The 472,878-nt window shown below is 40.5% G+C and overlaps 34 protein-coding genes, 2 long non-coding RNA genes and 1 other non-coding gene across 65 annotated transcripts in view; 16 read left to right on the top strand and 21 right to left on the bottom strand.

Moving 5' to 3' along the window:
- The window catches only part of vegfba (vascular endothelial growth factor Ba), a 14,571-nt gene extending 13,667 nt beyond the window's left edge, over nt 1–904 (bottom strand). For both annotated transcript variants that reach the window (XM_063876911.1, XM_063876912.1), the window contains exon 1: nt 1–904. This exon is cut by the window's left edge and continues 115 nt beyond it. The gene's annotated coding sequence lies outside the window, so the exon portion shown is untranslated.
- Nucleotides 905–3,187: 2,283 nt separating this feature from the next.
- Nucleotides 3,188–8,484, bottom strand: dnajc4 (DnaJ (Hsp40) homolog, subfamily C, member 4). Its single transcript, XM_063877139.1, has 8 exons — nt 8,415–8,484; nt 7,840–7,905; nt 7,203–7,327; nt 6,740–6,830; nt 6,187–6,368; nt 5,386–5,556; nt 4,376–4,462; nt 3,188–4,259 (listed from the first exon to the last, which is right to left on the bottom strand). Exons 3-8 carry the CDS (start codon nt 7,292–7,294, stop codon nt 4,163–4,165), a joined length of 720 nt encoding a protein of 239 aa, XP_063733209.1. The 5' UTR covers nt 7,295–7,327; nt 7,840–7,905; nt 8,415–8,484; the 3' UTR covers nt 3,188–4,162.
- A 575-nt stretch (nt 8,485–9,059) lies between these two features.
- nudt22 (nudix (nucleoside diphosphate linked moiety X)-type motif 22) lies at nt 9,060–13,316 on the top strand. 6 transcript variants are annotated; one of them, XM_063877302.1, is made up of 8 exons: nt 9,060–9,116; nt 9,269–9,362; nt 10,440–10,587; nt 11,248–11,890; nt 12,222–12,341; nt 12,561–12,658; nt 12,749–12,842; nt 12,970–13,316. In XM_063877302.1, the coding sequence occupies exons 3-8, from the start codon at nt 10,499–10,501 to the stop codon at nt 13,129–13,131; spliced, it is 1,206 nt and encodes a 401-aa protein (XP_063733372.1). In that variant the 5' UTR covers nt 9,060–9,116; nt 9,269–9,362; nt 10,440–10,498; the 3' UTR covers nt 13,132–13,316. The 6 variants fall into 6 exon arrangements, with proteins under 6 accessions (XP_063733372.1, XP_063733373.1, XP_063733376.1 ...); XM_063877303.1 differs by lacking the exon at nt 9,060–9,116 and having other exon boundaries at nt 9,201–9,362; XM_063877306.1 differs by lacking the exon at nt 9,060–9,116 and having other exon boundaries at nt 9,282–9,362; nt 10,412–10,587.
- Nucleotides 13,155–18,721, bottom strand: si:ch211-107m4.1 (heterogeneous nuclear ribonucleoprotein U-like protein 2). Its single transcript, XM_063877301.1, is given in 12 exon segments — nt 13,155–14,112; nt 14,408–14,460; nt 14,545–14,772; nt 15,283–15,451; nt 15,876–15,977; nt 16,106–16,228; nt 16,679–16,945; nt 17,065–17,177; nt 17,273–17,515; nt 17,664–17,740; nt 18,130–18,436; nt 18,439–18,721. Coding segments are annotated over 12 exon segments (1,914 nt in total). The 5' UTR covers nt 18,596–18,721; the 3' UTR covers nt 13,155–14,037.
- An 862-nt stretch (nt 18,722–19,583) lies between these two features.
- Nucleotides 19,584–23,816, bottom strand: zgc:153018 (Transmembrane protein 179-like). The gene is made up of 4 exons (XM_063875694.1): nt 23,358–23,816; nt 22,523–22,660; nt 22,289–22,367; nt 19,584–21,803 (listed from the first exon to the last, which is right to left on the bottom strand). Exons 1-4 carry the CDS (start codon nt 23,678–23,680, stop codon nt 21,609–21,611), a joined length of 735 nt encoding a protein of 244 aa, XP_063731764.1. The 5' UTR covers nt 23,681–23,816; the 3' UTR covers nt 19,584–21,608.
- Nucleotides 23,817–25,335: 1,519 nt separating this feature from the next.
- Nucleotides 25,336–25,408, bottom strand: trnaf-gaa (transfer RNA phenylalanine (anticodon GAA)). The gene has a single exon. It is a non-coding gene; the product is annotated as a tRNA-Phe (tRNA).
- A 220-nt stretch (nt 25,409–25,628) lies between these two features.
- On the top strand, nt 25,629–29,005 carry hs6st2 (heparan sulfate 6-O-sulfotransferase 2). Of its 2 annotated transcripts, none has more exons than XM_063875698.1 (2): nt 25,629–26,552; nt 26,945–29,005. In XM_063875698.1, the coding sequence occupies exons 1-2, from the start codon at nt 25,966–25,968 to the stop codon at nt 27,768–27,770; spliced, it is 1,413 nt and encodes a 470-aa protein (XP_063731768.1). In that variant the 5' UTR covers nt 25,629–25,965; the 3' UTR covers nt 27,771–29,005. The 2 variants fall into 2 exon arrangements, with proteins under 2 accessions (XP_063731768.1, XP_063731767.1); XM_063875697.1 differs by having other exon boundaries at nt 26,942–29,005.
- Nucleotides 29,006–31,517: 2,512 nt separating this feature from the next.
- Nucleotides 31,518–59,248, top strand: mbnl3 (muscleblind-like splicing regulator 3). Of its 13 annotated transcripts, none has more exons than XR_010165076.1 (8): nt 31,518–31,782; nt 38,808–39,789; nt 46,857–47,021; nt 47,422–47,625; nt 47,717–47,956; nt 49,693–49,867; nt 50,187–52,420; nt 53,585–53,711. XR_010165076.1 is itself a non-coding variant. In XM_063875725.1 (8 exons), exons 2-8 carry the CDS (start codon nt 39,616–39,618, stop codon nt 53,600–53,602), a joined length of 1,047 nt encoding a protein of 348 aa, XP_063731795.1. In that variant the 5' UTR covers nt 31,518–31,782; nt 38,808–39,615; the 3' UTR covers nt 53,603–59,248. The 13 variants fall into 13 exon arrangements, 11 of the variants coding, with proteins under 11 accessions (XP_063731795.1, XP_063731786.1, XP_063731792.1 ...); XR_010165075.1 differs by having other exon boundaries at nt 53,582–53,679; XM_063875725.1 differs by having other exon boundaries at nt 49,714–49,867; nt 52,329–52,420; nt 53,585–59,248.
- Nucleotides 59,249–61,607: 2,359 nt separating this feature from the next.
- rap2c (RAP2C, member of RAS oncogene family) lies at nt 61,608–65,651 on the top strand. The gene is made up of 3 exons (XM_063876232.1): nt 61,608–62,333; nt 63,262–63,547; nt 64,388–65,651. Exons 1-2 carry the CDS (start codon nt 62,061–62,063, stop codon nt 63,538–63,540), a joined length of 552 nt encoding a protein of 183 aa, XP_063732302.1. The 5' UTR covers nt 61,608–62,060; the 3' UTR covers nt 63,541–63,547; nt 64,388–65,651.
- Nucleotides 65,652–68,027: 2,376 nt separating this feature from the next.
- Nucleotides 68,028–71,052, top strand: zgc:92907 (uncharacterized protein LOC436733 homolog). Its single transcript, XM_063876233.1, has 4 exons — nt 68,028–68,273; nt 68,749–68,911; nt 69,889–70,027; nt 70,778–71,052. Exons 1-4 carry the CDS (start codon nt 68,193–68,195, stop codon nt 70,887–70,889), a joined length of 495 nt encoding a protein of 164 aa, XP_063732303.1. The 5' UTR covers nt 68,028–68,192; the 3' UTR covers nt 70,890–71,052.
- Nucleotides 71,053–75,207: 4,155 nt separating this feature from the next.
- sesn4 (sestrin 4) lies at nt 75,208–86,464 on the top strand. The gene is made up of 9 exons (XM_063876793.1): nt 75,208–75,443; nt 81,452–81,649; nt 81,804–81,986; nt 82,603–82,848; nt 83,172–83,286; nt 83,455–83,579; nt 83,750–83,916; nt 84,007–84,151; nt 84,644–86,464. The coding sequence occupies exons 1-9, from the start codon at nt 75,378–75,380 to the stop codon at nt 84,731–84,733; spliced, it is 1,335 nt and encodes a 444-aa protein (XP_063732863.1). The 5' UTR covers nt 75,208–75,377; the 3' UTR covers nt 84,734–86,464.
- On the bottom strand, nt 75,394–76,997 carry LOC134859980 (uncharacterized). Its single transcript, XR_010165178.1, has 3 exons — nt 76,888–76,997; nt 76,348–76,504; nt 75,394–76,186 (listed from the first exon to the last, which is right to left on the bottom strand). It is a non-coding gene; the product is annotated as an uncharacterized LOC134859980 (long non-coding RNA).
- Nucleotides 86,465–87,363: 899 nt separating the features above from the next.
- On the bottom strand, nt 87,364–94,887 carry foxo4 (forkhead box O4). The gene is made up of 3 exons (XM_063876457.1): nt 92,902–94,887; nt 90,881–92,423; nt 87,364–90,348 (listed from the first exon to the last, which is right to left on the bottom strand). Exons 1-2 carry the CDS (start codon nt 93,343–93,345, stop codon nt 90,882–90,884), a joined length of 1,986 nt encoding a protein of 661 aa, XP_063732527.1. The 5' UTR covers nt 93,346–94,887; the 3' UTR covers nt 87,364–90,348; nt 90,881.
- Nucleotides 94,888–97,139: 2,252 nt separating this feature from the next.
- Nucleotides 97,140–105,139, top strand: ubl3b (ubiquitin-like 3b). The gene is made up of 6 exons (XM_063876889.1): nt 97,140–97,319; nt 97,882–97,992; nt 101,445–101,553; nt 102,218–102,304; nt 102,919–102,996; nt 103,596–105,139. Exons 2-6 carry the CDS (start codon nt 97,966–97,968, stop codon nt 103,646–103,648), a joined length of 354 nt encoding a protein of 117 aa, XP_063732959.1. The 5' UTR covers nt 97,140–97,319; nt 97,882–97,965; the 3' UTR covers nt 103,649–105,139.
- A 20,345-nt stretch (nt 105,140–125,484) lies between these two features.
- Nucleotides 125,485–130,677, top strand: prss23 (serine protease 23). Of its 2 annotated transcripts, none has more exons than XM_063877099.1 (2): nt 125,485–125,730; nt 128,266–130,677. In XM_063877099.1, the coding sequence occupies exon 2, from the start codon at nt 128,276–128,278 to the stop codon at nt 129,413–129,415; it is 1,140 nt and encodes a 379-aa protein (XP_063733169.1). In that variant the 5' UTR covers nt 125,485–125,730; nt 128,266–128,275; the 3' UTR covers nt 129,416–130,677. The 2 variants fall into 2 exon arrangements, with proteins under 2 accessions (XP_063733169.1, XP_063733168.1); XM_063877098.1 differs by having other exon boundaries at nt 125,485–125,766.
- A 2,251-nt stretch (nt 130,678–132,928) lies between these two features.
- Nucleotides 132,929–138,404, bottom strand: cfl1 (cofilin 1). The gene is made up of 4 exons (XM_063876449.1): nt 138,240–138,404; nt 134,424–134,734; nt 134,258–134,334; nt 132,929–133,898 (listed from the first exon to the last, which is right to left on the bottom strand). The coding sequence occupies exons 1-4, from the start codon at nt 138,240–138,242 to the stop codon at nt 133,786–133,788; spliced, it is 504 nt and encodes a 167-aa protein (XP_063732519.1). The 5' UTR covers nt 138,243–138,404; the 3' UTR covers nt 132,929–133,785.
- A 1,348-nt stretch (nt 138,405–139,752) lies between these two features.
- Nucleotides 139,753–151,785, bottom strand: atl3 (atlastin 3). Its single transcript, XM_063875888.1, has 14 exons — nt 151,623–151,785; nt 149,699–149,921; nt 148,053–148,187; nt 146,535–146,639; nt 146,400–146,450; nt 145,977–146,033; nt 145,796–145,888; nt 145,556–145,694; nt 144,957–145,084; nt 144,817–144,873; nt 144,657–144,728; nt 143,874–144,065; nt 142,919–143,158; nt 139,753–141,912 (listed from the first exon to the last, which is right to left on the bottom strand). Exons 2-14 carry the CDS (start codon nt 149,900–149,902, stop codon nt 141,850–141,852), a joined length of 1,536 nt encoding a protein of 511 aa, XP_063731958.1. The 5' UTR covers nt 149,903–149,921; nt 151,623–151,785; the 3' UTR covers nt 139,753–141,849.
- Nucleotides 151,786–152,494: 709 nt separating this feature from the next.
- si:ch211-145o7.3 (forkhead box protein N2) lies at nt 152,495–158,344 on the bottom strand. 2 transcript variants are annotated; one of them, XM_063875889.1, is made up of 5 exons: nt 157,950–158,344; nt 156,518–157,167; nt 155,422–155,543; nt 154,758–154,813; nt 152,495–153,975 (listed from the first exon to the last, which is right to left on the bottom strand). In XM_063875889.1, exons 2-5 carry the CDS (start codon nt 157,127–157,129, stop codon nt 153,620–153,622), a joined length of 1,146 nt encoding a protein of 381 aa, XP_063731959.1. In that variant the 5' UTR covers nt 157,130–157,167; nt 157,950–158,344; the 3' UTR covers nt 152,495–153,619. The 2 variants fall into 2 exon arrangements, with proteins under 2 accessions (XP_063731959.1, XP_063731960.1); XM_063875890.1 differs by having other exon boundaries at nt 156,518–157,164.
- A 105-nt stretch (nt 158,345–158,449) lies between these two features.
- yif1a (Yip1 interacting factor homolog A (S. cerevisiae)) lies at nt 158,450–163,457 on the bottom strand. Its single transcript, XM_063875891.1, has 9 exons — nt 163,340–163,457; nt 162,889–162,940; nt 162,032–162,276; nt 161,137–161,241; nt 160,330–160,408; nt 160,185–160,242; nt 159,944–160,099; nt 159,662–159,755; nt 158,450–159,142 (listed from the first exon to the last, which is right to left on the bottom strand). The coding sequence occupies exons 2-9, from the start codon at nt 162,917–162,919 to the stop codon at nt 158,990–158,992; spliced, it is 921 nt and encodes a 306-aa protein (XP_063731961.1). The 5' UTR covers nt 162,920–162,940; nt 163,340–163,457; the 3' UTR covers nt 158,450–158,989.
- Nucleotides 163,458–166,875: 3,418 nt separating this feature from the next.
- Nucleotides 166,876–171,197, top strand: fosl1a (FOS like 1, AP-1 transcription factor subunit a). Of its 2 annotated transcripts, none has more exons than XM_063876317.1 (4): nt 166,876–167,258; nt 168,192–168,440; nt 169,740–169,847; nt 169,968–171,197. In XM_063876317.1, the coding sequence occupies exons 1-4, from the start codon at nt 167,160–167,162 to the stop codon at nt 170,523–170,525; spliced, it is 1,014 nt and encodes a 337-aa protein (XP_063732387.1). In that variant the 5' UTR covers nt 166,876–167,159; the 3' UTR covers nt 170,526–171,197. The 2 variants fall into 2 exon arrangements, with proteins under 2 accessions (XP_063732387.1, XP_063732386.1); XM_063876316.1 differs by having other exon boundaries at nt 166,877–167,258; nt 168,189–168,440.
- A 955-nt stretch (nt 171,198–172,152) lies between these two features.
- Nucleotides 172,153–174,789, bottom strand: ccdc85b (coiled-coil domain containing 85B). The gene has a single exon (XM_063876318.1). The coding sequence runs from the start codon at nt 173,971–173,973 to the stop codon at nt 173,371–173,373; it is 603 nt and encodes a 200-aa protein (XP_063732388.1). The 5' UTR covers nt 173,974–174,789; the 3' UTR covers nt 172,153–173,370.
- Nucleotides 174,790–177,615: 2,826 nt separating this feature from the next.
- On the top strand, nt 177,616–182,602 carry fibpa (fibroblast growth factor (acidic) intracellular binding protein a). Of its 2 annotated transcripts, none has more exons than XM_063877323.1 (11): nt 177,616–177,986; nt 178,096–178,180; nt 178,782–178,980; nt 179,196–179,322; nt 180,088–180,188; nt 180,414–180,547; nt 181,066–181,174; nt 181,308–181,371; nt 181,464–181,550; nt 181,674–181,771; nt 182,312–182,602. In XM_063877323.1, exons 2-11 carry the CDS (start codon nt 178,096–178,098, stop codon nt 182,379–182,381), a joined length of 1,074 nt encoding a protein of 357 aa, XP_063733393.1. In that variant the 5' UTR covers nt 177,616–177,986; the 3' UTR covers nt 182,382–182,602. The 2 variants fall into 2 exon arrangements, with proteins under 2 accessions (XP_063733393.1, XP_063733392.1); XM_063877322.1 differs by having other exon boundaries at nt 181,054–181,174.
- Nucleotides 182,603–184,032: 1,430 nt separating this feature from the next.
- Nucleotides 184,033–196,614, top strand: efemp2a (EGF containing fibulin extracellular matrix protein 2a). The gene is made up of 11 exons (XM_063877343.1): nt 184,033–184,221; nt 189,151–189,422; nt 190,007–190,055; nt 190,699–190,884; nt 191,704–191,826; nt 191,965–192,081; nt 193,129–193,248; nt 193,549–193,668; nt 194,139–194,265; nt 194,758–194,953; nt 195,736–196,614. Exons 2-11 carry the CDS (start codon nt 189,321–189,323, stop codon nt 195,907–195,909), a joined length of 1,314 nt encoding a protein of 437 aa, XP_063733413.1. The 5' UTR covers nt 184,033–184,221; nt 189,151–189,320; the 3' UTR covers nt 195,910–196,614.
- A 14,678-nt stretch (nt 196,615–211,292) lies between these two features.
- npas4a (neuronal PAS domain protein 4a) lies at nt 211,293–217,247 on the top strand. The gene is made up of 8 exons (XM_063876842.1): nt 211,293–211,787; nt 212,139–212,299; nt 212,391–212,493; nt 212,597–212,906; nt 213,024–213,133; nt 213,299–213,434; nt 213,761–215,541; nt 215,647–217,247. The coding sequence occupies exons 1-8, from the start codon at nt 211,613–211,615 to the stop codon at nt 215,673–215,675; spliced, it is 2,805 nt and encodes a 934-aa protein (XP_063732912.1). The 5' UTR covers nt 211,293–211,612; the 3' UTR covers nt 215,676–217,247.
- Nucleotides 217,248–220,572: 3,325 nt separating this feature from the next.
- Nucleotides 220,573–260,786, bottom strand: mrpl11 (mitochondrial ribosomal protein L11). The gene is made up of 6 exons (XM_063875950.1): nt 260,653–260,786; nt 250,326–250,502; nt 227,019–227,114; nt 223,112–223,205; nt 222,578–222,737; nt 220,573–220,802 (listed from the first exon to the last, which is right to left on the bottom strand). Exons 2-6 carry the CDS (start codon nt 250,446–250,448, stop codon nt 220,697–220,699), a joined length of 579 nt encoding a protein of 192 aa, XP_063732020.1. The 5' UTR covers nt 250,449–250,502; nt 260,653–260,786; the 3' UTR covers nt 220,573–220,696.
- tmem265 (transmembrane protein 265) lies at nt 233,655–239,382 on the top strand. The gene is made up of 2 exons (XM_063875949.1): nt 233,655–233,884; nt 236,674–239,382. Exon 2 carries the CDS (start codon nt 236,676–236,678, stop codon nt 237,732–237,734), a length of 1,059 nt encoding a protein of 352 aa, XP_063732019.1. The 5' UTR covers nt 233,655–233,884; nt 236,674–236,675; the 3' UTR covers nt 237,735–239,382.
- LOC134859799 (late histone H2A.L3-like) lies at nt 247,344–247,953 on the top strand. Its single transcript, XM_063876515.1, has 2 exons — nt 247,344–247,636; nt 247,863–247,953. Exons 1-2 carry the CDS (start codon nt 247,344–247,346, stop codon nt 247,951–247,953), a joined length of 384 nt encoding a protein of 127 aa, XP_063732585.1.
- A 455-nt stretch (nt 260,787–261,241) lies between the features above and the next one.
- si:rp71-46j2.7 (uncharacterized) lies at nt 261,242–274,147 on the bottom strand. The gene is made up of 16 exons (XM_063876629.1): nt 273,809–274,147; nt 273,224–273,341; nt 271,287–271,500; nt 270,557–270,699; nt 269,497–269,665; nt 269,296–269,351; nt 268,274–268,464; nt 268,069–268,179; nt 267,816–267,941; nt 266,568–266,666; nt 266,322–266,480; nt 263,537–264,176; nt 262,781–262,844; nt 262,516–262,694; nt 262,354–262,442; nt 261,242–261,864 (listed from the first exon to the last, which is right to left on the bottom strand). Exons 1-16 carry the CDS (start codon nt 273,995–273,997, stop codon nt 261,766–261,768), a joined length of 2,646 nt encoding a protein of 881 aa, XP_063732699.1. The 5' UTR covers nt 273,998–274,147; the 3' UTR covers nt 261,242–261,765.
- A 4,268-nt stretch (nt 274,148–278,415) lies between these two features.
- On the bottom strand, nt 278,416–280,662 carry slc25a5 (solute carrier family 25 member 5). The gene is made up of 4 exons (XM_063875884.1): nt 280,406–280,662; nt 279,158–279,644; nt 278,908–279,048; nt 278,416–278,828 (listed from the first exon to the last, which is right to left on the bottom strand). The coding sequence occupies exons 1-4, from the start codon at nt 280,514–280,516 to the stop codon at nt 278,671–278,673; spliced, it is 897 nt and encodes a 298-aa protein (XP_063731954.1). The 5' UTR covers nt 280,517–280,662; the 3' UTR covers nt 278,416–278,670.
- Nucleotides 280,663–281,076: 414 nt separating this feature from the next.
- slc25a43 (solute carrier family 25 member 43) lies at nt 281,077–287,186 on the bottom strand. Its single transcript, XM_063875883.1, has 5 exons — nt 286,715–287,186; nt 285,062–285,303; nt 284,772–284,944; nt 283,186–283,320; nt 281,077–282,146 (listed from the first exon to the last, which is right to left on the bottom strand). The coding sequence occupies exons 1-5, from the start codon at nt 286,984–286,986 to the stop codon at nt 281,934–281,936; spliced, it is 1,035 nt and encodes a 344-aa protein (XP_063731953.1). The 5' UTR covers nt 286,987–287,186; the 3' UTR covers nt 281,077–281,933.
- Nucleotides 287,187–298,714: 11,528 nt separating this feature from the next.
- lnx2b (ligand of numb-protein X 2b) lies at nt 298,715–315,410 on the top strand. The gene is given in 11 exon segments (XM_063876230.1): nt 298,715–298,737; nt 303,988–304,561; nt 306,218–306,411; nt 307,842–308,041; nt 309,503–309,934; nt 310,586–310,644; nt 310,646–310,730; nt 311,730–311,904; nt 312,715–312,958; nt 313,043–313,201; nt 313,903–315,410. Coding segments are annotated over 10 exon segments (2,091 nt in total). The 5' UTR covers nt 298,715–298,737; nt 303,988–304,154; the 3' UTR covers nt 314,039–315,410.
- Nucleotides 315,411–316,620: 1,210 nt separating this feature from the next.
- On the bottom strand, nt 316,621–322,179 carry chic1 (cysteine-rich hydrophobic domain 1). The gene is made up of 6 exons (XM_063876231.1): nt 322,018–322,179; nt 320,703–320,757; nt 319,531–319,686; nt 319,107–319,163; nt 318,574–318,633; nt 316,621–318,021 (listed from the first exon to the last, which is right to left on the bottom strand). The coding sequence occupies exons 1-6, from the start codon at nt 322,161–322,163 to the stop codon at nt 317,971–317,973; spliced, it is 525 nt and encodes a 174-aa protein (XP_063732301.1). The 5' UTR covers nt 322,164–322,179; the 3' UTR covers nt 316,621–317,970.
- A 1,318-nt stretch (nt 322,180–323,497) lies between these two features.
- Nucleotides 323,498–326,919, bottom strand: cdx4 (caudal type homeobox 4). Its single transcript, XM_063876949.1, has 3 exons — nt 326,278–326,919; nt 324,897–325,042; nt 323,498–324,080 (listed from the first exon to the last, which is right to left on the bottom strand). Exons 1-3 carry the CDS (start codon nt 326,711–326,713, stop codon nt 323,847–323,849), a joined length of 816 nt encoding a protein of 271 aa, XP_063733019.1. The 5' UTR covers nt 326,714–326,919; the 3' UTR covers nt 323,498–323,846.
- A 4,095-nt stretch (nt 326,920–331,014) lies between these two features.
- LOC134860220 (uncharacterized) lies at nt 331,015–335,321 on the bottom strand. Its single transcript, XR_010165207.1, has 3 exons — nt 335,168–335,321; nt 333,999–334,237; nt 331,015–331,527 (listed from the first exon to the last, which is right to left on the bottom strand). It is a non-coding gene; the product is annotated as an uncharacterized LOC134860220 (long non-coding RNA).
- Nucleotides 335,322–336,111: 790 nt separating this feature from the next.
- On the bottom strand, nt 336,112–381,850 carry kdrl (kinase insert domain receptor like). Its single transcript, XM_063876371.1, has 30 exons — nt 381,313–381,850; nt 375,307–375,397; nt 373,793–374,007; nt 372,251–372,378; nt 370,924–371,083; nt 370,694–370,830; nt 370,435–370,603; nt 370,134–370,260; nt 369,475–369,644; nt 367,585–367,741; nt 365,115–365,232; nt 361,904–362,012; nt 360,561–360,845; nt 360,231–360,377; nt 359,636–359,764; nt 358,427–358,533; nt 357,787–357,913; nt 356,746–356,850; nt 354,613–354,726; nt 354,353–354,441; nt 353,708–353,861; nt 352,956–353,053; nt 352,302–352,424; nt 351,847–351,958; nt 348,545–348,644; nt 346,013–346,118; nt 343,560–343,684; nt 342,279–342,357; nt 341,144–341,247; nt 336,112–338,282 (listed from the first exon to the last, which is right to left on the bottom strand). The coding sequence occupies exons 1-30, from the start codon at nt 381,374–381,376 to the stop codon at nt 338,099–338,101; spliced, it is 3,933 nt and encodes a 1,310-aa protein (XP_063732441.1). The 5' UTR covers nt 381,377–381,850; the 3' UTR covers nt 336,112–338,098.
- Nucleotides 381,851–385,772: 3,922 nt separating this feature from the next.
- On the top strand, nt 385,773–396,374 carry tex11 (testis expressed 11). The gene is made up of 29 exons (XM_063876061.1): nt 385,773–385,869; nt 386,648–386,760; nt 386,962–387,046; nt 387,202–387,281; nt 387,365–387,445; nt 387,532–387,651; nt 387,875–387,955; nt 388,039–388,124; nt 388,206–388,263; nt 388,331–388,426; nt 388,529–388,610; nt 388,953–389,031; nt 389,182–389,333; nt 389,897–389,982; nt 390,170–390,307; nt 390,457–390,559; nt 390,676–390,800; nt 391,803–391,888; nt 392,396–392,449; nt 392,552–392,592; nt 392,690–392,767; nt 393,014–393,084; nt 393,338–393,451; nt 393,662–393,734; nt 394,203–394,352; nt 394,467–394,575; nt 394,681–394,801; nt 395,380–395,547; nt 396,002–396,374. Exons 1-29 carry the CDS (start codon nt 385,842–385,844, stop codon nt 396,071–396,073), a joined length of 2,730 nt encoding a protein of 909 aa, XP_063732131.1. The 5' UTR covers nt 385,773–385,841; the 3' UTR covers nt 396,074–396,374.
- A 13-nt stretch (nt 396,375–396,387) lies between these two features.
- dlg3 (discs, large homolog 3 (Drosophila)) lies at nt 396,388–468,406 on the bottom strand. 6 transcript variants are annotated; one of them, XM_063876058.1, is made up of 24 exons: nt 468,121–468,406; nt 467,085–467,216; nt 461,660–461,745; nt 456,587–456,718; nt 426,788–426,841; nt 426,270–426,320; nt 424,823–424,947; nt 424,358–424,527; nt 424,061–424,197; nt 423,110–423,254; nt 421,508–421,670; nt 414,599–414,755; nt 413,778–413,880; nt 406,961–407,075; nt 404,264–404,440; nt 403,829–403,904; nt 402,391–402,436; nt 401,555–401,596; nt 401,326–401,376; nt 401,131–401,232; nt 400,872–401,044; nt 400,273–400,385; nt 400,100–400,191; nt 396,388–399,561 (listed from the first exon to the last, which is right to left on the bottom strand). In XM_063876058.1, the coding sequence occupies exons 1-24, from the start codon at nt 468,161–468,163 to the stop codon at nt 399,455–399,457; spliced, it is 2,592 nt and encodes an 863-aa protein (XP_063732128.1). In that variant the 5' UTR covers nt 468,164–468,406; the 3' UTR covers nt 396,388–399,454. The 6 variants fall into 6 exon arrangements, with proteins under 6 accessions (XP_063732128.1, XP_063732124.1, XP_063732126.1 ...); XM_063876054.1 differs by lacking the exon at nt 402,391–402,436 and adding an exon at nt 403,131–403,230 and having other exon boundaries at nt 468,121–468,398; XM_063876056.1 differs by lacking the exon at nt 402,391–402,436 and adding an exon at nt 403,131–403,230 and having other exon boundaries at nt 421,508–421,652; nt 468,121–468,398.
- Between the last annotated feature and the right edge of the window lie 4,472 nt (nt 468,407–472,878).

Genomic DNA, 472,878 nt, shown 5'->3' with positions numbered 1-472,878 from the left:
TGGACCGATCCAAAAAAAGAAAAACAGAAGGTGGTTTGTCCGACTGTCTCTGGGTCCGATTAAAGACGCAGAAATCCCGCTTTCATTCTCCAGGCTCCCTTCCTTGAAAGGACACCAAGGGTGGCATCCTCAGATGTTAAATAATAACTTTATCTTGTTGCATTTGAAACTGAATGATCGTGTTAATAATACCCAAAGTCAGTTCCTTAAGTATTATAGTTTGTTATCACATTTAAATTAGTCAAACACGAGAGGACTAGGCCTGCCCCTCCCTTCACTTATTTTAAAATATAGACAGAAAATATATCACTTTTAAGTAATAATTAAATAGCCCTATCAAATCGTGGAAACGTAACCTTTAAATCCTGATTTTTCCCAAATGAGACTTATTCAAACTTTGACTGATGCTTTCTTTTATTTATTCCAGGTCAGTCTATTGGTGCTGAGCCCATAAAGCCGGTGTGGGGGTCCGGGTGGCGTGACCAGAGGATCATCCAGATTCCCGCTGAAACGTGGTGCGATCATTGAATCCCCTGTGTGGCTGAAAAAAACGCATCATCCAACTATAGGACGCTTATCCGGTAAAGATCCGAAGCTTTATCCCGCCGTGCAGAGCTGGACAGTGCAGCAAATTCCGCTCCCCGGCTCGGTTACAGTCTCTCCACACTGTCGCTCCCTCTGAAAATGTGACGTTTCCCCTCCAGGCGCATCTTGCCGGTTTTTTTATCCTCTTATAAATATGACAGGAATGACATCCTGCACTGACATGGCAGCACAGCTAACACGGGAGTAGCAGCATAGTCCACAGACACAGAGAGAGGTCTGAGTCTTCATTACTTGTTGTGATCGGTTTCCTCATTTCCTTTGCCCTTGAGACGCACGCAGCGTAACCATTGCACTGCCAACTTTTTCCAAACAGGACAGGCGCACTGGATACAGGTGCAGCGTCTCTATTGGTCCCAGAGTTGGGGGTCAGGGGGCCTCCAGGGTCCCCCTGAAAGTGGGGAACAGAGATGTAGTGCCACTGAGGTCATTTACTCATTATTTCTGAACATTTGGGGTTTTAGCTGGCATTTCTTCAGTGGTTTATCGATTCTCGAAGTTCTGAAACAGTCTGTGATTATGAATTCAATGAAGCAATTTATTTGTCCCTACTCCGGAATTTGCAAAAGCACGTAGTGTAGTACCGTAAGACAATATAAAAACATTAGTTTTAAAAAACATACAAAGGCCAAATTAAGCTGTACACATGATTAAATAATGATAATATTGGTGCACTAAAAGTACAGTCCACATATGTGGTTTTATAATAAAGCGCCCAAAATTAACTGATCCTATGACAAGGACAAAATAAGCAAAGAGCGTGTTTAAAATTTGTGTTGGGGGGGATCCATTTACTCAATATGTGAGTATGTTGCCTGCCTAGAACTGTAGCTATATGCTGTCATTGTCCATGTGCTGTTGATCTGTCCTATTCATGTTGAAGTAGAGATGCCCTTTATTTTATTTTGTTTGGTTTTGTCTTGTTTTTTTTTAACCAATATTTAGTTATTTTATTATTGTTTCCCTTATGTCTGTCTAGTAGCGTGTCGTGAGAGATGTCTGTTGTTAGTGTTATACATACAGTAATTATACATTATACAACTGTGAAAATGTTATCTGATGTTTAAAATCACCATAAATAGTGAAAATTAATTCGCTGCCCCCTATGCATTCTTGTATTCAATTAAAATCATCTCAAATATTTGTTTTGGGACAGTATCCTACAGAATAACAAAGTGTGACGGTGTAACTGTCTGAGGGTCCCTTTCATATTAATGAAGGATCTTTTTACCCTATCACTATCTTTTCTTTTCTAAATAATACATCAGAAGGCATAGTACAGTATTATTTCAGAGCATGATGAGAGTTCATCACAAAAATTAGAAGTTTGTGCTGTTTATCAATCTAGATTGTTTTGGTGTGTGTTGCTGAGTGTTAGGGAAATCCATCATGACTGCCCTTTATCTAATGTAATGGAACTGGATGGCACCTGACCTGGTTGTTAACAAACAATACATTAAAAAAACAAAACAATGTTTCTTTCCATAAAATGAGACCTGGTTACTGAAGACAATCTACAGACCCTGCAATTTCATGAAGGAAATATTGGTATTTCTGCCAAACTACTCCTGCCAACCATATCTTACGTAATCAGGTCATGATTTCTAGAAAATCATTGCTTTTCAGTTTTTGTCCTTTTTATTTTCACACCGAGTACCATCTAGTTCCATTTTTATCTGAGAAAAAGGCAGAGATCTCTACGATCAATTTCTCCAACACTCTCCAAGTCACACCAACATAATCTTAATTGCTAAAAAGTGTGACAATAAAAAAAAAGGTAAGTATTTTTGATTCTGGGAAGAACTGTTTCTTACTAAAGATAAATGTAAAATAAAACTGCCTTTAAGGCTGTAAGTGTGTGTGAAGACATACAGACAACAGAATCTCATTAAAGTGTGTTTGGGTTATGACAGACCACTCACACGCCACATGAGGGTGAGGGTGTCTGTATGCAGAAGTTTGTTATCTCCAGCTGAAGCCTCAGGACAGGGGCCGCTGGTGACAAGAACAGTGAAGAGGAAAAAGCAGCATCTCTTCTTAAAACACAATTCAAAAAATATTTCTGGGATTCCTTACGTCTGCCAGTCTTCTTTAAAACAACAACTAGAAACCAAGCTTCTTTTCCATAATGTCACCAGCAAACAAATGTTGTGTACAAAGGAAGATCTTATGAATTGTTTTATAACCAAAATGATACTTTGTGAACAGTATGTGTAAAGTCACCTTTCAGTTAATCACAATTGTAGCTCCACATTTCAAATTAGAGCTTTACACAGAGCAGTTCAAGTTTACTATCACTGGGATAATGGAAAATAAATGTGTATATTATAAAGAAGGGCAGATCAAAAATGATCCATTTAAAAGATGACTACATCTGAATGTGAGTAAACCATGCCAGTATCCGAAAATTACCTTAAATGTAAAAAGGACATTGCTGAAATGGTTCATTAAAAAAGAAATCCTAGATTTATTGGTAATAAAATAAATAAATATATATGCATGTGTCTGTAATCTGTTCTGTATAACAAAAGTAGAACCAAAGCATATTTGAATGAGAGACGGAACAAAAAGGCGGAAGTAATGATTGATGAGAAAAAGTCAATCTTTTAATAATTTCCCTCGGACATCCCTTCAGGAATATACAAGGCAGACAAAAACAGAACAACAATCTCTAATATTTAAAACTGAAAGGAAAAGTGTCAAAAGTCAAAATATCCTGTGAATTGCTTTCCCTTTAAAAGAGGACATTTCTCATTATTACAATAGTTAGAACTAATTTAAAAGACTTGTTCTCACTGTTTTCAAGTCATAATATCGATCCATTTTGTCTAACAAATGGAGGATCCATTTATAATGCACGGTGTTGCATTTCTGCAGTAACATACAGGGTCGGGCAAGAGAAAAATAAGGAGTTTGACTCCTTTGGCATTTGGCATATTTAGACCACGTTCCTTGACAAACCATAATTGTTTGACTTTGAACGCATCATTCTTCATTCTCCTGAACTGTCCCATCAATCGATTTCAATCCATGTGACACTCTTTCAGCAAATAGGCTAGTTGCATTTCCAGTAAAGACTTGGTTATGGTCTGTTAAATCTTCACTTCATAAACACAACCGCTCTTATGTGATATAATTCACTGTTATCTGTGAGCCCCACTTACACACCAAAAAGCCTGGGAAGGATAATAAATACCATGTTCCTGTGAGTTCATTCAGTGTACATTAGGGTTCCTTTGGACAAACATGAGAGAGGTTTGTGTACAGACTGACTCCTGTTCACCGACCGAGGTACAAGATGTTCAAAAGGCCGGTCCAGTCTGATGTGCAGCTCAGCCTTGGCATTAAAAAAAACACCTGAATGACCAGATTAAACTCTCTCACATCACACCCCATGATCTTTGTCTCTTCAAGCCCTCAGCATTACAACTGAGGACAAATAAAGAGAAAACTATTTTTAAACATCCTAAAAGAAGTACCACATCCAGTCTGCCGCTGTCTCCCACCTGCTGGCAGTTTGTGCCCCATCATGATCAACCCAACACAACTGGAGACTGTCTTACTTGTCCTCTCCATCTTTACTGATTTTGTATTTCTCCAGAAACTCAGCATGTTTCTGTCGCAGGATTTCAGACTGTTTCTTAAAACCGTTGACCCTGAAAAGAAAGCACAGAAGACACGTTGACACTCCGCTTCATATTCAAGCATCACAAGAACGAAACAGAAAAGAACAGTGATTTTTTTAACGTTAATTTATAGTTTGTGCACTCACCTGGCCTTCTCTTTGGATACATTGTAAATGTCGGTGATGACTCGATCTTTCTCGTCCATGAAAGTATTGTGAACTTCTTCCAGTTTCCTGAAGGAGTCGGAGAAACACTTGAGTTTAAGACAGAGTTTGCAGAAGACCTTTGCTTAACCTAAGAACTCTTCGCTCAGCAGGCAATTTGTATGCTTTTATTGTCTTTATGAGTTTGTGCAGCTGTTATAACAGCTCTTCAAATCACAAAGAAGTGAATCACCAGAAGCAGAAGAGACGCAGTCATTGTGTAAGAACAAATACAATGTTGTTTCAACACACAAGGCACAGACACATGTCCACAAACAATCCCATTCATCTAGGTTATGTGAATGTGGAGCAAAGAACACTCAGGAGGTAAGTAAATCAGATGGAGGGACTGCAGTGTGAATGGTCTAGTTTGAATATTGGGCCTCATTTAACAATTGCTTCCCAAGTTCTTCACGTGTTCTTACTGCTCTTAATTGTTAGTCCCTTGGTTCCTCTGATGATGAATCCCTTTGTCCTCATTAATTGAAAAGCGCATGCCAGTTGATCCTATTTAGCATAGGTAAACGCAAAACGCCATAAAAGGGCATGAGACTACAGGGTCGTGTGCACACAGACATTGAAAAAAGGGGCTGAGAGAATTAAGTCAAGAATGCCAAAACAAAGGTCTTAAGAGGGCGAAGCACCGGACTACAAACTTTTTAAGAAACTCTATTGAAAGCCAAATGTAAACTAAAACAAATATAACAAAAACAGATCTTATTACTTGTTAAGTACTGAAGTGTTAGTGTTGTGCTTTAATTTTTATAAATACTAAGAAACATGTCGGCACTCCAATGTGCGAAACAGGGCTCTTTAGTGTGCTTAGATTCAGTTCTTATCAGAAAACATGGATGTGAATGTCAACATCTTTTTTAAAACAGCTTTCAAAAAGAATTCACTTAACAATCACATTTTAATGCTTGAACTGTCTTTATCATGTGCTGGTTTTGTACCTGAAGAAGATCACGTGGGATCCGATGCCGAACATTATAGTGAGGATGCAGTATCCCACCAGGCGGAAGTTCCTGCTCCTCTTCTTCTCCTGCCATTCCTCTTCCGTCATCTCCTGTGCATTAGCCTTACGAAACTGCTCCCAGTAACGAGAGTTATCCTGGTAATCCGCACTGAAGGCAGAGAAGTTACCAAAGAATCATGATTGGAGAAATCAAAAACAGGAGATAGGACAGATTTGAGATATGTAAAAACAGACCGTTAAGTGTTAAGAAGACAAGTGTGAGGGACTCTTAACTAGTACACTGCCATTAGAATATTGTGAACAAGAAACTTTTTGTAATTCTGATTTTTCCTCATGGTTTTTAGGAGAAAATAACTCCAGATATTCAAATCAACAAAATCATAACACAGAACCAAAATTTGTTGTTGTCAAGGCCTTGTGCACAGACAACACTGGATGCCTTGTTTCTAGTCTTATGCACCAAGTTGAAAAAAACTTATGCATCAGAATTTTTCTAGAAATAAATAATTGTTTATGGTCCATAGTTTTAGGGGGGGTTTCCTTCTGTTGGAAGGTAAAGGGATATATTCTTCAGTGTTGTTGTAAGTCTCAGTTAGATAGTACTATGAGAGCATTACAGCAAAGAAAAATAATACAGCACAAGGCCTTCTTCTTAAAGTCAATCTGCATGACTTCTTGTCACAAAAGGACATCATCCAAATGTTTCCCCTCACATTAACACTGATATAGAGTGAAGAAGGAGGTCAGGTTACGCGAGATGTGTTGCGTGTATCTCCACCTGGCTTTGTAGCTGGTGTAACTGGCGCTGGATCTGAATGCATGTCCCCCACTGTACGGTTGTCTGATTTTTAAATCGTAATCCTTCCTGCTCGGCCCTTTGCTCAGCACTCGGTAGGCTTCGTTCAGCTCCACAAACTGGCCGTGCAGCATCGGGTTGGAGGGGTCGCTGTCTGGGTGCAGCTGCCAGGAGAGTGAGTCAGTTACAGTAATGAGGTCTAGTGACCAAACCAAACATTAACCCAGGGATACATTCTGACACATGCAGACATTTACACATCTGAACATGTTTACTTTCATTTTGACATGGTTTGCAATTAAAACCACGGTTCTTTGTCTAATGGTCAAGTTATCTCTATGCTCAATTATGACAGAGCCACAAGGTAAATACACATGCACATCCTTATTTACACAGGGGGCCATAACATGAGAACAAACTGTCAGGAAACTTTCTGTGGGAACGGTTAAACTAAAAGTTAGTCTATGGAAAGGCTGCCCTCAGGTGGTCAGAAATGTTCTTTAATGAAGAGCTTGTTAACAAAGTAGCAGCTTACCTTTTTAGATTTGTCGAAAAATGCATTTTTTATTTCCTCCAAGGAGGCATCTGATTTCACTTCGAGGATATCGTAGTAGTTCACAGCTTTTCTGGGGTTTGAGAAAGCAAAAACTCATAACCAACAAAAAAAAAAAAGCAGAGCACCCTAACAAAATCACTCAATTGTTTTCAGTAGTTCTGATTCAGCAAAACAGATAAAAACAAGCATGTTAAAGAGTATTTATTTATAAAGCGCAATTCGTCAAAAGTAACAATACAAGGTGCTTAACAAAACAATCAACATACAAAGAAAGCTGATCAAATCTTACAATATAATTGAGTGAATTAAGACTAAGAGAATGATAAGTATAAAAAATATGTTTAAGATTGTATTGAGAGGTATGAACAGATTATTGGAGAGGACTATAGACGCTAAATGCTGCCTATCTTTCCTACACAAATATTCTAAACACAAAGTCTACCTGTGTGCATAGCTCTGGGAGAGCAGACGCAGTCCGCTCTTGTAGTACCAAAGACAACTCTGGCATAGACGCAGCTTAGCCTCCAACTGCATGATGGGGAATGTCTGAGATACCACACAGGAGGCCTGTGCACAGAGGGCAGATTTAAAAAATGATACACAGACCAGTGAAGTAGGGAGTTATTTAAAACCATAATTATAAACACTTAGTTGGCAGACTTTCAAGTTTATTAATATTGCACTTTGATCATTCAGACCTTAGAATCTACTCATTGTAATTATGGTGTTTGTTACTTTGAAGTTAACATTTATTAGGAAAAATGTCTGTTAGGGGCCAAAACAACACTCAGAACAGTGAGCTTTATATAGGTAAGCAATTGCCAAAATATATATGTATTTTTATGTAGAGGTTCATTTTTATTTTTGTTTAAGTTGGACATCATCCTGTATCAAAGCACAGTGCAAATATCAGCGAAGAAATGTGGCTTCTACACACAGAGCCATTAACAGGATGGATGCAGCGTTGGTTACGAAATAATTATACGGACTGTTTGTCAACTCAACCGTGTTGATAAAGTAGAGTTTAAGACAAGGAGAAATACTGTTGGTGGGAAAAGGGTTATCGTTCCTTTCTTTACCTTTCAGTGTGCTCCCATTGAAAAGTGATGCTGTCAGCAGCTTCCCCTCATCGGTTCACACGTGATCTGACAATGACAACAGGGGACGAGGTGAGTGAAATAACTTTGATTAAGGACATATATTTATAAAGATTTTATCGACAGCTCACAGCTCGAGTGCTTACACTTGTCATTCACTTTAAAACCTTATGCTTTGTTCATGGGGGTGTGTTAACCCAATAGTTATTTTTATACATACTTATAAGTACATTTAAAACATCTAACTTTACTTTACTTTGATTAGCTACACGGCAGGCTACAGGTTTCTGCTGTTTGCACATGAATCACGATAAACCTGTTCAATTTCAATCAAACAGGGTCATTGAGTTTCCAGTATGGACACTTTGTTCTGCTACCTGAGCTAGCCTGGGATAGCTGTATCCGCCTGACAGCTTTAATGTGCTACTGTTAGCCTGATAATATTCATCTAAATTATCTTGCAGTGTTGTGCAAAACTCTCAGAACAAATGTTAAGCAATGCCACGAAACTGAAATAAGTATAAACCCGGAATTTAGAAGGAGAGACAGTGACATACCCGCAGGACCCATGCAGTTTGATAACAGTGGCTGTCCTGTAGGCCCGTTGCATAAAGCGAGACTAACCAGAAATCTGGGAGATGTGCCCTTCAAAATAAAACTTCATCGACTACCGTGAACCTTTAAAACTCTTTCTTAATTTTACAAATACAAATTCTAAAACAAATGTTATCGTTCTCGTTCAATTGAATTGAATGTGTTATTTTGTCACGATTATTGTTTAAGAGTTTTTATTTAGATTAGATATTTTTCGACAGATCTAGACATCACAATACATTCTGAAAAGGTGATTATTGTGTCTGACTTGTTGCAAAGATAAATATAGCACATAACGTTGCCAATTATGTGAATACATAATAACTAATCCTAACCCTAATGCGCTTTTATTTAGCAAAAATAGAATGTCTTATCGTACGGTTAAAATCCCTTATTCATTTGCTGAACTATAGAACCTATTTATATTAGTTTATTTGATATTTTATGTACGCTTTTAAAGCCTGGGATCCACGATTTTAATTTCCAATGACTCACTGATAAAATAAGATCTTGAAAGTTGAGACGCAATATTCAGGATTATTGTCTTAAATAATGAACGGAAGTTATTGCTGATTTCAGGCGTCTTTACACAACACAAACACGCCCCTTCTGCACGTGTTTGCTTCCAGGATTTAACCCTGTTGTTGCTGTGTTCACCTGCATGGGTAAAATTAAGGACGTATTTATCCTACCAGTATACCTTAAAACACCAATTAACAAGTACATTTTTTAAATAATTGATGAACTCATTTGTATTTCACACTGTTTGGTCAATTAACCATAAGTATGAGACATATACTTGTAATTCTTGCTGTAGTCACTGGATGGTGATAATGAACACATTGTGCAGTGGATCCAGAAGAGGAAGAAACGCTTTGCTGCTGTGCATCCAATCGCTTGCACCCAGGAAGGTAAGGCTAAACATCTCCAACGTGTATGACTTCATTTAAATCATAATGATTGTTGTCCAGAATACTTTAGTCATTTTAAAAGTGATTTAAAAAAACTGGGGTCATTATGGTTTTACAAGATCGTTACTCCGTTCATGGTCCTGTCTGTGCCCATGCTGCAGGATATGAAGTGGAAGTGAGTTAGATCGTCAGAAATGTTCAGCTTCAAAAGTTTACGCTAACTAAACAGTGTTAGTGTTGAAGTAAAAAAATACAATCTGTATCAATTCACTGTTTTTAAATCTTAACTTAAATAGTTAACCACACACTGATGTTTGTGTTTAACAAGTTGCACTTGTGGCCATAGCCCAGCGGGTGATGTCACTGCCGATGTTTTTCATCTTTAAAAACATTGTAAAAAAATAAAAATAAAAAGCAGCCATCAGGCGGGACAGAAGATGTGTGGACAGAAGATGAGAACAGTGTTTTTCTTATGATAGCCAATGTTTACAAAGTGAATTGAACATAAAAAAGTCGGAAGGACTTGTGTGTGAAATGTATCAACTGCAAGTAAAAATGTGTTACGACATCTATACTGTATCACTGCAGTAGTTTTGCCCTTTGACAGTTGTAAAACACCTGCAGTGACATCACAGATTGCGGTGTTGCCAGAAGAACATTTGCCTGTCACTTTAGAACACAGCAGCAGCAGCAGCAGAGGTTTTAAATATTTCAAGGGATATTGGTTTATAATGGTTTTAATTAAATCTTTAATCAGCAATTTAATATTTAAATAACTGAAAATGATGTTCAACAAGTCTCACTGACCTTCTTGGATAATTATTTGCAGAATAATACCAAGTTTTTTTCGCTGGTAAAATGAGTGATCAAAATGACTTTTGTGGCGAACAAGTGACTGTGTGTGTATTCTTGGCGTGACCCGTTTGTGTAGAGGGGAGGGAGCAGCAGTAAGAAGCAAAAACCCGGACCTGTACACAGTTATTCAATGTTCTCAGATTCACCTCTTTGTTAACAGCTCCTCTTGCTTTTCTGTGCATTTTGTTTAATAGAAATATTTATATTTAAAAACACGTACAGAGCTGCAGCATTGAGAGTGAAGAGACAAGTGAGCACTTCAATGATATCCACAGTGAGAGATGACGGACTCGGAAGTGTCTGTGCTGCTGCACTGTGCAGCCTGGAGGGGTCTGCTGCAGGCTCAGGTACAGGTGGAGCTCTCTGAAAGGTATGAGCATCACAACCACAACACTCTTAAACGTGTTGAAACTAAAGATTATATAATTATGGGGCCTCTCTTCTTAAAGGTATCATTTATAACAATTAAGCATTAAAATGTCTAAAAAGTACTAGACTTGTTATATATTCTGTTGAGTTATGAACTTACATTATCAAAAATGATTTTTGCTTTTTTTCAAACCCAAATAAATTAGTGTTTCAATTAAGGTAATGATAAGTTTCACTCTTGGTCTCCTGCAATCTCGAAAAAATCATGCATGAGCATTGTTTTTGAGCAAATGTACATTTTATCTGTGTTACAAGCAACATTTATACGTCACATTTTTAGGATCTTGTCATTTGATTCAAATCTAATGGAGCAAAACTGTGTGGTAACTCGGCTCAAGGCCCTTTTATAAATGCCTTTTTGAAATTGCATAATAATATATTAACAACATAATGGTTCAAAGATATAGAAACTGGGGTTTGGGATTTATATTTTAAAGAATATATTATAACATAAAGCTCTGCATGGGATTCGTTAACAATAATGAAACCAGATGAATAACACCATCATTATCCTTTAATATAGTAGTTTGTGAATGACCAAAAGGATAAACGTAGTCAATTTAAAGCTAACTTGTCTTTTTCTGTCTCTTCCTCTTCTAAGATTCAACAGACAGACAGATCCAGCTGTAGATCGTCACATAGAGGAGGTGTGGACAGAGCGAGTCTCCAAGGAGCCATGGCTTTTCAACGGTTCCAAATTCAGACTGCACTCTTTCTGCTTGTCATCGTTCCCGGTTTCTCATAAACACCCAGCCTGCACTCATCCACCAAACACCCCGTCCTCAGACCGAGCAGAGGAGCAGGAGGGTGATGCACCAAACAGAACACAGAAAATGGAGAAGTCGTGTATCACGGACTCACTGCATGACACTGCTCAGAGCAGTTTGGACAGAAGGAGCAGAGATGTGAATCAGGTAGAAAATGCAGATAGTGTCAGTGCACTGTCACCAGCTTCCTCCACCTTCTGTATAAACGCAGAGGATCCAGAGCCCCTCCTCACTCTGAGGCTCGGCCTCACATGCTACAAAGATTACCTGGGAACAAACTGGTCGTGTCGGGTGGCAGAGCTGCGTCAGCGCGGAGAGGTAGAGTTCAGAGATGCTCTGGCGCTGCTGGCTCAGCCTCTGGGTGTGGGCGGCATAGTCTGTACAGACGACGGGCAAGTGGTGTTCATCAGGAGGAGCCAGAAGGTGGCAGAGGCCGGGGGGCTGCTGGACATCCCCGGAGGTCACCCAGAACCAAAGGTGAAGAAAATACTGTGAAGGGTCTTTTGAATATGTTGGTGATGGGTAGATTATATTTGTGTTACATTTGTGCACAGTAATTTGTGTCTTTGTGGTACTTTAATCTTTTTTGTCATTTCGGTGGTCAATTGGTGTCTTCAAGTGGTAACTTTGTGTATCTTTTTAGTTGTTTTTGTCTCTGGTTAGTTTTTTCTGTAAGTTGAGTTGATGCTCTTAGTAGTTTTTGTCTCTTTTTTTGGTTTGGCACTTGTCTCCTTGAGGGCAGTTTGCATGTTAAGGTGCCCCTGCAGTAATGATGATGTGTTTTCTTACTGCTGCTGCCCCTCTTCAGGTGGTGTGTGAGCGTCTGGGCCAGGCGGTGCGTGAGGAGCAGATCAGCGTGGACATGATGCAGCAGAGGCCTGTTGTTTCAGAGCTGTTCTTGTCTGTGTGCGCCGAGATCAGAGACGAGGTGAGAACAGAGTCCACTGTAAACTGATTTGATGTTAAGTTATTGTTTAGTTACTTCATTGATACTTAAGCTGACCTAATTGGATAAAAAATAAAGGTTCCATTTCCAAAGTGCAGTTTTTTCCCTAATGATTTGTTGGTAACTAAATTAGTTCCTCTTTTTCACGACCAAATTAAACCATGGCTGAAATATATCCGACTTCTCTCGGTCTGTCCACAGGTGAATATTCCTCTGAGCTCCCTCGGAGAGCCGGTCCTGATGGGCGTCGCTCTGAATCACACCAGCGCCGGCAGACCAAGTGCTGAGTTCTACGTCAGGTACACATACCTTCAGTACTGATTTGATATTATGGAAGTGTGCCTTGCATGGTTTGATAAAGATATAATGTGAAGTGTGTGTATCCTCAGTTGCTCGTTGACATCTGATGAAGTAAGAAAGTTGTACTGGCAAGGAGGAGCGGAGGCCCATGAGTCAACAGATATTGTCTTCCTCAGCAGAACTGTGAGTAATCTATAGTCACGGATGTATTACATTATCTGCAGGGGAAACTCACTTTGGAAGATGCATTAGAAGGGAACAAGACAAAGATACACAGAAATGCATTTTGTTCCCTCTGTTAAATGTGTAGGAGGTGTTGCAGCTGGACATCAGCAGCCCTCTGTGGTCGGAGCTGTGTCCTTCAGCCAAAGGAGCCATACTGCTTTATCAGACAGTGAAGCCTTACAGCGAGCGGGGACAGAGCAGACAACATGACGCTCAGCAGATCGCTTCAGAAAAGAGATCCGGATGATTAAATGTACCCATCAAAAAACAAACATTTCAGGGTATTTATTACTCTGACTTAAGGCACTCTCTTAACAACACTGGTGCTACAAATGTGCAAAATACTGTATATTTTTTTAAGCATTTGTTCACTGTAGAGTAAAAGCATATTGATTTTAGAAAATGTTGAATTAAAAACTCGTAAAAAGTGACGTGGTTGTCAATAGTAAAATGATTAAATGCTACGACACTGATTATCCTTGATTTGTCAAAGCACGGAAACGTGTACTGTAATCTGAAACGTTGTGTATAGTATAATTTGCTGGTGTATTTAGTAGGGATGCACAGATTGCAAAAATGTCGGCCGATGCCGATATCGATGTTAAGAAAAACATTTTTGCCGATGCCGATTTTTTACTATGTAACCTGTAATGGTAGCACAATGCAGACTAAGGCAGCCTATCCCTTTAAGAGAGAGAATGGGGGATACGTGAGAGAGAGGTTGAGCGAGCCATAGTAAGTTTCTGGAAGTTAACGGGAGTAGCAGCAAGTATAACAAAGTCACAAATATATACGACGGCCTCCCAAGAACACTGAAGAATGGAATTAATTTACCGATCCTCCAGACACCCGGTACACGGGGCAGAAGTCCTGCAGCTTTAAAATTATGCCCTGACTTCAGATTTGGTCCATCAGACTTCTCCCGGTCACGTAGCAAAACATAAACATCGGCGACTGCCATCAGTGATGTCACCTTATTTTACCGATGTGCCAATGGTGGTAAATAGGACTAACATCGGCCGATGCCGATGTCTCACTGATGTATCGGTGCATCCCTAGTATTTAGCTCTTTTAAAATTGAAATGACATCCTCGATTGTCCAGGTAAGCACAGGCAGTGCATCGACGTCTGTCTCCTCCTGTTCCAGGTTTCTTCAGCAGTAACTTCCATATCCGCTGTAGCCAACGTCTCTGTAGTAGTAGCCCTCCTCCTGATAAGGCACACCCCACTGAAATGATACGTAAAAAACATGAAATTATTAGCAAAAAGTTAAAAAATCTTAATTTCTACTTAACTTAGAAGCTGTCTACAAGAGACACCACACATAGATGTGGTATTTTTTAAAAAACTGCTATTTTAGCTGTCAGAACCTTGGAGTTTCTGTTCTACAACTGTAGGTAACAGTATAACAAACTATAGATACTTAACTCACACAACCCTTCTTCCTAAACATCCAAACTCTGCTTTAAGAGTGCAGGTAAGCTAATGACAAAGCACACGATTTACAGATTAATAACACTCACATATCTTGGCTGCTGCCTCCATGGCTGCATATGGGGTCTTGTCTGGTTCCATCCTACAAAGATCACAAAGAAATCAACTAACGTAATGAAAATATCAAACATTCCAACATGCTGACGAACATATCTCTCATGCTGACCATGAAGTCCAGTCCACTGAAGTCTATGTGACGGTGTATGCATGTGAGGGTGGGGTTTTTTCTTGGAAAGTCGGGGTTTCTTCTTCTCCTGTTTGGGGATTGGGGGCAGCAGTCTTCGTGCATTATCTTTAAACTCCTGCAGAAGGGTCTGTGCATGTTCCTGAGGCAGCTCCACATACTGCAGCTCCTCCAGCAGCTCACTCTGCTGCTCTGGAAGGCTGAAGCTCACTGGACACGAGAAGAAAAGTTTAAGGTGTAGAAGAAAAGACAGAAATGAAGCGCATGTGATGTTCAGTCTGAATTAGACCCATTCGTTTAAATGCTCACTTATTTGTGAAATCACCCAATTTTTTGTAATTGTGGCTATGCAATTTATGCTGCCATTAGATTGCTGATAGGCCGCCAAGTTATGAAAGGAGCATGTTTACCTTTGTGTGCAGCAAATGGATTTTGACTGCAGTAAAAATTTTACTTTTGAAATGCAGACATTGCCCGAAAAAAAGGGTTTTGGTCCTTCTCCCTTCATTCTCTAAGTGGGGATAGGAGTGGTTTAAAAGGCTCCTAAATATATAAGAATTTGATTGAAATTTAAATATTATTCATTAAAAAGTTTTTATCCAAAATGAAACGCCTTTCAGATTGGCACCAGAAGACCCTGTCTCTGTTTCGGGATAAATTACCACTAAACTGGCCTCCTAGTTATAGTTATACTTCTACTACAGCTAAAAATGTGCACACCTTGCATTTTGAGCAGGGCGGTTTCAGGGATCTGCTCCCCGTTGCTTGTCTGGTGCAGAGACAATCGTCTTTTCCACTCGTCCACTGAAGGAAAGACCACCACCACCCGGCGCCTGAAGCCTGTGAAGAGCTGCAGCTTGTAACTACGTGCAGAGAACAGGATGTTGCTCTGTAAACAGAGAGATGACAAAGAGAAAGATGAGTAAAAGTACTGATAAGCCCAATGTTTCAGTGCTTTAATTATTAAATAATTAGACATGCTTTTGACTGAAAGAACCAGTTTAAAAAATAATGGAAAAATATCTTTGAAAATCTGGTGATTTATTTTTAAATAATACAGTGCTGGGAGAGTGGGTGATATTCAGAACATAAACACTAATAAAGAAACTGAATTTAAATTGGTAAATTAAGGAGAATTCCTGTAAAATTCCATGAGATTATAACATCATACATTTGTGAGATTTGGTAAGTAAGCTTCGGACTTGAAGTTTTTTTAATTGTAGGTTTGCAAATGTTTTCTCTTAATATTATTTCCTCCCTGGCTCCTTTCAAGTTTAAGAGTTGAATGAATGTGTTCAGTGGAGATGAGTTACCTGGTCGAGGATATAGTTGCCAGGAGTCTGAGAAGCCATCTTGATCAATTCAGTGAGACACAGCGAGGCCTGCTGCAGCCGGCTCTCCCTCTGTCCACCTCTCTGTACACAAACACACATACACATAAATACACACAGGTTACATTTTTGTAATCAATTAGTCAGAAGTTAAATATCATATTTAAATTTGAATATAAAACATGCAAGTAAATACTGGGGGTTTGACTGACAATCATACATGCAAGCAGCTCCTCTGTGCCCAGCAGCCAGTACTGTTTCTCAGGATGCTGCTTCATATGAGCCCGAGCCCAGTGGCTCTTCCCAGAACCAGGAAGACCAACCATCAACAACACCTGGAGGGAAAAATAAGAAATTAAAATGTGACAAATTGTAATGACTATTTATTTCCTGTCTGAAACAAAAAGGGCTATACCGGATGTCATTTGTTACAGCTATACTTTTAGACTTTGCACCACTTTAGAATTTTTGCAAATGTTTGAATCCTATCCTTCCAAAAAAATGTAATAGTAGCAGAATACAAAAACTATTAGAGAAGCCTAATCTTTGTCTGCAACTGTGCAGGAATATTACACACAACAAAAGCTGCACAGAATCCGAATGTCAATTTATGAATGAAGCCTTGAAGCTTCGAACTATTCTGTACAGCTCTACAAAATAACCTCATAAGCAATGCTAGTGTCATAGCTCAAGAGTGTATGTCAGTCTAAAAATGTTGTCCATCAACAACAAACAATAACTCTGCATGTATTACTTTGAATGGCAACCCAGCTACTGTCTCTCACCTCGCCCTGTGCTCTGAATGTAGGAGGCAGTGCTGCACGCTCCCTCTGCCCAGCAGAAAGAGCTGCCAGCGGTATGAACCCTGGAGGGCCGGGGTACCAGGGAAGAGCTGTGGGGTCCAGGAGGAATCGGACTGAGCACCCCTTACAAAGGACGTGAGGGAACAGAGGACGAGCCAGCAGCAGGGAGGCGTCGAGGGAGAACGCCTGACCCATGAAACGACCGTTCTTATGGAAAGAGAGCTCAACAGCACCGTCTGTGGAGAAGGACTGTGACATGACACACAAAGTTTGGATTATAAAAAAGAAATGCCATATCTTGGTGACAAGACAGTAAAGTTTCAAAGAATGTGAATAGAAGAAGAATGCTAGAGAAAAGTTTTACTCACAGCATAACAGCCGATGATATCCCCCTCTGAGAACGGTTCTCCAAACTCTTCCTCGTTCCCCTCTGACACTCTTTTACCTCGTGCATCATAAGCATAAGATAATTCATCCACACCTGTAAGGCCAATCGGTGATAGAAGAAAAAAAACATTTCCTGTTTCAATATCTTTAAATCACATCTCCAAACATGATTCTAATAATGACCCTTACCCAGCAGTAGAGAGGAGTGTGCCACAGACCAGCCGACTCTCATGCCGTAAGGATCCACCTCTACTTGTTCCTGCAGCTGTGTGGTCAACAACTTCTTCTCCAGCCTCAACTCAAAGCCTACCCTGCCCTGCAGCACCCCGTGAGTAAGCCTGCAGCCCGACCACAGCGAGGGGAATTGGGCCCAGAACCGCGGCTGACCCCAGGCACCATCAGGACCGACTTCAAAGTGGAGGTGACCATCATCTGTGTAGTCAGCAACAGAAATTCTTCAAAACTGCTGCACTGCTCTTATGAAAAAGTTACTATATACTTTGAAACACTGTAACAAAGTGAGGACTTTTTTAGGTCCCTTCACCAGAAAGGTGATGGGTGAACTCTAAAGAAGACTTACATGGATTTAGTCTGACTTTATCTTCATCCTCCTCCTCCGTCTCCACTCCGTCCACTGCAGGCTGTGGTGATTTGGCTCTTGTAAGGATAGAGAAGAATGCTGTTTTATAACATCCTTTCCATATATAGTCCTCAAAGATATTTTTAAAGACCAAGTTCAGGATGGGCTTGCTTTATTTACTCTTCCTTGCACATAGCATATTTTTTGCTTAAAGCTTTTAGATGAATCTTAACCAGTTGTGTAAAGTAGCTAAGTAGAGCTTTGGATAAGGAGTATTTTCATTTTTTAATACTTTGTACTTCTACTCCAATACAAATATGTAATACCTTTGGATTAAGAATTCAAATATAATCATGTTAAATAAGACTTTAGATAAACCTTGAGTAACAAGCTACCCTGCAGCATACGACGTTGCTAAAATTAGCTGCACCTTTACAAGCTTTGACAATACTCTAATGAACCTTACCTTTTGTATCGTATCTCCTCTTTGAACTCGTAAAAAGCTCTCCCTCTGCTCATAACCTTCTCTGTTGGCAGGTCCCCTCTGTGTCCTGCACCTCCCTGCTCGTTTTCAACATGTCCCTCCCCCGCCTGACACACCGATACCACCATCTCGGCTGATCCGTGTTGTGGTGAAGGCAGCCAGGGCTGAGTATCTGTCATGGTGGCGGTGTCTGTGAACTCTCGTGTTGGGGGTGATGAGGACGGAGGTTGGGTATCCACTGTCTCCGTTGTTGCTAAAAGTGTCATTGGTCGGTCATTCAGTAGTTTATTTTCTCTTCATCAGCGTCTTGTTCACTTTGTCGCGCCTCTAACGCGGACCATAGCCTGCCAAGCAGCTCAGCCTTCAGCCCCTTGTTGTCCAGCCCGAGATCCTTCAGTCTGGACCGCAGCTCGGCCACTTTGAGCTTTTTCATGTCGGTTAGCTTCATTGTTACCGTGTGAGAATCAATCCAGCCAGCTTCCTTCAGTAGTTGTGTCAAAAAAACAGACTCAAAGTAAACTGTTTTTAAAAGAAGAGTAGCTGTTTGTTCTAAACAACAGTTCAATATGGTGCCCTGCTCTGTGATTGGCTCTTTTCTTCTTCTTAGCTTTAAATATTGATAGATGAGAAATTCACAGAAGTCTCTGCTGCCCCTATATGGTGTAAAGCGGTACTACACATGTATTTTGCTCTGTTAATCTATTTTCAGTTGAAGACCATTTCTGTCAATGTGATTGAACCATAGATTGTATTAACAGTTGAACAAAATAAAGAGACCCGTTCCGTAATCTTAATGAGAAACTCATTTATCAAAACAGTGGGACAAAATAAAAAAAATGTAATTAAATAAAAGAGGAAATTAAATTTCAAAAAGCTCTCTGGAAGGCTGGCCAGCATCTTAACCAAATCTCTCTCCAAGATCCTTTGACCATTCAGTAATAAAAAAGCATTGCTGTCACTTTTCTATTTACTGGTTTAAGAAAGAAACTGCAACAAAAGGTAAAAATATATAATAAAACAATTTTACAAATACTCAGCTATTAGTCAAAGTCCTTCATCCAAATTCCTACTTAGGGAAACGTATGATGGGCAAATCTAATTAAGTAAGAGTGCTCTTTCCATAGAAATATGGCCCAATATGTATCAGAGTATAAATAGGAGAAAAACAATTTCAGACTTTTGTGTTCAAATGAGATGGTAATAGTGATATGATTAAATGCCAATAAATTATTAATGATATTAATATCCTATTATTGACTCTTGTAAAAAACTTTGTAAGCATTAGGAAAGTAACCCTGCACATACTTTAAACCTTTTGAATTAATAATCTCCAGTATTTTCCGTCTTCAGTTACTACACTACATTTTCAACTTAAACAAAAAGTCAGTATTAAGTTACCTTCTTGGTATTTAGGAGTTGAGAAATTCTTTCATGATGGGAAGCTTTTTATTCAACAAACACAAACAGGTAAAAAAGCAACACAATTTTCAGTTATAATACAAAAACATTTCATATATTACAATTAAACTTCTTCTCTCTGTACTTCAGATTTCTTTCTCCGCTATCTGTGTTTCATTACAGCCACTTGGTGGACGATAATAGGAGAGAAGTTTACAAAGAACTTTGAATCATTTGTTTTAGACACTCAGCAAAGTTAGTATCTTCTTTACTCGTCAATGATTTGACTGCTCCATTAATGTCCTGACAGCGGCAACGTCCTTACAAACAGCATCATGATAGAAATCGTCACAAGAAGAGAGAGGGTTCAGCAGTGATTTCTCCGTTACACAACAGAACATTTGGGTCATGCTCACACAGTGAGCCTGGTACTCGGTGGCTCCGTCACACTCACCACATGCTTCTTCACAATAAAAGCGCCTCAGTGCTACATCTGAATATTACACTCAGAACAGACAAAGTGTATTGTCCCTGACGAGGACACAACTGTGCAAAATGTCAGACTCCAGAGGAAATGTAAACAACCATGCATATTGAATATATTTAACAAAGACTGAAGGACAAACACCATCTGGTAGCTGGTGGTGCGTCAGGGATTTGTATGTACTATATTGCATTAATAATGCACCATCAAATGACACAGATATTTTGACACTGTGATTAATATATCCTTGAATACATTTGATATAACTATTCTAATGAGTGTGTCTTTTTTGTTCTATAAAATCCCATTTTACTTGACGTGTCAGTTAGTGGCTATCCTGTATCCCTTTCACACAGGAACGAGAAAAAAAACATTTCTCAGATTGTTTAACAACGTTAAGTATTGTTAGGTGGGCATTTTCAAACCTATTTGAGACTCTTTTAACCATATAGGTGAACAAAAATATTGTTGCAAGATAAAAACAAAAACATGTAGCTGGAAATGACACATGTAAGTCATTCTAAAGAGATATTTTGTCATGCATTACAAAGCAAGATAGAAAATACATTATGCAATGCTGCATTTATTTAATTTGGGCCATTTGGGAACAAGAAAATGATGTTTTTCACACATTATTCTGAAATTATTAGCCTAATTAAGTTGCTTTTGTTGTGTTAAATATTAAGTACCATGTTACAATCACTGGCCTCCCTCACAGGTCGCATATGCAAAACACGGGAAGGCCTCTGTGTGACTTATTACCAGATCGTGTTTTTCTCCTTTTATTGAGGGCTCCCTTTCAAAAGGAAAAGTGGCAAACACCTGTAGTGTATGTACAGATACATTACACATAATTGGTGTGTACTCAAAATGCTAACTGTACCTGTATTGTTCTCATCACAGCAGATAATTTGTAACATAAACTATTAAATAAGGTTATATGTTAAATAAGGTTTCCCTAACACTTGTACTGACAGTTTTCAATCTTCTGTAGTTATTTTCACCGAAGCTGGATTTAAATGCTGTAAATGTCTAAAAATTACAACTTGGAGGTGTTTTTCTCCATTTGGTTACTCTCAATTGCACTCTAAAATGACATGAGCATGTGTGCAGTGGACGGATTTGTTTTCAGCCAAATGGTTAAAAGAGTCTTTGAGGATTTTGGAAATATTAATTTTTTAAGGATGAATTGGTATTTATGATAACAAAAAAATAGATGCTTGGTCTGTGGCTCAAATTTAGTCAAACATAAAAGGCAGAAACTGAAGTTGTAGTGTTTTAGTGATTCTCAACATCTTATAGTTTATAATGAAGTCTGCCATCCACTCTGTTTTAAATTACCTGAAACAATTCTTTGGCATTTCTAGAATGACATTTTTGCTATTATCAGCTTACATAAACTGCTATACTGTTTATCACTCAGGCTGTTAAACTATATAAGATGATGACATGTGAATTATATCAAAAATAATAACACTTTCATGCCCATATTCTACATGCAGTAGTGATAAGGGGTGAAATGACATTTAAAACCTATTTTTTACAGCAGAGTGCATCATCTGGTATCAATACCTCTCAGTTAGACAAAGATGGTGGGAGTGGCGGAGGTCGGAGGTGTGGGGGAGCCGCTTTCGGAAGGACTGTGTCTCAGCAGCAGCTCCTTCTCTCGGGGGCCACAGGGCCCGGTGATGTGCTGGCTGTGGGAGTGGTAGAGCCGCAGGAACGCCAGGATGGACTGAGCCAGCCACAGAGCCGTCACTCCCCACAGAGACGCCTGAGGACACGAGGTGTGAGTAATAAGCTTACAGTCACACTTACATCATGAAAATATCAAGGCCATGCAGGCTGGTTTGTGTCTGTGGTGGAAGAGCCAGGAATTACCAAGGGGAAAAACTTTTGAGGAAGAAGTAAACTTTACATGGCAAACAAACAAACAAAAAAACTCCAACTTCCTTAGATTTTTGGATTGTGAAAAGTCATACAGTGTATTCTGACTTATTCTATATATTTATATTATTTATATAATATTAATAAGGTTGAGGTAGCTTGTGAATAATACTATATTTTTAAATAATATTCTGAATCTGCAAAGTTATCAGTGTGAACGATATTGACACAGCTCTAATGATCTTCTGCTTCTCTGAAATCGAAAGATAAATTGGTCAATATCTTTCAAGAATTTGTAAAAAAATATTTATCTCACGGATGTACAAAATGTTATATGTTTTCCTTTTGGTGTACATGTTTAAGTGGTCCTACCTGTGCCAGACTGAGCTCTGTGTAGAAAGAGGAAGTGTCCACATCCAGGTAAAGTGGAACCGACTGATACTCTGCACAGCTGGACAAAAACAAAACGTGAAGGAATGAGAAATTATCCCAAAAAACACTCACACATAAATGTTCACTGTTTTTTTATTTGATTGGGTTTATAGGAGTATATACAGAAGATTCTTCTTGCATACAGAGTGATTCACCAACAGACAATGTGTGTACCTGTATGGTCGTGTATTGAGATTAGTCACGGTGTCGCACCAGGAGTAGAAGCCCAGAGACAAGATAACACTGGCCCCTCCAGACAGGAAGAGCACACACACACTCAGCACAACCGTCAGGAAGGATGAAAACAGGGTGCTACGCAGAAACACACAAATAGACAGCCATTAGACATAAGATCACTTTCAAATAAACAAGAAGGTTAAAGGTTAATACATTACCTCCATTGCATTAACTGGCAGCTATTTAGTATAGACACAAAAGTAAAAGTCCTGCCATCAAAATATGACTCAAGTGAAATTAAAGTATTGGCATCAAAATATACCCCAGTAACGAAAGTAAAAGTACTCATTAGCAGATTTGTCCATTTCAGAATAATAAATATCATGTGTGATTATAAATATTGATGCATTAAAGTGTTTATCAAAGCTGGTAAAGGTGCAGCTCATTTGAATGACTATATATGCTGCAGGTTAGCTTTTAAATGTTGCTCCAGGTGTAACTAAAGTCTGATTTAAGTATTGATTATATTACACATCATAAATCCAACACTGCAAAAATAACTACATATATTAAATAAATGTAGGGAAGTAAAAGTGCACGATTTACCACTGAATTGTTGTGGGGTAAAAGTACAAAAATTGTTTTTAACTTAACAGTATTTGAATAAATGTACTTATTTTACACCACTGTTGATTCTGATAAATGTAATGGAGTCAAAAGTCAAAGTACTATCAAGTACAAATACTCAAATAAAGCACAAGTATTGCAATAATATAAGGGAGTGTAGTATAATCAGGTCAATGCTGCAGTTTATATTAAATGTGGTACTCACTCATCATGTCGTCCGTGCAGATAGAAGAGGCTCCTCCAGCCCTGCGCTGCTCCGTACAGCACCGTGAAAATAGCAACAAATGTGGCGAACTGGCAGGCAGCGGGTGGGCCCCACTGTTGTACCACCAGGTGAGAGACGTCTCCCGGCTGCCCCGTCAGCTCTGCCTGCTCCTCAGTCCTCCAGAAGCCGGTGGAGAAGAGTGCACAACGGCCTTTAAACGCGGATCCGTTCAGAGCCATGGGGACGACCACCAGTAGACCGGCCGCCACAGAGAGGGCATGAGCCGCGCAGTGAGCCAGCAGCAGACGTCTGTCTAGCTCCATGGTGCAAATAAAACTAAAGTGTGAAGTTATACGTTCTTTAAATAAAAATAATGGATAATGTCAGCACATCACTGGGTGTGTATTCTCGTGTAACGGTTCACCGTTGGTATTTAAAGATTTCAGGGCGGGGACCGAGTAATGGCTGCCGGCGGTTACACAACAACGCCCCTTTCAGACAGGAGGAGGAAAAGAGGTCTCACTCCTCAGGGAAAACAAATTACAAAAAGACAAATTATCATTATTATTGTCAAAGAAATACAAGTATAAAAAGTAGAGGTAATCACTGTTAGAATGTAACAAATTTTAGATACTTTTACTTAAGTATTTTCATGTTATGCTTTTTATATTTCTACCCCACTTCAATTTGAAGGTAATTTATCCCTCAATTCTTTACTTATTTTTGACGACATTTAAATGTTTAGATCATTAATAAAAACACAAATAAAGTAATGAATTATGTTTTGTTATGGATTATGATTCCTGGCACTGGCAAATAGCATTCCTACGCTAATAACATAGACTGTATATATAAAGGCAATTACCTGCACTTTTAATTCAGTTAGTTTATTCCGGCAGTTTTTGGTTTAACTGAGTATTTCTACACGGTGGCATTGGAAATTTGACTAGCAACTTTTTTCCTCTCCAAAAAACCCTTTTCAATAGTATTTGCACTTATTCTGTTATTACGGATCCAATTTCAATTTTTCGCCTGGGGGTTGCTTTATTATTGCGCAGAGTGACACACCTTTTCTTCAGACAACCATTTGAAATTCCTCCAGGAGTGACGTAGCAACGGGGACCGGACGTCATTTGACCAACTGACCTCTTTTTTTATCAACCCGTGCAGGAGAGGATTTAATTCCCCTGCAGACCATGCTGCAGAGCGACTGATTATCTCGATAATCATTGATGAAGGGCCTGATAATTAATGACTCTAATCTGCAGGCGAACCAGGCTCGACAGCATTGTGGCAGACTGGATGCCAAAGCCTAAAGAATGTGGGTGGAGCTGGAGTGAAAGAATTCTCTGTTAATGGCATCCATACTACTCTCCTCCACCCATTCTACTGATAAAGCATCAGTCTGTCAATAAATCTGTGACTTTGATTAATCCTTACATTATGTGGAAACGTATTCAGTTCTCATGACTTGCATTTTTATTCAACTGTTATGTATTTGCAACAATTAAACGCTCAGCTCCACAAAGTCTTACAACAGCTTATGTGCTTGCAAATGTCTGTTACCTTACCTTGGTCGTTGAATAAAGTTGTAGCCACTATCTGGAGACACATACGATCACGTACTGTTATGCTTTCTTTTTCTCTATGTAGCCTATTGCATTTTTTCTAATTCCTAGTACTTTGAGTACTTGAGTTTGTTGTTACTGTAAATATTCTTCTCTCTTTTTGCACTATTTTATTTATGTTATTTGCACCATGTATGTGGAGTTGTTGGAGGAGCACGCGACATAAGATTTTCATTGCCAACATATACGCTGTATCTGCTATGCATATGACAAATAAAACCTTGAAACCTTGAAACCTTGAGAGTATTAGGGAAAAAATTGGGGGATATGTTTATATCACCTTCCAAACACATGACCGACAGGAAATGCACTTCAATTGGTACATGTCAGCTTTGTTTGCTGTGTCAAAATGCCGAAACCCGGGATCGAACCAGGGACCTTTAGATCTTCAGTCTAACGCTCTCCCAACTGAGCTATTTCGGCAGTGAAGTTGTATGGCGGCAAATGGGAATTCTATCGTTATCTAACAAAACGTGCTTTTGTTTCTTAATACAACACAATCTACTGTAATCTACAAAAGGCATGGATATAATCTTTAGTCGTGTTTACGTTAACATTGTGTCTCCATCTGGATCATCTGTAGAGTGTACCATACAGTGACGTAGTCTTGACACCCACATAGAGCGCGCAGAGGCTGCTGGGAAGGAAGGTCAAGAATCGAGGCACGGATTCACTGCTGCAACAAAGATTATCACTATATACAACTAACTTATCAAACTGTTGGAAAATACTTCGTGATTTCACACGAGACACGTGATTATTGCTTTCTACGATACAAAAGACGGTACATTAGGTTTTTATTATACGTTTTTATTAGTTTCCGTCTGGAAAGCTGCCGTTAGCTGGCTAGCATTAGTAGCTGCATTGTTATTGTTTTCGCTTCACTAACGGACATAAAGCAGATGCCCCGAGGTCTGCCGGCCGAGCCGAGGCGGGGGTCTGGACAACCCGGGTGATGTTGTTTTGTCCGTCCCTGGAAAATGGATGAAAGGTCCAGCAGCAGCAGCATCAGACACCACCGGCTCCTCATCGTCCTGCTCATGGTGTTGCTCTTTGGCATCATTATGATCCAGTATGTGTGCCCCAGCAGGTCTGAGTGCCAGATGCTGCACCACCTGGGCTCCTGGTTTAAAGACGGGGGTGCAACTGGTCCCAGGAGCAGTGGAAGCAATGATATCCAGGACGGGCTGCAAAGGGATCCGTACATCGCAGAAGACGGTGCCCTGGTTCGCTTTATCCCTCGATTCAATTTTACCCAGGCCGATTTAAATCGTGGTGTTGACTTCAACATCAAAGGGGATGATGTGATAGTGTTTCTGCACATCCAGAAAACAGGTGGCACCACCTTTGGTCGACACCTGGTGCGTAATATTCAGCTGGAAAGGCCTTGCGAGTGCCACGCAGGTCAGAAGAAGTGTACCTGTTTGCGGCCAGGTAAAAAGGAAACCTGGCTGTTCTCCCGGTTCTCCACCGGCTGGAGCTGCGGGCTTCATGCAGACTGGACCGAGCTCACCAGCTGCGTCCCGTCCCGCATGGACTCACGAGAGGCTCCCGAGACACAGCTCAGGTAACAAATTGATCTAAATCAACATTATTGATTTCATTAGTGGTTTTCCTGTTAATCCCTTAAAGTGCCTACTTCACACATACCAAATATTTGCTTTAGATACTTAATCAAACCAATTATTTTTCAAAGCACAATGATGAGGGCATCAAATGCTTATTTCAATAGTTGAAAAAATAATCTACGGATTAGTTATCATTTCAATAAAAAGGACACTAATTAAAATCTTTAAACATAACTACATAAATACCAATTGCATTAATGGGTAGTATAAAGGGCTAACAGATTATTGAGAAGATATCAATTGACATGTTTGACATTTCATGGTTATCATCAACATAAGTTCATGGCTGTAATGCCATACAAGTACTAACATATTTTTTTCTTTCCAGTAGGAACTATTATTATATCACCATCTTAAGAGACCCAGTTTCACGCTTCCTAAGCGAGTGGCGTCACGTGCAACGGGGTGCTACCTGGAGAGCGTCTTTACACGTTTGTCATGGACGTTCACCTACTCTGTCTGAGCTGCCAAGCTGTTACTCAGGGGACGACTGGTCCGGCTGCTCCCTGCAGGAGTTCATGGACTGCCCCTATAACCTAGCCAACAACCGGCAGACCCGCATGCTGGCCGACCTCAGCCTGGTGGGTTGCTACAACGTCTCCACCATGAGCGATGAAGAGCGCTGGGCGGTGCTTTTGGAGAGTGCTAAACGTAACCTACGAGGCATGGCCTTCTTTGGGCTGACTGAGTACCAGCGTAAAACCCAGTATCTGTTTGAGCATACCTTCAATCTGGAGTTCATTGCACCCTTCACGCAGCTCAATGGCACACGTGCCTCTAGCGTTGATGTCCCATCTGAGACACAACACAAAATCCTCCAGCTGAACCGATGGGACGTAGAGCTGTACGAGTACGCCCGTGACCTTTTCCTGCAGCGCTTCCAGGTGGCAAGGCAGCAGGAGCGCAGGCAGGCCAGGGCGAGGCGGCAGCAGGAGAGGAGGCGTCTTCGTGGAAGACTCACAACAAAGCAAGGGAGGCAGCTGAAGCCCACAGAATCTCCCCGTCAGCCAGCGAGCCGCTCTGCAGCTGCTGAGGAGCAGTTCAGGGCAAAGGCTGGCGGGGGAAATGTGGAAACAGAAGTGCTGCTTCCGGACTGGTGGGATCAGGATGAAAATGGCACCATGGAGGATTACATGAACAATGTGGAGCAGTGGTAGTGACGGGAGCGAGCAGGAGGCTGTCTTAATACAATGTGTGCCAAGCTCTGCCTTTTTGGTTGTTAATGAATCAAAGTTATTCTTAGTATATGCCTTCCACTACATTTTATTTTTGTTTACTATGAACAAATTGCACACATGTATTTATTGATACTGATTGTATTTCTTTGACACAACTGACGTTCATAATGAGTACTTTTTCTTTCACAGAAAGAAAGGCTGGTCTAGGTATCTGCAAACCTTCATCGTTCAGTGATCACACACACCTTCTGCACTGGTCTCCTCAGCACAGTTGCATGAAAACCTTTTAGACAAAGGTTGCCCTTAAAATTGCATTAAATCACCACAGGGATCATCTTATAATGTGTGTGCTACTTAAGTATTCCCTCATGTGTTGCGAAGAAGTCCTTTGTAGCTATTTAAAAGGACCCTTACCAGTCTAAAGTGAAATAATGTGTAGAAAATAATTGCTTATTTTATGGTGATTGAATAAGAGATATCTGAGCATTTTTCAGGGCAGGGAACACTGGATAATATGAGCAAAGTGCAACTTTTTAGAGAGTAAAGATTTGATCGTCAAAATCTTATTACACATTTTAATTATATTATATACAGTATGTCATATTCTTTGAGGAAACCACATGCTCATCTTCTGTCCAGTATGGCTTTGTTTTTTGTTTGAAAATAATGCTGTAAAGTAAGATTGAAAGATGATCATGTGATTGAAGCATAACTGTTGTTACTCAAGATAACATGCTCAGTGCTTTGACAGTTACTACCATGAAAGCCTTACTCCAAACACTTGGACAAGGAGGGTTTTTCTGCGTTCCTCAATGAGCACTTAATATAACGATAATATAGGGGACAAACTGAAGCTTGAAACTCAAGGTAGTTTATGCAACTGGGCACTGGCTTTTTAACACGTATACACAAATGTGACGTTGCTTGGAATGAGGGGGGGTTTATTTTAGTTTGTTAAAAAGAACAATGTGATACTTGTTTCTATCAATAATATGCTACTGTTTGTGATTTACAATCTATATGTTTGCCAAACTGTTATGTTGTCCTAAATGCATACATTTTAAAATGTACCTTTTGTTTTTCAGTGTCTTTTAAGTAACAGAAAAGGAGAATTTTCCATAGATACCTCATTGTGAAGCATTATCTGCTAATGTTGTAAAATGACTGAATGTGACCCGATGCTTAATCTTTTATATAAAATGCTTTTACATGAATTGTGCTATTGTTCTATTTTTGACTGACTTTGATATCTTCTGTCCATGTCTCATGCACTTTTGTCCTGTGAGCTAGACTGCAAAGCTTTGGTATTGCACTTGCAAACCTCTGGAAAACCAGCAGGGAGCGCTGATATATTCTAAATATAATCAAAACAGCCTGGCTGGAGATACTGCAGTGGTGGTTGACATCTCGGATGGAAGAGGATTTTAAACCATTTTTAAATGTGATCCTCAGAGGTTTAATATAGAAATCATCTGTGACAGCTGCTTCTAAGTGTTGAAGTAATAATTAGCAATTGTACTGTAAATGCTTATATACAGGTTAAAGGATTGTTAAAAAGAGGGTTAGCTTTTCTTTTAATACGTACAGTTGCATTGGTTGAGGGGTGAGAGATGCATATATATATATATTTATATAACATAATTTGTAGTATATATATTTGACATTTGGTTAGAGAATGAGTAACTTGCAACTTTTTTTGTCTCTGTCAAGGTTTTAACTAATGCTAAAAATCAGAAACACTAAAAAGCACATATAAATCCACTTGTATACTCAGGTAGCCAATAATCTGGCCTTTGATGAGGAAGCATGCGGCACTGGTTCTTCATTTACTGTTTAGGATCAACTCTGACTGTAGAGTGGCGCCATTAATATAACAGTCAAAAGTCAACTTGCAACATGTATTAATATATTACTCATCAATAAATGTAAACCTTGCAAAACCACTTTTTAAACTAGCCTCTCATATTGTCCCTATCCTAATATTCTAATAAAGTTAGACTGGATAAGCCTTTACATGTATAGATATTGTATGTTTGGAGGATGGACCTGCCAAAATCAAAAATAGATTAATGAAAAGGCATGTTTACTTTGATCTATGCCGATATAGAATTAAGTGGGGGAATAGAAAAGAGGAAAGAATGAAAAGGGAAAATAATGCAAATGGGTCATTCCAGAATTGGAGGACATTTTGACTTCAAAACTTAAAAAAAAAATGAATCCTTTATTTTAAAAATGTTTGTTATGTATTTTATAAAAACAGGTAGTAAAGCATCACAAAAAATGATTTGGCCAGCTCAGGCATCAATGGTACACTTTCTATTAGATATTTTATTTGGTGCTTTTCAACAGCGCTCAATGGGGGCTAGAACTTTAAAATCAATAGCAATCAACTTTAAATAAACAAAAAAAGGAATTCTTGATCTGGGGAAATTTTAAAACATGTAGATTATGCTAAATTATATATAAAAATATAATTATTTTTAAATTAATAAATTGTACTATTGCGCAACCCTGTTTCTGTCATTTCCTATTGATGGATTAAATTATAGTAACAGGGTTGCAAATCAATACTTATTTTAGCTTTATCATTTAGGAATTCATGCTAGCTGCAGAATGTAATGCTACTTTCAAGACAAGGACAAACTTGGTTATTTACCTAAAGAAAGATAACTTTGAATTGAATTTGTCTTATTGTGATAAAATGAGTAACAGGGTTGAGTGGGTAAGAGAGCCACACATGTTCTAGACTGAAAGAATACGATAAATATGAAAAATAAAAGAGAGGACTGAGCTTTGGTATACCCATGGCAGTAACACATGGCTTGATGTTGTTATTTCGTCGTGTAACTGCAGTTATTTTAACTTCCTCTGCCAAGGTTAATGGTATTGGTATGTTGCATGTTGGGACACTCATTCAGTTTAAAATTACACTTATTTAAAATAGGTAAAAATAGCAAAAAATGTAAGTAAAAAGCTTATTTTAAATGTTAAATTAGACATACAAGTTGATCACCCAGAAGAAGGGACAAGAGAAAAATGCCATTTTAGAGAGTATTCTAGAGCTATTTGATATTTTAAATAATATTTTGAAACCACTTTTTCTACAACTGATTTTACATTTTGTCTAAGGACAAGTATATTTGCATGTTTTAGCATTTTGGGCATGGATTATTTATAATTTCACAGGTGGGAAAGGAAATGTCCTCCAATTCTCGAATGACCCAAAATATATCTACATATACATTAAAAATATATAATAAAAAAAAAAAATAATTATTATTTTATTTTAAAACAATTGCTATATTTATTTAGAATATTTGTTTTATTTCATATCTAAATAATGTATGAATGGTTCCTTTATTAAATTCTTTGTTTTGATATCTATCGTCCTCCATACTTTTGGGGTATAGTCTAAGGACAATTTGACCAGTCACCAGGTTTAGAGGGAAACATATCTTTGTCCTTTCTATCCGCAAAGTTCCTTTTTATGCGCCTTTGTGAGTGTAATCTGATCCATACCTCTCCTTTTGGTTTACCTGCGTTCATGGCAGCCTACCTTTACAACCTTCTGTCGTGACTTTGATTTCTCCCCAATGCTAATCATGTTATCTAATAAACGAAAGCAGACACACACTCTCACTCACTCTTACTGAACTCCTCCCTCACCATTTTGCCCTCCCTCTTGATTTTTTTTCAAAGCTGTTATTCTGCTGTGTGTTCCGTCAGTGTTGCAGCCGAGCAAATGTAGTCGCAGCAAACATTTCAGCAGCCAGACCCGCGTCTTTCTCTCCGCGGTGGTAACACGTTTTTTTTTTTACTTGCTTCGCTTTAGCTTTTAAAAACGCGCTTTTCCCTCATTCCTATTTCACTACTAGGCAATACTGATTGTATATCCGATTAACAACCCGTTTTCAGTTAAACAACCATAATATACATTTTAAACGACGTTTATTTAAGAGAACACGTCTGAATCCGACTGGACTATAACAAGGTAAGAGCATGTCTGGCGCAGTGTGCACCAATATGAATGTTTCTAGATATATATTGAATCCACGTTGCATTTTGTCATTTTAAATGCCTCTTCCTCTTTGCCTGTTGCGTGAAAGCTCAAACACCTTTGTTATATTTAATAATAAATAGTAACAGTCACATTGCCATGCTTTGGGGTTGGTCTGCTATGTGTTGTATGCATACAAATGATGCCTGTCATATTTGATTGTGGGAATCTGCACACAAGGGTTTGGTTGAATGAGGATTTTATTGGGTGTCTCTAACCGTGCCAGTGTTTCAAGTGCAAGTTGCTTTTTTGTTGTCATGCCAGCAAGGAGTGAAGGGCAAAAAAATCAATGTGAATTCACTTTGAGTCTCTCTGCTCACTGTAATATTATATTTAATTCAGTTACAGTTAACATGAGTGGAGAGCACTTGCAGTTTCCTTATTGCTTATCTCTCTGTAGTGTATGCCTGCAGGATTTTGCAGTCATGCTTGCATGCAGTGCAGGGAGGCTCTGTCCTTGTTTAGCCTTAGGAGTCACACACTCAAACCACCATAGCTGTCACAGTGTTGTCACCAATACAGTACATATACTGTACACAACCCCAGTATGTGTCATCTTTAATAATTGAACAATACATTCAGCCTGTGAAGACTAGTTCACTCGCTCCTGTCAGGCTGTGGACTCTGCACCAATCTAGCTAGTTTTTCTTTACTTAATATAAACACTGATAAACTGACAGACACAGATGGGCATGCTGCCACATTTCCCACAGAACCTGTTTTCATTTCCCTTCTCACACAGCGGACAGACACACACATATTAACTGACTGGAGAAGCTCCATTTTTTTATGGGGCGATCTAAAACAGCAACCTATAACAAATGCAACATGTCATGTTGACGATGTGTTATTGGTTCAACTATAATAAAAAGTTTTCCATGCATTTAAAGGGGCCCTATTATGGATAGGTCTTTGTGCATGTAAATGGTCTGCAAAGGCCAACATCCCAAAGTAGAACACCCCCTTCCCGAAACACCTCCATTGGACTCTTTGTTTACTTCTGGAACATAGTGACATCCCTTTGTAACACTTGCGCCTCTATTGGTTAGCGCTCCAACATAATGTACCTGATAGGCTAAGGGGCGGGACATCTCTAGGCAGTTGACCAATCATAACAGAGTCGGAGTACAAATATGAACCTGAAAATGTAAATAATAATAGAGCCCCTTCAACTTTCATTATCTCAGTACAGGGATGTAAAACTCCAAGTTCACGACCAGCAAAGTCAAATAAAACATATCCAGCGCCTTTGACACATTTATTGAGTGAAAAGTGCAGCAAACAACTTAAACTGCATGTATTTCATGCTTTTTTAAGGCTGTGATGGGATAGGCTTGTTGTATTTGTGCTTGAATGTGAGCTGTTGGGCTTTAATGAGCTGAAAGGATTACTGATACTTAACCTAATTATGTTGCTCCCTCCCTCCATTCTGCTAGCTTTCACTCTCATTATAATGTATGGGTCTTCTACTTTGTGCTTTTTAATCAATCACCTTGTCATTGACATTATCCAGTCTTGTACCCGTTCTTGTTTACTGCATTCTTATAAATCATCAAAGTTCAGATTGTTGTTTTGATTGCTACGGTATTCATTACAAAACATGTGCCTCTAAACAAGGAATTCACCAGGCTGTTAGAGATGTGGAAACTCCAGATTAAAAACCAAAAAGATCTCTTACAGGAAATTTACAGATTCTTGCGACACACAGGTATGAGCTAAATGTTATTTTTACAATGTATAAAGGATAAAATCACTGACTATGTTTTGCCAGGTGGTTCTCCATAGTTTTAGGATCTTATTGTTTTCTTTACTGATCTGCTATATCAAACTAAAACACCTTTTAACATATTAAAAAAATTCTATAGCAGAATTTACAGCAGCAACGGGGCAAGCTTACATTTCTTTCTTCCAACATTTCAATGTTTTATAGTTCTTGAAGGATATCTGAATCTTCATCGTCATTTCAAAACATTCACTCAAATGCAATAATATTAATACATTGAATTTATATAGCACTTTTTTAGATACCCAAGTCACTTTACAAAACAGACAAAGATGAGATGTAGTGAAGTGGATGCAAACAAAAACAATAAATATAACATGTTAGATGGAGTGCTCTAACCTCCATTGACGCTGTTAAGTCCGTTTGTGAATTATGTCCCATAAGTTTGTTTTTGGGCCATGACCTCTAGAGGCTGTTGTTATGATGACGGTAGAAGGAGGAAGGTGACTTGGTTTAAAAAGAGACATACGACACGTTCTGTTTATGAATTGGGACATTTTGTTACTTACTTTAACTTTGACTTCTATCTATCGATCTGTCTATTTAAAATATTTCAGCTAAGTTTCCATCACTGAGAACACATGGATTTTCTTTTTCTACTTTTGTTGTTCTCTGTGCAGTATTAGCCAATAACCTTAAATATCTATTTTACACATTCAACCAAATTCTCAGAAATCCAGAGCTTTTCACAATAAATTCACAGTTATAGAGCAATCTTACATTTCTGACTTCATCTTCTTTCAGTACTTCAATTTCAGTTTTGACTGCCACTTCTTTCTGTATTTAAAGCATTTCAAATAATTAAAGAGCACACATTTAGTCTCTGTCAACCTGCTATAACACTTTAAATTCATGCTTATCAAGTCTTTCCAATGTAGTTTGAATAAATAAAATAAAGTACAACTATAGATTTTTACAACTTCTAAATAACCAATATGGCCGTCGCTCAAGAAGAACTCAGGTGCAGACAGTAAAATATTTCCCCTGCTTAACCAGGATTAAGCAGAAAACATTAAAAGGATGCTCTTAAAGGAGAAATAAGAGATTCATTTGTTAATGTGTCACCACATTTCTCATTGATATAAGGCTATCTGTCAGAGTGAGCAGCAGATAAGGTGCTGTCTGTGGCACCTGGCCGGCTGTACCTCCATAATGCAGACGTCAGAGCTCGCTGAAGGTTACCCCGCCGGGAGCCCTTTGGTGCACTGTGTTTGATGATGGACGCAGTGCGCCGGAGTCAACAGCACCCCCCTATCTGCCCTCCTTACACACACACACACCCACCCACCCTCCCTTCTTTCTGTCCCACCTACACGTTGACCCCCACCTCCCCACTGCTGGAGCCCCTCTCCTCACTGCAGACACCTGGAGCAGCAGCAGCATGATGACGTTGTAACTGAGGCGCTCAATATTTATTCAACTTGCTGCATCCCTGCAAACGTCTATTTATGCTGCATTTTAAAGGCCTGACCAATTCAGTTTTCCAAGGTTACTTTTATGCACAAAATATCCTTCTTACTACAGTTTCTATTCATAACTGTGGGGGAGTGAAGTTGAGTTTAATATTTGTAAAGTTTTAAAATGGATACATCTGTTTATTAGACCTAAATCTGATCTTCTTATAGATTAAAAGGTCTTTTGATTATGATTAGTTGATCGATGAAAAATAACTTCATTCTTAAGTCGTTTCATGTCTCAATAATGATATCACAACACTGGTCATATTTTGTAGTTATTGAATAAACAGGTATATGTAAAATGTACATATATGCAGTATATATATATATATATATATATATATATTTGTGTATGTATATATATACACGTGTGTGTAAATATATATATATTTACACACACGTGTATACAGTGTGTATGTATATATAGTAATTTCAACTTGATTGTAGAAAAACTTTTACAGAGGAAATTATATGAATATAAATACATATTTCAAACTAAACACCGTCTATCCTCAAATTATATTCCCTCAAAGCAAATGCATATTATATGATATCCTATTTATTAAATTCCATCATCATCATATGAAATTATTGCCCAACCCTACTAACTCATTTAGTTTTTAAAGAAACTAGTGTCAAAGAGAGAGTTTTAGCGTCAAGCTTCAAGCTTGTAGCATCAAGCATCAAGAGCTCTTGATCAGTGTTTAGCTATAAGTACTTCTCACTCGTGTCCTTCACCTCATATTTGTTGTGTTTGTGGATCTTTTGGCCTCCTCGTGTTTCATCTCCACTCTGGTAGTTTGTGCAATATTACAGCCTGGCACTCAGTGTTTCATTCCAAACTAAAGGATCTGCATTTCTAAAGATTACTGTCTTTAAAAAAAACACTTGAAATGACATTCCAAACATCTAAGTAGACATATTCTGATAAATGCAGAACAGTTATTGTTTTGTGTACATGGTTGGCAACAATATGGCTATCTGTGTAGGGATTGTGACCGCTTAAAGATGGCATGCTTTAGGATTTAATCTGGGGGTTATACCTGTCTGCTGATGTAGGTAAATTATTCATTGTAAAATTTGCTGACTAGGCCTATGTGAAGGGATCAGTGCTTTTTAGCAATCATGCTGAGATTTGGCACATACGTCCATGTCTTTTCCGGGATGACTTGTGAAAACTTTGGTGATCCTTTGTTACTCATGAGTCATTATAAGGTCAAGTGTTAATTGATCCAGTACATTGACTATGACCAAATACCTGCTAAACCAATGAAATTCCCATCAACCTCCGCTGTACTTTGTGTTGAGTACTAATTGTCATAATTGCATGCAATATTATGGCCTTACTTTGGCCCAAACTAACATTTTAATATCAAGTAATCTGCTGATTATATCCTATATTAACTAATTAATCATTTGGTCTATAAAATTGAAGAAATTAGTTTCCATTCCAACATTTCCAACTCAGCTTCTAAGATTCAAGTCGAAGTCTTCACATACCTTGATTTGTCAATCTATAATAAAACATTTTTTAACTTGATCTGTAAATGGATTTATCAAATGATTGGCAATTGTGTAACTCATCTATTTGTTGCAGCTCTATTCTAAACTTAGATGTTGAACATGGTAAACATTACCCTGGTAATCATCTGCATGTTAGCAGACTGCTCGATTTGTTTATGTGACAGTTGAGGTTAAAGAAAGTCCTACTTATTAAACATACTTACTGTTTGATTTGAAACTCCATATGAAACACAACCCCCAAGTGGACATGTCACAATTTACCCCACGTACACATTAAACTATAGCTTAATTTCTCTCTTTGATACTGCCTATATTTTCCAGTACCCTTAAATGCCCTAATAGAGGCCAAAGGTAAACAAGGGAAGGTTAAACAGTCGGTGACCTTTCACTGAGTTTGAAACTCTTGGAAAGCAGAGCCACAGCAGTAAATATCAGCTAGTGAAAGGTCGTCACTCTGTATATCCAAAGCTACAGCGTAACATATTAAATGGAATGGCACAGTAGGGGAGCCAGCATTGCTGCGTAGCTTTCCAGGAAACGCTCGTAAATGCAACTGTGCGCCATTTGGTGTCTGGTGTGGCCTGAGCGAGGGGAGGAAGTGAGGAGTGTTGCTCAGGAGCATTTTGATGATGTGGGCTGCATATTGAGCTGCGTCGTCAGGGTGTTCGTAAGCAAGGGCGCTTGACACTGATGTGGACCTGAATGCAGGACAGGCAAAGCTGCAAATGCTTGTTTTGTCCCCCTGGGAAAAGTTTCTATCGATCTGTGTAAGGCTGGTAGGAGGAGGAGGCATAGACAAGCATAATGGTTAAGCAAGCAAAGCAGTTGCTGTACCTGCTCATCTCCCATTCCTGCCTCTGTCTTTTTTTTGGGTTGGGACGTGTCTTTGTTCTTGTGTTTGAAGGTGGGTGTATCAATTCAGCTCCCACCTCCCCCTTATCCCTCCGTCTCCCACTACACTGCGGTGTTCTCCTTCTGGGCTGTCTATCTACACACAACCACACACACACACACACACCCTCGTTCCGTCACATTCTCCCCCCCATCGGTTCCTCCGTCTGTGTCTGCCGCCATCAGACGCAGCAACCGATAATATCTGCTCCAGCCCACCCCTCTCCTCCTATTTTATTCTGTAATCCTCCTCTCCAGCATATCTGTTGTTTATTCACTTTGTGCATTAATGTAGGACTATGTTTCAGACAGGACAGTCGTACTTCCTCTTTAATTTGAACCAACTCCAGAATGCAGTGTGGACTTTGCACTCTTTTGTGAAGCTAAATAGCAGTTTTGCATTCGAGTGTATCTTTATTGAAGCACCTCACTGATTGTTATCTGTATTCAGTTAGTGTCCAGGCACGTCGCTCTGATCCCTGCATGCATCCTCCCTCCTTGCATCACACTGCAGCACAGTCCACTGTTTGAATAAGACATGACTTCCTCCTCCACGTCCACGAGGATCTGTGGGGAGTCAGAGTTGTTGTACAGTTTGAATATTAGCATGTGGCTCAGCCATGACTGTGAAAAAATCCAGAGAGGAACAGGGACGGGCTCTGGAGGGAGGAGCTGCTGTGGAAACTGCCCTGTCATTGGTCATTTATTTGCTCTGCGTGCCTGCAAGAGTCTGTCCGATTGGCTGCAGCCGTGCATTGGGTACAGCAGCTGCAGTTGTGAAGAAACCCCCCCCCCCCTTTCTTCCCTGTCTCTTCTTTCCTACTTCTTCCCTTCACATTAAAAACTGTCTGGGATTCATCAGTGTCGACCACACATGTGCCAGCCGGTGCAACTTCAAGGACGTGGCTTTTCACAGAATATAGCAGCATGATTCATGTCAAGTTAGTCAATGACTTTCTGCTCCATGGAGCTCAGGGGAGTTGAAGTGACGTCTCTGTCCTGCCTGCAATCTCCCTCCATCCTATCTCACTCCCTCTCTCTCTTTCTCTCCCTCTCTTGTATCACTTAATCAAGACATAGCTTGCCCTTTCCTGTTCATTGCTGCCTCCCTCCCTCCCGTTTGCTCTGTTCCCCTATTTGTTTGTCCTCGCTTTATTCTCTTTGGCTCTTTCCCCTCCACCCTCCTGCCTCGTGGTCCTCGTCACCCTCCGTTTAAACAAGCTCCACACAAGGTTGTAGCTTCACATTACCAGCATTATTTTTTGTTGCCAATGCTTTGATTTAATGCTCTCTTTCTTTTACAGTCCACAGAGAGACAAGAAGCAAGGACATGCAGCAGAGAGGTCAATGAGGAGGATGACAACACGACAACAGACGACAGCGAAGGAGGGATGAGAAAGAGACTGAAATAAGAGGAGGAAGTGGAACTCCAAAGTGCCTACTGCTTGGGGTCGCCTGCTGCTGGATGAGTGCAGGACGGGGCTCAGTGTGTGTTTGGCCTTGAATGGAGGCTGTATTTTATCCTGACAGCCACAGAGTCATCCATCCCACGTTACTGAGCTGCAGTCCCCACATACCTTGAGCTGAAACGCCTTTTCGTCTCATCACTGCAAGGACACCATCCCAATAAGGTTCTGCTTTTGTTTCTGTCCCACAGAAATATTCTTTCTCAGGCTACTCTGACATTACCACAGGGACTGCCCTAGCCCTGGCCATGTTGACGTGAATGTAACGAGGATTTACGGTGGGTGTCAGTCCATTCAGGTGAAGGCACATGCGCTCAGTGTGCAACAGTGATAGCTAGAGGTAGTTTCTGCTTTTTCTTTTTTTTGCTCTTTGAGACGGAGCTGGCCTCTGCTCACAGATTGCCCCCTTTATCTTGAACTTCAGCTGCCACTTTTCCCAGGAAAAACTAATAAACATCCCTTGAAATACACAATCCGAGAGGACTTGCTGCCTATTTAAGCTGAGGAAAGGCAGACCTTTTTTTTAGCTTCTGTTTCTGTTTTGCTGCAAATTTTTTTCTCTTGCATCAGTATTAGTCACCCCTGCTCCTACCAGAGAGTTTTCCATCCGTCTGCCTTCGCCACTGTTTGTTTGTGAGCGACTCTGATGGCTGTCAGCATGACTATGGGACGGGACACCAAATGGCTGACCCTGGAAGTGTGTCGTGAGTTTCAGAGAGGCACCTGCTCGCGATCTGACGCCGAGTGCAAGTTTGCTCACCCCGCCCGGAGCTGCCATGTGGAGAATGGCCGAGTCATCGCCTGCTTTGACTCGCTCAAGGTAACAATGCAACAGATATTACACACTGTTTGCTCAGACACACGCATTGTGATTGGTGTCAAGTTAGTTGATGACTTTTGGCACACACAGATGCACACTGGGTTTCCGGTTTGTGTTTTACATCAGAAGTGGTCTTTGTTTCAGGGGATGAGGCCCACCTTTAAATATATTTAACTTCACCAAGGAGGGAAACTACTTCCACAATTGTTATGAAACTTGGTTAAAGGCTATAACATGCGCCAAGGTATTATTGGCTATTAAAATCCGAATTATTTTTCACTTTTGTTGAGTTTGCGAGGCAGGACGGCCTTGACGGAGGTCATCATTGCTGAACGCCCTTGTGGTTAATGAAGCTATTGTTAAGGGTGTCATCTTCTGATTAAAGTGTTCGAGAAGAGATGAGACAGTATGCGGGTGACCTTAGCTACATGATGCAAAAGCAAATGAGCTCCTTGGTAAATCTGGTATGAAGCATCTTTTCTATTTTTAAAGATAAACATATTTTTGTAAATGGTCGCTGAATAAATTGAATAAACCAAACAAATTCCCGGAAACCTTGCACACTATGTTGTTTGTTCAGCTGATCCAGAGTTTTTCTATCTAATTATTTTAAGAATTCTTCTAATCATATCAAATACCTGCTTGTGATTCTGTGGTTATACAATCATGTTTATGGTAAAGCTGGTCAACTATTCAAAAAGTCTCCCACAGAATGATCTCTTAAAAAATGATCAGTATACCAGCTGAAAATTACATTTCTGGCCTTTCATCATGGAGTCTAAAGCGATGAAAACGATGACATGAGGTATAGAACATGAAATATTTAAATGTGACTGGTTTTCTTTTAACACCTCTGAGATCAAGGTCATTTCTGCATCTATTAGAACGTATATTGTTGAGATGGAGGTGGGGTGTCATAAAGCAAAGTATACATTCAAATATTAGAGGGGTAGTCACCATTATTGTTAGGTCTCACGTTGGACAAATGTCTGTTCATGATATAAAAGTTGTACTGACATTGTAATGAACGGGGTTGTCCTCACTCCTGAAATAGGATGTCCTCACTCACTAATGTCAAACAGGTTAAAACATGTTTTATGTAGTTCTCCCTAAAAGCCTAGCTCCATGCTCTTGAGCTGAGCCTGGTTTGTTCTATATTTTCCTACCGTTTGATACTTATCATCACCTGCATTACAGGTGTGCTGTTATCATGTCTGTTGACTAAAAACTTAATCCTCACTTTCCAGCCAATCAGAATTGAGGATTTATTTCTGTTGCCTTGGTACAAATTGTCACTGTGCCTTACCCTAAAATAAACCAGGCAAATTAACTCATGACCTCTTCTGGACTTGAAGGTGTTCAAATATTGCAACCTTTTTTGTTTCTCCAATCACTCTGAGGAACTTCTTCTTAGATGACATCTTCTTTGTGATGTGTGCGTGGCTGCACCTTCTGTTCATTTGACCCGCAAAAAAATAGGATTCTGAAAACTGATCACTGGTCATGTCCGATCAACAAACCATTGACTTGTTTCAAAAATCCAATCAATTAATGTTTCTCTAATACACACATGTAGATATGTATAACAACTTAAGAGGAATGATCAAGATATTCATTGTCTATTTGGCGACGCAGGAGTGAATTTTCTCGTAAAGCCTCTCTCCCAACACTCTCTCCGTCTATCAGTGATGTGGGCTTCTGGATTGAGCTGCTTCAACATCACTTCAGCAGCTCCACCATAGAACATCACGAGCTCCACTCATTCGCAGAGGAAAAACTAACAGCCTGCGAAGTGATGATGCTTTACTGTAAAAGAGCTCCGATTATCATTAGCCAATTTATCTTAAATTGGGAAAACACTGTTTTTGTGTTTTTTGTCGAAATGCTTGCATGCAGAGAAGAAGTGAGACTCAGACAAGGGGCTCTCTGTCTGAGTGCAGCTGCTGTCTCCCCGTTTATTGAGTTAGAATTTATTATTCAGCCATTTTTCTGTGTTATGTCCTCCAGAGCAGGAGGGAGATGGAGAGGGAGAAACAGAGAGGGGGGCCTAGCAACAGCACAGGAGTGCGTACCCATTGGATAGTTTGATCTTCCTGAGTGGCATGGCTGTTTTTAGCACAGAGCAACAGTCTGGCTCTGTACTGGTTGCGTTGATGGGAGAAAGAAGCTAGCTGTTTTGTATTACATGCAGCGAACAAGCATTAAAAGCCACTTTAGGTTGTTTAAAGCCCCCAGTCTTGTGTTGTTAATTAGACAAAGAACTGAAGTCGGTGACAGTTGAAGGTCAAAGCGGCTTTCTTTATCAGTAGCTGCAGCGGGGTTTTAGTGCCAGCACCCTGTGTCAACAACAGCCACCTCCACAGCCCTGTTTCTATCCTCTGTGTTGTTCAGGATTACTCTCAGCTGACAGCCTTGTTTTTGGTTGACTGACTGGAAAAAACAAAGAAGTGCCTCGTTCAACAGCATCACTCCTTCCTCCTGCTCTCCGCCCACCCCTCCCTTCTTTGTTAATTTTATGGATTTATCTGCTAATGGCCTCCGTCCTCATCATCCCTACCATATCTGGCATCTCCAGTCCAAGCTGACCGCCGCCGTTCTATGCTGCTCCTCCATTATCTCTGGCTGGTCGTTCTGAACCTGCTGCAGAGGGGGGGGGGCTCTTTTTACCTTGTTAACTGGAGTGCTGCTGTCATCTCCAATGATTAGTGTGGACATCACATCTGCCCGGCGTGCAGCAGATTCAACTGCAGTGTCACTTCTGGATGACATCATGGTCGGGATGCAACTAACAATAATTTTCAGTATCGATTAATCGGTGGAGCGTTTTAGACTTTAATCAACTTAACATGACAGAAAATAGATAAAGAGGCCAAAGACGACGACTTTAAAATACTGCTGTTGTCTAATCAGGAATTGTATCCAAGAATAAATAGTTAACTATCATAAACAGCGAAGTAAAATAGGTAATCCTACCATTTCATAGGCTGGAAACAGCGTTTGTTTTTTTACGATTAACAAGACCAAGAGTTGCGAGCAGCTCTGTGAGGTCAGGCGATCACCAAGATTCTCCGGCTGATTACTACTGATGTCTGTCCCAAATTTCATTGCAATCCATCTTAAAGTTCAGATTTAATGTGGTCATTAACGACAACTCAGAGGATCATCAAACTCAGTGGGATTCGTCTTCTGAGTAACATGAGTGTCTGAACACATGTTCATTTAAATTAATCCAACAGTTGAATCAAAGTGCCATCTCATTGTAAGCAATTCATTTAATTTTGAATGATTATTGTTGCTACTTTCACAAAAACGACCCGATTGCTTACTGTGATCCTCAGAGTCTACTATTAGCCTCACATGTATCAACTTATTCAGACCATAAGGGAAAGAGCAAGAAATAAATTCACATATATTATGTTCTAATTCATATTTAATGCTGCGCAGAGTAATCACTGTACACGGCTCTTCAGCCAACTGCACAGGGTCTATCCCACAGTGTTGCAAAATACAAGACTATGCTTTATGCAAATTCATGCAAGATGACGTTACCAATAAGCAAATGAGCAAATAACGGCCATGATGGCAACTTTCGGAGATGGTGCTTACTGCTTTCATGGAAAAGACTTGGCAACACTGCACAGGACACACTGCGTTTTGTTTTCCACAGCTTTGTGCCATAAATCGAGACCTCTAATCGCCAGCAGATTGTATCAAGTGTCAGACATAACTGCATAGTGAAAACAAGCCTTAAAGATAACAAATAAAAAGGCTGACGGTCAGTCATTATTTTTTAGCCATTCACATCATACTGTTAAATTAAAGCCAAAAGAAACTTGTTTTTTTTTACCACTTTATAATGGTCACTTTGGCCAGTTTTCTCTGTGTATTTATGATTCACTCTCCTCTGCACACTGCTGCACTAACAGGGACTCTCTCTGTGTTGCGTATTGTGTTGCTATGGCAACCACAGGGAGATTCCTGACCCATTACTCTCCTCAACGCCACGTCTCATCGGCCTCCTCCTCTAAACCAGATTTTATAGCTGTTGTTTTTAAAGGTTTTCTTTTAAAAACATTTTTCTCCAACTCATTTTGTTTTCAGAACACAGACTGCATGAAGTGCTACATTATTAAGTGTTTTTCCTTCTCTGTGAGATTGAGGATTGCTGGGCTCGTGGGACTCACTCCTCATTACAGACTCATCCCTAAACACACAGCCTGCTGACGCAAAGCTTGCTCTCCTCTCCAGTGTAGGCGAAGGTGTTTGTGTAAGCCAATCTGACCGTTTTTTCAGGCTGCTACATGTTCTGCTTGTGTGCTTTTTGTGTGCTATTGTGAGGTCGTGAGAATCCCTCCTGGATGCTGGTAGAGGACACACTGCAGGTGTCCTATATAGCTCTCCTGCTGCTGAAATACTTTTCAAAAAAATGTGTCCTCATCTCGGTGCGACATCATCCATCACCGTCAGACTCTCTGCACCATGACGTCATTTTGTCTTCAGAGTTTTTTATTCTCTGCTGCCAGTTTGTGCGGCACTCTCTCCACCATCTAATGAGAGCTGGTTGGTGTGGGTGTGGTTTGTCGCTCAGTGTTGGTACTTTAGCGGGTTAACAGCTCATCTGCAGGGCCAGACAGCTGCTGTCGACCCAGGGGTTTAATGGAGACTGCAGAGTGTGTGTTGACCTGCAGTGTTCCTGCAGCACCATCTTCACCTTCCCCACAGACTCCAGCAGGGATCAAGGACACAGCTTTAACATTGTGCTGGGGCAAAATCTATAAGATATAAGATAAGTGGCTCAAATCAGATTTAGGGATTCACAAGAAACCAAAACATGACAAGTTGAAAAATGAGTTTGAAAAATTACTTTTGATCAAAATGTTTTTTGGCTGCTCAATGAGGATAAGACTCAGTAGACTAAAACACAGAATAATAGTGAATAAGTAATCGCTCTTTATTAGGATCCATTGTTTCTTAGCACATTGCACTGATCCTTGATTGAAGCTGGCGTTGGCAATTTATAAGTTGGCTAGAATTCCATACTACCGTTTTAGCATACTGTTTTTCAAGTAGTCTGATGCATAAATGAGACTTCTGCACCTTCTCTCAGCTCTTGATTATCAGGATGTAGGATCGTTTTGGAACTTTAACTAATCCATAGTCAGAGGGATGGCGTTCCTATTGGCTGTTCTACAAATGCAGGGGGCAAGTCCCTTCAGATGTTGAAAGCCTGATTCAAAGGTGAAATGTCCTGCAAAAAAAGTTTCTGTTCCAGCATATGCCACAACTGCAAATAAGGAAAATGAACTTATCAAAAAGACAGACCGACAACATTTGCAAAACTTCGCAGACAGGGAGAGAAAGTGTTGCTTATAGTTTAGCTTCTAGTAATCATAGCTTGCACAGTGCTATCTCGAGGGGCTCTACAGGCCAACATACTGTAAAGAATTGCTGCTATAATGCTAATGCTATTGGTATTGTCATATGACCAGAATCGAATGATGTCTGAATGAATAACGCCCAAAGGTGACTGTTTTACTTTATCCAGAAAACCGCCTACACTGGAGTACCACTTGAGTTTCAATATGCTGGAAAGTTATGATGGAGTTTTTGCCCAATGATGCCAAAGATAAACTGCCTACCCCAGCCAACCTTAACTGATACTATTTGCTGTGTTATGAGCCCATCAGAGCCCATTTACTTTTATACAATATTCCATTTATTTTGTAACCTGAAATGACCAGTGAGAATGTGTTTTATAACCATCTCTTGCTGTTTCATCCGGGAATATTCCTTACATGCACACGTGTAAGACTAAGGTTGCAGTCACACACTATCGAATAAAAATGCTTTGACTATGCAAATAAGCCCAGCATTCAAAGCCGACATGCTGCACTTGTTAATGAATAGTCATGAATAGTTCTCTGTGTTCATTAGATTAGCATGTCTAATTTGGAATAATTAGTTGCTTTGTTCCCATTGAAAAGTACAACACTTAATAAAAAAAAATGTCTTTACTGTTTAAACGTTACGTTAGCCCACCCTGTTTTGACCTTCTAAATCTGAGGAGCAATGGAGAAGAAGAATATAATAATTAGAGAGATAGCATTGTTGCATTTCTCTTGCTGTAACAGTAAAACACCAGACATGTCCAGACATTTAAAATGATAAAATAACCTATAACTGACAGGAAGCATTTTTATGCAAATACTTTTGCTTTTAAATTTGTTGAGTTATTTTTGCTGACAGTTCTTACATACCTTTGCTTACAAGTTTAATGAAGATGATACTTTATTCATCTGATCTGAATGAAACAGATCTGAATTAAACTGATCTGAATTAAACTGATCTGAATTAAACTGATTTGAATTAAACTTACTTGCACGTGCTGCAGCCAGTCAGAGAAATGCTTTCTATATTTCTCGCTTTCTGTTAAGTAGCTTATTTATTGACTGAAACTAGATAAAAGAAGGTCTCGTACAGGTCGGTGAGAGTTGAGCATGTGTTTTCCCTCTCCAGCTTTGTCTCTTCTCAGTGAGGTTTATCTGACGTCTGCTGTGCTTCTGTGGAAAAACCCAAAGCTGGCTCAAATACTCCACCTGTCATTTCACAACGTTTTATCCTGACTTGTTAATGGTAAAAGTAAGAAGTACAGTTTGACTCAATGGCTCAAAATCATTTTCTTTTGAAACATCAACTTATTAACTTTCTAAATTACTGTGTGGCTAAGATCGTTGTTGTTTCCAGCATAGCGTACTTTATAATGATGAACATTTTAGAAAGTGGTTTCACATTTCTCATGAATAATCCAATATGCAGTCTTCTGGGACTTCATTACTACTGCATTTCACCAGAATTTACCGTACATACTTTGCTCTGTAAACACCCTCGATTCCTGATGTTTAGTCTGAATAAATTGGGCGTGATTACAGGGATGAGCACTCTTCTAAACTTAGATCTGCCTTAGGTGAGCCCTCTATGTCAAGGCACATTCGTGATTGATTTAGTGTCACATGACTCTGTGTCACCTCTGCTCTCACACTGCTTTTCCTTCCTTCCTTCCTCTTCAGGGTCGCTGCACCCGTGAGAACTGTAAATATCTGCATCCACCACCGCACCTGAAAACGCAGCTGGAGATTAACGGGAGGAACAACCTGATCCAGCAGAAGGCCGCAGCGGCCATGTTGGCTCAACAGATGCAGTTCATGCTGCCTGGAGCCCAGCTGCAGCCCGTAGTGAGCATATTTAATCAATGCAATATGTTTCAAAATCTCATTTATTCAACAGAGCATTCACTGCACTGTGTGTACTGTGAGGTATGTTTTAACCAAAGTGGCATTTTTAAAATTAAGAATAGATTAATATAGGACTTTCATAAAGTTATGCCCCCAACAAAATATATTTTTACTTCTGTTCTCCAATGAAGATCAAATAGAAGATCAAAAATGAGCGTATTCTTATCCCTAACTTATCAAAACTGACAAGCTTGAGCTTTTAAATATTATTCATTCAATGTTAATATTCAATGTTATTGTACAACTTGTTTATATTTCTATCAAATCCTCTCCTAAAGCCGAAAGCTTTGCCATAACTTGTTGTATCTCTTTGGTCTCTGTGCTGATGTCCCTCCCTCAGACAACATTCCCGATGACACCCTCTCTGGCAACATGTCCCAGTATGGCCTTCAGTCCCTATCTGAGCCACATGGGTCCTGGCATGAGCCTGATGCCCGAGCTGCTGCCCAGCGCTCCCATGCTGGTCCCTGGGAGTCCCACCGGTCTGGCAGCCATGGGCAACGGCACCTCCGCACAGAAACATGTGCGCACGGACAAGCTGGAGGTATGCAGCTTGGGGCAGTTGTTGTGTTTCTATGTTTGGCCAATATAGGATGAAAGGTAAATGTTGATATGAGCTCTTCTGACCATCACAGGTTTGTCGAGAGTTCCAGCGTGGTAACTGCACGCGGGGAGAGAGCGACTGCCGCTACGCTCACCCTCTTGAGGCCGGCATGGTGGACTGCAGCGAGAACTCGGTCATCGTCTGCATGGACTACATTAAAGGCCGCTGCAGCCGAGACAAGTGCAAGTACTTCCATCCCCCGGCTCACCTCCAGGCCAGGATCAAGGCTGCGCAGCACCAAGCCAGTCACAATACGGCGTCCGCAGGCCTGGTGAGCCCACACAATGAGGACTCTTTGTTCTTCACTCCAAAAATTAAACATGCCGTTTTTTTAGGGCCAGTCATAAGAAAAGAAATGTTAGAAGAGGAAGTTTTACGTTTATTTTAGATTTTGAGAATATAATTGACATGTTGAGAATACAGTTTACTCTCAGTATACAGTATGTGCCAACCTTTAGGATTTTGATTAATACGCAAAGGTTCATCTATTATTCCCTAATTTCTACTTCAATGTCAACATTTCCATTTTATTTCAGAAATGCAAAAATCAAACCATGTCCTCCTCTGATAATGAAACTCAACATTATTTTTCATATTATTTTGTTTCTTATGTGTTGAGCTAAAACTTTCCGTTATGACATCCTCAGGTGTTAACCAGAAATGAACTCGCCTTCTCTGAAGATTTTTTTTGTTCTGTACGTGGATGATGTTTACTGATGCAATGAAGGATCAGGGTATCACAGTATCCCTCAGGCAGCTTGAAATTTGATATTGCAGTCTGAGGGGATTATGTTTTATCATAAATGTCTCCTACTGTGCATGACTCTGAGCCGATGCTCTCAGCTACAAGGGCTAAAGTTAGCATTGAGAGCAGCTGTAACATAATCAGGTCAATCTGCGGTGCTGATGCAGGAAAAATAAGAAACGCAGTGCTGGAAAAAGATGAAGCAAAAAAGATGGATAGGAATAAAAAACACATTTCGTCCAAGGTTTTACTTTAAGCTGTTTTTTTTCATGTATGCTAATTATTCAGGGTAATCAGGAAGAATAACTAAAACACTAATTAATGTAAACATCCTAAAATGATATATATGTGTATTTATGTTATAATTGTACTTCCCTGTTAAAGGGTAATCGTTCCCTTGGTTATCTTCCACTGCAGTCTGATGTTTCGTCTCTTGCCCTATTACATTAATGAAATCATAGCATAACATTTTGCACTTGGCTGACCTCTGGGCCGTCCTGCATCACTTCAGGAACTCTGAGACACTACGGCGTCCTCTAGTGGCGAGAACACGAAACGCCACATTGACTGGATGTGGAGTCTAAGGATTTACACCAGATAAATATAGTAATCATGAATATAATAATCAACATCATAATAATAACAACAAGATACAAGAAAATAAATACCATGTGATGAACAAAATAGATAAGCTGAAAATGAGTAACTACAAGTAATAGCACAAGTGAGACAAAAAACTAAACTAAAAATGAAGAAATAAAATATTTCGTCACAAAAAACATTGTAGTAACCCCTAATAAAAATGATTAAGTATGGGTCCTTACTTTATGTCTTAAAATCCTGTGTGAGACATGTAAAAAGTGAGTTGCAATAATTGAGGCGTCATATAAAAAAAGCATGAATCAGGAATTTAGCATCGCTTTGAATTAAAACGGTCCAATTTTGGCAATGTTTTTGAAACTAAAAGATTAATGCTTTTGCAACCTTTTCAAAAAGTTAATAATATTAAGGCATAGCATGTTTATTTATAAGTTAAAATTCAAAGTGCTTTACACAGTAGATTTAGACAGAGAGGAAAGAAACCCGTTGTAAAAGCTTTTAAATATAATTAAAGACCATTAAAGAGCCAAGAGAATATAAAATGAAAACAAGTCAAAACATCCAAATGTTTTATATAAAAAACAGAGATACTGTATGTAATGGTGTATCATCAGCATTACAGGGATATTTGACATAATGGTGACTTACGTTGCCTTTAATAGATGACTTCTCTGTCTTTCCAGGTTCTCCCTCCAGGTGGCATGCAGCAGCTACCAAAGAGGCAGATCTTAGAGAAGAGCAACGGAGCTGCCGCCACCGTTTTTAACCCCAGCATGTTCCACTACCAGCAAGCCCTGGCTAACATGCAGCTCCAGCAGCAAACCTTCATCCCCCACGGTGAGTCTCTGCACTCTGAGACACAGCTCACATGGAAGAGGCAAACTTTATCAAGGAACTTGATCCTGGTCAGACAATTGCAAGGGTTTCTTATGTAATCACCTGTAGAATACAGCTTAAATGTGTGTGTTTGCTATCAGTGACAGCCTGGTGTTGCCTGCACTAACCTGAACCTGTTCACTCGCCTTGACCTGCTGTTGCTGATTGCACCTTTTCCTTTTCCACGACTCTTGTCTTTGTTTTCTTTTTGTTCTCCTCCTGCTCTCCTTCTCGTCCGCTCTCATCCATCCCTTCGTTTATGCTAACATTAACGTGACAGGCTCTGTTCTGTGCATGTTGCCCTCAGGAGACATTGGTAGGTCAGTTGTATCAGAGCTTGAGATCAATGCATTAGAACTATTTCCTTTCTACCAAACTACATCCATAAACCTTATCACTACACCGAAGGAAGCATGCGTGTACTCATGGACTCCCTGAGCTCGTCTTAGATAACTAATGTCACAGTTCAGCAGAGGAAGATGCTTTTAATGCTTTCATCTTCCACTGTCTCGTGCCTCTCTTCCATGAGTAGATGCACACTTCCTTCTGCGCAGTGATACAGTAAAGAGAATTGTTCCTAAATTAAACCACTCACAACGAGGTGTGTGGATTATCTTATTTGGCGCTGTGAGCACCACAAGCTGAGTACCATCTGTTTTAATTATACTAGAGAGAAGGCAGACATGTAAATGACTGATATTTCCTACACTAAACATCTCACACCAAAAATATCTAGATTTAAAAATACAGGTAAGGAAAAATTTTGATTTTGTCATTTGGGGTGAACCGTCCGTTTAATCCCGTAGCTCAGCAAGTGGCCCAAAAAGAATAGAAAGAGATTTAAATCACAGCTTATTGTGCGAGCCAATAAAAACCACACTGACCATATATGGAGTTTAATTAAGGAGCCCATTGTCTTCATCATTGCGTCATGTCTGCAATCACATTCATCTTTTATTTATTTCTCTGTGCAAGCATGCAGGGTATGTGTTCATGTGTGCATGCATCTCTTGAACATTTCCGGCATTCTGTAATGGGGTGGCTCCCTTCAGGTTATGCCTGCCGAGACCCCAATACCTCACAAAGAAAGGTCCTAATTGAGCTGCGTGTAAAGCCGTGTTCATAGTTTATATTGTGCCGGTGAGATATTTTAAGTATAACAGTATATACTGTAGTTCAATGAAACTTGTATCATGGCCAATGTAGCCCATATTAAAACAATAAACTCATTTTAGATGTTTTTATAAATCTATGTGAGCCAAGCCTCCCATCTGTCAAAATGTATTCCTGAGGTTTTGATATGATTACAAAGACTACAAACTATATACTTCTGTACTACAGAAATATTTAATATTGGTCAGAATAACGACACACACACAACTTAAATAAAGAAATGTTGAAGCTGGTATTCACAAAAGGTTTCCTGAGGATGTCATGATATGCCTGTGTGTGTCTTTGTGTCCACTAGTATCACATATTGCACTGCTGCATAATGTGATATGGTAGTATTATGCCATATTTGGGGGGAAAAAACCCACTTGGTAAAAGATTTACAAAACACTTCTGTCTTGCTTTTATTACTCGCAGTGATATTAAGATTTGTGGATGCGATATTCTGCTGTTTGGAAAAGCAAGTGCCTCCCTTTACTAAGGATGTCACAATACCAGAGATTTAGTAGTCGATACCAATATGTTAATCATCTAATTTCCTCCTGGGATTAATATAGTATATTATCCGATTGATCTATTCTTGATACAAATGTAATATTAGCTCACAACATACACTGAAAACATTTCCTCCACAATGTAGCGTCAAAAAATAGGGTGCCTCCATACAAAGTTCATTGCCTCACAAACACATTTTAGAGAATCAAGTGTAATGTTAAGCTTTAATAAGAGAGACATTTGTGACCCAGCCACCATGTTGGAAACAGTCGAGCCAAAACCAAGACCAAATCTGACCAAATTATTATGTAATTATTATTATGATTACGACCTCACAGGACTCTTTCTACGGAAAACTAAGGACACAAAAGTGACATTATTAAAAAAGCGTTTTCGCTCGTATGGATCATTTGCCCCCTCCATACACACGTCCTTTTCATTTGAATACAATACATCAGACGCTCCAGTCTGATCAGATTGTATGACTGTGTATGGCCTTGTTTGTTTATCTATCATTTGCTGCTGAAACAGTGCATTTTATTTTTGTCTTGCAAATCAAAAATGTAACTTTTTTATTTGTTTTGTTTGCATGTGTCGTTATATTTGTTCATCCTGGCAATATCACTTGACTTGTGCCATGACTTTTGATCAGACACATTTTGCCATGGTAACCATATCATTCCTGTCCCCCCCCCTCCCTCCCGTCCTCCTCCCCTCCCACATCCTCTGTCTTTCGTCTGACTCGCCTGAATAAAAGTTCCCATGATGCACGGTGCCACCACCTCCACTGTTTCGTCGGCTTCGACCCCAGTCACCAATGTTTTCGCTGAATCTGCCGCCTCGAATCAGGTTTGCTCTTTCGTTTCAGTTCTCTTTCATTTCTAGAGTCGTAGTCCTTTTCCACACCTCTAGTGTCACATGTGTTGTGTTCACATCTCATCTGTCTTCATGTTCAGGTCTGTTGTGTTGTGAGCAAATGATGGCAGGTCAAATAAAAACGTTCTACTTTTCAACGCAGTAGTTTGATGTGTCCTGCCTCACTGTCTGTCTCCTATGGGCATACAGTATGTGGTCGGGCATCAACAGCAACCCTGCTATAATTTAAATGCTTTTACTTTTTGTGAATTCTCCTTAGGTACAGTGTGCTATCTATCACAAAATACATTACTATGCAACATTTCTCCAAACATGAAGGAGATTTAGCAGTGGTCTATGTCTAAAACATATGAAACATATTCTTCCAACTTGTATAGATGTATGCTTTTCAATTCATCATATGTTTGATTGTTTGTATTTACTTAAAGGAGTTGTAAACCACCAATCAAATTTCAGTGTAAAATGTTTTTTAATGGAAAATAGTACTTTACCTAGATTAAAGACGTATGATAGATAGAATCGGAGGATGAAACCCTCTTTATTAGTCACATACATGCACACAGCAGAGCACACACAGTGAAATTGGTCCTCTGCATTTAACCCATCCTAGTACTAGGAGCAGTGGGCAGCTATCGTGCAGCGCCCGGGGAGCAATGGGGAGGGGGATTGGAGGTGTCCGGTGCCTTGCTCAAGGGCACCACAGCAGGGCCCAGGAGGTGATGGCAGTATGGGGCTATTCAAAAATAGACATTAATGTGAAGAGGTTGACCCAATCTTTATAAAGTGAAGCCATATGTTTTTTTTTCATGTATGGTGTTATAATCTCAGACAACATTTCCATGGATTCCATAAATTATGTTTTTTTTTTTTTTATCTCACTCCCCCAAGGCTCCTTAACTACACTTTCTTGTACCTGCAATAGCCCAAATATGACATCATTTTGTAGGAATACCCAAATCCGTAATACTTTTTGTTAATTGTTTTTACTATAATGTAATGGCAGTTAGAAGCTTTTCAAAATACATAAGATTATACAAACATTGTCATAGTTTGGCTCACTTGTTAGAGCAAAATACTGGTGACAAATATATTACAATATAATACAAACTGAGTCTCAGTCCGTCTCTCCTCCAGTAGACGCCTCCGAGCTCCTGACTCCGGATCCAGTGGAGCTCCAGTGCGTTCCCATGGAAACCCATTACTGTCCCGTTCCCAAACTGCTGATGGCGGCTCCGGTGGCGCTAAACTCAGTAAGCCTTTCCCGAAACCCCAGTTAGAGTTCCTGAAACTTGTGCACTACCAGGGCGGCAGTCTTTCCTGAATGCAGCAAACATGTGCCTCTCCTACAGAGTGAGAAACGTCTTATTGTGAACGTCAGAAAGCTGCGAATGTTGACGCAATACAAGCCTGGACGTGATACTGTTGTTAACTGACTCGATCAGGCTGAGCAATAGAGCTCCCTCGTTCTTACAGCCATACACATACACACCTTAAAAGTGCAGCACACACACGCACACAAACACATACACACATGGGTTGGTGCCATCAAATGAGGCGACCCTTAACTTTGACTGTACCAAAGTCAAAAACTTTAAAAAGCTTTTCCTGGAAATTTAAGCGACAAATGGACCTGCCGCTGGTCTAAAACCAGAGAGTGTTGTCAAAATGAAAGAGTGTTTCATATCATGTCATGTTTACGTTCCAAGATGGCTACACATGTGATCTTTGTGTTGTATCATGTTTCATTTAGTTCTCATCTCGCCTGAAGGAACACCAAGTTGTTGTTCATTTGTTGTGCCTTTGATTTATCTGCTCAGCTGCAGAGGAGACTTAGTTTCACCAAAATAATGCAAAACACTTGACAGCATACATTGAAAGATTTCCCAAATTAAGACAATTAGAGTTTTTACAAAAATACCTTGTATCAACCTATAGCAAGAAAATGTAAGAATTATATTGATGCCACTCTAAATTCATATTGTTTGATTATCAAGATGATTTTTATCGCCCTGGTTTCACAGTCAGCATGTGGTACTTACTGCATAAAAGCTGCAAATGAGGCTTTACTCCTAATGTAATGCAACAACCTTAAAACAAAATTTAAATAGGTAGGAGATATTTAAGATTGTGGCTCTTCCTTTCTTGATTCAAGAACAAACTGCCTTAAAAGCAGATGAGGTTTTTAAAACGGTTTTTATTAAGTGCTGCAGTATTTTCAATCGTGACTGTGATGGGTAATTGTTAAATAACTGAAAAGGAAGATTTGTTTGGCCCGTTTTCCTCCATGGTTTGATATCAAAACATGGTTTAAAAGAACGACAATCTGCAGGCAATGAGTCTCAGACACAAACCCAGATTTCCTGTGGTAAACTCACAAGAAATCAGAGTAAAGACTAAATAATACTAAACAAAGATTACGGCCTGGTATAATTGGCACTTCTTTTTAAACATTTAAACCTGATGTGAGAATTATTGCACAAGATGGGAGCTGGATTTGTTTTTGATGTGGTGCCTAAATTATGTGTGTGCCAAGTGGTGGTTGAGCTGCCCCCATTTAGTGCAATACCTGAGAAATCTCTCTAAATGAATGTTTCCCTCTCAAACTCACTTCAGGGAGAAAGCTTAGAACTTGAAATGTCCTGTCTCACTTTATAACATGTGGTCTTTTCTACTGATGTGTCCTTTCTGTCAGAAGTAGTCGGACTCTGAATATTGCAGCCACAGCTATTAGCACCAGAATTGAGTGTTGGTAAAGTCAGGAAATGGAGGAAAAAATGTGATGTTTGTTGATTAAAAATAGAGAAGCCAGTTTTTGGTTTTCAAATGACTGTAAGTAAATTGCTTTAGGTGCAAATAATTTAAAGTAGCGGCTCTGGAAAACAACCTGAAATCACTTTTATCCAAATTAAAATGTGCCTATCTTAAGTCTCCTCAAACCACCACTGTCAATACACTGTAGGAACGGACCAGTGCTCAAATAAAGATGTGTTAATTGGTACATTATGATAACAGTAAATCACATCTGTACTTGGTTATTCTCCGAGATAGCTGTGCTGTCTTATTATGTTTATGTAAAGAAATGGATCTGTGAGTTTTGTGCATACTTAAATGTGTTGAAACAGACAGTGAATCACATTCATTAGTTCTAAGTGCTGCAGATATTACGGCATTTCCCACTGAACATTATTCATTTTAAATAATGTTATTGTGTCGTGAATGTATCTAATGCAAAAACTCTACACATGCCCTCCAAATAACGGGCATGTTGAAATGTAACGATTCACTATATATATTTCTGAGGTCACATAGTAACCATGCTGATACTTTGTTCAGACATATTAAAGTATGTGTATTGTTATATAGATTTATATTTAATGTCAATTGATGGTGTGACTACTTTTAGAAATATCTTTCACTCTGAGAAAAGTAGAGCAGAAGTGTACAGGTACATTACAGTACCATTTCTAACAGTCTAAAGATCCCAAAAGTGCCCATAATGCACCTGTAAACAACGGTATAATCGCGGGGGAAGAGTTGCAGAAATCAGCATGTTGACTCTTCTTTATAGCATTTTTTGAACTAAGTAATAGCGTAGAAAAACCATTCAGTAGGGGTCCTGCGCAAAGATCTAATCGCTCACCTGCTCGCCCGCCATTAACAATAGCTACTGTTTTCAATGGGGGCAATTTGGAAGCACCGCTCCCATTGGGTTGAGTGGGTGAATGCTTTCTTCCCTTGAGTGAATATTGTACTGAAAAAACATAACCTTAGCACCACTGAGGGCTGTATCTTAAGTTGAAGCTGAATTTTAAAAAATGTGTCACATTGAATAACAGTGTGCTTTCTGTCTAAGTTAGATGAGAAGATTGAAACGGCTCTCCAGAGTGTTAGCTATGAAGCTAGCACCTTAGCATGACAAAAGTTTGAGGTTATTTTTATTATTTTGAACCTAATTTGTCCTTTCTATACTGCATTTTCTTGTAACATATTGGTTGATATTTAGACCAAGAAACTACTTCCACTCTAAGCTAATAATTGCCAATTTATTGTCAGCTCTACTTGAACAGAGTCGGCTAGCTTTCCCCCTTGTTTCAGTCTTTATGCTAAGCTAAGCAACATTTATGCTGGTTCAAGACTCTTATGTACCACCCAGTCATGAGTTTGACATCAATCTTCTTGTCTAACTCTCTTAAAGAAAACATATTAAGTAACATATTTCCTGAAGGGTAGCTTAACGACTCAGCACTCCTCTTTAACCCCTGTTCTGTGTTGAGCAGCTATATCTTCACAAGTCTTTGAAAAAAAGAAAAATGTTTCTCCTATTCAATTATATTAATGATTTGAATGTCCAGACAATTTAGTTTGTCTAAATCTTAAAGTTTTGAAGGACTAGCTTTGTCCAGCCAAGAACACATCCCTTCACATCATTATGCCTTCACTCACTGCTCTCTAGCTGGAAAACAACAGAATACTTGATCAATAAATCGTGCCTCTTGTTGGCACTTACATTTTTAAGTACATTTAAACATATGTATTAATGCAGAAGAGTGTGTAAAAGGAATTATGATGTGGCATGAGAATTCTTTGTTATTATCTATTACCCTTGTTCCAATGTTTCTCTTCTCTTTTAGGCCTTCTGTTTTTTCAGTCATGAATCATAACTCCTGAAAATGCAAAACGCTCTGATCATTGTGTCCAGTGAACAGATCTTTAAGCATGTGGATGGTTTATTTGGTCCTGAGTATGTTTTCTGTTGCCCGAGGCACACAGGGCCTTACTTCTTGATCACTGTATAAAGATGTGATAGCTGTATGAGAGTGACATTTATTAATGGAAAGTTAAGCTTTTTTTTTTAACCCGACATTAAAAAAAAAAAAAAAACAGCATGGAATAAAAGTCATTTATACATAGTTAATAGTTTGTGTAGACCAACAAAAAAAAAGATATAAAATAAAATCATTTGTATACAATGATGGAGTCATTGTTTATGGTAATTGTTGCTATGGCAACAACATGACAACATGGCTACCTTTCTATTATCCTTCTTGGGATTTTGTTTTTCACATTAATTGAAATAGCATACATCACTAACTTATTCAAAAAGGGAATGTTTAATTAGTTTGTCTTGTTATCGCAGCGTGATTAAATATTTTGTATGAAAAACCTAAATCCTTGTAATATCCAAAGGTCCTTCGGGGAGATCAGGTGTTTCTTTTGTTTTTTTCTTTTGACCTTAATTCTTTTTGTTCTTGTACATGGTGTTTTGAGAAATAAGAATGGACTTTTAAAGCAGACACCTATCTGGCAGGAAAGAGGCTTTTGGATTAATTGAAAGATCTTCATCTTTTTCAGTAAAAATCAAACTTGTCAGCGATGCTCACTGTTCACCTCCTCTCTCAGAGTGTGTGAAGGCCGAGCAGAGTAAGCTACTCTGTTTCAGTTTCAAACAGGAAGGTGGTTCAGAGGTCTCTTTGTTTCCCAGCTGTGCTGGGTGATGTCGATCCTTGCTGAGGTGTATACGAATGTGTGATGTTCACCTTGTTTGCACTTATGTACATAACTGTGTCAAAATACTCAAAATTTATTTTGAATAAATATAGAAAAAAAGAGTTGATTAAAAATCAAATCAATGTATTGTTATGAGTATGTCTATAATTTTATTACTGTGTTAAAAGATCACTCTGAGGGATCTTTACTTTGATTTGTTTTTATTTGTTTGCTCGCTAGAGCCTTGTTTTATGCCAAGCATGACATTGCCTAGCTCTAAACCACAAATTCTTTGCTTTAAAAAGCGCTCAGTTCTTTACTGTATTATCTGAACCCGATATCAAACAAGAGAAGAAAAAGTCAGTCTAAGATAAAAAAAATAAAAAAACAGGACTAACTTTGTCTTTAAATGCTCATCATAAATACATGGATGCAGATGCATTCCTCTCTCCAGTAATGCAACAAAATAAAGCTCTGCATAGCTCCACCTGCAGCCAGGAAGAAAAGAGGAGCAGAAATAAAAATCAGTTGAATTGGTCATAGTTTCAATTTCAGTTTTGTATTTACTTTGATCTTTTTTATTCTTTGCACTCTTGTTGTCAATAACCTTAAACCATAAATCAGTCAAAATTGCAAACAATCTGGTTTTACAATGTTAGTCGTGCAGCAGCAGCAGCAACAATAAACAGCTCTGTTCCTGCAGGTTTGGACATGTGATTTTAAAGACAGCCAAGTGGTGGATTGAGTCATCCTGGTGTATCTGTTCACCGCCCTCTGACTCCACATGTGGACTGGAATATAATACTGTGGGTTGACAGTTACACAAACAAGTGAATAAGAATGTGACTTTGTTTTACTTTTTTTTTGTCATTATTTGAATACAATTCAGTTTTAATTGTGCCTTTATCATGCAAAATGTATATTCTTTTCTTTTTACTCTGCATTTTAATTTACTTTTTACAGCACTGCATTGAGTGTGTGTAAAACGTGTCCCTTTATTTAAAATCCTTTGTTGGAGAGTCGTTATTAAACTGAGGACAGTCTCAGACTGAATGGCAACCCGTGGGAGGCGATGAGGGCCAAAGACTGTTCAGGACTAAGCCATATGAAAAACTCTCTCTGACACTCCAGGACAACGTGACCGCTGTTTCTTCGTCATATATCTTTTCACTGTTTTCTGCTTGTGGTGCTTGTATGTGCTGCTGTGCTACATGCCAATTTATTTTGCAGTGTATAGCTATTAAGAGTAAGTTACTGTGCCTATGATGAGTTCTGCTATTTCTGTTTGACCTTTAATAAAACACATAATTGTGATCCTCTTGAAGTGTTTTTTTAATGTTCTTTCTCTTACGGTGTCACCTTTCAAATTGACAATTTCCATTAGTCTACTGAATTGTGAGCAATTGTTTTATATGACTTGATGACAGGGGCGGCTGGCCCATAGGGGGCGATAGTGCACCGCCCTCCTTAAGCCAAACGAAAAAAAAAAAAAGAAAAAAAAAGAGAGAAAAGAGTTTATTTTGCCGGTCTAAGTCTTAATAGTATAGTCCAAACAGCAGCCTGAATATCGCTGCGACAATCAGCAGCCTGGATGTCACTGTCCAACCAGTAGCCCCGCCCCCTTGGGGCGATATCAGTCAGATTGAAAATCGCCCCAGGCGCTCTCATAGACTTACATGTTGAGACTCGTTTTTTCAAAAATCGAACGATACAATGCATTTCTATGGGCTCCGGGGGGGCTTGCCCTAACGTGATTTCGTCATACGCAGTTACGCACTGATGCGTGCTCGGACGTACAGCGTCAACAATTAACAATGGGACTTTGCGGGGGCTTCTTGGTGGTAGCTTGGCTTCACATAGACGTTGTCTGATTGTTACAGTACTCACAGGCAATCTTAGATCTTCTCTGATCCTCCTGGAGCTGATCATTGGCTGATCCTTTGCCATTTTGGTTATTCTCCGATCCCTTCGAATAGTTGTTTTTCTTTTTCTTCCTCACCTGGTGGTGATGGTTTTGGCTGCCATTTTAAAGCGTTTGATATCATTTTAGCTGAACAGCCTATCATTTTCTGCACTTCTTTATAGGTTTTCCCCTCTTTTATTAATTTCTTAATCAAAGAATGCTCTTCTTCTTAACAGTGTCTTAAACAACCCGTTTTACTCTGTTTTTCAAGGACAAATGCACAGCCAGCATATGCAGCATCAGTTGCCTTGATCCTTGAATAGGGGCCATCTGTTTAACACCTATTTTTTTTCACATAATCAATGACCTCAATAGTTGAACCTGGCACTGCTATTTTTTTGAACACGCCCCTTTCAGTAAATGATTCAGTTTCACAGAATCAGCAGCATGCACGTCATGCCTGTTGGGTCTGTTGGTTTTCTATACCTTTACTAAACCTGTAAACTGTATAGTGGTAAATGGAATATGTTCTGGAAAATTTTGATTAATTACAGTTTTGATTATAGTATAATTTGATTTGATTATTGCTATGGCATCCATGATGGCTATAAATTGTAGACTGTGCTAAAAGTGATTTCAAGGGCAAACTATTAGATGACAAACTATCTGTTAATGTGTGTTTTATTGTGGAACCAAATGTATTGTATATTTTATGTCTGGGGTTGCATCTAGTGGTTGAAAACCAAATTAAACAATGAGATGTGACACTGTAAAGCTGGCTATCTGACTTTTATTTATTATTATTTTACCCATTGAATGGGTCATCTTAGCCATCATCACAACTTTTGCCCCCCCTGAGAAATTTGTCAGGAGCCGCCACTGCTTGATGATATTTACAGTATGTGACTAAAGTTTTCTTTTCGTTTGTTCAGTCTGAACACTGCCCCCTCCCCCAACTGTATTATCATTTATTTATTTATTAGGCTTTAGTATGTCAAAATACCTTTATAGGACCGTTATCAGGTTCCTATCAGACAAAATCAATAAGCTTGTTTTTAATAAAATAATTGTGTAAGTATCATGTGCTGAGACGAAAAGAAAGAAAAATATCAATAATCATAACAACCTTAAATATTATATTTCATACATTTAATTGAGTAACTTAATAGCAGGTTAAAAATCAGTGGTCACTGGACTCTTGTTCAAAGTTTCAAGTGTGTTGCACCTGTTACTACACCCTACCAGTCAGTCACAGAATACTGACACGACAACTTTAAATTAGTGTAGCTATATGATAGAAGATGATTGAGTAACCCATGATTTCCTGCTGTTTAAAAATACTTTTCTACAGCTGGCAGTACAAACTAACTAGCAATATGTCAAATATGAGCGTTGGAAGTAATGCAATTATTTGATAAGATGGAGAGTGGTGTATTGAAAAATAGAGGGTAAAATGGATGTGAAATTCAAACTGGAGTGATGAAAAGTGATCTGAAATGATAGTAAAAGTAACCTGTCTCATTATTTAATAGGCTTTACAGGAATCAAGCACAAACCACAATTTATAATTTACGCAAAGTGGCCTTAAGGACAGAATACTTTATTTTGAATAAATGCAATAAATTAATATTCCAAGTCATGAAATGTGTGTGACTTGAAAAATGGAGTTAATAATACATTTTTGCAGTGCTGTTAGTATTTATAGTATTAAGGGTCATTGTAGAGAAGAGGCTTTTATTTTGAAAACAATAAGACCGGAAGCTCTGTTGTCGTTAGCGGAAACCCGACCGTTAGCTTCAGGAAATCAGTTGGTGGAAAAAAAAAGCTTTCCTTTCTGTGATCAACGCTCCGCAGCACAGAGTCAAACAAACACAGAAACAGCTATATACCGTCGCCAATGGACCCACGGATTGTAATACTAAACCCGCGTGTGTCCGTTGATAGCTCACCCGGGTGCTGAGGCTCCGGGACGGGACCAGAACCAGGCCCGGACTGACATAACCCGTCCGGCTGCTGTGTGTGAGGCAGGGATCGGCATGCCGTTTGCAGGGGAAGAGTAATGTTTAGCACTGTGACTTTCTATGTGTTGATAGTCATGTAAAGGGGGAGGAGTTTATTTTGTATTTCGCTTGATAGATCTCTCAAAGGCCTGATAAATGTTTATGAAGCGAGTATAGCGGTGTAGCTAAGTCGTTAGCTGCTACGTTAGCATCCTCCGCCCCGATGAAAGAGTATAAGGTGGTCGTGCTGGGCAGCGGCGGCGTCGGCAAGTCGGCGCTGACCGTCCAGTTTGTCACCGGCACCTTTATCGAGAAATACGACCCCACCATCGAGGACTTTTACCGCAAGGAGATCGAGGTGGACTCGTCTCCCTCCGTGCTGGAGATCCTGGACACGGCGGGGACGGAGCAGTTCGCCTCCATGAGAGATCTGTACATCAAGAACGGGCAGGGGTTCATCCTGGTGTACAGCCTGGTCAACCAGCAGTCTTTCCAGGTACTTGCTCTCACCAAACACACCTTAAACACACATTACCTGCTCATAGCTATGTACTTAATCACAGCATGTAGACAGTGCATGGGGTGTGATGCCTACTACCTAAATGCAGTGTCTTGCACCATCTGTTGATTATTTATTATTCAAAGAGGACCACTAATTCAAGGTAAAACATCATCTGTACATCCATTTGAAAAGTGTTGCTGTAGTGATCTTGAAATATCATATTTTGATTAATTGACATCATTATATATGTCTAGGCTTTTCTTTGGTATCTCGTGTATTGCATTAGTAGTGGGAGAAGTGTTCTGGTATTTTAGCTAAGGGTAGCTAGCCATGCTACAAAGTAAACATTCTCTGTTATAAGTCAAAGTCATTGCAAGTCGAAATCAATAGTTTAAAAGTAATTCTTATTAAGAATTAGTTAACAAAAGTGTACTACAAAGCACAATGGCCCATATCAGATTATAGTTTTTGGTGTGTTTAATGTTGCAGCTGTTAAATGTGGCTTTAACTTTAGTTATTTTATATTCTTATGGCAAGTTTTTCAAAATATATCTTTCATCTTGAAAACTCAGAAACTCCAAGGTCTTATAAAAACAGCAGTAGTTGTCTAATGATGTAGTTAAACAAGAAGATATTGCATAATAAACACTGTGCCATGTATCTGTACCAAATGCAAATGTTGTACAGCATGTAATGTGTATATGTACTTTTGAAAAGCCCTGTGTGTTGGAGATCATCGTTGACATTTTTAAAGTTTTTTAAATGCATATTGACTTTTTGACTGTACCTAATTCCCTCTCTTTTCCATTGTGAACTCTACATTTCAAATCTGCTAAGAACCAGTTAGCTGATGTCTCAGTGCTGTAAACAGCTTGAAGTTTCCCCAGGAACCACTTGTATACTCTCCCTATTCATCTTTCAGGACATCAGACCAATGCGAGACCAAATAGTGCGTGTGAAGCGCTTTGAGAAGGTGCCGTTGATCCTGGTTGGAAACAAAGTGGACCTGGAATCTGAGCGTGAGGTGCCGGGGTCAGATGGACGAGCTCTGGCTCAGGAGTGGGGCTGCCCTTTTATCGAAACTTCTGCCAAGAGCAAGACTATGGTGGACGAGCTGTTTGCAGAGATTGTCCGACAGATGAATTATTCCACCCTGCCAGAGAAGCAGGAACAGTGCTGCACAGCCTGTGTGGTACAGTGAGAAAGAGGTAACAGCAGTACCATTCCTATCTTTTCTTGAGCTGTTGCATTCATATTTTGGCTGTACCAAAGAGCACAGCACAGTTGGCCATTCAGAAATTTTACAAAATGTGATGAAATGTCCCTGCAGTGTCTGTGTAAAATGCTTCACAAGCTGAGGAGAAATGTGACAAATGGATGACTGTGTGGTGTCTCGGTGCTGTGTGTGTGAGGGAGAGGAGAGGTTGGAAGTGAGAAAGAAGAGTGGGTGGTGCTGCTCTTGCAAACCGTTGGTTTAGCTTGTTATCATAAGATCGCAGAAAATATGTGGCATGAAGAAGACAACTGTATGAGTGGCTTGGGGCTGTGGAGATTAATGAAGCACACAGTCCTGTGAGCCGAGCCGGAGAAAGAAGAAAATGTGACATCCTGAAAAATAAGTTGTGTTCCAAAACAGGAAGTTCACTGTTGATACTGTGAGAGATGCTGCCTGTGTTACCATATATACATATTGAAATTTGAGCTTTTTAAAGGTGTGGTTTTAACAAACATTCTTACTATAGATTATCGAACATTTTGACTACTTGGTCAATAAAATGTCCAAAAAAAGTGGAGGGTTTTTATCCCAGTTATCGAAGTCCATCGTGAGGTTTTTAAATGTCTTGTTTTGTCAGTCCAAAACTCCAAGAGCTGTTTACTATAATATTTAACAGAAAAAAGGACATCTGCAGTTTCTACTTTTTAAAATAAAAAAATAACTTCAAGGTTAAATTGATCACAAATAGGAGGTGATTATGTTTCTGTCTATTGAAAAATTGTTGCAGTTCTAGTTGTATAAATAAGCCGTTTTGTGTCTTGTTTTTTCCTAGGTGCATCATCTGTCTGGATCATCACAAGGATTTTGAGTAACCATGAACCTGGGGACAAACTAACAGGAATTTACCTCTGTGGTAACGTTTCTGTTCAATGTGGTTTCTGACTGCTTAACACAGAGCATCTGACAGGAAAGACGTCGGTCCTATTTTTGATATCATAACTGTTAGAAGACGTTTCTGCTGCAACCTTAACGGCCTTTGCTGCGAGCCAGGACGGAGTCAGACAGACAGACTTGTTACGAGCGGCCATCTGTGAATTTCAGTCTTTTATTATTTCTCCTTTTAGTCGGAAGTATACCTGAAATAATAAGCAGAAGTGTTTGTGAGGTTGCAGCTTCTTTTTAAAGCTGCTTTAATCACTATTATATACTTTATTATTACCTGTATAATGTCTCAAATTTGGAATTGACAAAGTATTTCATAATATCGAAACATTTAAACTTTTAAGCATGCATACTTCGACAAGGTCGCTGCCCGGGTATGCTGCTCGCTTTATTTTGAAAGTCTTCTCTAAAATAGTTCTGCTAACTGACGCAGACTACAGCAAGGTGTGTACAATGGGTTTTATGGCTTCAGGAAACTTAAACAGGATGTACGACTTTGTGGATTTAACGTGTTTCATCAAGAATTTACGGTTGTATCACAGCAGCCTGAGGCAGCAAAACTCATCTGAAGACATGCATGCTCAAAATTGAGAAATGTTCTACTAGATCAACTTGAAGTGATAGGAAGAGCCATTTTACTGTTTTTAGCCTGAATTCTGTCAAAGTCTCTTAAAGGCATGAATCGCGTGGACGCAGGTCTTCCATTTTCACTTTTCTCGAGTAGTCTCTGTGGGAGAATGATTTTGGAACGACCAAAGGAAGCTCACAGTGCATATTTGTGTTTGACTATATGGCGTGTGTTGCTTTTAATCCAGAAGACGCTGATTTTTTGTCATCAAATAACTCCCGCTTCAGTGTGGTTTGATAAAAGTTCTGGCACAGTTAATCAGATTTAACTTTGTATTTTTCTTTATCTTATAGTAACCTATTTATTAAAGACTAAAGACATTGGTAGCCAGTTTTTAACTTTTAATTTTATACTAGTTTTTGCTTTCTGTGACTTTTCAGGATACATGGTACATTGTTTTGTTTTTAAAGCTAAGGATTTAACAGAGCCTTAAATAATTTCTGTCGCAACCTGGTCTCATGTTTCTTCTTTCTTCTCAAAGATATACAAATCTGTGGTTATTTGGTAATAAAAGTGCTGGCCTTTCTGCTTTTGTCACTTGGCACAGTTACAGTATTATCTCTGTTTTAAACATCAATACACAAAGTATTTTTTTCATTCATAAACATGACTATAAGTGAATAACACTGGGGCTCCTGTACATGTAGTTAAACATTAGGGTTATTGTATTGTGATAACAACATTCACATGGCCCTGTTATTTTTAAAATGTCATTTAACTTATTAGCAATCATTATAGATATGTAGAACACATGTGGTTGGTTGGTTTACTTGTACATGCTAGGGCTGCTCAGTGTGAGGCAAAATATGCAATATATAATCACTTTAAATGTCAAAATACTGAAAGCACAGTTTTTAAACTGCTAACTCTATTTTTAATTAAGACCGTAACTAGTCTTGTCTCTAGTCTAGACACGTCTCTTTTTGCATGGCAAAAACCTATTTCCCAGTACTTGCAAGGGACATTTTATTACGTTTTAAGATTGATTTAACAGGATCTCTAACATATATTTAGTGTTTCAAATAAATACTATTAGCTGTCTTAGATCACATCAATGATAAAAAAACTAATTTATTATTCAGCCCTGGAAGTTGAAATTAGTTTTAAAATGTATTAAACATATGATGCTATATCTTTCTGGTCATATCTGACAAGGAGAAAACTTTTTCTGGGGCTACATCCTCTAAAAAAAAAAAAAGCTCTCACAAACACTTTCCACTTGCCTGTTGCTGTGTGTGTTTTTATGCACCAGTGGAGTTGGTGTGAGTTTTGCAAGTTTTTTTTCTTGCTTTTATCACACATGGTGCTGCTGCAGTTTCCGTGTCCCGCAGAGCATAACGCTGGCGCTTCTTCCCCTGGCTCTACGGTTGTCAGGTAAAGCTGCTGGGCGCTCTGTGAGCCTGAGCATCCTTCAGCTGCTGGGTGAGGTCTCTGAATCAGGAGGGTGACCACATATCGTCCGAGCTCATAATGGGGGAAAAGATGACAAAAGTTTGAGAGCATGTCCCTGGTTCCTAGAAAGTATCAACGATCACCAGGTTCATGGAGATAGTTATACACGTTTCATTCATTTGTATTGAATTGGACAACAAAATGGATATGTAGTATTTGGTTAATAATGGAACATGGTTTTTATTATGGTTAATTTGTTTTCATAACTTTTTATATCTCTATGAAGACACATAGTTCTAGTGATTTCCTGGTCAAAAGAAATACTAACTGCCTATTTTCGATGACTGCAAAAGTGTGTGTAGATGATAATATTAAAGAGAATAAGCATGAAGGTCTGGTATGATACATGAAATAAAGCGTGAACGTTTCATCAGATAAAAGCAAACATGTATGGCGACTACATGTTTAACAGAGATAAGAGGCTTTATTTAACTAGATATCTGAAGTGAAATCAAGTTGTATTGAATGTTATTAGGGCTAGGCACAGAGGAAAAATAATATGATTTATTTAAAATGTTGGATATCGAGTATAAAGTTGAACTTTCAGTATGTGTGCTAACGGTAGAAGTTGGATATTCTTAAAAATGTAACATTAATCTTGACATATCAACTTTATTCTTGGCATTTCTAGCTTATTCATAAAATGCAACAAAAAACCCTCTAATTGTTTAATTGTCAGCCCGCTAAGACTCTTCCATACATTTATGGTCTAATGACCTTGACATTTTTTGACCCAGAAGTTCCCACAGGGTTCTTCTGAGGCAGCTCATCAATGAGGGCATCTGAAGTGAAATATTACCAGCAGTGATAATGCGCCCCCTCTTCGGCCCCCAGGGAGCCCAGCTGTCAGTGTCAAGTACAAACTTCCCTGCCCTGATTCCTGTGTGTAGCTCAGTCAGCATGTTTACTGCTATTCACCTGCATGCTCCAGCTACAGGAGGTCTTTGCAGCAGGCTGCCCGGATTTTTCTGCTCTATTTTGCAGGTGTGCTTGCTTATCATAAATTGAGACAGGGTGCTTAATCACTGTCTCTGAGACATGCTGTGAGAGGTGGTGTTCCAGGAAATTGAGCTCTGAGAAAAAATATAAATATTAATGATGTACTTCATTCATACAGTATATCACCTTTCAAAACACAGTGCTTTTTAGTCATAGAGTTGCATGTACGTTTTTAAGGTTTAAAGGTTGTTCTGATTTATGATTGCAAAATTAAAGTTATTGTTTATACAAAAGGTGAAGTAGCCCTGACCACAAGAGTAATATGGGTAAAGGTTGTTCTGCTTTATGATTGCAACATTATAGTTATTTTTTTATACAAAATGTGATGTATGAATTAATTTAGATTAATTGTATTATAAAGAAGTCATATTCCTGTTATATTTCATGTTGTATAACTGCAGAAAATAATCTCTGACTCTGAGTCACCTAAACTGAGTGTTAGTGGTATTTGCGGTTGTAGCTCCAGGCCTCGCGGCGGCAGCAGCACGTATTTTCACGGATCAGAATGTGACGTCACCATTCTAATGCGGAAGTGGCTGTCAGGATGAGATGAGACGAGCCGTGAGAAAAGCCTGTTAAGTGTTTAAACTTATACCAAATATTGAGATAAGCAGCTATGAAGACTGTGTTTGTTACTGTCGGCACCACGAGCTTCGATGAGCTCATTGAAAGTATCACGAGTCCAGAGACCGTTCAGGTGCGTAAAGAAGATTAAAGCTAAAATGATAACATAATTAGTAATGTTAACTTTCAAAGAGTTGGATACCAAAGAGTGATAAATTATATTTACTTCCATGAACTAAATATTCATCAAAAGTTAAATCGGATGCATACAAACCCACATAAGAGGTTTACAAAAATAGGTTTGATATTGCAGAATTTGCTGGTTTTAAAATGTGATCGTAATTTTATAAATATAAAATGTGGCTAGAATAATGAAAAGTGAACTATTCAAAAATATCTTATAAAAGGGGTGCTTTAGCTTCGAGGTTAGACTGAAAATGTGTGCCACTCAATTATATATGCAGGACTTAATTTATTTATAAATACCATTTCACAAAACTGTTGATAGGTAGACAAAGAGTTCAGGATTTTTTATTTGATCATGGCACCAAATGCAAAGTTTGAGTTTTGAACATGTGATTCATTTAATAACAACTTTCTCCTCACAGGCTTTGAAGGCTCGTGGATATGAGCGTTTAGTCCTTCAGGTTGGGAGAGGGTCTCTTCTTCCATCTGCTGACAGCTGTCCGCACATCACACTGGAGGCTTATCGATTCAAAGACTCGATAGCAGAAGACATCAAGTACGCCGACCTCGTCATCAGCCACGCAGGTCAGTAAAGTATCAAAAAACATGAGCTCCTGCAACCTGGACACTCACTCTTTAGTTAATAGTATTTTATTTAGATGTTAACTAGAAAACTGCTGTTTTATATTTTATATAACACAAAGATATTGCTGCTTTGACATAAAACAAAATCAAACAGAACTCAAAACGATAATGGTTCTTCTGTTGAAAGAAATGGTAACTTCACTTTCATAGAAGCCAAAAACATTTCAAGTATTTAAAAGAAAAAAACTCTACTTTAAGATCAGAAAGGGCATTGTTTAGAGAAACCAATCATTCGCTTGACCATCTTTTGCATCTAAATCCTCATCATAATAAGTAATGGGCCTCCATATGGTCTGATATATATGCTGGTAAGCCTTTAATGCTGAAGTTGTATGATTGAAAACTGTGCAGGATACTTATCAATGTAATATCTTTCTCATTCCATCACACTCAATTGATGCTTTCAAACTTTACGTTTTAGCCTTTTAAAGATATTTTTACTTTTAAAAATGAATAATTAGGTTAGTCCGCCTCAACAGTTATTTTCCACATTCCTTTCCTGAAGAGAAGACATTAATGACTATATATTTCAAAGGAAGAGCAAATACAGGTATGTCAGCAGTGTGCAAACATTAAACAGAAAACTGATGACTAATACAGCAACAGGCAACACAACATGAGGGCATCAGAGGGCATCGAGCAAACTGTAAAAACAGGATATTGTTCAAGCAGTTATCTTGGATTGGATTTTAGTTGTGGCCAGCCAAATTCTAAATTAACACTCAAATCCTGCACATCTTTTCATTCTGTTGTCTATTTTTTGTTCATCCTTTGTTTAGCTGGGAAGGCACTTTTTATTACATTTATAAAACCAAGATAACAAAATAATACATTTTCAAAGTTTTTTAGGGGAGGTGACATCCTAAAATATGGCAACAGACTTTTAGAGCTTTTCCAATCTTCGTTTTTCTTCTCAGGAGCAGGAAGTTGTTTGGAGTCGCTCGGTGCCGGAAAATCTCTGCTGGTCGTCATCAACAACAAACTGATGAACAACCACCAGCTGGAGATGGCCAGACAGCTGCATATGGACTCCCACTTGTTGTACTGCTCATGCAGGTATGTGCTTTCCATTTTAGCAGTTTATAAAATACAGAAAGACTAAAGTATACATTTCAAATAAATGTCTTAAGTATAAATAAATAACTGTATTTTTGAATACAGGATTGGATAAATAAATACACTACTGAATATAGTAATAAATGCATTCTAAATACATACATATCCAACTAAAGGGACCTAATAAAATGTCAAATACATGTTGAAGTTAATGTGGAGATAAATAGATAAAAGCATAAATAGTTAAACCAGATATAAATAAATAGCTATCTTAAATATATCTGTTATTGTTTTGCTGTTCATTTTTTTTGGTGAATTTTGTATTTATTTATTTATGAATGTATTAATACTTGTAGTTTTTCGTGCTCCATGTTATTAAACATGTGACCTGGATAGATAGATAGATAAATAGATAAATAGGATTACTTTATTGATCCCAATTTTGGATTTTTTGCAGCAGCAGCATAAAAACAAGGCAATGTAGTTACAATAAAATAAATCAGCATTTAAAAACAGAGTAAAAAATTATCATGTTGCAAAAAAATGAATAGAAAATAGTTACAAAATTGGAATATAAAGCAGGATATTGTATGTACAAAAAGGTGTGGAATATTAAATAGAATAAATATAGAATGTACAGTATGGTCCAGTTATCACATTCTAAGCTATGGAGCAGAGAGTTATCTGTCAGCCAGAGGATAACTGGCAAAATGAAAGTAACAATCCTTTTTTTCTGAAAACATTTTTCAGCACCCTGACAGAAACTCTGAGGATGATGAATCTCTCCGTTCTACAGCCCTTTTTGCCTGGACAGCCCAAGAACTTTGCAAATTTCCTCGATAAAGCCCTTGGTGTTCAGTGAAACTCTACTGGACTGCTTGTTTTCTGTTACATAATTATATTTGTTCAAATAGGTAGTAGATTGTGATATCTGGTCCTTTTTATTTTGTTTGTACAGCAAACTTTTGAATAATTGAGTGCTTGTTTGAAATGTTGTATATTAAAATAATAATATATTATATTAACATATCTTTTTCTGTCTTTAATCTCAGCGTTGCAGAATTACATTATCAGAATCAGATGCTCTTTTATTACCAAGTTGGTTTACACCTACGAGGAATTTGCTTTGGTATAAGTGGTGCACAAAGACACATTATTACATAACAAAGTTGAATACTTTATATTTTACTTATGGTGTCTTTATTTTCAGGTGTGAATGCACCACCATGACCACAAATCAACGGTTGTGGGTTTACACATGAAAATAACGTAGAAAAATGTAAATCATAAATTAAAGATACGGACCTTACCAAGGTTATTACGAAGAGAAATCTGAATAATATAACCAACACCAAGCAAGGCTCTCTGTACATGAACCGATATCACTGCTTTGCAGAGACACTACAGAGATTTGCTGCAACACACAGAAAAGCAAGTTGTACCAATGTTTACCACAAGGGTGAGATAATGTTGAACTTGCGGGGTGATTATCATTCAGCACGTACACCAACCTGGCATGATGCAAACATTTAGTTGTTTTTAGCTCTAGGCTGTTTTTACAGAAGGTTTTGTGGTTAATATTTTGACTGAAACCCCTTTTATATATGCCATGACCCCCTTTTTCTTCTAAGTCTAGCTGGATCTGTATCTCTGCAGAAAAGCACGAGCCCTGTCTGCTTCAGTGATCAGTGTATTAGAGACTTTTATTCTTCATTTTAAAGAGACTAACATTTTTCAGTCTTGTTTACCATGAGTCACCATTTAAAAGGCACATTGCAGACTATCGGGAAATCAGTGTTGATGTTGGCCCGACACTGCTGACTAATCAGTTTTTCGGGTTATGGTTTCTTCAGCAGGAGAGCTTCGGTTAAACAGGAAGTGATGGGTGAACAGCAGCACGTACTTAAATTTAGCTTTTCAACATCTGAACAGTGTTTAGAGTCAGAGCAGAAAACAATAGTCCTTTCTGATACTGAGGCAGAATGTTTCTTTTTTCTCTTTATTATTTACCAACTAAATGTGTAATACAACCTGTTATTGTGCTGAACAATTGAAAAGTGTGATGGCATCAACATTTGTTGATTTTTATAGTGTTCATTTCCCAAATTCCCTGAGGTGTCGATGGCATTTCTGGCAGCTTCATGAACAATATCCTCTTAGCATTGCAAGAAACCAGAAGTGTGCCCACAGACAGTATTTCTTAGGAAAGTCCCTTCTGCTTTTCTCTTAAATTATTTCTGGGGAAACGACTGAGTGTAGTAAGCGAAGCGCAACAACTTTCTGATTTTGTTGTACCAGCTGATCTACCACATCTTAAGGTAGAAAATGGTAAGTTACGCCAACAAACAACAGAAAAAAGCTTAACACTCAGTGGAACCAGGGCACTCAGAAATACCACATCTGAAATCAAGCATTATAATTGTTCACCGCACTTGTCAGGTGCAAAGTGATTTATTGATCCCAGCCAAATTCAAATTATAGGAGAGTTAATAATTAATTACATCGTAATTTGCTTTATTTTTATGCATTTTCTGGAATTCATAGTCAGTTCCCCAGAGAAGTAATTACCCTGATTCCAGAAAGATCTTGAGTCAACATCTTCTTTGAGCGGAAACTTGTTGATCCAAAATTAATTTTCACCTATTCTATAGAAAGAGAAACCTTGCTTTGTTCCATTGTATTTTGCTAAAATAAGGGTACCACAGAAAAATATAGTTGAAACTTCAAATTCCTTCCTGTTTTAAAAAATAAGTCGAATGTATCTATAATATTGTATTTTTTAAGTCTTGAAATGGCAAACATTCCCTTATTCCAGGTTCTCATTTGTGAAGATTTCCTTGTTTTCTTTGTTAAGATAACGTAGAACCGGAACATATTGTGTTTCTGGACTGTGGGTTGACCTAAAGAGATATTTGAAGAGGTCACCTTTGCTTTTAGGCTACTTTGGATAATAAAAATAGTCCTTAGATGCATCTAGGAGGAAGCTTAACCTCTGCTTGAGAAACCCCCTTATTGCACATAGTATCCCAAGTCCCAACCTTTTTTCTCCTGAATCGATTCAATCTGTAGCTAACTGGTTTGCACTGGTTCTGCTTACCACTGCAGTAGATTCACATGATGTTTGTGCAAACTGTTAGTTAATCTAATATGGAAAGTTTATAGTCTTGTGAGTCTTGTTTACCGCACCAGAACTCTCCTCTCTGCTTTATTTTCACTCAATGTGAACTGTTGGATATTTCAGTCCTAAGCGGCATACACTCATAGGTGATTTTAGACATTAGATCTGTATTTATAGCAAATGTGTTTTTGTTGTAAGTGGATATCTCACTGCTTCAGGTTCATTGGCAAATCCTACGAGTTTTTATTTTTACTGACCAACCAGATATGTTTTCATTTCCCCTTTCTTAAACAGAAGATTCCAAAGAATCTAAATGATTTTATTTTGTGAACTACTAACATTGGAAAGTTTTACATTGCAGGAATAATTTATGTCAGGCTTACCACATGACCCTATCTGAAGCCAGGAGCTGGTAAGACAGAACAAAAACATAGCTACTAAATGACACGAATGTCATGTTTCTCAGACAGAAAAGAAACACTGATTTTAATCAATTACATTTCAAAATGCCTGATAAAGAACAAATGTCCCAATCACTCAGAGGCGAGCACTCAATAAACCCCTGCACAAAGTTACATCTCCTTGTAGTCGTTTTTGTTCCTCCTTTAAGTCATATTTTGGTTACTGTGTCGTTTTTTGGTCATGTTTTGTCCTGTTTTGGTAATTCAGCATCTTTATGAGGACAATTATATTTCTTTGTGGATCATTTCTGTCTGTTTTTAGTGATTTTGTGTATTTTTTGGCTATTTTGCCTCTCTTTTAAGTTATTTGTTGTCTCTTTGTGGTTGTGTTGTGTCCCGTTTTAGTTATTTAGTGCCTTTGTGGTAATTTAGTGTCTCTGAGACTTCCCAACAAGAGAAGTTAGCAGTATGATCAGACAGAGGCTTTCTCCTTTGACCTGGCACATTCAGTAATCTGTCCATCGGGTTAAGACCATAGCTTCATTGCAAGCCATTTCCCCACCAAACCGGGGAAAACCTTTCCTTTATGTGTTTGTCTATAATAGGCATTATCATTTTGAATCAGTAAACTATCTTCCACAAACTGATGAATAATCAGTGTGTGCTGTTGCAGTAAAGGAGAACTGACCTGAAGGTAAGTTCCCTTCTCAATTTGCTACTCAGTCCCTGAAAGCAGTTTAACAATGATATGTTGTTGTATGTATGATGTTCGACAAATGTAACGGAGTAAAAGCAAAAGTAAAGTACAATAACCTAGAAATTGTATATGAGTAGCATTATACCGTATAGCCTTATACAGTACTTGAATACATATCCTTATTACAATCGACCACTGGAGACAGGACCCTGGGTTTCCAGATGTGAATGTATGTTTCAGCTAAATCAGCACAACTATCTTAAAACAGGAGGTAACAAAAAACTAAATTGCTGGCCTATTACAAATTTCACTTCCCATGAATTGGTAGTTGGGATCAGAGGTGAAAAATTCAAGACGTCATTGCCATGCACAGTAGCAGTGTAATTATGGCAATGAAAATCTTATGCGATTGTTGGAGTCTTCCTTCAACAGTGCACCCAAAATGTTTATAAGACATAAACAATAAAATATATTAAACAAAATATTACAAACATTGCAAGAAGTAACAGAAAATAGATGGATGTGCAAATAATGCAGGCGAAGTAAAATATATACAGTACATGTAAAATAGAATAAGATGAGCTAAAAAAAAGAAAAAGTTTAATTAAATACTGCTTATTGTAATAATAAATTAATATGTGAGATGCAAACAGATGAATGGTATAAAGTTGTGAAAAGCTCAGGAGTTTAATAGTCTTATAGCCTGTGGGATAATACAACTGTCTCTGAGTCTGTTTTTATTATTGAAGATACTCATGTAAAGTGCAAGTACTTCACATTGAACTTAGTATAGTACTTGAATAAATTAACTTAGTTACTCTACAACACTGGTCGGGACAGTGTCTGTGTGCTGTTGTTTGCAGATGTTCATCATTAGCATTTTGATATGAGCCTCTGAGCTCCGCCTCCTGAGCGCTGATTGGGCACACTGTTACCGGAGCTGTCAGCCGGGCTCCGGGAAGGTTTTCTCTGCTCTGTCCCAGTGTTCAGCTACAGACCGACGGGCTGACTGCAACTAGCGGCAGGTAGGCAGGCAGGCAGGCTGGCTCTTCTTGCCTTTTGTTAGCTATAGCTTGGAAAACGCCAAGGAGAAGAAAGAGCCGCATCCATGCAGTAGCACACTTTTATTGGAAAATGATCATCTGTACGAGTAAAATGGAGTACCCACTGAGAACCCAGTGTCAGCGCGTGCACAAACAGGTAAACTGACAAGAGACGAAGCAGTTGGAAATAGTTTCAGCACAATTAAAGCTAACGGCTAACTGTGTCGCCTGGGTAACGTTCATTCATTTGATAAAGGGATTATTTTATATTAGAGGAACCACTCATCTCTTAACCACCTCTTTCATTTAGCTTTGGTGTCTTTTTTAAAATTTAAACAACATGTTTAGACAGCAAACCGCTCATTGACAATATGAATATTGCAGTTTTAAACAGTTTTAAATATCTCAACTTTTTTACTTGTCAACTACAAGCTAACTAGTGAGCGAAAATAGCATCACTAAACTTCTGATTTAGCTAGCTACCTAAGCTAACGGTATATAGAGCAATCTTGCTAGAGTTGAATCCAACTGAAAAGGCAATACAAAATAGTTGTAATTGTTTAATTTCGGGTAATGAACTGCCACCTTTTATTACCATCAAGAAACATTAAATACTTTACATTTCCTGCCGTTTAAATGTCAGCTATGTCAAGATAGGAAAAGCTATCGTTAGTACATTAATATGAACAAAATCTGTTTGTGCAGCCACTGTTATGTTCTGCCTTCACAATCCATGTAACGAAGACTATTCCTTTGTTGGTTCACCAGTGGTGGTTTGAGTGCTTTCTTTTATAGCATAGGATTATATTTAAGGTTCACAGTCAAATACTAATTTTTAAAAGCAGTATAACTATGAACGTTGCAGTACGAGCATGAATCTATAGGTGACGATGACATCATCTGAAGATTTAGGGAAAAAAGTCAGTCAGTTTTGGTGGCTGTGGAGTAATGCAGTGACATTTATTCACCATAAATAATATATAAGCGATGCTCTAGGTGACACGATAGTGTAAATGCGTTTAATCTATGAGGCAATATGAGGATTGTTCAGTTTTTCTTACCGCAGGTCGCTATAAATGTTGGCGACTTTTATTGTGCTGTTTTTTGCTGGCTGAACTGGACTGCCAATCAAAGTTGTTTTTCTCCTCTGTGGCTGTTTTTCCATTTTGCAACAGAAGGGGGGCGCTGTCCCGAGTGCAGTCCAAAAAGCCATGTTTGCTGCAGATTAGAGTCCAGAAATGGAGCAAAACAGGGAGGAATGTGAGCAACAAGGGACTCAAAATCCTCCACTTTGGGTTCAAGTCCAATGTGTTCCCTTCAGGATCCCTCTCATTGTTTTGCTGTCCATATTCATTGCCATTCTGCTGGCATTTTGCTGTTCAGGCCATTTGAGTATGTCATTGTTTATAACCAAATGACAAACAATCAGTATTTGTGTTGAGACCTATGCTTATGCAAAGCAAAATAACCCTATGAGTTTACAGCTACTTAGAGAAATTGCACCCCAAAGCTGTTTAAAATAAAGAAGTATTTAGCAGGCCTTTTAGCACCAGCACATTTGAGCACCTGCCCTTATAACCCTCGGCTTGTTTTTGAATTACCTTGTTATCCGTCATTTGTCACTGCGTCTCCCCCTTGCTCTACCTGCCTGCCTTGTTTTCTGACAGGGCCAATAATTCATCTGCTGTATATGGGCTCGGCTTTCTTTATTTTTTTCATCCTGCAGTACAGTGTTTTGTTTGTCTTGGTTGTGTTGTATCTGCTGTCCTACCCGGCCTTTCCCTCCCCTCTTGTCCTCCCCTCTCCAAACATCTTTGGGCTGCAGCTGGTTTGTTTTGCACTGCACTCTTGAGTTCAGGTTGCAGGGCCAAAACTGGCCCTGGCTGCTTGTGTTTCCGGTAATTTTTTAAAGAGAGGTATTAATGTTGCCAGAACGCCGGCGCATGATAAGGACGGACCCCCTCCAGACTCAATTGGAATGCAGATTGAGTGTCCTTCTCCTGTATCCGCAGCAGCCCCCCTCCTGCAGCCCACCAAAATTACACTCATACTGTACTGACACTACATGCGCACTTCTCATCACAAACTGACACAATTCCCTGCTTGCATAATTTTTCCAGTTCTTTGTGTGTCATCTTCATATTCCTGCTGGTACAGTGCTGCTGTTTTGTTTGTCAGCCTGCCATCAAAGCATGTCTTTGTCTGCATTTACCTTTCCTCCCCTCAGTGACGTCACTCCTGTTTTTCATGTCATCCCTGCCTCTTGCTCCTCTCTGATCAATAAACAAATGACCTGTCCTGTGGTCGGAAGGGAAGTTTTTTTTTGAATGTCAAATGATCTGCACCTGTAAATGTTTTCCCACAACAGGCCCTCTGTGAGTTTTTTAATTCTAGTTCTATCTTTTGCAAACAGGCCACAAGTTTGTATTCATCTTGTGATTTGAATACAGCAGGGCTTCAATATCAACAGAGCCATCTCGCTTGTGTCACCCCACAGCTTGTTTTTGACTAGGGAAAAAAAATGGCTTTGTTTCCAAATCCGTAGCTGCTGGGCGTACTGTAAGCAGCATTAATAGGGTTGTGTGCACAAAGCCTTAATATGTTTCTCTATCAGACTGTTTGCTTCTATGTGAAACCAAAATATGCTTTGTAATACTGTACACTGTCACCCAACTGACGATGTATGCCTTTTGCTTTATATATCCACCTTCGCATGCTTGTTAACAGCTTTTTCTTTTTGTTTAATGCGGGTGTTTTTTTCCTGTGGGTGGACAATAAGGAGCGTATCGCCTTATCAAAAGTGCGGCTGTGTGCAGCATCTGTGGGCAGCAATAAACACCAAGTAAAGTGCATGGGTGTCTGGACACAATCTTTGCAAAACATGTCCGTATAAACCTTATCTCCCCAGGGTGTATCAATCCCAAGTATTGATTTGTAAGTGTTTTGATAAGTGAGGTGGGATGGATGTGGGGAAACACTGAAATATTCATTTCTTTACTGGTCAGTCAGACATTTAAGATGTTTTTTGTTTTGGTTTCAGTTGTTTCGAAATCTGGGAATCTTTTAAAAATGTACACATATCATAATCATCAACTTACTGTTTATTGTCTTGAGCTGCTGACTGCTGACTTTCAATTTTGCTTTCATGTCAAGCTGTCGGCACACTCAGTGAAAACTGTAGGATGTGTTATTTCCTGCTGTGCGCCTGTGCTCACATCAACTGTAGTTCCTGTTTCAGAATTGACTTTATGTCGCATTGGTCCAGACATGTTTATGAAATGTCATGAAACACCAATTTCCTCTTTGACGGTGTGACGCTAGTGAGGTCAATTCCCGTCTCCTGTCTGTACATAAGTGAGTCTTGTCATTTATTTTCAGTAGATTTGACAGTGGCAGAAGATTAAATTAAAACCAGTCATTTAATTGGCCACTGACTGTGAGGGATTTGTGTTCTCATGCTTTTCTTGTCATCCTTACTGGTTGTACGTGTACGTGTACGTACGTACGTATTGTATGTCAAATAGCAGTGTGTTTATCATCACCAGTCTCTGTTCAAACAGCAACAGTAACATTTGCTGAATGAAGCTTGTACAGATACTGTGTTTCCCCTGTACTCTGAACAAAGGGCTCCCACTGCCCCTACTGGAGCAAGTCGCAGTCTGCGTTATGCCCAGATTCATTGCGTCACCTGGTTGCTCATGATGACCCACTTTGATAAGGTTTTGCCTGAGCCTTAGTTTTTCTAGATCTGTTTTTTTCATAAGCAGGCGCCATATTTCCAGTGTTGGTATTTGAGACGTCTGGTACAGGACATAAATCTGAAACCCAGAGTACATTTATTGTTTTGGATTCATACAGTCAGCTGTGCAATAAAAGATGTTATTCTGTAAATTACAAAAAAAGGGGATGTTCAAACAAACAGCTATACATCTGCCCACTGTTTCTATAGTGGCTCAGGTGTCAGCTTGCCATCACATACAGGCAGTTACGTGAGTAGCATCTATAAAACACTGTGTGCATTGTGTACATCTGGGCTCCATTGATCAGTAACTTGAATTAATGTTAACTGAAAAATCCTTGTTTATTTTGAAGGCAAATATTGATACTTGTTTGAATAACATGTCATTCAGGTGAATACACTACCGAACCACAATACTGAAACCTCTGATTAAAGAGTGTGTGGCTTTACTATTGAACAGAGAGACGTGGATTGAACGGTTTTCTTGCAGTCGTAGCTTATTCTTTAGTGACATCCTGGACAGAATAAGTTCAGTGGTCTCGCTGCATGAGAAGTCCTTGACAAGTCGACCTCAAAGCAGCGACTTCTGCAAGGGCTTTTCCTTTAAGTGACCGAGCCGGTTAATGCTTGATGAAGCGGTAACGGAGATTCTGCAGCCCAGAATACTAATCACTAGCTCTTGTTTTTGCAGAGAGATACTTGTGTGAATGTGCTCTTGTCAGGAGGCGTTTGATTGGCAGGCACCTGTGTGCTCTGCCCTCTAGCCCTTCCCCGTGTCCGCTGACAGACCAGAGTGGATCAGGGTCCGACTATAAGCAGGTTTTATTTAGTGCCAGTTCAAGCCTTTCAATCCTCCTCTTTACTCTCCTCCATGTTATATAAACTATCAGATTAGCGTAAATTACACATCAGTTAGACTTATTTGTTTAATGTGTCATTAGACCTGAGTGTATATAGGTCAAGAGGTGGAGTCTCTTGCAGGATCAAACCCTCGCCCACTGTAGAGAGAAGTGAAATACCACATGAAGCCACTAGCCAGATAAACATGGTGATGAATACCAAAGAGCCGTGCTTGGCTAAAATAAAGTAACATGGTCCGCTCGTGGACATTTTTCTCGGACTATCCGTGACATGAGCCGAGCTGTCGCTGAGAGGATTAATCCTAGACAGCAGTTTGGGAGGGAGAAGTCCTCGCCAACATTCGTACAGTTCAAACTGCAGTGAAGCATTTGGTTTTGATCAGCGCTGTGCTCTCAGGTTTCACATGCAGGCCAACTGAGTCATCGCCCAAGGCCGAGCCTCTAAACACCTTTACCTAGAGGCCGTTGTGTGATGGCGAGGGAGGAAATAAATGGCTGTGCCTATGAGGGCAGGACAGCTTCCCTCTCTGCATGGGTCTGTTTCTCTTGGCTCCACGGCCCAATCCCACCTATGTTTGTGTGTTTGGCCTCATCCACTTCTTTGCTGCTGTGGAGCTTCCCTCCTTGAGGCCTCATAAGCCCAAATTTCACATTAGGTTCTTCTTCTGCAGTTCCACCCAGCATATAAATCCCCCTTTCCCCTGGGTGTTTATTTTGTGCTGGTTTCATCGTTGTATCAGTCCATTTACTGCATCGTCTTTAATTAACAGATGTGGATACCCATATGCCTCGGCTACAAGTCATAGTAATAATGTTTATGAGGCTTCAGAGCCTGCTGCAGTAAGGTGCTCTGTGCCTGTGGAGCTGGCGGCTCAGCACCTTTTGTTTGGTTGTTTTAGTTGCAGAAAGAATAATGTAAGGAATGCACTGACTTGCCACTGGCACCGGTATAGCAGCATCGCGGCTGCTGTTCTTTCAACAGCGCCTCTCTTCTGATTTAAGGTGTGGAACATGACTCCAGTCCAAAGCACAGTCGGTGCCCGTGATCACACGGTGTGGACACTGAAGCCCGACTTTATCTCGAGCCAACTTTTCTTGGCTATAAAATAAGTTCTAATAAGTCACCGAAAGGACAGTCCACCCTGTGATTCTGTTTTATTATGTCTTATCACCATTTATGTGTACGCAGTATTTTTATGGAAAGTTATACACAGAGTAACTTGGACACAATCAAAGACTGCCATTTATTTCACAGTGTCAATGGCTACATCTAAGGTTTATCAATTCTTCTACTGGTTTCTTTGCAGGAACATCTCATATCCAAGCAGCTGGAAATTGAAAGATTTTTTTCTTAAATAGAATTATGACAATGTATTCCAGCTAATTTTCTGTTGCTGGACAAATGGATAAATTGACCGCGTTTCAGGTCCAAAGACTTCTGCCTCAGCATCGTACACATGATAACATCTATAAATCATCCCCCGATTGTACTGCAACAATAAATCGAGCAAAGATTCTGCGTATCCCGTCAGTAAACTCACCTCGTCTCTGTCCTGGTCTCTGTAGGTGATGGTGAACGGAGAGAACGAGCGAGTGTCGCTGCTGTTCATGAAGGCTCTGGTCAGCAGGGGGAGCGTGGACGCCGTGTCCCAGCAGATGGCCTCTCACCCTCAGTACTTGGAGAGCTTCCTGCGCACACAGCACTACATCCTGCACATGGACGGGCCCCTGCCACTGCCGTACCGCCATTACATCGCCATCATGGTCAGTGGCCTTTCTCATTTATCCTAACCCAGGATCTCGCCATTGTACTGAGAACAAGCAGATGGTTGATTTGGAAGCTGTTCTCTACCAGGGATCATAGTAGCGTAATTCAAAGGGAAATGTCTGCTAAACTTCCTCTCACCTTGTCCTTCAGGCTGCAGCCCGCCATCACTGCAACTACCTGGTGTACTTGCACTCAGCCCAGTTTCTGAGGGTTGGCGGGGACCCTGTGTGGTTGCAGGGTTTGGAGGCAGCGCCCCCTCGCCTTCGTCTGCTAGACCACATCAACAAAGTGCTCGCCCACCAACCCTGGCTCACCGCCTGCTCACACATACAGGTACAGCAAAGCAAAAAACAGTCCATTTCAAAAACAAAATCCTATGAATTAAAGGTTTCAGTATGCGTTTGCTAGTTGTAGTCTTTACAACAGTTTGTAAAAGCCAGGTATAAAGTATTTTACCTAAAGTATACAATCAAAATCCATGGTTTGAGTTCTGTGTATAAGGACCATGATGTGGCCCCCTTTGATTTGGGATTCAACTTAGGTCGTTAATACGAACCCTGTGGGTTACCATCAGACCTGAGCTGATTAGCTTGGTTGAATCGCATTTGATCTACAACACTTCTTCAAATAATTATCTTGTTATTCAATTCTACAAATCCAGACTGCATGTGAACGACCACAGGCTTTAATTGTGAAGCACGGCGCCCTCTGCTGGAGTGTCAAGTCTGATCCATTTCTGTCACGAGAATTTATATTCATTGTGATTACGCTTTTTTTTTATTAGCCAGGCGATATCTTTAGTAAAGGATATTGTTTTCATTCAGTTATATTTAACACAAATATTATCACTGCTAATTTCAGTTTCTGTGTAGAATAGTAACCCTGCTCAGGATGCAGACGAGAGTGTATAATCCTATAACGGTGTCTGACCCCGTGCTCTGTCCTGCAGGCGCTGCTGAAAGCGGGCGAGCAGTGCTGGTCTCTGGCGGAGCTGGTGCAGGCCGTGGTGATCCTGGCTCACTGCCACTCCCTCTGCAGCTTCGTGTTTGGGTGCGACACAGACTCAGACCATGCCTCTCTCTCCAAATCTCCTAACGGTACCCCGCCGACCTTCTGCCCCTTTGATGCTGCCAACGGCAACACCAACGTGCCTCAGACGCTCGCCACTCTCTCCGAACACATAACGCGAAGACGGGTAACCAATCAGACACAAATTGCAGAACAAAATATAGTATGTTTAGCCAAAATATTCCACTTGTCTTGGAGAAACTTGCATCTACAGATACAGTAATCTTTTATAATTACAAAGGGTTTACAGTAGGGTCCTTATTTTAAGCTGATGCAGCATCGCTTCTTATTAAAGAGCTCTTTGTGTAGCTGAGAGATGCATCACCTGAAACTATAATGCATGACTGGATTGTTCAGTTTTACAGCCGCTGTAGGTTGTGTCTGTTCCTTGTAAAATGCTTAAAGGTTTATTAAACCGTATCTTTCTTTTCCCGGTGTTTGTGTCGACAGTCTCTGGACTCTAGTTGTGACATGGTGTGTCTTAAGGAGAGGATTCAGAAGTCGCAGGAGGAGCGAGAGAAGAGAGAAGAGCGGCTGCTGCAGACACAAGCACTCCAGCAAACAGGTAACCAGCAGAAGCACACAAACGAGAAAACCACACTCAGATGTTCCCCCTCACTTCTGATCGTTATCTCGAGCGCTGCATGGTGTGAAACTTGAGCAATCTACATTTATTGACGCACTCCCTCTGCCTCCCCTCCATCTCTTTTGCTTTCATCGTCTCTTTTTTTAGACATGGAAGAAGAGGAGGACATGATATGCTTTGCAGACCCGACACGTTTCATCACAGACCCAGACTTATGCTATCAGGAGTTTGCTCGCAGAGAGGAGGACCACTTTCAAGTATTTAGAGTTCAGGTGAGGATCTGACATCTGTGACAGTGGGTGTTACGGCCCTTTGTCCCACGGCATCAGAAACCACCTTCCATTTCTGTTTGTTTGTTTGGCAGGTGTTTAACAGTACGCCTCGTATTAAAGGTTTTTATCCTGAATCATCATTTGGTGGATGTTTTGTTCTTTTTCTACAGGACTATTCATGGGAGGATCACGGCTTCTCCTTAGTCAACAGGTTGTATTCGGACATCGGGCATCTTTTGGATGACAGATTCAGGAGCGTGACGACACTCCCCTCCATGCACAGCCCCGACCTGAAGAGGGCCATCTGGAATTACATCCACTGTGTGTTAGGAATACGGTGAGACAAAAACACCCTTTGAGACTCACACAAAAGCCCTTCTTTCCTTTGTGTTTAGTAGATTAAATGAATGTTTGTTTATGGTTGCAGGTACGATGATTATGATTACGGAGAAGTGAACCAGTTGCTGGAGCAGGATTTGAAGCTGTACATCAAGGCCGTAGCCTGTTTTCCAGATGCCACCAAAACTCCAGTGTGTCCGCTCAGTTTGGCTCCACTCAAACCATCAGAGCGGGTAAGAGCCCCTTTAACACGGCTGTACCAATTATCCTGTTGACATTTGAAGCTTCTACAGAGGTTTTTTAATGAACGTTTTGTTGTTGGCAACTCAAATTTTATTTCCAAAGGTTTAACGCACCATATTTTGAGATTATTTTTATTGATTACATCTTTTTTCAATTGTTTATGTCAAGTTATTGTAAAAGGGGGTTGGATTCAACAAATTGGAAACAATCATACACAGCCACCACTGGAATTTAATTATAAACACAGTTTTGAATGAATAATAATAGTGGAGTCTTATCTGTATCTGCAACTGTACAGAAATACTGGCTTTAAACGGGATGACCAGATATTAAAATGACAAAAGCAGAGAAGCTTTTAAATTTGAATTTCTATATTAGGAAAATAGGCGTCAATTAATTTGGGGCCATCATAAGCCTCACTGTTCACTTTGAAACCTGTTTTGACGCTCTGAGTGAATCCCGTTTCCTTGTCTCCCCCTCAGATACACGTTAATCTTCTAATCATGGAGGCCCGGCTGCAGGCGGAGCTGCTGTATGCGCTGAGAGCCATCACTCAGTACATGATCGCATGAGTGCTTGGAGAGGCACGAAGCTGAAACACTCTCCGCCGGTACAGAGAGACGAGAGGATGAAGAAATCTCAACAGTAGACGGTGGGACAAGAGGGACACTTTTAGGGACACAGAGCTCATGGTTATGTAGCTGTGCCTCATGAATGTGCTTTTCTTTTTCTCAGATTTAATGTATTTATACCATAGTGTGCCACGCCCCCCTCCTCAAGCAGATTTTCCTGTTGTGAAGTCCTCTCATCAGACATCTCGGCTCTCAAACGTTATGTGCAATTATTCCTAGAGTTGTTTTCATTTGTACCGGTTGTGTTCATTCTGTACGAAGCTGCTTGGTTGTAGCAGTGGTACAGCGGCCAACACTCTCCTTAGTTTGGTCGGTCTCCTTTTGGTATTAACTATGCTTTCCCCCAAAAAATATCTTTTTGTACACGTTGAATGTTAACAGGAGACCAGGTTATTTTTCTTTGACAATCCTCGTCAGTGTTGGAGGAGGACAGTAAGTGGACCGTGAAGGACGACCGTTTTGCTCTCCCTAACATTTCGTATTAATGCTGGTCAAGAACAAACACGACAGTGACACTGCTGGAAGTTATCACATCACTATAGTTTCTTTTAATAAGCACTTTTTTAAACTTTATATATTTATAATGCAAGGTAGCTCATTAGTAGACATTGAGACGCACAGTATGTGTGTGTCTGACGCCATTCTTCTCTACTGTATGACGTGTAACAAAGATTTTAGACTGTTTGTCCTCTAACTTTCAAAATTAGCTTTTGTTCTCAACCCCAGATTACAGTTAATTATTGCTCTACTTGTTAGGTTCAGGTCAGTGCTGACCCACAGAAGGATTTTGAAGATTTTCAAAACATAATTTGCACCTGATAAGGAAATGTGTAACTAAACTTAGGAAGTCATTGAGGATTAAGCTGAGCCATTCGCTAAATGATTGTTTTTTGCGCTTCAGAAGTGATCAAATCAGACTGAACTTCAGACCAAAGGTCATTAAAGAAACAAAGTGATGGATTGGATGGATGGAAAATGCCCAGTACATCTGCTCTGGTCATGAGTTGAGTTCAGATGTTATGCTCAAAGCTTTGTGCCTAAGCTTTTTTTGTGAGCTATATCAAAGCTGATTATCAAGAAGAAATCCATGGTACAATTTGCAAAGCAGAACAATGTGCAAACTAGTCGTAGAAACACTTGTATTTTGTTTTCTGTCTTTTTTATTTTTATAGTTTTTGTAAACTATAGAGTACTTTTTGTTTCTGGGTTTGACGGTAGGACCTGCTTGTTGTACTGCAGCTCAGGTAGATGTAGAGGTCTGACAGACTTTAGAATTAGTAGCTGCAGGATGTAGAAAAGAAACAAGTGCATATCGAGCATGTAAAGCAAAGTGCTGTTAACACAGGTGCCTTCAGGCTACAGCTGGATGCTGCTGAAGTGGAGGGATGTGACTACTGGAGGCTGAATGTGGGCTTTGGTTGCAGCTGGGAAACTGACAGGCTTTTTCTTGGTGTTTGTCTGCGTGTTCTTCATCAGACACCTGAGAGCCCAAGCAACTCAGCAAAGAGCCTTTGACACAGATGGATGTTAAAAATGTTCAATGTGAGCAGATAAAAATAAAAGTACAATTATCTTTTTAAAATAAAAAAAAGAGAACAAGTGAAAAAGCAAAAAACCGTTTTTTGAAAATGTGAAGAAATGTTTTCTATAAAGATGCTCTATGAAAATAAATCCTGTCTCCTGTCTTACTTTCATCCTCAGGATAACTTAAACAACCATACCAGTGTTTTTTATGTTCTTGATGTTGTATTAAATCACAAACATTAAACTATAACCAAATACTACTGCGCAATCCTTTTGTTTCTCTATACTAATCAGACATTTTCAACCATTTGATTTAAGTTCCATTTGTCATTGTTTTCTAAATCTTTGCACCACATGACAGTCTGCTGATAGTGCCTGTGAGGTGAAATTGAAAGCACATGGAATTAGAAAAGGAAAAGTACCTTTCTTTCTGCTTAAACTACTTTTTCCAAGATCATGAATATATTTACTCTCCTGATATATGATCATGATGAAATGATGGAGCATAATTAAGTATTTTTAGTGTTCTTTGAGTATTTTCTTTCTAATACATTAAAATTCAGGGGGAAATGTTGTACTTTCTTTACGTCAATGTTTATTTAACAGTTTTATAGTTACTTTACACATTAAGATTTTGCGTTTTATAATTTTTATTTTTTGTTATATCTGTAACAACCCAACATTTTATAAAATAGTATTTTTCATAATTATTTAATAACTTTGTTTTGGGTATTTTTAATGATTTTTGTTGGCTTCTCTTAGATACTAAAGTTAATTGTTCGTGATTAAATTGTACATTTACTTATGTACCCTTTTTCAATGCAGGACATTTGACTCGTAACAGAATATTTTACATCAGTTAATTCTAAATAATTTCTCATTGGCTGTTTTTATTAAACAGCCTTATACACATTACCTTTACCGTCTATCCGACACAGTCACAGTAGCTGTATGAGTGGAAAGCAGCGCCCCCTGGCGGCTGAACCGAACACAGGCTGACTTCAATCAAACAAACGAGCGAATAACTTTGAAACCAAAGACTCAGAGTGGGTTAAACAGTTTATTGAATTTATTTCTGCTTTTTAGATCTGACTGTCATTTCTGGCTGACTTTACTATGTGTAAAGAAAGATAAAGAGAGGGGGGGGGGGGGGGAACTATTAACAGTAATCAAAAATCATAAACATAATTGGCTTATGCACAACTCACCATTCCCTGTCCACCCCACCCGCTCCTTATGAAAGGAAAACCCTTCCCGAATACTAAAATACTGAGTAAGATAGGGGCGATTTTAAATTTCAAAACAAACATTAAGGGACTAACTGCTACTTAAAAAACTGAAGAACAAAATATGTAGATCATTATTACATAGAGGGGGAGATACAACGGGAGTAATAACACCACACCTGCCCCCCCCCCCCCCCCCCCCCCCTTTAAAAAAAAATGAGGCAACAGTAAATTACAGACATCAAACCAACCACCGCTCCTTTACATGCTGCAGTCTGTCCTTTAAATGTTAATAACATTTCCAATGGGGGGGTTTGCATAAACAACTTTCTAAAATGATTACATTTTATGATTTGGAAGGAAATCATGCAGTTTGAACAAGCTGGTCTCAGATCTAATTAATGACCAGTTTGAATAAGGGAGTTATCATATTTATATATAAAAACATAAAAACGAGGAAGGGGAAGGACTGTTGATCGTGTGCTAACTTCTAACCTAACACCACATCGAGATCCTTGAGCTGTGTACAGATAATTCAAAAGGCCCTGATATGCACCCATTGCATCATGGTGTACTGCAGGATACGTCACAAATGACATCTAGCACCATTCAAAAAGTTTTTTAAAAAAAGAGAGTGCTTTGTACAAATCAGAGGCTTACATAAGCACATGCCTACAGTGAAATGCAGAGAGTTTAAACAGCAGGGATGTTATTTCTGATCACAATTATGAACAAAAGTATTTAAATACAATACAAACGCAAAATGTACGAGGGGAAGATGACAAAATAAAGTCCATCTTGCTACCGAGTCAAGTCATGCTATAGTGTTTTAAATATTGGCAGTCAAAAAAAGGAACCCAAGGGGAAGGATATTACTGATACACATGGCTGAGAGCTAGAATACATTTCTCTAAATAAAAAAGGGAAGTCAAATTTAAAGTCAACTCTTTTTAAGACAGAAACTCCTCCAGGAAAACAAAGACGTGGTGAAGCTTTCCAGTCCAGAGAAAATGTGTAAAATATATATATGTTTTTGCTTTATGGTCACATGATCATAAAGTTGTTTTCCTGTGTTTCCTCTGAGCGACCCTGAGAGGTAACGGTTGTATCAGTCTCGTTTTGAGATGAAAATTTGCCGGCATGTTGAAAATGGGAATCTTTTTTCCTTTTTTTTTGGGATTAAGAATTAATGCAGAATATAACGAGGCAGATCATCGGGGATTTAAGTTAAAAATGTTCAAGTATTGATGCAAGTTGCCTCACTCTTATGTTACAGGCATTTTTTGCAAAGCTTATGTACACGAGATGCTGTGTCAGGCCCAAGCGCTCCCTAAATGCCATGCAAATATTAGTGTTCCTTTGGTTATGTAAAAAAAACTACATGCATCTCATTCTTTACAAAAATAAAAGTATAGAAAATGACCATTACAAATTATCTGAGAATGCTTCCTCCAATGTAAAAAAGCATCAGTTGTCATTAGTAATATATTCATATGTATTAATATCTCATTTATTACCTCATCTAAATTGTATATTAAAACTATAATCAAATATATTCTTTTCTTTGTACTTCTCACACAGAGAATGAATTTCTTGAATAATTAAAGTCTCAACATTTCAGGAAAATGTTAAATAACAAAACCTTCAAGAAGTGATTTTTAAAATGTCCTTCAAGATTTCATTTAGTTCTCTCCATAAATCTGCATAGCGTCTCATCGTGTACATGTGCAACACGTACTTTTTTTACAGGATTTAAACTCTTTTGATGAAATGTTAAAACCTAATCTGTCTACTAGTTTGGGGTCCCTGTTTCGCAGGAAACCTAAGTGCTTTGAAAATGCACAGGCTCGATGAAAAGAAAAGGAAGAGGAGATAATAATCAGGTAGACGTCTGAAAGTGGAGGCATACTGCTGTCTGAAAGAATATAATACTTGGCCAACCAATCACTTGTTGGCAAATAAATTTACCCTTGAATGCCCCGTGTATAAATTCAAAAATCACATTTCTTCATTTTGTTAGTTTAACTGCACATCAGGGATAAAAATACACACCCTCTAACTGACATCTACCGCAACACACTGGATTGAAGTCAAAATAGCCAAACTGCAAATACAGACCCTCTTAACTGTTCATCACTCAATTTCATTGGAGGAAAAAAAATCATATTTCTCTCCAAAGTGAGAAATATAAACCGTACACATTAATTGTAGTTTACAATTGTGCGAGATGTCGAATCAAACATGTAATACCTCCAGTCGTCCAGTCTTCTATCCTCCATCTGTTCACATCACAATCCTGTGAGGAGACTCCTTCCTCCAACAGCATTTGGACTGGCAGTTCATGCTCGTGTAGTATGGAAAACTGGCCATTTCTCAACAAAAAAAAACAGTCTATTGAGTCTTCAATACCAAAGTAGTCCCGTACCGTATCCACCCTAAAGCTATTCTGGTGTAACAAAACTGAAATATAAACCCCCAGCAGAGGGGAGTTAATCTTTGTCTTTTCACTCTTTAAACACCAAGTCACACGTCTTTTAAAAAACATCAGTTCTGGTTAGAAGAAAAAAAGTAAATCGGCTAGCAGCCAAATCGTTGTACGTTTGATTTTTGAAAAAAGGGAGAAATATTGTGCATAGTATCATGAAGCTCCTCCCTATCCTTCGCATGTCTTGGCACATGACATGGGCGAGGTTGTGTCTTTTCAGTCCGAGAGAAGCATCTTGTTTTGAAATTCAGCCAGCAGGGAGGAGGAATGCACCGGTTGTTTTGAACGATTTTGAGGTTTCTTTGATTGGAGATCAGTTCCTGCAAGACAAATGATACATCTGTCATTTTGAGATGATTGGCTAATAAATCCTTATGATGTACTCAAAGCCAGCTCAATCACTGTAAATTGAATCCTTGTGTAGTGCTCTAAATGGTGTTAAAATACTCATCATTTCCATATGATTGTCTTGTTTCATGACACAAACAGTCCAAAGCCAAAACATATTCAGTGATAGAGGCTAAAAAAATGAAAATGTAAACTTTTCTAGAAGGTGTTTTAATTCATTTAAATTTGAATATATTTGGGTAACCTAGGCTAGGGCTGCAACAATCAGTTGAATAATCGGTTAGTCGATTTACTGTTTCACTGTTTTAAATATGGAGATTTCACACTTTTATGGTAAACTAAAAAACGTATAATTTGACTAATCTAGAAAATAATAATCAATGATAAAAACAGTTAATTGCAGCCCTAGACAAGACAACTGAATAATGTTAAGAAAACATTTAACGTTATTTACCAAAAATGTAAATACAGATGAATAGAGTAAGAGTAAGAGCGGCAGTGTACCTTAGCTCGGCACCCAGCTGTGAGCGGAGCCCTGTGAGGAAGCCGGGCCGGCGTAGCCTTGGCCTCCAGGCAGTATGGGGTCAAAGTTGAAGTCGAGGACGTCTCCGTCCATGAGGTCACTGTTGATGATGTAGTCCACGTCACAGTCCAGGTTTTCGGTGAACATGTCCATGTCCAAGTCTGTGGGCAGCCTGTCCTGCCCGGGCTGGAAGCAGGACGGAACTCCGAACTGACCCATCCCCAACAGGCTGGAGCCGGGGTTGGCTGAAGAGAGGGGAACCCCGTGATGAGAGCCCACCGCTGGCAGACCTGTCTGCTGGGCTTTGAGGGCGGAGAGCTGCGACGGGTCCTGAGACATACCTGAGAGGATCATCCCCAACCCAATCTGTGAGTGGTGCTGGTGTTGTTGGTGTTGCTGCTGCTGCTGCTGCTGCTGCTGCTGCTGCTGCTGCTGCTGCTGCTGCTGCTGCTGCTGCTGCTGCTGGAGGTGAAGGTGACGCTGCTGCATCTGCAGCGCCATGGGGGCCACCGTGTTCGGCTCCAGCCCTTTCCCCAACAGCAGCTGGTTGGGTTTGGACCTCACGCCCACCACGGATGAGCCCAGACTCATCATGCCCACGCCTCCAGGACTCTGCATCAGGGGATCCACCTGGGTCATCATCACGTCACTGGGAGGCGGGGAGTCAGAGGTGAGCAGCGCCTCCAGGCTGGAAGGCACGTGGCTGGAGTAATGGCCGCTCCCACGAGAGCCGGAGCTGGACATGGGGTTGAAGAGGGAGTTGCTGAAGGATGACGGTTCTTTGCTGCCACACTGAGAGGCTTGGGTCCCGCTGTGAGTGGGGGCCGGTGGGAGGCTGGACTGCTGCAGCTGGTGGAAGGAGTTGAAGCTGGAGCCACGGGGCAGCAGGGTGGAGGCGGAGGGCAGTGGAGTGGGAGGTGCCGGTGGGGCTGTGCTGGGACTGGCACCACCCTGCTGCCCGGTCATCAATGTGAGGCCGTCGATCAGATCCAGCTCTTCCATGAGGGTCTCGGTGAGGGTGGGGGTCAGGCTACTGGAGCTGTATCTTCCCAGCAAGCTGTCCTCCGGCAAGTTGTCATCATCCTCGTGTCCAGTAGCGATGGGGGATAGACGTCCGCTCAGGGTGCTGGCGTTGGAGCTTGTGCGTGGGCGGAAGGTGGTCCACATGTCAGAGTCGTCCAGGCTGCCGCGGGACGAGGGACTGCCGCTGTTCACCCCCCATTTGGGAAACTGCTGGGATGAGTTGGGGCTGTCTGCGCCCCCGGAGCCTGTGCTGCCATCGCCCTGCAGCCCCCCTCCTGACCCCCCCAGCCCAGCTGCTCCCGCCTGCTTCTTGGTTTGCTTGGCCCTCATGCGGCTCTTCAGCAGTTTGCTGCTGTTGTCCATGGAGGCGGCCCGGCGGCGGGGAGCTTTCCCGGTCTTCCCTCCCTCTGGGTTGAGCATCCACCAGGAGCTCTTGCCTGTTGATTCATTGTGTACCCTCAAGAACTTGTTGTGGAGTGATAAATTGTGGCGAATTGAATTCTAAAAAAGGAGATAGAGGACAGGAAATTGTGAAAAATGATGCATAGGGGCCATTCTTTGATTAAACATGTTTTCATTTTTTGAACAAAGGACATTAAAAGTGTTGGGGCAGAATAAATATCTGCTAAAACTGAGCAGTTAGACAGTTTATCAAAACGCAGTCATATATGAAGATCATTAAAGACATTTATTAAAGAAGGCAAAATTATAATTCCTAAAGAAATAAAGTTTAAAACTTTTTTAGAAAGAGGGTAATTTTCAGTAAGTAATGCTATGTAATGATGTTCCACCATTTGCCATACATTTTCTTCCATATTTCCCAACCGAAATAATATGATGGTTATCTCCTCTGCATACCAGTGTTTCTATAGTGCAACGTGAATTGTAAAGCTTTAAATATATAACTTTTGCCACATAACGCACTACCATCCACCTTGTAAAGTGATGCAGTAAACTTGTCCACCTCCCACATGCTCACCTTCCAGCCTGCCGAGCTGTTGCTGTCTCCCTTGTCTCTGAAGTAAGGCACTGTCTTCACCATCCACTCGTAGATCTGCGCCAGGGTCAGCCTCTTCTCAGGTGAGTTCTCGATGGCCTGGCTGATCAGGTCCGCATAGCTCTGGTTCCCCCACGCGTTGCGGCGTGAGGATCCTTTGCGGGGCGTCGCTCCTCCCACGCCGGCTGCAGCCCCTCCCTCCGCCTCCGCCGCTGCCTCCGCCGCCTTCTCGGGCTCAGACGTAATTTGCTGAGGCTCGGGCTTGTCCTCGTCGCCGGGCGGGGTCCCGGCGGCGGATTCAGAGCCATCCGCCCCCTCCGGTTTGACAGCCGAGATGTCTGGTCTTGGCAGGGGCCATGTGCAGGAGCGGGGCCTACTTTGCGGCTCAAAATCTGGGTCAATCGGGGGCACCGACGACTCCTCCATGGCGGTCCTCTGAATTAACACTCAACCAAAAAAAGACGTCACGATTTATAACATCTACCCTAAAAAGTTAAGCTAAACTTTGAGTGTATGATGAGTAAAAAAATGTAAAAACACTTCCTAAAACAAAAACAATGTGGTCCAGAGACTGCGGGGGTGTAAACAGAGGGGCCTGGAGAGGAGACGTAATAATCTGGGCACACCAATAGCCTCGGTTAATCCTCAGATTGGAGATTAGGGAACCCAAATAATCTCTTTAATAGTAACTATCATAAACCTTCCGATTTATATAGAATGAAGGAGGGCCGGGATGAGAGTCCCTTTGTTTGAATGAAATAAAAACAAAAGTGGCAGTGAGCACCAAAACATCTGGTTCTACAGAGCTGTTGGTTCCCCTGAAAATGAATACCAAAAAGTTAAAGGTATATGGATACAAAATAATGCCATTCCTCTAATTTAACCATTTAGATATTTATTTTTTTAAATGGTAAATGTTGTGAAAATTATAGTTATAACTGCTTCTAAAAACTATATTTTCTGAATAAATTTCAAACTAAGAAATACTTCGTACCAAATGTATCAATATATATTTAAATTGTCTCATTCAAAACAGGGAGGGTTTATTTATTTGTTTTGTTTAAAACTATGAGACTACAAACAGGGATTACAAAGGATCTTCTTAGGAGAGCCCCTGTCCGTCTCCACTTGTAAACAACGAGATGTCTGTGATCTCCGCAAGCCAAAAAGATCTCCAAACAAACTTCAAAAAAATGAATGACGCAAAACAACCTTAAAACCCAGTCCAGTAAAATCAAAGTTATGTGTAAAAACTTTATAGGCTGATTTTCCTAACCACAGTTTGTTTGCAACTGTAGAAAAGTGTTAAAAATACAGCCTCCAGCTCCTCCGCCTGCCGCTAAAACAAGAAAAAGGAGGAAAAAGTAGAGCGGGGGAAAAGGGAAGGGATTTGGATAACAACAAAAGGTGTTTATAAAGTTAATAAAAGTGAAAAGATGAGAGAAATGTTTGTGAGTTTAGTCCGTGCTTCAGGTCTGCACGATCCGCCACATTGCGGCCAGGCGCATGTCACCATCTGCCATGTTTCTCCTGCCGCCGCCGCCGCACACGATGCTCGAAGAAGCGGCTATTAAACCCTCTCCACCGAGGCCCGGAGCTCGGTCGATCCACGCGACCAGTTACCGGAGAAAAAACTAAAAAGAGGAATCCTGGGTGTTGGGTGAAGTTGTGTGTCCTCGGCGGTGTGTCGGCTCCAACCCGCCGCACTTTGAAAACAGCACGATAGCCTCCGTAACGCTAGCTGCTTAAGCTCCTGCTGTACTCCAGAGTTTACAATCCGTGAAAAAGTCCTTGAAAAGCTCCCGATAACTTCCACCAAGTGGCCAATTTTAATCCGCGATGATTTTTGTAAAACTTCCTGTCGTCGCGGCTGTCCAAATATTCACTCCTTCGGTCTCTTTTTGAGTTGTTTTGTTTTGTTTTGTTTTGACTCGAGGCGAAGACTCCCTTCTGACGTCTGTTTACCACTGTCAGGCGAAGCGTTCTGCGCCTGCGCACAGGGGGTTTCTGGGAAACGGAGTCAAACATGTGACAGCAGCACAGGCGTAAACAGCAGCTGAATGAGGCAACATGTACCTGCTCTAAGACTGCATTATGTAACAGTCTGTTAAGTGTGCTAAATCCCAATTACACTTAGGTCATTTAAGGTATCAGTGGTATTTAGAGTACTGATACTAATAGAGTAACAAAAACTACAAAACAATGTTTTTAACATGTTTTATTCCGATACCCATTTGTTGTACATACATTGGTTGTATTTTCATATATGTTTTTTGAACATAGTTTATTGTATTATACTAATTACAATAGTTATCCCTCTTGATAATTTTAACTTCTGTTCAGAAAACAATATTCTTAATACAATTTTAACAATAATAAAAATGATACAAATAGCTCTGTCTGTCCTGGGTAGTCCTATGGACACTGTGGAGAGAATGGCAGCCAAGCTGTCCTCCCTGCTGGATAATGTGTCCAACCCCCTCCAGGACACCCTGTCTGCACTGTGCAGCTCCTTCAGTGATAGGCTGCTGCACCCGCAGTGTCTCACGGAGAGATTCCACAGGTCTTTCCTTCCTGCAGTGGTCAGACTCTATAACCTTCATGGTCCCCGGTAGACCCCCACATATATAACAACACTGACTATAACACCCCCTGTTGTGTTAATAACTGTGCAATATATATCTGCTCAGATGGTTTCTGAGGTCTATTTTTGTGTATTTTGTAAATTGTTTGATTCTTGTATATATATTTTTTTAGTATCTTGGGTGTAATATTGAGCTGTCTTTGGCTCTTTCTGCTGTAAAAATGAAAACTTCCCCTCTGTGGGACCAATAAAGGTATTCTGATTCTGATAATGTACAATAATACTGGATGGAGCACATATTTCTTTATACAATTGTTGTAAATCTATTTCAATTAACAACATACATTCAGCAACAAAATCTTAAACTTTGGGGTCTGTTGTAAGATTTGAGTAAATTCTCAACAACCTTTGTGAAATATAGAAGGAGGTAGTCCAATAGATTCCACAGTTTTAGGACATCTTGCCGCATGAGTATCTTGAGGCTGTTCGGTGTTTGATACTCACAAGCACTTGCAGTAATAAAGCAAACACAAGCCAAAAAATGCTTTCAAGTGGGTTAGAAGTATAGTATATCAAAAAATCTATTTGCAAAATATACTGAGGAATGTGCAAGGTTTACGGTATGGAATATGAGGGCTGGCTCACATGATGAGGTTAATGTGCATAGGAGGGGTTTAGAGTCTGCGAGGATCCCAGGCCTTGTTGATGAGGTCAGTAGTTGACGGGAAGGAATCGTTTTGTGGCAAAAGGTTTTGGTACTGAGCGATTGAAAGAGTTTGTGTCCACCAAGTTTCTCATGTCCCTGAAAATATTGCAATCTTCCGTTAATATGTCACTCTAATCTCTTTGTAGTTACAGTACAGTTAAACACATCATTTAACATCTGCATCAGTGTGAATAACTTCACCAGATTCACCTTGAAGATGCACTGAGCAGACAGATAATTGTAACTAACCGAAAAGGAATGCACCAAATTCATAATCGTTTCACAGTTTGTGCACTATATTAAGCAGAAGAGAGGTTGCTGTAAAGTTTTTAACATAGACTGTTTACAGTGGTGTGAAGTAACTAAATACATTTACTCAAGTACTAATACAATTTTAAGGGACGTGTTACTTGGATATTACAATGTTTTCCTTCTTTAAACTTCTACCCCACTACAATTCGGAGGTAAGTTGTGTTTTTTACTTATACCTCCTTCAGTAACTTTGCAGATTTGAATTAATGATGTGAAATATAATCAACACTTAAATAAGACTTTACCTTGAGTAACATTCACAAGCTACCCTGAAGTATACAAAGTAATTCAAACAAGCTGCACCTTTATCAGCTGTGATAAACATATTAATGCATCAATTAATTCTAATCAAAACTTAAAATCTGTATTATTCTGAAATGGGCCATTCTGCGTAATGAGTACTTTTACTTTTGATCTGTTAAGTACATTTTGATGCCAATGTTTTTACTTGAGTCACATTTTGAACACAGGGCTTTTACTTGTAACAGAGTATTCCTACACTCTGGTAGTTTTTATTTTACTTAAGTGTAATATCTGAGTACTTCTTCCACCCCTGACTGTTTATAGGTTTTTAATAGCAGCGATCATCTCTGTTCTGGACTTCAACTCCCAGAAGTATTAGCGGTGGTTCACTGTGTTTACAACCAGCTGACATCCGGCGTCTTCCCGTCCATTAGCCACCGATATACCTCAGTCAACGATATCCATTTGCACTCGATATTTTCCTCATGAAAAGCGCTCCCTGCTGATTCGGCAACTCAAGTGAATGCAACATTTCATCACAGTCATCAGATGCAGGTGAGCTTGACACGACAAAAATCTCCGTTGCACATTTAGTTAGCCAGTTAGCCCGCGGCTAACCAGAGATAGCAGGATTGCCATAAGCTAAAACAGGAGCTAATGCTAATGTTAGCATAAGGCTTCCTATTCGCAGCGATCAGTTTCGACATCTGTCAGCACAAAACTCGGTGTTAGTAGGTGTATTCAAGCTCAATGCATATGTAAAGCTGTTCAGTAACATTTGATTTGTTACTATACACCAGCTGATTTCCATAATTAGGTTAATCAGGCTAATATAATAAACATTAGCCCGGCAGCTTCACTAGCTTAACGTTAACTGTGAGGAGGATAAGCTCGTCTGTGCAGTAGCCTGACGAGCTCAGTTTGTTGTTTTAATTGGCTTAAACCATGGTGAAGTGAGCCAGTTTGCTCAGTACTTTAGGTAGCTGTGCATGTTAGTTGTTTGATTGACAGTGTTATGATGTTGGCAGCGACATGTTAGCTCGGGTGATAATGGATTATATATGCAGTGATGGTGCCAGGCGGTGCAGCCTCACAGTGTTTGTGTTGTTTGTGTCAGGGCTCTGGCCCCGTCTCCAGCAGCTGAAGCACACCAGTCCTGTCCTCTCTGATCCACGTCCACGGCCTTCATCCTCACTGAGCCATGACCACCCAGAGGGATCTTGATATGGTGAGTGAGGGTCTGACACCTTTTCTGAAGTTATTTTCCATCAACAGAATCAGAATACCTTTAATAGTCCCACAGAGGGGAAATTTGCATTGTTACAGCACAAAGAACCAAAGACAGCTTAATATTATACCAAGGTACTAAAAAATATATATACAAGAATCACACAATTGCAAAATACACAAAAATAAAAGAGCCAAGGTGATAATCTGTTGACTGATGCTTGTATCTCTGCAGTCTGTCACACCGACTTCTTCGGCATGATATTCAGAGATTATACACTTGATTAATATCGAGATGGCATTACATAAATGTTTCCCCAAATTAAAATAATTTGGGGTTTTGGTGCCATCGTAGGGAAAAGGGGAGGGGCGAGGGTCAGGGATTACTAACCTCCACAAACACTTAGCTGGGACAGTGACTGCTGCTCCTGTGAACACCATCTGTCTAATCTCAGTTAAAACGTTGCCCTACTTTCCTTTCATGGTTTAGACGCCAATTGATTGTACCCTCTTACTAAATCCTGGCATCAATCCCCCACTATTGGAATGGACAACACCCATTTAGAGACAAATCAGAAAAGATTGAATTACATTTTTTTGTGTTTATTATGAAACCCATGTTCTTGCTTTCACAACTGCAAACAGAGCTGCAACAAGTAGTCAACTAATCAATTAGTTTATAGATAAATATAGGTCAAACAAATTAACGGCAATCATTTGTGAGTCTATAACTGTTTAATATCACATTAAACTGAATATCTTTGGGTTTTGGATGGACAAAGCAAGACCTCTGTATACATCAACCTTGGACTTTGACAACTGTGATTGTTTTGTCACTATTTAATATTTATATATATTATACGTCTTATAGATCAAATCAGCATAATCAGCATAATCAATATTTAAAATAACCGTTAGTTGCTGCCATACCTACAAATATTCACCATACCTACAACTTAATATTAATATTTTACAAATAAATGATTTCCTATTTGTGAAGCTGTAGCCGGCTGAATTGTGTGTTCTTTTTCTTAAATAAATAATCAAAACATATATTTGGTTATTAAAGATAGACAATATTAATTGTTTGATAATCTGTTGTACAATAAGACAATCGCTTAATTATTGCAAAAGTGATTTATAAAGAAGCATTATTCATCAGGTAATGTCAGCTCAGGTTTTATTGGATAATCTCTCTCCGCAGAAGCCACAGCCGTGAGCTTGTGAATGTTTTTATGAAAGTTGACAACATCAAGAATGGATAAGTATTTGGTATCCCTGTTAACCTTTAGGAGGTAATTCACCACCCTGTCCGAAGGATTTAATGTCTTTCTTTGGATTGGAGAACATTTGTGATGCGGGATGTTGCCGTGGGTAACCAGGCAGATCTGACTTTGTTTTTATTTTGTTGGGGATGAAAGGGATGGGGACGGGAAAAAGGGACAAAGCTTGTTAATGATGACATGGGTATGTAACCCCACAGCAAGGTTATTCAGTTCAAAGGGGGGAGGGGAGGTGCCACTGAGGGCGGATTGTATTTGTAAACAGATCAGAGAGTGGGGTCGTCCCTCCTGACGTCACACCTCGTGCTTAAGTCTCTTTGTTCTCCTCTGTGATTTGTGAACCCGAAGAAAGTTCATGTCACACCTTCAGAAGAAGGGCAGGTGTTGTGGGAAATGAAGCCCCTCTGTCAATCCTGACCCCTCAGCAGAGATGTCTCAGTAGAAGATTTAATTGACTGCATGCTTTTCTTCCTCCAAGTAATATTTTGGAGTAGCGGCATGATTGATTAGAGATGATAGATTAATGGATTAATAAGGAACGGGACATAAATTATACGCCTAAGGTCCAAAATGGATCAATAATTCAGGTCAAAGTGATGTTTTTTAATCCTGGCCACGAGCTGACTATACAAACAGTATTAAATAAGCGCACAAATGAATAGACAATCATGAATACAAGTCCTTCTCTATTTCTTACTGCCTGAAATCTGTGAGATGCGCTTGAAGGACTCCAGACAAACGTTTTTTTCAAATGGACAACATCGAGTAATGTATCTGAAATATAAAATGTGTACTTGAAAGACATTATACATTTATAATCCATTTACAACATGTTTTTAAATACACTAACGTTGATGATGCTTAACCCTGGACACATCGGATGGTTATATATTCTGTTGATCATGACTGTATATGCTCACCATTGAACTCATTTTCATTTACCAACCAGAAATATGAAGATGCTGATCCATTGTCATTAAACACTTATTTTTGAGAAAAAACACAGATCATTAAAAAAATGTTTTGAAATAATGAACCAAAATCTTTATAATTCATGACAAGAAAGAGGTGAGAAAACAGTACTGACTTTTTTCGGGTGAAAATAAATACATATCAGGACTACGGCCAGTCAAGAGTAGTAACTTATACAGGTTAAAGTTGGTTTCATCCGTGGTGTTGTTCGACCATCTCCAGGTGATGGTCTGTTTATTTATTTCCTATTTCAGCAGAAATACATCTTACAGCTGACCTTAAACACTCTTTGCCTGGGGGCAGCTGATTGATTTGGTTGGTGAAGAGACCCCCTTGGGGAGCATGTGAAATCTCCTTACTGTTGAACATGAATGTGACCTCCCTCACACACACCCTTAAAGCTAAGTCTGCTCTGTCCTTAACCTCATTTAATACAAAGAAGCTAAACACACACTTTGTATCACATTGTTGTGTGTTTTTAAAAACACCCAAGATGGTTCACAATAGACAAAGAAAAGAGGGGAATAAAGAAGTTTAACTTGAATTGAATACCACAATAGTTTATTATATTTTGTAATAATTTCATCAATTCGTTGCGTCAGCTGTTTATACATGTTGTAGTAGTCTGAGTCTGGAGTGTCCCACATGGGTTTCCTGAGGTTGGTGCCTTCAAGGCAAGTAAAAGCAATTCCTTTTTATTTATTTAGTAACAGATTGGTTTGTATGGTTCCTTGGAGGATAAAAGGTTGAGGGAGTCCCACTGTTAAAGACCCTCCCACACATATGCACAACCCCCTCGGGGCTACGCACTGGCCATGTAAATTTAATAACGTGGCCTAGAGCTGTCTGGGACACCTGGGGTTATCGCATTAGGCCGACAGCCCGGAGAGGAGCTCACAGCGCCGGGAACTAAAGGGCCAGTGTTCCCCCGCAGCCCCACCCTGATCTGTTGTCATCTGTGGCAACAGGGGCTCACTTCAGTGTAAGCCCTCTGTGAATGAAGTCGCCCAGTCGAAGGGTGGAGGTCTGGTGTAGATAAATTGAATTAGACTGGAATGCCCGTCTCTTCACAGCCTCGTGGAGGTCACCGCATGTCTGCAGAGGTTAGAGGAAGTGGAGGGGTTTCTCCGACTCTAATTAAGAGGGACTCTAATGAAAGCTATGGACTGTGATTGAGCTGTTTTTTTGTTTGTTTTAGGTGCACCTCCGCCTCATCCTGGTCAGCGGGAAAACGCAAGACTTCACTTTCTCCCCAAATGACTCGGCCACAGACATCGCCAAGCATGTGTTTGACAACTGGCCCGCAGGTATGTTTTTATAGGATTGAGATTGCAGGGTTTTTTTTGTGTTCATTTCATATATTTCACAGATGTTATAGCTATGCAGTTCTTCTGAATCAGTCACAGTCTTTGCTGACACATTGACTCTCAGAAATCTGCTAAAAATGTAATATTAATATGGACAAAATTTCCTTTGGTTTGTCTGTTTCTCTGGGGACTAGCACCGCACAATGCCTGCTAATCCTTGTTTATAATGCTAATAATAAAAGGCTCACTTTCCCACTCATTAAAGAAGTCCAAAGTGACTACACGGGTATAAGAAAAGTAATAGTGTGTAGAAAAGTTACAGTAAAAATTAGAGTTGTGCAGATAAATAAACCAGGCCAACTGATCAGCCGATATTAGCTTATTGCAGATGAATCCATCCATGTATATGTCGGCTAGTTTTGAGATAATTTAGAGATGGAGTCAAATGGATTTCATAGTTTAAAATGTTTTGTGTTTTTGAATGTGAAATATTTTCCCATTGCATATCTTTGACACAATTATAGAAACCTACAAATGTTAGTGATATGCATTTAGATGAATGTGTTTACATAAAAAATGACTGATGTACTTTTATAAGATCTTATTCAATATCGTTATTGGCCTCAAATCTCCAGTATTGTTGATGCTCTTGTTTCCCTGACAGGATGGGAGGAGGAGAGGGTGAGCAGCCCCAGCATACTGCGCCTCATCTTCCAGGGACGCTTCCTACATGGCAACGTTACCCTGGGCGGTAAATAGACTGCATTATATCCCCCTTTATCTGAAATGTTTCGCACAGAACAACAGGTGCAACATGTCTTCATAATAGTGACAGTTGTTCCAAATGTTTTTAAAGGGAGATTTTGTTGATTTGCAAACAGCTCTGTAGGTTGTTCCTCCTTGGCTTATTTGCAGGTGTATGACGCTTGCAAGCAAATGATTGTGTTGGACCTGGTTCATTATATTCATGCTAAACCATAGAGATGGAAAGCCACACGTAAAACTGCAAAAATGGATACAATAAAATCCCAATAACTGAAATCATAACTTATTTCACAGTTGATGAATACATGCACTGGTGCTCCGACTTAAAACACCATTTTGGTCTATTCAGTTTCACAGATTCAAACTCCCAAGTTGTTGAAATAGCTTTTTTGAAAAACACATCTGTTGCCATAGTGACAGGAGCTTGTGAAGCCACTTCAGTCTTTAAAGATGGTTGTGTTGTCCTTTCAAAAGCACCACGTTATTTTATCTTAAAACATGAATCCCTTTTCATATATTTATGGTTTGCCTCTATAGGATCATACTGTCTACTGTAGCTGAAGGATGAATAAATAATGAGGTGTTTCTCTTTGTTGGAAGCTCTGAAGCTGCCACCGGGCCGGACGACCGTCATGCATTTGGTCGCCAGAGAGACTCTTCCAGAGCCCAACTCTCATGGTGAGGATCTTTTCTTTTCTTTTTTAGCACAATATAGTTACAGAACAAGTGACAACAGGTATATTGTTGGATTCAAGTAGCTTCAGGCCTGCAAACTCCAAGTTGTTGAAATAGCATTTATTATAAGACATACACATCCAGATAATCCACAACTTTTTTATGTAAGAATTATTTTCTTTTACCAAATTACTTTCAGTAAGTTTAGTTTGATTGATAAATACAGGTAAGAGCAAAATGCTTTTTTGGGGTAACCGGTATCTTTATGCCGACAGAGAGCCACAACAGCAGGGCTACGGCTATGTTTCCATTGCTCCTTCAATCTGCCGATGCATTTTTGAATAAATACGCTGTGAGAGGCTTCACTTAGGGTTTAATATGAGCGTAGTGTCTCTTGGAGGACCTTGTGTCTACACCAGCAGAGCAAGGAAGTTTATAATTTCCATTCTTAGGGTTCATTTTGTTTGACCTTTCACATGCATCATGCATTAGGTGTTGTAACGGCTGCTCCCTCACAGTCTGCAGAGCGATGTTCGTTGAGGTTCAGCTGGTTGTTGCTTATCTTTATCTCACCTCATGTCTCTGCTGTCTTGTCTTTGTAGGTCAAAGGAACCGAGAAAAAACCACAGAGAGCAACTGCTGCCTCCTCTTGTAAATTAACTGAAACAAACCTTATCCACACACACACGCACACGCACACACACACATACAACACACACACACACACATGAGACACATTTATTAACACGCACACACCCCATTCTCTCCTGCCTGTCATCTCTGGATTTGGATTAAATCACAGGAATTCTGGTTGGGGCTCTCACCCGGTTTTGGTTGAAGGCTTGTCCAATCTGAGGCTTTTATTTGTGCCAATATATTCACTTTCACCCCCCCAAACATGAACTGTGTCAGCAGAATTTGCTGTTGGTGTTCCTTTTCATTTGAAGATTCTGACATTAAACAATACCCTGCTCCCTCGCAGACCTCAACAAGTTTTAAAGAGCTGTCAGACGTGGTGGAAATGGACACAGAGTTGCTGTAAATGGATTTCTGGGCTATTACCCTTCCCTACTAGTCACATGGATGTTTCCATACTGAATGGTGTTAACCCTGTCATTGCACTTAACCAGTTTGTTAATTCAGAAAATGTTTATCGTGTTTCATCGCCATAATTTCCCCCCCTCAATGGCTTGTTGTTTTTTTTTGTCAGAGGAACAGATCCTCACTCCCCACTGGTAGAAAATGTGCCATCATCCTCCTCCTGAGACTGTTCCCTGTAACTGAATCGGGCAGTCTGTATCAGCACCAGTGGCATTTGTGCCATTACCTTACAACTGTTTGTTCCTGGGAATAACGGACCAATGGAGAAAGGACTTTTATAAGGAAGAGTAACTACCTGAGGGGGCATTCAGGATCAAACGAGAACAGACTGGAGGCGTAAAAAAGATGGAGTCGGCGCGTAGCTCGTGTGCCAACAGGTGTCGTGTTCACACCTGTGGCTTTGACTTTTAGGACTAGGCCGTCGATGTTTCCTCGCAGCGGGAGCGGACGCGGCGGGCCAGTTTAACGCAGACAGAAGAAGCGGTTGAAGATGTGAGGGAGGAGTGTTGTCGAGTTTCCCCCCCCCCCCTCTACTGGACACTGAGAGCGAGGCAGTGGGGAGAGCTTCTCCCTCCTGGAGGAAGAGTTAAAAGGAAACATTCACCTCCTTTTCATTTGGATGCTGTCTTTACTTCTTGTTTGCCTTTTATTGTGGAATTCAGTAATATCATTAATATTGAAATTTAAATATATCAATTTTTATCTTGTGTATAGGTATTTGTTCAATTTTAGTGTGGGTGAGTCTGTATGTGAGTGTGTCTGAGGGTGTGTAATGCACGTGGCATACTGTATGAGGACTAGTGAGGGCATGTGGTCTTAAAAAAATAAAGGTGGTGCACTGGGAGTGTTGATGGGCTGCGGTTTCTTCAGAAACAGTGGGAAACCTTTTGATTCCTTCCATTGAGTGTCCTTTGGTTTGTGTTTATGTCAATCAATGTCACTGCTTTGAAGTTTAGCTCCGTATGAATAAATGTAAAAACTAAAAATGCGATGTGGTCTACATAAAAGCTTGTATTATAAATTAATAAATCTTTAAATAGGGCAACTTCTCTTTGGTTTATTTTAATATTTCTCAAAGGGCAACATAAAGACAGGCTGGGGCTATGATTACAAAAATGAACTGTCTTTGATTTTATATTTTGGACTTTAAAGCTCGGAAACTGATGGAAGCATTCAATAATGTCTTGGAGTATCATAGAAGTCTATTTACTTTTAAAAGGATGATAAGTATTTTTTAAAGCAGGTTTTATGAAGATCTTATGCAGAGTCAGCGTATTACTCGACTCCATGGACAAAACAATGGTTTTACTTTGCAGAACACAGGTTGCTGGTCTATTCCTGCGTGATCAGATAGAGTCTGTGTGACTTTGGTGCTTTTAACTTTTGATTCAACATCACAGACTAACAGATTGAGGCAGCGGTAGAACAGTAATCCCCCCCAGTGTTCAGAGCGGTAAAATGATTGTTTTTATATCAATGGACTCTGGTGGCAAGATGAGTTTTTCAGTTCCCCTCCAGAAGGGCAGCAAGGGAAAGTGGTGAAATATTTTAAGTTTAGCTTACACTAAAACTGATATTGATCTGTGATTTGTCTGGACTTTTTCATGCTAAAATAGCTTCTCCTTCCATATCCAGCAGTAAATTGCGTTACTCCCTGAGAGTACATACTTTCTGCTTCACTGAACTGGAAACGTGCCAGCTGTCATCCACTGTAGGTTAGTCACTGAATGTGGATTAAGAGAATGAGGCTCGAATTTCAGTGATATTTTATCTATTTACCTCTAGGTGGCGGTGTCTCTCTGTTAGCCTTATGAGTGGCTCATCGTGGGCTGATGGATGGAAGTCTGTATATTTGTTATTTTGTCTGAACCTAATGCTCTGATACAAGTTAAAGCAGTATTAGTAACTCATTTGTTAATTATGTTAAAAATAGACCACTTATTTATAAAGCAACTTACGTTAGCAGCTTAACACGCTTAAAAGCTTAAAGGAAAGAAAGTATACTTGTAGACATTTTGGTCACACGTTATGTGAAGTCAGTGAACTTGTGCTCTAATTGAGTCCTAACTTTCTGTTAATTTGATTTTCAGCAGCTTTCCTCCGTCTGCCTCAGGAATCTGCTCCTGACGTGTAGCTGCAAGAACTCCAGGTTTCCAGTTGACACTGGCAGCAGAGCTTAGGAAAAGAGCAGTCAACCCACTTCTTTCCCTAACATACTGCACCTCCAGAACCTGCTGTTGTGTTAAACGACTTGTCATTCTTCACATTTTCCACTTGCTCTTATCTGAACTGCCCGCAGAGTTGAGTGTAAAGTCCACACAGGAGCGTCCAGGAGTGATCAGCAGTGATTAAAATGAGTGCAGGGAGTGAGAAGTATTTCAGTGTACCACATTGGGAGCTGCTGCAGGATGAATTGCTCTTTGCGGTCGACATGACTCAAAGGACGCGTGCAGCCAGTTTCTGTGTGTGCTGCGGTCCAACCAACACTCTGTCTATCCCTGGAGGCCGTCTGCACTCACAGCTGCCCTCGTAAGTCCAGATATGGAGGGCTTCGCTCCCACCTTGGCAGCAGCACAGCCTGCTGTTAGGAGTGTAAAAGTCCTGCTCAAGTAGAAGTAAAACAATAAATCTTTTGAGAATACTATAGTCATTGAGACAAAAACCGGAGGTTATAGTGAATTGTATGGTGTTTTAAACGTGTTGCAACTGTTCCCAGGTCTGGGGTCAGTTGCAACATCTGACTTTCTCCTCTCAAGTAATAATTGAGAATGATATGCTTTAAGTATTCATTTTTGAATGGTATAGGTAATAAGCAGACCTGTATATAAGTTTGATGTATAAAAATGTGGTTTGTCTAGACAAAATCATCTTTGAGTAACTAAGAGAAATCGAAACGTGTTGCAACTTTCCCCAGTCTCCTCTGCTATTAAAACAGTTAAACAGTGCTTACATAGGATTGAAAACTAATGAGGAGAGGTCACTTGTCAAGACATAACTGAAGGAAAGCGTTGTAAAAACCACTCGTACTAGGATAGGTTAAATGCAGAGTTTAGATTTCACTGACATTTAGTGTTTATCAAACTTGAATTCATAATTTTCAATTAAAATGCTTTCATTTCACATTGTATAAAATGTATTATCTGCAGAAATGACTGATTCTTAAAAACACTGACACCGGCACAAAGGACTTAAGTTGCCATTACAGGAGCCCAAATTAAACAGAATCAGAATCAGTTTTATTACCAAGTAGGGTACACATAGGAGGAATTTGCTTTGGTAAAAGTGGCGCATACAGAAACACAGAAAGTATGATTTGACTCGATTTAAAATACCGATTTGTCAAGGTTTGAAAATTGTTGGAAACAATTGGTGTAATGCACAACTTGAGAACATACACAACATACTGTAGGTGTAGTTGTTTTTACACATTTCAATGTGGAGTTACACAGTCTGACTTATAAGTAGCTAAGTCTTGTCAAAATATACATCTTGACAGCTCCTCTGCTCTCTCTGAATACTCAGGCTTAAGGATAGAGAGATAAAAGTTGACTCAACATGAGGTTGTGATATATGTGTTATTTTCTGCTATGACTTTGAGCTGTAAATCTTTCTTCCCTTCACTGCTTCTGATTGTTTTCATATATGTTCCTCCTGTATTAAAACCAGCTGTGAACACACACACACACACACACACACACACACACACACACACACACACACACACACACACACACACACACACACACACACACACACACACACACACACACACACACACACACACACACACACACACACACACACACAGGGGCCCTGCAAAGACAGCAGTTGGAGGACAGGCTTCTGATACCATGCAGAGTGACAGGAAATCTGACACAAAAACTAAAAACAGATCAAAGTAATTACGAAAGGAGCGTCTTCCCTCGTTGTTCATGATCAAGTGTGAATGTGCGGTCACAACTCTGCATGTGTGCATTCCTTTGAGTCTATTTGTCCACAGCAGAGGTCCTCCGATGGCACGAAATGAAAGAGTTCAGTAGGCCAGTGTGAAAACATACACACTCATGCAGGGGTTGAATTAACCCAGCGGGCTGTTAGCAAATGAGCACTTTTCATGCTGACTCCAGAAGCTGCCGCTGTCTCTCTTCATCTCAGGACATCCTTCTGCTCATAACTGGGAAAACAGTTGTTTATGTGGCCGTTTGTCTCCAGATGAAGGGATCATAACCAGGACTTTTCACCAGGTGTGTGCAGAGGAGGAGGAGGAGGAGGAGGAGGTGTTGTAGCTTTAGAGTTTCCATAACTGTAACAGAAGGACAAACGGCGCAGTCAGTCAACCTCTTTTTATTAGACTGTTTATTTTACCAGATGGCCCCTCCGTTCCTTGTAACATGCCACTGTAAAGAGCCGCAGCTTTGACAACAATATCAGCTCTTTGCACCAGAGAGGGAGAAAAATGTCATACCCAAATATTTCTCAGCATTACTGAGCAGCAGGGGATGGAAAATGTAAGGTCAACAACATACTGCTATCACAAACCTCTGGGATAAAGAAAGGAAAAAAGCTTATGACTCTTGGTAAAGTCATCTTTGTTCATCTCATCACAAGTTCCTGTTTTTACAGGAGGACATTAACACACATAGACTCACACGGTCAAACAATACCAGGGTTGCCGTTACAGCTGGTGTTTAGTTGGTTAGTTAAAAGTAAGCTGTGGGTTATTTCAAATCTGCAGTATAACTGTAATAGCAATAGCAGTACCTTAATGCACTGTAGAAATATGTGAATAAAAAACAGTAACACTTAACTTATGTGACTCATATTTGAAGCTCCTGTCGGTAAGAATGACTTAAGAAACTAGAAATAAACAATAGTGGGTGAATGATATATAATATGGGATTTAGAACAGACTTATTAAAAATGTAGACTACCTTCCTACAAGTAGTTAATAAATAAATAATACAAACTAAATACTTTCTGGGTATCTAATTGAACAAGTTTAGAATAGTTTTGAAAGGACCTGTGACTATTTATTTTACAAATTAACACAGACTATACTCCAAAATGTTACTGTTTAATTTGCCAAGTCAATTTTAGCGTGACCGTAAAATGTCAACGGTTAAAGTCACTGACATAAATGATTGAGTCATGATAAACACATTGATAGGTGACAACAGACGACCATGTGATGGTAAAACACACATTATTTAAGTGTCTCTTGTTTAGACACATATCTCAGAGATGGGATATCTTTTCATTTGCAGTAACCTTACATAATTTCTCTGTGATTTCTTGGCCCTGTAAACTGTGTCCTCATTGCTTGTTTAAGAGGGCACTCACTCGAGGGCACTGGCTTCTCACCAAACTCTCTTCCTCGAGTTTCACATAAAATCAAAAGCACAAAATGAGCTATGAAGGAAAGCATGCTAAAGTAATTACGCAAATAACCGAGGACAGATCTTGGAACAAATTCAGTTCAGAAAAAAAGTCTGTTTCACTCATTACAAACAAATGATCACAGTCCTTACTGTTTGTGTACCTCTGATGATGCAACTACTTGGACCTGATCTGATTTCTGCTTATTATAGCGATCATTGTTATTTAATCATTGTTTTTCTGCTCCTCGACCCCAGGTTGTTTCCCTCTAATCTTGATTACTTTGGCCCTCTATTTTGGCCCTCATGGATTATGATCATCAACTGACTCCTTTTTCTTTTATTACATGTGATCACACTGTTTGTTTACAGGATGAATGTTTGCGCTTTATGTTCAGGTGTCTCCAATTTCTCACGCATCGACACCCGCTCTGATCACTCTCCAGACTTCATTAAAGTGAATCATTTTGCTGACCTCCGGATCCAGTCGTTGAATCACGTGTTCACATTGTGTGTGATTATTGCTCAGTGACACCAGGTGCTGACCCTGTGCTGCACTGCATGTCCCAGAAGATTGTAGCCTCCAATTTCCTTACATTCAACTTGCTAGACTACGTTTTTTTTCGCTTAAAACACATTTGGTCAAACAAATATCCTATTCTTAGCCTTTAATAGCATTATGGCGTCACGCTGCTTCATTCCTAACAACTGGTGTTTTTGTTCAAAGTGTTAAAATACCGTCACACTGTGAGCCTTTAAATGTTTGGAGCTGTTTCTGCTAATGCTGCTGCTTCTACATTTATAGGTGCCCTTTATTGGACTTGTTGCTGTGTGTATGTTGTTCATTAAAACATCAAAATGCTTTACAGTTCATTGCTCTTTTACACTGCCTGCTGGAGCCTGAGTTGTAATTCCATTTAGTGAGGGATCAGATGGAGGTCAGTGCTGGCCTGTGGGGGAAGCACCGAGCCTCTCCTGACTACATTACAGCTTTTATCCTCACTAATGGGATCTCTTGGTGGGGAATCCCAAAGGTGATGGGGATTAAGATACCTGGCCACGCTCCCACGTGCCATTTACCATGTGGGGTGCAGCATATGTTGCACATGCTGCTGTTGAAACATTTACGATGCTGGGCACTCAAAGAAACCTCAGGAATCAGCATTTCAGCAAAGTCATTATTTCGCAAGTCACAAATAATATGTCTCAAGTCTTTGCACTGAGTCCAAAGTCAAATCCCAAGCCTAAACATTGAGTTTGTGACCAAAACAAGTCATTATGCTCTATAAGTGCAATGCCATTTTGACCCCTCTTTTTACAAACTGTAATTTGTTTTCTGTTGTCCACTGCCTAGTGTTACATCAAGGCACATTTTCATTCATTTTGCAAATGAATAACACCAACATTAGTTGAGTTAGGAAATTGATTATTTTGTAGCACAGTTTTTAAAAACATTATTTTCAACCTTAAAGTTTGGGGGAGTGTATCAACTATTTTCAGGTCAAAAGGCCAAAGTCCAAGTGAAGTTTCTAAGGGTGATTGCTATTAAAGTCCAAGTGAGGTTGTCAAGTAGAATTCAGGAGCTTAACAAAGTGTGTTCGTACTCAGGTTGTCAGGGATCTGTCTTTGTATGTCCCTCTCTGTTGCAGCATTTCAAACTCTCCAGGCCTCGACCCTGTTGAATCTGACACCTTTTGCAACCCAACGAGAGAGTATCGGGTATTAGAGAGCTAAAGGGGCGCTCAGGCCTCAGAGACGAAGCTGTTAAGTTTCTACCCTGCTCGACTTGAATAACATTGCTGGATATGTTCAGGAGTTTCCCAGCATTACAGCCAAAGTTAAAAGAAAGAGGAGGAAGTGAGAAAAAACTGAACTTGTGAGATTAAAAAAGAAATGAAGGCGGAATAAGTCTCGTAGTTCAGACCTCACAAAGAGATGAGAAAAGAAAAACTTTGAAAAGGGGGCTGGCTAAGAAAATCAGTCTTTTTATCAGGATATTGTAACCTTACAGAAAGTAAAGGGTCTTCTCTCATGTGTCCTTTAATCCTTAATTTTGCTCGGCCCCTCAGTGATGAAGCAAGTGTCTCTGTGTGTCACGAATTAACGATCCATCTGTCTGTCACATGGCGGCTCTTTAAAAGAGACTCGGCTCAGTTACCACATGAAATCAACTCCACCAACTTCTGCCGCTGCTCTCATGCGCCTCTAACGTGTTTGTTTTTTATTAATTTCCCCGTTCTTCATCAGGCTTTTTGATCCTCTCAACTTAAACTGCCAAATGTAATAAACCATCCTTTGACACGTACTTAGAATCCTATAATTGATTGCTATAGTGTGCGTTACAGGATATGAGCCCTAAAAGAGAGGAATAAATAGAACATGTATATATTTCTTGGCTTAAACCTGTAAATGAGTCAGCATTTCTTGCACTTCCGGTTCCCTTCACTCTAAGACAAAAGGGTTTATTGAACATGTTTTTGTGATGATGCAACAAGCAAGGTCTGTGGTTAGCACAATCTTAAGAGGGTTTCACATGTTTCAAACACCCCCGTTCCCTGCAGGGATTTAAATCTCTTAATAAAGTTGGCACATGGCTGAACGAGACTACAAAGGTTGTTGAACATGTTTAACATCATCAATAGTCCTCTTTACAGCCTTACCTATTACCTTCATTATTTATCTAACTTTTTCTAGCTTGTTAATAGGCAGTTTATATTTTCCAGTATTAGTTTTGTTTGATTTAGTAAAAAAACATCTAATAACAATTAGTTTGTTGTGGTGACGTTGAGGTCATGTGATAAGAGGGGGGTGTCTGTTGAATCTTGAAAATTAGTTGGCTTTGAACTTCTGGTAATTGCATTACACTTTTAAGAGGCCATATGAGAATTGTGTGCCTCTACTGTGACATGTTTGCATGTAGCCTATAACGTACGTCTACCTACATTAAAAGTCTTCCCTGCCGCTCTCTATTTGTTTCTCCCCTTGTTTTGTGTTGAAACACAGCGGTGATCTTTTCTTCGGCCCCGCTGGGGACTCGCACCGCCTGGCAACAGCTCTGGTGCTGAAAGCAGCAACAGGGAAAGGTCAGGTGGAGTCCATTGTTATAGAGCTGTCAGGAGTCTGATTTATGAGCAGCATGGTCACACTGTTTGTGGTACTCTAACTCACTCACTGTTTCCATATTTATGTTTTATACACAGGAAGAGAAAGATGTGATTTAAGAGCCCACAGACTGTTCCTTGAACACTCTGGACTTCTTTTGCTTCTGTTGCTATAGTGCAAATGTAATCTGAGGATACTGCAGAGTAAGGTGAGCAGAAAATGTATCAGAATTTGTATAATGAACTTTATATTTCCTGAAAACTCCACGTTTTGTGTTTGACTTACTATCGTAAACCCAAAGGAAAGTTTTCACTAACAATAAAGAACTAATGGTCTCACCTTTACTTACAAGATAAAGAACCAGGTATTTTTGCTGCTTTATACGTTCACAGTAACTGGGAAGTTGTGACATAACCTTGAGCCAACCACTTCAAACTCACTTGGTAGCTAACAGGCAGCTGTAGACTGTGACTGTGCAAGCTGAAGAAGAACACCAGCACTTCTTTGATTTTGTGCAAAACTCTGTAATTTTTTTTGCAGAGTGAAAGAAATCATCAACATATTAGGGGACCTAATGACAGGTTAAAACCTCTGAGGCCTTTGTGTGTCCTCGGGGTGTTTGTTGTGGGTGAGCACAGGGCATCTGGGACTTGGCAGATGAGTAGAGCTGCTTTGGTTCTGCGGTGGAGTTGGTGAACCGGTGCTTTTTAAGCTGACAGTCATTCAACACCCTGCCAAGTCACAGGCTCATAATTCACCAACACCTCCTGCATTCATGGCCCCCACATGAGAGGAGAGAGTAACAGCAACACATACTGTATGCAGAGAGAGATGTTTAATGGCTTTGACATGATGGGAAACATCAAAGGGAAAATATACATAGACTAAACTAAAGATACCCTGCATGGCTGCCCGCCTGTTGCACATGTAAGCACACCCTGCAGTGATGTCACAGAGTACTGACACACCCCGGGGTGCACCACTGCTGTAAGGTGGGACTTAACACCAGTTGAGTTTTTCAACATCAAGGTTTTTTGCTAGTTTTCTGTTTATTGTGGACAGGTTCCATGAGTTTCCTTCACGAAAAAAACATTTACAAAACTTTTGTTTTCAAATTTCAAAATAAGTTTTTGGAATATGGTTAAAGTCAAAATAAGGATAATATTAATAATTTTGGATATAAATACATACCTTGTACAAAATATAAAATTATATATCACAGCAAGCAAAAGCATATAATAAAATAAAACTAATTTTGACTAAAGTAAGTATCAAAGTCCACTCACTTAGCTTTAAATTACCCACTTAAATCAATCCAATGTACTATGCCACATACATTTTTCATGATTATGAAAAATGTTAGAGATAACTCTTAACATATTCTTTACCTAATGAAGTTACTTTTTTAATAATTATTTACTATATTTACTTTTTATGAACTGTGAATATATAGATACATACTTCAGATGCATGAAAAGAGAGCTAAGGAGCCATCCCACTGTATGTCTGAGAGTCAGAGGGAGCAGGCCGTGTTTGAGTAATAGTGTTACTAATCTGGATCTGGATGGGAGTTGAACGTGAGGACACACAGCTGCAGCCCAGCCTCGTCTGCACTGAGATCAGACTCTGGACATCGCTGTGCCTCTCTCTCTCTCAGACTGTTGTCACCCGTCCCACTGCCTGCACCATCAGACATTTCGGGGAAAAAAGGGAACAAACGATGTGATTGGATCAGTGTGTCTTAAAGGAATACTTGTCTCAAAATATGAGAATATGTATAACAGTTATTCACCCTATGTCACCTTTTTGCAGAATACCTTATTTAATCAGTGAACAGAGAATCTTAAAACACCAGAATCTATAAACATCTGGTTACAAACTCTAAAACAACTTGTTCAGTATAATCTAAGACTGATTTATGGAGTTGTATTTCTCACTTTTTCCCCAAATAAAGCATTTTTACTAAAAGAATGCTATTTGAAACACTTCCACATAAACAGTGCCACATAAACAGTGTCATGCTGCAGAAATGATATTGCCCGTATGTGTACTGTTGGAAAAATGTATGTTCAATAGTAGTAGTAAGCTGGATATGAGACTTGATACTGCACACATTGTGTAAGAGTTTGTAAATAGATGTTTTGTATATTTATTCTGATATTAAACGCAGCCAACATTTACTCCAATTGTTCTACGTGGAGTCTTTACCAATTCAAGCTAACAAGCCAATCATTTCAATTACTAATTATTATTTTTGGGCTAAAAACGACTTTTACAAGTGGTTACACAATCAATAAGTGACATAGGAAAGGGCAGTTGAAGCAAAATGTGTTAAAAACAAGTTTTATTCAAAATTTAGTACATCCAGAACTTTATGACAGGTGGAGACAGCCAAGACATTTTTTTGTTCACTGGTTTCTGGTACAGGACGTCCCTTTCAAAGTGTCCTCCAACTGGATCCCTGGTGTCAAACACAGTTGAGGTTTTTCTCCAAGTTTTTCTTGGCTTCGCACAGGGTGTTTTGGTTCCTACCGCTTATTATAAACAGACATACATGCAAAGCTTTTGTGATGATCCGAGATTCTCAGGCACTCGTGTCCTGTGGGCTTTTGTTCATCTGGCTGCCAATAATCTGTATATAACAATTAAACAGTTGTCGCAGGAATGTTTTGTCAAAGCCCTGAAGTCTTTTTGGAGCTGTAAATCTCTGTGCCATCGCCTGTCTGTTAAATTTATGGACCCCAATCAGTTGTGGATTAAATGCTGGTCAGAAACACTAAACTCCTGCTGAACACAGAGCAGAGATGTGCTATGCTGGAATCTAATTATTAGCGTCATTGCTTCATCAATCTGTCGGCAGCTGAAAGGAGAACCAGCCAGAGGGGACAAAACCCTGAACCCGAACTTGTGGCTGATCTGCATAGAGAGCTTTTATTCTCAGGAAAATAAGCTCCACAGCTTTCAGGGGTCTCTTTCGGACACTGGGAGTGGGCTTTGTTTCTGTGTGATGTGCAGCGTTTACAGGATTAAACTGTGGGTGTGGAGTTGCCCTGAGCTATAAGACAGCTCTGAAACAGTCTGCGGCTCCTCTCTTCAAAGGCACACAGGGACCAAAAAAAAAAGGACAGGCTTGTTGCTCCCAGTCCGACAGGAAAAAGGCTCCAGTTAAAAGTGCATGGCCAGACCTCAGTGAATTCCTGATGAAGATAAGAATGCAGCAAGAGGAGCCACGTTCTATTCTTCCTTGAAAACTGAACCATGAAAAACTCCCAGTGCAGCTTCTTGGCTTACTCAGCTCCTCATTCACTTGCACAGTTATGGCACAGTTAAAATACCATAAAAAAAGGCCTCAAGATAAATGGGGGAAGAGGTGAATAGCGGAAAACATTTTTTATTTCACTAAGGGAAGGCAGCTAAAGCTCAACACATGCACTGCTAATTTGCTACTTAAAATTGTTTGTTGGTAAGTGCCTTGTTAAAAAAAGGCGTCGCTGTCCCTCTTTATTCAAGTTGTTTGATGTATTGCAGAGGATATGTCCCCTTAGCAAGACTGACAGTGATTATGGAAACTGATGTTATGTTTAGTTGTAGAGCGGTGTCACTAAATTAATATGGCATGTAAGTGCAAGTATTAGCAGCTGCAAGATAACACCCGAGTGAAGATTTCTGGCAGCCTCGCAGCTCTGTTTGTTGGAGAGCTGCATCTGGTTCTCTTGTTGCGTCATGCTGCACGAAAAACCACAAGAGCCACAAATAAAATGACACAATCAAATGAGAAACATACAAAAGAAACACCTAAATTAAACTCTCATACAACATTCTTTTTTTTATCAGCCTGCTTGATACTCTCAGGCATGAAAGGCTTTATTATTCCTCAGAGGTGCTCTGGTTGTGCTCAGGGGCTGGGGTAAATGTGCGGCGCGCGCACGCGCGGGCGGGTCTTTTGTCTGGGTCTCCAGTGAGTTCTCTGGAGCGCAGAACTGTGGCGATAACATTCCGGAACATTCCACTGAGGTCTCAGGTGCCCCCTCTGCCTGAAGGACAGTTTACTGATACTAACCATAATTATTAAAGTACACTGTTTTACAATAATTAAGTAGGTTGGGATTATTTTTAAGTCAAAATGGTCAAATGTAAAATCATTATAATGATTGCTACCTGGCTAGCACCAAAAGGTAGACGGACACAGATATGCCTCATGACTACTGCATGGCTCGTCTCGACTTGACTCCACTCAACTCAAGTTTTGGTACCAGGTCCTTTTCCATTGCAGACTCTTAGCTGTTCACCATAGCAACCTGTGTGAAATGAATCCTTTCATCTACAACCTCTGGACTTCGTCAATTACACCGTGCACTACAATGGGTTGATTGAATACAGTAAAAGCTGTTGCTATTATGTAGACACAGTTCCGTTCCGTTAACGCTTGCCGGAGGGCGTGTTCGACGTTTGGGGTTAACGCGACCACCAACCAATCATATTAATCTCCCGCCTGGATACGGACACTCAAAGCAAAAAAAGCCCACTTTTTAGAGCTCGATTATTGCAGAAAATTGATTTATATGATGATGTATGCCATTAATGTCTATGGCGCTACTTTATGCAACATGCATCTTATTTTTTACACTATTCTAAAAGCCTATGGAGAAATTCCTTTGCTTTTTTGTCGAAAGAACCCATGCGCAGCTTACTTCCGGGTCGGCCTACGAAAATACGTCATCCCTGTGGCGCTCTATAACTTGGTGTTCTCTAAAGGGTGGCCAGTGTTGCACAAGTGACCGTTCTCTACGACCAATCATTGGTGTGCAGTGTTTTAACTCCATCTTCTACTATCACAGTTAGCTTGAAACTTCGACCCGGGTGGACAAAAGTAGGCTACCAGGTACTATCCACGACCTTTGTAAGTTGTGTAGTTAAGTTGGCTTATAGCCGGGCCGTACCATGCATTGGTAATGCAGTCACTAGCTGGTGAACATCAGCAGTTAGCAAGCTAAAGAAATCATGTTTTTATCTAAAGAAAGGTGGCGACCAAAAACAAAGCTAAAAGTAGAGTAAATAATGGAATTCCAAAGAGGGCTAGAAAGACAAATGCAAATGGATGATCCTGAAATGTACTATATGGGTTTGATGTGGTGACGTGGGGTGTTTGGGAATATCTTATGCTTTGAAATATAAAAATGTCATAGCCAAAGAATGTAAAACAACAGATCTAAGTTTTGACAGAAGTTTAAATCAACATTTCAAAGCAGGTTCACTGGCAGCTGACAGTGGATCATCCTCTTATACTTTAAGAGTCAAACAAGGACACACAGGTTGGATGTGATGAAACTCAATTGTCTCTGTGCAGGAAGGAGAGACTCACACAGAAGAGTGTCAGCGGGAATGTTCGCTCTGAGGCTGTAAATATTTGGGACTGTTTACAGAGTCCTTTACAGCAGATTTGTTCCTCCACTCACATGACCTGAATGCTTTTTGTCTGCTCCACGGAAACAGTTTCAGGAAGTCTCTTCCATGTGATGTGGTCATTATGTTTTGCAGTCGCCCGCATTGTGTATTCATCAAAGCTTCATTTGATGAGTTATTGAAATTCAAACCATACTGGTGTGATGAGGGCTGTGCTTGGACTTGTACTACTTGTGGCTCACACGTTTGCATTTTCCACAATGTGTAACAGCTGCACAGACGACTCCATCCAGGCTCTTTCACTTTAAGTGTCACTGTTCATCAAGGATGAAGAGACACTTCTGAATTATCTCTGGTCTCACCAAGCAACTGCACATCCCAGAAGAAGATTTCTCACATTCCCTGAGTCATCTCTCCCCTCTGGTATCAGTTAAACTAAATACCCACACTTGGGTAGCGGCTGTCCTTGTTGAATTCCTATCAAATATTTTGGCGCTGATCGTCTCATCATACTGGGAGGTTTTGTGGGAAGTATTTTTTCATTGCAGACATAAATTGTCTTTGCTTTTGTTGATTCAGCTTTTGGACATTATTGTTTTCAGGGTCAAGACTTGTTCTGGGTCATTAACAACATCACAAGAATAATATTTGAAATAAGAAATGAAACTAAAAGCAAACAAAGTCAGAGCTTGTAGGGTTTGGTTTGAACAATAAGATATGCCATGTCAATTTAGATTCATTTCTGTGCTGTTTTGCTTAACTATATCTTGACAGAGAAATAATATTTCATTATGCTTTTAAAATCTTTGCAGCCAACTTTCTTTTACAGAGAACTGGCTAATGTGGACTTACAGAGATTTATTTTCCATTTGGACCATAATTCCTGTTGTATCACTTCATTATGCAAAAGGATGCCCTGCTCCTCTCCATGTATCCATGCTGGAGAGATGTTTTAGGGTTGTTATGGCAGCCCAAAGGTTGGTGCTAATTTAAATCGTTTGGCTGCAGAAGGCTCTCCTATACTCTTCTCTGGGCCCAGGCTGGTAAGAGATATGGAGAGCCACTCACTGCACGTCTCTTCTGATGGGTTTCATTCCTTAGTTCTGTTTTTGCTAACCGCGTTTTCCCTTTTTTTCTTTTCCTCTTACAGCTCATGCAGCCAAACTGAAATGACATCACGTCGAGGAGGAAGTTGTGCTGAGTGCCTACCCACAAAGCCCTGAAGGATAACAAGGGAGCAACGGCGAGAGAGGTAACAGCTCATCAGGAAGATGAGGTACTTATCAGGGAGGAAAATATAACATCTGAAAAGGTAATTCCTGGAAAATATGACGCTCTTTGTCAAGTGTTGCAACAACATGTGGACTGAAAATGTGGAAAACATCTCTAGCTCATATCTTGAGCTGATGATGAGGAAAGGACAGATGGATGGGATGATAAAAGGGACGGGGTGAAGAAGCAATAAATATATCCACATGGGGAAAAAAGGGGACATAAAACACAGAGGCTGGAGCAAGGGGACATTCTTTGTGTTCCTCTCTTAAAGAACCGCTCCAAAAAAAATCTTCCAGTTTCTGTGGTCTCTAAGAGACGAGAAGTTTTAGGCAAGGGCTGCAGGATTGTTATAAAAGCTCCTCTTCACTGTTTCAAGGCTCAGATGGCTTGTTTGAATCTGAATCCAATTATCAGATTAAAGACTGTGGAGAAAACCTGTGATCCCGTTAATAAATCCCCATTTGCTCACAGAAACTGTGGCGGTGCCCTCACTGCCTGTCAGCTCAACGTTTACAGAAGACTTGATCCCCTGGGCCCACCATGGTCGTCCTTTTTGTTTACCACCTAAAAGGAAACTCCACAAAATAACCATTTGTATATCATTTATTCACAATGTGTTACCTTCATTTCTTGCAGGAATACTTATTTTTTCTAGCATGTCTCCGAGGTAAACGAAGATGGAGAAAAGTCCTGATTAATTGAAGTAAATAGGGTTTTATACATGTGTTTGGTAAGCTGTGAGTATACGCCTGGATAAATGAGATACTGCACAAGTCATGGTGGAGTATCGAAACAGATATCTTGAAAAAGGCTAGTTCTACTCTTGTTAAACGCAGACCCTGTTTACTTAAAATTATCAAGACTTTCAAGATAAAACAGGGTAAGTAATTGATACACAAATATCTATTTTGTAGCTAAATTTAAGTAGTAGTTCATTTGACCATGACGAAAGTATATACACATTTGAGATGAACTCTGTAGAATATGTAGCTATTACAGGCTTTGACTTGTGCCACAGCAGCATTTGCATGGAAATGTTAGCTATGCATGCTCACAAAGACCCAGCGTGAACTCACTCATCTGGAATCCTCTAGGCCTGACTGCTACCAGTAATGACACATATTAGAAAATCCCTGCACAAACACTGAATGAATTTAAAAAGATACAGGCACCTGGTAACCTGGTGGACTTTATTTTATGTGTTTTCCTTTTTTCCTCCAGTGACAGACTAATAAGGCACTTCCCGTAAAAGTGGTCAGATTGTAATGAACATGACAGTCGTTTCGCCAGAGGGGAAAAAAGTCTCTGAGGCCCTTTTCTGTTTTCTTAAATGAATCATCCTGGAAAGTGTGAGAGTACGGTTCTGAAGAAGTGACTTAAGGTGTTGAGGGTTGGGGGGTCGGGGTTGGAGAGGAAGTTTACTGACCCTGTACAGTTCAGAACATCTCTTCTCCTACTCTACGGGTCTGTTTGATACTCAGAACAATTGCTTTTTACCCTAAAGTCAAGGCTGGTGGTTAAAAGAGACAAGCATTTGTGGTGGCATCTCCAAAGCCTAAGAATAGCCTTCTGCTTTCCATCAAATGTTCTCGCTCTATTAAACCTCAAGACATTGTTTTTTTCAATGGCCTAATATATAATGCCATTGATTTGCCGTTAACTTAAATTTGAACATCACGTTAGTCAACTACATTTGATAAGTGCTAAATAAATAAATTTGTCTTGACATGAAATTCAGGACCTCAATCTTAAAGAGGACATATTATGCTCATCTTGAGGTTCATATTTGTATTTTCTGCCTCTACTACTTAACTCAATAAATCACAACTGTAAAAATCTTTTGTGTTTACTTCTGTTGTGCTCACTGACAGGAAGGCCTTCTCCTCACAGCCAAGACCTTACCTGACATAGCCAAAAGCTGATAATTAAAGTGACCATCCCACCTGGTGTCCACGTATAAAAGAGCACACTGTGTGACGTGGAGCTCATGGTCTTCATTGCAGTGGGAAAAAATGACTCCATCAGACAGAGGCAGCAGTGTGTCTGTGTCACAGGGTCAATTTTCAGTGCAGGAATGTCCTTTCATCTGGAGCAGAGATGTTCGCCCAGCGTTCATTCTCTGTCCTTCTAGAAGACACGAGAATCAGCTGAATTTATAGTTCAAAATGTCACCTGTCCAGAATGTTTATTTACACTTTTCCACCACTCAAAGCATGCTGGGAGGTTCGAGGCTCTAGCTTATGTTGGCCCGTGACAGAAGCAGGTAAAGCCTTAAAAATTGAATGATTATGTGAGAAAGGATGGTTTCGGAAATGAAAGATATATGACCAACAGCTGCTTTAAAGTCAGGCGTTTTCCTTTAAACTGTCAAATGTGGTGTAGATGCCTTGTCTGAAAACTGAACCATGAATGAACCTTTACGCACATGTTATACAAGGAGCTGCTAATCTACCATACAACAGACAGGAGACAGGTGGGACACTCGATCCTGAAAGGCTTTAAAAGGAATCCTGACAAGACTTATTAGCTTACACATCAATTAACACAGGTTGACAAATTGTGAGAAATGCACTTGGATTTCCCATCATGTGTCAGAAGATTTGACAGTTTTCCTAAACAGCAATGGTTTGACAAAGTAAAGTAAAATAAAAGTTTAAGAAAGGAAGTAGATTTTTAACTAGTTGTATGCACGAATAATGTAATAGATCAAACTTATTCTTTAGCTCTACACTTTTTTAATAAGAGTAATTATATTCATTTTGGAAAATCCACTTCTTTCTTGCTGAGGGTAAGATCATTGGATAAATCGCATTTGCATGACTGTATGCTAAATATGAAGCTACAGCAATTAGCCTGTTAGCCTAGCTTAGCATAAAGACTGGGAACGGGGAAGTGTTGTTTGAATTGAACAAAAAAAATAAGTATAAAAACGTTTAGTTTTGCTTGAAATTATGTGACTCTTACTTTGGGCAGAAAAAGTAAATATATTTACCAAAATGTCAAACCATTCTTTAATAAATATCATCTGTCCTGTTTAATCTTACAGTGCTGGAAAATATAGTCAAAGTCAAAAATGTTTTCTGGGGAGGAAGAGCAGCGGAAAGAAAGGAATCCACAGAGAAACAGCAGCCAAGTTTCCTCATTGCACACACACACACACACACACACACACACACACACACACACACACACACACACACACACACACACACACACACACACACACACACACACACACACAATGGAAACCTCTTGTACACTCTCTCCTGCAGGCAGTGATACCATCATCACACATAGCATGCTTACAAAGTCACACATTCACACCTCTGGCCTTCTGCCTGCTACCATAAACAGATGATTTCCCTCCATATTTCTGTGGGAATATACCTTACACTTAATCTGTCAGCACTGCACTGGTCACGCTACAGGGACATTTACAGCTAAAGATTATATTACAGAGGACGAGGAGCAGGTTTGGTAGGTGTTTCCTCTGGGGTGACATTTGCCACAAGGACAAACAGCGGCAGCATTGTGCCGACAGCCTGACTTGTATCCTTGTTGGGAGATTCCTCAGCATTCCTGAAAGCACTGTCGCTGTGACTGGGAGCTCTGTTTCAGCACCCCTGAAGCTGCACAAAACCCCTGTGGGAGCGTCGCTGCACTGCTTCCCAAATTCCACATGTTCCCAGAGACAGTGAATGAGAAATGAAAGACCTCTTGGAGATCAATGTCAGGAAGAAGAGGGCGAGGTGAGCGCTGCTGCCAACAAGCCCCAACAGTGCTCTGCCTGCCAGCTGTGATATCTGAGCGTCTGCAATGCTATCTATCACTGCTTTTGGCAATGATAATGATTATAAAATAGCAATGTCAGCAACAAGTCTTTTCTTGCTTGGGTGTAGCTATGGGCTACAAATGAAAGTATCAAATGCTTAAATATAAACCCTTATGAGTTAGGACAAAGAATGACAGTCAGCAGTCATGATGATTTACTGCATTTGGTTTCTAATCTTACAGTAATGCCATAAACCTTGTCTTAAAACTTATTTGATTCTCCAGTTGTATACCTTTCTATTGAATACTTTTTGTTGGTCAGAAAGATAGCATAGCTTTTAAAGCAAATGTCTTAGTATAATGTGTGATGGAAATTATGTTTTATAGTATGTTGTGCATAAATGTCATTGTGTTGTATGGCAAAAAAATAATAATCATTTTTATATTTTATATGAATATTTGAATGAAAATTCTGAAGTTTCTCTCATTTTTTCTTTAATCGCTTATGTCATATGACCCAGTAACTCCAAATCAATGTAGCATTGTATTGCTACACTGGAAAAGTAGGACACACAATTCCAATTACTTCAATGGCTTCTAAAAAATGTGTCCTACTTGGCAATACTGTATGGATTTTGAGTCATTACGTCATATGATATGGAAGCTACTGAAAAAAGGAACAACTGATTTTGTTGATAATAATATTAAAAGAAACTAGAAAAGGAGCTCTTAAATCTAAAAATATACTTGTTCAGTGAAGTTATATATCTGCTATGAATGAGGAGTCACTGCGTCACATGAAGTGGTTCTCTATCAAACGATCGTATATAATATGTATACTTTTTAGCATAATGTTCACTAATATAAGCCAGCTAGATAAGTATAAGTGTAAGATAAGTGTAGTATGTAAAAAGTAATACAAATGTTCATAGTCATAACAAAGTCACAGTGTAGATAAAACCTAACCACTTCCTTCCTTTCTTGCAGTAGAGTAAAGTAAATAACTACATTTACTCAAGTTCTGTCCTGAAGTACAATGTTGAGATAGGCTACTTGAAGTTTACTTTTTACTTCTTCTGTAAATCGTGTACTTTGACTCCATTACATTTATTTAATACCTTTAGTTACTTTGCAGATTTGGATTAATGATGTGAAACATAATCAACTCCTTAATAAGACTTTAGTTATACCTGGATTAAATTCACAAGCTATACCCTGCAGTATACAAAGTCATTAAAACTAGCTGCAACTTCACCAGCTTTGATAAAAACATGAATGTATCATTGATCATAATCAGAACATATGATATATATTATTCTGAAATAATGGCAAAGGTGAAGCCCTTCTTTGCACATAAGCACTTTGAAACAGTAATCCACGCCTTTATTACATCTCGGCTGGATTACTGTAATGCACTTTATCTTGGAGTCAACCAGTCCTCCCTCGCACGTCTCCAGTTAGTCCAAAATGCTGCCGCTCGCCTCCTAACTGGAACACGTAAAAGGGAGCACATTACTCCCATTTGAGCCTCCCTCCACTGGCTGCCTGTGCATTTTAGAGTCCATTTTAAGATTCTTTTATTTGTTTTTAAATCTTTAAATGGTCTCGCCCCGTCTTACATCTCTGAGCTGCAACATCCTTACACTCCTGCCCGGTGTCAGGTCAGCTGATCAGCTGCTCCTGGAGGTACCAAGGCCTAAACGGAAGCTCAGAGGGGATAGAGCCTTTCCCGCTACCAGTCCTAATCTGTAAAATGACCTCCCATTGCACAATAGACAAGCCCCTTCACTGCCCATTTTTAAAACTCGTCTTAAAACCCATTTCTATTCCTTGGCTTTTAACCCAGCATGAGACTCTGTTTCTGTTTTTGTTTCATTGGTCTTGTTGTTTTGATATTGTTATTGTTGTTTTGATAGCCTATTGTTTTTGTGTTTTGTGCTACGTGTTTTTATCCATGTGCAGCACTTTGTTTCAGCTGCAGCTGTTTTTAAAGGGCTTTATAAATAAAGTTGATTGATTGATTGAAATGGGCAATCTGTATAATAAATACTTTAAGTATATTTAGTAAGCTTTTACTTTTCTACCTTTACTTGAGTAACATCTTGAATGCAGGAGTAGGAATACTCTGGTACTTCTTCTTTTACTTAAGTACAAGATCTGAGTACTTCTCCCATCTCTACTAAAAAGTGAATAGTCCTAACAAAGTCAGTGTAGATAAAACCAAAACCACTTCCTTAGTTTCTTCCTTAGTTGAGCCTAGTTAGCTCCTTTAGCACCAAATGATTGTTATATGAATCTCTCTTTCTGTGCTTGTTCCGTGTTATATGTTTAACACAACTAAACTAGAGTGTGGAAAAAGCTGTGTTCAAAGGTTCATATCAATAGTGTATCTCCCCCTCTCCTCACCCCTCAGCAGCTGGGAGGCGGGGCGTCAGGACCGTGAGGCAGAGAGAGGGTAAACACTTCTTTTCAGATGGGACACTTTTATTTGTGTCTCTGTGTTTGAACTGGCAGCTTTCAGAAGAAGGACTGGCGGTGCCGGACACCCAGAGCGAGTCAGCAGCAATCTGGCACTTCATTTATCAGCGAGAAAGAGTTTCGCTCTGGAGGGCTAACCCGGAGAAAATACCTGCTAATCACCGGAGAGGATGAGGGAAAACCTGGGGAATGATCCTGAGGGACCCGTCTGATGGGGAGGAAAACCTGAGTGGTATGTAAACACGGATCATCGATACCTAGTCAGGAGGTAATGGATTAGATTTAGTCATTTAATTGACAAAAGTCAGAGGGTCCTTTTTCTCCTGTCCTGTCTTCACTTAGGTGCCTCAATGTCCACTGTTTGACAGAGCACCTGTGTTATATTTACAGGGCTTTCCATAAATTAAAGTAAGGAATGTTAAAGCATTGTGCTGCTGCCAGATGTAAGATTTGTATAAATCCAATAAATAATAAATATAAAGTAGTTAATACCCTAGTTTATATCGTCATGCTATGTCTATTTTCAAGTGATTTGATGCAATTCCCTTACTGTACAGCACTTTGATTTACATGCGTTGCTTTACCAAAACGTTTATAGCTATCATTATTCAATTGGGAATATCTGTTCTAGGTGTCAGGTGTTTCCGTAACGTTTCATGGTCCAAAACATTTCTATAATCATCTCCCCAGTTCAATCTGACAGAGATCTTGTGCTCCTTTGTTGCATGACAGATGTAAAGAGGGTGCTGAACTTCATTTGACTCTTCTGCATACATTATGTCAGACAGGATTAGATCACATGTAGGTGATGAACAGAGAGTTCAGACCCTCAAACTGAAGTGTTTCTGGATAGCTGACTTTTATTTTTGTGGGTGAAGGAATATATGTCTTTCGTATTTTCACCTTCTATTTGCAATATAATAACTGTGAAAGAATGTATATGCAAAACCTTAAATTAAAAAGTTACTACAGCAGTCAAAAAATAACACTCCATTCAGGTATTGTCACTTTTGCGCAGGATTTTCGTCTGATTTACCTTTTGTTTCCAGAAGAATGAGCCTCTAAAACCTCAAGAAGAGCTTGGAAATGTTGTCTAAACAATGTGTTTCAAGAGTGAAACTGGTTTTCAAAACACAGTAATTCCAAGGCCCAGCATACGTTTCACCACAGCCTGGTTGACTACTTCTTTGAATTGCACTACAGTCTTTTATCCCAGCTCACCACTTCTTTACTAGCCAATTTACCACTTAAGGTCCTCTGTCTGCCACGACTGTCAAGCATCTGACACGTCAACATTGATGTAAGTTTGAAGTTTCCCTGCTTACAGAAGTAACTCCTCTCCTTTGTAAGGATTTAAGAAGCAGCACATAGGTGTGTTTACCGGCCCCACCCTGCTCTTTGTTAGAAATATCCTCTGTTTTGCCGCCGTGCCTCTACTTGTTTCTTTTCACTTTTTACACACCTGCTCTCTTCATGCCATGAGTGCCTCCGGGTCCACAGCCTTTAGAGGGGATCAAGTATCTGGTTGCTGCTGCTAATCTGCTCTGAAAGCCTGTGCACACTGTGAAGTAGTTAATGTTTGATGTTAAAACCACATCCCACCTCTGAGCTTTGACAGATACTAGACTGGAGGGTTTTTAATGTAACATCCATACCTCTTGTTCAGTCTGAAACTATTATTTTTGCAGTCAATAATGCGGATAATCAAGGAAAATACATCCTCATGTTTTTTTAAGAATTAAATAATGACACACTGCATTTTTTCCCCTTTCAGCGCGTCTTCTTCTCAGCTATGTCTGTGACCACTTTACTTTCTCTGTAATTAAACTTTTTCCTTTTCCTGCTTTGGAATTTGTCAGTTACTTTTTCACTAAAAAGCTTGTTTGTTTCCATCAGGCTGAAATCCTATTTCATCCCTATACTATAGGAACAAGCGGTTCATTGTTGCCTCACCACACCAAACTCAGGCGTGCGTTGCAACATTACATTTTGCAAGCTGACCTCACAAGTCTCAGCTGTGATTTACAATCAACAATCAACTGTGAAAAAGTCCAGATTTATGAGGGATAAGTGTTCGCAAGATGCCTTGTTAGGGAATGTTTTCCACAGTTGTTATTTCAACATACATGTTGGAATTCATGCAATCAAAAGTCTCTTTCACACATGTGGTGCATACCTGAAATGTTCAGGAACATTATACACATGGGGTCATGTGTGAATGGGAGCAGGGACTGATACTCTTGTACCACTCAAGACATAGTTTGCCAGGGAAAATCCTGTTAGTGTGAATGACGGCAGATCCATGTGAATGGATGTGTATATGTGCCAAAAGGCTCTTTTACATAAAGCTTATCAATCACAGGACTGCGCTGAAGACGTATTTTAATTCACGACTTGTTCATGTTTTAGTATCAAGCCTTTACGCCTATACTTGCGACTGATTCAACATCTAACAATCAATTGATAAATAATGATTATTACATAACATTTGATAAGGACAAAAACAGTCGATTTTCTTATATTTAGTTTTTTGACAGTCAGCAGGTATTCCATTACTGCCATCTGAAGGATGTTCCTTGCCATGAAAGTTTCTGCTCTTAAAGTAGTTTTAACACTAAGAGGGCCCAATGCTCTGTATCACACTGTTGTAAATGGAGGGGTTATTTAGTTGGTTGTGATCTGCAAGTGTAACTCTGGAAGTCACCAAATCCCAGACACTGTCCCTTTAAGATTTTTTCTCACGCTTCATTATCTTGTGTCGTTGCAGTGTTTTCACCATGATGACCCCACTGGAGATCTCCCTCCTGCTGACTCACCTGCTCTTCTTCCCCCTCACCCTATGCCTCCTGCACCCCCCGCCCGTCCATGTCCCCACGCTCGTCCCTCACGTACCGACGCCTCTCCTCCGCTCTCGCTTCAGCGCTCACACTCAGCTGGACTTCACAACTCACTGCGACTCCAGCTGCTTCCACAGAGGAGAGCAGGAGGCCCAGAAGGAGCAGCTCTCTGAGAAACTGGCCTTTGAGACGCTGTACGCCGACGGCTCCCGCACCCTCACTACTGTGGATGTGGAAGGTGATGATAAGGAGTTTGAAGGTAATCCCTTTACTCAAACTCCAAGACCAAGAGCAAGAGTGAAGCCCAGGCACAAACGCGTGAGGCGGCAGATCTACGGAGCAGACGGACGTTTTAACATCCAAGGGAACAACTTCCTGTTGGATTACCCGTTCTCCACAGCCGTGCGGATCTCCACTGGTTGCACCGGTGTTCTTGTATCTCAACAGCATGTCCTCACAGCGGCACACTGCGTGCATGATGGGAAGGATTATGTCAAGGGGGCGCGAAAGCTCAGGGTGGGATTCCTGTTACCTCCATCCATCAATGGCACCAAAGCCGGCCTCACGTCCTCCAAGAGGCCTCTGGTGCGCTGGGTGAGGGTGAAGCGTACTCGTGTGCCTAAGGGCTGGATTCAGGGCCCTCAGGAGGTCAGCATGGACTTTGACTATGCTCTGCTGGAGCTGCGTTGGCCTCACCGTCGGCCCTTCATGCGCCTCTCTGTGGCCCCCTCCTCTGACGACCTAGCAGGGCACCGCATCCACTTCTCTGGCTTCGACAGCGACAGATCCGGGGAGCTGGTGTACAGATTTTGTCCCGTGGAAGAGGAGTCCAGTGACCTGATATACCAGCACTGTGATGCCCGACCAGGGGCCAGCGGATCAGGAGTGTATGGGAGAGTGTGGGACAACAGTTTAGAGCGGTGGGAGAGGAAGGTCATCGGCATCTTCTCCGGACACCAGTGGCTGGAGATAGATGGGGAGAACCGGGATTACAATGTGGCAGTGCGCATCACTCCTCTGAAGTTTGCTCAGATCTGTTACTGGGTGCACGGTAACAGATTAGACTGTGTCCAGGACTAAAGGAGTAAAGGACGAGGAGGTTTTGAAAGAATAGCATGAAAAAGCACAAAATATACAGGGTGAAACGGCTTATTTTGCCTAAAGAAAAAAGAGTGAAATAGGACAATGTCTTAATTTCTGCCGCTAGATCGTCTCTCCATGAAAAACAATAATATGAGACGGAGTTTGGTGGTCGTGAATTAGTGTGGGATCATGGGAGTTATCTTAAACAGCATTGCCCTCTTTGCAGTTAGCTTCTTCCAGTGAGGATTTCTTCATTGTTCATAGATCAGTAGCTTTCTTACCGGGAGCAGAATAATCCACAGTGGTCTCCTCTCCAAAACAAACAGATTTGGTCATTAAAACGAGTAGAAGTTCTTAATAAATCTGGCTGCTGCTAACGTTTGATCAGCTTGTTTCTCCTATAATTCTAAATCCTAAGGACCGATGATTAAAAACCTTCATCTGGTTCAAATATATTGTTAAAAATGACAGATAAGTAATAGCTGTAGTGGATAAATGTGGCTTCAAACTGGATGAAAAGCAAATTTAGGATTTATTTATTTATTCTGGCAAACCACTAGAAGCTGACGCCTGCTCAAAGGGGGTATGAAACCGTTACCTTGATTCAAATTACAGATATCTATAGGTTTGAAAAGTGTTGGAAATAAAAGAATACAACTCAACAAAACATATAACACAGGTTTAGTCATATAAAGACATTGTGTTACGTATTACAGCATAACATCCATACAGACTTTACATTTGGATCACCTCCATCAAGTTATTTCAAGTAGTTTCATTTGTCACCTATTAAACTAATCTGCCTGTGAGATCATCACTACGGCATCTTTTAATATGTCTTCACCCAAAACCAGATTAATAGCGGTCAGGGTTTCCACAGTATTAACACAAGCCACTTTTTATATGAGGAAAGAAAAACTTTTCCTGCCGTGGCAGTGTCAGTAGCACAGGATTATGTTCCTACTGTGGATGATCTAATCTACTGACATCTGACTTTAAATCTTTCCTGCTATCTGTTTTGAATTTGGGGAATTGGTATTAGCATTTTAAAAGCTCTTTAAAGATCATTTGATTTATCTCTTTGGTCTGCATAGTGCATACACACTTAACATAATACACATAGAATAATAATACATAGTAAATCATCAGTGATGCTTCCTGAGCTTTCAGCAGACAGTATGCTCTTCTGAGAGACAGAGTGTTAATTTTATTTTTTGAAAAATGCTTGATATATTTTAATAAAAAGAGATTTATAACAATGTTTGTGTCAGTAGTATTGACTTTGATGTTTCAGGCATGGTGTTGGGGCGCCTTCCTGTGGTCAGAACGAGTATTGCAGCAGGAGAGGAGCTGAACACCAGGGAGCATTTGGTTTGTATTGACTTCAGAGAAAAATGTAGTGAATAGCCAAATGACAAAGTTATCGACAACGATGAGGCAATTAAATATATATATGCACAATACAAACATTGAATGGTTACAGTTTTCCAAGGTGTTGTAAAATATTGAATATTATACAATCATTTATTATTTTAGGGTTTGATAAAAGCAAAATGTTTCAATTCTACTTTAAGGGTATAAAATAGTGTACGTTTTATAATGAAAACACTTTCAGCACTAATTAATTTGGATGAACCGATTCTGTTAAAGAGGACATAGTATGCTAATTTAAGGTTCATATTTGTATGTTGTGCCTCTACTGCGACATTAATGTTCCAAAAGTTCTTTATTTTTCCTCATACTGTGCTGCAGCGCCTCTTTTCACCTGAACCAGAGCCCAGTCTGCTCTGATTGGTTAGCTGGCCTGCTCTGTTGTGATTGGTCAGCTGCTTAGAGATGTCCCGCCACATAGCATTTCAGGTACAATGTGTTGGAGCGCTGGCCAATAAAAGCACGAGTATTACATAGTGATTATTTTAGACTTAAAGAAGGCCTTTGACACTGTCAATCATGAAGTTCTTTTGTCAAAACTTTCTTACTTTAATTTCTCTGGGGATGCCATCAAATGGATGAAATCATATTTAACTGACAGAAAGCAAAGTACATGCATAAATAACACTCGGTCTACATACCTAAGCTGTAAAATAGGTGTCCCTCAAGGATCTATACTGGGCCCTCTTTTGTTCAGTCTATACATCAATGACCTGCCCACAGTCTGTCCATCAGTGCACATACAAATGTATGCAGATGACACTGTCCTCTATGTGCATGCTCAAAATAAACAACAAGCCACACACCAACTGACTGAAGCCATGGGCCATGTATCCAACTGGCTAACCAATTCATGCCTACACCTGAACATAAGCAAAACTGTTTGTATGTATTTTTCAAAACAATCTACTGTGTCTCATAACCCTGCTGTCCTAGTGAAACAAGAGAAGATCAGAGTGGTGCCTGACTTTAAATATTTAGGAATCATCCTAGACTCACAACTCTCATTTCAAAAGCATGCAAAAAAGGTGGCCAGTACTGGCAATGAAGGCTGCAAAGCTCTTCTTGCATGCAAAGCTCTTCTCTCACTTTTCTCACTGCTTAACTAGCTGGTCGCAAGCTAATAAAACAACTTTGCAACCAATTGAATCTCTCTATAAGCAAGCACTAAAAACACTGGACCGCAAGGCAAATAGTTATCACCATTGTCTTATAGTGAAAAAGCATAACTTGTTTAACTCTGAAAACTTTATACAATTCTCTGATGCCTGTCTCATCTTTAAGGTACTTCATGGGCTTGCTCCACCCCACTGCACCAATTCATAAAACAGAAATATAGTGCCAATAGAGTAACCAGATGAACCGCCAGAGGGGACTGCGTAGTGCAGTACAGACAAAGCAAGTTTGGACACACAGCCTTCTCAATTAGAGCCACCAATTATTGGAATGGTCTGCCCAATGAATTAAGGGAGTGTAACAGCCTTACAACTTTCAAAAGCAAACTCAAATTTTGGATTAGGGAACATCATATCTGTAACCAAATACCAAATGCTTAAAGCCATGTAATGTTATTCTTCCCTTTCCCTCCTTTCTTTATTCATACTGTAACCTACTGCTGTAACTTTTATGTGGAGGGTGTAGTGAGAGGCGTGCATTGTCTGTGTGTTGGGTGTTTATGTCTTTTTATTTGTTATCAGTTTATGTATTTTTATATCTTAGGGTGCCTTTTAAGATCTGGCTAGGGACAACAGATGGAAATTAGCATAGCAGCTAACTCTGGCTTATTTACAGCAATTTGTCTGTTAATCAATGAGCACTGTCCCTACCAACTAAATAAATAAATGTCATTATGAACAAAGTAGTCCAATGAGGCGTTTCAGGTGGGGGAGGGAACTTTGGGATTTCTGCCTTTGCGTTCCATAAAATGTGTTGTAATGCAAGAACTTTCCATGACAGCCATCCACCACAATCATGATGCCAAGAAAGATAAGAGAAACAAAAATGTGACCAAAACCTAAAACAGTGACATTTAAAAACAGGTGAAAGAAAGCTACAAAAAGTTGAAAAGAGCAAAACAAGTCAGTAGTTTAGTGCTTTTTATTAGAGATAAGGAGACGATACAAAACACCCACCATTCACTATTCAGTCTAAACTTAGACCGCTGGTCTTTCATTTACACATCGCTCCCCATCAGGCCTTCATAACACCAATGTTTTAATTCAAGGAGATCCCCGCTTCAACAAGTACAAGGAATGTGTCTGTTCACTACATCAAATGCCATGGTTTTGAACCTGAACTGGAAATAAAAAGGAATCACTCAAATTTTGGAATTTGCATGTTCAAAAACAAACGAAATGGAATAACAAAACGCAAAAAGAAAAAAATATATATATTTAACCGTGTTCCCCCAGAGAAGGTTTTTGATACAACTTGTGATTAGTGATCATACTACAACTAGTCTCAACTACACACACTTACAAAACTTAACTAGAAGTTTGGCAAAAAAAAATGTAGTTGGAACAATTATTGTCAGGATTGAATGGTTGGAAAACTAAAAGGTTATGGTCGGTCCCTTTCAATCATTCAAATGAACCCGGGAAATAATAACCCTGAACATGAACAATGTGATTTTAAGTTTTAACGTTATCGTCCTCCTTCCTCTGCTGTATCTTAATGTTTTTCCTTTTGTGTGTTTTGTTCATATTCTTTATGTTGCGTGAACTGGAATGACAGTCATTTGTGGAATTTCACTCTTTATTTTGTTTTACTGTCACTGACCCCAAGCCCGCCCACAATATCCCACCCCACGAGTCCCGCAATTAGTGCTGGTTCTGCTTTTGCCCTTCACCATACCACACTGGAATGAACTGCTAAACCCAACAGATGTGTCTGAAAGGCCTCGATCGAAGCCAGAGAGGAGGGGGGGGGGGCAATATTTATATAGGTGCTCCTTCTAGGCTGACTACTGACGAGCCTCCGAGCTTCTCTGCCAGGGTGTGCCGGTCCTTCAGATCTTCCAAACCGTTCACCTGCCACTCGTGCTTAATACCTGAAAGAGAAGAAGAGGGTTTAAAACGTGTCAGAAGGACAAAGTTTCAGAGTTTTCTGACGAATGATTCAATCTATCTGCAGTGCCACTTATTAAACAAGGTTTGGGTCGTTAGATGATTAGGTATGCTGAATCATAAAAATAATGTTAATTGTGATAAAGCAGAATGAAAAAGATACATCTTCTATCATGGCAAATGTAAAACAGACTGTCATAATCTGTACTGTACCGACATTCATCAAATAAGCTAAAATAATAATAAACAAAGTCCCAAATGTTGTTGATAGGAGCAGGTGAGTAATAAATGATCATCATGGTTTATGTGATATATATTGTCAATATAATAGAAAGTCATTTACCTTCAAATTTTCTCTTGATAGCATCTTTTGAGCTGGCATAGATCATCTTGCTCTTCAGAGGGGCACTCTCTGGTGCCCTGCGTTTGATGGAGAAACATTATTAAAGTCAAATGTTGTTTAAATGATAAACATAAACCGTGTAATGTCTGATAAAGTCAGCCCTCACCAGAAGATGAAGACCAGATCCTCCTTCTTTGTTTCTTTGGTCTCGTAGGTGGCGTCGTACAGGGCGTAGCGGCAGTCATCTGGGGGCAGCATCTTCACAAAGTGCTGGTAGGGGTCCTGGACGGTGGTTCCCAAGTCACCCAGCAGGATCTCTTTGCCTTCATCCAGGACAATGTTCTTCAGGTCCTTGCTCATGCAGAACAGAATGGCCTTCTTCCTCTTCCTCTTCTCATCCTCGTTCGCCTGAGCCTTACGGACCTTCATGTCGTTGAAGATGGCGATGACTTCATCTGTAACTTTCACACCGGAGGCCTGAGGGGAGAAGAAATCTTAATGTAATGCCTTTACATTTAGCAGCAGTCATTTCTGACACTGAGGCAAGAGCAACAGGTAACTGGCAGCTGGATGTTTTTATAAATATAGCACACCACAGGTTTTACAGGCTGCACAATACAAATTCAAGTTCACCCTATTCACTGTTCTGGTATAGCCATGTCGTTTTCTTTACATTTTGATTGCTGCATTTTCTCTTTAGGTTTTTATTATTTTAAAAATCACCAGTTTTAATGCTTCTTTCTTGACCTCTACCTTTGAAATCATCATGTTTACACAGGATGAAGGGGAAAAACCAGAGCTAAAATAGAACATAACATGTTAAAATATCATTATCTAAATATAAACGGACATTACACTTTTAGGTTCCATATCATAAACCAATGACACAGCTTTTCAAATGTTTGCTGGTTCTAAATCCTGTGATAATAAACTAGGTCACATTTAGTTTTTAAATTGAGAGACCAATCGTTAATGTAAGTATTGGGTAGTGAATTTCAGCCCTACTCTCAGAGATAGTTTGGCAGGAGGGAGGAAACAGTTGCCATTGTGTTTCACAGACCAGAAGTGACAACTTCATTACAGCAAGACATCAGGCTGAAGAAAGGCCTGAGAGGGCGGCATGTGACTGTCATACACAGACAGCAGGAAAACTCCTTATGAGGTGAACTGATAAATAAGATTGATTAAAAAAAAGGTGTGGTCACGGTCGGGGAAGAGTCAAGTTGTAAAATGTAATCTGAAAATTATTTTATCGTCTGATTCTGTCCATATAGCCGGTACATTCTTATGTATGCAAGGTAAGCCTGAATGAATACTCGACTGTCGTGTACTGCATGGCCAAAGTCCATTTTGAATATGAACAATAACCAAGTCCAGCTTACAGGTGTGTCCAAGTGTCTGTAACTGTGACAGGTAAGTATAAAAACATTACACAAGTTCTTTCAGAGGGAACAGTCTTGTATCTCTACTAGGAAGATGGCCATGTGGGCGAGGTCAGGAATTAAGCGCTTGAGCAGCAGGGTTGGTTTCAAACAAAGGGTCTTCTGTAGAAATATAAAATACAAGTCACATCGCAGAGTCACAGCTGCCCCGTAACTCACTCAATCAGGTCTTCTGACTTTGTTCAACGCACTTCATCGCAGAAAAAAATGCAGTCTCAGGAGAAGAAAACTGCTATCTACCAGCAACATGTCAATGGAGGAAAAAAAGACAATGAAAAGGAAATAATGGACAGGAAAGACGGAAAAGGAACACAACTGCAAAGCAGCACAGGCCGACACTGTGTTTGCTCAGGGCGTAAATCTATGAGATATCAGCAAATTTCAGAGTAATAATTAACTAGCAAACAACCTTACACACTTCCTTAAAATTGCCACCCATCAATAAAATCAGTTGAACTTTGCAATAACAGCAACCAAGAAATTAAAAATATCCCAGTCTGTCTCTATAATGTGTGCTTTACAAATGTCTATACTGTTTGCATACGAGACAGCACATGACACACAGCATTCCTCCTCAAGGGGGGGGGGTGCTGAGAAATCATTATGATCATATGATTTGCAGCCCTGTTTTTTCTGTACACAAACATCTGTAGCATTTTACTTTTTACTTCCTACGGCCTAGCTTTAGCATCATTTCTCACAATTGTTTAGATTCTGTTTATTTTTGTTGTTGTAGCAGCAAGCTTATTTTACCATGGTCACGATCACTTAGAGCCAGCCTTATCTAATCTTAACCACCAATACTTTTCTTTACAAGTCAAGGTTCAAGTGACGCAATATAAAACAGTCACAATCCAAGTCTTGAATTCTCTGAGACAGTTAAGATTATACGCCTCATAGGAGCCATTTTAACCAGAAAACAAAGGCCATTATTAAACTGTATTGTACAGGAGACCATTCTTTGGAACAACGTACATCCATCTCTACAATCAACATCTACATACAGTTATTCCAAAACATTTGAAAAGGACTTTAAGCTAAGATGGACACTTCAAGTATGACTATTGATATGATATGGGGTGTGTGTATTTTAATCTACCTTGTACAATGTTATACCTTTTCATCGACTTTCTTATACATGTAGAGATGTGCTCACTAACTCAATTAGAAAATATAGCACTGCAAAGAGCAAAATGTTCAGGTAATAATAAGTAGCCTAAGGAACGATATCAAAAAGGAAATAGTGATAACTGAATGTTAACAAGAAATTATAATACATTCATTTTAATACAGGTGTTCGTTACCATGGATTTTAAATATTTTTGTTGTAAAATAAACAAAGAACGTTTGAAAGAATATTTGTATCAGTTTTGGTTTTCCTCTTGGTAAGCAATGTAATGAAGTGACAGGCGTGCAGTGTGTATAAACTCCTGTACAAATTAGATGCGCAACTAAAATAAGATGCGCAGTACCGACCATGAAGATCCACAGACAGCGGCCCGTTAGCTTCAGCTAGTGGATCCAACACTGCCAAACTGCCCTTACATAATGACGACAATTTCGTCAAATATGTACTACAACCTTATAGATACATGGAAACAAATGTTATATGGTAAACTGAAGGAAAATAAAACTTAAGGCAGATCCGTTAAAAACACAGCTGCGAACAAAATGGTCTTTGCACCAAATTTAGGGTGGGGCCATGAATGCAGCACACGCACGTGGGTGCGTTAGCTTGCTATATAAGGCAAAGCTCTGCTCAAACGTTTGTCAATTCACACATTTACTGTCACACAGCGTCTCAGCCACGAATCTACAAATGACCAATGTAGTGTCACTGTGTGCGAATAGTGACCTAATGTGGCGCAAGTACACAAGCAGCGTCTAAAACATGTTAGCTAGAGAGCCGTGTACAGACAAAGAACAAGAAAATCTCAGCCACCGCCAGCCATAATGGTTGTCATTCTCCGCCTGCTAACGCAGCCAGTTCAGCTAACAATACCGTTAGCTAGGTTAGCCCCGGGGCGCAGCTGCACCTGCCAGCGCGGCTCAGAGAGGAAGCCTCGCGGAGGTGAAGTAACAGAAACATGATGCAGGAGACACCCAGACCAGCGTCATGACAACGGCGAGCCTTTAATACAGGCCCGGGCCGCTTTGTTTCCGAGAACACGGAGAGATGAAATGGCGCCAGTTGTTTTGGACTGTTGGACAATTTTCTTGTGTTTTATCATAATCTTCAATAAACTAACGCAGGTTAAAATCAACAGAGTGTTAAAAAGCAGCTCTTCCCTGCTGTATGAAGGCTTTGATAGCGGTACAGCCTCTCGGACCGTCCTTGTTCCTGCCTAGCCCCGGCGCTAGCTGCAATTCCTGCGGCACAGAACCGGCTTGCTACGTTTGACGCTAAACCCAAAAGCATCATCTATAAATTAAATTTAAAAATGAACCACAAACATCGTCGTATCTGGAGAATATGTCTGTATTGGACAGTATAACCACCTATAGTACACACAGAGAGATAAAGACGCAGTTTAACCTACCATGGTGAAGCTCTGAATAGGTCAGCGTCACTGTAGAAACTGAATGGACTGTGATGATGAATTGTCGGTCTCGCTCAAACACTCGATACACAACGTGAACGCGCTTATAAGCCCGAGCAAAGTGCACGAGCAGGAGCGCATGTCTGTCGACCCTGGTTGTCCGGCGGGGTTTTTTGCTGCTACGTGTTTACTGATGAATTACTATTTTGCAACATTTGATAACACAAGGAGGGCAGCACATTTGATCTAATACTTTATTCACTTCAGTTAAGTATATTACAAATACTTATAAACATAAAATATAGCTAATCATCAATCATTTCCGAAGAAATAATCTCAGATATATTTTTATATGTTCTTTGCCAATTTTATTGAACACTGCACAACCAAAAATCGTATAAGAGAAACACTAATTTAACCCTGCAATCTTCTCATATTATTCATCCTATTTCCTTTATTATATGTATTTGTTTTGGCAGTTTCGGCCAGCATAGGTGAGCAAATCAAACACACCAACCAATGGTTAGCGAAGAGAATGATGGGAATATGTGTTTATATGTGTAGTTAATGAATAAATAAACAACTCCCTTAAAATATCTGATGTCAAAAATTATTAAATTAGGCCAGTTTGCTGAATTAGTGCTGGATTTATTAATTGCGATAAGGATTATGTTTGAAGCCGTTAATCGGACCACACCTTTTGATATCAGCTATACCGTTATTGTTTTGTTGTATATTGAAACACAAACCAAGACTATTCACCCAACGTTAATATAGAGATTATTGTGATTGACGCTATAGATTCGGGTTTCAAAGACATGAATCCTATCAATTATGACACCGATGGCGTGAGGAGCATTAATAAGTAAAGCCATTGTACTGCTGCTGATTTAACCGACATTCAGCAGCCAGCCAGGCGCAAAGCGGTTTTCAGGATGGGAGGAAATTCTCCGCCATCCATCCCCCTCTCCCCCCTCCCCCTCTCTCTTCCCTCCCCTCCCTGCGGTTTTTGTTGGACTCACTTCCAAATAAGGAAGTGAACGGTGAACGGCCAGTGCACGCGCCTCGCTCACAGCTCGAGGAGGGTCGGCCCACGACGCTGATCACCATATAAGGAAACAAGGGACACGAAATCCGCTATAGCAGATTTTTGTACACGGCATCGCGTTGAAGGGGGGGGAGAGAAAAAGAGAGACAGAGAAGGCCAGTGTAAGGATGAGAGGGACAGTGATGGCACATCAAGCAGGGAGCTGAATACACACATTTTTAAATGCGGTCCATTTACTTTTCTCTGGAGAATAACATGATATATAAACACTATAACATCACAGCTGAGGTCAATTCATTCTGAAGCTGAGCTGTAGTTTTTTTGTCTGCGTGTGTGGCGATATGGTTGTAAACAAAAAGCCTGCAAAATATGACCCACATTCGTTACGGACAAAAAAAAAGCACCAAACAAATAAAACAATGAATTGCATTACAAAACGGTTAAGGGAATAGATTGAAAGGTGCATTAACAGTTTGAAGCTTTGTTTATTCTTTAGAAAACAGCATTTCTCAAGTCAAGGCCACCAGACCCCCAAGAGATGATTACATTAGCCGTAACTACAACAGTGCATGCATTATCCACAATTTAATGAGCTGTTTTGAAAAATAACCAACAGTGCGATATAAAGTACTGGTTGAACATGTTTCCCCCTCTTGTGGAAAGGGACAGAAATGGAATGTGCAAAATGATGGTCAAAAATCATCATCCTTCCAATTCCCACATTTCTTTTTTAGCGAAGTGATCATAAGAGCTACAGTATGTAATCACTTTGATATTAAATCATTGTTTGAGATTTTTTATGTTTTCTTTTTGTTTGAGCGAGGGAAATATACTTTTTATTTTAGATTAATTTATCCTACTTTTGCTCTCAAGCATTCATAACCCTTCTTATTCCACTTTTCCAATCCAATGTTTCTGAAAGAATCTGCCTCTTATATTCAAAGATGTAGGGCATAGCTGCAAATAATCAGTTATTTAATCCAATGCCTGAATCAGGTCTGAGAAGCCCTGCTTAGCCTTACAAAAGGAAAACTACAACATAATGAATCCACTGCGTCGACCACTTTAATTCCCTGTACGACTTCTCTTGGAAAACTATAGGTTAAATGGCTGCAGGTAAACAAACAACATATACAAAATGATTATTTTACTTTTATTAAATGTGGTTTTATTATTTGTCAATGATTTATTTTACAAAAAAATCAGACAATAACTAAAAGTAGCTGTGAAATATTTGTAATGTCCGTTTTAGCTGCAGCCAGATCACCAATTGGCAAAACGCATCACAGTGATCACAGAGCGTGTTGTGGAGCTGAGGCTACATTAAAGATACATCTTCAGGTTATATTTTCCGAGGTGCACACATGGCTACATGTTAAGGATTTTTACCAACTTCAGATATGACCAGACATCATCTGTCTAAGGGCTATACTTAAGAGGTTATGTTTTCCTTTTTTGTTTGTTTCAGCAAGAGTACAAAGAAACTTCTAGCCTTTCTTTAAAACTGGTGGAATGGTGGGGCATGGGACAAAGAAGAATCTCTTCAATTCTGATTACATTAGAGGGCATTTTGCCTTGGTGGAGGTCTGTGCTTTCTGATTACTGGAGTTTCAACATCCTGGTTTTGATCGGTTCCAGTTTAACACTTGCCATATTTGATTGACGGTTCATCGTATTGTTATATAGTATAATTTGAATATTCAAAGCTTACTCTTTGGCTAGTTTTACATAGTTGTGCAATCACAGCCTTTTATTATTATTATTCCAATATTGTCTTTTCTTTGGAGTTGGAAAATATTGCAGCATAGAACTTCCAATATATAATTTCACTATACGAGTCTAATATATAATATCAAAATGTACAAAGTGTAACACATTTCCATCAAGAAATAAACAGCAAAGCACTTGAGATTCAGCTGACGTCCTATTACATGCAGCTTTAAAAGTCTAGTAAACTATGCAGAAAGTGCGTATCCTCTTCTTTCAAAGTAGTGACAGTTCACTCTTCTAGAAATGCTCGTTAATATCAAATATAAAGCAAATCTACAAACAGAATGGAATGTTTTTAAGGCCACAAAGTAAAAAAATATAGCCACGAAGAAATATGTATAAATGTATAAGCTTTAAAGCCGGCATTTTTTTTTTTAAAGGTATTTAAATATACTGCAGAAGCTTTGTTTGAAAATCACCCTGACTACCCCTGTTTGAACAATATACAACTGAGTGTTATAAGGTAAACATTGACTTGTCATTTCAGACCAATTGTAAACTTGTAAAATGATGGCAGTGTCAATTTAAAGACATTTAGAATCAATAAGAGGGAATGGGAAGGTTTAACTCCCCGCCTCAGTGAATCCAGTCACCTTTATGTAAGCCTGGACTTTATCAGGCAGAGTAACGTGCAGAATAAAGATGCTGGTGGATTGGCATCATTTTTGTGCCAATGTGGTTGAGCTGCATGTTTCTTCCAATGGGAGGCATGATAAGGCTTTAGTGCTGAATGTGTGCTTGTGTGTTGTGTGCTGGTAGCATTGCATCAGATTACGAATGTCCAGAGGTCCTCTAACTGGATTTCTTCTGTGCAGTGGCGCCTGCACCTCGCGACTTGTTCAACACATCAGTGGCCTGGAAACAGAGAAGGAAAACACAAGAAGACAATTACATTTGTGGCATCAGTGTTGAGGAGTAACAGTTTCATAATCAAATTGCAAAATAAAAGTAATTATGATCAGTTACAGGAGGCACACAGTCCAACATTTAAAGAGCTTGTTGAAAACTTTGCTTTTCAATAAAGCCTTTACTTAAAGCTGGTTTTATTTGTTTCTACTTTATTTGTATTTCACATTCTATCATGTTTTTTGTATAATTGTATTGTAATTATACCTTGATTTAACACCGTCATCTATATTTATTTTTCTGTAAAGCTCACTGAAGCAAACGTGTTTTGTGATATTGAGCCATATAAATAAACTTTGATTTGATCAGTTCAAAATAAATCACAATCACTCACATAAAAATGTGAGGGTTAACCTCCCTGGTTATATCTTTTTAGGACTTGACAGCTTATTGCCTGGTTTAAAACATTTGTTACTGAATCAGAAACATTCATTTGATGTAGTTATTTAAGCTACTAGCAAGTAGGCTTGCCAACGCTGGACATCATATCGTGTGTTTCTCGCATCAGTAGCTGACTTCTGCTTTTGTAGTAGTTGTGGTTATTTCACTGAAACCGCTAACCCTCATCCGTCAGAGTGGAGTCGATCAATTCAAACCACTTTTGGTTTCGTGTAAATAAGAGGGTATGAACTTTAAACAACCTGAGGCTTTCAGACTTTCATTCTCGGTTTGAGTTCAGATGTTGAATCCAGCATATGCTTTTTAAACTGTGTCTGTTATCTTATTTAATACATCTACAAATGATTGGTTTTAAATAAAGTGATTTAAAGACAACTGGAAAAATAAAAGAGTTGCACGGTCACATTCAAATATATTTCTATTTGCAACAGAATATGTGGGTGGGGTTAAGTTACTAAAAATGTATTGTATCGATCAACGGGGTTATTGTGGCTCTGATGAAAACGAAACAGAAGAGAGGGTCTTGTCTGAAGGACATCAGTGCCATTACTCTCACCTGCTCCAGTATGACACCTGCAGCCTGGTCGATGGCTCCCCCCACACTGTGGTAGCGACCAGAGTAGCGGATGAAGGCCCACGTCAGCATGGACATCATGACCACGCCCAGAACGTAGTCACACACCAGGGCGAAGGTCGCCAGGCCGATGAAGAATAGCACGCCCGACAGCACATAGAGGAGGCACACCAGCACAAACAGCACTGCAGGCGTCCGGAAGGCGCTGAAGAGGTTTTTAGACTTTAAAGCAAAGAGAAAAAACAACGATTAAGAAATAATATCAGAGCCATACACAACAATGCATGCAACAATAGCATACTTCCATCAGATTCATTCTAGGTGGCAAAATCTGGTTTTATCATTACAAACTAACCAACCCACTTTTGTTAACTCGCCTGCTTCAAATGTTTGGATCTACTTGATCTTAAAACGGCACATTTGCTTACTTACTGAACTCAGGGGTTGTTTGAAAAGCCATAACTAGCCAAATGAATTCATAAGTATGTTTAACAAACAAAAGGTAAGGACACACACATAGAATTATGTATACATGTCACAGAGGTTACAATGAGGAGTGGCTGTGACAAGGAATAAAGTAGGTGAAGTCATTTTGCACATTATTATTATTATTATTATTTGTTGTATGAAACACTTGGCACTGTGTTTCCGTTTATGTAAACATAGTCATTAGCTTGAGCTTCAGCCGACACTTTTTCGGTGGATTTGTGCTTTGTTTTCTTCTAGAATTTACTGCCCTAAAGTTATTTATCAACTTTAACTTGAATTCACTTTGGAAAATTGTCAGAAAGGATCAAAATGAATGATTACTTCAACCGCTATTTCGATAAATAAACAAACAACAATTTCACTGTTTTACTAACTCTATCCAATTGAAGAACACAAGTTCAAATTACAAATTCAAATGTTATCTCATGTGTTTGGAATAGTCTCATACCTGGTTGTGCTTGCTGAGTGAGTGCCACATTTCCTCCAGCTCCATTTCCAGCTGTTCTTGGTAACGGTCACAAAATTCTTGTCCGCCCATCTTCTTGGTGGAGGAGAAGCTGTGAAGAGCTTCTCCCAAGAAAAAGGTATGCTTTTTCAGCAGAGACTCAGGAGCCACGTAGGGCAGGTCCCCGCCACACACCTGTGAGAGGAAAACAAAGAGAGCAGAGACTTAAGAAAGGAGTTTGTAGTCAGGATTAAATGAAAATACCACCCTGCTGGTGATCTAAGACACAAGGTACCAACAAAAGAGTGAAGAAGCATCGTTAACGCAGTGTCTTTTACATGTAAGTTAATTAGAGTTAAACATATTAGATGAGATAATATTTCTATATTAGTATGTTTGAAAAATATTGAATTGATTCACAATGCAACATGCAGCATATTCTATAATAATTAAACAACAAGTCCATGATTCCAATATTGTAGTTCATTGAATTCCATTTAACCAAGCCATTCAGCTCAGGTCCTGTTTGGCATCTTTTGTTCTGATAGAATTGCTGCCGACAAGTCTTCAGTGTGCTGTTGAAAGTGTTCTCAAGTTGAATCCCAAATCAAAGGCTAAACATCAAAGCCGTTCGGACACAGCTTTCCAAACATGTTTATCTGTATGAATATGTAAGTACAAACCTCGGACACATTATGACGGAAAAAGTTAAACTAACGCAAACCTAGCAAACACAGTCAGAACACTAACCAAAACCGAAAGTCATCTTAAAATAAAAACAGTTACCCTCTCCATATTCCTGGTGTACTGATCTTTGGCTGTTGCCACGGCAGCCAGGTTGTTAGCCTCTGCTGTAGCCTGGTGAGACAAACACAGACATGTTAAATGTATTTGATCTTAAAACAAAGCATACACAAGTTAAAGCGTATGTTAATCCTACACATACCATGAGCATAGTCTTTGGCTGGGGCAGGTCTTCTCCCTGGTAAATCTTGATGTAAGCCTGGTAAGACAGAAAATACAACATTTAAAAAAGAAAAAACATGTTTGGGTTTAGCAGGGAAACTCAGATGGAACAAATGTTACCTTAAAGTACTCCAGCAGGCCCCGGCAGGTGACTTTGTTACCATTTATTTCCTTCTCAGCCAGGCGGTCGGGACGCAGCAGTTTAGGGATCAAACTCTTCAGCTCCTCTTTGAACTCCGGGGCCACAGCTGAAAAATTAAATGTATGTGTGTATACATATATATATGTACATCAAAACTCAAGACAGCCTGTGGTGTATTGGGCCTTCTGTTAAAAACCAAACTGAAAGTACATGTTTCATACCGCTTTTTAAGAGTACATTTCAAGCACTTTTAAAATCCTACCTAAAGATTTCCAGACTCAGAGCGCTATCATCACATCTGAATTTCTACTTCAAATGTAATACTGAAAAATGAAGTTTACAATACACTTTTGGAACACTCAATGTATAATGGCACTTACTATTCAACCAGCTGTTCTTATTTAACATTCATGATCATTTCTAGAAAAGGGGATAACTAGCTGTGAATGATTAGTGAACAGAAGGAAATGATGAGAGAGAGAATGATAATAATCAAGCATTCCTCAAGGACACTACAGCCAAGATGCCTACCCTAAACCCTAAAAGGTAGATTAGCGTGAAAAACGAGGGCTCTTACCGTTAAGTTGTCCCTCGAAAACAGGACTGGTGGCCACCTTCAGTCCAGGGTGGGGTAACAAGAAGCAGGAGATGTTGGTGAAGCAGGAATGGATGTGGTCCCTCACTGTTTGCAGCTCCTCATGCTGGGACTCATTTACCTATAGAAATCCAAAGTAAGGTGAAATCACAAAATCAGTATTTAAGATCAGACAATTGTTTTTGGTCTGTTAAGACCAAATCCAAAGGACAATATTGGTACCTGTAACCGTTTATCCAGGAACTCCTTGCCTCCTTTAAACCCGTAGGTATACTCATAGGGGAAGCTCCAGTCCCTGATTAGAAACATCAAAGACTGTAGGAATAAAAACAAAGCAGTTTAATTTCAACATTTAGGTGGTTACATGAGCAACAAAAGCACTTCATCCTGTGGTTTGTGTTACCTGGAAGGGCTTCAGGAAGATCTCATCCATGGCCAGACGACCATACTCTGTGAACAGCTGTGATGGGGGTGGGCAAGTATTATGCAGAGTTAACACCGAGATACAAACATCTGGACCACTCACTATTGTTTTACAGAAATCAGATGTAAAAATATGTTTAAGAACTTAATATTCCTAACCTAGCCTGTGTGTTAAAGGGTTTTAAAAAGAAGAGCTGCACTATCCACATCAAAGCAGGTCTTTTGAAGTTAAGTCTTTAGTTTAACTTTTTCTTCAAAACCCTGTATATAATGTACATGCCTGTCTGACTATGATCACATTAAATCTGATGTTTTATACAACTCTAAAAGCATCCCACACAATGGTTACTATGACAAGCACAATCAACCGTTTCAATGATTTCCAGCACCCAGGTAAACAGACCTGTAGCTGCTGCAGATCATCCTCCTGGATGTTCTGTGACAGGTTGTAGATCTACAAAAGAGAAACTGAGTGAGCAGACATTACGTGAGCAATGACAAATTGTACAATCAGAGTTAATCATATCGAATCCGCCACCTGTACGGAGCTGGTCATGGTGCTGAGGGCAAAGATGGTGGCACAGTCCTTCACGGTGGACTGGTTATCAAAGGCTCCTTGAGTGTCCATCAACACTACCGCCACCTACAGGAGACACAATGCAGCACAGGACATTGACACTGAGGTGGAGTTTAAACACCCTAAAACTAAAAGGATTCAAAAATATTACAAATCTGTTTGGAATTTAATATATTCTTCATATCAAAAGCAAAGAAAAACAGAAGCAGTTTATTATTATTATTATTCATAAATCTGAAGGGGGAAAATAAAAAAATCAATCATTTCTGTAGATCCGATATCACATTACAGAATAAACAGATAACAGAAATAAGGGATGAAAAGGGGAAAAACTAAATGATATTGGATGAATGTTGAGGAAACTTACAACAAGAAATGTCACAATGAAAGTAGAAGACCTTTTATAGAAATTGAGTTGTCAAAACTACATTTCTTGATGTATCTGTAGTTTACAGTTGTACGTGTATCCCATCCCAAAACAGGTATGGTTTATAGTAGGGCTGCACGATTAAATAAAATAGATGTGCGCGGTGAGATTGACTACGTGTTCTCTGCATGGTTCGCTGTCAGTGTGCAGTCTGATCATTATGTACGCCCCAGAGTTTACACACAAACTACTTATAGTAGATGAACTACATTATTCAAAAGTTTACAGTAACTTTGGATAATAACAGGGGAGAAATAAACAGAGTGCTCTCTTTTCCCCTTTCCCTCTCCTGACAGCCCGTCAGTATCCGTCTCATGCAGCTCGCTGATCCAGTAAGAAGTGACCACAAATGTATAACTAGTTTAGCTTGTTCAAGATGTAGATAAGATAGCTAACTGTGTTAGGTCTTTAACTGTATGTTTTTTGCTCCTCTCACCAGTCCGTCACCTTGGCGGAGATCACGTAGAGCTATGGTTCTCCGTCAGCAGCAGCTGATCCTGATCACTGATCTCTTTCTCGCGTCAGATTATACTTCACTTCACGTTTATGTCCATATCGATCAGATCCAGCTAGCATTAGCTAATGATAGTGCCTACTTATTGAAGGAGACCTAAACAATAAGCGTTTCTAGGCAGCGGGGTGTGGCGGCATAGTATCGTGCAGCATCATACGTTTGCATGAGGTAAAAAATCTTATTTTATGAATTTTTTCTCCTATATTTACTGTATAGTAGTGCAGAAAGTATGCATAAAAAACCTTTATTTTCAAAGAAGATATATTTTGGTATTTATTTGATCAAATTCTAAGTTATTTTCAAAACAGTAGCATACTACTAAGATATTTTTGTAGTTGTATTTGTTTATGATTTTTTGAGAAAAACTGATTTCAAAATTATCATTTGTCTGTGCTCTTTCCTTTCTCTGACCTAGCAAGTAGATATTACACTTTGTTGATTGAATTGCAAATTGCAATATTGTCCACAATCATCGCAATATGACTTTTTCACCAAATCGTGCAGACCTAGTTTATAGATTTGAAAAAAGAAAGAGTACCTCTGTTCCATCGCTCTTTGTGATGGGGAAAACTTCGCTCCAGATCTGGATGCCAGTTGTCTCTGGCTCTGATCCTCCTCTCCAAGAAAATCCAGTCAGCAGCTCCTCATCACCTCCCAGCCAGTTTTGATCACCCTGCAGAAATACCAATTACACATTTCCTGATCATCTGACGCCATGGCAATCAACTAACCCTCATAGGGTCCACCGCTGATGCAACACTGCACAAATAATGACCGTAAATACTAAATAGAGATATATACAGCTGCGGAAAAAATTAAGAGATCACTTTAGCATTATCATTTTCTCTTGTTTTATTATTTATGGACATGTGTTTGAGTTAAAATAATATATATATATATTTTTTATTCTATAAACTACTGAACTCTTTTCTCTGTGTTGGAATTCAACAGACACTGGAAAGGCTGCCATACATGTAGAGATAAAGTCTTAAGAGAAAGGTGGAGTGGTCTCTTAATTTTTTCCGGGACTGTATAGGTAATGTTTGAAAATAATGAAAATAATACAAATCAGGAATATTAAAATCGATCAAGAATTATACCTCCTACTGTTCTGTCTGTCACTTGCAAGCCTCTGTATATTATCTTCAAGGTTGCTTTTTTAACTTAAATTATCCCTTTTTGTTATTTTTCTGTAAGTACAAATATGTTTTCAATGATTCAGTCCTTGGGCAGGGAACCTCAATATTATCATTACCAGCAAATCTGGTGTTGTGGTTTTTGCAGCAAAATAATTTATCATAAAGACATGCTCTCTGTCTGTGACGGTGTATAAACCTTCAGGCTTATTCAAATTATATTAAACCATTTCTTAAACCAGCATGTAATACATACTTGTCATGAAGTAACAATTTTCTTGAGCAATGAAGCAGCAGCTGCAGACATTTTACCCTGAACTGTTAATAGAAATGTCCGAGGGTCTGCATAATTTACAACATTAAAAAGTGTTGGCCACTCTGTTCATATTTAACAGCTCGTAGTCATCTCCACAGTGAGGCTTTCTACAGACTTTTCACTGGGTACAGAACACAATGTTTGGCCTGATGGTGGCACCACAGCAAAGGCAATAAACTCCAGGCGGTATGAGCACATCAATTTGTAATGCCAGGCATTGAGTAAGTTAACTCAAAAAGTACCAAAACAGCCGAAGGCATTCACACTCCATTCTGAGGATGAGTAAATTATCCAAAAAGCCTGCTCAGTAAACTAGTTAGTTCACATGTTACAGCAGGGAAGGGCATACATATGACAATCACACCTTATGGTATCACAGCCTCAACACAAGAGGACGAACCTGTCAACATCATTAGTTAACATAAAACTATCAATTATATGAAGTAGAAATTAAACAGTTTTTGTGATTAGTTTCGCAAATATATATATAGGAAAAAATCAGTAGTCCCATGTGCCTAAAAACTAAAGTATGATAAGAAAACTGAGCTGAACAGTTTGAACACAAGGCATGGGCACAGAGAAAACCTCAAATGGGAATTCAAAATTATATTTGCTGGCAAAAATGTGTTTAGTAATTTATTGTGATTTCTGAGTACTGCCGGCAGAATGAGGAGTCAGATATTAAGTCTGCAGAAGTGAGACAATGAAAGATAATTTGACAGTGTAACTCACAGTTCTGTACATGTAGCGGAGCATGAAGTCCAGCAGGAAGCTCTTTCCCTTCCTGAAGGCTCCGGCCACGGACAGCACCACCACATTCTTGTCTCGGACCTCAGGAGCCAGCAGAACCCGAGCCAAAGCCTCGGTGTCCAGAGTAAAGGAGTGTTCCTCCTTACACACTGTGACGATCTGAACTGGGCCTGCTTTAGTTCCCATCTTTGAGAGGTACTGGTTCCTGTGAATATCACACAGCAAAACAAATCAGGGCTGCAATTAATGACTATTTATATTACTAATTTAAATGTCTGTTTTTTATAACCTGATCTTAAGTAGCAAAAGTGTTTGAATTTACAATGACAAAGCACACAAAAGCAGCAAATCCTCACACTTGATTAGACGGAACAGCAAATGGTTGCCATTTTTTGATAAATGAAAAAATAAAAGACCTTGGTGATACATTTTCTGCCAATTGACTGATTCAGCATCCAGTTATCTCATTACAATCACTTCCAGACTGCAACAGAATTGTTGTTTCCTGATTTATATAGTCCCTTTAGTTTAACTTATTTATATTTTGCATACATTTGCTGGTGACATTTTAGGGCTGAACTTTATGAAGAAATAATGCAATAAACAATAACGGTGTTGAATATCGTGACAATGACATTTATTGGAATAGATAAAAAAAACACTGACAACATGCATTGCTTAAAGGTCACCTTGCTGACTATCTTCAAATCATCACTATCATATGAGAATTGGACTACAACCCCACCCAAAGATGTTTACTCATAAATAACATTTGCCTGTGCCTTTTGAACAATCAGACGTGCACTAATCCTTGCACCAGTCACAATATTTAGCTCTGTGTGAAGCCGACTGTGGGATGCTCTTATGGGTGTCATGCTGCTTTGCCTCCAGCCAGTGGATTCACCATGCTGCCCAGCATGTTATCTGCTTCAATGGACTTCATTGTTGTTGCTCTGTGAAGACCATGATGACTAAGAAAGGGAGGGGCTTTTATAGGAGTTTTTTTGTGGTTACAATAAAAATACACAGTGTCTTTGAATTCTCTCCTTTCACTAAACGCCTCAAAAAGGTGTGGCAGCCAGCAGCAGCATGCCACGCATTTCTCTATGGTGATTGTGGTGCAATGTAGAAAGAAAAGTCTGCAGGATTAGGACACTAAGCCATATTTTGTAATAGTTTGTATATTCTTTCAGGTGGAAGAATAAGTGCCTGTCTAATTTAAAAAGAAAACGCACAGTAAACCCCTTTGGGTGGAGTTACATCCAAATTTCATATTAAAATGATGCTGGACAGTGTCAGCAAAGGGGCCTTTAAGGAATAGGCCCTTAATGTCTTCTTGTAATGGATACTGCCATCATTGATTCATTTATTGTTTTAGTCCACATTCGTTTTTGTGTGAACCATTTACTTTTGAAAGATTTCTATTCATGGTCATGGACACATAATACCTCTTGCCTGCTCTTTCTTGTGAGCAAAAACAACATTGAACCAGCTCAAGTGTGCAGTACTGTCTATAATTACCCGCGCATGGTCTTAGCAACTGCTACTTAACTGTTACATCGGTGTTGGCTAACTAAACTGGCAGGACTTCAATTGTCAATGTGGCTAAGCTAAAAACAACTATTCAACGTTTATATGGATTTATTCAAACAGCTAGACAACTAGCTAACTCGCTGGAGCACATACCTGGAGACCATCTTTCTCATACTTATCGGTTTTGGCTAATACCTTGTGTCTCTGTGTGTACTCAAATAAAAGCAATAAAATGCTAACGCGACTCTGTTGCAAACTGTTGGAGTAAACGAGTGTTCCAAAAAACAACGTTGTAGCAATCTTTAAATGTGTAAGTTAGTTTATATAAAACGTATCTACTCGCTTTAGCTGCAGGTTTATGGTGCAATGTTACCTTTGGTGTCTTCAAACGGCTTCAACACAAAATGAAGAGTCGAGAAACGGCTGAAGTGTGACTTTTAAAACTGTCTGGCATGAAAACAACTATGATAACTTTTTTCCACCGCGAAACTCACTTCCGCGTTCAGCCTGCGCAACGTAGTCTGGGAAATGTGGTCTTGACGAGATTTCCTGCTTCTACTTCGGTTTGTCTAAGAACTACGTTACCCACTGTGCACTGCCCTTTGTTAGCTGCGGAAAACGTAATATTCAACGAATACGGAACTACCTACAGGTTTCAAATAGACGTTTTGTGTTTTTCGTGCATGCAAATCACATCTAAGATATTTTCATGAATGCAAAGTACAATGTAGGTTAGCAACATGTTTTCGTTTGAGGGCACAACATGCAGACTGTGTCCAGTGTGTGTGATTGTGACGCCCTCTAATGGTTTAACTTTTATAGACAACAACACCACACGGCTGCAGCACCTAAACGTGTAGCCCAACACCTATGTTCATGGTAACCAGAGGTGGAAGAAGTACTCAGATGATTTAATCAATTATTGGTGCACCAGATATTTTTTAATTATTTCATGAAATGTATTGGTGCACTTGGTGAAGGTGGAGTTTATTTGAATTACTTTATGCACTACTGGGTAGCTTAACCTATAATAATATATTATCATATACTAAATCTGCAAAGAAACTAGTTACTTAATATGTAAAACAAATGTAGTGCACTAAAAAGTACAACATGTCATAAGCATGTTGTAAAGCAGCATATTGGGAAAATAATCAACTAAAGAACAACTACCTACATTTTACTTAAGTAGAGTACATGAGTAAAGGAACTTGGTGACATGGACACACAGTAATGAAAACCAAATGAACAGAAAAATAGGCCGTTTTTATTCACTTAACGGCATGATAGATCGTATTTGTTAGAATACAAAATCTGAAACTTTTGAAAATACATCAAATTTACAAACAGAATTTGCGTATACACTGAAATGTAAAGCATTTGCAATGGCAGTGAGTACATTTTGCATTGATAACTCAAATTTCCAATCAAGAATTCCTGATTGAATAACATTTTGCTTAGCATACAAGATCATATCTAGTCTTTAAAATTCACAGGAAATTCCGTAACATGTAAATAAAACTCAAGCATGCATGATATGAAAAATGTCAATGGTGTAAAGAAATACATAGAAATAAAATTGGAAGTACTTACATAATTGTAATTGAGTAGTGCTTTCCCATTTTCTGAGTTCAATCTACAATTGCAAGTATGTTTCAAACAAGTATTTCACTACTACTTGTAGAAAGGCAGTATTTTCAGAATACATTTGTTTAAATGTTTTTTTCCTCAAAAAGTAACCTCTATAAACAAATAATAAAGAAAAGATGGCCACCACTTTAATGAATTGGAGAAAGACTGGTAGGAAAGACTTATTCATATTGAAAAGGCAACAGTGTGGAAGTGAGTCAATAGGTATTTTAGTGTTTTCTTTTTCAGGTTTTAAGTCTATAAAAATCTTCCCCTAGCATGGAAAACATCTTAATCCAGAAACAGTTTTTACATGATACCCCTGAGAATGAACAAAATGTGGAAACACAAAATCTTTTTGTAACGAAGATCCAACTCTATTAATACTTGCCGCTCAGTTATAAAACCTCTGGGTATAATAGTGTCCGAAGTTTCCCATTGAGGATTACACTCTCAAGTATTTGTCCAGGTTTCCCTTGTATGGTGGTAAATTTAGTATTTGCAAAAGTGCCTGAACTCATATACGGTCATGTGATTCATTAGTCTTGTTAGTCCAACAAAAGGTGAATCTATATTATTTATCTAACTACAAATCAAGAATAAGGGCAGTGTCAACGTCTCATCACTCCATCCACTATCATTAAGATTCTAAAACATAAATCTCAATTTATGTTACCTTTTTGAAGTATCTGCTTAAGACGGATCTAAGCATCAGCTGTGACTGTTAAATGGGATTTTAAATTAATAAACGCCACCTGCCAAGTCCAACAGTGACCCAGCAGCCTCCTGGGCCTCTGCATCAAGCTGAAGGATCTCCACAGTCTCCAGGTCCAGCTCTGTGTCACCGGGCAGCACCAGGTACTGGTACTGGTGAGACTCGTAATAATGTAACTCGATGTAACCGCTGTCTGACAGGGGGTCCTTCTCTATCTCCTCGCTGATATCGCCCTGCTGCTGGTATTCAACCGACTCCATGGTGACGAGCTCCTCGTGATCCGGGGTCAAAGGGCACGATGGGTTTTCAGAGAAAGTTGGGTTATCAGTGGTCATGATTTGCGTTGATGGCGAGGAGAGGAGGAGGGCGTGAGAGAGAGGATCTGCATGAACAATAACAAGCAGAATATGATTCAGAAAGTAGCACGACAGGCAGAAGTTCTAGAGAAGAGATGCCGAAGAGATTACTGTTTTTGTGTCACAGTTATTTTTCAACAGCAGCGCACCTTTTAGGAGTCTAGTGGAAGGTCTGAGTCAGATTAACAAGTCAGAAGAAATGAAATTTGTTCGAGAAATACTTTTCAGTTAGTCTGCCTCATTAATACACTAGTCAAACTGTCAAAATGTTAAGATAAAATCAACTAAGTCCCCCAAACTCTCCAGCGAAGTGATTTTCATTATTATAAACCGCAAGCTGTGCAAATATATAATGTTAGTATAATAAAATATTTATACATTAGACCAGGCCAATTTAGTGTATAGCATTTTCTCGATTGATGCAAATTTGATCATTTCAAATTTTGCGTGAACTGTCCATTAATTATAATAAATTGTTTTTTTCAGACTCTTCAGAGAGTATGTGGGCCCATATAGCACATAAGCTAGGAAATAAAAAAACGAGGGACATAAAAGAAACTAAGCTATTGCAAGGTTGCTAAGGTAATAAAAGGTTGTTTCCATGACAACGTAACACAAACACAGGAACGATGTTGCATGCTGAAAAATCGTCAGAGGGAGAAAAGCTGCACGTAATGAAAGTGTCTCAGAGGGCTGTTACTGCATTCATGAAACATTGCAGAGGAATAGAAATTCATAAAAGGTCAAATATGTAAGTTTAGGGCTAATTAAGAGACATGAGCCTGCGGTGAGTCTGCTCTCCACTGACCTGACATTTCCATAGAGTCGCACACTGCAGGCACCCCGAACTCTGCTCCCTCCAGCCTGCACACAACAGGGCGAGAACGTAAGATATATGTTCGTTTTTATTTGTTTGCGGTGAAAAAGTGTCATTAAAATGTGAAACTAAGCACAAACATCTCGTCCACCACACACAAAAATACATGTTATCGTTGCATTCGAAACAATACCACTGAAGCAATGTTTTGGGGTTCTTATCTTAGGATTTTTCTTCCTATTATTAATTCAAACAATCTATCTTAACAACAAAAAAGTGTGAAAGATTGCAACTTTTAAGTCTCCATATACTGTTATTCATCCATTGTATAGCCAAAAGAATAAAAAGATCTATTCAAATAAAACATGTAAACTGAGAAGCAGAACATTTTTACATTTGCGAAAATGAAGAATAAATACATTTATAAAATAATTTCCTAAACAAAAAACTGAAAAAATGCATACTAGTACAGCATTGACTTACTGTACTATGTTGCTGTACTGGTTACCTCTTCATGAAGGGGGGTTGCCTTTGATGTATTTAATACTATACACTAAACTTTAGGCATTAACTTTGAATTTGTGGAACTAAAGATGTTTTTTTTTAACTCATAATGAAAAATGTTGATTGTACAACTCTGTGATTAAGTACTCACAATGCAGGCTTGTTTAACAGATTGATGTTGGTGCTGTGATAACTGTGGGTCTTCCTGAGCACTTCGAGGAGCGCTGGCCGATACTCTGGACACACACACCACAGCGATCCCTTCCCCACTGACTGAATCAAACATAGAAAAACACATTTGAAACATTCAAACTGTGAGAGCTCATGCAAAGACGCTGACCAAAACAACCTCAACACATGTGGAGAACATTATAGAAAGTGCAGTTTAGTTGCTGACTCGGCTACAGATCAGCACATTTGGCTTCAGTGTCTTGCTCAAGGACCTTTTGGTTGCTCCTAATGCTGTAAACATAAGACCTCTTAAGAGATATCTGGATAAAGTAATTCATGATTAAGACTTGACTACTGTAACTCCCTCCTTTCTGGCAATAAACAAAAGTCACTCATGCCTCCAGCTGGTTCAGGATGCAGCAGCTCAGCTCAGCATGCCAATCCTGGCTTCTCAATATTGACTCCCTGATCGTTTATGAATTGTATGAATTTACTGATCCCCTTTAAAGCCCACATGGAGGGTCTAACCCAATGGCTACATACTGTTAATGTTGACTTCATATGAACCAGCCTTAGATCTTCTGGTAGGACCTTTCCGGCTGTTTTGAATTTAAGGCCTGAATTTAAAGTTGACCGTGCTTTTTTCATCAGGTCCCCTCTGCTTTAGAAAAACCTGCCTAATGAGATAAGGCTTGCAGAACCAGTAATCACTATTTAATCAATACTTAAAACCCACTGTTATAGACATGCTTTTGATCTTATCATTTATTGTATTTACATGTCTTTGTTGTTTGGATCTTTGTACAGTTTTACTAAAATGGTTTGGCTTATGTGAAGCTAATGTACGTGCAGGATTTAAGCTGTTGTGTGACCTCATTTGCACTTATTGTACGTCATTTTGGCTAAAAGTGTCAGCTAAATCCAATGTAATGTTATCTTTCAGAATTTCTCACTAGTATAATTTTGCATCCCTTGTCTTTGTGTATTCATTTAAACTTAAGTTGGTCTTGCTGTTGTTTGCACTCACTGTATGGTTTTATGTTTATATTGCATTGTATCCTGCTTCATATCCCTACCTGGCTCTTGTCCCTCTGAATGCGACGGAAGCTCTTGCTCAGCGACAGGTTGTGTCTAACAGAGTTCCTCCAGCCTCCGGGGGCAGTCCTGTAGTAAGGGAAATTGTTCACTATCCAATCGTAGATGTCCTTAACTGGAAGCCTCTTGTCAGGTGAGTCTTCTATCGCCATGAAAATCAGAGTACTGAAGGAATACGGAGGTTTCGACATGGCAGGAGAAAGAGGTTGGGTAGGTGTGGAGGACTCAAGCTGAGGCAGCATTGTGATTTTGGGAAGGGGCTGCAATGGGAGCAGGTTCCCCCTCTGATGCAGCCAGTTGAGGCAGGTCAGGTCATCCTGGTCAGGTACAGTTGCTGTGCTGAAGCCTTGTATGTTTTGTCCTTCATGGCCCTGAGACGCTGTGCCGTGTGAAAGAGGCGAGAGAGAATGAAGAGACTCTGCTGTTGATGGAGAAAGGGAGGAAGGGGATGGTGGGAATGAAATTGGTGAAAGTGGGAGGGAAAGACGACCATTAGAGAAGCTGGTCTGCTGCGGTGAAGACGAGAAAGGCAGGGAAAGGCTTCCAAAAGTAGATGGTGACGAGGGCGACAGTAAGTGAGAGCTATTCTCCATCTCTCTCCCAGGAGGAAACTTACAGGATCATTCAGCTGCTGGAAGAAACGAGAGAAATGAATCACAGTTGCTGCTGCAACATTGTTTTCATGTTTACCAGGATTAAAGGTTATGTTTCCTTATTGATAAATATTATAACTAAATTAATTTTGGCCACGACTACTACGACTACTACAACCAATAGGAAGACTTTTATTAGTACTACTAGTTTTACTCTGATATGTACTTAAACCCATTCATTTTGTATCTAAAAGTGACAGCCCAATTTATTCATAAAGCAAAAATTACTAATCATAAAGGCTTTACAATGCATTTGACGTACACCAAACCTAAAAAGATCTATCAGAACACAAATAAAAATTCAGCAAGGTCCAACAAAACTGATGGGGAAATGCTGGCAAAAAGAAACATGTTTCAGTTAAATGTTAGCTATCCGTTCCCCTCTGATGAGCATCCCCTTAACGTGCAAAGTCCACTTTGTGTACTATTGTATTACACTCTCATGGTAAGGTACGTCAGGCCTGTAATAGGTACAAAACGTGTCCGATGAACACTGAACAGCTGCAGGTCTATTAGAAAGTAATTGTTGCTCTAATTCAAAGTACGCTAATCGATTAAATAATAATACACTTTAATGCATGTAAAATCTAATTCATAACGCTCTGAATGGTTCTAGGAGATGCCACATGGCTCTACAATGCAGTTCATGAGGCAAATGGCGGAACAATATAAAGTTTCATATAGACAAGAACGCCGCCTTTTTCCCCTCAGGTGATGTTACCAGGTGGTTCAAAATACATATTACTAACTATTTACTTACCAAATTTCCAAAGCGATGACCCCGGCAGAACACTTGTCCATAAATGTCCAAAAAACAAAATCTTACAAGAGTTAAAGGTGAAATTATGGTGTTTTAAACTGGACTCGGGGTCGGACACTCTCCCTCGGTGTTCTGTTGCCGTCTGGGGTCTCCATGGAAACCGAAAGGACGCTGCACTGTGCGCGTTTCCGTGCGCGCTCCCGCAACTCACGTCAACCAACAGTATTCACAGCAAAGAGGACAATAAAACAATTAAATGCAAAATACCACATTCATTATTCAAACATAGCAAGAGTGGATGGTACCCAGTGGTAGAAAGGAGAGAAGTACTCTTTTTAAAGACGCCTTTTGTTTCAAATTAAACTTGTGCCTTTAAAAATATGTAGTCAAACAAAAGTTTGAACATGAATAAAATAGATGCAACAAATAGAGAAGCATGTTCCTTGCAGAACTAGCTTTTAACATAGAACAAAACATTTAAGAAACGGTTTAAAGCGGAATACACAAAGCTTAATATATTTATTTTTTTTCTACAAAAATCCAAACATTATCATGCTTTTTTAAATGTCTTTAAATAAAATTCAGGGCTTACAAGAGAGATAATGCAGCAAAATTACCATACCAGAAAAATGGTACTTGACTCATGTGTGTAATGTGTGTTTTATGTCTGTGGGGTGAGTTTACTGCTGGGTGAAAATATTGCAAATCATGTCCAGGGACATCATATAAAAAGAGAACTAGAACTGAATTTGACTTGAGATTAAACACATCTAACAATGAAAGCCCGTGTTCCCAAAGTTAGATGGCCAAAAATAAGTGTTTGTCAGAGTTACTGTACACTTTGTGGTTAAATCAATGAAAGCTTTTCATGAATCAACATTTCTATCTGACAAGCTCAACACACGATGTAGTTCAACACCGTCTACATTTGTTTTGATTTTAGCAACACACGAGTGTATAAAGGCAGGAGTACAAACTCTCAACAACCAAATGTTTTGGGTCCAATCCTCTTGGACTTCAGGTGATGAAATGCCTCACAGTCACCTGACCAAGTGAGAGGTTAACCAATATATGATGATGGGCTGAAACACTGCAGTCACTACAGTGATGTAAAGACGGAATTGAGGTTTGGCACTTGATCCAGTTCCCATGGAGTCCGTAGAGGGAATGATCTTCATTTTCAGAGATCGAACCTGCGGAGACAGAAACATCTTAAAGCCTGCACTTCAGGTATTATCCATTATTAACAATTGTTCATCTCTACTGTAAACAAGTATATGTCATATCTGTAAACGTTAAAAGTTGTTTACAGTTTTTATATGGATAAAGCTTTGTTATTTACATTTTAACACTGGATTTGTATTTTTGTCTTATTTTACTTTTATTTATACATTTGTTTCCCTTTCTTTTTTCATTCCTGAGCTCCCGTCACACTTTTAGGGATCAAAAAGGTTATTATATTATACAAATTCAGAACAATGAGTCATAACAGTGTATCTATCACACTTAGCATGTGCACTGTGAGCTTCAACCAGATAATTATTATAGTAGTTATATATATCAGAATTGGTTGATAACCAGATTTGGTAATCGCTTTAACATACATGTTCCGTTTGAAGTAATATGCTGAAATATTCAAATGTATTTTGTTTTCTGTTAAGGAAAACAACTTTCTTGATTTGAGATGGATAAATATAGTTGTTAATGCTTACAATGAAGAACATAAGGGCACAAGAGGACCAGGCAAGGGCCACATAATAACCATCGCTGCCAAACAGTAAGCCACACAACACCGTGAAGATCATCCTAGAAGAGAAGCATAAAACAAGTTAGTTCACATGAATTTATGAATCATTTTAAATGCCTTATTTACAGAGGTAAATCTTTAATGTAGCAGCTAAGCAGTTTGGTTTTATTTCACAACAACTTGGAGCTTTGGTTATATACCAACCCTTACACTAACTTGCTTTGTAAAATATAATCATATCATTTACCCGACATATTTGTATCCACTGTAGGCGATGAGGTCAAATGTTGAGAGGTCGCTGTGCACCGTCAGCAGGTACAAACTCAACAACATCACCAACACCTCGATGATGACCCACACGAGGGCGGTGCTGGCACACAGACCAAGCACCTCAGGACTGAATCTTCACACAAAAAGACAATCCTTTTTAAACTTTAAATACGTACATGCAAATCAATAAGCAAATTAGATATGAAAAAATAACTCACCGTTTTTGAATGCCGAGGGCCATTCCAGCAAGTAAAATATAGGTAATGAAAGCCATCGCTAAAAGACAAGAAGTATATTTGATGAACTATATGACATCACAAAATGCTCTGCTACTGATATTTTCTGTATTTAATGAAAACATACTCGGTATGTAGAGATCTGGTGCATTTACATCCTGTCGTGGAGGCAGTGGAGTGTCTCGATGGTAACGCACTTCCCAATCCTAACAACAACACAAATACAGAAGTGGCTGTCGTCAATAAAGCTTTTTAATCTGAACAGTCTATAAAATGGAAAAACTTGAGTTTGTATTAAACACACTAGATAATAACTTTATGAAATGTAACTTAAACAACATTAAAGCTCAATGATAAATTTGGGCTAACGGCAGTCCTAGATGATCAATAAAAGTAAAAATGAAGTGAACACAGACTAAGACATAGCACTTAAAATATGCTCTTCAAAGAAAATATGGCATATTAAAAATAATAGACATCTAAAATGTCACATTTTATATAAACGGTACACATGATACATAGGTATTTTCAAATTATAATTTAAATTATTATGGTAATTATTCTTGGTGTGTACATATGTGTAAGCATATATGTATGGCCTTTTGTGACCCTTGCCTTACGAGGTCTGTGTAGTTTGGTCATTATCAGGGCACAGATTGTTTGGGGCTTTGACTTGATTAACAATCTCAATAAGTTCAAGTGTGTGGGAACTAACTGAGCTTGGTGCGCTTTCCCACCCTGACACACCATCATGATAAATGATAAATGAAGCTGGAGTGGTGATTAAGTGGCGGATCAGCTTGTTTGCATGGTTTCAATGAGATAAGTGGGTGTAAATATGATACCAGGCAAAATTATCAAGCAGTTATGTATGATATTAAATGTTTTGTGTCGTCCTGAACGCTGTAGTCAAAGTCTGAATGGCTGTGATTACCTGATGTGTGTAGGGGAACATGAGGATCATAAGTTTCTTCAACACATATCTGGTGTCGACGGCAAAGAAGTATTTCAACTTGTTCACAGACATGAACCTGCTGATCTGAAAGACAAAGGAAGGGCAAACATTAACTTAACAGATGAAGAGTGAATGTCTGCTAAAGTTAATAAATACAGTTGAGTCATGGTATTCTTTAAAAAAGGAGGCTGTGACCGCCCTTAGCACTGTGCAACACCCAGTCTATGTAAAGTAACTAATCCAGTGGATCTACATCTTAAATGCAACTGCTTTCCACATGCAATACATTTACTTTGTGATGACCTACCTTTTTTCCTTAGTGAGGTAATTCATAGACGGTTACTTTTTATTAAAAGGCAACCAGACATGCGTCTGCTTTATTGGAAGACGTGTTCACTTACAATGACACGCCTTAGTCATTCTGTTTAAACCCAGTATTTCTGCACAGCTGCAAATAAAGCTAAAGGTACACTAATATAATTAGTGTTGTCATTTTTGGAGATTTACATTCCAGTAGTTCAACAGTGTAAATTAAAGTACATCCCGGTGTAGTTCTCTATATTTAGATGCTTAATTTACCAACTGTTACCTTTTCGGACAACAATTAAATAAAATGGCACAAGAACACCTACATGGAGGAAATCTATGACTCGGCCCCATGATTAGACCTATTATTTTATCACAGTAAGACTTGTATATTTGGGATTCATCTAAACCTGTATTAACTTGAGATTGAATCACCCAATATATATTTGTGTGGTAGAAGTCTGCCAATAAGCAAATCTAGGACTTGACTTTATTTATAGGTTACTGGGTTAAAAACTCCAATCCCCCCATATAGTAAGCTAGCAATTAATATCCGGGTGTTCCTCACCTCTTTGTTCACCATATCCTTCCCTGTGTTTGCTAATGTGGAACCGTACATCATTGCAGCGTTGGCCATTGGGTCAGCAAACATGTTGTGGGGCCCAGCGCCTCCTTGCATGTCATTTGGGGGTCCTGCCATATTGTACCCAGGAGTGTAGTATCCTTGACTATTCATTGCTGGTGCTGCAGAGCTGGTGTCATCAAACAGCACAGAGTCTGCTGTGGGGGGAGCTGCACGAGCTCTCGGTTTAGCTGTTGAAAGAAAAAACACAATGGAATACTTAAAGGGCATTTTAATACATATTAAACTTCGGTGATATTCATGTTTTTACCAGTTTATTATCCACAAAAAAAGTTTATCAAATATAAACTGAACTAAAACCCACTTAATTTGTTAATCATATATAAACTTTTTAAAATATATATATATATATATATAGATCTGTAGATCTATATCTATATATATAGATATATATCGGTATATATATAGATATATATCTATATATATATACACCAATAGATAATATGAGTGGTGAGAAAAGCTCCTTGAACAAATACTATTTTTAAAAGTTGTAATCTTCAGTTTTTGTTCTGATTGTCGTGTGTTGAATTTACTTCATGTACTGTTTGGAGGCTGGAATAGTATTACATTGGTGTTTATTATATATTTTCCAAACCACGTAGATCAATTAATCTGGACTATAATAAATCTCAAGCAGGAACAGATTAATTTAAGCTCAGTGTGTCTACAGTAGTTGTAGTTGGTACGAAAATAGGAAGTTGAAACCATAGGCGGATATTTGTCAAATTGTTCAAAAAAAGTTAACTGTAAGTAACACGGTGATTCACGATATTTCCACTTACTTGCTCGGTACCCCTGATGTGGCAAATCCATGTTGACGTTTGCTGACGTTAGCTTAAAATAAAAACATTCACACATTAGCTACATCTCAGCTAAACGACATGTAGTCATGTTTGCCATCTTGAAGAAGCACTATGATGTCATACCACAGCTTACATTGAACACATTTAATTAATTACATGATGTTAGTAAGATGCTATCTTTGCTTACGCTAATACCCACTAGCTAAACTAACAGTACGTGTAAACTTATTTAGCGATAGCTAACAGTTACTGCTAGCTACATAGCCAGGCAAGCTAAGTTAATAACATCATATTTTCAACCAACAATCGATGAAGCCGCACAGTTGATGACTACACATTGAACAGCAGTATTTTAATGGTACAGACTGCGTGATTGATGGATAATGTTAACGATTATGAAGTAAATAAGGAGCAGAAGAGCACAGCTTACCTGCACAGCTAACGTTGTTAGCTAGCTACGTGGCTACCACCGGACTGATCCCACCCATCCACTGCGGTTGGTTGAATTCAGTGTGCCTGCGTGGCAGACAACCATGTAAGTATTCAAGTACACAGCTGTGCAAATACACACAGCAGGTACTGCTAGGACTTCCTTGTGAAAATTATTTTGTATCTTACTGTTTTCTTTCCCATTCTCATCTGTTTGTTGGTTGCATTTTAAACTTAAGCGATAAACGAGTTTATTTCATTTTCAGTAGTGGGGGAAGTAACTTAGAAGTATTTAGAATCAGAATCCCTTTGTTGGTCCCACAGAGGGGAAATTTAAATTTGCTACAGCAGCAACAGAGCCAAAGACAGCTTTACAAAAGAAAATATGCATTTAAAAAATAATATCAAAATAAAGAAAAACACACAATTTACAAAATACACATCCTGAAGGAGATATAGCAGCCAGGTAAATTTACTGTACTAAGTACTATTTAAGGTGACCTTGAGTCAGTACACTCCACTACAATTCTGAATCGAATATTATTCCTAAATCTACTCGCTTTTGCAGGGAGTAGGCCTGGGAACCGGAAGGTTACCGGTTCGAGTTTCCAAATGACCAAGTAGCACTGAGGTATCCCAGAGCAAGGCCCTTTCCCTACACTGCTCCCCGGGCACCATCCCTAATGACTCCCCACTGCTCCTAATACTAGAATGGGTCATACGCAGAGATCTTTTGATCTTAATACTTTCATACCCTTACTTAGGTGAAACATTTTGAATTGAGCACTTTTACTTATAACAGAGTATTTAAAGCTGTGAGACTGTATAGCTCTGTTCAATCCACTACTGTACCATACAGTTCACCCCTGAGCAAGACCATCACAACAGACATGATGTAACAGGAGCATGAATAAGACATACTCATTGTGTTGCAAAAAACATCTACAACATTGTTATATACTCATCACAGGTCATTCATCAAGTCAAGATACATTTAAAAAGTAACTGTTGAGTGGTGACAAAGTACATTTACTAAAATAATAATTTTGAGTTATTTTTGATTATTTTCATTTTGAGCACCTCCATACCTATGCTTCACTATATGAAAATGTAAATTTGTAACAAGTTAATTAAACATAGAAAGACAATAGTCAAATAGTGCAGTAAATTAGCTCCATCTGGTATAGCTGCAGTTCTACTACTTTCATGTTTGCAAGTGGTTGCTATTACTTCATCAGTTGTAGAAAAGTGTTGGCTTGTACAATATGCTGTAACAGGCAGTGCTTCAGAACGAGTATTGTACTTACATAACCTTAGTACATTTTACTGTGCATCTTCATTTTTTTTATATTGCATACTATTTCAATAGCTGACAATATAAAATGTTATAAAATACTTCCCCCACCAATTCACAGTATTTGAATAATGTTAATTAAATATTATTCCAATTTTTTATACATTAATTTGTTTTATTACTAGTAAACTTTACATACTTCAATTAGGCATGTAAGAATTTGCACTGTACAGTCACAGCAAAAACAATTAACACCCACTAAACCAAATAAAGTAAAATAAATAAGTTTTTTAGGGTGAGTAAATCGGAATCTAAACTTCCTTTTCCCCTCCAGAAATTGGTTATGTCTTATTCACGCTAAGATGTTGATATACAAAAAAGTTATTCAATACAGTACTTCATTCACTAAAGTGGGCATGTCTGATGAGCACACATTGTCTAATCAAAAACGAGATAAAGGAGCAGCTGGTGAATGAATGACGCTGCAATCAGGAGAAAAAAGTTGACCAGCATGTTGGGACTTGTCACAATTAGAGACACAGCCGGTTTGGCATCATAGCATTCCAGAAGCTTTAGTCATCAGTCTATCACCTTTACCCCATATCTCTTCCGATGATACCATCAACCACATTGACAATTAAACATCCTGCATGTTTTTCCTCTTTATCATAGGTTGTAATATTGTTGAAATGCAATATTTAAAACTCAGTAGTGAAATGGACCAATGAGCAAATGGCATGCTTTAATCCAAGGCATGCTCGCGGCAGTTTCAGTTTAACTCTATTGTATCTTTTCTCATTCATAAGTTATGAGGAAACAGAAGGCCATGATCCAATGTCTTAACTTCTCTGTAGATGAGGATTAGTAAAATACACAATTATTCTCCTTTTTCCACCCCAAAAAAGAATTACCAGTGTCTCTTTAAAAAAACATTGTCAATTCTTAATCCTACAGTATAGGAGTAGAATTAGGAGTAATGTGAGACACTGGTGTATCAGCATTGAGGAGAAATTAGCCTTTGCCGGGAACTCTGTCCTTGGGGACTGCAAGGTCAGCAGCTGCTGTGACAGACTAAGCTTATTGGATCTATGGCATGCAGCTTTTGAATCTGATCTATTTTGTGCTTGTTAGTAAAAATCAGTTGTTGAAACGGTTGGTGAAATAATTGAGAAGCACTGTGGCGATGCAATGAATCATCTCCACAGGCATGCTTGTGTGTTGATCTGGTTGTGTAGTGAAAGTGACCAAAGACCTCATCCCCATTATTCTCAAGTTACCAGCCTTACCACTACTTTATGATCTATTTCATAACTGATCCTGGAGCGGCAAGCTTAAAATACATATTTAAGATTTAAATGGTAGCATTTCTTTCTTTCTGCTGTCTCATAATAAGAGTATTAACTATTACCAGACCTGACAGTTATACAATGAACACATTATGGAATTAACTCTTTGTTATGTAAAAGTGTTTGTACTGGTATACCATATAAAAGTCCACAGTTTCATGCTTACGTAAGTTATTGGTAAAGTCTGCTATTAACTAATTGATTATTTAATTCATTTATTGTAGCCTATCATAATCAAGATATTTATAATTTCTGAAATGTGTAAGAAAATTAAATCTTAGTCAGTCACTGCCTTAACAAAGATACTAGTGATACGTTTGGATTGACACTGTCGGAGAGGGAGAGCAATATAACTAATTATATGTGTATTATTGCGGTTGTAGTTTTTGGTGGTGACGACAATATTTTCAGAAGCTCATGATTGAGGGAAGAATAAAAGAAACACATTTCATTACAATGCAAAATATTAACTGCAACCTCAGTCAGTAACAATCATAAAATTAAATGAATACCTCTCTCGAGAACATAATAATATTCCTAAATGTAGAATTTGTGGCAGATCTGCATTAATATCTATAGATGTGGCAAAGGACAAAGGAGTACAACGTAAATAACCCATACAAAATGTAATCACCTTTTCGTAATGCGTAATGTAATTATTATGTAATCGACACTACTTCCATTGCTGTAGGAAAATGCAGTAGTATTTCAACCAACGCATCAGAAGTGGTTTCTGTGAGGAATCCCGCGTGGAGGAAACTCTCACCATATATGGTCAATGACGTCACGGCACGTGGCTTGATTCGTGAGAGGTTCCAGACAGCACTATTTCCCGTAACTACGGAGGGGCGTGGTGAACATACAGTGCCGCTTTAAGAGTTTACAACCTAACAATCATTCCCAGACTTTTGGTTAAAAATATATGACTAAGCTCGAGAGGACGTACTGAAAGTCGTTTTTGGAGGTTTTAAGGCGATTTGAAAAAAAGAAAGTCTGTATTTCCTTCCTTGTTCCCCCCTTGAAGACGTGCCGGTTTGGACTCTACCGATTTACCGCAATAAGGTGGGCTTGCCCAGAGTTTGAATTGACAAACGAGAATCATCCCGAAAGTACTTTTCGTGAGAGATAAAGGCTTTATATCCCCAGTCGGGTGCTAGTTTCTTTTCATTTAAACAGAAAGGATGTATCGAAACTTTGGGAATCAAGGGAGAGGCAACCCGGCGTACACAGGTAGCTCTTCTGGGTCAAACACCAGCAACACAACTACACAGCAGGATCAGGTTGGTGAACTTTCATTCAAATACACCACAGGTTATCACAGAGTCAGGGGTCAAATCAGTAATACAAAATATTACATTTCTTGTAAAAGTAACAAAAAGTTGTATTAAATGTAAATACCAAGCTACATTACATTTCATTTTTGTACAATACAATACAGGCATTATACCCAATAGGAATGTGACAATCCAGATATTATCTTGATCTTTTGCTTAAGTATTTTACTTGTGTTCTTTATTTGATTCTACATCTTATTGTACATCTACTCCACTATATCTCAGAGGGAAATGTTGTACTTTGGACATATGATAAAACAAAGATATGCAGTCCTACACTACTAATCTACCAAGTACAGTAGTGTACAACCTAAGTTGGCTCTACATTGACAATCTACAAGATTAATATATATATATATATATATATATATATATATATATATATATATATATATATATGTGACTAAATGGATTTAAAATCCTGATTAAAACACTGATGATTTGAGCAGATTTGTTCCACATAGAAAACAAAGATTGTTAGTTTAAATGAACAATTTTATTTATATATATATATATATATATATATATATATACTTTATTTAAATAAATACTCATTCAATGTGATTCAAAGGGAATAATAGCCTTAACTATTTGAACAATAAAACTTCAGATTCTGCACAAGATTTCATTTATGAATTCAGAAATGTTATACGTGAGATATTCCTACTTTAAAGTAGGTAAAGGAAGGGAATACTTCTTCCACCACTTATCATGTTGTAATTAGTCAAACTCAATATTAATAATCTTGATTATTTTCAACAATTATGGTTTACTTTAATTGTATGGCATTAAGACTTCAAACATGTTGTGTTCTGTTATTGATCCAATTTTAAATTCACTTTATTCGTGTTTTTCTTTTCAACCTATTTTACCCAGAAGTATACAATGGCTGGCAGCAGTCAATTTGTACCAAGCCTCAATGCCATCACAACCAACCAGGACCTCCAGTGGTTGGTTCAGCCCTCTCTGATGCATCCGCCGGGCCCTTCAAGATCTCCAGTTCCTCCCTACCCATCCCTCTCAGGGGCACGGCCTCTGGCTCCACCACCTTCCCATTTTCTCCGACCAGGGGTCATAAGAGCTGCTGCAGACCCTACTGCTTCCACAAGACGCAGGAACGACGAGCATGTAAGAAAGTAGAACTTAATGAATCTGAAACTTTATGAAGATTCAAACACTGCTATAGACACTGATTAGTGTGGATGTTGTGCATTTCTACTGTTGGGAAATAGTGATATTTGTCATCCTGAGAGGTACTAAAGTAAATCTCTTGGGAGTCATATTTTCCCTATTCGGAGGGCAGTTGGTAAGGGGTGTGGAGAAGCAGAATCATTTTTGTAACTAGTGTGTAATACCCTGTATGTGTCATTTCCTTTTGACTTACACATCCGATAAATACATTAGGCAATAGGGTAAGGATAAGATTATGTGGAGAGGTTATTAAATATATTATTAAAAAAAGTTAATTTGATCCTATGAGGAAAACACACTGTTTATGTTCTTTGATGGTGTTTACTTTGACTCAATGCTCATTCAGTAAAATGATCACCTGTGACACACTGTTTGCAAAGATTTGCTTTTTGGCAGCAGATCAATGTTAAGTGTCAAAAAAACAAGATACCATGGATGTTAGTTTCATCAGGCACATGTTGACACACATCATGGTTTTTTTCCTGGAGTTGTAATTCTATGGTACAGGAAGTGAACTGTCATGTGACTCACAGGGGCAAGTCATGTTCAGTGACTCACACCTGAGTCACCGCTAGATCTGAGCATGACTCATCACCAATGAAAGTGCGGGAAATATTGGATCAACTGCAATGAGGCGCTGGATGTAGTCAGAGTTAGGGTGTTACAAAAGGCACAAAAGCTCAGACATTTCTAAATCCTTTAGCTGCTATCACTGTGATGACTCAGAACACGCACATGGTGGTAGTATTTCTCCTTGGTCACGTACTATAACATGTCTGGTTTTCAAATGAGTTGTTTGTTCATCAACACAAAGCAAGAAGGTTTGACAATCCAATATTAGACATGTTTAGACATTAAATAGATTTAGAAAATATACCTACTGCGTTATGTTAACTTCTTTTATGTATTTTGAGGAAAGACACCGACTCTGCAAATGGTAAAACATTTTAACTGATCGATATCACCATTAAAATTCCCAATTTCCTAAGCTACATCAACACAATTGTTTTGTATTGCAACTTCATGCAACGCAAATAAGGCCTTATCTCATGTTTAGTTTTGGTGAATTTAGAATAAATCTACAGGTGCTAATAGACAAATGTCCCAAGAAGTGTTTAACTAGTCTAAAAGAAGTTATGGAAGCAAATTAACTTTCAGAACTGACTTGTGCATTCAAATAATGTTTTTGTCTGTGGTATCTTGTCTTAAACTTTATTGTTTTCTTTCTCATTAAAGCTATCCCATGAGGAGTTGGAGAGACGTAGAATAAGAAGGGAGCGGAATAAGCTGGCAGCAGCAAAATGTCGCAATCGCCGTCGGGAGCTAACAGACACACTGCAAAATGTGAGTGCACATTGTAAAAATGTCATGACATTAATTCTTTAAATATAAGGTATTGCTCTCAAAGACACATGAGAGAAATTACATATATGTTTGTCTTTTTCTGCTTTCCCCCTGGTGTAGGAGACTGACATACTGGAAGATGAAAAGTCAAAGTTGAAGAAGGAAATAGCAGATTTACAAAAGGAGAAGGATAAGCTTGAGCTGGTCCTGGAGGCTCACCGTCCTATTTGTAAAATAGAGGAATCAGATTCGGATTCTGACCCAAATACATCTATTTCATCTTTGCGAGGCGTCAAACTGGAGCCACATGACTTTAGCAGACCTGGACCCTCAACCAAACAGCCGAAAAAAGTGGAGAAGCCTAAACCGAAGATAACCATCCCCACCAAACGTGAAACATCGGCTGCCTCATCTGCTGCCTCTGAATCAGAGTCTCTCCACACCCCGGTTCTCGCATCCACTCCATCCCTTACCCCCTTCACAGCTGGTATGATTTTCACATACCCCTCTGCCTCATTAGACACCAGCGCCTCCACCACGTCCCATGCTTCATCCCATCAAGGAAACATCCACCACTCTCAGGTCCCACAGACCTGTGGGATAGCCCACCGCCGCAGCAGCAGTAGTGGAGACCAATCGGATCACTCCCTGCACTCCCCGACCATCCTCACGCTGTGATCAGAGCCCGCATCATCCTGACACAACACTAATGTGTGAGAGAAAGGATCTCTGGGTGTGAAATGAAAACAATGATTGTGTCAAGCATTTCAAAATTAGCTGTTATTTCAGAAAGTAAATCTTTACTTGGATAATATGCCAATTAGTGGCCCTATTTGGATGAAAATGTTACAATTTTTTTCATATTGACAAAAGACAAAAAATATTGAGTCTTTTACCTTTCACTTTAAAAGCTATTACGTAGAATGAACATGTTTGAAGTTTATTAGCAAAGCATTGCATGCAGATTTAATAATACAAGCTTTCTATAAGTAACTATAACTCAAACTATGAATATAATAATTGTGATATTACAGTAAAATGGCAAATTTAACATTGTTACATTATGTTATGTAACACTTTGTAAACGTCCTCGAGTACTTATAAACAAAGTTCCTTATTTTTGTACAAGTCCTCTAATAAATCATAAAATTGTCTATGCAAACGATTGACCACTAAGGCTGGGCCATAGGAGTTATTATAGATTTTATAATCACGTATTTATATTTCCAGAGTGTAATATATGTCTATATTTTTTTGTTTTCTCTGATCTGTTTTGTCGGGCAGTGCCTTACTTTTATCTTTTGTCAAAGTAGTGATACTGCACAGACAATAAAGAGCTAGCATGTGTAACATTTGTGATGGTGTTATTATTTATGAAACAACCAATTAAACAATGGGATTTTCCTGGGATGTTAAAAACAACAAATTCATCAAATTGAATTAAGAATGAAACAGTGAAACATTTAAAGTGTAAAGAAGATTTTTAAACTTTGTATAGCAAACCCCGAGACACAGTTTAACCTCAACAGGAACAGCAATACTTTAAGCCTTATGATTCTTATTTTTATGGTCGATTGAAAAAGATTATTCTGCAGCTAATTTGGATTTAATCAAGCCAAAATTTCAACGTAATGTTCGTCGCTTGCAGCTTTTCAAACGTGAGGATTTGCAACTGTCTTGAGTTTAGGACTTTGGGTTCGAAGAAATGTATAATTGCAATATTTCTTTCAATTTTCGTTTTACATTTTATAGATGAAAATGCTAATAAGGGAAATAATATATAATGCAAATAATCACAACTCTTTTTTACTGACACTTGATAAAAGCATTTGATGGCTGCCAATTACACTGAACATGTGAACACTGTGTTCTGTTACTCTATTTTCCAAAATGAAGTGAATCTCTTGCTAATACATACATGGCTCAGAGGGCATTGGATTGCTCTACTAAAATGGGGTTAGAGAGAAAAACAGGATTGAACGACAGTCAGAGTGAGAGCACTATAAAGCATGAAAAAATCAGCATGTGCGCTGCTGTCAAAGGACTTTCGTGCATCACTAAGTGGCTGAAAGCATTACTGCCCTGTTCAGCCCTCCAGACTGTGCAAATAGGGATCCAAAAATAAAACTGATGAACATCCATAAAGTCAGTATCTGTGACATGGCTGGAGCATCAATCACGCGCAGTCATTTAGACATGAAGGTCAAAACAAGTGCAGAAATCAATCTTTTGTTTCTGTGTCATGTTTAAATGTGTAAATGCTTGTTTCTGCAAAGTCAAACACACAAAGAAAGGTCAGAACAGCTGAAGTGTCATACCCACTGTATTTGAAGCTCTTCAATGCACTACGAGCATAGCCCACCAATAAAACAGCTAACGACAAAATAAATCTTTTCTAATCCATGTGCATTATCTATGATTTGAACTGAAATCGGTTAGTTATGCAAGTTAATACAGATAAATCAAGATAAAGAAGGGTCAAAGTTAAGAATATCCCAAATGTTACAGGGTAAATACAAAGCATGAAATACAGAAGACAAAGCTGACTGTGGCCAACTTAAACAAACTCTGTGATATGCTAATCAAACATCAAAAACAATGTAATAAAAATGTAATACAAGTGGATTTAAACAGCTTGAATAGAATACAAATCCTTAAAAGTTGTAGACCTTCCAGTTTGATACAAAGAGTTTCCAGTTGGATTTTTAAAAAAGTGACAGAACTTGTTCGCTTCAGCTCTGAGTGAGGTCCAAGGACATCTATCATGTCTGATCCAAAACTTTATGACCCGTGTGCTGGCTCTGCCCAGGCTCTCTATGCAAAGCAGCCCCACTCACATGAAACCTGAAGGGCCTTCACATCAGACTGGTTAACAGGCCTGTACAAATTGTGACAATCATCATGCACATATGGCACTCCAATCCTGTCCTGAGGAAGAGAGTGCATAAAATATTACACATTATTGGGCATCTAGCAAAAGCAAATATCAAATAGTCTCTTTTTTTGTCTTTTATCACAACTCATCTTTTTCAGTGCTATTGGAATTCAGTGACTAAATATGGCTCAAAACTGGATTGAAATGTCTCTTTAGATCTGTGATTTAAAGATCCGTTGTAACGCTGTCCAGTGCAATAGAAAAAAAGGCTTCTACCAGTGTAGGCTAGTCCAGTGCATGAGATACATTTATGTGACCCACTTTCTTGGTCCCATTTCTTTTTTTCTTTTTTTAGACAACAGACCACTGAAAAAGGAGAATTTCCCAAAAACTGAGGAGTCATTAGAAGAAAAAAAAACACTGTAAAAGGTAGGTACACTATCATCTGGAAAACATCTAGTCAATGTCTTTGTAAAGTCCTGAAATTGTTCATAGTGGTAGATTAGTGGCACACATATCTTTGCAGCATTCAGAAAGCCCTAATGCTTGTTTTGCACCAAATTGATTTGTACTGTCTGACAAAGCGTCTGTCTCCATTAATCACAACACCCCTAGTCTACAATTTCCTTATTTGACATAAACCTGGCATCAGTCATCAGGTGAGCACACCAGGTGCAGCTGGTCCGGGCTTCCCACGCTTCCTGTGCTGGAGCTCCCGTCCCCCAGGTCCCGGGCCACCATGCAAGGCAGGTTGAGCTCGCTGGAGCCTCCGGGGCTGGAGTCACTCCTGCTGACACACTCCTCCTCCAGAACCAGGCACAGCTCCTTCAGGTCCAAATTCTCCTTCACCAGCCCGTCCTGCATACGCTCCAGGTCGGCGAGCTTTTTCAAGTAACCGCCCAGATCCTCCCGCATCACTTTGGCTGCGTGATGCCCGAACAGCTGCCATTCCCTGGACAGCTTCTTCACTTTGAGCCGGTCGTCGTCCAGGAAGCAGCACAGGTCCCGCAGCTCCACGTTTTCTTCCTGCAGGCGCTGATTGATGACTTTCAGTTCCCTGATTTCAAGGAGGTGTCCCTGCAGCTGTTTATTTACCTCTTTTATCAGCCGTCCACGCTGAATAAGGGCTGATATTTTCTCCGTCTCCTCTTTACGTAGCCGGCTCACCAGCTCCTCTTTGGAGCACGCCAGCAAATCCTCGTCCGACATCTTTGACAGTTCTCTGTTTATTATCTCCCCTTCGCTACCCATTTTCTATGTAAAAAATCTACACCTAAATTGTAGGCTACCTGAGAATCTGTAGAAAGGGAGATGTAACTGGATGCTTCAATGCTCAACACAGAGCCATCACATCCTCCTCCTCTGCATATTTTCAAGATATATATATATATATATATATATATATATAGGCTATGCAATTACTACAGCACCGAAGGCCAAATCATGGCACTAACATGTGATTTCTTTACTTAGAAGGATTTTTTCAAGGCGCTGTGACTCCAGTCCTTATGTGTGCCGAACCCAGTGGCTGTTTTTCGTGGTTGATGTCTTAATGAGGTCGTGGATGAAACCCACATTAATGTCAATCTGTCATCCTCGCAAAGCAAGCTGTGTGCTCCAAAGGCCTCCAGGAATACAACTGTCCCGATGTTACCTCCTCTCGCAGTATTTTGAAGGCAGTGGCCGTCTGATGAATTCTTGTGTGGGCCTACTGTGTGTAAAAAAAGGCCCGGTTGATCCACGGACGCTTAATCCAGCAGCCTCCGATGCACACCCTGCTGCAGATGTTATGGTTTTACGTCGCTGGCATCGTCTCAGCAGGCTGTGCTCTGTTCGCCTCGGCTGAATGAACTCTGTTCCCAGGTGGTGGTGGCGTTGCAGCAGCTTTTTCTAAAAATAATTCATTCCATAGATAAAAATACAACTCGAAAACAAAATAAACCAAACTCCTATTTCATCTTTTATCCGATCACGGTAAATGCATCATCGCTGCTCATCCTCTGGGGCTGGACTGTTACCACAACAATGTCCGCCTCCGCCACTTTCATGGCTCTGATTCCGCTAAACAGCGTGTCAAGCTCACACATTACAGGAAGTCCTCCTTTAGCGCCTTTGAAATAAAAGCACCAATATTCAAAGCTGTAATGAAGTAAGTTAAAATGTTTTGAATTAAACTAGAATTTAGATGCTTTGTTTGTTGTAATTTGTGTTTGTATTGATGGTGTCTTACTTCGTATCCAAAGGAATCATGTTCCTCAATAGCATTGATTTTATTTTTGAGTGATTTTCCGGAAGCTTAGCGTTTTAGGACGACTGCTGCTTTGACAAGTCGTTTAGACAGTAATCAAACATATTTGTGGTTTCCTCTGAGGTTTGGAGTGGCAATTCGCATTGCTTCCTTTTGACATGGTAGTAAATGGCAACATGTAGAATCGATCGTCTCAGTGATTTAGATGAACTGAATCCGGCCATCTCAGCAACATTATGAAAACATCAAGATATGGAGGTGAAGATGTGCTCCATGTGCTCTCAGTGAGGAACTTGTGCGCCCCCTTTGGATTTAAAAACATACTTTTACTTTGTTTATTCTATGAAACCAAAACAAGATGGATTAGCACACACCACAAAGAAAATAAGTAGGAAAGGCATGTGCAATTCCACATCTGTATTCTGTTCATTTGAATAGACTTATAATTGAAAACTAGCCAACTGACCATTGTGACTATCCCAAAACCTTTGCACATGAAATAGGCCTATACAAATATATGCCCTACAAGCCTTTAGAGTTCACCACAAATAAAGATCTACTTTACAGTGCAGTTGTATCAAGGGTGACTCTGGTTGTAGGCTCGTTTCTTTTCAAAGAACACATGCGGAAAGTGTGACTTCAGGCTTTTTCCATGGGTTTATGCTGAGGCATTCAGCCACATCCTTCCGCCCTCTGTCCCACCTCCATTGTTTCACTGAGGCCATAACAATGTAGGGTGTTAACCGTGCAAGAGGGAGCTGGGGATGGAATCAGGGTGTCATGTGAGGTTAGAAATGAGAGTGTTGATGTGCAGCTGTAGGGATCCGATAAAAAGACATGTTGACTGAGTCGTTTTCCCTTATGTTGTGATTTTTGAAGGACACATGCAGAAACACAGACAGGGAGGGCGAGTATAGGGATTTGCAAGGATTTATTTAGATTATCGCCGGAGGAAAAGAGAGCAGATTGTGTACACGTAGCAAGCAAATCACAGAGATGGTCACACAGAGTCCTTTCTCTGAGCTGACACATTTTAAAATAAGAGCACAAATAGAAGGACAGAAAGGGTAATTTGAGTCTTCAAATCGTCCATTGTTTCTTCAGGCCATTGATGGCTTTCCGGTTTTTAAATGAATAGCATTTTTGTGTTTGGTGATGATCTTGCGTGTATACTGTAAAGTGATATACTTCCCAATCATTGAGCTTTTGTAGGGTTTATTATCCTCTCTATGCATTTACTATAACCAATCAGCATGTAGAAAATGTTATCATGCTTTCCTTCTATTGGTGTTCTGACAAATTGATGTAGCTTATTTTCAATGCACCACCCCTTTCCCAAAATCTATTTTATTTAATCGAAGCATACACAACCATGTCCAATGTTGTTTTTATTTATTTTATTGATGACCAATCGTCAATTTTCTCTACACTGCAATTTGGTCTGCGCCTATGCAATACTCATTGATCAGAAAATGCGCCTTCTCCTGAGTTCACACGGTTACATACTAATGACAAAGATGGATTACATTTATGTATTATTATAACAACGCATAGTTTAAGGGTAATTTGGGAATTGATCCACATTTTACCTACACATGTTTACATGTCTACGTTGGCTCTACTGTAACTGAAGCACTGGAACCTACAAAACCGTTGAACCACTTTTGCCATAATCGAACGGAACTTCCATTGTGTCATGGTAACGAGTAAGTGACAACAAACGGCAAACGCAGATCACTTAGAATCCCGAAGCACAGAAACCCATGATTGAAGCTAACGGCTCTGACAGGGGAGGTTTGGCAATAACCGGATGCTGCTAGAGGAAAAACAACTGTACCACTATGATCGTTTCAGAATAAAAGCATCATTTCTTTTTCAAACAGAAAGCTGACTACAGTCTATTTGGGAAACATATCATTCTACAAATAACATTACTCATCAAACAAAGGGTAGAGGTAGGTAAGTACATTTACTGTCTTAAGTGCAAGTTTGTGGGACTTTACTTGAGTGTTTACATGTTTTGTTACTTTTTTTCTTGTACCCCAGTAAACTTCTAAGGTTTATAGTGTTCGTTTACTTAACTAGATTCATATAATACGTTTGGTAACTTGTTAAATATAAAGAACACTTAAAAAAGACTTCAGTTACACCTGGAGTAACATTCACAAGCTACCCTGCTGCATTCAAAGTCATTAAAACTAGCTGCACCTTTACCAGCTGTGATACATTAATGTATCAATTATTATAATCAAAACATATCATATATATTATTCTGAAATGGTCCAATCTGCATAATGAGTACTTTTACTTGCGGTGCTTTAATTATATTTTCATGCTAATACTATTGTACTTTTACTCGAGTAACATTTGGATTGCAGGACTTGTATTTGTAACATAGTATTCCTTCCTCTTTGGTACTTCTAATTTTACTTTAGTACAATATCTGAGTACTGAACAGATTACATCACTTTTATTGGACGATTGTGTGTGTGTGTGTGTGTGTGTGTGTGTGTGTGTGTGTGTGTGTGTGTGTGTGTGTGTGTGCATAAATTTGCCCTTTAAAGTCTATGAAGGAAACAACAACCATAAGTGACAAAAATAAAACAGACCAAGTATGAATTGTGTGAGAAATGTGTAGAGCCTTTCCTGTGACGTAATAAAACCGGAAGTATATTAAGCTTGCCTGGTGTTGTTGACACTGAGCACCAATAGCAATATCATTTGGTAAATGTTTGTGTTTTAGACCACCTAAGCTGATTAACCGATTAAGTCATCGAGTTAGTTTGGTCTTAATTTAACCTTTCGTTGTCTGGTTATCAGTTTAGTAAGCGCTAACACTGGTAGCTTAGCGTCATAGCTAGCATCAGAGGCTAACCTTTAAGGGAGGAAGATAGCTCATTTAGACGCCATGGAAAGAATATTTAAGTTCATCCAATAATATTCAACGGTATACTTCGCCTTTCAGCTTTTATTGTAGCTTTATGCCTAATACTGGTCGGAACAACATTCAAACAAGGTAAAGTGTGTGTTATAATGAGCTAATATGGTTGTTGATGGCTACTTACGATAAACAGATAATGGTCATCCCCTGATCTAATTGCTTTCTCTATTTTGCCTCTACACAGATGACTATGGAGCTGGATGTCTTCGTGGGCAACACCACTATCATGGATGAAGAGGTTTACCAGCTCTGGTTGGACGGATACACAGGTATGAGTCACAACAGAGACTATGGGTCACAGTGTTCTTCAGTAGACTGTGACCTATACTGTTGAGTAGGTGTATTTAAACAGGGTCCAGGTTGGTTGGGGTTTTCTCTCACAAAGATTAGTATAAGTAATGTAAATGAAAAATTCCAACTGCCACTCAAATTATGTTATGTTGTTGAAATTGGAATATGACTCACAATATTCATGAGGATAGTCATTTTTGCATCAATATTCTCTTCTACTATTTGGATACTTTAATGTATCAAATTATGTATCTCATTTATTAATTATTAAAAATTAAGATATTTTGATCTCAATGTCTTTTAATAGGCATCGTGTGATTTTGTAGGGTTGCTGAAAAATGGGTAAAGATTAAGATAATTAAACCTATAATGAGTTCTGCTGCGCACATACTGTATTTTGTCATCAGAACCTCATCCTGTGCAATATACTTGGAGCCAATGTTGAGAATAATGATGGAAAAACAAGTCAGTGTTGCTGTATATTCACACCACACCAGTAGCTTTGTTAGCAGAGGTAATAGTACAGTTCATGACTTCAGCTTTAGTGGGATCATCATACTTGTCTGATCCGTCCAACAGTGTTCGATGCGGTGAAGGTACGAATAGACGGAGGAGTGATGGAGGAGTGTGAGGCGAGTGCAGATGTTCTGCTGAGTGACACCATGGACCAGTACAGAACTTTTCAGATGTGTGAGCGTCTGCTGCACAGTCCAACTAAACTAGGCAACCAGCTGCTGTTTCAGATCCCTCCCCATCGACAATCCATGCTCATCGAGAGGTGCAGTAATAATTTTCTCTTCAATTCTTCAATTATCTAATGTGTTCAGTGTATTTTTTGATCTTTAAAATATGCCCCTTCTGTGAGCCTGTCATTTAACTTCTCAAGGCCTTTGTGTATTTGTTATTAAACGTAACTCATTTATTCATTCTTCTTAACATAATAAATGAAAATGTATTTTTTTAAAGTTTCCTCTTATGACTTTCCTTGAATAGATACTATACCTTCGATGATGCATTTGTCCGTGAGGTCCTGGGAAAGAAACTCTCTAAAGGAACCAAGAAAGACTTGGATGATATCAGTGCCAAGACCAGTGTGACACTGAAGAGTTGCAGACGACAGGTAAGAGCATCACAACATCAAAATGACTGTTAATCTTTATCGTACGTTATTCGATCTTCAGTACTCACTTCTTCAGATTGTCAGCAGTTTAAAAGTAAAATATGTCATTTTCTGATGCTATTGTTGAAAAGAATAACTAACACGTTTAGTCGCTCTATGAAATGTATTAAAAAAAAACAGCATCGATATCCTTCCCTCCAAAAGAAACAGACCTGGATATTAAAACAGATGAACCCTGAATAAGTCAGATTTACATTAAAATAAACTGTTTCTCAGATGTTATTTGTCTGATGGGAACATTGCAAATATATCTTCTCTCTAAGGACCCAGACATCAGATTATGTCAATCCTCCATCTATTTAAAATATATACCAAAAACCAAGTTTGGTTAAAGTTGGGATAAAACCAAACCAAATGTTACAGACCTTGATTACCATCCATCCATCCATCCATCTATCCATCTTCTTCCGCTTTTCCGTCAGGGTCGCGGAGACCTTGATCACCTTGATTAAAATGACTAAGATTGAAAATTGTTGGAAACATTTGGAACACTGTCTACTGTTAAAGATGCCTTCATTAACAAAGACATTCTATTGTACTTTCTTTTATATTTGTTTGATTCTCTCCTATAAGCTGCGTTTTTCACTCTTTTTTTCAACATTTAAAATGAACAGCTCTTGTTTTCCATGATACATTTTTTACTGTGTTCTATACAAGTCGGGTTCTAACTTTATAAAATGTCCTTCAACATGTGCTTAATTTTAGTTTGACAACTTCAAACGTGTTTTCAAAGTCGTTGAAGAGCTGAAGGGACCCCTGGTGGAGAACATACGTCAGCACTTTCTTCTTTCTGACAAGCTTGCAAGGTAAAAATTAGTAAGAACGGAGCACAGATCTCCCTGCCTCAGGCTTTAAAGGATTGCTTCAAAAACATTATTTTGTAGTGATTTAAGATAAACTACTGTATGGGTTTGAATTTAGGCTAGCTAAAAAAAAACTGCACCTGAAAATGAATTGTGGTTAAACCAGTTAAAAATCTATGTTATGACTGATTGTATTTAGCTCTTTCAATGCTGATTTGTCTTTTTCAGGGACTATGCTGCCATCGTTTTCTTTGCCAACAATCGCTTTGAGACGGGGAAAAGAAAACTGCATTATCTCACGTTCCAGGACTTTGCTTTCTGTGCTGGCCAGCTTATCAGCAACTGGACCGTTGGGGCTGTTGGTGAGCCATTTGTGTTGTTTCCTTTGGCCGTTTGCTGCCATTTTTTATCTGAAATGTAAGGGACATGTATAACATTAAAATCAGTTATGCAACATTTATTAATCCTCTTAAAGTGTCTTAGTTTGAGGCTTACAGATCAGTTAATATTAGTGGTTAATGCAAGGAAAAGTTAACAACTGTAAACTGAGCCAAAATGTAAAACTGTTTTAAGAAAAGTCTAGAAATTGCATAAGAACAAGAGGTATGCTGTTTATGTTGGTAATTATGAATCTGGGACATTTAGAGCAGTGCTTTCTGCAGTGAAACACACTGACCACTAGAGGTCCTTCAGGTTTTGGAGATCCTCCTTAGGATGAAGAGGCATTTAAATGTTGTAGTTACCAATTAGTTAAATTAAACATTATAATTGGGTTGGTCATAGTCTGATAATAATTGTAAGACAATGAAGCGATAAAAGTTGTGAGACTAGGCTTCCTTTGAACTGATTTTGCAGTGTTTGACTCGAGTTTCCTCTGTAGATAACATGGTGGAAGACATGGACGTGGATCTGGATAAAGAGTTCTTACAAGATCTGAAAGAACTGAAGGTTTTAATCACTGACAAAGATCTGCTGGATCAACACAAAAGGTAAAAGCAAAAACACAGAAAAAACTGCACATTTTTGCTGATTACTGAATTTTCTTACTGGCTTTTAATTACAATTTTCTCCACACTCTCCTATTGACAATTTCTCTTTTTGCTTTCCCTCCTCTCTGGTCAGTTTGGTGTGTACAGCTCTCAGAGGGAAGACTAAAGTTTTTACTGAGATGGAGGCTAATTTCAAGGTGAGAAACATTATATACAGAATGTAATCAGTAACTCCTACTATAAAAGCAAAAGGTTTTTGAAAGTGAGTATTTCCTTTTTTTTGTTATAGAATCTTTCCAGGGGACTTGTCAACATCGCCGCTAAGTTAACCAACACAAAAGATGTCAGAGATTTTTTCCTTGATCTTGTGGAGAAGGTGTGTACTTCTACAACATGTGGTTTCTTTCTTTTTGTGTGAGATCATTCAACCCATTTTTCTGAGGCCAGTCTGCTTTTGAGATGGTGTGATGTAACGTCTCAACTGCTCCTCCCCCCCCAGTTTATTGAGCCGTGTCGTTCAGACCGATGGACAGCTGCGGACGTCAAACTCTACCTCACTCACTACAACAACTCTGCACACATACTTGACACATTCAAGTGAGTTCATGTGTTTTTATTCTGTTACTCTTATCATGTAGAGCTCCAACTCTGCCAAGGTTTTAATTCCCAAGGGGGCGACCCATGCTATAAATACAGTCAGCGTTTTGTAAAAGCTCTTGGAGAAACCTCACCAGTACCTGCATATCATACACAGTCTGGCAGTCTTTAAAGCCACTCAAGCTTAAAGTTGTATGTTAAAACCCTCTCTAATATTGACGTCTCTGTTCTACCAGTGGGTGTCACCCTATCTCGCCCCTGATTTCTTAAACTGTAGTTACCTTGTTTCTCCTGCAAACACTCTGGAATGTAGTTAAAGGTTTACACAGCCCTGCACCACTACATGCTTAACAAAGAGATATTCATAAAAAGAGAAATAGACCCCCCGCCCAACACTATTACACTGAGTGGACAAAGATGGCCTCATTTACTTTCTTCACCCAGATTTCACAATTACAGTTTGCCATGATACTTACAATAGCTGTTTTCTCCCTTTACTTACAGTTTGCTCTGTTTTTGTCTCTTTTTTTCTGCCCTCAGACATCAGGTTGTGTGGGACAGATACATGGGCGTCATCAAAAGCTGTATCTTCAAAATGTATCACGACTGAAGCGTTTTTCTTTGCGGCTCGCCACGCCACTTCTCCCTGCTCTTCCCCTGGTTTTATTTCCTTACTGTTCCCAAAGCCGTTATTTTAGCCCTTCAGTTCGTGCTGCCTCCATTTCTTTTTGTCAGCGATGATGAATCCTACTTCTTATGCCCCATTATCCCCATAGAGTGTCTGTACATTTGGTTTGTAAATAAAATTAACAAATATACATCAAAATGTCATACTGATTTATGTTATAATTGAAGGTTTTCATTAACCCGTCCCAGGGACAAGATGAGTGTTGGATGGAGATTAAAGACTAGCAGAGAACGAGAAACAATACTGTAAAAGTAAAGATGGCCGATTTTCTAAGTCTAAGCTGTGTTAATTTTCTGTATTTACAATACGACTAGTGGAGTACACGTGTCATGGATTGAGACCTCTTCCTGTGTCCGTGTGTGGTCATGGCAATAAGAGACTAACCAGGGGAGCACAGTTGGTCCAGCTAGGGGGTCGTCAGCATGACTTTGTCAACATCCCCCTGTAATGACAGCTGCCATCACTGCCACCACCCAGAAAGACTGGACAGATAAACAATCAGATGTCGATATTGGTTTTTATCCAAAGATTTACTTTTAAAACAGGAGAAACATAAAAAATGGCTGCTATAATGTTAAAAAATGGCTGCTATAATGTTAAAAAAATAGCATGACTCTGCCCTTTTAAATATACAAAGATTAAAGATATTCAGTTGTGAGCTTCGGTCATGTAATCCGTATCATATTTATCTCAATGTTTCCTAGAACTGCAATTAGTGTAATATGACTGCTGCTCATTTAAATTTCAATAGGCTTTAAAAAAGCTGGTGGGGAAATTCAAGCGTGACTTTAAAGTCTGACTTTAAGTTGAGTCAGACTGAAACTCATAAAAACTAAAGTGGATTAAGCCGCAGTTTAACCAGCTTGCACCGTAACACTGTTTATTTTGCCAAAGAAAATACTGCTTGAAACGATTCCAAATGCACTAATGTCGTGTACAAACAGAGCAGCAGAGTTGGTCAAAAATAAACATCATATTCTATTTTCTGCATGTTATCCCAGAAAGCAGCTCTAGTTTATTCTGAGAAATAAACTGACAAATTTTCCGAATAAGTCTCCCTTCTCTTTCTCTTCCACTCTCTAATTTTTTGTCCACATTCCATTAACTTCTCTCTCCCTGGCTATAAATATCCTGCATGTCAGATTGGACGAGAGCGAGGGCTTCAGTTGCTTTATGGAAAAAAAAAAAAAAAAAGGAAAAGTTAAACGGGGGAGGTAAGTATAGATAGATGGGGGGTAAAAGGCAAAAAGGGAGGGAGGAAAGGGTGGGAGAGCTTGGGGCTTTTGCGGGGGTTCAGTTTAAATGAAACCAGGTGTGTTGTGGGACCAGTAAGAGGGGGCATTGGGTAAGAAGATGTGGGGGCAAGTGTGTGAATCTGAGAGGAGTTGTTCTGCCTGCGATTTCGACGGATTTTGAAATTTGGTATTTGGGCCGCAGACCAGGAATTTGCATCCTGGGGGGTCAGGGAGAGGGGGTTTGGAGAGTGGAGGATGGCTGTGCAGGGGGCCAGAGGGAGGGAGAGTGGGGGTAAGACTGGGCTGTCCCTCTCTCCTCCCTCTCTGTCTCTCGCTCTCTCTCTCTCCCTCCCTTTACATGTGTTCAGCTGCTCCAGCTGTCGGTCTCCCCACTCACTCTCTCAGGGTCATGCAGGCAGGAGTTTAAGGGACCACTTCTACACGGAAACTCATCTCGACGACCACATCCAGCAGCAGGACAATCACCAGAGGGCAGAGGCAGACGACCCATCGGAAAAAAATCATCTGTGAGTTTCCCTATGTTTCTTTTACGTCCTGCTAGAACACATTTGTGTCAAAAACAGAGCCAGTGGACGATGTTTTGCGAGAGTTTTAAGAAGAAGTATCGGAGGTGACATGTAACTCAACTTTTCTGGTAGAGGCCAAACACGTCACAGCTGCACCACAGCTCTGCTCACACAGCTACACTCAGCCAAGATAATGTGGCTCGCAGTCTGCCTCTTGGCTCTGTGTTTCAGACTGTAATAGGGGGGTAGACAGGAAGAGAGGTAATGACTCACAGAGCATGTATTATTGGGAATTATGTTGCAAAAGTTCTTTCACCTCATCCCTCTTAATCAAGCCGGTGTCACAATCTCCTCTTAGTGACTCACGGGGAAAAGCCCAGCAGGAAATAAGAGATAGATCAATGAGAGCAGCAGCTTCTATTGAACAAGAAGAAAAAGAAACAGGTGGCAGCTACAGGAACGTATACAGACAAAACCCAAGACATAACAAACTCAGATGTCTCAGACAGTGTGGGATGCTGCCTCTCTAATGTTGCACAGTGTATTTGACCTCTGTCCACTGCTGATAGCTAACATGTGACAGCTCTACTGTCATTGTAATGACTCAGGTGGGATTATATAGGCAACAGGAAGGAAAGCACAGTTCCCCTAAGAGCAGCCCATCATCTCATGCCACACTGTATGCACACACTAATACATCACAGCCGTTTAAAGCTCTTTACACAGGCAGACAGAGCAGAATCACCACTGGGAGAACAGGACCAGCCCAGAGGGATTCATTACAGTTACAGTGTGTGAGTTTCTTCTACAGGCCACTATCCATCACTGACTGGAGTTTCCCAGAATAAGAGTAGGGGGTGTGTGTGTGTGTGTGTGTGTGTGTGTGTGTGTGTGTGTGTGTGTGTGTGTGTGTGTGTGTGTGTGTGTGTGTGTGTGTGTGTGTGTGTGTGTGTGTGTGTGTGTGTGTGTGTGTGTGTGTGTGTGTGTGTGTGTGTACAGAAGTGCAGTATTTGAGTAAAAGTAGTTATGCTAAAGTGTAAAAATCCTGTAAATGTCAAACATTGTAAGCATCAAAATATACTTAAAGTACAAAAACAAAATAATATCCATTATGGAGAATGACCCATTTCATAATGCTGTATTTGAATTGATAAGATTGTGATTATTGAAGCATTCATGTGTTAAAGACTTGATTGTTGCAGCTGGGAAGAGTGGATGTCATTTGGATTTCGTTGTAAACTGCTGGATAGTCTAATCAATAATAATATGTCATCATTAGTTGATTTATACTTTGTATTGTTAATCTGAATATTCAAAGTAACTCATTTTGTCGTAGCAGAAAAAGTGAATCCAACATGGGATAGACTTGATTTATTAGTGTGTTTGTGTGTGTGGATGTGTGTGTGGGTGTTAGAACCCCCCCCCCCCCCCCCCTGGGTGTGGATTTGCAGGTTCACTGCCACAATGGTAACGGAGCGTGTTGGGCCACCGTGTTTCAAGCAGCTCCACGCACAACCGAGCAGAACAACATAAAGCTAGCCATGTATACAATACAACGCATGATGACCATTCACTGTGTGTGTGTGTGTGTGTGTGTGTGTGTGTGTGTGTGTGTGTTGTGTGTGTGTGTGTGTGTGTGTGTGTGTGTGTGTGTGTGTGTGTGTGTGTGTGTGTGGGGGTCCAACTGTGTGTTTTTTCTTGTCCCCATGTGGTCACTTTTATTGGCCTCTGGACATCTTGCCTGTTAAATTGTGCTGACTGTGAATTTAGAAATGGGTCATCCTGCTGTTCAAGCCCCAAATGGTGATTATATTAGACGTACTGTTAAACGTATACACATCAGGTGTTAGAGCAGTATGTTTCTTCTAGGGCTAAAAACAACTGCTAATTTATTTATTATCCATTACTCTGACAGTAAGTTTTGAGAGTAATGGATTAATAGTTTGGTCTATACAATTTCAAGTAATACTGACAAATGTCAAGTTTCTGAAAGTTTAAGCCATGTCTTTAAATGTATTGCTTTGTCTGACCAGCAATACAAAACACAAAGATATATAATTTGATATATAAAACAACAAAATCAGCAAATGCTCCTACAACATTTGTGAAGCTGGATCCAGAGTCGACACTTTGAGTCAACTGATTGATTAATTCATGCCCAGGAAAATATTTGCAATTTTCTTTACAAATGGATAAATTGTTTCCTTGCAAAACATGGAAGAAAATGTTGCCAGCTTCTCAAGTAGACTATTTAGATTTCCCAATTTGTTTTTGTCTTGTCAAAACAAGACATTTATAGACAAAAGCTTGGACTTTGAGAAACGAGGATGAACATTTGAACTTAGTTTCTCAAAATTTGTTGACCAAACGATAAATCAATTTATCCTGAAAAAATCATTGGCGATATTCGATAATGAAAATAAGCAGTAGTTGTAGTCCTAACTTGAACAAATACACATTTATCTTTTGCAAAATGACCAAATAGTTTGAATATTTTCCTAGATGACTGTATACAGTCAAAAGTGATTACATGGTATCACAGTCAACCTGTTTCTCTGAACGTCAGTCAAACCCCAGAGAATGAATTCCTGCCCTTGGGTCACATTCTGCCGTCCTCCTACACAGTGAGGGGAGATGAGCGGTTAAGGGTAGCAGTGGCCAGGAGGTTTGGCAGTAGCTATCCTCTTATATGAGCCATGGGGGGTTTCCCAGAACCCGATACTCTGGGAAGCACGAGGCAGGGCATCCCAGCTGGGAGCCGGAGCCCACATCCTCGCCACTAGAAATTCCAGAGGTCCACCGCCACTTGATCTCCAATGCCATCAGGGCAACTCCCATGCATCCCTGCTGCCCACTGTCAGTAGCCAGAGGGTGATTGGACCCCAGACTCCTGGTCAGTTTGTTTTTGGTCACATTCTTGCTGGTTATAGGTGTCCGCCTGGCTAATTCAGAGAGGTCACGTACTGCAGGCGTCTGATTGCCCTGTGGTTATGTGTTACCGTCTGTGTTTACAGGAGGAGGGCATGTTTTGATGCCATTTCACCACGCAAAGCTCACAAATGGCCTGTGATGTCATCTATCAAGTATTTGAGGGTGTCCACGTCACCCTGCGGGGTTTTGTTTGTCTCAACATGAAATGAGACAATAAGCTATGCCTGCAAATGTGAGTTTACACAAGAGTGTGCGTCTGTGCACGTAGACAGCCAGTGATTATAACCTGCCTCAGCTCACTGGCACTTTCTCAAAATTTATTTTTCAATCCTTCAATTGCCCTGTTTTTCTCCAACTTTTTTTTGGTCTGCGGGAGCTGGAAGAGGTGATTTGTTTATGTTTAAAGTCAGTTTAAAAACTTCTAGTTTCTCTCCAGGAACTCAAACTGAAGAGTGTTTGTGACTCTGCTGGGAGAAAAGCCCAGTCCATCTGAATACTTGGAATGCTCAGCAAAGATAATACACTATAAATCAACCTCAAAGATAAAACAGCACTCTACATATCTGGTAGTAAAATACTCAGATCTTATACCTAAGTGGAAGTAACAAAAACTCAATTGCAATAACAAAATCTAATTGAGTAAAGGTTAATACACTTTAACCAGCCATGTCAAAGTACTCATTATGTGTAACAGACACTTTTATTATGGGGTCCTTAAAGATCACTTGCACAAGAGGATATTATGTTATAAGTAAAGTAACAATCTTGGAAAACAAGATGAATAATACTAAACTTCATGGGCTCTTATGTCAGTTGTGTTGTAGGACAGGTTTCAACCTCATTGTTCTTATTGGGGATGCCAAGGGCCCTATACTGCATGTCATCCTCTCTTTCTGTTGCTAACTCTCTGAAATGTAGTGGCGTATAGCTAATACCTAAAATAAGGAAGTACAAATATACTTTTCACCACGATCTGATTACTGAACTGGCCTACTATGCACTGGCCCAGGGATTCAACAGGTTTGGAGGCCTCTGGTTGAGTGTTTAAAGTTATTGCTAAAATTTATTTTTGGGTCACAAAGAGAGGCACAACACTTTCAAATGTGACTCAAAGCTAATTAAACGAGCCGCCTTAAAAAAAAGCCAACACAATACAAAATGAACAAAAAAAATAAAACCACTAAAAGACTATCAAGAAATACTCAATGCTTCCAAAGAGATGCAAATAGTCCAAGAAAAGACACAAAATTACCAAAAAGAGACATCTAAAAGACATGATAAAAAGTCAAAATAAAGACGCAACTACAAGATATGCAAAATGACCGAAAGTCCCTTTACATGTCTATGGCCAGGGCCCCAAGGTCTCATAATTTATCCATACTTTCCAAACAGATGCCCTCTTACATTGCAGAGACATAACACAGTATTAACAGAGGAGATTCTTTGTCACAGACACAAAAAACGTTCAGCAGACGGAAGCAGCTGGGCAGGAGATGCTGTTATAAAATATGCGACTAATATACAGGATTTATTTGCTGACACACAGGGATCTGTGCCTCTGGAGGCAGCGCTCGGCGAGACTATCATTCCAGCGCGTCTCAGTCTGCCAGCCTGCAGACACAGTGTCTTCTTTGAGCAGCTAAAATTAAAGTATTTCTGTAATGTTGACTTTGTTATTTTCAGCAGAAGCATGGGGTACGTCACAATGTTTATGTTTTCAACTGTCAGAGTGATTCATGCCATTTATTCCTGCTGCGATCAAGGGGGGAACTGTTTGGTTGGAAAACAGTGACCCAAGTCCAAGACGCCTGCTGTTGGTTCTGAGTGATTTCTTAAAATCTGGCAGCAGTTTGCTTTATGTTTCGAGATGATTTATTGATTTCAGCTGTAGGAGCAACTCACAGCAAGAGTGAGTTTTGAAACTCAACCATTTTGTGATTTCTGAGTTTCTAATGTACCTTTTTTACGTCTGTCTCTCCGTCTCCCTCTGAAATACAGGTACCACCTCTGGGCTGTCGCTCTCATCTCTAAAGCAGCGCTGCCTGTGGGATAGCAGTGTGTGTGTGCGTGTGTGTGTGTGTGTGTGTGTGTGTGTGCGTGTGAGTGAGTGTTTGTGTGCATGTGTTACGTGTGTTTCCATCCCGTCTCCCCCAAATTAGTGCATTAGTATGCAGGGTGCTTGTGTGTCAATCTGGTGCGTGTGCATATGTGTGTCAGTGCTCCTCCGCAGTGCTATTTCACAGCCACCTACAGAAAGTGACACCTACACGGTAAGGATGGATATATCTCTCTCCCGCTTCTCTTTTAATCTCTTATTTCTTTCTTTATATGATACATCACACATTTTTATGTGGAAATGTTGTCTTCAAGTCATCTTTAGTCTCTCCTAGCTCTATTTCTGATTCCCCCATCTTCTTCTTGTTTAATATTCCACAGCAGTTTTCCAAGATTTTATAGTAGTCGTAGTTGGGGGTAAATTTAGCTTTAATTCCATATTTTCTTCAGGCCTCACTATTTCCTTTCATGCAGCTCACTCTAACATATTTTTCCAGAATGATAATGACCCTTTTTCCAAACATTGGCCTTAAGTTCTTTGTTTTTGAGGTGACATTTGGCTTTATTAAAGTCGTTTTAAATGTCAAAAATCCTTAAACTGCGGCAGCCTCTATGTGTTGTTGGACCAGCACTCCTACACAAATACACAGGAAACAAGTTTTTCCTTCTTCTGCTCTGTTAGTCCCACTACTGGGGATTAATTATGTATTATAAATATATTAAACGTGGCTCAGAGGGCCTGTTCACATCTTTCTTTCCATCATTTTCTCATACTTACTCTCTGGTGCTTTTTTTTCAGGAGTGCACAGATGGGTATCACTGGGACCTTCAGACTGAACACTGCAAAGGTAAAGCACTTTTTTTTTTCAAAAAGCAGTTTTATTATAGAGCCTTTCTTCATTTAATTTTATTTGCCTGTATTTAACTTCCCTTTCAAAGGGAAGTCTTATTTCTTTCAAAATAGTTTTCTGAGCCTACACGATAAATTCTTTTTCATAAAGTATTAATTGAAGTGCATTTTCCGATTTTATTTGAGTCTAAATTCCCTTTTAACAGTTTTGGTTTTTCCTTTAAAAATGTCATTTCACTATACACTATATATATATATATATATATATATATATATATATATATATATATATATATATATATATGTATATATATATATTGTTTTTTTTTTTGTTGGTTAGGGTTAGTTTAGTTTAGTATGGTTAAGTATAACTATACTGTACTTCTTGTAAACATGATGATTCATTACTCAGTCAGTTTTTATTTATATTATTTTTGCTGTATTTGAGAAGCACTTTTAAACTTGGTTATTGAAAAGTGCTCAATGAACAAAGAACAACATTTATTCGATTTTATCACCTGGTTGTTATGTACAGCACCAGATGTGATCGACCTGTTGCTCTTCCTGCCCTCTCCTATCTCTGACTGGTTCCTAACAACTTTGATTAGAGCCTAAACGTTTGTCTCTGTGTCTCCCATCAGACATAAATGAGTGCGACACCATCCCAGATGCCTGCAAAGGGGGGATGAAGTGCTTCAACCACTACGGAGGCTACCTGTGCCTTCCCCGCTCTGCCTCCGTCATCCCGGCCCCAGAACCCGCCATCACGCCCACCGAGAGCAACCCCTGCCCTCTGGGTTACGAGGCGCAGGACGACAGCTGTGTGGGTGGGTGTCCGCTGTAAGATCGGGGGTTTGGAGGTGGACAGGTGGCCACAGGATGAGTGACTATTAAGCATGTTTGTGTGTGTGATTGTGTCAGTTTATTGTCAGTGGTCACAGATTGCGAGGGACAGGTGGCTGAGCAGGTGTTGGGACGGGAGGCTGCATGTAGGTGCAAACTATGTGGGTGTTTGAGTGTGAGTCCACAGGGGGCAGGCAGAGGACTGTAGGAATTTGGAGGATTTCACACAAGGACAGCTGCTGTGTTTTAAGAACCGGACTGGCAGTGAGAAAGCTACTCACACTGGAGGACGGCGGGGTTTGCAGCTGGGACCGCAAACATGATTCAGTATGATGTGATATTCTCAGCTGTCGGGTGCAAATAAGGAGAACAGAGTTGCCATATTCTGCCTTCCTACAGTCATACTGTGTCTCTCAGTCATGATGAATGATGCTGTGTTTGCTCATAATAACACATCTATTTCTACATGTGTGTCTAAGGCTGCATGAAGTTAATTTTTACTGATTAAATAATTTTCTAGATGAATTGATGAAGTGTTTGGTCCATGAAATATCAGCAAATTAAAACTGTCCAAGGTCTTTAATTTGTCCATCAAAAACCTAAAGATAGTAATTTGCAGTTGTTTTTATACAAAGAAAAGCAGGACAACTCCATATTCAAGTGGCTGAATGAGCGTTTCTGCCATTTTAGCTTAATTACTCAAACGATTAATCGATTATCAAAATAGTTGCCAATTATTTTACTGTTGACAAGATCAATCACTTGCTTGCCTAAATTTGCAGCTCTGTGTGTCCCTGTTTCAGATATCAACGAGTGTGAGCGAGACGAACATGACTGCCAGCCCAGCCAGCAGTGTATCAACACACTGGGTGCCTTTAACTGTCAGTGTCCCGATGGCTACCGCAAGGTTGGAACAGAGTGCATTGGTGAGATAATCAGATCTTCTATTTAAAAAATGGTGTAGCTAATGCATGTTTAAATTTGGCCTGGGGGAAGTTAGTGACATCTAAAAGAGTGACCTTTATAACCTGAATTATCTCTTCTGTATCTATTTCCTCTCTTAGACATCGACGAGTGCAGGTACAGGTACTGCCAACATCGCTGTGTTAATGTCCCCGGCTCCTTCTCCTGTCAGTGTGAACCCGGTTTTCAGCTGGCAGGAAACAACCGCTCGTGCATCGGTGAGTGATCATCAGAACCAGCAGACACAGCTCATGTCTCTGAAGTCAGGCAAAATTACTCTACATTGAACTGATAGCCTCATCTATTCTGGCCCTACATCTTGATATCCTTACTCATGATTTTCCATATTACAAATAAAAGTGCCTTTGAAAATAAAGTTTTGAATCTTAAAGGGCAACCGATTTGTACACATTGAAGTCTGTTTACAGGTCGTGGGGAGCGATACTGCGAAAATGTAAATATAAAAAGCATCTGGGGCTACAGAGAGAGATGTGTGAAATCTGATAACTTGCCTCAAATGAGTCAGCGTCAGTGTGACTAAAGATTCAAAAGTTAGAAAGTGAGACCTCTGTTGCCTGCTCCTACTACACTAGCTAGTACTACCCAAATACAACCAAATTTCTGTCTGCGGTTGAGTTGTATTATGGGTAATGTTGGCGCTAAGAACGAAAACGGTTGGGAATAAATAAAGTGGATGTATCTGGATCTTCTCCATTTAGTTAGTTTCTTTACATAAACACAATGATCCCTCAGGAGTCTGATAATGTTACAGTAGTGTAATGCTAAAACCATTGAGTACACTTTAAAGCATTTATCTGTATCTTTACACGTCCAGGACTCCATAGATAACATTTAAAGTTAAGATATAAGAAAAAGAAAAACATATTAAGTATTTAACTCTGTGCACTCTAAGTGGAGCACAGACGTGCACTATGTTACCCTTTTCCAGCAGAGCCCGTCTAATTTCAAACGAGCACAGAGATGATGTTGTGTACAAAATATGTTTTCAGTGCAAATTATTTGATCTGGAGTGTTCTGGTTTTGGATCCAGCACCTGTAAAACATTTAAAGTGTGTGTGTGTGTGTGTGTGTGTGTGTGTGTGTGTGTCTGTGTGTCTGTGTGTGTGTGTGTCTGTGTGTGTCTGGGTCTGTCTGTCTGTCTGTCTGTCTGTCTGTCTGTCTGTGTGTGTGTGTGTGTGTGTGTGTGTGCGCTCTTTGACTTAGTTTTTAAGTTTATCTATAAAATCTACTTTCCCTCCCTTCAGATGTGAATGAATGTGAGATGGGAGCGCCCTGCTCTCAAAGGTGTTACAACACGTACGGCACCTTCCTGTGTCGCTGCGACCAGGGCTACGAGCTGGACGCCGATGGCTTGACTTGTAAAGGTATAACAAACACATAGGCAGAATGTAACTAAAACATTTACTGAAGAACTTTACCTCTCAAATGTGAAGATTTGTTGATTTTGACTACATTCTCCTGATTAAACTTGTAATAAGTAGCATTTTCAACACATAACTTTTTTTATTTGGTATTAAGTAAATGGTCTGTTTACTGTAGTGAGGATAATATTAGTGAGAGTACCGACTCCCTAGTTTCAATGATGCCAATCTGCTCGTTGTTCTGTTCCATTCTTAATTGTGAACAATTAATAAAACCTTTTTTTTTTTTTTTTACCTCGACAGACATCAATGAGTGCGGCTTCTCCAGCTTCCTGTGCCAGTTTCAGTGTGTCAACGAGCCCGGGAAGTTCTCCTGTGTTTGTCCTGAGGGATACCAGCTGCAGGGCAGCAGACTCTGCCAGGGTGAGCGCCTCGCCTCCTCACACCTTCCTCTCTGTGCTTTCACTCACAAATGTCACTGCTTATTCATTCTCTAACAGCAGCTCCAATAAGAGTTGTTAAGGTCAACTAAATATAGATTTTCCGTCTAAACTTCTCAAATGATTTCCTATCAATAATGATTCTATATCTCAACAAAAATCAAAGATTAGAGAAAATCTATTTTATGACTGATTAGATCTGGATGACAAGTCTGACAACTTGATCTAATTATGACTATGAATTATTATATAAAAAATAATATGTCAGTCAGAGAGACCGAAACATAAAGTAGATTTTTTTACTTTTACTTTAGATTTTTCGTGCAGAGCATTTTCTTGTAACACAGTATATACAAGTGTTTTTACATTTCTGTATTGGTGCTTTTAGAAGGATTTGAATACTTGTTTTCCAATAGTTTGAGTATAACCTCATCAGCTGTGTTTCTCCTGCAGATATAAATGAATGTGAAACAGGTGAACATCAGTGTACCGACACACAGACCTGTGTAAACATCCATGGACGGTACCAGTGTGTGGACGCAAACCGCTGCCAAGAGCCTTACGTGCAGGTGTCTGAGAAGTGAGTGACACCTCGTGAAAGCTTAAACAAACGCAAACACACGTTCACACACCTTTTACCAATTATTAAACTATGTGCTGGCCATCAGCTCATAATATAATCAGAGACTTTATTGAGTATAGCGCACACTGCAAGATTAGCCCAATTACATTTTCCACATACGAGTCCAACTTTCAACCTTTTTCTTCTGAACATGATCCAGTGCAATAAGAAAACCATTACACTGCTACAGTGCTGGATTGCTAACAGGTGTGGGTCACCTTAACACATCCCAGATGATTTCGTAGTATAAAAAAGTACTTTAGAAAAACATAAGGGAAAAAATGGCTACTGTTCAATATTTGTTTTGATTTATAGAGACCTTTTTCTTTCAGTCATATCACTCCCTCTGCTGGCTGATATATGTATAATATTTTTTTATCACCAATTATTACTATAACATGCAGATGTTGTTCTCAAAGTGCACTTACTGACTCTTGTGTGTGTGTCCAGCCGCTGTGTGTGTCCTGTCAGTAAGCCCGCCTGTCGGGATCTGCCCTTCTCCATCGTGCACCGCTACATGAGCATCACCTCAGAGCGCTCCGTCCCCTCAGACGTCTTCCAGATTCAGGCCACCAGCGTCTCCCCGGGGGCCTACAACACCTTCCGCATCCGATCCGGAGATGAAAACGGAGACTTCTACATCAGGGTGAGAACTGCTACAGAACTGGCGAAAGACAAAGAATGACTGATGTTTTTTGTTTAAATTAACTATTCAAACTCTGACAAACCTGTGATTAGAGAGAAGACTTTTGAGTTTTAGGAGCACCGACTGTGAGGAAAAAAGCTCTATAGTGAACAGCATTGAATAATGTTGGACTCTCAATACGTAGCAGTATGTTGTTGCTCTGCAGCCCACCACATTTCATTCTTTCATATCAGTGCATCTTAAAAAAATAATTCCTGAAAAAATGGCCCAATACACTTTGGGTTTTTGTTATAATTGAATGAATGTAAGTGTGAAAGAAGAGGCTCTGCCACATGATGCTATACATGTGTTGTTGTTGTTGTTGTTGTTGTTGTTGTTGGGCATGTTGGCAACAACCATAGAATATTTAACAGTTTTACGATGAAGAACTATATATAAAATGTGGTTCACACACCCACTCTGATTCAAAATGCAGGCCCTAACCTCTGTGTTGCTTTACTTTAGGTGATGAAAACATTCATATAGGTGCCCTAATAAGCTTTTTGTGCATGTAAATGGTCTGCAGAGGCTAAAATCCCAGAGGGAGTTTCTGTCTCAACCACTTAAGATGTCTTAAAATCCCACTTCAATATACATACCTGTAGATGAGAGTGATATCGTCTTCTCATCTAACTCCAAACTTCTTTGTGCATTAAAGCAAAAAACACATTCACAAAAAGCATTATTTGAAGTATAAATAATGTAGAAATGTGCTCAGTAATATATATTTTTTTCACCTGCAGCAAATCAATAATATCAGTGCCATGCTGGTACTGGCCCGTGCGGTGTCGGGGCCCAGGGAGTACACGTTGGACCTGGAAATGGTGTCCGTTAACCCCCTGATCAGCTACCAGGGCAACTACCAGACCAGCTCCGCCCTCAGACTCTCCATCTACGTTGGGCCGTACACCTTTTAAAGAAGGAGACAAAGATGAAGAGTGGAGGGACAAAGGAAAAGATGGAGAGAGAGAAAGGGATGGGGAGAAACACAGATGCAAAAAAAAGGAAAATTAAGCTTCGGTCGACACAGTTCAACCAGTCACTGTGATGTTACACTCTCTATCTTTTTGTACTTCAAAAGAAAGCCACACATTTGCCGTAGACTTTGAAAAGAGCATACAAATAGCAGTAATATCCCAGAGATTAAACAACCTTAAAATAGTTTACTCAGTCAAACCTGTCCCTTTGTGTTTTATCATGTCATGTTTTCTGTCTTTTTTATTTAACACCTCTCTGACAGCATCACTCTGTGGTGACAAGTTTGAAAAGGGATTTTATGTTCTTCACATCTGTTCAGGGTGTTAACTACTCTGTGTGACACATTTTCCATCTGCATTCAGCTGGAGTGATTCACACCAAGCGTCACTATATTAATCTGTTTTCACCCGTTTACATCCTTATCTTTGGTTTTGCTCCGTCACTTTGTTCTTGTCAGCCCTGTTTCCTGTTGACAGACGTGATTCAGTAACCACTCAGATCAGACCTCAGCGCTCCTCCTTCACCCTCCACTATTCATTCCTATGTTCAAGCTATCCATTACTGCCTTTTGTAGGTTTGTCACAATGCTGATCATGTTTGTTTTTGTCTACGATTTAAACCCAAATAAAACAATATACCTTTTCCTCTGTCTCCCAGTTAAAATTATTACAATAATATTTGTATTTAATTTATTCTCCAAGGTGAGGAATGTAAGGGCGAGGAGGAATCTTCTTGACAATATAACCGTGGGCATTCTGAGACATTTAGATTATTCTAACATGCTATAAAAGAAAAAATAATCAGTCACTTTGCCTGAGGTATTCACTTGGTTGCAAACTGAGACCCCATTGCTAGATGCCACTAAATCCAAAACACTGGACCTTTAAAAAATCCACATCTGTTAAAGAGTCATGCACATACTGTATGTCTTCCTGAGCTTATCTACAGGATGATACAGGAGTGTCAGTGGATGGGTCAGTAAAACGGGAACTGTATACAGAGAGTATCTACATACAGCGACTACAGCTTGTAAATAGTGTCCCAACTCTGAAATATGCTGTAGCAGCACCGACTGTTCCTTGGATAACTTGGCATCTTGTGGTGATGAAAAACAAACATGACAGGGCCTGGTGAGGGTGATACAGAGGGTAGTAGGGTAGGGTGTGTGTGTGTGTGTGTGTTCATATTAAGGGCGAGTAGTGGCACAAATCCCCTCACATTTCCTGCTGGATAGAAAGAAAACGTACCAGAGACTGGATTACACTAAAAGGGTCACTGGCCTAGGCGCAAAATGGGTAAGGGGGTGCATGAAGAGATGCAAACGGGCCACAATGATGTGTAAATAACCACAAAGACACTCAAAATGATCCTAAAGGGATACAAAACGAGCTAAAAACTACGTAAAATGACAACAAAGAGATCAAAACAATGCCATAAAGACACTCCAGATAGCCTCATGCAGAGACAGTGGGCTATCCGACAGGCAGTGTACCATTAGACCTGGCCTAATGTCGCTTTGAGTTGCCTTTAAATCAAATATTCCCCCATCCAACAGCAGACACAGTCTAACCCAGCCTTATATTTACACTGCAATGCTTCACTACAATCATGGCCCAATGACTTCATAGGCAGCTATGAATGCATTTACAAATACCCTCACTGTTTATCTTCCCTAGACCTGATTCACTAAGGCAAAGCACAATATGAAGTAGTGTTAGTGCAGGCTAGTCTACAGGGTAACATTTGGTTGAGCTGTGCCCACATCACTAAGGAGGCTCCACAGACAGTGTGCTGCAGTGTGTCAGAAACACCCCCCTCTTTACCTGCACCCCTACACTCATCAGCGCACAACATTGTGGGGATTTCTGCCCTTAAAAGGTGAATCAGTTAAATACAAAGACAGACCACTACTAAAGAGAGCACTACTCTATTAAGATATCTCGCTTTTGTACTTTTCATCTAAAAATGTCTGCACCAGGAAGGCAGATTACATCATGTATCAAACCCCCAACATCCTTATATTAGAGGGGAAAGACAAAATGGCTGCAGTTTGAAGGAAACAGGAGTGAAGCTCTGCAGCTTCCAATTCTATTTTTACCACCTCAGCTCTTCACTTTGTGTGTTAACTGATTCTCCTGACCGACAAAAAAAATAAGGAAAAAGAGAGAGAGAGGGAGAAAGGGAGAGAGGGGAAAGCCCTTATTTCACAGTCCACTGCTGTTCGCTCCTCCCAGTCCTACACACAAACACACACACCACACACACTCCTCCCATCTGTCCTCACTGGGGGGTGATGACTCACACAGCCTGTTTTATGTAACCAGAGCAGACAGCAGCCACCAGGGGGCAGCAGACATCTCACAGCAGCAGGCCAGGAATAGCAACAACCTGAGGAGAGTGTTGGTTTTATAACCTAATTGACTACTGAGCCTACATTTTCTACAGTTTTTCATACACTTGTACACCTGTGGGAGGAGAAAGTGAAGTCAACTTTATCTACTTTTAACAAATATGTACAATACTGCAAGTGAAAATAGTGTCCTAGCTTTAAAATATGCTGTAGCAGCACAGACCTTTCCTTGCATAACTTGGCATCTTGTAGTGATGAAAAATCAACATGACAGGGCCTGGTGAGGGTGATACAGAGGGCAGTAGGGTAGGAGGGGTGTGTGTGTGTGTGTGTGTGTGTGTGTGTGTGTGTGTGTGTGTGTGTGTGTGTGTGTGTGTGTGTGTGTGTGTGTGTGTGTGTGTGTGTTCAGATTAAGGGGGAGTAGCGGCACAAGTCCCCTGACATCTAGTGTTGGCATTTATTTAGAGAGTCTGAAATGGGACAACACTGTCACGGAGGGACTATTAGCTAAGGGGCCAAATGGGTCAGAGGGTCATGAAGAGATGCAAGCTGACCACAAACAGAAGCAAGTCGACTACAGACTCACTCAAAAATAACAACAAAGAGACACAACATGAAACAACAAAAATACTCAAAATATCCCCAAAAGCTAAAGATCTACAAGTGGGCGCAAAATGACCATGACCGGATGCAAAACGACCTAAAAGAAACTCAGAATAGCAGCATAGAGACGCAGAATGACAACAAAGATAACCTGTTATAAAATGACAACAAATGACTTAAAACAGACACACGAGGACTTCAAACACAGCCCAAACAAACAGAAAAAGATGCAAAATGATTGTATTTGTTCAAATACAATCCCCTCTCTCAAATAAAGCATTTGTGCTGTATGTCTGTGTCTCTGTTTATGTGTTTGTTTGTGTCACTGTGTCTGTGAGTGTGTGTTTGTGTAAGATGTGGGTGTGTACATAGAAGAGCATGTGTTGGAGAGTGGCAGTGCCCACACAGACGAGTGGGAGGAGTGTTTAGGGAGCAGAGAGGAGTGCTGGAGCGCCCGGTCATCGTCTGTTTTTGCCAACTTTTGTGGAGTATGATCTAATTTCTGGGCAAGCTGTGCCCCACGGGCCCCAGTGGGTGATGGCATGGGACCGGCAGTGGCGAAACTAAGGCCCATGTGAGGCCAGAGGGCACCAGTACGACGGCACAAACATGGAGGACAGATAAAACACGTTTCAATGTTACATAAATCCTGTTCTGTCCCTCAGTTTAGTGCAATGACGGAGGAGCAATCTGTTCCCCAAGTCTTACGCTTTGATCTCCTCCTATTGAATTACAAAAACCTCTCCATGCCTCCCCCCTGCACTACACCACAATGCAGGTATTATATTTATGAATGAGAGTGCGAGGTGGAGTGTCATTTCCCTCCACCCACACAGCCCCCAAGCTCTGAGATTAGTTCATTAACGAAAAGAGCGGGCTGTGGAATCTGTGCGACATTAAAAACAGGCTGCACAATACAAAGAGGGCCGGTGACTAGGGAGTGTAAATTAGTGAGGGCATGAGGCAGGAAATGGCCCTCTCTTCTGAATATTGATGTACAGCACAGATATATGGTGAGAGGGTGATCAGAGGGGGAGGTGAATTTCACAAGAAGAAAACAATCTCACCAGGGGCCTTTTTATAAAATAAGACTACTGACATTTCATCCTTAATGTTTTGCAAATATTATTTCAAACTTTGTTTTTCCATAGAAACATCAATAAATATAAAAAAAATTCATTCATTCCGATTGCAAATTGAGGTGGATCTTGAGTCTTTATTCTCTCAATAATCCTTGAACTACAGCAGACTGCACTACCTCCATCAACCAGAGTGGAGGAAAGAAACAGAGAAATGGTTAAACATCGAGTCCCTGTCTCCTTACATGGCAGTAAGAATAAAATGATGAGCAATATGTTTTCAGTTTAACACATTCATATTTCAAACTTTATTTCTGTATCTATAAGACCATTAATGAAATCCACAATTAATCAGAAGACCAAACTTAATTAAAAAAAACAAGAAGAAGCTATACTAAACATGTCCAGGATAACGATGTTTTATATAAATAAATATTCACTTTTATATAAATAATTGGATTCACAGTTTGAAATCAGTTAAAATGATCACATTTTGCATTTATTCAACATTTGTTTTACACATTTAAAGAGAACAAACTGTATACTGCCCTCAGGTTCCTATTTGTTCCCTTTATATTATATTTTGATTATATTATATTTATATTTTTAAAACAGAGAACACAGGGATTTTAGTCTGCACACAAACCTATATAACAAGAAAGGGAAAATCCCAAAAACCCCTTTAATTTAAAACAGTGGCTGACCAAACTTGGTTAACAGTATTAACCAATGTATGTGGACCAATAAACTGACCAATAAAGTAAAGAAACGTTTATTTTAATCTACTTGGACTTAAAAGTTTGCCTTTCTAACAGGATGAATATATTTCCAAACATAATGTCTTTTGTCTTTGTATTGTTTAGAAATAGATCCTTTGGGATGTTCTTGTTATTGTTTCTAATATGAACACTCAGAGAAATCACACAGGAGCTCTAATGTGATATGCTCAATAAATTCCCCCGCTGTAATTCAACAGGAGTCATTTCTTGTTAGCTCTGGAAATAATTAGCTTATCACTCCAGTCCAATTACAGGTTCAATTGCTGCGCATGTTCATTACCTCGGGTCAGTGTAATCTTCTATAAACACCCTGGGAATTTAGTGCTGCGAGCAGGATATTATGTCACATGTTAAATTAAATTAATGACTGTTCAGGTGTCTGCAAAGATGGCAGCATGTACTCTAAATGAAAATAAGAGATGCATCTTGCCCTAACTTTGTCAAACAAACAAAAGTTAAGCCGAGCTACTCGACTACATGAGGGCCTTGGACATGTTTATATAAGGCTCTAAGCTAAACCTTAGCCACGCCTACTCTACCTTCAATTTTCTTTACTCATTGCGTAAATGTGGTTACCAAGAAACGACGACGTGTTGCTATGGGTGTGTGGGTGTATAGCAGCAAAAGGGACCTATGCTGAAAAGACATTCAGCCCTGAGAAAAATAACAGAAGTGAAAAAATGAAAGGTATGTGAATTGCAGGCAGTGGACGCTGGAGAGGAATTTTCTGAATCACAAACACACACACCGATTGTGTGAAAGATTTTTAGGCTGTGACTTTGAGAGGACAAGAAGGTAGTAGTCAGATCCTTTCCTGAAGTAAAAGTACTAACACAACAATGTTTTCATTATTCTATACGCTCTCTTGTTGTCAACACAGCCTCTTCTAATATACTGTTCCTCTCACATACGGATTTATTTTACCACAGCAAACAAAAGGAAAACATGTTTTTTACTGATCACTTTTATATTCTCCTATATATTACAACATATACTCATACATCATAATTAATATTGATTTATAAACATGTCAAGACATTGTTTCTTATTATGAAGAACTTAAAATACCGTTTGCAGACATCTTATTTTCTGTCTGATATTCTATACCTAACTGCTGCTATGCAATAAGTATACAAAATCCAGATGCTACATCCATGCATGGTCGTTTTTTCATTTTGAATTGTATGTGCACTGTGTGTACAGTGTATATTATGACTATTTACATTACTTTTCATTTCTGTTTATATATTTTCCTCTATAGATATATTTATATACATGCTGATAAGAGGAGTGTATTTTAACATGAAACACAAAGTATTGTGTCTTATCCTTCGTTGTTCAGGTAACATTTTGATCTGCAATTAAGTTGGAAAATGAAGTAATAAGCAGTACATTATTTCACTCAGACAATAGAGAATACAAATGGTGCACAGGAACATGTACTTATTTAAGATTACTCACATATCTCCCCTCCTATTAAAAAAACAACCGACCTGTAATACCAACAAACATCAGCAACAGGCAATCAAGAGAGCACGATATTTCCGAACCTGCTTTTTATAGGCAATTTTAATGCTAATTAAAGCAATATGATATCTAATAAAAGGCAGTTTTCCGGGAAAAAAAGGCTTTTCTAAAACCTGTTATGTGTTTTCCAGCTTGTTGACACCTTACAGGTCTTGTTTGTGTCATTTTGTGTTTTTTGAAGAGCTATAGATAGAGAGAAATAAAAATAATGAACGAGCCACAGTAATTGACCCCATCCATTCAGGAATCAGCCCAGAATATGAATCAGGTAAATATCCAGGACAATAAAAGGGGGATAATAATAGTTATATAAGGGAAGTCATGTGATCTCTATCATAACGAAGGGTCAATATACAAGTATTTTAGATTTATTTTGAGCACGGACTCAAGGGAAAAGAGTGCAAGGTACAAATATGGTTTAGTGGCTGATGTGAAGCCCATTCAGCACATCTGCTCCTCCCTCGCTCTCATCAACCCACTCTGCGTTTGTTATGCAACAGCTCGCTCTATCTGCTCTTCTTCAGCATATACGTCTGGGTGTTAAAATAAAGCCAAACGTACGTCCAGGTATCAGGCCTGCTGTTTTCTTTTGTCTTTGATCTGTCGTCCACCTTTTATCTGAAATTGACGCTGAGAGTTAATTGAAAGGAGTGAGGCAAACAAAGAAGGAAAAAAAGGGGGGAGAGAAACGGGGGAGAGGGAGTCTCAATGAAAGATCTGCTGCTCGGAGGTCTCTCGTGATGTAACACATCTACATCACGTCACCATGGCAACCCCGCATCGGCACCAAGTTACTGAGGGGAGAAAGAGTGTGTGTGTGTGTGTGTGTGTGTGTGTGTGTGTGTGTGTGTGTGTGTGTGTGTGTGTGTGTGTGTTGGTATGTTACAGTAGAGCCTCTGCATGTGTCCACATGGAGAGAAACACATGTGGATAACATCACTTGATAATAAGGATACGCATTCTCTGAAAATGTATAAAAATGAATGCAAACAGGTTGAAAAAAAGTACTTCTTGTGTATTCGATTGATTCAATGTATTCTGATCTTATCCTTGAGCACAGACACATGTTCCATCTCAAGTGATGTACAATAAAGCCTTTATAGAAATGTCCTGGCTATTTACCGAGTTATTGTACCCTTGTTCTCCGGCCAGTCTAAGTATAGTCTGAGGAACCTTGGGGAGACAGAATAACTCTGAACAAAACTCAACAGCCCTTGTGAAAAACTTGTGCCCCCTGCTCTGTGCACTGGCTGCTAAAAATAAACTGGATATTGAAGAGAGAAGGTGCAAGGCTACTGGCTTACAAAGCCACGCTGAGAGAAAATGAGGCAGGGAGCGATGGATAAAGGCGGGAGGTGAGGAACAGGAGTGTGGGTGGAGCTGTGTGTGGGTGTTTGTGTCGTTCATATTCACAGGTTGCGTCTGTGTGTCGACGGAGTGGACAGGCTTCAAATCAGACGGCAGAACGAGCTGGTGTGTGAACAGAGCAGCAGATAACATGCATGTTCAAATACCGCAAATACATTGTAGGCATTGTGTTTACACATATGAGCAATTATACTTCGATTTAGAGACTCTTTTTGAAGCCTTGACTAATAAATCTTATCCTATACTACATATCCTGGGTCATTAGAGGGCTGGTGTCATGGCATTGGGTTCAAAAAGTAGGATTCGTCTTCAGCAGTTTGGACCTTTAACATTTATTTTTTTAACTGACCCTGTGTGACAACAAAGAGAAAGTACACTGAACTGAACAAGTGGTCACAACACATATTTTAGAGGTTTCAAGATCATTCATTGAAAAACAAAAAACACTATTAGTTTTACATTATTTCATTTGGTTTTCTGCAAGTTGTTAGTTTTCAATGTAATGTTGATGTCTCCTTTGGCTTGATAATATTTTAAAATTAAGTTAGGATATTGTGATGAGTTACTTTATTCTTCGTAGCATGTGGAACCCTTGTAGTGCTTCATATAAGAAGATTCTGAAAATTGAACTAGAGTTGGAAGTTTAACCGTTACTTGTATTGATGCATTTGGGTTGAGGAAAGTTTAAGAAGCGCTTAACAAAGACAAAAGGGAACGCATAGAAGGTCAACCTGAACTCCAGAGGGTTGAACAACAGAACATCTACCTGTGTATGTATTGGAGATGACTGTGTTTGCATTCACACACACACATGCAGGAGTGTGTGACTAAGTAAATGTGTGCAGCATTGAGCTATACATTGACAGGTGATATTCAATCTCCTGGTTCTAGCTTTTACTATGCGATGCTACAGATATCTCACAATAATGTCCCTCTTCCCGCTCCCCTATACCTCTCTGGTCCCTAAATTTCTCTCTCTTTCCTCCTCAACTCTCCTCTTTACTCCACATCCTCTCGCTCGCTCCCGCCTCGATACAGGAGTGGGAGGTGTTGCTAGGCGACAGATTAGCTCCTTCCTTTCAAGAAGCAGAGCGCAGACCTTGACTCTCTGGGTGTAAAAATAAACAGAAGAAAAGACAGTCTTAGAGGAAAAAGGACAAGAATGTTTCACCCCTGCAAGAGAGCCACACCCTGAAATGACTCCCCCCTCACCCCCCTCACCCCCCACCCCCCCTCTCCTTCACTCTTAACTCGTAACTCTGAAGTAGTCTAGAAATAATTCACTTGCGGTATTTATAGACCCATTTGCATTTGAGATCAACACAATCCATTGCTCACCGTCAGTAAAAGTATTGACATTTTATTTGTTCTAAACTTTCCCAATTCACACTGCGATGATCTTTCCTCTCTGTTCCCTGTGATTCGATGACTAAGGTGGTGCAGGGACATGCTGCTCGTCCCTCATCAGCAGAGTCTGTTCATGCCAACGGCCCGAAACTGTGAAATTCACACCTGTTGGCGACCATACGAGTATGTGTGTGTGTGTGTGTGTGTGTGTGTGAGAACACTCCTACACATCTGCTCCGAGTGTTTGTGGAGGAAAGTGACAGAGAGGCAGTGTTGGTGAATGAGAGTTCAGTAACGACTGAGTGAGAAACCCAGTAAGAGATCTGAATAGTGAGTTTAAGAGGTTAAGCAAGGTAACATGTGCGTAAGTGAATGAGGAAGACAGAACATTAACATATGAGAGAGTGAGGTAATTTGACTGAAAGAGTGAGGGTTTAGGATAACAGAGAAAGGGAATCTGAGTGAATGGGTGAGGATGTGAGAGAGTGAGTAAAGGTGTGGATAACAGAGAGAGTGAAAAGTGAGCAATAATGTGAGTCAAAATTGCAAAAATTGGGTTTGAAATCTGAGTGAATGGGTGAAGGTAGCAACTAAAATGTGTGTGAATGTCGAATAGAGATAGATTATATTACTGTGAGCAGGTGAAGGTGTGAGCGAGTGAATGATTAAAAAGATGAATGTGTTTTTATCAGAAAGAGAAAGAGGGCAGCTGTGTGAGGATAAAGTAAGCAACACATCTTAGTGAATACTGTAGGTGAAGGTGAGGTGAAAGAACAGATTTGAGCGAAAGTGCACAAGTAAGAGTATAGAATTAGTGAGTTTTAGTTGAATCAGCTTTAGTACACTGTATTTAGTGATAATAGTTCATGTTAGCATGCTAATATGCTCAGAGATGGTGAAGATTAAACCTGCTTAAAGAGGCACTTTAATGCGTTACCCCATTCTATCAGTTTTCAGGCAATGGTTTGGCAACGATAACATTTCAAAGTTGCCTCAAGAGTGAGTTTCTCTCCCACACACTCCCCCCCTGCCTGAAACACCTCGATTGGCCTCCTTTTTGTTATAGGGACATCACTATGTAACACTCACTCTTCTATTGGCTAGTGCGCCAACACATTGTTTGCTCTAAGCAGTTGACCAATCACAACAGAGCCAACCAGCTAACTAATAAGAGCAGACTGGGCTATTGTTTTAGAGAGGGTGAAAAGAGAAAAGAGAAAGAGAAAAATAAAGTATTATTTTGATTGACGAAAAATAATCCAACACAGACAGCCCATTGAACATGCACCAGACATGCGTCTATGAATGAGTAACTGAGCAAAGAGTTACTGAGTAAAATATAAGTGAAAAAATGAATGAGTGAGTGCTCTGCTTAATGTGCCTGGATAAATGATTGTGCTGAAGAGAGTTATAAGACTAAATGAGCCTCCACATGAATATTGAGACAAACAGGAGTTTCTGGCACAAAGACGGCCCTCTAATTGGATTCATTTGAGTCCATTTGCTGTCAGGGAGACGAGGCACTCATCCCTCAGACCCTCGCTCTTCATCCATCCGCCTCTCCACAGCCATGTTCATCTGCCTCCCACCTATGATACCAACACTACCCTGTCTCACTATGGCAGAGATTATCATGACAACCACAATAATGGCAGCGCTCGAGACAAGAGAGTTTGTGGGACACCGGGACAGCTTAAGTACCTACGAAACCGCTGGATGGAAAAAAACAAACAACTTTGAGTGTTTTTGTTCCCGAAGCTCCTGCATTAAGATGAGGGCTTTCTGTACCAGGGAAAGTCTGCCAGCACTGTTGAAAAAAATAGGCAATCTTTGAAAAAAACAACATCTTGAAGGGTGAGATTTGTGCTTAGTCATAAATACAGAGAAAATGAGATTCATATGAGCAGCAGTAGACTCAGAGCCCTGCTGTATACAAATAACAGGGAAGCCGTTTCTCCTACTATACCATAAAAACATTGATCTGCAAGATAATGCTCATATTACTTATTAGGTTAAGAGGATTTCTGTTGCAGGGTTATACAATAAAACACTGTGCATCACTGGGTTCCATATATATTTGTAGAACCTGGGGAACTTATCAAATTTATCCATTCTAAACAATTGTCTTTAGCAGCTTAGTGTCTGCTCTGCAGTGTCTTCATATTTGTATTTTGTGCCTCTACTGTGACATGTCTCAATGCTTTAATGTTCAAGAAGTTCTTTATTTTTCTCATACTGCCTGTACTGCAGCACCTCTTTCCACCCTCTGCCTGCTGTTATGTTCATTTACAGGTTTATATTTGTATTTTGAGTGAGTTGCTCATTAGAAAATAATCTCTTATATGGTTAAAGATGTCATTAATTACTCTAATGATGGCCAATATGAGACAAGGTCACAATCCTGCTCACAGGCTGGTTAATGAAGTAGAAGACTAAATGAGGTGTCCACTCAATTTAAAGATTTTTACATTTTTTACATGAAACAAGAATGCTGGAGTCGTTATGTTGATAATGACAGCAAGATGCACGGGACCATTCTGCATACAGCACAGCGCGTGAGAACAATTTGCAACCTTGTGGCAGTGACAGAAACCTAAACGGCAAGATCTGTGGGTGAAAAAACTTAACTCGTTTATCCGATCTATTAGTGAATGGTGAAAGGTTTTTTAAACAAATGCCATGTTGCAATATGAGATCGTTCCTGAGGAAAAGTTTTGAGTGTTTAATGTTTTACTGAATAGCAAGTAGTGTGGGTAGATATAATAAACAACTCTTTATAGTATCACGAATCAAACTCAATCCAACATCATAACCTGCACAGATAAACCAATAACACATGAAATCAAGCCGTAAAAATAAAGACTGAGCGTGTCATAACTGCAGAGTAGGCATCCTAAACCTGAATGAGAGTCTGTTGCTATTTTTTCGTGTTGTTTTTAAAGGGGCCCTATTATGCTTATTTTCAGCCTCATATTTGTATTTTGTGCTTCTACTTTGACATGTTTACACGCTTTAATATTAAAAAAGTGCTTTAGGTGCTTTATTCATCCTTCTGCCTGTAGCACCCTCTTAGGGCGGCAGTGGCTTAGTCTGTAAGGGCTTGGACTTGGGTCCAAAGGGTCGCCAGTTCACATCCCGATTGGACCAAAAAAATGGAGTGAACTGGTAGCTGGAGAGGTGCCAGTTCTCCTCCTGAGCACCGAACCCTGATAGGGGTACCTGCCAGCAACCTTTCCTACAACTGGTGATTGGTCAACTGCTCAGAGATGTCCTGCCCCTTGGCCTATCACAGTACGGTGTGCGGGAGATAAACTCCCTCTGGGGGGAACTTTGGAATTTTTGCCTTTGCAGACCATTTACATGCACACAAACCTATATATTACACTACAGGGAAGGGAAAAACCAATAACAACCTAATACGTTTTTTTTTTTTTACTTGGTGAAAATTGTCCTGAAGGCAGACCAATATTTGTTTTTATTTATTTACAATATATCACACTTTTACTGCACTTTTCAAGTCGAGCAAAGGACAAATTCACTTAGAGCACTCACCAGTGGCACATTGACACCGCTGTATTCATCAGGCACAGAAGGAAGACTGACATCTGGACAATCTTTCACTCAACTCATGCAACTGGGCCAACGATACACTGGAGAAAGAAAAGCATGACTCAACATTAGTCCTTTTAGGGTTGGTTAAAAAATATATATAACAAAGGTTTTGCACAACCTCTGTGCAATGATGTGCCTGTGCCTGTTGCTGTGGTCCTGCCTGATGCTCACCTTACTACTTCTTTGATGGCACCCACAGGATTGTTGACATCCACCTGGATTCATCGTCTTCTTATTTATAGAATGTATTTTCAAGCATTTGGACTACCTATGATGTAAATGTATTATCTTTTAATTTACCCACAACATCTTTTGCACGTCTTTCCATCCTGGGAAAGGGATCCCTCCTGTGTTGTTCTCCCCGACGTTTCTTCAATTTTCTCCCCATTTAACTTTGGGTTTTCTTTGGAAGTTGTTCCTTATCAAGTGTGAGGGTCCAAGGACAGACGGTGTTGTATTCATATACAGTACAAACTAAAAAAAAAAGGCTACTCGAACATGTGATGTGCAGCACTGATCACAAAGGCTTAGGCTATGATGGCAAGAGCTTAAATGAAGATGTACACATTGAAAATAGAGGACATTTTTTGTGAGTAAAAAAAAGGAAATGAATCATTAAGTGTCCTTTAGGTGCAAATGTACAGGAGACTAAATTCTTCTCTGATCTTTTGGTCATAATCTGATACCTTTGGGGAAACGACAATGGAAAAATAAACTATAGAAGAGGAAGCAGAGACGGATGAGTCATCCGATGAGAAATATGAATGAGAAAAAAATCAAAGGAGAAGAAACAGAAAAAGGGAATGAAACAAGTGAAAGCTGAAGCAAGAAGCAGGATGATTCATCAGCGAGCTACTGTGTGCATATTGAAAAAGGCTCAAGAAGGTAAACAGTGGGTCTAAAAATGATCAATATTGGGCCTTGTCCTCTACATTCACCTTCATTTAGTTTTAGTATAACAGATCAGGTTCACTTCAACACAAACACTCACATTTGCGTCACTTGAGGATACATTGCATTGATTCAAATCAGACTAACCCTTATCTTAACCATGAACATAATTAAAGACAAAAACTTGTGTGAAAAAATGTGTTATTTGACATCACATGTGTGTTGGCAGAGGCATGTGTGTGTGTGTGTGTGTGTGTGTGTGTGTGTGTGTGTGTGTGTGTGTGTGTGTGTGTGTGTGTGTGTGTGTGTGTGTGTGTGTGTGTGCGTGTGTTTCTCCCCCGAAGAACATACTACAGATCTATTTTGGGGGGCTACAAGTGAAATCTCCTGATCTATAAATAGGATGATGGGATACGGGGCCGCGCCTCACAGTCCCGTGCGTCGGTCACCGGTAAGATCTATTTTTAGAAACAGCACGGATTACCTCACGTGATGCTGGTGACGGGTTTGCAGTTTGCGAAATAGCGGCTGATATTTGCGCGCGGGTCTATTTATTCATGAATGCCATTCGTGAAAATGACTTCACTCTTCATTGAGGTTTTTTTTAACATCATCCTTGTAAGTTTAAACAGAGAAGTTGCTGGTGTCTTACTGCTCAGGCTGGCCAGCTTTTTGTGCTGTTTCTTTCAGTATGTGCAAATGGTCATGCTCTGCTGACTGCCAATCTGTATTGTTGTACTCAAACTCACAATCTTCAAAGCCATTATTTTCAGAAACGCCTGTTAATTGTCATTTTAGAGTCTGAAAACGGTATATCGTCCATCACAAGGCAAAGGAGATTTGTCTTCCAAGTATCTAGAAACCTGGTTTACGTCAGTTGAAGATCATATTAAACATAGATTGAAAACATGCATGTCAAAATTGAGAAAACAACGTTAACCAAATGCTATAGATTGCTTGGAAATAAAAATACGAGATTGCAGTGATGAAAATATAGGAACTTGCGCAGCAGCAAAATATTGAGGCATATTTTCTGTAGGTGGATGCATCCATTACTGTTTCAGCAGCTTAGGAATCATTTCCATTCATAAAAGGCGATATAGATGCTGCAATGTGAAACAGCATCAGCAGCCATGTCCTCCTGCGTGTTGCATCCACTGTTATCAATCTAACATGTTTATAATATTGACAGTTAATGTGGTTAAACTGAAATGAGTAAATTGCACCGAACAAGCACATGTCTTGTTTATCGACTGCTCCGGGGAAAACACTCGGGAACGGGTACCTCGATCAGGTGCCAGACATATAAACACAGAGATCTCTTTAGTATTCAACGCAGTCTCTCCATCCTCCCCTCTTCCTCCCCTGGACCCATCCCCTCCCTCCTCCTCAAATACACCGGAGTCCGGTGACTCCGTTTACGTTTTACTCTCGCTCCGCCCCTTACTCGGTTTTGTCCAAATCGGGCTTTTTGCGTCGCCGGAGCTCCCGATTTCAGACCTACGTCATCACCGAGTAGAGGGAAGAGCTGACGTCGGAGGAGAGTCACCGAGAGGAGAGGGCACACGGGAGGGAGGGGGGAGAGCCTCTCCATTGCTTACACTGATATGAGAAATATCTATCCCCCTCGGCCCCCCTTTCCTCACCCCCTCCCTCCGTTTTACGTCGGTGTTGGTGCGTTGGGAGCCCCCTACTTAGGCGGAGTCCCAGGCTATATAAGTAACTGGCGAGCAGAGTCCCTCAACCAGATTTACAGGTTCCGGACTTCTGAGAGACGGCTACCACAGCCTTCACTCCGAGAGGGGGGATAGACATCTAGCAGCCGGCCAGCATCCGAGTCGGACGCTGTGGCGGAGCTAAAGCAGAAGGAGACAGGACAGGAGAAGGTTTTAAAACCTTTCTCTGGAAAACAGAAACACAGCTGAGATGAAAGTCCAATAACAAATATTTCCCCCCACTTGTACAACCTGTCTCTTAACACACCTCGGGGACAGGGCAGCCGAGGCACACCGACCACACTCTGCTCGCAGCTCTCCTAACTCACATCTGGAGGAATTTGGACAGATCACCGCAACCACCGGCCACAATGTACCGCTCAACCAAAGGAGCTTCTAAGGCTCGACGGGACCAGATCAACGCCGAGATCCGGAACCTGAAGGATTTGTTGCCCATATCTGATGCAGATAAAGCGCGGCTCTCATACCTGCACATCATGTCACTAGCCTGCATGTACACCAGGAAATCCGTCTTCTTCACTCAAGGTAAGAATAAAAAGACCTGTTGATGAATCTCATGTGCTGCATAGACAGACTCTCACAGTGATGGATCAACAAGTGTTTTAGGGGTACCGGGGGAAATTTGGGATAGCTCTCATTTAAGGACAAACTGTAGATATGTGGGTGATTTATTTATCGACATTATCTCATAAAAGCGTTTAATTGCAGTTTTTCGCTTTCCGGGGTGCTGAAATGCTTCAGCGCCGTAAACGCTGCCACGCCACTGTCCATGGTGCTTAAACACACTGCAGCTACTGTTAGGCTTTATTGCAGAGATCAGATATTATATTTAGAGGTGTGTTAACACAATCTTGTTCTGTGTCTTTCTACCTAAAGCGGGGACTGCTGCTAGTCTCGAGGAGTGCGCAAGGTTTCTGTCTTTCCACGAGCTGTCAGAGCTGACGCAGGCCCTGCCGGGTTTTCTGATGCTGGTGACCGGGGAAGGAAAGCTCCTGTACCTGTCAGATAGCGTCTCCGAGCACCTCGGACACTCCATGGTGAGTCTTTCGAAATTATGCGTTGTTCAGTAAAGGGAATATTCTGTCTCTTCTTCGGGCTTTATAAATAACTTGTCTGTGTGTTTTTTAGGTGGATCTTGTGGCACAGGGAGACAGTGTTTATGATATCATCGATGCCTCAGATCACTTTATCATGAGGAGCAACCTGTCAGTCTCCACCTCACTTGAGACGGGTAAGACAAACATACAATTGATATTTATTTATTCACCAAATGCGTGTTTGGATATGATTTTGTTAAATAACCCCCCCCCCCCCTTTATTTTTCTCCCCCACAGACCGTCTCTTCCGCTGCCGTTTCAACACATCCAAGTCCGTGAGGAGGCAGAGTGCTGGGAACAAGCTGGTTCTGATCCGGGCTCGCTGCCTCTCTCCCCCCTCCGCCTCCCTTGCTGCCGGCACATACTGGACCGCCAACACAGTGTGGGTGTGTTTCTGCTCCCCTCTGGAGCCCCACCCAAGCCGCTCCGGCCCCGGGGCAGATCGGGAGTCCACCTCCACCCCTCCTCCGGCTGACACCAACTTGTTCCTGCCCTGCTTCCACTCCCAGCACTCCCGGGACATGAGGCTGCAGACTGCCCAGCACAGGTGAGCCCCTCAAAAACACAGCAGCTCTACCTGTTGCTTTAATATTGACTTTAACCTGGTTATGAGTTGGGTAAACAATTACCTTGCTAACACGTCACCTCCCACTCTCTCCCACAGTGTGAGCGCCTATCTCGGCTTTGATGTGACAGATTTGCGCTCCTGTTCCTGGTACAGCCTCCTCCACCCACAGGATCTGTCACATGCCTCCGCTCAGCACCGCAGCCTATGTAAGTGTACTCTTCTTCACGGATAGTTACAACCATGCAATGCCCACACAATTTTACACACACACACATCGTGCCCACCGGCACATCCACGCAGTAAAAACACAATCTGATGATTAATAGGATTACGAACCGATGCCAACTTGTGCTGTGTTTGTTGCTCCACAGTGAGAGAGGGAGGAGAGGGCAGAGCTGAGATGGTGGTGCGTGTGCAAGCCCAGGACCAGTCGTGGGTTTGGATCTACATGGTGCTTCAGCTGCAGCCTGGAGAAATCCCCATCAGCAGCAACAACTACATCATCAGGTATTTACATTTTAAACCCCCAGTGGTGAAAGTATTGTATTGTACTTGAGTGCACTTTTGAGGTACTTGAATGAGAGTATTTCCATATTGCACTTATACAATTCTACTCTACATTTCAGAGACTTTTGAACTTACGTATAACTCCAATACACTTATCTGACAGATTAAGTAACTTTAAAGATTATGCATATACTTTGACATAACTTACATTTTGAAATCAGGACTTTTACTTGTAACAGACTATTTATTCACTGTGGTATTGCTGAAAACAGCCAACAACTCCATCCTAACCCCCTGTTCCTCCTCTGTTTCTTCTCCTCTCTCAGTGAGTCTGAGGCGTGGTCAGTGCGTCAGCAGCTCAGCTCGGAGGCGACTCAGTTGACTCTGGTTCTGAGCAGCGGCACCTCTCAGCAGGAGGGTCTGAGCCTCCAGTCTCCAGAAACCCTGTCCAGCCCGGATCAGGTCTTCACCCCAGGCAGCAGCGGCCTGTCCGCCCAGTCATTTGACTTCAGCACCGCTGGCTGCAGCGTGGGCTCCTCTGATGAGCGCGGGAGCTCTGCAGCGGAGGCCATGCAGCTGGAGGGAGATCCCCGCTCCAGCATCTCCTCTCTGGAGGAAGACAGCTTCTTCCAGCAGCATCCCCCAGAAAGCCCCTCGACTGCTTCCTCACCAACCCCAGTCACTGTTGAAACAGTAGCAGACTTAGACTTTTTGACCCAGAACATCCTCCTGCCGCCATCCTTCCAGCTCGACCCCCCTCTGCCAGCTCTCCCCCTGCCACTCCCCCCTGTCTCCACCTCACAAGCTCAGCAGCAGACCAAAGAGTTTGTGTGCACACCACCCTACACACCCCACATTGTTGGGTCCAACTTTCCCTTCGGTGAGCCCCTCTTCAGCTTTGATCCGGCTGGAACTACCACTCCTCCTCCTTCTGCGACAACAGCCACCTCCACCACCTCGATGGCCCCAGCAGCTTCTTCCTCAGACCCCCCTACTACGGCCACAAGCCCATCTCCCCCAACAGCTTTGTCCACCAAGCTCCCCCTCACCCTTTCCACTACATCCACTGACTTCCTGTTCCCCATCGAGCACGGCAGTGGTGCTCTGTACGAGAAACTCCCCCCCACGCCCGACAGTCCTGGGGACGGTGACTGCACAGTGATGACCCTGCCCGAGGTTCGGGGTCCGCTGTATGTAGATGTTCCACTTGGGCCCCTCCAGTGTCCCCCCGAGGGCCTCCTCACCCCTGAGGCGTCACCCGGTAAATACCCCTGCCTCTCCTTCTTCTCCCTGGAGAGAGAGAGGGAGAAGGAGAGGGCAGAAATCTCCCTCTTAGCTCAGCACATCAGCTCCCTGGCAGAGGGCTTCTACCTGGATCCCCTCCTGTCCAAACTCTCTCCTCCATCCATGTCACCCTCTTCCGCCCCTCCCTCCCCCTTCCTGTCACCTGCCGTAGAAACTGCTGATGATGTTGATTCGGGTCACATGCTTAGGGAGTTTTATCCCATCAAAGCATGGAGAGGCCTGGACATTCCCATGTTCCTCGACGATGACGCCTCTCTGTTTGAAGAGAGCATCTTAGAAACCCTACTCCAAGACACCTTCGTTGCTCCCCAATCCCCCGGCCTCACTTCCTCCCCCTCCCCTATGCCCAACCCCTCCAGCCCACTCTCTCCTCAAACCCCAGTGTGCTGGCGCCAACCCTCCCAGTTTGAGGGAGCGAGCCACTTCTGTAGCGTCCAATCGGCGCAATGTAACTCCACGGCCGGGTGCGGGGCGACTGCGGCTGCTGAGGCCAGGGTGATGGCGGAGGGTGAGGGGCTGGCGGAGGAAGCAATGGAGATTGAGGTGGTGTCATCTCCTGTGTCTTCCTGCTCCTCCATCCCAGCTTCCCCTCCCCTCATCCTCACTTCCTCCCCCAGCCCCGCCACCTCCACGCCCATCGCCTCGCCTGTGCCCGCTGTGTCTTGCAATCAGTCCCTCCTGGAGGAACTGGCTGTCCTGGAACCCATGTTTGGGGCAGGTGCCTCGATCGCCCCTGGCTTAGGGCAACAACCTGAGTTGTATCAACTCCAATGTCATCCATCGCCACAGTGCTTCCATAAAGGTGAGAATCTGTCTGCTTTATATATATTTTTCATTATCTTTAAGTGAAAAAACCTTTCAGAAATTTCAGAAACTAACATCCTCTTCCTCTCTTTGTGTCTTTCAGATGGGAGTGGAAGTGTTCCTCCGTTCTAAAATAAGTCTGTGACTTACTTCATTAAGTATGGCATATTGTCATATTTTGTGGAGCCCCTTTTACTGCAAAGTAAAAAATGATTAAGTGTATAAATATACATAATGTATATACAACTTAAGGACTTTAACTCCTACATGTCTCTTAAGAACAAAGATTGGCTTTATATTTTTGTTCAGTCATTAATCTGTATACTATTTCAAAACTTGTGCAACATTTACATGATGGTTCGACCACATGGACTCATAACTGACTGGGTTTTGAGTCCATGTGGCGTCTTCAGCTTCTCTGTGACACGAGCTTCAGATATGATCAGAAAGAGAAACCTCTCTGAACTTGTAAGCGCTGTTTAACTTCCAGATGCGCATTTGTATTCACTCGTAGTGAAAAATCTGTTGTGAACAAAAAAAATAAAACTTCTTGCTATTTCAATAGAGAGATGAATTATAGCACTTTTGCCTGACATGCAGCGATGCAAACTCAAATCTCAAATGTATTGGAAGTCAAATGTTTACAATTTTCCAACGTCCATAGGATGACCACTACTTGTACATCAAGATAAGGGCTCTTCAGAGCCAGTACAGCTCTGATTCGATAACACTCTTCCTCTTAGCCTTAAAGGCAACATCTAAACTAACTCATTAATAGTTAATGAACTTTAAACCAGACATACTTTGAGCTTTGAGTTTGCGGCTTCAAACCTTTAACGTTTCCTATTTATCTCTCCATCTAAAATCTTGTGTATCATTGTGATGTGCAAACAAAAAAGACAAACATGTGCGGAGATCCTGGCATGTGAAGATCTCGAGGATGTTGAAGGTGTCCAGTGCTTTACGAGATGAAACACCGAGCAAGAAATTGTCTGGAAGTTTACCGGAGCTCTGATCATGCTACTAATCCACTGCTTTCTTCGTACTGTACATTAGACTCTGAATGTGGGCTCTTCAGGTCCCCGCTGGCCTGAGGACAGTCGGCTGGATATTGTTGCAGCATCAATATTTGCAATGCTGGCAGCTTATAGCGGCTCCTGTGTGCCTGACACAGCCCTGACCTGCTGAACTCTGAACTCTTTATCAAGTCCATTCAACATGGACATTTACATCGTTGCTCCACTGGAGCGCGGTGTACTGAGGCACAATTGACTATGTGAATGAGCGATTCTTCTTTTTTGAGAGGGGTTAGAATACAAAAGTTTTGTTTTAAAAAATGAAAATAGGGATGGGGTGCTATTTCTATTCAGTTACTAAGCGACACGGGTTGAGAATGGTACTATTCCCATGGTGTCGACATGCTCACGTAGAGTTGTCTACGGTCAAGTAAAGGATTGATTCCTACGTTCTAGCTATTCAAGGCTAAGTTAATATACATGTGTAAAATTACTATACTGTATGTGTGATATTTGAAAAACATGTTATTGCATATGCATTATGTCTGTGGATATAGGCATATGTTCTTTTCAGAAAGGTTGTACACATTTGTACATTTGTATGAAACGGCTATTGGTCTGTATATAGAGAGAGAGATTTTTATTGCATAAGATGGAATATATTGTTAACATCTTACTTACTGCAGAATGGACATTGTGGACCAGTGTTCTATTGTGTTGCTTATAAGTGTATTTGATTGTCATACAAATGCATTTATATTAAAAGTGCTCTTAATGCGAATGATGCATTTGTGTCGTCATAGTCAAGCCCCTTGTTCCTCCCTCGGCCTCCTCATCATCATCATCCCACCATTCCTGCCTGTTTTCCTCCCTCCTCCATTTCTTCCCCTGGAGCGAGTTTCGCTCAGCAACAGCACTGACGCACACACATGACGAGACAGAATGAGACACTATCTGACTCAGACTGACGCACACTCTGGGCATCGAGGTTTTTGCGTGCGAACGTTTGCACGCAGGCAGCCCCCACTTATGATGATGCGCACACACACATAATAGTAGGCAATGTGAGCCCCCTCCTTTCTGCCACCCCTCTTTACAAATCACAGTTGCCCACATTCACTCCATGTACCTGCGACTCCATCAGCGGATGACGCGGTGCGAGACTCCATATATAGGCATTCCTGCCTCCCGTCTATTCTCAGCATCCATTCAGAAGGATCAGAGAAGGGAGGGCTGGAGAAAGAGGGGAGACAAAGGAGGAGTGAGAGGAGGCTAAAATTAGAGGTACAGTAAAGATGATGCTGTCGCCACAGGATTTAGGGGTGAAATAATAATAAAATGATAGAGAAAAATACTCTAATACAATACATTTCTTGAGAATCAGGATAGATAAAGATACAGGATGGCTTTATGGATCCTTTACTGTCAGATGTTATCACCTGTGCCATATAATAAGAATACAAATACATCTTATATTACAGCTAATGACAATAGACTGTAAACATTGTAGAGGTTTTCTGCAAGGGAACATTTTGTACCATCACTCCTTGCTGTTGCTGCTGCAGCGTCTGTGATGGAGTGAAGATGAGCAGGAGGAGGAAGATCTGCTCAGCTTACTGCTGCTCTCTCCTGGCAAAGACACACACTGCACCAGAAAGAAGAAAGTGTGTGTGTTGTGTAAGAGGCCATGTTAGAAAAAGGTTAGGAAGAGGGCAGGTGTAAAGGACATGTGCGCTGAACCAGATAACATAACAGCTGTTATAAATGACACCCTCCAGGGATTACATCAAGGTTAAGTACAAGCAACGCTGAGTGATATGGGGGACATCTAGAGCTGCAAGTAATGATTATTTCATTATCGATTAATCTGACTACTAATTATTTCCTAGATTAATTGTCTATAAAATGGCAGAAGAAAGTCCACTTTAGTGTCCCAAGGTAATGTTTATAATTTCTTGTTTTGTAGAAAAGCTCAAAACCGTATGTCAGCAAAACAGTATAGGCAATTATCTTTAATTAAATATCACCAAATAGTGAAAAATACAAATTGATCCCAGACTCAAAAGTGTCTTCATCAATTGAACAATGGGGAAATGGGGAAAATTGCACATCCTCACGTTTGAAAGGCTGAAAACAGGTAAAGTTGGTGTTTTGGTTCAATAAATTACTTGATTGATTCGAAAAGGATCTATAAAATGATCTTTGACGGCCATGTCAGAAAAGAGGAAGCTGTCCAAGGTACTGAACAGATTAGACAAATAGTCTCCCATCCACTCCATGCTCACAAGAGGACCTTCAGTGACAGACTCATCCCAGCAAGATGCGGCACCTTCCTGTCTGTGGCCGTCAGACGGTTTTACTCCTCGCTCGGAGAGTCAGACACTGAATAAGCTGGCAATGTGCTTTTTATCTTTTTAAGGACATTTTAATTTAATTTGTTTGTTGATATATCTTATTTTGTCTTTTATATTATATAAAACATTGTACTGTATTTCACTTATCATGTTTAGTCATTCACTTTGATAGAGCAATTGCCACAACTGAAAATGTCTCCCCTGGGATTATTTAAGTGTATCTGATTCAGAGAAAAGAAACGAAAAGCAGGGAATTTTTGCATTTAAAATAGGCGTGGTGGCGACTTGGCTTGGGAAGTGGAAGCTCACTGGTTCAAGTCCCCGAAAGACCAAGTGCTACCAAGGGGTCCTTGAGCAAGGCACTGTTCCCTACACTGCTCCCTGGGCGCCGTACATATGCTCCTAACACTAGGATGGATCAAATGCATAATGTACATTTCCCCTCTGTGGGATGATTAAGGGTTCCATTTCCTCTTTAAGATGTATTATTCTTCAAAATAATAGGTGATTATTTTTTCTGTAAGTTGATTAATCGTTGCAGCTCTATTGAGGACTGTCAATTATCAATGGAAATAAAAGGCTGAGATAAAACAATACTCACATGCAGGCTGTTATTGTTTGATGAAATTACTCCTAATGTCCATAGTTGCCCCTAAGTTCCCTCTTTGAATGTCCTCAGACATTGTTTCCTTGCAGAGCTGTTGACGAGGAATAGCATCACAAAGGTTTTATCCTAGAACTTAAGAATTTGTACTTTGTGCAAATACCAACCCGTTGACAGGAAAAGGGGAGCTGGTAATTGAACCACCAACCTTGTTATGAATAGACGACTTTGCCTACTTCCTAGGAAACAGCAGGCGTTAATCCTGGAGGATTCCCAGATTCAACTGAACTTCAGAGGTTTGCAAAGGGAAGAATCACAGCAAACAACTTCAAAATACTTTCAATGTTAACATGGACATAATGATTTAAGACCGATTAGAAAAAACTGAAACATAACCCGTTGATGTCTGCATTTTGCATATCAATGCAGGCACACTTTTTCTTTATTTTAATACCAACATAATAGCGAAACGAAACAGATCCCAGAGTCAAATGTGTCATTAAGATTTGGCTTCCACTATTTAACAATGATTTGAAACAGGAAAATCTTCACGATTGAAAGGCTGAACACTTTTAAAAGCTGGTATGTCGGGTTAATAAATGGCTTAATTGAGTTTAAAAATGATTGACTTATTGGTTATTAATTATTTTAGCATTGGCTTAATGTTCATCATTTACATTAAACCAAACTCCTTGTTTGTTCAAAACAAAAGTGAATTAATTCATAATATATGATGAGGAACCCTTCAGATCACAGATTCATGAGAGTTGTGTGAAATAAAACATCTGCTCAACCTGACAAGAAGCCAAACCGCTTGGAGGAGAGTTAATAAAAGATAACAACATCAAAGAGACTAAACCTACTAATGCTTCCAAGACAGAGCAATTACAGATTCATTAGCTCGGCTCAAAGGGAAAGAAAGGCTCAAGGTCATAAAATTCTCCCCAAATGTGAGCGGATGTGTTTGTTGCCAAAATGTTTCGCTGTTAAATATTTTAAGTAATTCTGAAACCATAGAAGAAATATCAGATGTGAATAAGGCCAGAGAAAAGGAATCACATAACAACTTACTGTTTATTCAGACACACAACATTACAGTGTTTTGTATGAATGCACCTTATATAGAGAGTCAGTACAAATAGGAATGGGGGAGGGCAATATTAAAAATCACTCAGGACTTTATTTCTTTTTGACCGACGCGGCTGCAGCAGCGGCTGCTTCTGCGTCCGCCTTCAACTTCTCCTCCCTCTGCTCCAAGAAGAGTTTGTACTCATCAGCTGAGAGGCTGGAGAGAAGGGGGAGGAAGGGAGAGAGGGAGAGAAAAAAGAACATTATATTCCCCAAACTTACTGCTGCAGCAAAAATATTCTGTTCAATGTTTGAAGGCAAATGGCTAAGGATGGTGTTCCCTGAATCCCTACATAATTTTGTAGACAAGTGATTTAAAATACAATAAAACTGGACGAATGCGGTTGTCAAACACCACCATGGATGGAAATGTTTAAAAAATGGACATTCCTATTTGTCATAGATGTAAATCATTCAGCTTTGTGCAACATTAACTTTTTTCCCCCCGGAAACAAAGAGCAATGCTTTTCTTTCTGGACTCGCCACAGTACAGCAGTGTTCAACAACCATCCAGAGAGAAATTCATTGTTAAACAGGCAGAGATAGCAATTCCTCCTCTGACAGTACTCTCAATAAATCATCATGGTCTGCAGCCTCAAGACATGTTGGGGTTTAAGTAAGGAGAGAAAGGGATTCTGGGAAAAGTACAATATCATTAAGAGTAGAAGAATTAGACGGGTGGTGGGACGGTGCAGGAATACTGAACTGAAACAGATCACGCTGTGCAGCTAATAAATAATATCTTAAAGTTTGAAAGTAGAACAGGTGGATGATAAGATGCAAAGCCAGGGGGACATCACATTTCTGAGATCTTTTTGAAGCTTATTGCATTCAAACCATTTCAAGTTGGAAATCCATATTTCATACAGATTTTAAGTATATACCACAAACAGCCTTAGTAAATCGTTTCTTTAAGTGAAAACGTACTTTAGATTTATTACAACATACAGGACATTATGCAACACCACACTGTAATTGCAGAGGTTGTTTGTGCTGCTATTGTCAGGTCACATGTTAATATGTTATTTTATATGAGGAGAGTGGGGCTGCACTATATAACACATGTCTTAAAGCTGCATCACAAACTAAACCCTCAGCCAAAGATAGATGAGTACTGTCAGTATCTTATTAAACAGAGTGGCAAATTATGACACAGGAGCCCCTGTGCACAGATGCATGAATAGGTCCCCCTTGTACCTTGCATTAATCACGTTTTAACCATAAACACCTTCCCTGCCTCAGTTTTCAAGGCTTGATTACACGGTTTAACTACCAGAGTGCTGCTTTTCTTGAACACTCAGGTTTGTTCTCTAAGCAAACACGTGACTGGGAATATTTAATACAAATGAAAACATGAACATAGATATATGTAAATATTGAATAGGACTTTGTATGAATAGATGCTCAATGTTTGAGGCATATAGGTTCTTCACAGTTTCACTTGTTGTGATATAGGGTCTGTGTGTCATATACCATATGCGCTATAAAAAGGACCGAGGATCAGGAGCATATACAGATCAAATGTGACTGGGACGTCACAAATCCTGACTTAACCTTTTGACTTTATAACAGATTTTGCGGCAGGGCTATTGTTTTAATTGCATTTTATTGTATACTCATCTACTGCACTGTAGGTGTTCATGTTATTTTGGCCAATGTGGTCTCTGTACTGTACTCTTATCTGACCTCTAGTGGCTGTAAGGAGGCGTAGTAGCATCTACAGATGACACCACCTGCTGCTGCTTTGCATCTCTGCAGGAATGTGTCTGCGTGTGTCTTTGTTTATTTGAAGAAATTCATATAAAACAATAACAACAATGTACTTGGACTGCCTAACAAGGCAAAGCTTCTGACAGCATGCATATAGGTCAGGTTTATGTAGGTAAACGCAGGTTTATTTTAAAAAGCACCAAAAACAAAGCAAAGACTCACTCGTTGACGATCTGGATGCCCAGCGAACGAGCCGAGCCGATGATGCGCTTGACGACCGTCTGTAGAGAGGTGTTTCTCATTTTGAAGCAATCATCCTCTGCCTTCACCTGCGCAATCTCATACACCGCCCTCACCGACACCTTCCCCGCTGTCTCGTGGCCTTGACACACACGAGAGAATTCAGCATTTGAATAAAGAAGACGGTCAATTTCAATAAACGTACCAAAAGGTTTTGGCACAGATGAGGAGGAAGTGGTGGATGTGTGAGTTTGAGAGGTGATATTAGGAGGGAACAGCTGAAATGAGGCTGAGATGGCTTAAAGCATAACATATAGGAATCCATAATTCTCTTTTCCTCACACACCACCTTTGCTGCCTCCTTCCTCTGCAGCATTTCCCCCGCATGTCATGAATATAACATCAATCACAGCAAAGCTAAAAACTGAGCCCAAGGAAGAGACGTGTGTCCGTTACAGGATGGGCTCAGCGGGGGCGGATTGAGTGAGAGCAGATCAGTCAGTCAGCAAAACTCACCTGTCTGTCCGGCGCCTTTTGCAATCCCCGCAGCCTGCTTCAGGAAGTAAGACACAGTGGGCTTTCCGATCCGAAGTTCATACGTTCGGTCAGGCTGTGGAGGCAATACATAGAAATGACTTTTATATTTTGTAAGCTGAAATTGGCTCTTCATAGAGTGTATTTGAAAGACAGTGTTAAGATTGCAGTTTGTGCCCCTACTGTTTCTCTAAGGATAGATTCATTTCCACAAGTTGTAAAGGCTGAAAATACAAAATGCTCAAAATGATGTCACAATTTAAATGATTAAGTAATGTATCCTCTGTATAATCAGAGACAAAAGTTAAAATGCATCCTTGGAGTTTAATGGTAGCTTGAGCCCTGATCAAATATACTGTATCTTTATTTATGACTCTTGGTATTTACTGAAATTAATCAAACAGAGTAGAAGGCACGCATCTGTTTTCATTTCCACTGAAATATCAGCATACTGAAGCTGGGCCCAATGAATTCTTCCTTTCAAAATTCAGAGCACAACGCTTTGTTAAACTGTAAAAAGTTAAAAAGCCTTTATTATTGATGCTACATGATTAAAGATCAACTTGTTTATATCGACCGCTCCCTGGTCTCCACAGAGGCTACAGTTTTGAAGATTCCTGTGATTGAGGAGTACCTGCGTTTTCTTTCATCTCTCTCAGATTAACTTGGAGCTCCCTTCCCTTTATTCACACCGTGAGCCTGATTGAACACCGTGTTCATTGAAATATTTATTAAACAGAAACAACAATTACACTACAACAGCTCAGTTTTTTTTCACAATATCAAATGTGTTGGTAACTGTTCCTCCTTCCAACCATTTAGTCATTATGTCTTTCTTCGTTTCAGTGCTATAATCTTCGCCTGCTTTTATTGATTCCCACAAAGTTAAAAAACATTTAGTCGCCTCTGAAAGATTATATGGTGAATGCGTTAGCAAGCCATTGTACATCTACATTTCCAGTTGATACGGACCTATATCAGCATTTACTTGTCATCTTGTCTACACATGTTTTGGTCACTATTCGGCTCATCAGAGAATAATGTGGCTCTTGCAAATTATGTTACATTACATGTCACTTATTACACACTTTTATTTAAAGCGACTAACATACATTCAATACTGTGGGCAATCCCCACAGGAGCAATTTTGGGTGAAGTGTAGGGATAGGGACACGCTCGACATGCTGACTGCAGTGGGTAAAGAACCAGCGCTCCCCGGATCCGAAGACCAGCACACTCACCCACTGCGCCACATACCTCCCACTGCAAATGTTGCAGATGCTATGTTCACTAGCTAGTCGCTAACTTCCTGCTGTTTGGGGCTGGACCATATTTTTTGCTGAAATGATGCTGATGAAAGCATTGAAAAAGAACCAAAACGGTAAAAGCAGATCTAAGGAGAACCGCAGAAATGGTTGATAATTCTGCAGCTTTAAAGATGAGGAAATAAAGTTAGTACTCGCTTAGAATTACTTCAACATGGATGTAACCTAACCTGTTTGCATGAGGTCTTGAAATTATTTTATTTACCCCCCCCTGCGTGTTTAACTGTGGGCTGTTGCACATTTGCTCTCCAGCCTCATTGCCTTGCCCTTTCCATCCTCCCCTCAGGACCAAAATAAAAAACCTCTCTTCAGCATCACCGAGTTATTCCGATCCTTTTTTTTTTTTAATGCGGTCCCTTCTCTGGCCGAAGACCTTCATTCTCTAGAATCTGACATAGAGATCCAATCGATAAATCATCTGAGGGAAGTTTGCTCTGGATCATCTGTTATCCGCAACATAGATAAATAAAAAAAGAAAAAGCAGAGGGCAATAAACTGTAGGCTGAACTGAGATGATAGCACCGAGCAGGTGATTTATCATAAGACTCTTCTTATCTAACAGTAGTGACCTTTCGACAAGGGAAACTAAAATGTTCTCCATCAATGGAAAAGCTATTGGTTGTAAAGGTCTGATGAGGCAATGTTGTTTTCTCCTCCATTAAAAAGATCAAAAACTAATATTTACTGCTTGTTCCGAATGGCAAAATGGAGAAAAACAACAACAGAAAAATACAGAAATAGAGAGAGGGGGAGGGATGGAGCAGAAACAGTTATGGGAGCAGTAAAAGTTTTATAGCTCATTAAAAACAGAGAAAGGAAGGAAAAGAAAACTGATTTAAACTAATATGTGTTGTCTTATTTTCCGTCAGTGCTGATCTACAGTAATAACACTGCATGTTACCTGTGCTGTAAGGGGATAGGACAGTGATGATTTAAAACGTAAGTTAAAATGTTTAGTACTGATACTGCTGGAGGGATGCATTATTGAATGGTTGATTTAGATTTCTGTATTGGTTTGGAGGTGGTGTGAAATAGCAGGGTGCCGTTTTCGTAGGGATTATGTATCTTCCGTACTTAGTGAGTTGCCAATAAAAAGGAGAGAAAAACAAAAGGTCACTGCAGCTGTTGGCCAAGAAATAGTTGCATGTTAGCAAGCTGACATTAGCATTTAGTCACCAACAACAGATCCGCAACAGAGACCCTAACTGAACCCTCCCAGGAACTAAACCCATCGTTAGAGGTGCATGGGAAATGGTTTGAAAAGAATGTGGCATTGCTTTGCAGCAAAATGAGTTATAATTGTGGGCTTTGGTTTTACATGTTGTTGTTTTTTGCCTGGTTTGAATGTCACACAGGCCTTCATGTCCAATCATGTTATTTAAATATTTTCACCAAAAACATCATCATTATATCAAATCAAAAGAACTGGTTGATTAAAAAAACGAACTGTGTAGTGTATGCTCAATTGTAGTCCTCTGATTACATGTGTTTTTTATTTTCCATCTTCAATCCTTGTTAATGTTTCTGTGAAAGCCAGTCTGAACATGCATGTGCAGGTCCATGTTAATTTGTTTTTTTTTAACACCCCCTTGCTTCCCCTGGTAACCTTGTTATTAGCATTCATTCTGTGCATGGTGGTCTCTATACGTCTGCTAGAAAGCTCTCGAGAGGAGTTGACATTGAGACAGCGCTAAACTCTCTCACACTTTACAGGATCGCACCTCTAAGTCTGTGAGTTTGGATATTTCGATTGGGCCTTAGACTTTTAACATGTCTGCTTGGGTTTTCATTAGGCAGAGCCAGGCTAGCCGTTTCCCCCTTGATGCTAATCTTAATGCTCAATTCACTGCTTTTGGCTCAAGTCCCTCACCACAGAGTTAGGAAGTGGATTATCCCAAAAATTCAAACTGTTCCTTTAAAGTCAGATGAAAGTCACTGTAGGATGTGCTACAGACAAGCCTGAGGTGAAAGTTGAAAGCTGAGTTACTTTGGTCTCAGAGTCTGAAACATGCTGCATGCACAGATTAAACATCACACACAGTGACAGCCCGACAGTGAAGACCTCCAGCAGATGGCAGTGATGATGAGCAGCAGCGCCACGTGTGATAGCAGAGTTCTTGCTGCATATTGCATGTAAAAAAAAGTCAAGCCTTTTAAAGGATTAGTCTTCCCCTCCTCCCATCACAAAACCTCTTTACAACACACAAATATTCAGCCCAAAGGAAAAACTCCTAAATTTGAAACAACACACAGAGCGGTTTGAGGGGGGGGGGGGCGTGACGAGTCAAACAATATGTAGTTGTGTAAAATAAAATCTACAAGCTCGTAACACCTCTTTTCTGAGTAATTCATGTTTCCTACATGCACTTAATGCTTCTTGACTCAAAGTTCCTCTGGGCATTGCTTCATTAATGAATGCAAATGGAAAGGCTTACTTTGGTGGTGTAGTATGAATAATGGAAGTGCTCTGGTAATATTATGCAGCTATTGGAATTAAACACAATCGTAGGAGGGAGGGGTGCCTAGTGTAAAGGGTCAAGGATGGGTTAGAGAGGCAGACTCACCTTCACGTGGATCCTGATGGGGAGCGGGATGCCCTCCTTCATCTCCTTGGTTTTCTCATTGAACTCCTTGCAGAACTGCCCGATGGGGATTCCTCTCTGCATGGGAAAATAAACATATAGACAAAAACGTTGGTGGGATTGTTTTAAAATGTATGAGAAGCCTGAGCTTGCAAACCTTCAGCTGAACGTCACTCATGTCACACTGTGCTGCAGGAATACAGATGCCTGTGCTGCTGTCAGTCAATTCATCAGGAAACTTCACAGAGGTCTGACAGTGCACACACTATGGTTCAGCGATCGGCATGTGACAGTATATATATATATATATATGTGTGTGCAGAGAGTGTGTGGGTGTTTATGTGTTTGGTGGAGATATTTTCACACTAGTTATATTCACTCTGGGATGCATCTCTCTGTGTTTGTGTGTGTGTGTGCAGTCTCTCTGTTGTTCCACACAGTGTGTTTGTGTATGTGTCTGTCACTCGAGCTATGACTGAATACATGTTTGTGCCCAGAGCCAAAGAAACGCAAGTGATGAATGAGCCTCCCATTTTCCTGCTGCTGCAAGGCCAACCGGAGCGAAAGCAAAATAGATGGGTGACATTAAGTCAACACTCGGCCAACACGGCTCCTTTGCACCATTCCTCTTTGGAGCTGAATTCAGAGGCAAAGACTAATAAAGAATCTAATTATTTCCGCAGGAATTTATACTGACCTTCAACCGCCATCCTCCCCAAAGGCAACACACTGATTGAAATGTTCATTTCAGAAATGAGAGGAAGGGGAAAAAAAGGTATTTTATTCAGTTTAATGGACTTGCAAGCTTCTATTGCTCCATGACAAAGCAGAGCACATTTCTCAGATTCTCATAATGGATCTGATGAAAAGTCAGTCATCCTGAGACACTCTCCGATGACAACAGGCGGAAGACATTTATTTGAACTTAACGGAGCGGAAAGTTCTCTGAACATCATCTCCACTAAAGGCCTCAAAAAGCACCTGGTGAATGCTAATCGTACACGACTCTGTTTGGGTCTAAAACACTGCTCATCACTCACCGGTTTCTATGCATCTGCTAGCACAATAACAAGAAGCTGATTGAAATTTCAACACATCACAGGAGTCGAGGCAGGTTATTGTTTCAGAGCTGATGGGTGCTATTTGAATTACAATATGCTACTAATGAAATGAAATGCAGCTACATCCCCAGGGACCTCACTAGGCGCTACCTCCAGCCCCGTGCTTATTAATAGTAATCCCATGTCAACCTCCCTACTTTCTAACAGTGCCCTTCCCTCCCTGCGCCTCCCATAAAACAACACAGCAAGGGTAAACAAACTGGGAGGGAGCAGTGAAGGAAAGTCTAATTAAATATGGATTAGTATAAAGGCTATGATGTTGCATACGTGTCAAAGCAGACCCTCAGGCCTTGCCTCACACGTTCAGCTCCCATTCCTTCCTCTCTGTTCAGCCCTTGTTGGATAATGATCTCTCGCAATGCCTCGGATGGCCCTTTCTTGCCACACAATACCATGAAAGAGTCTCCCTGACCAGCCAGAGATAATGCCTGATGCTTCTGAAATGTGCTTAAGCACGAACGGAAAGACATTATGCAGGCAGAGGAGCGGCTGTTCTAAAGATAGACCGAGGCAAAGACTTCACACGGCCTCCCTGACCAGATAGTCTTCCACTGCTTTAAAAAAAAAAGTGCTAGAGCAAATATTTAAAAGAAAGCCAAAGAGTATTAAATAAGAGGATGTGAAACGACCCTCTGGGGTATAACACACTTTGCCCTAAGCTATGCATACAACTTAGTATCCACCAGAGACAGGTGATCATTTTTTAATTAAGCTGTTCCACATGAGTCTGGGCATCTCCTCGTCTGAAGATAGCAGGACGAGGAAGTCTTATTTTTGCCCCGGGCTATTTGAAAATAAAACTGCCGTAATTACTTTGATTGAACCATGCTGGCTATAGCAATCACAGTGCTTAAGTGTGGCAGGGGGCTCGATTCCCATGAAAGCAAGGTCCAACTTCACATGACATTTATCAGAGCCAGAGAACAGCAGCATTTATGCCCTGGCCAAATCTCTAACCCTGCTCACTGCATCTGAGCATCTAATCATCCTCGAGTCCGAGCTGCTGGATAAATCCCCTGTCTACCACCATGACTGATTAAATCCCAGGCGCTCTCCAGTATAAAATGGCTGCAGCCCATCACAATAGGCCTTCCACGCTGGTTGTGGGCAAGGACTTTCAGCCGCTCATCTTCAAAGACTTCTGAGATCCTTGGCAGCGGGATTAAATGCTAATCTACAGAGATTTTTCCCGCCGTCACATCCAGCTGCGACAGTGGTCCGTAATTGCTGTATGATCCATTCAAGATCAGCACTGCAGAGTCTTATTACTCGTAATTATGAGAGCAATTAGGAGTTTGCAATTACAAATCTTGGAAGTGTCCATTTGAATTGACCCTTCCACCATATTCTCTGCAGTCTTCTTTGACACTCCTTCCGTGTTAATGTGATTGGCCTTTCAGCTTCACTAACTCTTTTTAACAAGATGTAGCCCTAGCGTTGCAGGATGGCGGGTGTGTGGAGGGGAGGAGCGGCAGGACTGGGAAAGGAGAGATAGCTGTGGTGTATTAAAGATGTCAGAATCTGGCCAGCCATCGTCGTGGTCAATACTTGAACAATGAAAAGGGGTTTGTTTAACTGAAGTAAACAGCGGGAGAGGAGATGAGTAAAGTGAGAGGCTGCAGAAGGTTCTCATGAATATGGGTGAGTGAGTTTTGTATGTTTATGTATGAACACTTCGGCCTCATTTCAGTCTGACAGGAGTATCCATTGAATAGTGGATACGTGTGCATATTAAGCTGCCAGGGACTGCTGACGGGGAGGATGTGTTCGCTGTGTGTGGTCACAGGTGTCTCTGCCTCTGAGAAAACACGAGGGGAAAAAAGGAGAGGAGACAAAGTGAGGGGAGGAGATGGCGGGAGATGAGAAAGAGAGGGTGAGTAGGTCAAGAGAAGTATTGTGCTTATGGAAGCGTGGCAAACATGGAGATAAAGGACCCAGGCACGAGATAAGGCCTTGGGGCAGGATGGAGGATTAATTGCCCCAGGCACACAAGGCCACCTGATAAATTGCCGTGAGCCATCGACACAGTGGAGGGTCTGCGATACGGTGACGGAGGTGTTGCAGTGGAGAGAGGCTGGTGGGAGGTTAATTAAACTCTTCAGTGTGAAACACTCCCATTCATTACCTTCATTACCTTGTTCATTTTATCTGCTTCGCTGTTGGCATTTTATCACATTCTGCCCCATTGTATGTCATACAGATGATTAGGTTTCATGTTGAACCCCTCAGCGGCAGAGGGGGCAATCCGATAGGCTGAGCAGCATGTCAGATTAGGTCTAACAGCCACGAATGCACACAGCAAAACAAAATAAATTGAGTTCATGCTGGACATGCATTTTACCTGATTTACCATCCTGGAATCAGTGGATTAGTCTTAAAAGTGGAAAATGAAAACGATTTTCACCCACAGTGTCCAGTGAACTGTGCTGAGGACAATATACAACGCTGTGAATAACAGCCGAGGATCCGTGCTCACACAAGCTTGAGTGGAGACCTGACCGAGCAAGCCAAATTCAGGGACTCAACTTTATAACAACCAATACAAGCCAAAGACTTCTTAGCAGTGGTTTTGCTTACAGATTTATGCTAAAAAAAATGCAGTCTTCACTTTTTCCACCTGGCACAGGAAGAGGAATTCTCTGTTTCAGGGCATGGTGAACGCAAGCAAGCGGGCGAAGGGTGGAACAAAATGGATAGCATCACGACAAAACATCACATTTTCAACTCCATTAGGTCCCTCTCACAGTCTTGACAGTGTTGTGCTTTTTGCCACTTCAGATGATTAATCACGTGTGGAGGCTGCAGCAGAAACACAGGAGCCTGAACTGCAGGCAGCTGAGGCTCCACACTGGAAATGTCTGGGAAAAAAAAAAATCACAAGACACGCTGACAGTGAGAGGCACAGAAAGGAAGAGAGTCAGGGTGGGAATAAAGTCCGGCTGCAACAACAATAGCGAACAATGGTTTGACAAAGCCTGTGTGTGTTTATGGAGTAAGCAGAGGGATAATAGTGAATTTTGCACAATAAAAGGTTTTATTCAAAGGGGGAGCTCCACTGATCCTACACATCAAAGTCTGTTTCCAGGTCTTAGGGAGGACTACAGCATATGTGAACAAAGTTGTGTAAATCCTTTTGTGGCTCCAGAGGGAGCTCAACGAAATCTGATAAATTACCTCTAGTAAGGCTGTCACAATATTATGACGATAGATGTGGCAAAAAAATGATTCATAATATTTAAATCATTCTAAATAACTATAGAAAACTTGAAAGCAGCGAATATGATTTCAGAAAAATGTATCTTTAAATGTTTTTACTGTGCGTTTTGTCTCCTGGCAAACGCAGTAATTTAATTTACTCCACCGCCCAGTATTCACTTTTTTAATTCTGTTTTTATGTTATGTAACCCTATTTTACATTTGCATTTTACTTACACCGTCTCTTGCATTACTTCTACCTCTTCTTACAATTTTGAAAAATCTATTTATGTCTAAACTATTGTGCGTTGCAGTGTAGGAGCGTCAGACTTAAGATTTTCATTGACTCAACTACACAGCAGCTATTGTGCATAATATAACAATAAAGCCTTTGAACCTTTGAATCTCATATCAGAAACAGAAGCATGTATTTATTACATGATGAATAATTTACACAATATTATCTTATGCATATTATTCATATGATATGAATTCTGTTTATTGTTAATACCGTTAAGACACCCCGACTGAGATCACAGGCAACAACTGTCGGAGGTTATGTTGCATTGTGGGTATGGGTAAGGAAGAGAAATGCTTGTAATAAAAAGGACAATATCTCCAATTCTCCTGCAGCCTTTTACTTTACTGTCCATCATGAGCACTACAGGGGAGCTCTTAACCCGTGTCCTACACTCTGAGAGGACACAGAGAGAAAAAGCCAAAAGGCGTGAGGTGACGAGGATGATTCCTCCGTGTTTGTGGAGGTCTTGGTCCTGATGTGGAGCATGACTCAGTGCTGACGCCTTTAGCATTCTTGGACAGTCTCTAAGCCCCATGTGTCCTTCGAAACTTCCCCAATCATGTCTGAAGCAAAAAGTGATGACTGCACAGTTCTGTGGACAGCCGGCCCGCCTGGCTGCCCCTCGCCCTCCACTGCTATTTCACTGCTCTCTCTCCCCTCTCTGAAAGTAAGCCAGTGTGCAGAATGACCTTCAACCACACCCAAGGGGGAGGAAAAACAAAAAAACAAAAAAAAAGGAGAGGGTGGGGGGTGTATAGTAGCAGGGTGGAGGAGAGATTGGTATAAACATGAGGAGAGGGTGCAGCGAAAGGGAAAGATGGGTTGAAGGACAAAAGAATGCTTGCTTAAGTGAGGAAAATGGAAAGATATCTCTTCTCTTGGAAGCCAGTGGAGCGCAGAGTTGAATCTGACAAGAAAGATGACTCTCCATACCCCTTCTCACCAGTCTGATTAAACCTCTCACTCTGAAATGAATCGGGCACACTGAAGGAGGGAGCTGGAATGCCTTCAGATACATTTGAAAGAGCAAGACCTTAAGGAAGTGGTGATGCTATATGACATTTCCTTAAAAACATAACCCAAACAGACAAAGGAACCAAAACTAAATGTTTTAATGAGTAAAGCAGTAAAGCTCTTTCTTTAAAAACAGTTTCCATAAGATTAATTTTAGACTGGATCTGTCGCATAAATTCCAAATCCTTCTGTTTAAGTGTGCAGTAAGCCTGGCGTAATGAGTTAATCTACAACAGAGGAATGATTTCCCTGTCTGACTAAAACTGTTAGTAGACAGGAGGACTAATTAAAGTTGTAACAACTGCCTTCGGAGCTCTAAGTGTGCCTACAGGCTAAAAGCGTCTTTCGCTCAAGTTCCTCCGCTCTTTTTTCAGAAAGGGGTAAATTAGGTATGCTGGCTGCACCCTAAACAATGCAACTATTCTTCTGCAAGTGCACATCATCATGATTAGCATAACCAATGAGTATACTGTAACTGGGTGCTCTCAAATATTCATAGCATCTTCCAGCTTAACTTCCACAGCTGCTCCTGGAGGAGAGGAGGAGAAACTGAGGAGGGTGGGAGGTCTGGAGTGGAACACGTAGCCTGCTTACAAATTAACACCACAACCGAAGTCGGACAGCGTGAGTGAGTTTCTCCCCGTTCTCCTCTCGCTGTTGCACCACCTCGCCTCGCAAAGCCATCTTCTCGGCCTGCGGTCTCCACTTTAACGATCCCACGTCGCCTCTGATGCCGCTGCCCCACTTCTGAGCGACTTCCCCCGGCTGCTGCGCACAGCCGGAGCCCGACGGATCCTCAGCAGCCGGAGCCCAGCACGGCTGCTTGGCTAAGAGACACACCGACACTGCGGGAGGGGACAGATCGGGATCCGAGCCTCTGCAACAAATCACGCAGACATCGGCCATGCCAGATCCGCACGGAGGAGGAAATCTTGATAAGTATGAGCCGGTTTTTTTTTTTTTTTTTTTGTTCCTGCAAACTCGGGTGTGCTTGGTGTGGCAGAAGCGACGACTTCCTCCTCTAACAAGCCTCGAGATGAGCCTTCTCCTGGAGTCTAAACAAACACCCGGACTGTAAGAAGAGGACTTTATCCCCGACGGATCATCAGCGACAATAAAAAAGACTTTATTGGTCACACACTGCGCTTCTACTTGGGTGGAAAACGCCGTAAATCAAGCCAGGAGGATCAAGTCCAAGTGGAAGACGAATGGTTTGGGTAACTATAGATTCACTTTACTATAGCAGCCATGCACGGATAAGCACCTGCTGTTAATAGGGCAGTTATGAAACAGGTGATGCAGAGAAGCGGTTTCACATTGATTGCTAAATTGCCAGAGGATGCAAGACGTCGCACTGCATGCTGGGGCAGCTATTGATAATCATATTTTCGAGAAGAAAAAAAAAAAACAGCGTTACAACTCTGTAAAAAAAGAAATAACACAAAGCCCCTCAGGCAGCACTTGGGCTGCTTCCTCACAAATCAACAGATGTTTCAGTCATGTGGCTTTAAGTCTGGAGAGGGGATTTATTCAGCAGTGCATTATCAGGGATTGCACACTGCCTGGCTTTCTATTAATTAATTAGTTTGCACACAATGGCATAGATGTTGTCCCGATGCCCTTGGTGCTCCACCTGTGATAACTGGGGGAGGATTTGCTCTTTGATGTGATTTGGAGCTTTTTGAGGGCTGTTTGTGGAGATAAACTGTGGGTGTACACAAATTAATCTTTGCTCTACACAGATTTCTGTCCACACGGAAATCACCCAATATAAAAACAAGTGGCAACCCCACCCCCTGCTTTATCTCTGTCATTGTGTGTTGCAGACAACTTGGGAGCTTTATTTTTTGGCAGATAAGGCAGACACATGGTGCAGATGGAGAGAGAGCCATGTTCATTTGTGGCACAGAAGCTTAGACAGCACAAGTGAAAACAAATTGAAGGCAAATAGATTTGCAGTCCAAATCACAACACATAAAAATGATCAAATCCTCACCTGCACACTATTACATGCCATTACTCATGCTTAGAGCAAAATGGGTTGCCTCATCTTGTCAACGGCAGTGTCATTTTCCAGACAGGGATATGATGAATTTGGTCATTATTGATGAGCCGAGTGGACATACGGGCTGTCATCCCGGTCCCTCACTCGGAGCGGAATAAATTACCCAGCGTTGACAGGGAGTCAAAACACTAACAGAGGCCGTCAGGGAGATTTTTTCCAAGGCTCAGGTGGAATATCTTGAGAGGCACGACCTCGAGTAATAGCCAGCTGTAACAGTGGCTGTAAACTTCTCCAGCTCCCCTGTAGATTCCCAATAAATAAAAGACACATTTGAAATCCAATATCCTCTCAATCTGCAGCTTGGGAAAAATCACTCAATTTTGGGGGAAATGGTAATCAAGTTGCAGTAAGCGGTGGGACCAAAGGATGGAGACAATCAGATAATACGAATGCTGGCGTGATCCACGCCTGTCCTCCCACAATGCCTCGCAGCAGATTAATCAGCAGAGATCGTTTCTTTCCTCATCTCTTTGATTCATTTGTTTCAGGACAAACTTTAATGTCTGTGACATTTCAATAGCCCTGGTGATGAATACATTTAGATCCATCCATGCCACGCTAGTGCATGAACTGCGTGTCTTCACATAAGTGGGTGGAAGTCACTTTCTATCTGCATTTGAATCTTTTCCTCTTCATCACTTTCACCCCCTCTCACCCTGAGCTTATTTATGAACTATTACCATCACGCCGTAACACTTTATTAGGCATGTAGACAGCCAAGAGGCCTATTAATCTTTCACTCGCAGTTGTATGCTCCTTCTCCACCCCCCTCCCCCCCCCCCCCCCGACACACACACATACAGACAATCTCAAACCCCTCTTTTTTCCCAGAGGAGTTCCTCTTCTTCAATGATTCAGACAGCGCCGAGGATATGGCAGAGCTCCTGTTAGTCTTACAGAGAGGGAAGTGATGTGTCTTCCATCGGCAAGATATCAATACACACTTTTCACTTGCAGACTTTTCTCAGAGGTCGCAATCATGCTGACAATCCCTCGCTCGATCACCCCGAACTGTTGCCATTACGACACATCTGAGCTGGTAGTGATTTTATATTATAATGCCATCGATCCAGTTGAGAGGTTGACACCCCCGAGCGGAGCTGAGCAGATAACAGACTGGTCGGTGCTGTGATTTTCAGCTAAACGCGATAAAGAGAGGTTGGTTCGATTACGCTGTAAAGTCAATGCTCGTTTCTCACGCTTTGTCAATAGTGAGGTTTATACTGACCGTGGTTGAAATATGAGCTGCAACAAAAAAGCAAGCCAAATTAGCATTGCCAGCATGCACTCACCCAAACGTACACAGTGTGTACACAAAGATACGAGTCAAACGCCTCCCAAACAAATAGCAAGCTATCAATATTCATCTGAGATGAGAGGGAAATTTGCCATGATTAAAGACTGCTGCACAGTATGTGAATAAACATGGCAGACTATAGAGGAAAAGAAAAGGCTTTGACAGAGCACCTAGCTGCACCTCAACAAAATTAATTAATAATGAATAAGATGAGTTTTTTTTTAAAAGCGCTAAATAATAACAATACACAGAAAAAGTCACGGCTGAGGAGAAGGAAGAAGTAAAGTGAGGAGGTTTATGGAAAATAAAGACCACTTAATTCAAGGAGCCGCAGAGCTGCAAAAAAGCACAATTTAGCTGGCTTCTTCTCAGCTTGAGCAGCCAGGGTAGATGTAGCTTTGGACAAAGATGAAGGGAGCTCACTCTTTACTGGGCAGCCAATGTCTTTAACCATAGCAACAAGCATCAAACTATTTTACATTCTGTTTGGAATTAATGCTCGGAAGAACAAGCATGTTCACTTCCTGCAGATTTCTCAGTTTTTCTGAGCACAGATGGCGGTGTGTGGAGCAATGTGAGCAGAGTTGGAATTCTGACCATGTTTCAGATTTACCACCAAGCAAATATCTGTATCTCTCTTTCAGGCATGGTGCCCACGCCCCAGGTGTGCGTATCAACCCTGGTCACAGTGAGCACGATGGCAGTGGTCGACCTCTACCTGCTGGAGCAGAGCATGCTGGGAGCTCGTGGTCCTCCAGGGCCAAGTGTGTGGCAATGTGCCGTGGTGTTGCTAGGCGATCTGGGCTTCCTGCTTGCGCTGCGCTTCGTGTCAGCCGGCGTGGTGTCGGAGGCGAGGTCGCCACGCCGCGGTTTTGCCAACGCGCTCTGGTTCCTCTTCCTGTCGCTGCTCCAGCTCAAGCTCTTCTTCGTCTGCCATAACTACAGGCAGGAGCGCCGCCCCCCCGACCCGCTGGCGAGGAAGACGCTGACGTTGCTGCTGTCCATCTGCCTGCCCTCCCTGTTCCTCATCCTGACGGGAGCCGACCACATGACCCCACAGCGCAGGAAGCAGGAGGTGCGGGGCCGGCTCCTGTGGGTGGTGGTGGACCTGCTGGATGTGCTGGACCTACAGGCTGGGCTGTGGGAGGCCCAGGGCGGGGCTACAGCAGGAGGAGTTGTTGAGCAGAGGCTGCCCATCTGGGCCGAGGGCCTTGTCTTCTTCTACTGCTACGCCCTCCTGCTGCTGCTGCCGTGTGTGGCTCTAACCGAGCTGGGGGCCACGGGCCTGCCGGGACAAAGGGGGCCCCGTAAGGAGGCTTTGTACCCGTGGCTTAGCTTGGTCACTATCAACATCTTCACCCTGGCCCTGAGGGGCACAGGAATGCTGTGGTACAGGGACCCCCGCGTGTCCACCGTGTTCCTGGGGAAGAACCTGCTGGCTCTGGCTGTGAAGCTGAGCTCGGCTTGGGAGAAACACAAGCAGAAGCGCGGAGCTGCCGGAGCGGGGACTGTGGCTGGAGCAGAACAAGGAGACCCGGCCCTGCCGAGCCAGGGCTCAGAGCAGGGAGAGGACCCGGCTCAGGGGAAAGCCCCCCCCTCTCACTATCACACACTTTCTCGCTCCCAAAGTCACAATCTGTCTCATGCCAGCCTGGAGCCCGCAGAGACGCCCTTAGGACCCTCTTTCATCTCCCATGAACTCTAGAGAGTATCTAAACATGCACGCATGCACACAAAATATGATCACACTCAGACTTAAACTCTGACCAGCAGAGCGAGTATCACAGCCTAACAGATACATCGTTTTGAATTTCAGTGCAACATTGATGGGTGTAATGCCAAGCTGTGGAAATGCATTTGGCAAGCTTGGATTTCTGCACATTTTGTTGTGCTAATAATAACTAAAAATACATTGCTGGGATTTGTGGGAGTGTATTTTTAAATTGAACACTGTGAACATTATGTGAATATTCCAGAAATATTTGTTGAAGTCTGCCTCTTCCCTTCTTTAATCTCGGCACAGCAGCCGAAACTGCCACAGATGTGTTGAATTTGTTGCTCTCCATCTACAGCTTTTCATCCGTGATTTACTCTTTTGTTAAACACAAGTTGAAGTCATGTTGCTTGTCAGAAAAATTACATCTTTCTACCATTAGATGCCAGAATAGAGAACCTGACCTTTAGTCTACATTTTTCTTTCTGCCCCTCTGCAGAGACATTTCTCACAGAAATGTTTAATACAGGCAAGTGATGATTTACTTTTCCTTTAGTACCACAGAGCCAGGATTGAAAGCCCATCTGCCTGTAAAACTCACACCGTAGTAACGCGTCAACTCCAGAGGATCCAAACCTTTTTGGCTTGTAGTCTCATGAATCATGGTCTATTCACAAGGGATGTTCCCTTCTTAGCTTTTTCCTATTTGGATATATTTTTAAAAACCTAAAAGGGGTGAAATTTTCCAGTTTTTCACAACAAAAAAGGAAAGGCAGGAGAGTAAAATAAAATGTGAGAAAAAAAATGTCCTCCTCATATCTTTTTAATACACTCATGACCACTCACATTTATCGTGTGTGTGTCACTGTGCCACATTTTCATTCAAACAATAAGGGAACACCGGCTGATGACTTATTTGTTGTCTGAGTGTAAACCTGCAGAACCACAGACCCTGTGGTTGACCAGGGTCCACCGCCAAACTGGTACTCTTTCTAGATACATGCTGTACCAGGCCATCTTTTTTAGCCATAGTTTTTCCGTTAATGCTAATACCCTCCTGCAGCGATTCTAACACAACACAATGTGCATAACTCAAGATGCCAATTGTCTATAAAAGACACAGTTTCCATAAATAACATCTTTCAATGGTACGGCTTAAAGATGGAAATTATGCGTCATCTTAATCTTACTCCAACACAAACTAAGGTCTATTTTACAACAGTGTTTACAAAGACAGAATACCAATGTAAGTAATCCCGTTAATGTTTCAGATCACATTTAAAATTCATGTTTTGCTGTCGTCTGTACTTGTTTCAAAGTCTCCCTGGGGTGTTTAAAAAATACAAATAAAAAAAAGGGGCCTGTCCCAAACATAAATCCCTTTTTTTAAATTTTAGTTTCACTTGCATTTGAATTATGGATGGAGCGATTCATTCTCTAATGTGTTTTCACGTGGGTGTTGTAGTACATGGGCATCATGGGATTAAGGGTCAGCGCAGCAGGTGTTGCCGATGAACCTTTCAGTCAAGTGCCTTGTTACCTCATGGAGCTACCCGCCTCTGCGACCAGCAGGCGTACGCATTATGTGTACCATGTGGGACTTGGACATATGCCATGTGTACACTGCGAAGATGTTCCACAGCTGTCTGTCCATTTCACCTCCAGGACAGAGTGTAAACTAATAAAGTGTTTCATACTCGCCTAGTGTTGACAGTTCATTGGCCATCATGTGGTAGCCTTATTGGCAGTCTGTCACCCACATAGGGTCCAAATTATTTCATAGCCACGAGGCCCTAGGGAGAAATAACTGCCTCATATGTTCAACAAATTCCACTATGTTAAAAGCTATAGGCCTGTGCAGTCACAGAAAATTCTAGGTTTTTATGTGTTTTTCTTATGCTGGAAGGGGTGTATTCAAGCCAGAAAAAGCATGCTCTTTGCTTCTCGGTGTGGTATGCTAACAAAAGGCTGTCATTTATCACAATTATGCCGGCGGCCGCATCAGTTAGGATCCTCCACTATGGAGGATCCTCCATAGTGAGTGTGCTGTCGTGTTGTCTGCCTTTAATGTTGAAAGAGAGATGGGGTTTGGCTGTCAAGAGTTGAAGTAAGTGTGTGATGTTTTCAGAGTGCTCACAGCAGTACCCGCTGCCCTCTCCTCTTAGCTTTAATGATCCTATTAATTGAAATTGAGGCTATTTATCAAATGCAAGTGCTATTCTCAGTGCTTTATGCATGATTTACAGGCAATATTTAAAGGATGTATTAAGACTAATGTACACACTCAGGCACAAAAAGAAATTCATTTCAGCGGGGAATTTCTCTGCGGTTCAGAGACTTTTAAGGAAAATCCACAGAGGGATATCCAGAGAAGTAGACAGCATCCAGCTCCGGCCTCCCCTCTTTCTTTCTACTCCGCCTCCCTTGCTCTCTTTACATTTCAAACAAATGCATTCTGGATACACTCCCTGTTGGGCAACTTCTCATATTTCTATTAAACTAAAAGCAGTGACTGCATAGGCAGTAGCCCCGGCGTCGGCAAATGACTACATCCTTGAATCTGTTACACCTGTTAAGCTTGGGATACAATGCTCAGCATTTTCCCTCAGCTCCCACCGACTCTCATAACCTGCTGCGGAAGAAAAGTGCTTAAGCTGCTCTACTGTTTCCTTTCTTCTTTTGCAGTTCTCTATTCTTTCCATCCATTCGTCTGTGCTAATTTCACTCCAGCATGTAATTATTCCCCTGTACCAAAGCTGTCAGTTTCCCTCTTTTGTCTTCCGTTCCTTCTTTTATTTCTCTCGTTTGTTTAAATTTGCCCCGCAGCCGACAGGCAGCCTACCTCTCTGCACTTCTGCTGTCAAGGGTGGTTAGTCAGAGAAGTAAAAAAAAAGAAAAGAAAAGCGAGGAGCAGAGGCTGGCTAAGATTAAAGGGCCGGAGCCACTGCCTACACCAGAGTGGCTGCCATTTATTTACCGTTACACACAGTGAGAGCCTGATGGAGCACTGGAGCCCAGAGAGACAAACGCACACAACATGCCGCCTTGACAACAATGACATCCCAAGCAGTCCAAAAGGAGACACCTTTAGACAAACATATGGCCTTGTTTTGCTCTGTCGAGCACTTGGTTACAACCCATCTCCCCTCATTACCCCGACACAGCGACAGCTACAGTATGCCTGCGAGCTCACACTCACTTACTCTGGCAGAAAGAGCCACATTTAACAGACAGACGTCTAAATCATTCATCAGAGCACACGCTTTTGGGCAGAACTTCAAAGTATATTACCCGAGAATGAAATGATGCAAAAGAGTCTGAGGCTTTATGATATGCAGTGTAATACCGGAGACAAAGGCATAATAAAGTCTCAGGTGTTGGGGCGACCTCAGGCTGAAACAGGGGATAAGTGCTTTCAGTTTACCTGACAATCAAACACATGTTATAAAGAATTAGAGATGAAATATTAGAGTTATGATTTAGCTGGTTGACAGATAAGTGAATCACCAACCAATGTATGGTTTAATTGTTAAACTCAAATCCAAGCTGCTGAAACGCAAGAATTCACCACTTCTATTTTATAACATTGTAATTTACACGTGTTCAGTAGAAATGTGAAGTTATAACAACGAGTCTTTAAACTGAACTGACTGCACTAAATTCTCGTTGTCACCAACAGCATCAGTGGCTTTTAGCAGTGAAGCTCCACTTACCGATGACTCAGAGCGCCGCTGTGATTCACATTAATGCCTCTCTAAAAGTCTATTTAAATACAGAGATATGACTTCATCCACTATCTTCAGTTGAGATCTTCTCTTAGAGGCAACTTCCCGTGTCCTGGAATAACTTTACCTGCATTTACCTATACAGTCTATGGTGGTTACTGATGAGGAGAAACTGCTTCATGGGGAAAATGTAGGTAATCTACAGCAAGATGTGAATTAAATCTGAACATAACAATTGATGAACAGCTCCTGTCAGATTTATGTGAAGAGGACCATTTGTCAGATTCTTTTAATGCCCTGTAAAGACTGGATCACTATAATTTCTTCCATCAACCATACTTTACTACAAGAGAAACAATATAAATCTAAACCTGAATTTTCAGAAATGTGATTTAGATCTTTAGATGTGGTATAGATGTCGTCCTCTTCTGGCACGATGCCTGGTTTTTGAAAAAGGCTCTTTTAGTATGAATTCAGTAACACGTTGACCAAGGAGTTCCCATTAGATCACACGCTGGTCTAACTGGGTAATTTCACTTGTGTCAGCAGATCTTCAATTTATTCCTAAATTAAATCTATGGAAATTGTTTTATGTGGCCAGAAAATGCATTGCATGGCAATGTAATTCCATTCACCTCATTCATAAACATTATTTGGTTAATTTATTAGTCTCCAAAGACATTATTTAATACAAAAGTCAGAATAGGCTGTTTGGTTCTTACAAAGACTTCTTGCGTTTCTCTGGAGATCTTCGGTTGTTGGAAGTAAAGATATTTAGAAAAAAACTGGGACATAATGAAATGAAATCAGCAGATTTACAATAATAATGGTTATCTTTAGTAACAGTTCTATTATATTCTAATTAAAGGACAAAATACCTTTTGGAAAAATGGGCATCCTTATCATTCAAGCAATCGATCAAAAGTAAAAGGGAAATAAGGTTTTGTGACAGTTGATTCATAAAAGAATAAAATGAATAAATAGGTATAAACAAAAGTTGAAGTAAAAATGTGCAAGTCTTTTTATATTTTATCTAAAGTGTAAAAAGTAAATCTCTGACATCAAGGTGATGTGATCAAGGCCTCTTTGAAGAAAATGTGTCAGTGGAGTCTTTCTTCATGTTTCCCTCCTCCACCTTTTATTCTTTCTATTCAAAGTGGCTTAACATGGGAAGGACAGAAAGTACGCTCTTAAAAGGTGTCTTATAATTTATTAGAAGAATATTATGAACATTTAAATATATATATTTGTTTTTAAAATGATGCAAAAAAAAACATCCACAGAAATGTTCATTTTCTGATAACCCATTATTAATGCATTAGTGCTTGTGTAAGCTAGTTTTGAATGAACAGAGTGTGGCAGCTGTGTTTCTGATGCTATTGGAAAATACGGAAAAAAGTAGGATGCACAGGAAGTTGATCCAGGATCTCCAAAGTGTAGTAATAAAAAACCACAGGGAAGGAAACATCATAAAGACGAAACGTACTACTACTGAACTGAAGACTGTCAGAATCGATGCTGAACGTTTCTTAGCATCAAAACATACTGTAAAAATCAAATGTAAGTAATGCAGAATAGGTCCACTCCAGAATAATATTATACAAAACTAGAAAGAAACCAAGAAGGGGAGGTTTAAAGAGTTATAAATATGTCAAATAGTTTCAAACACTAAATGCTGTCTCAAAGAAAACTCCAAATGGGAGGAATCAATTATTTGAGCATTCTGTTCAGTTCACTTGAACAGAATGTTTGTAGAAGACACGTTGAGCAACAAGTCTTCAAAAGGTGAGATTGACGAACAAAAACAGGCGGTAAAGATCACACGGCATACTTGTCGAGGGATTGTAATGAAACCACTATCCATATTCTTGCCTGTTAGCTTGAGCTGTCACATAAATCAGACCACTCAAACTGATCAAATTCCAACTAGGCCATTTTTAAGAAAGGAAACAAGTGTTTTTTGGGTTAAAAACACCCAAAAATATCAAACACACCCACTGATGCAGACAAGTCAGCACTCATGTCACTGTGACAGGTTTTATATGATGCGGAAGAAATAGAGAATTGTTCAAAAATGTATGAATTCTACTTTACTTTTTTGAGTTTATTTGCATCCATTGGGAGAGCCATTACACTATTCCCTCTGTCAAGTACAGTGAATGTGCTTACAAAACATATTTTTGCAGCCAATGTTAAAATATGAACCGTATTCTCTATAATGCTCTATTTTTGTATTTATTTCAGTGATTTTTTAAAGTTTGGAGTCAGGAGTACAAACAGAAAAACTAAATGACCTCCAGGGTTGGCAGTTGAGGGACAGTGAGAGCATCCTAATTCCCAGTTTTCACAGGATGAGAGGGAACGTATGCGTCTTCAGTCTAGCTGAGGGGAGAGCAGATTAAGCTGAGCCTTAACTGTGATCAGTAAACGTCTTAAAATCAATTATACATCCAACTGGTGAACAGTGCAGAGACGGTAAAATTGGGTTATTACGGTCCCTTCACTTGGCAGCAGTTAAAACTTGGCTGCTGTATTTTTCAGAGAGAATAAGAGATGGTGAAATGGGAGGAGATTAAAGCACAAATCCTCCCCTTCATTACTGGAGAAAAGTGGATGTTTTCCAACTGTAAGAGTCATTACTGGAACTACACGTTGCATTTTTCATTAAAAAGTTAGGTCAATGTCAAACATAATTTCAAACTATATGACCTCTGTGTGCCTGCAGGACCCAAGAGAATGAGATATGTTCCTGTGTTAACACGGTTTAAATAATACATTAGTTCATTGATGTTTGTGTCCACTCGCAGTGGTGGAATATAACACATTTCATTTGCTCAAGCACTGTGTTGGAGGTCAAACTCGAGTTACTTCATTTCACAAAGTATTTCCACTTAAGGGCACCTTCACTTATACACTAGATGATGTGTGATAATCTGAAGGTTGAACGTTCCTTTGTGTGTTGAGAAATACTCAAGCTGAATAAACTACTAAAAAAGGCCTGGGAAAATATGCGAGGATCTCTCAGGACAGCTACACTGAACACATGTTGATTTTATTGAAAATAATGCCTTGCTGTAAATTTAACAACCCAACAGTAATAGATGAGATCAAATGTGCTCATCCTTAAACATCCACAGCAGTTAAACGCAACATACCTTTTAATGCAGCAGTGATATTAATCCCACATCATATATAATATTAAAGCACTGACGGGGGACAGTTTACTGCACTTTAACCACATTATGCCGATTATACTCACATACTTTCAAGTAAGATTTTCAACTTGTATTGGAGTATTTCCTCAGAGTGGTGTTACTACTTTTACTGAAGGGAAAGATCTGAGTATTACCACTACCACTGTTACCAGAAGCGGAAACGTCTTTTAATTAAACAGTGGTCCATTTACAGATTCAGCAGTGAAACAGCAACATTATCACTCATTTAACATTTCTATGTTTAGCGAAGTGTCCCTAATGTTGTTGTGCTATGTTCCTGAGAAGGCACACAGTTAAAATAAAGCCCCCCAAGAAGAGCACTGGCCGCAGAAGCACATTTTCCGAGTGGTCAAACCAAGGTACTATACTTCTGTTCTAGTCTGACGTCATTTCGGCCCAGAAATACTTACAGTGGGAAAGAGATGACTATAAATCAGCGTACACTTATTTTGGAGCTAAATAAACTACCCAGCACAAACAATTGTATAGCCCTTATTTAAATCATTAGGGTCATAAAATGCGCTAAAACCCGAATCCAGGGTTATTTTCCCTCTCGAGCTGAGACGAGGTGCGAGGACACCGGATGATCCAGGTACTTTCTGAATCTACAGTCGCTCCATTTTGGGCTACATGCGCCACTTTATTAGGAATGATAGGCACCGCCTCGGACGCTTTATCCAGTTATACATCCATCCAAAAACAATAGGCCTACTATGTAAATCATGAGAATAAACCAACACAGGAAATTGTGGGCAGAACAATCTAAAGTATTAGTTTAAAGACAATTAAATGCTCGTTAGAGATGTGGTTAAGTTCAGAGTTTAGTTATTTTTCAAGGTTTCAAGGTTTTATTTGTCATATGCACAGCATATACAACGTATATGTTGGCAATGAAAATCTTATATCCCATGCTCCTCCAACAACTCAACATACATGGTGCAAATAAGATAAATAAAATAGTGCAAAAAGAGAGAAGAATATTTACAATAACAACAATAAAGATTTGAGGATGTGAAATATATACATATGTGGAATACATTGAGAGTATTTAAACACTTTACACTGTTGAATGAGGAGGTATGGACAGATGCATATATTACGTATAACAGATGTGTATGGCAGATATGTATAATATATAGATATGTGTACTATAAACAGATATGTATGGCAGATGTGTGTGGCAGATGTGCAGATGTGTGTGGCAGATGTGTGTATATATATATATATATATATGTATATGTGGACTATAAACAGATGTGAGTAGACATTCACAGAGCTCAGGAGTTCAGCAGTCTTATAGCCTGTGGTATAAAACTGTCTCTGAGTCTGGTGGTCTTGGTCCGGATGCTGCGGTACCGTCTGCCAGACGGCAGCAGACAGAACAGATTGTTGCTGGGGTGATGGGGGTCCTTTAATATCCTACCGGCCTTCTTCCTACACCACTGGGTGTAGAGGTCCTCCATGGATGGCATCTCCGTCCTGGTGATGTGCTGAGCAGTTTTCACCACCCTCTGTAGAGCCTTACGGTTGAGGGCGGTGCAACTGCCATACCAGGCGGTGATGCAGCCACTCAGGATACTCTCGATGGTGCACCTATAGAAGTTGCAGAGTATCCTGGAGTCCATGTTGAACTTCCGCAGCCTGCGGAGGAAGAAGAGCCGCTGTCGAGCCGTCTTGGATATGACTCGGGTGTCATGTGTCCATGTCAGGTCCTCACTGATGTTTACCCCGAGGAACCTGAAGCTGCTGACTCTCTCCACAGGAGTCCCGTCGATGGTGATGGGTGTGTGTGCCTCTCTCTGCCTCTTCCTGTAGTCCACAATCAGCTCCTTTGTTTTGCTGACGTTGAGATGGAGGTAGTTGTCCTGGCACCAAGATGTCAGGGCTCTGACCTCCTCTCTGTACGCCATCTCGTCGCCGTCTGTGATCAGGCCGATGACGGTCGTGTCGTCAGCAAACTTGATGATGGTGTTGGAGCGATGTGTGGCCACGCAGTCGTGCGTGAACAGGGAGTATAGGAGAGGGCTGAGCACACAACCCTGAGGGGCTCCGGTGTCGAGGGTCAAGGTGGAGGATGTGATGTTCCCCATCCGCACTGCCTGGGATCTGCCCGTTAGGAAGCTCATGATCCAGTCACAGAGGGCGCTGTTGAGCCCAAGGTCCCTGAGCTTAATGATGAGCTTGGAGGGCACAATGGTGTTGAATGCTGAACTGTAGTCAATGAACAGCATTCTCACATAAGTGTTCCTCTGGTCCAGGTGGGAGAGGGCAGTGTGGAGGGTGAGGGAGATGGCATCATCCGTGGACCTGTTTGCTCTGTAGGCAAACTGCAGGGGGTCCACACCTTGAGAGCACGGCCAGGGATGCCATCAGGTCCAGGAGCCCTGTGTGTGTTGATCCTTTTCAGCACCACTCGTTGTCTGTTATTGTTTTTAGTCGAGACCACATATTTCTGGCGTTGGAGCCCTTGTAGTTCGACTCCACCTTGTCCCTGTATTGTCTTTCCGCACTGCTAATAGCTCTCCGGAGTGCATACCTGGAATTCCTGTGGAATGTGGAAGATGTGGATTTGGTGAGTAGCATGAGACACGGGAGCCATCCTCGGCGCCATCTTGCTCCGCTCTCTTTCTTCTTCGTCTCGAAGAGTACCCTTATTGAAAATGTCTGGCCGCGGAAAAGGTGCAGCAAAGACCAGGGCGAAAGCCAAGACTCGCTCCTCCCGTGCCGGGCTCCAGATCCCCGTCAGCCGTGTGCACAGGCATCTGAGGAAGGGTAACTACGCCCAGCGTGTCGGTGCCAGAGCCCCGGTGTACCTGGCCGCTGTGCTGGAGTACTTGACCGCTGAGATCCTGGAGCTGGCTGGATACGCCGCCCGGTACAACAAGAAGACCAGGATCATACCCCGCCACCTGCAGTTCACCGTCCACCACGACGAGGAGCTCAACAAGCTGCTGGAAGGAGCAGAGTCGGCGCCAGAGCAGATCTACTGGAGGGGCATTGGGGGGGGGGGGGGCTTGCTTGCTTTTGTGACATTAAAAACTCTTTAGCAACTTCGAACTCAGCGTCAATTATAGTCGATTGTGACAGATCGAGAATATGCTTCACAGCTGGTAGGAGGGGCATCAATGACCGCTAGGGGGGGCACGGCCCTCGAATGCCCCCCCTTAGCGCCGGCACTGGGGAGGAGTGACCATCGCTCAGGGAGGCGTGCTGCCCAACATCCAGGCTGTGCTGCTGCCCAAGAAGACCGAGAAGGCCCCCAAGAAGTGAACAATCTGAACCCGCTTCAACAAACACCCATCCGATCATGATGTGGTCGAGGCTGGGAGAACAGTCCGAAGAAATTATTTCCACATCTGAGCACCACTTGTTGTTAATCATGAAGCACACACCTCCTCCCTTGCTCTTCCCTGAGTTTATTGTCCGGTCCTGGCGATGAATGGAGAATACGTGTGGAGCAATGGCGGCGTCCGGTATCGTGGGGTCGAGCCAAGTCTCCGTGAAAACCAAAACATTACAGGTCTTAATGTCCCGTTGAAATGCCACCCTGCAACGGAGTTCGTCCAGCTTATTATCCAGGGATTGGACATTTGCAGAAGCTAACTCGGTAAAGAAGGCCTGTTTTCAAGTTTCCTCAGCCTGACCAGGACCCCGGCCCGGGATCCCCGTCGTCTCTTCCTCCTGCGCTCCACATGTAGCGCTCCAGCAGGTAAACACAGAGACTCTCCATTGTTTGCAGGTCGTCGTGGATTATTGCTGTCCACCAGCGACCTGATATGTAAAAGTTGTTCTCTATCATATTGGATGATAGGGCTTGCTTGGGCGGTTTGCATGTTGCAAAAAAAAGTTAAAAACAACCAACAAAGTAAAACAATAAATACACTAAGATGTGGAGTTGGTGAGGAACTCGAGACACGGTAGCCATCCTCGGCGCCATCTTGCTCTGCTCTCTTTCTTGTCTCGAAGAGTACCCTTATTGAAAATGTCTGGCCGCGGAAAAGGTGCAGCAAAGACCAGGGCGAAAGCCAAGACTCGCTCCTCCCGTGCCGGGCTCCAGTTCCCCGTCAACCGTGTGCACAGGCATCTGAGGAAGGGTAACTACGCCCAGGGTGTCGGTGCCGGAGCCCCGGTGTACCTGGCCGCTGTGCTGGAGTACTTGACCGCTGAGATCCTGGAGCTTACTGGATACGCCGCCCGGTACAACAAGAACACCAGGATCATACCCCGCCCCCTGCAGCTCGCTAGAGCAAACGACTAATTGCGTAATCAAAAAAGTAATCAGCAAATTAATCATTGCAGAAAACAAAGTAAATTGGAGCCTGAATATGTGAATATAATAATAAAAATGATATCAATCGTATGTGTGGATCAATATAGAGAACATCTAAACAGAAGTGGGTTCAAGACTACTTATAACTGCAGTATTGCTGAGAACTAAATAAGTCCAAGTCTGGTGGAAATGAATTTATTTTATGCTATAGTTTAGCTGGTGACAGCAGCGTACATCATTTGAACAAAAAACATAAAGTACCGACACTGCAACAGTCGACATCGGAAAAGAAAAATAGGATGTTTTCACATCATTTAACTCCTCTCTGACATCCAACATTTGCCTTTTCCTGACATTATTAATAGTGTGTAGCTCTTTTCTGCCAGATTTTTTCATTTTTTCATCCTAGTCTCCGATCGCGTCGTTAAGTCACAGAGATGGATGAACTGTGAGAATTGATCTCGTCTCAAAGCGTGCAACAGCAGTCAAGGCTGATGAGGACTGTCCATTAAAGAGCCTCACTGGATCATTTGTATGTTCAGAACAAGATGTAGGGTTGCTTTCATTCAGTCTCGAAAAGAACTTTCAGAGATAAACAGCTGAACCACCATTACAGCAGGAGCAGGTTGTGAGTTTATGATGTAAAATAAATTAAATGTTTTACAGCACCGATTTAAAACAGATAGAAATAATGAGTTTAATCAACACAGCATCAGCATCTCATACTAAAGCAACAGAAGGAGGATATAGGGTAAAAATAGCCGTAGTTATTTTTAAACAATTCGTCCTGCATTGCTCAACGCTTGAGGTCTGTGTATACATACATACATTCTTCTATTAGGAATTGGCATATTGGTAGTGGTGCATCCCTAAACAATAAAACACAAGACAACCTCAGCTGTCTCTCCGGAGCAAGTGAGGCAGAAGTATACAAGAATTTAAGACAAAACCTTCACAGGTTTAGTGCCGTTCATCGACTGGCTTGTGAAGTGTGAGGCTAATGTAAATGGACAGGTGCTGTGGAAGGAGGTGTTAGTGTCTTTGGCCCAGGGAACTGTGAGAAAATGGTTGCAGCCTGAAGCAGAGCGTGGCCCCCACCTGCACAATGCAACTGTGCGAGTAGAATAAGAATGGGAATATGAATAGTGCTATGAGGGAAGAGCGATGTGGTGGCGGGGTTGTACATTGTGTTGAGTGAGAGGAGAGAGAGGCAACTGTGTGATTGGCAAAGTGGAAATAGGATCAGGTTGTGTGACGGTTAATGAGACCTGTTCGCGGAAGGTCAGCTGACAAAATGAAGCCCTGCTACTGCAATCAAGTTAATAACTCCTGATTACTGGGAGCGAACGGATAGAACAGGAAGTGATTTTACCTGTCCGAGGACGGGGCCGAGTGGGGGTCCAGGGGCCGCTTGTCCTGACCTCACTATAGCCCGGATTAAATTGCCGGCATCCACTTTCTTCACAGCCTTAGCTGCCTTAGAGATCTTTGACATCCTGCTGTCTGGAAAGCCTTAAATCTGCCTTCAAGTCAACTGAGAATCCATCCACTGAGAACACAGGAGAAAAACAGCAAATTAGCTTTCATGAATAACACAACTGCAACAAATCATTTACACGCCAGGCTCATTAAAACATCATACACTCAAATCGATACTGATACCCGCAGGCAAAACCCGTGCCTTTCCATTCAGCAGCAGACGACTAATTAAAAAAATCTTTGCCTTCGATCGGCTCAGTGAGAGCCACTTTCCTGGAGGTGTTTGCAGTGTGGATCAGAAGCCGAGTGCTGAAGATCCTGAGAACTGGCAGGATTTAAACTTCTTTCCCAAAAGTGATGGGGTGCATGCCAAAAAAGCCTCCAACCCATCACCTTAGTTCCAAATGTGTCACCACTGAAGTCCCTGTGCTGCATCAGAGCTTCCTCTGCATCAGTAGAGGTCAAGAGTAGAGTGCAGAGGAGAGATAAGTAACAATAGTAAAACAGAGAGGAAGGGGGGTGGGGAGAGGCTTGCCCATGTATGAACGCTAAGAGGGGTCAGCTTTTTCACTCCACCTTAAAATGCATTTGCCAAATTAGGAGTCAATTAGTGCAGAGGGGAGACTGGCCACAACTCCTGGCTTCTCTCTAGGGACACATAAAAGCATGCCCATAATCTTCTGCTGGAATAAAAGTGATACTGACAGAGCTGTTTAAAAAAAACATGATCAATGCTTGGAGCCAAGGGACAAATACAAGTTTTAAGGTTGAGCCATGTGATGCAGGGGATCCCTGCATTCAATACAAATAAGTACTGGAGGAGAGGAGAGAAGAGCAGCAATGATTCATTGTAGGCAACAGAGGGTATCCAATTAGATCAACAGAGGAGACTGAACCCAAAAGATATATGGGAACACACGCTGCTTTGGAGCAACAAATGGGGAGCAACTGCTCTGAAGAAAAGTTGTGAGTCTATCTGGGCTGCTGATTATCCGGCAGCCGTTAAAGTGCAACCTCCATGAGGCAATATTTAGGGCATTAGGGCATTACCCATTCTGCTGAGAGAGTCCCAAATAAAATCCATTTAGTTTGAATTCACTCAATAGCTGTCTTCACTGCAATGCAAGTCTCTTAAACTTCTGCATTTCAGGAGGTCAATTTCACGCTACTCACCTATTGTGTTAAGGTACTTCATTGCAGAAAATCTGTGTAGCAGTTCAGATCAATTTTGGAGCTAGTTAGAAAATGCAGAGACCAATATGCATTCAATCTGAAGGGAGAAAACCCACTTCCATTATCAAACAGTGACAGAAAAGACTCATGAATCCTTAAATGGCAAGCTGCAGAGAAATGACTAAACCAGCAGTTTGAGGGGGCTGCATAAAAAAAATCAATCAATGAAACGGCGTACTGTACGTCCAGAGAGATGAGGCTTAACTAGAGTTTTGTGACTGCGAGAGAAAAACAATTAGAGCTAGCATCAAATGTAGGGTTTAATTGCTATTTGGGGCAAAGGGAATAACAGTTCTGCGAGCGGGGAAATGACAACGTCATGCTTTAATGCACCGTAACTCCAATCTCTGTTGGAGTATGAATAATAAAACCACAGATCCCTTGCAAAATGAAATCATTCATCGCAGACCAAGCAGTGAAAGCTGAAGAAGAGTTGACCTACATAAGGCATCACAACCGCACAGAGAGCACCTTTCCCAAAGCTGAATTTACATTAGAGTCAAGGCATAGAGGCGTTTACTGTGCAGTGGCAGGCAACATAGTTCAAGGCAGTACAATAAGCCTCAATCAGAGCGGGGATAGCGCTTTCCTGTGCATAATCAAATCAAAGCCGCAGTAATTTGCAAAGAACAGACACAATTCTGAGCTGCTCTTTAGGCAGAATATTACATTCATACAGCAATTACTGGCAACAGTGTTGTCGATAACGCGGAGTACGCAGAGAGAGCAATTTGTTTGGGTCTTGTGGAGTTGCAGCGTAAAGCACTTTGTTGAAACATGCTTGATAAATGATATGCCACGAAGCCAGCGTTTAAATGATCATCTAATGAGGAGGCTGAGGTGAGCGATAATAGAGCAAAAAAACCAACAAAAACGTTGGCCCTACCTCCAAACTGCTATGCCTATAGTGACATTTTAAGTTAAATGTTTTTCTTGTCCTTGCGTTTATTCCATTAGGATTTGGCATCAATTCTAGGGTTTTCAACTCATGTTGTTTTGGTTGATAAATCAACACCTAAATCGAGACTCAAAATCCCAGCTGTTTCTCAGCCTATCTGTCAAGGAATCATTCCCTCCTGCTAGCTGTCAGACAAACGACCTGGGATGGAAACACAACATCTCTGAGAGAGGTAAATATGTCAATAAAACTGAGCACACGGGGGGGATGAGCTGGAGAAGAATAGTGTCATTATATAGTGCAGGTCTACATAAACTGTTTTGGAAAGATAATCTGAAATTAGACTCCCCGTGTGAAAACTCATTACATCTTTTATCATCTATTCATTATAATCTGTCTGAATTTTCCTTCAGATTTTCACGCAGCTGTAAACAGCAGCTCCTGTGGTGTGTTTCAGGATAATTAAAACTGACTGCACTTTAAGGATAAAGCGCTCTTTGATTAAAGAACTTAATCAGTTTGCGATTAAAAAAGTTTGTTTAATTGCAGTGGTAGAGCACACCGCTGTTTCTTTAATCTTCATTAGTTACAGAAACAGAAGCCCAGATCAATGCATCCACTAAATCTGTTCTTTATTTACATTTCAAGGTTAAAGAGTTTGATTTTCAAGACAATTATTGTAAAAAAGAAAAGAGGTAATTATCTATTTATTTTGATGGTACACTAATGCCCTCAATATAAATGAAAGCGACGCTGTATCTGCCTGGAGGAAATCAAGTCTTCTTCTTCTCTTTGTGTCGTGTTACTGCAGTGGGATGAAATAAAAGCTGAATACTAATTGATTTCTCAGTGGGATCAGGCTTTGTACCTGCAACAACTCAGAAAAAAGTCTGGCTCAATACTCTTTGTTACACTTCATCTGTTTTCTCATATTCATATCTCGGCTAAATTGAAAAGAGAATCAGTGGAGAAAATTAAGTCAAATATTTTCTGATAACACAGAACCGGTGGTGCCACATGGAGTTAAGAATCAAAGATTGTTATCTTTTCAAATTAAATCTCAGACAAAGATTTATTTGATGGTAAATGCAGTGTTCACATGAAACTGTGCTTCAGTAGAAGCTTTCCTCCACATTTACTACTATCAGAGCACCTTTATGTGGCTGCTTTATGTTTCACTGCAGCTTTTCCCCATGTCCATCCTAAACCATCTTTGTAGGATCGGGGGGACCCATGCACACCAGACCAGGGATAATATTGCTGCCAAGGTTTACCAACAAAACCAGGTTCTTTTCATAATTTTGTGAAAGAATATATTAAATAAATGAATACTATTGCTCATGGGAAACTTGGACGTAAGCTAAATGCAGCCTCACAGAAATTGGCTGCAAACTCATATGATTTGATAAGGAAGAGCATTATGAAAAAATATACCATGAGACGGGTTGATTATTGAGGAATCATTTGGTCTATTTAATGTCAGACAATATTTTACAATGTCACTCTTAGTATCTTAAAGTCAATTAAGATGTCTTTTATTTTTAAACTTGAAATAAATAGAGTCTTTTTTATCAGTTCAAAACCCAACGATGTACCGTTTAGTTTTTATGATGAAAACTGAAAAAAGGAGGAAACCACAAACATAGATCGTTTAAATCGATTATCAAAATAGTTTTTTGTTGATGGCCTAATTTATTTGTCGACGAGTTCAGTAATCAGGGATTTAGTTATACTGTTTATCGCTTGGTGTATGATGTCATTGCTTTGATTCAAAGCTGTACGGTAGGGAGGTGACATGAGAAGGAGTGGTTATAAAACACAGGTTTAACATCTGTCCCAAATACTACGCCACCATGAAGCTCTGTGGTACATGATTTTATTATCAACCACTATTTTTTTTACTTGCACATCACTCCCTTCCATTTTTTATTATCTGCTTTACTGTTCCCCATGTGTTGCGATAACATGGTATTTACAGCCTGGCTGACCCAGCCCTGTGATTTAAGTTGATATAATACATAATTTACAGAAGGTTCTTTCTACGGCTCTGTTTAAATTGTGTGATCCATTACTTGATACACATGTCTGGTCCTTAGGGTGTAATCTGTGATAAAGGATAAAATATTCTCTCTCGGGTCTCATCACTCAAGAAACGCATTCTGTTTCAATCTCTTTAAAGAGATAAAAACCTGTGGGATTTCCAAAAAGAAACCACGATTAGTATTCTATGAAATTACAGGGAGAGGGACAGCATTCAGTTTTATCTTCCACACTAAAAACTCTGACAATCAGTTTCATTCAACTCTTAGCGTGGCAGTCCATCTAGTGGTAGCAGTCTCTTTTACATTGATGCTCATGGACATTTTCAATTATAGATTCATTCACAATAAATCAGCACTCACATGGGGGACTTCTGAGGTGGCTTATGTGCCGACTGCAGGAAGCTGCCACCAAAGAAAATGTAAAAGAAACAGGAAGAAAAGCCTGAAGACACGCTGAAGACGCTGGGTACTAATAGAAAAACAGGCGTATTTGCAATTGAAATTATAAAAGCAATTTCATGTTTCTGCTCATCTGTGCAGAAAAGTTTTAAGACCATTAGAGCAACAATAAACGACGTGCGTCCTTGAATACATAAGTTGAACAAATCTGTGTTAACAGCTAAATAAACAGCAAAGGGAAGACCTTCTCTGGCAGCAGGGGAACTCTGAGCTGCAGCATTTGTTTGGATGGCACCACGTTATGAATAAGGAGCTGCAGATTAACGGTAATCGATGAGACTAATGCAGTGACCAAACAGAACAAATTCACTGTGCGGCGATCATTCGATGCACCACACCGGACGCTCTGGATGAGATTAAGAGATAACGTCAGGTATAAAGTGATAGAGAGCCAGTCATATGCCAATGCTGTTCAGCCGCATTAGTATTCAGCTCATCAAACTCAGGCCCTGGAGCTATTGATTGCTGAATGCCAAGTGCTAAAGGCCAGTCAAATAAAACGAAGAACTCAAGAAGAGTCTGAATGATCCCACAACACCGAGAGAGGGGAACTACTGTGGCCTGATTTAACCGAGAGCTGAACCTGCGGTCTCATCTTGTCCAGCAGTGGCTCAGTCAGTAGGGGCTTGGACTGGGAATCGTAGGGTCGCCGGTTCAAGTCCCCAAACAGACATGAAATATGGAAAGTGGACTGCTACTTGGAGAGGTCCCAGTTCACCTCCTAGGCCCTGCTGTGGTGCCCTTGAGCAAGGCACCGGACACCTCCAATCCCCCCTCCCCATTGCTCCCCGGGCGCTGCACGATAGCTGCCCACTGCTCCTAGTACTAGGATGGGTTAAATGCAGAGGACCAATTTCACTGTGTGTGCTCTGCTGTGTGCATGTATGTGACTAATAAAGAGGGTTTCATCCTCCGATTCTATCATCTCTCCGAGCTCCCAGCCAACAAGATTTCAGAAATAAACAACCCATGATTTCCACTCTATCCGGAATACACTCATTTGAAATCAAATACTCTAATGTCACACAGGATTTCATTAGTTTTAAAAGGCAAAGTAAGCAGTCAGGGGCAGGAAATTCTTCCCATCAAATTTTCGAGGAGCAATTATGTTGAAGAAATGCATTCTGATTAATATTTTTTTAATTCAGCTGATATTCTTACTGTGGAGATAGACTTTTAATTTGTGTTAAAATATTAATGAAATCTAGAGGGTGAAGATGTTCACTGTTCAGCATGTTTTATGGTGCAAAACATCATCCCACAATGCCTCGTTTCAATCTCCTCATTCTGAGGGGTTTTATGATCATTTGAAACGAGGGGTGTAAAAAATATTGAGTATCACATTATTTTTTTGGTGTGAAACTGTATCTATTATGAACACACTTTACATTGAAAGACTTTTTGCTGTGGCTCACGTTGAATGTTACAGTGACTGTTATCAGTTTTTTTTTTTTTTACTTAGACTGCACTAACACGAATGAGTTGAAGGCCTGCAACAAGCCTGAGAATATTTATGCAAAAGTGATAGAAAAATGTAATGTTCTTTGGAAAATAAACAATAACACGGGTTGAGTAATTGATATGCTCATTTTTGAGGGGAAGTATTCCTCTAAACAAAGGATCAGAAATGCATTTTCTGCGCAGAGCCCTGATTACACCTTCGATATAAAAAGGAGCACCGAGTGTGAGCCAATCATATAGCTGGCATGTTTGCTCTGTATAAATACACATTGTGCTCCGCAGTGCATTATAATCAGTCCACTTGTCTCTCAGTTGTCAAGCAGTCACCGTGCAAAAATACATCAGTTAATAAGGGGCAGCTGCCATCCTCTGTACTGCTGTATTGCTGACTACTGAACACGTTCCCATCACTGCAGCCTGGCCTCAAACCAGCACCTTGAACATGAATAGTGATGACTCCCAGTCTAAACTCCCTGAATGCATTATCTCTGCTTCCCTGTGATCACATCCATGGGAGGCTGTTTTCTTCCCCGGCTCCCCTGAATTACATTTCCCTCCTCCCATCATGTTTGAACGGATGAGACAGACTGTGTAACAAACCTCCTCCTGCAATTGGAATACATTTTAAAAAGCAAACAAGCACAACACTAACGCACCAGCAGCAGATATGGTAGCTGACAAACACTTACAAAATAGTTAAAAACACACAATTGTCTGCTATATTGTGCAGTCAGCCAAAATGTTTTACTTGCTGTGGCTATATGCTGGTAGCTGTCAGTTTTGTTTCTAGCTTCTGAGCGTAAATCACATGAAAACCAAAGAGCGGTGTGTCAAAAACAGGCTAAAGTTACATCACTCGCTCCCCTGTAACTGCAATGTTCAGATTCACAACAGGACACGGTACATCTGAAGTCTGTATTCATACAGCCTGGATGTTTAAAAAGGAGCTAGAAAATAAAAGCTTTCATTGCTGCTCACAACATCATCACACTTCTTTATATTGTGGCTTACATTCAGCTACAGCACAAAGAAGCAATGGGAGGACGGGGGAAAACATCATTGCAGTCACAGATATAGATGATTACACACAAACACACACAGCCTCTGAAGGCAACATGTTGATACACAAGGCTGTGACATTATAAAACCCATCCTTCAGAATCTCAGCTCACAAACCGCAAGCCAAGTGTGACTGCAGCCAGGATGTGACAGTAAACCCTCTGCACTCTGGAGACATCTGCCCACCCCCCCCCCCCAGGCTCTGAGCTCCTGCTGCAGCTGGACCTCATCTTAAGAACAGTGGGGAGGTATGATTGATTATGACAGTGTGGGTGGAGGGTTAGTGAACTGGAAGATGGACTTCAGAATTAACAGGACCTTGAATAAACATGAACCCTCCAGCTACAAGTAATCTGGACTGAGCTAAAGTATGAGCTGGAGTTTGCAGCAAAGGATGTGCAGTTATGACTCAGCTTTTTCAACACCTAGAGCAGGAAGTCCTTTTACTCTGATCTCCTCTTAGACATTCAAACATTTACAATCAGGGGTAATTAAAGCAAACAGGTGGCTTCCAACAATTAAGCAGAGGGTTCACATAGATAAATGCAAGTTGGATTTAAGACATTTAGATACATTTTCAAATCTGTAAAATCTAAGTCCCACACAATGTTCTGCAATCGAGATCTGCATGAAGTTAATGTGAGAGTAAATTATTTAAAATATAGATGTTAATCTCCGTAATAACTCCATAAATCCTACTTGCATGTCTTGGCATTTTTAAGGCTTTTTAAAAAAATAATTTATAACTTTTTAATACAATTAAGGGAACTGATGAATTGAATGCCTTGTAAGCCTTTTTAAGGGTCTGCAGGAAACCCAAAAGTTTTATACTACTATATCCCAGACACAGGATCCCTTTTCTATTGTACTACTCAGGCTCACAACTCACGGGAAAAAAAGTGATAACCACCCTAATATATTTATTACGATACCTGACAAGTGTGCGCTACATTAGTGTTACTGATGACCCATGGGACTATGAACCATCTGACACAAAACAGCAGTACTAGAGTCACTTGATAATAAAAATCCTCTCTTTCCTTTGTTTGTTGACATCCAGAATTGATCTCTTTTAGGTTTTTGTTGGTCACAAAAACAACCCTAGCACCAAGACCTTAAGCAGAGCCTGACTACTGCTCTCAATCTTATTCACTTAATCTAATTCACACATTAATCACAGGCTAACTGCTACCCATAAATCCTTGTGCAATCACATATGCTAACACTCTGAATAGGGGATGCATGTAAAGATATAAATATATGCATCAGTCCACAACAGCATACTTAAGCTTTTATTATTTATGTATGCAACATAAAAAGGTATGTTTGTGCAAGTCACTTTAGGCGATCCAGCACAAAAGCAAACTCAATGTTATAAATACTGTATGTAGTGGGAGGTCCCTGCTCTTTCTCTATTTCATCTAGGGGGGGCCTTGGCTTGAAACATTTTAAATACTACTGCATCATTGTTTAATGTTAGTGCTTTAGGTGCATTTACGCAATTGAATACTTAACTCTATAAATATCTTGTTATTTTGTCAGGTTACTAAAAGTACTTCCCGCCAATTATAATTGAGAATTTTCAGTAATCATTGTGAATCACCCATAACACACACATTCCAAAACGTCAGGACTGAGTCGTTTCTCAAATCATCATATTTGAGGCCCATCACGAAGAAGTTTAAGGGAAAAAATGATCTAGTCAAAACTTAAAGAGGCCCTTTTATGCTTTTAGGGTTTCCCCTTCCCTGTAGTGTGTTATTTAGGTTTTTGTGAAACATCTCCATAAGACTCCTTTGTTTACTTCAGAACCATAATAACATAATGACTTCTATTGGCTAGCACTCCAACACATTGTACATAATAGGTTAAGGGGCAGGACATCTCTACACGATTGACCAATCACAACAAAGCCTGCCAGCTTACCAATCAGAGCAGGCTGGGCTCTGGTTTCAGACAGAGGTGCTGCAGTACTGGCAGTATGAGAAAACATAAAAGCATGTAAATATATCACAGATAGAATAGAGGTGCAAAATTTAATTAAGAAATCTGAATATGAGCATGTTTTATAAACCAGTAGGGTAACAGTAGCATTAACACCAGTTGTTCCCACATGGGGGACACTTTAGGGGGGCACACAGGTGAAGTGAAACGTTTTCACGGCTGATATTTATCGGACAGGTGTATCTTATAACATATTTCACTGATGTTCTGCATAGTAATATTTGCTGGAACAAACACTTTTAGACCATTAATGATATCAGTGTTTTCATGAATTGAGTATTCAAATTTTTCTTTGATGAAATGTTTATAAATTGTAATAGTTAAGAAACGAACAACACTGAAGCTTTGGTCTTCAAGAGGCATTATAAAATAGTCAAAATAAAACAGTAAAACGTATTAAGAATTGAACAGCTAAATCAAAAACAAACAGATGGTGCTCATCAAGCAAAAATATAGTCAGATCTAATATATGGAGAAGTGCTTCTTTCTCTGGAGTACACTGTTGGTATTGAAAATCGTTACTAGTTCTTTATAGCATTAAATATGGAAGTTATGAAAACAGAAACATTGAAAGCAAAGGCTCCTTGGTGTAAGCTTATTAACAAATCGGCTTCAAGTGTTTTTTTTTTCTTCATCTAATTCCGTTGACGGTGGCCTGGGATCACATGCAACTCAACCCCCCAAGTGAGCAACAAGATTTTGATTCAAATATTGTTAAATGATATGCGTTAAAAGACATATTATCCAAGTGAGCTTCACTTACAAAACACATTCAAGAACACAAAGACAAAGATTTTAGACCCTTTTGGATCAAAGTGAGATCCTGTTTTCAGGAACAGCAATTCATTTCAAATGTATAACAGAAGCTTTACAAAAAAGAAGCCAAACACCAAGCTGCTACACTTTAAATCCAGCAGTAACATTGAACAGCAAGAGGCAACATTCACATGACTCTGCATAAACACTCCGGGTATCCAGAGACACAGCTTTAAACATCAGTAACGAGTCAGTGTTGAACCAGTATTGAGCTCTAAAGACAGAAAGAAGCCGCATTGTGATCGTACCTGTCAATTGTCCTGTACCTTCACGCCGTTACCAGCATCCTTCAGGGCGCAGACATCTTGGATTTCTAAAGGCTTTCCTGCTGCAGATAAAATGATGCCCCCTGCAGGAGCGGAGGAGGAACTACAGCCACCAGGAGCACAGCGAGGAGGTGAGGTGCGGCTAAATGACCTTCAACTCCAATAAATGCATGTTCCAAAAACAGATCATAAATAAAAGTACAGTAAAAATAATTATAAATGTATTTTAAATTAGTCGTTTTTTAGCAAAGACACTCACATTTTTCTGTTAATTAAAAGTGTGCAAACGGATAAAAAAAATAAAAAGGAAAAAAGATACTTTGTCTTTTAAAATAGTATATCCTTCATAACAGATAAAATGTATTTTATTACTTAATGGTGAATATGAAATAAATAGTAAAACAAACATACATATTCAAGTGTGTATCTATTTTTAGGGGTTTTCTTTCTTTAAAAGGTTTTGAAAGATATTTTACTTAATAATGGCCAAATATGCAATTGGCATCAGCAACCAATTAACATTTCATGTGATTGACAACCTCAATTCAATGAACAGACACAAAGCACAGAATTTAACCACAAAAATCTTTATTAAAATATTTCATTTGAAATAAAATAATGGAAAGTGTTTCACATCAGCAGTTTCCTTTGGTAGTGGCACTGTCCCCAATGACATAAAGGTAACCATGGCCTCTTCTATTATACAAAACTTAATCAGAAGAAAAAAACTCTCACCATAGAACAAGTGCTCAAAGTGACACAAAATATTTTCACACATGTAATTTAACTTTTAACTTTAATTCTTACTTTTTCCTGTGAGTTTTACAATAACAGTAAAATGTGTGTAAAGTTTGATCCCATAAAGAATGTTTCTGATTTCACAAAGATTAAAGTCAGGGTTAATAACTTACAAAGTAAAACTTTACAACAAAAAAAGCCAAAGGATAAACACAAAACTGTTCACAGTATGTTTGAGGTAAAAACAGCAGGGAGGAATGTTCGACATTGATTTAAGTTATTCATGTTAAATAAATAATTGGATATTCTAAAAAAAGGTCAAACAAGTACCATTAAAAAGGATTGAGGATTCACAGATCAGCTTGGGGAGTTGGTCACTTTCTGGAGGGCAGCAGCGCTCACATTTAGGGAATGCTCGTTCGGAAAAAATTCTCTTATCAGGAATGACAGGAGCATCTGTTAATCAGAAAATCAGATACAATAAGTAAGGGAAGGTGACAGAAATCAGTGATGGGAAGTCAGTACAAGTAACGTTCCTATGTACGGTGTGTAGTCGGTTGTACTTCCATTAAATGCTAGTTTATACTTGTGCTATACTACATCTCAGAAGTAAATGTTGTATTATATGTATATGATAATCTTATGTTATATGACGCAGTCAAACGTATACCTGAACTAGATCCCCGTTGACAAATATATACACAACACTGAAATGCTCCTATATCTATTTTCTAGTGATAAGAAATGTATATAAATATATAAACACATATATTCTTTAATAATATAACATTATAAAAGTAGGCTTTCTGCTTAATAAATCAACAAAACGTTTACATTTAGAACTTTACTAATAATGGAGTATTTATTGACTGTATTTTCAAACTTTCAACTTGAGTAAAGGATCTGAATAATTTAACGACAGGAAGTAAATAATGAGATACTCACATATACCAGCGTTTGGTTTCCCTCTCTGTCCTGAAAAAGATTAAAAACAGCCTCCATGTCCGTCTTCTTCAGGATAAGATAGTTTGAATCTGCAACAAGCACATGAAAGACATTTTAAAATGGGGCGCCAAAAATAACTTCCTTCTGAGAGGTGTCACCTACATCTGGCGTTGATCAGGCTGTGCGCCCGCTCCCTCGTCTCGCTCTTCTCCTCCTCGGTGCAGGCATGAGAAGCTGCTGCTGGTTTTATTTCTGGCCACTGCTTGTTCCGCAGAGTGTCGATATAAGCCGCCATCTGCATTTCTGTCGGGTTCATCTTGTCCAGGAAAGAGTTGACTTTCCTTGAGGAGAAAACAACCGGAAGTCACTCAAGGATCCACATGCTTCATCCAAACTCTCCAAAAAGTCATTACTAGAACACACTTACTTTTTCAAGATGGGTGTAAAAGGTTTCAAAATGGCATCAAATATGTTCACAAGGATGGAGTTTCCTGTTTAAACAGACAGAGTTAGATTTATCATAAAGAAAACAACCAAAAAAGATCTGTCGTTTATCCTCTGTAATTAGGGCACAATAAAACCAAAATCAGGAGCAGCAAGTCAGTAATGACATATATTAATATGGGTTTGTCATGACTAGAACAGTCTGGAATATTCCATTATTCCTTACTATTTTCCAGGCTGTATGATTAATTATCTACATACAGAAAACTTCAGGACATGAAGTCCACAAACCTATCTTTTCATCAATGTTTGATTATGGCTCTCTTCCGTTGCTACAAACTGCCAACACTTGACTGCAACACCCTTTTCTAATCCCAGTGCATGCCTTCACATTAAGATACCACATGATGGTTAATAAAACAAAATACAATGTAAAGGATTAGCTTTGTCAGGCGAGTGTCAGGTCTCTACAGGTTTGAAGACTTTAGGAAAAATGCATTAAATCAATTTTAAAAGGTGGCAGTATGCTAAAAAAAAAAATTTAAAAAACGATTGCCCTGGTAATATGCTGCAGGCCTTAAAGGGATAGTGCGTATATTGATTACAGCTCGCCCACAGTTAGGAGAAACATCAACCACAGCAGTACACCACTTTACTTCCTTGCAGTCTAATGGGACCATGGCTAAGAACCTTATAGGGCCTGACCATCTTTCCAATGCTATAGATAGTTTAAACAAACCAGATATTTCCTTCAGCAGATCAAATATGGCTTTGGTCGCCTCCAGCTGCTCCCAGTTGACTTGGCTCTTCTGATACTGGAGGTCTTCCCCTCGAGGAGAAGAGACCTGGTCCTTTGCTTTAGCCTTATGTGCTGCACCTGCCATCTTGAAACAAGTTTTCTCTTTTTTATGTGACTTTGCACTGAAATTAAGCCAGGATGGTCCATCGGGGCTGTCCCCCTGCACAGCGCCATTTTGGCTGCAGTGCGGCGTGGAGTTTGAGTCAGGCGGATCTGCCTCACTGGTGTTTTTTGTCGAGTTAAGAGACTCTTGTGACCTGGTTCGATTCAGTCCTTTGAAAATGAGTTTAATGTGAGATGTTAAAGGGTTATCAGACTCCTCCGTTTTGTCTTGGGTACAGTTTTCGTTTGAAGAGTCAGAGTCAGCAGCAGAACGCGGCTCATTTTCTATTTCTTCTTCCTCCGGCGGTTCAGAAGCAGAGTCATATTGGGAGATAACAATAGATGGGATTGAAGCTTCAGGAACATCACCGCCCTTCTCAGTAGAGGCACCGGCGCTTTCTGAAGGCAGAGCTGTTGATTCTGGATGTAGAGAGGGTGTTATGATGTCTTTTGGGGTTTCTGTCTGTGGGCTGGAGCTCTGCAGAGAAAACAAAGCAATCAGCTTGTGACAGCAGACCCTGAGGCACCAGCCTCACAGAGCGGCAAACACTAGCAGGGAACTAATCCATAAATATATCTGTTCAGCAAGACTGCACTCCACGGTTTTACACATGTAGTGGATTTACAAGTACAACACAGCATAGTGATGTCAACTAGAACATACTTTAAAGCATGTGTTTAAAACAGGAGATGCACAATGTGAGAGCTATCAGTGTTGAGCATGAGGGTCAGTTCTATTAGGCTATTGGGTTGCATTATTGGAAACGTAGGGTCTACGTTATTCAAGCTTGAGGCATAATATGGGCTAAAAGTAAGGGGAACCTCAGCACCAGATGACTCTTTTATTTCCATAGTTTTAACTATTATTTTATTGATTATAATAAAAGGTATGACTAAGAAACAGCTTACTCCGAGAACACAGGGCAAGAAACATGAGCAGCAGAAAATCAGATTATAATTTCCCTATAGCAATAAGAATAAGTCGCCATCATACGCAAGAACACCCTGAGTGTATCAATCGCAGCACAGGTATGCTACAGATATTTCAGAGCCATTGTCAGGGTCATGGAATCTAACAAACCTCAGCGAGATAGAGGATCGATGAGTCAAAACTAACACAAACACCTAATAACCGAATAACCAAACTCTCTGCTCCTGCACTTTCTCTGCTGCATAAGCCATCTGCACCCCCTTACGCCAACACAGGTCCCCTGTAAGCGGTCGAAAGGTTTCATGCTTTTTTGGACATTTGTGAATCGAAATGTTAAAAAGAGTATGGCTTAATTGGGTTGCTGTCCAAAGTACCAAAACGACCGGGCAGCAAAGATCACTAAACAGGCGGACAGAAATCGTCATGGTTTCTAACTCTAACAGCTCGCTTCTGATGGTTATAAATAGAACTTTCCCCCTCATTGTAGAAATCCACAGAGAGAAGGGAAAGGAGAGGAAGGTGAAGGAAAATTTAACAACCCAGCGAGGAGGAGAGATTCTTTTTTTGTTTTAAAGCCATCTTTATTCAAAACTGTATTTAAACTCTCATCATTATTGTCATGTCAATTATTGAAATGCATCTAAATCTTCTCCAATGACTGAAAAACATTGCATCCTTGTAGCGCCACTGTTTGTTGTTCATTACTTTGTAAAACCTAATAATCAACTCAGACTTTTACTAAAGATCTGATAACAAGAAACCCTTCCAGCCCTGATTCTCCACTCTGTTCGTCCTGTTGCTGTAGACAGACCTTTTAGCCAGCATGTTAAGGAGCTGACAATTAGAGGCCTCAAGAACAGCTGATTCTTTGGGCCTCCATCTGCCAATTAAAGTCAAATGATCTTATTGAAAAATATAAATAAATAATGCTTTGTTTGTTATGCTGTTTGTTTCAGCTAGCTCCAGATACTGTCTATTAATGCATTCCCTGACTCTCCCCCCGACCAGCTGGGAATCCCCAGGGAGAATCTCATGTGAACACACTTTCCTATTAACTATAAACAAGAGCTATTTAAAAAAGGCAAATGAGCTACAGAATAGCCAATGTTATGTAAAAAACATTATCTCGCAACCTCCTTTGGCTCCCGTCCTTTAGTTTGAGAACTACTGTAATAGGTAATAGAAAGGCTTATTGCAGGTTAACAAGGTCATTTTGCTAACAAGCGGGTTGGTATGCCCCCTCATATCGCCTACTGCTTTCTGTGTGTGTACACAACTATAGGAAGTAGGTCAACTTGGCACAAGGTCTGTAAACTGTGCAGGATGTTCACATTGGAGAGTTTGTGTTTTGATTTTACGATTCATCTTTTTGTTCTCCGTCCTGCGAGTTGGTTTAATCCCTGTCTGATCATCTCACTGAGTTCTTTTATCTGCAGAGACTGAAACCCTCGGCCCGCATTTCCATTTTATTTCATTCTGCTTTGTTCAGGATTTGACCGGGCGCCAACCTCTTTAAAAATTTAGAGTCCGGGTGCCAGACCGTAGCAAGAGAGAGTAAATCTGTGGTTTATTTCACAAGCTGTGGAGCACTGTAACACCTGTTGAGTCGGGGTCAACTTTGTGTTTACAGTCCGCACTCATCTGGCCTCTGAGATGTAGACTTAAAGAAAAGCAAAGTATGTCAAACTTTACCTCCTCTTCCTCTTGACCTGGGGTCAGGAAGTAAGCCAGGCCGCTCAGTAGGCCCCACACGCCTCCATAATGTTCCTCTTCATTCAGGAGCTTGTCGAGTGGGCACAAGAACTGAAAAACCGGTTGAGTGTGGCCGATCAGATTATCAGAAACTAATGCCTGTAAAAGAAATGTAGAAAATGTTGAGTCATGATTATGCTTGAAGTGTTTATCTGTCAGCACATCTAAGTTTTCTGTTTTCTGTACCTGCAGGAAGCGCTCCACTGATACTCTGGCTTCTTCTTTGAACTCAGCGTTGACCTCCCCCTTCTGCAGCAGCAGGATCGTGGGCAGGCTGGTCGAATCCTAAAAAAATCAAAAAGAGGGAAAATAACATTTCATGACAAGACAGCCTCAAGACCGAACAGTGTTTGGTCAACCCCGCTGTTTTTTATATCCGGCAAAAGAATAAAACTGTATCCCACATGACAGCACGTTCAATAAACTGAATTCCAGGGAAAAGTTGTGGTTTGTTTTCACAACAATGCTTCCCCCTCTGGCTCACGCTGAATAGACAGTAAGTGGTCAAAACAACTCTCATCGGAAAGTCAGAGGTAAAAAGTCCTGACAACCAGAAATTCATCTTTTATGAGTCTAGGGGGGATTTATATATGGTGGGCCAGGGTTGAGAGTCTGGAGCTGGAGTTTGGAGGAGGGTTGAGATGTAAGAAGTGTGACACAGAAAAGAGTGAGTTAGGACGACCCAAGTGGGGCATATCTGAGGAAATGATTGGAAGTTATTATACATCCATGATTTAACGGTAAATCACTGTGAAAACTACAGAGAGCATCTGCAGAGAGACGGCAGGACCTCACAGGAGGGCAATCAAAATAATATACTGCAGTGCGTTTGGTATTTAGCAGCCCCTCACAATGTGTACATTTCACTGTTGATAGGCACAGTCTACTGGTGACTACAGCAACAGTGACAAAAGAGGGTGGAGCCGATTACAAGAAATGAGTTGCAACAAAGTGTAACTCATAACATGAACTAAAAACACACAGTGAAAAGTTTTAAGAGGAAAACACGGACAAACCTTGATGATGCCATTGCATAAACCTGGCAGTCACCTAGTCCTGCTTTAGAGCAAACTTTAACTTCATATAGGACCATGGCTTTCAAGCTGTGATGAAGTCTTAAAACAAGCGATTAGACTAGACTTCATACCTGTCCTGAAAGTTAACTGAGGTAATAAATAGAGTGTAAGGGTACATTTTTCTCTTTTTTGCATCTTTTTTGCAGCCAGTGGAGTCGCCGTGCTCGCCATTAGAGATAATACACTTGTTGTAATTTTTAAGGCACTTCCACATTGGCTTCAGGTTCAGATGATGTCGATTTCAGGTGGTTATACACAAACAATCAATTTCTGCCAATAGATTCCCCTAAATCCTACACATTTGGACTTTTAAACTGATAATATATAATAAATAATTCACTTTGCATCTGCCTTTTACCTGCCATCTGTTGCGGAAGTATATTACATCCATGTATGTCTTCTTGATGTCCCACTGCAGGTTCTCAGGGCTGCCCTTCTCCTCCAGGTGAAAGGTGAAGATGAGCTCCTCACCATCCCAGTCAGTCTATAAACACAGTCAACTGCTGCTCAAACATTAACATACCATCCAAGGACACAGTTTTACAGAGCCTCTGCAGACAGATAACGAGCCTCGGGGACATTCCTTACTGTCACTGATATTTATAACTCACATGAGGGATGCTGACAGCCCAGCTGCCAGCGCGCCACATCTCATACGACAACTTGAATTCCATCATGTCCTCTTGGACGCTCGTCAAGTAGTTCTCCAGATCACTGTCCTCCTTATGGTGTTTACGCAAAAGGAAAAATCACAGTGAATCTGTCATGTTTCACAAATATTCATCTTCAGTTTGAAGTAATGTGCAGCAGACGCACCCTGTCGGAATCCTGCGGGCTGTGAAGGGATCCCTCCTTGCTGCTGGCGTCGTCCTCGTTGGTCATGTCTCCCTGGATCGCCATGGCCCTCAGAAGCAGGTCATGCTCCAGCTTCTTCATCTTCTTCTTCTTGGCCTTCTTAGACTTCACCTTGTCCACAAATTTAGACCATCCTTCTTTCAACTTGTTTGCTGAAAAAGACAACAACCACATGTAAAAAAGTCAGAGAAAATGCCACAAGTTCTTACTGTCTCTTGTACCTCTTTTTTTTGTGTGTAAATTACAGCACTGAAAACACAGTCCCTTTCTGATACACTGATTAATGTACGTGGAGAGAATAAAAATGCATTCTACTTCAACCTTGATCCTCACAACAATTCGACTTTGAATCTGCATATTGTTTCTCTCTTGGGTATCACTATAGTAATCTACCGTGAAAATATTCACAATTATTATTAGGCATGTAAGAAGAATTAGTAATCAAAAGTTAGGTCTTATTATCAATGTGATGGGCTAATAATGAATCAATATCCCATGAGATCTAGGTTAGACTTACAGATTATCACAAAGGATGATGTTAATGATGCGATTATTATAAAAATACATACATTTCTCACATCACAGGGTTCATTATTGCCATGGCATAATCGCTTCTTATTTAGCCACCATTACTGTTGGATTGTTAACACTACAAAGCAAGGAGGTGCACAGACATGATTTGGCATTCAGCCTATCATCTGTGTGTGTAACTAGCTGTCTGTACTAATAAACAGAACAAAGAAACAGGGGAATAATTAGACATTCAAATAAAATTATACTGTCACGTAGTTGACAATCTCATAAAATTGTTTGTCCAAAATGTTATACAAGCACAGGCCTTTACTCTGCCTGCCTAATAGGAAATGTTTTTACACTCAAAGCTAAATAGGTTAGAATAACTTCCTACAGTACAAGTGTCAAAAGTTATGAATTAAACAAGCGCTTGCTGAATAACAACAACAACTCAAATCTGAAAAACACACCTTTTCTTTTGGACTTGATCCTGGTGCCGGATGAAATTCCTGCTCCCTCCAACCTCCTAGAAATAAATAAATAAGAAAAAAGCCACCAAACAGAACCAGGTCAGTACCAATTTTAAAAACACAGAAGGTGTCTCATACAGCCTTTGAGGCTCACTGTGACTAGGTCAAGCCAACGGGGGGGAAACGATGACAGCCACTCACGCTTCACTGCCCTCGGCCTCTCCCTCCTGCGAAGCCAGAGAGGTTTGATCCGGGTCGGATCCACACAGCTCCTCCTCCGAGCCTTTGAGAGTCACTTTGTCCAGCTGGTTCACCACCAGCTGGTTCAGGTTGTCGGGGTCCGACAGCCATGTCACCAGCAGGCCCAGCCCTGAAGAAAACAGAAAGATAATCCACCAAGCTCTGTTTGCATGACATTAGCATAAACACACTTAAATCCGGAGGCACGTTTTTAACATTTCACAAAGCAATTTAGTAAAATGAGTCATTTTAATGGTTTTCCTCTTCTTAACAGAGCTGCACAGTCAGTAATAAAGCTCAAATAGCTTCCTCAATGATAGGTTTTAAAATGAATTTCCAAAATGTGCTAATTTGCCTTAATGTTAGGGGTTGGCAGCAGCCAGTTATCTTAGCATAAAAAAATCAGACTGGAAACAACTAGCTTGTCTCTGTGCAATGGGAACAAAGTCCACCTACCAGCTCATCTAAAGCGTACTAATTTACATCTTGTTTGTTTATTCCGTATATGAAAGCAAATGTAGTTTTTACTTCTAATGTGTTGTGTAGTTAAGAAAGGGGTGCAATACATCTCAGAATGAGTCAAATACATGATTTTCTATTTTGTTGTGGAAAAAAAAAGCTCTCTATAATTGGCCAAATGTTCTGAATTAATCTGAACACTCAAATATTTATTCAGAAATTATCTGCCAAGATGAAGACATTCATTTAATGTGTTAACTACAGCTGTCAAAATCACTTATTGTAACTGAGCTACATGCATAATGATAAAACCTATTGCATCGCAGATTTGCCACAAGATCAGACATTTTATCTATACTAAAATGGTTAAGACCAAACCCTCAAGGAAATTGGAACATCACGGAGTAGTGTGCCTTCCTTTTTCACTCTCTAAGCTGTACTATGCCACATACAATAAATACATATATATTTACATGCATATAAAAGTAAAAGAAGCTCTGGTAGACTTTGCCCTTATGTAAAGGGTTTATTACTGCAGAGAGATAGTTTGAAGATGTCTTACCCTTTAAGGCAATGATCTCATTTAAGGCACAGCGGTTGACTTCATGGCCCCAGAGAGATTTGGGGAAAAGGTTACGTATTAGAGCATCAGAAAACTCCCGGAGGACTGCGATTTCCTCTGCTCTGGAGCTGAACAAGAGTTCCCTGAAACAGAGAACAAACAAGGTGATTATAACAGGAAGTACTAGACATGACGGTAGATGTTTAATCTTGATCTGATGCTAGGGGCCCTATAATGTTGATTTTCAGGTTCATATTGTATTCTGTGTCTCTACTGTGAAGTGTTTCCATGCTTTAATGTTCAAATAGTGCTTTGTTTTCCTCATTCTGCCTGTGCTGTAGCAGGTCTTTTCACCCTCGTTCTGAAACCAAAGACCAAATTGGTCAACAGCTTAGAGATGTCCTGCCAATAGAAGAGAAACTCACTCTGGAGAGAAATTTGGGACTTTAGCCCTGCAGACCATTTACATGCACAAAAACCTAAATAGCATTACTATAACCAAAGGAGAGAAGAAACCCCAAAAAAAAAGCATAAAAGGGCCCCTTTAAATCTGAAGTACTGTTGAAAATACCCTTCAGCATTAAAACAGCTTTTAGGATGTCACTGCAGGTATGATCTCGTAAAAGTAAGGTAAATAATTCACAAGTGATAAAAATATGGAGGTTTATAGAGTTAAGAAACACAACTGAGTAACAAAAGCAGCATGAATCAGAGAGAAAGTAGGAGTCACCTGTCAGCCTGCTTGGCATTATGTAAGTGCTGGGTCAAAATACGAACAGAGCCCACGACCGCCTGGCAAACATCAAAGTCTTTGGCTTTCTCGATGATCCGGTCTATGACAAAGTCAAACTCCCCACTGAGCACCTGGTGCAGAGGCTGCTGCTCGCACGGCTCAGGAACGCCGTACCAAGGCAGGACCAGCTGGGCGTAGGCGCACTCGAACACTGAAGACAGCAGTCACAAAGAAAGAAAATTCACTTTCACACCAAACTCCCACTCTCTCGTTCTGAACATCCAACTAGAGGACTGCAGTGACTTCATTTCATTTCAGATTTGATTTGTTCCAATGAGGGTAATGCACAACTCCAGAACAAAGAAAATCCACATTCAAAAACACAACATTTTTGATCAAAGCAGTTAGAGCTGCATGTAAGAAATACATTCAATACTGATTGATCTGCCTGCTATTTTCTACATCAATAGTTTAGTCTATAAATTGTCATAAAATAGTGAAACATTTCCATCTGGGTTTCTCAAATTCCAAGGATGTGTTTATGTTTTGTCAGAATAGAACCTTGAGATCAATTTAATATATACACAGAGAAGCAAAAATCTCCATAAGTGAAAGGCTGAAACTGCATGTGGTGCAGCTCGTGCATGAAGAATTACCCTCAGGATTATTCGATTATCATGATAACAGCAGGGAGCAGCGAGAAGAACTAACTCAAAGCATACATAAACAGAATTAAATGGTATGTCAATGTTAACATTTTAAAGCTTTTATGCTGAAAGTCAAGCTCTGTTGTGTAACTTCACAGAACTCCTGTCCAAACTTTACAATTCAAAAGCTCATCACAAATATCCGTGACAGTAAATCCCTCTGAACTTGATGAAGACGGGTCCCTCCGGAGAGCATGTTTTATTTATAGCAACATAACATTATTTATCTAGAAAATCCTATAGAGAAAAAACAAGGAACCAGCTGAAAGTGCTGATGTGTGGCTTTCCCACAGCATCTCATTTATGTCGGTAGGCCATAATATATTTTTTTAAACCATGAATTATTAATATTTGCAGCGATTCACAGGCATACAAAGACTTTAAATAAAAAGGGCACTTTACATGTAAAAACTAAATACAGACAGACTTCAGCAGTAAGTCCCCTCTACTGCATATGGTGCTATGATAATGTAAAAATACAAATCAAGATGGTAGTTTTGTATTTCATAATTTTCAGCTGTTTTTGTGAATTTTATAATAATTTGAGACATTAGGAATAAATAAATGTACATTTCTAAAGGAGGTTGTGTATTTTAAAACATAATTTGAGTTACTGACAGCTTTGCTTTTTTAATTTGTTGATATTTATAGCCAAATTTGTGCTGAACAAATTGAATATCGTGTACCTCATTAAGAAAAGTTTAAAAAGGTGCAAAGAGAAAAATAAATAACAATCCTGGAACCTGAAGATGAGTGATATACAGTATATAGGACTGAAAGGGTGCTTTTAAAAGCCAAATCATTGCAAAAAGCATATTTTTACCTTCTCAATTCTACTGACTTTAAATGGTTTTTCAAACTCTGACTGTAGCCTTGAGAAATGTGATTGGAGATGACATGAAATGTGTTTATAGTCAATTATTATTCTCAAAGAATCTGAGCGTAAGCTATACTATACATTTTAAATTCTTACCCTAACCAATTTAATGAACACTGCACAAAAAGAATGGGGGATACTCCAGATAATGAAGGAACAGAAATGTAATTTCCTGTTTAACACATTGCAGTCACATCCATACTGTACTGAGGGAGGGATTTGCCTACAAAACACCATGAACTTATGAGCGGAAAGGTACTTTTGCTTTTGCTTTCACATCTTCCTAAAACGTTTACCAGAACTGTACAGTACAATGTGTTAAAAACACATTTTTTCACGACAAGCCTCACCCTGCTGTAGAGACGTCTTCACATGTGGATACTGAGACTCCAGAGGTTCAGGATGCTCGCTGCTTTTTGCTAAAGTAAGGTCGCTTATGTCACCAAACAACTTTCCCTCAGCAGCTTCCTAGAAATAAACAAAGCACGACTCATATACCAAGAAATGATAAAGATAAAGATTAAAAATTGTGACATCAGTATGTGCTGAACTCCATGTGACCTGTGTGAAAAACAAGTTCTCCAGGCCTCAGTTGGAAAAATGCACCTCAGGCTATGATTGCAAATACTTCCTATGTTGTTAGTTTTACTGTTATGATAAGTGTAAGTACTTGACTGTGACATCAGACAAGTTGTGACTGACCAACACTCTAACAAATGCGATGCCTTTACATGTAATACTAAGATTAACATCCTTATCGCACTTATTAAAGAATATACAACGGTTCAAAGTGCTATCATGTGATCGACCTATCCATCTCATGCTCACATATTTAACTCAACCAAACATGAATCAGTTTCGATCATGCAACAGTGCTCGTAAAGGAAACTGCAAAAGAAGTTGATGCAACAAAAATTAAAAAATGGATTTAATACCTGAAGTGGATGTTCCCTTGTCTCTTCATCAGTCTGAGTGCTGCTGTCTCTTCCACCGTTTTCAAATAAAAGTGAAGAAGTAAAACAAAAGAAGAAACATAAAATGTACTGTGTCACCGAGCGAACGCAGTCTGAAAAATACCACCCCAAGCCTAGGGTTACGGCGATGGAGAAGCGCCATAAATACATGTTCTTCTCCTACAAGAGGTTCTTCTTGCTCGTCCCTCTCACTCTGAACCGATGTGTGGAGCACACAGCCGGAGCCGCTTTGTTCACCCACATCTTTAAACGCAGAGAGCAACACGATGTTTCCTCCAAACAAACAAGAAGTGAAACGGAGGGGAAATGGGGAACTTTATCAAACTGGCAAACGCAGAACTGTGATTGGCTGCTGGAAGTCCCAGCGTGCCTGTTGTTGATTATAGCACGATGCCATCTACAGGTCTCTGCAGACAATTTTTAGATACTTGAACTATTTTACTACTTTAGTATTTCCATTTTATGCAACTATGATAGTAGCATTCTAATACTAAATACTAAAGTAAAGTACATCATTTAGGCCTACCTATTAATTGTAGCAGAGTAGAAATACATACTCTGCTACAATGCAGAGTTCAATTATGTACTTTAACTCCACTACATTTATTTAATACCTTTAGTAACTTTGTAGATTTGGATTAATAATGTGAAATATAATCAACACTTAAATAAGACTTTAGTTACACCTGGAGTAAGATTAAAAAGCCACCTTGCAGTATATAAAGTAAAGCTAAAAATAACTGCACCTTTACCAGCTTTGACAACACTTTAATGCATCAATAATTATAATCAGAACATTTATTATATTATTCTGAAAGTTTTGGTAACTTTTTGATGCTAATACTTTTGTAGATTTACTTGAGTAACATTTTGATTGCAGGACTTTTACTTGTCTAGTATTCCTAGACTCTGGTTTTTCTACTTTTACCTTACTTTCAAACTATTACATTATGATGTACTATAGATTAAAATAAGTATGAGCAATTAAAATGAATTTGAACCTGAACAAGAAGAATGATTCCCTTTACCATCTGTAACAAGTGATGAACACATAATGCATTCTTTATCATAATACAATAACATCATTTTTGTATTTGTTAATTTAAGAAGGGACAATGCACATTGATAAACATGACCACTTAAGTTCATCATGTAAAGGTGCCAGATTTAGCCATAGAGGTTCGTTTTTCAACTGCAGTCCCAGAATCAATTTTTATTTTTAGATTAGCTTTCTGTATAATGAGTAATTTTGGGAGATGTAATTAAATGAGTCTAGTCATAATACTATTGTACTTTAACTTCTAACATAGTATTTCTAAATGGTGGTATTGCTTCAAAACAATAATGTTATGATGATGTACTCAAATTTGTTTCCTTTATTTCCCAATTTCTTTATACTTACAAGTTTTGATTCCTACTATATGTTTTTGTATGCTCTCAAACACCTATACAAATTCCTTGGATGTGAAAACCTACTTGGCAATAGACTTGATTTTGATTTAAGGTAGCAGCAGACATGCCACAGGGTGGAGCTAACACTGCTCTCTAAATAAACTCAGAGCAGAACTGATCACAAAACTGCTTTTGATTTTGACACAAATAAAACTAAAGAGTTTGATCTGAATAACATCGATCTAACTCTTTTAAACTAAATCACAACAAATTAGTAAGATATGATGATATTGAAGTATATCTTGTAGCGATGTTTGTGAAGATGATGAAGAAGTCTCCGGAGACACCAGCTTGTATATAATAAGGTTTATTACAACAGCATAGTATCACACACCAACACGGGCGATACAGGGTTCCCAGAGCCAATTGTGGAAGTCCCTCGAACGTTCTTTGTACATGCCATTTAAAGAGGAAAAAAGAGTGTGCGCACCTAAAGTGTGTGTATTCCCATGAGGTAGGCAATAACCCTGTGTGCCCCACTAAGGTGACCTAGGTAAATTCCTAGGGTAACTTTAACGTATTCCAGATGTTGTTTTTCACTCTTCTTCCACCCAACATTCCTCTGACCTCAGAGAGTATCTACCTTTGTATATCTCCAGATTTAATACACCACAATATGTTGTATACTTTCTGTTGCTAAATGTTTGTATTTTTAGTACATTTTTGAATGCAGCGACAGAGTATTTTTCCCTCATTAAAGGATACTTCGTCCACAAATGGGCCAGAGCATTTTAACCCCAAACACAAAGGAGTAACAGCAGGTGTATCTGTATTTGCAATATTGGAGCATTTATGTTGAGGAAAACACTTGCAGCAGAAGAGCAGCAGCATTTCCAACACTTATTTACACTCCCACTTTCTGGTTTAGTCTGCTGTCATCTACAAAGGCTGTCATGGGGAGATGCAGACTTATATATAATAATTATGATGTCTGGTAAAAGCTCTTCCAGAAGCTCAAAACGATGCGTAAACAGAACATCTATCAAAGCGTTGTTGCCTTTAAATACTGAGAAATATTAAGGAAGTCAAGCTTCACATTTGCTGGGTTCATTGCAGCCTAGCAAAATAAATGCACAGAGAAAATGTGTTGATGACACTTGTCTGACTCCTTACCCCGACTTGAACTCCAGAAAGCGCAGCGTGACTAAAGCCACAGAGAGTTAGTGGGTTCACATTCACTAATCCTTGTTAAAGTTGTAATGGAGCGGCAGTAGAAAGAGGCTTGCCTAATGAAGGATTAACTATGTGCTACCTGCTGAGAGGGACTTTTAGGGATGTAGGGGTCAAAAGCAGTATTAAAAATGATTTCCCTGGGTGGGCGATTACGTCCAAGACTTTCTGAATCGTTGAAAGGAGATTAGACAACGTCCTACTGAGTAAATCATGTAATCTGATAGTGTTGTTAAAATGAGGCTGCCTTCCATTCAAGATCAGTCTGGGTTCAGTGTGCAGTTGTGTCAAACTACTTAACAATGTATACTTTAAGCATACAGGGGCACCACATCTCAATTAATATAACACTTTTCTGTCTTTCTGTGGAGATACCTCTTTTTCTGCATTCTGTGCCATATGATGTGTCCTTTTATGTTTTGTAAAACATTTATTTGTTTTATCATAATGTTTTGATCTCCTATGCTAAGGATTTTTGGCTTTTCGGGGGATCCATTAGTGATGAGTCACATGGAAAAACACAAGAGATAATTTCTCTTTTGATGAATTCCAAGAGTGAATGATTGCTCTAAGCTTGACTAATAACTTGGTCTATTATACAACATATTTTCATAGACTCCATGTCTGCAGTCACACTTGCAATAGAAGCATTTACAGCTGCAGTGACTGAATACTCAAGGGATTTCTGGGATTTCAAAGTCAGCTGAAGACACAGAACTTGGCATCCCAGCCATTTCTCCAAGACATTGGTAATAAGAATGACAGAATGAATAGTGTAAAAATCTTCATAATTTAAACACTGTGTTATTTCTTTTATCCTGAAATGGATAGATAATATTCTCTGGGAGTAGCAGTTCTTTAATTGGTCAATGAAAATGTCTGAAGACTGATCAAAGCTGCCAAGTGGCCCAGTGACCTCATACTCAGCACACAGTTGATTATTTAAAGTGAAACTAAAATATCAATGTGTCAGAGTCTCAATAGTTTAACTGCTGTAGACAGTTCTACAGAAGTGTATTAGGGCCAGGCATAAGGGGGAAATTAATCATTTTATTTTGAATTTGGAGAATTTATTATCTTCTGTATAAACATCAGATATCAAATAAAGAAAATGAGCTTAGTGTTGAGAGTTGTTTTGACACAACTCCCCCATATTTAGACAGTAGGCACATGGAAAGAGACTACAATCTGCTTTTACAAAATGACCGACACCCTGGTTAGAGAGCCAAGAAACACGCCATGTCCTGTCCTGTGTACGCTGCAATCATGTGCTTCTTCAAATCTGGCAAGATCATGTATCAGCAGGAATTTAATGTATGACACCCCTTGAATTAAATAGCAACACAAGCCTCAAAAACAACTATAAAAAAACATCTAGTTGTCCATTCATTTGTTGCTTTAACGCAGCTATTACTGAATTTTTATGAATGTTAATTGAATATAGATCTATAGATCATTTGAATATATATAATTAGAACATTGGTTTCATACTAGTGAATGGTCAAACAGTTCAAGGTTAAAGTCCTCAGTCACACCAGTTGGAGTCCGAAGAGACTTGGCAGGATATGAAAGTATATTTAGAAGGACGGATTAATCCCCCCCCCAACAGGTAATCCAGGTTTCTTTCTGCAAGAAGCCACCTCTTCTGCTTAACTGTGAATATATGTGAAATAAACTGGTAAAGTCTTCTGACATCTTTACTATCACTTTTTCTGCAGGCATGCTTGGTTATTAATAAACTGTCAGGTCAACTTTCTCAGCTGATTTTGGCTCGCTCCCAACTACAACTACGACCTCATGTCTCTAAAATTACATTTCATACAGAAGGCTGCCAAATGGTATTCTGAAGCAACACGTCTGAGGATGTGAGCTGCCAGGACTCTCAGTCACTCTATCTGTAATGGTACCTTTAGACATGACATTACATTATAAAACGAGGCAGGAAATTTACTTAGTAGGTTATGTTTATTCCTCTTTTTTATGGCAAGGTTCCTGTGTTCAGGGAATGACATTCTGGGGAGAGGCAAAACAAAAAAGCAAAAAGGGCCAAGAGAAGAGAGCATAACAGATTCCCCCGGTACAACTAGTAGACAATACTAGCTGGTCCCTATAAATATATCATGTCATTTACATTTTTCCAAATGTACAAGATATGTTACAGTTAAACTTCACAAAATGGACAGTGGACATACAAAAACAACTTAGATGACTTTCTTAAGCTCGTCATACAAGACAAGCACAAAGGCGCCACCCATGCCTCTGAGCACGTTAGACAAGGCTCCCTTGAAGAAGGCCCTGCCGCCCTCGTCACGGGCGATCTTCCTCCAGCAGTTCATGGTGCCAGAGTACATGATGTCGGCTGAGGGGGAGACAGAATAAGTAACACCTTTGTTCTAGTAACAAGAAAAAGTTGTATAATTATATGTTGTGCTTTTTACCTCCTTTGCGTCCAGACTGCATCATCATACGACGACGGACAGTGTCGAAGGGGTAAGACACAAGACCAGCGACCGCAGTCACAGACTGAGCAATCATCCAGCTGACAACAATTGGAGTGTTCTTGGGGTCTGGAAGCATGCCTGTAGGAGAAACAATAATCAGGAAGGTCAAGTGAAGCCTAAAAAATGCAAGGAAGTCCACTGAAACAAGATGCTTCAAGCTTTGCAATGCCTGATAATGAAAACTCACCCTTTGCCGTGTCATAGACGCCAAAGTAAGCAGCTCTGTAGATGATAATTCCCTGCACTGACACACTGAAGCCCTGGTACAGACCCTTGATGCCATCAGACTTGGAGATCTTCACCAAGCAGTCGGCCAGGCCTTTGAATTCGCGGCCCTGTCCGGATTTACCGACGTCGGCAGCCAGACGTGTTCTGGCGAAGTCGAGCGGGTAGACGAAGCAGAGTGACGTGGCTCCGGCGGCGCCACCAGACGCCAAGTTACCCGCAAAGTATCTCCAGAACTGTTTGTGCTTGTCCACGCCGTCGAGAAAAACTTTCTTGTACTTGTCCTTGAAAGCAAAGTTGAGGGCCTGAGTGGGGAAGTATCTTATGACGTTGGCCAGATTCCCTCTCCAGTACGACAGGAAGCCCTGTTCTTTGGGGATACGGACCACGCAGTCGATGATGCCCTTGTACTGCATGTCCGCTGTAATCTGTTTGCTGGCATGTTGAACCTGTAATTCAAGCAGAGATATGGCAGGGCATGATATATAATAAAAAAGAGACATATTTATATTTTTCTCCACTTTTTTATTTCATAGTTTTTTAAAGTTGCCAATACTTTGTAAACTTTTCTTAAGGCATAATGTCTTTTTATATTCAAATTGTAGTGGTTTGGAAACGTATTTCAATATGTTTCATATAGTGTGTTCTATCTATACTATCTGTCAGAATGAGTGTTCACCTTGTATAACCTGGTAACCTTTTAAACTCCTCTATAAACGACTCTATTTGCATCCTTGTGCCAGAGTACAACTCTGATGGCACCCATTCAACTATCCACAGCCCCTCCTCCATGGTGCTGCTGCTGAGCCTGGGCCAAGTGCAGCAGTGGGGAGGCCGTGGCGCAGACCTTCCTGCGACCTTGGCTGTTTGTTGTCAAGCCAAACTTAAAATCATGAAAGATGAGCACTTCTGAACCCCTATAGTCACAGTGGCTTTAATAACACTTTGGTTTTGCTTGGAGCGACTGCAGCTTACAAATTACGTAACATGTCTGACGTTCCTGTGTGTGCCTGCAGCCATATGTGACGATGCTGCTATGTTTCTCAAAGTTCAGACTCCAGCTTTTACTCTAAACCATGCAGCATCTTTTACAAGTAAATAAAACTTGTTGAGTTCGCCTCTTTTCCCTAGTAATTAATACAAACAAATGCTTCAAAGAAACACTAGTTTTCTAGCAGCATGCGTATGATTTAATTATGATAACACTCACCTGGAGGAGAAGCTTGACTCTCTCGATGGGGGCTACAGCTGTTTTGGAGATGGCAGCGGCAATACCACCTGCCAAGAAGTCCTTGGCGAAGGAAATAGCTGTCTCATTCATCTTCAGATGTTATCAGTTACTATCAGTCGGTGGTGTATGTTGGAGGAGTTGAAATGGCCGACTCCAATCTAGAGGAGAGGGGATTTAATAAGACTGAGCGCGAGGGACCGTAAACTTTGACTCCGGGGTCTGATTGGCTGGCAGCAGGAAAAGGGGGCGGGGTTAATGGATGTCCTTAGATTCAGATTTGGTGCCCTCTGTCTCATCACCCAAGTGAACTCATAAAAAGAACGAAAAGTGTAACTTTGTTACCACAAAGTTTTATATGTGCTGATTTAATCAAATCTAAACATAGGTCTTGTGTCATTTTTTAAGTGTTGGATGGGATATGGATTAAAGTCATATCAAATATCAGTTTGAATCAGCTGATGGCTAATGGCTATTGAGAGTAAAGGTCATCCCATCTGTTAATGCCCTTTGGCTGTCACTTAGTTTCCCACAGTATGGAAAAGAAGACAGGATTAAATCAGCTGACTGATCCGATCATATAACTATATAGCTTATTTGAAATCTCCCAAAAACCTTGCCTGCCATCAAGACTATCACTAAAGACAAGAACATCCATTGAAACAATGCCTTTATTTGTTATTAAAATCGGTTTATTTATTATCATTTATTTATTTTTATCCTTGAATCTCTATCCTTGAGCCCCCACCACTGATTACTTGTTGCTCTTTTTAATGTTTCTATTCTGTTGTGCTTTCATGTTAATTTACCCTTTTAAAATCAGATTTGGCACATGCAGAACCAAGACCAATTTCTGCCTATTGCTAACAAAAGGAAGACAGTATAGAGACTATCAATTATTATAGTAGTAGACATTAAATGCCATTTTTACACAATAAATTGTCATCAATTACCGACAATGTAAAAAAGGAAGAACAAAAAAAAACGTGTCCTTGTGAACCTAGTTAGTTTCATGAGGATGTTGTTCTCCTTCTCCCTGAAGGTTAAATCAACTGAGGTTATAAATATACAACAAAGATTTCAAATAAACATAAAAAACTAATCTGTATGTGAAGTTTCAATGTAAGCGTCTTCTCAAAGATAAGAACATCAACATTTTTACATTCTTTGTACATTGAAAATATAATCACACATAAGAGTAGAAGAGCATTAGCATTTTGTAATTTTAATAAACTACAGAATGACACTGTTTGATGTTAATGCTAAATGAGTCTTAAAATAAATAGTCAAAGCGAAAGGCACATAATATTTGGTTAAAACATGGAAAGACAAAAAGGATGTCAATTATTCAAATAATACTATCGGATAGAATAATGTCAATGAAAGAGGTAGTCAGTTGCTAACAGGACATAATACAAATGCATATTAACTCCTCCTATGAAGAATAGTATTTTGTTTAGCTGGTCAGCAGTCAACTTTGTGTTTACAAGAGATCTTCTCGGGTCAAGTTTCACCAGCATTTTCCTAACGACGACTCCCCTGACTCAAAGTTCCTGTTTTTCAAGTAGCGCTTTGCCTCCTCCAGCTCGTACGGCCCGAGGCTTTGGTCGACTCCCGGGGCAAGTTTGTAGCTCAGGGGTGAGACGATGTATCCATTGCGGTAAAGGGAAACCTGCTTACACATCTCGAAGCAGGTGAAAAGAAGGCCAAAGTAGGGAACAATCTGGAGGAATGATAAGAGGTGGGAGTCAGAGAAATTTCTTTAAGTGTAATGCCATCAGTTCATGTGATTAAATGAATATTTAAAACTCAAAATGTTAATTTGTATATCCATTACTCCCCCCATGTTACCTTGATATTATGAAGGAAAATGAATTTTTCTCACAACGGTAAACAAAGAATGAAAAATACCTGGAAAATGTTGACGAATTAAACTAAATTGGGGCAGCGTTTAGAACAGTAAAACCATATAAAAAGGGTGAGCTTACAAACTCTCACACCACTTGTGCAGTAAAATAGAATTTTTATTCATCCAGTCATTTGCTCACTAACTCCCAAACACATGAATTTTCGCTAAAACCCCAAAACTCTTTAATTCACACAGAAAAGTAACACACCTGCGAGACAATTTACGCTCTGTTTTGAATAAGATTGTTTTAAAACTTTCATGTGTTCAACAATGTTCAACAAATGAACTTGGATCATACTGCACTAGTAAAATGAGTGTTGTTTTGAACGACTTGTGGTTGTCAAAATTCAGTCTATTCAGGTATGCAAGACAAAATAGTTTAATATAATAACTGGTGAGTAACTGATAATCAAATGATGAATGAGTGTTATGCGGTGGTTTGAATGTGATTTAAGATGTGCTTAATGTGCATTCTACTTGTTTTTATTCAGCTTGACAAATTGTGAAAGAAGCGGCTCATGATTAATCCTTACATTTGTAAAACACCTTCCAACTATTATGACATTAGCAGCTGAAATAGGAGAGTGGAGCGTGCTGTTCCAGGGACAGACTTTGTCCACCTTGCTTGGGATATTCATGCTATGAAACACTAACTTAACACTGCTTTCCATGCCCCACCCTCACCCGTCATTACTCTCCGTTTTACGTGTGCCATGGGTCACAATTCTCTCCCCGTCATAAAGTAACTCATGTTCCTGAGCACGTGCAGTCATTTGAGTTCATATCAGATGATTTATAGAGAGTAAAATATGTTTGAGATATAAATAATATGAATATATAAGTGAAAGGATACCTTTATTGTGTTGGCTGTAAGGCCGTTCCACAGTGAGAGGACGCCCTTGTTTTTTACAACCTGTATGAAACAGTCCATCATTCCACTGAAATGGACGTCGACTCCTCCAAAATGGGGAAGGCGGGCACTCTGCGCCTGAGAAGAGAATGAAAAGAGAAAATGAACAGCAGCGAAATGTCATGATGTGTTTGTGAAGTAATAACCTAAAATGTCAAGTGAAAGAAAAACTGATAGAAACTGTTGCCATCTTGTGACAGAATCGAGAATCGAAGTTATTTACATGCATAACAGCTGTGTTGCTAATAAGAAGTGCAATGAAGGAATTAATGAAGCTGTCACTTCTGCTCTATAAAGAATTGCCTATAATTTAGTCAATTTATGGGGCGGTATATTTCATTTCAAGTCATTTCTTTTTACAACTTTTAAACACATTTTCAAACTAAATACCCAAATGAAACCCTGCCTCTACAAATCAAATCTGTACTTTACAAAAGGCTTCCACATTTCCAAAAAGTGTGTGTGTTTTTTGTTCAGGAAGGCATCTATTGTCTAAAGCAACTTCTTATTTAAACTTATATAGAAATTACCTAAAAAACTCAGCTGAATATACATATTTTTAAGTAAAATAAGAAACACTATGAAAAAGTAAAAAAAATAACAGTATGTTGAAGGACTTGAAATGAGAGGGTCACCCTCTGTATTTTGTGTGCCGAGTTTTACTCTCATGTGATAGGGGAAAAGTAATTATAGTAGACTCAAGGTTATCAAAGGAAACACGCCACCATTAGACCGTTCAAACATCTTAATTGGTGAAGGACACTTTAAGCTAACCAGCGAGTTAAACAATACTCGGCTTCTCTAAGCTTCTGCAAACATCCTCAGCTGTCTTCCCATCAACTAATCTCTGCTTCACTTTTAATGTTTAACTCTGAGACATAGACAAGTTAAATCATTATGTAACATTGTTCTTTATGGTGAGGTGACATGGTGGTGATGTTTTAATGAACTCAACATAAACAACTCTCACTTTGCCTGCTGTCTGATAGCGACTGACTATTTTTAGAGAACGTATCTACAGCTACTGCAGACCAGCCACAAAATCAAATTCTCAGCTGCTGTTGAAACCTTGTGGTGGCTAATAATAGGTGGATAAAACCGGATGTAGTATTCCGTCCTTTGCAGCGCCATTGTTCCCCATGTGTCCTCCCTAACACGCAGGAGGCATCTCAAACATGATTTCAGGGGAAAGCGTTGCAAACTAATGTCTCTTCCTGTTTCTTGAAACACTTATGGAAAATGTCCTCCACAAATAGCCATTGGTCAAATTATTCTGAAGGTCAATATGAGAAAACATTACTGCCAACACTATTTTGACACAAGAATTTAAACTTGCTTGAGAGAACAAGAAAGGCTAAACTACATGTTGGCATATGCCCAGTGCCCCCTTGTGGACTTAAAGTGGTAATACAGCCAGTGTACTACACCTGCTATACTATAAACAGGTTCTTCTTTTTTAAAGGTCTGTTTCAGTTCTCCTTTAAAACAAAACCTACGTGCAGAAAGTGAGTGCTCTGATGGCAAGTTACCTGCATCTTCCGCTTTACAGTTTCAAAAGGGTAAGAAAGGGTTTGAGCCACTCCCGCTGCAAGGCAGCCATTAATGAAGTTCTGGAGGGGGGTGAAGCGAAAAGGAGGCTCCTGCCAGAGCTGATCCAAGTTCATGTGGACTGCATAGCATCCGATAGAAAAGGGAATAGCACCTGTAGACAAATGAAATGTACACTAAGTTACAGAAGGCAGGAGGAACAGGAATGCCTTTAATAAAAAGTGCATACTAAATATTTTGGACCTCCAGAGCCACATGATTGCAAACACACCCAGTAAAGTGAGGGAAAAGCCCCTGTAGAGCGCAAGCAGCCCCTCATTCCTGTAGATCTTTGAGATAGTATGAACTACGCCCATGTACACAGGTTGTCTGCAGTTTTGAGCGATGAGCCGGGTTTCTGCCACCTCCAGAGGGTACGTGGTCAGCGCAGCAACAGCACCAGCCAGTCCACCAGCCAATATGGCTCTCCACTGAGAGATGAAGCCCAGTTCATCCATGTGAAGGTGGACTAACCTGGACACAGAGGAAGGACAATTAAAGGACATTGTACAGATTGCTTCATCAGAAAGCGCATTATTGTGTGTGTAATTTACTGTTACTGTAGTCTAATAGAAATAGTAAATAAGTCTGGCATCTCGTGTGGTGAATTTAAAAAAGTTTAAAGGATGCACCCTCAATCACTACATATTTACAACTGTGTGTGTGTGTGTGTGTGTGTGTGTGTGTGTGTGTGTGTGTGTGTGTGTGTGTGTGTGTGTGTGTGTGTGTGTGTGTGTGTGTGTAAAAGAGGAAAAGGTTTTCTTCTCCTGGAACAAAATGTACAGTAGACAGTGGTCCAGTGGTTTGCCACGTCAAGAGGCAGTTGTGCGTAGGTTTAAACGCACACGTGACCTGTAGAGTTAGAGGGAACATACAGACTGTGGCAGCTCCACTACAGGCATAAACATTTATGACTGCCCTGCACATGTACAGACTTTATACCAGACATGAAATAGGCATTGTGGTACGTTTTGTCTGGTAGTAACCCGACGGAATAAAGGGGTGTTTTTGCCCATAAATTAGCCTCACAGGCAACATTTCCTTTCATAAGGGGAATACATACTGTAGTCCTTTCCCTCAGCAATTATTAACCCTCGATAATTATGTATGAATATATTTTCATGGTAAGTAATCCAACTAACACACTTTCATTATGAAGGAACTGTTACTGTTAAATCAATAAACCATGTATAAAACCAAAAAAGGCCAACACTGACTTGACTTGTAGTAGTAGTGGCTAAACAATCAATGGAAATATTATTTAAATTGTGATATGGCCTCTGTAGTATCCACGTAGCAGGGTACAAAAAAACATCTGAATGTGTATTCGGGAACTTTTTTTTGCCATTCTCTATAATTTCAAAGACCAAATTGTATATATAATCAAGAATCAAGCAAATAAATCAGCAGACAATAGTTACTGGCTTCAACTACAACATTAAATACAAATAAACGTTACATTATGGAGTAGACTCTAGGAAAACATCAAGCCTGTAAGGGTACGTCCAGGGAACCAAAACACTTCAGTATCGAATGAGCAAATACAGCCTTCTGATTGGCTGAAACGGGAAGGTGCGGTAAAACAGGAAGTACATCTTTAGCTTCACGAACAGAAGTAAACTGACTTTTTAAACGAACCCCTATCAGTTATTTTATCGTGTAAAAACATTAATAATCAACCCAATGATCACTTATTCTTCTCCGGTAGTTAAGATGTGTTCTCCTTTTCTTTTTGCGACGCTCTTTCCACTCAAACTTGCAACGTCAGCTGACCAAGCTAATTTAGCATAAGGACAAAACAAAACAAAGAAACACACACACCCACAAGATACGTTTTAAGTCCATAAACTTGGAGATTAAACGATGTATAGTTCACTGTACTTACTTTTTGTATGTTGTGAGGTGAACTGCAGTGTAGGGGACCAACCGTAGACAAGAGGCGAGGTTTCCTTTCCAAAATCCTCGAAGTCCCTCATTCTGGTAGATTAAGAGGAAGCTATGCAGGAAACCCCTCTTACAGTGAAAAGTGCCCACCTGACTTTTAATTCTAACCACCTCCAAGGGCGACGTGACGGTTTTACTGAAAAACCCGGCGAAACCGACGCACATTAAGCTCTGGGAACTCGTCAGTCTGTCGTCTTTTTTCACCGAGGCCATCTCTGTTTGTTACACCGCTGAAGTGTCTGCTTCCTGGGAAGATTTTAGTTTTCTCCGGTGGACAGCAAAGGAGTTGTTGGTGCAGGTTAGACATCTAAATGTAGAGACCGAGAAGGTATCCGTCTCCTTTCCTGACCAGCGGTGTTATGTGACAACAACACGTCCCTTTGCCGGTGCTTTGGTGAGCTGGACTTGTGTTTCAGCGACACTAGGGGACGCTCTTTACCTGTTTTAAAAACTCACGAGCTGTTAAATACATTTTAAAACACAATACAGTCTACTATAATATCCTCTAATAAAGTAATAAAACGTGTGTAAATTAATAAACACACCATTCATTTTAGTAAGAGTAGTCTTTTTATTGCCTATTATAGAATTAGATTTCTTATCACTAATGCCCTAATATGTCAATATCATTTTCTTTATTGAGCAGTTTTATTCTGTAGCTGGATGAATTTGAGCTAGCTTTAGGCATGTTTTTTTTAACATATAATTGCATTGTTCATCTAATAAAATTGCATCATATAATAATCTGCAAAGTAAACAGTAATTTAAGTACGGTGGCAATATGTAATGCATCTAAAAGAGCAAAGTGGCATAACATGTATATAATCAAGTCAAGTACATGTTTCTAAAATTATCCTTGAGTACACCATGTTACTTTCCACCACTGATACATTATCCATATCATTTCAACATAATATAGGCCAATTTTGTAGAAATTCATGATTGTTTCCACTTTGTTAGATATATACATCTCTTTAACATAGCTTCAATACTTTATTATGCTTATTTAATTTAATTATAAATCTAATGATAAGTCAGCCCTTTATGAGGTTATTGGACCAGACATGTTGTTCAAATTTGCTTTAAGGAAAAAAAAAAAGCACATCTGTGTTGTGAGTTTAGAGATAAAACTGGAGGAAGTGAAACTTGTGGTCAGAGATATAGCCATTTTATATTTTTGTCACTGAATTACTTCTAGTAAATAAGAAACATTGAAGTTGTTGACTTAAACCAGGCGTGTCTAAACTACGGCCCGGGGACCAAAAGCAGCCCGTTGGACATTTTTAATTGGCCCTCAACAAATTCTAAAAGTATAATGGGATATGTCCCTATCATGAAACTCGTGCTTGTCTTATATTGTACTACTTAAATGTAAACAGAACATAGTATTATTCATGTGTTAAAGAGCCCACTTTACAAAGAAATTCAAGTTAAAAAAATTTGTAACAAATCTTAGTTTATAAAAAAAAACGTATTTGCATAACCAGCTTGAAATATACCATTGATATTTCCCCTTCTTATAAGAAATCTGAAGCTTCTATTTTAAGGGATGAGCTGCCAATACTTGAAATAATTGAAACCCTATTGAGAGCTGTGAAGCAGGCTGTTTATTTCTTAAAGCATATTCAGTTATTAACGCTAATTTACCTACATTTGATTGATTATGCTAACTTATAACTTAACTTATGAGGCAACATACCTCATCTCGAGTGAGTAGCCCAGACCTTCGTTTGTTTTTCTGAATATGGCCCTCAGTGAAAAAAGTTTGGACACCCTTGACTTAAACCATTCATCAAATGTTCAGTTGATCTCTTGAGGGGTGCCCAAGAGAAACCTAATATTTAAAGGATTGGTGGGGCAACTTTGTATCTATAGGTGGCGCAATTCTCCAACTTTTTGATTTGTCTGGCATCTTTGGGAAAAAAAGGAATCTCCTACTAATGAAAAGATGGGTTATTAGCTGCTCAACTGAAAGAACACAAGTATGTTTTTAAAGGAACATCTCCCTTTCCAAAATAGCATGACATAACTTTAATGTATTAATTATCAAGTGCACATCAAACCATGATGCTCTGATTGAGAAAGGGGAGAAGTTCTGGTTTGAAGTTGGAGGTGTGATCCAAATTAAACATAATTGTCATTCAGGCTGCCACTAATAATTGGTTCTCATCATCTATTAATCTGCTTAATATTTTTCTTGATAATTGATTAAGCGATTGGTCTATAAAATGTACGAAAAGTTTTAAATGTCCTTGTTTCATCAGTTTGAAACCTGAATAAATGTAGTTTAAAAGGATATAAAACAGAATGGCCAAACATCTCCAGATTTGAGAGCATGTCATGTCACTTTAGCATTAAAAATACATGATGGTTAGATAAAAGAATTGCAAATTCATTCGGTCAGTCGATTATAAGATTAATCAACTAAATGTTGCAGTTCTATTTGCAATATCCTCCTTTTTTTTATTTGCAAGGACAGTCAAAGTGTTTCTACACCAGCCAACTTTATCAGGTAGATAAATCTGCTCTGATTTACTGTCTAACTTTCTCAGCATTTATTTGTGCTCCCTGTCTTGTTTCAGCACCATGTTTGTTTTTCTACTGGTCTTGGCCTGTCTCCCCTGCCAGGCCAACAACCTTAGCTGCATGCGGGGAGCCCACCTTCTGTCTGAACCACTTGGCTCCTCCACAAAGACTATCTGGAATAACAGAGTCAACCAGAGGAAATGACAGCCCCATCACAAGAGGATTCCCCCACTCCCCCTCTCACTGCCTACTGGGGGTGGAAAGGGGTGTGTCTTTGTGTGTGAATGGGACACTGGCTTTCACTTATGAAAACTCAACACCAAACTTGGTTCTTGTGGAGGTAATTTAAGTGATGGTTAAGAAACAAGTGCAGAATGTATTAGAGTATTACTGGCCTGAGATGTGCCCACACTGTATTCACATGTTGAGGTAATAGCTCAGGGGGTTAATACTACTTAATGCTAATGCTGATCTTCCAATTATAGGTTTAGTGGTTTGATCCCACCCCCTGCAGTCAACATGTAAAAGTGTCCTTGGGCAAGATATCCTGAATTGATCCCGTAGGCATGTCTACAGTATTTAAGGATAAGACGTATTTGGATAAAATCTTAAATAACATGTACTGTAATATCTCATATCAGGTACTCAGGCGACCAGGGTACTTTTTTAAAGTTCAAAGGTAATCAAATTGTGTTACAAGCAAATCAATGCAGTCTTTAGTGCCAGGATGATAATCAGAAGGAGTAATTAACTGTGCTCCAATAGAAAACTAAAGGTACAAATATATCGGTGTGGAAGTAAGATTTCTTTTTGGTCCACAGAGCAATATAAAAGCCCACTTTGAAAAGTCTTTGATCCCTTTGTCATATGTGATTTGTGATATCTGAGATAATGAGAAGTTTTCTTTAAAGATAAGTGGTGTGACGCTGTATCTTATCAATTAATGCTTCAGCAATCAAACAGGACACCAGCCAAGACCCTGTTGCCACTCTGTCTCCTCTGATGCCCTTCCTCTGCCCCTCAATTTGCCTTTACCCATCAGTATTCATAGAGAATACACATAGAGCACTGCCTTCTTCCTGTATGTATATACCCCTGCTGAATGAGAACTTCCTTCATGAAGCAAAGCAGTGCGGGAGCAGCCTATATGTCTTTGTGTCTCTGGGACTGGCACGTAGCAGTAGGTGTAGGCTGGCTGAGGCATTGTCATTCCCTCCATGTCATGTGCAAGTCACCCCTTGATCTCCCACTTTGAAGTGCATTTCTGGGGGAGCCCGTGAGCCATGTCTGAGCCCAGCTAGAGCTCAGGGCCGTCAGCAGAGGGCGCCTGATACTAGCGAGGCTGCAAGGAGGCCTGAGGTGCTGTCATCCTCACAGACTGGTGCAATACAATTCTCACCTCATTATCTGAGACAGTCACATCACAGGCTTGTGTTGGCAGGGGAGGGGAAAGGGAAGAAAGGATGGGGGTGGGTGACACCAGAGTCTGTCTGTATGTGAGTGTCTTTTTTTAAGGGTGGGGGGTGTATTGGTGAGAAAAATCAGGCAGAAGTACAATTCACTGTGGCATCATGTCGACACCTCTACCCACAAGGCTCAGGCCAAACTGCTCCCCGGCTCACTTAACAGGAACGGGAGACTTGTTTTGCATAAGAGCCTCATTTTCTATTAATGGTTTCTCTGATGGGTTAAATTGTGAAAGGTTGTCAAGTTTTGTTAGGAATAGTAAATGCAATTTTGCACCTCATTACCGGGAACAGTCTTTATTACAAGAAACACTGAAACTACTGTTGCCTCGTCCCTACAGATCAGTAAACACAGTCTATAAAGTGTCAAATATGCAGTAAATGTGCAGCCTTAAGTAGTTTAATTATGGTGTGACGGTAAAGTGCTTATTCCTACATTTTATTGGAGATAATTGGATATTCAGTGAGTGTGTCAGAGAAAATCAAGTTTCTTAAAGACAAAAAACAACAATTTTATTTCAATTTAGTAATATTGTTCTACTAATTTCCCTTTTGCCTTGTTAAAACTTTGAGCAAGAAATGATGCATTACCTATTTACCCAGGATGTGGTTGACCAGGAGGCCCATTGTCTGCGAGGATGCAGTGGAGAACTTCTGGCAGCTGGTGCCCCCTTATCTTCCCATGTACAGCCAATAAATCAATATCAAATCTAAGGAACAGGAAGCCAGATGGCCATCCCACAACCCACTAGGCCTGGGCTGCTCTCAGGGCCTCCTTGGCTACTGTACCACCGGTGCATGCTGCAACCCTTTGAAGACATACACATTCAACAAGCAGCTCAATGAATGACTAAAGGGAACAAATATGCTGTTACGACTCTGCTCAAAACAGTGTTTGTGTTAGCATCCACATCAAAGGCCCCAGTCTGTTTGATATGCAGCAGCCCCCACACCTTGATCCCAGCCATGTACAGGTAGAGGGGAGGAGCAGTCTATTGAGAAGCGAGAGGATCATGTGGATGCTTCTCTCAGCCCCGGCTCGAGGGTAGTTGACCCAGACGAAGGGTCTGGTGATGTCTCTCCTTCCCCAGGGAGATATTGCCCCTTACACCCATCACTAGACACATTATTTATTGGGTGGCCTATTGATCACGCACTTTTAAGTATTATTCACAGGAATTCACTTCACAGCTATTTCCTTATAATTCAGATATAGTGTAGATATTTTATAGCATTTGTATATTTATATCGTTGTTTTTTCCTCTATGCAGCCTTTTTTGTTCAGATATTAGTGTAAATATATTTCTAGAGTAATTTTTCCTCACAACTTTCATTTTTATTCAGATATATTGAATATATATAATAATATTTTTTCATATTTTCTTCTATACATCTTTGGTTTTATTTCAGATGTATTTAACACATTGTTATAGTATTTGTTCACATTTGTATCGTTCTCTTTCTTCTAAAACAGATTCTGATTCTGATTTGGAGCAGTAATCCTGAAATAGGAAACATATTGCATATAAAGACAAGAGTCATTCAATATTAACTAAGGTAAACACACAGTTGTGTAGTAACTGACGGTTGGAGTAAAGCCAGAGAGGTCAGTTACCTAAATACATCCCGCCAGACTCATCTTGATTTCTGTGTAGGCCAGGGGTCAGGTTAAACAGTAGTTTGATTGAATGGCTGTTCACAGGCCAGTGTGAAATGCCGGCTCTATTGCAATGTGGGAGTGGGAAGGAGGGGGTTTCTCTGGCTTTTGTGTGGCCCGCGGTCTTAGAGCACGGACCCATTGTTAGAGGCTGACCAGCCAGCCCCTCAGACTCTCCTTTGCCCTGCTTTGTCTCGAGCAGCCTGACCATTTCCTTCATCCAGGTCAGAGCAGGGTCGTGACTTTGGACACCAGTCCCCTCTGTCTGTCTGCTCAGCCGGCATACTCATAAACGCATACAAAAACGGACACACATGCACGTTGTCACATGTCAGTGAAAGTATCTTTGTTAAACCAGGTTTCAGTCTCCTTGAACAAAGAGGACGACCACAAAAGATCAGAAGTCAACCTCAAGCAAATTCACAAAAGCATGAAACGTAATGATACATCGAGCCTTTAAAATTCAATAATAACATTTGACTGATGTGGTTCTTTTGTACATGTAGACACTTCCATTGATCTGATACAAGTGAGAACACATTTATGATCAACATAATTTGCTTGGTGAGAGATATCTCCCTTTTGCCTTTATTGCAAGTGTGTAAAACATAGTACCACATGCACAGGGCTGAGATAACCTCTTTACTGCCCTGAAGTGTCCGAGTTATGCCACTGCGAAGTTTTGAAAAGAGTGGACAGTACCCTCCTTCCATCCCGAGGCTGGACCTGCCTTATCATGGCCTGGCCATCACGGTGATAAGAAGAGGAAAGGCCAAAGGGCCATAAGGAGCAGTGTGCATGGTTCAGGTCAACAGTGTGAGGAGGCTGGACTCAAAGGGGAGGGAGGGCGAACAAGAATATTATCTGATAAGAATCACCAAGGTCTTTTGATCTCAAAGGGGCTGATCCTGGGCTACAGGGTGTCATGCTGGGTGGACGAGCAGAACGACACGGCAGGTACAAACAAGCGAGTCCTTGAAGATCATCTGGGGCTAAGCATATTTACACAGGAAGACTGGAATGACTCTTCTGATGCACACACAAACAAGCTTGTTGTCCTCAGGATTTCACGCTGTTGTAGCATTCTTTACATGTTAAGCGTTTGGCTTCTACCAGAAAGCACAAATAATGCCTGATTTTCTCTGATTCCTTAATCTGTTTTCTGAAAATCCATTGTCAGGCAATTCATTCAAAATCCTCAAAAGACTGTGAGCCCTCTGAGGAAAAACTTGGATTTCACTGTGTGGTTTGGTGCAGTTTTGTCTCATAAGTCACTGATTAAAACCCATCATGAGGAGGCCAGACACGACCTGGGGCTCCGGTGCAAGATGTGACCCGCACCAAATGCTTTGCTGTCTCACCCAGGGCAAGATGGAGGAGGGTCTTTGAGCCTGGTGAAGCCAGAGGGGAGTTTAGCAAGCTGCTGCAGAGTTTAACTGTCCTTGGTTTCATAGCAACAGTTAAAAACAAAAAAGCACTCGTATCCAAAACTTCACTCTATTTTACAAAACACGGCCAAGTGACGTGTAGTAAGGGTGGGGTGTAAGGACAATTTTGGATGATAATCAATTTGGATGATTGATTAGCTGTGGTAGAGCTGATTGACAAAAACACATCAATGAGCCACACATCATTGCACTGGTAGACATGTTCCTTCATTACAAAGACTGTGGGCAGTGGTGGACAATAACTAAAAACATTTATGCAAGTACAGAATAGTTTTAAGTACTTGTATTTTACTTGAAGATCTCCATTTCCCACTGCTTCCACCCCAGGCAGTATATACAATATATGATAAAACGTGTTTCTCTTAAGTAGTAAATACATTAATGCATGAAAAATTCTAAACAAAGAATATAACATATATTATCCTAAAATCAGTAAGTGCAGGATTAGTACATTTTGTTTTTGTTCCTTAACTATATGTTTATGTTCAAACTTTTGTACGTCTCCTAAGTAGGATTTTAAATGCAGTACTTTTCTTGTTAGTGAGCATTTCTTCTATGTGGTGTTGCTACTTTTAATGAAATAAAACGTTATTTTCCACTACTGACTAGTGAACACTTTATTCAGATTGGATCACTGGTTAACCTTCCTGCTGCAGAACATATACAGACCGATGCAGCAAAAAGTGGTCCCCAACAAATGCATTCTCCATTTTGTGTTTGAGAAATGTTTGATGAAAAACTACAGTGATACAGTTACCGTTTGATTTATGTGTGCTGTTTTAAAAATGAAAATATATATTGAGTGTCAGTTTTAAAGATTTATACATTCAGTAGGAACAAATGGATTTTAGAAACAGAGTCAGAATGATTGTACTGTACTTTGTTTGTTTGTTTCATTGAAATGTATAGACAGCAACAAAAATACAGAATATATAACGGGGTTACATTCAGAAGGTCATATGAAACCAAAACCCAACAAAGCGGCACAGGCTCATTTATTTTAGTAAGCGCCGAATGAAGAGGTTTGATTATTTATTTAGGCAAATTGCATCATGTTTCTCATCAAACATGAACAATAAGGATTATAATTTATTTTAAATGTGTCCTTAGTTTACACTAGGCAGAGACAATGACAGCAAAGTGTCAGCAACCTGTTACATCCATGCTCCTATTAAAAGAATTAAGATGTAAGGGGCCTTCATTATCAGGTCTCTCTGAAGGACTTCAAAGGCCGCGGTGGAGTGAGAGTGCAGCTGCCCTGACGGTGTGAGTTTCTCCTCTCTCACTCCAGAGGAACTTGTTTGTGTTGAGGATGTTTACTGATCCCAGCAAAGACAAACAGCCACTTCTTGTTTGTTAGTAACGCAGCTCAAACAGAGTGTGTGTCTGTGTGTGTGCGAGAGAGCGTGAGCGAGACACAGCTTCAGGATGTGTTGTATTGTAAGGTCAGTGTTTATCTTGTCTCTGTGTTTTCACCCCACTTCCAAGTTTCCCATCAGTGAAGGATCACATTGAAGGCTGTGAAGTGCAATTTCACAAAATCAAAAGACTGACAAGGCAAATGGAAAGGGAGGTACACACACCATGTCTACAAAACATAGTATCTTACATCTGCATAGTAATAATGATGTCTGATTATGTCATAATCTATGAGACGACTTAACTCAATAAACAACTTATTCGTTCTCTGCTGCCATGTAATAAATCTATCAATCTTTTCAAGTCATTTCAAGCAACCCAGTTATGCTACCTCATCTTAACACATGGTGTCACTCTTTCTTATCTATGCTGACAACCATGACTAAGACCCTCAAACCCATTCCCTATTTATCAGGTACCATTGTGCTGTTGAGTTGTTGTAAACAATGTTTGTGGCATACTACATCTTACTCTGACAGCAAAAGGTGTTACCATGAAATATAACCACTTAATGTGTATGTAGATTTCGACATAGTTTAAAATGTACATTATGCTTAACTGTTTTCTTTTCTGAATTGAGTAAAACTGTATTTGTCTTGTCTTACGTTTAAAAGGGGAAATAAGGCTAAAAATTTAAGGATAGTGTTAGGTGTATGTGTCACTGAATACAATACAGTATGTGCATTACTTTTATATTTGTGCAGCAGTTAAGGCAAAACTAATATTTTAGTAGAAATATTTGCATTTCCCATTAACGGTATAGTTCAGGTAGTACTGATAGGAAAAGTGTTCTGGCTCATTATGAAATACAGACCAGCAGACATCTGTATTGCCACAATGGATTGTCTCATTCTGTGTGCTTGTATCAGCAAATGTCACTTTGTATTGAGGCATCCTACCACCCCTATAAATCCTTTGGGGAAACAGGCCTTCACAGAGAAGTTTTATGGCACAGAGACTTCCCTTCTATTCTGCAGGGGGTATGCTGCTTAACACCATGTTCGTGTGTCTCAGTCCTTTTAACTGGCACAGTCCCAAAACTACCAGTATTTTTCTATTCAGCAGCATCCAGATGTTCCTATACAGATGTTCTGATAAGACACAAAGCTTTAAATTGATGCTGGTAGGAAGCAGATATATACTGTATATGTACTGCATATATATATATTTTGAATAACAATAATATTTATTTATTTTTTGTCTGAAATGCAGTAGTAGTAGAAGAAGTATTCAGATATTTTACTTGAAACAAAGCAGCAATTCTAAGTATTAGCATTAAAGTTAAAGTACTCATGTAGAGGTTCATTTCAGTTTCTGGATAATATATTACTGGATTAGAGTAAGTGTTGTAATAATGTGTATTATTAGGGATATCGTGGGGATTATTATAATTAACTAATTTAATGCTGGGTGTCCTAACCTACAATATATCATATTTCACTTGATGTGTTTAAATCAATAGTGAAAATATGCCCAGTAACTGAAAGTGAAAGCTAAATAAATGTAGGGAAGTAAACATTGTAACAGAAAAGTATTTTTGCTCACTTACTTACTAATAGTATCATTGTTTGATTCTTACTTGCTAATGTTTATCTCTATTTCCATTTCATGTCTTTGCTAAGCTTGGGAAAAGTCCTTATTAAGAAGATTTGTTGCAAGGTTGTTAGCAATAATCTCTGTGCAGCAACAGTATAACCTTCAACTTCTGTTGAACTGAGAACATCCTGATACTGCCTCCTTAACTTCCAGAATGCTCCTTTCATTATCGCCAAGCTTGCCCCCCCCCCTCCCCCTTTCTCAGTCACTTTAATTAAATGTGTTATGTCAACAGGTTACACATACTTGTATTAGGTTAGTTAAAGTTAAAAGTATAAAGTTGAACCTATTGTTTTTTATTTAAACTAAATATCATGGCATTCAACTGACCTAATACAAATATGTGTTATCTGTTTACTTACAAACATTTATTCATCTTTCACTCTACATACAGAATGCTCTTTGTATGAATAATTTAACTTTCTTGCAAGAAATAAAATATGAAAAAAGACAGCTGAGAGGTTTGATCTTTAATCCATATTTGATTAATAAAAATGCCACCACATCACCGCATAACTTCCTTGTAACATATCTAATGTTTAATGTTAAATGTTACTACAACTGTCGAATCAATTAAATAAAAACTTAAATATTTTCATATAAATTTAGTGGAAAAGAAGTACAAGGTATCATAAAATGTAAGTATTCAAGTAGCCTACAACTAGGTCAACATTTTTCAACACTTCCATTAATTTAGTAATTTGCGTTTCCTTTGAATACTCAACAATGTACAATTTAATAATAAGATTCAGCATTTGTAAAAGACTACATTTTAATTACTACTACTACTATTATTATTAATGAAGCACCTTGAGAAAACGTTGTTTTTAAAGTATGCTATACAAATACAATATATTATTACAATTCTTTAAAAACATTTTGCTTAGAGTACATTTCAACTTTTATTGTAGCAGTTTGAATGCATGACTTAGTAGAGTTGTGCATTTTAGATAAAGAGTCGAATATCTGAACACCTCTTCCATGCAGAGGTGGGAGAAGTACTCAGATCTTGTACTTGAGTAAAAGTAGAAATATCAGAGTTTAGGAATACTCTGTTACAAGTAAAAGTCCTGCAAACAAATGTTACTCAAGTAAATGTAGAAAAGTATTGGAATCAAAATATACTTAAAGCTCCAAAAGTAAAAGTACTCATTATGCAGATTGTTCCATTTCAGAATTATATATATTAGGTTTTGATTGTAATTGTCAATGCATTAAAGTGTTATCAAAGCTGGTAAAGGTACAGCTAGTTGTAAGGATTTTGTATACTGCAGGGCAGCTTGTGAATACTCCAGGTGTAACTAAACTAAGTGTTGATTGCATTTCACAAGATTAAGTCTGAAAAGTAACTAAAGACACAAAATAAATGTAGTGGAGCAAAAGTACATGATTTTCCTCTGATTTGTTGGTGAGTAGAAGTACAAAGTAGCAGACAATGGAAAAACTCAAGTAAAGTACAAGTATCTCAAAACTATACTTAAGTACAGTACTTGAGTAAATGTACTTAGCTACTTCTCACTTCTGCTAATACAACGGAATATTGGTGAAAAGTTGTTGTTTTGAAGCAGACACAATTCTACATGCAATATATTAACAGTAAGGGGTTCTTTTATTAAAGACTGGCGAGCCTTTTCTGTAAGAAGGGAGTGAAAAAGCATCATTGCATGAATGAACACACTGTAACAGAGCAGTGTCTGTGTCCACCTGCATGCAACTCTCCTTCCTGTCCTGCTGCTGCTCGGTGTGTTGCTCTGAAGTACGTTACTCGAAACTGGGAAAGTCGCCCAGTCTTCGCCTGTAGGCTGAACTACACCTGGGGGACAGGCTGGGATAACCACACCACAGCAATGCGGTAAAAGATAACGCAAGGGAAAACTTTGACAGCGTAAATGCTGTTCCAGTGTTTTGTTAGATTCATCTTTTTATAATTCAGTGAGTTGACAGGGATCCCTTTGTTTCAGCTAGCGACACGTTAGCTGCTTCCGGAAAACAACCTTCACACAGGTAAGGCGAGTTTCGGTCTCCTTTTGAGCCAAATCTGTCTTTCTATGAGAACTAACAGCACATAAAGCAGTTTCAACCTTTCATGTGTGTTCAAACCTCGTGTTATATGGTAAAATACAGATGTATTATGGCAAGCATTCACTCAGAAAGTGAGTTTCAAGGTGTGTAGCTGTTAGCGCTGTCTCTCAGCTGAAGGTGAAGCCATGGCTGCATGTGGTCCACCTGCCTGATACCTGTGAAGGTTAACTTTATTACCTCTCTGTCATCTGGATCTGTCACATCGTGCTGTTTTGATTAGGACCAAAGCAGCAGACATGGGCTGACAAGAGAGGGGGGGGGGGGGGGGGGGGGGGCAGTGAGTTATTTATGGTCCCAGTGACAACACACATCAGGCAGGGCAGGAAAGTGAGGGAACATGTCCTTGTTGCTGTTATCGAGCAGCTTTTCATATATAAAGTGGTAAATGCATTTTGAGGTGGGTATCGTCAACATCAGTGATGGGGAAGTCACAACCTTCATTTACTCAAGTGGCTTCTTGAGTGCACTTCCCTTGGGTATTTTCATGTAAAGCTTATTTATGTCAGTGAAATACTGTAGCCTTCTTTTCACCCGACTACACAACATAGTGTTATCTAATGGCTGTACTGTTAATGATTTAACATTCAAAGGTCAGTTACTAAAATAGGATTTGTTAAGGCTATATGTTGATCCCTAGATGGGAAATTTAGGACATAATAAAGTAGAATAATATTAACAATTGATAGTCAGCAAATGAAGTAAACACAACAGTACACCAGAGTGATATATAATATGGTTGGTTAAGTAGCTAATAGTATCAGTCATTTTTGTACAAAATGGAAATATAATGTGGCAATAAGAACACTAAATGTATAATATTACAGCAATCAAATATGTAGTATATAGTCAAATATATATCAACATACTGTATATAAATCAGACACATTGGTATTTGAGTTAAATCATCCTCATGACTATAATGCTGCAATCTTACATAAACAAATGTGTTTAGTAATATTTAGTGATTATGTGCAGCTTTGCAGTTCATTTTCTTTACAGTAGATTTCAACAAGGGTGGTCCAACTCCACATCTTGTAATATTTCAACTTAAAATATTCTTGTGTATGTGATAGTCCTGCAGTAACAGTTGCTAGGTGTAAAGTCGTGTTGTTGTGAAAAAAAGTAATACGATGTGAAGGTCACTTTGTAGTTTTGGTAGCTACATCAAGATCCAAACCAGCCTTGTTTGACCATCTATATTTTTAGTAAACTCAATCATCAGCTGAGCAATAACACTTGTTTCTGTTGGTTGGTTCAGTGAATGGCAGTAAATGTCAAATGTTCAGAGGGCTTTTGTTGATGAATAACTGTAACCTTCTGCTCTTGAAGCTGAATACAAAGGAAACACCAGGGCTGATGATAAGTTAAGGCCATGGGTGGTGTTTGTTTGGTATGGGCAGGCAGGCTGTCCTACTGTAGGAGGCTCAGCCGCCCTGTGAACACAAGCTTAACCTCCCTCCATGTGTGACATCTCGGGGAGACACTGGTACCGCGTGTGGGTCTGCAGTGAGGCTGAGAATACAACTGGCCTAGTTGTAAAACTGGAAAGAAGTTGGAAGCGGAAACACTCGGGTGATTTGTTTTGTTGATTATTTCAGATATGCAATGCAAATATTGGCCATTGTGTTGAAAAGTAGGAAGCTTTGTGTGGTGTTGCCATAGCAGTAACATAATGTTCAAACAGAGCTTAAATACATGAAAAGAAAAATATTATATTAAATTACTGATCAGAGAACCACTGATAAGTATTGTGTCATTGATCCAGTCTTACAATTTAATCTCAGAAGTGTTGGAGCTTTATGTTATTATGTCATACATAATTGAGGATTAAGAGTCATTCACCTCTTAGATCCATTTTACATTTAATGTGCTCTATTATATTGTGCGTACCAGACATACGTGTAAGGCACAGGTAGACGTGACACACCTCCTTTCAAATGGACTCATGGAGAAATTATTTGTCTAGCGTGGCTTCATCACCTGCGCTCACTGCGGGTGTGGCAGCACATGTGACTCACCCACATCGACCATCAGAGCGAGTGATTCGGCTGAGCTTTAAAGGAACACCACCTCTGGTAATCCTGTGGGAGACTGGAGACCTGTTGGGAAACAGACATTTCCTGCGAAAGCTTACACAGTCACATGATTACAAGACATTTGATTTGATTAATGCTGCCTGTGCTTTGGTTGGCTCTAAACCTGTAAAAACATTTTTCACCGTGTCTATTGTAAAGCTGTCTTGTGTTATAAGCTCCACAAACATTGACTTCTACTGTAGTATAAAATGTTTAAATGTGGGATTTCTTTGACATAATATCCTAGCTCTAGTTCAGGATTAGTATAAATACACATACTTGTGATGTTGATGTTGATTAATGGAGATGTTGATGCAAACTTTCTCAAAGATACTGAAGACTATAGGATTTTACTTGAAAATAGTAGAAGACTGGAATCCATTTCCAAACGTCTGAGTTATTATTGTTTTCATTATTTCCCACTCACTAACATGGTCAGTATAGTCAAAAATATAATACAAATATCCTAAGGTGATGTTTTTGCTCAATAGATGTCCTGGTTTACTCTCAAAAAACAACAACACTAAAACCCAAATATATCCAGTTCAGAGTTGCAACAGTACCTTTGTTTTCAAGTTGTCTGTAAATGATTTTTTATATTACTCATTCGGCGTAATTCTGAAAAATAGTGAAGGATTCTGAAATTCACACCCAGGTTCTAAAAAGTCTGACCAACAGTCCCAAACCCAAAAATATTCACTTTATAACGGTACAAAATTAGGTAAAGCAACAAACTCACATTTAAAAGCTGCTAATATGAATGAAGTAATCAATTATTCGACTAATCAGGTTATCGGCTAACCCTTACAGGATCTCCGTTTCACATGTCGGATCTCAAGAGAGACGCGCACCTTTTATTGATGTCATGCTGTATCCTTGAGGAACATGGTGATATTTACTGCTGTGTCAGTGAAGTATAAGTGGGCAGTGATAGATGGTTCAGCGGCCGCCACCTTCAGATACAATGAGCAGGAGGGGACCAGTAATCTCCAGGGTCGCTGTACGTCTTCCTGTGGAGATGACCTCTGCTCTAATGAAGACATGCTTCAACCTCGGTGAAACCCATTGGATGCTCTCGATGGCCAGATGTGCATGACACTAAATCCCAAAGCAAATAATAAACCTTAGGTATGAAGATATGAAACTGGGAGTGTAGAACCGGCTTTACTCTTTGCAGCATTGTCTTTTTAATATATTATATCACTTTCTTCACATTTTCGCTATTTTTTCTTTTCTTAATTGCATATTAAGTATTTTTTCACAATATTCCGTAACGTCTTTACACATTTTCCACATATCGTGCAGCCCTGTCTTGTGGTTTCCAAATAAATGGAACACTGGTTTCTACTGCGCTTCCTTGCCGTGCTACAGGATCCATGACCCCTATCCATTACAGGACGAGGTATCACCTATGCAAAGTGAAGACAAAGAGAGAAAGAAGGCCAGTGTGACCTCAGACGGTGTGCACGTATGTGGAAAAGTGTGCACACAAAATATTAGTAATGGGTCCCGTGTGTTTGCCATCAGTCAGTCAGCTATTGAGAGTACTTCACCTGGAATAGTGCAACATCAGCAGTCTGAGCACCCCCCCCTTCTCACACACACACACACACACACACACACACACACACACACACACACACACACACACACACACACACACACACACACACACACACACACACACACGAAGGCAAAAGGAACACTCTCCTCTTACTCTGCCTAGTTACACCAATTCCCCTCTGCATTCCTTACACCAGTGCAGCCACAGCTCACAAAAATCCATGCTTGTGCACACAAATATGCGGACACACACACACACACTGACACACACACTGGCAAGCACACACACTCATACTAACAGACATTATTCAGACGGTGTGCCGCTGGAGAGGCAGGGCTCTGGTTTCATTCAGGCTTCAGGCAGCTGAGAGGTTAGAGTCTCGTGTTTGCGTGCAGCGGCTACCGGGTGCTTGACAACCAAGATATCAGCTCGGGTGAGTCGCTTCAAGGCAATAACACTGAAGATAAAGGAGCCTTTTTGTGCCTGAAATCCTGGAAACTAAAGGTAGTGAGTTCATTGTGGTGGCTTATTTTCTTTCTAGATGTGGAAATGTGCATGGGAACAGTTTCTGTACTCCTTTTGTGTTTTGAGGATGAATTGAAGCATCTATAGGTGATATTTGATGCTGTTTTGTTCTTTTTTATGCCACTTCTCTCAGATAGCATGAAGTCTTCTTTAATGATGACTGTGAAACTACTTACTTATTTCTTAAAAAAGCCATTTATAGCAACTCAAATGGCACTTTTTGCTTCAAATCTTAACAAGAAGTTGACAAATGTTTGATTTTAATTTCCTTTAAAATCCGAACATATACTTTTTTTAAAGGATGCAATTCATCATACAGGGTTGATTTTATGGGATTTATTTAAATGTATTCGGTATCATTTATGATCTGTTAGTCTATGTATATATTTTTGATCACAGTTGTAGGGTTAAGGTTAAAGTTTCTCCAAAGAATGTGATCCTAATCAGCCCTCTCCTTATGAGAGAATTAAAGGAGATTAAGAGCTGCACAAAGGGATGGAGACCACTGCCGATTGGGTGCAAGGGGTCATTAGTGATGGGGGTTGCATTTCTGCCCAGTTCATTCACATTTCTTACTCTCTAGTAGTGCCATGCCTTTGTTCCTCCCCATTAGCAGGGGTTTGACTTTAGTCCGTTTTTTCTTGCCTCATTTCACAGAGTTTAGCCCCTTTCACTGTGGAGCTCAAGAGATGTGAATTCTTTTTGTCCCTCAGGAAACTAGCTGAGAGGAAGCAGCTGCGGCTTGCTGCCATATTGCTGCTGCTCTGTGGATTTGTCATTTCCTGTTGAGCTTGCAGGGTCTCGTAAGAATAGTCTAACTTCTGCAAAAAACTTGACAGTGTTTCTCTCTCCACAGTATCGAAATGAAGGCATGGAGATAACATTGTCGTCTCTGGATCAACCTCACGTTTGAATGGATTGTATATCTGGACACGCAGACTAATGACTGGACACAGACAGTTTTTAAGGAGATAAGAGACAAATATAATTTCCCGAGAGCTTGGTACTGATCTTCTTCAGCCAATGGCTACAACAGAAGCCAAAGTAGCCGGCAGCAGTAGCGCTGCAGGCCTGTCATGGGCGCGTGTGTGTAAAGAGTGCGGCCAGCAGCACGAGAGCTCGGACTGCCACCTGTATGAGTACCAGGACGAGGTGGACGATGAACTGGTTTGCCACATCTGCTTGCAGCCCCTCCTCAGACCTATGGACACCCCTTGTGGACACACATATTGCTTTCACTGTCTGAGCAACTTCTTGAAGGAGCAGGACTTCTGCCCCGTGGACCGCCAGCGCTTGCAGTTACATCAGTGCCGTCCCTCCAGTCTGCTGGTCAGGAACCTCCTGGACAAGCTGACTGTGATGTGTCCCCACTCTACAGAGTGTCAGCTGAAGATGCAGCGCTGTGAGCTGCAGCCGCACCTGCACAACAGGTAAGACTCTGGGCAAGACGCTGAGAGGTCAACACAGCAGTTTCATTCGATACTGTAAAGCCTTAACCTGTCTCATTGATATATATATTCCCTGTCTTTATCAAATACTACAGGGTTTTAATTCAATCATGAGCATCCCTACTATGTAATGTAATCCTGCTTGTAAATACTACTTTTGAACCTGTGATAACCTCTGTAATAACTGCAATTTGCTCTAGAATAATAACCTTGCCTTGAGCAAAAGTGTCATATGCTGCAGCAGGGAAAGACACCCTTCGTACAATACATATGGTGTTTTTTAACTAGACTGTTTTATACACTTTAAATGTAATACATGGATAAGAGGGGTATATAATACATCAGTATAGTTGGATCTGGATTTCATAAATTTGGCATGAAACACAGGGATTTGAGGCACAGGTTCAAATGAAGGCCAAGGCATATCTGGGATCACATCTGAAGAGTTGTATATTACCTTTAGAATATATATTATACTACAAGTTTGCGGGCATGTAAACAACGCAGTGAGCACAGAGTAATAATTCAACGCATGACGACCTAATTCCTTCTAGAGTTGAATTACATTGCCTGCAAGCCTTCCCACTAACTTCTGAAAACAAATCCTATTTGGGAATCGTTTGACGTTTTTTCTGTAAATTCTTTTTTAAATGAAATACAAAGATTGCTATCACCATAACATCTCTCAATTTAACAAAAACCTACCGCTGCTTATCTTAGCGTAAAGACTAAATCATGGGGGAAACATGCACCTTTGTTGGCTTTGCCTGCCTACCTGCACCTCTAAAGTTCACTAATTCAAATGATGGTTTGAACAGTACACAATTGAGGTATACAATCTAAAATGTCAACATGAGTGGCATAAATAATAAGTGTCAAACTATTCCTTAGACATGATGCATGTTATTGTAAGCCCTACTAAGCCCAAATACATTTCCTGCACACTAGCATCTCCACACAATCTATAACAAGTTTAAGACTTGTCTAAACAATGCTTACTACTTCTGAGGAATGGAAAATATCTTTCCTCACTGTATTTTGTTTCTCCTCTTTATGGCCTTTTAAAGGCTGTGTTTTCCCTCTCAAAGCTCCTGTTAGCTCAGTCCCTATGAACACACACACTTCTAATTATGGAGCTGAAGGCAAAGTGCAGGTCAGTCCTCTTGTTTTTCTCATGGCCAGTGCTTATCATCCTGGTGGCCAGCCATGACGTAGTCAGTTGTGGGAGGCAGATAGTCCTGCTGCCGCTGCTCTGTGCAAACAATGAGGAGACAAAGTTCAGTCAGCATGAACAAGCAGCCGGCCAGCGCTCTGACTGGCTTAATCAGACTCAACCTGTCTCACAGACTCCCTGCAATGCAGTAAAATCGTCTGCTCATCTGCATAGTGCTTCTATTCTGAGCCCAGTGCATAAATAGTCCAGCCTTTTGTCATCTCAAAACACTTTTGATAATGATTTTCTTTCTCTTTTTTCTGTCTTCAATCAATTCTACCACTCCTTGTTACCTTCAAACATTTAAGAACATACCCTTCAGATCATCATAAAGATTGTGTTGTTTCTAAAAAAGTAAAACCACTGGTAAATCATCAGCCATATCCTTGTCTTTACTCGTTTCCTCCTTGCGCCTATCTCCCCAGATGTCCTGTTTTTAGAAGACTGAGGGAGGAAGCAGAGAAGAGGAAGAGGCCCTCGTGGAACGAGCTAAAGGGACGTAAGGGTGATGGGGAGTTGTCTGCTGACGCTAAACATTCAGCAACACTTTCTCAAAATCCCAACAGAGATCAGCCTGATCCGGGGCTCATAAATCCTGCCTATGAAGAAAGTGAGGAAGGTATGGGATCATTTTATCATACTAACAACAAAACGCCCTTATTTCAGCAATTGAATCCCATAAGTCGTCTTGTTCAAGTAACAGCAAAGTTTAAGGGATTTTCTTTCCACCGATACACACACAAACTAGAGGGTACTAGAAAAACACTCCCATGGAAATGATTTGTAATCGGAGGCTGCTCATACTGACACTTAATAATGTTTCATAGAAGCTTCTGTGTGGAACAGAAATAGTTATCTTGCTCAGGGGGGGCTGGGGGGGGGGGGATTGAAGAAAATCCAAATCCTGGAGCCCGCCCCCCCTTCAGCGTGGGAGGTTGTGTAATCATACCGTCGGGATCTGGTGAGGGTTTTAAGCCTTAAGGGTTTGATTCCATGTCTGTCACAGGTGAATCATCAGCTCACAGATGTGATAACCAGACAGTCTCATCACCTGGAAAAACCCTCAAAGCAACCTGCAAGCCAGAACCAGGGGCCAAACTCCATGAAAACATGGTTGCCAGGCAACTGATAGTCTGTGTCCGCAGAGAAGTTTGCATGGTTGTCATTAACATCCCTGTTTTAATCAAATTACTGCTTTAGCCACTTAACACGTGACACACAATGAGCTTACAGGTTTATGTATTAACCTTAACTTATATTTGACTGCTTAACATTTTGAATTCATCCCCCAAAACGATTGGAGGCACTGCTCTGGAGTCAGCTGGAGTTGTAAATACTTTCTGATCTGTTTGTCTGCACAGTTGAAATACTCTATGAATTATTAGTTAGGATTACAACAAGCTGATGTTCACTCTGTTTCCCGTCTCATGTTGCTTTTCACTGTGTACTGTAAAATCCTCCTCCAAATAAGAAGGTGTTATTGGTTGTCACAGAGTTGTGTAACTTTATGCATGTCTCTACTGGCAGAGGCGTACTCCAACAGTTTGGTAGATAACGTATTTTGCTGTTTGCTGGTAGCGAGATGAGGAGATCTGGGCTGAATGATTTTGGAAAAAAGTATTCAGTGGCGATAAAAACAATAGTCCTAATATGCACGGAATAAAAAAATGCAGGATAGGGTCAACTCATTTTAGCCCAAAGTATTATGTTTTATAATCATGTCAGTACAAGGCTTATAATCTGTAAGGGATATAATTAAAAAGATCTTAAACCAACTTTTTAAATTATGATTTGACTCTTCCACATATATTAAATTAACCTAGTTATTTGTTTAGCATGTGTCTTGCCCTACAGGACCATCTTTGGAGTACAGTTTTGTTTACTTCTGATAGGGGTTATGGCTAGCTCATTGATATTTAAACTTCAATTTCTCTTACTGTATGTTTATCAGGTATTAACAATGGCACTGATCCAACAGGTGCTGAGAAATGAAAGTATTTGCTTCATAAACCTGAAAAACATTTGTATTTACTCCACTGTTTTCTCCAGACAACACCCCACTGCGGTCCAGTCTGGTGGCCGAGTCCAACGTGGTGGAGCTGTTCAGAGAGGAACCGGAGGAGGAGCTCGGCCTTCGCATCGTGGGGGGGAAAGACACGCCGCTGGGGAACATCGTCATCCAGGAGATCGTGCGAGACTCGCTGGCAGCTCGTGATGGCAGACTCGCCCCGGGGGACCACATCTTAGAGGTGAGGGAGTCTAGGAAACAAAAGTTTTAATCTCCTCTTCATTATTGGATTTTAGTCTGGTGGCCTAGCGTGACACGGTTCACTTACACCAAAACACCCTTGTGCATTCCCATGGTAATGTAAACACAGTGCTTTGAAGCAGGGAAAGGAAAAGAAGATTTTCAAGATAAACAAGTTTTGGCCCCATGGTTCAAGGCGTGGTTAATATTACAGGGAAAAACTTGTCAGTGTCGCAGCTTTACCTTGTTGTTGTCACTGATTTAATGTACCGCCTACCGTGTTCAGTTTATCAAACCCCAGTAGTCAATATGAAACTATAAGATTAGTCATGTGGCTAGTTTTATGCCAATGAGTGCAACGACTAATATATATATTTTTATTTTCTATATATGTTTGATTAATGAACATACAGTTTGGTCTACAGGAAATCAGAAAAACATTTTCCACACAAAACAAACAGTCCAAAAGCACAAATCTTAAACTTTGATGTTAAAACCTGGATTCATGCCGTTTTTGGTGTATTTTCGCATAAAAAAACACAATTAAAAAATAATAAGTTTTATCAAGTAATTTATTTTTGAAAGACTATCACCTTACCATTGTAGCTCTAGTTCCACCATAATACTTGTTTATTTTTGTATTTTATTCTATATAATCTAAACATCAGTCTCAATACCCTTACTCAAAATCAGAGTCATACGTTTATTACTTGTGAATATAATTCAGTGTTTAATTTCAGTTTCCACAAAGGGGAATGAGAACGGAAATATAATAAACTTGATAATAATCACAACTTATCAGTTTATAAGTTGCAGTTTCCTCTCTAACAACAATATCCTCCTCCTCGTATTTCTACCCTCCCGTTCTTGTGGAACATGGTACCGCTCTAAACCGAGCTTATAAATTATTTCAGCTCCGGTTCTGGCCCTCTGCTTCAGGGTGTCCTCCAAAATGCTGCTTTCCTTCCAAAGACAACCAATCCCAAACCTGGATATGAAAACAAAAACCTGTCATTCAACAGGCCCTCAGGATGTGAAATATTAGCTGCAGTTTTTTGGGGGCTTTGTGGAAAACTGGTGCATGTAAAGAGATACTGTGACTCAGTGTTTCCCTTCCCCTCGAGTTGATGCATGGATTTCTCTGAAGGCAAATCTAAAGGCTGTTAACACACCGCTGATAACTTGTTACTATAATTTGGATATGTGTGTAAATATCTTTTATCTTCTGTGATGCAGAAATATTTGTATGGTAACAATGTAGATCAAGTGATTCCAGAAATCACTTTTTGCTCTTGCTTTTCTCTGAATCTGAAATCCTGTTACATTTGTTACAGCAAAAGTGGCAGGCTCTACAAAATAATGTCTCTAGCTTTCTATAGTGGAAGCATCCACGTACAGCTCTTACTGAAATGTGTGTTAGGCTGACACTGACAGTGGTTGCCTCTCTCTGTTGTGTCTGCAGGTGAATGACGTCAGCCTGGCTTCAGTGCCTCACGCCCGGGCCATCGCGGTGCTGCGGCAGCCATCCATCCTCAGGCTCACTGTGATGCAGGAGAAAGGTTTCAAAACAAGGGATCCGCGGTCCGATCATCCCCCTTCCTCTGGCACCGCCTCCACTGCCTCCCAGCCCTCTCACAGTCCCCATGGCAACGCTACCTCCAATCACAACCAAGGCACCGTCCTGCAGGTGACGCTCGTGAAGAGTCAGCGCAGCGAACCGCTCGGCATCAAACTCATCCGCAAGTCTGATGAGAGCGGGGTCTTCATCCTGGACCTACTGTCCGGCGGACTGGCGGCCAAAGACGGGAAACTGAGGAACAACGACAAAGTGCTCGCCATCAACGGTCATGACCTGAGGCACGGCACACCTGAGAGCGCTGCCCAGATCATACAGGTGTGTAATTAGAGCCCCAGAGATAGGATGTTGTAGACTTTGGTCCATTAACTGCAAATGACATGCTACATTACTACAAGTATACCAAAGCCATGAAGACTCTGCTAAAGACTTACAGGCTGAGTTTATTTCAGAATGATGATGTGTTATTATTTGGATAATGCATTTGTTTGCATGAATTGGACTAGTTTGAACTCACTTGTGTTGCTGCATTTCAGTACAGACAGCCTGTGGTTGTTGGCTGTTCATACAAATTTGTTTTTAATCAAATCAAGGCAGAGAAACGAAGCTAACAAACAATATGCAAACAACGTGAACAAAAAAAAGTGATTATGTAGCCAAATGATAAAGAAGCTGTTGTGAGTTTCCCACCATCAGTTGTATGTATTTCCAAAGAGCAATTGAATGCAGAAAAAGAAGACGTTCAAAACAGCAACTGCTTTCAATTACTTTTGCGATGCTGTAGCATAAACAAAACCATCTGAGAGCCAAAAGCCTTTCAAGAAGAAAGAAGACATACTTTATTAATCCCCCACAGGGAAATTACCTTCATGTTTACCCTCATTACATGTGACCACTTTATTCATTATACAGGGTGTTCTTTATATCCCATGTAACTGTAATTGTTTTTTTTTCAATGTGTGCATTCAGGCGAGTGAGGTGCGTGTGAACTTTGTGGTGATGAGGCCTGCAGAGCCTCAGGAGGAGGGGGGGGGGCAGCAGAGAGGGACACAGCCGAGCAGCCAGGAGGGTCCCCGACCCGCAGTACTTCAGACGCCGCTCCACATACATAAAGGTGATACATTTACACAGAGAATAATGCTTCAACTACTTTTTATATGAAATGTTTGGTTTTTTTCACAGCAGTCTTCCGTCCTTAGGAAAGAAACTCAACCCCAAATTGCTCCCATAGGCATGTCTACAGTATTGAAGAGTACGAAAGTCTGTTGGATAAAAACGTCGGCCAGATGCCATGTAATAATGTAATCCCGGCCCCTGCCAGCTGTTGGCCCCTGAACTTCTTTTCCACAACTTAGCACAATGTTTTCTCAGTATTTTACAAACTTGACAGGTTTCAGTTTGCACAGTGTAATTGTGATTGCTCCTCTGCCAGTCACACTCATGTGTACCATACACTGTCAGTAGAAAGAATGGCAACCCCCCCAGCCAAGGGGTGAGAAGCTTTGAGCGCAGACACCTGCGTCGGTGAGCGGAGATGAAAGCGATCTCCGGGGCCTCCCTCTGTCCGGATCAAAAGGCCTGGGGTGCTGCTCACTCTATGCTACAGGGCCACTTTCTTGTTGTTGTTTGGTTGTTTCTTTGGGCAGCAGAGGATCAAAGCTGGTAACAGTTAGCTTTCGCCTGCAGAGTCGAGCCTTTTCGTCTTGATGGGGGGGATGGGTTCCCTGCTGGGGGGAGGAAGAGCCCCATCCTCCCCCCGGCTTCCCTTCTGATGGTTAACAGACTCCAGAGGGAAACTGGTTGAAGCTGTCACTTTCCACACATCTTATCCACTACGAGAGCTGAGTGTTGATCCTCACACGTTCCCTCTACCCTTACCTCTCAGCTCCTTCTCAAAGTTTCACATTTGTTTCTACGAGTGGTTTTGTGAGAGGAATCAATTAAGTCAAAGGATCCTGCAGAGTCTAAAGTGTGTGTATGTTTTGTCATACAAATTAAGATAAAACCATAATTTGTGAAACATGTTATACAAAGCAAGGCCAAACTCTATAGGGTGATGTTGATCAAAGGGGTATTCATTGCTTTGTCTATGGTTGTTTTATTGTTCATATAGGATCCTCCAGGAGGGTTTTCCAGCCAGGAGAAGACAGTGAGCATGAAGAAGGAGCCTCGGCTTTCCTTGGGCATCACCATCGCCGGGGGGAGAGACTGTCGGAGCCGTCTGCCCGTTTACATCACCAGTGTGCAGCCAGTCGGCTGTCTTCACCGAGATGGCACCATCCAAAGAGGTGCAAAGCAGCGTCTGCTCATGTGTGAATCTGACGTTTAATCAGACATTTTGGTAAAAGCTTTACGCTTTGCAATTGAATCTGGGAATGTTATTAATCATGCCGAGACTTCTCTATTACATTCAGTTTCTTACTTTTCAGAAGCTGGTAGAAGCAGATTTGTTGCATTTTGCTTTAAAACCATCTGAAAGAATTGATTCTCCAGATAGTTGCAGAATTATTTCCTGTCGATCAGATAATCAATAAATTGCTGATTGATGCAGCGCTAAAATGTATGTCAAAGGAAGTAGTCTTTGACAGAGTGGGGGGCAGTTCAGTCACATTGAAACAGAAAAGTAGTTGAATAATGACACTGATCAGCATCAGCAGGAAACCGTTTACGGGAAACCATTTACAGTTCTGTTTGCAAATCCATCACAATGTGACCACTGACTGAATAGGAAAAGAGCAATTCTCTTTTCACTTGCTGCTATTCAGGGACACAATGTGGACACTTAAACAGAGAGGATGTGTGCTGAAACAGAGGCCTGACCCAGACTTCTTTAGGAGAGGTGCCCGCCTTCCAACGTCCAAATTAGGCCGTTTAAATGTGCATGCTTTTCTCTCTGTCAGTCTTAGAGTGCATTTTTCTCCTTTCCAAAATACCCTTTTCCCCCCTTAAAATTGCTTAATTTATTTTAAAGCCATTTTATTCTGTGCTATACATCTGGTTAAATTGACAGCCATTTGAGTGCACTCCTGATAACATTTTACATTTAAAACTCTTTTTCTTTACTAAAATGTCTCACAACATCATGTGTGTCTCCTCAGGCGACGTTCTGCTGAGCATTAACGGTGTCGATCTGACCCAGTTGACCTACAATGAGGCGGTCTCTGTGCTGAAGGCTCAGACAGCTCAGTCCCAGGTGGCCCTGCGCGTCATCCAGACCCTCTCCGATGTTCCGGACGAGGACGGCGAGGCGGCCAACAAGGACGACATGGACACTATGGAAGACCCGCGAGACGACGCCCTCAACTGGACGCCGCTGTGGACGCGCTGGCTGGGTTTACCGAGGTAGAGCCTGAATTCTGTTTCTCCACTCCAAATTTATTTTATTTAGGCTAATGTTAAAAGTTAACTGTGCCCTTGTTGTTTCAGTCCCATGCACTGGTGCCGGGACATTGTCCTGCAGAAGACCAACAACGAGAGCTGGGGCTTCAGTATTGTCGGCGGCTACGAGGAGAGCCACGGCCAGCAGCCTTTCTTCATCAAAACCATCGTGCCTGGAACACCTGCTCACTTTGACGGACGCCTCAAGTGAGTTAAGCTAAATTTAAGTCCTTCATGACTTCCTCAGTTCCTGCCTCCTCTGTTCACTCTCCACATTACCTTTTGTGTGGAGCTTTAGGGAAATACATACCGAATAATCACAGATGTCATTTAATGCAGCAGAAGTGTAGAGATTATCATCAAACCACAAAGATTTTATTTATAAACTCACATGCTTGCAATTTAAAGATTTGGTGGACTTAAAATAGCACAATTCATGTACATACTTCCATACTGTATCAGGAAGTGTTTTTTCAGTCAGTACGAGGATTCAGGCTTTACAAAATAATCACAACAAATGCCAAAGAAAAAAGTTGTTCATTTGGATAAAAGGAAAGGGAATTTGTGTAATGCAAATAATAGATTTCAAATACAAATTGTGTAACGGATATATGAGGTATGAACGCTGTTGTGTATATATGCATTTTTTATGGATCATTTGGGTATATATATATTTAACACTGTACATTGGATTTGGTTCTTTCTTTTATTTCACTAAATGTATTTCATGAGAATTATACAAAATAAAGAACATTAAAAAGGGTAAGTGTAATAAGTCTATTCCTGTTCTGTCAGCATAAACTTGCTTTGATTTGTCACTTTGCTTTTATTATATTTTATGTGTAAATGATTTTTTTAAGCTGCTGTCTGAACTCATGTCAACATTAATGGTCTGCGGTTCCCTCCAGGTGCGGCGATGAGATTGTGGCGGTGAACGGCGCCACCACGGTAGGAATGAACAACTCTTCGCTCATCCCCATGCTGAAGCTGCAGAAGAATAAAGTCACTCTGACGGTGGTGTCTTGGCCCGGGAGTCTGGTGTAGAAACACACACACCTGACCAGTCACTCTCTTTCCACTCCGTCATCTCTTTATTGTTCCTCACACACACACAGATCCTCGCCCTGCTCAGCTGCATTCTTGACTCACTCTCCCTTTAATATGTAACTCATAGTTATGTAATGTGTGTGCTTAGGAACCATCGTGTGTACAATGGAAATTAGTTTCTGAGCACGGTATGAGCAGATGATTGCACAAACTAGGTTTAGAGTGAGAACGTGATGACAATCAGTGAATTATATGCTAAGGACAAACTGGAACGTTGAACACCTTGTTGATCCTTTCATTAATACTTTATGTACTTTTTCTCTTTGTTGTTTAACATTGTTATCATTTGCTCGTCATGACTTCTAATAAGAAAGGTCGTTGTTACGATATGATAGAGTGTTGTGATGAAGAATTATAGGTGACTACACATAACAAGATGGCTGCTGACTGTACAGACTCATGCCAAAGACAGAAAGAGCATCCTGTCCTGTAGCTTTTATAGATTCTATCAATCTCACTACAATGCACTTTCAACACGTGCAACAGAATGACAAAACCCTGATGTAAATGTAAGTAAACTCAGTCAAAGTGATGTTTAGGATTAAATAAACTGCTGCAACTAGGAAACAACACTTGGGTTTTAACAGGGCGGGTGTCTAAAAGCCAAAGAAAAGAAAGGAGGACAGAAAGGTTTGGTTTAAAGGGGCTTATACCGATATACAGAGGCTCTTTAATCAGTCATCAGTAAAATCTTACACAGTCCTTTATGTAACAGGAAACCTGAACACAACATTCAATCAGATTTACATTGGTAGGAAACAGCTTGGGTCCAAATTTATTTCCTGTTAGCAGTTAATATGAGCAAATTCTGAGACAGGAAATAAACATTCTTCTTGTTAAAAGCTGAGAGCTGGTCTATAGAAGCAAGTTCACTCAGATAAAGGGTTTTAGTCTATTCATAAGACATTCAGCAGACATCCGTTGAGCAGTTCTTTAAACATGAGTGACATAAGCAGGTGCCTTTTAGACATTAAAAGACAAACCAGAATGTAAACCTGCCTTAAATTCCCACTGTACAAAAATGCTTCATTATATCCTCTCATTATAAACTGTTAATAAGAATTTCAAAGGAGAAAACAGCCTTGTGAGATACATCTGTGTTACCTCGGTTCTATTTTTATGTCAACACATTCCCAGTGGCCTTTTCTTGTGTCTAAATTGAGACAAGACTTATTAAATAGCTCAGTTTCAGGATTTGTTTTCAAGTCAGAGTGGCTGCGATATAAAGATATATATGTACATAGAGTAGGAAATATATGTATTAGCCTGTACACTATTTCTTTATGTTCAATAAAATCATAACAAATTGGGTTTTTTCCATTTATCCTTGCTTTGCGTCAGTTACATTGGTGTTGAGGCTAAGCAGTTTACAGAAATGATCATCAATGTTGCAAAGAGCTGATTTTTGTTCCAATTTCATAATAGGTATGGAAATCCAAGTATTCCTTTATATTTGAATGAACTACAGCATGAGGGAAAAGGTTGCAATCACAGACCCAGTCAGAAATGTCCAATAAACTGTGCAGTCCGTTCATGGCTCAGTCTGACACCTAGTGGACACAAACTGACTCTTTGAAACACACGCAGAAAAGGAAACTTTAGCTCTGCAGTAATTTAGTCACTTTAAAGATGATCAAACTTATTTTATAAAGTTTGCACACCGCATGTAGTGTCCAGTTTGTGAAACTTGCATGTGCAAACACACATTTACAACCTCTCCTCCAATAAAAGTCACACTCAATGGAAAAAAAACGTGTTAAAAGTAAAAAACCGGCATTTAAAACTACACGAGTTAAAAATAATTAAGTATAAGACACATCATGTAATCAAAACTTCCAGAGAATAAATATACTTTATGTTGTAGGACCAGTTTCATTAAACCTAAACCTTAAATATGTTAAAAGTACACGATTTCCCTCTGAAATGTAGAGTAGTACAAATATAGCATCTTTACTTCATGTGTCTTAAAAAGTTCCTCAGATGTTATTGTTTTTAATCAGTTTAAGATGTAGGCTCTTTTTTTTTAGATAAACTCCTTATTGATCAACATATTAAACTCTCTGGCTGAATCTTAAAGTAGTGGTTGCAGCTTCAGACCTTTGGAGCAGTGGGGCAGTAAAACTTCTGTCCAAACAGGGAAAGGCTGTGAATGTGAAAACAACAAAAACAAAGGACCATAAAACCCACCAGACTGAAGGGTTTCGGGGGATGTGGAGAGATAAAGTGAAGACACGGTCCAGTTTCCTCTCACCGCTGATGCCTAACGTTAGAAAGCAGCAGCGTGTTATCGTGACAACATCCCTGAGTTTTATAAATGTGTCGACTAATTGCAGACTGTCTTGTTAAAGTTAACGATTCCACACCTTGTTAAACATGACAAATAGCCACATTTCTGTGGTGGGGCAGCATGCCTCGGTCGATAATGATCTGCTTTTTACAGAGATGACACATCATTACCTGAGAAAGATGGCAACACACAACAAAATGGGTTTCAAATGAAATAAGGAAGCAAAGAAAACTCAAAATCAACAATTTATTCTCTCTCTCTCCGTAGGGATCAGGTCACCAGGACAAACGTTTACAGGAGTTGTAACAGGGACAATACTGGAAGGAGGATTTTAAATCTCCTTCGTACAAGAGAACAGATTTCACCCTGTCTTCTCTGTGGTTCACCAGCTACTCCAGAGGCACTAACACAACGCAATGCAGCAATCTGTGGTCTAAGATTCAGGAAAATAATACAACACTGGAGAGAATGACTGGAACAAAGGAGGCATCTGCTCGATACGCCATGCACTGATGTTTCCCAACACATCGGGAGGAGCAAACACAGCACAGGGAAAAGTATAAAACTATAAAAAATAATAAAAACGTTAATGATTTTTTTTTTAAAACCTAAGTTTAACACATTTTCTTCCATCAGAGATGCAGCCATCTCCAGTTTTATTGGACGACGACTCGTTTAGTGTCATCTTTATTGGCAAAAAGCAAATGGTTACATGCACTGCTGCGGGGGACTCTTCAGGATGCATTACCGTCCAAAATCCTGATTTTCTACTGGGCTTAAGTGCAATAAACAGTCCTAAAAACTCTGGCATCAAACAAAATAACTATATGGCTTACAGGTAACAGGTCCATATAAACTACAGAGGTACATAGACATCTTTCATTAATCCAAACTATGGTACAGCAATATATTGGCAGAAAAACTAAAGAGCTAAGTAACTTTATGTAAACAATAGTATACAACTGTACATCTTATTCTAACATTATATTTACAGGTCAAGTTTCATACTAGCTAGTTCCCAGGTACAGAGGGTCAAATGTAAAGAGAGAACACAAGGTGAGGACGCACACCGTACGTTAGGCAATGTCAACCATCCCATCTTCTTGCAAAGAACTGGATTCCAACCCAACAATCAGCATTTTTACCGACACACTTGTTGAGTGCCTTCCTCCCTCCTCTTACATGTTATTTAAAAACAAAAGGTCATACATAAGGCAAGGACCGTTTAGGAAGGTGGAGGCATCACATTCTTTGCAAGGGATTACTGATATGATCGATGGGATGAGCTGATGGTTCTTTGGGGTAAATGCACTTTTGGAGAGTTTCACTTATTTGTCACATGTAACAAAAAACAACACATCCGAGTGCAACGAAGGGGACATGTCTGGGTCTGTCGGGAAAATGTGCAAAAATCTGCTCTAAAGCAAAGTGACAGTGTTGCAAATTCTAATGTACAAGGTACTGGGAGATTTACGGGGTCGTCACGAGAGACAGCGGTGCAGACCCTTTTTCCAACATACTGTATATACAAGGCACTAAGGAGAAGATTCAAGGGCCACACGTCCAGTCTGTCAACGGCTCCTCAGTCCGGTCTGAATATAGGATATTTGGGTAAGAATTCTATAAGAATCACCTACAGAGAGAAAAATACAAAACAAATCATTATTTTAAACGACTGCAAGATGTCAAATCATAGCGGCAATGCTTTTTAAATTGGTCCCGTCATTTCTTAAGACGTTTCTTTAATACACACCATGTAATTTTGTTCTGATTACAAAAATAAATGAGACAAACTTTCAGCCTGAGCAACCCTATCTCCTTGAAATTATGCCATTTATTTGCAACAGCATTTACCCTTTCAAAGAAAATGTTATACAGAAATTTGAGCTATTTTTAAAAAAAATCAAAAATGCAAAACATTTCCTGACTCTTATCTTCCCTTTCTTTATCAGATATAAAGTAAACTATAAAAACGTGTTTTGGATTGTCAAACAAAACAAGATACTTAAATACCTTGGGATCTGAGAATTTTAACTAGGCATTTCTTTTTTGAATTTTAAGGATATTTTATAGCATTATTCATCAATGAATCATTAAAAATAATTGCTGATTAATCACTTCTATAAATATTTAAAACACTTACATAGTTATACAGTAATTACCCAATAATTCATTGGCTACTTACATATTCCATCATATTACTGCTTTCACATTTTCTTTTGCTGAGTTTCCAGTGCAGCCCCAGCTGATCAGGGAAGAAAAGACACAGACACAATGAATGACCATCTCTCTCCTTCTCAAACAGACACAAAGACACACATACAAACACACACACACAAAAGAAAATCTGTCTGAAATCTCCCCTTCAGTGTCGGGGGAATTTGGGATCAGGGCTGTCTGGCCTGGACGGGGTCAAACTGTGGCCAGACACCCTGAAGAGCTTCCTTTATTCCTCTGCACAACTACTAGCAGTAATTTGTTGCTGCGAGACAAAACAAAATTAACACGGCATTTTACTGCTTTTACTGCTCTCATGGTCCTCCCAGACCTCCAGCTCCAGATCTGACTCAGCTCTGAGAGACTTGCGTGGCAGTTTAGAGTTTACAAAACAGATTAATGGTCATTATCCGTCACGATGATACTCAATTTACGCTGCTCACTGACACGGACACTTAAGCACTTTCACACAGGTGCTAAAGGGCAATCTGTCTCTCTCACCTTGTGGTATAACCGGTTATTTTCCCACTCTAGCAACTTATGAATGGATCGTCTTGTCTGTCAGAAAAGAAAACAAATATGTGTATATTAATACGAGTAAAAGTTACACTTCAACAGGTATCAGTAAAGCACCACAGTGTCAGGATTTATGGTCTACAATCCTGATTTACCAGCTGGTAATTTCCACTTTGTTGCCATCAAATCTGAGTGGTAACACCACCTTTAAATGACACACCCTTGAACAGGGAGCTGTGCAGTGCAATGTGTTATTTCTCCACAGAGCCACTAATTGAACAGGAGTTGTTATTACCCTCTACACTCGGAGCAATGCGTCTGAATTGCTATAACAGCCCCTGAGTAATCAGCGCTGATGTAAGGGAGAGTTAAACTGTCCTACTCGTGTCACAGAAGGTCTGGGACTTACTCTCTTGTTGAGGCAGATAACAGGCCATAGACTGCAGCCTACTGTACAGCAGCAGCACAGGCAGCCGCAGAGAAGCCACTTCACATTCACAGGCAAATTCTTCTTCAAGCAGGCGTTCACCCTGGTAATGCTGGTTTTGAATTCCTCTGGCGCCACCTAAAAAAACCAAAAAGAAACATTGTATGTGTGCATACCAAAATATAATCCTAGAGGCTATATGCAGTGGGGGGGTTTATCAGACAATTGAAGCAATAACCTAATTACTAAGTGCAAGAGGGGGAGAGAAGTGTTTGTAGGTGGTGCTGACATGAATAGATCCCTAATTGCTCAAAAGAAAACCTGTGCACAAAGATCAAAGAGCTTTAGAAAACCAACAGGTAGATATTTGCAGATGTTGTTCAGAGATGAGATGAGATCTCTAAAGACTATGCCTCTGATTTGCTAACCTAGCTCCAGACTGTTCAAGGCAAGGAGGGACTCAAAGGAGAGATAAGCTCAGTGCCTGTGGCTGCGCCGGCCAAACAACTTGAATGGATGCTCATTCCTCGCTGAGTCTGTACGCCATAAAACAGGGGTCGTAATCTTTTATGACAGGATGCAAAGGTCTCTTTGCAAACAGCCAAAGACCTCAGAATAAAGCCCAGCAGGGCCTGATCTGCAACCTTCAATCATCATAATTGTGACCTCATCCATCACATGTCACCCCTGGTCACAATACTGAAGGTACTTTTTATTGCACCACACTTCCCTCGGCCTGCTCTTACCCCTCCAGCCTTTTTGTGTTTCTGGGTCCGACCCAGGAAGCTTTCCTTTCTTGTCTACGCTAGAGTCTTCATTTCATTATTTTATCACCGGGAGCCGGACCCTCAAAAACACTGGGGTCCCTGCCAACTGATCCCCATAGACGGCTTACTCATTTACAGAGCCGGACAGCAGCACATTCAGGCTCTTTCTATACACTGTGGTGTGTTCCTTGAAATGCAGCTCCGTCAGATCAAAACCACTCGGAGAGGTTTGAATGGGGCAGTTTGGGGAAGTTGGGGCAGTTAAAGGAGCAAAAGAACAATTGGATCACTGTGGCTTTAATTGCTTTTCAAATTCTTCCTACTTGGAATTGAACACAAAGCAGCATGTAGGAATGAAGTGCAAGAAAGCTGAAAAAGCAACTGTACCTTTCCCGTGAGAACAGAGGGAAACTCTGTGTCGAATCTGTTGCTCAGTCCAAACCTGGAAACAGACATAATAAATGTAAGCATTGATGGGAATAAAAATGTACCCTAAATTAGAACAAAATATGCTTTTACTAGGAACATTATAAGAAAATAAATCGTGCAGAGTTAAAACATATATATAGATTGACATGTGATCATGCTTAATGTGCTTATTCACAAACAATTCAGTTTTAGTCTGCAATTGTGAGGAGTGGTACAATAAATCACCCACACGTACACATGGATGGCACGGTGAAGAATTATTTCTACACTAACTCTATATAAAGATAATAAAGCTGAGGAGTCCGGATGAGTAAGCAAGGACTTAAACCTTCCACCAAAAAAAGTACAATTTAAAATAGGACGAGCTTCCCATAGGATGTCAGTGATTTATATATTTCTCACTGCAGACTCTAACTTATAAGAAGTGGGCATATTATCCACACATTTATGAAGAGTTGTCATTTTCAACTGGAATTGAAACAATATATAATATATCGGAACACTCACAGCGGCCAGGGATAAGCTCTTTTGGTCTGTTAGAGGTTTATCTTGTTGCTTAACTTTGCTCATGTCTGTTTTTCGTGGAAAAGTCGAAGCTCAACCATAACGTTGTGAAAGGTAACAGATGACGAGATTTAAAATTGACACCCCACTATGTCTAAGAATACAAAGTAGGCTAAGAAGTGCCTGTTGCATCTTCTGGTCAGGTTAAAGCTATGGCTAATGTTTTGATGATCGATTGATGAACCTATAGCTTGTGGATTTTTGTTATGAATACATTTACTTAATAAAACATATTGGGGAACTAGCTATACTTTTCACCCTGTAAAGGTCTAAATCTAGGTAAGTTGGCTGACATCACCACGTAAACAATGATGAAACTTGAAAAAAAGGCCCACTTCAGACAATACTTCAGTCGGTGACATAGTATTGACTTTACAGACAACTTCATATATCCGGTAAAGATGTTTTATTCTCGGTCAAATACACATTAGTCACAGATTTGTAGCTAACGGTTTCTCACAAGTACACTTCCATACTCATCCAAATCGGTTACTAATCTACCGCGTTCATGGTTGCCATGGGGAAATATGACTGTTACCGTTAGATTGCAAGTTTAAAATGTTAAAGCACAGTTAGCACTTGGCTAACTGTTGTTGTGTTTGGCGTTAGCTAGCAGGCTACCATGAGCTAACCAGGCTAAAGGATGAAGATACCAAAACACAAAGCGTCTCTGGGGACAGACCGGGGCGACAAACACGGCTCTGCTTACACTGTGATGTGTCCGGCCCCTCGCATCACCACGGGCTCCGGACAGTATCTGGGCAAGTGTTCCTCACTCACTACGTGCTCATCCTCTTCGTCTTCCAACTCATAAATGGTATCAAAGTCCGCCATGTTGGGTAGTAAGACGCTCATGACGTCTGCGGCGGCGGGGCTGCGCACTGACGTACGAGCCTGCGCGCTGAGCCGGAGTTTATGGAAAGTAATGATAACCCTTCAGAGGGACCAGAGCTGAATTTATCACCAAAACTGACATGACATCTGTGACACGCGACTGATATAGATTAGTAGAATATATTTGACCCATGAAGTAATAAATGGCATGTATTACAAGTTTTAACATTTTTATTATCATCGGGGAATACACCTCTTAAAGACGTGGACATAGGTCAAAGTCAAGAAAAGTCACCCTCCCCAAAAAAGTCAGTCTAGCCACATTACAATGAACATGTCACTTCTACTAATTGCACTCTTTGAACCAATAACTCTTATCCAGCCTCACTTTAAGCAGCCAAAAACCACACCAATCCGACTATATGTTAAAATGTCTTCCCATTTAGTCTTTAATTAGATTTAATTTCCCTGTCATTTAAGGGAAAAGCAAAAGTCCACTCACTGATTACATAATGCCTTGTTTGGCATGTGTTAAATAGCCAAGTATATTATTTTAAGCAAGAGTTAGATTTAATACAACAGGTAGGCCTACCATTAACCACAAGAATGTTGATTGCTATTCGTTTGTGGACACTTTTACTGGTTGGGTTTAAGTAACGTGTGGGCAATTTCGCAGACTAAATGAAACAGCCTTGCAGGTGTTGGTAAACAAAACAAGGTAATTAAAAAGTATGGTATTACTCCTTAGATGACACAGTCTATTCAGGCATTGCATAATAGCCAAATAAAAAGAAATGCAAAAATACAATGACATGTCCTTTTGCTCGCTGGTGTACATTTGGAGATATGTTTTTGTTTTTGCTGATGTTTTTTTTTTAAGAGCACAATTAGGCTACTACAGTTTTCAAATAGGCAAAGTACTCAATGACATCTTGCATATAGTTATTTTTGATAATCTGTACATGGATTTGTAACTTGCAACAATGTGGAGTTTGCCGATACTGGAGGAAATAGCTGTATCTCTAAAATACCATAGGCTATACTCACGAGATTGCCGAGCACCCACGGAGATTTAACCGCACACACCGAGATTGTCGAGGGTCGGGCTTTAAACTTTTTAGAGCACCCACCGGCAGAAACATAAATCGGCGCCTATGATGGTTATCCAACACTTTGCAACATCCAGAAATAAGAAACAATGACAGGTGTACTGCAAAACAACATTTTATTTACATTTTGCCATCAAACGACCGTTCTACCCTATCATTACCAGCTGTTCCCTGCTTTACTAAAGCGGATAATATTGTGCTGAAAACGTGTAAATGATTTGTCAAGTCAAAGCCGTTTGCATGGCGAGCTACATACAATCCAGTTTAAAAACTTCATTAAAATGTCCCTGAATTCTCATTTTTATTCACATACACTTCTTCACATACAAAAAACGATATTTATATCTTATTAACTCACAAACAAATTTAAAGCTTTTAAGTTTGAAACACGTCGATTTTTTCGTTTTTTTAAATCCCCACGTTATTAGAACTATTCTATTAAAAAAAAGCAATATTTCAAGAGCCTCCAGCATTTCGTTGCTATAAATGAAATCTTTATCCACAGCTGGGTGCTTCAGGACGTGAGTTCAGATCCAAGTGTCCTGTCAGCGTGTCGGAGTGCTCAGTTTTGTTACATGGTCCGGAGTGAACTGTGTTACTGATTCACAGTCACTTGCTGTATATTCCTGATAGATGACATGCTGTTCATTCCCGGAGGAGGGTACATAGAGTTGTGGATGTCTGAGGGACTGAGCGAGCCCGGCACCGGCAGAGGACTCACTGATCCTGGGTCACTGTGCACAGACCCCCCGCTGCCGTCAGACTGACCCAGCTTCTTCTTGATCATTTTCCTCTCCTTGGCTCTGCGGTTCTGAAACCAGATTTTCACCTGAAAAAAGCGTAAAGAAAATGAAATGTAGTTAATATTTTGTGCGTGGGCAACATGATGGGTTTACCATCCAAGCAATTCCATAAACCAATTTACAAATATTTAAGAGATAACATTATATAAAAATGGATATACCTAGATTGAAAATGATTTCCTTAAAATATGTGTATAATTATTTAGAATAATTAACGTTGAATTGCCTTTATCTTTTTAGTAAAATTCTGTATGTAGAACTTAAAAGCAGAAAATACCAATATTTGACTAATAAACAGATCATTTCTGATAAAATCTACATGCCAAGTATTACTTATACAAATTAAAGTAATGAAATGCTAAATGACAGCTGGGTATGACATTTTAAAATATGAAATATGCGTTGTATGATTAACAGGCCTTTCAATTTTCATTTGTCATTGTTTTCTCTAAGAATTCTGAAAAACTGTGAATTTCGAAATAAAGATCAATACAATGTTTGTATTTAAGGATTCGATTACATTATCAAATATGAAAGAAATTAGATATATATAACAAAAGACAATTTATATGGGATTATGGTATTTTTAAATATATCCAAGGACATTTTATTTTGGTTTCATAAAGTAAATAAGGTAACCAATATGGAGTGATATGTTGACTGGTTTTCTTTATGCCTTACTCTTGTGAGTTACACGTGTAAATACAATCTTACATTTTATGTGGGGTCCATTAATGTTCATAAAGGTTACATGCATGCAACTCATATATTTTAACAATAAATTGCACTTTATTGAAGTAAAATAAAGCATGCAGAGTTATTTCGTTCTGATATAAACATACCTGTCTTTCCGATAGACCGAGGTTGACAGCCAGTTCAGATTTCCTCCTGATGGTGATGTATCTGTTGAAATGAAACTCCTTCTCCAGCTCCAGCCTCTGATGGTCTGTGTAAACTACCCTGTATTTCTCCTTTGTTCTTGTTTTACCTACAAAGGAAACGAAATACAGCGTTAACATTTGGTTGCTTTATTTGTTTTAGCTACCAGGCAGTTAAACTGGAAGATTTACACATGGCTGCATGCTAGGGCCGGCATATCTGCACATAGCATCTTTATTATCTGCCTTTTAAATCCACACCTCTCTGCTTTCTCCACAAATACGCAAATTGAGCCTTTTAATCTTACTTTGATGATAACTGTAGTACAGTGCATTTCAAACACTCAGTGATCAGATCTTCTGCTGACAAGTTAAAAAGAAACGCACTACACAGGAGATAGACAAACATCTGTGCACTGTTGGGTTTGTTTTACAGGCCTGTTAACGCAGTGTCAACTTTTTTATGCAAGTTAAAAAAAAATACCATACGATTACAAATTCGAAAAAAGATGCACATCTATATTCCCCCAATAATAACAAACGGCAAATTCATTTTATAGATTTAAAGTAGCTGCACAATTAACGAATATTACATCTGTAATTTACGCCACTGTAAAGGCCTACAGTTTGTAGTACTCCATGTTTCAGACGCAGGCTGTGAAAAACGTCACTCTTTCCGGTAATATAACTCTTGGAAAGGAAGGGAGGTTGGTGCATATCAAAGTGAAGAGGTGTTGAAAGCAAAGGCCACCGCCTGGATATGACGGATAACACTCCAAACACCAAACAATGTGACAGGGAAGTCGACCTCACATCTCCAGGAATAATGACATTAACATCACAACTGGGCCTGGCGCCGATTCCTCACACCTTTTTTTACTTCCACCACATAGCAGAAAACAGTAGACGGAGTTGCTGGCATGTAATACTTTCCCATCAGCATGATGAGATATTGAAACGCTAACAGCTACATGTCTCGTGCAAATTCGTTACTATATTTTGCATATTCAATAAAGAACTTTAAATATTCGAAGTCTGGTTATTCGGTTAAGTGTACGTAGCCAGCATTAGGCAAGTGTCAAAAGATCAGAGTTTTCCTCTTTCCATTTCAGTTTTTACGCACCGTCTACTTTTGCCATTTCCATCCAAATATAAATACTTTCGTCCCACTGATAATTAGTTTTTGTTTTAATTTAATTAATTGGATAAGGGAATGTGTTTTAAATGACAAGCTATGCTAACAAAATCGAATGGAAACACAAAACTTGAGTGCGTAAAAAGTCACTGTTGCGAAAAACAAGACAATCAAATAAACCAAGTGTGGCATAATGTTACAATGACTGACCTGTAGAAGATGATTGCGCAGTTTTACTCATCCACTGGAATGAATTGCGTCTTTCTCTATCAGGAGAAAGCTGTGCAACACTAACGTTCTCCGGCGGCGGCTGTAACACCGCAGATCCCGGAGGGTGCATGTGACTGTACTCGGATGGGCAGTAGGGAACCTGTACAGGAGAGGAGTTGTTCATGGGTGCGGGAATAGTATTAGGTGGTCCCAGACTGTATGCACCCCAGTCTTCCCGTGGAGCTCCATAAGTGGCTCCCCAACTCCCTGCAGACTGTGCGTGCGTTTCCATGTTTGGCACATGATGGTATCCAGTAAAGTCTGGGTACTGGGGTGTGGAAACAAAGTTCTGTGGAGGCAGATTGATGCTCGATCTTCTTACTGGCCCTTGGTGATACATGCCGGTTTCTTTATCCAAAATGTATCCCACATACATGATTTGAACAAAAAAGAATAAAATATAACAACAACAGCAAAGGGGAAGATGCAGCCTATTTCAAGGCAACATTGTAGCCCTGAAAAACGGTTAAAAACAATCCGTCTGCTGTTTTATAGTCCAAATGGGATCCCAGTGTGAAATGCGACGTAGTTCCAGTCTGTCTCCACTCTCACATGATGTGTCTCGGTTGACAAGATGGTAAAGGTATTACTAAGGCCGGCCTGACGTCAGCCAACCCCTCAACTCTTGGAGATTTGCATTCAAATGAAAGTGACCGGTGCTGCTGGCTCAGCTGTCCCCTTGCGCCTGTCCTGTAGCGCGTCATCACCTGGCAGTGGGCCTATCCGGAGCAGGAGCTCAGCACTCCTTGAATACATTAACACCACGGCCTATCAGCTGAACATGCTGCACAGACCCGCAATAAACCGAGGCAACACGTCCACATACGCAACAAACAAGAAAAGGCCTGTGCGTAATTGCGCAGAGATGTATTTTTATTACATTGCAAGCATTCACTTTCTAGTAAAAAAGGGTGTCAGAGCATGCCATATTACAACAGAATATAGACAACATGTGATGTTGAACGTTGTCATTGAGTTTTATCTTTCTATATCACAAAAAACCAACACGAATAATTGCTTTTGCGTAAAAGAAACTCGTATTCAACAGTTTCCATCCACGCTTCACGCCTAAATCTCGAGTTATTTGTTAAGAGATTCAATTGCAAACGAGGTGCAAAGTACGAGAGACCCTTTTTCTTTAAGAAAGCCGGACCTTTCGTATTCTGTGTTCACACCTCAAGGTCGCACTTCACAGCTAATTCCGGTTACAAGGAAACTCCAACAACCCCCTCTGTGACAAACAGCGGTCTCGACACATCAGTCACCGCCGTCTCCTTAAGTTACAGTGCATTTATTTTACAGTGATCGTGTATAATACGTCTCATGAGGCTCAGGGATTTAAGTTAAAAGTCTAGAATACGCGTTAGTTCCCTTGAAGTTGGCGCTTTTTCACTGCAAGCATGCACTGAAAACTAAATTTATTCAGGACACATTAAGTCTATGTAACCACAAAATCACTGAGCATTGTTCTGAAATGGTTGAAGACTCATCTTACCATGCTTTTTTTTGACATTTCAACTTCAGGCCTTAGTCTGAGCTTTACGCTTATGTACCTATTCATAATTGTAAGATGACAACATTTAAGGAGTAAAGTTCTTCTTCTTCCTCTTCTTCTTCTTCTTGTTCTTCTTCTTGTTCTTCTTCGGCAAATGGGCTTGTCTGTAAGTCATACATGCTGAACAACTTTTAATTGACAACACAATGTGGGAGGGACAGTCTATTCGGTTTCCTCTGCCTGTGACTGTCTGATGTGTATGACTGTCAGCTGTCTGTCTGTTTAAAGACATATCAAGTATGACACAGTATGAGATTTTTGTACATTGTAGTGCTAGAAAAACAAAATATCTCTCCGAAAAGCATTCTCCAAAAGAAAACAATGTGTGTGCTCACCTTCAAGACTTTCCTCTCAGGATGATGTATAACACTTGCACAAAAATCAAATTGATTGAGGAGACATTTATCATTTTAAATCTTACGTTTTTTTCTCAAACTACCTCCATAAGGGTTCTCATACACAGTATACTTCACCTCTACACTGTACTGTATTTGATCTCAGAGTACTTTGTCCTGTATTGCTGTTTCCATGATGTTAAGCTTGTCAAGATTCATTGCTGCCCTCTTGTTGATGTCTGTAGAACTACCGCTGCTGTCCTGATCAGTCTGATTGCACTACTAGTGGTAGAACTAAATAACCAATTCACTTAATCACTCACTCACTACCACACTTACTTAAAAATAACTCAAATGCTGTACTGAAGTATAGGTTTTAGCTTATTGTACTTTACTTGGGTATTTCCCACTTCTGCTACTTTAAACTAAACGAGGCAAATATCAGACAACTCAATGATAATTACACCAAGCATAAGCATCAAATCCAGCAGTGGCTCAGTCAGTAGGGGCTTGGAATGGGAATCGTAGGGTCGCCGGTTCAAGTCCCCAAACAGCCTTGAAATATGGAAAGTGGACTGCTACTTGGAACAACCCCTGCTGTGGTGCCCTTGAGCAAGGCACCGAACACCTCCAATCCCCCCTCCCCATTGCTCCCCGGGCGCTGCACAATAGCTGCCCACTGCTCCTAGTACTAGGATGGGTTAAATGCGGAGGACCAATTTCACTGTGTGTGCTCTGCTGTGTGCATGTATGTGACAAATAAAGAGGGTTTCATCCTCCAATTCTAAATAAGGTTTTAAAGGGAAGACATTCACAAGGCTGTGTAATAAAATGATTATAATATTAAAGTAATGAACACATTAATATTTTTCATTATTGTGAAATGGGAAAGTATGTTTTAAGTTTTGGTGTGTGTGAGTATTTCAGACTGTAGTATTGCTACTTTGACTTAAGATAAAGATCTGGCTCCTTCTTCCATCATTGCTCACCTCTCACTGGACTGTTGAGCTCATGTAGGCACAAACACATTCGTAAAGGTTGAAGCTGGTTAAGGTGAGGCTAATTGTAATGCTGTTATATAAAACTGGATAACTAACCCTAACCCTAACCCTAACTTGAATGCACCCCCCCCCCCCCCCCCCTCGGACACACAGATAATTTATGAATTACCTTCATTTTTTTGTTGACTTTACTTTTTTATATGAATCTGAATCTCAACAAGCAACTTTCACTATTACATAAATGCATTAAAGTAAAAACAATGAAAATACTCTTTGTAAAGTTTGAATATCTGAAAAGTGTGACTGAAGATACAGCTCTTCAGTAGATGCACTTAGTTGCTCTCCACTATTGAACCTCAGTGTCAGGAATCAAATGTAATCTCAACAGTAAAGCAATCCTGGCTCTATCACACTTCATATGGACTCACTTAAGCTATCTGGTGTGTACGGTTTAATTCATATACATTCTGACATTACTGGCACACCTTTTTAGTGTTAAAACTTTTCTTATCAGGGTCTAAAATGTGTTGTCTACCAATTTGCATTCTTCCCAATTTAAATAGTGTGTAAAACCATGTTTGTTGAGCCTTTGGATGAAGCACAGTGAATACCCTCCATGAAAAACTGCATGTGTGTTCACTAGATGGCGCAATTGAGTTAGTTATAAACTGTCTCAGGATTTGTGATGAATGTGCAGGAATAAATTCATTACTGTTTTGAACCGAAGGACAGAATACAGTATTCAGTCAATTGAGTAGATGTATGGATGTATGGGAAAAGCAACACATATGCATAGTAGGAGGGAGAAATCCCATGAAATAATATCAAATAAATGATTATGTGTCTAAAAAGTATGTAAAGTACGTGTTAGGCCAGCAGTTTCTTTGGTCCTCAGAGTATGTGAGGACGCACAGATGTACATCTTGATATATGTATAGCTTATAGAGTGTATTGCAAGAGATTGATAAGGTGACTGTGAGAGTATCCAGGATATTTTAAAGGGTCATGGTGGGTTTTCTGTTTCAGACCCAACCGCAATGTAAAGGCTTAAAAAGCATTATTGAACAATCATTATAGCCGAGTACAAACTATAAATAAGATTAATATAACAAGTTATTACTGTCATCTTATATGCACTTCAAATAGCTATTAAAAGAAAATAAGGACCTCTCCTCTTGTTGGTCTTAAGAGCTGCAGTTTAAAATGAATTAATTCTCACCACAATTCCCAAATGTGTATATCTGTATGTGTTCTGTAGAGCTCATATACTCTTTGATTGGTCCAGGATGGCCGAGTCCACATTTTACAGTGATTGTTTTAGTATGATTGAAATTAGCATCTGCATGATTGCCTTGCCAGCCATTTGAGTCATGTTCTCAGTGTCTTACATGTTAAATGTCTTTGTGAAATACAGAGGAGCTTAAGTCCCTTCTTTCCCTGAGCCCAGCAGAGTGAACACGGAGTGAATAAGTGACACTCAGCCCAGGAATTCAGTTTGTTGCATAACTCCATTGATGTTTTTGAAGTGGCCACAGCGTTTCTCTGCAGGAAAGGAGGTAAAACAGACCATCTGTTACTATTTTTAGAGAATCTGACTGCATGGCTAACACTGAGGCACAATCCTAAGTTTGTCATCTTAAATGTAAAACACATGTGATATACTGCAAACACAAAACATGTACAAGGGTTATAATTGATTCATTCAGGACAGGACAGAAATAGATGATGGCAAGAATGTGAAAATGTTTTGTTTATGAGTTGTTTTATTTTCAAGGGTGGAAGAACATTTTCTACGTCCTGTCAATGAGCTCAACTGTAACAAATTCCTTTGATGATATTCTGTAGAATGAGAGAATTGTAATCATTTGATTCCCAGAACAAAATAAAAACCACAGATAAACATTCACAGAAGAGGTTCTCTTTTAGTTATAGCCATGGCAGCAGCTCAGGCTAAACTGAGGCCCAGCTGTGCTTTGAGCTAAATGCTAACATTAGCATTGCTTACATGCCCAAAATCATAATGCTTACATGCTGTTTCGAAGCAGATGCAGTCAGGGGTTCGTCAAAGTTAATGCAATTCATCTTGAGAGTAACATGAATGTGTGTGTATACTTTCATGGCAATCTGTTCAATCTATGCATCAGCTGTAGGGACGTTTGCCCCAAACACTGTGAATGTTTGCCTCATGGTGGCGCCAGAGGAAAAGGTCAAGAGGTCACCAAAGTCCTCATCCTCTGGGAATCTAGGATTTCACAGCAATCCATCCAATAGTTGTTTAGATGTGTCAGTCTGTACCAACCTGTCGTAAAAAATATTCAATAAGAGAAAAAGAAAGAACAAAAACATAGCTCTATTAATTTATGTGTAAAAAACATTGCAGGTTACAATGACATGATGCAGATGTGATGCACATAGGATTTCCAAAGTTAATTTACGACCCCTATCCCTGGTTGACACACCGAAAACAGAAAGCAAAAGAAATATCTGGGATCTTAAAGTGTCTGTGACGTTTGGCAACCCAAACCACAAAATGCCACCTCAAACAGGAAGTTCTGATGTCATATTCCTAGACTAATCAACATAATTCTCCCTTCACCGAAAATACAGATTAACACAAAAGAACAGACATCTGAGCTCTGGAATAACCCCACCATGTTCACATTAATTATGCCACGGTGAGCAGCATTTTTCCCAGAACCCCCTGAAGCATTAGTACTCCATACACAGCTCACCCCCCCAAGAGAGGTAAACAATGGGGGCAAGTGTGAGCTGGTTTAACTGACGCTTGCCTTTGAATGTGCATTGTCGAAACAAAGGGTGCATAGTGTATGTTGTAGTTCCATGGAAACTATCAGAAGTCCGATTTGTGTGCACCTTCTAACTTTAGAAAAAAACAACATATTATAGCAGGAATGGATCTGAAGCTCCGTCTTATCTGGAATCAGCTAGACTGGTCTCTGTTTGTCATCAGTAAACAAGCAGGGACTGACGGAAGGGGAACACGCGCTATGAATGAAGGAAACATTTTGCAATATATACAACTTCTTTTGGAGGCAGACTATGCAGGCTTTCTGTTTTTGTATAAAGCATTTTCAAGATCCATTAGTTTATAGTTCAAAGCTGTTTTTGCCTTGAGGTTTTGTTGTTTGGCCTTTTAATTAAAACTCAAATAAATTCTACACACATATTTACCTGTTGTTGTTTTTTCCCCTTCACTCTTTGAACTACATCCCATTATAGAAGAGTCTTTATTTAGCTTTACGTGTTGTTTTCTTGTCCTCAGCTTGTTAAAGGTGCACTAAAGTTAGGTAGTATCCGGCTCATTGTTTAGCATTGAGGTGAGAGGCACGGATATTGCTACCCACCATTCACCTTCTTGGGCAGGGGTCTGGGAAAAACATTGTGGACCGTTTATATATGGAAGTGGGAGGGGGGCCTTTGTGCTGTTTGGCCAATGGCCCCTATCAGTGTATGATAGCATTTCAAGCTACACAAATTCAAATAGATCCTGGGTGGGTTTTTTTGTGTCATTTTTTTCTGATTAATGAAGTGTTTTGCAGATCTGTTTGCTTTGGGAATAGGCTGTGGAAGTATTCAAGAAAGGTCATGCAATTGTTAATCAAAGACAGACTGCTGAGGGTGTGGTATCTGATACAATCAGAACATCTCTGATTATTATATCCAATATGTTTTCTTTCTGTAACTAAACGCTTAGACAGAATGATGAGTTCCTGAGGAAGGGATCCCTCACCTGTTACCTTATTTTAATTATAAAGTCATTATTAATTGTGCTTGCCAAATGTGTTACTTAACGCTGGTATTGTTAAAATGAATTACTATAAAATTGAGACCCTAAAGACAGATGCAGACTGTAAAGCCCTCTCAAGAAAATGTGTGAATTTTGACTTTGGCCTATATGACTCATAAATGACTTAGGGTAGTAGTAAGACCCAAAACACCTCAACTCATATCCTGCTCTGGTGACAGATTTATGCTACCACAGGTTTTGTTAGTAATACTTCTGATCACAGGACACTAAAGAGAACTTATCAAGGTCATGTTACTGGCATTGTGTTGCTCTCAATAGTGTGTTTGTCCTATCTGGTAACCTGTTTATTGCAAAGACAATACTCTTGTAAATATAATTCAAGAGTCTGAGTTATACGACTCGAGTCAAAATCTTCCAAAGTCGTAGTTTTTTTTTAACCTTTGGTGATTTTAAGCTCTCTGATGATGCAAGTAAACCGTATTTATCATTACCTCGATTTGAAAATGGATAAATAACTGTTTCTGGTACTTTCATCCTTTTGATTAATAATACAAACTATTATGGCTTTCCTGGACTAAAGAAATTCTTAGTTGACTAAAACTCCTAACCACTTCTCAACTAATCAATCAGTTGACTTAATCAGCAGATCTATTTCTCCATTACTGGAAAAGCTCTATTTTAATAACGGACTAAAGAGCACTTAAGTTTACACATACCAAAACAGACACTACTAATTGACTAAAGGGGAAAACTCTTTTTAATATTTGATTTTAATGAGTAGTTTAATAAACAGCGGCAGTGTTGCTCCGAGGCACAGTGGCCTGTCAGAGGAGGATTAGGGCAGCCCTTTTACGTCTGCCTGTGTGGAAAAATACTGCGTAGATGCAGATTCTCCCCCCCCCCCCCCCCCTCTTCAACATCCTTACCTTGTTTTTTTGTTTCTCATATTCTGGAAACAGTACGAGGATGTTGGTGTTTCTGGTGTAATGTTGTGCTCCTACCTTACAGTAAACAGTAGTAATTCCTGTGAGGACATGCGGAGACAGTCGAGGGCCCAACCTGTCTTGTGGCGTGTGCTCCCATCGGACACACCCAGTGCCGGTAACCCTGGGCCCTGCACTCCCATAGGAAGCCCCGTGTGTGGCGTCCTCCGGTCGTGACGAGGATGATTAAGAGTTCCTTCCTTTCCTGTTCGGAGGTGCATTGTCCTGCTGAGCAGACAGGCTGCCGACACCTTGTCCTGCAGAAGGAAGTGAGTCTCTCAGTCCAAGGAGCAGCAAGGATCAATCTGAACAGACCTCTTCATTAAGGTTTAATAATTCACTTGGGATTAATAAAGTCTTATTTTGATTCTGTGAATCAACTTAGTTTGGATTTAAAAATACTCCAAAGACCCCGGTTCTGGATGTTTGTGCCAGAGGTTCTCAACAGGGTGGGATCTTCTAAGGGGAGAGGCAGGATAAATGTTAAGGGTCATGAGAGGATTGACAGGCAATAAGTAAAATGTTTCTGCAAGTTTCTTTTTTCAGCAAAATTTGCACAAATCTGTGAGAATTTGAAGTTAAGTAGTTTATTGCAATAAAGAGACCGAAATAATGCTTGCATTGATGTTCGTTGATCTCAAATTGTTTTGTTGCCACCAGTTTAAAATATGTCTGCCTTCTCTTGAATCTTAAGTAACCAGGTTATGATTTTCAAAAAGAGACATGCTGTTGAATCTACTTTTCCACTTCTTACACTACAAGCCTGGTGCAATCTAGTCTCCATTACTTTCGAGTTGCAGACATGTTATGCCTGGTACTTCCAACCCTGGCAACTCACACAAACACAACCAACATAAATAAATAGCATAACAGGTGAGAGGCGAATATGTGTAAAGAGTGTATGCATGTGACGTCACACTGCGGAAGTCACATCAGTTGATAAAGTACAAACCACTAAATGTACGTTAATTGATTCAACCAACATGCATACAACAAATACATTTTGTGACAAAAGCACAACTCTGCGCTACATTTAAACACATAAACAAAACAAAACAGATTGCCTTTAGTTATTCACCCCAAACAAGCAAATCCTGTTAGCAATAGTATCTTAGCTAGCATAAATTAGCCTAGCAGAACGCAAACTAGCTCAAAATAACAACTTATTTGTACATGTTCTTACTCACTGCAGACTTGTTTCAGTTTCTGCATCTCCCGACAAAATATAGAGGGGACATTTCAGTATGCATGTTTTCACAGCCTGAGCAATGTTTCAAACAGAGCAGGTGAACCGGCATTAAGACGGTCGATTGCTTGCAAACCGGGATTGTCAACAAACTACTGAGGCTCATTGTCGAGTCCAACTGCCATTACTTTAAACAGATTATCATGTTGAACCAAATGTAACCTCAAGGTGGCGCTAAAACCAGGTGAAACAAAACTATATTCTGATATGTACTAATCTGTTTAATGAGTACTACTTACTTTACTTATTTATGGTACTTAAAGTATATTTTGATTCTAAGTCAAAGTAGAAATATCACAGTTAGGAATACTCTGTTAAAGCTCTGCATTGCAAATGTTACTCAAGTAAAGTATAAAAGTATTGGCATTAAAATATACTACCAGCAGTAAAAGTACTCATGCAGATTGGTCCATTTCAAAATAATATAAATGATATGTTTAGTTTAAAATCACTGATGCATTAATGTGTTTATCACAGATGGTAAAGATGCAGCTAGCTTTAAACGCTTTGTATACTGCAGGGTAGCTTAGGGATTTACTCCAGGTGTAATTTAAGTCTTATTTAAGTGTTTAAATGATTTCATATCATTAATACCAATCTGTTAAGAAATGAAACGTATAAAATAAATGTAGAGGAGTAAAGGTACACAATAAACCTCAGAATTGTAGTGAGGTAGAAGTTAAAAGAAGCAAAGTAAAGTAATACACAAGTAAAGAACAAGCGTCTCAAAATTGAACTTACTGTAAGTCTACTTGAGTAAATGTCCTTAGCTAGTTTACACCACTGGGTAAATGTATACTTTGGGGGACGTGAGTATGAGTCCAGTACCCAAGAAAATACATTTTCTCAATATTTGTTTAAGAAATTAGGAGTCAAGACTGCAAGTAATGTATAAATATATAATCTTTATTCATATGGTCAGATAACAGTGATGGGAAGCATTTATTTCATAAAAACTAACTTGTGAGACTACATGAATAAAACAGACAAAGATAGGAGGTCTTCTTACTCATGGTTATGTATGAAGCAATAAAATGTAATCAACTATATTGAATGTTATTGTGATAGCAGAAACTAAAATAATAAAAGGAAGCTTGACATTTTAGAATGAAATTAAATGCAAACATAAAACAAATACTGCAAATGTTAATTTCCTACTACAGTTAAGAGTTAAATAAAAGCAAAATAAATCTGAAATCTTTGTAACATGTGACCCTCAATACTGTTTCATAATAATATACCTTAAGAATACAAAATTATACTTGATAAAAGTATCAGTGCATAATTACTTCCTCTCCACATAGACAAACACATTATAATTTTGAAGTACACAGGGGTTCAAAATATTCACTTTATACTTCAGTTTACTTACTGACAAATACAGTTTCTTTAGTGGTCAACAAGCTCAAGCTAGCCACATTTGTAGAGGGTCCGTAAGCAAATTTTGGTCCACAGTACTTTCAACACATCGGGTAATACAAAAGAAAAACCCGATTTTACAAGTTAACAAATAACTGTGAATCCAAGCAAACTGGAGCTCACTTCACATACATGTGGAGTGTTTCTAGCCTGCCCTGCAAGCTTTACTAACATGTAGCACAAAACGAAGGATGGATAAAATACACATAAATGTTTCCCTCAGCTTTACTATAAGTGAATACAGCAGCACAAACAGCATCTGGAGTGAAGTGTTGGGATATTGCATGTTGATATGAGGAAGACTGGGCTTGAAAAATCCTTTGGTTAACTCTTGAATTATAAATCTAAATAAACAAACAGAACTAAATAACTAAGTGACAGTGTACACAATCTAAATAAATACATTTTACTATAACAACTTCTAATATTGCATTTTCTAACCCAATCTGTACACAAGCTAAATAAACAAATCTAATTTTCTTCACTTCCTTTTCGTTCGACCAAACAGTAACAACTTTTTTAGTTTATTGAGCACCAGATAGGGGCAGGAAGAGGAATCTGCATTTACAGTTACTCTTGATCTAAATAATTTCATGGTCGAGCTGTTATGTTAATCCTGAGGCCGCCTGCTTTTACTCGCAGCTCTACCCTGTTTCCTCCCTTTACCAACGTTAACTTGTGATTTCCCATAACCCTAAAGCTTATAAACATGAAACAGTCACTCTATGCCATCCTGAGTTAGTTGAGCTAATTGTTATGGGATTTAAGGAGCAACGACACCTAAAACACAATACTTTTCATGACTAATAATACAAATTGGGACTGATTTTGCTTTGAGCAAGTCTGAATTTTTTCTAACCTTCATATGAGCGGATGTAGCCACATCATAAAAATATTTTCTCTTTAACCGTTATCACAAATTACAAATCCAGTTTTCATTTTCTGAATAAAATGAAAACAGATACAAAAAAGTCTCAAAATATAAACTTCAAAAACCTCAAAAACCTCAGATATTCTCTCTGCTTTTCTTTTCTGGATTCATTCCTAATCATCAAAAGCTGGTAGTTCAATCTGATCTGCAGTAAAGTGGGAGTGATTGTAGCTGGTTTTCACAGTAGATGAAAGAAATACCTGAGGCTGTTTCCAGCTGTTTGACATATCACAGTGAATGTGGAAGGGACCAGCAGCATTAATGTCAGCCTGCGTCTGAAAACTGGATTGAAATCAACAGTCTTCAGGTTTCCTTTTGTTGCTCAGCAGGCGCCCTGAAAGTTGGAAGTTACAGTCGTTTCATGTTTCATTTCAGAGCGACCTTTCAAAACACTTTACCGGGGAATCTCATGTGTTTTCCTCTCAAACTTTGCTACAGTCCAGAGATAAGAGTCAAAACAGAGGAGAACAAAGCAAAGGCCTCGAGGCTGTCCGTCAGATTCTTCACGGCCGGAGCAGGAGGCTACACAGGCGGGGTGGAGTAGCGCACCACATAGTTGTAGTCGGGCGGAGGGCTGTGACACTCCAGACCCACATCCAGGGCCGAGTCGTCCAGACTGAAGTCCAGAGAGGTTACTCCGGTCGGGAACTTCTCCTTCTCAGAGTCACTCAGCACCGACTCTTTACTCTTGCTTACTGCCTTCATCCTGAAAACACAGAGATACAGCATAAATATGGCAGAAATATCTCTACAAAAACAAATGCATCATGTTCAAGGAAATAATGCATAACCACATGCTTGAAAACATCATAAAAATACACTGGAATGAGAGAAAGTGGATCCAGAATGATGCTTCTTCTTATTTATTAACAACACAGCAACAACAAAAAATGTGTTGACACTGATTTCGCACTAGGAGGCAGACATTTGAAATATAGGCCAAGTGTCTGGGGGTTGTGTGTGTGTGTGTGTGTGTGTGTGTGTGTGTGTGTGTGTGTGTGTGTGTGTGTGTGTGTGTGTGTGTGTGTGTGTGTGTGCATTAATGCAACAATTATTGCAAAGACCTGGTCGCATATAAAATGTTTACAAGTTTAAGCAACATGCTAAATATTCTCTGGTCTCAGCGTCTGAAACGTTACGATTTAATGATTTCTGTTTTGTATCTGTGTTTATTGAATGGGCTGGGCTCGTTGGACGAAGAACTCATTTAATCTGTGGTAAATCCAAAAGTTATGACATTTCAGAAACAATAGATGTATTTGTTTTCTGAACAATAAACACTGGTAATTGCAAAAAACAACAACTACTCTAACCTCAGTATGGGTCACTAAAGGGCCAATGCATTGATTTGTTATATTGTCAGAGCATTATTCAATTTATTCAGTTGGCATAACTTCTGTGGATAAAGAGAGACAATCAGGGTGGACTATTAGTGCAACAAATGAGTAAACAGCCAACTGAGCACTTATTTTAAATATATAAATACATATCAAGTTCTTTGTCACAACAGAGGTCTGCTTTTTATATTCTTTGATAAAATAAATGTCCTCTTTGTGAAGCTGTACGATCACAGTAACCTCTCCTTATTCATATGATGTAATCAATCATCCTGTGTCCTTCTGCTTCATTTGATGCTCAGAATATGAGTAATTGCTTCTTATTGTCTTTGGAGGTTGCTAAGGGTTTCCAGGGTTCCTCCCTCGAGGCCAAAGGGTCAGTGCCCAGTGGGGGTAAAGTGACGCCGCCGCACTGGAATGCTGTTCTTATGAATAACTTCCTGATACATCAGTCATAAAAAAGAAACTTAAAAATAGTACAGTTTGTCCTTGCCAATACCAAGGATAATGATAATGCAACAGGAAACCAAATGACTCAGGGTGAATTTCCTCTTTTCTCTGAGCTGAATCCATTAGCACATCATTTTTAAAGTCTTCTATCATACAGCTTGTGAAGAGTTACATTCAGGCACTTTAAGGTACCTCAACAAAAAATATAAAAACTAATGAAGCCTTTATGATCTCATCAGCCACCAGGACACAATAGACCAATAGGATGATGGGACTGTCTCATTTAAATAAATACACCTGTTTTGTTTTATATATGAATGACTGTGTAAATGAAAGACCAGATTTTAAGATTGTGAATATTCCTAACAAAAACATAACAGTTAAAATCAAGCCCTTTCCAAATCCCAAGTCAGTTTTGTTGTGCTACTGTTTGAAAGAAGTCCGGCTCGAGGACTGCTGAAGGCCAAGCGAGCAACAGGTGGACTTCAGTTTAACAAAAGGAGCACAACGCTATAGCTAACAGGGGAGGCCCTTGTAAACCCTCCTAAGTTCAAAGGTGGCAGTGATTGAGCGGTTGCCCAGCAAGGAAGTTCTCCCCTCAAAATGTGGATCATTCTCTGCATGCCTGGCTGGATTCTCTCTGCCTTGATTACACAAACAGGCCTGTCATGAGCCTCGGTAGATTTTTTAAAAACACTTTGTGTGATTGTGGCTGAAAAAGCGAGTTTGTTGAGCTGTAAATTAATAACACCGCTTCAGAGTGTCATTAACTCTGCTAAGTGTGTTTCATCAGTCACTTTTCTGGCAGTTGTTTACACGCCCCTTCCTAATATTTTATAAGAACTGTAATGTTGTACACTCTTTTCTCATAAACTTAACAGAGATTTGGCCCTGGGAAACATAAAGATTGTACTTTGAAGCTGTTTTACATTTTAAATCCTTTGAGTGGAAGCCAAAATACCTTGAAGAAGCATTAGTAGTTGCTACTGTGCGAGGCGCAGAATAATACCACGAGGTTTAAAGTGTAATTACTGAGTTCAGAGGTTTGGCCCTGTAAATTAACCCTGCCACCGAGCTGCTGTAAACTTCACGTGTAAGCCTTTAGTCACCTACAGAGACCCTCATTAGAAAAAAGATTTACAGAAATTTGACTCAGATTTGACTTTATCCTCAAATAACCCATAAAATAAAAACATTCTCTCTTTTTCTCCCCCCCTTCGTGACGGTTTAACATACTTGCCCCTGCAGGATCCACATCTTAAAGTCATCAAACGATCTGCAGGATTTTGGAGTACAGTAGGTAAGCCAATTTCAATCCTTTGAGATAACGTTTGTTAGTTACCTAGCATTGCTTTAAACCAAACAGCCATGACTCACAAGTTAAATCAGACTGGGAGGTTTCTCATTCAGGACTCTTTTAGTGAAAACAAAAGATGTTTTAGTGAGCGCTCTTAAAACAGCCAAACCTCATGTGACGCATCCACTCTGCTTTTGTGCTCAGTCCTTCACTTTGTCACCTTCAAGCTTTTCCCTCCTACTTCTCCTTTGTGTCGCTGCATGCTTTCTCCAGACAAAAGGGAAAACTAGCCGCTGACTTCTTTTTAAAGCAGGAGAAACTTGTGTGTGTGTGTGTGTGTGTGTGTGTGACAGTTATAGTGTCTGCATTCCAGCACAGCGGGGAGGTTTCCAAGCAGGTATTCTGCACTCTCTGCTTGTGTGTGCTCTGAGTTGTTACTTGCAGGACATGTGGAGGGTGTGCAGTGTGGTGTAGTGTACGTACGCCAGAGCCATGATGCTTAGAGGTCGGCCTGCCAACGATTCAAGGCGCTTCAGGGTCTCCATGTTGTCAGACGACAGACCCATCCCACTGTCAGTCTGACCGCCCTGATGATGAAGATGCAGAGACAAAAAGAGGGCGAATAATTAAAATCCCAAATGTATTTGTCATCTAAAATATAGAAAGCAAACTTTATTTTATAGAACCTTTCAGAAGGTGCACACAACATATAAAAAGTACGAAATAAATACAGAATTTATGAGTCAAATATAGATATTAACATCATAAAACCACTATAGGGATGCCTATCAAAGTTTTCTGATTATCCTTATTTGATACTTTGAAAAGTTAGCTATCACGTCACCCTTTAAATCTTACATGAGGCAGAGTCTCATCTGATCGGAGAGTAGAATTTGGGGCTTAAAGATTGAAGCCCTGATCCAACGTAAAGGTCTTTGTCCAGAACAAGCAGTTAAAGGATCAGAAACAAATACTGAAGCCAAACCACTGAGGGCTGTAAAAGCACACCAGTCATGAGTGTAGACACGTGTTTGTTTGAAGGCTGCTGCATCAAAGACTTGAATGCAATATGTCTGATTTTTAGATAGCAGGATTGAACAACGCTGATTTTTGATGATAAACATGCTGGCCATTGTTCTGTTTTTTGAGTTTAGCATTATACACTGAGCCACTACTTCAACCCTGTACATGATCTTCAGCACTTTTGATCCGTATCCAGTTGCAAACACTTTGAAACCATCTAGTGTTTTTAATGGCAGCGGGGCATCAGTGCAGGGAATCTAAATCAAGATGTGATGTAAGGAATTGAATAATATGGTGAAATGGTGGCAGAAAAAATTGAATACAATTAGTCCAGATGTGACTCCACATGAAGAAAAAAAAGTGACGGGTAGTTTAACTAATCAACTTTGAAACCTATATTTGAAGTATGCTGTTTGAGATAGAATGTATTTCCTAAAGTTCATCAGAACCGCCATAAAAAATGACATTTATCTTCCAGGGTGAGGTTTCCAGTTAACTGTCAAATGTCTGGCATTGAAGTAATTGCGTTGTTTAGGATAAGTTAAAGCGCCGAATGTGTGTCTTTTCTGGTTGACGTCCAGAATGAATAACTCACCCCATGGTTTTCATTCGTCCCGTCATCCATGGTGACCTCGTCGAAGGTTTTCACACTGGCAGGACGGATCTTGATGTTCCTGGCGAGAAAATATTTCCATGTTAAGTCTCCAAAGTGCTCTAAAATATTCCCATTCTGCTTTAAAAAGCCTTTGATTACTTTGGAGCCAAGGAGAGCAAAAGATCAGCAACAAAACCGCAGGAACTTAATCACCTAAATCAACAACGTGTAGCATCTATGACGTTGTACTTTGAAAACACACCCTGTTTACTTTGCATTTCAACACTCATAGGCTAAAACGACTGCTTAATTTAGCTTTAAGGCTAACTGTCATTACTGCTTTTCACCACCTCCTACAATAAACACACTTCGAGGAGCTGTGAAAACCCAAGAGCTCAATAAATATTATTTTAAGTGGACATAAATCTTGAAGCTGGCTCTATGGTTTTGGGGGAAATTCCTCACAGGAGCCACAATAGTGAGAGCTCTCAGGCCATCAAGCTGCGGTGTGTACATTTCTTATCATGTTCCAGTCCACTCTCATTGTCCTCAGGTCAGCTATTAATGTTCTCCCGGTAGAGCTCAGTTTGAGCGCGCCAGGAACAATAACGGTTTGGAATATTATTCACTGAAAAGTAAGAATATTATGTAGGCATTTCCTTTGCAAAACAGACTCAGCGCTTTTAACAATCTGAACATGGGTTTACATGTCGTTATGATAAAGAGATTTATTTCCTTTGAAAGTCTTAATAATTCCATAGGCAAGTGTAACACATTTAAGCCTACAGTCATGCTAATATTTCTGTGAGGCTGTACTAAGGCACCGCCATGCTTTGAGCTAAATGCTAACTGTGGCATTTCAACATTATTACAGCTGAGGTTTACCTTAAGCATTATCTTAGTTTAGCCTGTTGGCACGCAAACCTTTTCTAATTAGAGCTAACCCCAAAGTGCAGATGAGGCTGTTGGGAATTACATTAGTTTTGCAGGTATTAGGACTCAAAACAAATTGGAGGTTGAGATATTTGACTCAAAACTACAAATGCCAATCGGCTGCTGGCGCAAAAAAGGCATCACCAGTGTAAGTAGGATTAAGCACAGGATGACGTGAATGTCTGTGAACATTTTCATGGCAAACCCTGCAGAAGTCACAAACAAAGTGGTGGACTGAGCACTATGAAAAAAAAATGGATAAAATAACAACATCTGGTCAAGTACATAAGAGTTTCAGGAGTCAGATTTATGTAAACTAGCCAGTTAATAAGAGCCCCATGTGCTCACCAGGTGCTCCCTGAGTCGCGGAGGGAGATGGGTCGTGTGGCTGTCTCCTCTGACACCGCTGTGGAGGAGGGGTCTCCCAGCTTCCCCAGCAGGGCAGTGTTGATGGGTATGTAGTGCTTACCCTCCTAAATCAACCAAACAGAGACAGAATATATAAGAGTGCAGCCTTATGCTTCCATGATGCAAATTATAACGAGACAAGAGGCTTGTGGGTCTATGCTGTGTGCAGGCTATACAAACATACACATGCACAGGTCGTGGCGAGCAGCCAAAGAAACTGAGGTCATGCCTCATAAATCCAACACAATTTTCATGAAGTCGGTGAAGACGGCAGAGCCCGTGACCAGCCTTCCAGTGCTGTAACAATACCTTTATTAATAAGAGTCAAACCCCTGCACGGCTTTCTCTGTCCTGTCTGAACGTTTTCTCATGAGGGAAGTGTTCACGGGCTCATTAGTAGTGCAGCGTGTTTTAGTTCTCATGTTGTCTTTATCTTTTATTACTCCACGGTACAATCTACAGTGCTGTGTAGTCTTTGCAGAAGAGGTGTAATGTAGTTCCTGTTCATTGTGTGTGTATGATTCTGCTGTAATGTACCATCTGGACAAGAAGCCTGTTCTCTTAGTGGCTGGAAGTGGAAACATGACTTTGCGCATCTTGTGAACATAGAAACAATCTAAGTTTTGTTAAGGCCCAGGCCAGTGTCCTCTCATCAGTGATAGTTAGTGCTCAACTTTAATGTTCATCCATCTTTTGAAAAAACAATTAGTTGTTTAAAATGTCCGTGGCTCTGTGGGTCACACTGTAAATCATCTCGTTTAGGAAGATGATGGTGAGGGATTCGATTACATTTCTCATATTAATTTGAGAGGAGAATAGGTGGTAAAGGTAAAGCTCTTCAGTGGTTCACTTGATCCGAAACAGACCAACCAAACCTATATTATATAGCTGTTGCTACATAAATACATCTATAATCAATACAATCAATGGATGAATTGATTGCTTGCTATTGCAGCTTCTTCAGTCTCAGGGTCCTGGTGTTGATTTGTTGTTATTAACACTTGTGCTTTTTTTCTACTTTTAAACTGTCTACTCTGATAGCATATTGGTACAAAGTGTATTTGTATTTCGCAACAGTATAATATATTTGCATAATAATCAAATACAGATTTGCCTCTATTTCATACTTGTTTAAAAACCTTATTAAATCCAAACAACCTCCAACAGTCGGTCACATTTCACACCATTCATAGCAGACAATGTGGTCTTGCGTCACACTAATAATAACAATGTTTTTCCATGTGTTTTGAAGTGCAGTTCCCCTTACAAAACCAATGTTGCCATTTCAAAGGGATTCAAGTGTTTGTGTTGAGTGTTACTTCCCCCCTCAGTTACTCTGAGCACCCCCAGGGCGGGGCGCCACTTTGGATCTCCTTTAGGCTGCACGACTCTGATCAGCAACACCGCTTCCTGGATATTCGCAGCGTTTGTGACTCATAAAGTAGAACTAGGGACTAATATTGTCATGACGGGGAAGGCTTCTTATTTTTGTCCCTTTGGCAAAAAATTCCATCATGACCGATTAAGTGGTATTTGAGGGTATTTTGCTGTTAGTGGCAGAAAAAAAAAAGGCAATCCAGAATTTTGAAATACAGCCTTCACTCTGCGGCTCTGCCCTCTCTGGCCTAAGCCCCTCCCTTTTGATGAGCTTTATACAGAAACCTGGACATAATTTATGTTAAACATCATCCCAACCATAATTGTGATGCTGTATATAGTTTTAACTGGTTCAACTAATGGGCCTATCAGGGACTTATCCTCACCGGCAGTTGTGAGCATTTAGCTCTGAGAATCAAAATGCTAAACTATGAGGAACATTTACTCTTGGCTGATATTGTCCATTCTTACCTTTTTGGGTTGCTTTGCAGTGTTTACTTTCATGCTTATGTTCAGATAGAAAATTCTCCTGTAAATTCAACTGCTAGGGGGGCATTTTATCTCTTTAATTGGAGAGGGACAGGTAAGGTGGAGTGTTAACAACATGCGGCAATTGGTCATCAAACCGGTGATTCTCGTCTCAGGGATTCTACCAACACATGTGGTACGAGCCCATACCACTCTGCTAGGGTTGCCCATGTGCTAGATTTTTTAAAGTCTGAAAACAGAGCCAGGGGAAGAAAAGGTCGAGGTTTCTTTCAGACCACTTGAATTACAAGATGTTTGAAGTATGAAGTTTGTTTGGATTTAAACTCGAAATATACATTTAGTTTTAGTTGTTATTTCCTAAGACCACACTTCCATACATTTCTTCAGTGTGCCACCTCCAAATTTAGGTTCACACCAGAGCACAACAGATGCTGAGCATAGACTTTTCACTCTTGCTACAATCGAAACAAGCTGTTGACACATCATATAGTGTTAAAACAGTACACAACCTATCTTGTCTCTCATACCTGTTGCACGCTGGCCTGAAGCAGGTCTCCCAGCTGCTCCACCAGCTCAGTGAAGGTCGGTCTCTCCTGTGGCTCCCCCTGCCAGCAGTCTAACATGGTCTGATATCTGAGAGCAAAGAATAAATCACTCAGCAAAAACTTCAGATAGACTCGTCAATCCTGTGGCGTACTGGACGGACACGCTTAATGCCAAGAACAACATTCAGTACATTTGGGTTGATGCATTGTATAAACTGCGAAAAAGCAGGATTGGTACTCCAATAAACAAAACTCTCTGCATTGAGGGACCACATCTGGCGCACCTCGATCGACTGTCATCTAGAATATTCCTACATATCCTGCTTTCTATTCTCAGGTGGTTTGATTCTCTCTGGGTCTCGGGTTTGAGAGCGCACAGCCTCGCTCGGGGCTCTGACAAGCTGTCAGCGTCTCTGCCCATGTGGGAAGACTCTGAGCCTTAATGTGAGTTTCCATCGCAGTGGCTTGTTTCGTTTTGTGGAGGAATTTAGGAACAGAGCACCACGGCTGCTGTTTAAATTACACTCACAGCATGTTACTGATTGGGATTGATGGGGGTGATGGATCTCTCTCTTGTTTCAGTTGCAGCACCCAGCTTTTTCCCTGCAGATATCTTAGGTTTTATGTAAATATAACTAATATGATTCCCTTTTGGCATCATATTTAGTCAATCTCAAGTTTGAGGACTTGGAAAAGCAGATGGTCTTTTGACAAACCCCCACCCCTCCTCTTCTTCTCCATCTGTGTTTGTGTGCAGGGCATCTAAACCTCTCTACATTGAGATGCTGCGATTCCCACGTTAATGAAGTTGTCCAGGTGGAAGCCCTCCTAAGGGTGACAGGATGTGGAGAGCTTGATCACAGCCTTTATGCATATCATTGAAGGGGGGGAGTGGGGTAGACACATTGTACGATTGCACAATTTAAACCACATTTCCTGCCTGATGCGCTCTGAGAATAAATAGCTCCTGCATGTTTGCCATTTGAGGGATTGTGGTGTTCTGGGTTGGGGGGGGGGGGTCCTGTAGAAAATAGTTTTTTTGTCCGGTTGGGCAAGTGTTATAGGATGGGAAGTAAGCATCCTATTTATTGTCCTCCCACTCTCTGAACAGCATCCGCTAAATTCCTCTGCAATGAATCAGGATGGTGGGATCTTATTAACAGACGGAAGAAAACATTTCCGATAAATCCGAGCCGCAGGGCCACAAAATTATTCACTCAACCCTTCCTGTAACCTTATGTGCTTTCCACATTATATGTTACGAGTTAGGGTCAAGGTGTCAGAACCTGGGCTTACAGACACATTTGATCCACTGCAGTCCCGTCCAGGGGATCAGTTGTGTTCCCCCCACTTTCTCTGAGTGCATTACTGTGCACCCCATTTACACTGATATCAGCAGGGTTTATCTTAGCTCTAAATTAGCAGCAGGCTTCACATCCATAGGCCTGCAGAACATATATTATGGTGGGTTTTTTTTTTAGATGGAAAGTACGAGAGATTCTTGGCACCAGCCGGTCTGCATCTACAGATCTTCTGCTCTGACTGAACGCTAACAGTCTGGATTGGATTTTGTCCATCATTTCCAATCTCTGTATGCTTTGCAGAGCTGAAGAATTCATTCAGTTAGCTTTGCTTGGCACAAGCTGCGTTAAAGCTCTAGCCCTTTTGATATCACACCATTATTAGGCAAAAGTGCAGCATACGCTTTCAAAACATACACGTTTCGTGGACTATATGAGTCATTTTAAATTAAAACCAGACACAAAGTATGCACATATGTTTCAGGGAGACTCGGGTTCAGACTGTGATCGCTGGCTCTGGATCGGCTGTACATTAGACGTCAGAGTCAAAGTGTTCTTGTTACAACAAAAGTTTGTCTAGCTGCATCCCTGACGGACAGCACTGATACCAAAGAAGAGTACTCTCGGTTCTCCCACAGATATTTATGTCCAGCACCATCCACCAGCCCCTGCTCAAACATCTCCAGTCTCTCGCTCTCCTCACTTGGGGGAACATCACATTTTAATACAGTGCTCAGTTGCATCTGCCGAGCTGTCACTCGGAACAGGCTTCAGAGCTTCAAGCTCGACGAATCAGAGCTAATCAGTAGCTAATGTTTCCTCCTGCAGCATTCGGGGCAGGATTACCCATGATTCTTATCAGGGGCCCCTGAACTGCTGCTGCAACCACAAAGAGGGAGTAACACACAACAGCTTCTCTCAGCTGTATATTGTTATGGGAAGCTTTTAATGGCTTTTTTTGAGAAGATCATACAGCTGGGAATATTGAGCTGGTTTGCTGGGACACACAGTAGTTCTCTAGGAGTTTAGGAGAGGTATATAGATTTAAATTGTATGATAGTTCAAACAACAAAATGTTTGCAATCCTACTTTTTAAAGATGGATTGAAAGGATAGGATAGAAAACCAGGAGCTCTTCACTGTGTTCAGTTTTTTTTTTTATTTTACTGTTGTTTGTTCTTGAATTAAAAAAAATAGTAAATAGGGATTCTCACATTTCAGAGGAAGAGTATTCGGGCGCTCTCATCCTGGTCCCGTCTTTCAGCCTGCAGCAAAATTCTTCGTCAATTTGGACGCCGGGGTACGGGGAGGCACCTGAGAGAGGAAAGAGGGGGAGAGGGTCATCACATCACAAGCTACAGCCTCATAATCAAGTTGTATCAAATCTTTCTGAAACTGTTTCAACACAAACTGACAGCCTTTAGGAAGTTAAGATTTACTGCAGGACTGTTTTATTACAATGCATTAGTTTTAGCTAGGTTTAACTAAATAACTATACAATTAATGTGGATAAAAGCACATCTGATGACTGTTTTCTACTCATGTCCCTAGAATTGGTTTTAACCTAATATTCAAAAATGTTTTTACAACATTAGGATGATGAAAATATGATCAGCTTTCCAACTCGGATGTTCTACATGAACACAGATTTTCTTGCACGCTCCTTGAGATTGTGTTACATTAACCACCTAGAAAAACATCAACTATGTAGGATTATTGATAAAATTGGTTGGATGATGCAACACGATCCAATCATGACTTAACCTTATATGCAATGTTGTCACATTTGCCGTGTCATGAATCTGTCAAATAATTGAATCGCCAACCAAAAACCTAACTAATTTCATTTAATTCCAACCGTTCTGGTAATAACATTTGTTTTAAAGCGAAAGCCCCCTGTGAAAACATGCAGTCATTCACTAAAAAAAGCTTAATGTATCCAATATCCAATATCCAACTGTATTGTGGGGGAAACTAAAGCTCATTCTGTGTTACTACTACAATTTCTTGAGTCATAAATAATGGTTTTGTGTGCTTCGACCTCCGCATGCGATATAACACACAATCTTTGTGGCGATAAAAGATTATGGATGAACCACAGTCTAGCTCTAAAGACAAAAAGCTTACTGTAGAAGGAAAAGACTACATCTGTGATCACACAGTTTGTATTGCTAGTTTCTGCAGATGTGACAGTTTGTGTGTAAACAAATACCCAAGTAGTCTACTGCGGGCTGACATGAAACTTAAAGTACTATTAAACGTACAATATCAAGTTCTCTGAAAGACGGATCATTCAGACAGTCAGTTGTAGTAGTGTAGCAGACAAATGCAGATGCTTTTCAAATGTTCCGCCTACACCATCTTCATCATGGCAGGGTGATCTAGTTTCACACGCCCCAAACACCCACGACCATCACTGATAACTCTATGAGTCAGAGGCAACACTACCCCAAAGGGGGTGTTAGTTCTGCCTCACCTCTCCCGCCTAAACCACAGCTATTTCTACAAGATAAAGGCTAATGCTTCCTCCACCATTTTCTCTGATCGCTAATGGTCAACATGTCTGATGACTAAGGTATGATCTTCCAGGAGTAAACTGTAAACATGTGTCTCAGAGCTGAATGAGAACTGAGTTAATGTCATCTCTGACGGACAACCACAATGAAGACGCATGCGCACAGGGTATACGAAACAGATCGTTATCTCGATTAAAATAATGATTTCCATAGCTGGAAAACTACAGGATAATGTAAAACACTCAACAAAATATAAAGCTAAATATCTCGTTATTTTTCAATATCGGCGTCCAAAATCAATCCGAAATTTCCAACAAATTGTAAAGATATAAAGCTTTTCCTTATTCATTTTTTCTAATTCTTAATAATGTGATTTGCTTAGGATTTACTTTCCGTTGGTGCAGCTCAAATGTGTTTAATAAACAGACTATAGTCTAATTTCCTTCTCTATATAAAGGTAATCTCACCTTAGTGTGTATATTCAGAATGATAATCACATGCATTTTTTGGGAACAAACCCTAAATAAACAAGCTTTGGATATTTAAAACCACAAAACAGAACTGACACACTTTTGGTTCAAAGAGCGATGTGAAAAACACGCTTAGGTTACCCTGAAACTTTTTGACCTTAGACATGATCAGGTTGCGAAGCTCACTTCTTTTGCCATTTCTCTGGGTATTTTGTATCCTTGTTTCCTGATTTATTTTTCTGAGGCCCCGCTAACACTACCCAGATGTGTAAGTGTTTCTTTAAGGGAAAAAATGTGGTGAGAATGTGTCACGAGTGAAGAAGAGGGAGATAGAGACCATAAAAAAAGAGGGAAAGACAAAAGGGAAAGTGTCATGCTGACGTCAGTGTGCTTTACATTTGAAAGAATATGCAATTTGACACACTTTTTTTCAACTGCAGCGGGTGACGGCACCGTAGGGCGGACATTCAAGAACAGCAAAACGTACAGAGTAGCAATACATCCAACTTCAGTTACACTTACTCTTATGTTTCCCTTGCTTCCCATGGTGACATTAAAACATACATTATTTCATGTTGAGTCTTGCTATAGAGACGTGCAGTGAGCTCTGTGCCTCGGTGCACAGGCAATCACGGACCGACACACAATGCTGCCTTAAAGGCTGCAGTGGTTTCACAGCAGGGGCGCACTTTAACACCGATCCGGCTGCCTGGTTACAGTTTGTGTTGCCAGCTGGGACAAAACGGACAGCTTAAATAGGAGGGGTGCGCTGGTTTTAATGTCCCATGCCAGTACTGAAAATCGCAGTCCAACCTCACTAAGTGGAGTGGCACAAATATTTCTCAGGCTGGCATAGAAAACTCAGGCCCTTTATCCCCAACGCCAAAATTACACAGAAGAAGAAGACAGTTATTTCTCGAGCACCTGGTGATTGAAGAGCTCTCTTCTCACTGAAAACCTCTGAAACATAGAGTTTAACTGAGAGGTGTGGCTTTAATGCAACTGCGGTGACTACATCGAATGTGCTTTGACTGTATTATTTTCATTTCACACGGAAATGAAGTCAGAATTGTATTTTATTTGTATGCAAGAGTGGAAATTATTGCAAATAGTTCATATAACAGGTTACGACATTGCGGAATAGCAAACTGAAAAACTGGAACTTGAGTTTAACATTTAAGTCCGTGGATCATTGGTACAGTTTAACTCAAAAACAAATCCTCTTTTTATTTAGCTTTTTATGTCATTGTCTTTTCTTATTACAATTGAGCAATAATGTTTTTTAAACTATTTAATATTAATAATACTAGTGCTTGTACTATACATTCAATTTGACCGTCAACCTTTGTAAACATACATCTGTCTAATACAATAAATATGGACTGGTATGTAGTACACAAGGGATATTTGTTTTCTCTTATAAACTGTTCTTTTATGTCTCCATACATTTGTGTGTCTTAAGCAAAGGCAGGCTTCTTTAGCTTCGCTGTATGTTGTAACAAGTGTTCACTGCTGAGCTATGACACTTACCCAGAGAGAAGATCTCCCACATGAGAACACCAAAGGACCAAACGTCACTCTGAGTCGTGTAGATCTTGTCAAAAATGGCCTCAGGCGCCATCCACTTGAGCGGTAGTCTGGCCTGTGCAGATATTGAGATAACATTTAGTTTTAAACTCCCTTATCTCAGAGTTGTGAACATTAATAACATTATCTGTGGAGCATCAGGGGGTTTATACTGTGAGAGCAGGTGCAAATTCGGAAGAGCTATTCTCCTAAACAGGTTCTCTTTGTCTAGTACTCAAACAAACACACTAATCTCAATTATCTTGTGAGATCTCCAAGCACTGTTGTATTAACTCAGTCCTCCTTTCTTCTGCCAGTGATAGCTTACTGTTTTGCATGTTGTCTATTAATGGAAGTGCTTTAAGCATTTAATCAGTAAGACAGCTGGAAACAGATCGACTAGACTTGAATAAACTTACATCTCCTTTGCGAACATAATCCGGGTCTTTGTATATGTCTCTGGCAAGTCCGAAATCACAAATCTTTACGACGTTATTCTCAGAAAGCAGGATGTTTCGTGCAGCCAGATCCCGATGGATGCACTGATGAAAAAAAGGCCCGAAAAATAAGTGTAGTCAGTGTGTTTTACATTTACAAGTTTACATTTTCTGCATGCAATTGACTTCACAAAGGCTTTCTGCAAACTAAAAAACATCAATGCTTGCAGAGCAACACATGGTCAAGTCATCAGTGAGATTTCAATAGGAGATGAGTTCCATATCCAGGCTTAGAAACAGTCTGTAAAAAAACGTATTTAAAACAATGGCTTCATTCCATAATCAGTCCCATCCGGTCTCCCCAAAATTATGAATGACTTGTAAAATGAAGGAGATCTACACAGACATCCTTTAGAAACACTGGAGTAACAGTGGGTCATAGTAAAGGTTCACACCTTGCTTTTTGCTTATATTTTATGTTAACAGTGCATTGACTACCTTGAAAAAGTGAAATTACACTTGGACTGGTATAAATCCAAATCCAATTAAAATTATCCCTCAAAATGTAGATGCAGCTGTTGGAAATTAAAAAGTGTCTTAGAGTGATTTCTGACAGGAGTGTGGAGAAGAGTTTACCTTTCGTGAAGCCAAGAATTCCATGCCTTTTGCAACTTGGAAGCTGTAGCAAATTAAATCTTCCAACGTCAGGACTCTCTTATACAAATCCTCAGATTCTGTAAAACAAAAACAACAGAGTATTCCCCGTAAGAATGATTTTTGAAATGTGAATGCTGTCTTTCAGTTTAGGACGCTAAATTCTACTCATCTATTCATGATTCCCATGGGGAAACTGCAATTGTAAAGTCCCTATCTTCAATACATCCGTCCTCCTACACACTCAAAACATCCTTTACAGATGAAAACAAATTACAGTTTCCTCTTTTTTCCTCCAAATGTCAGGTGAAATGTGTGGTTGTGGGCCGAGCGTGCTGCTGGGGGGTCTGACAGAGGAACTCAAGAGGAGGCCTTCCACTGGCCCACCTGAGTAAACAGCTAATCAAACCAGAAATAACACATCAGGGACAACATGGCCGACGTGCCGTGTCAGAGCTGGAGCCACGGAGCAACACTCAGGTCAGGACAGGAAACAAACAGACGCATCCCCAGACACAGTGGGGTGACAGAGGCTCCTGCTGCAGCGATTGTACTGCTGAACAGGAGGAGGAAACGTCCCATCAGAAAACAATCCGAGGGGAGCCTTCGTTCCTAGGCAGGAGGGGTGGAGCAGAGGTGAAAGGAGGGGGAGAAGAGGGAGACAGCAGTAGGGACAAACAGAGGGGGGAGGGGTTGCGGGGGTGGAAGGGAAGCAAGACGTGCTTGGCCTTTACCTTCTTCCTCTTCCTCCGAGTCGCAGTAGCTCTTATCTTCGATGAAGCCAGAGCTTGCCGAGCTTCCGGTGCTGGCCACGCTCTCCAGGCGGCGCTTCATCATCTCACTCAGTTCACAGCCTGAACCTGGCGACACCACCTTACCATCCTGCCTCTGAGCCACACACACACACACATATTAGGAGAAAAAAAAATGAGGGAAAGTACAAAAGAGTAGAACAATTACATGACAATTATAAAAAAATATAGGCTACTATTTCAACATACTACTAAAATATGTATAATAATTTGATGGGGGATCGGCAAAAGATAAGTGGTTCTGCTGACATGCATGGGCCATTCCTACAGTTTAAAGTATTATTTATTTATTTATTACTGGTTTGTTCATGTTTGTACTAGTGGTTTTTCAAATGTTTTCAAATGTGATCGAGCACGGGGTAATTACAGTTGAATTTTTTAAAAGATTTGCCGGTTACCCGATGTTTTTGTGTTCAAATTGGGCGTCGTAATGGATACACCTTTAAAATAAAAAACATGAACCTCAAATAGTTGAAAAAGGTCACTGACAGCTCACACTGATGCTATACGTGTAGACATACTGTGGAGGAAGCAAGAGACAAAGAAAGTCTAAATCATGCAGCTCACCTTGTAGACGAGGAAGTCCTCTCTCTTGCCTCTCAAATAGTTGGACAGGTTTCCATATTTGCAGAACTCCACTATCATCATCAACGGGCCTGTTTCAGATCGAACATGTGGTGAGATTATTCCAACACCATGCGATTCGTTTAGAGATGAGATTTGAACTCAAAAGTTAGACCTTCAATTCAACAACCATTTCTTCCATATATTTAGTTTTTTTATACCCAAACATCAAACCCGTTCCAGTCCCTCAGTATGAAGCTCACCTCCGGGCTTGGTGCAGGCTCCCAGCAGGTTGACCACGTTCAGGTGATGGCCGATGTGGATCAGGATCTTTAACTCTGACATCAGAGCTTTCCGTTCATTTGACGTCGCACCTCCTGTAATAATTTAAACACATTTAGATGGTTCATTATTAAACATCCTGAATACAAATACATTATGAGTTAGAATTGGACTTCTTTTTTTTCAAGATTACTTCAAAATTCTTAAGGTCAACATTACAAACACCTGGAATCAAAACCCAAAAGAAACATATTTTTATTTTTATAAGATTAAAATGCAACTTCAGTTGAAATGTAATTTAAAACAGGACAGTGAAACACCAAGTTAGTGTATAAACTTAGATCTCTAATTTCATTTTTGCATACTTTTTGTCTTCCCAATCCATTAACGGGAAATTATCTTGTTTTTGACCATGTTGATACATGACCTGTTTATCCCCAAATGTACACATTTTATACAATCTGAAAATCCAAATGCCAATATTTCTGTCCCGCCTGTTTATAGTGCACACATACATATATTTATATATTATACATATCTGCCATATACATCTGTTATACGTAATATATGCATCTGTCCATACCTCCTCATTCAACAGTGTAAAGTGTTTAAATACTCTCAATGTATTCCACATATGTATATATTTCACATCCTCAAATCTTTATTGTTGTTATTGTAAATATTCTTCTCTCTTTTTGCACTATTTTATTTATCTTATTCGCACCATGTATGTTGAGTTGTTGGAGGAGCACGCGACATAAGATTTTCATTGCCAACATATACGTTGTATCTGCTGTGCATATGACAAATAAAACCTTGAAACCTGAAACCTTGAAACCTAAAGAATACGTTCTGTCTCAGCAGTTTGAAAGTATAGTGAGAAAGTGGGAAAATAAACATGAACCCTGGTAGCTGGATTACCAGGGAATTTAATTTTGAGAGTTCATTAAATATTAAGGAAAAATTATAATATTACTTTAGGCCTGGTGATATGAAGCAGCTTCATTTGAGGACATGCTCAAAGATAAATTCCAGACAAAATGGAAAAATAAAACAGTGGTGCTGACATTACAAACCAGATGTAAAGTGAAAACTATTATGTAAAACCTTGAATTAGGAAAATCAAGAGTTAAGGGGTTGTTTTGTTTTATGTTACTTTGACCAACCAGATATTTATGAGTAAGAAGCTAAAGTCTCTAGCCGAACCACGGTCATTATGAAGAGACCTGCTGCTTTCCATTAAGTTTGATCGACGGTTAACAGCAGCCGGTCTGTTCGTCTCGGAGAGTGTGTGATTTATGCTGACACATGATTAATGCCAGTGACCAATATATCTAACTCCTCAAACCTATTTTTCACGACACAAAATCCCAATACAACCACTTACTCACAGCTTCATCTCTAGTGATGCAAAACAAATCTTTCTTATGATTCATTCACAGTGTTTAAAGCTGGGGTGAATGAAATGCTAATCAAAGCTCTTTTCAGCTCATTGGTTTTCCTGTTTTCATTTTGGATCCAACAATGAAGCATACTTGGAAAGACGTTGGAATGGGATTGTAAGTAATTCCTCTTAAAAACAGGGACAGCGGATAGATTCCAAATGTTGGAATCTTTAAAATGTGCCAAAAAACAAACAGGCTTTTTATTGCACATTTGTACTATCTTCAACTTTTGAACTCGTCTTCAGCTGCAGATTTTGGACATTTTGATCTGTGCAGTCAGATCTGCATGAACTCAATCTCTTCATCAAGGCGAGGGTTAGAGGTCTTAGCCTTTACCTCCAACTGCACTTTACAAGGAGCAGACATTGCATGCTTTGCTTTGAACCGATACGCCGTACAAACATTAGCTGCAGGCACATGTGGTGCTGTAGCTCATGAGTCTGCAACGTGCACAAGAAATAAATCTTCTGCAGAAACAATGGAGCTTATATTCATCTGCTGCCCATACAACACCAGATACTGTGGCATTAATGCAGGCCTCATGAGCGGGGGTACCTCTAGGAACGAGAACAAGAAGTTCCACATCTATGTGAAATACCACAACACAAAAGTCAAATCATTTACAATAATGTTGAAGTAACAGTATAAAAAAAGAATCTGGACACCTACCTTTCAACATTTTGACAGCCACAGTCTTGCAGGTGGAGAGCTTGTCGATCCCAAAGGCAGAAGCTTCCACAACTTTTCCAAATGCTCCATGCCCAAGAGTTTTGCCTGGCAAAGGAAGAAGGTATTTGCTAAGTGGGATGACATTAGAGTTTCCTGTTCCTCAGGCACAAAAATCAGACTAATTTCCCCGTCAGTCAGGCTGTGAGCCTTTAATTAAAACAACACGCTGGCAGGCAGTTTCTCTCCAGAATTTATGGCTCACTTAAGACTGGATGACAGCGCAGGTCACTGATAAGTAATGACCCTACACAACAGCTGCAGAGAGAGGTCACACCTATTGCATGTACCCGAATGTGGCTGCATATATTCTCACCATGAACACTTTTAAAATGAACTTTTAACCTTTTCTCACAGAAATTATGATGTAGTCAGTGTCTGAAAGTACTGATATACAGTCGCATTGCTCTGGGTGGTACAAGGTGTTTTGCCATTAAAATATGTTCAAAGCAGAGATACCAGACAATGACTTATAGTAAAGTTACAGTAAAATTGCTTTTATTTTAAATTATAAGAAATGGAGAAAATCACATATGACATATTCAAAAACCAACATTTCTAAAAGAGATGGATGCCAGTAATTCCTCTGCTTCTGGTATACACTTCATACCATATGATCAAGTCCCATAAACTATCGTCTCTAGATATCTTGATTCATTTTCATTTGTTTATTCTTTTCTCTGTATGTAAAGGTAGCAATTTGTTTGTTCTTATGGGGTTCAAATAAAAAAACAAGTAAAAAAAACAACAATTTTGAAGCTACTCCACCCCATTCACCATCACAAATAACAAATCACTCACAGCTATTTACGGCTACTACAGCTAAATCTATTTTATTTGATCCGTTATTGTTTAAACATCATTTCAACATGTGGAAGGGTATGGAAATCAGCTTCTGTTACCCTTTTTAAAATGTAGATGAGGTCCAACTGTCTCCTAAGTTTCTTCTAATACGAAACATTTCCCAGCACATTGAATTCTCACCTAGGCGCAGGCGGTCGCGGGGAAACTCCCATTTGCTGCTGTCGTACTGAAGAAGATCATTCTGCTCCTCCAGGGGACACTCGTCAGGGTCAATGATGATCGACGGACCCATCTTATACTGTGGTTGCTGATGGTGTTAGAGAACACATAAGAAATTAAGGGTTTTTTAACTTAATTTTAAATGATCTGTAGGAAATGAAATATGTTGACATGACTTTCAAAGTCGTTACTCTCCACACATACGTGACCTTGTAAAGGTCTTGTTAGCAATGTGTCCTTCCTGTTTTTATTAGCCAATCACTTTAAAATTGACACGAAATCTTAAAAAATTGGCTAAATTTGTCCTTCCATTTCACTGCATTTCACTAGAAGCATGGAAAAAGAACGATGAGTCACAGTCAAGTTATTCAAAAAATGTGTAACACTTATTTCCTTTTTTAGTTCTTGCAGAGTTTTCTTTCTTGTGCTGCAAGGATCTAAGGACAGGTGGTGTTGTATGTTGTGCAGCCTGTCTAGCACACTGAGGCAAATGTGTGATATTGTTCCATATAAGTGAAGGTTGACGTAACTTGCATTTTCCACATTTTTGCAAATACTAATCTCATGGTTCCTTATATAAAGAAGTAATGTCACATCTTACCTTCCTGAGCTTGCGGATGAAGAGGATGAGCATGAGCCAGAGAAACGTGGCTGCAGCTCCCGTACACACCAAAATGATTACCTCAACGTTTGGCTTCCCTTCATCTCCTGGAAAGAGAAGAACTGTCATCAACTACCAGACGTCTTGGCAAAAAAAGCACTTTTCGTGATCTCATAAATGATCGTATATTATTGATAGGGGTTTGTAGAGGATAGTAAAAGAACAGCCTGTTACAAAGTTTGCAAATGGAATCTGTTATTGGAATGGAGACGCTGAAACCTTTATTTTACGTCATTCTTCTGTTTATTTGTTTCTTCCTAATTCTTCTCTGAAAGATTGTATACAACAGTGAAAAACACTTGATGTTTATTGCTGGGATGTTTAGGACATGCATACCTCGCTTTTTCCTCTAAAACCCTGTTTTTCAACCATCCATGTCTCAACCCTGAAATCTCATATCCTTTGAATCTGCACAAAGTTTTCCGGCTCTTATGTCATGCAATATTTGACTCAACAGCAAAATCTGAACATGAATACAGATTGTTGCTGAAACAACTTGTTGGGAGGGTGAAATAAAATACGGTTATAGATCTAGAGGAATTCAAGTCTCAGCATAAGTGGCTTGACGTGGAATAAACTACATGCATGATATCTCACCTATGCTGCCATCTCCGCCTTCCCATGCCAAGATGCAAATCATTTTACATATAAAGCTACACAGGCACGCTCACACATTAACGGACATGCTACTCCAATTATCTACTGTGTGTTTCCAGTCCCTTGGCTGTTGTAGCAGTCAATCTCTTTGCACTCATTAGTGGACCTCTTAACACTTCATAGAGGTCATGTCCTCAAGGTAAGGACCCTCAGCCAGAGCCTTGATCATAAAACCCTAGAAGGAATTCACTTGGCATTCCTGTCCGCCACACATTATCTGTCAGGGGAAACTTTTCTCACTGAAGTCAGACCAGAATTGTTTTGTTGACATGAAAGTATTAGGCCAGGAGTAACTCCGAGACAACTTGATTCAGAATATGCAACAACTCTTCTTTGTAGACAGATGATCAGTGTATGTTATCTCTAGAAAGACTGACTGCAGCACACCACTTCACACAGAGAGACCATTATCGTTAACGCAGAAGTGGTTGGTGAGTGTTGTTTTTGTTTATGGTTAGGCAGTTATTAACTCAAACTGTCTGAATGACTTACCGAACACAGTAACAACAGCACTTGTTTTCGCATCCCCCTCGACATTCCTGGCAACACACGAGTAGACACCTTCGTCATCTTTCTTCACTCTCTCGATGGTCAGAGTCCCATCCTCTCCCAGAGTTATTCCTGCAACAGATAAACTCTTTAAATGGTGTGGTACTTAACAATTTACTTTGCAGGTGCAAGGGCAAAAGCAGATGAAATGTTTTATCTTCGGGCTTGTAAAAATTGTGAGTGAAAACAAAGGTTGTGTTTATGCAGAATAATTGAATTTTTATTCAGCATGTTTTAAACAACATTAGCCAAAACTAATGTTTTCTGTGAGAGCTCGGGTTATGAAATGATATGAAAGGATTTAGCATGCTTATTTCTCACAGTATAAGGAGTAGTGGTATTATTTCATTTAAATGCAAATATGTCTGACTGAATGCAACTTTCATTTTGGTAAATGGAAGGAATATTGTAAACAACTGTAAAGGCAAGTCCATCCTAAGTGCACAAATGTCTTCACTATGCACAGACAGGGTAATCAATAAAGAAAGGGCACTCATATATGCTGGAATGAAAACATAGAATAGTTTCGTCAGGTTACCTGGGCCTTTTTCCACGAGAACTTCATTTTTGTACCACATGATGTATGGACGAGGAACTCCCATAGCAAGGCAAGCCAGCATCAGGGTGCTGCTACTGTTCACATCCTGATTAGTCAGATTTTGACTCAGCCAGGGGCGTTTTCTCACTACACATAAAGAAACAAAAAGAATAAGAATTACTCTATTACGCAAATAATGGTTCCTGTGTGCAGGAACTTACAGAAACAGGACTGATTATCACATGATTTATACAGAATGATGACTGGTTTTGATGTTCATCAGCGGACTATTTAATAATCAGCTTCTCATAAACCTATATTTCTGCTCACCATCCACAGTCAGTGCAGCGTCCCTGAGTTGAATCCCCTTGTAGAGCTTGTATGCTTGGCACTTGTAACCTGCAGTGCTGATTTGGGACACATTATGCAGACTGAGAGAAATAGAAATGGAGTAGTTGCTGATCTGGATACTGGACACGTTGGTAGTGATCGTTTCATTTCTGGAATCCAACCACTGCAGGTCTGTGTAGAGGTAACGTGTTGCCCGACAGGTCAGAGTGACGTTGTCCCCCTCGACGACCGCCAGAGGTTCAATGGCAATTTCCTCATGGTTATCTAGTTTGACAAGGTAGAGAAATAAGGAACAACATGATCTGATTTATGTGGATGTTATGATTTATTCTACATAGATGAACAGAGACACGTGTCCTGCTGGCCTGGGATCCTATGTTTGACTTTCATTTTGGACACAAAGCTGCTCTGGCAATGCCAGGAATGTGAAGTTATTTCCCGTTTCATCATTGTTAATTGGAAGCACGTTGCCGTTGGACAGCATTGCTGATGGCGCTGGAGCATTTGTCCAATTGGAGAGAAGCTGAGTCTGGGCCTCAGGGGAACCAGACTGTGCTTGTTTATTCAGATTGCTGGAAAGCATTGTGTGTTCAGTAAGAGAAGACAGCTGTTATTACAATTGTGTTGTCTTCTTTTTTTTAAGCAGTATTCCATCTTTCTCTTTCTACCTCACCTCTGGATTCCTCTTAGAAATTCTCCCACTCTGAGAGGATAACTTCTGGCACCCTCCATTAGAGGTTACCTACATCTACCCCTTTCCAAAAGCAATCCTTCACCCTCCAAGAGATATGATTCTGTCAGCTTTTAAGGGATTCACATTGTTTGAGTGAACTGTGCTTGTGAAAATGATCTCCATTATCATTACATAACTGTTTCAATGGATATTCATTTGGGGAACATTTGGAAATCCAAATGCACATAAAAAAGTGAATTCTCAGAGCAGAAGGCTCACAGAGAAAGAGGAATGACCTGCTGGCTCTGGAGTAGGAATGCAGTTATCCATAGTTGTTTTTAAACACGTGCCATTATAGCACTCCATATGGCTCAGGACATGTTCGCCTCTCTTCCGCCCTGAAGCCGCTCAGCTACAGTGGAAGATGGTTTCAATTAATGCCCCCCCCTCTGGTTTCTTTATTGCACAATACAATCGGCACATTCCTTCCATGATCTTGAAAATTCATTACAGCGCAGACATCAAGTCTAGATCGATAGAAGGAATCTCGTTCGCAGATTGGAAAAATAATCTCTCTGTGCACCTTCAGCTGAGCAGATAGGATTTTATTGTTAATATTTCAGAAGTCAGATTCTTGTCACTCACTTACCATCAACGTAGAACGGGATCGTCACTGTGCTGAAGCTCTCATCATTCCTGGCCACGCAGGAGTATTGCCCTGACATGCGGGCGGTTCCGATCACCAGGGTACTCACATTCTAATTAAAGATAGAAAGAGGAAATGTTACTGACTGTTTAAGCAGATAAAACATGTTTTGAGTTAACCAACAAAATATGACCATGTGAATATGAATCACTTGCACTGGTGGGGAGTTGCAGAATAAGTATTCTGACCTTAACTGATGTAAGAATATTGAATTTCAAAAATGACAATGAACCCGTTAAAACCAAAAATGGAGATCAAACCAAACCAGAAATACAAGCCACATTTTCCGACTTGATTTTCAATGTTAATGGACTTTGGGAAAATGTCAGTTTTTGATTCTTCCAAAGTGTAATTCATTGTTTAAAACCAGCTGATAGCATGAATACAAAGTGTAAAATGCATTGGATGCAATTGGGCATCTGTTAACAACGGGGACATATTGAAAATGGAAGTTTTGATAAAGTGCTGTTTGCTGTTGTTAAACTCTTCCCCCATAAGGAAAAGTCCATGTTTGGGTTCTTCCTTTGTATGAAGTGGTATGGTAACGTGGACTGAGCAAATAATATTAAATGATCCTTTTGGGGGGGTGAAGTATTTCTCTAATATCACAGTGATCTTTTCAGTCAGACGTATCATTACAGGTCTCAATCCCCATCAGAGAAGTGAGTCGCTGTGAACAGCCGGGTGAGAGGTCCGGAGCCTGGCCTGTTTTATACTCTCCAGTGCTTCACATTAATGAAAGGATACATCTGGAGTTGAAACCCCACTGAGTCTCCTTCAGACCTGGGTTATAGATCTAGTGCCTGGGCTTTATGTTCATTTCCTGGAAAGCACTTCTAATGCCACACTCAATTCTGTCATTGCACTACTACAACATTTGAATGGCCTAAATACACAAAATAATAAGTGAAACTTTGTTGAGGGCCAGACTGTGTGGGGCTCTGTTCAGTGTTCACAGTGACATCTGGGCCAGTTGGCTACATCAAAGAGAGTGAATGATGTGGGTGTATTGTCTGGGTGTTCGCTGGCCTTAACTTCCTGGGCTTGCAGGAGCTATTGTGCTGACTCTCAAGACTCACAGCTGCAGCCATGAAATAATTTCAACGCCCCTGTGCTTACAATTCTCATCATACAAGCATCCAGGCAGTAAAAAAATAAAAAGTTACACCATATTGTCCAATTCATGCTGCTCTGACACTTGTCAAAACAATGATGGAGTGGTCTTATGGTATTATGTTACGGCTATTACTCACCATGATGTAACCCGAGCTCAAAACAGTCATTTAAACAATTGTGCGCCGTCCCCAGAGGTCACCTGACCATACGCAGCGTGACCTCTGTGCCCACGTTTCCCCCAGTGTTTTCCTTATACTGTGACCCGGGCCAGTCTCGCTGTACACTGGGTCTTCTGGGGAGGCACTCAGAGGCCCGGCCCTGACTACGTTCTTTTTCACGGGCCAACACGATTTATGTGGGCTGACAGAGAGGAATTCACTTCCAACAAATCCCTCTTCTTTTAAACTGCTGCTTGTTATCATTGACCCATAGTGCTAACCCTCATAAAGAAGCAGCGTTTGGCCACAAGTACTTGTAAATAAATGGAGCCTCCCTATTTATGTCAAAGACATATTAGATATGATGTCCTGTGCAATGGAAAACAAAAGTCTCCAATACAAAGATTTAGAGTTAGAACGACTAAGATACACCTTACTGACAGGACATATTTTGGTCAGCCCCAGTCCCTTCCTTTTTTATGCATTTTGAAATTACAATTACTTTATATGTTCAAGATATGACAAATAAAACATCATATAGCTATCTAATTGCATATATATCTATATATGTGCTCATGTTTCTGAATATTTTCCAAAAATGATATACTACTTGTGAAAGATTGAAGATCATCACTTCTCCTTTCTCCATCTGAACACCTTTATGCCCGTGGACCTGAGCCTTAATTTGACCCAGCTTGCTGTAATGGGTGTCTTTTGCCTAATCCTATAGGAAAACTCTCGCAAAGGCAGCGGGGGCCTGCTCTCAATTAGGTTTGGGGTGAACAGTTTTATTAACAGGCTCCCACAGGACATTTGCAGCAATGTCTATAGTTTCAACATTAAGCGGCATGTTTTGGTTCGCATGGAAGATGTGTTAGATTTTTTCGAAGAACAGCTGGCGTACTTATAGAGCCCTTACTGATACTTCAGTTTTGAGGTTGCAGAAAACAATATTTTGTAGTGTGAAACCATAAAATATGCTTAAATTCATATGTGTAAAAACTATTCAATCTGCTTAATTGTATTATTTGCATAATCCAATGTTGCCTCTCAAGTTACATTATGTAAGATAACAGTTGTGTATGCTCACTAACAAAAGCACAGTTGCAGCAGTTTTCAGTGTGTGTCATGTTCATAGGTAATGGTGTAGGGTAGAGTCTATAAAAGTCTGTACTCAGTTCTTGGCACACGCATGGCTTAAGCCATATAGCTTTTCTACTGTTTATAAATCTTAGCTTCAGGAGTCTCAACAGCCAAAAGATTAACTGATGTCAGAATAAAAGATGTGTCTTTGGCAGGGCCGACGTGGAAGCTGCAGCTGCTTCATTTACAGGCCTTATTCATCTAAATAAACAGTGAAATCGAGGGTGTGTTTCACTCCAGTAGGGAGAAATTAACTGTGTCTCAGTTATGGGTGCAACATATCACATTACAGGATAAGACTGGTAGAGATCTCGCTCATTATAGGAAGGCCTTTGTAAATGACAGTGCTGTTAACCAAGTTGTTCTATTGCAAATGTGTAAGATGTGTGAAGCCCTTATTTTCCTGGTTGCTTATTCTAAGAATAATTCCAGCTTTATTACGGACAGTAATGAAAAGCAAGTTGGATTTCTTTGTAACAGACTGACGGCTTTTTAATGAGTTTTGTTGATAGTTAAAACTGATGTTTAGAATTACTGCCAACAGCGGCAGAATTATGAGCATTTATACATTTCAGATGTTGCATCTGACTTTCAAGCCCCAATAACAGAATGTTTCCACTTAAATCTCTAGATTTAAGGCATATTTCTTGAACCACTTTTTATATAAATCCTACTGTGAAGTTGCAACAGTTGTTCAAAAGAAGTGGAAACACTACAGATAAAGTTAAACCACCTACCTTGATTTTTTCTTTTACCAGTTCAGGCTTGGTGTTTATGCTCTTAATCCAGTTATAGGAGTTATTTCCCCCCTCACCAATGTTGACCAGGGTTTGCTTGTTTGTATAAGCACTGCAACTGAAGAACAGAAAGTATTTAATGAGACCATGTAGTCACGCTGTCAGTATGCCTAGAGACAGATGCACATGTGTTTGCACACTTTAAATCAATACAAAAGAATGAAAACAACTGATTTTCTGGTTGTTTTAATTTGCAACCTTGGTTTAATGCTGTTTGGATCACCCAATAAACTTACAACTGGCAGTCCTTTAGGAAAAGTCGCAATTCTGAAAGGCTGATGTGTTTTAAAACACCACTGAAACACGTATGAGTAGAGTCCAGGTCTAGACCAGCATGTGTGGGTTATAAAACCAACAGAAAGCATTGATTTGACCCCAACCCCCAAACCCTTCACCGCCCGTAGTGAGGAACAATCAGCCTGATGAGAGGAGAAGCAGAGGAGGAAACCGCAACAGCGACAGGAAGGGCTGTTCTATGCGTCAAATCGTACAGGAAACCCCCCCACACGTTCTGGCCAGAGGAGATAAGGTTGATCCTAAGACCTCGTTGGTCAACAAGGCACAGCTTCTCAACCTGGTGATAAAGACACCCCCATATGTCTACACTATCAGCGCCATTCCAAATCCAACATAGGAAGCTTCCTTCATGTCTTAACCCTCTCCACACTCCCGAGTTTTCCCTCCTCTCCAAACTCCCACAGATTTAGATGAGATTTGATTTTGAAGGGCTACACGCTAGATTTACACTGACAGGTACTTTACAGGGTCAGGGCTGTATAAAACAAACATTTTGCACAATTGGCCTCCCACCAGGCAATAGCTGTTCCTTTGTCTCATTAGCTGCCTGCCACTGTTCCTAGTGCCAGCCCTGATTATCTTTAGGCCTGCAGAAAGAGTTGCTGTGACCCAACTAATGCTCTGCTATTGTTAACTCCACCAACGAGGTTATGTTTTTGGCTTGGATTGTCTGTGTGTCGGAAGGATTACGGAAAAACTACTGGCCAGATTTTCATTAAATTGGTGGAAGGGTGTAGTATGGGCCAAGGAAGAACCTATTACATTTTGCAGCGGATATGAATTACAGGGTGGATCGAGGAATTATGTTTCACTTTCGTCACCATTGTGAGACAGGGCATTTGTGCTGCATTCATGTGAAGTAATCAGAAAAAAGGGTACCCTGGGATAATTCACAGAGCCAAAGGACTGTTTTGAATGCTCTGAGAAATTAGGTACAAGACATTTTCTTTGTAGATTCTATGTTTGATCCATATTTTGACTATTTGCTATTGAACATAACTAACATGGGAAATTAAACCACTATTGGACTATTGACCTTGGCAGTGGTCTGTGCTCTCGAGTGACATTGTATTTAATCAGTAATCTGGTAAATTCAAATGGGTTTTGGGGATAATTTAATAGATAAAATAATGGAGGCACTTGTGGGTCAACACCATGTAACGTAACTTAGTATTTTTCTTGTGAAGCGGTCCAAATTGTTGTTTTTGTTAATGGTGTTGAGGCCTGATAACCCAAGGGTAACGACCCATTGTTTTCCTGATCTTATGCCTCAAAGGTCTCCTGCTGTCATCAACGAGCCCGGATCTGGGAATGTTCTTCTTGTTTGAGGGTTCACTACCAGGCCGGTATTCATGCACAGTCACTCATACACTGAGTTCTGTTGAGCTGTGAAACAGCTCTGGGACCTGAGATTAATTTATCTCCCCGAGTTTCCCCTTCAACCTACAGAACCACTGACCACAAACAAGAGGGCAGCTCTCGAGGGCTGCGTTTCTTTGATTAATGTGTCATTTTCCGGACCAGAGACAATCCAGTCAATGCAGATCTGTTTAGAGTGGGTTCCCCGGGCTGGGCCGGTGGCTCTGGAAGCTTGGATCATTTTCTGTTAAGTCTGTTATGCCGTTTGTCTGTGCGTTTGTGAATAGAACTCCAGTACCGTAAATGTGCCTACATTTATGTCCTCCAACACGGCTTTGCTATTTGTGCAAATGCTGTGCTCAAGATGACTCAGTATTTACTGCAATAGAGTGACAAATAACAGATAAAGAACATGCAAACTGTATAAGAGATTTCTTGACTTGATACATTTCTTACTGCACTGCCTCACATCCAGAGACACTGTGACCTGTACATAAATGTCAAACACATCCGATTTCCTATGCCCGCCAATTTGTCCTTTTTATTTATATGCAGGACTGCTTTATAGTAGAAGTAGGCATGCAATTGATTTTTAATCAGATTATGTTTGGCATTCATAACTGATGAAATGTGCACTTAAAAACAGGAAGACTTTCCCTTTGCTATGCTATTAATTTTTTCCAGATTGGAGGAAGTTAACATAAATCTAGTTTAAACATTTCAAAGCTTAGAACAAAGCGAGATGGTGACTCACTTTGCAAGCATGTTGTTCTGTTGACACGGTTGCCAAAACCAAGTGATGTTTGGCAGTGGCACCCCGTAAGCAGTGCAGGTTAGCTGATGCTGTCTGCCGATCATGTAGGGCTGCACGTCGTCAGTGGAAAGCTCGGCCTCGGAAATAATTGGCTTCACTGAAAGAGAGGAGTGCACATAAACACGCATAAGTACACAGACACACAACAATACATATATGTAGAGAAAGAGGGGGTGGCAACAGGTTAGATCAACCCTCCCATCCCAGGCCACTGTGGAATCTCATAATGTGTTTATAATGGGGGGCGACAGTCATGATGGATAGCCATGAAAAAGTTGCCATTGACACCAGTTATCCTTTAGGTGCTGTGTAGGAGAAGAATGGCAGGATGATTGGATAGCCTGGGGCTGAAGGTCAATGAACGACCTTGCTGTGGCCCATGCCCAGGTCATTGAACTCACCTTCAACAAACAGAAAAAGATCCTTGTGCCACCTCAGGAGGAGAGTCAGACTACCAGTGGACGAACCCAACTAAACACATTTAATCCAGTTTTTTTCTTTAGTACAATTTTGGGGTACTTTGTCTTTCCTTTCCATGTCACCATTTACTTCTATTCCAACACATTTCAGAGGGAACCTTTGTACTGTGTACTCCATAAAATGTATCTTACATATTTATTTAGTTGAGATTTTTGGTAAAACTTTAATAGCAACTTATTTTTTTCTTTTTGTGCAACTTTTTTTTTCATGATTTGAACTTATCAAATTTGACCATTTTCTGGTTTTCCTCTTAATTAGATTAATCATGTTAATTAATGATGAATTGGAAGGTTCCCACTGCACATTGTTTTTAATTGAGAACTTACTCCATTACATGTTTCTGATTAAACTTAAATACTGTCACTGAACACACATTTTCGATGCAGGAACTTTACTTGTAACAGATGATTTCTACTGTGTGGTGTAAACACTTTGAGTTAAGTAATGGATGTGAATACTTCCTCGATCACTGCTGACTACACACAGTGACATAGTTTGGCAACTCACACACAGAAACACACACACCATCATGTAGTACACATTTAAACTCTGGAACAATCCCAGAGTTCTAAACACATGATGAAAAAGTTCTAAGTATTTCCATAATTGATACCATGACTCTCTCTTCACGTTGTTTGTTTCTGTGCGTTTCATTTTTTGTTGTTCCAATAAATGTAGGTTTTGTTGAGCGGGACAGTCAAGGCCCATAAATAAAGTTAAACAAGCTGGAGGGGGCAGATTTTTTACACTTTTTGGCACGCATTTGGGATTCCTAGATAATGTTTAAAGAATGCAATAAAGATAGCTCTGCCCCCCCATGGCAAGCTTTCAGAAATTGACACACACTCTCTCTAGACCTCCACCTAACATGTTAAAGCATTTATAACCTCCAGTGTTAACAGTTATCATTAGTCTTTACAAAGTCATCAAAACACTGAATTACATCCTCAGTCTTTGTCTTCCTCAAGCTGTACACATATAGTATGGAACATGGTGTTGATATGAGCTGCACTGTATATACACATGGTGAGGATGCAAATAAATGCTGGGGACTAGGGGGGGCCTGGAGCGGCTGGAGTCTGCGTGCAGAATAGAGCCCGGGCCATTTACATACTGCGCCAAGCCCCTTCAAAAGAGCCCCAATAATCAACAACAGCTGCCCCTGCTACGTCAATCCAGCTCTGGAATCAACAAGCCCCCAAATTCCTCTCATACTAGAGCTGCTACCTGCCGTCCAGTGAACTGCACTGAAAGCAGCCAGCGCCGGGGCAACAGCGTAGAGGCACTGCTTAATTTCCTTTTGGATCAGCCGTCATTATCAAGTTTACAGCAGCTTATGTAACAGCTTACCCTCCACTATCAGTGTGAAGCTCAGATTCCTGTACAAGCCCTTCCGTTGGTTGCCCAGTCTGATGGTGAAGACCCCGGTATGCATCTGCTGAACATTAAGGATGATCAAGTTGAAACCAGACATCTTGTAGCAGGTGGAACTCGTGTTGATAGGGACCCCATCCTTAAACCTAGGAATTGAAAGCATGGACAGTTTTTTAATTAACCATGGAAGAATAACATCACTGAAAAAAGAGGAATGGAAACTGAGTCATGAACCTTTTCAATGAGCCATAATAAAAATAGCATCATCAGAACCTAACCTTTACTTCAAATGTTAGTTAGTGTAAGTTAGTGTAGTGTATGTTATTAAAGGGCAATCATTTTTAGTACTGTATGTTTTTTAATCTGAGTCTGGCGCTGACTTTCAAGCATGATGGGGAATCAAACCAATGTACTATTATTGTATTCTTAATGATTATACACACTCCATTATATACATCCATATATAGAAATTGTAAGTGATGCAATGATTTGTAATTCCATGTCTTATCCAGGTTTTTCATGACTGTGGAAACCTTGTGAAGCTATCATTCAGGGTTTGCCACTGCATAGGAAATCAACACATGGATTCAATACATAAGCAGCAGTTTTTATTCTGACTGTATACCATTACTTACCATGATACCATGTCTGGCGGTGGCAGAGCTTGGACCTTGGGATCAAACACCAGCTTCTTCTTGCCTTCTTTAACCAGCATCGTACTATGCCGCTCATCTTTATAGGAGATATTGAGGTATGGATGCTCTGGAACAAAACATTAAGGAGAGACATTGGAAGCGATCCAAAAGCAGTAATATTTTGTATTGTTATAGAATCACCAAAGTGTCAACAATTTCATCTGTTAATTGTGTTGTATTTTCATAGTTTTTAATAAACCTTAACATTTCTTGATTTCAAACCCATTTAAAGCATACTTACCAAAGACGATGACTTTAGTGGTGACATTTGTAATAATCTTAGGGTTGAGTTCAGCCCTGCAGCGGTATACTCCTTTATCCTCTATGGTAATGTTTGGCAAGATTAGAACCTGGCTTGCCACATAATCGATAGGATACTTGACTTTGTTTTCTGTGTGATGTCTATTTTCCTGAAAATAAAAAAGTATCATAAACTTTACTGCTACAGCCTGTGAGAGTTCCTTTTACATACGGTAGTAATGTGTCAATGTGTCACTTACTTTGCTCTTTGGGAAATCCCATGTGAAGCTGATTCTTCCATTACGACCCGTCTCGCCAGTACAGTTGAGCATGAGGGTGTCTCCAACCAACACTCTGACACGGTCTTGGGTGATCTTCACATTTTTCAGAACATTACCTGCAAAACACGGCAAATATAAAAATAAATGCTCAAGAAACTAAAAAGGACAGAAATGTGTATTTCTTTTAATTATCAAGAGAACCGACTCACTTATTGTCTTCGGTAAGTACATTGACCGGAAGTTACGACTGTTGACCTTGGTGTGACAGGTGAGCAAGCTGAGCTCTCTGTTGGGATCGTAGGGAATCTTGAATCCAACCCTTGGATCCCATATCTTTTCCTTAATGACCTTGTCTGGTAAAATCTGGATCTGTGATCCAGAGAGTAGAGCAGAGGTTTGTCATATGTTATTTTGTGACACAAAATCACTGAGCCATACAGAATGTTAGTGTAATGCGCTTAACTTAATTTAACAAGTAGCTCATGCTCTACTGGACTCAGCTGGGGACAGAGTGAAGGTCTAATTAGGTTTTATTGCTTTGTGGAGTGTAACCTCTGCAATCACTTATGCAATGGAGCACCACATTGTGGACCCGGATAAAGGATGTGCGTGTCTGCTGCTGTTTGTTCTCATGCCAGAAATTGGGCTGGGAGAGGAGGCAAGGGAAGGGAAGGAAGGAAAGGGAGCTGGAAGGACGAGTGCCATAGATTTACCAAAAGCAGGAAGGTCGTGCCACCACTATCTGTGCCATCTGAGTCAGATGTGTTTATCCACGGTAGGCCAGGCACTATGTTCCATGATTGTATATTAATATCAGTCATCCTTGGATGCATAACTTTCCGTTTTTGGATGGTTGATTCACCTTGGAGACATGCAAGATTTAATAATTGTAGAAAACATTAGGTTAGTCGTGAGTTAAAATGTCATTTTGTGGGAAAAGTATTCCTTTAAGTTTGACAGAAAGAGTCGTGTCAACAACATCACTGAGGAAGCACCCTTCAATGCCCTCTGGAATTAGAGGTTTTTAATCGTCATGATAAGTTACCAGTTGTCTCCTGTGCTTGACACAGTGTTTACTGTTATTCTACTGCATTTCCGGATGTTTGTAAGCTAAGGAGGACTAAATTTAGTTGGAGAGTCTATTCTGAGAAAAGCACTCTTGGAGCACCTTCCTGCTCCTAACGGAAGCAGACCGATTGACTCCCTTCGCCGCCCTTGAGTTTTCCTCAGACCAGCCACTGTCTCTTGTCTGTTTCTGTGTGCAAGAGTGATTTAACACACACAGGGTGTGAGAACCTATGGGACGCCTTAAGCACAGTGGGAAAATATTTGTTTTCCAAAGATGAGAAGCAAGGATACCTTGCTGTGATATTTATAGCAATGTTTCCTTGTCAGAAGATGTACTGTGTGATTTACTACAAAGTCCAACATGGTCTATGGAACAGAGTGTTTGACTATATACAGCACGGTGAAACAACTTAACCTGCAGCAGTCATGAGCAGAAGCTGTGAAATGAATGTCTTCGTGAAGCCTTACCCCTGAGAGTGTTACTTCAATATCAGGATAGGTGGTTCTGCAGGGGATTATGAGGCTGGTCTCGTTGCTGTTTCTTTCCAAGACGAGAAATGAGTTGGGATGGGGCTCCACAAACGGTTGTTCGGGATCTGACAAACAAAAAAAAGTGAGAAATTTGTCTTTTGGTATAATCATGTTTTGCAGCAAAATTCACAGCTGAAGTTCTGAAAAACATGTTATGCTAGAACTGAGTTTAGCATTGCAATGAAATCAGGGCAATGTCAGGGCATCCAAAGAAATCAAATTTGCATCAGTTCTTTCTAACTGGATAAGGCAGCAGAGCAAAGATAGAGGTAATCAGGCTAGTGGTGTGTTCCTGCTGTACAGCCAGGCATCACAGGCCAGCTGTGGGAACCTCAAGACCACACAAACAGTCTGCGATTGGTGTGAGGTCAAGCAGTAGTGGTTTGATAAAGGAACTATTATTTAAAAAGTAAGCCGGGAAATTATGCAATAAACAGCTGAATGCCTTTGAAAAGAAAGGGTTAGACTAAACACAGGCACAGCAGGCTTTCTCAAAGCCAACTAGGGAAACACTGGGAACCGCATTCAAAGAGAGGTAACAAAGTGCATCCAGTATTTAGTTCAGCTTGCATTACTTACAAATATTTCACATCCTTAGAACAATTTTATGATTGCACTTTATTTAATGCCTTCACAGCAACAGTTTTAGTGTCTAAAAAGCACTCCAGAACAGCTCTCCTTAAGACGTCAGCACAATCATCATTTCAGTGAAACTGTAGCTGTAACTGGTGCCATGTGACACTTTGGGGGGACTTCGGAAAACAGTAGCCAGGGCAGGAAATCACAGCTGATGACCAGGGCTTCCCGTGCAATCACGCTCAACCTTCCACTTTCACAAGACACCTTAGTACCAAAGCAACCACTTCCTCTCTCTCTCTTGGTTCTTTGCATGAAGACTAAAACCAGTTTTTTCTGCATGCAAATACTATACAGTCATACAATAGCAAAACTAAATATATTTTCTTTCCTTGCATCTTCTTTGAGACTTCCTTCCTTTTTTTATAACATTTTCTTTTGCTATTTCTTCTGTTCTCGCTGCCTAATTCATTGTGGGTTTTTTCCCAGCTCTTGTATCTTTCAGGAAATATGAGATTTGCTCATTAGCTATTTCCTCATGTGCCACTGTTTGGGAGTTCAGTTCAACACCACATCACTCCACTGGCATCAACAGATGACAATCACCCTGTGAAAACCTTTTCTTTATCAGGAGTCTTGACTCTCACAAAAACATACACCGTCAGTCGTAGATGGAAGGAAAACAACCAATTCAGAAAGAAAGAAGTCTGTGTCTTATCTGTGTTTTAATTTATAGACCAATTCTTTCATTTCTAGACCTCACATTGTTCTTGTGCTGGAAAATGACTTAAATTATGAGCTCCACATGTTGCTGCCCTGCTATTCCGACTGGTTGGCTGTGACTGTATTTGATAAAAAAGGACCTTTAATCTGAAGTGGACAAAGCGTTTCTGCAGGTCTCACCTTGGACATAGACGTAGATCGAGGTGGAGTGGTTCAAACCATTTTTGGAGTATTCACAGCTGTACCTTCCTGTGTCATTAGCTCTTAAACTTGTGATGGTCAGTTTGCTGCAGTGTGAGTGAGAGGGACGTTTGATCTCACACCGCTCCACCTTCACCCGCTCGGATGACAGTGATCGATTGGAATCAAGTTCCCACTGCAGCAGGCCATGGCCTCTGACAGAAGACAGAGGGAGACAGAATTAGATGAACAATAAGAAAATATTTCTCAGTCGACTTACAGTTTGATTACTGAGTTCGTTTGGTGAAAAGAAAAATGTATTCTCACACTTTTTTATAAAAGAAATGTACATTTAATATGTTGTTTTTGGATTTCATACATGACGCTGTTGTTGATTTGTTCGCTGGAAAATGAGCACTGCTTTCAGATATACTATGAAAAGTGTCACAGCTGGCAATGAAGTCCGCTTTTTGGTTTAGGATGGCAGAGGCTGCTTCCCCCATTGGGACTTTTTGACTTGATGTTCATTTTAAGTTTATTTTGAGTTAATCTCGAGTCATCCAGTTACTTGAACTTTCACATGGGAACATGCTTCTCCTGAATGATGTGCTCAGCTAACACATTCTTTCCACACAGCATCCATTTTAAAACACTCATTATAGGGATCCCAGAGGAACATCAAACATCTCTTGCATACCACTGCGTTCGACTGCAGAATCTTGGGTCAAGCAACCTCCAGCTCTGATCCAGTGACAGAAAAACAACACAGTACCGTATGGGCCAGGCGTCTTAGCAGATGGCCTTGTAGGGAAGCATTACATTAAATAGACACGACTTCCTGAACATTCCTCACAGGCCTACAAAATGATGCAAGGCTCTAAAAATGCGTAACAAATGGTCCCACTGTCCCTAAAGCTCAAATCAGGAATTTATATACTCATCAATGGATGCATGGAACAAGTGCTAAGATCCTTTACTCAAGGAAAATAATGAGTGTCCTCCTTCACATGTACACTTTAGAGAAGTACATTTTAAATTGGTAAAGCATGTTACTATCAAAATTATCAAACATAATACTACCTAATCGGAAGAAATCGCCCATTCATTTTGTATTAATACATACTGTATGATGTAATTCGAGATTTCTTCCTCATGCAATCACTTCAAAGTTATAGCTGGTTGAAGTAGAGCTGATTTAAATACTTCACATAATTCTGGGTAATTTTAAGAGAGTAAAAATGATATTTTGTAAGTTTATCCTGTTGTGCATCTAAAATATTAGAGTCATAACTCTTCACTATAACTTTCAAAACATTTTGTGGAGAAATAACGTCAATATGTTTCTCTGAAATGTAGTCAGGTAGAAGCGGCATAAAATGAAAATACTTAAGTACCTCACATTTGAACTTCAGTACATGTACTAAGTAACACTATTAGGTAAATGCTAGATGTACCACTGATTTAAATGCTGTTTTGGTTCACTTGGCATTGACAAAAATTGGTGTGTGGCATACCTGCATGAGAGGTTTAACAAACCATCCGTATGAAGAACAAGGGGATTGTCAGAGGGCAGAATCCTAGGTGAGTGCTCTCTCTCCAAATGTCCTGTTGAACACAAACACAAACTAAATGAAAAACACAAAAGGAAATGTGCATGAATCACTTCAGTGCTGTGCATGTGGGTTCAGTTTGGGCCGATATCCTCCTGCCTTTTGTGCAAATAGTGATGGTTCCATTGTGAGATCTCTGGGGATGTTTACGGTCAGGGATTGCATGGTGAGGAATCAAAAGGTAGTCTGGGATGAGCAGACAGTAAGAAAGAAAGAATAAAGAGAGAAGGTGGAAAGCAGGGAGACCAGGGAGGGTATTGGGAGCTGCTCAGATCCTGATGAGTGACTTTGCATGCGTTTCCTCTAATTAACCGCTCAATCTGCTCTAGTGGCTGCACCCTTCCTCTCTAAGGAACAAGTCGTTTTTTCATTCATCATCGACCTTGCACTTTAAAAGCTATTATCACAAGGGAAAGTCCAAGGTTGAAATGGTTGATTTAAGCCAGCTCTATCTGCAGCGGGTCCCTCTAACGGAGATCAGCATAGGAAACATCACTGCCGTCCAGGAGCTGTCACTGTCCCATATGTGATTTCCTTCTTTTCACCAAGCTCCCTAAACAGCTTGTCATTGTGGTCGCAAAACATGTGTACCAAGTCGACCTTCCCAATGTGACGACCTTTGGGGAAACCTTTATTTCTTGCACAGAATCAAGAAAAACAATAGAGTTACACAACGGCTTACTGGAAGGCATCAAACATGATATATATGAACATGGAACTGGAAAACCACACACACATACACAACCACACCTGCATGTACGAATGCGCACACACACAAACACACACAGAGTAATTCTCTATTATTCAGAACAGCTGTCGTGTTAAGAACAAGCCTATGGTGCCAGTGTTGGCAGTGGCACTCAATATGGACTTCCTCAAAAATATATGAACATCATTGTTTTATTGTCCAAGGTTATACAGAGGGGAAAGGGTGTTGCTCATACTATTTCATGCTGTGATACCACGCGCTTTAAGCTGTGTATTAGACCAATAAATATCAAAGGTTCCTGACCTAATATACGATCCCAGAATCTACAATTCACAAGTCAATAATTATCTGTTATTGATCTATCGAGAAATGAGGTGTAAAAGTCCCAGAGAATTATTTTAACAGGCAGTGTTATTGCCTCACATCTGCAAATTGGCAGCAAGTCATATAATTGAATTGCTGGAATTTAAATCTTTGGTAAGAGTAAATCAAACTGACTTTGACCCCTGGGGCCTGTTGAATACAACTAGTAATACAAAAAGCACAATGTATCATGTGCTGTCTGCAACACTAACTTCTGCTTGTTCAACATGTCAGTTATTTGACTTATGCTGTGAAAAAAAAGCCACACATGTAGGAATGCTGACATCTGCTTGAACACACAACACCAATAACACCAAATCAAAACATCGTCCTGACCTTGAATTGCCCTGGCAGGCAGCTGATTTCTTAAAATGGCCAATATTTCCCAGATTCTCCTCAGTAACAATCTACAGATGGATGAATCAGCAGGGGCCCCAATGAAAGAGTAAAAAACAAATACCCTGCGGTTGTCTCTCTACACTCACACCCTCAAAACTCCCTATACTAACTTATCGCCTGCCCAATGCTGACCTCAGCAAGCGTCCCGACAACCCTCACCCCCCCCCCCCCCCCCCCCTACAGCTGTGTGCTGCATTCCTCCAGCCTGAAAAATGCCAGAATTTGTGCTTACTGTGTTGTTCAAAGAGCCCCGAAGCTGGTTCTCATTAAGAGCCATTAAGAAGAGGACAGGCATGGAACAAACAGATTGAGGGAGAGAGAAATGGGAGGGGGGGGGGGGGGGGGGGGGTCAGTTTCTACTGATGATTGGGTCTTGGGCCAGTCACGCAGCATCAATCTGATTATTGACACGGGGCCAGGTTAACTCAGATTACAGCAGGATCACATTTATTTGTCCTTGTCCTTACTTGGCATTGAGAGGAAGTGGCACAGGACACAGTGTTTGGAAAACACTTGAGGTGGGTTCAATATCATTCAGGAAATAAAGACTTAAAATTCAAACAGCATTGGATTGCAGGTTCTACTCCAGAATGCTCTGAAATGTTTGTTGCCCTAAAAAAACAGCCTTTAAATGTTTAGTCTGAAAGCAGCATAACAATGACAAAAACGGAAAAAGGGTTTTCATTCAATCCAAGCCAGCGGTTCATCCTTGCAACTGAAATACCTAACTCCAGACTTTCCTCATTGTTTACCTTTCATTAGGTTTATCAAGACAACCATTTTTAAATGTATAATTACAAAGCATTATTTTGCTGTATTATGATGTAGTATGGTGGCAACATGTTGACTTTGAGCACATGGTAAGAGGAACAAAGTGAAGTGCACTTGTTGGCTATAACAGTAATATTGTATTTCCCTTTTTGTATCAACTTCTAACAATACTTGGCTGACTAACATCCAATTGTTAAAGTACTTTAATTCAATAACTTCACAGAGTTAATATTATGACCACTTTATTGAACTAAAGGTTGACAATATTAAAACTTGGTGAAATAACAACATTACAAATAAACTGCGAAAATGAATACAAGAAAGGACAGTATGATCTGGCGTAAGTGTTGGCAAGATGTCATCATCCTTGCTGTTGTTGCGTGCCAACCAAACAACATGTTGCCTGATGTTGAGTAATAGAAACCACTAATACTGTACGAGAAGACTGAACTGTCACTGAATTAGAAAGTCACAAGTCCAAAGTCGGGAAAATAATGTGCATTTCCCTTTTATATAGAGGAGGGTACACTTAATCTGTACTTCCTGTGCTGTTGTTAAACTGCACAACTCTCTAAAGAGTAGATCTTTTTTGGGTATGTTCAAGGCAAAACTAACAATACAGCATGATGATTCCCTGGTTTAACCTTGCCGATTTATTCCTTGCACTCTGTGACAACAAAAGGCATAGAAAGGGTGGAGAGCGAATTACAATTTAACAAAAGAGTGCAGGGTCACTTTTGGTGAGTCATGTCGATAGGAACAAAAAAGTAATGGAGAGTTGCCAATATGTGTCAAGGTGAGCTGCCTGTCCTATGGATAGCATGCCATCTGTTTAGCCTTAAGATCGTATCTAATGGAAACCAATTACCAAATTATCTTGATGATTAAAGGGTATTGGTTTAAATGGAGAAATGGAACAAGTCATCCACCTGTTAAGAAACCGGACAGAATCAGAATACCGTTATTGTCGTCATAGATCAGCAAAACCAAGTTGTGCAAATCAAAGCACAGACAAATAAAAGTAGAGAGAGCCAATACGCTGCGCCTGCACGCGCCATCACTGTTTTGTGAGGTTAAGATTTTCAAGACAAACAACATTTTACGACACAAAGTGAAAAACTTGACAGGGCTTAGGACCACCTGCCAGAATAGGGAGTTGCTACCACTGCTCTGGCTGTGTCGTGGAGCGTCTCTCACACACAGACTTCCTGAAACCCCACCACTTTGCTTACTGCAGGGTTAAGACAACAGTTAGGGAGAGTGCCTTTTTTATTAGCCGTATATTAGCCATTGGAGATTTGGAGGCAGAAATGCCCCAGACTCCTCTTAAAAAAGCAAAATAAAAGGAACATCTGGACATGTTGGGTGGCCATCCTAGGTTATATAAAGTTGGGTTGAGCCAACAAACAGGAATCGCCTGCATGAGAGTCCAAAATGGTTAACCCAGAGGAATCCTGTTCTCTAACGCATGGTTAAGACTTGTAGGCAGACAGAAGCTCCTTGAAATTGAAATCTCATGCAGGATTTAAAGAAAATATATTGCTGGCTCAGCATGGATATGCCTGGTATGGAACAGATGCGGCAATTATCCTATAAGAACAGCCGCGCAAAGCAATTTGTTAAGTTATATCCCTCTGTTACGGAATGGCTTTTTCCGCCCTGCTCGTAAATCTCCCGATCCAGGTGAGTGTGAGTGTGCGGGGTTGTTTTTCCTACGCTAACTCCATGAACCCAGAAATACCGCTGGTGAGCAATGAGTCCCCACTGCACTTGGTTGACCTTTCATCACTCCCATTTTCCACTCCATCTCAAGTGTCCGAGCAGGGAAAAAACAAATTAATCCAAAAGAATAATAGACACAACATCACCTGATTCGGCTTCAAAACACAAAGGAAAAAGGGTCGACTAATGTGGACTAATGGACAGGGACGCTTTCAGGTTTAAATTCAATAACCACAATGATTCACTTGTTTTGGCATGTGCCCTTAAACACTGATTACATCTTTGTTAATCTACAAATAGCACTTGTTTCTTTGAAAAATTCAATAGTACACAATAAATAATTGTCGGAAACTTCATGGATACAGACACAGTTTACTGAATCAATAGAACTCAAATAAATCTGAAATGCAATAATCATGTCGCAAACAGCAGTAACATCTTTATCTCTCTCAGTCTGAGCCGTTATGCTTCATTTAAAATGGAGTCAAAAGGTCACGAAACAAAACACTTGACCTGTGGCCACATTTCAATAAGAAACAGCTACAAGTGAAATATTAGCAAAACACTACAAAGGGCAGACCTTTTGAGAAAGAGCTGCGTCTAACGTATTTATCTTGTAACACTTCAACTCACATCATACAATTAAAGTTTTAAAATATATAAGGGTTGTTAAAATATGTCTTAGTAGAATGGTCAATATCTGTAATATAATGACTTTCCTCCACCAATGACAGGGTGCAACATTACATCTAATTTTGTTGGTTAACCATCATTTCTGTGCTTCTGTACAGTCCTGTGCTTTATTTGCCAAAATTGACTGAATACGCAGCTCAAAATGATTTTAAAAAAGTGATGTGCCATCAATAAATAATGGCTCTTGCACTCAGATCTTAAGCACAAACAACACCCTCCTTTCCTCCCTGCCATTGTCTTCTGGATGCATTTTGACATATCTCAATATAAGCACGAGTGCCGGGAAGAAATCTTTGCTCAGGTAGCGTGTCACATTTCCGTGACCTTTACGAGCCAGAACAATTCAAGGCTGCCTTTTGCCCCTACATCCGCTTCCTTCTTGTGTCTTTCCCACGCTTTGTGAGTGGACAGTGAAGGAAACATCTCAGACAAAGATTCATATGCTAAAAGTGTATGGGGGGGTGGGGGGCTTAGGTAAATGCTATTTCCTTTGTTTGGATGGGCTGTTTATTTCGGAATGGTGAGGAAGGCTTAGTGTATCTCAGTGGCACACTCGACCTGGCACAAGGTGGAGGAACATCCACCTTGTTTTTGTGGAGTGACACTACAGACAATGAAGCTGGTTATAATGTCTGAAGAAACATGCACATTCCTCCCAAAATGTTTAATCCTGTTCACTCACAAATAACAATTGCTGGAAAAATGTGTTTCATAATATATAACAAAAGGCTGACCACATATTCAGAATATCTGAGAAACAAATCATATCAACCAAATCTCGCAATAAAATCAGTCTGATACTGAAATATAAAAATCAGCCCATCAATTACCTGTCACATCAACACATTTTATGAACATTTTAAATGATCCTGTTACAATGGACTGAGACTACCTCTAGCGGGGTGTTTAGGAACTGCAGCTCCGTCACATAACAGCAATAGCGGTTGACAAATCATATTAACAAAATGAAAAATGTAGTACTGTACGGAAATATCCATAAAAACCTAACACATTAATCAAAATGTTGAATAAAAAAGGCAGCCGGATAGTTGAACTCTTGATAGTTGATAGAGATACTTATTAAGATTAATACAAATAAACCACTCTTTATTCCTACCAATGACTGACCGCTGACTGTCAAATAGCCTACTATGCAATCAGCCATTCATTGAATCAAACAGCGCTGTTAGCTCATGTATAAAACTCCACTACGCATAAATAACAGATCTCTATAAGCAAGAATGACATCTTACCATGTGTGAGTGATGAACAACACAAGATGACAACGGCCCATCTGAAGCAGTCGGATGAGCCCATCCTGCCAACTCTCCTCCGAAACCCAAACCGCGCGTTAGAAATAAAGTAATACGAGTCCGTGGTAGAGCTTAAAATCCCGAGTGGCTGAATGAAAGTGTTCTTAAAGAAAGTAAATAAACGAGTCTGTTCTTCTTTTTCTTAAACGTGTTGTAAATCCACAAAAAGCCTCAGGTGTGCAAGCAAAAAGAAGCAGTGATTCAGCTGTATCCCATTACGCCTTTCGCAGGGGAGCTCTCCTGCGCAGCTGGGGACTCCAGACCCGGCAGAGAGGAGACCGGTGAACCGCTGTATCCTCGGTGCAGGTGCTCTCGAATTAAACAAAAAAGTGTTTAAAATGTTTGTAAATGTTTGTTGAACAATAAAAGTCGAGTGAGTGGTATATCTGCTTCCAACTGCTGTCTGATAGAGCCCACACTACCAAATCAATCAGCTCCTGCCTCTCTTGCGCGCCTCAGACAAGTTCTCCTCCCTCTCGCCTCTGTGCACCACTTGCAGTCCATGCGTGAGGCACGTTTTATGGAGACACAGAGGGAGGACGCAACGTCACACATTTGGGGTGGACAAACTCCCTTCTTCAGGCTACTGAAGTAGATATCAGTTCATGAGAAGGAATGATTATCTATAGTAATCCTGCAACACAACGTGGGAGACAAATATGTATTCAATAAAACCAAAGTGATTCTATTCATAGTAGAAAACTCCACTCTGATGGCAACTGAAATGAACATAATGGCATTTATCCCAACATTGTTTCAAATGTGATTGCGGTAATACCAATATCACCTTATTGATCTGTTGTCAGACATGTTTCTAAATGACAGTTAGTTGAGGTAGATCATTTACTGACCTTTGTTTGTATAGCTACCTTTGATAAAATCAACCTACTGTGTGCTGAGGTTAAAGGTAACAGCAGTAATCTTGTCTCAAGAGGAAATGGATTAAAATTTAAACAATCTGTGGTATCAGATAAAGCTAGGTGTTTAAATAAATATTTGCTGGATGTATTTTTAACTACAGAAACAGGATATGCTGCTTTTTATATCAATGTAAATAATCCCCTCTTTTGTCCAGCAGTACCCTGCGGTGTGTGGATGTGCCGCAGACTGTTTTCTTTTATCACTACAACAATTACTCCACTGCTGCAGGTCACAGTAGAAGGCATTGTAAATAAGAACATCCTGCCCTCACCTTTCCGCCCATGTCAGGACTCAACAGCCCACATTTTGGGGACAGGATCTAGAGTGGGGTTGTGGGTGAGGCGGGGCACAAGTGGTGAAATATCGAGCATCACTCTCCCATTCCTGTAGCAGGAAAATATTGTAATGGCGCATGAATACATGGGAAATAATTTATAACATCCCGGTTGTGGGAGTCATTTAGCTTTTTGGGATTCCGAGACAAAAGAGTCACAGATCAAGCAAACCACTTGTTAGGTGTGGCTGAAAAAAGGATACAAAAAAAGCTAGCTCTCATAGTTTAATCAAAAAATGAGAACTTATGAGGTAAAGGACTTTGTTCTGCCACTGGACCCTCAATGTCACAGCCTTGTGGACTTTGGAATGACCTTTTCATGGCATAACAATGACAAGCCAGTCAAAAAGGATTCACCTTTTTTGATCCCCGATAGGGAAAGGTGGTTGCAGCAGTGCAAGGACAGAAACAATTACAGATAAGTATAGAAAGTAACATCATCTTAATTATTAATAGTCCTAAGAAATTATCTACAAGTCCGAATGGTGACACCTCATGATATAGATTTAACCAGCTCACTAAATGCAAACCTTAGAATGATAGCTCACAGATACAAAAGGAAGGGGTGAGGTTTGCAAGAAACAGCATTGTCTACAACAATTTTTGTCCCATGTGTTCCCATAAGACGTCTTCAATAAAGGAGACATTCCTACTGGACTAAGAGGGCAGCAGAAACGTCTCCTGAGGAACAATAGCTGGAAGTTGCTAGCTGATGGGGAGGGGGGTTAAAGTGTGTTATTTTAGAATCTGGTGTTCAAAACACACGATGGGGGACCAACTTGTTCTACACACGACATGCACTCTTCCTTTTGCCACGACAGCAAAGATCTCTTGGGAAAATGAACCAGCAGAAATAAAGTCTTTCTTCAGCAAAGGGTTGAGGGGTCTCACTGCCTGCCCTGCTGATCAAATGGCTGTAGATAGTCTTGAGTGGAAACAAAGCCACAGTCTCCAGACTCCACTCATTCTGCAGCTTTGGAAGCAAGGAATATAATTTGAAGGAATAAATGGTAGTGGGAATAATAAGATTTATTGCCCATAATATTAACCAAAACCATATCTCAATCTGCAACCCAGGGTCATAGACAGAAGTCTGCACTAGTTGAAAATCATTAACATTTCATAAAACCTATCATGCATCACATTGACATGCAATAACTGTAGCTGGCTAATGGTTCAAGACCCTAGCTCTCTGTTTCCTATTTGAGTTCAATATCCTCAATAATGGATCACATGTTAAGTGGCATATAAAATCATTAATATGGAAAAGGGTCAAATCAATCCAGTAAGTAATAGTGATTTGGAAATTAAATGTACCAAATTAACAGAAGTAGCTGTAACTTTTAAAGCACTGACAATCCTATTTTAGAACAACAGAGCTCTTTCTTAACAGAGTAAAGGCCTGCTCTGATTACTCGGGCCATTTTAAAAGTGGAAAGGTCTCAGGTTTAATCATGTTGACCGAAATATCTGGTTACTTTTGGTAAATAGGCCTATTATGGCTGAATAAAGTAGTGTGTTGATTTCCAAAAGTAGCCTACTGGAAAATATGTAGACCTGCTATGAAATGTATTTTGGTTATGTATATGTCAAAGAGGGCGCATGACAAACAAAAACATTTAGACATTCAGTTTTTGTTTTAAGCCATATTAAATATGTTAAAAGTGAAACTAGCTCCAGTTTAAGAAGGAAAACATTGGTACCTTGAGGATAAAGATATCTCAATGTTGACATGTCATGATCAGATTATAATGTTTTATTATTCCAACAGAAAAGGCAAACAAAAGGTATTGTAAGTGCCTGCAGCTAATAGTCACATTGGTGTTTTACCATGCCAGCAGGTATTGAAATTATTAAATGTTAAAATGTCCTGCATCTGTGTTTACCAAGGCAAAATGTCAAATGTAAAATGGGCAGGCTAGATTTCCACAACAGGGAAATAGGGAGGTAGTGAACAATAGTGGGGCAAACGGGAAGCAAAAACATGATCTTCTATGAAAAGCTAGCTATTTCTCCTGCACAACCACTCCATGTGTTGTGTTTACAATACTGCGCATCTGCTGAAGCTTCTTCTCCAAAAAGGCACACTTTTAAATGTGTGCTGTTAAATACAATCCACCAATAGTGACCAGTTGATCTTTAAAAATAGACAACATTTTTGCTAACGACAAGCACACGAGACAACAGTACTACTTACGTATTAATTGTTTGGAGGTAACCGGAAATCAGCTCCATTGTGTTCCAACGCGAAATTTGACACATTTTTGAGCGCAGTGTAGTTCCTCAAAATGAGAAAACACAACAGCATTAGTCTACATGTATTAATTCATTGTGATACATTCACTCTTATTTACGCAGTAACAGTATAACCTGCCAGCGATGGAGGTTAAGGTTGACAGGGTGACCCGGCTTCCGTTTCGGTCTCCGTTGTTGGTGGCTTGACTACGGTTGGAGCTACTCCCGGAAATGTTCCCGTTTGTAACTGGGTCAAAAAAACACCGCAAAGGCAAATTATATTTAACTGACAATCAATGGACGTCTCAATGTTATGCTTGTTTTCACGAGCTTGCTTCTTGCTGCATCACTGTTCTTTTCCGATCTTCTTTCTGGCGCTAGTTTCTGGGAAAAGTGCTCTGTAAAGGGTAGCCTATATGGTGTAAACTCGGCCAGTAGCGATCAAGTGTCAAACTATGCCAAATGACCATTACCATCTAATTTTATGGCATGCAGTTATCTGTTGTTATAATAATAATAATAATAATAATAATAATAATAATAGTAATAATAATAATAATAATAATAATAATAATACATTCATTTTATATGTGCTTTTACAGGTGCTCGAACTCGCTTTTACAGAGGTATATAAAAAGAAAGACAACAAATAAATAAAGTAAAAGTCACATTAAAATCGAGCAATGTAACAGCAATCACACATTAAAAGCCAGTTTGTTATCACTAAATACTTATTGTTAGCTGTCATAGCCAAGTCTTACTATTAACTTGACTGGATGAGATTAAACCATTATCTGTGTTAAAATGAGACGTCCATTCACAAGAAGTGTTTGAGCGTTCACTTCCCCCTACGTTCTTTCCTCCTCCCTCTTCCCTCGAAAGAATTCCCGGGCATTTTGACTGCTGTCAATCAAACTCGATGCCGCTGTGGTGAATAGCTAACATTCGCCTTGATTTCAGTTGTGAAACTTAAATCGAAATGGAGCTGTTTGTTTCAAATGTGAAAAGTAAGTGACGGTCCTGTTTAAGCTGTTCTGGTCTAACTACTACTACAACTTGTATTATCATTGTTTATCAACCTAGCTAACTATTGGCTAGGTTTAACTGCGAGGAGCTAAGGCTAACTAGCTAGGTTAGCTTGTTTATGTGTGCTAATGTTAACAGTCACATATGCTTGACTTCTTTTGATTTATGTCCTTGTCTTTGCTACCTTAATCATGACCAACATTAATAGAAGTGGATTCAAGATTTCAATACAGCATACAATTAAGATGCAATATGGCAAGCTTACAGTTAGTACTTAGTATTAACAATGATGTTGAATTATTATAATTATAGTGCTATCAGATAAAATAGAGAACAGGTCTGCTTGTATTTGGACAGAAAATTGGCTCGTCAATGAGAATAAAAAAAATACATATATATATTTCTGAACTCAATAAAAATACCAAATATTTTATGGTCATGGCTTATCAATTTATGAAGAGATGTTAGCCTCTTATTATTATCTTTGAATACTTCCACAACTTGTGATGTATATGGGATTTAAGAACAATTTATCAAACAATCAATGTTCAGCCGCCAAAGATTACACTGATTTGTAATAGCAAAACGTATGTCACTCCCATATAAACTCCAACAAAATATCAAAACATGTTCTAAAATTGCCACAATACACACATCAAAAGGGATATTTGCTATTGCAACATTAACTTTTTCTTGGCGAAACATTTAAAGTTTTTTGTATGGTTAACATTGTCTTGATTTGCTCTTGTTCATACACAGGTCTCACAGAGAATCTGCTGCAGAAACAGACAACAGATTATGATCAGGTGATAGAGAAACTCTTCTCTGAAGTCTCTGGCCTGGAGGATTTCCCCCAAATACCAGATCCACAGGTAAGATTGTAGGCAGAAGAGATTATGTAATAGATTGACTGTTAATGTAACTCACACCACAATTTACTTCTAAACTAAGTTGTACAATTTGTAATCAGATCTATAAACTTGGTTTGTGCTTTACTAATATAGCATTTTGACACCTTTATACTTTGGTAGAATTTTTGTTATGCATATTTATTTTTGTTACTCATCTCTCAGCTGGAGGAGTGTGCCATCCAGCTGTGGAACTGGGCAGTTACCAAGAATGTGGGCACCACAATAAGTACAAATCTGAAAGCTAAAGGTACACTTCCAGTTGCAGTATTTATTTACATGAACATTTTACTGATGATCATTACACCTGAAATACCCAGACACACCGTCTGAAATGTTGACCAAATGCAAGAGGAGAAATCACAGACGTTATGTCACAGTCAAATGTTTTCACCATCCTCGCAGTGCGTCATGTGGCAAGCAGTCTGCTGTACTGCTGTGAGCCTGAAAATCCAACAGAGGGCATCATTCGCAAGCAGATCCTGGTAAGCAATACTGTAGGCACGTTCTATGAGTGCTACATTTTTCAGGAGGACAAGGTCTGTTTCTCAGTGTCTAGTTTTTACAGATGGCCAGCAAAACAGGAAGAACCTGGCTGGACTGCAAAAATCCCCAGATGGCTGATAACTTCTTACGGCTTGCTGTGAAGGTGAAGAAAGAAACTGAGAGAGATTTGTTTAGAGCAAACACTAATACAGTTTTCCTTACAAACTCTACCACATCCAATTTCTCCAGAGCCTGGAAACTCTCTATGCCCAACTAACATCCAGAGGTGACGGTGCTGCTGACATCACTTCTTCTAAAGGAGATGTCGAAAAGGATCTGCTTCGAACTCTCTCTTGCCAGGCAGAATCGGTGAGCTGCGGCACATGTGATGTTCAACACCTTCAATGTGAATATTTGTTCTTGTGATATTTGGCAGCTGAGGAAGTGCTATTCTGACAGACTTGCAGTGTGAAGTGTGAGACAGTTAAAATGTTAACTGAACAATGAGAGGGGGAAATCTCATTTTTGCTGATAGATAATGTTAAATTGTGTGCTGACATTTAACATCAACTTCAAGTGTATTTTTTCGCAGGCCTTAATTCAAGGGAATCACCATGAGGCTGTGGTCTATATGCAGCGCTGTAAAGACATGCTGCTGCGGCTACCAAAGGATGTATAAAAACTCTCTGTTATCACTATCTCAACATCTTTTAAAGTGTAGGGGACAGTAACGCTGAATATGTTGTTTCCATGCAGACTGCCTATCTCTCCCTTATGTGCTACAACTTTGGAATAGACACTTACAATCTGAGAAAGTTTGAGGAAAGTGCATTTTGGCTGAGGTAAATGAAATGCCACATTTCAACAGAAAAAAGCTTGGACACAATGCAGACAGAGGGAAATGTATTATTGTCATTTTTCAGCCAAAGCTATGGGATCGGGAAAATGAATGTGAAGTACGCACCTGGATCTGAAGTCCAGGTAAGAATCTAGTGCAAGCAAATTACAATAGTCATTATTTTTTAACTGTACATTTTCATCCCAATAGGCCAAAGTCTTGAGGCTCCTGGCTACTGTTTATTTGGAGTGGGACTGTCAAAGGTTTCAGGAGAAGGCTATTAGTGCTGTCAGCTTAGCCAACAAGGTGGAACATTATATATCATTCTCAAATTACATTATACGTTTGCATTTTGAAACACTTACAGAAAGATGCTTTACACATGCTTTGGGCTATGCAATTTGACAGGAATGTACGAGCGCCTCTGGGCTGTACTTAAAGATCAGAATACTCCTGAGATGCGTGGCCCCCGACGATGATATCAGAGCAGGTTAGTTATCACCCAGACGTCATTGAATTATTTATACAAAATTTCATTTTCATTGACAGCAGTGGTGTGTTAGTGGCTGAGAGGTTAGAGAAGTGCATTCAGGAAGGAAAGGTTGCCAGTTCGATTCTCTGAGTCTACTGGAAAGAGAAGTGAATTTGTAAAAGCTCAATATGGCTACTGATGAGTTGAATTGCTCCAGAATAAGTGTCTACAGTAATGTAACTACTAGGCTTTTACAAGTCAGCCGTTTTAGTAGAGCTGCTCAGATTGTGCTATCACTGAGACATTCCTAAGTGTGAATGCACAGAGGTAAACACAATTAAAATAACCATCTTATTTCAGGACTTAATGGGATGCTGGAATCTAAGGTTTCTCTTGAAGTGTGTCTGAGCACGGTGAAGCTCCTCATGTCTGAAGACAGGTAAAATCCTCATCATCGTTGCTAGCATTCTCACTTTGCAGAAACACACACATTGCTGAAGGTTAACATGCGCACATAATCACATTTGCTTATTTTAAGGAATGCCCACTCGCTATTCTACTCTGAATGATATTTGTTTTAATTTTCCAGAGAAGTGCTTGCATTTGACTATTTGAAACGTGCGTGTCAGCACTTTGAGTCGTCCCCTGACCTGGGAACTGCTCTCGTTATGCACATCGAACTGCTGCTGCAGAGGGGCAGGGAGCTGTTGGCCAAACAGAAGATAGAGGATATCATCACTGGTAACAAGTCTTTGAACTAAACAAATATATTTTATATAAATGTAAAAATACACAACACAACTTTTAACCAAACAACAAAACAATACTACAGACATATATCACATCAGTGTGAACAAAAAGTGGGAGCCGTGCAAACAATAGAATTGCTCCGTTTTACATTCAGTGTTCCACTCAGGTACCCGGAGGCCTACTTAGAGCCCAAACTCTGATTTAGAGGTTTGACTGAGAAACAAAAGAGTTCCTCAACCTGTTCACTCGAGCCTGTAGGACTCTAAATCTTCCGTGTGATTGCGAGGCTGATATTCTTTAAATGAAATGTGAAAGGGAGCTGATATATATATTGCCAGCCAGAGACAACATCCTTTTAGCACCCGGTTACATATCATTCTGCCTCTGCTGTAATACTGTGTATGGATGTATATTGATGTTTACTTTCTATTTGAGTTTCAGATTTTCTACCATACCGAAGATTTTGAGTCTTTATTGAACATGGTTTATTTTATAATTATATACTCTGTAGATGTGCCTCTGTATTAATATAACCATTTATTACGCCCACTCAGGCCACTATACGGGAAAACAGCTGACTCCACAGGCCCTCACAAGTCTTCATGTCATGCTGTGGGATAAAGCGTCCATACACTTTGAGGTAGGCTAAACATAGCCTTGTTTATCTTTAATTCACAAGGTGTTTTTGCAGTGTATATACACATGTATAGTTATCAGCATGGAAGGATGCTGCTGGGCCAGAATAGTTAGGATAGGTTAAGTGCATGACGTTTCATTTCCACACAAGGATAAATAACGGAACCGTAATGCTATATCTTTCTTCCCAGGCCACAAACTTTTCTGAGGCTCTTCAGTGGTATAACTACTCGTTGAGTTTCTTTAAGGCGGGTCAAATGGAGCCCAATTCAGCCAAACTGCAGAGGAACAGAGCTTCCTGTTTCCTGCAGCTAAAACAACTGGAAAAGGTAAGACAACTTGAGCCACAGCAGCAGGGAAGTACATGCAGTGGGGGGGGGTCAGTGGTCACTAGCCACAATGTCAAATGCTCTTTCCATATTTGAACAGTTTCTGTGTGATGTATGTTTGCATGTACTTGGAAACATGTGTTTTCCAGGCCAAAGAAGCGATTAAAGAAGCAGAGAGATGTGATCCTGACAGCATTTTCACACAGTTCAGTCTCTACAAGATTGCAGTGCAGGAGAACAACGTGGAGAAAGGTATCTGCAAACATTAGTCGTGTGATAGTGAAAGCTGTTGTGGTGCTGGTGTTAAAATGTCCTTACTGCCACATGTTCAGCATATTCTCTGTGGTGAGGCTGTTGATGTGTACCAGCTGCAGAGGCACTGAATGCGATGGGACTTCTGTCCAAGAGTCCTGCTGCCAGTGAAGACGGGCTGCTGGTCTCTGAGAACGCTGCCTCCAATCTGCTCAGTCTGGCTGCTCAGATTGCTTTGGAGGTAGGACTCATCGCAGAACACACTATTCTGACTCCGTAAAAATAGGATTTAATGGGAACTAATGTGTTTGTACTGTTGGAATAACTGTCCCATTTTACAATCCTGTGGTGTTGGCGTGATATGGTAAAGCTTCAGAAACCTGGGTTTGGATCCACAGTAAGCAGAGTGTGGGGGTGGGGTGCTGATGAGGGTCATGTCCTTGTCACAGCACTGACCTGTGACATGTCATGATAGCAGATGTTTGAGCATGTTGCACCGGGGTCCAAGATTCAAATTTTGGTCAATCTGCCAGTTAATAATATATATATATATTATCCACAACACTGCTTCTACACATACTTCCACCGTGCTCTAAATTTTGATTTTTGGTTAATCCAAATCGGCAATGTACCCCACTGACTTTCATACTGGCAACATTCTCCGTACAATACTACTCGTAACTGAGCAAGATAGAGAAAGTGGAAGTGAAGGGACAGTCGATAGATTGATCGCCATACGTTGACGACACCACCAGTGGGGTCATTAAACTTATGTGTTGCAGTGATGAGAGACTGTAGTGAAGTAGAAACTTGTGAATGGTGACTGAGCTCAGTGTTATTATCCCCAGCATAGGTTTTGACTTGCATGTGGTGAGTGGCGGGTCGTAGTTTTGGACTCCGGTCTCACCTTTCTAGTTAAGCTCCTCACTGCTGGGTAAAAACAATCAATTCAAGATGAAACATTACTGAATGACAGGCTATCACACTAAAACATATAAGTAGTGACAAATGTTAGTTTTGATATGTTTGTGACTAAGCTCACAGAGATAAAAACTACATGTAAAGTTATCACGGAATTAACAAACATCCCTTCCCCATGCCACGCGCCGCAAAGAGCTGTCAGAAATGTGTAAAGGTAGAGGCTAGAAGAGAGAATCCTATTTTAGTGACTTTATGATTATCAACATTATGATTGGTGGGTGGAGTCATTAATGAGGTGGGGGTCCTGGTTTTTCTGTGGCAGAACGAACAGCAGCAGACTGCCATGAAGGCTCTGGAGAGCTTGTGTGAAAACTCCAAGGATGAAGCTCAGGTCCTCACTGCTCTCAGGTCTGTGTGACTGCAGCATTTAGAGATAAATACAATTATTAAAAATGTGCCTGCATGGCAGATTTAATCGAGTCTGGATAAGTATATCACCTGGAGGCCAGAACCTCAAAGCTCTGTTACTTCAGAGAGCATAACAGACACGGACACTGAGCTGTTTGAGGTTGGTTTCCTCTCCTTCCCTGCCCTTTGTTTTCCCCGTTTGCTGCTTTAAGAACAGTAATCGTTTAGATGCCACATGTCTTTGTTTTGCTTATATTTTTAAGCATGTAGTGTTCATGTGTTGTAAATGAAACATAATGGTAGAGTTTCACACTTAAAGTGACAACATTTAGTGCAGAAGGCTTAGGTGCTGCTGAGAGATGGTAGCGAGTCTGTTAGTTTTCCAAACACCTCTGCGATCCACTGACCTATATTCCCTGCTCCTCCACTCAGTGTGTCTCTGTGTAAAACAGTTAGTAGGTGAAAGAAAGGAGGTCAACAGCAGCTTCTCCATTCATCTTTTCACAGGTGTTTGGTTCGACTGGTGCTATCCACAATTGAAAAATCGAGAGATGAGACGAGGTAAGGGGAAGGGCAGTTACCTAACACAGACTGATTATACAGTGGTATTGCTGCAGCTTTATTTAAATACGCACATTTACTGACTTTCATTACCCTATGCAGGGATGTGGATATGGATGTCCTGCTGCCATATCTAAACTTGGGTGAGTGCATATGAATCGGGCTGAATTGGCTTTTTGTGAAGAATGTTCTTGCTGTTCGTCAATATACATGATATATATTTATTTTTCAATCCTGCAGCTCTGCAGAAAGTTTCACACCAGTCCCGCCTGCCTGCTGAGAAACGCACAGAGGAAGCGAACTGGTTCAGGAAAATTGGTACAGAGACACCGTCCTTGTCACTTCAATCTGACATGGAATGCTTTCACTTAAAATGTTGCATCACCTTCACTTCTGTGTGTGTGTGTGTGTGTGTGTGTGTGTGTGTGTGTGTGTGTGTGTGTGTCTATCAAATGATGGTCTCTTACTGGCTTCCTGGCTGGGTGAGTGTGTTTGGTTGTGTGTGATTGTGTGCATGAATATCTGTGTGGTGTGTGTGTTTTTGTGTGTGTGTGTGTGTCACAGCTTGGAACTCGGCTCTGCAGTGCGAGAGCTGCCCTGACAGGATGAGGGATTTCTTTGTGCTTTCCTACCAGGCATGTTCCCTTTCATGAGCTCCGTCAGGGAGATAAATCAATACCTACAGTACATGTGTGTGAATCAATAACAGCAGAACAGGGAGTTAACATATTGTTTCAGAAAGATAAACATATCAGTTTGAGATAAAGACTCTGAACGAGCCCTTTGTCTCCTAACTTCACCGTCAGCAGAATACCTCACTCTGTGGAATAGCCAGTTTATCTGTGTCCTGTAGCAAAGTGGAAATATGATATGTGCCTGTACCCGCAGCTCTCCCAGCTGTGCCCTCCTGATCGCACTCTGCTCATGGGCCAGAAGACGTGTCTGCTAATGGCCGCCGCCGCCTCTCTGGAGCTCTGCAGGAAATCTCCTCACTCTGCCCAGGTGTGCCTCCCACTCCCTCTGCCCGTCTCCCACATTTAGCTCTCTCTCCATGCACATGATGGAAATTTACCAGGACTAGTGGAGTAGAGAGGTGACTAACCACATTACTGGTGCTGGTGTAGGTGTTTCATCCTGAAACCCCCCCCCTGTGGAGACAAAGTGAACACTAGATGGCGATGATGATCCAGAATGATTGTTCTGTGTTCACAGACTGAGGAGCTCACTCAGGCGCTGGAGCACATTCAGATCTGCTGGGAGGTCTGGAAAACCCTGAAAGCTTCAGGTACCTCACAGGAATATTTTACCTCTAAAATGATTTTAGATCAATGACTCACCCTGTGGCACCGCACAAACCTTTGATTTACCCGCACGCCTCCATGAAAACAAGAGTGGGGGAACTTCTCACACAGGCAGACACGTTACTGTTCATGCAACAAACAAAAAAAGACTTATGGCTACTGAGACTTAAATCATTTTGCAAGAGTCGTGTTAAGATTTGTCAACCGATGTTTTTGATATAGTCTTCTGTTGTTGAACGCTGACCCCATGTCTCCTTCAATTAATCAAGAAGGTTCCTACTTGTTGGATGCTTTGTTCACTGTAAATACATGTGAAATCACATTTAGTTGGGTGAGCTACTTCTTTATAAATGCTCATTTTAGTACTATCTGAATAAAAGCCATGTTTGTTACTAGCACACTTCCACGATTCAAACGGAGCTAAATAAAATATCCCCACCGTGTTCCTGCAGGGAGCTTCCCCAAGGACCCGACAGACACGCTGCTGCTGCTCTACGAGTTTGAAGCTCGAGCGAAGCTGAACGACCCCAAGGTCGAAACAGTCCTGGAGTCCGTCTTGGAGCTCGAACACGTTGAAACCAAGGTGCTGGAGACCATTGCAGGTAAAGAGACAAAAAACAAACCCTAGCTTTAAACCCCTTTCCTGTGATTTGCTCATCTTGTCTGCTGACACGTGTGAGTATCTGCAGAACGCTCTTTCCTCTCTCCATGCGTAGCCTTGGCCATGGAGCCCCCTGCCCACTTCCCTCTGCTGTGCAAGAAGGCCTTGAGGGTGGCTCTCTCGCTGCACAGGAAACAACCACAGGCCGACCTGGCCCGCTGCAGGCAAACCAATCCCCGCTCTGCATGGAAACACCCTTGACATTTCAAAGTGCTTATTGGGATGAAAGTGTTTCTGATCGTGAGTCTGTTTCTGTGTCCCCGCCTCAGCAAGTGTGTTCACAGCCTGATCAAGTTGTCCCTCCCGAGCGGCGTGTCAGAGGTGGAGGCCCGAGTGCTGGAGGAGGTGTGGGACTACTACGAGGAGGCTCTGTCCGTCATCGCAGCCGCAGTGAGTCAGCACCAATCACACAGCGCCTTCCCCTGGCACCCGCCTCCTGTTCCCTCCAACAGACCGGCTCCCCGCTATATAATTAACCCCCTCTCCTCCACTCCATGGCCGCCTGCTATTCTAGAAGCCTCTTTTTTATCAATGGGCTTTCAGTAGCACTTCAATTAGCAGATGCTTCCATTCACCAGCCCCTTCCTGCCAATCTGAATGTTAATGTGCTGTACAAGGCATCGTGCTGCCGGTGAGCCACGGCTCTGAAAGAGGCATCAAATTATGAGACATTACACTGCTGAACAGGCAGAGCATATTTCCCCTTCTCAGTCGGAGTTATCACTGGAAAGCTTTGGAATTCTTTGGATCAAAGTGAAAGCCCGGGATTAAAGAAGTGTGAAGAAGGAATGAAACTTTAGAAATGTTAAAAACCGTTGAGTGTGTTTACGGTCGGTTTGAGACTCCAAAGGATTAGTAAAGGTTAACAAACAGGATTTGGGGAAAGTGACTCCCACAGATTTCCTTCCATGAACTTGGCTTCAGGAGTCACCCAGGTGTCCTTTTGAACGTCTTCCTGCTCTCTGCAGCCGGACGACTTCCCGGAGATGGAGACGCTGTGGCTGCTGACGCGGGCCTGGAACACGGGGGTCCTGCTGTACAGCCTGGCGCAGTACCCCGAGGCCGAGAAGTGGTGCGGCCTCGCCATCAGCTTCATCCGCCACCTGGGGTCCCTGCAGGAGAGCTATGAGAAAAAGGTGCAGGATGGGTGGAAGGGAAGGGGGGAGGGAGGGGGGGGGGGGGAGCAGACTGGGGCGGCTTTAGCTGTGGAGCATTAAAGAGGAAGAATGGTCCTGCATGTTAGTAGGGGGGGGGGCAGCAATCCTAAAAGAAAACATTGATACACATCTGAAGATACGCCCTGATTTTGAAATTCAGAAAAAGTAGCGGAGATAGAAACAAAATGTAGAACTGATTTAAGTTATGTCTTGTTAGATATAAATGGAATTAATTGTTAGATGGGTATTTAATATTGTCTTATATTGATGGCAGGCCCCTGAAATTATTTGAAACTGTGGCAGACTTTCATGTCCTTTTCCTAAGAAGCAATACATCAGATGGTGATTTACTGGTGAGGCAAATGAGACAAAAGCTTTGCACTAAAAACAGAGACCTTTCAGAGCTGAACGGTTGTTTCTCGTGAACCCACAGATGTCTGGACTCTACACTGAGATCCTGGACCGGCTGGACAGAGCCAAGAGGAACTGCCTCATGGAGGAATGAATGAGCTGCCTTCAGCCCCTCGTTTCCCGTCGTTATCTGAACCGTATCAGTTCCAGCAGCTCGTTCCAGCTCGGCGTTTCCAATGTTGCTTTAATGTTCATCAGAGTTCCCTCAGTGTTTTAAGTGTTGCTTCAAATCTCTGAAACTGTGGGGTCTTGAGACACACACCACATCCAGTCCTTGGTCTTTGGTTCCCTCATGCTTCCTACCCTTTTCTACAATCCGTCAATAAAGACAAAACAAATGGGAATAATCGTTACACTTATTTTCAAATCCACTCAGTGGTTTAGAGTGCAATAAAAAGCGGATCAATATCATAACTGAGTCACATATTTTATTTTCAAACAAATAAACTCTTGTCAAGTCCCAAAATAAAACCCAAACAAAAGTTGCAGGACTGTTCCCTCATGACTAGGACAAGGAAGACCATGAGGCCGAGTGTCCTGATAGGCTGTACCACCTGCAGTGACAGGAAGGAAACTACTGTACAATCAAAGGGTTCATGTTTGCAAGCACTTACTGCACAGATGTGCTATAACATAAACATCATCACCCAAAAGTACAAACAAGAACCCTGACCCCCCCACCCAAAAAATAAAAGCATATATGTCATCATTTCTCTCATCAGAACAAAGACCCTCATCAATTATACACACACAGAGGCATTCAGGTTCTATCTCGTTATATACCACATCCTCAATGGAAAGAGTTCAAATGAAATCAAGTTCTTTGGGCTTGGACATGGCTGACTGAGGTATGAATACCACGCACATTGTTAACAGTCAGCTGGATTTCAACTAAACACCAGAGAGGACCAATGCTAAACTTCTAATGATGTATTGATCAATGCTCCTGGTTTCTGTGATACTGTGTAGGTTTCTGCCTGCATCTCTTTAATTATTTTACAATATATATATTTTTTAAATCTATACACCCAGACACGTTCCACAAGAAATCACATGTAGACAGGCCCTACTTGAGGGAATTGAATTCCCAACTGACTAGTTAAGTTTTCCAATAGGCATTTGAAGAGAAATACCAACAATACAGCACATTTGTATGGAAATTATATCTCAAGAGTAGCTCAAACTTTACTTACCTGACATTTGTGGTCTATAAAACATGTTTTTGTCCCAGTTGATTCACACATGCATGAAGCACAGGTGAGGGGGATCTGCTGGGGGCTTATTTACATTGTACAGCTACCACACCCTTTGAAACAGTCTGCAAGCAGTTTATAAATGGCTCTGTTCCCTTCGGTTATTCCCTGAACTCTGGTTTTGACACAGGTAATGACAGCTGGTTTAGCAGTGGTGCCTGGCAGGGGGGGGCACACCTGTTCAGAAAATGCCTGCAGGTACAGGTGCTCTGTGGGTGGGAGAGAGCAGGGGACCCAGAGGTCTCGGTTACCACTTCCTGTTGGGTCTGGCTCTCTAAAAAGAAGACGGGGAAAAAAAACTTCCTTTGCACTCGTCAAAAAGCTGAGGAGGAAAGCGATCACAGGATCGAGGGGGGGGGGGCGCAGTGTTCCTCTTTCTCCAGACTTACTCGCTCACATGCACACAAACATCTGCATGGTGGGGGGGGGGGGAGCAGTTTCAATCCTGGTGATGCCATAGAGCTGACTCAAAGGTTACCACACCGACGGCCTTGAACAAGCTCACGAAAGAAGAGAAGACACATAGAGCCTGATCACGCCGTTAGGTTGCCTTCAGCTAAGCGACAGCACTCATCAGCACATCTGACCGCTCTGAACTCTCTGCCCTAACGTGGCCTTTCAGTGGCGGGGGGGAAATGGTATCTGTAAGCTGCTCTAGCTCACTCCAGACGCACTGAAAGCTCGACACAGTGGTTCAGCACCTGCCAACAAGGACTCATACGTGTATAGATCCACAAAGCATGTAGGTTTCTTTTTTAATCAAACCCGACTTTAGTGTTATTTTTTTTGGTAGGGGGACAGGGGGACAATTCAAAAAACAGGTTATATTGACTCTTTAATCGTTAGGACATCCAATACAATTATTGTCTTGTTCTACCCGTTTTAAGGCCACCATCAGGGCGGCAGATAGGACAGTACCATGTGACCATTCAATCAGAAGAGAATCCTCTTGGAAGGCAGAGAGTGTAATCGGGTGATCTGCTGCTCAACATGACAAAGGAGGCGCCGGCTGTTCAAAGTGTAATCCAATGGCCAAATTATTTCATTAAATAGGAAGGAAGGTTGAAATACGGGGGAGAAAAAGCGCCCACACGGGTGAGACTTCATCTATTGCAGAGGTGAGACTTTGTTTTAACTATTGCACTCAAGTCAGGCCTCCTGGCAGTTGGACACAAAAGAAATGGAGAAAAGAGGAGAGTAGTTCCTCTCTTTCCCTAAGTTGTGTGCAGCCTCCCTCACCGACAACAGGTAGTCACAAAACTGAATTTGTATTTGATGTAAGGCAGCTGGTGTTTTGCAGAGAGCCCAGTTACACTTCTCTACCCCCGTCCTTTACACAGAGCAGCTAAAAACCACAAGCAAAAAATCCCACAAAGAAAGAAAGAGAAAAAAAGAAAAATGAAATCTAACAGCCCTCCAAATTGACAATTCTAGTGAAGTGTAAAATGTGTAGTTTTTAATATGTAGTAAAATCTCAGTGGGATTTTGTCATTTATCTTGTGATTTCATAATATAAATGTAGAGATTCACAACGCATTTCTTCCTCTTGATCCGCCTCGCGAGATGTCTTAATCAGCTGCAGCACAGACGACCAAACAGCAAGCTGCTTTGTGATAAATAGATCACCAGTTTGTCGGCTCCACTAATTTCCTCAGTCATTATAAACAAGAGACGACTCCTTGAACAGTACCATCAGCAGGGCTCGATTTTATCCAGTCTTTTTAGAAAAAGAAAAAACAAACCTTTATTGGTCTTCACTTCTCGTCTTGCGTGTCTTTTTAAATGTGATTTGATGAACATTTACAAAGTGTTCCGACTCGGTATGATTTGTCTCTGGTTCCCTGCAACTTCTCTTTTTGAATCCCGACTCCTCCTCCCCCAGATTCCTGTAACATTCTGATCTTCAGTCAGTCCCAGTTCACAAAAGGATTTATTCCTTTTCCCTTTTGTTTTCATTTGACATATTCCTTTGGAATGGCATTTCCAGTCTTGAATGGATTTGTTGAGAAACTCATGCAGGGGTGTGCACAGTCACAGTAATGGTGATAAGACTTCTTTTTCATTTAGAGAGTAACATAATGATGACACTAAAACTTGATATGAAACATATCTGCAAAAAGGAAGTGAGGAGGGGGGGGGGGCTATTTGGGCTTGGGTGGGGTCTCTTGGAGGCAGGAGGGGAGCTCTGCAGCTCTGCAGAGAAGGGAGGCGGGGCAGGGAGCTCAGAGCTTCTCTGAGGAGGGGATCCAGATGTAGGGCCCGGACTGCTCCTCGATGATTAGCTTGATTTTGTTGTAGATCTCCTCTAGTGAGTCACCCTGTACGATAGCTGGACACACACACACACGGACACACACACGGACACACACACGGACACACACACGGACACACACACACACACACACACACAATATAGGCAAATGATTATCTTTACTAATTGAAAAAGCAGAAATAGGATCCGGAACGCTAAGCTTTTGATCAGGTTGTTCGTCAGACAGTTAAAAATAGATTTATTTTGAAGTAGTTTTTCATGCAGGAAGGAAAAATATGTTTTTTTTAATTTCATATAGTAAAGGGTACATTTACGCATTAAAAAAACTAAAGGGTCTGAAAGTTTACAGTTGATTAATCAAGAAGTTGTTCTACAGAAAATCAGTTTTCAATGAGAACTTTTTTTAACTCAATTGTTTTTGAGTAATCTTCTGGCTAAAGTGCCGAACATCTGTCTCTAGCTCGTCTTGTGTGATGGACAGACAGCTAAACTGAATATGTTTAAGTCTGAATGTTTAATCTACAATATAATTTACCGATTAAATATCATTTTAAATGTGAATGTGTGACCCAAAACAAGGGGCAGTGAGACCAACCTGTGAAAAACTCTCCAAAGTCTTGCTCCAGCTTCACAGCCTTGTCAAAGACTTTATTGGCCTGCTCGTACGTCTGCCTCTTATTCATTTCCCTGAAAAGGAGAAGAGCTGTGGTGAGCGTCGGAGACACACTTACGCTCACTCGTGTCTCAGCTACAGGAGGTCAAACTCACATTAGGGCTTCAATGGATTTTGGTTTAATAAAGATGGCAATCGGATAGAGTTGTGCTTGCTGCAGTCGTTTGATGGCGTTCCCAGACACATCCAGGATGCAGTGCTTCCCCTGCTGCAAGGGAGGGCAATTCAAAATGTTAAAATCTTCTAGGCTTGATTTCTTTACCCTAAATAAAACAGTAAATCCAATGCCATTATGTGTCTATAGGACATTTCTATATATTCCTGTAGCCTAGTGAGACTTTGAATTGTAGAGTACTCAATATTTCAGTATATTGTGTATTATTTAAATACTCTAGAATGTGTATTTAGTTGCTGCTAGTGTTCATTTCATTAAGCATTATATGTTTATCTTTTTAACTTGTGTAATGCTTATCACTGCTGCTGGAACCAATACATTTCCCTATTTCCCAGATCAATAAAGTATCTATCCATCTGAATCTGGTGTTTTTATGGTATTATTTCAACCAAAAACACAATAATGTCACAACATTTACTTGTAGAATGACTGGCAATCATTAGTGATATCTAGGTTCTTTTGTTTATAAAAAACTCTAGAGTGTAGATCTTGAACCCTGCATTAACCCACTGTGCTTACCCGCTCAGCCACAGTCCGGACCGACAGTATGCTCGTCCCGTACAGGTTCTCGTTGAACTGGCCGGCTTCGATGAATTTATTATCCTGAATGTCTTTCTCCATTTGCTCCCGCGAGCCCACAAAGTGGTAGTCCTGTCCGTCCATCTCGTTCTCTCGCCTCGGACGAGTCGTATCTGCGGTGGGAGGAAGAGCGAGTTTATTTTCATCGCTTGTTTTGCTCAGTAGCTCTGTTTGGATACGAGCGTTGCTGTGGACTCACGAGGTACGCAGGAGCCAAACTTGTGGGGGAACTCAGAGATGAGGTCATCATTTACTCTGTCCTTCATCGGGCCCAGGATGATCACAGGCCTCGTGTAGTGGACTGCGGTGGAGAGGAATACAGCGAGGTGACGATGCGTAAAGAAACGTACAATCACTCAGGCTTCAGTTTCAACCGTGGAGAAGCTTTACTCACTTTCCTGTCGAATGACCGGCTCATATGAGAGAATCGTGTCCTCTTGTCCCTCTGTAAAAAACAAAACGATCAAAAGTTTACCCCTCGTTTTAAAAGGAGCACAATAAGATTGGCATGGCTGATGAAAGACCAGGAGGAATATTAATTTACAGTTGTCATTTCACAGGTAGAATGTTATTCATCTATGTGGGCAGTGTGAAAGAAACCATGAGAAATTGAGGTGACTCACTCGAACTGCTTTCACTGTCACTTGTGTTGGATGTCAGGCATTCTGCAAAAGCACGAGAGAGTGAGTTGCAGATCATTTAGGTAAAAAGAAGATTAAAACAGTAGAGCCACAGTTAAATTAGAATTAATTATCTTATTGGTGAAAGTGACTTTCACCTGCTTCGACAGCATTATGCAAAAGAAAAAAAAAAAACTGCTTCTGGACATCTAGGTCTTAAAAAAAAGGATAAAGAAAGCAGAAGTCTTGTTCGGTGCGGAAGCCATGCTCTCGCAATATTAGGGAAGTGGTTTTAGGTGCAAGCAATAGGAAATTGAGTGTTTCCTGTGACAGTATCCCAAACGACCCACAATCCCCTGGCCAATGCTTCCTATTGCTAGATCTGTGCCTGTGGCAGCGGATCTCATTTCAAGGAAAAGACAAAGAAAACATCGAGGCGTTTCAGCCGTCCACAGGAGGGAGGCAGGAGCCGGCTGACTCGGGGGAGCTGGGAGGGAAACGTGTTTCCGACCCGGAGAGAAACCCTCTGGTGACAGATACACTCCGGCTCTGTGTGACCTTATCTGACAGAACGCTGCAAAAAAATTATTATAAAGACCCCATGAGACATCCAGAATAAGTGTAACGCTCACTCACCCTCCCCTGTGAATGCATATTTTAGTGAATCTGAGTAATGTTGTGTGTGTGTGTTTGTGTGTGTGTGTGTGTCTGTGTGTGTGTGTGCGTAACTCCAGACTAGATGTGTGTGGTTTAGCATTCCCAGCTGGGTCTGCAGTGACAAAGCATTTTTCTGTGAGCTCAGGGGACAGCTGCTTGACACAGTACAACCACACACTTACTCAAACTCTTTGATCCATAAAAGTCATCGCTTAACCCTGGGAAGTCCTAGGTGTCCCGACAGGTGAGAGCAGAAACCAAGAGAAGAGAGCAGACAGGAAGAAGAAGAGGTTAGTGAGAGTCGGGGCAGAGAGGAAGAGGAGTGCTGCTTGCCTGGCCCGCTGACACACGCCGCTGTACTCATTACGCCTGAGCCCCACTTTGTTCATAGTAAGCCACGGCCTTTCAATTACACAGGCCCAATCCCATTAAAGCGGGATTTTGACCTGTTAAGTGTTAAAGCTTCCGTCCAGTTAATGAGATTCCTCTTGTTGTGGGTCAGCGACTCGCTGCCGGGTTGATCAGGACTTACACAAGGAGCAGCATCGCCGTGTTAGGGGGGCCTGCGTGTTAATGCAGCCAAGCACACACTCACACACACACGGCTGGCAGCACACACTCCTCTGGAGCCCGTAGACAGATGCAGACACACCGGAGAGACCCCCCCCACCCCACCCCTCTCACACCTGCAGCTTGATGTGTGTGTGTGTGTGTGTGTGTGGGGCGTCTCTCCGGGACAGTGAGAAAAAGGGATGACAGCGGTGCCGTGACACAAACCATCCCCTGGAGGTGAGCGGAGAGATGAGAGTTGAGAGACAGAACTGAAGCATGAAGGGGATAGGACGAGAGAGAAAAAAAAACAAACACAACACACCCCCCACCCCACCCCACCCCCCCCTTCATCACACAGCGGGGTACTCACGTTCGGACTCCACCAACTCCTGCACAATATTCTCCTTGCTCTTGTAAAACGGGAACTTGCGTGACAGGTTGAAGCTTTTTTTGCGCTTTACTTTGACTGGCTGCTTGTCGATGTGTGGGTGAGAAGGGGGGGAGGGAGGGGGGTCGACGAGAGGGTGAAAACAAAAACAGAATGGGTTTCAATGAGGGTACTCGACGCCCATGCAAAAAAAATGAAAAAATGAAAATGCAAACAAAACAATCACACATCAAATAATGAAAATGAGAAGCAGGTAATGGGTGGAAATGAATGGCATATCAACGTGGAGTAAACAGCGTCTGGTTACCAACTTAAAACAGTTCCATTAAGCTGGATCTGCGTGCATTATAGATGATACAGACACAACATTACAGCTGGTTTACACTCCTGCAAATTACATCTGACAGACCCGCCTCTGATAGACATTTTTGGGGGTGCACATTTCTTAATATCACTGGAGCCGCCGAGGTTACGGGGAGCTCTCCTCTCCGCGGAGCTTCTGTGTAATCTGTACAGTAATACGAGCTTTTCTTTTTTTTTTGTGTGTGCTCGCTTCACAGAGCAGGTGCTGGTCTCTTTCCCACACACAGGGGGAAGTAGGCCATCTCCCTGGGAGCCCAGCAGCAGCTCTGGAGCCTCGCTGGCAGCGGGGCAGGGAGCAGATGGCCCTCTACACTTACCCTGTTGGACTCAATCATGCCTGTCCTGGCGTGGAACTTGACCGTTTTTAACCTGGCCCGCTCCTTCTTCTCAACTCTGGGGGGGGAAATACGAGATAAGATAAGATTTACTTGACTGATCTCAAAGTGGGACTTTTTCCCCCGTTACAGCGGCATGTTTACACAAGGCGTTGCACATAATGTGAAAACAAAAAAGGATGTTGACAGTGGAAGATAAAACATCTGTAGACTATCGTTCAAATAAACGTAATGAAGAGCCACATTTAAAAGTAGGGTATTATTTCCAATAAGTGTGCACGGATCGCTTATTAAATACAATGTACAGTGTGAAGAAAGGGGCGGGGTTACGACGATGGATAACACTGGGAATATAAGTTCGGGCTGGGGATGAACGGGAGTAGCCACGTTAGCTTGGTGTTAGCAGAGGAGACGTACCTTTTCTTGCTGGGAATGACCCCGATCTGCTCGCTCTCTCCATGTGGTGTGACGAGCCTCGCCTGCCACCACTCGTCATCTGAAGCGTTTATGACGTGCAGGATGTCTCCGTAAGAGAAGCTGAGGCCTTGGCTGGGCAGGCAACTGTCCCTCGTTCGGTCATAGTCAAACAAAGCTCTGAGGAAACACAAGGCTATGGTTACGCTCCGTCCTTCCTTTTATCTTGAACTTGGGTGCTGTGGTTCCACTTCACCGAGATTGAGTGACCCATACATGGCACCAAATGGCAGCTATGAACTTCATGCATTACATTTGTGCTTTATTTTTCTGTGATCACGGTTACATTGAGGCGTGGGCAGTTTCACTCCTATACAAATTCTGTTTAAATAAATTCCCCTTACAGTTTTCATACATTACAGAACAAGGAAAACCTCATTGATAGCTTTAGATTAATTTACAGGTCTGTTTAGAATTAGGAAATGCTTATAAACCACTGCCAAGTTGGTTTTGTAGACTATTTGCACTACTAACATTTCTGTCAACAGCACTACACTGTTCAAGGCATTATTCTAAATATAACTTGTAAAAAATGGAATGAAATACATTTTACTTTTACAGGCGTGTACTGCAAGTACTGCAACGTATTAGTGTATTTAAATCAAACAGAGTACAGTCATTTATCGTGTAGAGCAATTCGATTTTTAATAACCTGTACAATCATAGAAATATTAACATTACCATTTGGTTAAAAACGGTGAGGCTGTGGATATATTTACTTCAAGATGGTAACCTGAGCTGACAGTCTGTGGAGCTTAACCCCGGAAATACTGAGTAATCCAAAGATTTATTTTAGAAATGTATAGTACAGGTCCCCAGCACATAGAAACTGCTGGATGCTGACTTTGATTTGGAAGATTAATGGGACTCTGGATCATCTGAATTGGACAGATTGCCTCTTTATTTGAATAAAAGTTGTCCACAGTAGAGATAATCATTTGTGCTCTCTATCTCCAATGGTCGCAGCACTACTCATGCTAGTCCAAGTCAGCCCACTGAGAGTACAAATATGGCCACTTTCTGGTGAAAATTGCCACTTTTTTTCTCGAAAAATGTCAAGAATGGATTCAGCATCCTCAATAACCCCCAAAACAACTCAAATTTGTCCAAATCGGTCATTTTTCAACCATTGTTTACACAGGCTATGATGCCATTCAGTTCAAAGAATGCAACTAATGCTAACTGTGCAAGTTAGCATCCGGCTGTTTCCATGTGCCGGGATCCCTACTATACATTTCTAACATAAATCTTTGGATTACTCAGTATTTCCGGGTTCACTGTGCTGGTTATTAGACTATAAAGGTGAAAGCAAAGTCAAATCCAACTTCGGACAACACGCATATTAAAGCATGTCATTCATGCTTTTTAACTGAAAATATCAACCTGTTGTTGCCTCATACTTTCCACTGAAGACAAGCACTGTTTATTGTCTGCCAGAGTGCGTCACAATCTTGTCAGACAGGTAAACCCACATTTCATTTCTCAAAAAGGTATTAATACCGGCTCTACTGGTTTTAACTTTACTTGATCTACAAGCTTTTATATACAGGTTATATTGCCAGGGATTAGCGGGCAGATGAGTAGTGGCCAAAATAAACAATTTCCCAATGGTTAAAGATGTTTCTGACGCTGCGAACTGAAACTGCAGCTGGCTATAAGTAAACAATGCGGCTGAAACTGTCATGACGCAATCCAGTGGAAGATTATCAGCTGGAGCGCCTAACAGGGAAACAAGTGTGCTTTCTAACAGGTGGATAAGGCATATTCAAATTCCTAGTTTTCACCACGCAATAGACACACTTACAGAGAGACTGTGAGCACATGTGACACTGTTTTTTGTGGGGAAGGGTTTTCAAAACACTTCAAAAAAGGCTCAACGCCTCCACATTCCTGAGGCGGGGCTGCGAGGACATGGCGGCTCCTGCATCAGCCGGCTAGCTAGACAGCTTTCCCAACATAACTGTGGGCTGAGTCACCGCACAGGAGCAGGCGAGGCCCTACATGCCTCACAGGAGAGAGACACTCCTCTTTATAGTAGGCGTCCAACGAGATAACACCTTTATACTTTTGATATATCCCAGTGAGGTCCATTGCTGTTAAACCTCATCAATCTAGTGAGGTAGCTACTTAGTGGAGATATGGTGGAGCACTTTCAGGATACATCACACGGTGCTCTCAGATTGACCCCTGGGAGGCCTTTGTGCTGCTTTTATGTGAGCAAAAGGATGCCACCTGTTTTAATTCCTTAACAAGCCTCCGTACAGTTTGGCAACCGGCCCAAAGTGTCATAGCGCCGGTCAATTCGACAAGCCCCCGCTGTCAATCTACATTACACTGAGTGGAGTCTGTTTCCTGTGGCATGGAAACAACAACAGGGGATGCTCGTTCGTCGCCTATAGTGATCAATTGTTTCAACCTCGTGCCCTAAATTAAATCTTACCCTGTAAAAAGCTCAGTGTGCAGTATCATGTTTCATCCCTGACACGTGCTTCTTCAGCTGTGTCCCCCCCCCCACAGACAAGCACAGGTTTATTACGTAACAGTTACTATTTTGAATACAGATCTTAAAAGATTATGTTGTGAGTGCAAGCATGACTGTGTGTGTGTGTGTGTGTGTGTGTGTGTTTGCTCCAGCCTTACCTGACATAGAGGGAGCGTTTCTCACTGGTGCGCAGGGATCCTGACCCTGAGCTCATGCTGCTGTTCATCATCTGCTCCCTCAGGTCGTGGATCTTGGACTCAAAGCGGCTGTACTCTGCGTTGAAGAAACGGACAAAACAAATTCTGTCAAAAGTGGTTCCTCGAGCATATACGTACCCAGGTATCGGATGAAATTTCATTTTATAGTCATCCTGGCCCAAGCTATTGATGTTAATGACCCTTTAATCATCAAAGCAGGCCATGAAACAAATATTTTATCACATATGACATTTAAAATAATTTTAAATGACTTGCATTGCAGTTTCACTCCACAGCTTTCTCACTACTCAATCGTGAGGATTTTCCAAAATATATACAGATATGGAAATTACGAGTGTTTTTCTTGTGCAATATTCCAAAAACGTCTCATTCCTCATCGACCCTTTTGGACTTTTAACTAGCTAAACTAAATGTTATGGTGGTATTCACAGTGTTCAGACCTATAATGTGTTGCACCCGGCTCTCTTGTTTCAGATCTGTGTCTCAGTAGCGCTGCAGTGAATGGAGGAAAGGTTCAGCGAATCCTTAGGCTGATTAATGACCCCGGGAACAGATGGTTTATCACAGATCTGCCTTACACATCCAGTAATGTCTCATGTCAGGTAATTAATCACACAGATTAATTAAGTTCAACATGGGCTCTTTAGTGTGGTTAAAAAAAGGAAAGGCCTCCAACAATTTCAAATGCATGACCATTTGTCATAGGTGCGTAAATCCAGTTGCAGCTCGGGAGCAGGGGGGTGATGTATGAATCCACCTGGACCTCCTCATTAACAACGCTCTCATTAGCCGCTGTGCTCGGCGCGCTCTGAGCCCGACTGCTGGAACAAGCCAGGCCACCTCAGCACACAGCGCACCTAGATAAACACACCGGCAGATGCAGCTAGAAAAACAAGTAGGCCGGGCGCTCATGTGATCACACAAAGGAGGCATTGGGACCACAAAAAAGCCACATAGTGAGCAGCCCACTTCAATAGATAGATAAAGATAAATAAGTCTTAATGTTTTGAGAATGATATTCATTATCACAGTCACTATTATGTGTTAATGATTCATGTTGCTGTCTGAATCCCATCATTAAAGGCACGTGATAACATACGCTATTTCTCTAATGACAAAACATATCTATGTCTTGATCATAATGAGCCTATGAATAAAACCAGGGCAAGAGAATACCGTCTACATTTATTCCACATACTTCTTACACTGGTGAGCTCCTACCTTACAGCTTAATCATCCATAGCTGGCAAGACTTCCTCTAACGTGAACAACACAAGATCAAAGTCCAGATTCAGTCCAACAAACCACCAAGAAGCCTTGAAAAACAAACATCCATGCCTTCAAAAGGGGGATTTAGCCGCAGTTAGTCCAAGCTCCCGGAAAAAATCTGGGCAGGTGCAAAAACAAGCTTGAGGCCGCTGAACTTTCACCCCCTACCGAAACCTAAAGGGGATCCAAAGCAAACACACATCATGCCCCGGGCCCGGTGCCAGCCCTCCGCCCTGGTCTCTGCTCAAAGGGTTAACAATACAACAGGGTGACGTTGCAAGGTGAGGAAACCAGACACCGCCTGACTGCCTGTAACCAGGAGCAACGTCCTAGCACTCCTCGCACAGGGACAACAAACGCGCAAACAGCCATTCAGACTCCTCCATTTGGCTCTCAGGCAGCTTGGGAGAGGAGGGGTTATAGGGACGAGACAAAGAGTAACTCAAAGCACTCTGAATGCCCTGCTTCACCATAACACCGACCTGAAAGGCTGCGCCGCAGAGAAGGGACTACAGGTGGAGCAGCTAAACGCTGTGGTACCGTTCCCAACATCCAAATGATTCACCTTACACTGTGGACCTTAGAGAGGTGCCTTAAGCCTCTGTTGGGAGTTAGGGAGGGAACCATAAGCTAAAACATAAACTGCTGCCACACCTAATGATATCAGCACACATCCTCTATCACAATATCTGTGCAACAGAGCAGGAAATTCAGCCACAATACGTGATCGACTCGTTGTCATCGATGACACGAATGGCTACTACCTACTGAATTGAGTAGTTCTAAAAATGATCTGATACCTGCTTCTTAAAAAGCTTACATGGCATGATTTCTTCACTTCAATATGACAGTAAACAAAGGATATTGTAGACACTTGAGGTCATCATCTTGGACTATGGCACTATTTTATAGACCAATCTACAATCAAATAAACTTTCTTGATAATGAAGTGCTTTCATTTTCAAATCATTTTACAGTCACATGATAAGTAACACGATGGTGAATTTAAGGATACTCCCAGCACTTACAAAAGAAAGCACAGTGATACTGGAGAGAGTTTTACAACAGTGCCAGAGCAAGGTCATTGATAATGAAACCTAAGATCTGCATCAACTCTTTGTTCCTCAAACATGGAGCACATGGAGTATCAGTGATGGAAATAAATCTCTTCGGATTGTGAGGACATCTGATGTCAGATAGCAACAAACACAAATGAAAATATAACAGCAACATTTAGACCTTAGATCACACTGGAAAGTGGATGCATTGTAACAGATTAAACTGATTTCTGTCTGCACCACTGATTAGAGATTGGGTAATGATTAAAAGCCACTGAAAATGCTCTTGTTGAAGCTGCATCCAGCGTTGACCTTGCTGCTGGTCATTCTTCATCTGCTCCTCCCTTTATTTCCTGTCATTTATTTACGGACAGGTACCAAGTAAAAAAAAGAATCTCAATTGACTATTTTTGCAAAAAGATTCAATTGGCAGAAACTAAATTCATTTGTTATGCAATAGAAATATTCAACAAAAGGTAATGCCATCAATCCAAATCACTGCCCCCCACTTTACCTGCCATTTTCTTAACAAATGGTCGAACAAAACTGAAAAGATTCATTTTAACTTCAGAATTAGCCATTTGTACATCATAAAACATGCAGGGCACTCAACCGTCAACCCTTTATTGTGTCAAAATGTACAAGGCTGTCATCTACAGCAGCTGCTAACATCAAGTTTATAGGCTAAATACTCTGATTACCATAGTAACATAATCATCTATACCTGGTTGAGACTGTGTCATAATTGAAATGTCTATTAGTCATCAACCTCACTACCCACAAACACAATGCTGGGTGCCAATATTATAAACGTTAATGCTCCGTCCATTAAAACACTTAATACACAAGAGCTAGCTTATATTTTTAGGAGTGACCCACAGGAAGAAACGACAGCTAATAGAAACTGGGACTATTCTGTATCTCTCACTCCCACTGCGCGTCCTCATTAGTCGTACAGCTTTTTTATTTTGGGGGACGGTCGCTTCTCTTTTGATCCAGTTATGCTACACAGCAGGCATGTACTTGTAATGTGAGAGTGTGTTATGTTCTCAGGGATAGTCCAGCCAGGGCAGACACACACACACACACACACACCCTCCCCAATAATAAACTTCAGCACAAGGAACATGTAGACCCTGGCGTAGCTATTTCTACAAACGTCTGTAATGCAGACTGGTATGAGTAAAATATAAATAGAAAAAAACATTCACCAAAATAAAATGAACAGAGCACTGCTTTCATTTTAATGCTGTGTTACTAATTACCATAGCATTGCATCAAAAATAAGACTCAATAAGTTTCTTCTTCACTTGCAATTTCACTTTCCGCATTGGCTCTTTATGGCTCTCGTACCAACAACTGCAGCCACAAAATTCAGGAAAGTTTTCTATGAGGGGAGCACACGTCTAAATGACAATATGGCAGTCAATCGTGTTCAATCAATTGTTGAAGCCAGATTCCAGATCACGATTAATATATGACTTTGTGCATCCCTCGCTGAGAGGCTATTGAGTTCAGCATTTCCTCCACAACCCTCCTATCATTTCCTACATGCAAATTTTTGTGTAATTACACTCTTGATAGTGGGGCAAGGCAGCGTGTGGATACACACCCCTCACTTCCATTCCTCCCAGCTGAATGGGAGTTAAAGACTTGGTGATGGTCCAGGAAGCCACTCAAGTCAGCAAGGCGTCCTGCTGCAGCCTGTGCGCTCCACCGGGGCTTCTTGTCGTCTTCAGAGCTGGCCTACCATCAGAGGCCTGTGGATGCCCGGGCCCCGGCCCCTGAGAATACTTTCCAGGCATTTTGCCCTGCGTAAACCAGCATCCACCCTCCACTTCCTCCCCCTGACTCACTGTCCTTGTACATCTCACCGGGGGTTCCTCCTGCTCCGAACTCAAATAAACGACATGTCACACACAGCTTTAGGACGGCAGCAGATATACTGCCGACAGATCTTAGGTCACCAGTGTGGTTTCAGGAAGTCAATCATTTGCCAGTGTGAGTAGTTAGGCATTGTACACAAACAGATAAGAGTCCTTCACTGGGTTACAAAGGGGGCGCAGAGCTGAGAGCTTGGTTTGGTTTGGAAAACAAAGGTTCCCTTCAACTAACCACGCAAGATGCTGCCTGATTTGTCTGGCATGCGAGACAACATGAACTCACATGGACTAGAATGAAGCATTATATTCTGTATTTTTGAAGCAGAAGGATAACCTACACAGCCATTCTGTCAGTTTTGATCTCAGTCTGCGTCTTTCTTTAACTCCCCGCGCCAATTCACTGATCCTGTTCCACCTCAATCCTTGTGACCTTGGAGAGTTATTGGACATTCAAGGCTTGTGTTTTATTGAAATAGAAAGTCATATGGAGTTTGAGCATGCCACAACATATGCCTCTTCACATTCCTGTCATAGTCCAACCTGAGAACTCAGCCTTAGATCTTAAGCTCACAATATCCTTTCCATTGTTGTTTTAGCATAACCCAGTATGCTCAAGTACACACGCAATGAATTACAAAAACACTGAGAAGAATTCAGCTGCCAAAAAAGCTGTACATGTACAGCAAATCTCTCATACTACTGTAAGAATAGTGCCACTGTGTTAAATAATCTCTTTAAGTACCAAACAATTCTCAGGCTGGCAAACACATTCTGCTTTAGTCAGCATGAAAATGGACTTGTGGTCAGAAAGTCCAAAGTGTGGTGAGTCATACAGAGTTAATGTCAATGTGAAGAGGAGAGGTCACAGGTGAGGTCACAGTTTAACCCCACCACCACCAAGCTGACAAACACCTGTTTGAACACACCCCTGAGTCCCCACCTTAAGGTTACATAAGAACTGTAGAGCGACTGTTAAATGTACCCAAATAAATCCTGCTCCATGTCATTTACAACATTAAGCGATAACAACTGGCCCTAAGTAGTAGCAAAAACAAGTCATACAACCACACAAATGCGGATTCCAGGTAATGACAGAACTAGAAGTGGTGGTGTTGGGTACAGTAGGGGTGAGGCTATCACATGTCCTTCAAGGTAAGGTATTTATTTCAAGGCCGAATAAAAGACACAATGCAGACTTTACACTGACAACAGGAGTAACACTACCGGTTACAGATAGGAAGAGCGACACTTCCTCGGCACAGCAGCAGTCAAAATAAACCTGTTACCTCATTCAGTTTGTTCCCGTTTAGGCAATCCAACATCCACCGTGGTGTTTCCCCCTCTTTCTATCTTGATGTAGTGAAAATGTGACTATTATTTCGCCGGTTTCTTCATCCAGTCATTGGGGACTTCATGCGGCTTCTGCTCTGCTGTTGTAGTCGAGCCCATCCCCCATTCACACAGGCTGGTAGACAGATATACAAGTGGGAAGTTTTTTCCGTGTTCCAGCTTTTAGTTGAAACTCCTATTTAACTCTCCTTTAGTGTCGCTAGCTCGTACTTCCCGCTTAGTGTCCGCTTTCCATCGCTGTCCCGGTTTGTGTCCACCAGCAGCGGGGAGTTTGAACAGGGAAGGACAACAGCGGCTCGTTTGCCCGCCTTACTGTGGATCAACTCTCCAGCCTGCTCCTAACACTAGAGCCGCCCCTGAACCTGAATACTTCCTGCAGCTTTCAGGAGCGCTGCCCTCATTTGATCACGCTGTATCCACCGCCAAATCAGGTGTTTCTTTGCAATGTTAAAGGGGTATTACTGTGGTTTGAATGCTTCACTTTCTTAACGGTGGGGGACTCGGGAGAGACAGGTTAAAAAATGGGTTCTCTCAACACAGAAGAAGCCGAGATACCCTGAGTTGTTTTTAGTTTCAAAAACACTGGATCCTACATTTCCCACAATGCAACTTGACAGCGCCTTTTCTCCGAAATACACCGCCTGGTAAATGCCATAGGTAAACGCCATAGGCAGTGTATGTAAAGGTAAATGTAACATGTTAAATTATCCACAAAAGCTGGGAAAAACACCCAAACAATATTTGCAACATATTTGCTTCTGTGTATTATTTAGTTTGTATTCAACGTGAAATGCTTTTAGCACAATCCTTGATGGTAAAGACAATGTTTATCATAACTGAATACCCTACACATTGTTTCCTTTTTTGTTTTTTAAACTTTTTTGTATGTTACTGTTTTTCTTATCATTTTACTATCATCTAAGTTGGAAAAAATGTCCGTCTTTTAAAGCAATATATAGACATTTTTTTATTGTTCTGGATGAGAGCAGAATTATGGCACCCATCTGCAGCAGGTTAGCCTAGCAAACTGAAACGATGGAAACAAGGAGTAAGAGAGAGCACAGCTCTCTCCAAAAATAAAACATATTTTTCCCTATTAGCACCTCTACATTCAACACATAATAGCGTATTTGTTCAATCCAATTACAGCAGATTGTGTGAAATAAATATTCATGTGTAATACGAGACTGTCCTCACCTTCAGGCCTGTACTGAGCTATGATGGTGACAGTCTGTCCAGCTCTCTTCAGTGCTGCAGCCGCCTGCTCATGTGTGGCATTCCTTAGGTTCACTCCATTCACCTACAGCAAACAGACACAAAATCTTTTAGCAAAACAATTCAGTGTAGATCTGAAAGGTGTGCCGCTTGTGTTGTTGTGGAGATCTGTAGAGAAAACAGGTCAAGCTAAAGGATTTTGAAAAGAAAAGAGGTCAAACTGGATGGAGCAGAGCTTATCATGCTAGATGGTTGAAATGTCAGCCTTTGGTGATAGGATCTGCCCTGGTCATATGAAGCGATATTGTTGAATGTGAAAGGATAAAACTATGTATGTTTATGAAATGTATTTGTATGTTTATGAAATACATACTGATAAACTTTGCTATCACACACCATCAATGTCGCATTGAATACATTTATTCAAGCCTAGATGGATTAGTTTTTTGAAGAATGTGTGGCGATGTGGCGTACTACAAGCAGCTTCAAAATAAAACGCCTTTATTTAGAGCAACACTGTGAAAAGGTTAAGAGTTATGATCACATGATAAACTTTATTGGTTACTTCAATTCAATGATTGACTAAATTCTCTTGTCATGCATAGCACAGATGGGCTCCCTCTGAGTTGTTATGAATATAATGTTTTGCTCAAGGACATTTCAGCAGGGCAGGTGTTTGCTGGCTTTCTAAACACTAGGCCAAATTTAGCATCATTATTCTGGCAACGGGATTTGGCTGAACTGCTTAAAATATGTAACAGTTATTGATGTGGACAAACAAAGCTTGCAGTTGAGATACTGACCGAGAGAATCCGGTCGCCCCTCCTCAGCTCGCCACTCAGGTCAGCCGGCCCTCCAGCCAGGATGAAGGACACAAAGATGCCTTCTCCATCTTCCCCGCCAACAATGTTGAAGCCTAGGCCTGTGGAGCCCTTGTGCAGCAACACCTTCCTCGGCTCCCTGCCAAGCAGAGGGACAGGGTCAGGGTGAAGGGCAGCACCGAGAGCAATCAAGAAATGAGCAGTGGGAGATAAAACGATATATATATGTATGTATGACCAATACACAAAAAGAAACAGCATAACATTACGGATACAGAGAGGCTGTTTCAAACAACAGCCATCTTCTATTGTGTATGATCCCAGCATGATTTCGTAGATACAGGTATATTAGGAAGTGAGTGACTCAAATAGAACATTTCAATGATGAATCAGTAGCAGGGCCACTCACTCAATTATGGATCCAAGTAATCATGTAATAATCACATCCCTAATAAAGATTATGTGGATTTCAATGATAACAGTTCTGCAATAGATAAAATGATGCAATTAAACAAGTAGCAAGACGATTGGATCCAAATGTATATTATCCGCTGGCTGTATAGATCTTCTGCTTTGCATTGAAATCTCATGGAAATGTACACACGTGTGCACTTTTAAACAGTCACTCATAATAACGTACCAAACACAATGAGCCCCCTCCTGCTCAACAGGCCCTCTCTGCTTTAGCCACAATGACTCATCCTCCAGGAGATTGCCTCAGTTTTAAGATGCTAGAGAGGCCCAACCGCTGCTATGGTTCAGCAAAACCCTCTGAGGACACACTCCGCACCAGAGCAAACACACACACACACACACACACACACACACACACACACACACACACACACACACACACACACACACACACACACACACACACACACACACACACACACACACACACACACACACACACACACACACACACACACACACACAAACGCGCACACACACACACACACTCACTCTAGGAAGCCCCTCGCTGGCCTCACACATACGAATACACACTTTAGATACAGAAATTCACACATTAACATACATGCACGTACGGAGGTATTCGCACACACAGAGTAGCACACTGTTTCCACCCTCAACAGAAAACACTGCATGGTTCCCATTAGTGGTCTTCTCTTGCAGTACTCAGCCTGCGGTCTGCAGGAACAATTCCTACTCAATCCCTAATGACTTGCTGTTGAGACCTTTTTCCCATCGATGGCAACCGAGGCAGCATTCCAGACTCTCTGAATCAGACTTTTGAATGACTGGAAAGAGCGTTGATTACCCCACTAATAGTAATTAAGATTATCGGAAAGTTGTGCACACTTAAGGACATTTAACCAGACTGTTTAAGAGTATTTATTTGTAATTTCCTGAAGATGCAGATGGTATTTTGTACAACCACTGAATATGATCAATAGCGGCATATTTAGTCTGGGTCTGCATGATTTCTATATGTAGTGTTTTACAAGGCAGAATCAGGGAAATATTCAATCAGATTTTACTCAAACAGCTTAAAACATCCCTGCTTTTTTCTAAAGCCTTTCAGATCTTTTTGTACCTGAGATGAAAAGCTGCAAAAAAAATATGACAAATAGCAAAGGCCTTTAAATGTGCTAAAACAACTGCCTTTCCTTTAAACAAGTCGAGCTTAAAATAACCACGCTTCCCATCCACAGCTTTTCATCCCATCTCGATGAGGCACACAGATCTCCATGGTTACCTTAGGATCCGGAAATGGTGCTTGCTTCTGAAAGAGCATTTCCTAACAGTGCGTTCGGGCAGCCTCGTCACCAGCGACATGGCGGATGAGATGTTGACTGTGAACATGGTGGCTATGGCACATCGCGCTTAGTCCTAGGCCCCCTCTGCCTGTCTGACCCTCCACTGAGAGAGGGGGTCCAGTTTTAGAAGCTCTTGTGTTCGGGGCCTTGTGTTCCCTATCTCATCCTCTTGTGCTTTGATGGGAAGCAGCTCCTCTTTGGGCTGTCACAAACGCTTACTCCCCATCATCACCAGCAAGGCGAGACTTAACACTTAACCCTAACGCTCCCACAAAAATCATCTTTGTTCAATTTCCTCAAGAAGAGGCCAAATCCCCCCCTCCATCACATCTGGAATAACCAGGACTGCATAACAACAAGAGCATTGGATGTGTCGAACTGGAGGATATCCAAGTTTGATCTCCTTTCACTCTATGCTGTCCCCTCCCAACTCCTCCAATACAGTGCACCAGCATTCCTGTCTGTCGGCCTCGGCCCTCTGGAGAATAAGCAGAAAGATTCCCAGAAGCCCTCTGCTAATTTGTGTAAACAAACTGAGGGAGCTCATGAACTGACTTTCACGACGTTCTGGCCTTTGATTTGACGCCCCCATAATCTGTGACCTGGAAGCATGATTTCCTCATGGCAAATATTATGCAGACTGCTGTGGAATATTTTTAAAACCGTAAGGTCAGCATCCTGTTATAGTTTTACAGTTGGGGCAGCATGCATGAGTGTGTGTTTCTGCATGTACAGTCAGTCCATAGAATGTGACTCGCATTGCTAATCTCAGGCAAAATGGGAGTGAATTCCTACAGTTTTAATGTCCTCCCTCCCTATCACAAGACCTGCCTCCCCCTCCCTCCCCCCTTTGTCTTTTCATCCTTGCCAGGAATGTAAACAGTTACTGAGCGGTAAAAGCCCTTTCTCTATGCCCAGCCATTTCTCCTGCGACTCTTTTCTCTAATTCAAAAAACCTACTCCCCCTCCCACCGCTATATTTTCCCTGTCTGCTTCAGGGTTTTGGCCGAGGCGGTTGCAGCTCAATCCTCAAGCTGTGAATGGAGATCTGGGCTGCGGGGTTCAGAGGGTCACGCTGCCCGGGACTCAGCACAGTAATTGGCTCTGCTTGGCTGATTAATGGTGGACACTGCAGATGGACGCCATTTTCCACAGACACACACTACCTCTCGCGGCACTTTATCTCTCCCTTTCCCCCCCAAATGGATTACATCAGCTTATGTATAGAGGAGTATACTGATAAAAATTAAAATGCTGCTTTGTCACTGTCTTCCTTTTCACTGCTGAAATTTCCCCCATAGATTTTTGGTCGCTGCCTCTTCGTCATGGCCGGCTATTTTCTTCTCATTTGACAGGGAAAAATGTATTCACTGCTAAGGTGATAGACATTCAAAGATATTTCATGCCTCTCACTGTGACTAAAATTAAAACTGGAGTGATGAATGATTAACACCTAAGACGAGTACTCAGCTGAATCCACTGTGATTTCTTTTATTTCAAACTCCCCTTTTTCGCTTTTGCAGCTTTTAAAAAGCTCTTAGCATTTCTAATTATTGATGTTGGAATTCTTGTGCTGATCAGTCAAAGGCCTTGTGTTTGTGCACGAGACACACATAGCAACTGATTAGCTCACCTGCTGCTGCAGTCCACAGGCTTCTGTATTTACGTAAGCTGTGTCTGAACAAAGCATTCTTACTAGAAGTATTGTTGTGTGTATGCAAGGCTGTGATGGTGCACACTGTCACCACTGCACACAGTATGGTTACACTACACATGCATATTCAAACAGCGGTTTTATCGCGAATCAAGTCCACTGTGGACAGAGACAAGGATGTACAGTACTGACTTATCTCCAGAAGAAAGGGGCTATATCAGATGGAGAAGGGGGAGGATGTGTCTGTGATGACACCACTGAGGGGGATGTGCAGATGGGCAGAGGGCCGATACAAGCTCTGACTCATTCCTCACAACCAGCCTGCTCCACTTCTGCGGAAGCCTGTGCTTACTACAGCTTCCATCGAAAATAACCCCTCCGGGTTGGAGCCAATGGGGAAGCTGCAGGGGCGGGAGGGAGGAGTGTGCTATTTGTCAGTGTGACGGAGCAGGATCCGATTTGATTGGAACCAAGCTGATCGTCAGCCATGATGTCCTTCGGGACACTTTTTTCTGATTATGCAGCGGACACAAAACACAAACCCACAAGGGTTAAAACGGTGAATACATGGCCACAGTATGTGAGCCGCTCTCATTGCAGGAAGAATACCAGCAGTGTGTCAGTGTCATAATTTTGGGGTTCACTTTAAGCTAGGGATGCTGCATTACCGATACTGTGCCGATAACTGACCAAAATAGATGAATCAGGTATTGGTTAAAATGTATTTTGAATCGGTATATATATTATTTACTGGAAATGAAGTGACACATTTTCTGGTGCATTTTAAAGGTCTACATTCAAATTACAATTCCTGTTAATTGTAACATTTTTGCAGATGCTCCATTTATTATTTTAACAATATATATAGGAAGACCATTTATATCCCTGTATTTATATTTATAGTCAATAATCCAAGCCTGATGTCTTCTTACATATTAAAGATTAATCTCAGTAAATTGCACACAGTGAAGCATGCATCTTATCAGTTAAACACTGCGATCGGATGGGCATTGAGCAAAACACCGAGGTATTGATCACGTCCCTACTCAAATTTGTGTGTATCTACGTGTGGGCTCACATGTGCCACTCAGCACATCGTAAGCAAATGTCTTGGCGTACAGTGTGTGTGTGTGTGTGTGTGTGTGTGTGTGTGTGTGTGTGTGTGTGTGTGTGTGTGTGTTAGTGTGTGTGTGTGTGTGTGTGTGTGTGTGTGTGTGTGTGTGTGTGTGTGTGTGTGTGTGTGTGTGTGTGTGTGTGTGTGTGTGTGTGTGTGTGTGTGTTTGGTGCTGGCAGCATTGGTGACGAGACGGGTAAGACCTGAGTGCATGGCCTGGTTTTCCCAGTGTGCAGATGAATCATGACAGCTGCAGGACAGTCTGCTGCTACTGGTCCGCTGGCTCGCACCGGATCAGGCTCTTACACCCCCATTACATTTATGGTAACAGCACGGCTCTGTGTTTATATTTACATTCATAGAGCAGTAGGCAAACATTCCAACGCTGCAAAGCAGAATATTTGTGTTGTATGGCCCAGGTCAGCCCTCCCATCCTCCTATACTGCCCTTTCTTCTTCAGAACAACAACCTGACTTAAGTTACAACCACACAAAATTTCTCTCTCTCTCTCTCACACAAACACACACAGGAAAACACATATTGGCACTATGCATGGCATTTATGGCACATAATATAAGCAACATTCAACACAAACACATAACATAGAAAGCAATGGTTCACACACAGAACACCACAGCATTCATCCGTGAGGTGAAACAGGATGGGAAAGACAGTGGATACAAAGGAAAACAAATAAGTGAAACTAAATGGAGGCCTTTTGCACCTTTGGTTATTCCAAACACATTGGCATAACTATCATGTATATTATTTGTCCTCCTGAAAGTAGCTTGGCCCGAGATAGAGGCTTGGTTGTGTCGAAAGCCTCCTGACAGATGGAATCGAGCAGCTTGTGGGAGCGTGAAGCCCTTTCAGCTGCACTCCTGTGGAGATGTGTTTGTGAGGAGCAGGTACGGCTCCATTTTAAACTGCTTTAAACAGGGCCGTAATGGTTTGGATTCATAGATGTGAGCAGATTAGTAGGAAAATTGATGGACAAATAATGATTGCGGGGCTACACCTTTGAAATTGTGAAAAGTAGAGCAAAAAAACAAACACAAAAAGGCTGAGAAATAATAAGCTCATTTTTTTAAACGCTTGGTGTTTACAGTCAATTTGCTTTTGTAGTATTTTGTTTTTCATTACAAACATAAAAACAGCAACATACTAAAAGAAACAGCATACAAAGCAGTAAGGTAGACATAACGTGAGGAAACATGTACATGCAAACACATAGACAGGAAGCTAAAAGAAGGCCATTGCCATCTTCCTCCTCCTCCTCCTCCTCTTCTTTTTGTGTAGTTTGTACACAAAGTAAGGCAGTAGTCCCTGTCTGGCCCTACTCCTGCCTGTTGCCAGATCCAGGTGCTAATCTATACAGAGGAGGGTTAGCTAAGCAAGGCGTGATGGACTAGGTTAGTACCTGCCAGAGAAGGGGAGTGGACCTTGGCACAAGGGAGCAGGGGAAGGACAGAAGCCTCTGTAGAGGGCCTGGGGCACCTTGATGTCCCCAGGTTTGTGGATGACACTGTAAATAGGTTCAGCCCTGCTGTGGGGTACAGGAATCACAGTGAACGGAACAAGTGTAGGACACAAATAAAGCACACATACCAACAAACAGGGGACAAATGCACATACAAGTCATGTAGACAGCTTGTACAAGGACATTACAGGGCCACATAACGGACACTCATCGGGTAACACATTCACTCCACAACACGCATACACGCATAAACGCCTGCATGCAGTCACGCACACACAGGGGGGAATACAGCCCCCTGCCCCGAGCTGTGGGTTAAGATGACTCAAGGCCTTGTGGGGCACTCCAATCAAGCCTCTATGAATGCTACTTCTGATCCAGTACTTGGATAGGAGGTCAAAGGTTAAAACACAGTCATAACAAGTACACAAAGTGACAAGAGACCTCTCTGCAAAGTATTTGGTCAGCACACAGCCACCACACACAGCTATAATACAGTAAGCACCACCAGGACCATTATAAGCTAACAATGGCTTTGTTCATGAAACACTTCATAAGAGAAACTTAAATGCTGTACGTTCATGTATTGTTAAAAATTAACCACATCACCTTACACAACACCTCTATAAAAAGCAACGAAACAGAGGCAAAGAGAAACCCATGCAAAACTACAAATAATATACATATGTAATGCAGTGTTGTCCAATTCAGCTCCACAGAAATGTTTCTTCACTAATTATTACAACCGCAAAATGGCATTGAGTTTATATCCACCAGCTATGCAAGAGAAGTGAATGTTATAATCCTGTGTGAGTGGAACGTAAGAGAGGAGGGTCAGTCATGGAAGAACCGGTCTGTAACATACCTTGTGAAGTCTTCCTCCCCAAGCATTGGGCGGAGAACAGGCGAGTACCTGGACGGGGTGACCTGGGGCGGCGGGTACACTGGCTTGGGCTCCATCGCCCCCATGTAGTTGTGGCCGACGTGGTTGTCTACCATGGTGGGAAAGGCTGGAGGGAGGGCCATGCCAGTAGAGAGAAAGAAAGAGTGAGTACAACACAGGCAAAAACCGAGCACTGCACACTGAGGCCCTGTAAATGAGGCTTTATCGAGAATTTCTAAACCAGGGGTTTTCAAAGTCTGAGACTGTGGGCCTCCCCCCTGACAAAGCTTTGAAAGAAGCTCTCCCCCCTCCCTGAGATTACTTGCCTAGTTTCATTCAATTCTAGGTTATTGTACGCCTGTGGGATCATTATTAGGTTATACATACTATTGAAAGCAGTTGAATCAACATAGCCTATTATTGATGTTTGATATAGCTTTATAAAACACCATATACATAAATCTGTCCTAAGGCCTTTATCAGCTTGTATTGATAGAGCACAGGAACATTAGCAAACTATAGCAGTTACAGCAGGTCAAAGGTCAAAGTCTCTCTGTAAGCTGTACAGACAGATCGACTCACCATTTTAACATGTGCCTTTAGTTTCTTCGTCAAATAAATGTGCCCAATCTGTTGGTATGTTTGTTCCCAAATCTTCACAATCAACTTGGTGAAAACAACGATTATTATTAGCAAGAGGAATCGTGGCCAAAATTACAAAAATAGGACCCAGCTTGTATGAAGCCAGAATTTCCCTTTAAAGAACCAACATGTTGTTAGGGGAAAGGGCCTTTTATTCAAGCAGCAGAGGTTATTCAGCAATCTAGACTTGATGTTGTGTTAAATCTCCTTAGCCTCTTTCGGCATGCACACAAGGACAGATCACAAGCATAAAACCCCTCTGAATCTACATTCTTGATGGAAGTAGCTGAGCATGATAACAGAAAGGGCTTCAAATCCAGATCAGCTGACCCGGGTTATATTGTCAGTGCGGGGTTAAGTCTACATTAAAGGTCCGCTTAAACCCTGCAAACATTCAGAACATACAAAAAGCATTCAATAGCCCGCTCTTATACTAAATCACTGTACTGTGAACATTTGAGAAGCTGCAGCTCAAGATCGTGGGCTCTCATGAGCAGGTGGGATGTGAGAAACTATCCTCACTCAGTGGGAGGCAGAGAACTGCGCTTGTTGTTGCTGTGGGTAGGATTGTGTGTGTGTGTGTGTGTGTGTGTGTGTGTGTGTGTGTGTGTGTGTGTGTGTGTGTGTGTGTGTGTGTGTGTGTGTGTGTGTGTGTGTGTGTGTGTCACTATGTGGGTGTCTGGGCATAGCAGTATTGGGGAGAGAACAGTGATCCAACACTTAAATTCAACATCTCCGATAAAGATAAAAAAGATTCCAAGTGCAAAACTCTCCTACTTCGAAATCACCCTTTACCTTAAATCAAATACTTTATATAAATAAACCTGTTCTAGTTTTGGAGCCGGCTGCTTATGGATTACTGGATATAAAATGTAGTATTTGGACTGTGTGAGAGCAGAGATTGCATCATGACTGGAGCAACAGGAAGAGGTAGATACGTACTGCTGGAGTAGTCTGGGGGGGCGTACATGTCGTTGAGGTGCACAGGTCCGGGCTTAGCCACCTTGAGGTAAACCATGTCGGAGGTGTTCTTCAGCGCTGCCACTGCCTCCTCGTGACGCACGTCCTGTAGGATGATGTTGTTCACCTGAGTTTGTCGAAAATGAGAGGAGGGGGAGAAATAATTCCTTGTATCAACACTTGGACACCTTGTGTCTTTGCTCTACTGTGACAACATCACGCATCACAGCAGCCATCACACCAGCCAACACAATAATGAATCATAGATGGGAGGTATTATGAGATTTTGGTACATTCAAAGAGCCGAGAGGAAGGTTGGTGTGCCGTGCGGCGTTAACAGAGGTCAGAAGCAGTAGGTAGAGGTTCTTAAGATGTACTGAATTTCACCAGTTTCTCATTTCAGATCCAATCCTCTGCAGAAATACTGTCAGTCAAAAGTTTTTTTTAAACACTTCATATATTATATCAGTTTATAGTTAAATGTCAACCAAATACAGTAATGTGCCCTTTGTAAATAACTCACAGTGCAGCATGTGTTAACTGAGAATTGGTTGCTATTAGTTGATGTGTAATTAGACACCTTAATATGAAAGTGATACAGTGATGCAGCTGTTTTATTTCTTACCCTTTCCAGCTGATTCTCTTTTATTGTCCCACCTCATGGCCTAAATTGCAGATTATTGATCATCCACAAAATCATAAATGATGATGTGTGTTGTACCAGGTAATCTGATGTTCGTATGTCTCATAGACATTCAGTCATCATCAGAGTGCACAAACATGCCCAGCTAAAGCAATAAGTGTTTGTAATCACCACTAACAACAAGAGCTGCTTTCCAATCTAAGTCGCACTACATGAGTATCTAAAATGAGCGGATTTGAATATGAACAGTATCAGATCAGTGTGAGTCTGTGTCAGAGGAAGGCTCTTACAGCTAGCAGGCGGTCTCCAGTCTGCAGTCGTCCATCTTTTTGGGCAGCTCCTCCTTCTATGATCTTGGTAATATAGATGCTGTTGTCTCCCGGGATATGTTGGTTTCCAATCCCTCCTGCGATGCTGAATCCAAGCCCTGGTTGAGCAATACACACAGAAAAGTCAGAAAATCAATACATGTACAATTAATAACCTCTGATTTTATACATTTTTAGATATATTATATTACATATGTGTTTTTCCAAATTGAATCTCCATTTCTATCTTAGTGTGTGTAGTGCAATGTGTAGCCTGACCTTTGGGCCCTTTAAGCAGGTTGACCTCCAGGATCGTCTCGGGTGGTGCCTGCCTCCGTCGGACCAGCAGCCTCACCACTGGCCCCGCCTCCTTCAAGGCCTCCACCGCCCGACTGTGAACCACCTCGGACACGTCCACGTCGTTCACACGCAGCACGCAGTCATTTACCCTGTGGAGGGAACATTTTTAATATGAATCCCACAATGTCAGTTAACAGCACAGAGGCAAGGAGGGACTCTAGTATGGCCAATGTAATCAGAAAGCTCGAAAGCACATAAAAAAGCACTCCATATCATTATTTTTGCATGTTTCAGGCTTCGGTTTGTGAATCATAACTTTGAGGAATCACACAGAGCCTGGGGGCAGAGGGCTGCTGAAAGTCGTCCTCCCCCCACAGCCCTGCCTGGGTGCAAAGGAGCTTGAAGGGAAGGAAAGGTGGTGAGGAGGAGGAGAAAGGAACTTACCCCAGCCTTCCATCCATAGCAGCTGCTCCTCCAGGGATAATCTTAGTGATGAAGATCCCCGGATCATCAGGAATGTGGGGATTGTCTATTCCTCCAGCAATGCTGAAGCCCAGGCCAGAGTTCCCCTGCACACAGGTTATGATTGGCATTTTCAGTATGATACCATAAACGACAAACACACATACACTTAGATGTAAGTGATGGACTCAATGCAGGCTCAGGGTCAGTGCAATGTGGCTCTTAAGTGTATTAGTATCTCAGAGAAACACGTGATCGATGCAAACTGCTCCGGGGATCTCACAAGGCATTACTGATGTCCATTTTCTTGGACACGTGTGGTGTGTTTGCGTGTGTTGCGTGTGTGTGTGTGTGTGTGTGTGTGTGTGTGTGTGTGTGTGTGTGTGTGTGTTTGTCCTTGCATGTGACAAATGATAATGCCATGTATTTCATTAGAAGAGGACTCTTCATTCAAAATGTCACGCTTACTTTGTCAACCCACAGAGAGGCATCAGTGTTAGAAATGCCCTGTGTCCACAGAAAAGTGGATTTATGATGTAAAGTAAAGATGAGCTGAGACGCGAGATACAGAGCTTCTCACTCTCTGCAGGAGGCAGACACCACCAGCTCCCTGTCTTCCCTGACCCTGAAATGACAGAGGACCCATTTGGATCCAGTGGGTCCGGGCGCACTGCTGCCTCTGACAGCCGTGGCCACAGAGACAGGCAGCAAACAAGACAGCTGAGAAAAGACTTCACTTTATTTTTTTCTATAATTAATGAGCAACGATCGCAACAAATTAGGACAGAGGGAAGCTGAGGCCTCCCAGTGTGCTGCTCGGGAAGAGTACACTGGGCCTTAGCACCAAATGTTACACACCCGCAGACCTTTTAAAGTGTGACTTTGCATAGCTTATTTAAGCCCTCCGCATGCAGAAATGCCACTTAGAGAGGAAGGGGCAGAGAGACAGGGTGCATCTATCATGGGATCCGAGGTGCATCTATATGTGGGTTGAATAATGAGAGTAGAAACATATAGCTCTGCCACTACAAGCTGAACCACCGCTGACAAGTGCAGTGGTGCCTGCTGAACAATTGAACAGGAGAGCACTTTACATTTCTGGCGTCTGCTTATGACATGTGCATCAGGATTATGTAAAAAGCTATGCCTCACTGCCATCATTCTGTGCTCATACTCACATGAGGCGTTATTCCAGCAGTGATGTAACAGCTATATGTTCACTAACACATAAAATCACATTTGATTCTAATCATAATTACTAGTTAACAGTTTTCTATGGTGTTCATGTTCTTTAAGCCAGCTATTTGAAGACTGAGGTTCTTACTACCACCTAGTGGGGAGAAATCCATCCATCATGCAGTAATAAATACATTATAGAGGGGAGTGTATATCGTGGAGAGAAATGTAAAAAGCAACCGGTAAAACTCACCCTCTCTAGAATGATCTCTTCGTATTTGTACATCCCATCACTTCCATTTACCTGTCAAAACAAAAAGCACACTGGTTAGTTAAGTGAGACTGAATTATGGCATAATAAGTAGTAAGAGGAAAAGAGAGGCATGCAAATGTTTCAGCTAAATCCTTCACATTATAATCCGTGGAGAATAGGGTATACAGAAGATGCATTCACCAGATTATTTTTGTTACTAAAAATACCACGTCTGATATGCTGTGGCTTTATTTCTTAAAATGTTCATGCAGTGCGATACTACACGTAAATGTGCAACTGCAGAGTGCACATTCACCACAAACAGGCGGGGTCAATGGGATAATGGATGACGGTCCACATGGCAAACAGCATGTTGCTAGCAGGAGGAGGCCTTTCACATAGACAAATACGCGCACACACACACACACACACACACACACACACGCTGTTGCGCTGACACAGAGGGAGTGTGAATGAGAGAGATGTATACTGTACAGAGGGAGAGAACAGATACTTACATAAGGGCCTGCATCTAGTGAGTCTGCGTTGACGATGATGGGGGGAGGGTTGGCCTGTGAATATGAAGAGATACACATTATCTCAGTGTGTGAGGCTGGCAGCACACAGACGTAATGCGGTACACACACTATCACTGAGAAGCAAAGTGAACGGATGCCATGGGAACAGTCGGTGAATCTCCTTGGGGAGGAGAATGTGTGTGTGTTTGTGTGTGTGTGTGTTTGTGTGTGTGTGTGTGTGAGGATGTTGAAAAGGTGTGAGGACTGAGAATGAGGACTGGGGCAGAGAGACCGCTGCTTATTAACCGACATCGCCGGACGTCCTGCGGTCACCCGATAAAAGAAACCAGCTTGTGGTTTCAGCCGGTGGGACAATACGTTTATCCCACATCGTTTTCCCTTTTCACGCACACAAATATCCCCATGTAGTATCACATACAAAATGCATGACTTCATGGCTCGGTAACCATTCATTTAGCATCACAGGCTACATGTACTGTAGGAATACTAGAGAGACCAAAGGAATGTGCAAAGGTTCTATTTGTATTCTATAATTAAGGGGGTTAGGGGTATTTCGTATAAGTGAAGCTGAAATGATTAGTTGATTTATTGATTAGATACCTGACAGAGGCTCATTCAACAACAATTTTGACAGTATGTGATAATCCATTAATTGTTTAAGCCATTTATCAGGCAAAAATAAATTGTATTGATCAACATATTGTGGATTAAACAGTTTCTGTTTGGAACATTGGTTGAACAAACTAAAAAAGACACCTTGAGCTCTGGGAACATTTTGCTGGACATTCTTCACTATTTTCTGTTTTCTAATTGCAGCCTAACAGATTGATAAATGATCAACATCCTCAACCATCCAATGCATACAAATTCATTGTTTTTCTATAAAAAATAAAAAGATCAATGTATCATTAAAGAGATTTCTCAAGAAACCAAAACATGGTGTTTTAACTTCTGAAATGTAAAGATTTTTTTTGTTATATCTTGCAAATTAAACAGTGTTTCAGTAAACATTAAAATCAACGTTTTCTTGTCCTATTGTTAATGATCATCTTTTAGGCACTTTTTTTTAATGGAAAACACTAAATACTCTTCCTTTTTCTTCCTTGGGTACTTGAAAAGAGTAAAATGCTGATGACATATTGGCAATATTGATGTGTAACATTATCAGTCTTTAAAGTCCAGTTGAACCCATCGACAAGTGCTGCATATTAAGTTTCAAAGCTTAATTAACGCTCCAGCTCTGCTCCATTGTGCCACCTGGTGTTTCTCTTTCTGTTTGAGGCCAGAAGAAGAAGAGGAGGCTGAGGAGCTGCCAGAGTGGAAACAGAATGGAGTGAAGGAGAAAACGCTGGGTGGTTCAGGAGCAGCTTGATGGCCATCTTCTAGTTCAGCACACTGGCTGTCTACTTTTTATTGATTTGATTGAGCTGCGTGGGTGAGGGGATGCTGACGGCGCTGCTTGGGGATCTTACACTTCCTCAGGTCAGACACTGAAGAGAAAATCACTAGCTGCCTATCTTACCCATACACTCCCCCACCTCCCCTAATCTCACCCTCTCAGCTCTGTCTTAATAAATGCAGATACTGCCTGTGTCCAAGCAGCTGATTGTGATCTTCCTCCTGATTCATCACACACTGGAAACCACTTATTAACTGTGCTGTTCTGCCATTTCTCTGTATGCAATTATATCTGGAAGAGATTGACAATCCGTACCATTTATACAACACTATATGTACACAGATGTAGAGGCCGACTACAAATATACTGTGTAATAATATTCAATAGTATAAGGGATTGGTTATGGTAATTTCACTTTATATGTTTTATAAACCTTAAAAGCTGCTTTAAAACTAATTAAATGAATTTTACTAATCTTTCTAATACACATAAGGAACGAATGAATGTACTAAACTTTTAAATTGATTCAGAAAAACAGTTTTTGGGTTCAAATAAAAACATTAGATGGCCTTTTTGTGTCAAAGACAGAAATTAAACACCTGGAAATGAAGCTATTTTCTTATTTTGATCATATTAACAGCCAAAAGTACGTCCTGCTCAGTAAATGGTGTATTTGACTGAATCTTGAGATATTAAATGAATAGCTTTTCATACATAAGATTATACTACCTGAGCAGTATTTAAAAAGCCCGTTTCAATCATGTGAGGCTGCAACACAAGACAGAAGCCTGAAACACGCTCAACAAAAAATCGGATCCTTTGATCAGAATCACTCGTCACCTCACAAGCTGTGTGCAGGTGTCAATTCATTTCTCCTATTCTTCACACTTCTCATTGAGTGAGTTCCCTGGTAATGAAGGTTGCTCTCCAGATAAACAGGAGCTCCAGATTTGACCCGCTCCACTCGGTGTTGATGTGCTATGACTCTGGACAGCTGTGGCTGCAACCAACCCCCCCTTCCTCCCTTCCTCCCAGTCAGCACAATCAGTCCTCGGTTTTAATCTGCATAAGGACTAACAGATGCTCATGTCTGTGTGCTTGTGTTGCACATTTCTCATGAATGCTTTGCGCTTTTTCTTTTTGCCCTCTTTCATCTTAGACCCCTCCGCATTACATATGCCCTAAATCCTGTAGAGGGTTTAATAGTAGAAACATCTGTATTACGAGTGTGAGGTCCACAGTAGCCATTTTAGTGACTCTCTATTGTGAATAAAACCAAAGCCAATACAGCGAAAAATGATGAAACACCGCCTGAGGGCCACACAGGAATACATCGGCTACTACCGTCCCTCGGTGACGGACAGACAAAGCTACTGAATCCGCTACTGAGACCACAAAACACACCTGTTACAGTATAATGCCGCCAGTGCTTAACATGAGTATCATGGTGGACCAATGCTGCCCAATGGGATCACTGAACCTTTGAGTCCATCTGAAAGACAATAAACCCATCAGTCGGAGAAAACAGCAGTATTATCCTGTCCTGGGATTGCTGCGTAATCCCTCTATCTGAATCTCCTATAACAAGCAAACAGGAAGGAATAATGGAAGATAATCTCAACATGAGTAATCTCAACATGAGTTTGTTTAACGTTTTGTAATTTACTCAGGTAACTCGGATTAAGATGGATTAACCTTCCCTCCTTGGGGTTGTTGGTAAACTGCTTTTACCTCAATGGTAACCTGCTGCCCAGAGGAGGAAGACGGCATATTAAAAATGTGACCAACATGGACGTTTATGATGTAAACCTGCAGTAGGATCCGTCTGTGCTATGACATGTCCTTAGAGGATGTACAAACGACAAACATTAGCGTAAATGTGTATGTTGGTCGTAGATCACAAAAGAAGCCTCTTATAGATTGATGTCAACCCATAGGGGGATGGGAATGTCTGTCAGTGTGTTGCAGGTGAATGTGGGTCAGATACCTTGAGAGATTTAATAGGTGAGGCAGGAAAAATGTTACAGATGTGTTACAGTGCCAGAACTGCAGACTTGAGCCTAGAGGATTGAGTCAGACTTAGGTTTTAAAATGTTTTAAGGGGCCACACAGCGGGAAATTTAAATCATTATGCCCCTGTATGGAAAGGCTAAAGATCTCTCTCTCCGCTGAGCAAAAACACCATCATCAGCTTTCTTAGGAATCAGACACTTGTCTACACAGACGTGTCATTTGACTTTGACTAGCCCTCGAGACCTGATATTGGTTAAATTCTGCCTCATTTACACCTTGTGATAACTTATGATCTGTGTGTGGTGTACCAGATCAAAGAAAGCAATTCAATAGACCGGCGTCACTGAGTTTCATCACTTTTTAAGAAGGAAGACTTGTTAGATATTGTTAATACTTGTAGCTTTTAGCGGATTTGCCTAAAGCAGGGACAGGAGTAGTGAGGGGACCTTACACATTTTCTTTTGAATTTGTGGTCACGCTGAATGGATGTATTTCAAACTGGCTGGGATCCGAGCATAATGCAAGCTAGTCGAACTGATCCCAAAATGCTTTCTGCAAGCAATGACACCCTACTATAACAAATGTTCGTCCTTATCCAAATACAGATCGCATGTCGATGCCAGGTTTAAATGGGGCTGTTGAGAAATTTACCCTAAAATATTTGAAAGTACCATTGCTAAATTGTAGCGGATGGATAAGGCAGGTTTATGAACACCATAAAACCCCTATATTGTCATTTATTCAATCCCTCATGGCCATTTGCAATTGTTGATATTTCCTCCTACACACCTGCAATGCAGCGTTCAGGGTTATACAGGAGCTTTTCCACTATATTGACCTCCTACATGTAGGCTGAGACATGGGAGAAAGTGAGCATACTGGAAACAAAGACCTCATGTACACACAACGACAATGAGTCCAGACTGCTTCCACAGCATGAGACCATTACAACAAGTCCCAACTGACCACCAGGAGTGAAGAAAATTCACTGAAGTGCTTTTTTTTTTCCTTTCACTCCCTCGTCTCATCCACCCATCTGTTCATAAAAGCTTCTTATTCGTCGATCTATTATCTTGCTCTTCTGTCAGTTGAGATGGTGTGTATCTGTCTCTTGTCTCTCAGCATCACGGTGCATGTGTCCCGATGGCATTGCACCACACAACACTTGGCTGCAGACCCTCGGGACAGTAAAGCCACACAGACTCCCACTGAAGCTTGGCAAGTGCAGGGCACAGGCTTCGTCCAAATTGTTAAATAATCAATGTGTTCCCATGGTAACCAGTGCTTGCACGCTATTGGCCGAGAAGCCCGCTTAGCCACCTCCCCCCTGCTTCACCTCTCAGGGCTCTCACTGCAGTTTATGCAGCTCTCTGCTCACACATGCCTGGCCATGGGCTGGATGTGCCTGGATGCCTTTAGAGCTGCCTGTACACATCACACACATACACACACTCTGCCTCTGAAATCCATGCGTCACGAGTTAAATGTAGAAAAGCTGTGTTCTAAAATAATGTTATGGCTGCAATGGAGTCAGGATATGAATATATATCAAACGGCACTATTTTATCTATTTGACATATAAATCAATCAGCTGATAGTCGTTTTCTTCTGACCACACTGTATTTAATAGCTGAAGGTTTGTCAGGCAGGTGTACTGTACATCATCTGGGTAAATGGAAAATGTGCGTCATTGGCTTTCTTGCTGAGAGTTAAATGAGAAGGAGGATAGTGCTCATATCTGATAAATAAGGCCTCCAGCAGTTGGCTAAATAAGCTAAGACTCATAATTATATCGAGGGCGAAAAACATAGCTTGGCTCAGTCTAAAGATAGCAAAATCCACCTACCAGAATCCGTATAGCTCGCAAATTAACACTTTGGCTTTTTTAATTGATATTTAAAAAGAAAAACAGCATTAAAAAGCTTGTTCAACAGTTTAATTCACCATTGGACAGTTAGCTAGCTGTTTCTTCTTGTTTCCATGCTTTGTGCTAAGCTAGGCTAGCTGGCTGCTTGGTATTTACTGTACAGACATGTGATGCTATCAATTTCCTTATCTAAGTCTCAGCTAAAAAAGCAAACATGTAATTGTCTTATTTCACTTCGGAAGTTAAGGTCTGACTAAGCTGGCCTGTCTCTTAGTATGTTACTGGTGATGTAATGCACTAAACAAATGACAACACACCAATGCAAACTATGCGACAAAAGGTCATAAAAAGCAACTAAACACTTACATAAAACCCAATTTAAAATGATAGATCTAATTTTAAATGCATGATGTGCACACAAGCTGTTTATGACAATAATGTCTCGCCTTAGGAAACCTTTTCTTTCTTCTTCACCTGTTGTCAGCACTACTTATTTTTTCAAAAGCCTCCCGAGTCATTGCAGGTAGAACGGGGGGGAAGAACAAGAGGGTTCAGCATGTGCACAGCGACGGCATGCTGACAGAGCAATAACTCCCCCCCTCCACCTTAGCAAACATTTCCACATCAGTTCCTCTCTGGCCAGGCTCACCGACATGGCAGCTCAGTCTCCAGTGGTGACATCGCAGTGAAATATGACAGTCAGCCTCGCTCAGATGATGCACGCAGTCAGTCAAATGATACAGCCAATGCTGAAGGAAGCTCTTCCTGGGCCTTGAGTCAGAGCTAACAGCAGATTCATGTAGGGGAACAAGGCGTGCCTGTGTTATCTAAAAATGTAATGTTCCTTTGTTTTGTGGTGCCTTTAGCGGTACTGCGTTTATGTTTTCCTGCAGTATGTGGGATGAGAGACGCAGTCAGTGGTGCTGCTCTGATCCCCTGGCTCTCATTGGCCTCTCGTAGGCCACGCTGCAGTCCAATCAATACCTACTCAATTACCATGCACCCAACATCTCATTCACGCTGTGGCCCCCGTGCCGGAGGGAAGAGGGAAGAAGAGAGGCAAGGTGAGAGACAAAGTGACGGATGAACAGAGCTGAGAAGGATGAACACATGACAGCGAGAGATGTCTCACTCGCAGACGCCTGTCCAAACTCAATGTTGCATTCTTAGTCAGGGACAAAGGCGGAATAACGAGATGTAATAAAGAAAATCCCATAGCGGTAAAGGTCAACTGCTCCTTCTCTCCTGCTACAACGCCAGCTGAATTCAGGCATTTATTTCTATAAGGCAGCCACAAGGAAATTAATTAGTTCACCCATAAAATGGCCCCATTAAAGCTCAAAGTTTTCTGATTTGATGGCTTTGATTGAGCATTGTGACTGTGTTGCACCCCTCCCAACACGCGCCGCAGACGCACATTCGTGAAACCATAATTAATAGCCCGTCACAGCTGTCAGCAGCGCTCCCTCCTCATCTTTATGTAATATTACAAAAGCATGCTCTGGCTTACCTCTCTGTCATGCTGAGCAGCTCCAAATGAGAGCTGGCTAGTTTGACCTTCACAAGTGCAGCCACAGAGGGAAAAGTACTTAGTGTAATGAATATTCATAACAGTGTTGCTGGAGAAGGCCTTCTACAAGTCTGCTGACAATTGATCAGGTTTGAACATGGCAGTGTGTGATCAATCTATGATGTACATACAGTATCTGCGCGGGGGTACTAGTGACTGAATTACATTTGTTGCAGATAAATCTAAATATTTCCCCTAAAAAAACTATTCGATACCAAGTTCAGCGTAATTCTCTGCAATGAAGTACTGATCATGCATGTAAAGTGAAACTGTGATGTCTCAGTGTTATTTCTCTGATTGAGTCATCCCTGCCTTTACAATGTAGCTGCTAATGAGTTGGCGACAGAACTACAATGATTCCCTCGTCATCGATCATGACAACCCTTTTTTCTTCTGTATAATTGAAATCCGTTACTGGTCTCACATCAGCCAGTTTACCAGGAGGCTCAATCACAAAGTAACAGCCGTAGTGAAAGGTACCCATTGTGCTGTGATGATGCTCCGTAGTGAAGAAAGCCTGTCATGTGTGAGTGTCATCAGTATGCTTCACATAATCCCGCCCCCACTGCTTCCTCTACATCAGAGGTCACTGCAGCATGTTACCTCACAGCTCTTGACTAGTTGCTACCCCTTGTTGCTAAGCTGAGAGAGCTGCTAAGCTTGTTCCTCTCTGGTGTTTTGGATCCTGCGCTGAGTACCGGTGACAGCGCACAACCACACACAACTGTGAGTGCTGCCATTTTGATGCTTTCACCACTGTCACGTTGCCTCAGCAAAGGGTGTACAGTATTACTCGGCTGCTGTGGTGTTAACATGGAGAAAGTGAGTGGTGTAAATGTATTATTTGAATTCAACTTCATGTTTTTACTTGTGTTACAGTATGTGTGTTGTCTTTGTGACAGGGTGAAGATGCTGATGGTGTTGCTGAGGTAGGTTAATTTGACATGACCAGGTGAGACATTTGCCTGTCCAAACAGCAACCAACAGGTTACAAACACATCCAGCATCCAATGATCTATCCACACGCTGCACTGCATCAACAAAACCGCAACAAACAAACCTTACTGTATTAAAATAATATGGTGTTGGAGGAACCATGGACAACTACCTTAGCTTAGCATAGACTGCAAACAAGTGGAAACAGCTAGCCTGGCTTTGTACAACATAGACTAATCATTCATTGTGTCTTGTAACCCCTAATTGTAAGATTTGCAATTAGTTTTTGTTTTTTGTTTTAGAAATGCTGGTAGATGCAGATTTGTATTGATGGACAGAGGATGGCTGATTCCTTTTATTTCCATTTGTTTTTCTGCTCAGCTAAACTAAGATAGACTTCTGTTGCTGTGGCTTTATATTTACTGGTATTAATCTTGTTGTTTAGCTACTGTATGTGAAAGAAAGCTAATTTAACTAAAATAACGGACAGTTCCTTTAAAAAGATGTTAAGCTGCCTCCATCCATCTAGCTTTGCATCCTCAATTCGACTTACCAACTACAGAAGCTCTCAGAAAAGCATACCAATGCAGCTAAAAAGGGATGCACATAAAAATTAACAAGCTGAAACAATTTACTACCAGAAAACGCACCTGATGGTACACGATGCTCTGTACAAAGAGAGCTCTCTTCTCTGATTCGCTCTGCTCTGATTCACTTTTGTCACCTTCAATTCTCTCATTTCTTCGCTGAGCACCCCAGAACACAATCTTCTGTGCTGCAATTAGACTCTTCCAATTTTAGACTTTTTGCCATTCCTTTAATTGGGAACATTGGACTGTGATTCTGCTTCATGAACCCTACGATGTAACAAACGCTCTGCCCTGAGGCCACAATGGTCCTTACACGCATCTGATGCATTTCAATGCAAAAACATGAGGAGATTGTTCTCTCATTTGCTTTTACAGCCTTTTACACAACAATGGTTCACTCACTCGTTGAATTTTCTTTCCTTTAAATGTGTGTAATATAGAATAAATGGAAACTAAGGTTCCTCAGCTGATATTGGTTCACAAATCAAAATCATGAGACAGTGATAAAACTATCTGACAGCAAAAACAGAGCACTTAAAGCTTCACTGTAAAAATTATATTGTGAAAATAACAACTAGGATATCTTTGACATATAGCCCAATGAAAACCATTCGTCCCCACCTCCCAGGGGGCTCAGTCGGTCTCTACAGTACATACAACAGAAGAGACCATCCTGTCATGGTTGAGATTTCACACTGTTCTATAAGCTCCACTCGTGAACGCCCACACATTCACATATCTCCATTCACTACCCTTGCCTGAGTTTTGGCTCACAATAAGTGTAGGTGTTAAAAGTGATGAAGAATTACAGTAAGTAGGACAACGGGCGAGGCAACAGAAACAAGAGCCGTGCCTCCAGTTTCCCTGTGATAGTTATGAATATATGAGCACATTTATCCATATGCTGATGTATTTAGCGCCAAACAGCAGCGGGAAAAAAAGGGTATTGTTTTAAACGTTTGTAGCACTTTGGCGATTGCCAAATCAATCTGCCTCCTGTCGAGGGTCCAGATTTGCCCTTCCTTCCGCCCACCTCGGGTTGTGTTCAGGCACGACGGGCATGACACACTGTCCCCTAAAGAACAAGTCTCAGCCAAAATTATAGTAGCTGCATTGTTGGACCTAAAAAAGAACACAAGCACTGATCTGAAAACACTCCATTGAGGCTAAGCATTTTTAACAGAGGTTTATGTGATGAGAAACTTGACACCAGCTGGCTGTCAAAACAACACAAACCTGCTGTGTAGGACAGAATGCACGGACAAAATATTGAAGACTGCCATACAAATAAAAGGTAATTGGAGTAAGTCATACTATTTCCAGTTTCAGATTTCAATTTAAAATGCACATTTCGTTATCCTGGAATTCCCTCCAGAAACTGAAACATAAATGTAAGTCCTGATGGAGGGTTCAAACGTTAGTTCAACACTCAATAAGTTGATTAAAATAACAATGATGAGCAACAACTCTGATAATCCCTTAACAATGAACCAATTACTCGTACAAATAATTGACATATTATATTATTATTATCATTTAGTGAAATTTTTCTACAGGATGAAAAGAGAAAATTAACTAACTCGATTTTTTTTCAAATAATCAAACACATCAGACAAGGTGAGTAAATCACTTCAAATAAAAATACTGCATTATGGTATTGAATCAACATAAAGAAATACCTTAATTCTGAATACTCAAAGAAATCTACATTGATCCTGGTTACAAAAGATATTCTGTTAAAAACAAAATGAGTATTTTATCCAACCTCATAAGATGTCTGTTCAAACAAAACCACTATTCTCCTTAATTTCTAGATGCCTGGACTGATGTTGCATCATTCCTCTCTTTCAGACCTCCCCCTCCCCTCCCCTCCATCAGTCCTGCCTGCTGAGATATTCTAGTGAGCATATGCAGGGCTTGGATTTGGCTGATTACATAATTGGAAATTTTAATGGTGAATATTAATCCACAATGGCCCATATTGGGTTTTATAAGCAGGCTGATCAGGATCTGCAGGCTCTCAGTAAGCAGCCGCAGTCTACAGACAATGAAGCGCCGGGAAGAGCTCTTTATATTACACAAGTGGCATGGCTGACACAGCAGATCACCGCTACACTGTTCAATAATGCTGCGCACCACATACCTACAGCACATTTTATTTGGTGTCGTCATATAGGAATTCATTTCACTTCATATGAACAGAGTGTTCCTTTACTTTTTCTCGTGTGTCAATGCGGCAATCAAAAAAAAGCTCTTGGAAATCCGTAAGGCTCCGGCCGGTTGCGTATCAGCGTTGCAGTCTGTGGGTAATTAGCTAGCTGAGCAGCAAAGCTACTGTGCAGCTCTGACTGAGCTGCACCATGGCAACACTGTGTCTGAGCACATGCTGCCCCCACCTCCTCCTTACTGGCATCTTCCCCTCTCATCCCTTTCTTTATACCACGCCTGTCATATCTTCACCTCTTTCTCCCCCTTGCCATCTCTCCCTTTCTGCCATCCTAACCCCCCCACTGCATCCCCTCCTATGTTGCATCATCGCAGCCCAAACTGACAACAGGAAAGACACTAACTGCTTCACATTTGAGGAGCACTACACGTTGCTGCTTTTTTTCTACACAGGACTGAGCATTATTATGATATATTGCAATCAATATCTACTTAAATTAAAGAAACAAATAGTAGTTTGATTACATTTTTTTTTATAAAATCAGACGTGTGTTATATAATGCATCTGTTACCTCTCCTCAGCCAATGCAACATGAATGGAATGACAATCTGCACACTGTATTCCTTACTGGTTACCCAGATAAAACTGATACCACTCTCATGTTTGTACGCTAATTGTGAAGCTAAAGACAGGAAAAGATCAACTTATCTTAAAGACTTGAAACAGCTAGCCTAGCACTGTACAAAAAAAAACATCAGCCAAACATCACAGATTAAACAAGCTTAATATATATGAGTGATAATTAGTGCGCTTTAGAGGTACTCAAAGGCAGATTTATCTTTCACCTCGGGGCAGGTCAGGCTAGCCACTTCCTGCTGCTTACACTTTTTATGCTAAGCTAACTGTATGCTTATGGCGGCTTTCTATTTGACGTGCAGATACGAGGATAATATCAAACCATCTTTCAAATGTTCCGTCAAAAAGCAAATGTAATATACAAAAATGTCGGACTATTCTATTGTTTGGCTTATGTTTAGGTTAGCACATGGTAAAGATTAGGAAAATATTTTTAACCAAAATGGCAATGTTTTCTTTACCCGTAACAGCTGTTGTAGTTGCCTAAATATTACAGTGAGTGGGCTGCAGAACACAAATTCTGGGAAAAGTCAAAGTACGCTCAATGTTTGTCCTACATACTCTCTTAGACCTTTGTGCAATAAAGGAGATTACATTTTCTGGATTGGAAATAACAACCGAAAGTTTAAAAAAAACTCCAAAGCTTTTTTGCAATTTGTAAGATAAATACTGTCCGAGTACATTACACTTTTTCTCTGTGAGTATTCCTTCACCAAAGACTTATCCTGGGTATCACATTGGAAAAGTTCTCAAGCTCCTGAAACTGTACAACAAAACTAACCTTATTGTCTGTCTTCAACATATCGATAACATTTTGTCCTATGATGGTCAAATCTCTTAATAGTACAATGGCATTAACCCATCATCATACCTGGTTTGAAAAAACAACATATTGCAGCTCTATAAGAGTTGTACATGCTGAGACAGACATGCCATTGGCATTTCACAATAACGTGAGCTGTTTTATTACCCGCTTCCATGAAAGCACATCAGAACATACACATAGTGTACTGCTTTGTTCTCTCCTCACAAGTCTCAGCTTGTGGAGGTTCCTCTTAAAGGATTGCAGTAGTCGACCTTTAAAACCTCTGTTTATAATAAAAGAAAATAATCTTTTATTAGAGTTATGGTAGCTTACAGCATGTGTCAATTTGAGTTGTTTTTCAATAAACATTTAGGCACATTTTAATTGTAACGGGCCCAAATGCAAAATTCCTATTTGAGAGTATTACTATCAAAATTGACAGTGATATATAGTGTTTATATCAAAGGCTAACCACTTCATACAGTAAACGATTCTCATAATTGATCTTTATAATGCAGATCCATGTAATTATACATTCAACACTAAAACATCCCCCATAAATGCATGAGATGTGAATGGGCTGTGGATTACTTTATAGTATCAGCCTTCATTTAGTGATAAAACAAACTCAATTATGCAAAACATTTTACACAGCGAGTCGAGACAATCACAAAAGCCAAAACATAACGCTGATACACTAAAACATAAAGATAATCAGCCGTGAATGAAGCTGTTATTACTGTACAGATGTAAGAATATGGCTGCCAGCGGAGAGGTTGGACTACTGCCTGCTGAACAAATGCTATACTGTGTCGCACTGAAACTTGTTCTTACAGCAAACTACATTTACTTGGACCCTTTATACTACAGACATGGATATTTATTGTTCAAATTGTTGTCATTGTAGGTAGGAATCAGGGTTGGTAGGGACCTAATTAACATGGAATTAGTGTTTTGAGTTGATATGCGATGAAGCCACACCGGTCATACGGGTAAATTGCAGACCAAATAAGCAAACGGAAATATCCTTTACACGCATTTAATTTCCTTTAATGGATTCAAGATGATCTAGGAAATGTTGCTTGAATTGAACTCATGAGACATTTTACAGCAAAAATGTGCTAAAGCAATCTGTGTTTGTTTGATTGTCAGGTGAGATTGCCAATCACACTCAGCCGAGATGGTCACTGCTCTCCAAACCACCGGCCAGACAGCAGAAAACCGTAAACACACATTTCTGTCATGAAACATCCATTCAGAACGCTATAGGTGACATCACGCACAACACGGCAATATTGCTCCGTGGCTTATGGGACATAAAACCATTTAAAATTGTAATCTACACACACAAGTAAAGGCGATGACATGAGGAAGAATTTTGGATTTGGCTTGTTATGGGAAATGTTGTGTTAAAATATAACAAAAAATGCACAGACACACAGAGGGAAACAAAAAGTAATAAATCCATAAAAGCAATTTCAAGGCAGAGATGAACTATCAACAGTGTAATAAGATGTATGATATTAAGCTGGGATTGCTTGTATTGTTTATATCTGTGACAGGGTGAGGGTATACTCTCTCTATCTCTCTCTCTGAGCTTCAGATGTTTGTTTCTGTTTTTCCAAACTCAGCGTGTAGATGATGGATTCTCACTAATAGCAAATAATGACTGATAATAAACAGAGGGACATGGTAAAGGATCATCTGTTGTTCTGCGGACACACAACAGACAGTATGTCTGGAAAATGTTTGATGTCCTCTCTCCTTGTCAGCTCAGTGGGGGGATAACAGGAAGTCCATGTGAGCCAAACATATGCTGTCTCAATATACTATGAATCTATAGTATTCACATTACAAGGAGTTAATAAAAATGTATAGGTTCTAGTGGATGAAGAAAATGATTGATTTTAACATAAAATGAAATACTTGTAAAAGAATTGTATAAACAGATAACAGCTCAACATAGCTGATACTTTATTCCAAATATATATAAAAATATATGTGCTAATCAATGACCGTAGCCACAAACTAGCAGTCTGTGTCAACCCACAGCATATCTAACCCTGTAATTAAAATGTATCTGTAATCAGACTATGATCCAACTATCTTCAGTAGAGCTGTTAACTGAAGAGTTGGCTACATATTGAAAATGTGATATGAGCTTTCCATGGGTTGCCTGGTAAAGAATTAGAGCAGATTTTGCGTTCTCCATTATGTATTTATTGAAATTATCTTTAAATCAAATATCCAACAGAGATCATACTGCCGTCCTATGACATTATGACACTTAACAAAGCTCCGTCAGCTTTAAACAACGTGTAACAAGGTATTCATCCTGAAGCACAGGTCTGCTGCAGCGTCCTCTCTGAATACTGTTCTGCACCCGAAAATGAAGCTTTTGATATGTACTATGTATGAAAAAAGAAAGAGCGGAGGAGTAGAAGGGCAGTGGAAGACAGGAGGGGGATGATAGAAATGAAGAACACCGAAAAACAACACACACACATACACACACACACACAAAATGAGAGGCCAGACCAAATGGCTGAAGGGCTGCTTGGATAATGCATTAGACAGAGATGGCACTCAGAGCAGCTACACATGGTAAGAAATGCACTGCTTCGCCAAATGTCCACACATACATTCACACACATGATCCCAGAAAGAACAACCATTCAGTTGTTTGTGTACTGATTAAAATAATGTCAATGCTGTTTCTGTAATTTCAGATAAAACTAATTCCCTGATCATCTTGGTGTATGGCAGAATCTGTTTTCCACATGTGCTTTAACTGTCAGTGCTTAATTAATGAAAATGAGAACACATAACATACTGTGAACATTGAGGATCTGAAAGGCTTTTTAACCATCAAATAGATCCATCAATCAATTAATGTACTGTCACGTTTACATGCAGACTAAGATAGCACAGAGTAAAATAGTGTGTAAAATAAAAACCAAGTGTGACACTTTAGCCTAGCGAACAAGAAGTTATGACTGAGCTTAAACTAAAGCTGTTGAAAATACACCTTTACTGAACCAGGGCTGAATACTTTTTTGGAATCGACAGCAAACATCTAATCATTGTAATGGTCCAATAGCAAACCTCAAATTCATCCTTGCCAGTTTGTAGTGATAGTTACCTTTTCTTTTAAGGACACAGTTCCCGATTTAGACAATAGGTTGGCTACTTTTTTGTGTTTCTGATTAAGGCAGCTTTCTGGTAAGGCTTACAACATTTGACATACAAGCGGTTAGGGTTCTTTTTTTATAAATGAAATAGGGATGTTAGGCAAAATATTTTGAGTATGGGTGAAATGGCTCTGATAGATGACATGTCTCAGACAGTATACTGTACATTTCAATATTCCTCCAAAGCATTATTTATTCCAATCTATGTCATCTCTTATCAAGCCGTGGTTCAATATAAAATTAAACTTCCTGCAGATGTTTCAAATTAAAAACCTACAGAACGCTCTTACTGTGACACATCTGAGCAGGAAGCGTTCGGCTTCATTCACAGAATCTTTAAAGGCATTTAAAAACTGCAAAGTGGAAGCAATTAGTGAAATATGGCAGTATTTCTGTTAGATATGAAGGGTGAGTACGACATGTTTATTTTGCTGTACAGATGGAATTAGTGCTGTGGAAATCTAAATAATGCTGAATTTAACAAGACAACAGGAAAACATAGAGGAAGCTGTAAGTCTCTTCAAAATTAAATTATTTCAAATGAAATGGTAAAATAGAAGGCTTCTGATGAAAATATGATCTCTAAATAAAGACCAGATTTCTGGTAAATTATTTAGCAGTCAGGATGCAGATTCACATAAACAAATCACAATAAGGTACCTTATAATGCTCTACTATATAATCACTGATTTGAAATGAGTTTGTTGTAATATTTATAATATGAATTTATAATCAAGTTATTTGTATTAATTATTAAGCAGCTGGCTCCTGTTTCTATGGTACTGTAATGACTAGGAGTTTGTGTACCTTATTGTTAAGTGTTACCAAAATAACAGCCTGATATGATGGTTGAGTAAAAGCAATGAAAGCACAAGCGCTGTTGAAAGCACCCACACACCCCCACAAATATGAAGAGGAGTCAGAAGGCTGAGGGACGAGCTCGCCTCTGGTATTGATTGGATATACACATATTCCACGGCAGCAAGTGGGTGCTGGAGCTGCTGTACTGCTGCTGAGAACGCTAACACAAGTCTAGCATAGCAGGAGAAAAAAAGCTTTCATATCTGCGCATTCAATTTATCACAGACTGATGTCTGATTATTTTAATTAACAGCACCGGTGGTATAGTGTTTAAACACTTCCGTCTCATTCCATCAAAGCCCTGTGTCCCTCGTTACTCTCTCTAACAGAGAATCTGATGCTTCCATCGCTGAATCAGGAGTCCACTCTGCCCTGCGCAGCACAGTCACATTTCTAGGCCAGTCGCTACTGTGATCAGCAAATCCCCTAAATAAAACAAAGCAGGCAAGCAAACAAACAAACAGCGTTCCCCTCCCTTCTCTTTTCTTCTCTCCTCTCCTCCCCTGGCTGGCAGCGAGAGGCAGAGAAGCGAACAGGCTAGCTGATATGGGGCTGAGCCCTGGCAGGGCCTCTGACAACGACCATATGGATCACAGGGGCTTGGTAGCCTTAGCTTCCAGGAGGACACACGATCTGCAGCTTCAGGCCACTGCACCTGTAAACTGTACAAAAGCTTATATATGCATCACATACTGTAGCTGTAGCCAGACCGCAGTAATGATTAAACCACTTGATGAGCATTAAATCTGCTTCCAGAGGACACAATGCATTCCTGTGAATCCTGCATTTCACAAAGGAACTCCAAACTGGAAGACCAAAATGATTGGAGGCTTTTTAAGAGAATTGTATGAGGTGGGATTCAACACAGCTTAGGTCCGGGGTCACAGCTTCAGCTCCAGTAATAGTGGCTCGGTTGGCTTTCTTGCATGCTCACGTGAACGTCTTGCGCTCCCTCCCTACCCGCTCTTACAGCGTGTAAAAAGCAAACTTTTGTCAAAGTGCACATGAATATTGCAGCGCACCTTGTCTCGCTTGTTTGGTAGTGCATTCCCCATGATTCACTATCGTCCCTTACCCGCGCATTTTTTTTTTTCAGGTTAAAACTCACTTTGATTTTGGGTAACGGTCTGTGTTGGGCATGGGTTTGTGTGCTTCTGCTTAAGTGTGAGTGTGTGTGTGTGTGTGTGTGTGTGTGTGTGTGTGTGTGTGTGTGTGTGTGTGTGTGTGTGTGTGTGTGTGTGTGTGTGTGTCTGTGTGTCTGTGTGGGAGAGAGACAGGCAGGCGCAGAAGGAAAGATATGTTGTAGGAGGTTTGCTAGCAGACAACTAAAATTAAATTATGTGCTATGAATTTGTATGAGATCAGTAAAAAGGAATGTTGGCTTTTCAATTATAGTTCAATTCTTGTTGCAAATATCTGTTTCTGTGTAATTGAAGCATAATTTTACAAAGACCAAAGCATTGCGTGCAAAGATATGCAACAATTGTCTGGGATTAGCAAAACATCTACACTGCATCTCATTACCTTTTCTTCCACATGTTTATCAAAACATATTAAATTACCAACAAGTGTATCTTTTTGCCTCTTGATATATTGAGGTAGCAAGGTTGGGTGACGTACTAAAAGGACAAAAACAGCAGTTGCTACTCCATGCAGTCCTTGTAACAAAATGTGGCAAAAAGTTGTAAAAAACGTATAATGAAACTATTCAGTTAAACTGTACTTGCTGATATCATGGGGTTCCTTGTACACATCCTTGAGGCTCTTCAACTTGCCTGAAAAGTACTACTTGGGTTCATAAAACTACTGTGGAGCTACTGATTTTGTTACCCTCACAGATCAATGTATACAAAAATGTATAGTAGTTTCACAGTTTGAAACGACATTTGCAAAAAATTGTAAAAATCTGTCATCATATCTTGCTTTATGTTTGAGCTCAGAGGTTTAAAGCTGCATAATGTTGGATGTTTTATATAAGAATACAGCAACACTTTAGAAGACAGGCACACCTCCCACTACCTAAGTAAGATCTGCACTGTTTGCCCAAAAACGAAATGCTTTGGTTTGTTGAGTACATTTTATTCGAGAACTCACAAAAACTGTCTTTGAGTGCATCTTTAGAAATTGGGAGGTACCAACCATAGATATTTGATATCCTTTGGTCTGAAAACACAATAGTAATTAAGTTTGTGGCAGATGCAATAATACACAACACAATTATACAAAAATTGGAGCACTTGTCTTTAACAGGTTTGGAAACATTTCATATTGTCTGGTTGAATACCAAGTTTAAGCTGCAATATAAACTGATTTGAAGAGCTATTACACTGTTTCAACTGTTTCAAAATGTTGAAGGGAGGGAAAGCATAGGGAAGTTGGATCCTCAGATTAAATGTAATCTGCTGCCAGTGTAAAAGGCCAGCCACACCAGGAACTACAATATAATATAATATCCATAAATATTTAAGTATTAGTATTATTACACAGCTGGTGAGTCTTTTATCATTTTTGATGTGATGTTCTTTATTATTATTATTGAAAATGCAAAAAAAGGCCACAAGTGGACCGAAATGTGAGGTTGAAGATGACTACCTCCTCTACTATACTGGGGATGTTGTCCTTATCTTACAAGGGGACAACTGAATCGTCACAAAATGATCATAATAGCTGCCAATATCACACCACTGCATATGAAGTAAAGGAGATCCGAAGCCAAAATTGAAAAGGATAACACTTATTGTTAGCGTAATAAAAATATAAACCTCGCAACAAAGTACTGCTTTCAAGATGTCCTTACAATATTTCTCGAGGTCAGGGTTGCCTGGCCTTATGAGGAGTCCTCTTTTCATGAGTACTGAGAGTCAGCGAAGATGAGGTCACGCTGGAGAAAGAGTGGATCATATTTTGTGTCGGGCCATCCTCACGGCCGTAAGCCACCTCTAGTTAAGCATTCTCAATATCATTAAAAGGTTGTACTGTTTTTTTGTCATTCATAGTTTTCTTTTGAATGCAGCCCTTACTTGTAAAAGCCAGGTATTTATTCTGTTATTTGACTGAAATGTGTTTTCTAATGTTTCCCCCTTTATTCCTACTTGAAAGAAAGGGAGTCTGCTTTCTTCCTGGCTTATCTATTCATGAACAGAAATACTGAAGTGTAATGTTGCATCCGATGTTTGCAAATGTACTTCTCTTACTTGAGATTAAAAAACAACGCGGCAATTATGTGTCACATTGAAATGAATGTATTGACAGAAATTACAGCTGCAGGTATAATGAAAATGTCCATCTTGGCATTATCGTTCGTATGGATATGCAGAGTGCACTTTCATTCAGATCACATATTTCTTGACTTTTTTCTCCCCCCCCCCAAGACAAGCTCATAGATAAATCTCTCTTGATCTGATGAGAATATTCCAGATTTTAGACAGAGCCTTTCAAAGATCACAGTAGGGGATCCAGCTCAAGACATTTGGACCTGGAGAACATGTAAATCTCATCCGTTAATACACTCTGGGTTGCAGTTGGCTAATCAAATTCTGCCCGTATGAAATCACATAAGACAGATGTACAAACCAACGACACCTACAAATCAATGTGAGAGTAAGACACACACATATACACACACTCTATGAGCACAAACATTTCTGATCAAGGCTTGAAGGTTTTTGAGATGCAATCACCTAAGGGAGTGTTAGACATGGAACACCCACCGTGCCTGTGCATTCATTTAGAACACTACAGAGGCCTGTCATAAACAATGGGTCTGGCAAAGTATGTTGGCCCCGAATCTTGATGCTAATAAATAAAGTAAAATCTAATTAATAATTCAAGCTAATCATAGCCACAGAGCTGGAGAACACACAAAGACATATTGGAGCCCGAAGGGGGAAGAGGGAGCCTTCTGACTGAAGCTCCCCGAAGACTGAGGTCTCTACTTTCCTCAGATTTAAATTCAAAGCTCTTGTTTTAAAGAATGCTCTCATAATCCCAACTGGAATCATCCATAATTAACCTTGCAAACACAATCATTTACTACATAGATGGCAGAAAGGGAGAAGTTAATATGGCATCATTATGTCGTGGGGGTCGTCAAATGATTTCCTCACACATACATGAAATGTTCATGGCTACAGAAGCCATTTGGAAATGTCAATGTTCCAGCTATAAAAAGCCGGCTCGGATAATTCTGAATGACTGTGCAAGGTTATTGCTTTTCATCGTGCTAGCATCCCAAAACACGAGTTGTTATGAAAGCTATAAGATAATAGACATGCGTGGTTGGGGCGTGTGTGATTACTGCCCTGCTCTCTGGCTGTGTATAGGTAGTGGGGGAGGGGTCACATTCACAATTCCCACCCAAGGATGAGCGTTGGTGACTGAGGAGAGCTGAGCAGGGTGGGGGTGATGGTGATGGGGTTTTTTTTTGCATCTTTATCCCTACCGTGTGCTATGGCCCATTCATAGGATGCATATACTGGCCGTTCACATGCCTGTTTTTAGAGATGGAGGGACAGATGCTTGTCCAGTGTCAGAGCTTCGCTTGCTCTCCCTCTCTGACAGCACCACCAACTGCCTCCTCTTACATAACCCCCTCCCCCTCTCCAGGCCCACTGACTGCCTTTATTGGCTTATTTCACTCGTTTTCAACCTTAGCATTTTCACCCCACTGACAGCCCCCCCTCCCCACCCCCAACCATCATTCATCACTGGATGCTTCTCTGTATGTCCGCTCTTTTTATCACTATGTAGATACTACTGGACTGGATCCATAAATGCAATGTTGGATATTTTCTCTACAGAGTTTTGTGATTCGCATGATACAGCAAGTGAGCAAGGATCCTTCGAAAGAAAAGGACCAGATAGTATATTGTACAGAGCGGTTAATCCATTAACGGTGACAACATAAGATTTAACTACATGATCTTTACATAAATCACAATGCATTTTTAGATATTCACACGTTTCATTGTACGTTACATATGGAATAGAGATACTGGGAACAAGCAGGGTATGAATTAGGTGCTAATAATGATGGAGAGTAAAATCTCCCTGTAAGCAATAAATGCTTACATAATCACATCTGCTGTGAGCTTTCAAATGTGTGAAACATGAAATAAGCCTGATTGGTCTAGAAGGAAAAGGCTTGCAATAGATTTAACACGAACCGATAGAACGTGCCAATCTCCTCCTGCCTCCTCAAACCTCTCCTTGGCTGTAGTAATCTGCTAATATCAGCCAGGTTGCGGCTCATATGTGGGCTCAGCTCAGGGGGATCTCTTCCACTCTGCCACTGAAATTTCAGCCTCCATTTTACCCCTGTGCTTCTTCTCACCTATCTTCCTCCCATTGCCTCCCATTTCTAGCTAAAAACAAGATCAGACACAAACGGAGGGGACTACAAACGATGCAGCGGCTTCACTAGCCGCAAATACGAGTCTACATAAACACATACTCATGCACAGCAAGAACCATTCCTTGAATCTCTTGCTCACCAACGTACCCTTCCCCCACCCATGCTCACTCTCATGCTCGCATACAAGCACCTTTCTTAATTAAAGACTCTGCTTCTGAAGCCGTTCTGACCTTTTATCAACTGTGATTTATAAATGCATGTAAATAAATGGAGATAATAGAAACAAAATGGAGCGCCTGTGAAGAGGCCGTTTCATTCACACTGTGCGGCATGTATGAGACACAGATTACTGCTGATACTCTTGTTTTTCCTGACAACACATTCATTACATTGTGATTCTTTTTAGCCGAATGACTAGATAGGAAAAATAAAAAAGGCTCAACAGCAAAGGGAACTGGTATCCGAGATCGATTTCATCATCTCTTCCTCTACCAAATGAGCCACAATCCTAGAATTAATTGATCTCTGAAGATCAATTTCATTCATCTAATGTTCTGACTGTAATGTCAAAGTAACTGACTATAGAGATGACTTAGAACGATTCCAAACTGCCTCCCGGTGCTGCTTCAATGAATGAAAATGCACCATTTTTTGGCCTACGGTAACTGCATCAGCGTAAGCCTTTGACGACATACACTAGGTGTGTTAAATGTATAAGCATTAGTCATCTGCCTCAAATCCAAACATGAAGATCATCTCCGTGTGTGCAGGGGAACTGGATCAGTCCTGTTATGTTCTCCTCACTCTGCTACCATCAGAGGAAGCACAGTCAACAAATGGGAAACTGAGGGCTTGAGATGAATACTAAATAAGAATTCTCTCCCATAAAGTGACAGCTGATACATGATGGTCTCTGTTTTACTACAGCAGCAGCTCATCTGATCCCAGTCCTCCCTGCCAGGCCCCACAGACCAGACTATCTAACAGAGTAAATAAGAAGAAGAAGAAGAAGAAGAAGAAAAAGAAGAAGAGGAAGAAGAAGATGAGTTACCTGGTCATACCACTCTCGGTTGGTACAGGTGCACTCAGGCCACCATCCTGCTTGTCCACTGGAGTTGTTGCCGTTTACTTTGGGGCCACACTTGGATTGGCCCTTTGGGTTGGGGCCTCCAGGGCCCCCACCAGACATAATCTTGCCCTTACTTCTCCCCAAAGTGCCCCCTCCTCCTCCCATGCTTCCACCTCCCCCTGAGGCCGGAGGGGGTAAGGTCTGGCCTCCTCCGTACCCAGGCGGGTATCCATAGGGCTCGGCCTGCCACTCTCCTCCATACGACGGGGCGTCCATCCTACGCAGGGCAGCCATACGGGTCACCTCATAACATTCGGGGCACTTGCAGCAGTGGTGGTGTTTGTGCATGCTGGCTGCGCTGGCTGGGCTGACGCTGAGCGGAGCGGCGTGGCACTCTGTCTCTGCTGCCTCCTCAGATCTCACACAGCACGCTGTGATCGGCTCACAGAGCGCTAACGCCGACGGAAATAATACTAATCACAGGAATTTCTACAGATTCTCCCTTTTCGTCAAATCCTGTCACTCTCCTGTTTATTCCTCTCGGATGTAGAAAAAAAAGATCAAGAGGGACGGTAAGCAGCAACAGGAAAACAAAAATACAAAATGGGCACGTAGTCTTTGTCCTCTTGACGTAGAAGATCAAAGGAAATATTCAAAATATTGTATACGACCACACAATCAGAGACCAGCCCCGATGGTAGAAATTTCCTCTTGCTTCTCTTGGTTCACAGTGATACGCATATAAATTCATAGATATATATATATATATTCTTTTGTTTATATATCATATATATTTACACACACAATTACATATAAAAATATTAATATAAACAGACAAGCACAAATACAGTTATGTACAGGGATAAATGTATATATATATAAATATCTATATGCGTGTGTACAAATATATATATAGATATATAAACAATATGTATAAATAAATGATATCCGCAGATGAAATCTTCCTCTGGTAACTCTTGGTATCTTCCCGTTCTGTCAAAATCTCACGGTTTTCCTCCTGCGTTGAAAAACGTTTTCTTTCTCTCTCTGTTTCTTTTCTCAGCCTGCAGAGAGGAGCTGAGCACTGGATCGCCTCTCAGCCAGCTTGCCCTAGATGTGGATTATTCAGAGGGATGCGAGCAAGCAAGAGGGAGATGGAGAGCGAGAGACACAGAGAGAAAGAGAGAGAGAGAGAGAGAGAGAGAGAGAGAGAGAGGCAGGAAGGGAGGGGGAGAGAGATACGTAGCAGCATCCCTCCAGCACCTCAGCCCTGACAGCCACAGCCAATCAACTGGCAGCGCTGCCATCAGCAGCAGCAGCACCAACAGGACTGAACGCTTCACTAGCTGCTCTTAAAGGGACCGCAACCGTTAAACCACACTGCTGCCTGCCTTGGGTGAAAAGGTACTGCTTCACAGTTATAAAAGGCACAATGAAAACATTGTATTTATTCATTTCCTCAATTAAAAAGGTCAGCAAGTCATAGTGTGCTGTATGTCAATGCTAAAGCTCGACCCCAATCCACTAATTGTGAGTCTAATCCATCTTTTTCATCAGACCAATGCAGCCAAAATCCAACTTACTGTGAGCACCCTGTCGCTCTGACTGGTCACTGTTCACCTCCACAGTCATCCCTAGTTCACCTGCAGACTCAACAGCTTTCCTGAAAGTGATGGCAACCCGGGGCTCTGTGTCACAGCACACAGCTGCAAATTATCTCACAATATAAGCATGTGCAGCAGATGAAAATCCTTTTTTCAACCAGACCTGCCTCTCAGCAGAGATGCCTTTGAATCACGCTGCATTACTTTACATCACTCTTTACCCCTCTTCCTTTTTTAGCATTACTACTGGCAAAGCAGCACTTCTGTTTAATTCATTCTACTGTTAAGTCCTGCCCATGTGCAGGATTGGGTCAAAAATAAATACAGCGAGAGAAAACTGCACTCCTGAAGCCTCGTTTAACAACCATAGGGGAAATATTTTATGTTCACAATGATGACATCCACACATGTGCATGAAACCAACAAGATTATACGCTTGGGCTTTCGAGTGGGTGGAGGAAGAGATTGAGAGTGAGAATGTGTGAGGGGAAAAAAGACAGAAGGAGAGACTATATGGCTTTTATGTATCTGTGGCAGTTATATTTTCAGTAATGCGATTGGACTGCCTGTGAACCATTTTGCATGCTTATGAATTTGTGGGTTGATCACAGCTAGATAAAAAACGTCCTGACACTGAGAGTGAATGTTTATTTTTTAGAGACCTAAGAGGGAATGTTACAGTGTCGCCATTAAAGCACTGCATATATGCATTATTAATGAAATGTGACGGGGAACAGAGCTGGGTGTGTCTGCATGGGGGAGAGAGTATTTGTACATAGTCTGCATGTCACACTGCTCATACAGGAAAGCCTTTTCAGTGACAGCACATAAGACACAATGCCAGTAAACTATATTTAAAATAAAGTGTATCTATGCATCCTCCCTGCTGAACTGAACAGGATTTTAAGGCGAGGGCACACTGCATTGTGTTGCAGTCATACCAGGAGGCACACACAGCAGGCGCATTGACCCTAAATTACATGCAACACTAACTCACTTCATTGTAATGATATTATTACAATGCAACCTACAGAGAATTGCCATCGGAGAGCAAAAAAAGAGGAAAACATTTTTAAATAGACAGTTAACCAGTGAATGCCTCAAGTTGCAATGTTGGATGCAGCCACAAACCCTGCAGAAGCCAATCACAGCAGAGGGGCGGGGCTTCGAGGCAGCGGCTTGAAAGGACGATGTAAGCATATTGATCACAGCACACATGACCGAGCACATGTTGCAACCATCCTTCCCTCGCCTCGCTCTGTCTCTCCTAAAAACTGTCTACATAGTATTTGACTTACAGAGGGCTTGCAGTAAAATAACAACATACTGTACGACGCACAACATGAGGAAATGACAAGCAGGATACACATACTGTAGGCTGGAGAGACGGACTGAAAAAGATCCCCTGTGATGACTAAAAACATATGACATCTTTATGGATACCAGGCACATTCACACACACATGTGATATGAAATGTATAATAAGACATATTGAGTGACTAGGAGAAATAAAACTGCCACCTTTAAATATTACATAATATAAAATACATAATGAATTTGGTAGGTCTTTCTAGGGTCAATTATTTGCTGGTTTTGTGTATCAGAAAGATACAGGAAGCACTCATCACATTGGAGAGTATTACAGTAAAGGTCTGAAAGGTTAGTGCGGTGTTGTTGTAAATGTTGCTTAAGATATTTAGTACCTTTTGTAACTTTTTGATAAAGACTGATTTTAAATCTTTCCTTTACGCTGTTATTACTAAAGAAGTGTAATTCTTCTTAGCTTCTTTAATCGGAAACATTTCAGTAGAGAGGAATAAATTCCATATCAGTACAATATTGTGTAATCGTATGCCATAGCAATGCAATACAAACAATCCTTACACATATGTTACATTTTCGTTGCGGTGGTGTAGCCTCAGTTTTGCTTCGGCTCAATTAAACTATTTTTTTCATGTTGTCGTTTTCAGTGTCCTTGTATTAGATTACATGAAATTGTCAAATTTAATCTGCAGTTTATAACGTTATAAAGCCAACTATATAAGATTATTTTTCCATTTGTGGGACATTGCCAAGCAATAATCAGTTACTGGCAAACATAAATATTAGAAATGTAATTTGGTTTTTAATTCTTTTAGTTTATCTTTATTTATTTGTTTGTTAGATAAAAGGTGGACAAATGTTTCCCTTGCAAATAATAGTGACGCAATTTTTATCATAATTTCTGAAACAACATATTCTAACAAAAACGGGAACAGCACCGCGCACTAGGGTAGGATGAACTGTTAGCTCGTAATTACACTCTGACTCTCACCAAATGTAATAACTTTTGGAAAAAAAACCAATAAGAACAACTTGGCTTTAGAAGACCCCAAAGAATAGCAATATTGTACTCCTTGGACTCCTGGTTGTATAATGTATAAGGTGCAATAAACATTCACATCACATATGCACATGTGTATACAGACATGAGTGAGTGTTGTGAGTGTGCCGTCCTTGATAAATATTGAGCCCAATTAAACAGCTTTGACTGGAAAGGAGTGCATCAACAGCATTAGGTGATTTATCTTGTGAAATGAAAGCTCTAACCTCTGACCTTCTGTTGACAAATGAAAAAGAGGGACCTTTGATTTATGGCATAAACGGGGAAATTATCCTGTGCTTTTGAACGGAGATACTTCCCGCATCCCAGCTTGCAGCTCCCCCAACACTATCAGCTCAGCCTCAGCCTGCACGGCCCTTATTACATAAACCCACCTGGACACCCTGTAACAAACACACACACACATACACACACACACATGCTATCATAATGAGCATTACAACCCCCAACTGCAGCACACACCATGTATTGAGCTTTTCAGTCATTTCTAGGCATTTCTCAGAGAAGCTATGTGACTACTCCTGTGTCACCTGACCGGATGCAGCACCATAAAAGGACAGTCGGTAGTGAGGCAGTCTTAAAGAGGTAGCTCCATATCAACACGTACTGAGCCGCTCTACTGTAGCCTTAACCAACTGCAAGAGGGGGGTGAGGAAGCAAAATTCTCTCTCAGGCATCATTGCATCTTTGCAGAATCTGTAAATCTTTAGCAGAATCTTTACAATGAATGCTTCCACTGCTCAATGAATCATAGCTCTGTGAATGTGGAGGGAGGGCGGTGCAAGGAAAAGCAAGAGAGACCCCAAGACAGGAAGCCAGTCAGACCCAGAGAAGGAAGGACACTCATCAGTTTTGTACTAAAAGCTAATTTAACCTGCCAAAGAGCTTCCACGATGCTCTCCCAGCAATGCAGACGCTGAAAACAAAGGCTACATGGCTAAGACTCCTATTAATAGGCCTCAGTGGCAGAGAACAGCTGCTCCACACACACACACACACACACACACACACACACACACACACACACACACACACACACACACACACACACACACACACACACACACACACACACACACACACACACACACACACACACACACACACACACACACACACACACACACACACACACACACACACAGCACCTCAAACTGATGGAATAATGAGAGTAAAACAAACACATGGAGCAAAATGAGAAGTGGAGGGATATACAAGATGACAAGAGCGGAAGATTGTATCAGAGCCGCATGGCAAACGGAAAGCATTTGGAGTAGATTTTTTGCAGACCCACAAAGAAAGAGAGCTATGAAATGGAGTGCTAGTAGGAGGTTAAGCGATGAGCTGACAGAAAGGTGAAGGCAGCTGATAAAATATGATATCAAGGTGTCGCAGGTTCACGACAGACGCCATAACTGAGGAGAAACCAAACTAGGTGCCCTATGTGTGGGCAGAAATGCGATGACTAGAGGGGGCATTACTGAAGCATGGTGCTGAACAGAAGGGGGAGTAAAAATAGAGGAAAGAAAATAGAGAGAGATGCCGAGAAACAAACAAAGTGCTTGTGTGTCCATGAGTGCATAGGAATGCAAAATAAACCCTGTGCAATTACCCATTCACCTTGTCACAGAGAGCATTGCATGTGAAATCAGTGTGCTTGCTGAGTGTGCATCATCACGATTGTGCTCATATGCGCGCACGGTGTAAAACGCAGAGCAGAGAGAGAAAGCGAGAGGAAAAAAACAAAGACACGAATTAAAAGAGGAATGAAAAAGACGGGATGAAAAACAGAGAAGCGAGGAGAGATAGATAGAGAGAGTCGGAGCAGTCTGTAGGGATGCAGGCGGGGGAGGAATGTGGTTTCCATGGCAACCCGAGGAAAGGCTGAGCTCTGGGTGTCCGTTCCAGCTCTGCACTGCACCGGCCCTCGCCTCTCAGCCGCCTTGCTCTCTCTCTCTCTCTCTCTCTCTCTCTCTCTTCAGCCTCCCCCACTATTCTTCCTCTCTACACCCCCCCTTTTCTCTCCCTTTCTTTCCCTCCTTCCTGTTCCCTGCGCCTCCTCAGCTCCCTCACCTCCCTCCTTCATGTGATAGAGGGAGACACACACACACACACACACACACACACACACACACACACACACACACACACACACACACACACACACACACACACACACACACACACACACACCGTATAATCCAGAGTCAACCTGTACTGTCACCGTATCCTTATGCAGACATTATCATGTGAGCACATTGAATCCATGTGCTCACAGCCTGCTTCTCCCCCTCTCTTACCCCCTCACGCCTCCACCCACTGCACTAGTTCTGGGCTCAGCTGAAAAGCCAACGCCTGCGGCCACTGTGCTGCCATGTGCCACTGGCCGTGTTGTAATGGGGAAGGCATGTGAACACAAGAGCTTTTAACAATACTGAGGAACACAGCTATAGTGTATCAGATAAATCTCTATCAGGACATACAAGGAGTGTGGCTCATGTAAGCAGCAGGTTGACCACAACGGAAAATATGCTTATTAACGTGTAAAAATAAGAAATAGCACACCTCAAACATTTCAATTCTAGTTTATATACAGATAAAGCAATGAGATGTAAAGCAGTTATTATTGAACTTTAAAGGTGAATGTAGTCGGATTTAGAGAGCTGTCCCCCCCCGTTTCTAGTCTTTATGCTAAGCTAACTGCCTGCTAGCTCTAGGTTTATTTTTAACAGACACATAGTACTGGTATCAATCAAAATCTCAGCCAGAACATTTCTCTACAACGATATATTCATATAAATCCTTGATTTTAGCGCAAAGCAATAGGAAGAGACAAATACACAAACTAATACTCAAGAATGTAAAGTGTTTTGCAGCTGCAGGTTTATAGTAATGACAAAATACTTACAAAATGGCTTTCGCATAATTAATTTATGATTAAAGCCTAAAAACTATTAATTACTATGATTTGTACACGCATAATACATGCAAATGATCATTGTAGGTGTTGAATGCTGAAGAGGAAGTGAATTAAATCGTTGGAAATTGTCAAAATAATGAACACAGAATCAATTTGACTTTGGACTGCTTTGTGGTTTACTAGTCATGCCTCAACACCAGAAAATGTTTAAAAGAACATCAACCTTCATGAACAAAAATGTTTCATTATGATTTTGCTGGGGCACTTCTGCGATGCCTAACTAAACTGTCATGGTGAATGCGTAATCGTCACATCATGAGGTTCATTAGTATCTGCTTCTATTAGCAGCAGCTGCCTTTTCTTGTGTCTTTTCTGATCGCCCTAGGAAACTCTCTTTTGCTTTGCTTTACTCACTTTTGGTATGTCGACGTGAGATAAAGTCACCAGGCCAGAAACTCGTTCCACTTTGTGAGGGCTCCTCCTGCTGGTCACTCGCACCCGAGACACACCCTCCCCCTGCTCTTCCTCTTCTTCATCATCCTCCACCTGTGGAATAAAAGAATATTTGATACAAAACAAACTTGTGGATATTGAAGATTTACAATTATCGCAAACAACATTAAAGCAGTTCAACAAAATGTAATTTCTCATTTGTTTTCCAGCTGAGGGTTAAATAAGAAAATGTATACCACTTGCACATCTGTCGGATTGTGGATATATACCCAGTGAGAATATTGATACCAATCTCATTTCTGTGCTCTGAATAGGACCCTACAGCTAGCAGTTGGTTAGCTCAGCTTAGCATAAAGACCGGGAACAGCAAGCCTGACTGTCGGAACATCTAAAATCTGCATCCCAAAAACTCCCCAGTAAATATTGTACAAACATTAAGATGATAGTTTAAAAAGGCAGCCTTGCCAAGACTCTAGTAGGTCAATAAACAGCGCCATGCTAGCTGCTTCCAGTCTTTATGCTAAGCTAAGCCAAAAGCTGCTGGCTTTAGCTTCATTTTCAGCGCACAAACATTATTTTAGTAAAAGGAGAGCCTTTGCTAAATCTAAAATGTGGGAGTTATAGGTCAGAATAACACATCAACACGGTTTATTGTTGTGGAAACAGTCACCTGCCAAGCAGCACAGAGGTGGACGGTTCACTCCCTCTCATATTTATGACAAATCAAGGTCAGTCAAAACAAAATAATTGCAAACTTGTCCCTAATCAAACTGAATGAAATAACACATTGGACTGACGGAAGATGGGGATACATAAGTCAACAGTACCTGAAATGTATTGACACTACTCCCAAAGTTTAGACTAAACAGATCCTGAACTGACAGCAGAGGGCAGCTTTCAGAGAAGGCCATCACATGTTCATCAAACTTGGAAAAAAAGTGATATCAAAACAGCCCCAACGATTGTCCAAACAAGGAGTGGTGCCCGTCTGAGTCAATACAAAGCTACTCAAGTTAAAAAGACGACTGTTTGTATAAATAAGCATACAGGCAGCGGTACCCGGCACATCTGCAACTAACACGCACAAACTTGCAAAGATACAACATATTTTCCTTTGTTGTTGCACTGGTATGAATCCTATACTTTGCGTTAACTCTGAGATAAGTGAGTTTTTCATGACGGCTCCATTCCCAAGTGGCTGAGCTGACAGGCAGGTCAACTGCCACAGCCTGAGCTGCCCGCTCTGTCTAATAGACGCAACCTAGAGTATGCACTTTGCACACACACACTTACACACTCACATACAAGCATGCACTTTAAAAAAACACTAACATTTTGGTAGGTATAAAACCAACTACACCACTGAAAACGGTTTCCTCTACACTCTTCTTCTTTCTTTCATTTCTTTCCTCCACTCTCACCTGCTACTCTGCACCAAATCAGGGAATTTGCAGACTCATTACGTTTCCCTCCCATCCTCCACTCAGGTGACAACATGGCTGGAATACTGATGAGCCCCTCACTGGGTGTCCATTAAGCAGCTCTCTCCCTCTCAAACTTCCCCCCTCTCTCACTCTCCAGGACGGTGCCTGGCCCCACAAGCAGCTGGGTCCAGAGAGGCAAGGATGTGGGGAAGGATCAGGAGCCATGCTGCACTGAATAAGAAGCTCGACACAGCGGATCACAGAACACACCGAGAGCAGCGTAGGACTTGAATGAGTAAAGTTCAGACTAGAGTCATAGTTTGTTGGGGTTTTTTGATGTGTGTCACAGATGAGGCACTGCAAACTAAAGCGTTTCAGCTTTAAGAAAGTACACCGACTCCACAATTTTCATTTTTGACTTTCTTTCTATACAGGAAGAAGAAATATGTCACATTGTGTAGATTGACATTTGCTGCTTTATCTGTATTTTATTAAATATATACATGTTGTATTATAGTAATAGTGGAATACATAGCATATCAAAGTCAAAGTCTACTTTATTGTCAAAGTTTCCACATGTGTTATACATACAGAAAATTGAAATACCGTTTCTGGCAGTCCCACAGTGCAAATATAAACAAGAACATATAACATAAAGAGATAAGAGCCTAGAAAAAAATAAGGGGGGGTAAAAAGGGGTATACAAAAAAAACCAAAGTAATATATACATATGTTAGACACAAAGAACACAGTTTGACAGAAGTGCAAGTAGGTCTTTAGTGCTGTAATACAAACTGATAAATGGTTAAAATAATTAAGCAAAATAAATGAATAACTGACTGAAATAGTTGGCTTAAACATATTGTAATAACATGGTTAGTAGTTATTGTTGGCTTAAGGTAATTGATAAATCTTTTCAAATGCTTAAGGTAATTGATAAATCTTTTCAAATGCTTAAGGTAATTGGGAAATGCTTGAAAGAATCTGCTTCTGAAACTCCAATCATTAGCACAGATGCAAAATGCCCTAGACATTGATGATTCATTTGTGTAGAACTATTGGAGACAGGCTGTTCTACATCCTATTCTGCATATAACATTATTATCATGATTTTATAAAATAAACTGTATTAAATAACATCCAATTAAAAATCACTTAAATTAACACAATTGAAAGATCGGGGGTGCTGATGATGAAGGGTTGCTTAAACCAATATGGCTTTTCTTCCGACAAAATAAGGATCCACTAGACCAATCCTACATGTTAGGTCATAACGCTTTCAAAGCTCTTAAATAATAGAACTTATAATGTCAATAAGTTGCCTACTATATCCTTTACTCAATGTTAAAAATGCATGAGCATCCTTTCCTGTTGAAAATGGCATCCCTCAGCAGAGCTTTATGTGCCGTCATACACTGGACAACAGTCTCTGCTTTTAAACCTCCATTTAATACAGTCTAGTAAATGACAAGTTTTTTGTAGTTCCCCTGTTCAAAGGACTTACATAATCAAGTTCAGACTAAGCACATGAATTTCAAAAACACATTGCCATTAAGTGATTGAGTGGAGGGAGGGGCTGTTAAGCACAAAGGAGAAATGTTAGATTAAAGCTCTTATCTGATGTGAGGACTGAATTGCAAAATTTCCCTATCCCCTTTGTATGAGGAGAAACTAAAAAAACCTAAACGAGGGTTTGCACATACATGACTTAGAAACATGCGTTCAATAATTTATTTATTGAGCTCTATGGGACATCTTGTATAGATCCCATCCACCAAATCTACACCCACCTTTCCTGTTTAAAAGAAACTGGATCAGAGAGGTAAGGCCCTTCCTGACTAATGTTTGACATCATTTTCACTGGGTCAATAAGTGACCAATCAGAAGGTCTAAAATGACCAAACAGGACATGGACAAAGAGGCATAGTGGGACAGACAGAGGCAACTGTCAAGCACAAGAAGGGAATTTCCTAATGAAAAGAGTGAACATTTTGGACATACCCACTAAATTAGTTTAAGACAGATATGGGCAAGAAAATGTGGGCTTGGCTTTCTGATGAAAGTTGTCTCCTTAGCAATAACAAATAGGTTACAGTGCATACTGCAGTAGTGGCAACACACCATCTAACTCACATCTAAGTAGAAGAATACATTCACAACACAATGGACTGTTGGGGTCCGGGAAATACTGTATGTCATATGTCTTTCTTTCTGCATGTGTCCCGTTTGTTTCTCTACTGTTAATTTCAAAGCGGTGCCTAATACCATAAGTGTGAGCCATAAGTATGTTTTTTGTGCAGGTAATATTGAGACTTGATAAGCCTGCTGCATAACTGAAGTGCTTTTATAACACATTTAATCTCAGAAAAGATTCAAAAACGGTTTCTAGTGGGCTCTTTTTTAACTTCTGTAGTATTTTTGAGACAGGGAATGGTTGTCTGTCAACACTATATTCCCATTTCTGTGGTGTTAGTTAGCTAATATTATATTTCTATCAATCAGTAAACTGTAGCGTCTTGCATGCCTCTAAATAAATGTAACACAGAACAATGTGTTTAGCTTTGTTAAATAAATAAACCAGTGACATTACGCTTGGCCTCACATGGATAATAATTGTGCAACCGTAACAGTAAGCGTAGGAAAATGGCTTGCTGCTTTTCCTTTAATGAAATACTGCTTCTTTAAGGCCCTAATAACTTGATTGAATTAGTCTGAGGTTTCACTGGAGGAACCCATTTTTCTAATTAAAAGGGATCAAAGCTGGCCATTGTGTAAATTCAGTTAAAAAAATGAAATTTGAAAACTGAAAATGAGATCAGTTTTCTTGTTTGCAGCATCACAATAATTTAATACCCCCCAGGTACTGCATGTAGACAGATGTTGCATACAAATAGACAGAGATACACACAATATATATATTATAGTTATATCTTTCTTCTACATTTCAAAAACAGGCCAGAGATCAATAGTAAAAGGGCTTTAGAAGTCAGCCAGAGATACATTTCATTAATATTTTGGCATAGCTGAAGAAGATGCCATATTAAATCATGCAAGTGACATGAAGTCAGCGACTGTAAAGGATTCAGTGACATGGAACTTCAAATTAAATTACCCTTATTTTAACCCTTGTGTGGACTCTGTGTGCTCCACTGCTGGATATGGTTTAATCAAAGGGAGCTTTTCTCCTTTCAGAGCAGTTGCTATATTTTGTGTCCTACACTAAAAATATTCAAAATAACCACGTGACTGCAAACACTTGGCTGTCTTCATGAGAGTGGCCCACTGATGAGCAAATGTTAATCAGCGCTCTTTTGACTCTGCCTAATTTCCTCTTCTCCCGTCAACCCATGTGATCGCTCCCTCCTGTTTCTCCCCCGACTGACACTCAATCTCCAGGTTGAATCCAAAGCCACCGTGATTCATGCTTAACATTTTCTCCATGTAGGAGTGCGAGGGACCCAGGGAGTGACACCTCGCGTTGGCTGCAGAGTAACCTTTGCGCGCAGTCGAGCACGCGAAAGCACGGCACGCAGCAGCATGTGTGACACCAGATAAAATGCAAACATTAAGCATATTTTCTCCAATCTATAATGTGAAGAAGGAAAATTACCTCCCACGCATCTTGCCTGCTGTCTTCTTTCACAACAGTTTGTTCTGTGTTCAGTTGCAAGGTCACCTCGTAACACTCTTGAATATCTGTGAGAAAAAAAAAATTATGAGCGTCTTTTTTTAGCGTAGCATAAACAGATGTTTGTGTTTTTTTTAAACTTCATCTTTCTTTCCTGCTCACAACTTCTCAGCCTTCTAAAGTAAGCAGCTTTGTTTAAGTAAAATAGTTCAGCGATCAATCACTGGGAGAGGTTTTTTCTCAGTGGTGCACAGGGTCAAAACATGGGGGTGGGAGCCGTCTGTTGACATGGAAGTAATGTCTCCACATTTGCAAATATTCTTCTTATCTTGCTGCTGAACTACATGACTCAGGTACTGACTGAGTAAATCATCAGCTCAGTCAGTCTAAGAGGCCCACGTTATATTATTTCCTATTACCTGGACAACACCATCATTTCTCCTTTTCAGTTCAATATCACCATAGATCAGTTACACTGTAGGTCAGATGCATTGTTGTTGCTTTGAAGCTCCATTTTAGAGTAAGGGTACATGAGCGTTACGTATGATGAACACATGAAGACACTGCCCCCTAGTTGAGTAGCGGGCATCTCATACCATGTAACATGCCTTGATTTGAGTGCTGTAGAAAAGGGAAGATGGTGTTATATTTTACATTTTCACAAGGTATGTTTCAAACTTTAAGTGAGGAATTGACTTCACATATTTGTTAACATGACATATTGTAAACATACGTTTGTGAAATCAAAGAAAAACATGCCAGTAAATCTGAGAGGCTGTGATGAGAGGCTGCTTTGAGCTCAATGCTAACCACACCCACAAATACATCAATGTGCTGGCGTCTTTTCAGCAGGTATAATGTGTACCATGTTCACTATCCTAGTTGAGCGCATCAACATACTAACACTTTCTCAAGTACCACAAAATACTATGACAGCAGAATTATTAGCATCTTAGCGACACATTTCAGCAAGTCTTTTGAAGTTTTTGCTTTGCTTTTCAAAGTACTCCACTCCTCCCTTCTCTTCTGGTCTTCGCTCATGACCCTGCGGCTCATTACACGCCCATGTCCTGTGGTCACCTATTGAGTGGTAGCCGTTTGATGAGAATGAGCTGGGACAATTTTGCTGATGTCACACGCAGACCTAGTTACCGCACTGTTGACACAAAGAGGTTGCTGGAGAGTTCATCAACTTCCCAAAGTCAGGACAACACACCCTACCCATTTGATAGGGACATCTCACAGGAAGTTACATTTAATTAATACATTTTAAAACATGTCTTTTACTATAAACAATGTGACCTTTTAGTTGAAACAGACTCAAAAAGTATAAAGTTCCCTCTAGGGACTATATGTATACGTATGTGTGTGTGTGTGTGTGTGTGTGTGTGTGTGTGTGTGTGTGTGTGTGTGTGTGTGTGTGTGTGTGTGTGTGTGTGTGTGTGTGTGTGTGTGTGTGTGTGTGAGTGTGAGAGAGAGAGACAGAGAGAGAGAGAGAGAGAGAGAGACAGAGAGACAGAGAGAGACGAAGAGATAAGAGTCAGTATGTCCCAACAAAACACTGTGAGAACAAAAGTGTAAGAATGGAGCATGTGACTCATCCCTGTGTCTGAATGTGGAGGAGTGAAGCCATGTGTGGGCAGAGGAGTTTGTTGCCCAGCTGACTAAAGAGCAATCTAGCTTACACAAACTCTTATTGGCAATATATGCGCACACAAACACGTCCACACACACACACACATGCTGTAGGGCCTACCTGCTTACAGGCACAAACACAAATACCCGCAATGATACTAGAACATGATTTAGATGCAGCATAGAGTTAGAAATTGCTCATGAGAGTATTATGAGTATGCTACTTAACTACAAGTCAAACATCTAGATATTAAAGTGGCAGGAGACACATTTTTTGCTTGAACACACCAATATAAAGTTGTGTATTGGCTATGAAAGGAGACACGCTGTTGGTGCGATCTACACATATATTGAGTCCTTTGACCCATTGTTCATATGAGAGAACCCAGTTAGCTCAGCTTTTAAAAAGGCCTTGAAAATGTTGCATCTGCTAAGTCTTGCAGCGTTTTGCTCTGCAGCTGCATCCCGAACACCTGGCTTGCTTTCACATTACTAACACTTCTAATTAGATATTGTTCAGCTATTCCTGGCAGTGGTTACAAAACAGAGAAAGGTGCTCAATCAGGTCTTGAAGTGTTTTGAGATGAAGATTCACAGTCACACAAAGTACAGAGAGTTTTTGTTTTACAACTATGACTTTCCAAAAGAAAACCAAACTGTTCCAACCCTCAAAGACCACATACATTCCTGACTATGGAAAAAAATACATAATGCAATCCAGAAGTCTCTTTCACAGGACTTATTCCCAGATCTCTTTTTGATGTTGGGTCTATTTTAGGATGGCCTGGTCCGAGCTCTAAGCCTTTTTGTCACAGTGATAGGGGGTTTCCATGCAGGAACAGTGTTTGTGTGAGTTACGCCTCTTCTTTTTGTCATGTACCTATTCAATTAGACTGAAGTCATCTCTGTATTGCCTGCTTTGGTGAATCATACAAAAAGAGAATGCAACTGGATTCTTAGATGATGGTGAGCAAGACACGGCTCACTAGAATAACACATTCACAGAAAACTAGGTCACAATTTCAAGGCATAGCAAACAATTCACCCCCTTGTCACCGCCTCGATAACCACTCCCCAGGCATTTAGGGTCTTCCACAATTTAACATGTCTGTCAGTATGTGTGCCCCAACTCACTGCAGCCCCCCTTGCCTCCCACTGCATGTTTGTATGTAGTAACAAAAGGTTGGACGCACAGTTAAGGCAACCTTTGTTCGTGACTGTGCAACCATGCAGACATCCAATCAAGCGGCCCGTACTGAACCTTCCCACACTGCATCAAACACCTCTCTACTTCCCACAGTGTAAAGATAGAGAAACATGTAAGGCATAGTACTTTAATATCGGCAGGGAGCTGTCTTCTGATATCTTCTCTATCCGAAACTTAATTCTCTTGTTAATTATCATCTGAACATAGAAAGTTGTCTGCTGTTGCTCCAGAATAGCAACGCAAAATGTGCCGAACCAAACAGGTTCAAATAGCCCTGAGCATGTGAAGGCAAACACAACAAGAGAGGATGAGGATGAGAGGATGAGTAATGTTTATACAGCACTGTATTCCTATTAGTGCTGTGAACCGGCTGCTCCTCCGCTCTGCCTTCCCTGATGAGAACCACATGTTGAACGAAGCCCTGCACCTGAGACACAGCGGCCACAGGCTTCCTCTTCCCCTACCCTCACACTCTCCACAGATTATCAACAGAGAGCCAGGAGAGTTGTTGAAGAGGGCTAGCATGATGGCCATGAGCAGTTTGTTTTCCCGCATGCTTCTGGCTCTGCCCTGATTGAACATACTTTGTAAGGAATGTTTGGAATTCTGATTTGGGAAGTGATTCCTCTCCAAGTCTCATTCAATTAAAGAGGACCTATTGCGCGTTTTGGGGTTTTCCCTTTCCTATAGTGTATTATATAGGTTTTTGTGTATGTATATAGTTTTCAAAGGCTTTCCCAAGTTCCCTTCTGTAACATAATGACATCACCATGTAACACTAGCGCTTTTATTGGCTAGCACTCCAACATATTGTATGTGACAGGCCAAGGAGCGGGACATCTGTAGGCGGTTCACCAATTACTACAGAGCCGGCCAGCTAACCAATCAGAGCAGACTGGGCTCTGGTTTCAAACAGAGGGTGAAAAGGCCAGCTCAGTTGAAACGTTTTTTCTGCTTTTACCTTCTCCCTGCAGCTCCCTGGCCAGGGTTAGTGAGAAACAGGCAGTATGAGAAAATAAAGACCTTTTTGAACATTAAAGCATGGAGACATTTCACAGCTGAGGCACAAAATATAAACATGAACCGGAAATGAGCATAATATGCCCTAATCAAATAGCAAGGTAGATTACATCTGTAACAATAATGAGTTTAATGTTGCAAGGCTGCTAACAAGAAACACACAAGCTTCCATCATTTACAACCTGGAGAGGTTTTTAACCAGTTCATGTGATGAATTTACTAGCTGGTGACTACCTAGAGTCAAATACGTTATGGTATCATTATATTCCTTGACTTTGCATGTTGATAAGGAAGGTTGAAAAAATGCATTACGGGATTGTAAAAGCAATAGAAAGAAGCAGCAGTTGTGTCTTCCGATCGGTCAAAAGAAGGATGCATATCAATGCTGCATTAAAAAAGCCTGTGAGATGGGACTTGTTGGCCTGTTCAGCCATATTTGGTTTTAAAATATTAACTTTGAATGATGGGATACAACAATGACTATCGTCCCACCTCCACAAGCAAAACCAGTAACCCATCCCGTCTTCATTGCAGTACAAACTATGAATTTTTATCATTGAGTATACTTTGTTCAAATATGGCTTGGCCTATCTGAAAAACAGCATGGATTACAGTTCGTTCACTATTGCTTCAGATAAATCACTAGTAAATGTCATGTTGTATTTCTTTTACTGCTGCCTGGGCATCCCCTCCCCCTCAGCTCCCTAGCAGTGGGTCAGCAGTAGCAACAGCAGAGCCGAGGGCAGGCATCGTTATAACATGGCTGTGGTAATTAGAAGGACCACTCAACCATCGGTTAAAGTGAAGTAGTGTGCTTCATCTGCTTTAAAAAAGAACCCAGATTTACATTGGCTTCCCTGAGCTTCTTTCGACAACAACAAACTTGTCAAGAAGGAAAGCTGGTAAATAATGTGGCTGCAGCAGAAGCTGTGCACACTTAAGGGTGTTTTCAGGAGTTAATTAAGAAGCAGTTTATAGCCTCTGGTAATGGTGAGTTTTAAATGACCTACGATATGTTGATTTAGGTTATGGTATATGGTACATTAAAAAATCAAGCCAAGGGAAGAACTTTGCTTTTACAGTGTAACAAGTCTGAATGAACAACAACTCGGTCTATAGATAGACTGTGTTGTGATTGGCTTTATTGGGTTTTTCATTACAATGTGAGTATGTTACAGAGGAAACCTTTGTGAGGCAAACTGAAAGGCCTCTTTCATAAGACTTAATTGGGAAACATTTAGACCCAGTTAACTTCTCATACAAATTAATACAACCTGACCTTGTCGGCCTCCTTCCCTGCCTGCAGCCAATCACATGACAACCAATATCAGAGTATGTACAGCTACACTAAATAACTTAGACAACCAAGTGTAGTAACCCATAAAAAAGCTATAAAGCCTCGCTCACTCAGAAGGAAGTAGATGGGACAGGAAAAGTTATTTAGAAAGTTCACCCTGCAACAACTCTGATGTAATTTAAGCTAAAGGGCAACGTTTTGAAAGAGTCCCTTCAACAAAACAAGCAGTTTTAGAGTGCTTCTCTTACCAAGAAGGGCATGGAACAGCTGGCTGCCCAATATTGAGGAGACTTTGCCCACGCTGGTCTTCAGGGCCTGCTCCTCTGGATTGGTCAGGTTGGCCTGGTAGTGTCTGAGTAGCCCCACTGCTCGCTCTGTGTCTGCCAAACAAAATAAATGCATTTCTTAGGACAACAGCTGCTAAGAGCCTGGCAGTCATTCATGTTTTAATACATTTAGGTTACATTAAATATGTACCGTATTGTTTTTTTAAAGCGATAGAATATGAAAAGCAACAGGATACATCCCTGAATCTGGTAGGTGTTGTGATTGACTTTTTATAAACACATGCTATATAGATATTTTTTATGATTGTTAAAAAAGAAAGAAAATGGGGAAAGGAAAGGCCATTTCAGACATCCTTTCATATATGTTCCTTATACGTACAAAAACATATGCCTTTTAAGTCCAAGATAGAGTAGGAGCTGTAAAAAGTGAATTTGTGAGATGATAAAGTAGCTATACTAATGAAGCAACAACTTTACTTATTCTATACTCTCACAGAAACATAGGTACGTGCAAATGTGAGATTGTTTTGGGAAAATATATTGTAATAAGGATTTATAGCAAATAAAGCACTAGTGTTCGTTACATTCCCCTGCAGAGCACATTGAAGGTATTTTTCTTTTGCAACACGACTGTACAGCTGGTTGTTGAACCCAGTGGGTGGTGAGTAACATAGCAGAGATGATGCTCATGCACGGAGGTAAATCTACTTCTTTACAGTTTCCAACCTGATCCTGAACCTCTGAGCGAGAAAACTGGCAGAACAGTCAACTCCTGGCCGGAAGTTGCACAATTCCCAGTTACAGTATTTCACTTTTGTCATTCCCTGAGGAAAACAAAACTCCCGTTTCCTCTATGGACTATAACTGAAGTAAGAGGACCAATAAAAAGCAGTACACAAACTTCCACAAACTCCTGAGCTGGCCTTAACCTAACATTTAACCGAGATTTACTATAAAACATTGACACGTGATGTAACGTGATGTTAACGGCACTCACCATATTTATGCACCATGTTGTGGTCAACTCCAAAAAAAGTCATGTAAATGACAGTTTCGGGGGTTTTTTTAAGGAAGAAAAAATAATGACAGTATTAGTCCCGGATAATTATACAACGATAACGGTCGCCTACTTCTTCACTAACAAGTGAGAGGTTCAGTTTAAAATCCAGTCTGGACACTCCCCGTCTGTCTGAAGTGTTACTGCAGCAGAGGTCCACACCCACAGGCAGGGTTTGAAATGTGACAAGAGGAGACTGTTTACTTCATGACAACTTTCCAAAGTTTTTGGGCAAAAAACGCTCCCAGGAGCCTGACATATTTCTCCTCCCCTAAACGCACATGCCTCGCCTTCATGAAACACGGCCCTGTGGTTTAGCCTCATTTGCATAGTGTAGTATGAGTATGTAAACTACCTGCATACCAATAGCTAAGATGGACTTTGCATTACATAATTGGTGATGAATTAGTAAATTAAACAGCATATCTTCGGGTTACATTTTTCTCTCTTCAGCCTAAAATCGCCTCTTTTCCATAACTCTTTTTTAAACGTTAGCATAGTGTGCCACCTACTGGTGTGTGAAGGTGTAGCATCGAAATCACAGGTAAATAAGAATTTACTCACTAATCCTAAAAAAAACAAATGGGATGTGACAAAAACAAATGTTGAGTTGAATCCGAGATTTTCAGAAAGAGAAATATGTATAGTTTTAAGAAAGGAAAAAATATGTTCTTTCAGGATTCTGAGGTTAAAGTCAGAACTCAACATTTTTACTTTTGATCACATCCAAAAAATGTGGCCCTTATTCCCTTCCTTAAGACCTACCTTACAATTTATTCTGAAAAAAGTTGTATAAAGCCATTTGTGGCTGCAGAGGAGTGTGATGAGTCTAATTAGGATTGACGACTACAAGTTTAAAAATAAAACAAAACAAAACTCTGGGGGTGTGGAATGATGAAGATATGAATTAAACAGACCTTTGTAGCCCGTTTCTTATCCCTGCTGGAGGCTGTCAGATCGATGCTAATCAAGCTGCTACCTAGTAGCATAACACAACCGACTTTTTCGAGTTGCATGATGGGTAACGTAGTATGAGGGGCAGTTAGGGACATTTTTCAGAAATACGGTTCACATACACCAACTCATTTACAAAGATATGTAAAAATCTCTCATAAACACATGAAACGCTCTCACACACACATATGAAACGCACTCTCACAAACATGAAATGTGATTTCAGTATGTTGTGTGAGAGGGGTTTCAGTTGAAATGAAAAGCTTTTTTTTAAAACAGCGAATAACCGCGAAAACAATATTTTTCGTCTGTCCGTTTGCTTGTTCCATCATGTCTACTCAGCAGCCTGCACAACGCTTAACGGAGGCAGCAGCGTTGTTAAATAATATCCTGGCCTCAGAGGAGACTATTAGAACGCTATCAAACGTGGCCGCAACCGACTGTTGGAACTGCAAGTGGGGACACCCTGGACGGTCAGCTATCATCCCTCTTCCCGTCCCGCGGCAGGCAACGGCCCACTACTGTCCATGTGTCAAAGCAGTGTTGTGGTTGATATCAGGGTGCAGTCTCTCTCTCTGTCTCTCATAAGGGAAGCTGTATTATTTAACAACGCTGCTGCCTCCGTTAAGCGTTGTGCAGGCTGCTGAGCAGACATGATGGAACAAACGGGCAAACGAAAAATGTTATTTTCGTGGTTCTTTGCTGTTTTAAAAAAAAGCCTTCCATTTCAACTGAGATGCCTGCCGTTTCAACTGAAATCGCTCTCACACAACATACTGAAACCCCTCTCACACAACATACTGAAACCCCTCTCACACAACATACTGAAACCGCTCTCACACAACATACTGAAACCGCTCTCACACAACATACTGAAACAAACCGCTCTCACACAACATACTGCTTTCAATGCAATCTGTATGGGATCCGAGAGGGCTTGCACTTACGCGCTTTCGTCATTATGTAACTGAGGAAAAAAAGCAGGCAGCTTCTTCGATCAAGTCACTTACTACCCTCAAGAGGTCTAGCGTTCAGGGCAATTCCATTGTGTTTTGAAAGAAGTTCCTTTTAGTTGGCGTGGAAATCCAGATAAATTGACATTAAAACAAGGACCTCCAAGACCAAATTTAACCATTCAACAAGTTTCTACAAAGGGGGGGAGACCTACATCCGAGGATTTTCTACAAATTGGTATGAGCGAAAAACCTGGCAGGCTGTGAAGTAGCCAACGCAGTATTTTGCTATCCCTGCCTACTTTTTCACCCAAAGGTGGCACGGCAGACAGCAATGCTTGGACGTCGACTGGTGTAACAGATATGCACCATCTATCTGAAAAAATAAAGAAACATGAGCTGTCAAAGCTCCACATGGACAGCTGCTTGAGATTTTCGTCTTTTGGGAGGATGAACATTGCCTCTCAACTGGATGAGGGATACAGGCTAGCTGTTCGTCGCCACAATGATGAGGTGAGCAAGAACTGTCACATCCTCATTGGCCTTTCCAGTGTGTTAAATTCTGCGGGGTGTTTGAGCTAGCTTTGCTTTGCACATCTCAGAAAGATGATACTGAGGGCTCCACCAACCCTGGCATTTTTCTAGGACTTGTCGACTTCGTGGCACAGTTCGATTAAGTTTTTGAGGAGCATCTAAAACATGCTATGGTGTTCAGTCAATAAATACTTGACTTAATATGCTGCCCCTGTCTTTATGTTGTTTCTGCACATATCTTTTGGCCTGTTTAGCTACTTTACATAATTGGATTCATGTAAATAATTTATATAATAATAAGTACACTAATTTATTGTGGACCCATACCATTTCTGCTTATGTATAGATGCTCCTGGATGCAACTTTCTGCCATAGCTTTCCACCTGTAACTTGTGTAGCTAGAGGGGAAATATTTCTGCTGTGTTTCGCCATCCAGTGGACACAAGAGGGATCTCTGTCTGAGTTAATCATCTAACAACACATTGATATGGTCTTGCTTAATGTACCTATTGAATGGGTCACCTTAATAATCATTATCAGAAAAAAATTGCCCCCCCTGAGATTTTTTTCAGGAGCCGCCACTGGTTTCACATGTGTATATGAGAGCGTTTCGCATGTATATGTGAATAACTTTGGATTTTTTATGTGTGTGAGAGCGTTTCACATGTATATGTGAATAACTTTGGATTTTTTATGTGTGTGAGAGCGTTTCATATGTGTTTATGAGAGATTTTTACATGTTTGTAAATGATTTTGTATTATAAGACATAAGTATTTGATACATCAGAAAAACAGAACTTAATATCTGGTACAGAAACCTTTGTTTGCAATTACAGAGATCATACGTTTCCTGTAGTTCTTGACCAGGTTTGCACACACTGCAGCAGGGATTTTGGCCCACTCCTCCATACAGATCTTCTCCAGATCCTTCAGGTTTCGGGGCTGTCGCTGGCCAATACGGACTTTCAGCTCCCTTCAAATATTTTCTATTGGGTTCAGGTCTGGAGACTGGCTAGGCCACTCCAGGACCTTGAGATGCTTCTTACGGAGCCACTCCTTAGTTGCCCTGGCTGTGTGTTTTGGGTCGTTGTCATGCTGGAAGACCCAGCCACGACCCATCTTCACTGCTCTTACTGAGGGAAGGAGGTTGTTGGCCAAGATCTCGCGATACATGGCCCCATCCATCCTCCCCTCAATACGGGGCAGTCGTCCTGTCCCCTTTGCAGAAAAGCCTCCCCAAAGAATGATGTTTCCACCTCCATGCTTCACGGTTGGGATGGTGTTCTTTGGGTTGTACTCATCCTTGTTCTTCCTCCAAACACGGCGAGTGGAGTTTAGACCAAAAAGCTCTATTTTTGTCTCATCAGACCACATGACCTTCTCCCATTCCTCCTCTGGATCATCCAGATGGTCATTGGCAAACTTCAGACGGGCCAGGACATGCACTGGCTTGAGCAGGGGGACCTTGCGTGCGCTGCAGGATTTTAATCCATGACGGCGTAGTGTGTTACTCATGGTTTTCTTTGAGACTGTGGTCCCAGCTCTCTTCAGGTCATTGACCAGGTCCTGCCGTGTAGTTCTGGGCTGATCCCTCACCTTCCTCGTGATCATTGATGCCCCACGAGGTGAGATCTTGCATGGAGCCCCAGACCGAGGGAGATTGACCATCATCTTGAACTTCTTCCATTTTCTAATAATTGCGCCAACAGTTGTTGCCTTCTCACCGAGCTGCTTGCCTATGTAAGCCCATCCCAGCCTTGTGCAGGTCTACAATTTTATCCCTGATGTCCTTACACAGCTCTCTGGCCTTAGCCACTATGGAGAGGTTGGAGTCTGTTTGATTGAGTGTGTGGACAGGTCTCTTTTATACAGGTAACGAGTTCAAACAGGTGCAGTTAATACAGGTAATGAGTGGAGAACAGGAGGGCTTCTTAAAGAAACACTAACAGGTCTGTGAGAGCCAGAATTCTTACTGGTTGGTAGGTGATCAAATACTTATGTCATGCAATAAAATGCTAATTAATTATTTAAAAATCATACAATGTGATTTTCTGGATTTTTGTTTTACATTCCGTCTCTCACAGTTGAAGAGTACCTATGATAAAAATTACAGACCTCTGCATGCTTTGTAAGTGGGAAAACCTGCAAAATCGGCAGTGTATCAAATACTTGTTCTCCCCACTGCATGTGAACGGTATTTCTGAATAATGTCCCTAACAGCCCCTCATAACGTAGGCACAAAGTTTTGACATGTAAG

Source organism: Eleginops maclovinus, chromosome 23, assembly GCF_036324505.1.
Source record: "Eleginops maclovinus isolate JMC-PN-2008 ecotype Puerto Natales chromosome 23, JC_Emac_rtc_rv5, whole genome shotgun sequence".
Classification (NCBI taxonomy): Eukaryota; Metazoa; Chordata; class Actinopteri; order Perciformes; family Eleginopidae; genus Eleginops; species Eleginops maclovinus.
This window is presented reverse-complemented; position numbering and strand designations above follow the sequence as displayed.

Bases quoted from the DNA above. Each gene is read 5' to 3' on its own strand.
- hs6st2 (XM_063875697.1), top strand. From the start codon at position 25,966: ATGGATGAAAGGTCCAGCAGCAGCAGCATCAGACACCACCGGCTCCTC. The intron at 26,553-26,941 runs GTAACAAATTGA...TTTTCTTTCCAG, and splicing joins GCTCCCGAGACACAGCTCAG to TAGGAACTATTATTATATCA.
- atl3 (XM_063875888.1), bottom strand. From the start codon at position 149,902: ATGGGAACTAAAGCAGGCCCAGTTCAGATCGTCACAGTGTGTAAGGAG. The intron at 146,640-148,052 runs GTACTCTTTCTT...TGTCTCCTGTAG, and splicing joins CAAAGAGCGATGGAACAGAG to GTGGCGGTAGTGTTGATGGA. The intron at 144,874-144,956 runs GTAACATTTGTT...CTGTCTTACCAG, and splicing joins GCCTGCTGGAGTACTTTAAG to GCTTACATCAAGATTTACCA.
- foxo4 (XM_063876457.1), bottom strand. From the start codon at position 93,345: ATGGAGGAGTCGTCGGTGCCCCCGATTGACCCAGATTTTGAGCCGCAA. The intron at 92,424-92,901 runs GTGAGCATGTGG...CTCCTTTTTTAG, and splicing joins ACAGCTCGGCAGGCTGGAAG to AATTCAATTCGCCACAATTT.
- npas4a (XM_063876842.1), top strand. From the start codon at position 211,613: ATGTACCGCTCAACCAAAGGAGCTTCTAAGGCTCGACGGGACCAGATC. The intron at 211,788-212,138 runs GTAAGAATAAAA...TTCTACCTAAAG, and splicing joins ATCCGTCTTCTTCACTCAAG to CGGGGACTGCTGCTAGTCTC. The intron at 213,134-213,298 runs GTAAGTGTACTC...GTTGCTCCACAG, and splicing joins CGCTCAGCACCGCAGCCTAT to TGAGAGAGGGAGGAGAGGGC.
- ccdc85b (XM_063876318.1), bottom strand. From the start codon at position 173,973: ATGGGTAGCGAAGGGGAGATAATAAACAGAGAACTGTCAAAGATGTCG.
- mrpl11 (XM_063875950.1), bottom strand. From the start codon at position 250,448: ATGTCAAAGATCTCTAAGGCAGCTAAGGCTGTGAAGAAAGTGGATGCC. The intron at 223,206-227,018 runs GTGAGTCTGCCT...TTGCCTCCACAG, and splicing joins CCATCAGGATCCACGTGAAG to CCTGACCGAACGTATGAACT. The intron at 220,803-222,577 runs GTGAGTCTTTGC...CCTTCTCTCCAG, and splicing joins GGCATCCAGATCGTCAACGA to CCTCTCAGCTGATGAGTACA.
- cdx4 (XM_063876949.1), bottom strand. From the start codon at position 326,713: ATGTATGTGGGATACATTTTGGATAAAGAAACCGGCATGTATCACCAA. The intron at 325,043-326,277 runs GTCAGTCATTGT...TTTCCTTTGTAG, and splicing joins TGCGCAATCATCTTCTACAG to GTAAAACAAGAACAAAGGAG. The intron at 324,081-324,896 runs GTATGTTTATAT...CGCTTTTTTCAG, and splicing joins TCGGTCTATCGGAAAGACAG to GTGAAAATCTGGTTTCAGAA.
- si:rp71-46j2.7 (XM_063876629.1), bottom strand. From the start codon at position 273,997: ATGTATTTATGGCGCTTCTCCATCGCCGTAACCCTAGGCTTGGGGTGG. The intron at 273,342-273,808 runs GTATTAAATCCA...GTTTATTTCTAG, and splicing joins CAAGGGAACATCCACTTCAG to GAAGCTGCTGAGGGAAAGTT. The intron at 264,177-266,321 runs GTAAAGTTTGAC...TTTTCTCTGCAG, and splicing joins CAGGTCAAGAGGAAGAGGAG to AGCTCCAGCCCACAGACAGA.
- zgc:153018 (XM_063875694.1), bottom strand. From the start codon at position 23,680: ATGGAGCTAGACAGACGTCTGCTGCTGGCTCACTGCGCGGCTCATGCC. The intron at 22,368-22,522 runs GTACACACATTG...GTTTTTGTCCAG, and splicing joins CTCAATACACGACCATACAG to CTGTGCAGAGTATCAGTCGG. The intron at 21,804-22,288 runs GTAGGACCACTT...TCGTGTCCTCAG, and splicing joins CAGAGCTCAGTCTGGCACAG to GCGTCTCTGTGGGGAGTGAC.
- yif1a (XM_063875891.1), bottom strand. From the start codon at position 162,919: ATGGATTTGCCACATCAGGGGTACCGAGCAA. The intron at 161,242-162,031 runs GTGAGGAACACC...TTTGTCTTTCAG, and splicing joins AGGATATGGTGAACAAAGAG to ATCAGCAGGTTCATGTCTGT. The intron at 159,756-159,943 runs GTAAATGATATG...CTTCTCTTCTAG, and splicing joins AGTGGATACAAATATGTCGG to GATGATCTTCACGGTGTTGT.
- dnajc4 (XM_063877139.1), bottom strand. From the start codon at position 7,294: ATGCAGTTGGAGGCTAAGCTGCGTCTATGCCAGAGTTGTCTTTGGTAC. The intron at 6,831-7,202 runs GTAGACTTTGTG...CTCAAACCCCAG, and splicing joins TCCCAGAGCTATGCACACAG to AAAAGCTGTGAACTACTACG. The intron at 6,369-6,739 runs GTAAGCTGCTAC...CTCTCCTGGCAG, and splicing joins TTTTCGACAAATCTAAAAAG to CTGCACCCAGACAGCGACCC.
- rap2c (XM_063876232.1), top strand. From the start codon at position 62,061: ATGAAAGAGTATAAGGTGGTCGTGCTGGGCAGCGGCGGCGTCGGCAAG. The intron at 62,334-63,261 runs GTACTTGCTCTC...TTCATCTTTCAG, and splicing joins TCAACCAGCAGTCTTTCCAG to GACATCAGACCAATGCGAGA.
- mbnl3 (XM_063875713.1), top strand. From the start codon at position 39,616: ATGGCTGTCAGCATGACTATGGGACGGGACACCAAATGGCTGACCCTG. The intron at 47,626-47,716 runs GTATGCAGCTTG...TGACCATCACAG, and splicing joins TGCGCACGGACAAGCTGGAG to GTTTGTCGAGAGTTCCAGCG. The intron at 47,957-49,692 runs GTGAGCCCACAC...TGCCTTTAATAG, and splicing joins ATACGGCGTCCGCAGGCCTG to ATGACTTCTCTGTCTTTCCA.
- ubl3b (XM_063876889.1), top strand. From the start codon at position 97,966: ATGACCACCCAGAGGGATCTTGATATG. The intron at 101,554-102,217 runs GTATGTTTTTAT...TTTCCCTGACAG, and splicing joins GTTTGACAACTGGCCCGCAG to GATGGGAGGAGGAGAGGGTG. The intron at 102,997-103,595 runs GTGAGGATCTTT...TTGTCTTTGTAG, and splicing joins TCCAGAGCCCAACTCTCATG to GTCAAAGGAACCGAGAAAAA.
- tex11 (XM_063876061.1), top strand. From the start codon at position 385,842: ATGGAGCTGTTTGTTTCAAATGTGAAAA. The intron at 387,446-387,531 runs GTGAAGAAAGAA...CAATTTCTCCAG, and splicing joins TCTTACGGCTTGCTGTGAAG to AGCCTGGAAACTCTCTATGC. The intron at 388,125-388,205 runs GTAAATGAAATG...GTCATTTTTCAG, and splicing joins GAAAGTGCATTTTGGCTGAG to CCAAAGCTATGGGATCGGGA.
- zgc:92907 (XM_063876233.1), top strand. From the start codon at position 68,193: ATGAAGACTGTGTTTGTTACTGTCGGCACCACGAGCTTCGATGAGCTC. The intron at 68,274-68,748 runs GTGCGTAAAGAA...TTCTCCTCACAG, and splicing joins CGAGTCCAGAGACCGTTCAG to GCTTTGAAGGCTCGTGGATA. The intron at 70,028-70,777 runs GTATGTGCTTTC...AACATTTTTCAG, and splicing joins TTGTTGTACTGCTCATGCAG to CACCCTGACAGAAACTCTGA.
- nudt22 (XM_063877302.1), top strand. From the start codon at position 10,499: ATGACGGACTCGGAAGTGTCTGTGCTGCTGCACTGTGCAGCCTGGAGG. The intron at 11,891-12,221 runs GTGAAGAAAATA...GCCCCTCTTCAG, and splicing joins GAGGTCACCCAGAACCAAAG to GTGGTGTGTGAGCGTCTGGG. The intron at 12,843-12,969 runs GTGAGTAATCTA...TTAAATGTGTAG, and splicing joins TTGTCTTCCTCAGCAGAACT to GAGGTGTTGCAGCTGGACAT.
- dlg3 (XM_063876054.1), bottom strand. From the start codon at position 468,163: ATGACTTTTTTTGGAGTTGACCACAACATGGTGCATAAATATG. The intron at 423,255-424,060 runs GTAAGAGCCTTC...CGACAAACTCAG, and splicing joins CTGGAGACCGCCTGCTAGCT to GTGAACAACATCATCCTACA. The intron at 399,562-400,099 runs GTTGGTCTCACT...GTGTGTGTCCAG, and splicing joins CTTTGGAGAGTTTTTCACAG to CTATCGTACAGGGTGACTCA.
- prss23 (XM_063877099.1), top strand. From the start codon at position 128,276: ATGATGACCCCACTGGAGATCTCCCTCCTGCTGACTCACCTGCTCTTC.
- cfl1 (XM_063876449.1), bottom strand. The intron at 134,335-134,423 runs GTGAGGGCTGAC...CATCAAACGCAG, and splicing joins GATCTGGTCTTCATCTTCTG to GGCACCAGAGAGTGCCCCTC. The intron at 133,899-134,257 runs GTAAATGACTTT...CTTCTCTTTCAG, and splicing joins TATCAAGAGAAAATTTGAAG to GTATTAAGCACGAGTGGCAG.
- sesn4 (XM_063876793.1), top strand. From the start codon at position 75,378: ATGATCATCTGTACGAGTAAAATGGAGTACCCACTGAGAACCCAGTGT. The intron at 81,987-82,602 runs GTACAGCAAAGC...TCTGTCCTGCAG, and splicing joins CCGCCTGCTCACACATACAG to GCGCTGCTGAAAGCGGGCGA. The intron at 82,849-83,171 runs GTAACCAATCAG...TTGTGTCGACAG, and splicing joins AACACATAACGCGAAGACGG to TCTCTGGACTCTAGTTGTGA.
- si:ch211-145o7.3 (XM_063875889.1), bottom strand. From the start codon at position 157,129: ATGGAGAATAGCTCTCACTTACTGTCGCCCTCGTCACCATCTACTTTT. The intron at 154,814-155,421 runs GTGAGTACTTAA...TGTTGTGTGCAG, and splicing joins CTGTTAAACAAGCCTGCATT to GCTGGAGGGAGCAGAGTTCG. The intron at 153,976-154,757 runs GTCAGTGGAGAG...TTGTTCATGCAG, and splicing joins CGACTCTATGGAAATGTCAG to ATCCTCTCTCTCACGCCCTC.
- fosl1a (XM_063876316.1), top strand. From the start codon at position 167,160: ATGTATCGAAACTTTGGGAATCAAGGGAGAGGCAACCCGGCGTACACA. The intron at 167,259-168,188 runs GTTGGTGAACTT...TATTTTACCCAG, and splicing joins CAACTACACAGCAGGATCAG to AAGTATACAATGGCTGGCAG. The intron at 168,441-169,739 runs GTAAGAAAGTAG...TTCTCATTAAAG, and splicing joins GACGCAGGAACGACGAGCAT to CTATCCCATGAGGAGTTGGA.
- slc25a43 (XM_063875883.1), bottom strand. From the start codon at position 286,986: ATGGCCTCGGTGAAAAAAGACGACAGACTGACGAGTTCCCAGAGCTTA. The intron at 285,304-286,714 runs GTAAGTACAGTG...CTCTGTGTCCAG, and splicing joins CACCTCACAACATACAAAAA to GTTAGTCCACCTTCACATGG. The intron at 284,945-285,061 runs GTGTGTTTGCAA...ATTTGTCTACAG, and splicing joins CTTTTCCCTCACTTTACTGG to GTGCTATTCCCTTTTCTATC.
- efemp2a (XM_063877343.1), top strand. From the start codon at position 189,321: ATGCAGGGTGCTTGTGTGTCAATCTGGTGCGTGTGCATATGTGTGTCA. The intron at 191,827-191,964 runs GTGAGATAATCA...TTCCTCTCTTAG, and splicing joins GGTTGGAACAGAGTGCATTG to ACATCGACGAGTGCAGGTAC. The intron at 192,082-193,128 runs GTGAGTGATCAT...CCCTCCCTTCAG, and splicing joins AAACAACCGCTCGTGCATCG to ATGTGAATGAATGTGAGATG.
- tmem265 (XM_063875949.1), top strand. From the start codon at position 236,676: ATGGTGCCCACGCCCCAGGTGTGCGTATCAACCCTGGTCACAGTGAGC.
- slc25a5 (XM_063875884.1), bottom strand. From the start codon at position 280,516: ATGAATGAGACAGCTATTTCCTTCGCCAAGGACTTCTTGGCAGGTGGT. The intron at 279,645-280,405 runs GTGAGTGTTATC...CTTGAATTACAG, and splicing joins GAGTCAAGCTTCTCCTCCAG to GTTCAACATGCCAGCAAACA. The intron at 279,049-279,157 runs GTGAGTTTTCAT...TTTCTCCTACAG, and splicing joins CGTCTATGACACGGCAAAGG to GCATGCTTCCAGACCCCAAG.
- fibpa (XM_063877322.1), top strand. From the start codon at position 178,096: ATGACTATGGAGCTGGATGTCTTCGTGGGCAACACCACTATCATGGAT. The intron at 179,323-180,087 runs GTAAGAGCATCA...GCTTAATTTTAG, and splicing joins TGAAGAGTTGCAGACGACAG to TTTGACAACTTCAAACGTGT. The intron at 181,372-181,463 runs GTGAGAAACATT...TTTTTGTTATAG, and splicing joins AGATGGAGGCTAATTTCAAG to AATCTTTCCAGGGGACTTGT.
- LOC134859799 (XM_063876515.1), top strand. From the start codon at position 247,344: ATGTCTGGCCGCGGAAAAGGTGCAGCAAAGACCAGGGCGAAAGCCAAG. The intron at 247,637-247,862 runs GGAAGGAGCAGA...GCGCCGGCACTG, and splicing joins GAGGAGCTCAACAAGCTGCT to GGGAGGAGTGACCATCGCTC.
- chic1 (XM_063876231.1), bottom strand. From the start codon at position 322,163: ATGAGCGTCTTACTACCCAACATGGCGGACTTTGATACCATTTATGAG. The intron at 320,758-322,017 runs GTAAGCAGAGCC...GTCTGTTTCCAG, and splicing joins GGGGCCGGACACATCACAGT to GTTTGGACTGAGCAACAGAT. The intron at 319,687-320,702 runs GTACAGTTGCTT...TGGTTTTTTTAG, and splicing joins CCTCTGTTCTCACGGGAAAG to GTGGCGCCAGAGGAATTCAA.
- kdrl (XM_063876371.1), bottom strand. From the start codon at position 381,376: ATGGGCTCATCCGACTGCTTCAGATGGGCCGTTGTCATCTTGTGTTGT. The intron at 357,914-358,426 runs GTAAGATGTGAC...TAACACCATCAG, and splicing joins TCATCCGCAAGCTCAGGAAG to CAACCACAGTATAAGATGGG. The intron at 354,442-354,612 runs GTGAGCTTCATA...GATCTGAAACAG, and splicing joins AGCCTGCACCAAGCCCGGAG to GCCCGTTGATGATGATAGTG.